Source organism: Helicoverpa armigera, chromosome 6, assembly GCF_030705265.1.
Source record: "Helicoverpa armigera isolate CAAS_96S chromosome 6, ASM3070526v1, whole genome shotgun sequence".
Classification (NCBI taxonomy): Eukaryota; Metazoa; Arthropoda; class Insecta; order Lepidoptera; family Noctuidae; genus Helicoverpa; species Helicoverpa armigera.
In genome coordinates, this window is record NC_087125.1 from 11686177 (window position 1) to 12182146 (window position 495970).

At 34.8% G+C, this 495970-nt stretch overlaps 2 protein-coding genes across 8 annotated transcripts; both read left to right on the plus strand.

Moving 5' to 3' along the window:
• The first annotated feature begins 21663 nt into the window (after positions 1–21663).
• On the plus strand, positions 21664–449634 carry LOC110373989 (pseudouridylate synthase RPUSD2). Of its 7 annotated transcripts, XM_049852158.2 has the most exons (16): positions 291850–292139; positions 337876–337948; positions 361795–361826; positions 380753–381051; positions 423963–424049; positions 431308–431395; positions 432884–433106; positions 433979–434066; positions 439085–439193; positions 439661–439772; positions 441841–442037; positions 442536–442733; positions 442990–443088; positions 444956–445080; positions 445395–445592; positions 445902–449634. In XM_049852158.2, exons 4-16 carry the CDS (start codon positions 380869–380871, stop codon positions 445974–445976), a joined length of 1782 nt encoding a protein of 593 aa, XP_049708115.1. In that variant the 5' UTR covers positions 291850–292139; positions 337876–337948; positions 361795–361826; positions 380753–380868; the 3' UTR covers positions 445977–449634. The 7 variants fall into 7 exon arrangements, with proteins under 7 accessions (XP_049708112.2, XP_049708111.2, XP_049708114.1 ...); XM_049852159.2 differs by lacking the exon at positions 361795–361826; XM_064035230.1 differs by lacking the exon at positions 337876–337948.
• A 6100-nt stretch (positions 449635–455734) lies between these two features.
• On the plus strand, positions 455735–461962 carry LOC110374006 (caspase). Its single transcript, XM_049852185.2, has 6 exons — positions 455735–455963; positions 456621–456749; positions 457199–457335; positions 458006–458178; positions 458563–458674; positions 461409–461962. The coding sequence occupies exons 1-6, from the start codon at positions 455899–455901 to the stop codon at positions 461630–461632; spliced, it is 840 nt and encodes a 279-aa protein (XP_049708142.2). The 5' UTR covers positions 455735–455898; the 3' UTR covers positions 461633–461962.
• The last annotated feature ends 34008 nt before the right edge of the window (positions 461963–495970 follow it).

The window sequence follows — 495970 nt, forward strand, 5'->3', positions numbered from 1 at the left end:
CTAATTAACACTTTAATGCCAGTCGTAAAGTGTAAAAAGCCCTTATAATCTGTCGAGCATCGTTCTCACAGTGTACACTCATCTTTTTCAATCAACAACCCATCACCGTCCACGATTTTTATTGTTTTCGAACTTAACGTACGGGTACAAAGGACCGAGAAAACAATTTTTCTCTATTTCTTATAGAACCGGCACACGACAAACTTTTAGTCGGCCGATAGTTTGTTTGGGCTCATAAATCAGTACGAAAATGAGTGGCAGTACGCTCAATACAAAGACTAGATATTTACTCAGCTGGTATTAGACCGACTGAAAACATCGATTGGACACAAAATTATAACACCTAAAAAAAATTGCCAACTATTGAGTCAACTGTCATTGAACATTCTTGGCGGTCGTTACGGGTACTCAGAAGCCAGTAAGTCTGACACCAGTCTAGCCAAGGGGTATTGGGTTGCCCGGGTTGAGGAGGTCAGGTAGGGCAGTCACTTCATGTAAGACAACGGTACTCAGTTGCATCTGGTTAGACTGGAAGCCGACCCCAACATAGTTGGGAAAAGACTCGGAAGAAGGGGGTTTAGGTCAACTGTTGTTCGACTGTTTAGTCTCCCGTGTGTTTTAATGATAATTAATTTTACAACTCCTTTATTAAGCTTAACTATCTGAAAATCCACTAAAATCGTTAGTAACTCGCTTTTTATTTTCTTTTTGTTATTGTTGCTAGTTTTTATTGCGAATAAATTGACGTTTGTTAGATAAGTCGTAAATGTGTTATTAATTGTTCTCGATATTGGTTATAGTAAGGGTTGGTTTTGTGGAAAATTGTTTGGATCGTTAAACTATGGGGTTTAAGATTTTTATGTTTCACGGCTGGTAATTTCATTTTAATTTTCGAATGACGTTGTTGAAATTTGATAGAAGCGTGAAAGCTCAGAAGTACCTATAGAATTAAGTAAGACCATTCTCCAAAATTCTTTGGATCAAATATATATTATGTAGTTTATTCTCTATAGTTTAATCTAAGTGTCACTTGAAAATAGAGTTCATATCGAACTACTCTTTGACACAAGACTCTACATTTCCCTCTCACACAGATTTTCGACGACACCAAATCACCCAATTTCAATGACACCCAAATCTTAATAAACTTGAATAATGATCATAAACACTTCCAATTAAAACTCCCAAAGACAAAGGGTGAACGTACGGTTTACAAAAAAAGTAAACAACGCAACAGTACCCGCATGTCGTTATTATCACTTAAAACTGATTACAAAGTTAATGACAGTGACGTTTCAGATTGCTTATTAAGAGCTCCTGATGAGACAATCAATTTCTGCTTTGTTTATACGGCCCTGTTAATGTCTGGTTCAAAATGGAGGCGGAAAGTGTCTGGATTTTAATTAGCTGATTTAGATGTATCGGGGGATATAACTTATAAAAAGTATGTGTAATGAGTCAAATTTAATGGTTGCGGCAATCTAGTACCGATTTTTGAAGTTATTTTTAACCTTAAACTTTTTTCCACATGAATACAGGGGCATACATTAATACACAATCGGGCCTTAATCGCAATTACTGTTAAAGTAGGTACGATAACTTTTTTTTTCCTAACAGTATGTATAAAACTTGATAGAAGTATGTTCTGCACATCGTAGAGCCCTCAAAATCTTGAATATCAAAGATACAGATATTTTTCATACTTAACACAGAACATTACTGCATTTTAATATTATGTACTGAAAAGGTGCATAAAAGTCATTAATCAATTATTAAAAATATGACCCAAATAACTTCATGTACTGCCCATATTTGAGCTAACCAACCAAACGACATTAGTAGCAATATTTCACGGCAAAATTAATATGTCGCTCAACCTCTTGGGGCCATCACTCAAGCGGATAACGAAGCGTATTAAAACGCTATTGTTTTTTAGTTTAGTCGCGTTCAATTCCCATTAGAATGGACTAATGAATGCTCTTTCTGTTGACTGACAGCCTGGTAGCTGATGAATATAATCGTTGTTTTTTTTGGCTGTTTTGTGGTAGAATTTTTAGGTGTGCGGTGTGAAAGTGGAGGATTAGCTGTGGTTTTGTTTATTATAAATATAAATGAGCTTATAATAAACTCTTTTGCAAAAAAAACGGGCACCTATGCGAAATCTTAGTTTTAAGGACTTTACGTGTATTTCAAAGGATTTTAATGATTGTAGTATGTTTCTAGCATCAAAAGAGTTAACCAAGCATGCGTGAGAGTGTATTCTAAATTTGAATTTTGTACGATTGCTAAGAAATTGGTTAAACCTTGTTTTGGACTAATTGCTGGCAGAAAGTTCGTCGGTGTTTTGAAAAGTTTTTGCAGTGATTTTCAGAAAAATGATAATGCAGTTTTAACTAATGGTTAATGTACTTTTTTGTTTGATCAAAACCTTTTTGAAAAATTATGCGTATTTGATAAAATTTTCACCTGCTCTAAATGGGCTATACTGATGAATGATGGCAATGTTAAGAGTTTCGGTATTTTAGTGTAAGGCGTTCTATTGTTTAGATATTGTACCCACGTGTTTTAAAATATCCCTTTCTCATAAATAAACGCTATTTAGAGGAGTATCAGTACTTTGAGCTGCGACAAAACCAATTTAAAGTAAGCAGTGCCGATCACAACTCGTGTACTATCGGACTGTCACATTTAAAAAATACCAAATTTTGTGATAAATGCTAAAATTAACCACATGAAAAATGATGAGGAGGGTTAAAGCTATCTAAAAAGTCAAATTATTGCCGCGTTGAAGCTCTCGATAACTCCATAGGTATCGGGTTACTAAACGATGATTTAGCTGAAAAGGAGTCAAGAATACAAAATTATTGGCCAAACGTATGTTGCTTAAGAAATGAGTAGATAGCCAATTATTGTTATGATTTAAGCAGGAAAGTGCTGTAGATGCCAAAAAATCTCGATGCAGGCCACATTATTTAATAAAATGTCCGTGGGATGAAAACACGCTATTTGAACGCTAAGACTCATAGATCTTCAGAGGTCTACGGAGTTTCCTAAGAGACGAGGTTGTTTAAAAATCAGTGATTACGAGACCTTAAGACCTCGTGCTTACAGTATATGCTCTACTTTCTGTATTTTGTAGAATTTTAAGACTTTTAAAAATGTCAAAGTCTGATAGGAGACGAGTTGTGATCGGCACTACTTACTTTAAATTGGTTTTGTCGCAGCTCAAAGTACTGATACTCCTCTAAATAGTGTTTATTTATGAGAAAGGGATATTTTAAAACACGTGGGTACAATATCTAAACAATAGAACGCTTTACACTAAAATACCGAAACTCTTAACATTGCCATCATTCATCAGTATAGCCCATTTAGTGCAGGTGAAAATTTTATCAAATACGCATAGTTTTTCAAAAAGGTTTTGATCAAACAAGAAAGTACATTAATCATTAGTTAAAACTGCATTATCATTTTTCTGAAAATCACTGCAAAAACTTTTCAAAACACCTACGAACTTTCTGCCAGCAATTAGTCCAAAACAAGGTTTACCCAATTTCTTAGCAATCGTACAAAATTCAAATTTAGAATACACTCTCACGCATGCTTGGTTAACTCTTTTGATGCTAGAAACATACTACAATCATTAAAACCCTTTGAAATACACGTAACGTCCTTAAAACTAAGATTTCGCATAGGTGCCCGTTTTTTTTGCAAAAGAGTGTATTACCTACTAGTGGTAGTAGTAAAAAATAATGATGGGAACTTTGTTAACACTGCACTGTAAGTTTTGCAAGTTAACGTTCTCAATACGTAACCATAACTCGTAAAGAAATATCTGGAATTCGGCGGAATTCGTTTTTTCAGCCAATTGTTCTAACTAGCTTAAGTTCGAAGAATTTCTTATCAAACACATCACTAAGTCAGTTTTCATTTTTCGTATTCCGAGTTAAATTTTACCCAATTCCAATCACGCCAATTATATTAACTGGATTCCCCTCACGTAATCATAGGTGAACTTTATTAATTCTCAAACTGTCTCCACCAGACAGAAGTCATAACCAAATTGACAGAACCACCCAACCTCACACAAACTGATCTTATCAAGAACAACAAAACTGACGTTTTACCACATTTTACTAACAGTCAGTTTAATTAATTACTTAGTCATATTACTGGTAATGACAATATCACGGCTATTCACTCGTCATTAGGATGAGCCCTCCCTGATGTCAATTTTGCGTGTTTTACACGGATTCACCGTAATCTTTTAATAATGGAGGATTTATTTTGGGTGTATGATTTGGTTTCTAAATCCCTGAAGTAGAAATTATATTAGTTAGGCTTTGAGTAGTTTAAATTTGAAAGCATGTAAATTAAGGAGCATAGAAGCATCAGCTTCAAACGTTAGGTCTTTTTTTTGGTGCGAGATCATCAGATGATCTCGCTATCGGTACAACGTCAGAGTGTCAGACTCTTAGGTACTGACTAAAACCCACCATGTTCCTTCTTGAAGCCTTTATGTATCAGAGCCGTGGTAACTCTTTCGAACTCAGTAACACAGTGCCATATGGATCTTAACTCCAGGTTTGAGAGACAAAGACGCATCTTTCTCACTCTTTTTAGACAATATTGCCTATTGAACCAATCACAATCTGAGCACTATGCTTTAGTTATATATTTTGCTTAAATAATATGAACGAAATATTCAATTGAGAAGATCATGCACTCAGTAACACTATGGGGTTATCAGAAACCGATGAATTTAAATATCAATGAGTGCCGCCGTGATATCTTGACAGCTGATTTATATTATTAGAGTGTCGATACGTATGGATAGTGTACTATTTATAAATACATTGTTTACATGAATATCAATGAGAATAAAAAGGTTTTTTCACTTACCTATACTAGTATCAATAACTAATGGGAAGGTACATATCATCATCACAACTTAGTGGTACCTAATTTGCAGCTTTAGCGTAACTCAAGCTTATGAAATAGATAACTATGGTATAGACTATAGGTAAGTAAACAAAACAACAAAATTCCCACAGAAAATGGAAATGATACAATTAACTCTCTAAACCAAAATATTTTCAAAGCTCACTAATGATTCATACCGCTAAACGTATCTAACCCAACGGGTTACAAACCAATTAAAAATTTCATTATTGACAAAAAGCTTCGAGCATTGAGCTTCCACTATTACCATAAAAAGTGTACAGTCGGGTAAATAAAAATTTATCCGCGCCACAGCAAACAAGGGTGAAATTACCCTCATTTTTACAATATTTTGATATATTGCCCCTAATAACAGCTATAAGGGTGGCCAGTGACGTTTTACAGTAAAAAATCGGACTTAAATATGTTTACATTGTTAGGGAAATGCCGTTTAGTACAGGTCGAAGTGCTGTTTCTAGTTAAAATGGTACTATTTGTTCTCGATTTAGATGAGAAAACTAATATTTCTGTGTTATTTTTTACTAATGTTAAGTTATGTGTTGATTGGCTTGAGAAAGAAAGAAATTACTTTTTTTATTTCCCCATAAATCTAGATGAAACTTACATTTGAAGCACTAATTAAATACCTATTAGTAAGTTGCTTTGATCCCAAATACTGTAGGGATGCTTGGGCAGGAGAATGTAGATATATTTTGCCGACAAAAAAAATATAGGTACACTTTCTAACTATTGCTTCTTAAAAAAAGCAAATTATAAACAGACTAGATGACAAAATTAACTTTACAAGTCATATAGCACAATAAGTACAGTCCCATTTCTTGTAATTTTCTATTGAAATCTCGATAGGAATCACTTGTACGACTTCTGATCGAGTTGAAACAAATAGTAGTAGCTAGTGTTTAAATTTTTCAAAGGCGACCATTACGTTCTCATTGTTTCCGGCGTTATTAAATAATAATACAAAACGATATTTGTTCAGTCGGCACACGCCTGTTTTATGGCCAAACCGTATGACCACGATTCACGGATATTTGCTCAAAACAATACAATAATTGAACGTTTTTTATGATTTTGTATTGATATGTTTTGTTTTTAATTTTTGAAGTTTTATAAGATCCATGTATGACTTGTCTTTTAAAACTAATAAGGAAGTAACTCATTCTATTGAGTGTTTCACAAGTCGATGAAAATGCTTTACTTAGGTATGCCATTTAATATTTTTTCATTTAGGTAAGTAATATTTTTTTTAAATCTGTTCTAATCCTGGTAACATGGAGCCCTATCGAATTCACTTGGTTTTTGAGAAACTTTTAACATTTATTTAAACTTGAATCTTCCTTAAAATAATGTCAAACTCCTAATCCAAAACATAGCGTGACTGATGCCAAACCACTCAAGTCATACGACAACTCCGAATGACCCATAATTGGCTCAGATAGACCACCTATAAAAAATTACACTTCACACAAAATAGTCCACCCAACCCTAGTTAATAAACCCAATGACTCTATTAAACCCTCGCTGTTTACCTAATAGAATAACTACCTATCGTATAATAAATTGGAAGATTTCCATACTCGATAACGGCCTACGTTTGTCATTTTAATACTCAAAGTGCCTTGGGACATCCTTCGATGACGTCATTAGGGGATACCATCAATCATTTTCATCTATCATATCCCCTTGCCAATCAAAATTCAACCTTAAGGTGTAAGATATAAGAGTGGGTGTATATTTCGTGGTGGTAATGTGTAAGTTGGTGGGGTATTCGTAAAAAGGGGGATGGAAGACCGACAAGGACGTGTTATTAAATTTCGTAATGGTGGCAATGTGAGGCTATGATTAGTATTTATAATGTTGTTATGAACTAAATTATTGGTTAGTTGGTTTATGGGATTTTTTTTGACAGGTGTGCCATGTAGAGCGAATATCGAAAGAAAATTAGTGAATGATAGAAGGTATGTAAACCTATTGATAAGCGATTTGTTTCTATTTTAGTTTTATAAAAACTATCGTAAATTATGAAATATTAAAAAAATATGTAGCGTTAATTCTGCGAGGCAATAAATCGAGGCATGCATGCAAGATGTTGCATATTTGAGTAATAATACATATGCGCATGCAGCAAAGGTAAAATAGTCATGCATATGTCTTCTTTGGTACATAATTTTCCTAACATTTTATGCCATCGATTTCCGCAAAGTAACGCCTGATTCTATCATTTATATCGATATTAATTTATATTTTTTTTTCAAACTTCATTTTTTTTCCTCATTACTCATTTCACTAACTAAACAACCATCTACAGCAATAAAAGATTCGTAAAAAACGCATTTTGTTAGTGCAAAAACCTTGTTGTGCACAAAACAGTTCATCTCGCACAATGGTGGTCAGTTTCTGCTAAATTGAGCTTAATTTTAAAACTGGCCACACACACTGTTTTTGTTTCTCGTGCTTTGGAAGGTTATACGGGATGTTATTTGGTACTTTCTTAACAAATGCTTTGTTCGTCTAATGTCCGATTGAGGATATAAACTGATGCACCTCTGACCAGCAAGCCCAACTTAGTGGGGTAAAAGTGCCAAAAGTTTATAATGTAATAAGAAGTATTTTTTTCCAAATTAATGCTTATTTCATTTTATTCAATTATACAGCAGAAGGAAAATACGATTATCTTACTTAGAAACTAAACATTATAAAATTAGTTGGGACTTTAACCTACCCTATACAAATCTATCGTTATCAGAATGCCTAACAAGTAGCATGGCTATATTCTTGAGTAGATAATTTTCATATACATATTTCAATAACTATTTTGGGGTCAAAGTAAGGTCAAAGCAATACCCAGATTAAACCTACTCAAATTAGAAAAAATCGTCTTTCAAATAGTGCTTAATACAATAATGTTAGCTTCAATACCCAAACAATGATCCCTCTCCAACCTACTATTATTGTTTGCAATTAAATCCACTGTACAACAAAAGCTAAGATCAGCCACCACATCACGCAGCCGCAGCAATTAATCACCAATTTAATCCCCGTAAGTTTCCGCGAGTACGGAACGTAATTCAATTTGGGGGCAAAGCGCTTATTTGTTGTAACCACGGAGTAAGGATGAGCGGAGATATCATAATGCAGGTAGGTCGGACGCCTTCTTCTAGGTCAAAATCGTCCGGTGGACATAACCAAGATTACGAGTGAACCAACGTGGTTTTTGGGTTCTTTGAGACATCTGTCAAAGATTTTTGTAACAACTGCCTATCTGACCTCCTCAACGCAGTTACCTGAGAACCCTTGGTAAGACTAGCGTCAGACTTACTGGCTTCTGACTACCCGTAACGACTGCCAAGGATATTCAATGACAGCCAAAAATGAATATTTTCCGAAAAAGGCGTGTAAGGGCGAATCTAGTAGCGTTCCTCGTCTCCCGAACGAACACACACATTTTGGCGCGCCACTTTCTCAGATGCTTCGTTATGCCATCTCCGCTAGTGATTTCGTTCTCCATGTTTGTAACAGAACTCTGGTCTGTCTCATTTCGGGTCTAGTTAACCCTGCTTCAAAGTATAATCTACTTAATTGGAAATTTTTGAGGGAATGCGTTTAAACGTGTGCGGGAACGGGAGTTTAAACAAGCACTATTAATTTTGTGATAAAAGGTAATTTGTTTTAGTGAAGTTGCTTTGGGAAGTACCTAGTTCAAAAGAATGTTAAAATTGACGCTCAATTGAATGCAATAAGGTATCGTCTTCGTTACAAAAAGCCCCCTATTATCTTATTTGTTAGAGTTAATTTCAATGAAGAAAACTGATCATGAATATAAAGCTACATTTTCTTTTAATTTACATTTTCTTTTAATTTTCATTGGCTTACGATTAATACTCTTGATAACATACGCAATCTTTCATTACACTTTCGACGCCTAATGAATGTGTCATATTACAAGAATAGACTTTGGCCGTCTATTTTTAACACAAGACCACCCACGGATTAATTCGTAAATGTTGTTACATTGATGTCATGCTCCAATACTATTTAACCTATGCCTACAATAGTATATACCTATTGCAGCTTACACTGACCTGAATACTGGTATTTCTATTGCCTTATTTGTCACCGTAGTTTATGAAAAAAAAAAAAATTTGGCATTCTTCTACGTTTTTCTTTAGTAAATAATAATTAGCTTCCGTCCACGGTTTATGTATTTAATTTCGGCATATGCATTAAAAAGAAGCCTATAGTCTAAATTTACAGTACATAAGTATCGATATGTTCTAGTAGGAAGTTATGTGAGGCACACAGCATTCGAAAATCGTAACATATGGGGGTGAGCTAGCTTCGGCAAATGTTTTAGGTTTTAGATTTTTTAGGGCTGTGCCTTCATGCTTTGCCATAGTATGAGGAGAAGATTTTCCCTCGCAAGGAAAAAGTCATTTTCGAAGAAAATACATTATAGTTAATATATAAAGAATATATCAAAATACATAAACAAATTATATGATGTTGAAGCCAAGAGTACTTATCTTCTTGTGAGAGAACTCTTCGATCGTTAGGACTTTAGATACGAAATTTTGTATAGTCTTTAGCTCTCTCTCTCGATAATGATTAGTGCAATAAAAACTATTTTAATCTATGAGTATAAAGCCTTCTCAGTAGGTATTGGAGGAGCCTGTGTCAAACAGTGGGAGGTAAAAATGCTGATGATGAATACAAAGCCCTTTACACGAAATCGATAAAACATATCTTAAAATCGAGACATGCTGTGTAAATAACATCATATTCGTTCCATACCATGACAAAAATGCCAGCACAGCCCTATCCACCATTTTTAACAGAATTGAGTGCCCAGGTGCAGAGGGTTGTTATCTCCTGATTTTTGTTAATCAATGGATTGGGATAAAGTGATCGGGAGAGGAAGCAATTTCTTAGCTGTTCCGAACACACATGCTTCTAAGGGTACGTCTAATTCACTAAGAAGGGTTACTGCTTTCCTTATTAGGTGATTTGATTAAAGTGAGATTTTTAAGGATATTCTTGTTTATTTTTGGAGGATAGAATAGGTAGCGTGTTCAGCTTCCAATTTGTCCTATAGCATTCAGTTAGGCTGGAAGCCGAGCCCAACATAGTTGGTAAAAGGCTCGGGAGATGAATAGCTTCCAAGTGTTATATACCAGAATGCAGATATGCAGGGATGCAATTGATTTTCTATTGTTTTATAATTACCGAAATTCGAACTGTTAAATCACATCACATTGAACCATTTCCTAGCCTCCAGGCAAAAACTGAATAACTTTTATTTTATTCTTATGTTTACCTAACAGTTTACCTAAGCTGCTACGTAAGTTTTACCAGTTTTTGCGTGAAAAATTAACAAATGTAGGTTCTCACTTTCACCGTAATAGTACTCGTATAAGTGTCAAAATTTGATACATACAGACTCTACTATCCTTTTTATAATATAGAATCCTAATATCGTCTTTCTTTCAGCCTCAAAAAAACGACTTCAAAACCAACATCGCGATACGATCACAAACTCCAGAGTCAATTGCAAATGTCCTCGCGTCCCGATTACAGCCGTTTCCCGGGGATTTGTTATGATCCCGCTAATTGTTCGTATCCTGAGGTTCGGTGCTTCCTCATTAGTGCTGTGACGTCACCGCGTGCGCATCTAATTGTTATGTGCGAGGAAGTGAGATTGGTCGTGTGGTTATTTTTGCTGCGATGGAGTTTGTAATTTGGTGTGTAGGATTTTCGTGGTTAATGTTTTTGTTTGGATCTAGAATCTAGGGAAAATTATAGTTGAAATTAAATAAATTATTATTAAAAACAATATCGTTTACCCTTCTTGGCAGTCGGGTGAACGATTCTCATGCCCAACCAATTATTTGGGCCCTATATCGAGTCAGCAATATAATGATATTATAAATAAGATATAATTGGGGTTTTCTTTCCTAAGTTAAACATTTTGGAATGATTGAAAGTCTATAAGTAGAAAATAAGAAAGATGAACAATTAATACCTAAATTAAAATGCAAGATTTGCTCCTAGGTCACGTTTTATTTTAGTGACTCATTGATTCTTTATGTTTGAATGAAGCTCTTATATAACAGTTATATAAACTTGAATGAATGAATTCACCAAGACTGCTTAGTGAGTAAGATATATTTACTGCTACGCAATAAACTTCAATTATTGTAAAGCTGATAGGAACATTATAATCTTATACGTAGGCAGATATAAACATTATAATCTTATACGTAATATAGATTTTGTTATACTTTAGATAAATATTTATTCGATGCGCATAGATACTGGCTGACAAAATCTTAATACTTGTGTAGATAGTCACTTGTTTTGTATCATCGTTTTGTTTTTATGGTTCCGTACCCAAAGGGTAAAACGGGACCCTATTGTTTTCGCTCCTCTGTCCGTCCGTCCGTCCGATACCAGGCTGTATCTCATGAACCGCGATAGTTAGAGAGCTAAAATTTTCACAGATGACGTATCTATTTTGGTTGTCGCTATAACAACAAATACTGAAACTAGAATATAATAAATATTTTGGGGAGATTTTTGCTCTGGTACGGAACCCTTCGTGCGCGAGTCCGATTCGCATTTGGCCGGTTTTTTATCTATAGGTATCAGTATTTAATATTATCTTGAAGATTTCCTTTACGGCTCATAAAAGAAAGGTATTTATTTTAAGTAGGTACTTGTTTACGTATGAGAGATTTGCTGTCGGTATGTTTGACGGAAAAATCCAGGCGATATCAGGTCGTTTATGGATTTGCAGCTGTGACCTTCAAAAGTCTTCTGTTAAAGCACCTAGGATACGTTTTAAATGCTAGCTGCCGACTGCATCTGCCAACGGCACATATCGCATCTTCATTAAAGAAGGAGCTACACGTGCAGTTGCACTCAAATATGAACTGATCCCAGCAGAGTCCAAAGCCTGCCGGGGCTGCGGGATTGTTCGAAAGAGTTACCGCGGCCCTGGTACATAAAAGGCCTACGACGGAACACGACGGTTTTTAGTCAGTACGAGTCTGATACTCCCTCACCGCTGCTAACCCACAGCGGGAGAGGTCATTTGATGATTTTTGACGTCTTAAAAAGAAAAGATTTTCAGTTGCCAAATCGACGATTTGAACAAAGTGGCAAGTATAGGTACCCACGGCTGGTTGTGGTTTAGTTATCGTTAATAGTGAAATGGTACAATTTAAGTGGGTTTTAGATTTGTAATTTTTTGCTAGCAGATCCTTCTTCAGGAAAGAAAAAGAAGGAAGGAAAATAATAATATTAAACTACAAATACGTATGTATGTAAAGACTTGAAAATACTGCAAGCAGATTGACTAGCTTAATACATAAAGATGATGCTTCAAAGGATATCAGAATTGAATATTGCGCATAAAAAGATGACGTGTGGTCCAAGTTACGAATGGCGAGCGATTTTTACGTAAAAATATCATGAATAATATGGTCAATAGTAGATACAGTAGAAGAATTATGGAGATAGGCAAGTACTGCTTGTTTCTCACAGTTTTACCCACTTCCCGGGGCAACTTCTTCATGTATCCGTATAAAATATCTATGTCACCAGAAATAGTGCAGTTTTCTTACAGTGAAAGATTGTTTATGTCAGTTCTGTAATTTCAGAACTTTTACAAACGAAAAGCAGAAACTCCACTTAGAAAATAAGTATAGAAATATAGATTCTAAGGTATAGTCGTATTTCTACTTACCTACATTTTGTTAAGTTATTTTACGTCTATTTACTTATCAGCTGAAAATTAGCAATATGTAGGTAATGCAATCGCTATCCTCTTAAAATTTACACCACAGCCAAAAGCCGGGAGCGTAGCAGAACTTAAATTCGAAATCTTTGAGATTCAAATCGCCACAAACGTAGTTACGGCGCCAGACGGAAGGATTTCAAAGAGGCTGCAGAACAGTCTTCAGATGTAGCTGTGGGTACGTAAATATCTTCCTAGTTACTTGAGAAGTTGGTTGTATTTGTATGCAATTAATGTGGTAAATAAAGGTTTTTGACACAAAAAATACTTAGAATAATTGATTACCAATTTGATAACCCCAACAGTTTTTTTTCTTGCATGTCTCGAAAAGCAACATAACCAATAAATACATAAGCCTACACTAACGTAGTACAAAAAGTATAAATAAACAATTACCATGGCTGTCATAATGGCATAAGGAACTTTTTTTTAAGTATAGTAAAGTCAGCTTTATCTCCGTTGGCTGATGAACCTATGCTTTCCTTTTTTAATTTTTGAAACATAGTACTGTAGTACCAGGAATTATTATCTTGCTCAAAATGAAAAACTGATTCGATATCACGACGTTTATTGCTTGGGCTCGAGAGGTGAAGTGACACACTTCAATATAAAAAACTTATTCTATGGAACAAATCGAATACATTTGAAATGATTGCCCGGTCAGTATCAAAAATATCTAACGAATAAAACCTTACAAATGAAAAAGTTTCTAACTACGTTACAGTACCTACCTACTTATTCTACTCTATAAACCAGGGCAACAATTTTACAATCTTAATTACCCAGGTCACTGACGCCTTTATTACGCACCACAATCAAAATAACTCGCCCTCATAACCTTATCTGACCTCCAGGGACCTGTTATAAAATATACCCCAAACAAAGCTTAGAAATACCACCGAAAAAAACCTTCATTTTGAAAAATCGTTATGAAGGAAAAATCTCACGTGTATTATAAAGCCGAGCACACACGGTACACATTTCATAAAAATAAACACTTAGGTAATGGGACGCACGGTCGTCGCTGCCCCGCAGTCGTCCCGCTGTCGCCCCGCTTGCGTAGGGGTGCGTCCTACGTGGGTGAATCACCGCGAAAGCGAAGCGATCCGAAACGAATTCGATGCAAATTCGAATGAATTTGAATTTGACAACCTCGATGGCGCAATGGTCACCATGACGGACTGCCGAATCTGGTTCGGTTAACATTTGTGGGATGTGCATGCTTGTTGGCCGTGGTCTGGGTGTTATCATAGTAGTATATGAGTAGTGTTGGTATCCATAATACAAGCTAATTAATAACTTACCATGGGACTTACCAACCGTGTGTGAAAAGGTGTCATGATATTATGATAGAAAAAAAATGACATGTAGACCACTTCAAAAAATATAGACTGTTTTCGCTGCTTCGCACTCGCACCTGCATCGTTCACGTAGGACGCACAGTAACGCAGTCAGAATAATGTGAAAAAGTAAAGCGGACACCGAACGACCCCCGTGGGGCGGAGAATCGGTTATTTGCCTGTGGATTGTTTTGAATACGACAGTGCTGGATTGGTGAATCAACTGGATTGGACATTGTGAAGTAGCCCTTGCTTTGGCCGCATTTAGAAAGTCCTTTTTGCTAATGAAAGTCAGTTTGGTTTCACATAACCAAGTAATCGTCATTTGCCTAGCCTTTTCCCAACTATGTTGGGGTCGGTCACCAGTCTAACTGGATACTCCTGAGCACCAGTATTTTAGAAGGAGCAACTGCGTAACTTCCTCAACCCAGTTACCCAGGCAACCCAATATCTCTTGCCAAGACTGCTTGTCAGATTTACTGGCTTCTGACTACCAGCAACGATTTCTAAAGATGTTCAATTGACAGCCGTTTAAAATAGCTATCTTATCTTCTCTTACCGATTTTTGATGTCTTGTATATTTCCTATTTGTTATGAAAAAATAAGAAGGTCTGTTCCTGAACTCTTGCAGTCTTCTAATAATTTTTGTAGCCTTTACAACTTTCTTATCCAAAATTTTCAAATTCCAGTACTCACGCAATCGGCGTACTCCATGCGTAGTCGCATTTTATAATGCATGCTACAGACACAACTATACAAACTAACACGCGGTCCTGTAGTCCTGTCTTTGGTTTGCTATTTATTTTATTTTTTAAACAGTCGAATCGTAGGTAGGTATCTTTTTTTGTAAATGTCGAATGTTCTCTTTTTGAAATTTTGTTAGCTGAAAGAAGTGAGTTGATTTCAATATTCTTGATTTTAATTCTTAAATCTGCTTGAAACAAAGGTTTTTTTTTGAAGGTTATTCTACTAGAAATTATTATCCCTAAGTAATGTTAACCTTTCACGAATTTACATGTATGCTTTAAATCCTTACGTAGATCAGTAAATAGCTGTCACCGTAACACATTTATTGAAGAGTTACACATTTTTTATGTTAAATAATTTACCTAATGTACCTTATAAGTATACTACTGCTTTGACAGTTTCCAAATTAAATCCTTCTAGCTTACGATTGTTACGCAATTCCGTAAGTCCGCTCACTTTCCCACTTTCATTTCCAAATCGCCATTAATGTTTAATACGAAACATACCAGGTAATCTCATACATTTTCTTATACATATACCCCACAATAGGGGATTACTTTTCTTCATGGGAATAATATTACCATAAAATCCATTTTCCAAGAACGGTATACAGTTGGCAACGCGATTTGTTGCCAAGATTAAACTTGGTATTAACATACAGGTTATATTTTGTTTTATTTATATCGTTATTTGTTATTTTCTTTCTTTGGTTATATCTTGTGTTATTCCGTGGGGAAGGGAGTCTCAATTTTTCAATGTCTGCGCTAGAAATGATAGGTTTGTTGTAGAAATTATGTTTGCGGGAAGACTGTGGATTGATTGGAGAAGTTCCTGTTAGAAGTAAGTTTTATTTTAGGGCCGTATAGTTTGGACGGTAATGTGTCAATTAGAGTCCAAAAATGTTCAAGTCACTTCTAAATGTACAACCCAGTCTTAGCAATTGTAACATTTCAATAAAATTCATTCTTTCAAAGCTATAATTGGCACTGTGAGCCAATCCTTCAGTGTCATATCTTAGGGAGGAAAAGCATAGAAAATTGATTTTACAGTGCATTGTAATTAACAGTAGTTAGATTGTCAGTTTTATGTCATGAAATCCATATGAAATCTTAATTTTACTCTCATGACACAATTTCAATCAAACATTTTCTATACCTTCTCATTTCAGTCACAAATATTCCTATACCCCCAAAAAACAAAATTTCAGTCAACTATAACAATAACAATCAAGCCGACAATGTACCGATGGCAAAAAAAAACAAACTCATAGAGGAACTGAACGTATTTTCCTTATGGCTTTAATTAAGCCTCGTTCGCCGGTAGGACGGCCATTTTTGCGCACCGTACCGCTCGTGCAGATTGATTAAAAGTCTATGGTCCATGCTTTATAGAGTGTTTCCATTGTTATGTGTGTTTTTGTGACGGGGAAATTTATGTTGGGGAATGTACTTTGTGCTTAGTTGGTTTGTTATTGAGGATGGTGTTTCAGTGTTTGTAACTAAGTTTGTTGGAATGGTAAAAAATTAAAAGTCTTCTAGAGAAAAGAAATTTAAATAAACAAAACATGCATGAGGAAATTAGATTTAATTGACAGTATACTTAATCATTCCATGGCAGGCCACTATCCTTCTTCCTCCGAGCCTTTTTCCCAAACTATGTTGGGGTCGGCTTCCAGTCTAACTGGATGTAGCTGAGTACCAGTGCTTTACAAGGAGCGACTGCCCTATCTGACCCCCTCAAACCCAATACCCCTTGGTTAGACTGTTGTCAGACTAACTGGCTTCTAGCTACCCGTAACGACTGCCAAGGATGTTCAATGACAGCCGAGACCTACAGTTTAACGTGCCATCTGAAACACAGTCATTGGTGTCTAAGATATACTTAGAAAGTACAAACAACCTTAGAAAAGCGGCATTGGTACTTGCCTGACCTGGAATCGAACCCTGCTGCTCTCATACTCGAGACTCTCGAGTCGAGAGGTTGGTTCTTTGCCCACTAGGCCACCACGACTTTCAAACTTCTCATGGCAGGCCACTATCTGCATAATAAAGTAGTCTCTGTGATTAAATGAACATTGAACTAATTTAGCGTCTGGTATCGGGTGATTCGCTTTACCACTATTTTAAGGTATCCCTAGAAGAAAGTATGTTCACTATCTATATAGTTAACCACGCGAATATCAAACTATTTAAAACCAAATATAAATTACCTCCAATATTATTCGAAGCCAGATCAAATCACCATCAGATAAGCACCATTAAAAAAACCGTCACTACATCCTTTCAACTGTCATCTATTCCCGTATGACGTATGACGTCTATGCTAGACTGTCATCTATTCACATGTGACGTATAACGTACCACAATGGAAACAAACTCAACCCGTGTAGTGGGCAAGCATCTAATTTATCGCCGAGGTGGGCTCCCGGCCCGATAGTTACTGGCGGACGCTAATTCAGATAGACACGAGTTTGTTACCATGCAGCGTTCGCAGGGTTAAGCTTTTAATTAGGCCCGTTTGAATCGATTTACATATGTATTGCTTTGCAGTTCAGTGGTGTGGTGGTGATGGGTGCCTGTCCTTATTTGGGTCAGGTGATTAGGGCTCTTAAGTATGATGTGTTAACACATTTTGTATCAGGTGCTTTGTATTTTGGTTGTTAGGCAAGTTAAACCGGGAATTTTTTTACATGACTAACAGAAGAAGATGGAAAGTTATAATGGGCGTAATTATAATGGACGCAGCAGAGTACTAGATTGTACCTACTGTAACAAAAAAAAACATTATATGACACCTACTTTTACAATTAAACTAGACGGAAAATCAGCACTCTTGAGCATTTAATTATACAAAACAAACACCCGCCCTTCACCATTTCCTATTTCGTTGCAGAAGTCGTCTTGAAGAAAGTGAACTGAAGAAACCTCACTCTAACGCCTGCACTTTCTCACTTTTTATAATACCTAAGATAGCGTGGCCAACAATGCTTGCTTCTCAAAAAATACAACCTCAAACTAGTAGTTCCATCATGATATCAGGGTAACGGATGACCACAAAAAGCTCCACATTAATCCTGTGACGGCTGCACACGAGGATTGACTATGACAAATATACGAGAGAATCCAGCCTGCTATGTTACACTTACTTACACTATTCTACAAAATAAAATATAAGTCCTCCTATTATATTGATAGCTTAGTAGTGTCCAAAATTCTTTCATACCATGTCCAAAATAATCTGAGTAATATTTTGTTTAATACTAGGCTGAAAATCAGCACTTTTTAAACATCAAAAAATATATAACACAGCCCCAAAAACGCCAGCCCTTCACCTCATCTTATTTAGTTGCCGATTGACCCCTTACACTATCAGCAAAACTTACAAAACTCAGTAGTTCCATCATGATATCAGGGTAACGGATGACCACAAAAAGCTCCACATTAATCCTGTGACGGCTGCACACGAGGATTGACTATGACAAATATACGAGAGAATCCAGCCTGCTATGTTACACTTACACTATTCGCGGGCTGTGAAATGCTTTGTGGATTGTTGGGCTGTGAAGTGGGCGGTACATAAGGAAATAAATAGGTATTATGTAGGTACTTCTGTATTTAAATTGTTGTCAAATAAGCCACCTACCGACTATGTAGATTTACGGTTCAATTGATAAGTAGCTGTACCTACCCCGTGGTTCCGCGTCCCGAGGAAATAACTTCTCGCAATCGGATGAAATAATTATAGTCTATGTCCTTATTCAGTCTCCAGACAATGTAGCAAATGACATCCATTCGGTTCGGCGTGCCAACAGACAGAGTTGCTTTAGCTATTTGGCTAATTTTACCCAATGGCGGGAAAAGGGGGGTCTGGGACATCGGTGAATCCATGTAGAACAGATAGTAGTCAATATGAAGCTCTTACTCGTAATATTTAGGTTCAATGCGAAAAGTCCTTTTACATCACGGCAAGGCAACTTAATTCCTTTACTCCGATGTAGTTTTCTATCCCGCTAACTTCATAGCCCCCCTAAACACCTAACGTAGGCAGCTATTAAGGTTTATCCATTTGTCAGCCGTCCGCGCATCGTTTAGTTGACGCCCAACAGATGTCGCTAGTGCGATTATGAACCACTTTCGTGGACCAATCGAGAGAGTGGGGAAAGAAAATGTTATATTAAGTAATGGCGGAAATTGGCAGTTTGAGTAATAGTTTGTTTTTCGTGTATGGCCAAAAAAGTGTGAGAACTGTAGGTAAAATAGTTCACTGACCACAGATATGAAAACTTTAACTTTACCGTCTAGGCAAAGGTCCATAATATAGTACCCTTCCCGAGAAGGCTACTTCCCCCTTCCGGGTTAAAAATAACCATGTACTTTCTCTGGATACTCTACAGTTTGTATAAGAAGTTTCATATAAGAAATTTTTCAGAAATGATGATATGAAAAAAGCGCGACAGGCAGAGTTATTGTCGCATATAAGTACCTAATGTTAAGTTAAAACTTTTTTAACCAACTCCAAACTTCACCATGCATAAACTAATCTTACTCCTTCATCACAAAATTCAAATGATCATACCCTCGTATTTTCACTATTTTCCTTTCTTTCATCTCAGCCAGATGATTTAAAAACACAATCAACGAAAAGTAAAAGGTTTGGCGCAGGATAAACAGTATTCGCGTAGCTGCCATGTTTTCTATATAAACAAACGAACGTCAGTGTGTACAACCCATAGAGAACTAAATGACAAGAGGAGATGTCATAACGCAAAACCTCCTAAGAAAATGATTAAAGCTTTTTATTTTTCTCACCGATCACATAGTCTTTTCCTAGCTTGACGTTGGCAAAATCTTCGAAAATAGCGCAGAAGCTATATAAATAAAAATAAGGATAAATAGAGCGCCAAAATGCGGGTGTTTGGGAGACGAGAAACGTTACTAGATCCGCCCTCACACGCCTTCTTTCTTTGGAACCCACACATTATTGACTAAGTAGTCAATCAAGACCAATCTTTGATAGATTAGTTTCATTTGACAAGGAACCCGTTAGTTCTAATAACTGATCACGATACGGTACCTTGACCTACAAGAACACTTCTGACCTAGGTACCTTCCTTACGGCATCTCCGCTATTTTTCCTTCCTCCTTGGCACAACCAACCAACCCCATCGTGTGACACTTTATTTACATCTGAAAGGGGGTTAGAAAAAGTAAAGGTGGTTGAATTTCTGTTTTACTTTCAGTGGGGTTTTGTAGGGGTGAGCTTAAATAACGGTTAGGCTGACCGATTCAGGAGCGGTAGGTAACTTCCTACGTACAGGCATTCGATATGTGGATAGTAAAAAGTTTAGAAGGTTTAAAATCTACTCTGCTCATTTAGGCGAATTGATAGTGTGCTGTACCTACGGCTTTGTGCTAGGTACGGTAGACCGCACATCAGTGGCAACTGTCATGCACCTTAATTCAATAGTAATAAGTACGATTTTCCTATAAAACTGTTACCACTGAAGTTGACTGTACCTACCTATTGAGTAGCTATTTAAAATAAGGTAGAATCAGTTCTTTTCCCAAATAGAAAACAAAAAAAAAACTAAATATAGGGTCTGAGACCATGTGGTTATTATATATTCTTATAACCACTTCTGCAAATAGGTACAATCCGGATAAAAAGTAGTAGACGAGTTAAAAATCCAGTAATTCCAGTAAAAGAGATTATTACTTATTACATCTTAGTACACTTGGCCATCTAACACGAAACCATCGGTCCTTCATCATAGAACCCCAGAGCAATTCGCTTCAGCAAATAAAGCTATCCCGAGCTGTCGAAACAGCTGTCAGTTCCCACCAAAGATTCCACGTGATTTATGACTCATTTGGACGTTGATTGCTTATTGTTTCTTTGTATAGGCTTTGCTGTTAGTCAGCGAACATTTTGCGTCTGTAATGAGCTTACTTAGTCTTACCAAGGGGTAGGTATTTTGTTGCTCGGGTAGCTGCGTTGAGGATGTCAGATAAGCTCATAGTTGGGGAAAGTCTAGGCAGATTGATTGCAGGCTATGAGCTTTTGAGTAAGTAGGCAACAGCGGTACGAGTCAAGTCAGCGAGAGTAAGTTCCTACCAAGCGAAGTCAAGCTTGACGGTAGCGTTTGACAAAAGTCTGACAACCAGTTTTACTAACAATTATCAAGTCGCCTGGGTGATATCAACTGGGATGAGGAGATCAGATACGCGATATGCATGACCTGCATGATGATGCGACCGATTTTATTTAATTATCTACATTTAAACAGGTAGGTACCTAATCTTTTTGTCATTCATTGTTGGCAAGCAAATTAATATGAAAGTAAATTGTTACAAAGCAAAAAAAGTAAGTTTATAATGTAAGCTGCTACATGCTCCTGTACTTGAATGTATAATAAATAGAAAACTACAAACTAGGTAACCAATAACTAATAAGGATCGCTAATGATCTACCAGCGCCATCTCAAGATCTTTAATCAAAACTTTTTGTACTTGGAAAACTTGAAAAGGGTAAAGGGCACTCTTTGACTCACTTTGACTGGATAAGATACTGCCATCTAGTAGAGAATTATGTAAACCTATTTACGCAACAGTTTGTTAATATTAACAGTACCTAAATAATTAACATTTTACAGAAATAAAGTTGAAAACTGCTTACAGCATAGCACAATGAATAAATAAGTATATAATCAAATATAAACAATAAAATACTCATTGCGTATTAAAAGACTTTGCTCTAAGTTTAAAAAATGCTTTGACATCTTTGAGTGACATAAAAAACAGCTGATTGTTTGACGTTTAGTGGCTTGGTGTTCTATAACCTCTATTCGTCGGTTTTTGAGGTTAAAATCTCGCTTATTTTTCGGTTTTTGTATGAATATAGTATAATTTCTGAGTGTAATAATAGTGAAATTGATTCAAATTGCATATAGGACCTCCTTATTGGGTCTTTTGACCCGCGTGTGCGCGTTTGACGTCAAAGTTATTTATATCGCGGTGTAAATAAAACTTTGTTTATTATTTTCTGTTTATTATCTCTTAGTTTAATCTCAATTTTATCATTCAATACAATAGTTATAAGTAGTTAAAATTTTCTTTAAATGATAAGTTTTCTAAAAACCATAGCTATTAGAGCATTTAGTTTTAAAACGAAATACTTAGGTTACCCGCGTTTCAATTTAAAAAGTAAATTAGTTATGGCTAGTGAAGGTTTGAAGACGAAGAGTGATTCAAAAATGCAACACGAGCCGGTTAAAAAAATTAAGCTGCAAAGTGAGGACCAGTCATTTGACAAAAGAACGGTGGCAACTATGTGTGGTGCATGGAGGCCAGAGGAGGAATATGGTGGTCTGATCTTCGTATTCAAGAAAAGGGAGCCGTGTCTGAGTCCGGATCCAACTAATGAGGCTGACTATCCGGAGAACATTGAAGATTTCTGGGAGGCGACCTTTCCGGACAGCGATAATGATCAGGTAAGACAGCATTTTTCATTCTTTTTACATCTTTTTTTTAGCTGTACTGATCGTGTATTTAAATATTGTGGATTATTGCCTTCATTAGTGTATGATTAATACATAAAAGTTATGAATAAGTTTGCAATAGTGTTTGTCTTTTAATTGAACATACAGCGCCATCTCTTAGTTTTTGTAGGAACCACAATCTATGGTGGTGTTTCATGGAACTTATTGCTTTGTGCTCAAAAGTATAGGTGGCGCTGTAAGACTTTTGTATTCTAACCTCACGAGAATTTGGTGTACTTCTCAAATGTTTCGTTAGATGGCGTTAAATACATCTTTTAGTAATAATTTAGAATGTTTTTAGTTTTGATTTTTCAGTAACAATAAGGCAGATCATTAATTTTTTTTCTTGTTTGCCTCGCAATTTAATGATACATATTATACATACTAGTGCTAATGAGAACAAATTCTATAAAAATGCCAATGAACACAGCATTACCTGTTATCATTTATCCAAGTTGGTAAATAAAAAGTTACCTACCAAAATGGAATTATATGTCACTTTAAGAAACGTCTGCAGATCGTCGTAGATATAAATGAGGTGTCCCAACTAGATGAGCCGCCTCGTGCTACAAATGGCTGCCATTAGCTGAACAAACTTGCTGAAATCTTACGCAATGTGTAACGTTGATTAATGTGTGTAAACAAATCCTGCTTGCCGGGATAATAATGTACGTTGGTGCTTTGAAATATGTCGATGTCTCTTCCTTTGTCTTGATATCACACTTCACATCGAATAGGTAGGTACATCGAATAGGTAGGGTACTACTTAATGTTATAATCACGTCACACTATCACACCAATATTATGTGAGGATAAACACTTTTTATGTGAGGATTTTGATTGATGAAAACTTAACATTAACACCCACCTACCTACTTAACAACGAAGATACCTACAGTAGGTAGGTACTCAAACTGAATCTGATGTTGACATTAAAATACATGCTTGTCTTCTAGGTCAAAATGAGAATTAGTTGTGGCAGTCGCCGTGAACGAAAACAGTCAATCATTACAACTCTGTTTACCTAATCCTGCTGCTGTTAAAACACCTTTATAACGCAACATAAGTACATCTTCAAAACAAACGAACAAACAACGAGAAGAAGAAGAATCCAACTAACAAAATATCTCACCCGAAGTTAGAATCAGCTGCCGTCTATCAGAGCTGCATACTTGCATACTGCAGTATGTAATCACACTTACAAACTCTTAGCTTATTGATGCGCTCCTGAACTAAATATTCTACGGATACTAAGTTGCATTTGGTACACTAATCAGTTTGGGATACGTTGCCCCTATATTATGCAGTCCTGGTTCTAGGGTTGGTAGATTCTAAAATTGGTCTGTTACGATACTTGTAGAATTTTATACTATCAGTTTTCTAGCATTTATATTATAGCTAGCTTTTGTATACCAGTAACCGACGAGTTTTGCCAGCGACCTTTTCAACGTCATTGCGCACTCGAATAAAAACTAGACAAAGATACATAAAGCTTTCCTTGATAAATGCGCTACCTAAAATAAACAAAGAATAAATAATGAGTAATTCCTGAAGGTACAAAAACCAAAGAAAATAAAATATGAGTATTAATAGATTAATTTTATGGCTTTTAAGAGGACGAATTGGAATTTTTGGCGCCAAGGATGTCAATTTTTCTCAGTAAATACAAAACGGATCAAAATACAACTTGGTTACCTGAAAGTTCATGATATAAACCTTATTTTGTTAGTTGTAGAAACATGATTAGGTAACTTTTATAACAGAGAAAAATATATCAAACATACCTCTTTTTAAAAAGAGATTCACATATTATGGGCAAACGGGACCGATTAAAGCCTCTTAACTTTTTTAGTAGTTGAGTATATACATACTCTTTAAAATTGTAGTAGGATTTTTTATCAAATTATCATTTCTAAATAATAAAATTACAAAACCATTTTGTCGCTTACGACTTTTAGTTATAAGCTAGCGCGCGTATTGTTATCCTCGCCCCGCTCAGACGCTCCGACCCCTTTTGGCGCCTTAGATGCGCGTGCCGGTTATGGAATTATTGTTGACCACTTCCTCGCCTTAATCAAGCCAGTTTCAAAAATAATTACTCCGTGCGCTTACATTGAAGTTTTAGTACCTACTAGCTAAATTAGGCTGAACTCAAAATGAGAATGGTCCCAAAAAATCTGTCAACGGATAGCCCAGACAGTAAGCTACAAATTTTGACAATCATACACGTAGATAATATAATCTTTCCTCTTTTATACAACTTACCTTAAAGGATGTTATCTTTAATTTTTCCTTCCCCTCGCCCCTTACATTTCCTACGTATTTTCCTCATATGCGGGAAAATTCCGTTCGTAAGGCAGCCCTAGGGGAAGATGTGATGTGCAATTTTGTACACCCATATGTTAACTCTGCATACGTGCAATTAATATGCATTTTGTATGCGTACTAAAGATATTGATGCAGAATTCAATGCTGTTGCAAGTTATTATGTTGTAACATGCTAAAGTGGTTTAGTACATTGATACCCAGCTTTTATTTTAATAGATTCTAGTCTGAGTTGATTAAGTGACCAAATTGTTCCTGTTTGTCACATAGTTCGCTTCTTGAGGTATGTTATACTTAGAAAAATGATTTATCCTCCCCAAGTCTCAATCTATGTAGGCCCTGAACGTATCCGTACTCAAATCAACACTTATTTAAGTACCTAAACAGAGATTAATAGCCGATCGGTGTCGCCAATTAGCTGAGGGGTGATTTTATTACATTTGATGTAACCAGACCTCCTTACCGATGATATTTAGGATATATAATGTTAATTCATACTGCGATCTCATACACGTCCATCACATAACAGAATACAACAATCAAAACAACACTACACCAATATTTCTTTCAAACAAAACTCAAGACGAACTTCCACAACAAATAACAAAGCTGAAAAAATGATAATTTCGCAAAACAAAGCCGTATTTAAAACGCGTTGTCAACGAAAATGTTATGACAAAGGCGAATTCCTGCGCCTTCGTCCGCTTACAAAATTGCAAGCATTCCCGCGAAACTCGACGACGTAAATTCTTTAAAACAACTTTGTGTTTCGTTAGGTTCTGCTCATATTAGAAGTTTGTGCGACAATCGCATTGGTGATTTGATAAAAACTCCAACAATATATACTTGAGATATCTTACCTTTTGTGCTCCTCATCGTTGCTGAATTACTTACCAGTATTGTATTTCATCATAATAATTCTATGTAGACCTACTTAAGTAAAAAAAACATAATTCGTGCAAAGTTCCTTTATTCTGTTCTTCCTAGTTATATTTTAAACTTTGAAGTTAACTTAAGTGATACTTGAGAGCATAAAAAAATTAGGATCACCCTTTTTGACTTGATGTTTTCCAAGATGTCATTGATTTAACTATTGCTACAGTGATAAATAGCGGTTGCTAGGTAGACAGATCTCCACTTGTCAAAAGATAACTTAGTGCGATTAAAAGTCGCAAATACACACCAAACCTTACCATCACGACCCTATCTTAAGTGTCTTGAGTTATTTTAGCCAGATATTACATTTTAATGTGTGGCAAAATGGAATTATCCGCCATTGTAATGTCACTTGCACAAGTTTTTTAATGTTGAACGTTGATTCTTGTGGAAATTCGAGCTATGGTGTGCCTTTTACGTCTTTCTCATAACAATTGATGGGGTTTTAAAACAGCGTACTGTGACCTTGAGGAGGTAATTTGCTTTTACTGGTACTTACTTTTGTACTTACTTGTGGAGCGTAAGAATACGATTTTAAAGTTTTTTTTAGAATCTTTCTTTGTTTCTGTACCGTTTTCATCGTGGCAGTAGACATTAAGTAATCTCTCTTAGCAAATGATATAACCGCGCATGATTTTTTAACTATGGCATGCCACAGTAGGATATTACATTTATGACAGAATTCATAGGTCAAGAACCTTAGAAAAGTCAATGAAAAAATATTAAGACCAGTCGTGAGCTTCCCATTATATTTTTTACTACATAAGAGGGTCGTATTATGTGGGCATACATAATTAACCGACTTCCCAAAAAGGAGGAGGTTATCAATTCGGCCGGTATGTTTTTTTTTTCTATGTATGTACATCGATTACTCCGAGGTTTATAGACCGATTTACGTGATTCTTTTTTTGTTCGACTCGGAATAGCTGCCAGTTGGTCCCATAGTCATCAGGTCAGGATCTGATGATGGAAACCCTGAGAAATCGAGGGCAACCTTCGAAAGTTGTAGGCATACATAGGGTAAAAACTTGACACTCAGGTGTACGCCTAAAAGCACTATTCAACAGTGAAGATTTGGAGCTGATCTGATGATGGAAACCAGAGAGGGTCGAGGGAACTCGACAACTGAATATGTAAACTACCTCGTGTTTGGGCTTAAATAATTTGTATTGACAAGACCTTTGCAACAGTGAAGGTTTGGAGCTGACCTGATGATGGAGACCAGAAAAAGTCGAGGGAACTCGACAACTGAATATGTAAATTACGTCGTATTTGGACTTATATTCTTTGTATTGATGAGAACTTCCCACTTGTATGGATAGTGACAACTATTCGTATCACTGAAAAGCTTTAAATAAAAAACTTTTTTACAAAAAAATTAAACCGACTTCCCAAAACACTAAAAAGCAAAAAAAAACTATTTTTAGGTGCATCGGCCTAGAAGTCGGTGGCAAAATTAACTTAGTAACATCCATTAGACACCGACTTCTAGGCCGATGCACCTAAAAATAGTTTTTTTTTGCTTTTTAGTGTTTTGGGAAGTCGGTTTAATTTTTTTGTAAAAAAGTTTTTATTAATACATGAACCAACGAATCACAAATTTTAACTTCCTCAATTTCGTTTATGGACGCAAATGGGGCCCTTTAAGCTGGGATTAGGGACCAATGTTTGCTGATAACCCAAATTATACTCTGTATGAAGTACTTTAATGATGAAAATAGAAGATGAAGCAGTTTTGATTGAAAAAGTTCGTTGTGAAGTCTGCCGTGAAAAATTTGGAATTTGTTTATCTACATTTGATTGCTATTGAGATATTTGTACTAACATAACAATCTATAATATTTGTTATAGAAGGTGAAGAACTGAATCATAGGTAGCTTCAAGTTGACATTAAAGTTCTGGATAACACATCTTATTACAAAGTTCTTTTAGGCAATGATGATCTCTGTAATTGAATAGGTCATGAAAAGTAAGCGAAAATTTTGTAACGAAACTATGAAAGGGTTCCTAAAGTTACATTGCGGTACCACAAACATTGAAAACATATTCAAAACAGGACTAAATCCTGCATGTTTAAATTACCACTCCAATTTGGTTCGCAAATATTTCGGGTCAATTCAATATTGGGAGTCTACCTGGTTTTCACTTAGCAATTTACATAGTTTGATGTTTTTTATACAAATTGAAAATATTTTGCACTTTTCTAAATTCCGCGAATGTGGGAATTTGAAAAGGATTGAATTCTAAACTTTTATGCCTCTTAGGATAAGGTGTCGCGAAAATTGCATTCTGGATTCGACTAAGCTTTCGTTTTCTATTAAAGAGGTGTTATACCAAGGCTTCTTTCCTCTTACTACTTATTTCGTTTAATACTTATACTATATTCAAAATAAATATATTTTTGATCAAAATGTTCACTTTAAGCTCACAAGCTGTTTCCGTGTTGTCATCGAATTTTCCAGAAGGCAAATTCTTCTCAATACTCCTAGATTCGCCAAGCTCAATAATAATACTTATGTACTTGAAAATTTTCCTCTCTAACCTTTACATTTTAATACTAAATCTAATCTTACGCTGAAAAATGATGAAGTGCTTTCTTACTGAGCTGAGTCATTGACTTTTATAAATGAGATACATTGCTATCGTGACTTGTAACATTAAATATTGAAGTTCTTAATGACAGTCTAGATTATTTTGAACTCGTCTAATCTTTTAAAAAATATGAAATGTATAGTATAGGTAATATTTATTAGGTCTAATATTATAAAGCTGAAGAGCTATTTTGCTTTAACACGCTAATCTTGAGAAGTACTAGTCCAATTTGAAAAAAAAAAAAACTGGTATTACGATAGAACTACTAAAACAGAAAAGGATCCCAAACATCAAGGTCAGTTATAACACAATTTTCTCTTTCATAAACTTATGATGGTGCAAGATATAAACTGCATTGTAAAATAAAATCTGTTGCGAATATCCTCTCAAAGATATACAACGCAATATTTTCGTACGTACAGAAATAACAACAAATCCCTAATGGAAAACAAAGCGATCCTCAAATCAAAATAACACCCAACTCAACGGGGTCCATATCAATTTCTGGTGATGCCACGTTCCAAATGCTTCAATGAATACACGGATAGATTCACCTGCCAGTCTTGGCATCAATCATAGTGCCAATCGCTGTCAGCTGCCAGTAATCTTCGCGGACTCACCAGTTACTGGAGGCCTACTCTGGATAAACGAAAAAACATACATTGGAGCTATAAGTTTTGCACGATTTTTGGTGTTTGGTTACTATTTTTGGGAGTTATATAGTCTTAACAAGAGGTGTCGGGTGCCAGGGTAACTGGGATGACGAGGTCAGATAGGCAGTAGCTCCGTGTAAAATAATGGTACTTAGCTGTAATCGAAAGGCGATGATAGCAAAGATAATGATGAGTTGTAAAGCAGCTATAAAGTCTTCACTGACCAAATTTGTTCTGCCGTGGGTAGAGTGGAAGCTATAGTGACACCTTTTACGAACTAAAACTCTTGTAAGTTTTTTCTAGAGCCCGTTTTGTTTCAGGATCATTGTAACTCTTTAAAACAATCTCATAGCCCTATGGAAATTACTTGGCATTGCTCACGGACTTCCTCCGAAAGTTACTTACGAGTCGGGTGTCCTCGTGTTTTCGATCGTTACCGATGTTTGGTTTTCCTTGATTCAGAGTAGCCCCCCTGGTATTGGCTGCCGAATTCGTGCCAATATCATGTCAGGTTAATGCTATGGGTTCTCCCTATTGTTTTACTTTTCGCTTCTTTTGTTTTTCCAATAGGTTTTTGACAGTGTTGTGTTGTGATATTTGTTTGTATGTGTGAGTATTGATAGTTAGTTTTCTAGAATGATTGGTGCTTTAGCGATATAAAATTATTGTTTGAAACTCGTATTGTAGATATAGTGTGATATACATACCTTCAATTTACTAAACATACGAATTTAGAAGTTAATCAAGGAACTCGCATATATCAATGAAATTCTCAGCAAAGTGTAGGTTAAACCTATCTTTAATTTAAGTTTCAGACACATTCACACCATTTTCGCAGTCGTTACTTACCCTTACAGTTTCTTTTGAGGCCTAATCTGCCTAATATTTAGGCCACCATAGCCACCTCTATAGTAGTACACTTATCATAACATAACTTATCCTGAATTCGGTATGGTAACCACTAGGGGCTTGTTAGGCGATTACACTCAAACCAAAATTACATACCAGTATGTTAAAATATAAATGCTGTTCGGTTTCGTGTTCTCGACTTTGAATCCCAGGAGATGGCGTATACGGTCTAATATTATTATCTTTTACAGCTTATACTCTATGGTGTTTTCTGTAATTTAATCGAAGAAGACTATAGTTAGTCTTAAATCTTGTGCATTAGTTAAATATGGTATGTCTGTCTGTTCTTTAGGAGACTGATTATAAAACTCAACTTTGTGGTTGAAGAACTGTGGTCTCCGAATAGAGATGGAAGTTACAAATTGCAAATAATTTATTAATGTTAAAAACCTTTTATCTCTTCCATTTTATGCTTATTCCTTTTTATGAGGCCATGTGAATCGAAATTATAAAGCTTGTTTATTTAGGTATGCATCACCAAGTTGCATGATGTTTCGAGTATACTAACTCGAAACATCATGCAACTAAAACATCGGTCACTGTTTGATATCGTCAAAGATCAACATTTCATGATGAAAGGTGGACATTGCAATTTTCAGGGTGTTGTAAATAAAACTGTGTTTTATTGCCCAAAGTTTACGGGCGTTTTTATGTTGAACTTCACTTACGACTACTTTATGATGGATAGTAACTTATACTGTATTGAATCTTCTTAGTCATGGTCAAGTTTATTTTTTAAATGGAACTACTTTTTCAAGGCTCTAAAATGCCTTTGAAGGACCAGCACCACATTTCGCCAAGTTTAAGATTTTAACTAAACATAAAATTTTCCCATAGTAAAAATACTTAATAAAAGAAATAATGAGAAAATGACAACCAAAATCAACCTAAACTCTTTTAACTTTTACTTCAAACGAGAATAAATCAATAACCTAAATTGTCGGTGCCATTAAAACCGCGAAAGGACCCCAGTCATCAATGGCGACATTGATAGATAGATGCCCTCAAACTTAGTACATAATAAATAATTAAAATTCCCCAAGAGAAACCCGGTTCCCCAATAGGGTTTCGTGCCAAAGGAAATTTATAAGCAAATTGCCTTTCCCGTAAGCTGAAGGTATATTTTTTTGGGAAATTTGCAAGGGTATAGTGTGGTTAAAAAGATATTTGAGGTGAGCGAACCTCTTTCTTTGATCGGACCTTATTTTAAGTGCTGAAGGCCTGTGGTTATTGTTTTTAAATTACTTGGAATATATTTTTAGAAGATGTGAGCTATATGAGGTAGTCTTAGATACTTTATGAAAGTTGATTTACTATGTCTTGCTTATGATATATAAAGTTATATGAACACACCGTAGCATTTAGTTACTGGTAGCTTTCGACTAGTCGTCTTGAAGATCATGATCTGTAAACGCCAACTTGAAACTAATAGTTCGCTTTGAAATCAAGGGACAAAATGAAACAAAAAAACCCACTGTCCAAAAGAAAACAGCCTCCAAATTCCATCGGAATATAAACACTCGGAAAACTTCGTCTTTTATTCCCTTAGACAGAGATAAATGGTAAATTGGAGACCCTCACTCACCATCGATCAAACGAAGGAATGCATTAATGCCCCAAGTTCCATTGCAGGAATCGCGAGGTTGATTATTTTACTTATAGAATTAGAAGAAGAAAGGTAATTAGAATTTGTATCTAACTATCCTGTATCACAGTCTGTCATTTGCTTCGGATTCAAGATCTTAAGGCTGAAAGACGTCACCTGTGTTGCCTTTCTTTTACCAAGGCTCCTGTAACTGTTTTGAAAAATCTTGCAACTCTGCAAGATGTGCTTGGAGATATAATCTGAAACAAAAAGAGAAAATATCAGGTAACTTTTAAACACAATTTAATGGTAGATCAAACGGTTTGAAGATTTATATTCAAGAATTGAAGTAGAAATAGAAACTGAATGTAATAAATAAAATATAGCTGAAGCAAACTGTGATATTATCCTTGTCACCGAGCCCTAAGGCCTGACAGATGCTTCAAACTGTTGAAGTTTAGCGACAATTATCTTTTAGGTTAGCGAACGATTAACGAATCTTCCGCCTTTTTCACGCAAACTTTGTTACAGCGATCTTAAACTTCGTTGAGAGTTGGGAGATGAGTCGTTATTAAGGAATTTTAGAAAGTTCGTCCCCCAATCTTTGAGATGATGATGTTAATGATTATAAGGTTTTATTGCCAACGGTAATTTAAGATCAGATAGACTTATACTAATTCTCCAAAATTCTATATCTTTTGTTTCTATATCTCCAAAAAAGTATTGGGAAGCACTAGGAGGATTAGGAAGGGTACAATCGATGCATTATAATTTTCACTATCCCTTAAATTCACATCTTTTCAATCACTATTTATGAAACCCAAAATATACAACCTTACAAAATTCCCTATCCAATATGGACCATCCAAAATCCGAAACATGATACGTACCACGGAATTCAAGCTAAGCATCCAATAAATATGCAATGAAGAGCCATGGTCGATCAATCTACGCCAGGTTCAAGTGAAAACTGTTTATCATAATCTTCTTGGAACATGAAAATTTTCGTGTTCGCCTCTTGTCGATGGTCTAACAGGATTGATGGCCTTTTTCGCGGATGGCTGACGAACATCTTGAAGTCTGAAGCAAAATTGTTTTATTTTTGTGGTTACTATTTTTAGGATTTGTCAAATGATGGCGTAGGAAGAATTTTTGGAAGTGTTATCTATTTTTTACATGCATTTCATGATATCCTATAATGTATGTACGAATGGTAATCGCTTTTGACGGTTTTATCGAGTTTTGCATATGAGAACTCAGCTTTGCTAAATTGTACCTATTTCCCTTTAGAAAGGTCAGCAGGTTCTTTAAAGGACAGAGTTTTCTTTTTCTATTTAATTGAAATGCTACCTCTACAAATTCATGATTGTTGATGCTACTTTCTCAAAACTCTCATACTTTTAAAGATGTGCGTTAAGCACCAAAATCTGCGCACGTGACTTATTGTGCAGTTTTAAGATTTAACCAAGTTGAGTCGAAAGTTTGTTTGGTAGCTTATGGAAGTATCGCGAAGAAGATTAAAGGAATATACCTTGTTTGTATGATTTAGTTGATGTGTAGTAAATTAAAATAGGAACACCCTTACAGAATTTTATAATCTTACCGCAATATCCTCAACTAAAATGCTGACTGGTGTGTAATGTCTACTTAAATAGCATCTAATGTGGATGCTTTCGTCAATTCATGGTTGTTTCGATCTTTACAACATTAAAAACACGAAAGTATCGTGGAGAAACAAGGTAGCACTCTTATCTACTTTTTCTTCAGATCTACTTCTTTCCTCACCGCAAGCATTTTGCAAATAGTGGTTTTCGTTCCTACCATACGTACCTTAGGTATTCATTTGAACGAAAAAGTAAATCCAAAGTGTTTCATAGCGATCGAATCTACTAACTTCAGAAACCTATAAACACAAAATACCATCAGCAAACAGCTTCCAAACGAAATGTACTAAAAATGAATACCGTAAAACCTTCGTATTGTAGCTGCAAATCGTTTTACTGACCGCTCCAGTATAAATTAGAATTGATACACTCGTAAACAAGTTTATACGCAGAGCTTTAGTCGTCCATTGAATATTAATTTAATGTTAGCTGTTACTGCGTCTATTCTTGGTTCTGTTTGTTTTACTGTATTCTGAAGTAGATTTTTCTTTGTTTGGCCAATTTTCCTTTGTAGGTTTATCTTTAGTTTTGGTGGTTTTAGTCTTATCTTTTAAACCACTTAGTGAAATCTAAAAAATAATCACTATGCCTTCTTTGTTCGCTTCTTTGTCTGGGTGCTTAATTTGTACATACTTATAAATAGGTAATTTTGTAACTATATGAATTTATCAGTTGTGTTAGCACCCATAACACAAGTTAATTAATAACTTACCATGGGGCTAACCGCCCATGCGTGAAAAGGTGTCCCGACATTACTATTCTTTACATGACATACAATTGTCACAACTCTTAAGAGTAATCCAGGTAATCTAAAATATCTAAAACTTAATGAACGAGTATGTTCCTAGAGAAAAATTGTTCCAAACTTGCCCCAATTTGTCCCACATTTTCGTTATCCTGTACAAAAATACACGATACAAAGTTATTTCGGGCCTTGTCAACAGTAATCAGTGGTCGAAAACAATTATACCGACAAGCTCTGTTAATGGAAGTTTATTGTTTCATCTGATTTATCTGTTCGCTCATCTACATTGTGTACTAAGTTATGATGTTAGTCTCTTGTGTGATATACTCACACGGGAAAGTTTTTTGGAAAGATAACTGAGTATAGCATCTTTTTTCATTAAGGATAGACCTTTGGTATCACTGTGGAGACCTCAGTTGGTTTGTTCAGCTCTTTCTGTATAATGGCTGAAACCATTTAGACGAAATTCAGTATTAAGTCACTTCTATGTTTTACTATTTGTCTAGGAATACTGTTTTTTTGCTTCGTGTCACCGGCTAGCATGTAAATTCTATATCATTCTTGAAAACCTTGCCCACAAAATTCAAAGGAAATTGTCATCTTCCGAATGTTTCTAGCAAACATTATTAAGCCATAATTTGTCTCATACTGGTGTAATACTTCATTTTTATTTCATTAACCGTAATCATAACGTACGCCAGCAGTTTTCGGCACGTTCCGTTTCACCTAATATACAGGGGTTTGCCATTCCGTGTGCATTTCCGAGAAATTAATATCGGCTGTGCCAACGTGAGTCGAATCGTATGATGCTTTACGCTTCTCCTTTTATAGTATTTGGAATCGTTCCATTTCTTAACTTTTCTTAACTTGAGTTATTTTTCAAATCTTATTTGAGTTTGAGTGGATTTTTATTTTTGAAATAATTTTGGTCAGTGAATTTTGTATTTTATGGTAACCGTAACTGAACTAGAATGAGATGTAGGGTATTTGTGTTTTGCTAACTTAGACATTGTCTAAATAAATTATGCTAGTTCCAGCTACAAATAAGTAAAACACTAGCATAAACACCTCCTATTCTTCTACTTATAGCAGTTTTTAATTCAGGTTTTACTCAAAACGTCTTAACAATGAACCTTATCTCGTTATTCTGTTTTGTTCAATGCGTTTGACATGAAAACCCGAACAAGCCCTACTCCTTATTAAACGCGTTTTATTCCCGAAATGACGTGATATACACCGGTTTATGTTTTTGATTAAAAAGCTGCCATGCTCAATCTTTTCTTTACAGTTTACGGAGATGCCTAAAGATGTGCGCACAGGGAAGAATTTTTTTTTTCGTAATTCGTTTATTGCCTACTGTTGACCTTAGTTTAATGAAAACCTTTTTTTCCAAAAAGGGTTATGGTTCGAGCCTATTTATGGTGTAAAGAAAATAATACACTCACAATCATTTTAGCCATTTATTGGTTACTCCAGAATATATAGACTAAAATAGACTTGTTACATTAAAAACTAAACTAAAACTAAAAACAAAACTATTTACTTATTTAAAAGACTAATGTATCATTTCGTCAACTCAAAACGAGCCTTTATAAAAATCACACATGTATGTACTTACCCACACATACAACGCAATGTTGATCTCACTCACACATTCAAGCGACATACGTAAATAATTATCCTAGCATTCCTTTCTAACATTTTAACACAATTCCAGTCTGTCTGAACACACCCTTTCTAGATGAGAATTAACTTGAACACAGCTAAGAATGAACAGTTTAAAATTTCCGCCCGAAATTAATAACTTACCCTGAGCTGTTTCGTACGCAATTTTCTAGCTTAAAGCTATTTTCTTGTGATAATGTCGAAGTGTTTTAAGACTTTTGTAATTATGTACGTATTTTAGATTATTATTTTTGTTGTTAAAGTGCCAGTAAATATGAAAGTTAACTTTGATTTAAAGGAATTTGAGATGCAGGGTTGGCAATAAATATACCTCAATCAGATGCAATAGAAACAAGATTCAACGGAGTATGTTATGTTTAGTTTTATGACAAAATCATACTAACAATTCTAATTACAACATCCAAATTTTGAGTCTTAGTTTTTTCTACAGTACTCATAGTTTGAAGGGATCTACCTCTATGGATCTGTACATATATCTCTCTATACCAAATTGCATTTGAAATATCTATGACGTCATTATTGTAGTAGCCCCAAAAGTAAGTACCTACAAAAACTGTGATGACACCCTGTAATTTACAAGTAATACGCTGAAACGTTAAATTGTTGAGTTAACGAGCCTATAATTTTATCTTATTCAGAAGTTGAGCCCTCATTCCCGTGACTCAGCAACTTTCTCTTTGACTAGTTACACACTAAAGTAAATTTCTATAGGTCTCGAAATTTCCAAAACAATTTCTCAACATCAAAATAAATTATTAGCAAAGTTAACTGAATGATGCAAAGTTTCTAGTACCTATACTTTCCTGTGCAAATTGATTTCGGAGTGATTCCAGTGAAATTTTTGATTAATATTTTGACGCAATGTTGTTATATTAAATTAGTTAGTTGTTGTCTTAGTACGTTGATTTTCTGAAGTTGAAATTACTTGACGGCGGTTTGTAGTAGAATTTACAATTAGTTTCTTGTACATGCGGTACCTACCGAAGGTTATAAGACTGTTCAGATTTAGAGCCACTAATTTTGTAAAAGAAAACTTTTGGTAAACATAATACAAAACTCCAAATAATTAATGCATGAATGTCAACATGTCAAACAGCTGACGACAATGTATCATCTCCCAGCCCCATATGTATATGTATGTGTGTGTTCCCCTCACACACACTTACACATACATAAAGCATATAAGCACCAACAAATTTCACACCGTCTAATATAAGGATCCGCCTTATTAAAGACACGAAGGCACTCTTTAATAAGTCTGCGTCATTGCAGAATTTTGACAGCAGGGGGGGGAGTGAGGGGGTTTTGAGGCGAAGACATTGTAATATGGATGTATGAACGACGTTTTATTAAAGTGTCAAAGATCGACAGATTTTGCGAATTAAAGCGTTTCTGATGAGCTGGAAGTTTTCTTTGTTTTTGATGTAATGTATGGTGAAGCGTTGATTGAATTTTCGCTTGATTGTAATTTATGGTCTGTCTTCGGTTGTGGACGTTTTATTTGAAATATTTGGAGGCTGTACGAACATTTACTTGGAATGAAATGTTATGTCGCTAAACATACTCTACACTTTCCTACTAAGAATACTTATGTGATAGCTTAAATCGTTAACATCATCCTCTTAGCGTTTTCCAATTGTATTGGGGTCTGCTTACAGTTTCAATAGATGCAGCTGACTACCAGTGATTTACATGAGGCTGACTGTCTATCTGACCTCCTAAACCCAGCTACCCGAGCAATCCAATACATTGGTAGTTGGCTTGGCTCTTAGACTTTCTGGCTGACTACACGTAATGACTGCCAAAAATGCCACTTAGCAATCATTAGTCCTCAAAGGCATAATTTCGGTAATTCTTATCTCCGCTATTTTGACACCTCATTCTTCAGGCTTTCACTGAAATTGTTCGCGGATATTTTACTTGAACGAACAGTGTAAAGACGGCTGACTGGTCGTAAAGCAAAGTTATAGGCGTTTTATTGCAAATTGCATGCGTGTGTTTTTCCACCGAAGGCTTTGATGGGTGGAAGATCGATATTTGTATTGTTGACATATCATTATTAGGTTTATGAGATAGTAACGGTATGGATTCTTAGGATACTTTTATGTTAGGACTTTTTGTGTAAGGGTATTTTTTGAGTTAGTAGGATGATAAGGGATAAGGGTAGGAAGAGGGTAATTTTATATACCTAGTCTTCGTTGCCTCTTGCCTCTCTAGTGAAAGTGCAGGTTCGAATCCAAATTATACTAATGACAATGGAGCAAGTTTTATGTTTCTGAGTGTATCATAGACATCGATGAACGAATATTGGAGAAAAACATATTGATAGACTTATACCGTCGTATCACAAAAACTTCTAAACGTCTGTTGAACACTTGTCAAAAAAAATGTTTAAGCTACACTTTTACAAGAGTTCAACAGATGTTTCAGTTTTTGTAGTAAGACCAAAATAGTCTTACATCGTCAAATCGATTTGATAAACACCCATCCCCATTCCACCTACTTATTTAACACTAGCTTTTGCCCGCGACTTCGTTCGCGTGGAATAGTGACTTCTGGCAGATTTTTTGGTTTGGCCAATAGATGGCGCTATATGTCCGGAATATTTTTTTTTTGAAATAAAAACTATCCTATGTCCTTTCTCAAGTTCCAAACTATGTTTGTACCAAATTTCACACAAATCGGTTCAGTAGTTTAGGCGTGAAGAAAAGACAGACAGACAGACAGACAGACAGACAGACAGACAGAGTTACTTTCACATTTATAATATTAGTTAGGATTTTGAAATAACAAGGAAGTGTAAGACTATATAAATGATCTTTAGTACAAGTTTCTCACTTCACTAAGTGTGTTCCTGCTCAAAATTAGATACATGACAATAGGGGGTTCAAAGTGGCTTTCGTAAAGGATTACATAGTTAGCGAAGTGACTAATGATGGGGGTTTGAAGTTTCTTAAGTGGTGGAAACTAATTGAGAAAGGGTTGTGTGTGATTTGTTTCAAATTGTTCGTTGAAGTTATTTGTAAGGTGGTTCTGTTGTTTCTAGAAGAGAGATCTTGAAATTAAGGGTTGTGTGGGCACTTATATATAGTAGAAGTTGATGGATTTTTTTTTTGTTATTTTGGATCAGATCTCGTAAAAAACTTGATCGTTTCACAGTTTAGTGGTCACTGTAATCTATTTGGAACTATTACAGACATTTGGTTTCGAATTAAGTACTTTTGACATTGACCTTGAAAATCATACTTAATTGTATATTGTTTTTAACCCCCGACGCAAAAACGACGGGGTGTTATAAGTTTGACGTGTCTGTGTGTGTGTGTGTGTGTGTGTGTGTGTGTGTGTGTGTGTGTGTGTGTGTATGTGGCATCGTAGCTCCCAAACGGATGATCCGATTGTAATGCGGTTTTTTTTGTTTAAAAGGTATGTCAGTCGGGAGTGTTCTTAGCTATGTTTGGTGGAAATCGGTTCAGGTCTTCAAGGTCATCAGCTCGTTTGCTAGATGTGATAAGAATGTTACACGCTCAGTTTACTTGCAAGTATATGTGGGATCTGAAATTTGAAACACTAATGTCTTTTGGAACCACTGAGCTGGTCTGCTGTTAGGGCACGAAGGTAGGAGACGTAACCCTGAACTGCCTTTTAGTAAACCCATCGAGTTTGGGCTCGTTGAATTTGTCTTGACGAGTTCTCTTCATGTTTCTGATTGACAAGAACCTGATGCTGGAAATGGAATGTGGCGGATGGATCCTGGAATGCCGGAATGAAACGGATAAACCGATTTTTGCTGAAAATCTAGAATGTCTAGGAAAAATTAAGGAACTCCTTTAAAAAGCATGAAATAAAATTAAATTATAAATTTAAAAAAACCCCCGACCCAAAAAAAGTACGCAATAATTATGACAAAAGGTTAAAAACGCTAAACCCTATAAAAAGCAAAAAATAACTTTTAAAACTACGTAAACTAAATTTTGACGTGTCGGGGGACCGCTTTTTACCTTCATAAATACTTACATAAATCAAATGATACCTACCTAATTACAACATTCGTTTAAAAAAAAAAACACGTATCTAAAGTAATGAATTAGAGCGGTCCCCCGACACGACAAAATTTAGTTTACGTAGTTTTAAAAGTTATTTTTTGCTTTTTATAGGGTTTAGCGTTTTTAACCTTTTGTCATAATTATTGCGTACTTTTTTTGGGTCGGGGGTTTTTTTAAATTTATAATTTATCAACATAAGTAAAACGTTTTTTATCAACTAAGTCTTGCGTTAAAACATTTGCCAAAAGACGTAGCTTTTCGCTACGAAGTGCTACGAATGTAAGTCGTAGTCGAAGCGTAGCACTCTCGTAGCGTACTTAATTTTTAGTATGGTATAATCGGCCCCCGCTAAGCGAAGTTCTGCAATTAAATGTTATGAATGGTATTGGGTATAAATGTACCCTACACAATGCTTAGTTGGTGTGTTCACTTCTGACGTACAAGTTACTGTTGTAGGTTGGGTTTCATAAGCTTTTCCTAGTGTGCAAAAATCTACACTCATATAGATATGGTACAGAGGATTTTTTTACTAGCTAGGCTATCCCCAAGTAACATTGGTTATATTTCTTCAGGGTATGGGCAGTAATCCCCTCGGAAAACGGTTGAAACCATGAGAAAACGGCTAGTTACTAAATAAAATATCATCTCCATCTTTTTGACTTGACACCACACCACCACCGTGTGACTTCTAGTTCCATACTTCTCCACCTGAAATCAAATAATACAACATTTTTGGTCTCTATTTTGACATACTACTACAACAATAATTATATTTCCAATGCCTTTTCCCTACCATCAAAAATATTACGTCACTAACAGTCAAAGCAATACCGTCATTTGCCGTCATGTGCGTTCACAAATTGCCACGTCAGTCAAAGTCGCGTTGATCAAACCTAGCTAACTGATTGACAATGTTTATTGAGCCTTTGTGCTCTGCAGTTGCAGTTGATGGAGTTAATTGCTGAATTTAGAATGGTGGTGGACTGTTGATGAGCGTGCGTTATTTGGTGAATGTAAGTACAAACTGCCTATAAAATCGCATAGTGATTAACGATCATTCCGTGCTGTATGAGAAGAGACCTGTGCCTTGCATTGGAACGATAGAAAATGCAAGCTTGTGAGATGACGTAGGTACTAAGACAGAGATGGAAGAAGAAGACATGCTACGCCAGTCCTAAATAGACCAATACCAAATGGTGATTCCTTACTTCCTCGAACAGAGATGGAAGAAGGAGACATGCCGCGCCGACCCCAATAATGCTTCAATACACCAAATAATGCTTCTTTACTTCTCAATGTAAGAAACTGAAGCTGAAAGGGAACTGTTATGTCTTAAAGCAAGAAAAGGTTTTTATTAATTCCAATTTAATGGTGGCTTATGAGTTTTTGGAAATTCTTAAAATTTATATCTTAAACATAGCCTCATTTTTTAAACTTCATAGTTCCCGAATAAGGTATTCATACCTGCGAAAGCATGATCTGTAATTAAAAGAATTGCTGTCCATAGGTAGTCGCGTTATCCCGGCGTTCGTTTTAATTGCAATCCCGCCAATTTTCAAAGGAATTTAATCATAGCATTTCTCATTTTGCTGTGTCGGTAAAAAATCTTCTCAGACAAAGTTCGTCATAAAATAATTCTACTTTTCATTCCCTTTATGAAGAATGCTGGGAGGCAGTTTAAAAATTCCCGGCTTGGATGTAGTTTGAAAATAATAAAAACATGAAACTTTAAGTAGAAGACGTAATATTCCAGTGTTAGGAGTAGTTCTGTTGGATATGTTTGTGAGAACTATAAGTGTGGTAGCTAAGTTTTTATACTATGAGCGGTTTGAGAGAAAATTGTTAATTGAGTTATTTTGTACCTGCTTTATTATGGGACTACATTTTGCTTTTGTGTTAAAGATAACTGTTTTTTAGGGCTTACATTGTATATCTGACATATAACTTTTTATACAAAAAGCAAATCTCGTCATTCATTGTAAGCTAGAACACACCTTGTGAGTTAACAGGAACCCAAATTCGTACTTATGGTAACTTATAATGACAATGACCTTGAAGGAAAATACTAAGAAAATGATCTACCAAAGTAATATTGTTAACATTTCTCACGCTTCGGTTTTCGAGATGCTTTCTGTGGGCAACCACTTACACCGTAAACAGTAGGTAGCTACTGCCTTTGACTAGACTATTTTGAAGATTCGCAAAGAGATTGTGTAAAAGTCTCATTTCTTGCACTACTGGTTTTGCAATTTTTAAGCTATTTTCATTCAGTATTTATTGTTTAATAATGAACATTAAACTGAAGTTTGCAGCACTTGCTACTTAGCATGATTGTTGTAGCTTGTTCCCAGTAAAATAGACATTTTAACGCAATACGGTTTATGTTATCATTGGTTAACATATAGTGTAGTATACCTATCTTATAATTTCAACCGTGTAAGCAATATATTACATAGTAAACTAATAAATAATTTCACACTGTTATAGCTGCTATTCATCAATACCACACAAAATATGACTACTGCATAGAAACGTCACAAATTCACTATAATAACAATATCAATTAATTGCGGAACTATCCCAAAGGAATATTTACCATTTGATGCATTAGACCCACACATAGGTACACCTATACAGTTCTAACGAGCTACCGAAAACGTCCACTCAAATATCACCAGTTTATTCAAAGACATAAGGGTGAAGTTCCCATGAAATGTTTTCGGTATAACTATGCTATGGAGTGGGTAGTGACATGGCCAGCCGAATTAGTCAAGGGACGAGTCGTATGTAAAATGTTGATCGATGATTGTGCGGTTTTTAGTCATTTTGCAATATGGTTCTGTATTAATGTCATGTGGGGGGTCTAATATTTTGTTAGGCTACTGGGATTTGTTATAGTTTAGTATACTTTTCCACTGACAACATATTGGTGGCTAGGTACGTAACTAAGATGAAGAGAAGTGTATTTTGCATGCAAATAATCAGTCAGCCAGAAAGATTGACTTTAAAATAATGATGTTATGTGTAAACTATCTGTTTCCCGAGATTTAGCGGAGTGCCGAGGGAATAATTTACCTCACTTGGCAAATAAGTTGGTTGTCTAACACGAAGAAGATTTTTTTATTGGAGTCCTAGTTGAAGACCTAAACGCATTGAAGCAAACTCTTTAGCTTTATAACATTTCAAGTGTATGATGTACAATATGATGTGGATACTCCATTTCCCTTTCAAAACCTGGACTCAGACCATTGACAACGCCAGTGACTCTGGGAACTTAATCAAATAGATTGAGTAATCCTAGCATGCTATAACACAGTAAACCTTGTGTCTAATGTTATACTCGACGTAACAATTAAGTTGACACGAGTATACTGAAGTGCCGTTTAGTTTTAGTACGCATTTGGTAGTCTAGTTTTGGCTTTATCTGAACACCTCATCATCTCCGGTGCCTTTTCCCAACTATGTTGAAGTCCACCAGTGTATGTTACCAGTGCTTTACAAGGAGCGATTGCCTATCTGACCTACTCCACCCAGTTACACGGGCAACCCAATACCCTTTGGTGAAACTGGTTGTCAGACTTACTGGCCCCTGACTACCTGTAGCGACTACTAAAGATGTTCAGTGACAGTACTATGTTTACTTTTTATTATCCCACTGCAGGGCACAAGCTTCTTCCCACACCGAGTTTAAAGTTCAGGTTTTATCAAGACCTTGCCCTTCTACAACATTCACAAATCAAACCAAAACCTTGAAATTAATCCCTTAATCATTTCCTAGCTTTCATTAATGCATTATGTAATATCTATTTACGTCCTGACGTTAATACATTGACAACGAAACTACATGTAGTTGCCTCAGCGAGACGTGGGTTTGCGTTACGTATCATCATGGAAAACAAAATGACTAACGGAGGTGCCATAACGGAAAATCTCCTAAGAAAGTAGCAACGCCAAAATGCGTACGCACGAATACACCTTCTTTGGACCCGATCATTTTTGGTAATACTAAAAATCGTTGACAGATGTCTCAAAGAACTCAGATGCCACGTTAGTTCACTCGTAACTGATCGTTTTGGTCATGCCCACCGCACGTATGTGACCTAGAAGAAGGCGCCTGACGTACCTGCATTATGGCATCTCCGCTCATATTTCCTTAATCCGTGCATATTATCTATTAACAGCTTCTAATAGTTCCGTTAATGGATGACGTTTCAACCCCTCGTGACGTCACGTTTGTGTATGTGTGTGTGTGTGTGTGTGTGTGTGTGTGTGTGTGTGTGTGTGTGTGTGTGTGTGTGTGTGGGATGATGTGATTAATAATTGTTGTGCAGAAAGTTCGTTAATGCAGGTAAGATGTGACCTTTGAAGTTTGGGCTCGATCTTGGTGAATTATTGATGTAACTTGTCAAGATGTCGACAGAAGTGAAGACATTTCTTCGTATCTTCAAACCACTATTATTAAATTATGTAGTCGTTTATACTGACTGAAGGATATAATGTTTTAGTCTTTGTAAAATACAGGACTGGCAGTCGCTGTCTTTCCTCAGAATAATATTTATATTTTAACTAGCTGTTGCCCGCAACTTCGTCTGCGTGGGCAATATAGAATAGTGAAAATACTACTTATCCCGTAGGTGCATTCTTTCACGTGACAGTATAATTAGGATTAGCACTTAGCAGTCGCATAGATTAATTGATCAAGGTTGTGTTGTGGATGTGACCATTTATCTAAACAAAAGAAGTAAAGTTTGTGACGTTGTGAATATCTCTGGATCCAGTCAGCCAATTTGGAAAATTATTACGTATGGTGCGTAAGTAATTTTCACAGGAAACAGTTATAATCTATGTCTATATGCTTTGAGTCTGACAAAGCTGTCATTTGTACATTTTCTGCAGCTACTGCGACTAATCAGAAGCCAGAAAGTCTGTCAGTTTCACCATGGATATCGTCTTGTGTAGTGAGACTGGATTGAAGATAGGTAGATAGGTAGTCGCTCCAAGCAAAATATTGGTACTCAAACAGATTCGGTGACTGGAAGGCAACACCAACATAGTTGGGGAATAGCTGGATGGATGATAAAATGAGTCATCATCATCAGCAGGCGCATAGGGTTGGATAGTTTCACTACTGGGGAGAAACACTTGTATGACGGGGATTTTCTGTGCACTTACTCACTATGGTAAGGCTGACCCCACATTAGGCGTGCGCGATCCTCGGGCGTGTGAGTAGCGCGGGCGTCGCGAACACGCTGCATGAACGTCGCGTTTTGCTGCCCTGCGGCATGTGTGAAGAGTGCAAGCGACGCGCTCGCGGCGAGCACGCGGCGCTCGAGTTGCGTTCTTACCCCTTCGCCCGCTATCCCCGCCGCCCGCTAAACGCCTTAGCAGTTAAACGTCAAGGAGAGCGGCGCGTGCGTGCCGCGAGCGCGCTGTAGGTAAATGCCGCAGGGCGGCAAAACGCGACGCTCACGCAGCGCGCTCGCGACGCACGTGCGGCACCCGCGCTACTCACACGCCCGAGGATCGCGCACGCCTAATGTGGGGGAGGCCTAAGCCGGGACTCCACCGAAATGTTTGCATTAGTTCACGAATAGGCAAAATGTACGTATCTGTGAGAGTCCACTTCATGTGTTCGTACTTGAAACCTGCAGTTTTGCCAAGATTTTCAAAATATACGCTCGCAATTTGTCATTTCTTGGTGGATGGCTCCACCAAGAAATGACAATTTGCTGGCGCAAATCAAAAGAAACATAGGTGTTGTATACTGTGCGTCACTACCGCACACCGGGAAAATTTCGCTCTTGCGGAGGACGTTTATATACCATATTTTGTGTCACACAGGACGACAATAAGTATCCACCGAAACACTTTCAAAGATCTGATGAACGAACAAATCAGACCTGACTTGGTCACCTGGGGCCAATCAGAGCTCTATGAAGCGATCATATGCTTTGGCTCCTACTGTTATTGTGGTTTCTGAAAATTTATTCACCTCATTCAACGATGAATGTAATTCTGATGGTACTAATAAGAACACTTGCTTAGCGCAGAAGCTGACGTTGGCAGGTCGACTCTTTTGACTTCTCGAATAGGATACCATAGGTTTTTGTGCAATGCACACCTGCAATGCATGCTGGATAAGAATAGGATACAGGCGGATAGGATTTGCAACAGAAAACAATTCTGTCTTTGTGATTGAATGACATCAAACGTAGTTTTATATAAAAGGTGTTTTTTTAGACTTGGCTCGGGTCTTATTTATTTATTTATTTATTTATTTAAGAAAGGAACACCAACAGCTTATGTGTACAAATTAACAAAATAAGAGGTTTTAAGTAGTAAAGGGCTTACACAGTCGCCAATTACAGGTGAACCAACATTCACGAACATATGTGGTAACTTAAACTAGATAAATCTACTTAAACAAACAAACTATAAATACAACAGAATCAAACTTAAAATATACAAAAATAAAACAGAATCAATCTTAAATATGAGAAAAAAAACTAATAAACATGGCAAAAAAAAAAAAAAAAATATATAAAAAATATATGAGATCAACATTTTTTACTTAATCTTAAAAACTAGCAAAATTACAGACAAAGTGGTTAAATGGTACAGTCAACCGCACATCTCTTCTTACTGAGACTGTTCGTAATCGTGACCAGTGTATTTGCGATCAGAAGTTGAAAGCAAGCATGTCTTTGGTATGCGACGCGCAAGCATAAAGCATTTTACGTGTGTATGGTATTAAATCGAGAAAGCTCCCATTTCTTATCTGCACTTTGTATCTGGGCTTGTTTTTAAAGCTACAGAATCCTACATTACCTACCTACCTCACGCTTAGCAGCGCTTGCGAGAGACAGATCCTCCTTTCTTCTAGGATTAAGTTTACATATTTTGCATCAGAAAAAATAATTAAGGTCTACTTAATACTTCTCACTCAAAGTAATTTGTTTTAAGGCCACCACATTAGTGGAAGATAAGCTAAACTATGTTTATGAAAAAATCCTGATATGAACTCCATCTGTAACTTTAAACGATAATTAATTGTTCCACTAAAGTCATAATTTTTGACATAATGTTCAAAAAATAATTTAGATGGCACCGTTTTAAATTTGGCCGAGAACTATTAATTTTCATTTCATCAAGGTAATAATTATAATTGGATTTTGATGTGGCACGGCAAACTGACAAACACTATTGAAATGTCTATCGAAAAATTACACTACGTGTTAAAATATGGTGAATTACGGAAAATACACAACTCCATCTGTTGAAATAATAATCCTCTATAAAGAATGTATGGTAATTTATTGTCATTTACCACCTCGCTCCTTTGACAAATTTTATGTATTTTATTTAACACAGATTACCACAGATGGAGCTACTTTAACCTTGGCTAAACAAAATTTTCATATTTTTTTTTTCTTCCGAAGATACTTATGAAGGTGTGATTTTCTGTGTAAAGGTTAATAATAGGCCGATCAACTAATATAAGTACAACATTCAAATGTACAGTTTTGACAAACAGATTGCGTGTCATAATATTTTACATCTTGAATTCACAAAATTAATCATATCTTTTGATAGAGTGAATCGATTTCGATGAAACAAAAACTAAGTAATACCCCAAGTTACGTAGAATTTTTGTATATAAGCATTGTCTGCATTGAATTCGTAGATTTTACGTGAATCCCGAACGAACAAACAGATAAACAGACAAACAGACAAAAATGACAAAAATGATGTAAATGGGTTCTGTTAGTTATCCTTTAACATGCTGGCTATTTTTTTTGTCAATTTCTTCAATGTACAAAAATTACTTTTCTACAGATTTATTATATGTATAGATAGAATTCCTGTGACTGCCAGGTATTCTAGTTAAAATACGATTTTCGAGACTAAGACGAGAACCTAATAGATAGATACATCCAAAAATTCTAATCCCATATAAATAAGTATGTATAACGCTACCCGACTGCTCAGAAGACGTATATATCCTCACACAGATCTGCTAATCCTTTAGAGTTAACAGGATTAGCTCGATCCTCTTAGATATCTCTGTATTCTTGAGTCGTATGCGCTTGAGTTGATTTTGCACCTGTGTTCATTCGTTAGGCAATTTGAGATTTCATGATAGTGAATTTATTCATGTGTTTTGGTATTTTAGGTAATAATTTTGAAGCTATTTTAGTGTTTGTGGTGATTGGTTAATTTACAATAAGCTGTAGTTACTTAGGGTGCGTTCAGACGAAACTGGGTATTTTATGATTTTCATTCAATCAAATTATTTTTTTCTTTAAAATAACTGGTGGTGATAGAATGATTTGACGCATATCCTTTAATCACTGGACTTTCCTAGTGGTTGGATTAAGAGCTTGGCTCAAAAAAAAAATCTGCACATTTCTGAAAAGTTGAAATTTTCTTTTTTTTTTAGGTCTTATTCTTTAGGTTATTAAGTGATGCTTTTGTTATTTATTTAATCGTTTTCACTCAAATTATTAGTAACTTCATTTCACTTAATCAAATCAAAACCAAAATCAAAGTATTTATTTCCACAATATTTTTTGCTACAACTCCATTAAATATTTATTAGTTTCCCAATAACTTGAACAGTAGCGGAAGAGCCAACTTTAGCTCGCTTGTTAGTCTCCAAGGATCATTGATTGATTATAATCAATCATGATTGAAATACCTTTGCTACATACCTATGTACGTACATACTGAAATTGTGATCGATCGACTGGTGGGGGAACGTTTCAAGTGCTGTATCAGGTAGGTTGGAATATATTGAATTAGTAACGAATGTATGATTATGTTGTGTAATTAGCTACACGGATATATTAGTTGTTTAGGGATAGGAGGCATATCTGGAGAAAATTTCTTGATAAAGGTATACGCCACTGAAAGATTTTTCAAAATCGGTCCTTCATAGATTCATCTACATATAATTATGAAACGACGACGTCTGCTTAACAAGTGTAACTTTATACGCGTACATTGGGCATATTCATGTAGTTTCGTAAGACTTAAGGGCTTTTTGATTTCTTATTTCGTTCTTAGGCATTTAATGCCAGGCGAAAACTTTAGATATTGTATGTATTTACAATCATGTAGGTATGAAATGATCTCTTCTGTCATTAACTTTAATTTGTCATCCCGTCTAATAAGCATCAACAAAAACGATAGAAATAAAATGATTTGATTTACAAGAAATAACGTCATGTTTCTTGTTACTAATGGCTACAAACGATTCTATACATTCACAATTGACACTTGGATCCCTGCCCAACCTGTAAGCCACAAAGCTTGAAGATAAATGAACAAAAGCGTTATACTCACGCGCCGATGTGAGAATTACTTAGAACATTCAAGCAACTGGAACCGCCAAGAGGACAGTTTCAATGCGAAAAAGTCTTCCAAACGACGCGCCTGGCATGGCCGACCTACGGAAGAGAAAGACCTAAGTAAAGATGGATGGATTGCCTGAAAGATGACGTGAATAGGAAGGGAGTGAGTGTCAGTATGACGAGTGACAGGGGAAAATTGAAGAGGATGACATTTTGCGCCGACCCCAAATAAAATTGGGAACAGGGCAGGAGGAAGAAGAAGATGTAAGCGACTCTCTCGTACCTTTTGACACAGGAGAAAGCAAGGCAATGGTGTCTCCAGTACTTTAACTTCTCCAAGTAGAATTCTAAACGTATATTTTAGTTTCTGGGACACTTGTCTGCTAAAACAGATGGTTCATCTATTTTGAACCGAAACTGTTTCGGACGACATATATTTGGGAATTCCAAAATTGAATGCGACGTTTTTATTTTGGGTTTGCTGTAGATTAGAAAGCCCTTCCGTGTCTGGTCCAGACTAAGTGACTGCTGTTTGGATCTGTTAACATTGCAGGTATTTTCTGCGCGTTTGTTTCTGGACTTTATGTGATTGGTTTCAAACGATAAGATCGGTTGATGGTTGCGATTGTTGCAAATCATGAAGAGCAGGCAACCGGTGACGTTGCAAATGCGTTGCCGATCTTACTGGACTCCTATTTTACTCTTTTGAAAAACCTATCTGCAAAAAAAATTCACGTTTAGCTATCGTGCAATATATCGTCGGATGTTCGGTGTGAATCTTTTATAATTTATCAAACACGATAACTTTGGATATCACGGTTGGAATACGAATACGTTTAGTATATTTTGGAGTGACGGGCGACTATCTAGTTATGACAAGTTTCAGCGTATTTCGGAACGCACATTAAATTGCTGGTCCAGCCTGTTATATTTACAGGTCCTATCGTTACGCGTAGAAGCCAGAAAGTCTTATAACCAGTCTTACCAAGCTGTACCGGGTAGCCTGGGTTGAGGAGATCCGTTTAGCAGTCACTCCATGTAAAACACTGGTACTCAGTTGCATCCAGTTAGACTGGAAACCGACCCCAACACAGTTGGGAAAATAATACGCAGATGATGATGTCTATCAGCAATTTACGACTTTTTTATGATTCTATAATATGCAGAAACAGATTGATGCATTTTGACTACCCATCCGCCATAAATTTAAAACATAATTTAATATACTCCTCAGATATAATACGAGTCTTAAATTTTACTCTAATTTTATTATTGTAAGCGTCGACGGATGTGGTATTGAATATTGTTGGTAATATTTCAAAACTGCGGTCATTGGCTATCATCCAAACACTCGGATAACGCTGCCCATTCAATACACGACATGAAGTGAATTTTGTATGGATTTGAAGTGAAAGCTGTAGTTTAGGTGTTGAAATAAATATTTTGTGGATAAAAAATGTTTGTGTTATCAGTTTTATTGCGTTTTTTTCATCGGATGTAATTCGCCGTATAAAAGTCGTGGTGGCCTAGTGGGCAAAGAACCAACCTCTCGAGTATGAGGGCGCGGGTTCGATTCCAGGTCAGGCAAGTACCAATGCAACTTTTCTAAGTTTGTATGTACTTTCTAAGTATATCTTAGACACCAATGACTGTGTTTCGGATGGCACGTTAAACTGTAGGTCCCGGCTGTCATTGAACATCCTTGGCAGTCGTTACGGGTAGTCAGAAGCCAGTAAGTCTGACACCAGTCTAACCAAGGGGTATCGGGTTGCCCGGGTAACTGGATTGAGGAGGTCAGATAGGCAGTCGCTTCTTGTAAAGCACTGGTACTCAGCTGAATCCGGTTAGACTGGAAGCCGACCCCAACATAGTTTGGGAAAAAGGCTCGGAGGATGATGTAATTCGCCGTATGTTTCATAGTTTTTTTTTTTGTTGAGATATGAATAATTAAGATATGAGTATGTAATCATAAGACACTCAAACCTACAGCAAACTTTTAATCTAACCAACGTTTGATTGGGCTCAAAATCAGCGTAGACATATTATAGTGGCAGTGAAGTCGGTAGATAGAAGTACATAGCTTGGTATGCCAATGGTAGTACGCACAATATAGCGATCTTGTTTTGCAGACAAGAAAAGATGGGATTAAAGATTATTTTCGGTGGCTATAAAGAAAGAACAGTAATGCAAAATTAAATTACCACTATCGTGTCGGCCTGTGCACAGGCCAGAATTTACACGATTTTGAGAGCACGTTAAACATCCGACCCCGGTTGTCAAACGTATATCTATGATGGTCATAACACAGTCAGACGCTCAGAAGTCAGAACTTCATCAGGAATGTTATTATCGAGTAGTTATCAGACGAAAATAGCAGACGATCTCTTTTAGTCTGAACTGGTAACAGTGAGAGTATATTTTAAAGGGATTTAATGTCCTGTAGTGGATTTGTATTAAGCACAGGTTTAAACAAGGTTAGACCGTGGATGTCAAGTCCAGATTTCTCCATGTTTCGGAAAAGCAATTTAATTCATTGGTTTGGGCTGTTAATTGTAGCTTAGGCAGAGTCCTCTTCGGATAAATAGAAGCCCGACAGCCACTATTTTACTAAAGGGTATTGTAGCAGCCGGTAACTGGGCTGTGGAAGCCAGATAGTCAGATAGTCAGTCTCTGCATGTAAACACTGAATACCTCTGAAGCTTCCAGGCAAGATGGCAGACTTTCATATTTAGCCCAATATACTTTAAAAGAAAAAGCAGATAGATAGACATTATTTTTGATGTACACCAATTAAAATACAAAAAAAAATACAACAAAACCAAATATTTTAATGTCGGTGAGAGATTAGGTGGTCTTATTGCCAAAAAACTATACATACTCTATTACAGATAAAGAAGTACCACATATTATTTAATGCTTAACCAAGTAAAACAACTTTTAAAGGATTTAGTTTTGGCCTTAACTACTTACCCAATTCTGCACACATAAAACTTTGTTAAGACGGTATTTCCATGGAACTAACAATCTTATATTGATCCTATAAGTATCCTTCTGCAATTTGCTCCCAAATCACGTGCAGCAAGCTTGTTTTGGCTAACGAAGGTGCATCGCTTTGATAACGAACCGGGTCTCATTAATTTTCTAGCTCTTTTAGATTCTAAAGGTGCTTGGGACATTAGATACGGTCAGTTTTTTTAGGTGAATCTGAGATAGATTTCTAATTATGTCGAGTATTACAAATGCTTCTCAACCGATTTCCCAAACAGGAGGAGATTCTCAATTTGGATCTGTGTCTTAATTTTTTCTTTATTACTCGATTTTATTTCTTAGAACCTTTCTTTTCGTAAAATGCAGCTTCCACCAAATAACTTTGCCTCTCTTTGATGAAATGTGAATGAAACGTGTTTTCAGGTAAGACGCCTGAAATTTGAATCACTTATTGTCACGCGTAGGTTAAATGGGACTTAAACGCGCGTTAAACTCCACTAGTGTGAAATCCCTCTTATTTCAGACGCCGGGAATTCCTGTGACGTCACACATCAAAGTTTTTTCAGTAGCTTGCGTTTTCTTTTAACGTTTTCTTATAACTAGATTTAACCGGTTTTTTGCACGTGGTGCGATCAGTGCCAAGAATTGAGAGTATGCCCTTGAAGATAAATCATATTATTGGAATGATTTTTATCTTCAATGGTTTTTATATCTTCGAAATTATTGATCATCGATCCATCGGCATGTATTTGGATATTATTTATGATAGTTATTTTCCTATAAATAAGTTCAATCATACTAAAAGCAGATCATTGTAAGGCTTCTAAAAATATGTTTAACTAGCTGATCCAACCAACTTCGTATCGTTTAACCTACCCCAGATCTCTAAAATATTTTAAAACCAATATAAGCCAAATCGTTCCAGCCATTCTCGACTTTTAGTGAGACTAACGAACATTAATTCATTTTTATATATAAGAAGATAACAAAAAACACCTAACAACAGTATTTAAATATATACCATGTATTAAACATATGTATTATACAGTACTTTAACCGGACCCAGAACTCCTTTATGCAAAACAGTAATTTGCATACTTTTTTCATGTTCTGGCTTTGTCCCAAACTTTGGGACAAGTTCCGATCATATAATAAACAGTACGTTTTACTGAGCTCGGATTATCGTATACTGCAAAATCACAGATTTACTCATGTCCCGAGAAATCTACTTCTGGCTTCTGGTTAAAAGCCGGCCAAGTGTAAGTCACGCACGCGAAAGTCACGCACGCGAAAGGTCCCGTACCATTAGGTTAACCAAATAACAATTTTCCACTACGAGCCACGAGCCATACCAAATTTTATCTCAAACAGTTCAGCAGTTTTGTCGTGAAGTCGTTACAAACAATCGAACTTCACATTTTTAATTTTAGTAAAGGTTTCGGGTGTAGAAATACAAATATTTTTCCATGGAAGTCGACTTGATGGATTTGTGTTTCATTGATACAAATTGATTGAAAGTATTCTGGTTTTGGAGATGCTAAAAATTAATTTGATGGGCTTGTCTATTTTTGGTATCGTGTTGTTTTATTTATGAGCCGAATGCAATGTTTTTTCGGAATCATTAAGATGAATATTAGTAACTACTTAATTTCTTTCTTTTCAATGTCAACAACGCTCATGCTCACGCTCAAGCATGAGCATGAGCGTTGATACACTCAAGTGTATCAGACTCTTACTGACTTAAACCTATTTTCCTTGTAGAGGACTTCGTGTTCCAGGCTTTCAAAGAAATTAGACTCTTCCTGACTCCACGTTATTTCTGAACTCCTTCGTGATCCAAGGCCTTCAAACAATCACCACCACCCAATCACCCACAGCTTTCTACTAATTAACACCCACAAGCCTCACTCAAACAAAGCCGTGATACAAGTTCCCAGATAATATTATTACCACAAATAGCTTTCTGCACTAGATCCAAGCTATACAGTACTATTGTCCACTGACCTACATAACTGAATTAGGTATAGCCTGTACTAGTGATTCCTCGAATCATTTGCGCACTGTTTGTATTCTGGGTAGCCTTTGTGTGTTGGGCATCTATGGTTTTGAGTAATTATTACTCACCTATATGCTATAGTTACTATAAATAGATGGAATTATTGTTTGTCTCCAATTGCCTGATTCTTCTTAGTAAGCTTTAACTGCCTCTTTGGTCTTGTGGTCGGCAAGCGCGAATGCTGTGCATAGGGTCTGTAGCCTCTATCTATGGCCTATAATCATTCTCCTTCCCTTATTCCAATTTGAGTAGGTGTTGGCACAGCATGTCTTCTTCTTCCATAGTCTTCCCTCTGATGTCATAAAGAATAAAGAAATGGAGAATAAACATTGTCATCAACAAGTCGTGAATGCAGGAACTTGCAGGTTCATGTTCATTGCAAGATCGGACTGTACATTTCGTTTGATGTCACAAAATAATCTGGAACAAAAAAGGAAATCAATATAAAGCCCTAAAGCTTTTAAAAATGTACTGTACCTATATTTCTTTGTGAATGGTAAATCAATTTGCAACTTTTTCCGATATAAGTGCCTCTTGATAGCTCAAAAGAACTTTAACAAACTCCAATAGTCTCGGGACTTTTGAAAAACTTTCAGCAGTTGTAAATTACTCTCGAATAATAAATGTTCAGTAATTTCGTTTACTGGTACCGCTAATTGGTTTTGGCAGTTCAAGTAATTAAATGCAATTGCTGTTATGTTATTTTATGAAATTGAAGTGTGATTTCGGCTTTAATAGTGCAGATGCAGGGTAACGTACATACGATTTCTGATCGTTTTGGTCACTTAAGAAGTTTGCAGTTGCCGTAAATATTGAGATTACCAAATTAACACAATCATTTGAAGCTGAAATATGTATATAATCTTTTTCTAACTAAAGAACTGAATTTCATCTTGAATAATTTTTTCGCAATAGTTAAAAGAAGCATCAAAATGCCCTAGCAACACATCTGTCGGTCCCTCATAAAAGTCTATATCTGTATCACTGAAACCCAAAATTCAATCTGTTTTACATTTTGTTTACGCGTGAACGATTTATCATCGGGCAAACACAAAAATATTGAGTTACCATTCAGCGCAAACTTAATATCGTTTAATGTTTACGATCTCGACATATCTCCATTTATCTTTGTGATCCGTTTATTTTCAGTCATATTGTGTGGTTCACCGACGTTTTGTATTGTGACTTTATTACTAGAGAATACATATTACATAGTAACGGGTTTCAGCAAATTACATTGACACGCCGAATGTGGCCAAGAATAACTTCTATCGATTATGTCAAAATGAACAAACAAAACATTCTTACACATGGTATAGGTATATAATAATAATTAACTTCAGGGTGCTTTTAATCATGTAAACTGAAATATTTTGTATGCCGTGGTTTCACCCGAGTCCCGTGGAAACTACTGCTCGAACCGGGATAAAATATAGGCTTATGTTACTCGGAAAAAGTGTAGCTTTCAAACAGTGAATTTTTTTTTAAATAGCTCAAAAGTTTTGGAGCCTTTAGGGTACAAACAAAAACAAAGAAAAAATGTTTTCACTTTACATATTATATTAGTATGATTAGCTTACTACCTTGAGAAAGACTACAAAGTAAATATTAACAAAAGAGCAAATAAAACTTCAGGAGTTAAAAGTTAACTGTTACTAATTGTAACTTACTCTAGTTATTAAGACTTGTTAATAAACGACAGAAATTGCCATTTAACAGACAGTAAAAGTCTATTAACTATGAGACAACAATTATGACAGTTATGAAGCGTTATGGTTGCCATGAAAATATTGTTACGAAGCAATTTTTCTTCTAAGTAAGAACTGTGAACCTTGCAAGTTGCAAGTCACCATTAATAATAATTAATACACTGCAGATATTAAGGTTTTTAAACTATATTTTTGACTTGGTTATATAGTTTATTTGGTATTTACCTCCAGTTTGATGATCTACAGACTATTGTACGGAGATGTAAAAAAATAAACATTCAAACCTCCTCCTTTTTGGGATGACAGTTAAAAATAAAGATAATTAAAAAATCGAGTGCGCCAATAAAATTATGACTTTCTCTTTCTCTGAGTGAACTTTCAGTGTTTACATAAATAAAAAATACAGACTCCATGTTATACTAAATATTTAGTACAACATAGAGTTTGTATTTAAATTTTAATGTACCTATGTGCTTTATTTAGTTCTTCCTAGAAATGTTCAAAATGAAACAAAATAACTTCACATAATTATTTCAGCCAGTAAACAGACACAAAATACTAAAGGGACATCAGCATACGTTTTGGGTATTCAATTAATTTGAGCCGGCTGTCATATTAGAGGTTTTGCGCACAAACGACAATTGAATTAGCCGGTGCACCGAATATTATTGCATACCGCTGCTTGTACCAGAAAACCGAGTTAGCATCAAAGGCATATTGTGTTGAACATTCGGCTTTTTAGTGGTAAATTGTAGAATGCTCTGGTTTGTGATTTGTTAATTTATTTCGTTTGCTTTGTTGAATCGGAGCGTGCAACATTTTAATTGGTGAAAATTCGTAAATTTTTGTTAGTTGAAATCAGAAGTAGATGCATATGTTCATCTACATTACTTTACCGTATACCTCAATAACATTCAGCTGACTGACTTTCAACTAAATTTTTTGACTCCTCCATAATTCATTTCACCATTTCCCTGAATATCTATTAAAACTTACACAATATTTTAACTTGCCAACACTTTTAGCCTATACTACAATTCACGAAAGCTATATCAAATTCTAGCACTGTTCATCTGAAAATCCTCCGGCATGTACTTACATCGTAGTACTTACACGAGGCATTCCTATCAAGTATGCCTCGTTCAAACGCTTGCCGTGACAAACGATCGACGGATCGTTGCTAGTTATGCGTTTGAGTTTCTGTTTGACTTATTAGTCAGGGGTTCTCAAATTCTTCTTGATATTGAGTTGATCCCCATGCCAAATTGGTATAAATATTCCGCTATTAGACACATGAAAACAGAAGTAGATTCGAGAATGTGTTTTTTTTTTGTATAAATAAACACACATATCTACAATGGTCTGAGTCATTGAGATTCAAGTTTTTACCTAGTTCAGGCAAATCATACATCAGTATATGTCTAGAATTAAGTCAAATATTCTAAAATTATGTACAAAGTAAAATAACAAACGATTTATTTATTTATTGGCACAAATAAATTGAATGGTGACAATAGAGTTTATTTGGCAAACATCACATTTCACGTTTAAACAGAATGATAACACTTACGTATTTAAAACAATATTATTACCAGTATTAGGTACTTGAACCGTACTGTAGATTTCTAGCGAGTAGGTACTCTATGAATATTTGAGAACCGCTGTGTTATAGGATATTTTGGGTGCCGTCGTTGCAGCGGAGTGCAGGTATAATCGGATTGCCGATTTGGGAGTCGGTGTCTAGTTTTCGAAGATAGATTGTTGTTGCTAATACATGCTGGCGTATCTGCTTTGAGAGTAAGTGCTAATAGTATTGTATGTTACGGCGGATTAGCTGAATAGTAAATTGAAACGTTGTTTTCATAAATGGATCTCTATTCTGTAATTCGTCAATTTTTCCTATAAGATATAGGAAACTTCTTAATGAGTTTGGTGATTCTCCCCTTGGTAGATAGTAGTACTATAGATAGGGGTATATAGTATATAAGTATGATACAATTTAATGTTTGAAAGTACTTGCATTCATAGAAAGGCTATAGCAACCCCATACTTATTTGACCCAAAGAATTTTCGCAAAAGTACTTGTCAACTTTTTCTATTCGTCGAAACCAAACTTTTAGTTTTCCTCTCAATATATATTTATTTTCGTCACCTTTCTGAAGTTAGGGGAGCGAATACAACATATTTTTATACGATTTTCTTTACAAATGCTCCTTGATTAATATAAAAGAGAATGATAACGAAGGTTGAAGGTTTTATAGAAAGATTTGTGCTTCGTCACGTTTTAAACATTTAAGCAACAAAAAAGTAAAAGACACGACTCATAAAAAACATAATTTTAAACTTAAACACGATAGCTTGATGTACTTTTCAAGTTACTTAGAATTTTAGTTTGAAATTTTTCTAAAGAACTTGTTGTAATTGGTACTTTAAGAGTTCATTTATTTTTGTTCATGTAGCTCTAAATTGCCTCTTCTCAAAAAGTATAATTTTGATCATAAGTTTCTTAATATATGCATGCTAAAACTATTAAAGTGACTGCTTCTATGACAAAGTACAGTCCAGATTTCATCTCAAAAATTATCTGTATACCATTGTTCAGTAATTTATGTCAAGATATTTGTTAATAAGTACATGTATCTTATAAAAGTTACCTACATTGGTACACGCCTGACCTGGAATGGAACTTGTAAACTGGAAATTGAGAGACAGATGCTTTAGCCAATCAGTCATCATAACTTCACTGCAATAGTATTGGTAAAATCATACTGGAAGGCACTAAATTCATAACTTCGCCTGCCTTGAGGATCTAGCCCGCAGTTCACCCAATGATTTAGCACACGTCACTTCCATAAAACATAATATCTACGACTCCATAAGTTTTCCCCGATAAATTATATACAGTTATCGTGTCGAAGTACACAGGAACATTTATCAAAGTTATATAACATGGAGTTATTAATCAAAGTTTAGCGTTTGCACCTTTACTTCGGAGTCCGCATTTGAAATTAGTTTCTACAACAGTTTTATAATCTGTTGTCACGGAACCACTTCAGTTGTGCCAAGTGTAGCGCTTTTTGACTTCTATTGGTATAGATTAAGGATTGTGATAGTTGTAGATAGGACATTGGCACTATAGAAGACTCGGATATATTTTTTTTAATGTTTTAAAAATTTTATCTTCAGAAGGAGCCGCTTATTACATTTTAGATGAAATTTGCACGTTTTATCCTCTCATTTTAAGGCTACTTCTTCGTAAGAAGTAGATCTGTAGCCTAAAACTTTGCTAAGGGGAGGAAAACTGCATTTATTCCAAAATATTTCAACGACTCCATTATTTTATGTTCAGTACAGTCGCTCATTACATTTTAAACGAAAATAAACCGGCCAAGTGCGAGTCGGACTCGCGCACCGAGGGTTCCGTACAAATCCTGTATAGATAAAAAGTGAGTCTCGCGCCAACCGTTCAGTTTAGAACAATCATAGTTATGATTATTTTGTGAGACCAAAATAGTTAATATTTTTAATTTTATAATATAACTAAAATAGTAGGCCAGTACCTTGTAAAAGTTATTTTATTAAAGTTATTTATATACAACATTTTGTAGTCATCATTCAGAAATCTGATTAAGGTCATTGGGCATATCTGACCCATTTTGTAAAAACTGGCGGACATGAATCAAAGTAGTTTTAAATCGTGGAGAATGGTATGACGTTTCTTTGAATATAAATATTTTATCAAAATTCCATGGAGACGAATGTCCAGGATCGTTTGAAAAATATAAAAGATAAGCAGTTTCAGAGGATTGTACAGGTTGCAATGCTAGTTTTTACTGTTAAAGACTTTTCATAAAGAAGGAGGATGTCAATTCGGATGACCAGGATCTGATGAGGATCTGGAAACCCTGAGAAATCGAGGGCAACTCTTGAATATTGTAGGCACGCATCGAGTCAAAACCAGACATGTGAGTGTATTTTTGAGGGTACTGGAAAACAGTGAAGGTTTTTAGCTGATTTGATAATGGAGACTACAGAGAGTCGAGGGAACTCCTGAACGGTATGTTGCTACTACCACGTGTTTGGGCTTATTTTATTTGTATTGGCGAAGACTTTCCACATAGATAAGTTTGACTGCCATTGTGGGATCGATAGCAAAGATCAGATATAGTTATGGGAACTCCTTTACAATTTATAACGTAACCGTGTTGGAGCTTATTTTATTTTAGGTGATGAGAATTCAGTACTAATGGGATCTTTTATTTTTGAGGGATTAATCACCTAACGAGCCCCAGTTTCAGGTTTTTTTCGAAACCGCCTGACGACTTGTAGCTGTCGAATTGTAACAACGACTTCTAGAGAGTAGGATTCGGGGCTGCTGGCTTTACGATTCTAGAGCCTTGACAAAAGTGTAATTCTGTCCCTTTCTTTGTTTTATAAAGTCGGCTTTATTTTATTTTGTAGCATTTTACAAACAAATCCAACTTCAAACATATAAAAAAGCAACAAGAAATTAAAAAGATGATAGGTGCATCGGTCTACAAGTCGGTGTCTAGAGAATGCATCTATATTTATTTAACCACCGAGATCTAGACCGATGCATATAAACAGTTTTCTTGTTGTTTTTAGAAGTTGATTTTTTTTTGTAAAAAGTTTTTATTTTTAACTTTTGTGAAAAGTTCTCGTCAATACGAATAATATAAGCCCAAACACGACGTTACTAAAACATACCGTTAAGGAGTTCTCTCGACTTTCTCACGTCTCCATCATCAGGTAAGCTCTAAACCTTCACTGTTTGATAGTATCACCAGACATACATCTGAGAATAAAGTTTTAATCCTATGCATGCCTACAATTTCTGATAGTTGCCCTCGATTTCTCAGGATTTCCATCATCAGATCCTGACCTGATGACAATGGAAATAAACGGCGAGTATACTCTTTTACTACAAAGAAATGTTTTCTCAGATCCGTCAAACTTGGTCGTTTAAATTCCCCATTGAAATGAGGAAAATATTTGATTTGATTTGATAATATTTTAATATTTTATGTAACTTCAAATTTATCATTTTCGCAATTTTTCCTTTATCTGTACTATATAACGTTGCTTCTTGCCGAATTTCAAGATTCTGAGTTCACGGGAAGTACCTTGTAGGTTTTGATTCCCTAGCGTGTGACGGAAATTCGTCTAAGATGTCGGTAAAACTGCTGTATCTTTTGATCGCGTTAACTTAGAAGTTTGATTTTTTCACTGCCTTAAGGGACAATAGACCTAGGTATTTGGTATAAATTTCAATTTGATACCTTTATTCGTTTGTGAGAAATAAGGTAGGAAGTTTCATTTTATTAAAAAAAAAATTTTTACATTATATAACTAAAAAAATGAGATTTTCGTAATTTTTCCTATATTTGCATTATATGACAATGCTTCATGCCAAATTTCAAGACTCTGAGTTTACGGGAAGTATCCTGTAGGTTTTGATTCCTTTGCGAGTGTCGAAAATTTGTTGAAAATATCGACATAATCGGCTGTATCTTTTGATTGGCTTGGCTTAGAAGTTTGATATTTTCACAGCTTAAAGGGACAATACACCTGAGTATCTCATGTGAATTTCAAGAATAAGAATCATTTATTTGCCAAATGTAGGTATACAAATTAGCTGGAAATAATATTTTACAACAGTCCCGATACATTTTGCCTTACGGCGTGCAAATTTGTTTACATTGTACAATTTGTTTACAATTCTAAACATACAAAATTGCTCAAACAATACAAAAAACATAAATAATTAAAACAAAAATTAGACTATAGGTACATATTTCAACAAATCAAACAAATTAAATCCTATACGAATGTCAACAAGATTATACATATTAAGAATTCTATTACTATAGACAAAAAAAAAAATATATAAGTATTGCAAAATTTGAACATTATAATATATTATTACAATAAATCTTTGTCACTAAAAAAATCTTTAATTGAGTAGTAACACTTATCCAGGAGTAGTTTTGTCAACTTTTTTTTAAATACTGAGGTAGGTAAATCTTTTAAATACAAAGGTAGTTTATTATATACAAGAGGACCCATGGTTAAAATATTATTTTTAAGTAAAGACGTTTGGTAACCACCTGTGTACAGTTGTTTTTTATATTGAGACCTAATGGGTCCTGAACGTTGTCTTTTATCAACTAGTGATGGGAACAAGCGTTGGTTTGTCTTTACAAATAGGGCAACTTCTAGTAGATATAACGATGGTAATGTAAGTATCTTAAGTGATTTAAAACAGGTTGACAACTTTCTGTAGATTTAAGTCCTGTCATTGATCGAAGACAGTTTTTGGGCTCTAAATATTCTTTCCTTCTCACTACAGTTTCCCAAAATATAACACCATATCTAAGTGAGGAAGCAACTAAGCCGTGGTATGCTGTCACCAATGTGTTAATATTAACTTTTTTTGAAAGGCTGTAGAGCATATATGCAGATTTACTTAATTTATTGCATACGTTTTCTGCATGATGTTTCCATGTCAGTTTATTGTCTATGTGAACTCCTAGGAATTTTGTTATTGTAGTTGTATCTACACATTGTTCATGGTATTTTACAGTTATATTATCTGGCTCTAGCCTCTGGTAGAAATGCATGATTTGTGTCTTAGTTAGGTTTATCTCTAGATTATTTTTATTAAGCCAGTTTATTATAGTTTTAAGTGTGTTGTTAATGTCTTTTTTGTATTCCGTTTTATTTAAGCATTCAATTATAACTGTGCTGTCATCCGCGAATAATGTCATCGGGTGATGAATTTGCCGCGGTAGGTCATTAATATAGAGCAGGAATAATAATATTCAGCTTGATACGTCCACGCGTTCTTGAGATAAAGGGTCTTGACAGACAGACAGACAGACAGACAGACAGACAGACAGACAGACGGACAACAAAGTGATCCTATAAGGGTTCCGATTTTTCCTTTTGAGGTACGGAACCCTAAAAATACCTGTTTTTCCTCATACTTTAAGGCTTCTTCCTAATAGATTTGTAGTTCAAAACGTTGCCAGGGATACTGTGTTTATTCCAAAATATTTTTATTAAAATCGAAGAAATAGTATCGATTTTCACGACCTTTTCGAGCTAGTCTACAAATGCCTGTATATTTCTTATTGTTCTTTTCAAATGATACAAAAAAATATACGAACGGTACGCAACTACCAGATAACTATGATTTCTGTCCAAAACGTGTTACAGCTTTGTCTCCAACTTAATGAAAATATACGAGTAAATGTAATGCGACACCGAATATTATCCAAATGTCTAGTTTATTTGCTGCGCTCGAATTCTGTTGGCAAATATGCTGAAAAATAAACCTTGTTTTTGGCATTCGAACTGCATTAATGTTAGATGCTTGAAAATAATATTGATGTGGTGATTTAACGTGGAAACTGTTGTTTGAAATGCATAAAAGTTGCTACACTGCAATTTTAGCTAGTAGTGTTTCATATTGTATACCTACGTTTTTATGGTCTTGCAACAAAACTATGTAGGTATACATTTCATTGCAAATTGCAACTAAAATGATGCTCTTAGTTAAATTACTGCAAACAGTTTAATTACAGAATGGACTCAAGTTGAAAAAGAGTAACGTACGAACGTTCAAGCTCGTTCTCTATCCAGATAAATGAGCTGTCTCATTCCTATGAACAAAAAGACTAAAGTGCAGTAATTTCAAGCACTAAATCATACTTACTTCTTCAAACACAATCTCAAGAATCAGAACAAACATCGCCTCTGTATTTTTCAACTCTTCGTAGACATACCACAAACTTTATGAGCGGTATCCGATTATTTTTCAACTCGGTTACGTATCGCGGGAACTTCTCGCTCAACATTCGATGCAGTGCCTTCTGCGAACATTAAATTGCTCTATCTAGTGTTCGTGTTTCGCGAACGTGGAAACTTTGATTACAATTTTAATTTTGCAACAGCTACCGAGTAACGAATGTTTTTGAAATTGGCTTTATGCAATTCTGTAATGTTTTTCGCTTCGGTAATCGGTTTGCGCGAATTTGTTGATGATTCGGTGAAAGAATTGGTTGTTGTGTTCTGTTTGGGGGTTTTATTGCTACTGTAGATTTTTTCGAAGAATTTTATGAAAACGATAAAAGAAGGTATGTATAGTTTTTAAGTAGTTAGGTTGAAAAGTAAGCTCACAAGATTGCAAAATGGAGCCTTACGTGGTCTCATTTCAAATGTTATGAAAAGCCAAGCCGTAAGCAAGAATAGATGATCTTATCGTCTTCTAATAGGGGCTAGTAAATTGACTAATCTGTTCGTGTAATATTTGTAAACAGAATACTTTTTGATTTTACCCCCTCTAGCCATTTTTGCAAAACCCTGGTACGTCAATTGTTAGCTGTACATTTAGTGACACTGTATTTTCATAGTCTATATGTATCCCTTCTATGTATACATTTTCACCTTTTAAATTGATTAAAATTCAGTGTAACACAGAAAACCTTTCACTGAAATCGATCTGGTTTTTGTTTCAGGTATGTCTGAACCCGATGTCTATTGTCCTAGGCAGAGACAATGGTAAGTTCAGCGTTAATGTGTTATGAATCTTATTGTTAGCGGTATAAGGTTCATATTTGTTTGTATAGATGCGCTTTTGTTTAATTTCATTGTGTGCATTTCGCTGCTGAGGAAGTTCTTGTATCATATCTTTTTTTATGAATAGAAATATAGCAGAAATTATTATCCATTCTTAGTAAATGTAGTTAAAACTTTAAATAGTGTTAGGGCTTGTCTAAATATAAAATAACTACCAGACGAATTAAATTATGGAATAAATGTTGCTAGACTATCGGGTAGCCGTTTTAATTAATATCTGTAACTAATGAAGCATACTAACAAGTCAAGTCAACCGATACTAAAAGATAAAATACCTTTGTTCAAACAAATCATTAAGAAAATTCTGTATTTTCTTTGATTGAACCCTTTCACCTGCTTTGCTGACTAAAAATATTTTTTATGAACCTCATAATTGCAGAAAATTGACATTCGTAATAAAACTTATTTTTTTATAAGAATGACCAAAAATGGACCAACAAATTACATACTCGTCAAATGAAGTAACCATAAAATTTTCTTGCAAGTTCTATTCCGAAACATTCGGTGCGGTTGGTAAATCCCAGCTGTATAAAGCATGGCTTTGCGATACCATCAGGGGGCAACCTTACCTCGTGGCTACGTATGGACGCCGTGAAATGTGGTTGGCGTGGCTCGATTCGATCCAGCCACCTACTCGACTCGCAATCGATTGAAACACTCGATTTGTGGGGTTATTATTTCTGTATTTCGTGTTTGGTGGTAGTGACACTAATCTTACGTATGTATATGTTTTTTTGTGTTTAAGTTTGAAAATTACCACGGGATTTTGTCGTTAAGCTTAACACATGAAGCACGCGAAAATATCTAAAGATTGTTCACTTTTCTGTATTATGACATATTTATCCACTTCTTCTAGCCAGTTGGTCGATTTTTTATTACCTCTCTAAAGTATGTCTGAAAACTTACTACATAAAATAAAAAACTTCACATACCTATGAAAATGTCAAACACGAAAAACGATACCTAGTATACACTACAATAGGTCATTAAAATCACCTTAATTTTTTCTCCAAATCAAAGCTCAATATAAAACAGCATTCACTAAAAACTCTTTCGCGCGTAAACTGCAAAGAAAGATGTCTGCCAGACGCCATTTAATTACCGTGAAAATGTCTGAAAATGTCTGAAAACGAGTGAAACGTTGACTGTACACGGCCGTCATTATGAACGCACTTTATTTGAGTTTGTGAGGCCGGTTATTACTGAAACTCTGTATTTCAGCGTAGTTCATTTTGTTGTGTGGTCTAAGTGTGGGAGGTAGCGGTTTTCATTTGTTTTAGTTTAATCACCTAACTGCGTAAGGTTCTGATTTTATTGATTATACTCAAAATGCTCTAGTAAGTCTTAAAAATAGCACTATTCTTGAATACTTAAGGAACCTTTGCATATACAAATATAATTCGTGCTTATTGCACGATGTTGTAATGAATGTTTCGTCAATTTTAAGGCTTGTTGTTTTCCGTTTCTTTCTTCATATATTGTAGTATAACATTCAGACTCATTGTGGGCGATTTGGTACCAGTATGACTTTCATGTTCGGATTCTAAAACAAACTAGATTCATCACTTCGAAGTCACTATGTATTAAGAACCTATTTATTTCATGATATAGTACTGACTCCGCTACAACTCATGACTTACACAAAATAATTACAGAGTGTAATGTTACAAATGAAATAAATGCACTGCCTACGAGTTACGTATGTACGTTTAACTTAATGAAGTTATATGATACCCGACATGGATATTACACACACACATACTTATGTACTTTTGTATTGTGTACATTACGGCTGGGAACTGTGTTGCAAAAAAACTGGGTCGATAAGCGTTGCTGTTTTTGCGGTGGCTCCTGCTTTTTTCTTTTATTTGGTTGACGATAGTTTGTGGGTTGTTTTTTATCAATTTTCTTAATGTGGTATTTTTCTGTATTGAATCTAAAAGCTAGGTATATGATCATCTACTCTTTAAAGAGATTGAGTTATTTCCTACAGTTATTGAAGCCATTCATAATTGCTTTTATAACACATTCGCATCAATTAACTTTGTATTTCTGTAATAAGCCATTTGACGTCCCACCCATGCGCAGCAGTGCTATTTTAGTACTTATTTGACTATGACCTTATCAGACAAGCGAAGCCTCTTGACAAGATCTGTATGAACAAATGCACAAGGAGTCAAATGACTTAAGTTCATAAATGCTAAGAGAGTATTCTAGGTTCTTCAATAGAACATCACCAACCCATTTAAAACAGTAACCACATTATTCCTAGTCAAAATACATACATCCAACGCTCCACACGATTTACGGATCAAACTGCACTTTCAGCTCTTACACACGACACACAAAACTTGTCTCTAGTAATATTTTACGAGCGTTCGTAACAATGGCGTGAAATGGTGTCAACAATGTCTATGTTAGTGCGTGGGATGTCAATAATACACTCAAGATCATAAAGCTTGTGTCATATGGTACACTGGGCAGATTATTTATAGCTGTCTTTTATAGTTGGGAAGCACCTGAAAATATTAAATTGATAACTGTTTTAGCTGCCTCATAATGTTTGAAAGGCAGTGTAAAATTATGTCTAATTTAATTTTAGCTCCAGTGTTTGTCAAATATTTTTTCTGCTCTGAATTGGGAATTAGTGAATGCACATCAGGCAAGAACTTAGATTAAGTTATCTAGACGTAGCTTAAGCTTTCTTTTGTATAAGTGAACCTTGATATAAAAAATATTATCTTTCGCTCTCTAGAAGTAAGCATAATTTCTTTAACAAACTCAACAGCTATCCTTACCCGAGCGAAAAATAACAGTATATTCAACAGGGTCGCATGATTACACAGGATGTTGTGCCTCGCCCAGCTCATCGACTTAACGTCAAATAGAACAAACTATCCCAGCTTAGACTCGACCCACATGAAAAATAGCTAAAACTTTCAGTTGAAAAATTTTCATTTTTAGGGTCCCGTACCCAAAGGGTAAAACGGGACCCTATTGTTTTCGCTCCTCTGTCCGTTCTACCGCCCGTCTGTGATCAGGCTGCCAGGCAATATCTCATGAACCATGATAGTTAGAGAGTTGAAATTTTCACAGATAATGTATTTATTTTGCCGCTATAACAACAAATACTGAAAAGTTGAATAAAATAAATATTTTGGGGGCTCCCATACAACAAACGTGATTTTTTTGCTCATTTTTGCTCGATATTGATAACGGCAACAGGTAGATGCGGTTTTATAAATGGTACGGAACCCTTCGTGCGCGAGTCCGACTCGCACTTGGCCGGTTTTTATGAAAATTCCCCAGCCAAGAAAATATACAACCCTCACCCGCTCTCGGGGGAATTTTAATTATGTTTACATTCTTTTGGTGTAAAAACAACGCACTTGGCTATTTTTCACGGCAGCCGACGGGTTGCAAGTTGCCTGTGTTTAATTTAATGGAGTTGGTACATTTTTCAAGTACACTGGGTTTAAGTGTTTCCCCCTTTTTCAGCTTTTATGGGAGGCTGTAAAAGAGTTGGCCTTTTTATTTTAATTGCTTTTCGTAATATGACTAAGTTTTCTTTCTGGCCTACTTGCGGAACTGTTTTTGTAGTTGCAACATTGTTGGAATTAAATCTTGTCCTTCCATGTAATATTTTGTTTCTTTTAATGTAGTTCATTGTTCCTTTGCAACGTGTAGTACCTAGTATCTACAACTACTTACACATACTACAGGATAGCGATGTTGTACTTATAACTTGAGACCTGATCCAAATTTTTGAATAGTTTTTTTTATTGATGTGTACCATGTGTTTGACAACTATCTCACCTAATGGTAAGCGAGGATGCTATAGAAGCTATTTGAAGCGAGCTGAAAACTTGCCTACAAACCTACACCTGTATTATAATACCATAACTTAGAAAAGGTCGAAATCATGGTCGAAAAACAAATTCGTGCAAAACAAATGAGTGTTAGTGCATTTGTTTTTTTTTTATTGTAACTGGTGACTAAAACAACCGCACAAGGTACAAGCAACTTCCAACATAATCAGATAGAAATGAGCTAAAACCCTTTTGTATGAAGACACAGACAGTAATACTAGCGCTTATCTCAACGTGGCTTTTAGCCAACAATGTGAACAGAAAAGCAGGACTTCAGCGCTAATTTACTTCACTTTATCACTTACTTTTGCGGAGCAAGTACCTTTTGCACTATTTTTATTACTGAAATATAACCATTTAACTTATTTTATTGTTGGTAAAAAATAAGTACTTTAACACCAAAGGTATTCCTGTTTCTGACTCCCCCATTGTCTTTTTGGTCTCGAGTTCGAATTACGGGTTGGGTTGAAATCACTTCAGTTCAAAATATACAATTGCCCATTGGCGCAAGTCCTTATTTTTTTTGACTTAAGTAATAATTAGCTGATTAAGCTGATATTTTAAACTGACTTCCCAATTTGTTTTCTTTTTGTTACGTTTGTACGCACATATCTCCGACGTTTTTAGGTAAACAGTTTTTTTTTGGATAAAGTACGCAAAAGATTAAATGCAGTTACTTAAAAAAATACTCTAGTTTAAAGACAGAATTGTATAGGCTAGTAGTAACTGTACTGTATATTTTAATATGATCTTACAAAGTATCAACAAAGTCCATTATAAGATCGTAAACCGATGAACTACATAGCGCTAATGCGTCATACTTTAAAGTGTATAAAACTATCGTATACTATATTAAAACGTAATCTTGTTGCTTTGTTGCAGCTTACGTTGAAGGATTGACTCAATTAACGACTTGTGGCTATTCCCAATATTCTATCTGTTGTTTTTCTTACTGGAGAAAACAAAATAAACTCTTTTGCAAAAAAAACGGGCACCTATGCGAAATCTTAGTTTTAAGGACTTTACGTGTATTTCAAAGGGTTTTAATGATTGTAGTATGTTTCTAGCATCAAAAGAGTTTGCCAAGCATGCGTGAGAGTGTATTCTAAATTTGAATTTTGTACAATTGCTAAGAAATTGGTTAAACCTTGTTTTGAACTAATTGCTGGCAGAAAGTTCGTCGGTGTTTTGAAAAGTTTTTGAAGTGATTTTCAGGAAAATGATAATGCAGTTTTAATTAATGATTAATGTACTTTTTAGTTACATCAAAACATTTTTGAAAAACTATTCGTATTTGATAAAATTTTCACCTGCTCTAAATGGGCTATACTGATGATTGGTAACCCGATACATATGGAGTTATCGAGAGCTTCAACGAGGCAATAATTTGACTTTTTAGATAGCTTTAACCCTCCTCATCATTTTTCATGAGGCTAATTTTAACATTTATCACTAAATTTGGTATTTTTTTAATGTCAAAGTCCTATAGGAGACGAGTTGTGATGGGCACTGCTTACTTTAAATTGGTTTTATCGCAGCCAAAGGTACTGATACTCTTCTAAATAGAGTTTATTTATGAAATAGCGATATTTTAAAACACGTGGGTACAATATCTAAACAATGGAACGCTTTACACTAAAATACCGAACCTCTTAACATTACCACCAATCATTAATATAGCCCATTTAGAGCAGGTGAAAATTTTATCAAATACGCATTGTTTTTCAAAAATGTTTTGATCTAACTAAAAAGTACATTTAATCATTTATTAAAACTGCATTATCATTTTCCTGAAAATCACTTTAAAAAACTTTTCAAAACACCGACGAACTTTCTGCCAGCAATTAGTCCAAAACAAGGTTTAACCAATTTCTTAGCAATTGTACAAAATTCAAATTTAGAATACACTCTCACGCATGCTCGGCTAACCCTTTTGATGCTAGAAACATACAACAATCATTAAAACCCTTTGAGATACACGCAAAGTCCTTAAAACTAAGATTTCGCATAGGTGCCCGTTTTTTTTGCAAAAGAGTGTATAACCAATAATCGGGCTCATAATTATGTGGTTGTACGCACATTATAATGATGAGTATTAGTTTCTTTTAAGAGTTTCTTTGGATTCACAATTACCTTCACGTTAAAGTATCAACGAAAAAGCCCAGTTTACCTATCACATATTATGTCATGACAGACAGTAGTAGTTACATTACAATGAGCAACGTTGGGTTCAATGTTCTTTGTTATTCTAGTTACCAAGTACTGATGACAAACGTGTGTATATCGCTTATTTCTTCTGGTTTCCTAAAGTAAGAAAGTAAATGGTTTAGTTAGTTTCATGTTCTAAGTTGACCACTAAATAAAGTGTCAGAAACATTGATCCAAACAAGATTGATTGAATTTCTGAGTACTTCTTATTCTTTGTACCTTTCATACCTTTCTTGATAAAAACATACACCACGAACCTTTTTTCCCAGAAGGTTGCCTAAAGTACACATATGGTAAAAATACAAAAGGTGAGTTTGACATAGAAGTCAATAGAAAAAACCACGTAATAAAATGTAGTACCTAAAGATTTGTACTACTTGCGAATGAAATTGAAGAACTATGAGTAGCGTTATTTTTTTTTATTTATATTTCTTACTAGCGCCTTATCCCGGCTGCATTCAAGGTATGTACCAAAACTTTATCAAGCTATTTATGTTGGTGAAAACCGTGTGAAAATTCGTGCAGTAATTTTTGAGCTTAATGCAGAAAGACGCGGTGTAGGACTTTCTTTGCCCGAATGAAAAGTATTCCTTTCTTTCTTAAACCAACGAGCCAATTTCCCATACATACATACTCAAAACCCATTTAGAAATTGAAAACATATTTCCATTGCATTTTCCCCATATTCCTCGTACTCGCGTCGAAACATTTGGGAATATTGTATTAGCATAATAAATATGTTTCACTCATACTGTGACGTATGACAAGTTAGGTCAGAATACCTCAGTTAATGCATATGGTTTAGTCACGCGATGTTTTCTTACATATACGTATATTTTCACATAGTTTAACATTTTCTAGAATATCTAATGTAATAGGAAATCCGATATGTATGGATTATGGTTGGGGAATAAGTTATTATGCGCTAAATGGAAATGACAAAAATGGAACGACTACCTCAGTCTTACTGTGTAATGGCAGTCTCCATCTTACGTATGACAATTAAAGGAGTTAGTTGACTGACCTTAATAATATTAGTAAGTTACGAAATAAATATTCTTATGCATACGTTTAAGTTGCTAATTCTCATCTATATTCTTTCTCATTAAATGTCGAATAGATCTACTTCGACTACATTATGTCACATACCTATATCAAATTATTACACTAACACATAACGCCAAACAAAACCCCACCTCACGTAAACAAACACCAAAAAATACTCACAAAATCCCACTCAATGCAAAGAATCAAAACGATAAACATAATATACCAAGCGAGCATTTCCACTAAAAACGAAAGGTCCTTGTACCAACAGTTTATATATTTACGCTATCCATCAACCGAGGTGAATGGGGTTACCATTTGTTCTCGTGATGAAGTAGTGAGTGAAACCACAAGGTATTTTGTAAATGAGCTGCTTTGGATAGTTGGGGGTCGTCGAGTTTAGGGTGAGTTTCGAGGTCAAGGTTACGCCCTAAATTACAATGCAGTGTTGATATAAATTCATGTTCGTATAGCTATTAATAATTTCCTGATATATGTATTTAGTTAGTATTAACTGGTAACTGAGTTGAGGAGAACAGATAGGCAGTCGCTCCTTGTAAAACACTGGTACTCAGCTGCATCCGATTAGACTGAAAGTTGGCCCCATCATAATAGGGAATTAAATAGTTAATATTTTAATATGTATTCAATAAATCAATATCTTCCATTCGATCAAATAGAAGAATGTTTTTTTTTTACGCTGGTTCATTTTTTACCTATTTTAAAAATCACTCGTAAATTCAAATATTGCTATCCCTTAGTACGGGACATCTAGGAGCCCATATGAATAAAAGAGGCTCCCAAAATCCAGGCAAGCCGTCATTCGCACCTATTCGGGCTAGACAATACGTCTAGATCGAGGAATAAAACCTGCTTTGTGTGCCTCCTGGCTGGAAGAAGATGTTTTGTTCCCTTTTTCTTTGTTTTAAAGAAGGCTGGAAATGTTTCGAATCGGTAGTGGTTCGGGCTTAACTGGTTTTAATATTAAGGATGTTTTGGTGCAGTTTAGCGTCAAATGCGGTTTGGATATAAATTTGTTGGAACGTTATGCCAAAGATTATAAGATGCCAAAGTTTATAAGAAGTTTATAAGTGTTTTTGAAAGTAAAAGCTGTAGTTCTAGCTATTTCCAATAATGATACTTAGTGTTAACTTATTGACCTTGACTGTTAAGAAATGGTCCTTTAGTTCTAAATTTTTATTTGATTTGTTTTGTATACATTCTGGTTCTTCAAACCTTACAGACAGACATGTGTTGCTGGGGAGTTCTTCACTTCACTTCTTCTTCCCAGCAAAAACACATAGAAAGTGGTGAAGGGCGGGCGTTTTGGAGGCTGTCTTTTGTTTTTGACGTTCGAAAAGTGCTGATTTATCAACCTAATTTGAATAAACGATTTTGAGTTTTGAGTTTGAGTAAACGCTAAGAAGAAAAAGAAGAAGTTTGAGTAATTTGGCAGATAGCAGTACATAGATGATTTGATGCGCACCAAAAAAATAATGTACATTTCTCTTAGTATGTACAAAGTGTCCCCACGATGACATTTTTTAACGTCACTACCACTAAACTACTGAAGCAAATACAATAATTACGACACAAATAGGGTAGCCAATCTCCTATAGCAGCCACAATAACCGGTTTCCTTTGACTGACTTTTACAATTTCCGTAGAATGATAAGCAAAAGCAAACTTACACAATAATGTAGTTTTTCACCTATATTATGTGTACTGCGTTTTAACATTAACCTAGTTTTTCTTTGAAGGATATTTCGTTATTGTTGGTAAATAAACCAAAATTAAAAGCTTTTTGAAAAATATGCATTTCACGGAAAAATGCAAAATAAATAAGTGTACACACTGAAAGTCCAGAACATTTAATAAGTAATGACATTAAATACTACAAGACCATTAAAATGATCGGCAGGGGCGAATCTAGGGCTGAGAAAAGTTTTTGGGCACATTCACGCCTTACAAATGTATGTACATTGATAAAATTCGGAAACATAAGGAAATAAATAGACTACATTAGAGAGTATATAGGGGGAAGAATATACCGGAGCATATAAGGGAGTATATGAAGTACATTAGGGTGTTTATAAAGGGAGTATACAAGAGGAGTACATAAATAACTACGTAAGGCAGTGCGTGGGTCAGTACATAATGCTGTTTAATACGAGTTTATAAGAAAAGTTCCTACATAAGGTGAGTATAGAAGTAAATAAGGTTATATTCATAAGAAAGTTCACAATAAAGTAGTAAAGGAAGTACATTAAGGAATTTATAGTCAGAGTACATGAAAAGTGCCGTCACAAGCAAATTAAGGTTTTGTGCCCACATTACCCACTACGGTAGATCCAGCCCTGTCATCCGGACTTACTCCCTCATTTTCTCCCACATCACCGATGATTGCAAGTGCAATTTCGAATACCAACCCCGGTTCACTGTAAAATATAATTAGTCATCCAATTAACGATACAATTGCCTGGTAGGCTGATTGCATTGTTATTTTCAGAGCTTTTGTCATCATTACATTGTTTTAAAACTAGATGGTGCTCGTGGTTTCGCTTGCGTTTCTAGGGAAACTTCCTCCCGTAGACGGAAAAAATATAGGCTATGTTATCGAGGGATAGCGTAGCTATCAAACAGTGAAAATAACATTGAAATCAGCGCAGTTGTATTGGAGCTTATTCAGTACATACGAACTTACAACCTATCCTTTAGAATACCATTATAGATATTCGTGGTCTGCTTTAAAGATCATTGTTCTGCTTCAGTAGTCAATGTATTTTTTTTCTTGTCAAGAGGTTCGTTTAAGTATTGTTTGGCTCATGTTGAGTACATTGCAATTCAAGGGTCTTGCATTTATGGTAAACGTCATATGAAATTACGTAAAGCTCACATAATCGATCTTATTAATTATTATAAGTTTGTTTGCTTGAACACGCTCATTTTAAGAAGTAGTCAGGATAGTCAGGGAGATTTTCTTCACAACAATACAATGCACTATATTTTTTATTTTGGCACCTTACATTCAGCTTGTAATTAATGAGTTTCCATACCCACCTTTCCTTGCACTTTTGCTACTGGTTAAACATTTTGTTATCGTACCGGTTTATGGACACGATTTATTAGGGTTAAGACAAGGGTTCATGGGGGTGCCAGTACAACCCTCAGCTATAGTTACTTAAGGTGGTTTTGCTTGATAAACAAAACGCATTTCCTGCTGCCTGATAATAGTAGTTGGATAGTCTTTTTCCAGTCGATACTTACTAATATTATAAAGCTTAAAACTGTTTGTTTGGTTGCAAATTTTAATGACTACTAGTCTAATGAAATAATGCTACTCAGTAACAGTCATTGTCACAACTCCACGTCTGAGGCCGTCACGCAGATTGGAGAAAACTCTGACACAGTGGCTCGTTAGGTGATTAAAACTGCAGTTTATTTGTTAAGAAGAAGAAGACTTTGAAAAATATACCGATTCTAGATAGACCATTAATTAAGGAAGGCTATACTTTTATCCGTTAAAACGGCAGCTAGATTCGTTTATTGGGGTTGTCTTGCAGTCTAACTAACAAAACTTTTACACAGCAAGTTAGATTTTGGCTTTTAAACACAATTCCTTACAAAATAACCCAGAGAAACCTGCTAATGTTAGGTTTAAAGGATCAAGTTTCACCTTTTAGGCCAAAGAAAGGGGTATAATCTATGTTTTACATTACAGGTTAAACCCTAAAGTTGTCTAATTCTATCGTGTGTAATGTTCACATTTACAAGGCTGATCTTGGATTTGGTTAAAGTAATTTTAGAAGGGCTACCATTACCCAACATTTATTTGATCCAAGCCTTTGAGTGTAATTACCCTTTTGAGAGTATTTTGCTGTTCATCTTTTATGTTTTTAAGATTAATTTTGACATTTATTTAAGTAATAAAAAATGTCGTTGACATTTTCGTGTAACTTTCTGAAAAGTCATCCAAAGATAATTATGATGATGAATTAAACTGTTATATTAATAAAACATTAGTAACGCACAAAAGACGCCTATTTCCAAACAGTCTCATGGTAGAATTTTGAGTGACACTCGTGTCATATGATGAGTGTGTTTTTTAATTAAATAAAGAAGTGGTTTCCGTTTAACTTTGAAAACACACAAGCTGGCAATCTGTACGGAACAGTCTAGTAATATGACATTAAGTTACGCTGTCGCTAAAAAAAAAACAATTAGTCATGGACGCCGCAGTTCCATTCGTATATTGATTTGTAGGTAACAAAACAAATTATTAGTTATCTGTATACAATGGGAACGGGTTTTCAAGACCAAGCTTTGAGCTTCAGCTTAGAGAACTCACGAAAGAGCAGACAAATTATCTGGGTAGCTGTCACCGGACACAATGAAGCGGACTAGGTATACTATTACATCAGGTCCTGAACTCCTCGATTTAATCACATCACAATGTAGTTACACATATTTTGACATCAACGGACGGTCGGATGGACGGACACGTCCAAAACTTTATCCCGTATATTCCAACCCAAAGATCTCTATTTAGAAACCCACAACCGTTAGACACAACGGTGTCAGTAACAAAGAAACCTGTCAATCTGTACGTCAGTCACGGGGTTACAACAGTGAATATTTTTAGTTAATTTTCAATTAGCTTTTAGCATTCTAGTGTAGGGTTACTGTATGACATGTTAGCGTGAAATTGGGTTCAGCCGGAAGATTTGAGATGACGTTGCTTCATAGTTGTTTGGTTAAAGTTGATTAGTCATTGGTCTAGTGGTTGCCATACGCAAACCAAACAAAGACTGTTGGGCAAGGCGTCTCCGTCTCGATTCTCGATCGGAGGCCGAAATCGCTTTTTGAATTTGTAATTATCTGAATCTTTTATTACAAAGTAGCTAGTCTTGGTGATGATATACAAGTTGAAGGTTGATATTTAATTTGGGATTTAGGTTTCAATTGTCTGTCAATACATATTGTTCACAAAAAACCTGCTATGTATTTAAAAAGTTGTCGTTTAACCGACCGAAAACATGCACAATAGTTGATGTTTGCCTTTATTGAGCTACCAACATCTAAACTGCCGAAATCTCAATTGCTCCCGACACCTAGTTTCCAACCAATCTAGGAAGTGTCCGTCATCACCCGTCAAATATTCTGGACGCCTGCAGATGTCGCTTGTCAACGGTGTCAAATGAATTTGTGACGTTGCTGTTGGCAATTTACAAACATGCGCATTTAGTTTGTTTATTAGTATGCAATTTTACTGAGGATTTTTATGCAAACCATAAAAGGCTGGAAATAGATGAACATGCTTAGGTAGACAAATTTTGGAAAATAAAAAAAATGTTACTATATCCATTGTAAAACCTAGACTAAGTACATAGTTACAAAAAAGATAAATCAATCAGATGTTGGGAAAGCGTAAAAAAAATAGACCAACTTGTAAAACACGTGTCAATCGTTTGTTTTAATTTTCAGAAATAACACTGGCAAAATCTTTCATAAAGTAATAAACTGTATTTTTCTTGTTAATAATAAACTAGTTTATTCTTAGAAGTCAAACTGCTATCATAAATAAAATATTCTTTAAACGCACAGTGACCTAAATATTTAAGTCCCTTCAAACCATCAAAGCCACTTGAAAGGTCTTATAAATTATTTCCCACAAATATATCTTTACAACATAAGGCTTTACACGTGTTTTAATATCTACATAGCTCTATACTTATATTATAAAGCTGAAGAGTTTGTTTGTTTGTTTGAACGCGCTAATCTCAGGAACTACTGGTCCGATTTGAAAATTTCTTTCAGTGTTAGATAGCCCGTTTATCGAGGAAGGCTATAGGCTACTTTTTATCCCGGTACGGGAAGTAGTTCCCACGGGATGCGGGTGAAACCGCTGGCATAAGCTAGTCTTTATATAAAAGTTTTTTAAATATATTCTGACCTGCTCGACTCATTAATTATTTATTTCCAAGTTTATCTTTAAGAAGCTTATTTTTGCTCAATACTTATATAAATAACTAAAATAGGATCTACTTGACTCCAAAATAATTTAGTTAGCTGTTTTGGGCAAAACTGAAAATAGTCCGGTATTTTAGTTCTACGAAATTACTCATAATAGGTTTATTTAAGTATTCAATTTAATTAGGAACTTGATATTTTTAATATTACTCTCTTAGGTACTCGTAAGATTTGACTTAAAGATCATTATTAATTATAGGTACACTCACTAGGTATCGACCGCGACTACGTTGGTCATCCATATCATAAAAGACATTCCGATATATGTAAAGTAGGTAAGTCATAGACAGTGTTACTGTCATTTAAAGTATTAGTCAAAACTGCCACAGTTTTTTTAGAAGCATTTAATAAAAAAACATATTTCAACATCCTGCTCCCTCGGATAAAAACCGCGAGTAAAAACCCCACGCCTCAACGATAAGCCGTCCAAAGAAAATATCCCATTTCGCACGCCATTCTACTTCACGCCTCAAGCTATTCTCACAGTTATCAAGCCTAGTACAAGCTGTCAAAGCAGCTACGTCCATATATACAGCTTAAAAGCTAGAACCTTCAAAGGCTGCCACGGAGTAAGAAATGGTGAGCAGAGATGCTACAACACAGGCAGATCTAGGTCAAATATGAACGGTGAGCATGGCCAAAATGATTGACGAGTGAACTAACGAGGCTTTGGGTTTTCTGAGACATCTGTCAACGATTTGTGGTATTACAAAAAATGATTCCAAAAAGGCGTAAGGACGGAAACAGTGACGTTTCTCGTCCCCCGCACACCCGCATTTAGGCACGCTACTTTCTTAGCAGATTTTTCCGTTATGGCACCTCCGCCTGGTTTTTTGTTCTCCGTGGATCCTACCCTCCTTCGGCCGGCTAATGGCCGCCCAACTTTCATAATAAGAGTTTATGTTACAACCCACCCCTCTTTAATGACTTAAAATAACAACAAATTTCGATGGCGAAGCAATTTGGAAGTAATTTAGATGACGATAAAGCAGGGCTTCGTGTTTTAGGCTTGTCTTTTGATTCTTTGATGGGCCTGAACGATTAACCTTGGCTGTTAATGCTTATCCGTCGTTAGAATAGTCTAAGTTCAAAAGGTCTTATCATCGCCGTGAATAGAAGGTGTTATGTCATTCTGTTTTCAAGTTGATGGCTTTATACACCTATATATGTATAGATATTTAGTATATTACTATACAGATCACATGTTTATAGTGTAAGTTGAGCCCCTATCAGACCTGTGATTGATGCATTAGAATGTGTGCTAATTACACTCATTAGTTTATCGTGTCTCCACGGGGGGTAAATATGAGTTCCATAATTTGACAAGATGATAATTTTCGTATTTAAATAGGTTAGAAAGTTTGGCCGAACTTTTATAAAGACTAAAATAGCGAATTAACGATACGTAGGCCAGTAGATTACGAAAAGATATGAATCTACGGAATTACATTGAACTGAACACTTTTCATGACAGTCTATCTGTTATTTTCCCTTGATGCATTCATAAACCGTCGTCAAAGGTGCTTAAAAACCGTAAGTTATTCAAGCTTAAAAACATTTAAACGGCTAGAATTTTCCATATATAAATGAGGGTCCAAAAGGCCTGATTTCACAGTTTACCCAAACTGTTTACATTCTTAATGAAATTACTTGATAATTTACAAGTTGATTACACTCTGACCCGAGGAATTAAAATAATTCTGGTTCACCAATTTAAAAGGTTGGGTTTCGACAATATTTTTTAGTGGAAACTGCTGTGAAACCCAAATTGTTGAGCAGCTTTAATTGGGCGATATTCATGTTCAATTAATTTTCTGAATAATAATGAACCCTTTGGTCTCTCTTTTAGTTATGTAATTGTAGAATTTATCCTTGCTGATAAGAATGAAATTATGATGAAAAGCAACTATCTGTATGACTGTTTGTTGCACTTTCACGCCAAAACTACTGGACCGATTTACATGAACGATTAACCTGAAAGAAGTTGCACGTTAAATGGCAAAGGTGACTTTTTATCCGTCCGCGGGATGTAGTTTCTCTGGGATTCTAATAAAGACAAAATTAATTATAAAGGTAAAGTTGTAAAAAATAAAATTAAACAACTTTGTAATCTTTGTTTATTTCGATTAAGAAATCTTAAAATTTAAAAGATTATCCATACCCTCTTTCTATAAGAATATTCATTCATAAATATAGGTTGTACACGATTCACGAAATACGATCACCATACACTGAAACAACGAAATAAAAAGCCTCGCTATTACAGTAATACGGCCAATACTGAAAACACCATAAAATTATATTTTCCAGATAAAAGTTTCCCGATTCACGCCATAATGTTATGCAAATGAGGTTGAACACATAGGGGTTTTACGATCAGGCCCATTTGTAAGGAGTTTAAGGAAATAAAGGACAAAGTTCTGGTACTGTAAGCAGTTTGTGTTAATTTGTGTGTTTTACATGATTTTGTGTAATTAAAATTACATTTATAAAAGTTACAGTTTTACCCAGAGATTCCTTATGGTATACCTTATGGTGCACGAAATATACATAATACCTAACATCATGATGTAAAATAAAACTAAGTAGCATTGGAGTCATTAATTTTATCCACACTATTATGTAGTAAATTAACTATTAGAAAATTATCCGGTTGTCTATTCGAAGCAACTTTTTAAACTGTCTTATTATTGTATTAGGTTTTTCGTAACGACAGCTTATGTTTTTCGAGAAGTGTTCCATTGTAATTTATCCTAGAAATAAAGACCTTGGATTTAAAAATCATAACCAATTTGTCTGTGTCTACTATTCTTGAAAAACGCCCTTACTATTTCATACTCCAACCACCCGCTTTACTCTATCTACTACTATATACTTCCACAAGCTTTTTGCTTACAAACATTCTACAATCTTATTACCATAGCTTACAAACTCGTGCTAAAGACAAGCTGTCTCCCACTGTCTCAACAATAGCAAGCAAAAACCATGGTACGCGTTCCGATGTTGTTACAACATGAACTGAACTGAAATGCATTGGAAATGGGCCAGACTTCGAACTTTGTGTTGTGTTGTTAATTTTTCTTAGTGTTCTGTACTAAGTTTTGTGTCTTGAAGTGTATGTTTTTTGTTGGCTGTTGAGCTTGTTTTGTGTGGGATGAAGATGAGAACAGATAATTGCAATGAACTTGATGATGGGGTAGCGTAAGAACCTGTAATAGATCTATCTGAAATAAAAACCATAGACTTAACTGATAGGGCTGGCCCATGTTTTGTACTAAATAGATTTCTGCACGTTTTTTAGACTTCCATTTGGTTTCTAATGCTTAAATATAAAATCTGAGGGCACGGCAGTGCCCCAGCCAAGACTCGAGCAAAGCGGGCACGGCCGTACCATCTTTTCTCGAAGCGTTTCGCGGCTATTTCAGCCCCCTGTATCTTCCATTTGAACAAAGCTAGGAGTTTAGGTTTTCGATGACCAAGAGTAAGTATTAGAATAAGCTCAGTCCCAAAATTACAAGAAATTTGAATAAATAGTTTACGAGTTATGAGCGATCAAAGTTACACCATTTTGTCACTGACTCACTCACTGACCGATCATCAAAAGTCTAAGGTACTTCTAGCAAACTTAGAACCTTCAAATTTGGCACCAAGATAGGTTATTAGCTACATATAAAGGGAAAATTATAAAAACCTTAAAACTTAATAAAAAAATAGGAAACAAATTTATATTTGCAGTTTTTCAAGAACATTGTGTATGAATTTTGACTGCATTGATAACTTTGTTATTTATTTATGTACAAAATGTTACTATTTGTTTTATTGTTACGTAGTGTGGTATATTGTTATTATGTATTAAATATACATACATATGAATAAAAAAGCTAGGTTAAAATAAAATGAATAATGATAAAATCTTTCATATTAATGCAGTGCGATAAATACTGCATGCTCGCTCGATAGATAGCGTTGTCCTGGTCTAAATCGCGCTACGGTTTTTAGTTAAAAAAAAAAACAATTTCATGTGATAGCGCCATCTACCTCTGAAATAAATCTCTTTTATTCTAAAAGATATTCGATTAAAAAATTCGACAATTTCGAAATTGTTTAATTTATTAAAAAAAAATGTTGTTTACGTGCTAGTTTAGGTCTACATATTTAGTTTGTTATATATTTAGTTAGTTGCATGTAAGTTAATTTAAATTGTTATATACTTAGAGAAGAAGGAGACCTACAAAAAATAAATTAGATCCCACCAAAAACATTAAATGTAAAAAAAGCCAATCCTCTACGCAATTCCTCCACCGTAAAAAGTTTTGAGATCGCATAGAAGCCAAGTCCTGTTCAACTTTATTTGTAATAATAAATCAATATTTTGTGACTATATCAATAGTTTTGTTCACATTACAATAATATTGTCTTGGCCATGAGCACAAGTTAATAGTCGCTCGCTGAAATAATGTGTAAATACCATTGAATTGATACATTCTATATGGACATGATTTTACGCTTAGACTGATTGGAATTTGAGATCACCATGGACCAAACATGCGCCATAGTAAATGTGCAGTTCATGATTTTGGATGATACTGACTGTCGGTCATTTAGTAACAATTGAAAAAACTAAAAGTATTTAATTCTGTGATATTAAACTTCATGATTGACTTTCACCTCTCCAAGATATGCTGTATTATATTTGTAGTTTATTGTGCTCATGGCCAAGTCAATATTATTGTAAAGTGAACGAAACTATTGATATGGTCACAAAATATTGATTTATTGTTACAAATAAAGTTGAACAGGACTTGGCTTCTATGCGATCTCAAAACTTTTTACGGTGGAGGAATTGCGTAGAGGATTGGCTTTTTTTACATTTAATGTTTTTGGTGGGATACTAGTTTTCATAGACACTTAAGTTTTGATATTGATCATCCATCATGAATCACAAAATTCATTTAAAAAATACGATATGAAAACGCAAAACTTGATACCTAAAGAAATCTTATTAACAACATTATTTTATTTCTCACTTCTAATGTAGGGAAAACCTAAAACTTACCCTTACCCAAACATTGAAATTAAGCATAGTTTTCATCACGTGAACACGAGTAAATTAAATGTCGTAACAATTTGGAAACACTCGACAAACTTTTCCTAACATTTCACGTGTTCTAGATGAAAATTAAGTTTTTTGTTACTGTTACTCTGTTACTGTTACTAAGTTTGGTAACGTCAGCTTTCTAGTGCTTCCTAGGGGTTGGTAACAGAATTGTTTGTCAAAGTTTTTTTAAATTCCATGTATTCCTTAATTATAATGTTAAAGTTTTTTTTTAACTTTGGAGTTAATGATTACTGGAAAATTTTATTTCATTTGAGTTTCAGCAAAATAGATTTTAAAATTCCAGCGATTTTGTGGTCATGGAACCAAATGAAGTAGGTACTCTATTAACTGTAATAATTATTCATGGAAAATATGTTACCTAGTAGAACATTAAATTTATAACTTAAAACAAAATAAGAACATAAAAAATCTCTTGTGTGATACCTTAAAAATTATTCTTATAACTGAACCATAAAAGTTATAGCCACGTGTTCCCAAGAATTTTATAACTTGATCAGATTTGCTTTTGTTTTTAAAACAAGTCAGCCGTCCTCCCACATGTTTTTATCGAAACTTGAGCAAAGTCAAGTTTATTGACTGTAAACCCCGACCTTCAAAGTTACCCTTGTAGGTACTTTTATAGATTCATGTTTAGGCAGGGTAAAAATTATATAGGGTTACTGGAGTGTACCCAAGATTATGAAAGGTGATCACGTTTTCTTTAATTTAATTCTTTACTTATATCGGCTTAAACACTGAATGTTTTTTTTTTCTGAAGGAACTTTGGAAAAGCGTTTTGTATTGTTTTTGAAAGTATAACCTGCTGGCACGTAATAATTATTTGGTGGTAATTTTGCGTAAGGTAAATTCGGGTATTTATGTACCTACGTAAGGTTCGCAAAGATTAGGTTTCGACATTTCTCACCAAAATAAATTGTAAAAAGCATACAAAGTATTTTGCAATAATAGGTCTTGATAAAAGTACTTCTGTTACAAAGTTAATATTAATTCCGATTAAAACTTAATCTGTGTAAGTTATGATAATTTACACCATTCATAATAAACCATTTAATTGACATAATAGCGATTGAAAGCATAATTATCAGCCCATCGATTCATCTTAACTTTAATGATCTTACAACAAAGGACTTTGTGAGCTTTTCCTTTTGATAAAATATAGCTTTCTGAAGCTGAACACGTGTATTGAATTTTCCAAGAAAGGAAACAAGACTTACCTTACTTGCGAAATATGTTGGAGTAAGTGTACGCATACCACAAACTTTTAGTCGGCCGATAGTTTGTTTGTAGTACGCACATAACAACCATCTATTTGGCCGGTTTCAGACCAACTGAAAACTTTGATTAACTTTAATAGGCGTGACGACACGGTTATAAAATAGTGATTCTAATTAGTCCGACTTTTAGATTACCAATAAATATTTCACGCATATAAGGCATTGGTTGGGTGTGGGAATTTGTGACATCACATTTATGTACTTTATGTTTAAATGTCACGTAGCACAAAATTTAAACGTGTTGTATCTTCGTTGTCATTTGTTTATGAGAGAAAAGAAAAAATACGTTTTTAGCATTCTAATGTTATCTAATAGACGGACATCTTACCTTTTTTTCATTCGTCAAGTCTATTCAGCATTTACATAATATTTTTTTTTTGCAAATTTTCAACTGTCGGCCGACCGTTTAGTCGGCAGTTTGCGACTACTCTAAGTTGTTCAATTTTACGATCAAAGTTTGCTATTACTTAAGACCCTCAATTGCGTAACATCATCAAAAATAATCTTTTATGGCTTTCGTAATAAAAGGAATTATATACAGTGTTGATGTTATATTTTTATGGGTTTTTGTTTGGTCCTTATGATATTTATGATCGAAACAAATTGTTGCTTAGTTTTAGTTTTTGATCGCTTTTTTCTTATATGAAATTAGTTTGGAGAGGGAAGGCGTAAGGAGGTCATTGCTAAATAGCAGCTGAACGTGTCAATCTATCATAAAGTAGAGAAACGCTTGGCGCGGCCAGACGACCATTTTATCATGAAGAGTTCCTCATTCATCTTAATCAATTCATTACATAACACTGCAACTTCAAATGGCCATGATATTGCAAAATTATAACCCTAAACTCTCTGCTCCATAAATACAATATTCATACTCATAATATCTTCGAATCACGCTTCTCAACACCAGTTGCTTCCCTTCATCAGAACGATCCATCAACAATGGATGACCACCCCAGAATATTAATAAGCAAAGAATAGAGAGGGGACATTATCGAAGTCTCGAATACCGTTTACTAGAGTGGTCCGATACTTAAACATTCGATATCGACGCTAGTATAGCCGACCACTAATGGACTCGCCCCGTCTGTGTTCATATTGTAATACCTTTAAACTTTTATTCGAACAAGTCGGGACTAGATTTGTAAAGCACAATGAGAATGGGGCTTGAAATTGTTATAGTTATTTCTGCTCTCCTCTATAGTGCTACAACAGGTGAAAAAGCTATACTGTAATTGATTTTTATTATCAGTATGTTTAAGTAAAGTGCTGGTGTAAGCGACACAAATTGGCAGTCTTAAGGTTTTTAAAGAAGATGGCACTTTACTAGCGAAAAAACTGAAACAAATTGAATGGAATGGCATGACCCCCATTTAGAAAATTGAGTGCGTTGTTATAGTTATAGTTGTACAAAGCCTTTCGCATGTGACTTTTGTATTAAACATACTGTTATAAAAACTGTACTTGTAAAAGTGAAATAATATAATGGTGATTATAGGACCATTTTCCCATCCCACTTTCTAATCATCTGTATAAAAAACTTACACAAAAGCGAATTTTATATTTTAAAGGAACCTGCCACATCACTAAAAATGATAACAAAAATTAGACTCCCAAAACATTACAGTGATCTGCATAAACCGTTGTGTCCATTTCTGGCTGAAATTTTTCATGTTTTTTCATCGCTAAGTTATGCAAGAATATTCCCGAATATAAAGCCGACTGACCAAAGAATTAAAAGCGGGAGTAGTTTATCCCTTTATCAGAGTGTTCCATGCAGATCCTCTGAGCGGTTTTTATAAGGGAAACTGCATAGTGGAATTGCAACTATACTTACATATTATATTGCTTCCTGTTCTTTGGTACTTTTAAGCATAATTTTTGGTTGCTATGCTATGACTGAGTATTGTTGCTCAGGTAAATGAGTTGAGGAGATCAGATAGGCAGTCGTTCGTTGTAAAACACTGGTATTTAGGGGCTAGACGGCTAGACTGGAAACCGGCCCAGACATAGTTCAGAATAGGCTAGGCAGATGATGATGATGACAGAGTAAGGTGTTATAGGTATTCCCTTTACAAGAGAAGATGAATTTTGGACACCATTTGACGACATTAACAAAATCGATGTTTTTGTTACTATTATTTTAAAATTTACCCTCATCTTAACGAGTAACCATCATTAATAAACGAATAAACTTGATGAAGTCTTGCCAAAATAAGTTTACTTACACTGATTTTCCACGCGTGATCACAGAATTATTTCTCCTACGCAAACTTTATCCCGGAAAATTTCCTCAAAGTCCCGAAAGATGCGAAAACTGAAACTTAATTAGTGTCTACAAGATTGCAGATGTAATGTTGTAATCGTATATTAACCAAAGTGGCACTCCAAAGTAATAGTCTTGTAAGTGAGAAAAGTGGAAACTTTTCAAGCTATTATTATTTTTTTAAGTGTTTTTTTGCATTAAAACGATATCTCGGCTCGAGTATCTGTTCCGGTACTGCACAACTTTGCTGTTTTTTTCTTTAAGAGTTTTTTTTGCTTGCTGTTCAGATTTAATGTTTCTGGTTTTGTATTGTCTTTGGGTTTAGTGTTTTTTTATTTCTTTTGGTGTAAGATTTCTGTGATGCCAATGTTATGAAATCTTTTCTTAACCAATTCACTATCCACGATGTAGACACAATAGTTAAAAAAATAAGTGTGTATCACATAATGACTCATGGGACAGGAAAGTTATTAATTATAAAAGTGTAGTTAAGAGAATTAAAAGAAAGGTAAAAAATAATTTATTTGTTGATTATTATCATTTACACTGGCCTCAATCAGCCAAAGATTAAACTGACATCTAAAAATATAAATCACTAGTCAAAGAGTGATGTTTTCTTTCTCTCAGTGGCATTTATTTCTACGTAGCCAAGTCAGAACATGGATGTTAAGTGAAAATATTTCCCAGCGGCAGTCCATCGAGCGGTGATTATCGATAGTGTAATTATGAGCTGTAATCGTTGGTCACCGTGGTTTTACTGGCTCTTTTTTCGTAGGCAATATTTTTGGGGAAAAAACTATAATATTGAACTATTGTGTTATAACAATCAAATCTTTTTTTTAACCTTTTTTTCGACCTTTCATGGCCAGTTTTGAATCAAGTAGAATCAATGTTAAAATATATTAAAGTCAATAAATTAAATCTGTGCTATTTAAGTTACTTATAGAAATTATATTGTCAAGCTTACTTTGCCATTGTATTGGGCTTTACCTCTAAAAGCATTTGCAAGTCATAATAAATAAGTAAATGTTTCTAAGAAACAAATATATACCTACCTACTAATTCTCTTCTTATTTCCAGGTAATTCAGCTTACATTTCGCAACAACAAATCAGGTAAAATTCTAGAAACGTTTTCACAAAACTCTCACAAACGCTAAGACCCCTACATCTCTATATGTAAGGAACTCAATATTCACACCCTCTGATATAGGGGTAGAAATTTTGGCTGAATTCAGTGTGTTTGTTAATACCCTCCGTCGTTGCTTGTTATAATCCGTGGTGCCGATATACGGGAGAACATTTTGTAAATAATTGCAATTTACTGTGCTTTTGTCATAAGTCAAACTTGAATGCTTACATGTGGTATGTTGTTTTGGGTGTTCTGTTGAGGAAATTGATACTAAGATTAGCAAGTTCTCGTATTGTGTTGTAGGTTTTCATTCAAAACCTTTCTCGTAGTCGCCCGGATGAAAAACGCGATGTTGCACGCAACATAATCAAATATTACATAATGATGTAACATTTCATTTTCCGTCATATTTTTGAGCAAATAAATAATGTCGATTTTTATGACTTTACATGTAATTTTGAATTAAGAAATAATTTATTTCTTAAAATTGCAGCGGTCCGAATATACTACCCTGAATCCCCATCACTTACACGCTCCGAAAATAACCACAAAAACGGCACTAAAGGAAACACTTCATTCAGATTAGTCACGAAATTTTCATATGCCTTCACTCACCATAAAATAACTATAAAATTATTATTTATACGCTACAATTACTGGAACACTCGTACGCCATTATCATTAAGTGTTGCTACCGAAATAATTATTAATTTATGACGGAAATTCTCTATTGTTGTTGGTAAAATTTTGTGTTTATGTGTACTTGTTGTTATTAATTTTCTGTTATTCAGATTTGTTTTGTATGTAATTATGTGTTATCGTAACTCTTTTGTTATTTTTTTCAGTAGAATTTTTTGTACTTACCTTATTTAGTGTGGTTGTAATTAAGTATGTAATACGTTACAGGGTCAGAGTTTTCTAAATTCCGCCTGATGGAATAATAATACACGTGTAGATACCACCATTTCTATTTGTTTCTAATTACGCCATAAACAAATTAGTCTAACATACACAAATAAATAAATCTAAGTGCTATATAAATGGAGCATGTCCAAAGCTTTCAGAATTGTTTACTACGCAATGTCGAACTCTAATTAATGGTGGCCATTCAATACTCTTGAAATAAACATGGGAAACCATTGCATTCAGCCATAATGTTTGGGCACCAGTCAATCAAGGCGTCTATCAACGTCCATTGCTTTGGCATGCTTCAGTACAACGTCACAACACTACTTTATGTCTTCCATAAATGTTCTGCAGGTCATCAACCTTGGATTTTGCCTCGTACCTGAAAATTACAAAAGTCTCTTTAGCTACAGGCATTGGTACTGAAATTAATTTAAGATAAATCACAGATGCTGTAGATGAAGTCCTGAGTTGAGCTGGAATTGAATTTATTTTTAGAAGGTACTTATTGCTATGGCAACATTTTAATTGAATGCCTTATGGAAGGTATGACACTGAAAATATTCGTGAAAATTGATGTGAGTGCTCATTTACTATACCTATGCCTTTACAATAACCATTACAAAGTAAGATATAAAATATAACAATACTAGGACCATGGAAGTAAATCTGATGTTATACCATCCATTTTATTACATACATATTTCAGCACCAACACACAATATATATGAAAACATACACTACAATCCACGTACATTAGAACACAGTTAGTATCGGAAAAACTGAATTTACCACCGTTTGGCCACGATAAAATGCACCTGTTCTCCTTGGCCGGTCCAAATATTATAAACAGATTTCCGATCGACTTACTGGTTATAAATCCACATCTGCTATTCGATTTTGAACTTTATGTTCTTCGGCAGATGGTTGAAAATGATTGGCAGTTTAAGGGTTTCGGGTATTAAAGTTGTCAAGTGACCAGTGGGTTTGTAAAGCTCCGTTCGCGCATGATTTAGAAGTCTTATTGAGAGGTTCTGCATAGTAGTTCAATGTGTCGGCGATCGATAAAGGTTGAGCTTAGTGTTGGATTGGAGGCATTCGCATTTACTGACTCGGAAATGTTTTGAGGATATTTGAAAAGTACGTTTGGAGAGAGCAAATAGATTAACGGTGTCAAAAGGATGACAATACTATGTGTTTGGCTTGGCTGTCTACATATTGAAAGGATCTTTTGTTTTATAGTATTATCTTTGCTTTATACGTAAGAGTATTTTGTGAAATCCTAGCTATTCCATTCCTGTCTATTGTAATCCAATCGCTGTTGTTTGATTCTTAGAATCCAAACCAGATTTTCTGTTATCATCTTGAATTTCATCAACAAATTGAACTATACCTGAAACATAGGCTTTCTAGCTAGCCTATTTTCCTGTTAGTTCTCTGTACTAGGGAATTTGGTATGAAACTACGAACAGCGTCATCCAATCACAAATCCATCTCATATTTAACATTGAATTTAGAGCGGGATTTTAAACATGTCCCGCCTTTCCGGTTAGCAGTAAAACTGTCGTAAAATAGTGTAACATGTCGCTTCTAGTCTGCACTAACAGTGGTGGTGAACCTTTCTTGTAACATCATTTTTGGATGACTTGACATAAAGTAGCTACTGTCTTATACAGGTTATGTTCAGCTTTTTAGGAATTAACGTTTTAAACCATCATGATAAGTTTGTGAGTCTGGTTTGATGCTAAAGCTTATTCTAGACGATTTTTTGAATCGATTCGAACATCAACCGAAATTCGAACTTAGGAACGCTGAGCGATTTTTTACGCAACTTTTCTTGGTTCTAGTTCTTACTTAACATTCCGAGGAGTCATTCGAACTTTTTATAAAGAACTATTCCTTTTTTTACCTCTTTGAAGACAAAAGGTTTTCTATCCCTGTTTTATTCTATCTATAAACGAGGACAGTGTTAGAAACCTCATTCCGTTTGCTTGTTTATTTTGTTTGCAATGCGGATCAAATTTTAGGTGGAATTGAAAACAGGTGGTGGAGTTAAAGTAAAACTTTTGACCTTGGTGTTATTTTCAGTGAATATAACGTTAAAAGATTTACTGGGTAAGCTGGACTCGACTAACTGGATGGTTTGTTGAAGAATTATTAGACGTCATTTGTTTTTTTTTATGTGGTGAAACCGAGACTTATACTTAGCTTACTCGCATATAGCTTAGGGGAGTACATAAGAATGTACACGTAATCCGAATCCGTAATAGTACATAATGGAGTGCATAAGAAAGTACATAGGAGAATCACAGGGAAGATCATGCACCTAGGTTTAGCCGGATATCGGACCTTAACGGATGACTTATTTTTCCACTAACATAACTGAAACAATTATTCACCTGATTAAAATAAAAACAGTAACCACATGACAGACTGTAAGATAAAGATATAAAATATTCTATAGGTACAAGCAAGCAATACATGAAATTACATCGTTCACTGAACTCTGAAGTTGACATTTGATATGAACAAGTAAGTGAATCATTGAAATTGGTCTGTATAGGGATTCAAGAGAGCTAGACTAGTGGTCTAGTCGTCTTAGAACATTCACCTATAGTAGGGCTGTCGACTAAAGCTAATATTGATGATACATTTGAAATGCATGATACACACATAAAAGAGAAAGAAGAAAAGACAATGTCAGATTTGATAATGATATGGCATGAATTGATTGCTATGGATTTTGATTTTGAAATCAATATGACAATTGCTGTAAAGGTTTATTGAGGAAACGAAATATGGTTTTTAATAATTAAAGAAAAGGTTTGGCATAAAGAAGAAAGCTTATAGTTATTAACATCACAGCAACTGATTTTGTGCAAAATGTAATAGAAATTTTATCGTAATCTTAAAATTTATACCAGCGTAAAATTAGATTTTCAGTATCAAATTCGCATCTGACAAACCATTTTAAATTCGAAGCAGTTTCCTAAGGTCAGAGTTTAAAGAATCTATTTCGGTGTAATTGGATTCGTACTTGAAGGAAATTATTAGAAGTTTAAAACGAAGTTTTTCCAAGAAGCTTAGCCGATCGTTTGCCCAATTTCTTTTTCTTGTTCTGAATAAATTAAGGTTTTTTTTTAATACAATTGTCAGATATCTATTACTTTTTTTCTTTCAAGGATTAGCTACGTAATTCTTTTAGATTCGTTAGTGGTTCTAGATTATTGATTTACTTAAATCCAAATTAACAGTAGATAGGTATTAAAAAATACATAGTTACCCAGCGAAACAAAAAAAAATATTTGAGAATGCTTCCGACCATTTTTTGTTTAACGTATAGTAAGCTCATAAAGAAGAAACCAAAACAAACACAGGAAAAAGCACTAACGATCTATGAGGGACAAGAAAAACTACAGTCTATGATAGTGGTAACCCTAATAGAAAGTGACCACAACACGGCGTAGATACTCCACCCTCTCAGCTAGTAACTAATGAATAAAGAGGGTTACATGTTAATAAGTTCTGAGATTTTATCGCGAACAAGATACTTTAGATATTTAGTTTTGTAAGATTTTCTAAAAACCTTTGTACTGGTTTTAAAAAGAAAGAATATGCTTCTGAGGCTCTTTTTCCAAGTCAAAAGTCAATAATCTTTTATTAAAATGGGCTAATTAGATTAGCACTTTTTAACGCCAAAATTACAAAAATGACAGCACCCCCAAAACGAACAAACCTTTCCTTTTTTTTAAAGTAAAATAAGTATTTTTAACCGTTGTTGTCAAATCAAAATCTTTTTATTTCACATAGGCCTTTGCAGGCACCTATGAAATGTCACACTATTTGCACAGTTGTGGCAATCTGACACTGCCTTCAAAGTCAAAATAAAATCATTAAGGCCTTTACACGTATGAACATCAAAATTATAGATACGTTTGATTCTAGTAGCCCATCATAAAAGCTGCTTGCTATGGAGAAGAACGTCCAAGAAACTCTATGGTTACTCTTTTCTTAAAACGAAAGTTACAATTTCATCAACAGCTTAAAGTTTTGCTCCCACTGCAGCTTCAATCTCCAAGAAATAATGAAGCAAGGCGCTTATGGCACAGTAAATAAGATTAAAACAGAGCACAAGAATAATCCTTACTATTCTTGTGTTAAGTAAACAAACCAGACTCCCAAGCCATTAATACAATCCCTGCTAATATTATAAATGCGAAAGTAACTCTGTCTGTCTGTCTGTTTGTTACGCTTTCATGTCTGAACCACTGAACTGATTTTAATAAAATTTAGTACAGAGATAGAATTGACCTTGAGAAAGAACATAGGATAATTTTTATCCTAGACTTTTGAAGAATTTCATTGAAAACGCGATAAAACCGAACTCGATGCGGGCGAAGAAGTGGGCGGAAGCTAGTACGACTATATAACAATTTTAAAGACACAGCTTAAAGTCTCATAACTTTCGCCGTCCGCTGTTAATTTCAGAAATTGGATAACGATGGTAGTAAGCTACAATTAAGTCAATTCATTTCAATTGCCCGTCTATACTGCCAACAGTTTGTTAGTTTTAGTACTATCGACGTTTCGAGGAGTTATCGTCAAATCTATAACTGTTTGCGGTAATTGTTTTTGGGAGATAGTAACTGGCACTTTAGTGTATTGGATGGTAGTACAATTTGATGGTAGGGGCTAATTGTGGACTAATTTAGGTACTTTTTACGAGTCAATGGCATCATTTACTTACAAGTAAGTTGATCTTAGCTTCTGTTGTCACATTTACTAACTTAAATGTCTGTATAAGTACTCAAAAATCGTGCCCTATAAAAAGAAAATCTGATCCAGATTCTGACAACTCCGTAATTAGATTAGATCCACGTCGACATTTCAGATTCTAGGACCCAAATCCCAAAACGTTTTGCCGAAGAAGCCCAAAAAAGATTATTCTGTTAAGCTATTTAAAAAATATCGTACATTTTTTTTACTTCTACTGATTTAAAGTTCAGTATACCCAACCAGGAAGGCCCACCTCATCTTAATAAATTCCTTTGACACCCGTATTTCTCGGGATTGGACTTGCAAATTTTCACCAAGTGGACTCTTGATTTTCGCTTTAACATCGTTGAATGAAAAACAAGAAATGTTTCCAAAACTTCCAGTATTTAAAACTTTAAAATTTCGTTTTGTAGGAACTTGATTTAAGGTTGTTTGTGGAAATGTGAACTGTAAATAGTGGAATTCTGTCTGTTTAATAACATGAAAATATTCATGTAAAAACATTATCTAGATTTCGTGGAATTTAATGTAATTCATTCAGTTGCATTAAAAGTGTTCGAGTCTAAAATAACTATTGTATCATATACATATGTAAACGATGCCCTTAATCTAGATCACTACCATATTTCATCAAGGTCAGAATAACACGGTCGTCCGTCATTGTACGCCTTTATCATAACCTAGGTCAACGAACTCAGCCTATCAAACGCAGCTTACGTTTCTCCCAAGATCCTCTATTTATCGCCACCATTTTGTTTACCCAAAGGACATAAGCTATGTTTGACTATACTTTCACGCCAATATGAAAGGTACCTCCAGTATGATCGATGTAGGAGGTATAACTTTTTCAGAGTAGGTCGGGGTCAGTGTCCTACGAGGTACATGAACCTTCACATAAGTGTTTTATGATCTCTTTATTAGCCCAGTTATGATCATCGTTGCTTTTGATCTTAATAATAAATACATTGTGTATACTAAAATTTCTAATGATCTCATGAAAATTTGGTTCAAGCGGAACAGAGTTATAAGTTTAATGTTCAGAGATTAAATTGTTTCGTAACTTATTATAATTTATAATTCAATACACTTGGGACTCGTACTTGATAAAATTAGAAAGTTTACAAATTAATTGTTCCAAACTAAATGAATTGAAACAATTTATGAACTAATTTGTCCTTTCGAAATCTATTTATTTATAGTTTTAATTTGTAGCTTGATGTTATTTCTATTTTTTATGATCTTGCAGATTTACTTGATAAGATCTTTTACTAATAAAGGCTATCCCAATAAATTCTTGACTCATTTTACTATAAGTTCCATGAAAATATGTACATTTATCGAACCCGTGCTAAACCTTCTTCATAATTCAACAAGTTCTTATATTCAAAGTAGAGACTGATCCGTGAAAAAGAAAAAGTACTCTAAAGTAAGAACGTTCACAAAAACTTTCGAGCGCATATAACTTTGTCGTGAAGTTGAGAGTGTCTATGATTGTCTCTCATCAAATAAAACGAATTTGTTCTACTCCAATTATTTTCACACATTATAGTTGAAAAGTTTAGTCTAGAACTCTAGAATAACAAGGTTTGTTGAGCAGTTTCTTCTATTTGGTATGTTTACATATCTCGTTTGAAAAATAAGACACTGTTTTGCTAATTATGGTAGATAGATGGCTAGATGTTTAATGATAATTTTCTGAAAGAAAAAAAGGCTTTCATTGATAAAGGGCGACTCTTTCATGATCTCAAACAGTCACAAAACCATTTAAGCAAAAGGAAATACACAGACACAACAACATATAAAACGGCAAACCATAAACGATAATTTAAAACAATATCGATCATACGAACGGTTTCCACCAGATCCCATTCCATCAGACTGCTCTTCATTCCCCACGTCCATGTTACCCCGGATAGGCGGATACATAAAGTTTTTCCGCACACTGTTTCCACCGAAGGTTTCCCGGCTTATCTGCGGGGCGTTCGAACGTATGTAGACCTCATAAAAGTGGTTTATGTGTGACCGCAGCAGTCTGTCTATGTGGATGATGTCTTAGTATTGTTTTATGATTTCTGGGGCTGTCTTGTTTAGTGTTACATTTGTTTGTATTTGTATGGAGTAATTTAATTGATCTGTGAAACACATTCTTACTTAATTTAATACCATAATTTGTAGCATTTCTAATCTAAGACTCTACTACGATTTGATTGCCATATGTCTTCTCAGTATTTTAGATTAAATTAGCACCCAAAATAAGCTAATTTCAACTAAGAATAACTTCAGAAACACCCTTATCATACATAGTGATTTATTATTACAATTTCAGATAAATTCGGTGACGTCGTTAATCCCAAACTAATTTATATAATGGCTCGGGGAAATCGGTATTTCAGTACTTAATGGAAACGGGACAAAGTACGGAATGCGGAGGGGTGGCGAAAATAATTACAGCATTTAAAACGATTCGAATAATAAAATCGATTTCGTTATTTTAAACGAACAGCTATTAACGGCATAAATTAAGATATAATCTGACTGAAGGAGATGGTAATTGATTCAGATAAGTTACAGCCTACTTTGAAACAATGTATGAATGTACTCTAAAGCTACATCCTTGAATTCCTTTCCTCTTAAAATGATGTACCTAAGTTTGTAGTTAGATTTTATGTTCTCCAACTGTCTGACATTCATACCATTCCTATGAGTATCTTTTTCTGCACCATTTACCTCAATCCCAATGAACTCTAGCGTCAGAAACTAGAACACTTATCACTCACCAGCGACATAAACCCCGAAAATACTAAAAGACAAGCGATGCATTGCGTTCATTACCATCAAAAGGGACCCAGTTATCGCGATTGGCTAACAAACGCCTTTGATCTTCGCTGTAATGAATAGGTGTTGCGTGCCACCAACGATACCTATCTGCGATTGTAAAGCGTATTCTTGCTATGAAAATAGAATTAATCTGATTTAAGAAGGCAGAAATAATTAGGGATTTATTCTTTGAGGAGTATTTGCGCTTATAAATGGTGCTTCGGTTGTTGCTTAGTTAAGATACTCTTCCATTCAAAATTCTTATGATATTTTATTCTTAAGTAAAATTATTGTTGGCTAAGTTTAAAATTAGAATTTCTTCTCTACGTTGTTGGGAGCCAGTCGTACTAGGTGCAGTTACACCACATCTAGTTTTCCGAAGGCTAACTCATGAAAACTAGATAATATCATGAAGGATATCTAATGAAGATAGAGTAGATCAAATTTGAACTTAAACCTCTAAAGGTTACGAACAGTTCTTATACGAAATATATTACATTTTTAGATATCCATAATAACTTCATAATCAGAGCGCCTATAACCCTCAACATATTCTACAAACATTTAGAGGTACAGACATACGATCCTAACATCACTCACAGCAGTCACAACACGTCAGGATCCATTAAATTAAATAGGGAGACATACATTAATTAATAAATAACACTTCAATTACCAGATGTGTTCCTGTCTATCCTGGTAACAGGGTATCCTGACATGTCATGCGAAGTTATTAAATTAAAACGCAACAGCAAACAGGTGAAAGGCAAGGGTGAAAAAGTAATTTCGAAGTAGAAACTGCAGTAAAAATATTTTTGACGATACGTGATGAGTGACGAGGGAAGCTAGGGATTGCAATGTGAGATTTTTTTAAGCCCATTTTTTGGGAATCTTTTTTTGTGTTGGGAATTTGGAGTTTTTACTTTAGAATAATTTTGTGATGGATTGTGTGAAAGTAGATATGGTAAGAAAGAATGTTACTTGTGAGATGCCGGCAGATAGAAGAGTATGGAAGAAGAAAACATGCTGCGCCGACCCCAAATAAAATTGGGATAAGGGCAGGAGGATGATGGTGACTTTAGAATAATTTTAAGGCTGCATGCTCCTTAAAATATTTAGATCCAAAAAGTTCATGCTCATACGATGCCACGTTTTGATACAAAATCACTCTCACAATGAAATTAGTACCGTTTTCATTGCCCAAATTACTATTAAGATTTACAATTGTAATTTTATCCATAGCTCTTATCAAGTAGCTTAACACGAAGAATATAACACTTTTCAATGAAAACAAAACAAAACCTTAAACAGAAGTTAAACGCAATAAAGACCCGATTACATTTTCAATCGATTTCATTCGATACCCCACGAACTATCGTTTCCATCGACACAATTCGATTCCTCGCATGCTTCTACAACCCCAATAACAGAACCAGGTCTTTAGCTCACAGCTTACGTCACCTATGGTATAGGGGCACCATAAAATAAATTAGACAAACAACAATAGAAATGGATATTCGATATCTGGTGACTCACGTTTGGGTTTAATTCACCTTCACGACTCGCGAATCGTACAAGCAACTTGATAAGAACAGAAAAATTCTTCAAGCAAAAGGCCCTAACTGCACAAAAGTCAGCAATCAAAATTCAACTCTATTGTCATACCTAAAAGTTCAAAATTCATTGGTGTGAGGTATGGAGTGATGTGAAAAAGCTGTGGTGTTTTCAATATAGCGTGTGACACGCAAAGCAGGTTGCATAGACTGGCTGCATCGCAGTTGATGCTAGCCAATATAAATTTCTTTATACCGATATACGCAATTATAAGTTTTTTGCATTTATGCAGTAGTTGATCTTGGATAAGTAGGTGCTATCTTGGTTAAATTAAAATTGTTGGAAGTATTACTCGTTAGGTTTCGTTGGGTGGTCCTTGAGTGTAAGTGATATCTTATAGATCTACTTATAGTAGGGGAGGCCTAGAAGGGATTTCGGGATTTACTCAAGCGCGGCAGATTAGTATATAGGGAGGCACCTATTACCCCATTTAACACCTCCACCAAATATAAGCCCTGTATATGCAGCCGCGCGTCTAGAATAAAGGATCAGATTAGTAAAAAAAAAATTATCATCTGACATTCTCCAGCGCGTCAGATTAAGATAGGGTAAGTTAGTTATATGCTAAAAAGTGTATATTCGACTAATCTGACAATTTGCGATTGACGATAAGAAGTAGGAAGGTTACAAACTTGTAAAAAAAAAACGTCATCTTGACTTTCTCGAGCGCGGCTATTTTTTTTTTTATTTTGAAGGGAGTAATTCAACGTTCACGAAAAATATAAAATCTGACGATTCCCGTAAGCCGAAGTAAGGAAAATTAATCAATAAAGTTTAAAGCGTGCAGCTACGTGATGCCGGTATTCTCCTCCCAAGTTTCTATTCCTCTCTCTCTTTTTTCAATTCAATTCATTTGCAATAAGTGTTAGTACATTTTGGGTCTTAAATAATCTACACTAATATTATAAAGCTGAAGAGTTTTTTTGTTTGAACTCGCTAATCTCAGGAAGTTACTGGTCATGGTATGCAGATATATTGTTTTTAACGAAGACGATTCATTTTATTGGATACTTTTGTTAAATACGTGTGCCTTCCAGTTGCATTGTTTGTCTATCGTGATAACGAGAAATACCGTTTCGTATACTTCGCCTTTTTATACAGGTCGTGGTGGCCTGGTCATCCGGTTAACATTGGCTCTACTCTGCATAACGTGGTTCACAAATTACGCGCGTAGTGTCGCTTCATCAATGAAAGCAACTGCTATCTCTTTCTATCTGTTCTGCAAGAGTGGCAACGCGCAACTCTACTGGATGGTTTTAAACTAATAAATTAAGTCAAAATACGTATTTTTTTTTGTATGAAAATAGCTGGGAAAAAGGCTGGGCAGATTATTTAGATTTTAGATTTATCTATGGGTATTAAATTGAATAAAATTAGTTTTTGTAAGATTTACGCGTAGATTATTTCCGTCAAGCCATGTTATTATAGATTCTATTGTATTGTTTATGACACATGTCATTATAATTAAATGTAATTATTATAGAAATGTATGTAATGTATGAGCAGATTGATACACTCCGCTAATAGCAATGTCATATATATCATTGTATGTGCCTTCTTATCGAGAACAACGTTTATTATAACAGCTTTGTTGAAATGTTTGTCCGTTCTGAGATATAGATCAAAAAGTGTGTAAAAGTTGATAGTACTTAGAAGACATACTCGTAGTAGCACTTAGATATTCCTTTAAAAACTTGAGATATCAATGGATTATTTAGTTTTAACTTTCTCACACTTTTTGATTTATATCTCAGGACGGGCAAACGTCAACAAAGCTGTCATATTAAAGGTTGTTCTAGATAAAAAGGCCTATACAATGATATGTATGACATTGCTATTGGTGGAGTGTACGAGGTTCGGTATATTTGTGTCCATTGTCCTTAATGTTTTTCATACTTATTTGCTTATAAATAAAAGTTTTGTACTTCAAAGAATAGGTACATACTGGTTTATTTACTTGCAATTTTTTCTGTTCTTCAATTTGTTAAAAGGTTTGCAAAAAAACTTTCCATTATCAGATTAAGCGAATTCCTCCAGATAATCGTCAGATTATAAGATGATTACGTTAATGGTACATAAATGAACCATATATATCTTAATCTGACGCGCTCGAGTATTTCAAAATGGCGATTTTTTTTTGCAATTTTAAGTAATGGCCACGAGTTTAGGTCACGTCTAAATCGTCAGATTATTGCATAAGAGCCTTCGTTTTGGTTCACTTAACACCCCTTTTGATAATCTGACGCGCTCGATAAAATTATTTTTTTTCCCATTTTTAACCCTTACCTACTACCACCCCCACCATGAAAACAGTCAGATTAATATACGTATGTTTTCAAAATGACGTAGGACGTGCATGCTATTAATATCTGACGCGCTCGAGTATGTCCATGCAACTGTTTTTTTTTACATTTTTGAAAGTTTATAGTTGCTCCACCCACCGATGAAAGAGTGTGTATGTCAGGACATTTTTTTCTTCTTATCATCTAAGCTTCGCAATCTAATAGGTCTCATTGACGCTCGAGTCACTCCCGATTTAGCACTCTCGCCTCCCCTACTATTAAGCCTCAACGATGCCAATAAAATAAGTTAGTACAATTTTTTTACCAAATTACCAAGGTAGTATTGGCCTTTTTTTTATTAAACCACAAGAACATAGAGAATGACATAGAATACATAAAGAATGATGCATTTGTCAGCTATCTAAGTTTCCTTATGCCGCCGTCTTAAAATTCATTAAAACAAAAATCGAACAATCCTCTCCAATCGTATCTTTCGTCTCAGGGTTTCCATCTTTCAGCCACATCATAATGAAAACCAATAGATTAATTCTTATTCCTCAACCATGATTTAATAGAAAATCCGAACGTCGAACGTAGCCACCCTTTCATAAATCCTTCTTTCAATAATACGGAGGAACTATCGTGGCAATTAATTAGTTCTCCCCCCCCCTTCACCCCGCTACACCCCCTCGTCTGCCCCTCGATTTATAAGTGGCATTAGCATACAGATTGGAAAGTTATCAGCCGTTTTCAGTAGTTGAAACCGTATAATTCAGGCGGTAAGTATTGTTTTGATACTCGCCTTGATAAATGCGTAGTTGCACGATATTAATTAACTATAGGTTTACGTAAAGAACAAATACTATTACTGATAGTTGTAGTTATTGCAAGGCCTACTGTGTATCTACTGTTTATGTTACAAGGCCTAATCAAATACTACTGAGTTCAATGACTGCCTAAAGGGCTTGTATGAAAATTTTATACAGTCATCCGCAAAGTCCGTTACGCGAACTGACTAGAAATACCACTTAAAGCATACTCCTAGGATTTAATTGTCATTATAATATCTAAGGGTGCTTACATAAAGAACAGGTACGTTACAACCTGTTTCTTTATAAGTGAGTCAATAGGATTGTATTGAAATATTATACCTGCACTGATCGGTACCTACCCGTACAGGTTTGTCTGTACCGGCAACCTGTTTCTTTATGTAAGCACCCTTAGGCAGCTCTAAGAAAAGCTCAGCACCAAATATCTCCGTCTTAACACATATTTTGTTAGAACAATATCTTCCTTCCTAAGGCTTAACAGCTAAATAAATTCCACCAAATTGTTTCAATCTAATTAGGAAATCTCAAAGTTAATCAGGCGGAACTCAGTACGGAACCCTATTAAACATTTTAGTTAAGGTTCATTGCTTCTCGCAATCCTCTTTCCCTTAATATATGCCTAAGTCTTGAGCCATTTTTTCCTGAAGATAAACCGTTGCTTAACTTTGATTAAAAATGAAGTATACTTTTGTTGGAGTTGAAATTAATATTGATTTGTTGTGTAAAAGCTACAGATCTTTTAACAAAGGATAAAGTATTTTGACTGCTTTGTGGCTACTATTTTTAGTACTAGCCGTTTCCCCGCGGTTTCACCCGCGTCCCGTGGGAGCTACTGCACGCATTGGGATAAAATATAGCCTATGTTACTCGCAGATAATATAGCTTTCTAATGGTGAAAGAATATTTAAAATCGGTCCAGTAGTTTTTGAGTTTATCCATTACAACCAAACAAACAAACAAAGTTTTCCTGTTTATAATATTAGTATAGATGAGCTAACATGCCTGCAATGTACGTGAATCTTTTCAAAGAATTAGGACATGGTAATCATTATGTTCAAGTGCAAATGGTGAATATAGGCTTCTAAATGCAATTACCCAGATTGCATATATTCGATATGTTGAATAATAGGATTTACTGCGGCAACTTCTTAGAACTAGTTACGGAGTCGAGATCTGAACTCGGTTTATGGAAATAGCTTAGGTACTATTAAATGAGACTTTAACTTCATTAATCAAGTAATATGCGAATGCTACAAGTATGCGGATTATGTCTTCGAGGAAAACATGGGTTGTCATTATGATTTTCAAAGTGGGCAATGATTTGTTTTTATCACTAAAGATACCGTTGCCTTAGTGAGAAATGGTATTCATTTATATCATCATATCATGTATATGTTCTACGGTACTATTTACTCAAACTGAGTTTCTAAGCCAACAGTGTACCTATGTACTCAGTACACTCGCTGTCATGAAATGTGGTCAGGTCGCTTGCTCCTCATAATTGTCGCAAAATAAACAGTTGTGGACATCAACAAGTTTCAATGTGCTTTTGAAACATGGACCTTGTTTACCGTGAGTTCTGGAATCACATTTTATTTTTGGTACTGTATTTTGCAGTACAGTGTACATACTCGAATGTCACTTTATATTGTCAATTTAAATCTGAGAGAATGTTCGTAATTTTTCCATTCCAGCAAAAAATATATAGAAAAGTAACTGATTTTCAATTTAAAAATGTAATTAAAGATGTCGACGCTTGTCTATAAATTACTCATCTATTAAATAATGTTTTTGTTCAAAAACTTTACTAAGCATTTGAAAATGAATTACAAAATCAATGACTTTTGACCTTTCCCGCTAGGCTATTGGTAGATACTGCTGTCTGCTAAAACAATTAGCCCGAGCGACGGCCAGCGAAGTCTGCTTGGTAATTGAGAAGATATCGTTTTGATTTCATAGGGTGAAAGGTTAGACTTTAGTTGAGAAACTCAGGACATGGATTTTTGAGAATGGTTACATATTTAACCTACATATTTGGAATAAACGCGAAGTAGTATTTTCAGGATACGTTAAAACAACGAGATTGTCAACTCAGCTACGATACAGGACAGTGTCTTTTATGGGGTAATGTTAGTCTCTTTCGTTATATATCTCGAGATGTGATTTAGGGTGCTGGTGAAACAGCTAGTTTCCCTATAAATTGTCGCATTTGCGTCTCTTGACTGAACCTAAATCATGTACCAGTTAACCAAAAACTGTTGTTTTTTGTCAGAAAACTCGGTCAATTTTCCAGAGTTTTGGTACCGAGCTAAAACAATTTACGAACTATCGCCGCTGTGAAATATGGGCCATTGTATTAAATCAACCGACTGTTGAAGTCTGGTAATTGACAATGATGTATAGTTTGCTGGATAACGCTTCAACTGTTAGGCTGTGTTCACCACCAAACCGACGACGCCGATTACGCTATGCTTGGAGTATTGTTAGCATACTGTGAACGATAACTACCTACCGTTCATTTCAAGTTTACACTGAGACTCACAGTGAGCCTGCTCACTTTCGGCGAACCGTTACGCAGTTTATTACATTTCCTTTTTCGTTCACATCTATCTTGTTCTAATCATCGTCATCCTCCGAGCCTTTGTCCCAACTATGTAGGAGTCGGCTTCCAGTCTTACCGGATGTAGCCCAGTACAAATGCTTTACAAGAAGCGACTGCCCTATCTGATCCCCTCAGCCCAGTTACCCGGGCAACCCAATACCCCTTGCTTAGACTGGTGTCAGACTTAAGTTCGTTCTTACTTACTTACTTCTTAACTTCGTTCACATCCAATCGACGATAAGTTATGCGTAATATGCATAGATGCTGACAATAGGCGGCTGACAGTCAGTTTGGTTTGAACACAGCCTTATTCATATCAAAATAAAACGCAATGGACTGTGAACGGCGGATCGCGTTTTAAAAGCGAATGTCAATTGTTATCGGGGTGTATTTTTGGTTATTTGGTTCGATGGCTGGGTAAATGTTGTGATGCGCTTTAGTTTTATGTAGTTTGATGTAAATAAAGGCAGAAAGAGTCGTCATATGTTTAAGTTTCATATTTTTACACTGTGGTCTTTTTGTCTGCAAACATGCTACTGTTCACTATCTTTCGCCAGTTTAGAAGTTTGCACGATACTTAGATTCTAATCTACGGATGCTTACAATTTTACTGCGACATGCATCTTAACCTGTTTAGTAAAGAATATTATGAGCAAAAAACTAAACTATTCTTGACAGTCGGATTAAAAAGTTTATAGGTATTCGGGAAACAAAAAGTGATCGGTCATACCATTCTTTATTAAAGAAAAATGAGGATCCTAACCTAATCAATACACAAAAGCCGGAATAATCATAAGACCCACGTTCGAGCCTCTCTAGTTACCACTTAAGTCTAGCGCTTAAAATAATCATTTACCTGCCTGTATTTGGCTCCAAAGTTAGACTATCATATCCATTCGAAGTTAGAACATAGGATTTAACATAGTTCCCACCAATTAGCAGAAAGTTTTATTGAATTATATTTGGCTTTTGTGGTAAAGCTTGTTTAAAGTTTTGGATATCATTTCTGCTAACTTAGGTTTCAAACGTGCCTTCAGGATAGGTCCAGAATTTAGTCGGATACCTATAAATATATCTTAAAGGATGACTACAATTTACTATCCTACACCAATATCAGTTACAAATTCCTCAAATATATAACTCTCCGTGGAATAGGTTTCTCCTAGAAAATTTAAACGGAATATATTTATCATAGTAGACAATTGAAATCCCTATCCATTTTCCTTCCCGTAACAAAATATCGGGACACGTCATTTCCGCGGCATCCCGTGAATCCCGGGCTCTAGTGTGAGGATCCCGCGGTCACGTGCGGGTTCCCGTGGCGTGTCGCCTCTCTAGAGGAGGGATTTCGTCGCCGATATTATTTGTCTGAGGGTTGACTTTTGTCGCGTCAGTCTTCAGCTTTGAATGTTCATAGTCGGTTCATAGGTTTGGATTACGCGGTGTAAAGTGGCGGGATATTTAGACTATAGTGTTTTGCCATTCATGTTTTTGAGTTGTGAAATCATCACATGACCCGTCTACCGTGATGACAATGGAACGAAGTGTCAGACTATTACGAATCTTTGTTCTTTCTGGAGCGTTCGGAGTACCATGATCGGGGTAACTTTTTCAAAAAATGTCGCAGCCCACCAGGGAACCCGCAAAAATAAAAAGTTAAAATATCAAAAATTGCAGAAGCAGTCCAAAATTTCAGCAACACTCTTACACTGAAGTTGACAAATGGCGAAAAACTTGTCTTCCCAAACTAAAACTAAGTAGTAATAAATAACTTCGAAAACATAACATTATGTGGTGTTAATTATGAACTTGGTACATATGTGCAGCTTGTAGTTTGAGCACGTTTCGTCACACATTCGGGCGGGTGGGAGCGCGAGATAGCCGCCACGCGTCGCCGGCCGCCTTCCTCTCTAGATGTATGAAAACTGGATATGATATATTCAAAATGTTGTAGTTTAGTGATCAACAGTGGTAGGTCAGGTGTCCACAAAGCAGGTATCTCTCAAGCACTCTGATGGCTGACTAGAGGTTCAGGAAAGAATCTTGATTATTCTGAAGTTGTCAAGTTCTTACATGAACAGAAACCTGTGCCCTGCAGTTGGTCAATAGAAACTGATGATGTTGATCAAAAATGGACTTGTACTTCTTGGTCAATCTTCTTTCTCTTTATGTAATTACTTTATCCATACTATCTTTACTATTATTCTTTTACCCATCATAAAATTGCTTAAATCCGATCCTATTTATGTTGCTTTAGAGCGAAAATATATTTCAACAAATTGCACTCACTGTCAAAACCGACATTAAAAAATGCAGAAAGCTAAAGGAAACGTAACAAAAGTCCTGTGAAATACATTTTCAGGCTAAGTATCATAAAACTTGCAGACTGCTACGAAAATCTTGACTTTGAGTCGTGAGAAGGGGTTCAAACAAACTTACTTTTTAATTAATAGCAAACATTTAATTAGGATGTCTGAACAAAGGTTTTACTTTTTCTGAAGTTTTAAGCACGTTCCTAGGTTTTGAGGGTAGCGGTTTTTGTTTTTACAGATATTATATAGACCTGCATTTTTATTTAGGGAAGACTGAATTTTTTTTCAGCTTTACTATTGAATATGCTCAAGAAAACTTTAAATCTTCATAGTTAGTCCCTTATTTGGAATTCGGGATAATAAGCCATAATAATAATAAAAAATGAAAACTTGCTTTACAAATCAAGAGGTATGCCAGGGGATGGGTTGGGTTGGGGAGGTCAGATAGGCTGAAACTCTATGTAAAACACTGATACTCAGCTGCATCCAGATAGACTGGAAACTAACCCCAACATAGTTGGACAAAGGCAAAGCAAGCGATGGGACACTGGAACGTCGTGTTGGCACACATATACTGATCACTTTAACTTTCAACTTGGACTGATCATGTTAACATACCCTTAGCGCTTCTAGCAAACCGAAGTCTATGTAATGATGGTCGTACTTCGTTTACATAGTGGCACAGTGAACAGTAATTAAAATGCTGGTGTGTGTCAAATTGCGTGTTTTGTTATTTCAGGCACAGTGCCAGCCTCGGAATTTTGGCGTGTGTAGACTTGTGTTATTGAAACCCTGAGCTTTTAAGGGTTGAATTGCTCTTTTTGAAAGTCAATTTTCGACATTTTCCCTGGCATGGTTGAATGTGTCGTGCGTTTATGTTTGGATTTGGTACGCGCGCAAATACCGGGCGGAAAATTCGCCAGTGCGAAACCGCTATATTTAATCAAGTAAGGTATAATGACACAAGAAATAAAACACCGTCAAAAAATCTGCCAAATTATATACTCTTTTCGTCACAGACAGGCGATTAGGTTATAACTATTTCTTGTAACTCCCTTCACAAAGAGATTTCCCATCTGCGACCAAATAACGTTTTCACAGTAAATGCTTAGAAATGCACACAAGCTCAGGTATATAAGGATGCAGTAAATTGTCCCAAAACTGCAAATATAGACGTTAGTTGCCGCGAGTCACATGCAGACGCCCCGATTTGATGAAAGTTTCGCTACCGGATTTTCATTTCAAACGAATATTATATGGAGTAAAATAGAAATCTTTGTGGAACTTTTGGTTATTTCTTGAGAAATGTAAGTACTATTATTTTGAGACGGAAGTTCCATCTTACCACGTTTCGAAATTCGGCCATGAACAATGATAAAGAAGAATGACATTGAGGAAGGACCAAAAAATTGTTTTCACTGATGCAAATTAACGAGGAGACCAGATAATTTAAGAACAAAGGGGTTATTCCGATACTCAGAAATATCGCAATCAATTTATTTTTAGAAAGAAAGATGATCTTTAACCTTTCTTAAACAGTAGCAAAATAAGTAACAATTCAGGATCAATATTAGGAGCAAAACAGAAAACACTTGAGTTCACTTGATGAACTCAAACGTTCGCTTCATTTCTCGAAATTAAACTTCACTCATTCGCCGGAGAAACTTGGCTTGACTTGAGATCCCGTACTTTTGGTTTAACATCGATTTCGAATAGGGGGATACTGCAACATTAAATTACAAACTCGACAATTCTGATAGGAAATTTTCGATTTTGTCCTACTGTTATTATCCCTGATTACGCATACAAAAAAACTTGCCCAAGGCAAAAACTCAGCCTACAATATGTACCTCGAATCCTGTGGTCTAACTACCCCGTCGAACTATTTAAAACATCTGTAAAGGCTCAAAAATGCATCAAAAGGACCATGTTTTTCAATTTTTTGCATGATCATCATTATTTCTACTTGCTTTTAGAACTATAGAACAGCATCTTGAATTAAGGTCTGGATGGCTTATCACAACTTTTTTAGGGGGATAATAATCTGATTTGCCATCGAACAACTGGTAGGAGCCTTGCTGTCAGCCAAGTGACTCTCGCGCTATTGTTTAAGTTTATTTAGTAGTAAACTCAAAAATTGTACAATGCTCTTCAATTTGAATCATTGTTTTGGCAACTAAATAACAGTTGCAGCTTAGTTTAAACAGGAAGATAATTTTTGCGGTGTTTTTAATCACAATTCTGTATCATAATCAATCCCTAAAATATGGTTTATTGTAAGCTTTACATATGGTGTAATTATGTATCTGAAGCTTCGTTGTATTTTCAAATAGTAAAATGGCAAACCTACCCTAAAAACAGTGAAATCCGGGTCCTTGTTCAATGGTCATTGCAAAAAGGACTTCTGATACTACATACACTTCAATATAAAACAGTATAGATGTATTAGATGTGCATATACACAATGTACAGCTTCGGCATCTGACCTTTACATTTATCGACAAAGACGGAATACCAATAAGGATACAAGATTAACGTTGGGGCAAGAAGCAAGAAATTACCAGTTACTATGGTAATTTGTGCCAGAAGGGTTTCGGGGCGGTTTCTTTGAGGACTTGTACCAAGTACTTATCTCAATTCCAGTTAACTCTGATTCTAGGAAACTTGAACTCGGAATGTTTTGGTTTTTAGGACAATGTGTATGCAAATTAGCTAGTAGTAGGTCTTACAAAGGTTGAGGAATAATGTTACGTGAACACACGCCAAACTAAACTAAAATATCAAGCTATAAAAATATATTCAAAAATACAATTACTAAGCGATTGTTCCATATTGTTGGAATTATGCAAATAAAAAATACAAATGCTGATGAAACAAAAGGACTTTAATTTATTGACAAAAATGTGCACTGGTAATACAGTTAGTGTTAGTATTGTGATGAATGTTTGAAATACCCTGAGCCGAACCTTTTCCCAACGATGTTGGGATCAGCTTCTAGTCTAATCGGATGCAGCTGAGTACCAGTGTTTTACAAGGAGCGACTACCTATCTGACCTCCCCAACCCAGTTACCCAGGCAACCGACTACCTCTCGTTAACCCTGGTAGTCAGACTCTGTGGCTTCTACTTCTTCTACAGATGTTCAAATGACAAAAATGAATACAGTTTCTATTTCATTGTGACTTATATCTGAAATACCCTGAAATGTAGTAACAAATTAAGAGTGATATATAGAAAAACAATGTGCTTTATGTAACTCGACATATGACGCAAAGGTCTGACATAAATACGATGTATGAAGGGCATTATTATTGGAGCTTCGTGCTAGAAGTCTAGTCCATATTTCGTAATAGGGTTTTATGAGTTAAGCCCTAGAAAAATAAGGGTTATGTATGTAACCTTTTTCTTTATTTTTATGGCCAGCTGGCAGTTTTTGTTGCTATCTTGTTAATAGTGTGTTTTTTTTTATAAATGTCGAGGGTGTTTATTTTAGACGTCGTTATTTCAAAATTAGTCAGGAATTTTTTTAACCCTGTCTTTGTCTTAAAACCAATTTCTTATCATTATGTTCTTTCGTGTTGCTATTTTGGTCTTAAACTGTTGCTTTCCATAGTCCATTTAAACTGATGATTGTAACAACGTCATTTTTAGTATACCAATTAAGATTTCGGTAATATTTTTTAACGAGTTTAGAAGTGCATTCGATTTTCACCCCTTCTATTTAAAGTCTAGTTTTAACCACCTATCCCATACTTGATAACAACCATATTTCAAATGATCACAAGTCACAACTGTCGACACAAATGCATACATCCAGACATCTATTTACATCCTCACATCCACTCTAACAACACATTCGAACTAACACAATCACTTAAACTTGCAAACACACACTTTGACACATACGTGACAGATATCCACGGGCTAAATACACGGGGACATTCGAGAATGTTCTCTCGGATATTCTGGTATGTTCTCTGCTATGCTTAGAGGGTTTAAACAACAGGAGAAGCTATCGCCATTGCCACGTGTATCTGCATCTCGTGTTGGAACACACACGTGTTCAGGCCACAGAACGTGGTGTTCCCTTGCTTCGCGGACAACAGCCACCGGAACGCACAGAGACATAGTGCGTTGAAAGTAATAGTATCTATATATGTTAGTCTTTAATATACATACCGTATCTACGGGCTAAGGTATGTTGAAAATAACGTATTTTTTTTCAGTTTGGCAAACTTGCCAGACTGCCGCTCATACTTATAGGTCCCTACATAAGTATGTGCGTCAAGTTTATGCTTGTCTTTGACAATTATATCGTGTGTGTGCATAACGATGTGATTGAAATTGCATGAGAGAGATTTCTAGTCATGTCCTTTCCAGCTGGTTTAATGCTCCAAGATGCTATGGTAATTCTCATCTGCCACCGAAGTGCCACCGTCGGCCAAATATGCTAATTGGAGTACTACCTTGGAAATGTAAATCAATGTTTTTTGGTTAGCTTGGTTGTGATTCGGGTATCTTGGGTGGAGAATTTCAGAGTGAATTTAGTAGCTTTTGATGAAAGTGGTGAAGTAGATCTTTATTGGTACTGTCGAGATTCCGTATTCAAAAATAATGGAGGTAATATTGGTTCATAAAGGATGAAGGAGTCGTTTAAACAAAATAGTTTTTCAAGAGTAACAACAAAATGAAATGAGATTACGAAACCGAATTAATGGACTAATCTCAGGTATCTGCTACTTGTCCCATTTATAAAATTCTTAGTTAGATAGGGAAAGCTAATTATTATTTCAAGTGCGCTTAGAAGATACCACGGGGCGCAGGTGAGACCACTGGTGGAATCTACAACACCGAAATTAGATTACAATATAGTCCAGACAATATATTTTCTACTTAATGTATAAAACACGCCATTTAAAAAACAGCATTTGATGAAAATAAACAAATGCAACCTGTATTTCAAATACTAAAAAGAAGAATAGATTGCTACCAGGAGAATATAAAACGAAAAAGCTCACAACACGTCATCAGTGTTATACTAATTACAAATGTTTTGTTTCTTGTATTGTTTTTCAGTGAAACATCGTTAGTTTACGTTGTATTCAGTAATTACTAGAATATTCGTGCTTAGACTTAATTCAAAAGTAGGCAAAATGCTATTAAAAAAGCAAATTGTATGTGGCTTTTTAATCAGTGCAAATGGTAGACTTTTGTGTTTTTCGTGTGATTTGAAAGTGGGGAAATAAAAAAGTTTCGAATTGCAAATTGCAGGTAATAGCAGGTTTTAATTGTTTGCAAACGGTAAAAAATAGCAATTTTTAAAACAGTCAAAAATTTTTAAATGTGTTGTCTGCTAAAATGATATGCACTGAAATTTGACGGAACTTTTTTTAATACAAAATGTGTTCTAAACATGTTTCTAACGTCTGTTTATTAAGGGCATACGAAATATTTTTCAAAATTGTAATGCATCAACATTCAAAACCACATCGACAACAGCATATTGGGCTGATATAGTGTAGTCTCAACATATGACATGTCATCGACTCGAAAGAAGAATCGACAACACCACCTTTTTATTTCCAAGGTCACCTACATATTTTTTCAAACAGCATACACAAACAAAATGTGTCATCAAAACCCTTTGAAAACATTTTCTAAAATCGTAAGACAAAAGCAACAGACTGGGAGTGTGAATAACAATACGTAGTCGACATTATCCCGCTCTTAGAAGTCGCTACATGCTTTAATTATCAACATTTAACATGATATTGTGTGTAGCTTAAGGCTGTGTTTCACTAATGCTACAAATTGATCGCGACTTTCGTTCGAAAGCATGGCATTTAATTTGTGAGGAATGAGTCCTGAATACTATGAATCCGCGAAACGAGAGTGAAATTATAAGTTCTCGTTGAAAGTATAATTATTATTTCACACTTTTGGAAGCTACATTATTTCTGAATGACATGGCCTATTCTCTGTCCTAGTACTGGAAGAAGTTCTCTCGAGACGCGGCTGAAAGCAGGAATCCGCTAATAAGATATAGGTTGGCATAGGAACTTGTTTCAATTTGAATAACTACTTATTTGTATATTTTATGATCCCACTATTATAAAATATCCAAAATTGTTAAACATTTATTTTATGTCTCATTCTACGCTTTGACAGAACACACCCTTAAGACGAAAAACATTCCTTTTATGCCACCGACACGCTATTCCATATTATGTTAACGTTTGAATTAATATTACGAAGACCAAGAACCGATGCCAGACTGACAATCAGGGGAAACCAAAGGAAATTAAATAGAATCCGAGTCAGAAGGGTCCTCTTGCACTTATTCGTAAAATAGATTGAGGGTTAATCGGAAAAAAGGTTTGAGTCTATGGGAAGAGATGATATCCTTATAAGCAGTCTTTAAATCTTAAAGGTTTGTGGTATAAAAGGGTATCCTTACGGAAAGATTATGTTGTATATTTCGTTCAACTTTTTATTTTCGAGCAATTGTTATTTGGTTTGCTTGAACGAGCTAATCTCTGATAGGTACTACTCGCCCGATTAAAAAATTTTATATAGTCCATTTACCGAGGAAGGCTACAAAGTACTTTTAATGGTTAAGTTGTTCGTAAGAAGCACAGGTTAAACCTGTAACCCAGGTTAAAAAAAATATAAATAAATTGTACCAATACCAATCTATAAAACTCACAAAAATATTCTAATGCTATTAAAATTCTTTGCTAATTACTGTATCTTCAGTAATTAGTATGCAAAGACTAGGAACACATGTTTGCTTAGATTCTGTTAGTACGTTTGTTTATCGATAGCGTGTTTGAACATCTTACGTGAGAAAGCTAGTTGATTACGTGACACACAGTTGAATGTTTGTGTGTTTACTAGACAAAATGTTAGTTGATTCTAGGAATAATAGTAAACAAGACCGTGGTCCAAAATAGTGGAAAAAGAAAACTATTTTTTCAGTCAAAACATAGAATTTGAGCGAATTATAACTATGCAAAACTGCTCAATATTTTTTTTTTATTTTTTTACGTACATGTTGTTCGAGAGAATCTAATGAACGCAATATTGCCCAATTCTTTTTTTCATGTTAATTTTAATCACATTTTGAATGTAATTTATGAAATCTTAGGAAACATACAAGTAATTTGTTTAAGGATAAACATACTTATTAACATTGCAAATCATTGCATAGAACTCAAGAAGTCACTTAACTGACTAATACGCCACATAGTAGAAGAAGCCCCAATACTCAATAGTAGAACAGTCATCTATCATACCCGAATGCATTCGACTCCCCTAACTTTATTGAATATTATCTCCTGAAAGTTATCACACCTGTGGCCACGGTTATTCCAAAATGTACCTACATATACGTTCAGACAAAATGAACCTACATACATATACGTTCAGACAGAATTACGAGTGCAACTGGCAAGTTTCGACGTACTATTTTCAATATTGGCTTTACTTTTAAGGAATTTGAGTATTGTTACTTATTTTTAGGCACATAAGGCCCAGAGAAAATACTGTACATAAATATCATAACATTAGACAAGCAAAAAATACTTTATCTCTTTAAAACTAAATGAGATATTTAATTTATATACTCACGCTTATTCGTTTGTTACGTCCTTACATGTATGACCTATTGGTTTACAATGAAGAATATACTATATCTATCTATACTAAATAGCCTTTAAATCCCTGAGAGACTTAACAGTTTTTCTGAATGAAGCTGAAAAAATATTTGAAAGTAAAAATAAGGGCCGTCTAGCCCGGTTTAAAGATGCTACAAAAACCTCAAGACGAAAATAAGACTCCTCACATTAGCAAGTCCAATAGCCCATAAATTTCAAGTAAAAAATGTAAAACAAAATAAAAACGCCTAATCGTTCGTACCAAAGGGACTGTATAATGTCGCTATTGACCCAGACAAAAATAATTAGGAGACAATAAAAGCTATTTCAGCACGCATTCTTTGAAGTAAAATATTTTAAATTCTTCTTCATAAATCTTCATATTTCACGTGACAGTTATTTTGCCTACAGACTGCAAACTTTAAGTCGGCCGATAGTTTGTTAGACCTCATTAATCAGTATAGTTTTCATGGAGTCCATGGCGTTTTTTACCGGATCTTCTCCATGAGAACAATTTTCTGGAACCTGTTTCTGCAAGGGCCTATTTGACTTTAAGAATGAAGATGAATGGTAATCACGCACATTACAAAGATCAGGTATTTAGCCGGTATCAGACCGACAGAAAAGGTTGGAATCAAGATTTTCTTTAAAAAAATTGCCAACTTTTGTCAGACTTTTTAGTCTGCAGTTTGTCTCTAAATGTTAGAAACAACGTCATTTTCATGCGTACGAATTTACAGAAGTTTTGTTGTAAAGTTTTATGAGAATCCACACGGCTATATGTTTTGTACCAACTTTTTAATGTGTTAACCGCTTGATTTATTTCTGGCAGTTTTGATACTTAAATGAGTTTGGGTTGGTATTATAATTGTCTTAATTAGAGGTATTATTGCTCAGCTATTTGAGGTTTAACATTGTTTTGACTAGACTTACTAATTAGCTGTATAATTGCAGTGAATCCGATCCTCCTTTAGATAAAGATGAAAGTCGCGAAATGTACGCTTAAAATTTTCCTATTTCACCAATTGTAAACAAACGCTCCAAACAAACAAAGATCCGAGTTGAAATAGCACGTACTTCCATTACTTCAAGTCAGAACGGAGTTACTTCGACAAAATGGAAATAAATCGCCCATACTGTTTCTCCTGTGCACGGAGTATGCAAAGATGAGCGGAGATGCCATAATGCAGGTAGGTCAAGCGCCTTCTTCTAGGTCAAATAGGTAGGACCAAACGGACGGTTAGGAGTGAACTAACAAGGCTATCGTGTTATTTGATTCATCTGTCAACGATTTTTGGTATTACAAAAAATGATAAGGTCTAAAGAAGGCGTATATGGGCGAAGACAGTAACGTTCCTCGTCCTGCGCACACCCGCATTTTGACGCACTACTTTCTTAGGAGATTTTCCGTTATGGCACCTCCGCTAGTCATTACGGTCTCCAAGCTCTTGTTATATTATTCAACAGACCAGGCAGTTTAATATAGACACAAAAGAGACATGTAGAGATTTCCCGCGATTTTTTTTCCAAATCCGGATTTATTTTGGACCCGACTTATGGTCAGTTGGGGCTATAATTTCACCGTGGGGAAGCATGGTGTATTTTCTTCGCCATGGGGTTTTCTGACATAAATTCACCTTTGGTTTGGGTCAATTGAAACATGGCTTCTGAATTATTGAATTTATTGATGCGCTTGCAATTTTGAGGGAATAATATTCTATGTCAATGTTTTATCTCAGGACTAGCTTCTGCTCGCGGTTTCATCCTCGTCCCGAAATAACTGCTTTCCGTCGCCAGATGGTAACAAAAACTATTTTATGTCCTTCTCCCGGGATTAAGCTACTTTCCTTTTAATTTCCGGCTTAAGCGGTTCAGCCATTCTTGAGTTATAGGTGAGTAGTGTAACTAACACAACTTTTCTTTTTATATGGAACTAGTTTCCCGCCCGCGGCTTTGCCCGCGGCAAGTTGGGTTTGCCAAGAGAACTCTTCAATATGTTCTTTCTCAAGGTCAACTGTATATCTGTGCCAAATTTTATTAAAATCAGTTCAGTGGTTTAGAAGTGAAAGCGTAACCGACAGACAGACAAACAGACAGAGTTACTTTCGCATTTATAATATTAGTAGGGATGTTCTGAAAAAATACAAACACACACAACAGACATCTTTCAGTTCAATATGTTTGCGACAAAACTTTTCATATCCAAACCGATGACAAAAAGCTCTAAAACATGACCAAATCGAATGAAAATACACTACATTCAATTTCCTTTAATTCACAAGATAGAAGGTCATTTTCTTCAAATCTCGACCACGGCTAGCCATCTAGTTATTTTTACACATCAGTGAGAATGAGTAGTGAATATTGTATGAAACGGGTCTGTCCGATGCCTGTTAGTTGAGTAGCTGGATTCAATCTGTGTTCAGACGGTTATAGTCACAGAAATCTTACTGTTACTTATTAAGATTTCTGTGGTGATAGTCATTCTTATATTTTAATGAAAATTTTCATTGTGATCATTGACATATTCTAACGGTAGACAAGAACTACCATACAAATAATTTGTCCGCTTATGTTGTCTGTTGAAATTTTTTTGACGTATTATTACACATAGATTATGTACTCTATTGTGTACTCTCTTATATACTCTCTTATATACTCTTTTATGTACTCTCTTATGTACCTACTCTCTTATGTAATCTCTTATGTACTCTCTCATGTACTCTCTTAAGCACTCAAAGCAAGCATCATGATCGAAAAAGCGTTATAAAAAGATAACCCCATGGTTTTAGGTGATATGAAATATTGTTTTTAACCCTCACATTATACTGAATCCAATCATACAAGATACATAGAAGTTTCTGTCGACTCTGGGTGTTTTTTGGCCATCTCCTTTGCATGTGTCAAAAAAAAAATTGTTCGCCGGCCAGGGGATTAAGACCCCCAATTCTTTAAAACGTCAAGCGTCTCAGAGGCCTACTTAAGTTGGTCGCCGTGGCTTCCCTCTGAGCCTTTAATGGACCTTCAGATTCAACTTAAAGTATGAAATATGACATTTAAGTAAGAAGATTTTATACGTATGGTTTCTATGAAGTTGCTGTTTTTTGTTTTAAAAGAGTGTTTTTGCGATATATGATGCTGCACTCCGAGTAGAATAAAACATGAATTAAATAGGTTATGTGCCGTATTTTTTCAGTAATTTAATAGTATTAGTGTAGTAAAATATGAAATATATATGTTTTTGCAATCCTCGGTGCTTTTAAAAAACTCTGTCAAAAAATATAGCAAAATCATTATTTTTTAATATTTGTTGTGTAAATGACTGTTGTTTCTTCTTTTTATGCAAAAATAAAATATTGTATACAAAAATACATATATACTTAAGAATTGATACTTAATATAATTCTTCTTTGATTTTCAGGTACTTTTTAAAGAATGCCGTCATGAACCGTAAGTATAAATACCTTATTGATTTTTTTAAATACGTAATTCATCAAAGAAATGAATTCTAAATTATTATTTCCAACCTTTCAATTTGATATAAAATAATCATTTTTCTTACAATGCGAAGCTCTAGAAGTCCTCTTTAATCCCGGGAAAAGTTGATTCGGTAAAGAAAACAATTTTTCACCACCCACATTAGCTACTATGAACATTATATATTTTTTGAGTAAGTATTTACTCTATTTCTTTATTGGTCATCTAATTAAAAATTTGCGTCCTTTCTTTATTGTATTCATGCAAACATTTATCTTTTTTTGTCACAAAAATAATGACATTATTTACAAAATATTAAATTATCTGCATTTAAATAGTGTTACTGAAAAGCACACTTAAAAATGACCATCTTTCTCTAACATCAAAACATGATGAATTATCTATGTATATAGGTATATATAACAAAAGTACTCGATAAAGTTCAGTCACTTTTCCATTAAGGACTTCTGAAGAGGTTGTTCTCGTAACATGTGTTAACACCCGTTGGGTAACATGAACACATAAATCAAAAACTTCTTATATATATGACATTGAGTGCGGTATGTAGATACTTGTATGTATTGGTGACATGTCCAACTTTTGTGTAAGTTTTAGTAGATGCATGTTGTTGAGAAATGGTAGGTAGGTATTGTCTATACATATGATATTGGTACTTTTTTGATGAGCTTATCGCAAATAACAAAAGGATGATAAAAGGATAAATAAATACTGGTCCGATTTGCAAAAAAAAAATGTAGTATTAATTAGCCCATTTACTGAGGTAGGTTATAGGCTACTTTTTACTCGGATGCGCAGAGCAGTTCCCTCGGGACAGCTGGCGGAAGAAAGTAATCTTGTAAAAATACCTATACTTTTTGTACTTCGTACATTTGTGTCTTTCCTACTCTGTGATTGTTCCTACAAGCTTACATTTTCGAGAAAATTCTTGGAACGCAAAAGCAATATGTGGAACAAACGTTTCTACATTGATGCTATTCACCAGTTGTTTGCAACCGTTGCAAACATATTCCGAGTGACTCCAGAACTACATACATATATGGAACCTATATGTAACAAGCTGGATCTGGTGGACTCGCGTATTGAAGAAACGCACCTGGATATCAGTAGCCCGTGTTTTTCTTCAGCCTTTAGACTAAACATCTGTGTACAAAAATTTTTCATTAATCGGTTCTGCAGATTTGGCATAAAAGCTCGACAAACAGATTGAGTGACTTTCGAACTGTTAATATTGCATTAGTAAGGAATGGCATTTCCCTCTCAACGTAAACACTCTAATCATAGTACTTTTACCAAAAAGCAAAAATGAGTAAGACATTAAAAAAATGCAGTTGAAATTAAAACCTAATCCTTTTTGGGTTTCACAGGTTTTCAGTTAAAAATCTTAAGTTACAACGGCTAATGTCATAAAGTACCAACAAAAGTGTCCTCAACAGTATTGCGTACTGCCGTCAACTTTTGACTAAGAAAAGCCACGGCTGCCATATATTCACAACGTCGGACAGTGCGCTTTAGATAAGCAAGATTTATGACAATCATCAGAGTACAATACTGCAAAAAAGCACAAATCACTAAGAGCAAAAAAAAATATACAAAATTCAAAATCAAAATTTATTTATTTTTTGCAAAATGGAGCTTATTTCAACGTCATAGTTCGCATTTTTTTTTTGACAAGTGTTAACTTTAAAATTAGTTTTTAAACCCTAGTAATATTATAAATGCGAAAGTAACTCTGTCTGTCTGTCTGTTACGCTTTCACGTCTAAACCATTTAACTCATTGTAATAAAATTTAGTACAGAGAGAGAGTTGACCTTGAGAAAGAACATAGGATAGTTTTTATCCCCGACTTTTGAAGAATTCTCTTGAAAACGCGATATAACCGAACTCTTCGCGAACGAAGCTGGGGGCGGAAGCTAGTTACAACTAAATTAAAAACTCACTTTTCTAAAGTAGGTTAAGAATCTTAAGTTACAATGGCTAATGTCATAAAGTACCAACAAAAGTGTCCTCAACAGTATTGCGTACTGCCGTCAACTTTTGACTAAGAAAAGCCACTGCTGCCATATATTCACAACGTCGGACAGTGCGCTTTAGATAAGCAAGATTTATGACAATCATGACACAATGCCGGGTACGTTATGAAGTAACTGAAACTTTTCTTTTGGGCTTTAAATATGGTTGAACTACAAAGTTTTTGGAGTATAAAACAAAAGAGCAACGATTTTACATTCAAGTAAAATTGATGCGAATATAATTTTCTAAACAACTGGCAAGCCACCGAAACACATTTTTTCTTCATCTTAAATACACCGAGTACAATAATATGTAAGTCTGAATTCGCATCGTTTGATGGATCCTTGCGGCACCAATATAACATAAATGAATACGTCGTAATGTAATATCTAATATCAGATATGAAATATCTGTCAAAAATTCAATTGAAACGATTAAAATTAATGCTCCATTCTTTTGGTGTTCAGGCGAATTCGGGACCACTCTGACAGCTAGGTCTTGTTAGCTCATTAAACCAGAAGCAGAAGCATTATCCACTAGAGTAGTGTAATAATTGAACCACAAATAAAGTGCTGCTTATTTATTTTCGGCCTTCAAGTACCAAAGAGTACGATAGAAAACCTGACCAGCATTACATAAAAAGAAAATAGCATGATTTATATTTGATCCTTTCACGAATTCCAAGATTTCTATTCTTCATACCACTAAAAGCATTAGTAACTAATATATCAGAGTAGGCTCTCAATGTTAGTAATACATTAGTGAGATTTCAATAGAACCTTAAAGGTCAAATGATATGCTTTTGAGGTCTGATTACTATGGCCGACCCGTATGCTTGTCAATGGATCTACGCCTTTGAAGATATCGATACCAGATGCGTATGACAATTTATGGATTGTGGAAAAGAGCCTTTTGGCTATGTATAAAGGAAAAAAACTTTTTGAGTTGCAAGTTGCGGAAAAGGAGAAAATTAATGTAAGCTTCGTAGGGCACTGTAAACATTGGGGCTGATACCTATAATTGATAATTTTATTTTGTTTTCAAGACTGCTGTAGCAAACTTGATAAAATGGTCTTTACATCTTTTAAATTGAAATACGAAATTAAATCAGTAACAGTAAGTTTTCCTTGCCTTAAAGTCGTTTAACATTGCTCACCACAAAAACGTGGTATCCAACGAAAAATATTTCAAAACCAGATTCATTTGTGACAAAGCAGGTTTAATATCCTCACAGTAATCAGCGGAGTCCTACCACAGTTTAAATATATTCTCTTGTAAACAGTTGTGAAGCTACGTACTAAAGTTCGTAACAATGTCACTCACAAATGCATGTGCTCGATGCATGACACTCAGTACTGACAGCACCGATAGCGCCGATAAAAACTCGTTGATGCACATGCGTGGGTTAGTGACATTTTTACGAACGCTAGTAGGTTGCTTCACAACTGTATATCTTTGTTCTGTGGTCTTACTGTTCTTTTGACTTTTCGGCGACGCACAGCTGTGACGTCACAGTAATTAGTCAAACGCTCATGTGCATGGCTTTGTTAATCAGATGTAATGGTGGTTGAAGAATTTTGAACTTTACTGTCTTTGCTTTAGGGGTTAGATTTGGTTGGGGTATAAGTTTGGTGGTTGTTTAATTTCGTTATAGTTGTATCAATGCCGACAATGGGTTTGTTTATTTTTTAGTTTAGGAGTAGTTAGTGCTACATTTTTGTATAACTCTTTAGAATCCCCAAGTAATGTATTTTCAACTAACTTTTCAAAAAGAAAGACGTTTGCAATTCGGAGGTTTTTTATCATGTATTTCTAAGTATAAGCGTCCTTTATATCGGTATCTTAAAAATAGGCTACCTACGATCAGCACAATTCAGCTCAACTCTTCAAGAAAATACGTTACCTTGTACAAGATTAAACACCAGTCTTCGAGTTACATAACGCCCCTTTCTAATCTTCTCAGAACGATTCAATCAAATTCAACTACGTACTTATTATCTACCAGTATGTATGTGTGTATATCATGGAGAACAAAATGAGTTGCGGAGATGTCATAACGCAACATCTCCTAAGAAAGTAGCGCGCCAAAATGCGCGTGTTCGGGGGACGAGGAACGTTACTAGCTCAGCCTTAACATGCCTTCTATGGAACCTGCCCATTAATTATTTTCAAAATAAAACCAACAATCTTTGGCTTATTAGTTTTGATTTGACAAGGAACCCGAACGCCTAGTCAGTACTAGTAACTTAAATTTTTGTTTGTAAATAAAAAACCTATATTAATTTTTCATATAAGGTAGATGTGTTGGTACTCCTATTTAAAATGTTAACATCTTATTTTGTGCCAACTTTGATTTGATTTATTCAGATCACGCTTACCGTACGTTGCTTGACCTACAAGAAGGCGGCTGACCTACCTTCCTTATGGTATCTCCGCTATCTTGCCTTTCTCTGTGGTGTATGTATGTATGTGTGTATGTATCAGTTGCCTCCGTCGCGTCCGTTGTGCACTAATTAAACTGCACAGATGCTGTGTTATACAGCTTGTAGACTGGATTAAGATTTTAGATGTAGATCAAACTTTATATGGTGGAAAAGGGCGTGTGATGAAGTCAGGAGTTTTTGCACCTTTTTGAGAATTAAGGGTGTAAAAAGTGTTCAGATAAGTATAGAGATTTTGAAAATGTGACGAACATAGTTAAGTTAAAAATATTTTCATTTCAAAATAAATTGAAGATAGAAATGATGGTGATTATATAGTTTGTGAAAGCGGAATTTTTACCTGTACTGAAATTTGGTAGATGGCCTAAAATTGTCCTGTTGAGCGGTGAACAGCCTCGTACGCTGTAAATACTGCGAGAAGAGTAAAATTTTTTTGAGAAATAGATCGTCAGTTCATAGATCGACTTAATGGTTTTAAATCTTCAAATGATCTCTCTAACCTTAACATTAACCAACACACTAATTCCCTACAACTCATTAACACATTCGCACATTTGAAGAACAAATGTGCTTGCGAGTTCAAAGACACGAATGTAGCACTGTTTGCCGATTCGTGTACGTCAGTTGTATCGTAATTAAAGCGCCAAAGCTGCACTGTTGTAGTATGTTAGCGTTTCGGCATTGGTAAGAACCGATTCGGCTTTTGATGGGTGATTGATCGTTTGAGTTTCAAGCTTTAAAGCGCTGTAAAGCAATAAGCGGAGCTTTGTTTCGAATTCGGTTGTTAACTATTTGTTTGTATGGTTCTTTGTCTTTTACAGTCTCTTTATGTTGTTATAACTCTTTCAATAGGCAAAATGGCAAATGCCAAATTATTTATCAACGTAGCTGCTGAATCTCAGTTTGCGTAGTCTTCATTTTGAAACCCAGGTAAAAAAATATGGGTATTTTTTTTTTAAACAGTTGTTGTTTAAACAACAATAAAGAAATAATCTCTACTAATATTATAAAGTGAAGAGTTTGTTTGCTTGAACACGCTAATCTCAGGAACTACTTTTTAACCGTGTTCGTGGAGAAGGTCCAACGGGACGCGAGTGAAACCGCTGGCGGAAGCTAGTATTCTATACAGTACAAGAGTAAGTAAACAATACTTGAACCTCATACTGTTTGAAAACCTAACAAATGAGGTCATAAGGCTCATCTCGACATCCAAAACCTTTTACCCGACTTTAGTAAAGCCAAAATGCGTCATTTTGGACCTCATAAAGTTCTAGTTATGTCAGCTTTTCAGTGATGAATGAAACACTTTATTTTATATTTAAGATTTTTCTATTGTGATGTTTATATGTAGAGAAATTAATAATTATGTCTGTATTTAAACAAATCGATAAATGAATATTTCTAATTGTGTCATGCGCATTCCGTGGTACCTACTTTCTTTGCCCATCCGCTTGTAAAACCTATATAACCTTCCTCGATAAATAGGCTATAACACAGTTTTTTTTAAATCGCTCTGTTATTTCGAAATAAGTGCGATCAAAAAAACTATTTCCTCAGCTCTTAAGTGTTAATAGGTTTACGGAAAAACCAAAGAAAAAACATCTCTAGATTTTATAAACCTGCATAATGTTTCCAAATTGTTTGAGTATTATTACATGAAGAAAGAATCTATCTCTTTCAATGTAAACGCACCTCAAATCTCCGCCATGTTAATTCCATTTGGGCGGGAAATGAGGAACGCATCGCTCACTGAGATGCATTCACTTAATTAAGGGCAGGCCTGCTGTGCACTGTAATTGCTCTGGCTCCAATGTGAACTGACGAGGAGACTCTGTTTGTTTTCCAAGACATTCGAAGATATTTGTCAACAGGAATATGAAGCCAGAATATCCAAGTGAAGTGTTTTCTTTATGGTTCTTAGAAAATGTTATAAAGAAGGACGATGCGTTTAATTGCTTGAAAAATTAAGCATACGCTGCGTGAAATAAACTTTAAGAAGGTGAAAGGAAACATGAAATAGGAAACAATGTGTATGTACCTCTATGTAGTATTTTAATTGTTACTTAAGTACTGGTGCAGCTACTTCATACATTCATATAAAAGTTAGTAAATAAGGAGAAACGAAGCAAGATTTTAGGTCATAGCTATACATAGTTGACAGGTACACAAGTTGAAACAGAAATCATAGCTGCAGGGTTTCAAGTAAGTAATTTATATACTACAGAACTCATTACTCCGTTATACCTACTTAAGTAAAATACTTCCAATCTAAAACTTTTACGCCAAAATTTTCAAAGTATCAATTTGTATGTAAAATCAAATAACGTTGCCACAATATTGACAAGATCTTCAAACGATAAGACGCCGTCAAACTTTCTTAAGACTTGCTTTCAAACCATCAAATATACATTATTAATTAATATTAAAACATTCGCCGACACCCGCTTATTGTGTTGTTATCTTAGAGCGTTTAACCAACTGAAGCCGCCATAAGCACATATCGAAAATTCACAATATTCTATCTCCTGTTTTGCTTTCTAGGTATAGGAAGGCGACATTTGTTTGAGGCTAATGCCAAAATTCACTCTATTAAAGCAAATCGACAGATAAAATATTGATAACAGACATTAATAGGCGAAAAGATCTGACAATTTATGCGCGAGGGAAGAAGCAACGCATCAATATTAACTGACTTGCTCACACATGCTTTTTCAATTACATCATTACGAACAAAAATTGACTATCACAAGTATTATCTTGACGCACGCATACAATTACATATAGCAGTTTCGTGCCTTTAGCAGAGTGGAAAGCACAGCAACGGCGCGGCGTTTCCAGATATTTAAACGTTCTAAGTTTGTAACCCCGTCTCGCTATTTATTCAATTAAAATTGCGTCGAAATTAATTTTATCGTGTCACTTTGAGATTTTGAGATATTATTTACGTTGGCTGCGTAATCTGAGTTAAATATTTTAATATCATCCAAATTTCTATCGACTGCTTTAAAGGGTGAAATTTTTGATCCTGATGTTTCAATCTATCGCCCATACATTATTATGCAAGTCTACATAAAAATAGATTTTATATTACAAAATTATTTTTCGCATTTGGCACTTTCAAACGTGGGCTCTGACTGCCAATTTATGCATCTTAAGCAGTTGTTACGGGTAGTCAGATAGTTAGTCTGACAACCAGTCTTACAAAGGGGTATCGAATTTCCCAAGACACTAGATTGAAGAGATCAGGATAGGCAGTCGCTCCATGTTAAACACCGGTTGTTTGCTGCATTGGTTTAGACTGAAAGCCAACTTTGAGATACTTTTATGTTTTGGCTATTTTAGACAGAAATATGTATATTGCCTTATGCTCAATAGTAAAATAGGCTGATTTAAAAATGATAATGATGAATATCAATATAACTAAGTTTGGTCTAACTATGCTATCTAAATACTAAACATTTCAGGCTCTAGGCCATTTGTCAATCCATTCATTTATTATTCAAATCTATCATTCACTTTAAAGTTTTAAATCAAATTAGGCTAGCTTCTTCAAGTCTTAAAAGTTATAGATTGATCTGGGCTTAGAATTGGAACTATGTATTTTCATTCGATTACATGATTTTACATGACAATATCTATCAATCTATCATGATTGATGGAGTAATTGCTTCGAATAGAATGTTTTGTAATCGAGTTCTTTAAAAAATATATTTTATACTTCCTATATATTATAACGATCAAATTATTTTTTTACTTTTGAATAACCAACATGCGTAAGTGTTCTTAAAGATTTTAGTTCTAATAGATACTGAAATAGGACCGGGATAGACTTAACCCGGGTAACTGGGTTGAGGAGGTCAGATAGGCAGTCGCTTCTTGTAAAGCACTGGTACTCAGCTGAATCCGGTTAGACTGGAAGCCGACCCCAACATAATTGGGAAGAGGCTCGGAAGATGATGATGATGAGATACTGAAATAGGAACTGCGAACTTTCTTAATTTTCTAAATTCTTATTACTGTATAGAAAGGTATATACTGCATAGGTATATTACTACAAAACACATATACCAAACATTTGCAGACACATCCCCGCGTCACGTCAACGGCAATTAATTCGCAATTCTGTGCAGATTGCGTGAACGCCGCGCGCACGCCGCGTGAACGCAGCGTTAACGTCGAAGATATGTGACGTGTGTACCGATAGATTCGGCCTCGACATGGCTGGTCGGCTATGAATGATTGATACAAGGCCTTTGTGAGTTAAGGCCTAGTGAGATGCCAGTTGTTTCGTGTATAACTACAATGATTGGATTTCAGTGTTTGCTTGGCAATTGTTCCGATACTATAGAATATCGTCAAGGGATGGTAAGGTCCTTTTTCCGGCCTTATGTTACTTTGCCATAAGTTATCCAAGAAACCATCGGACACTTTTAAAGAAGACCCTAGTTCTTACACAATCACGTATTCCGAAGGGCTTAGGTATTTTATCATCCGCGTGGTCTTATTAATTTGATTCTTAAAGTAAATAGTAGGCTCTCAAAATGTATCCCCATGTTTAATATAGTATATTGATCTGTAATTAAAAGCTTAGCCGAAAATTATCCTGCCAAAGAGCCAAAATAAAATAATTTCCGTCAAACAAAAGAACGAAATACATACATACGCAAAAGCGGCCCTTCCCCCAAAATAATGTCAACAAGTGTGGGTGCACTTTAAGTTCCTAATTTATTCAGACGACCCTTGTTTTGAACCGGTTTTACGATTTCCGTATTGTGATTTGATTTGCACCTAAAATAGGGTCATTTTAAACTTTCATAGCAAAGGGATACCCCTGAAAGTTTAAACTTGGAGTACAGGTCACCTATTTTCTTGTTTATTTTTGCTTGAACTGGGCTGAAGTAAAAGTAGAGTAGAATCAGGTGACATGTTAGTTGGTTTCTGTTTGGACTACTTTATTTTTACTTCGGCTACTGTTATCGCTTCTAAGCAAAGAGCCTTTCTGTGCTATTTCAGACTTATAGTTGTCATCATCATTTGCCTAGCATTTTCCTAACTATGTTGGAGTCGTCTTCCAGTCCAGGACCTCTTATCTTTTACTATCTGACCTCCTCAACCCAGCTACCCAGGCAGCCCAATACCCCTTGGTAAGACTTACGGTGAGAGGTGATTGTTAGACTTACTGGCTTCTGACTTCCCATAACGACTGCCAAAGAGTGAGAGAGATTCAATGAGTGTCCATCAATTGTCACACATCGATAAAAGTTGTCGCAACCACTCGATTCTACTCACACAATCATTTACCTACGTAGTGACAAAATGTCGAGCCAGCGAACGTGTTCTCGATTGCGGGTTTTTTCAAAAATACCGATTCTGCACGTACACATTTGATGATGCCATTCGCTTGGTTTTCGAACGCATTCGCCATATATCAGGGATCGATACATGTGATCGAGATGGGAACATTCGATTCGCATTCGGTTGAATGCTCACTGGTGCTACAAATCGCTTTGCGTGCAGACCTCAAAATATTAATCTTGTATGTATGCTTTGGCTGTTAGTGACTTTGGATTTTTATTGGTTGAGATTATACTTTTTTCATTGAAGTTTTTAGGTCTCTGTTAAATTAAAGCGAAGAGAGTATTCAATTGCCAATCCACTTTAAGCAAGCGTGGTGATTAACGCTCATTCTTTCTCTGTATGAGAAAAGGCCTGTGCCATGCAGTGGGACTATGAAAATTTGTTTTTTTATAAAGTAAGTACCATATATGCGTACTTGAACATTACAGAAGACTGTATTTAATATTGATTGAATAATATTATTGTAGGCGTGTACTGTTACCAGTTATAATATAATCTGATTCAATTTGATGTGGTATTCTATAATAATTATGTTTCCAATACTATGTTATTGTTATTAAGTAGATTGGCAATTATATCGATAGATATTGTTCTCTGAAATCTCTAGTATAAATTGTGGAATGTAATTAAATACATAGGTATCTACTACGTTATAATTGAATTTTGATGACATGAATATGATATTAGGAACAAGATAAATTAATAAGTTAGATATCTATTACCTAGTTACTTGAAGTAAAAGATAATGTTGATATGTTTATTAATAAAAACGTAATTGACCATAAATACCTCATGAGAATACATCATTTGTTACTTTATTCATCAGGCACATTATTATTTTAATTCAAATAAAAAGAATTGTTTGTATATTATAAACATGAGAATTGAAAACCTCTTTATTTCAGGAATGTAACATTACAAACAATCACCACCAGTTGTGTTTGCATTACATTTTAAAACTTATAACTACATATTTTATAGTATCTATAATCTTTAATAGATAATCATTGAAACATCAAAGAACTTATATTACCATATAAAAACCATTAAACGTAAATATACGATGCATTATTGTTAATAATTGACTACAAAACGGAGCGCATCTGGCTTTCAGCTTGCATCGAATCTAAATAGTCATTACTCAATATTAATGAATATCCAACATGAATATATTATTCAGGATTTATGGGAATGTTCTGTTGTAATACTTCTTCTTACCAAAATGTATATTGGAAGTAAGTAAGTTCCATTTTGAGAGCTAATTCCAAACTTAGAAGTTATTATTTTGGCGACTAAGTAACATTTGATAACAGTCTTATGACATCTGCCACTCTCTACTTTTTAACCGACTTCAAAAAGGAGGTTTTCAGGTTTACCTACATGTATGTGCGCTATTACCTGAACCCATATTGATGCGGTCTCAGCGTAGTAACAAAGTTGGACTTAAGAAAAGGTTTTTAGAGGAAATATTCTAGATATTACATATATGCTACAAAACATGATCAATACCATTGATAAGAAGCCTAAAGCGTTAGTTTTTCTGCTGTTGATTATACTTCCAGTTTAACTCAAAGAATACCAACATTTTGTTCACTCCTTAAGTTTCTCCAAGTTAGAACCTTAATGTGCAATCCTCAGACCTCTCGCTAGATAGTCTAATTTTAATCTATCTCGACCCCCAGGCTAAATTTGGAACATCATCTGTTCATTTGCTTGAGCGAGTACAATCGCTTTCCAAAACTAGCGTGCTAACGAGACGGTTAATAATTTGACGGGAATTATTTACATCGTGTTTTTATGGTAATGGCGGATCAAATATAGGTACTTTTGGAATTTAAGTATACAAATACCTCGTTTGGGAACCACCTCCTCTTTGGGGAGTCGGTCAAAAGCTCTTCATCGGTGATTTACTAAAAAGTTACCTATGGGCTTATCTTGTCTTCATAATAAACAGTTATGTATTTTTCAGAGTTTTTTAGAGACCACTATACCTTTGCGGTATTTTTATGTAATGAGGTCAAACTCCCTGATGGATGAAGCGATCGTGGCCCATGTAAATATTACAACAAGTAATAACTATAAAACCGATTTTAATTTATAATTTTAATATCGCTTTGGGCCTACGACCAGCAGTAGCCGACAATAGACTGATATGATGATGATGATGATGAATATTGATTTCATTGCTTAATATTGACTGAAGTCTACTACAAAGACCTCCAAATTAATTACTAATAACACGACGCACAACACAAGCTACCAAAATGTAGGACAATTAGGTAATGTAAACGGTACCATAAGACAAATTGCCATAGTAAATTTTGGGTCTGTTTCAGGCCCGAAGTCCAAACAATTTACTTGATAATTTACAATGGTTACTCGAGCTTGTATATCTATTGTCCAGCTTATTACTCTTCTGTATCAACACTTGGTAATTCTCTTGTTGTTGCTAGTATATCTTAAGTGATTTAGTTCGTTATATGTTTGTAGTAACCTCTTGAATAGCTGATCATATTTTGAAGTTATCTGAGGGCACGGCAGTGCCCCAGCCAAGACTCGAGCAAAGCGGGCACGGCCGTACCATCTTTTCTCGAAGCGTTTCGCGGCTATTTCAGCCCCCTGTATCTTCCATGTGAACAAAGCTAGGAGTTTAGGTTTTCGATGACCAAGAGTAAGTATTAGAACAAGCTCAGTCCCAAAATTACAAGAAATTTGAATAAATAGTTTACGAGTTATGAGCGATCAAAGTTACACCATTTTGTCACTGACTCACTCACTGACCGATCATCAAAAGTCTAAGGTACTTCTAGCAAACTTAGAACCTTCAAATTTGGCACCAAGATAGGTTATTGGCTACATATAAAGGGAAAATTATAAAAACCTTAAAACTTAATAAAAAAATAGGAAACAAATTTATATTTGCGGTTTTTCAAGAACATTGTGTATGAATTTTGACTGCATTGATAACTTTGTTATTTATTTATGTACAAAATGTTACCATTTGTTTTATTGTTACGTAGTGTGGTATATTGTTATTATGTATTAAATATACATACATATGAATAAAAAAGCTAGGTTAAAATAAAATGAATAATGATAAAATCTTTCATATTAATGCAGTGCGATAAATACTGCATGCTCGCTCGATAGATGGCGTTGTCCTGGTCTAAATCGCGCTACGGTTTTAGTTAAAAAAAATAATTTCATGTGATAGCGCCATCTACCTCTGAAATAAATCTCTTTTATTCTAAAAGATATTCGATTAAAAATTCGACAATTTCGAAATTGTTTAATTTATTTTAAAAAAATGTTGTTTACGTGCTACTTTAGGTCTACATATTTAGTTTGTTATATATTTAGTTAGTTGCATGTAAGTTAATTTAATTTGTTATATACTTAGAGAAGAAGGAGACCTACAAAAAATAAATTAGATCCCACCAAAAACATTAAATGTAAAAAAAGCCAATCCTCTACGCAATTCCTCCACCGTAAAAAGTTTTGAGATCGCATAGAAGCCAAGTCCTGTTCAACTTTATTTGTAATAATAAATCAATATTTTGTGACTATATCAATAGTTTTGTTCACATTACAATAATATTGTCTTGGCCATGAGCACAAGTTAATAGTCGCTCCCTGAAATAATGTGTAAATACCATTGAATTGATACATTCTATATGGACATGATTTTACGATTGGACTGATTGGAATTTGAGATCACCATGCACCAAACATGCGCCATAGTAAATGTGCAGTTCATGATTTTGGATGATACTGACTGTCGGTCATTTAGTAACAATTGAAAAAACTAAAAGTATTTAATTCTGTGATATTAAACTTCATGAATCGACTTTCACCTCTCCAAGATATGCTGTATTATATTTGTAGTTTATTGTGCTCATGGCCAAGTCAATATTATTGTAAAGTGAACGAAACTATTGATATGGTCACAAAATATTGATTTATTATTACAAATAAAGTTGAACAGGACTTGGCTTCTATGCGATCTCAAAACTTTTTACGGTGGAGGAATTGCGTAGAGGATTGGCTTTTTTTACATTTAATGTTTTTGGTGGGATTTCATTTGTTTGAAACTTAGTACCCCATTTCTATTGAATCATCTTCAGCCTTTTATTTTCCCAATGCTGCGTACAGGTTTCTTCTCTTACAGAGAAGAAGTGAGCGTTAATCACCACGTTCGCACAATGCAGATTCATGATTTGATGTTTTAAAGACCAGGTTTTTTCGAGATGTTTTCATTCACATTTCATGGGTACTTAGAAAAGTTACATGAGTACTTGCCAGAACTGGTATCAATCCACCCACTCTTACTTGAACGACTGGTGCTTTAGTCGCAAGACCACAACGATTCATTATAGAATATTTGGATCAAATCAATAGAGCAAACACTAAAATAATTAGTGTCTGCACCAAAGTAAGTAGGTGCTTTGTAAATAAATACTTCCCACATAAACAAAACTATTAGCTTCGAGGGAATCGAAACTCTTGTGATAGGTAGCCAAGCGCTTAACCACTCTCTAATCGGCTCTTCACCATAGCAATATTATTAAATATATACTGATTGTCTTGATGGTGCTGCGTTCAGATGACGTGGTAACTGGTGTTACTGTCTTGATCACTAGAACGAACGAGTCCCTAAGCGTATTTTTTCCATCATCAGTCACTTTTGGGTGTGCCTCAGCTTACAGTTGGCAAAAGACCTTCTAAAACACCAATACTTTTTTTAAACACTTGTAATTCATACAATATACAACATGTAACGTAATTAACGCACACCCTCAAACACCCCAATTAGAATATTATGTTATAATCATAATACATACACTGAATTTTTAATTTAACATGTATATGCATTGTTATTTACAAAATTAGTTACACCAATTCTTGGAGAACTTTTTGGTCATACTACTACGCACGCAAATATCGCAAAAAGCCGACAATACACGAAGTCTTATTACTTTGAGTTACGGTCTATTTGAATTTGTTTTGACTGTACAGGGTTAATATGACAATAATTTCCGTAGTTTTAATTATTTTTGGGATAAAAAATTACCTATATTAAAAAACGATTAAACGATTCTGAACAAACTTATTTCAGGATGTGCGTTAATTAAGTTACATGTTGTATATTCTAATGGTCGTAAAAAATATAATCCGAAATTCATGTTCCTATTTTCTCTTTAAATAACAAGCTTTTCATATGAAACAACATAACAACTAAACGTCACCTGTTGCCCAAATAGAAACTTGACTTCAAATCGAACACACGATTTAGTTTTCATTCCCTTTATGTAACAGCCCAACTTACCTAATAGCTTTCCACTAGTTCTCTACTACAAGTACTAAATCAATTCAAACACAGCACAAATCTACTGCAAACATATCACGAAATATTTGCGTGTACTGAATTTAATTTCACGCAATTTTCGACCCTGTGTTTGAAGCTTAAGGTATATATTTGTACGAACTAAGTGATCTACATGTATTCAAGCGTGTGTTCCATTAGACACAATTAATTTGTAGATGAAGGGGTGGAGTATGTAATCAGCTCATCAGTTTGAGAATACCATGACCCTTATTACTGAAGCTTAGAGTTCAAAATTGAACTTAAAATGATTTAGTTACGATGTGAGATGCGAGAAATTCATCCCAAATTGACTGATTTGTGTTTATATTTATGCATGTGGATGTGTGTATTTTAATAATCCGGCGTCTATTTTAGTTAATTAATGAAGAAGATTGCGGATTTGTAAATAAACATTTTGTGTATATTTTCGGCTCGTTTCATAACATTTTATCGGTGTATTAAGTTAATCAATTACTTAATGAGTTACCTTACTTTAATACTGGTCTCAAAATTTATTTTGCGAACGCTAATTCTCTTGAATGAAGTTCCTAAAAGGTTCAAGTTTTACAGTTTTTTGTTAGGCATAGTATTAAGACCGTTATAAAGGGAAATACAACCTCTTTTCCTTCTTTTAAGCGTAAATTCAGGCATTTTATGTTCTAGATTCGTTTACAAAGTATCTAGTACTCAAAGTTTAAACATGATCCTCTGAAACAAACTTGAAAAGTACTTCAGTTCTTTGAAAAATATTAAGAACTCTTATCTCAGTTTTACCGACAGGAAACCTTGTATTTATGTTGAAATAGTAGCTTAAATTTTCCACAGTTTAACAAACTGTATTTTAATATTAGTTTTTGAATGCATTTTTGGTGTGTAACTAAGTAAATGACTAATAATATTTAACTGAAGAACTAATATTTAAATACAGTTTGTTTGGTTAATCACAGTATTCTAAGAAACCACACATATCAAAGAATATTCTGATAACCTATTTACCAAGAACGTCGATATTAGGTTACTTTTTATTTGGTTGCGCGAAATAGTTCCCATGGAGCGTAGTCAAACCGCGGATCTACGTTAGAAGTAAGTAAAGAATAAGTTTTAATCAAGTTCCTATTTAGCTAAATAACAATATTACATTACATTTCTTCTCACGTAGCCATCTAATTTCCCAATACTTTTCTAAACATTAATAAGTATCGCAACAAATCACAGCTTTTCCCAAACAATTAAGTATACCTTAACCCTCAACTAACTTAAGCTATTATTCACATAAATGTACTAACAATACTGCGTATATTGTATGGGTAATTGTTTTTCCTTATTTCTCTAACACATGCCCATGGAGAACAAAATTACTAGTGGAGGTGCCATGATGCCGAGTTAACGCCGCCCCTGGTACATAAAAGGCCTACGACGGAACACGACGGTTTTTAGTCAGTAAGGGCCTTACTACAAAAACTTTAACCACTGTTTTACACTTGTCTAATAAAATTTTGGCTGGAAAATGAACCATAATATATGTCAACGTCATAATTTGTCATTTTTTTAGACAAGGCATAAACTGACGTTTAAAAGTTTTTGTGGTAAGACGGTAAGAGTCTAACACTCCCTCACCGCTGCTAACCCATCCATTTGATGATGTTTGACGTCTTAAAAAAAAATGCGCCATCATGCCTGCCGGGGCTGCGGGATTGTTCGAAAGAGTTACCGCGGCCCTGGTACATAAAAGGCCTACGAAGGAACATGATGGGTTTTAGTCAGTAAGAGTCTGACACTCCCTCACCGCTATATAGGTAAATATGTACATATATGTATGTATTATATAGAACGTAAGTGGTCTACACTTAGATTCGAGAGTGCAAGATAAGAAAATGATTATATTCTGGTAGTTTTGCCAAATATTTTGAGTGGCTGTATGACGTGGTTTTGGGTGTTGGCGCCGTTTAATGGTTTTTGTATGATCTATTAAAGGTTGAGATGAACTGAAATGGCAGTTAGAAAAATGATAAGGTCATCACGACTCTCATTCCTATGGTGATTATTTCGATACATAAATAAATGATAATTCTACAATATAAGTTATTTTGCTTTATTACATCACGGCATTTGCTGTAAATTGCGTGTCGTCTGCAGACACGGCATCTTAACGTCTTAATCAATACGAGGTTTATTGAGTTGTCAATTGGTACAGTTTACTGCAATAGTGCTCGACCACCTCTATGAATAAAGTTAAACTTTTACGCGTACATAAATGCTCCTAAAACTCAACTTGTGTTTTGAATCAAAAGCTGTCATCATTCTTTTTATTATCCCACTGCACTTAAGTGGCTAGTTGTATGCCGAATACGCGAGACACAGTCGATTTTCAATTGTTTTATAATTAGCAATTAAAATCACCACGCTTGCTCAAGGTGGATTGGCGATTTGAAGTCCAGGTTTCAAATACAGTAGATCGAAAAATAAATCTTTACATTGTCCTAGAAGTCAATGTTTCGAGGATTTTGCTGTGTTTATTTTGCTATAAAATACTCTTGGCGAATGTACCTTGCGTGTTGTTCCTCAATGATCCCCACCGTTGTGAATGTAATTGTATAGGACAGTGACTCATTTTTATTGCAATTGTTGTAAATGATCAGGTTATTGTGCAGGTTCCATAATGTCTATAATCCTTAAAAGACTAGACTAGACTAGAGTTCACGGAACTATTTTGAAAACCTATTGTTAAATAGCTGGGAAAAGTGTTCGCAAACACGAAGTCACGGGCAAAGTAGGTACTTTGAAATATACAAAAAAAGAACAATACAACATCTATATCATTAGTGTCTATGCGAAAAAAATCTTTTGGAAGTTTACACCACTATCCCCGTGTGACATAGGTACTTGCTTTGGCTAATTTATTCGGGTACGAAAAATCTTTTCCCAATGTTGTGTTAGTTTCACATAATGCACTCAAAACAGTCAAACACAAAAAACTGCTGTATACAAGCATAAAACAGGACAACATGACAGCGTCACCCTAAAATGATTTATGCGCAAACTCAAAGTTCCCACATCATTATCGTACGACAAAAGCGACCAAAAAGTTCCGCCAACCCTTCGCCCAAAAATTCCATATCCACGTTTGTTTAACCCTGTGCCTGCAGTGTTTCGTACATGGAAAACAAAATGACTAGCGGAGATGTCATAACGCAATCTCCTAAAAAAGTAGCGTCGCAAAAATGCGGGTGTTCGGAGACAAGGAACTTCTACTTTTTAATACTAAAAACCATCGACAGATGTCTCAACGAGAGAGAGTCAGCAAACCCCAGTGGGGCCCACTAGGGCCAAAGCCTGCTGCGGCTACGGAATTGTTCGAAAGAGTTACCACGGCCCAGATACATAAAGCGCTTAACAAGAACATGATGGGCTTTAGTCACTGAGAGTCTGATACTCTCTCACGCGCGAGCCCATAATGATTTTTTATAGAAAAAAAAAGATTTTTAAAAGGACCTGAACGCCTCATTAATCGATTGTAACTGATTGTTTAACGCCTACCGTTTGTGGTTAACCTAGAAGAAGGCGCCTGACCTACGTTCCTTACCTATAGCTTCTCCGTCCCTGTTTCCTTCGTCCGTGGTTCTGAACAACAACTACGATAAATCCAACCTTTTGGCACAATGCGCACTATTGGGGTTATTAATAAGCGGTTGCTGTGAATGGGCAGCGCTAGGCTTGTTCGATAACACTGCGGTTTTGGATTAGAGTAGGTGTTAATTGAGTGGAGTTTCTTGGTTAGTCTATTTGGGTGTTATGTGGTGTTTTTAGATTGATGAATAGAAGACATGACCATGAAAATAAAGTCGCTGAGTGTCAGACATTTAGTAAGTAAAACCCATCATGTTCCTTCTTAAGTACTTTATGTACCAAGGCCACGATAAGTATTTCAAATAATCCCGCAGTCCCAGCAGGCTTTTGCCCTAGTGGGCCCCACTGGGGTTTGCTGACTTTTTTAAAAGAGAGCGTGGAACAACGCGCACCGCCGACTCGAGCCTGTCGTCTCTTAGCAGAAGAAACACCGAAACAAAATCTAGTTTTACAGAAGTCTAGATATAAATGTACTATGGATGAACAATGAAGGTTTCATGTCTGGAACGATCTTTTGAAGAAAGCATCGCCAGTTCTTTGAGAACATCGATTGAAATGAAATTAACTTCTAAGTACCAATTAACAGAACAGTAGCCAAAGTCCGCATTAAATTATAATAAATTATTTATTACTGGTTTCCTCATTGTTGACCTGACAAAACGCCGTAAAATATCAGTAATTTATTTGCATATTAATTGATAAGAATAAGTGTCTTACCGACTCGTAAAGTCTTAAAACTATTTCAGCAACAAATGCTGTAAATTGGACTAGAAATATCTGTGAAAGCATTCGCTGAAAATAAGGTTCTTTCGATACCAATTCTCTTAAAAATACCTCGTTTCTATGTGATATGAAAATTTAATATTTTAGATACCCATTACAGACATAGATTAAGCTAATCTATATTTTAATTAATTTGAGAGAAAATACATTTTAAATAGATAACAAATGACTTCTTAAGACGTCTGCCATCGTCAACATCAATTATATAAACTAGCCCAAAAAGCGTTACTGACGCACAAATCACTAGCAATTTCAGCGACATCAACTGCTTTAACAATAATGAGAATGTTAGGAATACATTCAGACGCTTGTTCGATAGTAAATTCAATCCGAGCAGAGTGCTTTGCCAAGATCTAATTATATTACCCTTTGTTGTTCGTACTATTCTATAGGCGACTAATAAAAGAGGTCGAATGACGCGACTGCAACGCGACTGCGAATGTCCAGTTTATTATTTGTTGATTGATTTAAAGGAATTGATTAGTCGAACTTTCGTTGCGTGGCGCTGGATATATTTCTAATTAGAATATAGACGCTGATAAAGCTAGATAATTTTCCTATTTATTCGCATCCCATCAGCATATACATTAATTGCTTGTATGCCGCTAATTATAAAACAATAGACAATCACTTGTGTCTTGCTTATGTCTACGCTGCGATATACAACGGGTTAATTCTTTTAAAATCAGGTTTTTTTCTCTCACTACAAAAATTCTCGAAGAAATGTACTGTGTCTGTTATCTACTTCAAATTGCATACGAAGGATTGGATTTTCAATTAGTTTTGCAGTGAATGGTATCTTAATAATTTCAGTGGTAGTGGTTACGAACAATTTCGATAGTCGTGTCACTATTAGTTGACCAGATGTTCCCCTAAATACCATTATCTTCGTATCCTGTTGAAAACCACAGCATCAACAAGTTTTGGGCTACTATTGTTGATCAAAATATATCTTTAGAAAATTATTGCTTAAAGATTTTTTTTTAATAATTTATTTGATGAATGAAACAAAATGTCTAATGTAACTTTTCCATTGTTGGCGGAGATAGGAGAAGTATCAGATTCTTTCTGCTTAAAATCCATCAGTTCTTGAGACGCCCTTTTGTGTTCCGGGGTTGCTGTAACTTTTTGAACAGTCCTGAAGTCCAACCTTAGCATAATACGGACCACAAATATAACATCTGAAATTGTGTTTTTTTTTAGAATTACGCTCGATTTCCATTTTCCTACAAATATAGACCAACCCAAGAATAGTTATGTCGTACGGTTGGGTCATTTGTAGCAAATATTACGTTTGTAGCAGATAGTCTACAAATTGTTTCTTAGAATTGCCTTTAAGGTTGCTCGAGTGGGAAATTGAGTGGTTGAGCGTAAGACTATTACAGGAACATTATTCAAGTAGAGAAATGTTATCTTGTTATGTCTTAAATTTAGATAGAGATTAATTCTTGATTATTGAAGTACTGAGCTAGAACGTAAATAGTATGAAGTTATTAAGTTTCTTAGAGATTTACCATCTTTAATGTCTGTAATCCCAAGTTAATATCCCGTAATAAAAATATTGAATTTGTGTTACTCAGTTCATGTTCCTAGGGCAAGCTTGACCTATTCAAAAAAAAGGGCTATTGAATTCTTTCTTTGAAGACTCTAATTTATCTGCCATTTACCATCATCTCCCAAGCCTTTTCATAACTATGTTGTTAACCAGATGTAGCTGAGTACCAGTATTTTTACAAGGAGCGACGGCCAATCTGACCTAGGTACTCAACGCAGTTACACGGGCAACTTAATATGCTTACCTGCCATTTCCCAATAGATAATTACCTGTTTTACTCGTTAAACTATTTGACTATGCTAAAATTAACCGTACCAGGAAGAACAACACCAAGCCTGCGATTTATAGTCGCGTGTTGTTTGTCGCACGATTACTCTTGTCGTGTACACTGACACCTTGATTAGATCGTAGCTCTTTTGTTTTTGTGAGTATTTCGATTGATGAAATGCAGTCGAATTAATCTTGCGTTGATAGATTTTTTTTGTATACTTTTTATCTGGTTGCTATTAGTTTAAAAATATCTACTCTAAATAGTATGAACTAATAGATAGTTACTTTATTCGTTGTCTAGAATAAACTGAGTACTTAGGTATTTTGACTATTCTAACAATATTTTACTTACTAACTTAAAATGATACGAAACTTTTACCAAAAGAAGTACTTGGTCCGAAACATAGTCACTTTATTTAAATAGCCTTATAAAAAACTTAAGTTACACATTAATAAACTAGTCATTTCTCTATTAGCATTTTCTTTGAAAAACTACAAAAAACTTAAATTACACTTTAATATACCAGTCATTTTTCTACTAACTTAAAAAAATATAATTCAGATTTTTTTTCACTCAAAAACTTGAGTACTTTACGATTGAATACATCTCAAAAGCTCTTTACTACAGATGAATATTATTAATAAACTTTGAAATAAATTACCTACTCAATTGAACGAAAGGGCAGGCAGTGAGCTAAGAAATATTTTACACGATGCAAATTAAATTGAATCAGACTTAATTAATTGAATCAAGTGCACGGTTTAGAAGTATTTATTTTGCGCTTGAGATGGCTCTTATGTTTCTCAAGTTGAGTCCTTTCTAAAAGGGTCAAAGGAAATTTTCTCTTAAGATGCTTATAAGCATCATATTTTAGCTCACTCTTGAAGAGAGGCAATGATGGTGGTAAAACTCTCTGCTTTGATTAATTCACAAAAACTGTCATATAGTTTATGAATTTTAAAATAAGGAGGAGGTTTTCAATTCATCAGGATCTTTGTATTTTTTTATGTAAATCCACGACCACATCTGCCTCCCAGTTTCTCGCCATTCAAACAATAAATTCAATTAACTATTAATTAAAGAACCTTACCATTTCAAATACCAGGTTATAATATGAGATTAAATCCTTTTCCCTCGCATCCTAGTTCAGTTCATTCATATCATGTTCTTGAACTTTGTGCAACCAATTTAACTTTGCTCATTTTATCCCATCTTTTCTCTCTATGATAGTGAGATAATAAACCAGTTACCGTGGTTATCCATTTGTCTTCAGTTTTAATCTTTTGTTTATGTGCACTAGGTACGTAAAGAGTTTACCGTCACACTACAAAAACTTAAACGTCTGTTGAACACTTGTTTAAAAAGAATCAGATTATGACGTGGAAATAAGGTTCGTTTTGCAGCCTCACCTTTTTTAGACAAGTGTTCAACAGATGCTTAAGATTTACTAGTAAAGCTATAGTATAGTAGTGCTATAGTATGTAGTAGGCTATTTACTATAGTCTATCTTAAAATCATTATGTAAAAAATATAAGTTATAGGTAAGATACTTTGTGCAGAAAACTGTCTGACCATTTCATATTATACAAAAAAAGAAAAAAATATACCTACGTATCTGTCTACTCTTTTTCTGTATTTCAATATCCTAGATATTATATCTACACAACAGAACCCACCAGCATCATTACATTTTCTTATTCCACATACATTATTAAACTGAAACAATTAATTACTAAAAACTCCCTAAACTCACCGCCAAACAAATTAGCAATACCTTCTAATTGTGGGATTACCCTTCATAAAATATTAACAGTGATCCTGAAAAATACCCGAGTTTCAGTAGATTATTCATTCATTGGTATTACAGGAGTATCGAGTCGTCCCATCTGAAACCCGTTTTCAAAAGGTCGACTGTTTGCGCGGGTGAAACGGAATGTAGATAAACGAATTTCATAATTTTTAGGGTTCCGTACTTAAAGGGTAAAACGGGACCCTATTGTTTTCGCTCCTCTGTCCGTCCGTCCGTCTGTCACCAGGCTGTATTTCATGAACCGTGATAGTTAGAGAATTTAAATTTTCTTCTCTATATCAATAAATACTGAAAACTAGAATAAAATGTATATTTCGGGGGGCTTTCATACAACAAAAAAATGTTTTTTTTTGTCATTTTTGCTCGATATCCATAAATATATATAGAATATTAGTTTGGATGGTACGGAACCCTACGTGCGCGAGTCCGACTCGCACGTGGCCGGTTTTTATCTGAACACCATCTTTGTTGTTTTAAGGTACTTGTTTACTGAGAGGATTCTACTGTAATCTAACGTTAAAGATACGATTTTGAATTACGCGTCTTGACCGATCTTTATTCACTTTTATGTTCGGTTCTCCTGTAGATATAATATCGAAACTGTAGTCATATTACAGGTGAATGCTCTTAGTGAATATCTTTACATTCTTTAGTTATTGGTTGTTTGAGTTATGTTGTGAACGGTAAAACTAAAGAATGGTAGTAGACAACATCATTCTCCGAGCCTTTTTCCCCAACTGTGTTGGGGTCGGCTTCCAGTCTAACCGATTGTAGCTGAGTACCAGCGCTTTAGAAGGAGCGACTGCCCTATTTGAATAGTGGTAGACAACAGTTGAAAGCTAAAGTTAGAATAGACTTTAGAGAAGATAAATAAGACGGCAAATGTTTAGAGACATTAAACACAGCACATCATCAAACAAATTAATAAAGCATAATCCTCAAACCACATACATCTCAATTAATTGTTAATAAATAAACAAACCGTGTTTACCTGTCGTTTAATATAATTTGCTATTTGACCGAGTTGGCACGCCGTACGATTGGCGCACACTCGATTCCGTTCCGAGATACTTTACAAGCTATTGTTTTAGTAACACTTTTGTTACTGATGACGTAAGCTTGCTAAAATAGAAATCTAGAATATTCTGTCTGGATTATCGGGATTGTCTACGGCCACCTCTAAACCACGACAATTCTCATCAATTTGATCTCAAGTAAAAATATTGTTTGAATTATTCACCGGTGTGCTTTCTGCTATTCTTGCATCGAGACTTGAGATTAACATTTAGAAATTCATTGAAATCACCAACCAACCAATCTTTTGCAGGCTTCAAGTTATTATGATCTGGTTGATTGCCAATGAGACTAGTTAATGTCTTTTCTTTCTTCAAATGTGTCTGTAACCTATATCTACAATCTTGTCACATGACAAAAGCTTGTGCTCACAAGCAAATTGAGTTGACAGTATCGTATTGACAACTCAATTCGAAAATTCATATCCCCCATAAAATCGCAAACACTATTCATATCTTCATAAAATTGACAGGAGCATTCGATTTCTCGAACAACCAGCAACAGTCTACTCGATACTACATAGTATTGATTAAGACATTAAGATGTCTGTGGACGGCACGCGATTTATAGCAAACCGCGTGATATTACTGTATTCTAAATAGTTTTAAATGTCGAGCTTTGAATTTGTTGTCGCTTACATTGTTTTAGACAGTGTATTGTGAGCTAAATTTGTTACGAAGTCCTAATTTGAATTGTAATTCTTCATTTATTTTTCTAAATTTTGTCAATCTCTGGAAGATATGCTGTCCTGTGTTTCACGTTCTGTAGCTTTTTAATTAACATTCTCATCATTGTTTTGTATAATACTTTCACTGTTTTCCTGAAGCAGGTAAGAAATAAACTCCATGAGGATCGTTCCTAAATATAGAATGTCTTAAGTTTTTCCTCGCCATGAGCATCCGGAAGACTCAAACAAACCAAAGAACATTATGAATATGAAATGGAGTGACATAAATTCGCCCATCTTTGTCCGCTCATTAAATTCTATCCCTTTCAAAAGGCTAGCGATCGCTTCGGCGATAGCGCTATAATTTCAATAAACGTCCCCTGCACTCCCTCTGAACGTTTTGGCCATGGAGATCAAAATGACTTGCGGAGGTGCCATAACGGAAAATCTCCTGAGAAAGTAGCACGCCCAAATTGGGGCGTGTGAGGATCGAGGAACGTTGCTGGCTTCGCTCTTATACGCTCTCTTTGGATCCGACCAGTATTTGTGATACCAAAAATCGATGACAGATGTCTCAAAGGACCCAAACGCCTCTTCAGTTCACTCGTAACTGATCGTTTTTTTCATGCTCACCCTACGTATTTGACCTAGAAGTAGACGCCTGACCTACCTGGATTATGGAATCTTCTATCATTTTTCTTTACTCCATGATTTTGGCCCTTCCATTAGATGGTATCGGACCAAGTGTTATTTTAGATTCAAAGTCTTGGTGGCAGTTTTTTTCTTTGGAATATATTTTATCTTCGGAGAAAGGGTTGGAGTTTTTCAGAATGGTTATTGAATTGGTAGTTACGTTAGTTGGAGCTTCCGAGCTACTTTTTTTGCAATGTGTTTGAAGAATTAAATAAGGATGTGAGATGTTGTGAGGAAGAAGGCCAAAGAAACGATGGATGCATTTGCTTGTGACAATATTGAAGAAAAGAACTTACCCAAACCTTTTACCTTAACCTTAATAATATTAGGATAAGAGCACGAGGATGATGTTGAAGATATAAACCATTCGATAAGTGATCCTTTTAGATTTATGAAGAATGTACATATTTTCGATTGTAATATAAATATAATCAATATTCAAAGAAACATAAAGCAATTAATATTTCGCCATCACAGCTTTTTCTTCAAAATGAAAGTTTCTCATAGCTAATATTTCGTACAACACTATAATCGCTTCTATCCACAGGGAAAAAGTTAGGTAAAGTTGTTCGGCGAACTAAAAAGTAGTATTAATTTGAGTGCTTATCTCAGATCGCAATGAAAGGAAACTTTCTAATTCAGATTATCAAGCGAATAAAGCTGAGTTGGATAAAGTTCCAAGTTGAGTGATGTTACTATCTAAGTTATCGGAACGAATTGTTTTATGATCACGGTTTCACGTTGTTTTAGCAATTAGGTCAACTAAAAAGGTTTTAGACTGAGAAAAATTTTTAGGTTTTCACGAGGTAGATATTTTTGATTTAATCTGAGGAAGTCTGAAGAAATGACGAGTTGACTGTTCTGAATATTGTCATACATTCACAGTAAGTTTCTTCATATAAAAGTAAAAGCCAAAGTAATGTCATAAAGTAGAAGTAACGGTCAAATTCGTTTTTTTCACGATTTTATCTCCCGTTACTTTTGCGTCATGAAATTACTTTGGCTTTTACTTTTGATGAAGAAACTGACTGTAAGTCACAGATTTGAATAAATAACTCTCTAATCGGATTCAAAAACACAATTTCAAGCTCACTTGACCATTGAAACATTTTAAGCCCAATGAGACCTTCCAAATTCACCACCTCTATTTCGTACAATGTTATTAGTTCCCAAATGTGAACCCGATCAGCTCGGAATTTAAGGCTTCTGTCAGTTGTATCAAGTTTTAATAATGTGCCAACGATCTGAGAAGGGACAGTTTCCATGAAACTGGTTTAGTTATTGGAATTCACAAAAGGATCGACATTGAAGAGCTTGGTACTTAGAATTTGGATTGGCCAAGTTGATCTGTGGATTTTCTAACGAATTTAGTAAAATTGATCCAGGATTGGTTAGTATTTTAGTTAAATAAATTAGGTTTCAAGCTCACTTTAACAATAAAGGATAAATATTAGATTGATTGGACGCAATCTTGTTTATATCACTTCATCTTTGTCATATACTATTACGCATAAAGTAGAAGCAACGATATCCCAAAGGTCTTTTGACCATCCCAAATCCCGGAAAATTCTTTCAATGCAAACAGAAACACAATACTGACCGCAGACACCCCGGAACACCTCCCGGCTCCGAATCAATAAGAAATTTAATTCCCACAAAAGGGGCTGGTCTTCGAACTTTACAAACAAGTTCGGATGTTTCTTTTATTTCTTCTCATTGAGAATTCCCGCACATCGGAGTGCTGTGAAAGAATGCCGGAATCGATTCTCTCTTGTTGGTCGGAAACCAATAAGAGGGGTCTGGATTACCGGGTAGCCAACGATTTGATAGCCTGGTCTGTTAAATTGCTAGTAGATCTTCATTTGGCGAATAATTGCTTTAAATTATTGAAATCGCAGGGCAAGATCTTCATGAATAATTCTTCATTTTTTATGAATCCTCTTCAATTTTTATGACCCTTGCCAGTAATTTTTTCTTAGTTGAGACATGCTTACTTCAAAAAATTGTGTAGCATTGGTCGTTTAGCAGTGAGTGATAGTTTGTAGGTCCATAATTATATTTGTTTACTTATCTGTGTAGATTATACATAGACTTAAGTAATTTTGTAATAAGTTATTATGAGGTAAAAAAAAACTTAGGCAGTAGTAAAATACAAAACAACAAAAACATGAAGGTAAAAAATAAATGGACCTCAAAGATATTTACACACTATCGAACCCCACATACACCTAATAATAGTCCATACCACTAACAAAAAAAGAAGACATGAACAGCCAACATTGCCTCCAAAAACCATTACCCAAACAAGTGGGTAGTATTACAAGAGGCTAGTACACAGGTTTTACTTGGCAGACAGCCATGGACCCAAGTTCTTTGATACATAGACTTTCAGGTGGTTAAATATGTTTGCCTGACTCCCCAGAGTGTAATCATGTCGGAGAGAGATAAATCGATTTTGAGGAGCATATTTTTTGGAGAAAATATTTTTAGGTGGTGAGCGGAATTTTAATTCTGTGGGCGTCGTGATTTTGTCATTGTGGTCATGATGAGCGATATTTTCTTTTGGAAAAAAATGAGACTTTTTAAATGATAAATATTATTTCCTTAAAACTGTGACGATGCCCATTTAAGTTTCGTGTTGCTGTAGACATGATTCTATTTTGCTCCTAAAAGGATTGAGACTCCTAGCTGTACTGTAACTATGCCTGTCAGAAGTTTGCTTCGAGTGATTGCACAACAGCATGTCCTTGGCATCAAATGGCTAAGTTCAGAGTGGCAAAGCTTTCTGATAAGCTTTTAAAATCATACAACACGGGTATCTTATTTACCATTTCAATACTAAACAATAAAGGACAAAAACAAATAGTCTAGACTATTTCATCATGCATACAGTCATAACTACACCCACGTAAAACAATCCAATATTGGAATACTCGTAAGTACAATTCTGTTTCATCTCCATTCAATACGAGATGAAAACTCGACGTTGTACAAAAGATACTTTCAATACCAGTTGAAAACTATGCTTCGGAGCACTGTAACTTATTTGTTTTTGATTTCATTCAGTGCAGGTATGAGTGCGATTTTTTTTTCAGCTACACGTTATATTTGAATGCATCATTAGTCACGGTAGTTTTGAATTTGAGTGTTCTGGATTATAAAAAATAATGCATTAGTTAGATTCGTCAATAGTTGCCTGTTTTTGGTTAGTAATACTTATGAAGGTACGAGAAGACAAAGTTTCTAACATCTTTCTTTGAGTTAATTGCCGACAAGCTATACATGTGCGCGAACAATCATTAAAAAAAAAAAACAAAACAAACATCTGAATTATAAACGTCCTCTTTTTAGGGAAGTCGGTTAAAAATTCCATTATTGAGTTCTGCCGCTAATCGATCTTTTCTGAATTGAAATGTGAATTAAGACTGGAGATAACAAGTTCCAAAGTAAAATATAAGCATAAAATGAAACATTAATTACAGAAATGTATCTGTATATTCTACAGCAAAGTCCGAACTGTTTCTAAAGGTTTACAAGTTCTTCAACACGTTGAGACAAGATCTCGCATTTCGAACTTCGGACTGGGTAAACTTGCTGAATTACATTAATAGATCAACTTGTTTTCATGATATTTTGAAATGGGGTAGCCTTTTGTTTTATGAGAAATGTAAGGTATATGTTATTTGGAAAACCTTTTCAGAAGATGTTAAATTGTAAGTATAAACTTGAGTTTCACTTTGCTTATGTTTTACATCTTAAGTTAAGGAGGCTTCCAAAGCATAACATTTATTGGTATGTTTGACTGTAGGTACATATTTTGTTCTGTAACATGAATTCATTTATTCTAATTATGCTCGCAGCTCTATGTGACGCAGTTGAAATCAGTTTTCCGCAATAACATATCAAAATCGTTTAAAAATCTAAAGAAGATTATGTTTCACCTTAGCAAGATATACATAAATCACCTAATACCAAACCTATGTAATTTCATTTTAACTATATCTACACATTACATTATATGTTACATTAAAATGACATTCGATTTCTCCACGCCTCCGGTCTGATATTAAAAATCCTACACTATCTGTAAAGCCGAGACTACACGAGAGATTTTTGTGTCCAAAGTACTGCAGTATTGATTTTTCCTTATATTTTGGACTCTAAAAATGTGTTTTTAATTTTTTTCAGGTATGAAAATTGAAGCAGATTGATAATGTTTGTATACATTGGCGTATCTCACGCAGGTAAAATTCGATCTCAGGTAAACATAAAAAATATTTTGTATCCAGTCTTTATTGGGTTTTTAAAAGCACTATAAAAATACAGAGTATTTTGTTGATGCATTCAAAAAATTATAAAGACTTACCCATTGCAAACGGTCCGGTTACTTTTGTATCAGCCTTACTTTCCAATTTCTCGCAAATCAAAACTCAAAACAAAATTAAAAATAACCCGTATTACACAAGATACGTCCTACCCTCAGCTTAACGTAGGTAATCTAGACGTGTGCGTTACGATCCCCGCGGGACGCGTGCAGATCCGCCGACTAGCCGCCGCAGCGTCTGTGTTGTTAGGCGCTCTACAAACCGGGTGATGTTGCTGCAACATATTGTAGCAACTAGAAATATAAATAATATTATTTCAGCTTAACGTAGGTAATCTAGACGTGTGCGTTACGATCCCCGCGGGACGCGTGCAGATCCGCCGACTAGCCGCCGCAGCGTCTGTGTTGTTAGGCGCTCTACAAACCGGGTGATGTTGCTGCAACATATTGTAGCAACTATGAGATATCTGTGAACTTAACTAAACTAAAATCCAAGTATGTTCTGTCTTGAGCTTTTGAATAGAAGGTGGCAATCCGTCATCAATTTTACGCTAAACTTATATTAACAATACTCTTTAGGTTCGGTTTTGATCAAGACGTTTAATATTATGGTGCCTTCTACAATTAGCAACGGCATAGTTTTGCAAGATTTCTTCGGTACCTACTCAACAATTTCACGCCAAAATGTCGTATCAAGTTGCTTCGTTACAAACGAGCCTTATTCCGTAGCTTGTTGCCGTAACATCTGTGTTGCTACTTATGTGCTTATCGTGAACGCAGTATCGTGGTCTGGGGATTACCGTGTAAGTCCGGTTTTTCCTTTTTGATCTTTTTATAAGAAATGTTTTTGAAGGCACGTGTTTGGTTAAATGGAAGATGTAATTGGAAAGGTTTTTTTGAGCTTTGTGCATTTCAAATTGTGGTGGGGATTTAATTTTCCGTGTGTTGTTGTGTCGATTTTCTTTCGGGATACAGGTTTTTTGTTGTGAAGGATATGTTCTGGCAATCGAAATACAGGCTCTATCCTATCCATTTACCTTTTTAAGCCTACCTATAGTTCGACCAAATCGACAAGTTTTAAATCGATACCGTACCTCCCGTACATTTTTGCTTACGATATGTATTCCACTTAAGTTTACCGAAAAAATAATAACGTGGTAACCTCTTTCTTGCTATTTTCCTGAATATGTCTCTTGTAAAATGGTAAGAAGTCATCTAGTCAGACTTTCTTCAATTTCATCAACTAAACCAATACCATTAGTATCTACTACCATATCAATATCTTCAGTAACTCCCAAAACTTCAAACCACCTACATCAGTAATTGGTATCATGCATAAGTAGATTGTCTAGCTAATCGGCTAGGAGCACCACTGAGCACCACTGAGCCCCATTTCCGTCATTTAACTTGGGAAGAGTCTCTAGAGACCTAACGTTCGTTAGCCGGATTATACCTTGCATGGAGGTTACAAGACTGTTTGTTTATGTTTATGGAAAAATTGTCATGTTTTGGTCTATTTGGGTTCTTCGGTTTGATTCTACGTAACATCTGAAAGTGAACGAGTGTTGCTAGAGTTGTAATCCTCATTCGTCTGGTACAAGATGGAAAACATAATCAACATACTCTTTCTATTTATATTATTTGTCAGGGATTGTATTGGCTAGTCAGCATTGTGGTAGTGAGGATTATCAACTGGGGTATTCTCGGAGCAAATGTAGCAGATTTGTATTTGGTCCTTTTGCATTTCTAATAGCGATGCAAAGGTTGCTAAAAAATCTAGTTGTAGTCAGTGAAAACTTAAGAAATTATGTTGATGAAACAGTGTTATTTTTTTATACTTATACAGGAAATTCTCTCTTGCCCAAGTCTTTAATAGAACAAGGTTCATCTACACCTGAAAATTTCACACATTGTTCCCCCAACAAAAGCTTAGCGTGCACCACCATATAGGTTTTCAAAAACCCTTACAAAACCAATATATTGCGAGCAAGTTGCGGCATAATTCACACCGTTAAAGTGGCGTTAGTAACCACGGCTCGTAATTGCGGGTGTTCATCAATTTTTATTACCGTTTTGCGTGATGCGGTATCATGGCAGGCAGAGTTCAATCAACATGTCCTAGGTTAAACGATAGAGGAAACAGGGCCTTTTGGTCCTTATCCTGTGCATTTTTCATTGATTTTTGTATGCTGGCTATGTTGGCTTGCCAATGAACCTTCTGGATCCTTGATGAAGGTAATAAGAGTTACAATTTAGGTCTGTAATTATGTAAAAGAAATTTCATTGTTATTTAGGTCTGAAGACAGATGATCATAGTTCTTTATCAAAATGCCTACAGTAAAATGATTTATGATCCATACTTATTATTAGGGAAAAAGGCTCGGTGGATGATGACTTATTAAAGCTATGTAGGGGAAATATTATTTCGAACTTGATAAAACAATGCGATGATAAATACTTAGATTTCGCACGTCTATGTCAAATAACCCATTTCAAAAATCATACAACTCAAACAAAATATTTCACTAAACCAAATTCATACACCACACCAATTCCCCCACTCTACCCTCATCAATTTTCCCAAAATCTTTTACATATAAGTAAGAAAATGATTTAATCCAATCCATTATTTAATTACCACATTATAATGCTTATGGAGCGATCAGAGAAACCTCGTCGAAATACCCCAATTGAGTGCTGGCGTAACCGCCCTTCATCATGATGAACCATGGGGTTGCTAGGGAAGACTAGGATACAAGTTTTAGGGAGATTTTATTGTGAAACTGGTATAAATAGTGGAGTTTTGATGAAGTGTAGAATCATCGGCGCTGACCTTCACCTGCGCAGTAGTGATTTATTAGCAAAGAACCAATCACGAGTGACAGCTATGACGCGATGCGCTGCGGGCCAATCACCGCTTTAGCCCGCCCCCGCTCCTCCCTTCATACCACAAAAGGGACCCAATAAATTATTTCTGCGTAGGTGAAGGTCAGCGCTCAAGATTCGTGCCGGTGATTATGATGAGTTTTTTTTGGGTTTTACTGCTGGATACGGTATTTTAGAGGATCGTGTGGAGTTATAGTCTTTAGCTTCATGACTTCATCGAATAATATCCTGATTTCTACATATAGGTATCATCATCTCCCGAGCGTTTTCTCAACTATGTTGGGGTCAGCTTCCAGTGTAACCGGATTCAGCTGAGTACCAGTGTTTTACAAGGAGCGACTGCCTATCTGACCTCCGCAACCCAGTTACCGGGGCAACCCGATACCCCTTGGTTAGACGATTTGTTGGTGATTTCTACTTATATAACTTTAAGTCAGTATTAATGAAGAATGTGCGAAATATTGTAGTGTTCATTATTGAAAGAGAAATGTTTCGAAGTACGATCAGAGAAACTACCCCAATTGAGTGCTGGCGTAACCTCCCTTCATCATGACGGGGTTGCTAGTGAGGACTATGGTACGAGTTATAGGGAGATTGGAGTTTTGATTAAGTGCAAGCTAGATTTCTTTGGTGAGGGTTGTGATGTTTTCTGTTGCGCTAAATTTTTAGAGGTGTGCGGTGTGTTAGTTTATTTATTTGGTTTTTATATCGTTAATTCTGCTAGAAAATACATTGTAAACTTTAAGTATGGACAGAATGGATGGTTTGGAAAGAATTCAAAGGGATGTTCCCTTTGAATTCTTTGTCCATACTCTAAATTGATGCAATGTTGTTGCCTAAATATTAGGCTCACATCTCACATAGACCATTTAAAGGGGTTCTCTTAGATAAAGATTTTTATGAGGTGAAAGTTTTTAGAGCCTAAGTTCCTGAATATAAAACAAACGTGCTATTTATTAACGAAATCAACACAAAATACCTCGTCAAAGATTGCAGAAAGATCCGACCACAACAGAAAAATATTAAAAACCTCCCACTGCAGCGTCAAACTATGCCTACTTTTACCCACCCCAGCAAGCCTACTTAGGTTGACAATAACACAATTTCAGTTGACGACTGGCAACACCGCCGCCCGCCTTTCAGTACCCGTCACGCCGCCGCCCTAGGCGCACGTCCGAAGTTCCCGAACCGTGTTAGTGACGTGAAACAACGTGTTACCCCGTGTTTGTGTGTTTCTCTCAAGTGGCTATACTAAGACAGTTGCGAGATCAAGGTATGTGCTTCTCGTTTTTGTCTTTATGTTCTCGTCGATAGATTTGGCACCGGACTTTGTTTACATAGGATGTTTGGCTTGTCTGTTCGGTGTCTGGCTTGTCAATCGGTGATGGCTGAATATTTTTTTTTTCGGTGTTTGTTTTTGCGTGTATTTTGATGTCGGTTTAGTTTGCATATGGAATTGCGGACAAAACTTTGTAGGATCGAAAAAACAAAGACTCAATTGACACTATTTGGACTGCATAATCCAGTGCTAAAGTGTCTTAATTAGGTTCTAAGATACAACAATCTGAAACAATATACACACAGGTCTTTTCTTCCCACCGGTCAATGACCTGATACCCGTATTTTCCACACACTCTAGATATTAAAACATAAAGTTCAAAGGCTGTTCTTGTTATTTCGGGACAAAGGTAATTCGGTTATATTATTACCATTTATTATCCCCGGGGACGGTATAACGGAGAGCGTTATTTACGATAATATTCACTTGGCAAATGCCTAAAAAAATAATTTACAAAGGTCCGTTCCGTTCGCTTGAAATAATAAATGTCCAAAGTTTTATCTAAAAGGTCATAAGTGGTTTTTGGAACTGTTGGAAAAGCTGCCTCTTTTGTTTTGAGATAGTGGTGAAGTTTCAAATGTGAATGGGTTTCTTAGTTTTTTTGAAAAATGAATAACATTGTCTTCGCGTGTTATTTGTGGTACCCTACTTTTAAATAATAATCTATACCTATGCTAATGTTACAATCTGGATCTTATCTACTTGAGTAGAACCTCTCTTTTTGCGTCGGGTGTTAAAAAACAAAAGACTGCCTTCTTTTTTGTGATTTTCATTAGCTATATCTTGCTTAACACGAGAAGCTCTGAAGATACAGGTGAAACCACGCGACAAATCAAGCTTATTGTCAATACTTTATTTCGTGCAGTAAAGTCACAAATATAACTTCTCCCTTGATCCTTAAACCCTTCGGCTATTGAATGTTTACTTGGAATCTTCGAATTCAAATTAAGTTCCCCGTGATCCAAAGGGGCTGAAAATTGACAGATTTATTGAGTTAGCTTATACTGTTCCCTATGGAGGTTCCCTTTCTACCTGTTTGTCCTCCTTCGAGTTTGTTACCATTTGAGGGTTATGTACTTTTGGTAAGAGTAAAGTTTGAAGGTGATAAAATAGAACCTAGTAACAGTTAAATACTGGTGATGTTAGAATGTACCATGCTTGATATGCGGCGGTTTGTAATGTTTCACAAAGCTTGATAAAATGTCTAGGAAAATCACCTAGAGATAAATATTTTAATACTAGCTTCCCCCGCGGATTCAGCTTATTGCATCCGGATAAAGTGATGTTCTGAATTAAAAACATCAACACCCGTGCATGTCATCTGTATTGTTTGCATTTAAGAAATCCATACATCCGAACTAACCCGACAAAATGTTAATACTCGTTAATGTGATGACATAATGCAGGTATATTTAAGTAACAAACAAGAATATAATAAAAACTACATGATGAAACTTTAAGAACTTAAATTCCTTTTACGAAATTAACTCCATATTGTTTAAGGTGCATCAGACGTGCAAGTCGTATAAAACTTACATAAGTTACGAGCCTGTAGTAAGTTTAGTCTGGAAGGACTCTTAAAATTTGCAGTGATCACTTAATATAGTCTCTTAAGGTCTGTTTTTATAATAACCTTTGTATGGCAAGTTTATAATAACGGTGTTCATTAATTAATTTGGTGGGATGTTTTTATTTGAATTATATACATAGAAATCTTTTGTTAATTTTAACACAGCTTAATAGTGTAGCTTGGTCTTTAAAAATATTTGTGGGTTTAATTAATGAAAAATATAAAACCATTATTTTTGAAACCATTCTGATTCTAGAAACAGAGACTTGGATAGTCTCTAATATAATAGAACTGTCTATTTAAAATTCTGTTCTTTACAGTATTATGTTCATTTTAAGCATTCATTAAGAAATGATTTCAAAATCTATCCATCTTAAAACGCAAGCAATACCAGCAAAAACGGCTAGTTTCAACACAAAAAATCTTAGCCCAAAAAATATTCTGAAAGAACGAAATATTTCACGCCAACCCAGAGCCGACTAGTTCGTACATAAACTACTACCTATTCAAAAGCCCATTATTTTTCTACATTATTCATATTTGGTATTCAGGGTTCATCTTTATGAACCTTTCAGAACTTCGCCGTGCATTTTCATTAAGTTTTTACATTTTAGTTTCAAGGAAGAACGTCGTTTGTGTATTGTTTATGCATTCTTTAAGACTAGTTTTGTTTTGATAGTGACATATTGCTGTTTAAATTATAATAGAGGAATTCTGTAGTTTCGTTTATTCTGAAGAACTCTTTATTCAAACTTAGTAACAGCTGCATGGGTCGTCCTATCATAGCTTGACGCGGTCAGTAAGTGGATGGGTGTTTAGCAAGGCGCGTTATAAGAGTAAGTTTCTATTCTTTTGGTCATCTTTGGCAGTTTTTGTGGGTAGCCAGAAAACCTAATAACTAGTCTTACTACTTACCCGGCGTTAGGCTAAGTCAGTTGCATCATGAAGACACGGGTACTTAACTGCGTCTAGTTAGACTGCAAGCCAATGCGTAGATAGCTGGAAAAGACTAGGCAAGTGATGTTAAATTACAAGCAAGAGTGTGTAATCACGATGACAAAAGATCATTTAAAATGATAAGTAAATAAACAATCATTAACAAACGTACCTACTCAATAAAGCTACTTCCAAAACCGCAAACATTGCAACACTTGCACACACAAGTACCACCCTAATTCACTAGAATACGACCACGAGTGTGTGGTCGTATGGTCGTGAGTTAAGTGCCAAATAAATTGCTTCGACTATCCTCAATAGCCATCTAATATCGGGATACCAGGTGCTATAGAGATGGCCCGATGTGTGTGCGGATAATATCCGCAGCGCGTTTTTGTGTTGTGTGTTTGGCTGGCGGATATTTTGCGGTTATGTGTATTGTGATTTTTTAGGGTTTTGTAGATCAGCGTGGTTATGGAAAATGGTGATGCGTAAATAAAAGCATGTTGGCACTTTAGAAAGTTAACTTCGAAAATTATGTATAGTCACACGTCAAAGTGCTAAGTGAAAAAGGTTTTGACTTTAATACACTTTGAGATCAGATTATATTACACTAAAAAGCTCGTGTTTTTATAACAGGTGTGTTATATTTTATCATTGTGCCCACAAAAGGTCTCAAAAATTCTCCGATATAAAATAAGTCACGTACCCAATTTGGGATTGAGCGTTATTTTTGCGAGTATCCCATTTTCGAAGATTAGCTCGAGTACATCACTATTCTATTTAGCTTTTCAATAAAAAAGGGGAAAGTTAAAATGCCAATGTATTAACCAACAGGTGGTTTTGTTTTTTTAAGATAATAAAAGGTCGAATTGCGGTTTATTGCATAGATACTCGTTTTTTGCGCACTTTCGCTTGACCTTAAAGCTATAATACTTTAAGAAGGGGAAAAATAGCTTATTATGGTAGTAACTACTTTTTAAATATACCCCGGAGAATCATGCCTATGTATGTATGGTTATTTCCTTTGTGTCTCAATCCATCCAAAGGTTGTATGTAAGAGATCGCTTTTAACGATAAGACCGCCCATTTTGTCACCGACTTCAACATTTTTTGATTTGTTCTTGTTGATTTTTAATTGGTGTATATAAAAAAATATCTATGTATCTATCTAGGTATTTGTATGACAAGAATAATATCTGTGTGTCTAATACGTGTCTGTCCAACTACAAATTCTTGTGTAGGTATATCATCAGTCCAGCTTATGTCAAATAGTTATTTCGACGGAAAACCTACTGAATTGGTTATACCTACGCAGGTAACCTACACAAAATGTCAGCTCTATATGTTTTGTTAAAGGTCGTCGAAAAACAAGTAGGTAGAACTATGTAATGGACATAAGTAACAGTAGGGTAACAGATTGAAATATTATTTCATAGATACACGACATACTTAAGTATAAAATATGTATATAGACTAGTAAAAAAAAGTTGAAGAGTTTCTTTTGTTTGGACGCGCTAATCTCAGGTTGACTGATTTGAAATAAATATTTTTGTATTATATAAAAATAACCCATTAAATATTGAGAAAGATATTATAGGCTACTTTTTATGCATGTGCGCTCTATTGCTACTACGGGGGGACGCTCTGGTGGAGGTTGGAATATCTAAATAAATGAAGAAAATATATATTTTTACCTGATTAAATAACAAACAGAACAAGACCATTTTTATTAATTTCCTTTCAACCACTTCATCAAATTGATACAAAAAACACTACACTACAAATATTTCCTTACACAAGAAAATAAACCAACCACACATTACTTCAATCCAAGCTATATTTAGATCACAAATACCCGTATTTCCGGGTTAGTTTTTCCTGGTTTTTACCCAAGGGAATGTTAGAAAAGGGGTACATTATAACCCCTGAATAGGATATCTTTCACGTTCCGGGATATTAGAGTTGCTTGTTAAGGCGTTGAATGCCGAAATTGGCTTGTCTCAAATTTTTTTTGGCCAAATCTATACATTTTTTGACAGCGAAAAAAATATAAAAATGAATCTTTAACATTTTCGAGAACCCTGTTAATTTCAAAACACGTTTTCGAAAAATTTCTCAATACAAAAAAATTGAAAACTTACCTCTTAAAATGATCTTCCAACAAAAATATCTGCATTTTACTTATCAACGTGCATTGATAAAATTAAAATTTGTAACATTAACGAGTCCATATGTAAATACAGAACTTGGTTAATTTTTATTTTTGATTACTCAACTCCTCTCTCGTACGCATTTAGAGAAAGAAAAAAGAGTGTTTTGGATGCATTCAGCCTCTTAAGACATTTCAGGGTTGCCAATAGAATTAATCGTAGTTATACCTACGTAGAATTGAAAGAGATTGGACCTTCTTACTTGGGGGAACTTCAAAAAGATTAGTAAAGGTTTAGCTGTCTAAAGAAATTACTTTTTGGGATACCGACGTTATTGAGTTCGACCAGGAAAATCCAAATTTGATTCGTAATAAAAATTGAAATTGGAATGAAGGTTCAGTGGGTTTTTGGTCAGATCTTTAAATGTCGGATTATATCGAGTCGATCTGTAACTGTAGCAAAAAGTTATTAACATATTATGTATTTTGAATTTTCCTCTGCAAAAGGCCTGTATCTAAAAATGTATATTTTTGTATGTATAATTTGTACCCCAATGCTCTGAAACTACTGAACCAATTTTATAGATTCTTTCACTGTTGGGAAGCTACACTATCCTCTTGGGACATAGGTTGCATCTTATGGATACGGGAAGTAATTTCCATTGGACTCGGATGCAACAACGGGAAACAGTTTCTACATTATACTCCGTTCTTTGGATTGCATCAGAATTGCTGTCACTCCTGTTTTCCCTCGAAATACATATGAAGAGTTGCTACCTTATTGCTACCACCTGCCATTAGTTGCTACCACAGCAGCAGCAACAATTCTGACCTACACTTAGATACGATTCTGTCAAACTACGCCAACGCAACAGCTGTGGTTTTAGTATTTATCCTAGACTGTCAAATACACCTGCCCAAAAAGGTTTCATAAACAAACACAAATACAGAAAGACACACAAAATATGTTCTATTTCAAATACAAAGCAACCGTCAAGGGTAAACTGTCTGACCGATTCGTATGTTACTTTGAACCATGGAGAACAAATGACTAATGGAGGTGCCATAACGGAAAATCGCATAAGAATGTAGTGCGACAAAATGCGGGTGAGGTGGGGGACGAGTTACCTTTGGGCGCTTTCAACTTATGCGTTTCTTGACGCCCGCTGCGGTGCAGAAGCAGTGCGTTAGACGTACGGCGTAAGGACGTTCCTCTTTTTTCATGCAAAACGTACGGTGCGGCAACAGTCCAGTTGTCGAGCGTTCGATGTACCGGCGTCGCACAATTGCCGCACCGTATGCCAAGAAACGCATAAGTTGAAAGTGCCCTTAACTTTTTCACCCTTATACGCATTATTTGGACCCGAATTTTTTTTATAATACCAAAAACAATTGACAGATTTTTCAAAGAACCCGAACGCCGTAACTATTCGTTTTTTGATCATGCCCACTGTCAGAATTTGACCTAGAAGAAGGCGTCTGACCTACCTGCATTATGGCAGCTCCGTTCATCTTTCCTTACTCTGTTAGTTTGAACAAAGAGAAAGTATTTCGTGTTTATTGAACCTCTTCTCAATTTGACGGGTAACTTGGGGAAAATGTTATTGTTTTTTGTTATGGAGTTTTTGTTTTACTTATACAGATTGTGTCTTATGTGGTAAGTGGTTCCAAGAACGTACTTTTGAAGAGTGTTTACTCTATTCTAATATATAAGTTGTGCAAAAGAGTATTTAGACTATAGGTTCTAATATTATAAAATAGAAGATTTCATTTGTTTGCTTGAACGCACTAATCTCTGGCATTAAAAATATTTCAGTGTTGGATAGCTCATTTATTTAGGATCGATCAGACTACTTTTTATACGGAACCGCTAAGTAGTTCCTCTATTTGAAGATTCTGGTACAAGTCTGTTTAACAATAATATAATTAACGAGTTACAAGTGCAAACTCTTAAAATGACCAACCATTCCACACCTTACGCATCAGTACACCTAAATATTATGACATCTGTTTTACACAAAATTCATCACTAGTACCTATTATTACCGACTAGTCGTTTTCCCGCGGTTTTACTCGCGTCCCATAGAAACTACTGTCCGTACCGGGATAAAATATAACTTTTATTTACTTGGGAAAAGTGCAGCTATCCAATAGTGAAAGAATTTTCCAAATCGGTTTAGTAATTGCGGAGCCTTGAAGGTACAAACAAACGGACAAAAAAAGTCCTCTTTACTATATTAGTATAGAAGTTTGGATAGATAGACATACATACAAAAACAGTCTTTCCTAGTTTATTAGCTCGCATATTTACGAGTTACTTAGCGAAAGAAACGAGCGTGTGTACCAGTAAAACTTGCTGGTTTTCATTACGTTTGTCGTAAGCTGTATTTCCTGTCGTGACAAAACAGAGTCCTGACCGACATACGGACTAATTTATGTATGTATTTATAAACATACGTTCTGTACTTATGTGTTAGTATATTGAGGAATGTAGGAAATAGTTTGCTTGGTTAGTGTATTTGGTATTTTCTCGATCAGGCTTACTGTGAGGTGAAAATTAGGAACTGTATTTGGGTTAACATGAAGACTTTTATTACTATTTTTATTGTATTTCCAAATAATTTTATGTATTTTCATCGGAATGGTATTTAAAAATGTAATTAATAAAGTGTTAATAAATACATAAATTACATTAAACTTATTCACACATAAGGAATCGTTAAATAAAATTCGGAAAATCTGGAATCAATTTAAAACACTAACAGCCTTACTTATAAAAATCAACTAATCATCTTCTAATCATTGTTTTAACTAATTACTACTCAAAGCCTTAAGTAGTGATTAAATTATTTTGACCTATAAACGTTGCTTAAGCATGTCTTAAGTAATGAACTTAAGACATGCTTTAGCAACGTACAACAAGATAATGACATAAAAACATACAAATTTCTCAACACTACCGGAATGTTGGTAGCTTAAAAAAATATTTGTCATGAAAACGTTGTGTAATGGCAACAATGGCATCCGTAAAATATAAAATTAAAAAGTTGAACTGTCAATAAACCGGAAATGAAAAATCAGCTGGTAAGAATCCAGCCATTTTGCTAATTAGCGGGTTAAACAAGGGTGTGAGGCTACTTAATTTGACAGCTCATTTAAGACATTGCTAAGAAAATGATTTATTTCAGCCACGTTTATAAGTAAGATTTTTTCTTAAACACCCCTTAAGTATAACTTATTATTTAATTCACGTTTATAAGTAAGGCTGTTATACATAATGTATGTACCTATTACCATTACTTGTCCAACAAGGTGGACAGACGACCTTATAAATGTCGCCGGAAGACGCTGGATGCAGGTCGCCTCCAACAGGTATCTGTGGAGATCTAAGGGGGAGGCCTATGTTCAGCAGTGGACGTCATATGGTTGAGATGATGATGATGATTACCATACCACCATCTTTCCTGATACGACGAATCATGTCTAAAATCCAAGTTATATTCCCCACTACCACAATACCTCTGCCGTCGGCTTTCAAGGAAAAATACATACATACATAATAATTATTCTCATAGTCAGAATTCCATTCTGTAATTTACATTTTCTGTTTAATTTATGTAGGTTTACATGCACGTGGTGCTTGTAAATGAGTCGGAATGACTAGCTTATGCTTGCGACATCGCCTGCTTTTGTAGGTTGACTGGAGCCTACAGATATTATTATTATTTCTGTTATAAACATAAGTTAACTTGAGTAAAAATTTAAATTATCACTGTGAGTTACATAGAAATGTTTGGTTGTGACAAACGCAAAGATGGACTTTAGAAATCTATATTTGGCCTGTAAATTGTTCTAAGCGTGATTATTTTACAAGTGTCACCTGTAGTTAAGTAACGCTCAACAGCGAACATAATTTATTTTCAAATAATTATTTGCCGTCAATTGGCTTCAACAATAATTGTGAAAGCTGTTAAATATATTATTGCTCACAGATCATTAAATATGAATTGGTTTTGTCGACAAGATGATCTATTTAAATCGTTTGAGCGCGTCAATCGTAACAAACAAGATTTTTGGATTGCTACTATCGCTGTTCGCTGGCCAATAAACGTCTTCTTTTTCCCAAATCTAAAAGCATGATTCATTTTCGATATTTGGAATATTTGAACGAAAATGTGGAGTAGTCTTTAATGCTCCAGACTACACCATCTTGTCCGATTGTCTATAGATTATGAGACAAACAATCCTTAACATTTATCTCTGATGTGTGACCACCCTTACCAGTACATGACGTCACACACAAGTCTGTCCTCTGCTCAAGACGCCTCGTGTACACCTACATGTATGTAATTATATTAATAAATTCGCGGAAACTGTGTCAGTTTGTTCGTGTAACACAATTTGTGGAGCGGTGAGAAAGTTTTCTGTATATTTTGTCTATCGGGGGTGTAGGGGTGCGCTGTCGTGCTGGTTGCTCAGGCGTTTCACTATTTTAGGTACTTATATGCTAAAGAGACGATAGGTTTTCGAAAAAATATTGCTAACTTCTATCCATATCCATAAAGATACTGAATCCTCAATACATTATAAGTTGTTGTAGACGATGTTAATAGCAACACTAGGTAGGTCTAAGAGCATTTAAGTTTTTGAATGATTTAGTGAGTTTTCAATTTTAAAACCGAGATTGTATTACATTAACTTTATATCAGTACGTCGCAAAATCCCTAAAAAGTTTTAGACCACAGCAACAGACCTTTTAATTTACAAAACGATTAGAAACATCGCCGACTTCCCCTTTATTCCCTGCCCTACCATACCATTGTAATACGCACAATTATTCAAACCACAGACAGAAATCTGCATAATTTTCCCCAAATCCCGTTGGAATGTCCCATCCCTAAGCTAGGGCTGTCGAACAAAAGTTCCGGGAACAATGTTTGAATTCCCGGGATTGTGATCGCCTCGGAATTTTTGATAGACCACCGTTTTAGAAGAAGGTCATTGAAAAGTTTCCGTTTGAAAAAGTAGATGCATATTTTGGGATGTTAACGAAACTTTGATGGATTTCTATTTCAAGGAATTGGATTGTAACTTCGTTTGTGCTGTATTTGGAATGTTTCTGATTTTGAAGCTTTGGCCATGTTCTATATAATATAAATATACCTACCTACTGGCAATTTCGCAGTTATGTTAACGCCGCATGAAATTCTGATGTATCAGGTACATTACTATAAATTCCGATCGAGTTTTGTGTCAAAGAGTTATCAACTTCACAGCATGATATTGCAGCTGTTTTACCCGTCATTACCTAGATATTACAAATATATTAAACAAAATGAAGTGCCCATAAGTTAATAGTTTCCGAGTAACTAACACATTCTCTAACAATATCCTTAACACATGTCGCAACCGACCAAATCGAACGCTATAAAACGCAAGATTTAGAATGACAAAATCATTATCGAGTCCAACTTAATGCCTCTTTATTACATTGTCGGTTTAACAATGTCATAATTTGCTATTTCTATAGTCATAACGCCACATCGGCAATCGTAAATGTCGGAATATTAAAATTTAATGAGGACATTTTGTCCACATCTGTCTTAATGGCCCGGGAATCATTTGGAATAGAGGAATGGAATTGCTGAAAATATAAGGAACTAATAACCTAGGCTTTTAAAGAAGATAAGTAGACTTTTCTCAACTTTGAAAGTAGCAGTATTAGGTCTTATACATGCTTTACGTCTTAGCGGCAATAGAAATACATCATCTGTGAACATTTCCACTCTCTTACTATCACGGTTCATGAGATAAAGCCTGGTGACAGACAGACGGACGGACAGACGGACGGACGGACATTGGAGCGAAAACAATAAATCCCGTTTTACCCTTTAGGTACGGAACCCTAAAAAATATGGAATGATTGCGTTTTAAATATATTTGAAAAAATGCACCAAGCAATACATTTAGGCCTCTTTTACACACACGGTTTTTCATCGTGAAAATCTAAGGTTTATTCGCCGCCATTTTCACGTCAAAAAACCGCATGTGTAGAGGCCTTACTTTGATTTATAAAGGGCATGAAATAATAATATATCAAGTATATATTCATACGCAAACAATAAAACCGTCAAATAAACCATCATTTGTATATTTAGAAGAAAGAAAAATAATGACTGCCAAACTTTTGGAACAGCCTTTACAGCAGAAGGAGACTTGAGACACACAAAGCTTTAATTAAACATTTCTTGCTTAGTAAAGCAGTAATTAGTGTTAATTGCGTAATGTAATGTAGTATGTAGCGTAAGATTTTATTTTTAAGTACCAAAGAGATCTTCTGCTAAGATTTAATGGGCACATTAGGTATTAGGTTACGTCAGGCAGTTCTTAATGTCATCAGTTCTATTTTTTGCTGGTCTTTTGTGTACCCATTTTATAACATTCTGTAATCAGAACATGATCTTGCTATTTGGCTTCACCTTACTATAAAACGTGTGTTTAAAAAGTACCGGGTTTAGTACTAGGTTTAGAGCTTCAACTTTGTTTAAGGCGATGGTTTATATCGGGTACTAAAATTTTTATTTTCTTAAAACAACGTTTTATATGAAATGAGGTGGTATAAGTTCACTTCTTTTTCAGAAATACCCTAAATCTGCTATATAGGTCCGAATCATAGCAGGTGCTTTAATAATTATGGCGTTGTTACAAAAAATAAGTACCTATATGACAATGGGATTAACATAGAAGACATTTACCCAGCCAACTTACAGAACAATTTGCTACAAAGAAAATTCTCACTAACGTACAAACACACTACTTCTGTACCCATATATCCGTCATGTTACGAAACTAGAACCCCAAGTTAGTCAGTTCCGCACTCAGTATGCGACTCGTGTTTTTGACAACCATGTTTGTTTGCTAACTAGTTCTTTAATTAATTAGTGTTATTTTCGCTGTGCTGTGTTAGATTTTCTTCGCTGTCACTTGTTACATGATGTAAGAGAGAGAAGTATGGAAGAAGACATGATTGCAAATCAAATTGGAACAAGAGAACAATTATGATGATAATGGAGGTCTAAAGCAATTATGACGTTACAAAAGAAAGATAAGAAGTGGCAAAGGAAAGTACCTATTGTGAGGAATCCTGGATCCCCATTGCGTAAAATGGATGGTGCTACACAACGCGCATAAGTCCCTGATCAGCGACTATCTGAAGTGTCAGTATCAGTGAGAAAATAAGTCATTGATAATATAAAGGATAACTTGGTCTAAAATAGTAAAAAAATATAATCGCGATTTTTACTGACATTGTATTGTGTTACCTAAAAAATTGTACATGGAACTGAAAGGAATTGTTTTTCATCAAAGAAATAAATCAAAAAGAAAAACAATCAATCTCGAACGAAAGAAAAGTTCTACAAAAAGCAATCTTTTAGCCGGAGTCAATACAAACATATTCTCCACTGACCTTGATAGAGGTCAATCTAAAAATAAAGAATGGAGTAAATATAATTTTTTTCCAAAAATACTCGAAAGAATTAAGAATAATTTCTACTCTTGAAATGGCGACCAACGACGGCTTAAATGATAACTTACCGAGTTCACAGCTACAGAGTAGGGTTACCACTTATAAAATTTCTTTGGGATTTTTTCTTGCGTCATGTTTTAATGATGTAAGTTTAACTTTTAAGTTGGCGGTTTGAAAAGCGGTTAGAGTTTTAATTTGTATGAAATATTTATGTACGCGAATGATTGCTGAGCGTGTGATCGTTTAAAGTTTGTATGTGTGTGTGCATGTATGTATGTCATGATAACTTATTTCATTGGTTTATGAAAAAATATTAAATTATATAGTTTGTCAGGCTATTATTATGAAACTGTATTCTTAAGCAAAGATTTAACATCAACAATTTTTTTACCTTTGTATCAATTTATTGGACACCTCTAGGTACCCTGTTGTCTATAATAGGTACTTGTAAGTTTCCAAAATTGTCTAAGAGCTTTGTAAATAAATAAAATCACCAGTCAGGTGGTTGTTTCTGAACATTTAACAATTTCTGCGTTTGATTTCAACAATCGATTTATCTTTATATCATGTTCCGAGCTAGTGGTGCGGCGAAGATATATCGAATGTTAAGAATTTGTTACGGAGCCTCGATATCGATAAAATACCTTTGCTTACCCTGAGGAAATGAAATGTAAAATATAAATAGAGCTTTGAATTGTGTGGAATCGCCATTGTGAGGGAACGTTGTCAAGATATTGTTCTACTTTAAAAATCCTCTTTTGTAGTTTTATTTTATAAAGGTTAAAATTAAATTGTAGACTTAATTAGTCTGCACAAAGTTGTAGTAGTTTTCGAAAAAGGTGTGGTTTTTATGAAAAATGTCAGCAGTTTCAGCTAGAACAATGATAACATGGACATGAATAATAATTTCTAATTATCTCTGTATTAAGCCTTACATAAATAAAAAAGGTAGACAAACACGTAAACACAGGTACAAAAATATTTCAAGCCCAAAAACTAGGTTTCAACCCCAAATTTATTCCTCAAAAGAATCACGTTTAATTTTTGTTATGCTCCAAAAAAATGCCGCGTTTAATTAAAGCCTTTATGTCCTGTAAAGTCCCAATTTATGCGGACCCTACCAGAACTAATGAGCTAAGGAGTCAAGCCCGAAACGGTTACACTTAATAAATATTCAGTTTATTCACAAACGTGACTGTTCTAAATTAATTATCTTTAAGTGGTATGTTAGTGACTTTCATACGTTAAAGTATGTACATGAATTAATTAATCGTACAAATTGGAGTTTTCGTACATCGCGGCTCAGATTTTGGATGCTAAAGGGTCATTTGTATGGGGCCTTAATCGAGTTTTAGTGGGCTATTAAGAATGGTTTATGGTGTCCTATGCATTAAACTATGGTGTACTACGTAATAATCCTACACATATCAAAGTTAAAGGCAAATGTTTTTATTTCAAATAGGCCTTTGCAGGCTCCTATGAAACGTCACACTAGTTGCACGGTTCCAAAAAGCTGGTCTCAAGGAGAAGAGCCGTCAAGAAACTCCATAGACATGAATATTTATAAAGTAGGTATATTTACACGATTTTACAATGGTTCCGGGGTTTAATCGTCTTGCTTCTTACTTACTATCTTATTTCTCGACCGTAATTTTTACTTCCCTTGACAAGACTATCTATATCTAACAATGTTTAGTCTCTCTAATAACTCTGATCGTTCTAACAATGATTTGTCTTGTCAAATAACTCTCGAAACAAGAGCAGAAGTAAGTAATATGTTAAGTACCCTCGTGAGCAAAGAAACAAGTAAACAAACAGACCAAACTGATGACCAGTGGCAAGTCTTAATGGACAAAGTTTTTCTGCCACAAATCCCGCCCCAGGAGGGCTTAACTCTTCAAAGTGGTGGAGTGGTGCAAGTGATAAGATTACCTTATAAGGACTAGTAAACAATACTCATTTAAGTACACCATACCCAAAGTTATTTCTCTAAAAACTTATTTGAGCTTTTGAACCCTAATAATACTGACAATCAGCTTGATATTGCGCTTTTGGAAAGTGAAGACCCGAAATTTTTGTCTAAGCTAAACTTGGAACAATTACAGGGTATGTCTTTGATCAGCTGAAGAAAATAAAAACTCTGGCATCTTCTTAATGGAATTAATTCAAAACATAATGACGGGACCTATCATTTAACATACATATAAAAATGAATCCCTATATTCCTTAGTCACACCGCGTGAACGGCTGGACCGATTAAGCTGCAAATGAAAGAGGAGGAGGTAGCTTAGACTAGCTATGGGAAACAGTTTTCTCAGGACGCGTGTGAAGTCGCGGTCGGTAGCTAGTCATTAAATAAAAATATGTACATTTTTATTGTAATTTACTTATTATTATTGCATACTAGCTTTCGCCCGCGGGTTTGCCCGCGTGATGGGTTGACCGGGCTAAAAATTAGCCTATGTGTTCTATATATTCTGGGTGCCACCTATCTATACCAAATTTCAACCAAATTGGTCTAGTCATATATTTTGCGTGAAAGAATAACAAACAGACATCCATACATTCTTACAAACTTTCACATTTATAACATTAGAAGTATTAGGATTCCCCTTTGACTTAAGCCACACTATAATTCCATTCAAGGTGTGGTGTTTATGGTCTGTGGCGATTGTTCCCGTTGATAATCCATGAGGTGTGTATGTCCGCTGCTTAGTGGGTAACCATGACAACTGACTTTGTGACTGTTTCGTTTCTAAAAGGGTAAGTGAACTTTAAGGCGGAATTGTACGGAAGTTTACTTAGTGTTAAAAAATGTTAGTGTAGCTTTTATCATAACGGGTGAATGCCCGAAAATTAAACGAATAAATTATTTCTTGATAATATATTCTTATATTAATGTAATCGTTTTGAGGCAAAACAGATCGGCCGTTCCCAATATTCTATGTATCCGTAATCCGTTGATTTGCCAACAAGAGGTAGAATTTTGAAATGACCCCAAACAAAGTATGGCGAACTATCTTTGGTTGGCATAACAACTACCTTATAGATAGAGTATAGGGTATGGTCGTTAGATGATAGATCAATCTCTAGCGAAAGATTAATTCAAAGTACTTAGGTACGAGTAAAATCGCAATAGACACCTAGTAAATATTTGTATATTACAAATAATTTTACAAACATTTCAAAACTTCAAAGATACAGCATGATCGATTAGTGTGTATTCATCAATCAATATGAATGTTACTAACGAGTTGATACTCAATCCATTAAATGCCGCTAACGACATTCACTAAGAGTTATGATATTTAACTAGGTTTTTTTTATTATATTTTTATGCATATGGAAATTTTTCAGTCAACACCGGCTATTCATCAATTTGCATTGTTGTTTTAAAATTGAATTTGCAAGCGCAAATAATGGTTTACGACGGTTAATTTATTTGGTTTTGTTATACCCATATTGGTTAATGTTTTTGAAACCGTGCGTTTTTAAAAATTGGCCTGGTTTAAAATCTAAAATGTTTCAAAAATCTTATCAAATAAATTAAACCTTGTACTTAATTACTGAAGTTACTTATTATTTTGAAACTTATTCAAATTTTCATTATTATAATTGTATTTATTCTTGTTATTGCAATTGTATTTTGTATTATCTTCTATTGTGAGCTCTATGTAAAAGGGATTGACCAACAAAGGAATCAGGCATTCAGGTAGAAAGAAAATTATACTGAGAATTCTATAGGAAATCTTTGCTAATAATAAAAATGCGGAAGTAGCTTTTGTTGTTTATTTCTTCTCTGTTGGTTATAAATAAATCGAAACCTAGATATTATTAGAATATTGCAAAAAAAAGTCTTATATCAATACCTGCGAGTATGTTTCTTAAAATGCTTACGGCAACCTATAATATAAGTATTCAGAATTTTAATGACTTATCACTTAATTTTATTCGTCGTCCCGCTTTTACATATTGTTATTAACAAAGCCTTTTTGGAAAAAAAGCAAAACCAGGATAATTGTTTGTAAAACCCAGTAAATTCTGTGTGTCCTAAATAAATATTTTTTCCAGCTAAAACGTTCTAGTTACAAATACCTTTTGCCTAATGACCTTGTCATTTATCTAGCCATATAATTTCAGGAAATTAGCCACGAAGCCATTTTCAAAGTTTAATCAAAATTCCTGTAACAAGTAACGCTTGGCACTGAACTGATTTATGTCAAGTTATACATAGTTTCCATTTTCACGGTTATTAGTATGTAGCTGTAAAATGGTGGAAACAGTCATTTGTGTAAATTACTAGAATAATATGGATGTACCTATGATTCTTTGGGAATGAAATTTTATGTCGCTGTAATTGTTGATTGGTGGAAATCACCACGTAAAACAAAACCTGTATTTATTTTATTTATTAATTAGGTTCACCAACGAATGTTTACACTGATGTATACATATAACTATTAACAAACAAAAATAAAGTGTAACACTTAAAGGTAAATTTTGTATTCTGTTTTCACTTATATTTTTACCAGTTTTGGTAAATGCATGTTAGACGCGATCATTTACAAATTACACTAATACCTAAACATCACATTTCTTACACAATTAAACATTAATCAAAACGTAATAATATTAAATATTTATCATCACTCCGCCGAGAAAATACGTAGCTTTTAGCAAACGTAGGTATTTTCACCGCAGTTTCATAACTTTACCGACCACAAAGCCTTCTCTGGTACCGGTACTAGCCTTTTCAGGAAACTCCCAACTATTTCATAATAGCTACAACATGAATTACTATTTCAACAGGTTTCAGTGCTAATTACAGCGAACACAATATTCTTGCGACACATTGTACAGTCAACTTCAGCTCAGTGGTAACAGTTTTATAGGAAAATCGTACTTATTACTATTGAGTTAAGGTGCATGACAGTTACCACTGATGTGCAGTCTTCTGTACTTGCGTTGTTATAGTTATTTAGTAATTAAACCTTACAAAATGCCACGTCAGTCTTAATGTAATTAGTGCTAGATTTATTTGATGTTAGTTGGAAAAGGCATTGAACTTTACATGACTGTAAATAGAGAAAGTAACTCATATTATTTATGGTAATAAATTCATTAATTTAAAATAATAACTGCGGTTTCGTTTTCATTCTTTTCAGCATACAAACAAATGTTACTAAAATGTTACTTATATTCTTATTCTTTTTTTTTTTCATTTTTCAGTTTTTCAGACTAAACTGTTCTGGTATATTGTACTAGTAATATTGGAAATAGGTACGTAACAAGCCGTGTTTGCCCTTGAAATAGTGGTAATGTAATAAATATTATTTTTTAATTAATCGCCTATAATTTGTATATGTAAATTGATTATTAAAATATTATGTTCGTGTAAGGACATGCTTCACGCTTCGAGAATTTCGTACTAATCAAATTGATAACAGTAAAACACTGATAAACCAATATTGCAGTGCTGAAAATCCCAAACATTTTCAGTTCAGTGACTTAAAATTGGAAAAAGAAAAAGTTTAATCTTCTGCAAACATAAATCTTCCAGAACAACTGCTCCTTCCAACATAATTCTTGCAGTAAATTCCGCCCTCGTCCGATTATAAATGCCAAAATATAACCACATATCAAAACAATGAAACAAAAAATGCACACAGCAAATTAAATAATGACTTTCAACGCAACAATTCAAAGTGCAGTACTGAAAATTTCTTGAAGACTTTATAAAACTGAGAAGCACATAATAAATTCCACCTTCTTGCGATAACATAAAAAATACATAAAAACTACACCCAAATTAAATAATGATTCCACACAACAATTATTATTCCTAGTAATAAAATAGCCGTGCTAACTGAAACCCATTTATCTCCGCGTCGAATAGCTCTGTATTTAGTCTATCATCCGTTGCCAAATGCTCCGGAATACCGATGCTGCGCTGCGAATGTGCGAAATCGAATTGTCTCTCGATTTATTTTATCGATTCTGTCGTTCACTCGATGTGCTGGTTAGAGTTTTAGAAGGTGTAAGTGGAAAAAATTTGTTTATGGTGCTGCAGAAGCTCTCTTTAGGAACTTAACCTGTATGAAATTTTAATTAATTGAAAAAGTTTAAGAGCTTTTTCGTCTTCTGAACATCATCATCATCATCATCAGCCTATCGCAGTCCACTGCTGGATATAGGCCTCTCCAAGTGCACGCCACTGATCGATTTTCGGCTTCTCGCATCCAGCTGTCTGAACGTATTAGAAAAAATCTGGAGTGTCTACAAAAGGCTTTTCAGTACCACAACGAAACCACAGCTCGACTCTGTCTTATGCTATCTTTTGAAAAGTTATACTATCGATCACTCTTACCACCTTAGCATTTTGCTGATATCAAAATCAAAGGAAACCCGTCCCTAATCGCAAATCAGTTGCACCTTACCTGCTAAAACCAAATTCCTTAACACATTTAAAACATTACGTCACGCGTCTTCTCAAATAAATCCCCATGCAACCACAGGTATTTAAACTGTCCATTCTACAAATACGTTCCGCTACGTCTGTGTATGCCGAACGTTTCAGCCATGTCACGGCGCCCCCATTACGATAGTTCGTCTGCGCAAACGCATATGAGCAGCAGAGATTTATTATTGCAAACATGTGAAATTGGGTATTTGTTTTGATGTAATAGCCGTTTGGTGATAAATGTTGAATTGTTATCCCTTATCAAATAAAATAGTTAAAAATCATAGTTTAAAAAAAACTAAAAAACACGCTTTTTATAGAAAACCGAACTAAAAATTAGAAAATAATTTTCAATGAATATAAATTAATAATAGTGTGAATACAAAAAAAAATATTTTAAAAAAGCGTGGGGTGCTTTTTAAGGTCTTATCGAAATGAAAATCACTCTACTCATATCTGTCAATAAAATATTTATAACTATTGACACCATGCACCCCACGCTTTTTTTAAATATTTTTTTTTTGTATTCACACTATTATTAATTTATATTCATTGAAAATTATTTTCTAATTTTTAGTTCGGTTTTCTATAAAAAGCGTGTTTTTTAGTTTTTTTTAAACTATTATTTATTTCCTACTTTTTTTGTTTAAAGCTTCTCAGTGATACGAATAGTTGTCACTGCCCATACAAGTGGGAAGTTCTCATCAATACAAAGAATATAAGGCCAAACGAGGTATTTTACATATTCAGTTGTCGAGTTCCCTCGACTTTCTCTGGTCTCAATCATCAGGTCAGCTCCCAACCTTCACTGTTGCATAGGTCTTGTCAATACAAATAATTTAAGCCCAAACACGAGGTAGTTTACATATTCAGTTGTCGAGTTCCCTCGACTTTCTCTGGTCTCCATCATCAGGTCAGCTCCAAACCTTCACTGTTGCAAAGGTCTTGTCAATACAAATAATTTAAGCCCAAACACGAGGTAGTTTACATATTCAGTTGTCGAGTTCCCTGGACCCTCTCTGGTCTCCATCATCAGGTCAGCTCCAAATCTTCACAGTTGAATAGTACTTTTAGGCGTACACCTGAGTGTCAAGTTTTTACCCTATGTATGCCTACAACTTTCGAAGGTTGCCCTCGATTTCTCAGGGTTTCCATCATCAGATCCTGACCTGATGACTATGGGACCAACTGGCAGCTATTTCGAGTCGAACAAAAAAAGAATCACGTAAATCGGTCTATAAACCTCGGAGTAATCGATGTGTATGTGTAACCTCCTCCTTTTTGGAAAGTCGGTTAAAAATGGAATAATTTTATCAAATTAGTGTATTGTCATCGGTCCTCAATAAATCTACAAAGTTTGAACGAAATCTGGCCGTTTGAAGTGGGTCAAAATCGCGCCCAAAGAAGTCGGTTACAAACATACAGGTGAAGCTAATAAAAAGCGTGTAAAAATAACAAAAAACACTAGTCATGTATTGTCATCAGAACTCATAGCTTGTGCAAAATTTCATCGTAATCGAAGACAGGAAAGTTTATAAGTAAGTAAATTACGATTCCAAGATTTTCATACATACATAGTTTCAAGTGAAGCTTATATAAGCGTGTTAAACCCACCTCTGTTCTTTTTAGAGCCTATCATACTCCAAGGCCGCGGTAACTCTTTCGTACAATCCCACAGCTCCGGCAGGCTTAGCCTTAAGATGTGAAAGTAACTTATGTCAAAGATTCAATCAACTTAATTGTTAATTGCAAGAAAACAGTTAAACATATAGGGCCTTACTACAAAAACTTTAAACCCTGTTTTACACTTGTCTAATAAAATTTTGGCTGCAAAATGAACCATATGTCAACGTCATAATTTGACATTTTTTTAGACAAGGCATAAACTGACGTTTAAAAGTTTTTGTGGTAAGACCATTAGGGAGCTATTTTGTATGTGCTTGGTGAAATAGTATTTCAGTAGACTGATTAATATTATTCAAGGGAGTTACATATTAAGTAAGTAATTGGAACATAGGTAATTTAAATTACAATTTGTGCGAGACAAAGTCCTTTCTGAAAGTCAAATTGGTCCTCATAGTCCTATTTGCTCTTTGAACAATGTCCATTCTTATCTTGATTATTGATGTTCACTTCTTATATCTTACGAATGTAAGAGTACAGTAAAAATACCCATAAAAAATCTGTACAAAAAATACCCGACTGCACACTAAAAAAAGAGTAAAACAAGCCCCACAATAATATTGATCAATCAAATGCTAAAAACTAATTATGTAATACCGTTTAAACAATACCTATATTAAAATACACTACAATATGTGTTCGTAATCGATAGTTAAATAAACAGAAACTTATTTTGAATACAAATTTACTGAATATAATTTATAAATATTGATGGAAAGCATCGCAGGCGGGGACCAACAGAGGCTTATTTATAGTCATTTCGGTTGTGCACCATTTAGCAGAATTTTCGTTGGTGGCGGTCAAGGTGGTCCCCGCCTGCGATGCTTTCCATCAATATTTATAAATTATATTCAGTAAATTTGTATTCAAAATAAGTTTCTGTTTATTTAACTATCGATTACGAACACATATTGTAGTGTATTTAATATAGGTATTGTTTAAACGGTATTATTAATTAGTTTTAGCATTTGATTGAAATATTGTGTGTGCAGTCGGGTATTTTGTTTTTTTAATAATAATTCTTTTATTTATAACTTTTTAGCTGTTTTTATTTAACGAAAATGTTGTAGATGTAGAAGACTATGTACCTTACTTTACCTTACTTTACCTTATGCGTGTGCCCGCATTCGGGCTGTATACTCGAGCATATCCCCCTCCGCACCGCGCCGCGCGCCGCATGCCAGGCCACGCCCTATCTTTTTGCTTGCTAACGCATGAGTTGCTTTGCGTTGACGCAGAATTAACATGTTCCCGTGGGAATTTTGAGAAAAAACGTATCCTATATTAATTACTCCCGTGATTGAAATGAATCTAATGATACCGCATACATATTTTTTTAAAGGGAAATTTAGAAAAAATATCCCGTGGGACTTTTAGGATAAAATGTATCCTATGACACTCCCGTAATCAAGACAAATCTAACGATACCTCATACATCAAAATCCATCAAGCCGTTTAGGCTACAGGAGGTCACAAAGGAACAGACATACATACATACTTACATACTTACATACACTCGAAAAACATTACCCTCCTTCTTTGGCAGTCGGGTAAAAAAACTTCAGCTTGGTTGCCGAAATCACCCCCAAGTCCTTGAACACTCAAAATTAAATATCTTTAATGTTTTCTATCAAGTCAAGTCGGAGTTATTGACAAATTCACGACTTATTTTGATACGTATTAGCCACGGAGAGCAAAATAACTAGCGGAGGTGTCATAACGGAAAATCGCCTAAGAAATTAACAAGCCAAAATGCAGGTAAGTGGGGGACGAGGAACGTTACTGAAGAACATAGTGCACCATAATGCGGGGGACGAGAAACATTACTGTTTTTGCCCTAATACGCCTTTTATGGACCCGACAATACTTTGCAATACCAAAAATCTTTGACAGATATCTCAAGGAACGCGAACACCTCGTAAGTTCACTCGTAACTGATCTTTTTGGTCATGCCCACCGTACGAATTCGACCTAGAAGAAGGCGCCTGACCTACCTGCATTATGGCATCTCCGCATATGTTTTCTTACGCCTTGGTATGAGCTCAGTAAGGAACCTTTATTTTACTCCATTTGACATGAAACTCGTAATTAGGACGCGTAGGTATATGTTGACATAAGAAATTGAAAGCGTGAAGGAATGTGTGATATTTTCTTTTACTTATTTTCTCAGTATTTGGGCTTTTGATGAGGGATATGTAATCAGCGTCTGTGTGTTGTTTTTGACTAGATGTAACATATTTTTTATTGGGAATTAAAGATGATTCTGTTTGCGTGTCTTTAATGTCCAAACTAGTCATGCTCTAGTAATAAATTATGCATTACATTTCATGCTTCATCGTATTGCCAATTCCGGTCAATTTTACACCAATTTCTGTCACAATGCTTCCCTCTACCATCATTACCATGTGTTCAAGATATACTACGAAAATAGTAGTGGTATACTCATAATCAGAGCTAATATCAAAGGGAAAAACAGCCTTTCAGATTCCCAACTAATATTCGTTTTCAGAACATCCTAATAATATTTTCTGTCCTGGGATCAAACAAATGCCTACCCAACCATCTCACATTGACTCGGACCCTGTCGACACTCCAAGTGGGACAGCGCAATGATATCCAACGTGAAGCGTATCTCATTAACTCGATTATATTTCTACATCTCCAAATCCGTCCAGAACTACAAACCTCACACGCAAAAACCACCCTTGTAATCATAAGCACAAGGTTGAAAATTGCTCGGGGGTTTCGAGGATAATTTCCGAGCTCCCATAGGCATAGTTATGACTAGGGAAAAATTGGAGAGGTCGTCTGATCGTTGTGTGGGCTTGTTTCAATGGCCGAGGTTATGTTGTGATTCCTTTATAGCCTTCAGTGAGACGTGAATTAGTTAGGCAGGCTTTTGCGGACTTGCTTAAGAATTTATGCGGTGTTTTGCAAAAAAATTTTCTATAAAAATCTTTGGGTACGCCCAGATTCAAGGATTTGTAGCAGACTTTGCAAAAGTAGTTTTGGTTGGTGAAATCGAAAGCCCATGACTTCGTTACACGATATTTCTAGAATACTAGCAATAAGTCTTGTACCTAAATTAAAATTCTAATATATGACTATTATAATCCTAATCTTCTATATTCTGCTAATCTTCTCTTAGGGTATGATCTGGAGACAAAGGCCTCAAAAATAGGCCTCAATTTTGAACAAAGCAATGAAATACTTCAAATAATTATACGTTCACTCATATGTAAAGTGCCTAATGTACGATATGAGATACAGCCATGAATTATGGGATCCTTTTCGAGATAATTTAAATTGAGTTACGCTTTGCTGCGTATACGATATTTTGTTGTATTTGGTGTGGTGTTCATATCTTTTGTGTGTCTATTGTTACGGGATACGTGACGGGGGAGATTAAAATTGATGATGGTCAATTTGAAATCGTAATGATATAAAAGTTGAAGCACCTATCCTCTTAAGTACGAATGTTCTGGTTCGGTTCCATGAAGAGCCGGTGTATAAAAGACAACAATTTGGGACAATAATGAGTAATGATGATGATGAAATAGAAAGGGTCTCAATGTTCGCTTGCACTTCAAAATGAAAATATCTGTCATGCAATGCTATAAGTACAGAACTTTTGAGCTTTTGAGTAAGAATAAAATTACTGAATATATTCCCTTCAAATTCAAAATCTTTTTGATGTCACTGAATATTACTTTCATGTAATAGTCACTTACTACAACAGAACTTTAACATTACCATGTGCTGTTGCTTAGATATTTCCATTATTTGTGTCAATCCCAATATGTTATAGTCTAGTAGAATATTCCAACTTGACATTTATAAAACATCAGTTTTGCAGCCACTTAATGTCACTTCTACTTTATTGACACATAACACAATCTTTTCGTGACATTATTTAAAGTTTAAAAAAAAAGTGATATACTAGGTACTTTAGCAAGTTTCCATTGTATGTAATTTAGGCTTATGTTATAAACCTGATGAGGTACTTTAATTGTATGTTTGCTTGAATACGCTAATGTCAGGAATTACTGGTTTGATTTGAAAAAAATATAGTTAGACAGCCCATATGTCGAAGGAGGCATTCATTCATAGGATTTTTTTTTTATCTTGGTGCGGGAAGTAGTTACCTTGGGACGCGAATGTAATGCCAGTAAATTATAAATGTTCTTTCAAAAAATATCCATTTATATTACCACTTAGCTATCCAAATAGTAGCCTATAATCTATTTCAGGCGTAAAAATAGAAACTCATCTAAACGAGCCATTTCAATAGACGTTTCTTTTCACGCACTGGCGAGCTTTCCCGGAGTTTATTTACACTACACTCAAGGGAAATATCATTACACTAAAGATAAGAAGGTACATAAAAACAACGAAAGTGTCTAGTTTATTTTTGCTGGACTCTGAAGATTTTTTTGAAAGTTATAAGTCTACTAAGAGATATCCTGTTCATATAATATTTTCATTCCTGAAATATAGGAAGGGCTACTAAGTATACACACTCATACATACAAGCTAAGGCATACACACATTTTAAAGGCCATAGGGAGAATTTGAAAATATAAGGAAATGTCATACCATGTACCTACTGTTTTGGCAGTAGTATTAATATCCAATGTGACTATCATCCAACACCCTCAGAGAAAAAATAATATAAGCATCAAGATAGAAAAATAATTTTCCAACGAAGTACAGATTTTAAAGTACGCGTCGGTGTAAACTTAGATGAAAAGCCAGTCGTAGGCGTCGAGACAGCCGTAGCTGATAGTTCAATGACCTATCAATCGTAGGCTTCGTAGCAAAATTCGTAGCTGTATGGTTCTATGCTACGCGAAGTTATAAGGTACCTACGAATATTGTAGACGATGTGAGAACTGATTGAAAGTTTATTTTCGTTGTAAATGATTAAGTTTAAGATGAGTCACCTTTAAAATAAGTATCAAACAATCTACAATGTTCATAGGTACTGTATAACTTCGCGTAGCGTAGTACCTTATCTGAATATTGCTTTCATAAAACAATTACTAAAAATCATTTTTACAATCATTTGAATCGAGATTTGTACAGATTTTTTATCTTGGAGACACAGGTGGTAGAACCTTTGCTAACATAATTTGTTGTCAGTCGTGCCCTTGGTATGGTTAATTCAATCACCTTCACCCAGGTTCTACCGTAATTGTACCGTAACCTCTTTCAAGATCGAGAAAACTTTAGGAAAATAGATCTGCGAATGAAAATATTTTTATGTATCCTTAAGCAAAATCTAAAACTACCGCCTTAGCATACTCTTAGCGTAACTACCCACAATTTCCCACGCTCGCAACCGCAACGAGCTTCCGATATATTTACTGACGAAGCCTTTAGGAGCTCATCCGGGGATCATTTGGAATATCCCCCATCGTATTCGCATAAACTTCATGTATGGAAGATATCTGGTCTCGTTTAGCAAGAGTTTTATACTGCTGTGAAGTTTATTTTTTTGGGGGGTGAAGGAAATTAAAAATGATGTGTAAATATGTAAGATTTATTGGTTGGAGATGCTTGTGATTCTTGATAGAACATCATTTTATTTTAATGTCAGTACACACCTTAAATATTGGATGTGACAAGTTTAATGTGTTTTTTACAAAAACCTACAAAATTACAGGGTTGACGAAATGTGTGTGGGATGACTTTGTTTAGAACCTTGCTTGTGCGTCTACTTAAAACCCACGTAAACTAAGAATAGGACGGTCTTCAAACATTGCGTTCAAAAAACCGCTTCTCTATCCAAACACAATTTCTTTACCTCAAAACTATTTTGATTCCACCAAGGGTGAATTATTGACCTCTAACCTTCGCCCAACATTTGTAGGACACACCTAACTTCCTTATTTAAACAACAAATATCACTATAGGGGATTGAATAGCTAACAAAAGGTTTTTGCGTCTGTCGGATAGTATGATTTTCAGCGGAATCCGCTTGGACGTTGAATAATAGAAATTGAAAGGACTGAGCTGTACCAACGAGATTTAAACGCACAAAACCCGGAGAATTTTAGAGGATCCCTGTTTGTACAGTTGTGATTTTCGAATGAGGTTCTTTTGCGCTGTTTTTGTGAGTAATGGTTAGGATTAAGCATTATGTAACCCGTTTGTGAATGCACAGATTTTTTGAGGGATCATCATTCGAGGGAGCTGTCATATGAACATCTATGGCAGTCGTAACAGTAACGTAATCAGAAGACAGAAAGTCTGACAACCAATCTGATCATGGGGTATTAGGTTGCCCGGATTACTGGATTGTGAAGGTGAAAAATACTGGTAGTGACTCCAACATAGTTGGGAAAAGGCTAGGCAGATGATGTTTTTTTGAGGTGTGTGCATATAAGAACGTCTTTCTCCAGATTTTATCTGTGTCTACATGCTCATCAGAACCAGCTCTTTTACAGAGAAGTAACAGGACCAGCAGTTGAAAGAGATAATAGCAACAATTCAAAATACAGAAGCTACCATTAGAAATGTCACCACTCCAGAGGAATTGTAAGATTTACATACTTAGTACTTACACATAGAAAGGGCTCGAACAATGCCGTGCCCTCGACGTAATCCCCACGTTTTGGCAGACAATGTCTCGTGAGTGCTGTGTACTTAAGAATTAAGCACATATTATGTGTGCTATGTGTTTGATGGAAGAGGTAAATGAAAGGTTATTGTCAAGCTGTGTCGCAATTTTGATGTCTTCTGTTTTCAGGAATTTATCTATCAGCTACTTTAATTAGATATAAGATCAAAAATGTAAAATTGGTGGACCTACTAAAGTTTATATCTATCTAATTTACGAATATTGTATTTGACTGGATAAATGGCAACTTACAATTATGTTCTTCTTAAGGTTTCTGTCCAAAACCAAAAATATTGGAATGGGCGATTGAAGTCTATATTTGCTTTGAATTCTTTGGTGAAATGACGTAGGTAGTAAGCTCACGACACAACTTCTAATTTTGTCAAAATACTGTACAGTGGAAACATCAAAAGATCATCAAAGCTTACTATTAATATAAAAGTCCTTCAACATTTAAGTCCGTCCATTATGTAGGCCTGAGTATTACAACGATTGATGCTAAACGTCCAGATATAGACGGTTAATCGCCCCCTGCAACGCCCACAGAACAAATTGCGTGGGCATTCTCAACGAAGTACACTGACAGCCATGAATTGGGTCAGCTAAATTCAAAATTGTGAGGACCAGTTTATACTATTGTCTGATATATATTTTTGAAATTAGTTACGGGATAATTTTTGTCGGAGATGAACTTTATTTCCAAGTTTTAAGTGAAAGCTTTTACAAGCTATATGTCTTCCGTTCAATTAAGTGTACATTAAGTATTTAACAGCTAGTATCAAAGTAGCCTGACTTTTTCCTAATATTACTTACTGACTCAATTTCATTGACACTGAGTGTAGTTATTATTGGTCATAGCGACGGAAATATGCATACTGAGAATATTTGCACTGATAAAGTCATGACTAATGACAAGTGATTATCAACGTTTCCTGGGTCCTGTCGCAACATCGCAAGCAACAGGTGAGGTTCTGGCGAAAAGCCAGCCGCTGTCAACCTGGCATCATCAAAACAGACGATTAATAACCTTATTGTTGCCTCTTTAAGGTCTTAATCACGTTAACTCGATGAAGTATCAGTTCATTAACAATATTAAGCTATTATAAATTTTATTGGAAAGCAATAAGGTTTAAAGTCCTGTGGGTTTTTAAATGAACTGTCTGTCGACAGGAGACAATGAATTGTAAATCTTGGTGAGAGGTGATAAAGTTGAGATTTGAGTGGAGTGATTGACAATGGATCGGTTGTTGACATTTTGTTTTGGGCAACATTTAAGAATGACGATTGTGATGGAGTTGTCTCTGTTGTGGCTATTCCGGTCTTGGTCACGGTAATTATTCTCTTTCTTGATGAAGCAGTTCGTTATATTGGAACTCTTCCATTTTCTGATGAGACAGTTTTTTTTTTGCTGGAGTAGCCAGTTTCTTATATTTAAGTAGAAACGACGTGGTTTCTAGTGAAAATTAACTTATGTAGTCAATCATATTAACACAGTTGATTAGTGTGAAGTGAGAAGCTACAATCACTTTTCATTCGCCGATACTAAATTTCTGACAAACCCATGTTCATTCACATATCATTGTATAAAATCTGTTTTGCGTTGATCTGCTGACGATGTTCACTTATTTACTAGCAAGCCCAGCAACTGAGCAGCATTAAACGAGACCAGTCTACTTCATTGACTTACCTCTATGTCGGGTTGTGTACTGCCATTATTCTGAGCTGGCCTGACTGAATGAAAATTTAAATGAAGCTAACATTTTTTCATGTGACCAAACCTTAAGGAAGTCACACCAAATTTAAACCGGACACCTCGAAAGCGCCGGCAGACATGGCTGCCAACAGAATCACGTGCTACCATCCATTATTTATCCATGTCTATTGTGTAACGTGTACAGCGATCAACTTATAGCGGACATCTTGGATTGCAGCCAGCAGCAGCCGATGTGTGGGCGTGTCAAGTATACCTTCGATGGGCGTTGCTGGCCGAGCCAATCAATGTGGACTAATTAACGTTTCGCATTTTTGGCGTGGCAAGCTTTTGAGTCATTGTGTAGTTATTAGCGGTGTAAAGGTTAGGGCTTAAGCTTGGGTTTCCTAGGAAAGCGGTGCCGTCATATGGCGGCCGTCATATTACGAACGCAAATAGACGGTCGTCTTTACGGTGATGACATGTGGAAAGTTCCACGGCCGTTTTAACACACCGTCATAAACTTTTTGTTAGTTGTATCATACTTACTAACCTGTTTTATTTAATATTTCTCAAATTTCACAACACCAATTCTGTTTTAGTTGACTTTTTCTATAATCTTTACTTTTTATATTATATATTGCTTCGTGGTTACGAACGAAATCTATTGAAATTTCGTCGTCCTCGCTGCTCCAAGAGTTGTAACAAATTTTTGTCGTTGTTCCGAAAAAAAAAACCACAAATACGTATTAAAAAAGCTTCACCGCTTTCAATAAAACGTTCACCAAACTATCTGACACCGTCAAGACGGCCGTCATGCAAATGGCGGCACCGCTTTTTGAAGTTACGGCGTCAGTTACCGCTCTCTAGGAAACCGCCCCATTTTGTTTACATAGACAACGTTCTGGTGACGTCTTTCACCGCTGTATTACGGCCGCTATATGACGGCACCGCTTTCCTAGGAAACCAAAGCTTTAGTGAAGACTGAATCGGGTTACTGTGTCTGAACTGATGATAAATTGACATAAGGATGTATAAGACTGTAAGCCAGACAGTTAAGAGTAGACATGATCTAGCAGGGAGACAGCGTAATAACAAGTGAAGATTAGAGCATAAGCAAGACAACGACATACTTATACTTTAACGAATATCTTCGATCGGTCTTTTGCACCATATTTATACTAACTGTTCTATATGGGTAGATTTAAATGAATTGGACGTAGAGGGAAGAGTACCAGGTGTTATGATGCAATTAGGGGCCAGTTTTCTATCCAATACAGATAAAGTTCTAAGACAGCTTTGAGCCACCAAAACAGTCCCATCTAAATAACGTGAACCAATTTCGCCTATCACCGATTAGTCTCGATCACGAAACCTCTGTTCAACACAATAGTTGGCACTCTTTATAAAGGTAGGCGTTCCTCTGAGGAGGCAGGTCTATCAGTTTTATATTGGGCAGTCCAACCTATCGGCTAAGTATAACTCGATGGAAACTTGATTATATCATCAGATTGTGATTATCTAATAGGTGATCGCTTTTCTTTTGTTTTTATTCGTATCTTTGCTGTAATGTAGAAAAGACGTGGTAGCCTACCTATGTTGTAATTAGTGAGATTGAAAGGCATTAACCTTAGAGCTATAGAACGATTACTTATACATAATGCACCCAGTTGCCAAGACAAGGTGGGATAGGGGCATCAATGCATACCATATTAAAGCATTAATACTGTTTACTTTTATATTTAGTAGCCTACTTCTATTAAATGAGTTTTTACACGTATTAATGCTACATGGTACTAAAATATTTAAAGGTTTAGAGCACTAATTTGTACCGCTGGTTCATACACTGTAGTTCAAAAATCTTTAACCACTGCATTACTCTCTTCTCTCCAATTTTTAGCTCATCTTTATTAAATTCTTCTTTTCTCATTTTTCCAGGTAAGCGTCCGTTTATGAAGAGTCTGCGAGCAGTAAGTAGGAACCGAAAAATAATTAAAAGCGCTTTTATACTTGGTTAATGAAGAATGGACGTAAGCGCCGTAAAATTGCTTTCAAAGTGTTGTACTTAATATACAACGATTTAAAAGAAGAAAGATTGTCTCTGAAATGACATCTTTATTATATCAAATACATCTTTAAATACACTACTAAATTCAATCTGTACAATGCTTAAATAAACTATGGATAAGAAACAATGATCGTATAAAAGGCGCAACTTCAGTTCGCCACGATCTTTCGATATAATACACAAATTCAATATCAGCTAAAACAAATTTTCCAATAAAATATTTAACCAATTACGCTCCTAAAAGCTTATTATCACTTTTCTCGCTTAGTCAGCATTTTTCCAAAGTAAAGATGACTTGGACGCTGACTACTAATTATTATTTTAAAAGCACCAAGGAAGGTAACGCCTCATTTAATTAACTTCAAAATACGCTCCAGTTCTCCTAAAATACTTAATAAGCGAATATTTGCCGATGTTATATAAGAAAAAAACTCATTCCGTAGCCGTAATTAGAAAAGTCTGCGGTAATAAGCTTTAAAAGCAAACTTTCTTATGTTTTCTTTGGGGATTTATAATGTAATGTGTGGGTTAAATTATGAGCAGATAGCGGGAATTGACAAATAACAGGAATCAAATATACATATACCTACTGATATTTTTATTGAAGAAAGAAATACCTACCATAGGTTACACACAATTATTGTTTGAAGAGCGATATAGGTTCATCATATAAAAATTTGAAAGTTTCTAATTACTTAATTTGGTAACATTATTTACATATTTTTTTCAATATTTTAAATAATGACCACAAAAAAGTATATTTTTACGAAACTGGCTTCTGCTTCTAACTTGCACCAAAACCGAATCATTTAATTTATGAAGGCGTTTTAATCGCTTGCCCCTTTACCGTTAAAAAAAAACTAGTCGCCCGTACTAAATAAAAATAGATTAGCCGTTATTAATTAGTTCTCGGACATTCATGGGACAATGTCTTTCAGAATTTATCGCCTTCAGCTGCTCTTTTCTTCATCAAAGTGAATTTCTAAGTTTTAATGATCTCACTGAAACATCTCATTGTAATATTTTTCTCATTTCATTTAGTACGGAAACTCATAAAGTGGGGGCCATTTTGGATTTGATTGACGCAGTAATTGGGTACGTCGGTGGTGTTTTATTGCAATTTTATTTAGTCTAAAAATAATGGAAGCGTTGACAGCTTAATAAAATGTTGTAATTTTGACGGAATGGTTGTAATTCTTTAATTTGTGACGTCATATCCTTTTGGTGATTGCTTCCTATCCGGTGTAGACGGTCGTTTTAGATGTAATGGGTTGGAGCACGTTAAATGTTCGTTTGGCGCTTGATAGAGCTATTTAGTGTTGGATTTAGAGTTTTAATATCAACTAGTGGTTGCACAATTACTTACACATTTTACTTGTTTGTTTTCTTCTTTTAATTAAAAAGTATGAGAATATTCTGTGTGGAGATCTTAATTTAAACCAATTTACTGATATTAATTTTTTTCTGTTAGACGGAGGTTACACTCTCATTATAGTGATAGCAACCTTGCAGATTGATTGCTGAAATTAGCTCCAAAATGTAGATAGTTTATAGAAAGCAGTAAACTGTCCTTAGAATAATCGATACACTCCCACCAAAGGTATCCCTCCTGTGTGCCCCTCTATTTTTAAGTTAAGAAACAAGTATTGATATACATCACACAACTTTCAATGCATTTACATTACAGTTTTGAAACTTGTCACAGTATCGATAATGTCAGTACACCCTAGAAAACTTTGAAGTACATACACATTACAATTTAAATGAAATATTGTTGAGACAGTCGTAAAATTGATCCCACCCAAAACAAAAATGTGAAAGACTGCCAAGTTCGATGATATGGGAATGCTTCGCCTATAAAAGAAGTGAGATCTGAATAAGTACCAAGTTTCATACACATACCTCAGTTAAAAATAGTTACTTTTTAATAATGTTACTTGGCAAGTTTTGACACACCTTGTTAAAAAAACTACTAAACGCAAGGAATCAAGTATTTAATTTTCTATTAAAACTTGCCAAGTAACATCATTAAAAAGTAACTATTTTTAACTGAGGTATGTGTATGGAACTTGGTACTTATTCAGATCTCACTTCTTTTATAGGCGAAGCATTCCCATATCATCGAACTTGGCAGTCTTTCACATTTTTGTTTTGGGTGGGATTTCATTTATTTTTGTAAGGTTGTTTATTTTTTTTCTTTATGATTAAGTTATTTAAGGAAATGTCTCATTTATACTATCTTTCAGATTTTTGAATATGCACTATGCTTCTTACAAAGAAGTGATCTAGAATAACTAAATGGACTAGATTTACCAACTGACTGACATGACATGTTATCATATATTATGTTCGTGGATCATAGTTACACATTCGTTATTATCGAAAGTGACTCACACTTGGCCGTTTTCAGATTTTTACTTTACTTTGACTCAAACCTTTGTAACGAATTTCAGATCGGTAAGACCATTCGAAGATATATAAATATAGATAAATTTAGTTCGTTTTAGTTCCTTAAGGATATAAATTTACACCTTCATTATTTTGAAACCGACTCACACTTGGCCATTTTCCGATTTTTTCCTTTACCTTGACATAAAGACCTACCTCCATGCCAAATTTCAAGTCAATACGACCATTTCAAGTGGTCTAGGTTTTTGATGAGTGAGTGAGTCAGTCAGTGAGTGTATAGTAAAAATAGCGATTTTCTGACGTCAATATCTCAAGACCTACAATAGGTATATTAATGAAATTTTGTATTTTAGATAAGTGAGGGGGTCTCAACAGATACTAGAAATTTGATATGCGTAAACAAAATAGATTTTGAGTTATAGGGGGGTCGAATTTGGCCCGAAATGGTTCGTGTAATATAACCCACGGCCGGTGTGTCGCTTTTTTGCTCGAACTTGGCGGACACACTGCCGTGTGTCTAGATAGCTCTTCGCGACGGGCAGTAAAGTATGACAGTCTATATTTCTACCCATATTCTGCATTCAGACGTGAAATATATCGAACTCTGTCTGTAACAGAATGGCTGTAAAACTTGTGTATTTATACTTTTACTAGCTGTTTTACGCAGTTTTACCCTTGTCCTGAGAGCATTGCTTCCCGCAACTAGTTAAAATGTAGGTAGCCTGTGCTTTCGAGGCTCTTGAGTCTTGACTATCTATGTACCATTTCATTTGAATCGGTTCAGTGGACTCAGGAACGACTGGACCGTTTAAAAAGGAAATTGATAAAATTATTAGTATCACATACATAGTATACCACATACAAACATAGAAAAGTTGCATTTGTAGGTACTTGCCTGACCTAAAATCGAACCCACACACTTGAGAGGTTATGTCATACTTGAGAGGTTGGTCCTTTACCTACTGGGCTACCAAAATAAAATGATGTATCTGAGTTACATAATCACAGTTATCAATATTTTAATAGACCCTATTTACCCTATCTATTTTACCTATAAAACTTTTAATTGCTTTGAATTTAGAGTCAAGTCTAAGAGGAAGTTAACCATTTAAATAAAAATAGGTCGATATCTAGTTGATACAACGCCGAATTTTACTGTATAAAAGTTAAAAGGTCTACAAATTCCTCGTTGTAATTAATTGCCTACTAATTGGAACAGTTATGTTTCTTCGTCAAACAATAGAAATGTCAAATAAACATTAGTTATATTTAAACGTTTTTAATTGTCTATGTTATCTGTTGCTAAGCGGGAACTGTTAAAAAGCCAATAAATATTTTATTAACCGTAGTGACACCGTAAAATTAATGGGTTTAAATAATCCTTAAACAATGCTTACGTTATTGCCAGAATACTGGGACTTGGCTACTAGTGTTTTATATCTTAAATTAAATTAATCTTGACATAATTTTTCCTGTTTATGATAGGCAAAACCCTTGACTTACGCATCCAAATACACCATTATATCCACCATCGCCAAAAAGTGGCTATAAATTAAATAAAATACCATCATCAGAACAGAACAATGTTCTCAATAAAAAAAAGATAAATGAGTCCGTAATAAAAAATACAATTCATAATGTCATTGACATTTACAGGAATACTTCACGCACATTATTATAGTAGATACCATGGAGGAAGGAAAGATAGCGGAGATGCCATAAGGGTAGTTCAGGCGCCTTCTTGTAGGTCAAGCTACGAACGGCAGGTATGTAGCTTGAACTTACTAGAAGTAACGAGACGATCGGGTATCTTGTCAAATCAAAACAAATCCGTCAAAAATGGGTCTTGATTGATCAATGATTTTATTTTGAAAATAATGGAGCTGTTATCGTTCCTCGTCTCCCAAACTCCTGCATTTAGCGCGCTTCTTTCTTAGGAGTTTTTGCGTTATGACATCTCCGCTAGTCATTTTGTTCTCCATGGTAGTTACTGAAATAGTTCAGAATTTTGTGTCCCACTTCGAAACACGTGCGCTCAACATGTCAAAACGAATGATGGTAAAAAACATACTATACTATTCTACGGTCACTAGTAAATGTATTTCTGTAACTGTAGTTAGAACAGAAATAGTAAATTGGCTAGTAAAAATTGTAATGTCTTTTGCTAGAGTCGCAGTATTTTTTGAAAATCTCCATAATGCTTTCTAACTTGACATTGACGATGTTTTTGTATAAGAAAGTCTTCCTACTAAGAATTTGAGACATTAATATTAGACAGTAGAACTTTTACCAAAGGTAACAGTCGGCACACATGTTTTGAAGCCTGTCTATTGTCACAACTTTCAAGTGTACTCGTATTGTTGTCGTTTTGTTGAACAATCGCATTATGTATAACACCAATTTATTTAATCCATTCATTTGTTTACTGGATATTATCTACCCGTATGTGTTTTTACGACTACAATTACAATTAATCATTTCTTGCAACGTTATCATACTCTACGACTACCCAATACAAAGACGCTTTTGCATCACACACAATATTAATTGAATCAGATTCAATCAAACCAAGGTTGTCTACAAAATCAGACGAAGAAATTAGAACATGACCCCAGACGGTCGTCCAATCACCATTACTTTCTCATCAACAGGCCAGATTCCCATGACACGTGCCAAATTAATTCCCAGTTAGAAACACGTGTGTTGACCATGTCACACGTAGAAATAAAAACTATCTTCGTAGTGGTTAGATTGGGCATACATACCGATATAATAGATAGCTAATTTGGGGATATGTAATTTCCTTAGTGTTTCTGTATGTAAAGGTTAAATGATGGGGGTAAGAAAACCTAGTGTCATGTCGAGGTCAATCAAATTTAATAACAGGTGATGCATTGGGTTTTTTGCCCCTTTCAAAATTTACGATAAATTTAAAGGACCAGACCAAATTCGTATGTAGGGGACAATCACCGAAACTACTGGATTTAAATCATTAATAATCTTTTTTTTATTCAGATAATACAATCCATTTTGTTAGTAAAGACATAAACAGCTTATAATCTAGTATTAGTACATACAGTTTTAGGCAACACATCAATTAAAAATGTCTGTATATTTATGTCATAATCAAATCAAAAACATTTTTTTCTTTGCTTAGAACACATGCCATGTGTAGAAGCTTGTAGCTATATAAACTAAGACGACAAGAAACATCCCAAAAATTAGATGTCTTTTTACAACTCGACTACAAATCATTATAAAAAAGGGTGCTTTGTCTATCTTTCTGTTAAATTCACGAAATTAACCTTCGTCTGCCTTCTCCAAGTAATGAATAGACATCATGTTGAAGTCTGAAGAAAAGTAAAAATACTCCGTTATAAGTTTAATGAAGCAAATTGTCATTAAGTCCTTTTACTACTTACCTTTAATATAATTTTCTTGGAACGAACTTGGAGATGAAAAGCTAGTATTTAATTTTAAAAGGTAAAATCCTGATACTGTAAGCTGTTGAAACTTTCGATACTCTTTTTTTTGAGATTTTAGACTTTCGGGATATTACATTACTATGAAAGTTGATACCTACGTGATTTCAAATTGATATCTCGTCTCCATATTGTTATTCAATTACCATTCGTTAAAGCCTTTATCGGACCCAATTTCTGAGCAGCAGATAATGTCTTATATTAAAGGAAAATTCCCAATCCACAAACCATCAATTAGAACCACAAATAGGCCCCAATTACGAGCATTTATTTTGACCGAACTTTGTTCAAAGCGAAAATCCCAGTTTAATATTGCTATTTCTGCATCAATGATCTTGGACCCAATTAGAACCGAACCCCAAATTTCCTGATTGAAAGTAACACCAGTCCAGTCATAAGGATTTGTTTTCATTTCTCTAGTTTGACTGGCACGGTGCCAAATGATCGATACGTTTTGGCATAATGCCAGACCATATGGCGGGTATGAAAAAAAGGAGAAAAAAAAACAACAGTTTACTTGTAGTAGGTAATTTAAGATTCATTTGTGGACACTGATTAAAGATAGGGCTTTGTGGAATGTTTGTGGAAGACTGATAAAGTTTTTTGATAGTAATGCTGTAGATGTAGACGATAGTGATTTTGATCAAGGTTAAGTTGAAAAAAAAGCAAAACTTAAAGAAAATACGAATGTATGTAATGCCCAAAATTGCGAATGTGGTATGTTTTTAATATGCTTACGCAGGATAATATCTAAAGCGATTTACATAATAACAACAATAATTATGATGAAGCTTGGTTAAGGACCATAATGTTATTTAAGAGCATTGAGTAAGTCCTCCTAAATGAGAGCAAATATGCCAAGAAGGCTGCAATATTTTTTGTAGCATTTTACAACTGGATTGACCTTGAAATAAGAGAAATATGAATATGGTAACCTTAACGAACTTTCTCTAAGTTCGTTGAAGTCATTACAGAAAATTGCTTGATAAGAATAATCAACTTCTAGCAAAGCCATATAAAAGAATATTAATACATTTATGACGTCAGTAAATAACAGTTATAACGAAATTATTGCGCAAGGTCATGGACCCAAGGCCGATAAATGTAAGGAAATAAAACATAAAATATTAGCTCTTACCCGTGATCTCGTTTGTGTAAGATTGGACATATTTTATGTACATTATCATTATCTTGTACGTCATTAGACTGGTTGAGCTTTGATGTAGTATTTAGATCAATTTGTGTGGTTGCTTGTTAGAATTCTTCCTATTCTACTTTGAGTTTTTGGGTTTATGGCAATTTGTCTAAGGCTACTATTATTATGTTTTATGAAGTTTTTGGGCTGATTGTAAGTTGAAAAACGTCCACAGCTGGACAAAGGCCTTTTCAAGGTCCATTTTAATTCTTCGGGCTTCCTACATAAATACCTACTTCATAATATTTCTTCTCAATCTTCAGAAGTATATAACTTCAATATTTTAGTACATACATAACAATTATTATACTACAATAATTTAAGTACAAATCGTTAATTGTATGTCACCTCGCAAATTGTTCTGTAGGTATATTATCTAGATAATAGATGCAATAAGAAACCTAACATCTTGCGTTCCTAAACTAGTTTTGAATAGATTATGCTCATTCAGTTATATTTTATCTCACACGTGGGCTTCTACTAATATGAAGCATGTGATTTGGAGTAATGTCTGAATGATTGATGTTAGGTGCGCCTAGAAACTCTGATATTTGTAGTACATCTAGCATTAGTAGTACACTTGGTTAGTAATTTGCGGAATATGTTTCAGTTATAGGATTATTTTAATAATAGGAATTATAGATGTCTTGTTAAACATCAAATTGAGCTATTGTATATACCTCATTTTTAATTCTGTTAGTTTTAATATTGTCATCATCAATCAATACAATAAAGCCATCTTTAGTTATATCTGCATTATAATCTATTTTAAATTCATCTTCGTGCATGACCGTCTTCTTACAAAAACAGTCCCAGTCCAAAAACGGTCTACAGCAATTCACTTTCCCACTAAAATTCACATTGAATTTCACTTGTCTCGTACTTCTTACCTATTAAAACAGTCTGTTGTCCTCGAACAAAATCCGGTGAAGAAAATCTTCTTCAGTTTAGCCGGCGTTCACCCAATTGGCAAGTCGCCACAATAGTTATAGGCATCGATCGAAACATTAATATACGTGCATTCAATGAGAACTCTGCTTTATGTCCAGTACAAGCCGGATAGTGGTAAATGATGATAAATTTGCAGCCAAAATAATGTGTGTTTACGGATTTCTGGTTGGCAACTGCACTTTATACTGTTTGGTCAGTTATTTTATCTTAAACTTACAGTCGTTGGATTTTATGTGTTGACTACAGATGCCAAATTGTGTTGTTGCTTTTTAGTTGGTGTGGATTTTAATAAGCTGATTTCTTTATCTTATTTAGCTGTTATCATTTTCATTTATGTATTCTTAAGCTTAGATATTTAGTGGTGATTAACTTTTCAACTTATGGTGATTGAGTTGCAAATGAATGTATGTCGTTCTTTCTTATTTACTTTGGCTTTTTCCCTATGTATCATCATACTCTTTATCAATTAATTCACCCATTGTTCCATCTGCATCATAGTACCCTGTTGTAATAAAGCAAATAACAAATAAGCAAATAACCCAGCATCCAAAATAAAGAATGCACAAACTGACGTTGAGTAAATGTAGGAATATATTACAAGCGTCTCTCGAAGGTGGGATGCAGTTGCTATGCAGATGTATGTAGGCGTAACAAGTAAATAATCTGAGGAATGCACGTGTGTGCATTTGTGTAACGGATGTTTATTCGTGGGCTTGATTAATGGAAAACTCTGGAAAGTTATCCGTGGATTGAGCTCGTGTACCAGGTTTTTGAGTTTTGTGTGTAGTCAAAAGTGGTCTTAAGCATTATGTTTCTTTTATTAGATATTGAACTGTTTCAACCAATTACTTCCATAAACATAGAATTTTTGCACCAACCAAGACAAGAACTTCAATTTGATAGATTCGAGTACAAAAATAATGTGACCGACGTCATTTTTATAACTTATCAGACAGTTTTGTGTCAACATACTACATTCTTATGCTTATGCATATCCATGTATGTCTCTTAAGTACTTTGCAACACAAATACGTGATCTTCGCACTCAGTAAAAACCCCTTTAAATCCGTATAACAGCTGCAATTCCAATCAAATCGTCTCCTTTCAGCAAAGCGTTCCCATCGCACTCGTGTCACAATTTCTTCGATTCAAAAAATCTTTCATTCCACAATCTGGCATCCCGCTCTTCTTTGCAAAGCTCAACAAGTGCGACGGTGACAAAAAATCCAACAATCGTGTTCAACACATAATACCTACGTGAAGGGGGGGAGGTTTAACAATGAGGCTCTAATGCAAACAGCGACGAAGCAAAAACGATCAGCGATTGTTGAGACCGTTTGAACAAATACCACGAAGGGTGGTGCTGCGAAACAATGGAGCGATGTGGAAAGGGGCGTCAATGCTGAATTATCATCTATATAGAACACTGCAAATAGACGAATGAATGAGAGCCGAATAAAAGCGGAACTGCCAGATTATGAGGCCAGAGTATTTGGCAGTAATTCCGTTCCGGATTTTGTGCAACTGGCTTCTATCGCGTGGGTATCGGCTAAATATAATCGCGTCCGAATTTATGTAGTACATCTAGTAAATTCCATTGCATTTGATGCAAATTGGTGTGTTGTGTTTGTTTCCGTGTTTCTTGGGAATTGATTGAAATGTTGCGTGCGTCTGCTTTTGATCTGATTGTGGGAAAGGCTTGTTCTGATGTAACTTGCTTTGTTGCAATTTCACACTTCAGCATTATCAGCTTAATTATACAGTATTTATCCTGTTAAAATGTCATAACTTTACACATTGAAACCATAAAATACATCTCAACTCTATTACAATAATAAAAGCTTGTAAAAAGCGAGTAATCAAAATAGATTACACTTTAGACAACCAAAAATTTCATACCGCTGAATTGAAAATAACAAAAGTTTTAATGGCATAAAAAGTTTCATATTTTCAATAACGTTTACAAAGGACTGGGCCTAAATAAAGTTGGGCGATTTAAAATTCAGGTCCCAACCTCGATTGTATCTAATGCTTATAGACTCAAAGTAATCTATACCTTTATTTACGATATTAACAAAAATATCATTCGATTTTAATTAGAATTATCTCTATAAAATTTAAACTTAAAATTAAGGTTTTTTTTATTATTGCACAGTTCAGTATTAAAATCGAGGTATATTTTATGCCTCTATTAGGTGATTTTTGGCAATACTATCATCATCATCATCATCATCATCAGCCTATCGCAGTCCACTGCTGGACATAGGCCTCTCCAAGTGCACGCCACTGAGATCGATTAATACTATGACTGTTATCATTTGTCAAACATATAAGAATAATATATTTATAGTTCATAAAATAATAGAGACAACCTACAATAAAACACACATCTCGTTTAGTTTAAAAACTCATTAAACTCAGAGCAACTATAACTAAAACTATTAAAACTCCCTATTCAAACAACTCTCTGCTTTAATCAGAAATAATTTCGATAAAAACATTTTCAATATGAAAACGCATGAAATGCAGACTTTTAGCTCTGAATTAATGAGTGTTTAAAATAAATTGGCTCACTTTGAGCTCATGAAATGTTTTGATTAGCATGATCATCGTGTTTTGAAAATGTTAATATTTTATACGCAAATATGTACTGATGATTATGATATTTACTTTTGTTTTGTTTATTTATTTATCCATTTAATTGAGGCATCAAGGCCCACATACAATATTTATGTAAGAATCTTGATCGTACTATTAATTTATAACAATGTACATATCATTGTAAAAAAATGGTTATGCTAATGTGTACCTACTTAGTTGTATTGACGAGACATGCCAGCAAAATATTTTTTTTAAGCATTGCATTCAAATAGGCGTAAAAACTTTTTCTTTAGCAAAAGATCAAAACCTGAATAAATTAGTAAGTCAGGAACAAAATAAGATGGCATTATGGCATAACCATTTAAATAACATAAATTCCTATGGAAAAAGTCAGCTAACCAATAGTTGCATCTCCCAACCAATGAACCATAAAATATAACGTCTTCACTAGCCCACAAGAATCATTAATATTAAGTGCACACAAGACGAAGTTAAATTGAGATGTTAAGTCCCAACCAGACTAGACGTGCCGATCGGGGAATACTATAGACATGATATTAATAGGTTAGTACAGCTCTTCAAATAACTTTGCATTTCTTAAGTAAGACATTTGACTTCATACATATTTGTTCATCAGATATTTTTGAGAAGCTATGCTCGTTCGAAGTTGGCTTCTATTGACATCAAAATTAGACAAATAAAAAAACAACACATCACTACTGAAAATACGTGGTGTCAAATCGCTAATTTCAGAATTGCAAAATGACTTGACGAGAACTGTGTAGCTGGTCCTATAAAAGTCGTAGATTTTTTTTTCTTTACGTAAAAATTACTACCCAGGAATCGAGCCTGGGATCCTATGCTAGCCAATACATAATATACTTAACCTTTCCTCTTTACATAGAAGGATAAATCATATTCCTCCTTTTGAAATACACCAGAATATCCCTCTAGCTAGGTAGAACAATCTAAATATACAACCTCTATAGTAGATACAACACATACAACAGTACGTATTCATAGTGCAGCAGCAGTATTATGTCACCTTGTTCCCACGGAGAACTTAATTGCAAGACTATACATAGGTTACGCTTGAGGAGTTAATCTGGACCTGCACTGACGGTGTATGTATCTCAATCTAAGTTGGGATTTACTTTACAACTAACGCTGGTTTCAGATTGACAAGCTTGTTCATCGGAGATGGGTGTTGTATCTTGGATTAGGTGGTTGTTTTTGATTTATGGTTAAGACACTTGAGAGTTTGTCGGGAAAAGCGGTGCTGAAGTGATTTGGCATTTTTTTATCATCATTTAATATGAATTGTTTGAAAAGTAAATTCTTTTGTAGATCTAATGTGTTTCTTATCTCTTTCAGTACCTTCGAATAATAAGATTGGGCATAAGACTTCTAATAGTTGTGTGACTTTAGTTCTCGCCAATGCCTGACAACAGAAATTGCCCCCAAAACTACTATGCCTTGTTTCTGTGTATATTTATGATCTGCGTCGCCCTAAAGTTTGATGACATCTATGCTACTGAAAAATCTCCTGAAAAAACTAAAATGCTAAAATGCCTGACTTTCTTAAGATCTACCACCATAACAAAGACACACCGCAGTGACATACCTCTTTCCAACAAGGTATGCTCAAAAATTCTATCACCATTTTCATCAAGCAAAACAACAATGCCATTCTAGCAAAACGCAGGTGTACTGGAAACTTAAGTTTAGCCACAAAAAACCAAACGCAGGCCTGTCTATTTTGGTTAAGGGAGTTCAACAATCTTGTCTAAGATTGTTCAGTCTTTGTTTACATTATGTAGGAGTTTCGTGACGGTGCCCAACGTTGTTAATTTCCGAACGAAAGTTTGAGACGGGAGTATCTTACAGCGGCCTTCGTTGTTACGTTTTGTTTGGTGCTGTTGTCAGTTTTGTGGTGTATTTATGTTGATTTTTACCGACTTTTAGGAGAAGAGGTTTTAAACCCTGTCAGATTTAAGTTGACTGCACCAGAAAAAAACTGGTAATTGCAAGAAAAAGTGGCGACAGTCGAAGTCGGGGACTCTCTGTGGAACATTTCATTATCTAAGAGGCAGGTTCGGCTTGTTTCTATCTCTTTTAAACACTTTTAAGCACGGAATTACGAGATACAAAAGAAATGTTCAAATACAGCCAAAAACTTCAAAGTATATCAATCATCAATTGTTCTTTATTCACCATCATCTTTATATACCACAATTGTATGCCTGGCTCATAAAAACGAAAGCAGTAAAAATCAATAGCTAATTACACTTTTCTCGACCAGGGAATCAAAATCCACACAGACATGAAACAGAAATAGGTACCTCTACAATGTATTACCTCCCAGGCTTTTCAAACGTGATGTGAATTTATTTATATTTATATCAGTACTGACATTCTTAGTACCTTGTGCAGTCTCGTCTAGTACCCATCTATTATTTTGTATTCACGTCTGTAGATATTTTTAAAACTGCATTAAGTTTAAAGTATGTCTGTGTGTGGATCTTTGAGTGTTTTGAATGCAAATTCATTTAGTAATTTGCCTAGCCTTTACCTGACTATGTTCCTAGTATATCATCGACCTACGACGATGTCCACATGAGCTACGAGTTCCACATAAATGGATGAAAATCATCTATGGTTAACATCAGAAAGAGGACTTTTTTGTTTGTACCCTAAACGCTCCGAAATCGCTAAACCGATTTGAAGTATTCTTCCACTGTTGAAAACTCTACACTCAAAACCTACACTCTTCCCAAGTACATAAAGGCTATATTTTATCCAGGTTCGGGCAATAATTCCCATGAGACGCGGGTAAACTGTGGGAGATAATGATAATATGCATTATGTACACAAAAGATACCTTGTTCGAAGTACATCTTAAAGGTAAACAAAAAAAAAAGATAAAATCCAAACATGACCAAATAATTTCCGTCAAGGAAATCTAAACACGAGACCGATAGCGTGCTTTTGTTGGAAAAATTGAGTTTCATGCTCCGAAAAACGGGGGATACGGGGGTAACAAACTGGTCAAGTGATTCTGACTGGACCCCCTTCCCCCGGGAGCTTGGGGGAATGAAAGGTGGAACATAAGGAAATTGTGGGCTCCTTTCAAATATGTTTATGCCTAGGTTCTTGTGAAACTAGAAATAGGTAGAAGGTTCAAGTGTTGATTCTAGTAAAACTCGAAAAATTATCGCATTTTTTATATTCATAAAGTAAATAAATATGATTTAAAAAATGAATTATTTCCTAAATGCACAAAATGTTACAAAAATATGTAGTAAGTATATAAAAAAAGAAGTTTATGCAAACAAAATAAAATATCCCTCACTTAATACATTGATCCAAAACAGCTATAACTTTCTTGAAAAATCTGACACTGAGTCTATTTGACGCTCAGGACACATAGAAAGACTGAAATTCTCATATTTGGTAAATGCAACGTATCACCATTTTAAATTCAACCTTATATCGTGCACTTAAGCTCTAAGATTGCGTGAGTAAATAATGACAGTAATACATCTGAGGGCACGGCAGTGCCCCAGCCAAGACTCGAGCAAAACGGGCACGGCCGTACCATCTTTTCTCGAAGCGTTTCGCGGCTATTTCAGCCCCCTGTATCTTCCATGTGAACCAAGCTAGGAGTTTAGGTTTTCGATGACCAAGAGTAAGTATTAGAACAAGCTCAGTGTCAAAATTACAAGACATTTGAATGAATAATTTACGAGTTATGAGCGATCAAAGTTACACCATTTTGTCACTGACTCACTCACTGACCGATCATCAAAAGTCTAAGGTACTTCTAGCAAACTTAGAACCTTCAAATTTGGCACCAAGATAGGTTATTAGCTACATATAAAGGGAAAATTATAAAAACCTTAAAACTTAATAAAAAAATAGAAACAAATTTATATTTGCGGTTTTTCAAGAACATTGTGTATGAATTTTGACTGCATTAATAACTTTGTTATTTATTTATGTACAAAATGTTACTATTTGTTTTATTGTTACGTAGTACAATACACCACTATTGTTATTATGTATTAAATATACATACATATGAATAAAAAAGCTAGGTTAAAATTAAATGAATAATGATAAAATCTTTCATATTAATGCAGTACAATAAATACTGCATGCTCGCTCGATAGATGGCGTTGTCCTGGTCTAAATCGCGCTATGGTTTCGTTACATGGCTTAGTAAAAGTAGTACTTAAAAAAAAAACAAATAATTTCATGTGATAGCGCCATCTACTACCTCTGAAATAAATCTCTATTATTCTAAAAGATATTCTATTAAAAAATTCGACAATTTCGAAATTTTCTAGTTTATTAAAAAAAAATGTTGTTTTCGTGCTACTTTAGGTATACATATTTAGTTGTTATATATTTAGTTAGTTGCATGTAAGTTAATTTAATTTGTTATATGTATACTTAGAGAAGAAAGAGACCTACAAAAAATAAATTAGATCCCACCAAAAACATTAAATGTAAAAAAAAGCCAATCCTCTACGCAATTCCTCCACCGTAAAAAGTTTTGAGATCGCATAGAAGCCAAGTCCTGTTCACCTTTATTTGTAATAATAAATCAATATTTTGTGACTATATCAATAGTTTTGTTCACATTACAATAATATTGTCTTGGCCATGAGCACAAGTTAAAAGTCGCTCCTTGAAATAATGTGTAAATACCATTGAATTGATAAATTCTATATGAACATGATTTTACGATTGGACTGATTATGGACTGATTGGAATTTGAGATCACCATGGACTAAACATGCGCCATAGTACATGTGCAGTTCATTGATGTTGGATGATACTGACTGTCGGTCATTTAGTAACAATTGAATAAACTAAAAGTATTTAATTCTTTGATATTAAACTTCATGTTTGACTTTCACCTCTCCAAGATATGCTGTATTATATTTGTAGTTTATTGTGCTCATGGCCAAGTCATTATTATTGTAAAGTGAACAAAACTATTGATATAGTCACAAAATATTGATTTATTATTACAAATAAAGGTGAACAGGACTTGGCTTCTATGCGATCTCAAAACTTTTTACGGTGGAGGAATTGCGTAGAGGATTGGCTTTTTTTTTACATTTAATGTTTTTGGTGGGATTAACTTTTCAACTAGAAATGAAGGGGATGACATTTTAATGATGACGTTGAAAAATGTAGTTTAAAATTGGTTATGCAGGATTTAAAAAGGATGAAAACTGCATTACCTATTGATATTGGATATTTTGTTTGCCCTGCAGTTTTCACTATTTATTGTCGTAAGTATAATTGATTAATGAAAATGTGTCTATAGATGCCGCATCAAATAAATGTCTGTCACGTAAAAATAAATCCAATCACTGCAAAAACAAAAGATATATACAAAGAAAAAACATCTGAGGGCACGGCAGTGCCCCAGCCAAGACTCGAGCAAAGCGGGCACGGCCGTACCATCTTTTCTCGAAGCGTTTCGCGGCTATTTCAGCCCCCTGTATCTTCCATGTGAACAAAGCTAGGAGTTTAGGTTTTCGATGACCAAAAGTAAGTATTAGAACAAGCTCAGTCCCAAAATTACAAGAAATTTGAATAAATAGTTTACGAGTTATGAGCAATCAAAGTTACACCATTTTGTCACTGACTCACTCACTGACCGATCATCAAAAGTCTAAGGTACTTCTAGCAAAGTTAGAACCTTCAAATTTGGCACCAAGATAGGTTATTGGCTACATATAAAGGGAAAATTACAAAAACCTTAATACTTAATAAAAAAGTAGGAAACAAATTTATATTTGCGGTTTTTCAAAAACATTGTGTATGAATTTTGACTGCATTGATAACTTTGTTATTTATTTATGTACAAAATGTTACTATTTGTTTTATTGTTACGTAGTGTGGTATATTGTTATTATGTATTAAATATACATACATATGAATAAAAAAGCTAGGTTAAAATAAAATTAATAATGATAAAAACTTTTTACGGTGGAGGAATTGCGTAGAGGATTGGCTTTTTTTTTACATTTAATGTTTTTGGTGGGATTAACTTTTCAACTAGAAATGAAGGGGATGACATTTTAATGATGACGTTGAAAAATGTAGTTTAAAATTGGTTATGCAGGATTTAAAAAGGATGAAAACTGCATTACCTATTGATATTGGATATTTTGTTTGCCCTGCAGTTTTCACTATTTATTGTCGTAAGTATAATTGATTAATGAAAATGTGTCTATAGATGCCGCATCAAATAAATGTCTGTCACGTAAAAATAAATCCAATCACTGCAAAAACAAAAGATATATACAAAGAAAAAACATCTGAGGGCACGGCAGTGCCCCAGCCAAGACTCGAGCAAAGCGGGCACGGCCGTACCATCTTTTCTCGAAGCGTTTCGCGGCTATTTCAGCCCCCTGTATCTTCCATGTGAACAAAGCTAGGAGTTTAGGTTTTCGATGACCAAAAGTAAGTATTAGAACAAGCTCAGTCCCAAAATTACAAGAAATTTGAATAAATAGTTTACGAGTTATGAGCAATCAAAGTTACACCATTTTGTCACTGACTCACTCACTGACCGATCATCAAAAGTCTAAGGTACTTCTAGCAAAGTTAGAACCTTCAAATTTGGCACCAAGATAGGTTATTGGCTACATATAAAGGGAAAATTACAAAAACCTTAATACTTAATAAAAAAGTAGGAAACAAATTTATATTTGCGGTTTTTCAAAAACATTGTGTATGAATTTTGACTGCATTGATAACTTTGTTATTTATTTATGTACAAAATGTTACTATTTGTTTTATTGTTACGTAGTGTGGTATATTGTTATTATGTATTAAATATACATACATATGAATAAAAAAGCTAGGTTAAAATAAAATTAATAATGATAAAATCTTTCATATTAATGCAGTGCGATAAATACTGCATGCTCGCTCGATAGATGGCGTTGTCCTGGTCTAAAACGCGCTACGGTTTTTAGTTAAAAAAAAAAAACAAATAATTTCATGTGATAGCGCCATCTACCTCTGAAATAAATCTCTTTTATTCTAAAAGATATTCGATTAAAAAATTCGACAATTTCGAAATTGTTTAATTTATTAAAAAAAAATGTTGTTTACGTGCTAGTTTAGGTCTACATATTTAGTTTGTTATATATTTAGTTAGTTGCATGTAAGTTAATTTAATTTGTTATATACTTAGAGAAGAAGGAGACCTACAAAAAATAAATTAGATCCCACCAAAAACATTTAATGTAAAAAAAGCCAATCCTCTACGCAATTCCTCCACCGTAAAAAGTTTTGAGATCGCATAGAAGCCAAGTCCTGTTCAACTTTATTTGTAATAATAAATCAATATTTTGTGACTATATCAATAGTTTTGTTCACATTACAATAATATTGTCTTGGCCATGAGCACAAGTTAATAGTCGCTCCCTGAAATAATGTGTAAATACCATTGAATTGATACATTCTATATGGACATGATTTTACGATTGGACTGATTGGAATTTGAGATCACCATGGACCAAACATGCGCCATAGTAAATGTGCAGTTCATGATTTTGGATGATACTGACTGTCGGTCATTTAGTAACAATTGAAAAAACTAAAAGTATTTAATTCTGTGATATTAAACTTCATGATTGACTTTCACCTCTCCAAGATATGCTGTATTATACTTGTAGTTTATTGTGCTCATGGCCAAGTCAATATTATTGTAAAGTGAACGAAACTATTGATATAGTCACAAAATATTGATTTATTATTACAAATAAAGTTGAACAGGACTTGGCTTCTATGCGATCTCAAAACTTTTTACGGTGGAGGAATTGCGTAGAGGATTGGCTTTTTTTACATTAAATGTTTTTGGTGGGATTTAAATTACAAAAAATCGTACAAATATTACAGAAGCGTTATTCACGTGTTTTCTCTTTGATATCGAGTTTCGCATTCAGTGGAATGCTTGCTTTTCCGTCAAGTACATTCCTTCAGTACTGAAAAGCCATGGCGAACAAAATGACTAGCGGAGGTGCCATAACGGAATATCGCCTAAGAAAGTTATGCGCCAAAATGCGGTTGTGTCGGGGATGAGAAACGTTACTGTCTTCGTCCTTATACGCCTTCTTAAGACTCGACTATTTTTTGTAATACCAAAATTCGCTGACAGATGTCTCGAAGAACCCGAATGCCTCTTTAGTTTACTCGTAACTGATCGTTTTGGTCATGCCCACCATATTTAACCTAGAAGAAGGCCTGACCTACCTGCATTATGGCATCTCCGTTCTTTCCCTACTCCGTGTGTAAAGCTGTGTGCACATTTTTCCGTTTGAGTTTCAAAAACGCAGGTAGGCTTGCGAAAGTAATTCAGCTGAGTATAACGGTGCAGGTTGCGAGATCAAACGGCGGAGGTTTACGATGTTTGTGACTTTTTATATTATATGCATATGTATGTGTGTGTATGTGTGTACTCGCCTTTATGTCGGGTGTTGGGGAAATAGTACGTTTATTAAAAGGGCTGTGCTTTATGGTGTAAGGCTGGGAAAATAACGTGTTTTACTTTGGAGAAAATCTTGCTAGTTCTTATTAGTAAAAAAATAAAATGGTTTATTAAAAGTTTTTGTCTTTTTATTTGAACTAGATACACTTAATTAATTGTTTGCATTTATTATCTCACGCCTCATATCTTATGTTAAATATTTTATGGAAATCTACTCTTGAAGTAGTTACTCATCTATGCTAGCAATAATTTTCCAAGTATACTTTAAAACTACCATTTCCGCTAACTTTTGTGAAGTTAGTATAAGTTCTAAGCTTTAGTATACCAAGTATTAAAACTAACTTCCGCATGCGGTTTCACCTGTATCTAATACTAGCCGTTTTCCAGCGGTTTCACTTGTGTCCCGTGGGAACTACTGCCTGTACCACGGGATAAAATAAAGCCTATTTTATTCAGGAAGGGTGTAGCTTTCTAACAGTGAAAGATTTTCTCAAATTAGTTCAGTAGTTGCCTCTTAATTATACATTGAAACTGATTTTTTTTAATTGGAACAGTAATTAATAGGATTAGTGAGTTCAAACATACAAAAAAACTTCCGTACTATTTATATTTTTTTTACACATTGATTTCACGAAAATTCCATTCTATGTGTAATTGCGTTACATCTACTAACAAAAACTAAATGTTTTGAAATATTTACAATATAAAACTAATAAAACTTAAGTTCATATTTTGAGACAGCCAAATAGTTTTGAACTAGAGGGCCCTGAATATAAAGCATTTTACAATGCTAAAATTATAAGCTCAAACTAAGTTAGGTAACTACATATTAAACTATACAACTTAAATAAATTATGAGTAAGTTGGTTTGTATCCATTTAAAACGTAGAACGTTTTACGATTGTTAGTTGAAGTTAATATTTAACTTTCTAAAACTTAAACTATACTGAAAATACGTCACGTATTTTTCTGCCGACTCTATTTAATAAGTATTTTAATTTTACCAATATGTATGGCAATCTATAGTTACTAATATTATACAGCTGAAGTTTGTTTGTAACCTATGTAAGTGGGGCTACACTGACGACAATAGCTGCGGGTGTGGTGCCATACCACAAACCATGCGGCACCTTTTATGCTGCCCACTATGCCCCGACAGCTGCATAGTGGATGACCTCTATAACGCTACTGACAATGCCGTATGCGTGGCGAAATATTGGGCCTCAAAAATTTAAGTTTGCCATCGACTCGCGAAGAAGAAGAAGTTTGTTTGTTTGCTTAAACGCGCTAATTTCAGGAGCTACTAGGCCAATTTGAAAATTATTTCAGTGTTATATAGCCCATTTATCGTGAAAGGCTATAGGCCACTTTTTATCCGGGTTCATGGGGAAATGTCCACAGGACGCGGGTGAAATCGCTGGCAAAAGCTAGTATTTGTATGCATTTTAAAAGAACAAGTACACTGTAGGACAAGAAAAGCAAACCATATTTTTCGTCATGTAAATAAAGTTCAATAAACTATGTTCAATATCTCAGATATACGTTTGTTTTTCAAACTACAATAACTTCTGATATGTGAGTTCAGAAACTGGTCCATTTGTTTTCTATCCAGATGCTTTCGAAGTAAACTTTGGAATAGATAAAATTTTGTTTTATTATTACTTTTTGTTTTTTATTTGTTTTTCGTTATGATTTGTCAATTTTACTTCGATTTTGTTGAAAATAACAAATTCGTATATGAGAATTTTATGGCATTTGGTTAGACTGGAAGCCGACCCCAACATAGTATGGAAAAGGCTAGGCAGATGATAATGAAAATCAAGCAAAATTGTTCTGATCTTTTTTACTCCCCTTTTCAATGCACAAAAAATGAGTACAACAATAAAATTGCTTTGACAGAGACGCTTTTGCAAGTACTAATAATTCATTATGTGCAGTAATGGTTAGGAAATTCCAGTTTATTAGACAGACCAAACAATTCCTTACACTGTTAGCCAGTAATATATTGGCTACATTTTACTGCAATACAGTACATTGTTGCAATTTCGTCTACTAAAAGTTTTCTTGCTGATTCGGTCCCAAGAATTGAAAATGTAAATTATGTGGGAAGGGAACTTACACTCGCGAGCACAGAAAAGAAGCTAGAAAATAATATTATACATGTAAATTAAATTTTGAAAGTATGGCCTTAGTAAAGGCCAATGTATTCTCATGGGACTGTTTGTCCTTAAAAAAGTCATATGGGTTTTTAGAAGGTCGCTGGCACGGTTCTTGTCTCATGGGTGCTTTTAGTTGCTAGCGTAAATAGTCGCCTTGTTTCTGTTAATTTTATATTGCATAGTTTTGTTTTTCACATTTGTAGCTATTTTTATGTTAATTTAATGGTTTTATAATGAGTGGCTCCTGAAAAACATATAGTTAAGTTTATAATGCTTCTGTGTGATACAACTTTTTTGCTCAGATAGAGCAATTACCGCAATACTATGGTAATTTTTGTTCAAATGTGTTAATTTTTTTTAATAAAATATTAAAATATAATAATTAAATGATTTTTTATAGAGTTAGCGTTTTGTAAAGTATTTTTTTTGTGATCTTGCTACTAGATAGATTTAGTCCATAAAATATGAGTTACACCTTTGTTTTCCAATAAATATTATCTTAAATTATATTTATCATATCATATCATCTTTAACTACTAGAACTAACTGAAAGCCGACCCCAACATAGTTGGGAAAAGGTTCGGAAGATGATGATAATCATCTTTAACTAAATTCGTTTGTTCATTATATTGCAACACAATCCACATTCATAAGTATTTTGTATTTATAATAAAGAGCCCATATTTCCTGTCCTGTAGTGTAAATAGTTTTAACTGTCCCATTAATATTGCAATAACTCGTTGTCTTGGACATTTAGTATTTATCTAGTTCCTGACGGCCTAGTGATACAATGTAGATGCTTTGAAGAAAATCTATAGCGTGTCAATATACTGTAAATATCATGTTTATGTCGTTTTTATTACGCCTGTTCTGGCCAAGAAAATGTTAGTGTACAGATCTGAATAGTTTGGTCTCTTGGAAGATACTGAAAGATGGACAAGGAGCATACAGGGACAGTAGGTTGCTAAACTATAAAACAGGATTGTACGTACTTTGAATGTAATTATGAAAACATAGTTATTTTGTAATTAACTAGCAGTTTCCCGTGGTTTCGCCCTTGTCAACTTCTTCCCGTATAAATAGCCTAGGTTACTTGGAGATAGTCTAGCTCCCTAACAGAGATTTTTTTAAATCGGTCCACTAGTTTTGGAGTCTTTAGAGTACAAACAAACAAGTTTTTCCTCTTCATGATATATGTAAGATAATGGTATATAAAATGATCAAGTGGCAGAAAGTTACCTGAAGTTACCAGATAAGTTCAATTCCAATAAAAAAGAAAATAACTTAACGTTGAGTCATATTGAGGTAACAAACAAACTTCTAAAGCTAGTACCTTTAGTACCTACCTATTGTTCTAAAAAGGTTTTTAAACCAATGCATTTGCAGAAAGGCTGTGTATAAACAGATGGTCATTCGAAAACAATTGCAGAATTACTAAAAGACAGTCAGTCTGTCTGGCTGTGAAATATTTTGCGCCAAACGCAGTTTTGTTTTGAATTGCAACTAATTTACGAGCTTTTCAAAGAGTTGCCGACTTTTGAAGACTGGATTGGACCGTGAAATAATAAGCTAGTGTTATAATATTTTATTATTTGTAGTTTATGATAAAATCCTTAAATACTTAAATCGTTTTATTGTTGAATATTATTTTATGTATTACATTCAAATATAAGATACCTACATACACACATGCAAGAGTAACAAGACTTTCAAACACGAAACTAATAAAAACGAAATACACCCTAACATCTACTATAAAGGTCATCCCACACAGCACGCAAGCGACTGCAGCGTACCGCATTTCAGATTTACGATGACATTCGCACACTGACCGGCTAAAGCCGGGCATTTTACGATACTACACGTTTAAAAATGGTCATTACGCGAAATGTACGTTTACACAGTAAGTGAATCGGAATATGGTTCTCTTTATATTCGTATAATCGCCAGAAAGTTGGTTGTTTTCTTTTATTTTTCTGTTTGTGTTTCGTATGTAGGGGTTAAAAGATAAAGATAATATTTTGGGTAAATAAAGGTAGTAAACTGAGAAATTCGATAACGTTAAGGAAAAATCTTGATTAAATATTTGCCTATTTTTCTGAATATTTGTATTTTTTTGTAAAGCGTCTTTCCGACGCATATGAGTATACCAAGTTTTATCTTTACAATGTATGTACGTATATTATTTTGTAATTAATTACCAAACAGCTTCAATCATTCTGTTACTAATTAAACGTTATCCAACACTAATAATGTACCCGAAAGAGTATAATTACAGTTGACAATCATGAATATTAATGCACTAACTAAGCTATTAATCGTATCTATACATATCTTCAGTGTTTACTGTAGGATGGATAAAATAGAAGCCTTTAAGCAGTCAATTCGGATAATAACCAGCTAATGTGGCATTGCACAAATTATTCACATATTCAACTTACCTATTTATTTAAACATACATACATACTATATTGAGGGCGACAAGACTCATAGTGCTACTAACATTACATTTACTTAACGCTTACACGATAAAACAAATAAAAATTACTTTATACATCTTACCCATATGGCAACATCATAAAAATTTTCATCATCATCATCTCCCGAGCCTTTTCCCAACTATGTTGGGGTCGGCTTCCAGTCTAACCTGATTCAGCTGAGTACCAGTGCTTACAAGGAGCGACTACCTATCTAACCTCCTCAACCCAGTTATCATAAAATAAACAATTATAACAAAAAACAGACTTAAAAATGAACCCAATAACATTTTCAACCAAGAAAAAAAAAAACGGCAAAAATCAGTACCCTTCATATACAAACAATTCCCAAGAAACGTATTTAACACCGTTATGGCAAGAATATTTTTTGCGTGTGGCAACACATCGGAGTGGGTTTCGCGTCGATATGCATATTTCATGCCGCGTTTACTTGCGATGTTTATTTCAGTGTGCATTTTAACTTACCCACTTATGCTATGAGGCGTTCTGGTGGAAAAAATGAGGACAGAGCGAGTGTGTTCTTTTTTGTGTTTACTATATCTTGCGAGTGCTTTTTTTAAAGGAAAGGTGGCAGTTTGTGGAAGATTAAGTATGGATTCGTGTTCTATTAAGGTATTTTTATTGAGCATGATTTTTTTTTTACACTTATACATATTCATCATCTACCTAGTCTTTTCCCATCTATGGTGGGGTGTGCTTCCAGTCTAACCAGATGCAGATGGGTACCAGTTTACCGACGAGCTACTGCCTATCCGATCACCTCAAAACAGTTACCCAGGCAACCCAATACCTCCTGGTAAGACTGTTGTCAGACTTACTGGCTACCAAATAAAAATCTCTCTCTGGTAGACTTTTTCACATTTTCGGTAAATAACCAATGTCCTTACCTTCACCTTAGCGATATTTAAATCTAACAACATCATCAACCTCAACTTAATAATTCCCAATCAACTTAACCATCCTCATACATACACACACATAAGGGCTGTCACAAACAAGACGTTCAACAAACATACATAACTCGAGGCGCAGGAATAAGGAAAGATGAACGGAGATGCCATAATGCAGGCAGGTCAGGCGCCTTCTTCTAGGTCAAATGCATACAGACTTAAACGATCAGTTACGAGTGAACTAATGAGACGTTCGGTTTCCTTGAGACATCTGACTACAATTTTTGATATGACAAAAATGGGCAGGTCCAAAGGCGCTCTTTATATAAGGGTGGAAACAGTAACGTCCCTTGTTTCCCGCACACCCGCATTGTGATATTTTGCGTTATGGTATATATTTTTTCTAACGACGCCAAAAATCATCATTGACCCCTCCCGCTATGGGTTACCAGCGGTGAGGGAGTGTCAGACTCCTACTGACTAAAAACCGTCGTGTTCCGTCGTAGGCCTTGTAAGTACCAGGGCCGCGGTAACTCTTTCGAACAATCCCGCAGCCCCGGTGTTATGGCACCTCCGCTAGTCATTTTGTTCTCCATACTCGGGGCGCACACTAAAGACACGACCTACGTTACTCAAATATTTAAACGGCGTATACAAATCTTGGTCTCTATTTGAACTTACGATCGTCTGTGTAATAATAATTTATGGTTCAGCCCGCACTTGCGTTTGAGGCTTTTGTTTGTGGAATAATCTTGGGCTGATATTCTAGTGTGTGTGTTCTTTAGCACCAATTTTAGAGGCAGCCATTTTAATTTATAGGTTCTGGTGTAGTTTATTTTTATGCTCATTTGATGAAGCTTTTTGTAACTACAGAATATATTTCTTTTGTTGTTAAATATTTACAGTGTTTTATTGTCTTTTCCAAACTTAATACCAAATATATCTAATACTAGTCGTTTTTCTGCGGTTTCACCCGCGTTCCGTGAAAATACTGCCCGTTTGGGATAAAATATAGTCTATGTTACTCAGGAAGAGTGTAGCTTTCCAACAATGAAAGAATATTTCAAATCGGTTCAGTAGTTTTGGAACAAAACAATGTTCATTATATTAGTAAAGATAATTCTGAATTTTACAAAGTGACCTTTAAAATTCTCTTACTTTGACCTTAATAATTGACGTGTCATATTTGCTGGTCAATAAACGAAAAGTAATGTATAAGTACCTACCAAGAACGGTTCGCATGAGTAATAGCAAACGTTACTGCTTCGGACTGAACTTTTATTGCGACAAACGACTTTCGACTTTATTGCGTGTCAAGCCTTTACCTAGGTAATAGGTTTCCACCTAAGTATCTTTTAGTGTCTTTCTTAAAAGAAAACTGTCGTAAAAGTCGGTTTTAATTTGATGTTTGTTTGAAATATGACATTAATTATCTTTGTACACATAAGGGGTAAAATGTTGCAAGTTTTTTTTTTTTATTTGCTTGCATAAAGTTTGCCTACATGTTACATCAAAATTTCCAATAACAAAATAAACGAATATAAAGCCATTTCAGTAAGAACGAAATCAAAACATAAAAAAAGTAACGCGGTCGTTTAAAAAACGCGGCGACAAATCGCTCGTGTGTGCTGACTCTAATACAGATAACGACGTAAAGCGTAAGATTTGAATGGATATTCCGTTTTACGCGCGCCGCATGGCAACGTGTTACAATGAATAAGAATTGTACGAAGACCTTTTATTCTTGAATATGTTTTTATTTTCATTTTATTGAAGAGAGCAAGCCTTTTTGCGTGTCACTGAATATTGTGTGTGTTAAAATAGCGGAAATATAACTGTGTTTTGGTGTATACCCTTTGTGACATAAAAGTTAAAGTAATAGGTAGATAAATGCGGAATGAATTGCTCATATGTTTTTCTTGTGCAACTAGTATTGATTGTTTCGTAAAAGTGCGGAATCTCTATATTATAAACCATTGGGGACTGATTTTTGAAATAAAATATGTTCAAGATACAAGATACTTTATTCGTATTAATATGATTGTACATAGAATTGTTAGGTTGTGTTGAAAAGTTGTTAGGTATAAAATACAAAGAACTCCATTATGTTTGGCCTCACGATATACAAACATAAATGTACTAAGTAACATACCCCGAAAATATTCTGCATACTACGCCACCCGCATCTGTCATATAATTCTAACCCTAAGAGGTGAAACGTTCTAATAAATCAACTAAGTAAAAACGCAACATAAGGTAGACAATAATCGTGAAAGCTGAAGTTTTTACGCGTAATATTGCGTTTTACGTTTGCAACGTAAACGCGACGTCGACTTTTATTTCCCAGTCGTCGTTTTATGTGACAGTAGAAATGTTACCGCTGCGTTACTACATGCAACACGTTGCATATAGGAAGCTTGCAAATGGTAGATTAAATTGTAGAAATAACTCGATTGGTGGTGTAAAATGCCCACTCAGTGCATTGAAGGGCGATTTTTTGCTGAATTGTTAAAACACCCTCCCTTGTTACTTTACTCACAACATGACTAATTTCATGATTTCTTGTTCCTAACAACAATATACTATATAGAAACACTAGGTGTCCTTTGACACTCTCTATTGCCAGACATGACTACACAATAGCGTATAGAAATACATATGTAGTGTCTTGTTGGTGTAGGTAATGATTGAGGTCTTGCAAACGAGATGAAGGTTTCCTATCAAGAATTCTCAGAAGCCCAGAGTACAAGGTTGACCCACCAAATCGCTATTGGCTTGACCTTTGTCACTAAGATGTCAACATAGGTAACAAATATAGGCGAATTTTACTCATATATACACAACTGCCTAATACTGAGAAAACTCCCACACGCGACATTTTCAGCACAATAAAAGTAAATGAATGCAAACATTTCCAACGTCATTTGTCTGTCGTTTACATTATCTGAGGCGTGAACATGATATTATGTACAGACAAAAGAGCCATTTTGTATTATGTCCCCGTCTGATATAATATTCATTCAGGGTTTTATGCAAAGAAATATTATTATTCTGCATAGTATTTTTTCAGAAGCTCATGCTATGTTTATTACTAACCGACTTAAAAAACAGGAGGTCCCCAGGTTTACCTGTATGGGTATACGTGTGTGCGATTATCTCACGTTTGGCCGATCCGATGTTGGTGCGGTTCGAGGAGAAGGTCGATTTTATTTATTTTTGTGTCAAAAAATTTTAAGAGTGCTCTGTATTTTTAAATTGAAGTCGTATCCATACTTTTTATGACGTCAATATTATTTATGTCATAAAAATAATCGTCAGTAAATTGATCGTTAAACTGAGTACCGAGTTTATTTGATACCGCTAATAATTTTAATATTATTTATTAATAACCGTAATCTGAAATAATAATTTATTGATATAGTAATTAAGCGCATTAAACAATTTTAAATAAATAATTATTGTCTATTTGTTAACATAATACACAAAATTTAATTAAAATAATTCGTCACATGATGATAACAATTGCCATATTTATAGCAATTCTGATCCTACCCTGACTCTGCCTAGCCTTTTTCCAAGTATGAAGTATGTATGTGTCCAGGTTAACTGGATGCAGCCGACTACCTATCTGACCTCCTCAACCCAGTACTACTCGGTTAGACTGGATGTCAGACTTACCGCAATTCTGATATTTACACTAATATTTTGAGGCGCTGCCCCAAATTATGAACCCAACTACAATAAATACTTTTCATTTATCACACACACATATAAAACTCATTTCACCCAGAACAATGAATCATTTTAATTCAGTCTCAAGTAGACGCTCACATGTCCCACTTGCTGACAAACTTTCAGTGGAACTGTAAACTGAAACAATGTATGTATTTACAGAGAACATCGATATTAATGGCGTTATGGTATGGGTATTATGATTTATGGGTGAAACTAATTTAGAATGGGTTTGTTGTTTTGGGATAGTGCTGTTCATTATTTTGGAAATCTATACTAATATTATAAAGCTGAAGAGTTTTTTGTTTGTTTTAACGCGCTAATCTCAGGAACTACTGGTCCGATTTGAAAATTTCTTTCAGTGTTAGATAGCCCATTTATCGAGGAAGGCTATAGGCTAATTTTTATCCCGGTTCGGGAAGTAGTTCCCACGGGATGCGGGTGAAACCGCTTGCAGAAGCTAGTGGTTGATATTTTAAGGACTTGTAAAGCACTGGTACTCAGCTGAATCCGGTTAGACTGGAAGCCGACCCCAACATAGTTGGGAAAAAGGCTCGGAGGATGATGATGGTTGAGATTTTAAGGACCAATTTAATATGACATACTTCAGCGGTTATGTAAATTTCAGCCTTTGAATAGCATGCATGATATGTAACTATTGAACTGTTTTGTTCCAAAATTACTGAATCGAAAACAGCTTTAGCAACTTTAGTTGCTTTTATTCAAGTATGTCTTACTGCTTTTCAGTAGCAACGCAAATTAAAATGTATATAATGTTATATTTTATTTAAATAATATGCAACTGTATTGTTTCTCTTTCCATCTTACTATAAAACGTGGTCTTAAAAATACTAGGCTTTAGTACTAGGTTTAGTCCATTAATTTTGTTCGAGGTAGAGTGGTTTGTATTAAAGCCTAGTATTAAAGTATTTTTTTAAGACTACGTATTATAATTAAATGGCTCAATTAATCCAAAGCATATTAATATCATTTCATACACCATGTATATCAAAATAATACATACCAATAAACTATACTAAATAATGCGATCGTTCATTTGAAAACGGCTCTGTTATAAACTAATTGCTACTTGGCCAGACGGGGTATTAATCAAATCATTTTAGATTATACTGATTGATTCATGTTTGGTCTACAGCGGAGATACTATAATGCTCTCTGTATCGATTTTATATTAGCTTTATTGGTTTTGTTTGGAACTATTATAGTTTATGGAGGTAATTTGGCTATACCACTATAGATTGCGATAAATTACGAAGTTTATAAAGATTGTTTGATTGATAGAAATGGTGTAAGAATATTACTTAATTATCTACCTATGCTAATATATCAAAGCAGAGTTTATCGTCTTGAACGCACTAATCTCAGAAATTACTGGACCATATTTGAAAAAATATTTCAGCCTTTTAACCGGGTGCAAGATATAGTTCGGTCGACATTGAAACTAGGCTGAAGCTAGTATGAATGTATTGGTGCTCTCTCCTTATTTTTCCTCTGCTTTAGTTTCTTCAAAATTCTATAATCAATAAACTATATTCACCATTAGATACATCATAAAATAATCTAAAAATGAAAAAAGAATACAGAATCACAATCTCTATTTCTTGTCAAACAATACAGAAATAATAAATTCCGCTCGAGTACCGGCGTGACACGTGTTTGTAGTCTAACGAAGACAATTTACCCTTTTAACCGACTTCCCGGAATAGATGTAGGTGGGTATTCCTGTGTACGCATTGATCTTAAAGCGGTAAGTAGGTATAGTTATTTGTAAAGTTTTGTTTACAAGGAGGATAAATATTAAGTTTGAAGTTCCTAGAAGTGGCTGAAATAGTCATTTAAGCATACTACACGTATCAAACTAACTAATAATGAAATGTTTGGTCATAATTTGACTTTCTCATTCAAGAATATTTGAGGTTCTTTAAAGTATTTTTTTTTAATAGAATTACAAAAAAATCACATGAAAAACATGTAGACGATGACATTCACGACCAAAAGCAAAAACCATTTATAAATATAGATTAGTGTCTAGCCGCGTATCCACCCGCTTCCTAAAAGAACTGGTATTCGACCTGATAAAACTAGTCTAGGTATGCCCAGGGTACCAATTGCGTCTGCGCCAAATTTCGTCTCAACTGTTTTAAGTTTTAGCCTAATTACATGCAATACAGAGTTACTTTCGCATCCAAAAATAATAAAGACATGCATTCCTTGATTAAACTACGGTTAATCTCACATCATTACATAAACTAACCAGCGACTAAAATCAACTGGACATAAAACGCATTCGGCAATTAATTCGCCACACTTCCGATACTGGAAAGTCGTAAACTAAAAATATATTCAATACCGGCCTTTGCTAAATGTTTAGTTTCCAACACATGTTTCATTAAGGAAATGTTTAGCGAACATAAAATATTTACGACCATTCGGCACACTTATAACAGTACAAATCGGTATGGATAAAATTGAAATTGAAATGTACGATTTTTAACTGATTTCCCAACTTCCTTAATTCATGTAAAGTCGATTTTTAACCGACTTCCCAAGAAGACTTCCACTTCATGTTAAAATAAGAACTCTTAGCAAAAATCTGTTCTAACCAAGTTATGCCGAAACAGTTTTATCGTTTTTTATCCTTTATTGCCATAAATATTTACTTATGAAAGCATGTTAGTTACACTAATAATGGCATCCACGGCCGATTTCCACGGCTACGGCGGCTGTTCTCATTTAAGGAGATCAGCCAGCTGCGCAGGACATATTATAGTGCACGAGCATTTGCGCAGACACAGGTGCACTCACTATTCCTTCACTCTGGGTGATGATGGGACGGCAGTCAGTAGTAGTTACACTATATCTAGCTCAAGGAAGGAGAAAGCTTAGAAACAGAAGACGAACATGGGATTTAGAACTTTTCATCCTTATCCGGGTGCGATAAGTGGTTCCGTTGGGACTAGTGTGGAACCACGGGAAACAGCTAGTAGAATCATAATTATTAAATTTCACAACAATGGTGTGTGACCAGATGCTTTAATATTCATGAATTTATCTGGTCACATTAACAGCACCACTGAAAACCATTTAATATTAAAGTTAATAAAGAAGGTGATTACGACAAATTAATTAACTAATTTTATATGCTAATTAACTTATTATTGAACATAATGCAGTTAAATCTAAAACAGTAAGCTAATCTAATTATGGGGACTAAAATTACTAATTTGCGTACATAAAATGTCATTTTAGTTTAGGTAGTTTAAAATTTGTGTCAGCACTTTTGTAATAGGAGGAATATAGGCAATAGAATAAAAATATAAACATGTAAAATGTATGTTGCATCAAAAAGCGTTTCAATAATTTTGAAAGCCTTTTCATTCATAATTTAGCTATCATCAATCGCAAAAAAAAAACGTTAGGCATTTTTTTCTAACACACAAACAAATAAACATCAATAACAACGAAGAGAAGAAACGTTAACATTTTTATTTGCGAAAAAAATACGCCTGGAATAGAGCAAAGCGCTCATTAACCCCCTAGCAGGGCCAAGCAGTCGAGCCTCTTCAATGGAAACCATGGAGAACAAAATGACTACCAGAGATGTCATAACGCAAAATCTCTTAAGAAAATCTCCATCTTCAAAAGCAAAATCAAAAATCATTTATTCAAACTTGGGTGCAAAACAGCACTTTTAAACGTCAAAAATTTACAAAAGAGAGCCCCCAAAATGTTCACCGCTTTTTCTGGGAAGAAGAAGTGACAGCCCTGCTTTGTTGTTCCTTCCGGCGCATTTTTTTTACATTTCTCTCTGTCAAACATCATACTAACATCCACTTTCTTCTGCTTCATGTCCTCTTTCAGGCAATTTATCTATCTTTTCCTCGGTCTATCTCTGCCTCTCCATCCTTCGACATTCATACTTAACACACATTATTTCCTAAGAAAGTATATCGCCAAAACACAGGTGTTTGGGGGACGAGGAACGTCACTAGCTCCACTTTTTCATACCTTCTATGAATGCTCATTATTTTCAAAATAAAATCACCATTCAATCTTTGATAGATTGGTTTTGATTTGACAAATATCCTGAACGCCTCGCTAATTCTAGTAACTGATCACGCCTACCATACGTTGCTTGACCTACAAGAAGGCGCCTGACCTGCCTTCTAATGGCATCTCCGTTGTTTGTCTTTCCTCCGTGATGGAGGGTTAAAAGAGGGCAGAGGAAGCAAAAATATTACGCTAACCAACCCAGTTGCATTGTGCTTCTGTGTGCACTTTTGAGGGTTAACTTGCAGCGTACTGTCGTGAAATTATTGTCTGTTGAATTTAGCGGAGGGTTAAAATGTTTAGTTTGTATTGAGTTGTTTGGGAGACACAGTTGATAAAGTTTGACTTTCAAAATCAAATTATTTGTTTGTAAGCAGGTACAGTACTTGTTGAGTCATATATTTTTGATCTGTTATTTTGGGCATATTTAAATGACTGATTTTAAGGTTGCAAATGGTCAAAAAAAGTTTCTTCTTTACTTTAAATATTTTCCTACACCATTAGAACTGGAACATGCTTACATATGCTAAAAGCGTTTACATAACCCATTAACTAAATACCACTTCAACAACCTAAAAATAACTACAACAATTAAAGACACTAATTACTACCAGCTTCTAAAAGCCTTTCAAAGTGTTGTCAGACTAAAAAAAATAGAGCTTAAAATTCTAAGTTCTTACAAAATTGTATGTGGAAAATTCTAGAAATAAAATCAGGCTCGTTAACTGTACGCAGTGGAGCGAGAACTAACGTACTGAATGGTCTCTTAGGCTACCGAGGGTAAGCAGAAATAGACGGTAAAGGACATTTTATATAAATATGTAGGTAGTTGGATATAGTTCTCGCTTTTGGCTTCAATTACTGGTAGGGAGGTTTAGTTTTTAAAATACTTTTTTTTAATATACCTATATGCAGGTATAACGACCCAATCTGCAGGTCGTTATTCAGCTTAAAGAAAGGATGATGGGTAAAATTGGCCGGTATATCCAATAAAAACGATTCGCATATCAAATGATAGCTTATACCCTAAGCTTCATTTTTTATTATGGACAAAACATTGTGAACCACCGGAGAACGAAGTTATGACACCTGATAGCATAGGACAGCCCATGGACTTGAACCACTTTATTCCGTATGGGAGGGATGTTTAAGTGCATTATTATTGTCAATAATTGCCAGAACGAGTCACAGAAGGTGTCTGAGCCCATATTTTCCAAGTTTATTGAAAAAAAAAAGATTATTTAGCAGGTAGTATTTACAACGTATGGTGTACGTATTTCGCCGTTCTGGTGAGTCTAAACGGCATAACCAATAAAAATCATTTGCATATTAAATGATAGCTTATACCCTAAGCTTCATTTTTTATTATGGGCAAAATATTGTAAACCGCCGGAGAACGAAGATATAACACTTGATAGCATAGGACAGCCCATGGACTTGAACCATTTCATTGCGTATGGGAGGGATGTTTAAGTGCATTATATTATTGTCCATATTAGTCAGGATGTATCACACAAGGTATCTGTGCCCATATTTTCCAAGTTTATTGAAAAAAAAAAGATTATTTATCAAGCAGTATTTACAACGTATGGTGTACTTATTCCGCCGTTCTGGTGAGTCTAACCGGCATAACCAATGAAAACCATTTGCATATCAAATAATAGCTTATACCCTTAGCTTAATTTTTTATTATGGGCAAAACATTGTAAACCACCGGAGAACGAAGTTATGACACTTGATAGCATAGGACAGCCCATGGACTTGAACCATTTCATTGCGTATGGGAGCGATGTTTAAGTGCATTATTATTGTCAATAATTGTCAGAACGAGTCACAGAAGGTGTCTGAGCCCATATTTTCCAAGTTTATTGAAAAAAAAAAGATTATTTAGCAGGTAGTATTTACAACGTATGGTGTACGTATTTCGCCGTTCTGGTGAGTCTAAACGGTATAACCAATAAAAATCATTTGCATATTAAATGATAGCTTATACCCTAAGCTTCATTTTTTATTATGGGCAAAATATTGTAAACCACCGGAGAACGAAGTTATGACACTTGATAGCACAGGACAGCCCATGGACTTGAACCATTTCATTGCGTATGGGAGGGATGTTTAAGTGCATTATATTATTGTCCATATTAGTCAGGATGTATCACACAAGGTATCTGTGCCCATATTTTCCAAGTTTATTGAAAAAAAAAGATTATTTATCAAGCAGTATTTACAACGTATGGTGTACTTATTCCGCCGTTCTGGTGAGTCTAACCGGCATAACCAATGAAAACCATTTGCATATCAAATAATAGCTTATACCCTTAGCTTAATTTTTTATTATGGGCAAAACATTGTAAACCACCGGAGAACGAAGTTATGACACTTGATAGCATAGGACAGCCCATGGACTTGAACCATTTCATTGCGTATGGGAGCTATGTTTAAGTGCATTATATTATTGTCAATATCAGTCAGGACGTGTCACGGAAGGTGCATGTGTCCATATAAAAAAAAAATAACAGGTAGTAATCAATCTATCATCACCAATGACTTTCGACTGTCCTGGCTAACAAGCCTGATGTACCATATGATGAGAACTCTGTGAAAGCTCACAAACAACTTAAATAACTTTATTCTACTGATTAAACCCCTCATGTATCCTTGTGGACCTGACCACCCGGTTGGTTACTATTTGTGTATCACTACATAGGATAAAACAAAGTCGCTTTTTCAGTCCTTATATCCCTATGTCCATTTGCATGCTTAATTCTTCCAAACTACGCAACGGATTTTCATGCGGTTTTTTAATATATTATTATATTCAAAGATACAGTGATTGAAGAGGAAGGTTTGTATGTGTAGTAATATCCGTTAAATAGTGAGAAAATACTGTTTTCCCGTGCGAAGCTGGGGTGGGCTACTTTTCTAATAATTCGACAACCCAGGGCCGACTATCCTGGTGCCGCAGAACGAGGAAATGCTGTCTCCAATAATGAAAATAGTATACGGTGGTAGAAGTAAAAGTATTTAAGTTTTGTTTTGCTATTAAAAAAATTATGCCTAGTTAAGACCGTTTTTAGGGTTCCGTACCTCAAAAGGAAAAAACGGAACCCTTATAGAATCACTTTGTTGTCCGTCTGTCTGTCTGTCTGTCTGTCTGTCTGTCTGTCTGTCTGTCTGTCTGTCTGTCAAGACCCTTTATCTCAAGAACGCGTGGACATATCAAGCTGAAATTCACATGAAATACTCAGGTCTATTGTCCCTTTAAGCTGTGAAAATATCAAACTTCTAAGCCAAGCCAATCAAAAGATACAGCCGATTATGTCGATATTTTCAACAAATTTTCGACACTCGCAAAGGAATCAAAACCTACACTACAGGATACTTCCCGTAAACTCAGAGTCTTGAAATTTGGCATGAAGCATTGTCATATAATGCAAATATAGGAAAAATTACGAAAATCTCATATTTTTAGTTAAAAAAAAATATTTTAATAAAATGAAACTTACTACCTTATTTCTCACAAACGAATAAAGGTATCAAATTGAAATTTGTACCAAATACCTAGGTCTATTGTCCCTTTAGGCAGTGAAAAAATCAAACTTCTAAGTTAACGCGATCAAAAGATACAGTAGTTATACCGACACCTTAGACGAATTTCCGTCACACGCTAGGGAATCAAAACCTACAAGGCACTTCCCGTGAACTCAGAATCTTGAAATTCGGCAAGAAGCACCGTTATATAGTACAGATAAAGGAAAAATTGCGAAAATGATAAATTTGAAGTTACATAAAATATTATCAAATCAAATCAAATATTTTCCTCATTTCAATGGGGAATTTAAACGACCAAGTTTGACGGATTTGAGAAAAGATTTCTTTGTAGTAAAAGAGTAGGTATACTCGCCGTTTATTACCATTGTCATCAGGTCAGGATCTGATGATGGAAATCCTGAGAAATCGAGGGCAACTATCAGAAATTGTAGGCATGCATAGGATTAAAACTTGATTCTCAGATGTATGTCTGGTGATACTATCAAACAGTGAAGGTTTAGAGCTTACCTGATGATGGAGACGTGAGAAAGTCGAGAGAACTCCTCAACGGTATGTTTTAGTAACGTCGTGTTTGGGCTTATATTATTCGTATTGACGAGAACTTTTCACAAAAGTTAAAAATAAAAACTTTTTACAAAAAAAAAACAACTTCTAAAAACAACAAGAAAACTGTTTATATGCATCGGTCTAGATCTCGGTGGTTAAATGAATATAGATGCATTCTTTAGACACCGACTTCTAGACCGATGCACCTATCATCTTTTTAATTTCGTTCTTGCTTTTGTTTTCTTGTTGCTTTTTTATATGTTTGAAGTTGGATTTGTTTGTAAAATGCTACAAAATAAAATAAAGCCGACTTTATAAAACAAAGAAAGGGACAGAATTACACTTTTGTCAAGGCTGTAGAAACGGAAAGCCAGCAGCCCCGAATCCTACTCTCGAGCAGTCGTTGTTACAATTCGACAGTTACAAGTCGTCAGGCAGATTCGAACAAAACATGAAACTGGGGCTCATTAGGTGATTAATCCCTCAAAAATAAAAGATCCCATTAGTACTGAATTCTCATCACCTAAAATAAAATAAGCTCCAACACGGTTACGTTATAAATTGTAAAGGAGTTCCCATAACTATATCTGATCTTTGCTATCGATCCCACAATGGCAGTCAAACTTATCTATGTGGAAAGTCTTCGCCAATACGAATAAAATAAGCCCAAACACGTGGTAGTTGCAACATACCGTTCAGGAGTTCCCTCGAATCTCTGTAGTCTCCATTATCAAATCAGCTAAAAACCTTCACTGTTTACCAGTATCCTCAAAAATACACTCACATGTCTGGTTTTGACTCGATACGTGCCTACAATATTCAAGAGTTGCCCTCGATTTCTCAGGGTTTCCAGATCCTCATCAGATCCTGGTCATCCGAATTGACATCCTCCTTCTTTATGAAAAGTCTTTAACAATAAAAACTAGCATTGCAACCTGTACAATCCTCTGAACTGCTTGTCTTTTATATTTTTCAAACGATCCTGGACATTCGTCTCCATGGAATTTTGATAAAATATTTATATTCAAAGAAACGTCATACCATTCTCCACGATTTAAAACTACTTTGATTCATGTCCGCCACTTTTTACAAAATGGGTCAGATATGCCCAATGACCTTAATTAGCTATTTTCAATCAGATTTCTGAATGATGACTACAAAATGTTGTATATAAATAACTTTAATAAAATAACTTTTACAAGGTACTGGCCTACTATTTTAGTTATATTATAAAATAAAAAATATTTACTATTTTGGTCTCACAAAATAATCATAACTATGATTGTTCTAAACTGAACGGTTGGCGCGAGACTCACTTTTTATCTATACAGGATTTGTACGGAACCCTCGGTGCGCGAGTCCGACTCGCACTTGGCCGGTTTATTTATTGATAGTCTATCCTAGGCTTATTTAAATAAGTGATAAGTTGACTAAAATACATCATACAATGATTTTTTCTATTATAGATTTTATTTTAACAAAAAAAAATGGGTGCATAAAGTATAACTCTTTTGTGCCCGACTGTACTTATTTCCGGTCGATTCTTGACATGAACTGTTTTATTTCAGTAACTGTTGGGTATAAGCAATAATCTAATATACATTAGAACTTTATTGGTTATCAGGCCAGGGTTCATACAAAATTGCCCATCATCCTTTAAAGTGAGTACATTTATCTGTCGAGACCACTACATAATAATATCTTGTTCGACTGTGGATGACATTAAAAGTTCTCGTAATAATATCTCGTTATATCTTCAAAAAATCTTTTAACCTTTTCTAATAAAATAAATTCAAAATCCTTGTCGTTTTTACGCCTGCTGATCTAATTTTTTTTAATGCTTAGATAGTCCAGAGCCTGACAAAGGACATAACTTCTTTTTATCCAGCAAAGCTATTCAAAAACAAACACAACATTTTGTCATCCCTTTAACCAAATAATATCCCCACAGCCAGTCGAAGCCCATTACTAAGGCACGTACACACTAGCAAACACGAGTGCTTGTCACACGGGATCAATTACGGTTATCCAATTGTCGGAGAGTGTATACCTGACCTTTCGTGGTTTGCCAGCAGTGACAGGTTAGGTATATTTTGTGAACGTTTTCAGGTAATGCGTGGGAAGATATTGGGTATTGAGTTTGTATTTTGGTGTGCCTTTTAGTTACTCAGTAATTGTAATTGATTTTATAGGAACCTATAAAACTTGGTGTAAAAAAAAAATGATTATTGCTCAATCCTTCTCCGTGTGAGAGGAGGCCTGTGCCCAACAGTGGGACGATGAAAAGGCTGTAACAGACAGAGAGAAAATAAAAAATGATACTCGCAGTCTTCTTATCGAGTGAGCTGCAGGTTTAATCACCTAGCAAGCCCAGGTGTCAAAGTTTTCTCAAATCCGCATGACGGCCTCTGTCGTGAGACACTTTTATTTTCCAAAGAGATTATTTAACTGCAGTTTGTACATCTTTGACTGTCATTACAAGACAGAAATCTGACTATCAGTTTAACTAAGGGTTATCAGATATTGCCCGTGTAACGTTGAGGAGATCAGATGGGTTCCATATAAAGCTCAGATTCGCTCCATGTAAAACACTGGTATTCAGTTGCATCCAATTAGAATGGAAACTGACCCCAATATAGTTTGAGGAAAGTCTAGCCGGGCTTTCAATAATTTACAGCCTAGGAAACATTGTGTTACGTCATACTGGTCCATTTTGTAGCCATATTTTGCCAAAATATGAAACCAAGCTTCATGATAGCTTTGCCCAGCGGGGCCCACCAGGTCCAAGGCCTGTCCGGGGTTGCGGGATTGTTCGAAAGAGTTACCGCGGCCCTGGTACATAAAAGGCCTAAGTAGGAACATGATGGGTTTTAGTCAGTAAGAGTCTGACACTCTCTCACGCTGCTTAACCACAGCGAGGGTCGTTTGATGACTTCCCTTAAAAAAAGCTGCATGATAACTCACTGAACTGAAAAAAATATGAAACCAATTTCCTAATCTCAGTTTTTCTTCTAAACCCCTGAATCACCGCTGACAGTTATCTCTAACTACACGAAACGCAAACACCAGTTGATAAACGACATAACTAAGATAGTTCAAATTGCGTCAGTTAAGATTTATTCACAGTTTTAACGTCTTGACCCACAGTTACTGTTAAACAGTAAATCTACTCTGTATAGCTTTTGTAATGTTCTGTTTAGAAATCTGTTGTTTGAGATTGTCATTTTGAAATGTTTGTAGGTTTTTATCATCTAGGTATACCTAAGCTATTTATGTTTTATGTATTGTAAGATTTACGCTAAAATTTTAATGTCACTCTATTTAAAACATTGTTGCTACTGATACTTTGTTGTCTTTGTCACAATAATGCGTTATGAAATATACGGAAAGATCAGTGCAAGTCGTGTCTGTTTGTGACATTCTAATATTCCACGGATGGACGGATTTTCATACGGTTTACACCACTGGAAAAATTGTTTAAGTAATTCGTATTTCTGCAACACATAGAAGAACAACAGTTTTTTTTTAATTATAATATTGTTAATTGACTTTTAGTAGGTATCTTTAATCCAAAAACAAATAAAGATATTTAGCAAAAGTAAATAGCATCACGTGGAATCATAAATCGGCCGCTTAAAATATGAAACCATACCAATTTCTTGTGTTAAAAAGCCCTTACGATTCCTAGTAATTTACGTTTCAACATTCAAGATACATAGAGTTACAGGCTTACAGGAAAATACCCTTTGCAAATAAAAACGCACGTGTTTTTTCCCTTTCCACTCGGGCGGCGTTCACACGTGCCTGAATATTTAGATACCATTTTGCCAAAATTATGTTTGTTCTCAGTGCATATAAAATTGAGGAAAAAATTATACTTTCTCTTACCAGCTGTTTAGCCTAATTCCCGTGGGAACTAATCCGCGCACCCGGATAAGAGTAAATAGAATCTCAGCTGCATTCGGTGACATTGAAAGCCGAACTCAACTTAGTTGGGCAAAGATGACCATCATCTGCCTAACTTTTTCCCAACTATGTACCTAGTTTTTCCCAGTACTTGCTGGGATATGCAGGTTGAAATAAACAAACTTTTCCGCTTTATAATATTAGTGTAAATAAGACTCCCTTACAGACTTCAATCTGCAGATACAGAGTTTGGTCTTACTGCTTAGTTTACACTAGGTACCATATAACATTCAGGTATAATTTTCTAACCTGTAAAATTAACGCTGAAATAAATCTAGGTAAATCCCGGATATTTAGATGTCTGCGATTTGTAGGCACAGCGTGGAAAATTTAATGTGTCATGCCTCATCACAGCTTTAATTGAAACATATCATGTGATGTTGGTTAACATTAAAATTAAAGAAGATAAATTAATTTTGTAACTTTCTCAGTTTTCAGTAGGTTTTTAGAGAAGAGTGAAGTATATAAAACCTATTTTTTACAATACTAGTTTAGATAAAAGGTAATTACTTTTAAGACCCGTAAAAATAAGGACAGGATATTCGTTACTTTTATGGACCTTAGAAGCCTTTGTTGTCCTTCGAAAAATCTAGCATAAACTGGTATTGAAAATGAAAAACAAGTGTTTAAAGATGTTTTTTCACTACCTATGTTTAGTTTCTCTTCGATTTTTAGTGTGCGTTTGTTTAATATTTTCTAGTAATTTCTCATTAATCCAATTCACAAGAAGCCTTAAAGTAGGTTTCTCAAGATTTGTAACTTTCTATTCTGTAATATCGAAATAACAATCATCTTTAACGACACTTCTCAGCTAAAACAACACAATAATTTCATTTCGTTTCAGTAAACTTACCTTATTTTCTCGAGGCATTTACATAAATAGTGCCTCGTCAGGTTTTCATAAGCGCCCTACAATTTTGAGAGGTTTTCAGTACAAAAGTTAAATGCAACTTTATGAAAATCATTAACGCCGTTGTCTTTTGTTTCAGGTAAGGAGATTTTCAGTCGCCTTCTGAAGTTTATTTTGAGTACCTGGATTGGTGTGGACTGGATAAGGCATGGTTAATATTTATTAGACTGGTTAATATTAAGTTTGGTAAATAAACATTGAGTGGTAAATACTGAGTTCGATAACGAGGAAGCGCTTGCCTCTATATACTTAGAGGTCGAAATGTGTTAATCATGCGATTTATTATTTTACTTTAATGTAGCCCAATAGATTTTTCAACGAAATCAATTACATAGTTAAGCCTCTAAATTAAACAATTCTAATGTATCTATTGATGTCTATGTACCAGGGAAATCGCACACAACGTCATTGCAAAAAACGATAAAAAACAATAGATAGGTGTGGCAAAGTTTAAAAACAATTACACTTTACCGTAACCATTATTTACTCAAACGTATAATCAAATTCGAAAAGTTACAACATTCTTATCCAGCATCACCCAATCTAAGATCGAAGTGTGTAGCAAGATGTATCTTCTTGAAACTTGGAGCGGCCCGTCCTAGGTACATCAGTCTGAAAAGTTAGACCTAAGTTCAGACCTAACCGCAGACTTATTCACAACTTGAAATCTGTCTTCACACTTTGCTAAAAGGATGGTTCGGTATATTTTTATTTGGTTTTTGGACTGATATATTTAGTTTTAAGCACTATTTATAAATTGTTTTTGGTAAAATGCTGCAAAGTATGTATCCTTACTAATATTATAAATCGGAAAGTGAGTTTGTTTGTTTGTTTGTTTGTTTGTTTGTTTGTTCCGCTTTCACGCCGTAACTACTGAACCGATTGCTTTGAAATTTTGCAGACGTAAAGTTAGAAGTCCGGATTAAATAATAGGGTACTTTTTATCCCGAAAAAAATAGATATTCCCGAGGGAAAACAAAAATATTGTTTGCTTGATGGATGGATTGTAGATGGCGCTGTGTGTCGTTTAAAACAAGGTAATATATTGCAAACGAATATAAACATGTAAATTTAGAAGCTAAATGATACGATAATGAATCCCCGAAAATGAGGAATTCCCGAGGGATGATGTACAATTTGTTTAATCGTCTAAACTGTTTTTTTTTACATCTACTTATATATTGCAAACGAATATGAACATATAAATTTAGATGCTAAATGATAATGAATCCTCGAAAATGAGGAATTCCCGAGGGATGACGTACAATTTGTTTTATCGTCTTAACTGTTTTTTACATCTACTTATCCTGAAATAACTATAATTCAACGAATTACTAATTGGTATAAGTTAAGTTATTAGTTAAATATTAGTTAAGTTATTTACTTCTTGAGGTATGCGATAGATGACGCTGGGTGTTTTTAAAACGTGGTAACGATGTGTTTTTAAAATACGTAAGAAGTGGAATGATAGCTTTTTAAAACGTGGTGACGTTGTTTTTTTTAAGATACGTAAGAAGTGCAATGATATCTCGCGCTTTAACCTGTAGCTCATTGTTCAATCGCGAGCTTCCCGATAGCTCGATATATGGCGTTGTGCTTTTCTGTATCGCGGTGTTAAGGTTCGCCGCGAATTAGTCTTAAGGTGTTTTGAAATCAGTGGTGCCCAGTAGCGCCAGGGCCAGCCGCGGCTGCGGGTTGTTCGAAAGGGATACCGCGGTCCTGGTATATAAAAGGCCTTGGACGGAACACGACGATTTTAGTCAGTAAGAGTCTGACACTCCCTCACCGCTGCTAACCCACAGCGGGAGGGGTGAACCGAATTCCACGCGGGCGAAGCCGCGGGCGGAAAGCTAGTTTGAAATAAAAAAGAACAGTCGGAACTTTAGTATATTATTAACCGTGAGCTGTACGCAATAATTTGTTAGTTAAACCTAACGATAAAAAACTTTTAGCTTTCTTCTTCCTAAAAAAATGCATATTTTTGACTAATATTCAATCTTTGCTCCTGTCACAATACAAATGCTACTATTAAGATCAAACCTTGTACAATTTTAACCACCCACGTACCCACACAACAGCAAAATGTCTTCAAGCCGTCAATACGCATTATCAGGTGCTGCCGTACGTACACGACAATACACTCAATCACATCTCACGCACTGGCGTGAAGCTTACAACGGGCCTTAGGGTGGTCTCTCACGGTTATATTACGCGTCATGCGATTTTGCAGTGAATAGTAGGCGTAAAAAAGCAGATTTTCATGTCTCACCTTGTTAAAATTATTAGGAATTTTATTGATCTCCTCGACTTTCTTTAAGTTCACTTCGAATATGTTTATCCGAATATTTTTGTTTTCAAATCGGAACAGTAGGTCCCTGGGTTAGTCGTTCAAACAAACGATATCCTCCGCTTCATAATACTTTTAACTAGACTGAAACGCTCTGTTCTACATAGAATACACACACATTGACAGCATTTTCTTACTATTCTTCAAAATTTACTAAAACCAATACAAAAATGAGCAATACTAATACATACAACATATTTTTGCATACCATAAAAGCGTTGTCAGATCACACTAGGAGTGTAAAGGTCAAAGTGACTTGCAAATGTCTATACTGCGTGATTCTGACGCATGCCAGTCGCGTCGCACGTGCGAGCCGCAAAAAAACGCGTGAAGACACGTCATCGTGGGAGATTTGCCTAATATATTAACTGTCGCGAGCATGGAAAATTCTATACTGAAATTATATTTGGAAATATAACTGTCAGTTTGGCTTTTTTCGCTACGTGTGACGATTTGGTAAGAGATGGCACAATTTTGTATATTTTTTGGTTCTATAGATGCTGTGGGATTTTTTCGAAAGAGTTTCCAAAGGGTCTGGGATATGATGGATGAAGGTGAAAACCTGATCAACGAAACAAATTATCTAGCTTTATAATATTACTATAGATGAGAACTTGCTTTCAAGTTACCAATACCATACCAAATACACTATTTTCATTCTTCTGGTATATCCATAATGCTAAAAACAGAGACCTAAAATATATTGTCTTAACACCTGTATTTCTTCAATATGTGCCAATTGTTAGGAAAACAATACTATTTATGCAAGGGATTGCTTGAGAACATGGAGAACAAAATGACTAGCGGAGGTGCTATTATGGAAAATCGCCTAAAAAAGTAGCGCGCCAAAATGCTGGTGAGCGGGGGACGACGAATGTTACTGGCTCCGCCCTTAGACGCCGTCTTTGGACCTGATCATTTTTTGTAATACCAACAATCGTTAATAAATGTCTCAAAAAACCCGAACGCCTCGTAAGTTCACTCATAACTGATCATTTTGGTAATGCCCACCGTACGTATTTGCCTAAGAAGAAGGCGCCTGACCTACCCTTATAATGGCATATCCGCTCATCTTTCCTTGCTTCGTGGTTGAGACCTAGTTACGTTTGGTGAACCAATAAAATCATTTGCAGTGTAGTCAGGCGCAGTTACTATTTGTCTTTATATCTTACAGAATGGGATTTGTGGAATCAGGTAGCAATTTATTTTATAGCTCAGGTATAGTTTGAATTATTGGTAAAACCGTGTGTAGGGTAGAACTATTGTTTGCAAGATAATTTAATCAAAATCCACTAATATTTTGATTATCAAATATTCTTCTTTAAGATTTCCTTCATACTTATTTATAGTGGTTTGGCTGCTAAACTGGCAGAACCGATTTAAAAAATTCTGCCACTGTTGGAAAGCTACACTCTACTTATATTCCGCTACGGGCAGTAGTTCCCACGTACCGCGGGTGAAACCGCGTGAAAACTGCTTGTGATAAATAAACAAACAAATGGACATTGAAACTTCTACAATATTGACATTACAACAAACACACACAATAACCACTTCAAATAACCTCAAAGAAAATTCTATCCTCAAGAACCAAAAGGGCAAACATACAACGGAGCCAAAAATACTACATATTCTGAACACACCTTCGGTTTACGTCAATATAGATTTATCGTTTATTTAGCCAGATATTCCGAGTTGGTATGAAGGAATGTTTGGCTTCAGAATAAATCATGATGGCTCGGCTTGGCATTTCTGACCTCTCTTAGTTTAGTTGGGATTTTCAGGAATGAGAGGTTGGTTATAATTGTTATTTTGGTCCGTTATAGGTATTTTAAGCAATGAATATGGTGTTTTATTTAAAGCCTGTAATTAATAGGTGTTTAAAGTTAACAAAGGCTTAAACTACTTTTACTTTTTTAAAGTGGCCACGTAGTCACTCCATGCAAAAATAGGTAGTCAGATACATCTGATTAGGACGTTCAACATAGTGGGGAAAAGGCTAATAAATAGGTAAAAAAACAGTCTAATTAAAACCCATTTATTTTACGTTAAGGCTAGTGAAGAGAAGAACCTATGATTGATTTTCGAAGTTACGAGGGCCTTTGATGATGACTATGAGTCGCAAACAAAATACACTGAAATAAATTACCTGCCATACATCATCACGAAATCTTTACATTTATATACAAAACGCCCCAAACCACTCGTCGTTTGACATTATAAGTCGGTTTGACTTCGGCCAAATACTTGATCATTCTTACGTGCATACTAACATTCATATTCATACTAATTTATGAGCCCCAACAAACTCAGCGGGGCCCAGCAGGGCCAAGGCCTGCTGGGGCTGCGGGAATGTTCGAAAGTATTACCGCGACCCTGATACATAAAAGGCCTACGGCCTACGATGGAACACGACAGTTTTTAGTCAGTAAGAGTCTGGCACTCCCTCACCGCTGCTAACCCAAAGCGGGTTCAACGACGTCAAAATCATCAAATGACCCCTTTTGATGATTTTGACGTCGTTGAAAAAAAAGCCTCAAGAAACTATCGGCCGACTAAAAGTTTTCAGTGTGTGTACTCTAAGTTTCGACACTACACTACGTATACCCAAGTCCCCTTTCTCCCGTCGCCGTATCAACAAGTATCTGAAACGAAACGTAAACATTCAGAAAACGATTTAGGAAACAACAAATTTTATGCATTTCAGTATAAATTGTTTGCTTTATTGCTTTTCGTTCGCAATCTTAATGTAACTAGGTATATTAAGGGAAACTGGGAGCGTTTCTTAAATCGCTTTATTGGTAAAATTGTGACATGTTTATTTACGTTGTTTTTGTGTGTGTGAATTTCTGTTAGTAAGAACCTTTCAGTAAGCGTGTGGTATACTTTACACCATTTCAGAAGCATTATATGTTTCTATATTATTTTCTTTTTATAACCTGATTATGTCTGTTTTGTATTTAACTTTATAGGCACCTATTTTTTGATATGATTGTATGTTAGTCGCATTGCAAACTGCCGAGAATCGATTTCCCTAATTTCGATAAAAAGTAAAAGTTAAATATTTTCTCAGATTCTAGATTCTATATACGTCGTATAACTTTAATTTCAATAGATTGAGTTTTTTTTTTTACTTTGGCATTTATTTGTTTAGGAAAATGAGGATATTGTATAGCCAAGTAAAGATATGTCACAAATTGCAACGATTAGCTTTCAACATAACATCATACCGACCGACCCAAATATCTAGACAGCTAGAATTACGTGAATGTTATGTGCTTTATACATATATGTAGACACATGTATAGACATACCAAGGTCTTATATATGTAGGTATACGTGTACGTGTAAATTGGTCAACGGTGTTTAGGCATTGTAATAATTGTTGCTTAGCATCATAAAAGGTAATTATATCAATGTTGAAGAGAAATTAATGTGTTAATTTTGTAGGTAAATCTTTACTGAAATTATAAATGCTAAAGTAACGTTGTTTGTCTGTCTGTAAACTAATTACATAAAATTTGGTACAGAACTAGGTACACATAGGACATGGGTTAGCCCGCAAAAAATAGCTAATATTTTTTTTGCCGCTTACACTATTTTATCTATCCTCTTTTTTATACAAATAAATACAGAACTGCCAGTCAAAGTTAAGCAAGTAACAAACCTCAGTCGCTGAGACAGTACATTAATTACTCATAGTTTACCCTTAGTATTAAACTTGACTGTCACCTACATCACACATACATACATACATGAGTAGGTTGTGACGTCACCATTCCCGCGAATATTCCCTTTATATGCTTTGTAGTTGTTCAAACGGGAGAATTGAATCTTGAATCGTCCACATGCGTTTAATCGGTGACCGATTTCTTGTAGGAAAAAAAATAAAAAACTAATACCTGGCAATAGGGCAACGTACACGTCCTGCAAAAAGTCAGACAGAAAATCTTAAGCAGAACGTCCTACCAAAAATCGGCCCGATTAATCTATCCTACGAAAAATCTGACGTGAGCGGGCAGCCTTTGCTGACGTTTTTTGAAGGGATCTGAAAAATCGTTAGCTTTCGATGTTTTGATTCTTGCGTGGGCTTTAAATATGATTATTTACGAATTAACTAATAAGTGATCTCTGCTTACAGTTTAACCTAAGAATTAAACTTGACTGATGTAGGTATGAGTATGGTGTGACGTCACCACTCCCGTAAATGTTCCCACTTCGATGCTTCATTGTTGTTTAGTTGTCCGATAATAATCGTTGACCAATTTATTGTTGGAGATAAATAGAATACACTGATAACAATACTGCAGAACACACGTCCAACAATAAATTGGTCATAAAATCTTAGTTAGTCTTACAAAAGTCTGAAGTGAAGTAACTTTAGCTGGCCAATGTCGGAGTCAACTGAAAAATTGTTAGCTTATAGTGTTCTACTTCTTCCGTGGACTTTAAGTATTGTTACTTTCGTAGTAACTATTAAGTAATCTGTGTTTACAGTTAACCCCTAAGTATTAAACTTGACAGATGTAGGTATGAGTATGTTGTGACGTCACCACTCCCGCGAATGTTCCCACTTCGATGTTCCGTAGTTGTCGTGTAGTTTGTTCGATGCGGGTACTGGTGCGTTCAGACGGGAGACTTACTTTGCGTTTGTCACAGGACAATAAATAATAGGAACGTAAATACATGGTATAAAAATAGTTAAGTTCTACCTAATTTAAAATGTTAAAGTAACAAATATAATTAATTATTTACAGCCTTCTTGAATGAGTTTATACAAGGAACTGATTTGGAAAAATAATTCAGTGATAAATAGCCAATTCATCGAGGCAGACTTTTTATCCGGTGGAGTGGAGTAGTTCCTACGGGAGGCGAGGGAAACCATTGGTGACAGCTAGTACATTAATTTAACAAGCGCAACTATGCATAAAGATTTTCTTCTTCTTTCAGCTAATTTCCATTCTAGTCTTATAAATCTTTATAAATATTTAACAGGTCATTGAACTCTCATACCCGTCGTTCCGTCTGACGCCACCATTATCAATGCGTTGACACACTCCCTCAAAGTTAGACATAGGTTCGAACCCCACTAGTTGCCCTAACTATTGTACGAACGAATCGTACGAGTCTTGGAGAACAAGATCGAGTGGAGATGCCATAACAGGAAATCTTCTAAGAAAGTATGGAGTCGCCAAAATGTGGTGGTGTCAACGGTTACGGCCTTCTTTGAAACCCACTCATATTTTGCAAAACCAAAAAATTGTCTGCAGATGGATGACTCAAGGAACCCGTACGTCTCGTTAGTTCACTCCGGTAACCGTTTATTTTGGTCAAGCCCACCGTACGTATTTCACCTAGAAGGCCTACATTTTTTTAATGGGAAATCATCAAATGACCCCCGCGGCCCTAAATATGGCTTTTCCACTAATCATTACCACCTCCGTGATACAAGAATTACCTTTGGTAACTATATGCTGACTAGTGACCTTTCCCAATATGTCATCAATCTTTTACTTTGCATACTAGAGATAGACTTGAATGAGGCTATTGGCAAAATTAGGTACAAGTCCTGTAAGCAAATCAAAAGATAGACACAATGTTGGGATCGGCTGTAAAGAATTAACGGATAGCTACGATGGATGGATTGCAATGTAATCTCTGGTCTAGATTCAGATGTTTCTTGTGAATCCAGATCGAAATGTTTGGATAACGAGTTATTTGCAGTTCGGTTGATCTCTCGCTTTATGTCCGGGTTGATTAATCTTGAAGACGTTTTGATTGATTGATGATGGATTAATTGATTTGTGTTACCGATAAAGCGGTTATAAATTGAAACTGTGAGTTTGTCTTACAATGCCTCTTTCACTTGTCATAAAAGGAAATTCAATTTCGATGTTTGTATTTGTACGTATCATTGCTAATATAAAAATGGGAAAGTTACTATGTCTGGTGCAAATGTGTAACAGACAGTGCCGACTATCACGGCAATATACTGAACCAATTAAATAACAATTTGGTACACAGATAGTGAGAGCCTGCGGCAAGGACATAGGTTACTTTTTATGCGAGTGCGTTAACTCTCTCGGTAGGTACGCGGGTAGAACCATATGGAATAGCTAGTTAAAACATAAAATGAACTCTTCAAATATAAGATATTGCCACAGAAGACACAATGAAGACATCATTTAAATACAAACGTATTCCAACATCAGCTATTCAAACAAAAGTAACATGAACAATGATAATTTTCCTTTTCAAATTAATTCGAGCCAACTTAAACACTGAAATCTCGTACCAGAGAGATATTTTATTCATATTTCAAGATCTTGGGGAACTTTATGTATCTGGCTTTCAGGTATTTATCCGTTTATATAAATAACTGGCTTCTCGAAGCTTTGTCGGACAAACGATAGATTCCTTGGATCGCGAGCGATATTGTGGCGCACGGACCTAACTAGTGTGACCATGTTTAGTTTGCAATAAAGTTTAGTTTTTACAGTTTTCACAATCTATTGCTTTACAGACCATATGACCTTATGACCAGCATAGCCATATTACCCATCTACAGGGTCTTAGGTAGAATTAAAAATTAAGGTGACATTAGTGTGAATAAATTCCACCACAGATATTTATAGGGAAGCTGCGTTCATATTATTGGACCTAGACTCATAAAATACCAAAAGAAGAGAGAAATAGAGAGAATGAATGAAGACGTCATTCAATATTAAACCTATTATAACTCAATGTAAACCCATATTATAAACCCAAAAGCTTTGTCTTCAATGTTCTTCAACCATCAGTGGACCAACTTTAATTCCTATGGGAGACATTTAGACCTTAGCTATTAAGCTATAGTACTCTTGAAAACGCTCAGATCTGAGTGCTTCTAATACTTACCGTATTTTTGCACTATCTTCTTACCTAACTCCCATTTTCGTGAGCTAGTTTATCGATAATATGTTTCGCCTATATTTTCTGAATTCTTGTGATAAGGTGTGAAAGAGCAAGATGAACATTTTTAATCTTTAGGGCAAAATTGATAAAAAATCATAAAAATCAAAATCTTGACGCAATTTGGATCACATAAACCTCTATTTTCTAAAAAAAGTCTCAACAAAATCAGCCTCCATATCCACCCTAGTTCTAAGAATTCAGTCAACAATACCGTTGGTGTAGACATGCTCAAGAATTCTCCTCTTAGCTGTAGCTAGTTTGGGCTTCAACGAGCTCACCCTGTATATATTGTGAAATATATTTCAAGTACGTTGTTACGTCCAGTTCAAGGGTTTTTGAAATATGTTCTGATAGTTCAGGTTATTGAGGATCGATACCATGAATAAGTTATACAAACAAGATGCATACATACATAGACGTAGAAATTTAATATACATAGAATAAATTATGATTAAGAAGGCTATAGGGATATGTTCCTGACAAGTCGAGATGAAGATAATAATTGTAAATCACTGGAATTAATTCATGCCATAATATGTATTGATGAAAAGTAGGTTAGAAAATAAAAATACAGTGAAAGATAATCCTTTAATAAACAAAATCGAGTGGGTGGCTATCCAACTAAGTGTACACATAATGTCGGGATACTCGTAACTGTTCTACGTCACCGGCAAGCTTTTAATTCACAATTATTGTGAGCCGTGATGTCAACGCGACCATTTTTATTTTAATACAGAACATAACATTAACTCTTTTTGGGATTTAGGAAAAAATATTTAAAAACATTATAGAGTATTTGGGAACAATAAAGTATCATACATTCCTTAAAACGTATCAAAAAGGTAAACTAGACCCTTCCGCCTTTGAGGAAAACTGATAAAATACATGTCTCAACGAGTGAGAATAAAAACAATATGTATGTTCCTGGAAGCGAAGAATTCCAAACTCTTAAACAACGTTCTAAGGATGAACAGGAGCGTGTAAACATTAAAACAAAAAATACCTCACATAAAATTCTCTTTGATGAATTTTGCCTCGTAAATGAAGACCCTTCATGTAACCCCTACTCATATTGTCAAATGCATACTGTCTTTGATGTAAGTTTTTTTGTAATTTCTTCATCTGCTGAAACAATGTCTAGAGATGACAAAGGTGAAGGGTGGTCACTAGATTTAATGCCTAAGCTACGTCAGCAAACACTATGGTTAGCTTCGTCGTGGCTGCTTGTCCAACAAACCGTCATTATCATCATCAGCCTATCGCAGTCCACTGCTGGACATAGGCCTCTCCAAGTGCACGCCACTGAGATCGATTTTCGGCTTCTCGCATCCAGCTCCTGCCAGCCGTCTTGCGCAAGTCATCACTCCACCGTGCCTGAGGAGGTCCTACACTACGTTTGCCGAGGCGTGGTCTCCACTCTAGAACTCGTTTACCCCAACGGTTATCCGTTCTTCGGCTAATATGGCCAACAAACCGTGCCTGGCGAAAATTAAGTCTGGTCTGGACTACCTACCTTTTTGTATGGGAAATCATCAAATGACCTCTCCCGTTATGGTTGCAGCGTGAGGGAGTGTTAGACTCCCACTGACTAAAACTCACCATGTTCCTTCTTAAGCCCTTTATGTACCAAAACTGTGGTAACTCTTTCGAACAATCCCGCAGCCCCGGCACGCTTTGGCCCTGGTGTGACCCAAGACTACGCGACCATAAAATGAAAGTGGTAACAATCTGAAACACAATTTTTTCCCAACCAAAGAAAAAAGAGACGCCAGACTAAAGAATATTTACATTAGCTGTTATGGTGATGGCATTTTACAGTATTTTCTGGCAATGTTCCATCGTCTCGCTTTCAATGAGCTGTTTGTACTTCATAAATGTAGACGACATTGATATTCTGAAAACTGTGCTGAAAGCTTTCACTTTCCTTCACTAGCCATTTCTAATACTCTTGTTTTGCTTATTAGAGGCAGGAAATTGACATTACTGATTTGTGGCTAATGTCAAAATTCTATCGCCAGTAAGCAAATCTACAGATAATTTGAATCGACGAAACACTTGCCACTAACCAAGAATAGAACAGATAGTTTGAATATTGGAAACGGAAGTCTTTGATAGTAAGTATATGTTTTCAATACATCAAGCGATACCCACAATTAAGTTGCAATAAATTATAAGTACGAGGTAAAGAAAAAAGTATACGTCGAAGTTCGCCTAACCGTACTTACTAACTTCAGAAAAAGTTGAAAGTTTGACCCAGAAAGCCTTAATAAATATTTCGAAAGTACGAGAACAAGAAATCCTAATGTTTTGCAAGTTTCATCTGTATTCTGCATCGCTTGTTCGAGTTTCAGTAAAAGACGCTATTGTCAGTGACCAAGTTATAATGGTTTTCGTTCTTTTAGGTATTGAAAACTATTATTTATGTTTGACCCATATTTTAAGCTTACATTGAAAAGTTGAAAATTAAGTTTTTTGCCTATATAGTGGTCAAGGACGCACTTTCTTCCCAAAATACATGTTTGTTTGTAAGTTTTTTTTTCTATATTTGGGCGTACTTGAAATTCTACATCATTCTGAATTTCAGTTTTATTCCACGTTTTAGTTTTGGAATAGACCTTATGTAAAACTCTTATGTCTATGCAAGTTTAACAAATAAATAATTCTGATTCAGGTTCACCACAAAAAGCTATACACTCAGATAAAGCGAAATACGTGGTACATAATAAAATCCATAGACACAAGCGTTGCAGATAGTAAGCAACAGTTTCTGCCCCAGTTCGGAGAGACTTGAAACAACAACTTATTATTGTTTGAAGCTGAACACTGAACAGTGTGTAGTAATAATATTAATGCTGGATTTGGTGGTGTATTCTCATTGGTTTTAGATTGTCTTAAACTCTCAGATACATTACAGATTTAAAAAAAAATCTTTAAACTCAAGACAAATCTTTCCTTTGTGGGTGAACAATGTTGAATAATTGGCTATCGAAAATTTCTAATAAACAATTGTGAAGTAGCTACCTGTTTATTTAGGATTTAATTGATGGAAATGGTTACTACTGTATTGTATCTTTTAATTGTTGCTTTAGATTATACAAAAGTCTGAAAGTCTTATCTAGGGGTATTGAGTTGCCCGGGTAATTGGGTTGAGGAGGTCAGATAGGCAGTCGCAGTGTAAAACACTGGTACTCAGCTGCATCCAGTTAGACTGGAAGCCGACCCTAAAATATGTAGCTGTGAAAAGGGTAGGCAGAATGAAATTAAACATGATCTGTTTTAAGCTTCTAAAGTTTTTTTTTACTTTTATTTAAATGTTAACTAAAAACCCAATAATTTTATCCCTGCTTGACCTTTTAGAATAAATGTTTAAATTACTTCTGTCCTCACCATTGGCCTTGATACCCAAAAATTCAGAGACAAAAAGACCAAAAACGTTTAATAATAAAAGCTACCCTTTCTCAGGACCTAAACATAAAATTATAATTACAACAACAATAACAAACAAAAAACACAGTAATTAAGGATAGGCCTAAAAATTCAGCCTTAATTTTCGTCCTTCAAACATTAGAAGACCTATCTAAACAGTCAGATAACCCAGATAATATTTTTAATTTCGTTTACCTTTAACCCTAGCAATTCTGTAAGGGAAAAAACCGGCCAAGTGCGAGTCGGACTCGCGCACGAAGGGTTCCGTACCATTATTTATAAAACCGCATCTAATTGTTGCTGTTATCGATATCGAGCAAAAATTTGCCAAAAAATTACGTTTATTGTTTATTTACCCCCTAAAATATTTATTTTATTCTAGTTGTCAGTATTTGTTGTTATAGCGGCAACAAAAATACATCATCTGTGAAAATTTCAACTCTCTAACTATCACGGTTCATGAGATATAGCCTGGTGACAGACGGACGGACAGAGGAGCGAAAACAATAGGGTCCCGTTTTACTCTTTGGGTGCGGAACCCTAAAAAGTAAATAAGACGGATGCTGCATACGGATGAGCCTCCAGAGATTTGTGGGTACATAATACCCGTGGCTTGCATTCAAAGTGTTGAAAAAGACATCTGTTATCCCAAGGGTTGACATAGCGGGACATGGTTTGATGTCGAAGGGTTACGATTTCATTAGAATACTGAAATAGGTATATTTCAGTTCGGTTTTCAGGACGTTGATGGAATCTAAGTGAATAATATATTATGGAATATTTGATGTGATTCTATAATGGAGTCTGACGTATTGTATAGATAGGTTATGATATCATTATTGATATTTTCTATTATACCGAAATATTATTCTGGGTTTAAGGATCAACCGGCGGTACTACCTAAACTACGTAATTTTATACAGGTAAAAATTGTTCTATAATCTGGAAACTGATTTCAAATACACTCCATATTTTTTAAACATAAAAAAGCGATGCGAACGAAAAACTACTCGGCAACTTAGTAATATCTTCAAAGGAGAACTTTTTAGCGAAAATTAAGTAGCACTACTCCTTCAGGGTTATACAGTTTTTGAAGTAGTTATTAATATTAGGGTAACTGAATTTATCTGAAATAGACCTTTAATTTTACGTAAATTACAAGTTAATTTTCGACATCAAATAAATTTTGTAACACGTGCAAAGTTGAATGCTTGTGGAACCTTTCTTATATTTGTGTTTTCAACATACGCATGAACAGTATTGTACAAAGATTCCTACGACATGAAAGACGTCAACTTATCTTCCCGTACCTTCACCCCTTTCTTCCATATACTTAATACTTTATGCCGAACTCATGTCAAAGCTAACGTGTCTCCTTTCAAACTTCAAAACACGAAAATACCCCATTTCGCATACATCAAAATCCTATGTCTGGTGACAACCCTTCAAGATGTCAGATCCCAACTTCCAAGTTTCGATCGTACCTTCCATTAGGCAAAGGGACAGAACAAAATTCAATTCAAATACTTTATTAAATTCATTGATATTTTACTCGAAATCTTACTGTTCAATGGTTTTGAAGTAGATTTGATATTTAATAGTGACCCAACTTAGTCGGGAAACGAAAACATAATTTGCGGAGTTGGTCGTAATATTCGTAATATTCATTTGGTTCAGTGTAAATTTTGCACCGTTGAAATTTATTTGGTTTGCAATGTGAAGTTTATTGCGTTGATTCTGTGTGCTGTTTTTGGAAGTGACAGAAAGGCAATTAGGGTTATCGTAAACTGGTTTTGATGAGTTTATGGTAATTTGTGGTCAAAAGCTAAATTAACCTAATTGTCCTCTACCAAAGGGTGCTAGAATATAGTAGTCTCTTGAGTACTAAGTTTTGTAAATCGATTTATATTTTTTGTATCGTTGAGACATAGTTGTACTTTAACATTCATCATAATCTTTACCTATTAATTTAACACATACACATCTATCGTTGCTCATTTTAAAATAACTAGTACCTATTCAAAAGCATGTAATACCAACAAAGTTATTGCATAACGCTGCTTTAAATAATCGTCTGAAATTCATCCCTATGTAAAATTCAAATGACGTTGCTTGCCACGGCTAAAAACGCTTGCACTCTAGGGATTTTAAATTGATCCCATAATTCTTAGAACCTTTTCCTAACTACCCTCATTTTTCCAAGTAATATGTTGCAAACAATATTGGGTAACATTTTGATAGAATCATAAAGTATGTTTCGTGGAAATGTTCGACTATGTACTTGAATTTATTAAGCTATGGTATTCGCTTTGAGACAAAGTTATGTTTGGGGAAGTTGAGTTCCAAAATTTTCATCGGAAATAATGCTTTGTTACGTGTTCTTTCTTGATATTATTCTGTGTAGCACACACAAATATGTTTTAACACATATAGAAAGCCGATCTTCCTTCAAATTATTTCCAAAATCATTTCGCCACAGTGTTTTAGGTATAAGCAACTACTGTCCAGATTTTTGTGTTTTGTATCCATTTTTTTCAACAATAACACTTCGATATATCAGTAAATTAACTCCAGTGTTTCATAAATTTTCTATCATTTTCTATCTTACATTTTCTCCATCACCCACTCCAAAAATACAACTTTCACAGCTCCTGAAGCTAAGATTAAACCGGATTATTATGACAGTCGTCTTCTGCTTCCTTCCTTTCATTTGCATAGATTTGCGACAGATAACAGGTCACAGCTTCCGAATGAATAGTTCGTGCATTTTGCGGACGTGCTCGAAATTTCGCTATGAGATTTCGGTTTGTAGATCCAAATCGGAGATTCTGAACGGTGAACTGACAATGTATTTGTACTTAATGTTATGAAGAGGTAATTTTTGTGAGGTTGTAGGGTTCAGTATCTGGATTAAATAAACCGGTTTTAATTATTATTTGACAATTAGAAGCGGAGTTCTTTGTGAGCGTAAATAGGCTATTAACGTGGGTAAGACTATGCTGTATAGCTAGACATAATATTTTGCTATCTGCCTGCCATGCATGCTGTTCGATTTATGGCAATAAAACTTCGAGTCATTTATACGAAATTATTATAATAGGTACTTTTCTATGGCAAGTATATGTTTAGAAATGTACTTGTTGCATTGGTAAAACTGCAGAAAATAGTCAGTACAAAAACCATTACGCTCTAAGGTAATATTTTTAAAATGCAAGCAACAGTCGTAGGTACACAAATACAGGTAGCCGACACACAGTTTAAAATTGGACAAAAATGCATATTTTCCGAGCAATATGGGCGCTTCGCTGCAACTATTCTGCCCCCAATTTTGTTGTGTCAGACCATTCTGAGTGGGTTAGAAATATTTTCAAATGTTATTTCTACTTGTTGTAACGTTTTGTGACTTTTTGGGTTTTGCTTGTCTTTAATTTTTAAAAGATAATAACCATTTATTGCTAGGGTTTCTTCTATATTTAAGTGAATTAAAATTTCTACTTATGACATATTGCCATCCCTACTAATATTATAAATGCGAAAGTAACTCTGTCTGTCTATCTGTTACGCTTTCACGTCTAAACCACTGAACTGATTTTAATAAAATTGGGTTCAGAGATAGTGTTGACCTTGAGAAAGAACATAGGAGTTTTTATCCCGGACTTTTGAAGAATTATCTTGGAAACGCGATATAACCGAACTCTACGGGGGCGTAGCCGCGGGCGGAAGCTAGTTTTTAATAAAGGTCATGGTTCATTTGTCGATAGTCCATTAAGGGTGGGTCGCTTGCAATCATACTACCCTCTGCAAATGTCAACTCTTATTAACAACGAGTAGTTTGACCTTTGTATGTTTTAAGATATTACTTATTCATTTTTCATCAGTTTTCTTCTCCGTGTTATATTGGTAGTAAACATTATGGGCCTTACTACAAAAACTTTAAACCCTGTTTTACTCTTGTCTAATAAAATTTTGGCTGCAAAATGAACCATATGTCAACGTCATAATTTGACATTTTTTTAGACAAGGCATAAACTGACGTTTAAAAGTTTTTGTGGTAAGACGGTATTGGTCTTACTATAAAAAGTGAAACATCTGTTGAACACTCGTCTAAAAAAATGTGGCTGCAAAACCTTATTTCAACGTCATAATCTGTCATTTTTAGACAAGTGTTCAACAGACGTTTAAAAGTTTTTCTGGTACGACGGTATTTCTTTATTTTGATTCTATTGTTTCGGTCACTAATATCAAACCTTAAATAAAAGCTCCAATTTATAGTTTGTAGAAATACAAATTTTGCAGTTTTTACCTAGCAGACATAAAACATCAATTCCCAAATAATTCCATAATAAGAAGTAATCATCAGAACGTACCAGTAAACAGTAAATAAATCGTTTTGAGAAAATAACATATTTATAACGTTTGGCCCGAAATTGAGCGGATATTGGGCGCTTTGTGTACTCTGCAAATATAGTGGGCTATCTGTACCGGGTAGTTGATAGACGTTCATTAAGCGGTAATGGTCTAGTTTTGGGGGTTATTGTTGTTAAAATATCACTGGTATTATGATTATGTTAGCTAAATAATTGGTGCCAAAATATCCGCGTTTTACCGTAGCAGATAGAAAGAAAAATGAAACGTATATGTAACTTTGTAGCTTGACATTTTCTGAAAGAAGTTTACACTAGGCTAAATTGTAATTATTATTAATATATGGAGCCATACAAAGAATCTTGTACATTGTAAAAGTATTTTACTTTATATTTTTTTTAACCTTTTCAATTATGCTTTTTTGTTTGACGATCCATATTTTAATTGGATTTTCATTGGGGGTTTTCTATGTCGAAAATCATAATTTAAGTTAGTAAAACCAAAGTCCACTGCTACAAATAAATTAAAGATGTTCCCTCAAACGAGTACCTAACCATTTATTCAAGTTCCAAAAACAAAGCATCTTTATCGTTGCAACGAAATGCACATTCTACCAGCAAAGTAGCAAAGACATCAGAAAGCATCGCAAACTGTTTGCCCAGCGGTGGGTATTGTACACAAGTACACACATGTACACATGTACACACAAGTACACATGTTTGTGTGGGCGTGGACAAACATGCCACCAATCAGTGGGATTTGTTTGCTCACTGCGTTCGTTATTTCAAATATATTGGCCATTTGCTGGCTGGTTGCTTTCTGGAGATTGTCGATTGTTTGCTGTTTCGAATTTTAAATTTAATTTTTGTTATTGCCTTGTATCAATTGAGTCCTTAATTTGAAACATAAGAAAAAACAATAACCGTGGAAGAGCGCTATCATACTAGCGGATTTTCCTCGCGACAAAGATTTGATCGTTTGTTATCGCTAGTGTGAAAGGGTGTCAAAATAAATGTTAGGTTAATTTTCAAAAATAAATACAATATAACCACATAAACTGTTCTACTTGTAAATAATTTTCTCCAATGGGGCTGATATTTAAACAAAACATTATTGAATAAAGGGTTCCATAATAATATACGAGGCACAATGCTGACTCATGTATCGAAGTTCGCAGTGTTAGATCATTTAACCAACTGGAGACGCCATTGCCTTCCCCTTTGCCAGAAGTACAAGACCAACTCCTATATACAGTAGCGGGCGGTACTCGACTAGCAACTCTCAAACCATCGCAATTCTGTATTATAATACATTGACTGAACACAACGGATACACTGGTTGGTCTGTTGATACGGCCAAAATATAAACAGTAGCAAAGTGTATATTAAAGATTAGATCGAAAATGCTTGATTGAGATTCCTCACGCTGCACCCACAGAACATGATTTGATGATTTCCCAAAGAAAAGGCTATCACTATTTATCAGATGTTAAACCTCCGCGCTTTTACCAGATTATCTCGCATGGAGATTTGTACTCATGGCGAGTCCGGGTGTTCAAACATTCTAAGTTCGCAGTCATGCAAAAGTAACACAGCGAAAAATTCCCCGCTTGACGTATAACGAAGAAGAATCGCTTTCCATATCATAAATCAAGGCATATTGTATTACTGGACATGTGCTGTTACTGGGCTCGTTTCGCCATTTTTTCCGTCGAGCATTTTCGGAAGTTGTGGCCTAGTGGGGACTACTTTTGGTAACTTTGGCGAGTTTAGAATGAAAGGTAGAGTACGATTTTTTGAAGTATTTGTAACGATAATAACAAAATCTTTTTATTTTCAGGTAATCACCTTTTATTTCTCCTGCTTTTAATCAACATACCACAACTATTACAGTAGGTGAGTGATTATGCTAAGTTTTTTACGAAGAGTTAAGTATATTATATCAATTGCCTGACTTGTAATCGAACGTAGTCGTACTTGTGAGGTAGATACTTAAAACTCTAAGCTACCAGCAACCTTCGAGTTCAACAAAATAATACGACTGGAGTTGACTGACCTTCACAATTCACATTCACTCAACATCATAGTGTTAATTTATTTATAAAATGATTATTATGTTCTTCTATTATACATCAACTCGTTGGAACGAACACTGTCGCCAATAGGAAGTCTGGGCGACAGACTTGTGACGACAAGGCAGAAAATTAAAAAAATATGTAATAATAGAATTTGCAGAATGGGCCGTGGTAGCGTTGAGGCGATGAATTAGTTGTCTACATAGACTTAATTGCTATGTAAATAGTCAAGTTAATGACAGTGATATAGCCCGGTCCCGTGGATACCATTTCGCGCACCTGAGTAAAAATGTATCCTTCCTCGATGAATCAACTATCTGACGCTGAAATAATTTTCTAAATCGGATCAGTAGTTCCTCTAGTTCCATTAGAATCAGAGATAGAGTGTGAGCAGGTTAGGTCAGATATGCAGTCGCTCCACGTAAAACACTATTACTCAGCTGCAACCAGTTAGACTGGAAGCCGACCCCAACACAGTTAGTAAAAAGCTAGGCAGATGATGACGAGTTTCTAAGATTACCGCGTTCAAACAAAAACTCTTCAACTTTCCAATATTATTACTTATACATATTTTAGAAAGATCTCACAGAATTCTCACTCGAAACCACTAGTAACAAAACCAACAGATGGTTCGTCACACATTTCCAATACCGCGGTATCGTTCTGATGGTCAGCCGACGTTCATTTGTTAACGGCTGCGGTATTGCAAACTCATGCTTTCCGACGCGCTTTTGACACGCTTTTTTGATTGGACATTCGTGAAATGTTGTTTTTTTTGTTTTGTTTGACGAAGAAAATTAAGTTAGTTCTCGCTTTTTTGTTTTATTTTTTAAGTCAGCGGTTTGTGGGTGTTATTTCTAAAATGTTGAATTGCAAAAATTTAACTAATATCTACATGCTGAAATTATCAAAAATCTGTTTAGCCGGTTTTCGTTAAGATGATGATTAAGATAAGCGACTCAATTTATTGTTATAGTCTGACTGTTTTCTTAATTCAGTTGACATTTCTGTCATTCAGTACAAAAAATGCTATGTTCCCATGAAAATTGACAGCTGCCAATGCACAAAAGATTCGGTACACCCGTGTGTACGACCTATACACTAAAATAGTAAAAAAAAACGATTATTTATTACCTACATTCTCAATTTTGAATTCAGAAAACAAAAGTTCAGATACATAGAACACTTTCAAAAATTCAAATACAGAACAATATTTATTTATACCGCCAATCATTAAGATGTTCGACCTCAAAGGAGTTTTTATTGGTCGTTTCAGAGCTATTTGCTGGCCAATGATTTGTTATAGTCTGACGTATGGCCGTCTAAATTTGTTCTGTTAAAATAATCGTATTGACGTTTTGCGTACGGTTAGGTAGAAAAACACATTATAGTTATACTAGTTTTCCGCCCGCGGCTTCGTCCGCATAGAGTTCGGTTATAACGCGTTTCCAAGAGAATTCTTCAAAAGTCCGGGATAAAAACTATCCTATGTTCTTTCTCAAGGACAACTCTATCTCTGTACCAAATTTTATTAAAATCAGTTCAGTGGTTTAGACGTGAAAGCGTAACAGACAGACAGACAGGATTACATTCGCATTTATAATATTAGTACGGATGTGTGAACTCAATTTCGTGGTGAGATTTAGTGCGGTATTAGATTTCATGGGTACTTAGATAAATGGGCGAACTGTTAATTTTTATTGGTGTCCTAAAATAATTACTGTAGTTCCTATTAGATGTAATGACGGAGTAGCAATGAAAACTAATGGTTTACACTATTTTTTTGAGAAACGATCAGAGGAAACTAAATTTGCCGTACCTACGTATTTATTTTTATACACATTATAACTATTATTGTGGAGGCACTGCTCCCTTAATTAATTAAACTAATTAAAGTCCAAAGTAGGAGCAGGAAAGCATTATCAACAAGTTTCCACCCGCGGTTTCACCCGCATCCCAGTGGAACTCCTTACCGCACATGGATAAAAGTATAGGCCATCGTTTTTGTAATTCTTATAAATATAATGATAGTTGGACTTAAGTCCATTTTTAACGACAACAGTTTTCATTGAAAGTTGAAAAACTGATGTTGGTGAAATTGGATCTTAAAATGCCTCTTGAATATTCCTAACCCCATTCGACATAACAGGCCAGTTTTGACGTGGCCACCTAAACTATGAAACCAGAACAAACTGCTGAATAACGGATTGCTTTGCTGTCATACAGGCTATTTTAATATCCTATGAAGTTTCACGCCGATGCTAGTTGGACCATTCATCCTACTGGACACGCCAACTGGTATGAAATTGCCGCTGGTTCTACTCGTATGCATGTGTGAGTCAAGATCATGATTGTGCTTGATCATTTTGTGATTTATTGAAAATTATGAGCGAGCTTTCTCCATTTGTTGCGCCTCTTGAATTTTGCCTAGTATGATCAATATGCGTAATTATATTAAATTATATTAAATGGCTACGGTGCATTCAGAGGTTTTAGTTATCATCTGTTAAGTAAGTTTAAGATTAGTTTCTACTAAAAGAAGATGGGTCAATGATTATTGTTTATGTTACCAATGTTTCACTATATTTTTTAGGGAGATTGAGGTGGAAGAAAATATTCTTATTCATCCTCCCTTATTATTTGCCTGCATCCCAAGAGCACTTCACGCAAACATTACCTGTAAAAGCTTGAAACAGAATGAAACAAAAATAGATTTTCATTCCATATTTAAAACAAAAACAAAAGATTTATCTTTTCCAGTTCCAAAAATGTAATAACAATTCGAAAAACACAATATCGTTCCATTCCTAATTTAAAAGTCCGCAAAATTGAGCGTCGACTCCCGGAGGCAGGTTTTAAAATTCAAAACACACTTTTTTAAATCGCTTTTAAATTTAAATAAATCCTTAAAGCTTTGAGTATTATTTGCACTGATATTGTGAAGGGAGTTACTCTGTTTGTCTGTTTGTTTGGTCTCAGTGAAACGTGTTTTTGATGTTTGCTTTGAGAATTTTTTATTCTTTTTTTTTTGATCCGCGATAGGCTTTGAAACGTTGCGTAGGTAGGATTGTTTCATTAGCAGGTATGTAAATGATAAAACTGCTATTTTTGTGCAGGTAGATGTGTTTTGTTTTTATTGATGATTCATTGAGATTATGTGGTTGGTCTTTTATATCTAGCCTTATGAATTGCTGACTTTACCTTTATTTATATCGTTGTGTGTCAATTTTTAATTTTTAATAAGTCATGGGAATATAATTACCAGTTTAACTATATTAACTAGGATAGATAGAGATAGCGAACTAAACACGTTTCTTCGATATAAATAAATTGCTTTTCTCAGAACTGCGGTCAAATCTTTGAAAACGTCTGATCGAAAAAACATAATAGTGGCCACATTTGAAAGACAGTTCTTCTAAAAACCTCTTCGTCTCTAGCCTCTCTATTCACATACACAAAACAAACAAACAAATAGTAGGTTAAACTGGTAAATATAGATAGTATTACTATTGCCAGCAAAAGATTGAATCTTCAATTGATACTACAGTTTTGTACGCATGATCTTCAAAGTGAAAATAGTATGGGACCCCATTATTTAAAAAGGGGTCATAGTAAAGAAAAGGAGTTGATATCTTAAAAGGTTTTAAGTAACTGAGCGTTTCCTTATTTATACCTTTACTTATTTGGAAATTGTCGCCCCATATTTATACCTAGCTATATAAAAATTGTCGCTAAGTGAAGGGTGGAAATGTAAATTTATTTTTATAGATTATTTCCGTTTGTTTACCAGGCTTACCAGGGGGTATCGGGTTGCCCGGGTAACTGGGTTGAGGAGTTCAGATAGGCAGTCGCTCTTTGTAAAACACTGGTACTCAGCTACATCCCGTTAGACTGGAAGCCGACCCCAACATAGTTGGGGAAAGGCTCGGGTGATGATGAGTTCTATTTGTTTATGGAAGTTAGGGCAAATTCTTCTATTTATTACTTTTATTAGGATAGGAAACCTTGCTAACTTATTTTACTACCTCGTAAATATATATTATAGTGTCTAAAACCATGACCCCTAGCCCTAGGCCAATACTGAATATGAAAATCGACCCTTTAATAGATGGGTACACGTCATCCTGAGATTCCTAATAATTCCCAAGTTCCAATAACAATCTGATCCATTAAATACTAAAATCAACCATTACACATCAAACGTCTAAATTGAAATGCATCCCCATTTACATCCCAAGTCGAAGTGTTTCGCGTGATTGGTGGCTAACATCTCATGTCTCAAAGAAAGATCTTGCGCCAAAGACTATGTTAAATTAGAGCGACTCGAATGAGCACATGACGGGAGGATGCGGCGCAAGTTTTATAGGTCACACTCCAATGATAGGACTAGTGTTCATAGAATATGTGAAAAAATATACAAGTTACTGGTATTTATCTAGACATTGGGAGATTTTTTGTATTTGGAATAAGAAAAAAAAACGGTTGCCTAGGTTACTGGGCTGAGGAAGTCAGATAGGCAGTCGCTCCATGTAAAACAGCTCAGCTGCATCTGTTTAGACTAGAAGTTGACCCCAACATAGAAAAATGCAAGGCACAGTATACAATATCAAAATGAAACGATGTGATATTTACAAAAAAATCTCAATGTCTTCAACGTTTGTAATCAAGCGTTACCTCAGAAAATGCGCAAAACAGAAATGAAGAAAAAAAAACCTTTAATCAGACAAAAATCTCAAAAGAAGAAAACCCGAATCCATCACCATACATTCCGATTCGTTTAACCCAATCTGTCACAACACTGCTGTAATGAAAAACCTGGTAAGTAACAAAAAGGTTCGAAGCAAAAAGGTTACAAACTCGCCGTCTGTCAGACAATGCGTACGTTCAAGACTTGGCGCCGCTCAGTATTGTACGAGTAATACTCCTCCTGAAAAGGTTTCACAATTGAAAAGCCAGAGGGATTAACAGAGTTTAAAAGGAGGGATTTACTTGCTCGTCCCGACCTACATTCCACGGTGAATGGTCGACTGGCGGGAATTTTTTGTCTAGTGAGCGACTTGATATTTAAAATGTCGGATACCCGGTTTTGATTTGAAATGGTTTTTACTTGCACGTCATTTACTTCAGCGCTTTTATATAAACGTATTAAAAAGAGTATATTCAAGACTTGGGAAATATAGTATTAAAAAGGAACGCGCAACCCTTAGGGGTGTCCCTTCTCAAATTACCATGCTGTAAGCGAAATCCCATATTTCATCAAATATGACAGTTCCTGGTTATATTTATACAGGCTGGGAGTTCACTATGGCATTGGTTTCCCCAAGGCTGTGTACGGTACGTTTCCTCAGAGATCGTGAAACCGCTCTCCATAATATGCTAATGGCAGTTACGTACAGGGTTGTTATAGTGAACAGACGATTGTTATATGATGCTTTCGAGAGCGGTATCAAATTTTGGAATTCACTAATGGAAATGCAATTTAATTGGTGTTATATTTTCTTATTTTTAATTATTTTATTGTAATGATTTTACCAAAATTATCAAGTACGATCAAAGTCATAAACATTTTAAAAATATTTCGTTCTATTTCAATATAAACTAATCTTAATCACCTAAAACAATTCTGTTTATATGCGTTTAAAAAGTAAAATAACCCAAATATCCACATACAATATACATTTTTCACCAACGCGCCACTCAATGAAAAAATATTTCGACATTCACGTTCATATAAACAAGTGAAATATTTATGAACAGTTACCGATAAACAAATAAAGTACCTACATTCGCATTGCACCAAAACCAGTAGCTATAGAATAAAGCAATTTATGAAAAAATCGTAAACAATATTGGCTCATAAAAATATCTAGTATGAACTGTTTCAATGTGGGGCTTATACTATTGTTACTCGATCAAAAACTTTTAATTTCAATCTGAACTCACTGTTTTATATTTTCTTATCAAAATTAAAATAAAAAGTATACTAGGTATTTTATTTAATTCACGCCCTACTTCTCCATATGAACTTCCAAAAAAGTCTATATAATTTTTAATTAATAATTTCGAAGAAATACATATTTTATGCATTTGTATGGTTTTCATACGTTAAATGCAAACAATGGATGGAGAATGGATTACTATAATGTAAAGAATAATAACAAGCATTTCCAAGAAATTGCCAATGTATATTTTAACAAAAACTTATAATTATCCTTGTAAAATAAACAGTTTTACTCAGAAATTGTCATTGGCTTCCATAAAGGTTGCACACCTGTTCTTAGTAATTATTGTTAAACTTTCTCGCTTTCGCTAAGTACACAATTTGCAGGGCCATGATAGCACTAATTACTTTAACTTGCATATTTCTAGAATCTTTAGGTATATAGTGGCTGTTTATTTTATAGGAAAATTATATAATTTTCTTAATTAGCAATTATGATGAAAATTGTGATGATTATCCTTGTAGGCAATTTCTCTATTAGGACCTTCTTGGAACGAGCTAATTTTGAAAGGTCAAGTAATTATTGGTCTTTACAAGCTATTTTAAGATATTTCTGTCCAAAATTAAAATCTTCAGCCCCAAGTCTCCAATCCCAAGAGGTTAAAAATCTTCATCATTAGGTTCATTAACCACCTGGCAACCTAATATAGGCCACCATTAAAAATACCCATTAAAAAAAACATAAATTCAAAACCCGAACAGAAACTATTCGAGTTTCAAAAGTAGAACCCGAAGACTCGAAACGGCTGAATGGAATTCTGACGTCACAACAAACGCTGTTGATTTACGATATTTTAAAAACTTTTTTTTCTTGTTCCATGGAACTATTCCAAGTGTACACGTTGGAATCACGCGAGTTGTACATGACATAACTGAATGACGTACGTAGTTTGGGAGATCGGTTGTACGGTATTTTGATTAGAATACCGTGTAGGAAGATTTGGGATGTTCGGTCCTGTGACGTCATAGCGACCGACGGTAGTGTTTTGTTTGGTCAACGATAGATTGGGTATGTAAGAATATAGTCTGTATTTCTTATGTATTGGTGTACCTAGGTCTTTTAAAATGATATAAAGTTAAAATAAAAACTGTATATTTTATTCGGACACAATAACCTTTGTTCTAGCCATAATTTCTTATCTACCAGTGTCTTGGATTGGATACTTTTAAATAATAATAGAAACACTAAAATGCGACATCTAATTAATTTTTTTAAACGGACGAATTGTGCTATTGAACTTTTGTGTCTGTTTGCGTCATAACCTACGCAAATAAGTGTTTCTTTTTTCTTTCTTCTTTCTAGACGTCCCAAATACAAAAATACTTTGGCTAAAAACCTGAAAACTGACCACACCTAACCTACTTAAAATATACGAATAGGTTAAGACAATAATACATTTTTATTTAGATCACTATTTTATATCTAGTAAATATTAATATCAAATTCTATTTATCTACTCTAATTATTTTCTACGATATCTTATATCTATTTCACGGGAAGCTACAATAGTAATTGCGTGGAAATAATTCTCAGAAACCTGTAATAAAATTGTTCCAGGAAAACGGTATTAGGCAAACCACAAAAACGTGAGCTTAGTACCGGACTTTTGAAGTATATTATACTAAGAGCTTCGCTTCATTAAGACGCCAGGCTCTGACTACTTCTGGCATCCGAAGTTCGCCAAGTCGAGTGGCCATGGGGTCTCGATAGTCAGTTAGTAGAAGAAATCACTGACTGGCGACGACAGTGGCGACTGAGTGAGCAAGGTGCACTTTACCGTGTACATTATAGTGGCAACCGTGGCAACGTCGCGTCGCTAAGCTGCCAGAGTATCCAGATGCCACGTAGAGATCTCAAGCTCGTGGCGACGCTTCCAATTTGGCGACGTTGTCAAACCGTCGCTAAGTGAGTTAGGTACCATACATTTCAATATTAACCGCTTGGATACGTAGCCGGCGATGCCATGGCGTCTTAATGAGGCAGAGCTCCAACGTGAAACCGTATAGGTATTCGTAAAAATAACTGCTGTCTTTACGCAATGACGTAGAACAAACTGTCTACGCGTTTTTATATTTAGACTTCCAGTAGACTGTTGCGTGGTTCAAATTTTGTTGAACTCTGAAACTAATTGATGTTGCTAATGGTACTGATGTTGTGCCAAGCCAACCAGTCGCTCTTTGTAAAACACGACTGTTACGCGAAATGCCTGTGTTTCGGAGGGCACATTAAACTGTAGGTCCCGGCTGTCATTGAACATCCTTGGCAGTCGTTACGGGTAGTCAGAAGCCGACACCAGTCTTACCCTGGATTATTGGATTGCCCTGGTAACTGGGTTGAGGAGGTCAGATAGACAGTCGCTCCTTGTAAAGCACTGGTACTCAGCTGTATCTGGAAAACTGGAAACCGACCCCAACATAGTTCAGAAAAGGCAAATGACGATGTTGTTAAAAGCCAGTCTTGAGCAAGCGTGGTGATTAACGCTCAGTCCTTCTCTGTATGAGAAGAGGCCTATGCCCTGCAGTGGGACAGTAAAAAGGCTGATGATGATGATGATCTATAGGACGTTATTTTGAAAAGTTATTTAAGGAATTTATATAAAACTTCAGTCACAAGGTTTTTCCACCGAACAATTTTATTTTAACTTCACCTAGATTTTTACTAAGAAAAAGATTGACGTTTGACAGGTATTAAAATATGATTTTAATTAATTTCTCGGAAAAGATGGTGAAAGGAGAGTAAGCTTGTGATTGGATAATCAGCTTTCAGTTTATTGCTAATCTGTTTTTAATTGACGTGCCTTTAAAAAGCCGGTTACGAAGGGTAACTCTTAGAAAATTTTTGAAACTGGGTGGGTGATTTATCGAGACTCTAAAATTTGTAGTTAAAATAAACTTTTTTTCCCTTGTAATATACACTCTTTTGCAAAAAAAGCGGGCACCTATGCGAAATCTTGGTTTTATGGACTTTAGGTATGTTTCAAATGGTTTTAATGATTGGAATATGTTGCTAGCATCAAAAGGGGTAGCCAAGCATGCGTAAGAGTGTATTCTAAATTTGAATTTCGGAGAATTGCTAAGAAAGTGGTAAAACCTTGTTTTAGACCAATTCTTAGCAGAAAGTTTGTTGTTGTTTCGAGAACTTATTGATGTGATTTTCAGAAAACTGATAATGCAGTTTTAATAAGTGGTTGTTATACCCTTCTGTTACATCAAAACATTTTTGAAAAACTATGCACATTTTGTAAAATTTTCGCCTGTACCAAATGGTCCATACTGATGATTGATGGCAATGTTACGAGTTTCGATATTTTTGAGTTAACTGTTTTACTGTTTTGATATTGTACTCGAGTGTTTTAAAATATCCCTTTCTTTTCATTAAACATGATTTAGAGGTGTATCAGTACTTTGGGCTGCGACAAATCCAATTTTAAGTTTGGAGTACCGATCACAACTCGTCTCCTATTAGACTTTGACATTAAAAAAATGCCAAATTTGGTCACAAATGGAAAAATAACAATATGAAAAATAATGAGAAGGGTTAAAGCTATCCAAAAAGTTAAATTATTGCCTCGTAGAAGCTCTCGTTAACTCCATAGGTGTCGATTCAATAAACGACCATTTTGCTGAAAGGGACTCGTACATTCAAAATTATTGGTCATACGTATGTTTCTTCAGAAATTATCAGGTAGCCCAATATTGTTATGATTTAGGCTGGACAGTGCTGTAAATACCAGAAAACCTCAGTGCAGACAGGTTTATTTAATAAAATGTAGGTGGAATGAAAACTCGCTATTTGAACGCTCAGACTCATAGAAGTTCAGAGATCTACGGAGTTTCCCAAGAGTTGACCTTGTATAAAAATTAGTAATTATGAAATCTAAAAGTCTCGTGTTCATAGTCTATGCGATAATTTCTGTATTTTGCACTCTGTAAAGATTTTTGCAAAATGTCAAAGTCTGATAGGAGACGATTTGTGATGGGTACTCCCAACTTAAAATTGGTTTTGTCGCAGCCCAAAGTACTGATACACCTCTAAATCATGTTTAATAAAAAGAAAGGGATATTTTAAAACACTCGAGTTCAATATCAAAACAGTAAAACAGTTTACTCAAAAATGTCGAAACTCATAACATTGCCATCAATCATCAGTATGGACCATTTGGTACAGGCGAAAATTTTACAAAATGTGTATAGTTTTTCAAAAATGTTTTGATGTAACAGAAGGGTATAACAACCACTTATTAAAACTGCATTATCAGTTTTCTGAAAATCACATCAATAAGTTCTCGAAACAACAACAAACTTTCTGCTAAGAATTGGTCTAAAACAAGGTTTTACCACTTTCTTAGCAATTCTCCGAAATTCAAATTTAGAATACACTCTTACGCATGCTTGGCTACCCCTTTTGATGCTAGCAACATATTCCAATCATTAAAACCATTTGAAACATACCTAAAGTCCATAAAACCAAGATTTCGCATAGGTGCCCGCTTTTTTTGCAAAAGAGTTTATTTATTGGTGTACATTACAGAGTGATTGAATTTGAACTGTTATCGCCGCTTAAAACAATTGAAACTTGGATTCAGTCAAATCTTATTTAGGAAAACTATTTAGGTACTTACCAACGTCAACCCAGTCACCGGACAAAACTTAACTTAAAATCCCTACTAATATTATATAAATGCGAAAGTAACTCTATCTGTCTGTTACGCTTTCATGTCTAAACCACTGGACTGATTATAATAAAATTTGGTACAGAGATAGAGTTGACCTTGAGAAAGAACATAGGAGTTTTTATCCCGGACTTTTGAAGAATTCTCTTGGAAACGCGATGTAACCGAACTGTACGCGAGCGAAGCCGCGGGTGGAAGCTAGTTTCTCATAACATAATAAATATTTTTCTACCCAGAAAAACTATACGAGCCTGAAGTGTTTATAAACTGAACGAAGTCCTTCAAAAACCCTCGCTATATTTTAAAACTTAGTCGAAGCAAAACTTTACCTTTTTCATTTCCATATTTTTTAGAAAGTTTACCTGCTTCAGGAAAAACGCTTGGTTTTCGCCTGTTCCTCTCTATTTTCAGACCACAATAAAAACTTTGGGAATTAAGTTTTATGTTTGAAAAGGGGTTAATTTATTTTAGGTCGTGTTTCAGTTTTTTAAACCAGCATAAATTAATTTTGGCAAATTACTTCTATTTAGTATGCCTTAACTGTTTCGAATATATGTATGTGAATTCGGTAGATTTTATTAAATAATATTTTTTCCCATGATTTGTACTTCCAATAGACTGCCTTTAAACATTCATATAACTTATTATCATTGCAATTTAAAAATGCCCAAACATCACGAAACAAAATCATGAAAACCCTAGCAAGCTACAAATTCTCAAATAATCATTCCTTCAAAGACACCAATTTAATTCATCGGACAAACATGATGACACAAAAATATACACAGCTACATAAATATAAAAAAGCATAACAAATCCCATTGAAAGTAATTCGAACGTTATTTTGCCCGGATTTTTGTGAAGAACCGTACATTTCCCGGATATCCCGGGGGATACATTTTTTTTGCAATCAGGCCGTTACCAAATCCTTTGTGGTCTCAAGATGTCAATACTGTGTTCTGGGGAAGCTGTTAATCCTGATTCTGATGGGTTCTGCTTTGATGTGTATTGAAAGTTAATGGAATTATTTTAAGGTTGTATTTTTGGTGATTAATGTTTTGAGTTGGATTTATTTTTGAAGCAAAATCTAAAAATAGTATTCTGGAATCCAACTGTTGGTGATAAAAGTCTTGACTATCGAACTGAAAAGGCAAAAAATAAATTGAAAAATCGCAGTTTCGGCACTAATCTATAGGGTACTTGTTTGATGCCTTAATTAAATGGATAAATAAATAAAAATGAATAAAATATTGCTAGAAGATCTCCCAACTACATTTTATCCAGGTGCGGAGAAGCCGGTATTATTCAATATCCAAAAACACACGAATGCGTACTACTATCTCAATCCTTTCAAACCCAGATAAAACAGAGTTAAAGAAACTAGAGCTACCACATAGGGTAACTGAAAAAGCAAGTCAAACAGTCATCTTAGGATGCGTTTACATAACATGAATCTCATTTAATTCCTACTTTTTTTTATGTTATCAGAAACAAGGCATTTTTTCGTGGTTATCTCTGCGTTTTCATAACATTCTATAGAATACTGTAATGACACGTTTTCACCAAAATTATCCGAGCACAAAAGTTCGGTGTAAGTCCACTACTAGCATTTGTGTTCGCACATACAGATTGCAGTTTCGTGGATATTTTGCGTACAAATGTTTGTACGCAATTCACTTCTGTTTGCTAGAGTGAGTCCAGAAGAAAAAATTGTGTTATTTATGCAGTGACATATTGGTCTTAAGAATGCTAGCTCTCGTCAGAATTGACCCCTAACACCAAAATGTCCTCGTGTAGCCGATCTCAATATTTGACTTACGGTCTACACCAAAAAATAAAGAATTCTAACTAGTTTTATCATTCTGTCTAAACGCGCCCTTATTACGCAAACAGTAGACAAAAGAAATGATTCCACAAACATGCTTTGTAGCCAATCTTCTTAATGCAAATGCTTTTATAGCAGATATACCTATATTTACTGCAGTTCTGTAGTGCACTAGTTTATTAATTTTACAAAATTGCTTTACAAAGACCAAGTATTAAGACGTTCTTTTAATATGTTACTGGGTTCAGTTTAGTCTTAGGTAATGTGCATTTTAAAAAATTTTCAACGGTTACTTTGGAAAAAAATGTAAATATGCACTGATCTAAAAATAAATACATCGTCATCCTCCGAGCCTTTTTCCCAACTATCTTGGGGTCGGCTTCCAGTTTAACCGGATGTAGCTGAGTGCCAGTGCTTTACAAGAAGCGACTGCCTATCTGACCTCCTCAACAAAGTTACCCGGGCAACCCAATAGCCCTTGGTTAGACTGGTGTCAGACTTACTGGCTTTTACTCCCCGTAACCCTTAAAATAAATACATAAATGAATATTTTTTTCCAAAGCTCAAGATTATAATGTTATTAAAATCAATTAATGCACTGAATTCAATATTATGAATACCGAAGGAAAGGATATAAAATACTTTCAGCCGACAAGTTGACATAATACGCACAGACAACTAATCATACGGGCAGCTGTCAAAACAGTCATTGTATCTGTCAAAATATTATCATAGACAGCCATTCTTGGTAATGAAAACATTATTTATGGTTTTCCTAACAACTCTTAGTTGTTATAGTGCTATTCATTATGTCGATGGGCTATTGTTTTACTTGTACTTAAGCTGTGGGAATTTGAGTTACATAATGTGTTGAATATTTGTAGCATTAAAAACACATCATCCTCCGAGCCTTTTCCCGATCATGTTGGGGTCGGCTTCCAGTTTAACCGGATTCAGCTGAGTACCAGTGCTTTACAAGAAGCGACTGCCTATCTGACCTCCTCAACCCAGTTACCCAGGCAACCCGATACCCCTTGGTTAGACTGGTGTCAGACTTACTGGCTTTTGACTACCCGTAACGACTGCCAAGGATGTTCAATGACAGCCGGGACCTACAGTTTAACGTGCCATCCGAAAACACAGCCAGTGGTGTCTAAGATATACTTAGAAAGTACACACAAACTTAGAAAAGTTGCATTGGTACTTGCCTGACCTGGGATCGAACCCGCGCCCTCATACTTGAGAGGTTGGTCCTTTACCCACTAGGCCACCATGACTTAGCATGTAGCATTAAAAACACGTCACACGGTTAAAATTAGGTAAAGATCTGTCAAAAATCAGGAAATATGTACATACATATGTATATGGATTTAGTACTTAAGGTAAAGACTATAAGACCCTAATGTTTGACACTATTACTATGTAAAAAAATCTTATATAACAAAATCCAAAGTTACCGTTGGCTTATATCGCTACTAAAAAGAGTACTAAAACAGACATATTCGAACCATAAGAATACAGCAACTTTTGCTACGTATTTAAAATAACCCAACTAGCCTACTTAAGTAAACTATCCCTTACTAAGTAGGAAAGAAAACTGATACCTTTGCACTGACCCACATAGCATTTTTCACCTCACCGCATCAAAATAACGTAAGCCGTTTACGAGCTCACGTACAAACACGAGTTATGGCTTTAACAGCAATTTATGAGTTGGACGAGTAATAACAAACAATGATTTAGAACCACTGACTTTGTTGCTGAAAAATCTGAACCGTACAGTTATAAAGTTGGTTTGGACGCCTTGAGCTTAGGTATTACGTGAAATATCATGGCATCTTTCTAGCCTTCTTTACTCAACTACATTGGAGTAGCCTTATAGTTGAAATAGATGCAGTCTATCTGCATCTATTTCCAGTATGAATCAAAATAATTGTCGCCTCGAAACAATTTTCCGAATAAAGGTGACCGCACCGCTCGTTCGTCTCCGAAAAATGTATTCTGCGTAGCAACAAGCAACACAAGAAAATACTTTGGCAATTTACTTGGATAATAAAATCGAAAAAATACATAACTTCAGTATTTGTGCACGGAGGGAGTGTCAGAATTTAATGATGAAACCCCACCTTTGTTCATACTGGATTCCTTTGTATGGCAGGGAAACGGCACCACTTCTGGAGATTCCCGCAGCTTCGCTGAACTGCACATACCTATATCGGTACATATGAAAAATACCATAGCATAGCATATTTAGCATGAATAATATTTGCTCCCCTTTAAGACCATGGCTCGGCAAAAATAATTTCCTCCCCAAAACAATAGTCTCAAACACCATAAAAACGTTACAAATCACCCTTATTATCATAACTTCGTTTCGTGTAATAAACTCCATGGTGTGTCCATCTCTTTTCCCCTCGTTATATCCTATATTGCTGTCTCTATTTTGAGTGTTATATTTACGAGTGCAATAGCACCTCTTTCGTATATCGTGCAGATGATTATGATACTGTATGAATTTGTTATCATAAGGTCCTATTGTTTTTTTAGAACTAGCTGTTTTCTCATGGTTTCACCCGCGTCCTGGAGAAAACTTCTTCCTGTACTTGGATAAAATGGAGCCTATATTACCTGGGGATAGAGTACCTTCCCAACAGTGAAAGAATTTTTCAAATCGGTTCCATAGTTTTGTTTTATTTTAGTGTGTATTGAGTAGATAGTTGAGTGTGTGCTCGTCCGAGTGTGTTTTGAAAACTTAAATACTTGGTGGAATGTAACACTAGATGTTATCATTTTATCTTTAAAGAGTTCCAATTTTTATTTCTCTTACTGCGATTTCACACTAGAGATTTTTTCTCTCGATACAAGAGTTCACTCGGAAATACAAATATATATATGCTGGGATAAGCCCAACGATGTTTAACTGTCTTGTAAGTTAATCTCGTCAGAGCCTAAAATGTCCACTTCTGGACACAGGAATCCCCCAAGCTGGGGAATTTTCCCATACTCACAGCCAGCGCTGGTTGGTGAGCGCAATATTGGATATTTTTAACATCGAATTAAGTAAATATGTATTAATCTTCAAGTTATTTTCACTTCATTAAAACCAGTTAATGACATATTAACTTAGTTCAATAGACAGACATCGTCTTGTCTTGTCAGGTCAGCTATATTGGTGATCAATGCACATAATAGGGAGATGTCTAGTCTGTCAGGTTATCTCTGTTGGCTTCTGAGAAGCTTATTGGCTGCTAATGATAGGTTCTGATGACTATTGGGATTTGATGGGCTTGATAGGTTAATTATGTCAATCTAATTTTTAAACACACTAAACCTTAAGAACTTGTTATAGTGTACCTGCTAACCTAACTCTTACTTTCTGATTATCTGTCGCGATTTCACATCAACACTTTAGAATCAATTTAAATGGGGAACAAAAAGTATTTTATTGTGACTCTTTCACGCAATAACTGCTAAATGGATTTTGATGAAACTAGCAATTAACTTCAGAATAACAGATTTTTATCGATAAGCGTGGGTGTACTTACTAATAGTTACAACACCAGAAAAGGGAGCACACAACTTCAGAAAAGTCACCCCTTACAATATAAAACGGAACTTTCTAGAATATTCATTTGTCTAGAATAATTAAAACTGCTAACAAAACCCAACTTGTACCGCTAAATACACAATACAATTTAAATTAGCTAACCTAAGCTACTGCAAATGAAAATGTTATCTAAACGAATACAAGAAAGAGCAAAAGTTAGTTTTTATTGCTTCAACGTGAAAACAGCTTGCTTCGGCGAGATAAAACTTGGGTTATTTGAATAGTTTTCTTTCTGAGATTGTGGAATTTCTGTTTTGTTATTCCTTGTTTATCTTTTTGGTTTTATTTGATGCTGCTTGGCTATTAAAGTTTACCTGTAACTGCTTGTAAAGTATCTTACAAGTTTTTTACACTAACGTATTCAAGTAAACAAACCAACGAACTAACTAACAAAGGATTAGATTTCACGGGACTCGGGTGAAACCGCTATAAGAATCTAGTAAGAAATAAATAAGACTGCCTTTACCACATAAGGCGTACGATCCATTTACCATAGGTACATTTTGCCTAGTGAAATAAAAACCTTTAAAGTCTATTACGTCACTTTTTTAGAACCTAAAAGTTTTACCACCACAAACAACAAAAAAACCGTGGCTATCACATAAGCCTTTAATTTCAACTTCCATCCTCAAACCAAAAAGTTTTATTAAAACAAATTAATTTCGTATTAAATTAATCCTTTGCCAGCCCTTTGTAGCCCTGTATAATATTACGGTACATCACTTCCTACCATTATTCATGACGTCATGAACTGAGTGGTGACGTCACAACTCGTGTAACAGATTTTTCCGTCAATATTGAATTTTTACGAAATGAAAAATGGTATCCAGTTTTGTTATTGGAATTTTTTGACGGATGTTAGAGCTTCGTTTCGTAGGATGGATTACTTTTTAAAGGTTAAGTCGGTTTTAATTTGGCGTTTTTATTTTTGGATAGAGCATCTTTAAAAGGTTTTCTGAGAATTTCGTTTAAAGGTAATGCCCTTATTTTTTTATGAGTGTCAAATTTTCAGACCTTTTCTTACTTAAAAGTCCTATTTTCAACTTTTAGTTTAACAAATTGATGAAGCAGTTGCTCATTTTATAATTGTTATTTTCTGTTATACCTATGACCCAATACCAGTAAAGTCATTATATAGGTGGGCTGCTGGACTGTTCGAAAGAGTTACCGCGGTCCTGGTACATAAAAGGCCTACGAAGGAACACGATGAATTTTTAGTTAGTAAGGGCCTTACTACAAAAACTTTAAACCCTGTTTTACACTTGTCTAATAAAATTTTTGCTGCAAAATGAACCATATGTCAACGTCATAATTTGACATTTTTTTAGACAAGGCATAAACTGACGTTAAAAAGTTTTTGTGGTAAGACGGTAAAAGTCTAACACTATCTCGCCGCTGCTAAGCCACAACGGGAGGGGTCATTTGATGATTTTTGCCATCGATAAAAAAGTCATTATATCGGTAGGTAATGTGTATAGTTTATACATAAGCTAAATACTATAATAAATAAATCAAACAAAACCTGGCTTGTGGATGAAGCCAAACTTTTAATTGAAGACGGCTACCTTTCACGTTTATACGCGAACTTCTTTAATAATTACTGTCTGCTGGTTCCGATTTGGTCTAAGTTAAAAACTTAAGCGGTGGATACATACCTTCAATCTTCTTGCTTTATTTAACTGTTGCTAGAATGAACCAGACAACACAAGCTTTGGTAGGCGTGGGCTACTACCTTTTTGTATAAGGCCTTAAAGAGTATGAATTACATACATAAATAGCTCATTTTTTAGTACCCAAAATTTTTCATAGTGTACTAATATTACATATATGGCACTATTACTGTTACTGTCACTAAATTGTGTATTTATAAAATTATTCACAAAGTTCAAGAGAAAAGTTACGCGATTCAAAAAATTATTTCATTGTTATTGGACTATAAATATGTGCATTAATAATCAACTGTGTTTTTAGAGTTAATACAAAGAAGTAAAAAAATGCTCATAGTAACAAACTTCCAAAATATACCCAAAACTATTCAGCCATACAAAACAGATGGAAATATTCTATCACACGCTAGTTTCCTGGTTAGATTGACGTCAACTAACAACGTCATGTATTTATGAATAAAATACCTATAACTACTTGAAAGAGATTCTTCGAATATCTGTGTTCGGAAATGGCTGTAGCAATTTATTCTTCTAGGTATTGGTATTATCTGCTATTTGGAAAAGATGTAAGGTAGAAAATAGGTTGGGATCATATTTACGTATAAAGAATTAACTATATTCGGGCTTTATTTCTCATAAAAAGTGGCAATTCTAGGGACTCTCTTTATTGGCATCGATATTCGTTTTAAATTGTTTTTATTTTTTTTTTCCATCGGGCTATGAGAGTGAAGGAATAGTGAGTGCACTTGTGTCTGCGCAAATGCGTGTGCACTAAAATATGTCCTGCGCAGTTGGCTAATCTCCTTATATGAGAACAGCCGCCGTGGCCGACAATCGACTAGGAAGACATCATTGTCATCCCTTTTGTTAACATTCTTTCATATCCATATTTTAACCATTCAATATTTGTCACCTTTTTCAAACATACGTTTTACAATTAAATATCTACTTTTATGCTTTCTTTATTGTATTTCTAAGCTAGTCGAAAGTCGGTGTATATAAAGTACCATGATTGCAGAGACTATACCAATTCACCGACCCCATTTATCTTCAAATACACTAATATTTGATTCTCCATATTTAAACATTACCAACATTTATGAGTTCTACAAACAAACTAACTTTAGTCTAACATTCATTTACGGCTGCCATTTTAGTTTAAAACGTATCTAAGATAAACAGATGTCTGCCTAGCTGGGAGAATTGGTTTTAATAAGGTTTAGGCCTTTACAAAGTTTATTTTACTACCAAGGTTTGGCTTTGTACTCGTACCTGTGGTTATTAAAAATCTTTGCATTAAGGTAGGTTATGTAATGCCACTACCATTTTGAATATATGATTTTTTACACTTTTGTGTAATTATAAGCACGTGTGTTGGAGAATCAAGATTTAAATACTGAAGGAGTCGCATTTGTCTCAAAATGTCAATTCCCTTTACGCTTTGTAAGAAAAGTGTATCATAACGACATTAGAATTCACTGAAACTTTTGAAACCTTGTAGACGTTTCTTTAATTTTGATAATTTTCCTTTTCGTTTTCCTAATAGAATTAACTGCCATCAAACTCCCAATTTTCACATTCACTTCGTTCTGCGTTTTTGATGTTGCATAACACAAAATTTACGAATTCACCTACATCTCTCTACCGATTCCGCGCTCGCTAACGCTTCTACCTTAACCCATCCCCTAAGGCTTGGGAAAGCTGATATCCCATCGGGAACAGCAATTAAATTCCGTACCTATCAATGTTGGAAGCCATCTAGCGAAGTTCATTTGAACTTTTTAAACCATATCGACTTTTTCTTTTGTTTTTAGACAATAACTAAAACAGACACTGTTTTCTTTTTCTTCACTTATTTGAGGAAAATCTGCATTTCGGAGGGCACGTTAAACTGTAGGTCCCGGGTGTCATTGAATATCTTTGGCAGTCGTTACGGGTACACAGAAGTCTGACAACCAGTTTTGTGTAGGGGTGTTGGGTTATCCGGGTAACTGGGTAGAGGAGGTTAGATAGGCAGTCGCTCCTTGTAAGACACTGGTACCCATCTGCAGCCGGTTAGACTGGAAGCCGACCCAAACATATTTGGGAAAAAGCTAGACGGATGATATTGAGTAGACAATTACTAAAGCAGACAGTTGTTCAGTGAATTTATTTCTTGTTTTTTGTTCGCTTAGTTGAGAAAAATCTTCGAGTAAAATGTAAAAAGAAATCAGACTAGGGAATAATTCTAAACGGAGAAGTGTTCATTGTTCTTTGAATGGAGCTAAAAGGTTTTTTTTTCATCATAAGTGCAATATTATAAGTGAAGAATATGAGGTGTATTGTTTCAGACAGTTTTTGTATGTTTTTAGTATTGAATTTTCTTTTATATGTCACTGAATAAATAATGTTGTTTCTTTTTGTTGTTCCATATACTGGTTACTGCTTGAAATATTCGATATGTGGTGGTAGGAATTTTGTTAAAAAGTAGCGTAATTAAGTCAGACTTAGTTAAAGATTTTTTTTTGTTAGTAATTATGTTAATGATTATTTTAAATATAAATACATAAGCAGGGAAGATATGCAAGTTATCTGTTATCTAGTAACAATGTATAATCTTTATCGATGATAAGAAAAAAGTACTAAAAGCATTATAAAAATGCTGAAATATGAACGCTAATATTTGCCTTCTCTACAATACCTAATTACAACCATAATTATTATACCACGTGTCTACACACACACATACACAAACTCAATTAATTTAATTAAGTAGGCGCAAACAACACTCAAGCTTAGAATTTAGCTCGTTTATTAAGGAAAAACTCACACTCGTATATTGATTAAGTTTTCCTCGCTAATGAGAGTTCATTAACATTTTTTTTAATTGAATTGCTTAACTCACAAATTAACGCGATGTGTTGGAGTAATTTTGCTTGAAAAGACTGTAATGATGGCAACTCATGAATTTATTTTGTGCTGTACTTGCTGAAATACTTGGGAAAATGGGAAAAGTTAACTCAAGGGTTTTTTAAATCGATGATGCCCATTTGTGGTCTATAAAATTATTAAAACTATATTTCTTATTGAATATATGATTCCAACGTGTCAAAGGAACAAAATGTATATATTTGGGTCTGAAAAAAGTGTTAAATTGCTGAATGTTTTTGTAATTAATGGTAAGACTTTCTTTGTGTGATAAACGGTACCTAAATATTATTTTGGTACCTTGATTGGAGAGAAATCGCAAAGGGCCACCAGAGACAACCCATGATCATGACCACTTTGCCAAGAGTGTCCGATTTAGGAGAAGAAGAAATATTGTTTTATGTTTAGCACGATAAAAAGCCTAAATTATAATTAATAGTATGCCTACTTACCTAATTAAGTAAAAGTTCATGCTCTCTCTAAAAAAAGTTTGTTCGAATTTCACGAAAAAAGTCTAAAGTAGGTTTGGTGGAAAACGGTCTTCAAAAGTAATAGGGGTTCCTAAACAAAGAACTAGTGAACTAAACTTTATAGACCTTCAATTTTTACTTCAAGAATATTGCAAATCTGAGGGCACGGCAGTGCCCCAGCCAAGACTCGAGCAAAGCGGGCACGGCCGTACCATCTTTTCTCGAAGCGTTTCGCGGCTATTTCAGCCCCCTGTATCTTTCATGTGAACAAAGCTAGGAGTTTAGGTTTTCGATGACCAAGAGTAAGTATTAGAACAAGCTCAGTCCCAAAATTACAAGAAATTTGAATAAACAGTTTACGAGTTATGAGCGATCAAAGTTACACCATTTTGTCACTGACTCACTCACTGACCGATCATCAAAAGTCTAAGGTACTTCTAGCAAACTTAGAACCTTCAAATTTGGCACCAAGATAGGTTATTGGCTACATATAAAGGGAAAATTATAAAAACCTTAAAACTTAATAAAAAAATATTAAACAAATTTATATTTGCGGTTTTTCAAGAACATTGCGTATGAATTTTGACTGCATTGATAACTTTGTTATTTATTTATGTACAAAATGTTACTATTTGTTTTATTGTTACGTAGTGTGGTATATTGTTATTATGTATTAAATATACATACATATGAATAAAAAAGCTAGGTTAAAATAAAATGAATAATGATAAAATCTTTCATATTTATGCAGTGCGATAAATACTGCATGCTCGCTCGATAGATGGCGTTGTCCTGGTCTAAATCGCGCTACGGTTTTTAGTAAAAAAAAAACAAATAATTCCATCTACCTCAAATGAAATAAATCTCTTTTATTCTAAAAGATATTCGATTAAAAAATTCGACAATTTCGAAATTGTTTAATTTATGTAAAAAAAATGTTGTTTACGTGCTAGTTTAGGTCTACAGATTTAGTTTGTTATATATTTAGTTAGTTGCATGTTTGTTAATTTAATTTGTTATATACTTAAAGAAGAAGGAGACCTACAAAAAATATATTAGATCCCACCAAAAACATTAAATGTAAAAAAAGCCAATCCTCTACGCAATTCCTCCACCGTAAAAAGTTTTGAGATCGCATAGAAGCCAAGTCCTGTTCAACTTTATTTGTAATAATAAATCAATATCTTGTGACTATATCAATAGTTTTGTTCACATTACAATAATATTGTCTTGGCCATGAGCACAAGTTAATAGTCGCTCCCTGAAATAATGTGTAAATACCATTGAATTGATACATTCTATATGGACATGATTTTACGATTGGACTGATTGAAATTTGAGATCACCATGGACCAAACATGCGCCATAGTAAATGTGCAGTTCATGATTTTGGATGATACTGACTGTCGGTCATTTAGTAACAATTGAAAAAACTAAAAGTATTTAATTCTGTGATATTAAACTTCATGATTGACTTTCACCTCTCCAAGATATGCTGTATTATATTTGTAGTTTATTGTGCTCATGGCCAAGTCAATATTATTGTAAAGTGAACGAAACTATTGATATGGTCACAAAATATTGATTTATTATTACAAATAAAGTTGAACAGCACTTGGCTTCTATGCGATCTCAAAACTTTTTACGGTGGAGGAATTGCGTAGAGGATTGGCTTTTTTTACATTTAATGTTTTTGGTGGGATTTTTCCTTTTCAGTTTATCTTTCATTCCCAAGCCATTACAAAACCTTGCAAGGATGCCTCGTGTAATCTAATCATATCCTATTCAAACATCCCCTCTTCTATCCAACTGATTGTAGACTTTATTATATCATGTCAAGGTTCAATTTGCTTTGACAATATCTATCATTATGTCGACTGTGACAAATTGAAGGCACTCGTTTGAAAGAAAATGAAGCCTAATGATACGTTTTTAAGTTACAAATTTGTTTGATTCATTCTGATCTCTGTAGAAATTAATTTAGTGACGACGATCTTTTCTTTGTCTTTAATACAATTTTATTGACATATTTTTGAAGAATATTTAGGTACTAATTTGAAAGGAAAGATAAATGTAAGTTGATTATTTTTGTTCAAAGAAGTACCTACGGAAAATGTAGTAATGTTTCTTTTTAAATAAAAGAATACGAAAGGGTCGATTCGACTAATTGGCACCAAATTGACAACTGGCTATAGGGTTACGGTTATACAGTGAAATCCAGCCTTAAACTTTCTTAACAATGACGATCCAAATAGGTCATAAAAAAACTAGGTCATCAGGAAATAATCATTAATTTCATTATGTTTTTTTTTTATTTTTATAACAGATATTATTAGTTACGTTAATTTTAAAAAGTTAAAATAAACTTATATACATATAAAACTTAAAACTAATACAGTGCATCAAAAAATTGCTCCTCATCGCTGTCACTGGGTAATGTACCCAAAAGGGCAAATGTACAGAATTTCATTATTTATACGCAGGAAAGATACTGCCCTCTTCACAATTTGACCTTCTACAAATTATCGAGTACTGATAAACATTTATTGCTGATTTAGTCACAATAATTATAATCTCAAGACAATACAAAATCGATATGATATGATAAAGACACTTAACAAGTATTCAGATAGCATTATTATAAAACAAAACACGCTTCAAAATGGCTGACATTATTTCAGACTGAACATATTTTCTGAAAATGAAATAGTATTATAAATTATGTATATTACATAGTTCAGTTTACAATATTTCAAAGATCCTCTAATATATTTTTGGAAAAGGCACACGATAATTATAAAGTTCCTGTTTTCAAGCAGTTTTATCTGGCCTAAGATATATTTAATTGTAGATTTTTTTTTAACAAACAAAAGCAATTAATTATAAGCAATTATATCATTATAAGTAATTGTATATATTAACCAATTTGTTCGTTTGTTTCAGGTATGTCTACAGTTAACAGTCGAGAAAACATGTAGTTTTCAAAATTCATTTATCTTCAATAAATCACCGTCATGCCGATATACATAAATAGCAAAGTTTGTATACACTTACTTAATACGATTTTAATTTTAAACTACACTGCAGTGCATGCTTAAGGTAACAACTTTTATCAGCTAACAATTTGTTTTCGTGTATAAAATAATTACAATGTTTACTTTGAAGTATTCGAAGAACTTAATTTATTATTAGAAAATATATAATGAGCTTTGATTAGCGTGCTAGATATGAAGTATCAAAAGCCTTGAGTGCAACAGTTTATGTTTGATTATTTTTCCGACCCAAATATCGACCAATAGAATTGCACCATTCGACGTCACGTGGTACAACCTACATGGTATTATACTGAAAATTTTTTGAATATTTTCTCTGGTCGTTGCTACGTCAAACTGACAGGTTGTGGCCGACATTTGGGACGGAAAAATAATCTCCCGAATACCACACGAGCTTCATAATTATCTGGCATTTCCCTCAAGGTTCCCTGCAAACAAATAAAGTCGTCAAGTTTTTCAGGAAAAATTTTGAATTTTTTTAACCTGAAAAACTTGACTCCTTCATTTGTTTGCAACGAACCTATCGGGAAATACCCGATAATTTTGAAGCTCTTGTGGTATTATAAGTGAAAATCTTTCATAAAATATTAGGGTAAAGGTATTTTTATAATGTATCTACTTTTTATTTGTCAACGTGTGTTGTAAATTATCTTCGTTAGTTGGTTCCTGATTTGTATGACTGGGAAATAAATACATAACTTATATGTATTTTGTTTAAAAAAATTCTAGTGATGACTGGTTTCAATTGATTTTTATCAGCGGTTTATTTATCACTTATATGGGATAAAGAATATATTACAGAAACCGGCCATAAAACACTTAAAAGAACATAAATACTGACTTTCTTAATAACAAACTCACTTAACCTAACTTAGAATGAAATTCGGAAACTTAACCCGGGACTTAGGTGCTTAACTAAACGTTATTTCAGTTGGCGACTGGCTCTGAAATACGCCAAGTTAAAGTTTAATTGCAATGTTATGTTAGAACGGTTAGAACCTAGTCGCTTTCTATTGGAAAATCATCTTATATGTAGTGGGAATTGGATCTGTGCCTAATACATACTAGTATGATTGTCATTGTAATATAAGAAGGGGTTGTAGTGTTACGGGTAGTTTTATATATTTTTTATATCTGTCTATACTAATATTATAAAGAGCAAAACTTTGTTTGTTTGGTTGTAATGGATAAACTCAAAAACGACTGGACCGATTTTAAATATTCTTTCACCATTAGAAAGCTATATTATCTGCGAGTAACATAAGCTATATTTTATCCTAGTGCGGGCAGTAGCTCCCACGGGACGCGGGTGAAACCGCGGGAAAACGGCTAGTATGTATATAAAAGGGGTTATAGTGTTACGAATAGTTTTTTACTTCTAAGAAAGATAAGATAGAAAGAAGAGAGAAAATGCATTTTTTGTGGAATCGAAAAATGAAACTTCTGCCTTTTTAATCTTTACTTATTTTTGCCAATAAAATATTTTGTTTCTCGAATAATATTACTGTCTTTTAATAACACGATCTGTCTGTATGATTATAATTAAGCATCCATTAATTTACATACCTACATACTATCACATATTCTAATAAACCCTATAATTATTATTAGACCGTGACAAGCTACGATGACATGGTGTCAGAATTTCACACAGTGGAAAATTAAAATAAAAATGTATGAGAAATATTCATAATTATTTTTTATAACGAGACCTGTCAATATAATATAGTATGGTCATTTCTGCTACCAACTAGCTACCTCACTATTTTTCAACACGACATTAAGTTTTTTACATAGACTTTAATATTATTTATTCGCATATGAAATGTCCCTTTAAAATAATGAGGGTGTACTTCATAATATTAGTTTTATATTACATTGGCGGGCATCGTAAAGTACGAATATTTAATTTTCTCATTTTTTTATGTCTTAGTCTTTGCATAATTTGTTGTTATGCACCTGCCATGTATGCATTATGCAACTTGCAAAAGTATGACGATGTATTAAATACTCATTTATTTACATAACTTAATCATATGCCTATCCTTTTTCCAACTATATTGGGGTCGGTTTCCACCCTAACCGGATACAGCTCAATACCACTATTTTACTGGGAGCGACTGCCTATCTAACCTCTTCAACCCAGTTACCCGCGCAGCCCAATATCCTTTGGCAAGACTACTCGCCGATTACCGGCTTCTGACTACCAGTAACGACTGCTATTAAATGTTCAAATCACAGAAATGATTTACATGACTTAATATTTTAGATATTTATTTTGCACTGTCACACATGTTATGCAATACCCTTAATAAAATGGATCTGAAACATATAACTTTTTCAAATAAAAAGGAATTGAGAAATAAAATTACGCAATCCAACCTTGCGAATGCCAATGAACTTGAATCTCGAGACTAAACAAAAAATAAAACCGACAATATTCAGATTACAAATATTTAATGTTTAAAAACATTTTGCTAACAAACTGGCACTGAAAATGCAATAAAACATCACGAGCTTTTTGATGCCACGTTTCCTGAACGAGGAGTGTAAAAAAAAAACAAAAAAGAAACGGGAAAATTAGAAGAAAATGTCATATGTCATCACATCGCATACTTACATCTAAAGAGGGTTAAGTCAAAAAATCACTTTTTTTCTGAAAATATGAAAAAATATTCTTCCATCCCTGTGCGTTGTAAAAATGTTCTCTATAGAAAAATTCTATTTTGAAGCAGCTAGAACATATTTTAAAATCTGTTTTGTTGGTCGATGGGTGTCCAAGGAATTTGATGATATGCATAGCACAAAAAACTAAATGTTTGAGTTATACCTCTTCAGATCTTGAAGTGCGACATATTGTTATTTTACGAGAAAGCCGGGTATAACAACAGTAGATTTAATAATACTTTGTGCACACTCGACTTTTTATGTTTATTTAAAAATATAAAAAAGTTCTTTCATTACTTTATGGTGATGCAAAGGAAGTGAGTTACAACGGTACATACTTGTGGAAATATACTGGCATTGTGCCACTGATATTGCATTTCTTTGTATTTTTTTATTGTAATTGCGTTTTTTATAAACTACTTACTGTTTCACCGCGGTTTCACCCGTGACCTTAGGAACTTCTTCCCGTACCCGGATCATAAAAAGTCTATGTTACCCGGGAATAGTCTCGATTTGCAAAATCGAAAGAATTTATCAAAGCGTTTCGGTAGTTTCAGAGCCTTTTATAAACAAACAAAAATTATTTCCTCTTTATTACATCAGCAAAAAAGGAAACAAGTATAAGAACCGGAGTTGCTATTAAAATAGTGTTTCTAAATTGAATAATTTCTGCAGTTACAACATAAAAACTCCTAAAAAATATGAAAAAAAAACCAAACTCATTTTAGTACCTACGTTCCCTTTGGCACACATTTTACTGCTAAAATATCTATTAAAAGTTTCATTCCATTCTACTAAAGTTACACGTAGATATACAAAGGATGAGCGTGTCCAACTAACATTTACGTGTAATGATCACGCAGACAGTTATTTCTATTAATTTTATGTCTGCCACTGAACACAGAAGTTCTCAGGTCAGAAACTTTGTTCTAACTTTAATGTGGGGCAAACTAGTCTATTCACTCAGTTTATTATTTGTAAAGTCATAGTGGAAAAAAACAAATATAATAATTTTTAACAACCCGATTTCCGACCGTTTCACCCGCGTCCCATAGGAACTACTGCACCGGGATAAAATATAGCCTATGTTACTCGGGAAAAGTGTGGCTTTCCAACAGTTCGAAGAATTTCTCAAAACGGTTTAGTAGTTTCGGAGCCTTCAGGGTACAAAGAAACGAAGAAAAAAATCTGTCCTCTTTACTGTATAGATAAGTATAGATTGAATATTATTTTTTATAGAATATATAAAATTTTCATTTTAGTAGTAAAATATAAGAAAAAATTGAGTAGGTATACTTTTTCCCGGCCAGCAGTGTAACTCTAATAATGGATTTCGAATGACACACTCGAAGAGTCCAGTTCATTACTCGTTCGCAATAATTAATCTTAATTAAACTGGAAGGACGTATACGGAACTAAAAATGTTTTGACAGAACCCTAAACTTCTATAATTAACTACCATAGATGAAAATTGGCGCCAACAAAGCCAATTTTGGAATGCGTGGTAATTTGAACTTTAACGCTTAAGGAATAGAGTGCATTTTGTATTGTGATAAGGTGAAAATCCGGCCTAATGCAAAAACCAATACGTTACTTGGTGCATTGGATTTTGAACTTTAAGGTGTTTGAAATAGAGTATGGTTTGCTCTTTTGTTTATGTTTGAATTGAAGTTTTTGAGTGAAATACCTTTTTGTTTTGGATTTTCGCTCAAGGGTTTTCACTAATGTACTGCGAAGTAAATTCTAATGCTTTATATACGCAGTTTGGTTGGTATGTACTCAAAAAACTTAGGTGTGAGTTATAGGTACATACTTACCTACATTTATTATATAAATTCTTAGTATCTTATCTAGTTAGTAAGAGTTATCAATGAACTTTTTATTATTAAATATTGCTCATCGCTGATACTATAATCCCTGCGATTTTGAGTCACAGCTTAATGGCGCCTTATAGTATGATCATACTATTTTTTAGTGCACTTGACAGAGCTATCAGCCAATACAAACAATCTGAGGGCACGGCAGTGCCCCAGCCAAGACTCGAGCAAAGCGGGCACGGCCGTACCATCTTTTCTCGAAGCGTTTCGCGGCTATTTCAGCCCCCTGTATCTTCCATGTGAACAAAGCTAGGAGTTTAGGTTTTCGATGACCAAGAGTAAGTATTAGAACAAGCTCAGTCCCAAAATTACAAGAAATTTGAATAAATAGTTTACGAGTTATGAGCGATCAAAGTTACACCATTTTGTCACTGACTCACTCACTGACCGATCATCAAAAGTCTAAGGTACTTCTAGCAAACTTAGAACCTTCAAATTTGGCACCAAGATAGGTTATTGGCTACATATAAAGGGAAAATTATAAAAACCTTAAAACTTAATAAAAAAATAGGAAACAAATTTATATTTGCGGTTTTTCAAGAACATTGTGTATGAATTTTGACTGCATTGATAACTTTGTTATTTATTTATGTACAAAATGTTACTATTTGTTTTATTGTTACGTAGTGTGGTATATTGTTATTATGTATTAAAAATACATACATATGAATAAAAAAGCTAGGTTAAAATAAAATGAATAATGATAAAATCTTTCATATTAATGCAGTGCGATAAATACTGCATGCTCGCTCGATAGATGGCGTTGCCCTGGTCTAAATCGCGCTACGGTTTTTAGTTAAAAAAAAAACAAATAATTTCATGTGATAGCGCCATCTACCTCTGAAATAAATCTCTTTTATTCTAAAAGATATTCGATTAAAAAATTCGACAATTTCGAAATTGTTTAATTTATTTTAAAAAAATGTTGTTTACGTGCTAGTTTAGGTTCGGGTTAGGAGTTTAAAGGCTGGGCCTCACGCAAAATAAAAGTGCTCCGTAATAAAAAATCTTTAAAAATATAAATAGTGAATTAAAGTGTATGAAACTTAACTAGTATGTGACACATATAGTAGTTAATACGAGACAATATAGTGAAACAGTGCTTATTAAGATACAGTGTACATAATTAAGAAAAACAATAACTCTGAGTGCAATTAAAAAAAAAGTGTGTAAAGTAACTAAATTCATAATAAAACAAAGTGTAAAAACATAAAATACCGTATTCTATAAACTTTATAAACATTAAAGTAAGTTTAGTGCAAAAACAATAACATTTTAAAAAATAACAACAAAGTTTTCAAAAAAGTGACGCCAAAAAGTGATTTGAATTTAAATTGCCATAACGGATTGTTTGTTTGTATAAACATCTAATAACCAGAAAGCACACACTAAATTCGACACCAAATATTAAGTACCGGTAGCCCCGTACAAAGGAGTCCTACTTTTGCCGTTCAACAAATCCACGTGAATGTCCGTGACTTCAAATCCCACTACGTGCATTCGCTTTTCGTTAAGAGCAACATTTTTCAAATAATATTTGTAAGTTATTATTACTACAATGTCCTTAAATTTGACAAGAAATAACAACAGTATCCGTAAGATGGCGCCACTGGTACCTTGTCATAAATGTAAAAAAATGGTCTATATAAAAAATACCGCTCTATGCTCTGCCTGCAAAAATAGATACGAGCTAGACTGCGACGGCTATCCCGAAGCAACATATCGTCTTAAGGACGCAGAAGCTAAAAAGAAATGGAGGTGTAAGTTGTGCATAAAAAATAAGAAATATGCAGACGATAATGTACAGTCTAATATTACCTTACGGAAAAAGCAACCACTCACTAAACCAGTGTCTCCGATACAACTAGCTGCTAACATAAATGAAAATGTAAATGATGAAACGCTACACCAATCGCCAGTACAACACAGCACTATGCTATTTGACTCACACATACTCACAGAATGCGAGACTTCTGATGAATCATACAGTACCCCCAAGATATCTAGAAGTATTGATAAAACAATAACTGACCTAGTATCAACCTCAGAAATGAGGTGCACAATAACTCAACTTACACTTAAACTTGAAAGTACAGAAAATAAACTGGGAGATTTGCTATCAGAAAACAGTGACTTACGGGAACAAATAAAAAAGTTAACTGTAAAAAACCAGAGACTGGAATCTGTCATAAGCCATACCAATCAGAAGTTAAACTGTTCCCTTACACAACAGAACAACATGTCCACTGCACAAACCTCACCAACTTCAGACGGTCCCTTTACCAATAATGACTACGAGAAGATAACATTGCTGAAACAAGAAATTGACACTCTACAACAACAACTACAGGTCGCAGAACAAGAGATCTCAAAACTCACTGGTCGCATTAAAGAACTGATGCGGCATAATCACTACATAAATAAGAATGAGTCTCTAAAAGCTACACAAAATACGAGTCTAAACACTATGCCTAATGCTACGAAGTGGCTGACACCAACTAACGAAAAGAAGATAGTTATCTACGGCTCCCAGCGGTGCGTCGGACTAGCAGCAGCCATATCACGCTCGCGTGCCAACACACAGTATGAGAGGTACAGAGTCGTCGCTGAAACGAAACCGAATGCTCCGACCAGAGAAATTTTAGCCAACTGTAGAAATTGCGAATTCTCATCTGATGACAAATTAATTATATGTGTAGGTGAAAACGACCATAATCCGACACTAATCTTATCTCAGCTAGAAATAATATTAGATAAATTTAAAAATAACTGTGTGATTGTACTGAATGTCTTAAATAATATACATATAAATGTTAATAAATTGAATTACTCTATAGAAAACCTTTGTAAAAAATATGAAAAATGCTACTTCTTAAACAAAAAGCGCAATAAACACTTCGAAATATGCGAGTCAATAAATTATGCTATTGATTGTTGCGACTATAATGATAAATACTTGAACCCTAGCTCTATTCGGAAATGGTTAGTGCGTAACAAATCAAGTTCCAATACAAACACCAGTGAAAATGAGCCCAAGAAAGGGACAATTCCTTATTACTTTACATGCCTAAAAGAAAGTAGTCACGATGAACGCTGCGTGAATATACAGCCCGACGTAAAGGCTTCAAAAGGGACCATACCCTATTACTTTCCCGTTTTAAATAAGAATAAAAATCAATCGTTTTTTCGTGCCTGAAAATAAAGAAAATATACACAATTTTAGAATACTGCACCAAAATATAGCGAGTATCTTGTCCAAAAAAGAATTATTAGAAATAACAATTGAAGAATTAAAGGAATTAAATAATGATCCAGATGTAATATGCCTATCAGAAACATTTATAAAAAAAGGAAATGAGCTCTACGCTAAAATACATAATTACAGTATGGCTTCTAATTATTCGAGAGAAAAGCAAAGAGGTGGTACTTGCATATTCGTAAAAAAGGGGCTAAATTATAAAGAGTTAATATTCTTAAATAATTACGCGGCTCAAAATGTATTTGAAGTCTGCGGTGTAGAAATAATATCTTCTAATAAAATTGTAATAATATGTGTATACAGAACACCCCAATCTGATCCACATCAATTCTTAAACAAATTAGGTAACCTTTTACACAACTTATCAAATAAATACAAATCTAAAACGAATATTGTGATTACCGGCGACTTTAATATAAATACACTAAGAAAAGGTAATGTAACAAATGAACTGCAAGACTTGGTAGATAACTATAACTATAAAATCCACATCAATGTCCCAACCCGGAAATTGTCTTGTATCGATCACATATTAAGCAATATTACTAATGCAAATGCTACTGTCCTACCTCTTCATCTGTCTGATCACGATACTGCACAAATGTTAACCTTTCCTATTAAACCAGCCTCACAAAACTCCGAAAAATATTATATTTACAAAAGAGACTTTAATTTAGATTACATTCGTAAATTTAAGGTTCACTTGCAGAACCTGTCATGGTCCAATGTTTACCTAAATAATGATTTAAATTCCGCATTTAATGAATTCCATGATTGGCTTTGCCTGCTATATAACCTCTGCTTTCCGAAAACAAGACTTAAGGTAAATAACAATAATAAAAAACAAAAGTGGATCAGCAGAGGATTAAAACAAAGTTGTAAAACTAAACGCAAGCTACGCTATCTATATTATAAAAACAAAAATACAAGCAATAGAAATAAATATAATTGTTACTCTGATTTATTAAAAAAGAGTATAAACTTATCAAAAAAGAATATAAATATAAAATATATTAACAATCACGATAACAAATGCTTAGCAACTTGGTCAGTTATTAAAAGCGAAATAAATAAATTACCCTCTAAAAACACCATAGAAACAATCAAGTCAAATGGTAAAGACATTAAAGACCCAATTAAAATAGCCACTGTATTTAACGATCATTACACCAACTTACCACAGATCAAAGCAAAGACGAACAACCAACATCTTAGTGCAAGCAAATATCCAAACTCGATGTTTCTAAAACCCATGTTACCCAGTGAAGTGCGGCAGGAAATAATGTCCTTAAGCAATACCCAATCAGAGGGTTACGATGAAATTAACACAAAAATCATAAAAGCTTGCTGTGATGAATTATGTGAAATCTTAACGTACCTAATCAATATGTCGTTTTCAATGGGCATATTCCCCGACAGATTAAAACTCTCCATAGTAAAACCAATATTTAAAAAAGGGGACAAATTTGATGTCAATAATTATCGCCCAATAACTCTTATACCCATCTTATCGAAAGTGTTTGAAAAGTGTATGCATAAGAGATTAATCGATTATTGCAGTAAATTTAAAATTATTGCTGAAGAACAGTTCGGATTTCAAAAAAACAAGTCTACATCCTTAGCTATATTTACACTCATGAAAACCATACTCTCTAATGTTAATAATAATTACCTCACCACCGGTACCTTGGACCCTGTGCCCGATATCGGTGGCAACCTATTTTTTATATTTTTAAATGTTTTTTATTTTTATATTTAATATTTAAAAATGTAAATCATATGTTAGAAAATAAATAAAAAAATAAGTTACCTCACTACTGGCCTTTTCTTCGATTTATCAAAAGCTTTTGATCTAGTCTCCCACGAATTACTATTAAAAAAATTAGATTCTATCGGAGTTAGAGGTCCTGCGCATCAGTGGATATCGTCATATTTAAGTGACAGGCAACAAAGCGTCGTTATTAACAAAATTAATAAAAATAAAGACATGGCATCACACTATTCAAAATATAATTTAAACAAATATGGCGTTCCACAAGGAAGTGTGCTTGGCCCTGTATTATTCTTAATTTATATAAACGATATCATTAAAATAACCATACATAAGTGCATATTATTTGCTGATGATATTTCCATCATAGTAACGTCCAACAAAACATGTCATACTGTTAAAGACCATGAGGTTGAAATAAATAATACTATAGACTCATTACTCTCGTGGCTAAATATAAACTGTTTGAAAATAAACTTAGAAAAATCTGTCTTCATTCAATTTAACCAAACTAACAATTACAAAAATAACATCTATCTCAACATTCCTACTATCAAAGAAGTTACACATACTCGGTTCTTAGGCGTTATAATAGATAAAAATATAAATTGGAAAGATCACGTTGATAATCTCAGTAGCAAAATCAATAAATTTGTATATGCTTTAAAAATAGTGAAAAGAGTAACAAACCTCAAAACGGCAATCATGTCTTATCATGCCTACGTTGAATCGTTGCTGCGCTATGGACTTATCGTGTGGGGTAATAGCATCGACATGAACCGTGCATTTATTGCACAAAAAAAGTGCATAAGATCGATTTGGGGTATGCAACCTGACGATTCATGTCGACCAGTATTTAAAAAGCTTGGTTTGTTACCACTACCATCACTTTATATTTATGAAACTTGTATGTTTGTAGTAAAAAACAAAAAATTATTTAAGTCAGCAAACGAAGTATTACAGCGAAGCAGACGTGATCCATACACGCTAGTACTTGATGACCTACCTAGACTGACAAAGTATAACAAAAACTGCCTTGCAATGTGTGTACGTATTTATAATAAAATTCCCAGAAATCTTAAATTATTACATGTAAGAGCTTTGAAGGCAAAACTACACGAATGGCTAGTCAAATGTAGCTTTTATAGTGTAAGTGAATTTCTTGACAGAAATTTTGATCTCAGATAGGTTAATGTTAATATGATATTAAGATGTTAGTTTTAAGTTTGAAATTTTTGCATGCTATTGTACCTATAGCTAAACATGCTTGCTCCTTTATATATAATATGTAACACCAAAAATACCATGTTTAAAGCAAATAAAAGATTTATTATTATTATTATTTATTATTACATAATTTAGTTTGTTATATATTTAGTTAGTTGCATGTAAGTTAATTTAATTTGTTATATACTTAGAGAAGAAGGAGACCTACAAAAAATAAATTAGATCCCACCAAAAACATTAAATGTAAAAAAAGCCAATCCTCTACGCAATTCCTCCACCGTAAAAAGTTTTGAGATCGCATAGAAGCCAAGTCCTGTTCAACTTTATTTGTAATAATAAATCAATATTTTGTGACTATATCAATAGTATGGTTCACATTACAATAATATTGTCTTGGCCATGAGCACAAGTTAATAGTCGCTCCCTGAAATAATGTGTAAATACCATTGAATTGATACATTCTATATGGACATGATTTTACGATTGGACTGATTGGAATTTGAGATCACCATGGACCAAACATGCGCCATAGAAAATGTGCAGTTCATGATTTTGGATGATACTGACTGTCGGTCATTTAGTAACAATTGAAAAAACTAAAAGTATTTAATTCTGTGATATTAAACTTCATGATTGACTTTCACCTCTCCAAGATATGCTGTATTATATTTGTAGTTTATTACACTATATTGTGCTCATGGCCAAGTCAATATTATTGTAAAGTGAACGAAACTATTGATATGGTCACAAAATATTGATTTATTATTACAAATAAAGTTGAACAGGACTTGGCTTCTATGCGATCTCAAAACTTTTTACGGTGGAGGAATTGCGTAGAGGATTGGCTTTTTTTACATTTAATGTTTTTGGTGGGATCCTATTTTCTTCGTACTTATAAAACGCTCAAAAACTACTCAACATTTTTTTTTACAAAATGACTGTCAATTTTACACAACGCGCGCGTACGAAAGGGGCCGTATCAGCTAGTTAAATATATTTGTATAATTTTAATATGTGTAGGTAAAAAAATGTACTTACTATCAGGCCCAACAAGATTTTTCATCGCAACAGATAATAGTAGCGGAAATCCCTTTGATATGAAAGATTTACAGTGCAAGTTGATTTTATCGAGTTTACAGACGTTTTTACAGCTGTATATCAGTTTTACAACTGTCGTAAATGATTAAAACACTCTTTGCGTTTAGTTTAATGCTTGTAATAACACTTTGAAGTGCCTACTGACGACCAATTTTGTGATATGGATATGACACACCTTATTATGTCCCTCAATAAGCAAAGTTTCAATTAAAAAACATATAATGTTGTTAATGTTGTTCTATTCTACCTTGTAGTTTTGGGTACTTGTATTTGCAGTGACTGATCACATACAAAACACGATGTGTGTGGCCTACATAATCGTGTCTAATTTAAGTTAACTATCAAATAATCTATTCATATTTTTTTCGGTCTTCCTCTTCCTCTCTATCTATTCACAAAAAAAAATGGCATACATTATTAATTCGTGTCTTATTCAAGTTAAGTATCTTTCGAACAATCCATTCACTTTTTCTCTCGTCTTCTTCTCCCTCTAACTCTCTGCCTATCCACATTCGTAATTCCTCAACTGATGAGTCAAATGTATTAAACAAAGTTTATCAATGTTCATTATCCTGGTTTGGTTTTTAAAATATGAATAAATAAGTATTTTCCCTCTAAACTACGTAACTATAAAGATAAACGTGATGCGTGATCAAGTAATAAGGTTATCCCTTACATTAATTAATTATATAAATATGCTAAACTTACCTAGATGATCTAATGGTTTAGATCACCCATAAGAATTCTAGTTAAGTAAACAGGCTTGATAGGACGTCATCTATTACTTATATAAATACATTTACTTCTGCTAGGTAGTACTTTCACCCGTATACCGTGGGAAATTTTGCAGAAACCCAGATAAATAGTAGCCTGTAGCCTTACTCGATAAATGGGCTATCTAACACTGAAATAATTTTTGAAATCGAATCAGTAACACCAGAGATAAGTGCGTTGATCAAACTCACTCTTCAGCTGTATAATAATAATATAGATTTTTTATGATAGACTTCGATTAACCTAATGTTATATCATTGAACACTACAATTACGGTATATGTTTTTCAATAAATAATAACCAATCAAATGGCATAGATTTTCAGTCAATAATACCTTTTCAATAACAAATAATTGCTAAAATCCTTTATGAAACCGACCATCATCGTCATCGCTATATTTTAATATCTATCAGGTGTTTTCCTGCAATTATAAAAACCTTAAGATCGTCCTTGCATTGTTCCTCAGATTTGTATCAAGACCACCGTTTGCAAAGGAAACAATTATAAAAGTAATTAAGTTCTGTTTTTAATCATCTTTGTTGCTGATTTTTTTGTGTGAAGTAAAGTTGGTCATATAGTTTTATGAACACTTCATCATTCGTCATTCAATCATGACGTCAGCTGTAGGTAATAAATTAATATGTGTATGAAGACATTATTGATCTTTGTGAATTTCATACATTTAGACAGCTGATAAAGCTATTATTTAAATAAAAGGTAACTTATGCAAATGTTATTTTATCTCGGTTTTATCAGGTTTTTTAAGGTTTTTAATTTTAATACCTACTTATTGTCTTCCCATACTTAAAAAAAATATAAATTAAAAGCAACCATCGCAATATACTTACCTGTTAAAATAAAACAACAGTTCTCTAATTAACATATCCATAGAGTGGATAATACGACCTATTTTCCTAACACTGCACTAAATTTGGGACCACTCAAACGTATTACATAATAACGGTCATTACAAATTTTCCCATTCACTACGCACGCTACGCAAATTACTATTATAATAATACGCCGGGACTACGCCACCTCTGTTGTACAGTTGTGCACAAACGCACTTTCTATTTAACCCACTACATTTTCCTGAACTATAAATTCATATTGATTTCTGACACTTACGCGAATATTAGACATTTAAATAAAACTACCTTTACGGTTTTTATATAGGTATTATATAAATTCATCACACACATTTTTATAACCATTTTATGAAATAAATAAATCGTGAATCGTACTAACAAGAATTGCCACTTACAACGACTCATAAGGACAATAATTAGTGTTACTTACCTAATCTTAGAATTATTATTAAAATGCCATTTTTTTTTTCATTCAAATTACCATCTTCAACGACATTAAAGCACAACCTTTGAGATTAACTCTAACAAGGCTCCACAGTTTTGCACGTGGCAGTACCATCATAAAATATAATATAAAAGCAAGGGTCGATGTTTTTTTACATTTTTATGCGTCACGCTTCCAACCTGTCACGGTGGGTCAATATTAGCATAATAGGCACATTAATGTACCAAGTTTAACGTTCTTTGAGTGATGTAAGTTTTGTAATCTGACAATCTGGGTCGGGATTTGATGGCGTTAAAATGAGTCGATTGACAGTTGACGGTGACTGTACTTGGCGTTTTTATTTTTTGGAGTGTGCGTATTATTAGGATTTAGTTTTTGATTGTAATATTGTTTTTATAAATACTTTTAGGTTTGATAAGTTATGAAAAGGCAGTATTAGCATACTATGCATTGTGACGTTACTACTACATACTACTATCTTTTTAAATATGAGTAGTTTCCTATAAGTAAATGAAGAAACCAGATGCTGTTTTGTTGGTAATTAACCCATACCTCTATTTCAAAACGTATTTACCTTCACAATAATACATGAACAAGTTACATTGGTCATGGATTGATAATTAAGAAGCATCTTCCAGCAAATTATATTCTACTGAATAAATTATCATTTTCAAAGTGAATTTATTTACCTACATATGTACTTACTTGTATTTTATTAATGGATTCGTTGTATAGACTTTGAAACGTCGATAACTAATATGACGTGTTGATATTATCTTTGTATCCATAATCAATTTATCCTCTGGATTAACTTGATGTACGTTTTCCTTCCACTGTCGGCTATTTTTATAATGGCTGAACACATTATCATAAAAATATTATGCGCTTCGGTAATGCTAATATATTTTTTTCGCTTCTGCATAAATGGAAAAACAAGTTTTTTTGGATTTGTATTTGAGCGGAATTTAATTATAGATGTATTGTTTAGATAATTTTGATGTAACCTTAGAAGGTCATATTAAGCGGTAAAAAACAATGCATCAATTCTCAAAACACTGGTACTCATCTGCATCCGTTTAGACTGGATGCCGACCCCAACATAGTTGGAAAAAGGCTAGACAGATGATGATGACCGTGTTCCTAATTAAATTAATATAATTCATCCTATCTTATCCACTAAATAACATTATACAATATTTTAATTTTGAAAATGTCTCTCATCAAAATCTCTACTCTAATTAGAAGTTTCAGTACTTATTTATATTTAAGTACTGGTTTTTAAGCCTGAGTGACAGTCTTAACTAAAGTAAGAACTTTGTTAAGAAAATTTAAAACAATCTAAGAGAACAGAGTGAAGAAATAAATGGTAAGATGGTTGTTACATTTCAACAAAGGTTTTTCTCAGATATATGTACTTAACTACGATTTGAATTGCCGAAGAAAATAGTGAGTACAGGGATTTTAATCTGGCTAAAACGAAAATGCTAGTGTCACTTAACATCCTTGGCAGCCATTAAGGGTAGTCAGAAGCCAGTAAGTCTGACACTAATCTTATCGAGGGGTAGTGAGTTGAAAAGGTCAGTTAGGCAGTCGCTACTTGTAAAACGCTGGTACCCAGCTGCATTTGACTAGAAGCCAACCCTAACATAGTTAGGAAAAGGTTCAGGTTCGTTTTATTCAAGTAATTAAAAAAATAGAACAATTTAATATAAACTAGGTCACTATCAAACAAATTGCCAATTTTACAACAATCAAACCGCACTATTGTCTTAAAAACAAAGTATGTAAACAATGACGTAATTTCGCGTAAAACAACACAAAAACATGGTAATATAATTTCTTAAATATTCATTAAGCTGAAGAGCCTTGGTTGTCCAAAATTAATGGGAAAAAATCTACGGCTACTAACAATGGGTAACCTTGGCCTCTTTCAAACGAGTAATTATTTTAACGGCACTATTTCTGTAATGTTCTGTTAGAATCATCACGGTTCTTTTGTTGGCTTTTGTGAAGCTGGTCACTGGTGTTATTATAATCAAGAGCGACTTTTAGGCCCCACTCATTAAGGTGGGCGAAAAGCCTACTGAAGCTCTAGGGTTGTAGAGATGTCAACAACCCCAGACAGCGGCAGCGGGGCCCAGTAGGGCTAAACCCTGCCGGGGCTGCGGGGTTGTTCGAAAGAGTTACCGCGGCCCTGGTACATAAAATGCCTATGACGGAACACGACTGTTTTTAGTCAGTAAGAGTCTAACACTCCCTCACCGCTGCTAACCCACTGCGGAAGGGGTCATTTGATGATTTGACGTCGTTAAAAAAAGAAGCTCCAGGGTTATTCTAAAGAGATACCGTGGCATTGCTACATCAAGGGCTCCAAGAAATGTGGTTTGTTTTTAGTCAGTAATTCTCCATTCCTCTCCACTTAGGTTTAAGGGGTTAATTGTGAACTCGCAAAAAATAATTAAGGTCTCTTGAAACTGATGGTCGATTCCATCTCCATATTTATGGTAAATACTCACTACCTACCTCTTTAAAAAATCTGATACGGAAGGGCATTTGGGGCAAGCTGAAAACAAGCAAACAAGCAAGCCTTTAATAAATTTGTATGTGCCCGAAAACTATGTCCAGATTACAGTTATAACTTAGTTCTTATCTGCAAAAGATATTTCGGAATCGGCTCTACAGATTGCTTCAAACACACAAATAAATACTTTTTTATATATCTTTCATATTGATATAAACAAAGTAAACAAACATTTTGTGTAGCATATATATTTCAGAACAAAAGAGAGCTTAACTCCAAATTGAATTTTCTTGCAGACAAGAAAGGTTTTATTTTTTCGCCTTATGTAGGAGTATCCTATTTATTTGTAAAACTAAATATTGTTCTCGGATAAGGATTTGAAAATCTTCTCTATATTTTTGATACTTTTCTGTTGGCTTTCGGTCTTATTAGAATCGTAAGGTAAGTAGTTGGTTCAATTCATAAAAAAAAAAAACAGACAAATCTCAACATTAAAATCTGCTCATACCATCAAAAACTACCATCACTCCCAATACACATTATTTACACTACAATTTACCAGTTACGATGTTATCGCGAAATGACAGAAAAGTTGATGGATTAACAGCGGGACTCCCATATTAGTGGCGGTTGAACGAACAAAAATAATTTGTTTTACATACGCTATTAATGTATTTATGCAGTGTAGTATTTACATTATACTGCATTACCACTGTTTTAATGTTGAGCAAGAGTTTATAGGTATTCAGTATTTTCTACGAGTAGCGTAATCTTTTACCCTCAAATAGGCTGGAATCGTTGGTTTTTCTGTGGTAATGTACAAAAACCTAACAGAGGCAGAGTGTCAAAATGTGTGTGAGTTTCATCGCCCTTGAAAAGCGACAAATTATATGAATAATTAAAAACGACATCTCCGCATTTTTTCGATAGATCAGGAAATTTGTAACAAAGATGATAAGAAGGACTAGCTACCACTCCCGTTTGTGCCTGAGTTCTGCAGGAAGAATTGCTTAATGCACCCGGAAAAAACATAATCACAGATTATATAATAGTTACTACGTAACAGATAAATCACTCCATACAAAAAAGTCCATACCTACTGTTATAAGCACCTACAAGTTCCCCAACTACCTACAAATTCCTTGCTGCGTTATAAAATGAACCTTAAAAGCTCGAGCGCTTGATTGTTATTCCAATGCGATAGCGCACAGTTCAGTGACCGCAACCGTGCCGTGGCCGTGCTTAGGGTTGCTTCTTACAATTTATTAATATTTAAGTAGGAAAACAAAGTTACGCTTATTTTAAGATAGCCTTTTTTAAAACTGAGTTTTTAAATAAAAAGTAATATCAAGAATATTTTTCTTTAGTTAACTTTTGTATTGCCTACTAAAATGGAGTATGGGTACATATTACTAAATATTACCTAAAACGTAAGCATAGGTAAGTACTTAAAGCTTTTGTCAAAATCAAAGGCGGTTTCCAACTATTTTTCGAGCACAAGTGCCATATGGTACAACTCCGTCGAGTGTTGATACATACCTAAAATTGGTTTACGAATGTTCCGAGTCGTCATTAAGTTGGACCAGAACTATACCTACTTACACTCGAGATGTGTTTTGAGCTACAAAATTCACAATACAGTTCATATAACTAAGTAGGTATCTAAAGTAAAATAAGTACCTGATGATCTCTGTTGTTAAAATCATAAAGAAGATAAGTATTAATTTATTTTAAAAAAATAGAATTACTAGATAAGTTCATAAATATAAAATGTTTCTAAATCTTACAATAGTCGCATATAAACCAACACAACTCAAAATAATCCATCAGTTTGTTAGGTAGCTTAAAAAACCTAATAAAAACCAACAGCATAACATGCCACGAAATAAAAATAATAATATAGGACCGCGCGCGTCGCGAGCGGCTGTCGAAAGCCCTGAGCCGCGTGGGGTTACCGGCAACCCAGCGAGCGGTAGGCATTTATCGCGCGCAAGTACGTCGAGTGACAGAGGCCTGACATAATGCCCTCCTCGAAAACCGAAAGATTTGTTTGCAGTCGGACCAGTAGTTCCTAAGGCCGTATTTAAACAAAAATACTATTAAACTTTTGCTAAATATCCCTCAGGGTTAAACACCGATGTAAATGCAAAAACCGCAGAAAATGAACGAAGTAAATTAATCATAGTGCAACATCCAATGCAGTCATAATTATTACATTACTTTTAATTTTATCCTCGACGTCAATCAAAAGCGATGTTAATTGTTTAAGTTCAGCGGTCTGTAAAATAATTCCCATTGTTGTAGAGTATAAGGTTTTCCCATATAAAGTGCGCAGTCCAGTTATAAAGCTATGTAAGTGCTATCATTCATCTTCAATGTCAGAATCAGTGTTTAAGAATTCCCAAGTTTAATAACGTTTTGTATGGAATCTATCTTTACTAATAGTGTAAGGCTAAAGATTGGTTTGCTTGGTAAAATATGCTGATCTCAAGAACTTCTGATTTGATTATTATTGATTGAAAATAATATTTCATTTTTATACGGTCCATTTTCCGAAGAAAACTAATTCTGGCTCTGCGCAAAGAGGGAGCAATCTTTAATGATTTTCTGTCCTTAAAAAGGACTTACCGTCCAATAAAAAATACTATGAAGCACACTTCCTACTCGTCCCCTATTAAACTAATTGTCTACATGTTTTGCTCATATCCACATAAGTCGATACATTTTGACAAAATTGTTGCTAAAACAGGGCTAATGGCCATTCCCAATATTTTAACTATCTATTGTTTTCCTTACCAGAGATAGAACTTTGACATATGAGTATATCTGGGACACCAATGACTGTGTTTCCCCGGCTGTCATGGAACATCCTTTGCAGTCGTTACGGGTAGTCAGAAGCCAGTAAGTCTGACGCCAATCTACCCAAGGGGTATCGGGTTGCCCGGGTAACTGGGTCGAGGAAGTCAGATAGGCAGTCGTTTCTTGTAAAGCACTGGTACTCAGCTGAATCCGGTTAGACTGGAAACCGACCCCAACATAGTTGAGAAAAAAGGCTCGGAAGATGAAATAGAAATTTGACATAAGCCCCATACACGCAATGTGAAACTCTTATCTCTAATAACCAAAACAAAAGATACAATATTGGAAGCGACCATAACTGAACAAGTACAAAAGTAATATACTACAATATAACATAGTTTTAATACTTTAATCGTATAACGAGGTCGTTCAGTTTGCACTACGGTGCTCATAAAGCAGGTTAACTTGCTTCTACTTAACTTTTAACTTTGAAACTTAACGATACGTTGTTTCATAATAGAATTATAACTCTGCTTCAAAGAGTGTATTAAAATATTATGTTGGGTTTATTATTTTGGACACTTTATAGCTAAAGGTGAACTCATAAACTAGATAAAGTCAAGGGAATATACATATACTTCTGTTCTTATACCTATTATAAAGCTGTCAGAAAATACTGGACCAATTTGGAATAAATGTGTTATAAATGATATAGTTTTACAGTTAAAATTTAAGTCAAATATATAAATAAGGTATTAGGTAATTAATATTTTTTTAATAAACATATTTAGCAGTCTATGGAATCCCAACCTAATTTTAAATAGTCTAATCAAAGCTTTTGTAAATCTGAAAATAATCACAGCCGCTGATAATTATATGAAATTACGAATGTACGGTAGACCGCACGTCAGTGGTAACTGTCATGCACCTTAACTCAATAGTAATAAGTACGATTTTCCTATAAAACTGTTACCACTGACCTGAAGTTGACTGTACCTACTTACATATTTTTATAATTACTGAGAACTTCCTTGAATGTATTATTTTCTTTTGTATTGTTTTTTTGTCCAATGATTTCAGTTTTATTTCAAGGTTTTGGCTGTTCGCGTTTATTATATAATTTAAAATGTAGAATCATTCCTGTGTTGCTGGGGGAGAGAGGTGTTCTACTTCCTCGGCTCAGATGAATAGCAAGCAATGTATCTTATATTTTTGTTAACCTCATTTGTGGCATTTTATAAAACAATAGAAAATCAATTGTGTTTCGCGTGGACATGCAAGTTGTTTAAGCAAAATATGTAATTTAGAGTTTTAGAAGGCTGTGGCCTAATTTTGTCTCATATTTAATTGACCTTTTGATTCTTATAACCATTCATCTTATATTGACACAAAAAGTAGTTCAGATTTGGCTGGTATTATTTCTATAAAGAGTATTTTTGACCAATACATAAAAATAATAAATCAATTCGCATATCAATTCGGATTGCTTGAGATGATTTATCAAGAATCATGTGGACTATCATTAATCATTATGACTTCTGTATTTTTATTAATATTTCAGTATTGAAATTATCTCGTAAAACATCTACACATACACTGATCCATTTAATTACTTATGAATCGTAATTATATCTTGCAGATGTATGTAATTATTTCTGTCTGCCATAAGTTAGTGATGAATAAGAATGACTTTACTGTTTTAAGTTTGACTTGTAAGATACCAAATTATGAAGCTTATAAAATAACGGAGTAGATTTAAGCTGTTATTGTTTTTTTGTGTATAAGTGTATATGTAGGGATTTGTTCAATTCACTAGATTTGTTTAGGGAAAAGATAAAATCGTGTTGTTGTTTTAACATCTTCCGTGATTTGATCAAATCTCTTAGGGAATTGATCAAATCCCCGTTTTTATCATATCCCTGCGACATATCTATTGTACTAGCGTCTGCCAGCGGTTTCACACGCATCCCGTGGGAACCTCAGCACGAACCCGGATAAAAAGCCAGATAAATGGGCTATTTAACACTGAAAGAATTTTTCAAATCGGACCAGTAGTTCCTGAGATTAGCGCGTTCAAGCAAACAAACAAACAAACTCTTCAGGTTTATAATATTAGTATAAATTTTCTATGGGCCCTAGTTGCCTAAAATAAATGAACAAATAAGTTAAAAAAACATTCCAATAAAACAATCTAAGTATCTCAGTCAAAAACTGGGAATCTGACCTTCCATTCTATAATACTAAATCCTTAGCATAATCTGTTGACTGATACTGACATAGTAGTCATTAGCATCATAACAGACTATTCATAGTCAAAAAGGTTACAACAAAGTCACCATTACTATATTGCAAAATCATAAAAAATAACAACACAAATTGCTCATCAGTTACAAAACAACGTAGTCACTGGGAAATTCCCAATAGACGAATTGCTTTTCCCGATCAATATACCACTTAATCTAGACACACGGCAGTGTGTCCGCCAAGTTCGAGCAAAAAAAGCGACACACCGGCCGTGGGTTATATTACACGAACCATTTCGGGCCAAATTCGACCCCCCTGTAACTCAAAATCTATTTTATTCACGCATATCAAATTTCTAGTATCTGTTGAGACCCCCTCACTTATCTAAAATACAAAATTTCACTAATATACCTATTGTAGGTCTTGAGATATTGACGTCAGAAAATCGCTATTTTTACTATACACTCACTGATTGACTGACTGACTGACTGACTGACTCACTCATCAAAAACCTAGACCACTTCCAATGGTCGTATTGACTTGAAATTTGGCATGGAGGTAGGGCTTTATGTCAAGGTAAAGGGAAAAATCTGAAAATGGCCAAGTGTGAGTCGGTTTCAAAATAATGAAGGTGTTTTATACCCGGTGTAAATTTATACCACTAAGGAACTAAAACGAACTAAATTTATCTATATTTATATAATATATCTTCGAATGGTACAAAGGTTTGTATTTAGTCAAAGTAAAGTAAAAATCTGAAAATGGCCAAGTGTGAATCTCTTTCGAAAATAACGAATGTGTTACTTTGATCCACGAACATAATATGTGATAACATGTCATGTCAGTCAGTTGGTAAATCTAGTCCATTTAGTTAATCTACTTCATTTCTTTGTAAGAAACATAGTGCATATTAAAAAATCTAAAAGATAGTATAAATGAGACATTTCTTTAACTAACTTCATCATAAGAAAAAAAAATAAACAACCTTACAAAATAAATGAAATCCCACCCAAAACAAAAATGTGAAAGACTGCCAAGTTCGATAATATGGAATGCTTCGCCTATAAAGAAGTGAGATCTGAATAAGTACCAAGTTCCATACACATACCTCAGTTAAAAATAGTTACTTTTTAATGATGTTACTTGGCAAGTTTTAATAGAAAATTAAATACTTGATTCATTGCGTTTAGTAGGTTTATAACAAGATGTATGAAAACTTGCCATGTAACATCATTAAAAAGTAACTATTTTTAACTGAGGTATGTGTATGGAACTTGGTACTTATTCAGATCTCACTTCTTTTATAGGCGAAGCATTCCCATATTATCGAACTTGGCAGTCTTTCACATTTTTGTTTTGGGTGGGTTCCATTACTATGCACAGCTTATAATACATTTATGCATTTCTGAACGAGTCCTTTAATTAAAGTATTGCGTTACGGTCTAAGTTTCTAAGTCTGTGGGAATGGGAAATTATGTAATTTTGTTATCAAAGAAATTGTGTAATGGAAAACGTAGAAATGCGGGAAAGTTTTTAAAATTATTTTGTAACCGATTTCTATGAAAGAAGTTTTTTTTATTATTTCTACCAACAAAACAGGTTACGTTAAAAACCAATGGTTACGTTAAATACATTTGGTGTCATTGACCCATGAATATCGGTCACATTCCCATTAACACTTTCTTGAACTTACTTCTCTTCGACATATTTATAACGTTACACCTAAAACTTCAAATTGCATAATTAATTAGTGCAAACGTGACATATTGCATGTTCTCTAGATGCACATGATTTTAATTGATGGACAGAATAATAGACGTGAAATACTGGGAAAACCTAACTGGTACAGTCACTAGCAAAAACAAGAACACGTTTGTGCTTAATTGACAAGAGAAATAGTGTTCAAAGATTTTTGTAAAGTAGGTACTATTTCATTTATTTCACACATAGTGATTATCGATACTAGTATAATAAGAAGGAAATATTTTTTGATTGTTTGTACCCTAAAGGCTCCGAAACTGTTGCACCGATTTGAAAAAAGATTTCACTGACTGAAACCACACTCTTCCAGATAAGGGAACTATATAATTCGGCAATAATTCCCACGGAATACTAGTTAATCCTCTGGCAGAACCTAGAAATTAATAAAGGAGTACCGAAAAAACAAATGAAAATTCCTCTATACCGTAATTAATACCACTAACGCGTAATTCCGGATTGTCAGTCTCTGACACGTCTGTGTGTATATATTTTTGCACTCGAGTGTACAGAAACAGCTGTTTTTCAACCGCAAACCACTTCAGATCATTATGCGTGTGTTCTCTGAAGTATTGCGTCACTAACTAGTAATGTTTTATAAATCTCTGTTTTGTTTATTTGAATGTTACGTCTTTTGTTTTATTCCAAACTTCTAAATTCATACATATGTATATGTGAAAAGCTTTCTCTGTGTGAAAAGCCTTCTAACGCAAGTAAAATCATAATTGTTTTTTTTCGGTTTTATTTACAACAAAAAAAAAACAATGTAAATTAAATTTTAAAATAGAGAAAGTTTTTTTTTTTTTTTTTATTAAAGCCTTACCGCAGACTTGAGGGTCCGCGCTTTTATTTACATTTTTTTATTTAATTATAATTTTTTGCTGTCCCAAAATCGTGTTTAACTAAGTTGCCAAAGTCCATGAATATAGTGTTAAGTATTGTGTAAGTAATAAAAAAATTTTGATACATATATATATAAATATTAAAATAAAAACGTAAATACGCGGTGGACTCACATAGTCTTAAGACTAGACATAATTTGTGAGGCCAAGAAATAGAGACAGTTGAGAGCAATTGGTATTCTGTAAATAATATACTACCTGAGAATTTCATATTTTACCTATTTTCTTGTAGGTAGAGAATAGATAAGAATAACAGATTTAGATTTATGAAAACCTTTTAAGAATCCAGCTTCACTATTCTGCATTTCATTTTAGTATTTTCATAGAAATATTTCATTAACCCATCCCGTGTAAATTCAAAGAAATAATTATAAATATGTCAGACACAGTTCACTACAAAATAAATGTATGTATATAAACAAATAATTAACAGTACACAGTATACTATAAAACATACACAAATCACACAATCATAAATTCTCGGTATCTGCTAATGAAAATGTCTGTCCGTTTAAATACCCTTTCGCCTCTACTTTTATTATGAATTTTCAGGAATAATGAACAACAGAAATATGTAGATAGTTTAGTAAAAAAAATATCATAGCACCAGATGTTTTATTAAAGAGATCCCCACTTTTCATAATATGGCTAATTATAGATATAAGTTCATTAAATTCTGAAATTCCATGTAAAATGGAATGTCCAAACTCTTTGTCGTCAACAGTACAGAAACTCACAAAATTGAAGATAATTCTTCAAAATAAATAAAATGTGACGAAAAAGAAGTCAATATTACAGCACAAAAAAATGAGCCAGTGATATTTTGAAGCATTTCCTGAATAGGACAAGGAAGGAAAATGGAGTCGGATTTGTAATACTGAAATCATTTTTCATCAATCACAAAATAAATCCCGTTCCTTGAACTTTAATTTTCTTTCAGAAAATTGTGTCTTCATAAACCGATTATCCTTCCTTATCACACAAACATCGAAGCTTGTTAATTTTCCAACGATAAAAAAGATATACCTATATAAGAAACTTTTTCGTTCACGCTTAAGCGATCGTCGCGTCGTTTACATTAAAAGATCTTAACTTCATTAGGGCAACGAGATAGTAACAGCGAAAATGTCACATCGAGTTTCCTCACGAACAAAAGTTTATAATTCAGGCTATTGTCCCAGTCTTCATAATGCAAAATACATCCCTATTCATTCCCAGCTTTGTACAAACTCGCCCCTTACCTCAAATTTTGCTTCACCCCCCTTGTAGGTACGGAAGCACGTGTATCGTTTATCCCGCTCTAACTTACACTATCTACGTATCTTTAGTCTCTCTCTCCCGCCAACGATCAGCGCACGCATTGCAGGTAGACTGATGATTCCAGCTCAGTCGTGTTCTGAACGTCGCGTGGGTGGCACGCTGTCGCGCACGCCGTATTTCCCGCGAAAATTTTACGTACGATTTAAAATCGCAATTTTCTAAGAAAAGACGTTGATATCGCGTTCAGCTATTGTTAATGTTCAGTTGATGTGTGGCGTTGATTAATTTGTTTGAAATTGTACTGTGGTTTTAGAATTGTGTGCGGAACAGGAGCGGCCGAACGGATTAATCTATTTTTTTTTTCGTGTTAAAACAATAAAAAGTGAGTACATGTTTTTGCTATTTCGTTAAGCTGGTTATAAACAAGGCTACGGATACTGAAAAAAATAATTCATTTTTTATCGCACATAAACACATTTGATAAGGAAAACTACAAATATAAGAAACTAGTTTTGATTTTTGTGTGCAATATAATTCGTATTATTTTCCACAATATATTTTATGTTCTGTGAAGTCCTATTTTGTATTTGCAATTCGATAAAATTGTCTTGAATTTCCAAATACACCGCAATCCCGTAAACGAGCCCACGATTCACCAATGTTTATTTTTTAAGCCCAAAAACATCAATGTATAATGACAGCAATAGAATATTCATTTGCGAACCCGAAAGTTTAGTTTATAAAATATTTACGCTATATCTCCGCGGGGTCGGTCGAAATTTGCGTTTCAGACTTAATAGGGATCGTAGAAAATACCTACCAAATGATTCCAAGTTACGGTTTTCAAATATATTCTGATTCCGCTTTATAATCGCATTATTTCAATACCAAAACTTTGAAGTTCCGTTGGCCGCCAATTCTTATTTGAATAATTTTGATTCCAAACTTAAACGTGTCTACTCCATCTGACGGATAATTTCATTTTGTTTTCATTCCATGTTCTATTTTCAAGTTTGAATCTTGTAAAATGGAATCTCAAGCTTCAATTGTCAGAATATAAAAAAAATACGGTATTGTCTTGTTTTTTCGCTAACAATTGTCTTTGTCCTCGTGTCATAATTATTTTAATTCTGTTCGTAATTTTTCTGGTGGGCTTAATGCCAAATTGTTTTTATTTTTTAACCAATGCAACGCAAATGTGTAATTATTCGCAATAATTTAACAGTACTCTGCAATTTTGTGTAATTGGAGCGAGTATTTACGAAACGTAAACACACGACAATTAATTCGAGATGTTTATTGATAAAACAATAGAAAGCTATGACATATCGGATTGTTTATGGTCATCATTAATTCTCGCTCAAGAAGCAACGTCTATGTTGACAAAAATTCTCGTAAATATCACGGACTATTACTTACGACTCATGAAACTATCAAATTAAAATAATAATCCATGAAATTGTAAAATGTGGAATGAACACACGGAGAGAGTAGTGAATGATGATGCCAGGTGTCCAAAATTGGATCAAATTAGACTTGAGTCTAACAGAGTTCTCGGTTCAGAAGAAGCAGCAATAATCTAAGTCTCCACATTTATTTCCAAGCTTATAAAATATGCAGCAAAAGAATCTCTATTCCATCTCGTCTAAATTCATTAGTATAATCATACGTACTCTGAGCTTCTCGCCTTATTATGAATACCCGACGAAGCAAATTTTTCTTAGTATCTGCGAGTACTTCATTTCTATTCTCGTCCCCGGTTTGTTCACTTTTTGTTATTAAAAAATAAACTGAAAACGTACTATCATGTGACTTTTCTCGTTTATTTACCTGAGTCGATTTTACAATGTGTGCTATGTTTATATGTTCGCCACATTGTGTAACTACGCTCGAATAGATTTCACACGTGGATCTGAGTGCAACGTTTTTAGTTTCTATTCAAATGATTATGCAAACTTCAACCTTGAACGATCCAATTATTTAATTCAACAATCAATCACATAGAAAATCTATTGGCGATTATTCAGAAGCATTTTAAATGCGATCGTTAACTTCACGAAAACGATACGAGCAAAAAATTGATTACGGAAACGTTGAACGAAACTGAGAACAAACCACATGTTGGTACGTTCAAATTCATTATACTATAAATAAGAATCGGTACGAGACCAGCAGACGGACAAAAAGACAAACTAAATAATACTAATACTAAATACTACTAATACTAATAATGCATGCCTAACGATTGTCGCTTTGACTTGTAAAGTCGAACTAGAAACTCGGTCTATTTTGGACGCACATCCGACTGGTTCCCGACAGATAGTTGGCCGTCGCCAAACTTTCCGTATTTTATTTTCGTTTAAAAAAAAAAAACATTCTTCTGCCACAAACCTTTTGTTACAGCATCGGTCTTTATATTTTTTTTTAATGTGTCCACGTTGCCAAGCTATAGTTAATTCGGAATTGTTCAAGAGATTTATAATATAATTTGTGAAGTACACAGCTGCTTTACCCATTACTATCTTGAAATACTAATGGTCTGGATAGCTCAACGCGTTTGTTAATGGTGTGATAATTAATCTATATGGAGCACGTTTGTCCCGGCTATTAACTGAGGCGCTGAAGAATTTGGGGGAACAAAACTCACAATGTTACAAAACTGCATGTTCTTAAAGCTTTCACGATGCATTTAAAATCTTTGTGGACGCTAGAAGCTAGATTTTATTGAAACACATTGTAGAAAAAGTCATTATTATTTCATGAATTATTTTTCTTATCGAATTGTGTCAACAAAAGCTTTCCTAGATTAGGTACCTATTAATTCTGAAAAAACTTGATCCCTAAATCATGCTCGTTCAACATTTAGGTATTGGTCATCCTAACTCGAATTTGAATTGAACGCAATCGCCAAATAGCTTTCATATTTATTGAAACGAATATTTGAAAAGTCCGAAACCTCTCATTCCTATACCATTTCACCCGTGACACAAATTCCGCAAACTAATTCACAGTTACGCAAAAAAATATGGAATCGCAAACGCGGATTCTATTGAAGTATAAATTGGTTTAACCAAAACTGCAATATCGGTAGACTTTGAAAACGGATTTACGAAGATAACTCCGGTTTCGTCTATTTCCATCCAGACTTTGATGTATCATTGAAGTCGATCCAAACCGTTTCGGAAGTTACTTTTATTACATAAACAAAAAGCAAATTAAAGCTCAGACATGAAAATATTTAACTTTGAAGTCGTAATATTATTAGTTTGAAATGTAAACCAAATACTGATTATGGTGGATTGGGTGATTGATGAGAGAAATCTGATGTAGATTATAAATATACGAAGGTGTCATTTGGTTCGCGTAATACAAGTGTCAAGAAAGATACACATGTGTTAGTTGAAGACAACATGGCATGTGAACATTATGTAGATTTATGAAATGATGGACTTATAAAAGCGAGCTCAAATAACGTTACTGTGTAGGAATTTGAATAAAAGGTAACAGGCAATATTATAAATGCTCCATTTACCTTCAGTAAAAATACAAACCAAAATGAAATTGCTGGCGGCGATCTTAGAATTTAAAGAATGCCTCGTGACCTCATTATGTTTGTAAGAGAAATAGGCACTCTTGATAACCATTTCAAAGAAACGTCCGTCAAAGATGATAGCACTTTTGTCTTTAAAACCAGTGTTTGAGTACCCTTCACGTTAGACAAAATAAAAATAGAGGATTATGAAAAGCGTTTGTTGGCCTGACATATGTCAAATATTCTTTTTTTCGACCAGTCCAGTTGGAATTTGTTCAGGTCAATGCTTTTTCATTGAACAGATATTTTTTTCAGTTGCTCGGAAACTAATTCAGCAATATCGTAGGCATCTAGATTTTTTCATTGGTCGTGTATTTTGAAATGTTTATTTGTATTGCTTTTTGTTGTTGTTGGTTGTAAAATCACGCTCGGTGTTTGCTTTATAATTTAACAAGGTTCATTGGGTAAAACATACAAGACCTACGTTTCCTTAACTATTTACGCAAATATCATAACAATGACAGATTTTGAGGATAAACCTTTGACTTTCCTGTTAAGTCAAACAGTACATGACATCATTTTAAACCTAAATCCGTTACCAGTATTTAATGTCCTTACTAGACCATCCGTTGAGCATGAATTTGGATGAACATAGAGAAAGAGGACGACAAAGAAATAGATGGATTGTGTGAAAGATATGGCTGCAAAGAGTGTTACTTGTGAGATGTCATCAGATGGAAAGAATGGAAAATGAACAGAAAGTAAAAATGAACAAGACATGCTGCACCGATCCACATTAATAAATTGGGATAGAGGCAGGGGACTGATGATTAGGTAACAGTAACTGAAGATTTAAAGACATAAATTATGTGAAGCTAATGTCAAATTTCAAAAACTCTTTTCCAAAAACAACGGATGATTCGGTTATTGCAATCCGCAGTAAGTGTCTACCTTTTCCATGTTATGATGACCAGATTAATAATTTCCTTTCTCAATCGAGAATATTAATTCACTTCTGTGATGTACGTTCTAAGACAGGTGATTATTATAAGATTTAATAACTTTTGATTTCCAATTAAACTTCTCACGCAAAGTCAGCATGCTACTCGTTGATATAACCCATTAAAGTCATAAGGTATAAGACCCTTAGGTTTATACGTTAATATATTTTTAGATTAATGTTAAGCTTCTTATAGGGCTGTCTTTTCAATTATTTGTTTAGTGTTTACGTTTAACGGTGTTTGAAGATTATTTACTTTAATAAAATCGTAATTGTCTTTATAAATATTATTAACAGTATCAATATTTGCATTATTATTATTTACAGTTTTGGTTTTATCTCGTGCTCTTTCTTTATTACTAATTTTAGTCAATTGTTTGACATCAGCAATCTCCTAAACTATAAATGCAGTTGTAATACACTTTAGTGGATCCATGGAAGTAAATATAAAGTCGTCTTACGAAGTAACTAGCAACAGATTTTTATGAATGGTAGATAAGTGATAGTGTTGAATGATAGTTCCTTAAATTCAACATCATCAAAACGTTATCGCCTATATGTTTTCACGTCATAACTATTAAGAGTTATTCCATTAAAATTCATTAGCTTTACGTTTAAAATCCCGCCGCTGATTGTTATTCTAACACAATATTGTGTACTTTAAACGTACCATGTTTATTTCAACGATCTATCACAATCCATAAACGTACAGTAGACCGCACATCAGTGGTAACTGGCATGCGCCTTAACTCAATAGTAATAAGTACGATTTTCCTATAAAACTGTTACCACTGACCTGTAGTTGACTGTATGTCTACTGAGCGCACGCATTGAAAGTTGAAATGTTTATGAAATGGTCAGTTTTGTGATATTTTTGGATTTTGTCTTGCTTCACCTTTGCGTCTTTTGTTTTATTTATTACTTTTGTTGTAAACGATAATTGTTTTGGGATCAAATTCTAAAATTGAAGTTATTGGATTGTTATTTTTGGGATTTGGGGTTTTTGAATTGGTAGGTACCTGTAATGACATTAAGTTATATTTATAATCGAATTGCTTCTGTATTTTTAATCAATTTAACACTTCCTTTATTTTGCACCATGGTATAATTGAACCTACTGACGTAAGTGTAAATGTGTTTTTATTATATTTTTTATTTTTATCTTGAACATTATCATAGGTATGTTTTCAATTCTCATTATTACCAACACTATACTTAGTAACGTTACTCAGCGTGAATACAACACTGATGTTACTTTGACCTTGAACTATCAGCACGAATCATTCATCCACATATAATCCTACTTATCGAAGGCCTTGTAAAGAATAGATTAGCACTTAATCCAAACAAAAAAATAATTATAGCTGTAACGAAAATTGTGATAAAAACGATTAAAGTATCAATTTTGTTTGATGGAGCGACTGTAGTTGTATGCAGTTCGATGACATCATAGGTTTTTTGCTGCTCGGATAATCTATATTTTTACTATATTTTTTATGGATTTATCCTTTACGTACTTAACGTATTAAGCGTTAAGTAGTATTATGTAGCAGACTTTCCGCTTAATATTCTGCCTAAAATCACTTATAAATATTTACGATACATAAAGAACTGTGTGCCTTGTACGAAGCTTAGAAAGAGTGGCTACTTTACAAGAAGGAAACGATATCTTTGACTGTTTCACACAGACACCTAATTAAAGAAATACTCATCATCATTCCATTATTTCCCTGCCCTATCCCTATTTATTATTAGAGGTTGGCGCAACATTTCTTGTTCTTCCATAACTTCCTTTCAGACTCACAAGTAACACTCTAAAATCAACGAAATACCTATTTTAAAAAATAACAATGTCTTCAAAACGCCTCATTTTCTGCAAAAATCTGCACTTAAAAAGGTCTTAACATACGTGCATTAAACACTAAACCATCTTCAGGGCAAGAGTTCGCCCGATGTTATCCGTGCACGAAGTAACAGGTTACAACGCCCACGGTTGCCATAGTAACCTATTTAGGATCAAGTACTATAGAGGCTATTGTATGCAGCTGGGATCTTTGATCAGCCGTGTTTAGTACTTGGTATGAAGGGGATGAGTTTGATTGTCTTGGTACTTAACAGTATGGTGCAATGAAATGAGCGTCTTAAACATTTAATTTTGTATCTGTGGATCAAATTATTTTTGATAGGTTGTCATCTGACTGGCCTTTTCCAACAATTTTTTGGGGTCAGCTTATGGTGGGCGTTTTGGGGTCTGTCTTTTGTTTTTGACCTTCGGAAAGAGCTGATATACCAGCCTAATTTATAATTTGAATAATCGTGTATTATTTTATAATTTGATCAATCGTTTTTGAGTTTGAGTGTGAATAAAAAAATATTTTATTTACTGTAACATAATTTTTTCAAAAAGCGTTTTCTTATGCAAGCCTTTATATAATAAAAGCGAATCAAATATGCTAGTCACAGTTCTACTATTCATCTGCAGTGACAAAAAAAAACAACACAAAAGCTACGTCTAAACCTGAGACCAACATAAATCTATAAAATAACTTTCGCAAAGAATCTCAGCTCTAACTTATTGAAATACTTTACAATGGACATACAATTTTCCATAAATATCTCTTTAGAAAACGGCGGACACTTTTGCTTACTCTCGCCTTTAACATCTTTATTTATAGCTCAATTATTAACATTATCTAGTGTAACAACAGCGACGAGTATTTCTTTATAATTTAATGCGTTTGAAATTGTTAAGGCTGGTTCTCACTTGCGGGTGGAGTTAGACAAAGTTTTTTCAGATCACTTTAAATAACTCTGCCTTTTCGAAGTTTGTTGGCCTCTTCAAGATGGTCAAAATGTACGAACACCATACTATAATGCGTTTACGAGATGTCAAATGTGTCAAAGGGGTAAAATTATTTGACGAAAATATGCCGACGAATTGAGAACCTCCTTTCTGGAAAGACGGTTAAAAAGAATAGTTGAAGTTTTAATTTTGTTGCAAAAATGTGCCCCATCTCTGATCAAAATCATGCAGCAGCTATCATTTAAAACACTCAAAATAGCCACGTCCAACATCCATTTAAATAAGTTATTTAACTATCCATAGTTACACTATTTATTTTAAAACAAAGCTCTACAAATGGGTTATGACATAGTTCGTTCCAAAGTTAGTTTATTCGCCTGAAACTTTATTTACCTCGTAGAAAAAGTGATTAAAAATTTTGGTTAGTAATATTAGTTTCAGCCGTTAAATAGTTAGGCGATTAAAACTTACATGGGTGTCTGTAAACGGACCGAGTAATAAAAACTTCGTTTAGTAGAATTTTAAATTCGTAATTTCTTTTTTATGAAAAAGTTTTATGATTATAGCAAAAATTAAAATGATATACAACCTTATAAATGTGGCATTGCCTGTGGGATTTGTTTTAATAGCATTTTCTGTAGTATTTAGTTTCAGTTGTTTATGAAAAATGGCTATGTATGATCGTTAAAATTAATACTAAATTAAATATTTATTTTAACTGTCTACGTGACTTTGTGCGTGCTAAAGGGCTTGTAGCTTTTATAAATTATAACAGATTAACAATAAACATGTTTTCTCACTAAACATTGCTCATAAAACTGAGCTTTATTTCAAAATGTGTTTTATATCAAAATATCCAGTTACTGCGGCTGTCTCTCTTAGCGGCGTTTAAGAAAATAAGATGACACATTTTAGTGGCCCACATTAAATATAATTGCGTTGTGGTAAACAGATCCATACTAAATACATTTCGAAGAAAGGCTCTTACAAATCTTATTACACTTAAATATTTTGTGTAAAAAAATATCTGTCTTTTTGTATTTGACTTTGATAAATCTACGAGTAATGGTAACAAATAGGTAACTTTATCCCGCGACTTTATTAAATAGGATTGCACTTTGAAAAATAAACTTAATCAAAGGATAAACATGGAAGATAAACTTCCCTGTCAACGTTTATTTTTTCTAATTTTCATTCAAGAATCTCGTTGCTAACAAACGGGTTTAGAAATAGTATATTATAAGCTATTTTTGCACCGCATAAGTTCTTGCTTGAAAAAAGTTCTTGCTAAGCCAGTTATGTTTATAAGCAGGTGGTATAATAAAGTCCGCAGTTCGCACGCATGCACTAAGCTTAGGGTCTATTAATAAAATACCTATAAGGAGTTAAAAGAAACTATTCTATATATTATACGGACATTCTGAAATATTTTATCCAACGTGGTGGAATACCTTAAAGGGCATTTCCTTCGGTTAATTGGTCCTAGACGCATACCGTTGACGATAGAGATGGGACCTTACTAAAATGTTGTCTTGTTTGAATATTATTCGATTTGAATTCAAAAATCGATATTTCGAATGATAATTTTGAAATCGAATACAAAGTGAACGACTGAATTGTAGAAAAATCCTATTAAATAAATACAATTGCTATTGTTTCGTCTCAACTCTATGTAAGACTGAATCAAAAATACAGTGAGTTTGTTAATAGAATATGTACCAAGATGGAATGGTTCATCGAATCTTGACAAAATTCGATGTTGGTAACTTAAGACTCAACAGTACGAAAAACCCTCGATACTTTATTTATGTTTTGGTATATTTTTGTCACACTATTTTCGGTGTGTCCCAGCTTGTTTTAGTATTTCATCAACTCTGTTAAATGGTTTAATGGATTATCTAAGATTTGCGATGGGGAATGTTTAGAGCAACTCTTTACTATTTCTGCTTATGGTAAAGTAATTCTATGATGGTGTTTATATGGAAATGAAGTGTGAGAAAATGCCAGTCTACATAATCTGTACTAATATTATAAAGCTAAAGAGTTTGTTTTTGTGTTTGTTTGTTTGAACCTAGAGATGAGAAGAAGAGAAACGTCAGTTAAGATGAAAATATCTTCCAGTTCTTAAATTTCAGTTCAGTTCCAGTCTTTAATTGGCCACATATCGAGGAAATAGTTCCCGGAGGACGCGGGTGAAACCGCGAGGAACAGCTTGTATTTTATAAATTACGAAATCTACAAACAAGCAACTAACAAAATGATGTTGACATTAATTCTGCACACTCATTATGCTTTTAAAGACCAAATTAAAGCCGTTGTATGCATGTCAACTGATTATTTTTTGTCAGTATAATAACAGGATTGCATGTGGCTACGTCCGTGGCATTTTATGCCGTGTCCATATTAATTAAGGGCACATTTTTCAATGACCGCTATGGCTCGTGAATGACCTGTTTTTTGAGCTTGAAAGTTCAATCATTTCGTCTGTTCGAGGACAAAATGATGCTCAAAAATCTGGTAAGGATTGTTGTTCAATGGAATACTCAGTAAAAAAATATATCTTATCTTTCTGTGACAACTTTCAGATAAATACTATTTTGAATACAAACTTGTGTGTCAATAGGACTTCACACTAGTAAAACTTTCATTTTCTTTATGATAAACACACGTCCATAAAAATTAATAAGATACCTACTTTGGTTTCACAAAAAGTCTACATCGACTAAAATTCAAAATGTCGACACACAATACCCCATCCCTAACCTGATAATAGTTTGCTCAGTGTTGCCAAGTAATAAATACACTTCTAAGTTGAATCGTATGTCTGTGTCTTTAGATCAGATCATTAATAATGGCGTTGATTCCAAAGACTAATTAGTTTGGCTTTATCTGTTTCGATTGTGCACACAGCTTTCATGCGCTTATCTTTATTTAAAACGAATAAAAAACACTAGAAATAAAGTTGATTTGTTGCTTTGGCTGTCTTTTATCTGTGAACTTGCGAGTATTTTAAATAAAAGGATAATTTTGTGACACGACGCAACTAAATGACAGTTGACACATTTCACAGATGCAAATGTCAACTGTAAGGTGTCATGGCGTCCTTGCAGTTCGTGGGATTATGCAAGCATTGCATTGAAGGTTAAATGAAAATTAAATTAGGGTTCAAATTTCTATATGAAACCGCTCTGTAATTTCTAATTCTTCTATTTCTTATGTTAACGTTCGCGAAAGTTAATTTCAAAGGAATTTCAAGCGTCTGCATTGTCAACTTTTGAGATAATAAGAAATACGTTCCGAGGTATTTTTCTTTTATTTAATTTACTAAGAATTCGTTCAGAAGCTGGCTGTTTAGCATTCTAATTACGTAACTGATGATAATTACAATTGCTTTCATTTTCTTTGTTGTACAACCAATTTTCTGCTTCTCATATTAATTTGGAGGCCTTTTTTTAGCTTATTCATAAATTGTCAGAGCTATTAAATTATTTCATTCTTTCGACATATGTCTAAAGGTAGGTATTTTACCAGACAAATTAAGGAATAGGTACACCTTATTTTTTCTCGGGACTTAAATAGGTACTTAGGTACTAAAGAATGTGCAAGTACCCATTTTGTATCGTTCTAAAAAGTCCGTGATTTTACTTTCAAATGATCATGCTATAAAGGCATTAAAAGTAGATATTATACCGAACTATAAAATAGAGCAATTCTTATTCATAACACGATAGAATGTTTTCATTCAGTTCTGATATTTATTCATTGCTATTCAAAGTTTTATTTTTACTGTCTGTTTTTAAACACGGTCTAGATTATATAGTCATGTTTTATTTCACGAAGAATGATGTTATGTATTAGGAATACGTAAAGTGATAGTATTATTAAATATTGCGTGCTCGTTCTTTGTTAGACATGACTATCGGCAGGAAGGTTTTCGTTGGCTTGGACCAACTTGATCATCATTTCCCGAGCCTTTTCCCAACTGTGTCAGCTTCTAGTGTAACAGGATGCAACTGGGTACTAGTGTTTTTCAAGGAGCGACTGCCTGTATGACCGCCTCAACACAGTTACCCGGGCAACCCAATACCCTTAGATAAGACTCGTTGTCAGACTTACTGGCTTCTGACTATCCGTAACGACTGTCAAAGATGTTCAATGATAGTTTTAATAAAACTATAACTGTGAAACAGATAAACAGTGATCGTCATTGACTGTATAAAATGTGGTTTGCAAATAAACATAATCATATTATAAACTAGTATGTTTATATCTTGAAATAAATAAGTTTTTAGCAACTGGTTAGATATTAGAGTCATTGTTGAATTTAAATAATTGAAAACTACATCTATGAAAGTTATGAATTTAATAGAGTGTATTTTTATAACAAAACATAGCCTTAGAGAACAACAACATACATATTTCTAATTACCTTACAATAAAAACATTTTCCACCAGCTGGTTAAATATTTACTCAATGCATATTGTACCTAGTAACAGCCAATTTTATCGACATACTAAGATAGACCGGTTTACCCGACTGCGTCACAAAAGATGACAATGTTTTTAACACGTTCATTATCGTGACCACACGCGCCGCTATTGTTTTCTTTGAACTTTTATTACAAACTAACTATAAAAACAATATTAAAATTAATAAGATACCTCGTAAAAACTACCCGTATTTAAAAAGACGTGTTTTGAAAACCGTGACTGGTAACCTTTAATGGGTATTCTTTTGTCAAAGATTGCCGCTTTGTTAAGCTTATTTGAATTGATAAAAAATATTGTACTACTCCAAGGTCATGGGTGTATGAGGGTTTCAATAAGTAAGTAATAAATATTGACGATTAGTAATAAAATGGGTACCTAAGATCTATTGAACAGATGTTGACTTGAGTTGAGATGTATCTCGCGTGATTAAACTGTCACTTGGATTGATATTCAATATCGAATATAAGTACTTTGTATCCTGAAACCAGTGCTTAGCTCGAATGGATACCTAAATAAACTTCGGGGCATAATCTAGCAATAGAAGTAGTTTGAATTATGTGTCAAAGTTAAAATATATTAGTCTGGTTTTCCAATTTTGATAAACGGAGCCATCTATTATCTCAAAAACAGCCTGAAGGCAGATTTTAATTACTTTTTATGATCTAGAATAATTTCAACCCTCTTCAATAAAATTTATATTATTTTACGCTCCATTGTCTTTAATTTTAATATTCAGCAAAAACAGCAGTAGAGCTGTAAAAATACTATAAAAACCTTCTCAGTCTACTTAATATTAATTTATTGTTTATTTTGATATTGCATCGTAAGTCTGATTCAATTAATTTTACGACACGTCTCAAGTGTATTTACATCCATAGCAAATCATAATATTTTCTTTCGTTCATGTTTGTATTAATCAATTTATTGTAAACTAGCTTCTGTCTGCGGTGTTGCTTGCATACTTTTAAATGTCACAGTACAACTGGACGTCTTCATTACAATATATCCTAATTGAGGATTTCAATAACCTATCTATTATAAGGTTACCAGGTACTAGGTACTAGGTGTCTGCGAATAGTGCTATACGGTGAAACGATAATGTAAAGCAGAAGGCATTTTGGTGGAAAATCATCAAATGACCTCTCCCGCTGTGGGTGCGTAAGGGAGTATCAGACTGTTACTGACTAGAATCCATCATATTCCTTCTTAAGCCTTTAATGTACCAGGGCCGCGGTAACTCGCGCAAACAATCCCGCAGCTCATGATTTCGGTATTGTGTGTAAATCGCCAAATATCTTATATATCTATTTAAGTATATATCATTTTAGGGATACAGTAAAGAAATAGACATACATATTTACTCTAGCATTTATAATATTAGTACATCTTTAAGAACTCACTTATCTCCGATGAAAGATGGATGATTTCCCGCTAAGATTAAGGCTAGAACTAACAGCCGGATAGATTTATCTAGATTATGAAGATAGGTACACGATTTTCTGTATGTAGTCGCCATATTGAAATATTATAAGAAATATTACTGTATTTTTTTCACTGTCATCAACAGTTCTTGGTTAGATGAAGTTAACAGGCTAGGCAGAAAATCCCTACTGTAATATTATAAATGCGAAAGTGACTCTGTCTGTCTGTCTTTCTGTTACGCTTTTACGTCTAAACCACTGAAATGATTTTAATAAAATTTGGTACAGAGATAGAGTTGACCTTGAGAAAGAACATAGGATAGTTTTTATCCCGGACTTTTGAAGAATTCTTTTGGAAACGCGATATAACCGAACTCTACGCGGGCAAAAGCTAGTGATGTTATAATTTTAGCCTAGTTACAAACCTTAGACTTTTTTATAAGCTTTTTTTTTATCTTTACAATTAAATTACGCAGGGCTACAAACGACCTGCCAGATATTCAAACATTAAAAAAATATTCACGCTACTTTTCTTTTTTCTAAAATACTAGACAGACAGACAAATCGAAAACAGTTGTTAAGATGTGAAATAGGCGATAAATAAAATTAATTGTTTTTCGTCGAATATTTTTTTTTGTGGCTAGTTTTTATTTTATACATAGGTAAGATATCTGTTATAGCTAGTTTTATGAGATTTGTTCGTTGTATTTATTAGAGTAGAATTTAAGTTTTTTTTTCGATGTTTTTAAATTAAATTACTTCGGCGTTTATTGGTATTTAGGTGGGAATTATTGGCCATTATATTGATTTAATATTTTAATATGATTTAGGTACAACGTTGAACGATTCGTATTATTTTAATACAAATAAGAGAATTGGTTAAACCTATGCTGTTTTATAAAACATATACCTAATAGGTATTTCAGTTTTTTCTTACTGAATTGATTTCAAAGACTTTTTTTTTATATTTCCTGCATCAGTATACCTACTTCTGCATTACCTACCAGTAAAAAAATCACTTCAGAATTTACACTATCCTAATGCTACTCTACATACATATATCATACACTATACCTGTTTACATGGCGTTTAGAATTTATATCCCAACGTTGTAGCTTTGTGCACAAACAGTGGATCTTATGTGATTTAAAACATAGCACGTCATAATGTATGGCACGTTGGTCACGGCAATTCTGCTTGCTACTGGTTTTCACAACGATTTTAATGCTGTTTTGTGGACTAGAATTGTATTTGAATTTGAGCTTATCTTTTACTTGAATTAATGTTTTATTGGATTTCGTTATATTTTTAACCGACTTCCCAAAAAAAGGGATGGTATTTTTTATGTTTTTTTGCGCATATCTTTGTCGATAACCAACCAAAACGATTTGAACATTTTTTTAATTACCTCTCTATGTCTATTAGGGCCTGTATAATCACGAATAAGGACGCAAAGAAATAATTTGGCTTTGTTTAAAAAAAATATGTTCTAAAAGTAGATTTTACCTTCACAAAGTTCTTCCGCAAAGATGTGTCTCAGAAAAACTCAACGTATTTTATTAATACATCTAGTCTAAAATTTCACAACAAATAATAAACTACTACAATTTTAAAAGTCGAAAGATTTATAAGTTTCACTCACCACGCACTCTCATATTTATAAAATACTAGCCGTTTTCCCGCGGTTTCACCCGCGTCCCGTGGTAACTACTGCTCGTACCGGGATAAAATATAGCCTATGTTACTCGTGGATAATGTAGCTTTCGAATGGTGAAAGAATTTTTAAAAACGGTCCAGTAGTTTTTGAGCCTATTCATTACAACCAAACAAACAAACAAACTAAGTTTTCCTCTTTATAATATTAGTATAGCTAACTACTTTTATAAAAACTTATAAATGTCTCCAATCTTATAATTTAACTTTAAAAGTCGTGATATTTGTAATTTAATTTCAACGTGTTTTTAATTGCTCCTCCTATATACCTTCTCACGCGATCGACAGGTATTTTAATGCATTCGACATTATTTCCTAATTGTTTTATCATTATTTAAGCAATTAGTTGAAGAGCAATTATGTCGCCTCTTTCGAATAATATACTGTTAATTGACGTCTTTAAATTATCTTGTTTTACTTTAGAAGTGTCAGACTAATGTAAGATGTGACGACTTTTGTTGGCAGTTTGAGTGCATTTTTGTTTATTTTATTGACATATAATACTGCTTTGCATTTTGTATTTTTTTGTCTTTGTGAAATAGTTGAAAATTAATCTGACAAAATGCAATGCAATGCATTATCCACAGAAACTGTCCCATACGTTAAATGGTTGCAAAACCACAGCTCCATCAATAAATTACGTATTTCAACAAAAAAAAAACTCAAAAACGAAAACGAAAGTTGTCAAACAGAGTCCTTGTTTGACAAACACAGACTTGTTTAACGAGTGACCTGTCAAACATATTCGTTTGGCAGACTTGTTGACAAACGTAAAGTGAAACAGCCAATAAAGATGATTCATTTGTTTGTCTTTTATGTTTTGTTGGGTATAAAATGGGTGTAGTAAGGGTGCGTGGTGTAACTTTTTTGAAGAAGGTTAAATTGTAATTATTTCTTTCGAATATTAGATATATTATAATCAATATATAAAAGAGAATAGGTATATTTATGTATGTTGATATTTTTGTTGAAATTTAGTTTGCCAAAAATAATTGTATTTTTTTTTTTTATAATAAGCCGTTAGGTTGCTACTAGATGTGGCTCGCCAATATTCTTACATCTGAATGTCATTTGAGGCACTACAAACCTGACCTTATCGAAGGACATTACGAAAAAAAGGTCATTGTATGTCCTTGTGACTATACTGAGTGTGAACATTGACACTACAATGTCGAAGCAACTGATTAAAAAACCTTTCCAGCCTTAGCAGTTTCCAAGCAAAATATCTCAACTTCCTACCGCTATTTATTTAAAATTTCACGTCTAATTACTTTGAATATACTAAAACAAATACATTAGTACTATAACACCAAACAAACTGGCATCTGGTTTATAATATGCGCAAGCGCATAGGACGTCAGCAACGCGTCGAATTACGTCACGGACGCTAATGAGTTCCCAATTTGTTTACTTTTTCTTTGATATTCAGTTATTCTATTTATTTTGGCTCATAGAAGACTTTTAAGTGTTTCGGTCTAGTTTTCATTGAGTAATTTTAGATCGGCAATTAACGGAAATATCTTTTGCTGAAAATCTAGAACAAATAACCTTGTGTTGTGATTGATTTTAGACTGATTGAGTCTAGCCAATTTACAGTAACTGTTCATGTTTTAAATTAACCGACGTTGATAAAGTTCTCATTATTATTTAAGCCTAGTTAAATAAAGAATTTGACTTTGATTTAAGCGTTAAAAATTCCTACAAAGAAACACTTTTGTTAAACATTTTTCATTACAGATTAGACACGATTTTAAAAAGATACTTAGCTCCTTTTAAATAAATAGGTATTAAAAATCATTGTAGATACGCAATTTTTCTACATTATCACTTACATCGGAATTTGTAGGGTAAGCAAAGGAATTGTACACATTAACATTAATATATGTCTCGTTTAAAACATACGACTATGTTATCGTAATGAGAAAGCCTCAATCTCTGTAATTCGCTTGTTTATCTTTACGTGTGTTTAAAAGTATTGTAATTCTTCATGTAAGAAAAATAAAACAACTTCACGCTTGTTTACATTTGTATAGGACCTGGCTGGTACACGAATCACATTTAACTTCACATATTTTAATAGTTTAGAGAAGATAGAGAAGTGACAAGTGGCCGACTTCGAAGCGGCAAAGTTACGTGGAATAAACTATACCTAAACAGAAATAACCTAGGAAACAAATTCCCTTATAGAAACTCGATAAATTATTTATAACTTCATTATTTTGATGATACAAATAAAAATTTCTCTCGAACAAAAAAACTGCTAAAGACTTTGTTCCACTTAGTCCCCCTTGTTTTGTACCTTGCGTGATATTTCGTCGGGCGCCATTTAAAAGAAATATAACGCCTGGAAGTGACATCTATTTAATTATATCTTTGAATATGAAATAAAGGACGCACTTATTTTTTTAAAGAAATATATTCCCTTTATTAACACGCTTAAATTACGTTTCACTGGTAACTATGTATGTATGTAAGAAAATCTTGGAATCTTAATTGGCCACACTTCCCGGTCTTCGATGAAGATGAAATTTTTCGCATGGTCTGAGTTTTGATGAGAATATATGAGTAGCGTGTTTTTTTTATTTTTTTGTTACTATTTCAGTTTAGAGTCTTATTGAAACCGTAAATTGTCCATAATTAGTTAACCTTTACCTACTATTTTTCATTTCAATGTTTCATAATTGCTTGCCTACGCAACTGTAAATTTTGTACAGAAAAAAAAATTGTGACATGGCGGTAATATTCGTAATCACCATTCACGCATGAAACCACAAAAACGACATTTCGACCTTCGCTTATCTTTGAAACGACATCATTACTGTAGGGTCAAAGGTCACAGGTTTTTCTTCAAAATATTACATTTTGACCTTTCGTATTTCTTTGAATGCATAATCCCTATTCATAGTATTCATGCAAGAAACTGTAAAGGATTATATTTGTAAATGTTGTTCGATGTAGTAATATAATGAATAATAAACATATTTTTGTTTGTTTGTTGCCTAAAGGCTCCGAAATTACTGAACTAATTCAGAAAATTCTAGGACTGTTGGAAAGCTACACTCTTCCCGAGAGTAACATAGGCTTTTTATCCCGGTACAGATAGTAGTTCCCACGAGACGCGGATGAAACCGTGGAAAAATGGCTAGTCTTCTGTATTATTTCATACATATTTCTGCTGTCTTTAAACAAAATCCGACAACATTTCCCTCTAAAACGGTAATGGAACTATGATATTTGCATTTACCTACACGCTTTTTATGCAATGAATGAACATCGAAATATTTGTATTTCACGTTCAAATATATATTTAGAGGTGTGTTAGGTGTCTCGTGTTATCTTTGTTTGAGGTTATTCAAACACCTTCTAATACCAATAATAATCATTTAAAACGTTTTTTATTTCAAGCCTCAATGTAGTATAAATACGGTAATAATATCTACATGAATGCAGTAAAATGCTATCATGCGTGTCCTTGCATATGCATTTGCATATTTGTATCAAATATTATAATACAAAAACCACCCATGTGCAAATAAGTGGTACGGAATTTTATTCATTTCTTATCGATAATACATTTCGCACTTGTTTTTAGTATAACGTCTTATGATACGGTAATAAAATAAATTATTATACAGCGTTATTGGCTAACGCGATAAGGATCGTAAAATCGATTGCGAAAATCGAATTAGTATAATCTGACAGTATTTATTGTGTTTTTTTAAAAACCGTGTAAATGTTTTTCTTGGTCATTTAAATATAACAAGGCTGGATTATTGGTATGGTATTTTACTATACACTTTTTACTTGAAATATACAATTGAAATATATTTTTGTCTCTGCATCAATGAATATGAAAATGTCAACTTTGGATGGACTTATACGTATCACATATTTAAATCAATTTGCGCATTAGGCAAAAATTCATATTGAGCCAGTTTACAATGTTAACTCAATTTATTTGACATTGCGATATAACATTAGGTATAAAATATCATACTAGAAAAGTCGCTTAACCTGTTTATATTTTTTGCTAAAATAAAAACAACTTATCACCTCTTTTTCACTTACTCCATTTATAACAAACCATTTAAAAACAACTTATCAACACTTTTTCACTTACTCCATTTAAAAAAAACAATTTACACAAATGCGAGCCACTTCCAGTAGTCGCAACTGTGTGTAGTGGCCATTTCGCGACATTATGCCACTATTTGGGTCACCAGCGCAGTCTGCGATGACACAGGGTGCGCTTTATTGTTCACCTACCCTACATTATGTACCTTTGCTACATTTTGTGATATTTTTTGCTTTTTTACGGCTCGTTCCCGTTTACTCCATTTTCTGTAAACAAACATTTCTTCCACTTAGTTCCAAAATTTTGTAGAACTAAATATATAATTTAAAATAATATATAAACCTTCCTTTTCAATCGCTCTCATCATCTTCCTGCTCTGTTCCCAAGTCATTTGGGGTCGGGGCAACAGGTCTTCTTCTTCCATTCCTCTCTGTCAGACGTCATACATACATCCGCTCCCTTCTGCTTCATGTCCTCTTTCTGGCAATCAATCCATCTTTTCCTCGGTCTACCAGTGTCTCTCCATCCTTCCACATTCATACTTAGCACACTCTTTGTAGCATGTGTTCAATCGCTCTGTCTAATAAAAAAAACCGCATCAAAATTCGTTGCGTAGTTTTAAAGATTTAAGCTCACATAGGGATGATATAGGGACAAGGAAAGCGACTTTGTTTTATACTATGTACTGATATACATTCAAATTCCAAAAAAAAAAATGTGTATCGTCAGCAAAATATAAAAATAACGTCGCTGTACTTAAAACCTTCCCGATTTTATTATTTTTAAAGATTTTTTTTTCGCTTCGGAAGTGAATTTGTGGTGCAGATGGGAACAAGCCTTTTTTCGTCCACCGAACTTCACTAATGGACGATATGTGGGTCAAGATTTTTTTTGTTAGAACTTTTATGATAGCCGACCTTTTTACGGGTTGCGGAATAAATCGGCTGTCGGTTTTAGTTTTTATTGTGATTGGCGTGCTGAATGTCGGTGAAGATGGGTATTTTTAGAAAATGCTTGTTGTGATCTTAGCGGTGTTTTCTTATTAATAGTGTTTTCTTTTGTCTATGTTATGGTCACTTGTTTATGCCAAGTTTTTTTCCATGTAATAGTTTTAAGGGAGACATTTTTTTATCCAATCACGATTGCGAATTTCGTGTAGTATTGACCAGCATTTGACATACTTTAGGGTCGTAGAAGATTCTCATGAGAAAAACATACTTACATACAGTTAAACTGAGAAACTTCCTTTTTTGAAGTCGGTTAAAAAAGCGCACAAATTAGGTTTTGTAACCTCTCAAGTGTATTATTCTCAATCATAAAATTACAGAATAAAAATAAAGATAGGTACCCTTAATCTTACGTCTTATAACGTGATAAATGTTCGATATAAATCTTATTTATTAGCAAAGTCAAATACAGGTTGTTTTGATCCCCATTAACGATGTACAATTTATCATTTGCTTCGGGCAGTGGGGTGTTTTGGTGATCTATAGCTAAGTTGTGGTCTGAAGGGCTTATTATTTGGAGTTCAGGTAGGGGTCACTGGCTGAGAAGTTTTGGGGTCTTCTGGATGAATTATTTATTATATCCAATCTTCTTTAGATCAATCAGCTGTTTTTTACGTTCGGATTTGCGTAAATAGTTTAAGTAATTGTATTTAAGTTGTGTGTTTTTCAATCGCTTCTTGTAAAACATTGGTACTCAGCTGCATCTGGTTAAACTGGAAGCCGACCCCAATATATTTGGGAAAAGGCTAGGCAGATGATGATGATGTTCTTATTTCATGAACTTCGCTTCGATGAAATATCTTTTAATTTTTTTAGTACCTTCTTGTAAATCTTACAAAGACAAAGACAAAGATCATTTATTTCTTTCTTTCTTTAGCTTCCACAATTATTAAGTTGGAAATCAAATTGTATGACTTAATTAGATAATGGTCTTTTAGATTTCGTATAACTATTTTTCTTAAGTATCCCACTAGTTATAATAATGCTCGCATTTTAACTACAGCATGTTTCAAATGTATTTTATTTTTCCGACGTGCTTGGAACAGATGTTTTAAAAATGAAAACCTCGTTTACATTTGGGCTTGACTAGTTTTTAATATTTAAATCTGTTGTCTTTAGTTCTGTTTAGAGTTTAACTTTGCATTCATTGGTGCTGCTCATTTTATTTATTGGATATCTTACTACATTAGAAGTAGATTTACTTTTGTTAGAACTTAATTGTTTTGAAAAATAATTCTCGTTTAGTAAAGAACTTAGTAAATGTAGTTTTTATAAATGTTTGATTTTTATCGGCATTCCATGATTTAATTCAAGTCATACTCTGTACGCACATTTTTCTTAAGAAACTTCGTACCTACTTACTTTTTGTTTTGTTTTTTCTATAGTCATCTTTTAATTGTTTTCTTTAGATTTAACAATACTACAAGTAATATCCTGAATATATTTAGATTCCCACAAGAAACTCCCAGTCTTTCCTATTTTACTTGTCATACATTTATTACTTGCCGACTTGCATTTAAGGATGAGACAAGATCACACGGCGTCCGACGTTTCTGAAGCATGACCGACACACTGCGCGACTCTGTCGGTCAGGGTCAGGCCCGACGGGTTCAAACGGACACACCCTGTATTTTTGAAATGAGTATATTTGGATAGTTATGCAAAATTATTTATTTTTTTTTGGAAAGAAATGAAGCGAACGAATAATTGTTTTGTTACAGTCTTGATATTTATTAATTCTATGGAATTCTTAGTGCACATATGCGTATTCGCATATGCAATTCGTAGTTGAAGCATATGCTAAATATGTATAAGATACCAGCGGTTTTCTCCAGGTTTCACCCGCGTTTCGTGGTAACGACTGCCCGTACTGGGACAAAATATAGCCTACGTTAAGTATACGGAAATAGTGTAGCGACTAAACAGTAAAAAAAATGATCAAATCGACTCAGTAGTTTCGGAGCCTTTCGGGTTCAAACAAACAAATCTTTCTTCATAATAATTGTTTAGATTATACATTTTTCTAAGACCTTTACTATCAAGTTTCCTTTCTGATCTGATTCTACAACCAAAAAGGTTGCAACATACCTCATTCCCAACATACACATACGACATTTCAACAATATCCAGCACAATACTCGCATTCATCCAGTTAATACGATGAAGCGGCCAAAACCCGGTATATTTCATACAATCCCAGATTAGCGTGGCAATGTTCCTATATTATTAGACGGTAGTTAGTTGGTACTGGCTTCAAGCCAATCAATACGATTGTATTATGTTTTTATGTTGCCTACGTATGTATTAGGTATAGGTAAAATAGGTACTTGGTAAAATCTATCTTCGCTGTAAAAAAAATGACAAGAAAATGAAAGAGACTTCAAAAATATACTAAAGTTCTCCAAAGTATGACAGATACTCAGCTGAAAACTGCATTAAATTCAGTTCAGCGAAACGTAAGATAATCACTCACAAACATAGGTATACATACACGTTAAACTGAGAGCATAATTTTTTGAAGTCTGTGAAAACACGATAAGTATGTTTCGAATTAAAAGCTTACCGAGTAAACTGCTTAAAACAATTGAGCAATGATTTATTTTCAATATAATAACCAAAATCGCCGTGCCGATGCCGTGGGACGCCGGCTTAGAATTGCGCTCCCCCCAAATCATCCCGTGGGTGTCGTAAGAGGCGACTAAGGGACAAACCGGAGGTCGGGCAGCAGCGTCCTCCGCGTACTGCATACCCTCACTGCGATCGCCAACCCGCCTGCCAAGCGTGGCGATTAAAGGCAATTACCCCCCCAATGAGAAGCACAGAAACCAGGCCCCCAGTCCCCGGCAGCTCCGCTATCCCTGGCGCGGGTAGCGGTCAAGGTAACGGCGGAGCAGGGGGTGCTAAGAATCTCCGGAAGAGATCCGGCTACCCACCCCCACGACGACTGGCCCTGGTAACACACAACATACGCACATTGAGGACTGACGAAAGGATCTGCGAGCTGGAAGAGGAGTTGAGCAAGTTACATTGGGACATTATAGGGTTATGCGAAGTCCGTAGAGAGGGAGAGGACACCGTAACCCTGAAGTCTGGTAACTTGCTCTACTACCGGGAGGGCGACCAAAAGTCCCAAGGTGGTGTCGGGTTTCTCGTTCACAAGTCCCTCGTAAACAACATAACAACCATCGACAGTGTGTCGAACAGGGTGATATACCTAATACTCAGAATATCCGAAAGATATTCGCTGAAGGTCATTCAGGTATACGCACCGACCTCGTCACACTCCGATGATGAGGTGGAGACTATGTATGAGGACGTAAGTAGGGCCATACATAGTTCCAAAACCCACTTCACTGTTGTTATGGGGGATTTTAACGCTAGGTTGGGCAAGAAAAGCGGTGATGAGTTGAGAGTGGGGCAATTTGGATATGGGCAACGGAACCCTAGGGGACAGAGGCTGGCTGACTTTCTGGAGAAAGAGGAACTCTTCATGATGAACTCTTTCTTCCAGAAGCCGCCTCACAGGAAATGGACCTGGTTGAGTCCCGATGGTTTCACGAGAAACGAGATAGACTTCTGCATGACCGACAAGAGACGGATATTCAGTGATGTCTCTGTGATCAACAGGGTAAAAACCGGAAGCGATCACCGAATCGTAAGAGCCTCACTGAATATCAATGTTAAACTTGAAAGGTCCAGTCTGATGAAGTCTACGCTCCGACCTACTCGGTCCCATATTCAAAACCCGGAAAGCTTTCAACTCGAGCTCTCTAATCGCTTTGCTTGCCTCGAGAACTTAGTGTCAGTGGACGAGATCAACGACGGGCTAGTGGAAACTGTCCGCACGGTAGGGGCTAAGTTTTTTAGACCTTGCCGTAAAGATAGGCCTCATAAACTGACCGACCAAACCTTAAACCTCATGGCTGAACGACGCTTGCTACAGTTGCAGTCTTCCCACGACGCGAAGTCATATAGGCAGCTCAATAGACGAATATCCAAGTCCTTGCGACACGATCTGCGTCTCTTTAATACGAATCGTGTTAAAGAGACCATACAGCGAAATCAAGGCTCCAAAGTGTTCGCAAAGGACAAGTCTATTGGGCAAAGCCAGATGACTAAGCTGAAACGGGAGGATGGCAGCATAGCGTCGACCAAGGCAGAGGTTTTAGGCGAGATTGAGAGGTTCTATGGACAGTTATACACTTCGGTCGCAAAGCCCGTCAACAGCTTGGCAGGAGATCCAAGAGCCAAGCTGTCCCGACATTATACCGAAGATATCCCGGACATCAGTCTGTACGAGATTAGGATGGCCCTGAAGCAGCTTAAGAACAACAAGGCGCCGGGTGAGGACGGAATCACTTCAGAGCTTCTGAGAGCGGGTGGAACACCGGTACTTAAAGTCCTCCAGAAGCTCTTTAACTCCGTCCTGTCCGAGGGCAAAACGCCTGAAGCATGGAGCAGGGGTGGGGTGGTGTTGTTCTTCAAAAAAGGTGACAACTGCCTGTTGAAGAACTACAGACCCATCACACTTCTAAGCCATGTTTATAAGCTGTTTTCAAGGGTTATCACGAACCGTCTCGAACACAGGCTTGATGACTTCCAGCCTCCCGAACAAGCCGGTTTCCGAAGAGGCTTTAGTACCATAGACCACATCCATACGCTGCGGCAAGTTATACAGAAGACCGAGGAGTATAACTTGCCATTATGCTTAGCGTTTGTGGACTATGAGAAAGCCTTCGATTCGGTGGAAACATGGGCGGTACTTGAGTCACTCCAGCGATGCCATATTGACTATCGGTACATCGAGGTGTTGAAGTGTTTGTATAATAACGCCACCATGTCGGTCCGAGTACAGGAGCATAGCACGAAGCCGATTCCATTGAGAAGAGGCGTAAGACAGGGGGACGTTATCTCCCCGAAACTGTTTACCGCCGCAATGGAAGACGCCTTCAAGCTCCTGGAATGGCAAGGACTTGGCATCAACATCAACGGCGAATACATCACTCACCTTCGGTTTGCCGACGACATCGTAGTCATGGCAAAGTCGATGGAGGAACTCAGTATGATGCTCGAGGGCCTCGACCGAGTTTCACAACGGGTGGGCCTGAAAATGAACATGGACAAGACGAAAATTATGTCAAATGTCCATGTTCAGCCCACCCCAGTCTCTGTTGGAGCTCGGTACTCGAAGTTGTTGACTCATATATCTACCTAGGACAAGTAGTCCAATTAGGTAGGTCCAACTTCGAGAAAGAGGTCAACCGCCGAATCCAACTCGGCTGGGCAGCGTTCGGGAAACTACGCAATGTCTTTTCGTCCGACATACCTCAGTGCCTCAAGACGAAAGTCTTCAACCAATGTGTGTTACCAGTGATGACTTACGGCACCGAAACGTGGTCTCTCACTATCGGCCTCATCTCAAAGCTCAAAGTCGCTCAACGAGCTATGGAGAGGGCTATGCTCGGTGTTTCTCTACGTGATCGAATCCGAAACGAGGAGATCCGTAGACGAACCAAAGTGACCGATATAGCCCACCGGATTAGCAAGTTGAAGTGGCAATGGGCAGGCCATATTGCTCGCAGAGCAGATGGCAGATGGGGCCGAAAAGTGCTGGAGTGGAGACCACGGACTAGCAAGCGCAGCGTAGGACGTCCACCAACGAGGTGGACAGACGACCTTATAAAGGTCGCCGGAAGACGCTGGATGCAGGTCGCTTCCAACAGGTATCTGTGGAGATCAAAGGGGGAGGCCTATGTTCAGCAGTGGACGTCCTATGGCTGAGATGATGATGATGATGATGATGAACCAAAATCGTACTAGAAGTGAAACTGAAGAAAGAAACGCCCAAATAATTAAAGTTGGCAGCCCTATTCTCAAGCAATTTCAGTCACATTTCAATCGCGTGATATAAACACAATTATTTCAGAAACTTATATAATATACCTAGGTACATAATTACCTACATGTATTCCCTCGTATTATTTATTGTAATCCAAAGGAAATTATATTTACTGGCCACAAAACGTGTTTGTATATGTTATGAAATTATTTATTGAATTCAGGCGAGCACTAATTTAGGAACGCGGACACGTGTAAGACCTACATTTGTAGTAATTTGTACATTTAATGAGTTTCCTATTGGTATATTAAATCTTCTGTAATGTATGTTAAAGCTATTATGTAAATATATCTAATTATATAGTACATTAATTGTTAAAAACACCTCTTCTTAAGACAAGACGAGCAAATTGACCACAAAATTATTTCAATTAAAGTAGGTATTGGCTATTTCAATCTTTAAGAACAATTGTATATAAATGCCGCTCGTTAAAGATGGGCACATAAAATCACACGAAAAACTAGACACTAAAATAAATAAGTTTTCTTTCCATTTAGTGCTTATAAGGTTTCGAATCGTCAGTTTTAAATAATGTGCATATTGATCGTACTGTTAATCGAACCCGGTACCATCTCTTCGGCAGTCCGGCATGGTGACCATTGCGCCAACGAGGTCCTCAAAAACGTTGAGGTTTTAAAAAGCAAGCTTCATAATATTCGTAACAATATTTAAACACAAGCAATGCGGTAGTGCAATAATGATCTAGGACCGACGCACGACTCTACGTCTATTAAAATACGTCAAAACGTCTGCGTATATCAACTTGTCAGAATTGCCTAACGACCATTTATGAGTTGATGACAAACGGTTGTAGACTACCTATATTCTAAGAACACAGTATCGAGATCTATACTATCCTATTAATATTATAATGTGAAAGTTTGTGAGAATGTATGGATGTATGTTTGTTATTCTTTCATGCAAAAACACTGGACCGATTTGGTTGAAATTTGGTGTATGTTCTAAGACCACACGTTCTAAATCGGTAGAGTAGTCGGCCGACTTATATGTTTTTATTCTACGTACCTTTTGCAAGCACCAATTGGAATGTGTAAAAGATATTATACCAAACAAGTAAACTTTCTGTAATACCTACTGGCCTCTCAAGTATACCAATGTACAGGAAAAAATTAACTAAATGTATGTCCTTATGACATACCGCAGATTACTACTGCTTCTTCGTGACTCGAAAATACCCATTTTATAAATAAGTACCTACATAAAATGCAACTTGTCACGTACCTATGTATCGCTTAATTTCTGTTGGTCAATATAAAACATAATTTCACAAAAAGTTTTACTCGATTTTTCTTCATAGATAGATACTCATAACAGACGAAAAACACCATCAACGTTGCTCATCTACATGTAGTGTATTTTCCAAGCAACTTTTAGCTGGCCAACAGTTGCTTAAAAGTGGCTCGTCTACCTTAAAATTTTTGACTTTCATCATACATTGTATATAAATTCCCTTTGTGTTGAAAACACGCGATCCACCCATTAAGTGACGTGTCAATAACTGGAAGCCGTTTTGTTTTATATCCATTGATGCTATTGTTTCGCCTCCAGGCTTTGTCTGCCATTAAAATTCGGTAATGTATCACGTTGTTCGACGGAAGGTCAATTTGAATTGACTTAACGCTTTAGCGTCGTGGGAGCTTTGTTTAAAGGTGTAATTTGTTAAGTATGATATTATTCTAGTACATTAAAGATGGTTTGTAGGTGAAAAATAAATCTAAATGTTCTTATTTTAATATACTCCTCCGTAAAGTCGTTCCTTGTAAAGCACTGGTACTCAACTGCGTTCAGTTAGACTGGAAACCGAACAAAACATAGGTACTTGAGAAAAGGCTAGGCAGATGACCTATTTCAATATACTCGAAGTCGGATTTCTAAGTTAACCATTTGGCTCATTACACATTTGTTTAATATACAAATCTTGTGGAGAAGCTTTGGACAAAGGTGGCTACAGAATAGTCAAAGAGTGTACAAATAAAACACTACTGCTCTAGCGTGAGGTGACAAATAGCGGACCTTTCAAGGCCGAAAGTATTTGTACTGTATTAATTTTACAATCCCAAAAACCCCTCTCTTTCCTTCTTCCCACCACCAAATTAACCACAAACTCTACAGCCCAGAAAACTCGCCTAAACATTCAGTACAAAACGTTTCTATTTCCATCCATCGTTGATCGTAAAACATTTGATCCGCCACTTGTATCAATGCACTTCAAAAAGATCCAGGCCAGTAATTGTTCAATGGAAATTTTATTGCACGTATATTTGGACTTCAAAAGCATGATAGGAATCAATGATGTAGATGAGTTTCTCATCTGGTTTTGCTTATAATGTACGGCAGATGTAAGCGTCTGTAATCGGGCATTGGTTAGGTAGAGGTGCGTTTAGAATTAACGAACATAGAACTGGGGCTAAAACAATCAGCATTTTTTTCTTGTTTGTTAAATTCCTTCAATATAAAGAAATGTAGAGTATTGTTTCTATATTATCTTTAACAGAAAATTGCATTTATCAAGCATTTACATGTGCCGTGTAAACACATCCATGTAGGATAATGACAAGAGCTATTTTATATCTGACTAGCCGTTTTCCCGCGGTTTTACCCTGATTTACCCTGCTACTACCCGCACCGGGATAAAGTATAGCCTATGTTACTCGCAGATAATATAGCTTTCTAATGGTGAAAGAATATTTAAAATCGGTCCATTAGTTTTTGAGTTTATCCATTACAACCAAACAAACAAATATACAAAGTTTTCCTCTTTATAATATTAGTATAGAGTACTGGCAAGAACGTTGGGTCCAATTTTGTAACAGATTTGATTTCATTGTATTATAAATGGTGATTAAACTTTGGCCTTTGGTTCAGGCCTAATATTGGCTAAGATTACATAATACATACTTCGGATTCTCAGTTCTAGGGCATAGCAGTTTAATCATGTTGTCTCGAATACCGGTTTTGATGCGATGACACAAAAGTTTACACGTGACGGTTCGAGCTTAATCGTTCACCTTGATCTGAGCGGGACATATGTATCTATAATAGTGTCCCATATTACATAATTGTTATATAATTATAATTAATCATCTTAAAGCTTTGTCCAAGAAATCAATTGATAAGACGTTATAAAAGCATCAATGCCAAACATCATCTCTCGAGCCTTTTCCCAACTATGTTGGTTTCGGTTTCGGCTTCTAGTCTAACCGGATTTAGCTGAAAACATACAACAAAATAATTTCTAAACCTGAAGAGTTTATTTGCTTAAAGGCAATGCAAAACAACTTACAAACTACATTTCTAAAATTCTTTCAGTGTTTGGGTAGCCCACTTATCGTCGGTGGCTAAAGGCTTTTTTTATGCGTGTGCGCGTAGTAACACTATAAGACATAAGTTAAGCATATTCTAAATCTAATTGGTTATGAAACTTACAAGATCTTACTAAAGTTAATATTTTTATTTAAAAATACTGAATAAAAAGCTTGTCCTCTTTGCATGAACATACCAATCCATTAAAACAACATGTGATTATTTCGCAGAATAATGTCAGTTTTCGCATGCGTGGTCAGATTGCGTTAAAATAATTTTATTCAGATCCTGACACTTGTCATGTGGATGGACTTTCATTGTAATTATTTTTGACCTGAAATGTATTATCGAATGGATTGTGATTCATCAAAAATGTATAGGGTTCGGGATAGTACCAATGTAACTTATTTACTTTCTAAGTAGGTATATTTTGGATACCAATTACTGTGTAAAGGTGAAGGAACACATCTTGAAAAAATCTGGACTTAAAAGTCTGAAATCGCCAATCCGCCTTGAGCAAGCGTGGTGATCAACGCTCATTCCTTCTCTGTATGAGAAGAGGCCTGTGCCTTGCAGTGGGACAGTAAAAATAGCTGATGATGATGAGCTTGATCTGCATAGGTAAAGTTAGTTTTTATAAGATTTTACATACATAATAAGTAACAGAATTAATAATATTTTTATTTCTAAATGTATTAATAAATCTGCCTTAATTAGGTTTTGATATATTCAGTCTAGTTTCGACATTTTGATGATCATGTAACTTGACCTTGGCATTATATTATTAATCTTGTCAAAAGTTAACCTATTTATTATGCAGTCATATATTATCTTGTTGAATATGGAACCTGCATATAATTTGCTTTGTAAGATTAATGATAAGATTTTTTAAAGTCATCGAGTGGACTTTTCATTTGTTGGCTATCCAATAAATATATTTTTGAGTCTATTAGTTGATCAATTACCTATATTTACTATTGACAAAAAAAACGACTATTATTACATTATATTTATTCGTAGTACCTTCCGAATATTTCCAAATATAAAAAAAGAAACTCACAATACGCATAATTAAGCACATACATTCACACACAAGAAAAAACAACATCAAAAGATTCTCCGCATATAAAAAACCAATCGTAACCCACATACGCCCAATGTCAGCTGTCACCGATTACTCGGTGTTACGCAAACCTGCGCGCACGCATACTCCCCCTCCCCTCCCCCCCTCGCATTTCTACTGACCTCGAAGCAACCAAGCAACCACTTTCGCTGGAAACCATTCACACTGTTCACTGGAAGCGGTCAATTTTAATGCACGAAGTGTAATTGTTCCCGCGATTTTGCACGTTTAAAAAAATATGTGGAAAATGTTACACTTAGATGCAGAAATATGTGTGAAGTGGAGGATGTAATTAGGTTTATTGCTGTTATTATCTTTCAAACTGTTTTTTGTGAGAAATTTGTAGTGCAGTGTAAATTGGTAGCCATGTTGGATGTTACACTAGCTTGCAATAAAATTGACCGCCAAATATTGTTGACATACAATTGGCTAGTCACTTCCAGTTGACTTTATATTTGGTAGCAATACTTGTTTTGTCGGTAGCTTGACATTCAAAGAGGCACTTGAACTCAATTGAATAAGGAGGAGCTAATAGTAGTAGCACTTTTTCGTTTTCTTTTTTGTAAGTTAAATATTGTGTCAACTTGAAATAACTTGATAGAACTGTCATATCACCTCTTCAATCTAAGATATTGATAATATCATCTTTCTTGAGAGTGAGGAAGTTGACGATATCAAGTTATGTAAATACTGATATATTCTCCATTAAAAATTGGTTCAAAAGACAAATACAATTGTCATTATTAACCTAAAGGAAGCTTAAATCAACATCTACATTTAAATCAAATTGTATACCATTCAATTGTAGTCCTTCACAATTTACAATCGGTGATCCAACACTGGATGACGTATGACAAAACAAATATTTACAAACAAAACAGGTTCTTACTATTCATCGTTACTCTCTTGCCACAACCGGTTTACAAATTGATTGAATCATAGGACATCATCAAATAGTAAATACTATATTGTCATATCAAGCATGTTTTACTATGAAATTATGTAATCTTCATCAGCTGTATTTTAAAGTCTTTTATCAAACAGCTATCACCCCTTAATATTTCCATTGACAGGATAATCCAAAACGGCCTTTTCTTGCTGAGAAAAACTTGGTCCCCTCTTTTCTTTTTCTATCGTCGATAGGCTTGGGTTTCGCCAGTAAGTCTTACCAAGGGTTATCTACTTGCCCGGGTAACTGGGTTGAGGAGGTCAGATAGGCAATCACTCCTTGTAAAACACTGGTACTCAACTGCGTCCAGTTAGACTGGAAGCCGACGCCAACATAGTTGGGAATAGGCTCGGGAGATGATAAGGCTTGCTTTTGACCACTATCTCACCAGATGGTAAGCGAAGGTGTGGTTGAAGATGGAGCATGCTTTCCTAGAAGTAACTTATTCACTCTTGACTTAAAGACCCTCAGGTTGCAGTTTGTCTTAGAACTACATCTTTGTGATAATCTGATACTTACGAAACCTTGATGAGTAGCCTTCACCTACAGGCGCCAATCAAGTATAATTTCTTTCCATCACAATTAAAAACCACCAGCTTTTGATCTACAAAGATGAAGAAATAAAAGCTGCACGCTCATTTGTATGCAAGTGGACTTACGTCAGAATTACAGAAAAAGAAACACAAAGTGTGCCTATTAATATATTTTGCATAAAAACCAGTATTAATGTAGTAGGTTGTGACGTAAATAGTAAACTATGTCTAGTAACTTGCTTTGTACCTATAGGAGTGGAAAAGACCTCATCTGTAACGAATACTGAGAATATATGAGCTGGACATTGGAATATCATCGTAGAAGTCTTAATAACTAAAATAAACTGCACTTCTTAATAAAGCAAGCTATCGAAGTTCATTAAATACAAATAACTGAAAAGGAAAACTGTTTGATATGATGACATCAAACCTACTTCTAGACAAAACTTTCCATTACTTCTTCCAGCTTGAGTATTGTCATTATCATTGCTATTTTTCTCATCATGTTTACTTCGACATTCTATTCTGATGTCGCTGACAGTTATCAGTCACGCGTAATTCGTGATGGTTCTTCTTTACCACCGTTTGCCTAACCTAAGTATTTTCTCTGCTTGCCTTTTGAGTGGTAAACACGAAAGAGACAAAAGCGCTAAGGGGTACACTTTCAGCTGTGTTGTCACAGCTAAAAGTGTATCAAAAGGTAGTCTGGTAACTGATAAATATAACAAGCTACTAATCATCATCAGCCTTTTTACCGTCCCACTGCTGGGCACAGGCTTCCTCTCACACGTAGAAGGATTGAGCGTTAATGAGCACCATTGCTCAATACGAGTTGGTGAGCTACTAGTATCTAATAATAAAATACTTGAACACAAGTAGTGATAGTTAACTGACGGCCATTGGAGCGGGTTTTACTTTTGTTTGCCTTACAGCGATAGGTCTGCATGCCAGCTACTCATTCAATTGGAACTACTTGAAACCCTTTAGGCCACACATTATTTACTGTAACTTTGTACAGTTGGTTATAGAAGTCGGTTAATAGGGAACTTTTTAATTGTGAATATTATTTGTTGTTTGTTCTGTTTGGATCGATTTTAAATTTCTTTCACGAGTTATGACAGCGATATAATTTTACCTCTAAAGGACGCGATTAATGTATTCTACTTTTAAGGATATTGAGACAGATGTTGACTTACTTCCCCACTCAGAGACATTTAATGATTACTTAAGTCACTCCTTAGTGACGGAATGTCATACAAATCCTTCACTAAGGAATGGCTTAAGTAACCATTAAATGTCTCTGAGTGGGGAGGTTAAAGTTTGGACCCAAATTCACCTTAAATATGGTAGATTTTTTTATGGTAGATGTATTAAAAAAGGTGCAACCCAATTTAGTTATACATTGAAATAACAGCACAAATACTGGCACTATTAACTGAACCAGAAAAATAATTGAAATCACTTTTGTCCCCGATAGTATCAACTTCTTGAAACAAGGATAATTATGTTCTGTACCAACGATGTAGCACAGTCATGTCGTGTATGTCGTTAACGACAAATATTGTGTTTGAAAATAAATGTGTATCGACAGAGGTTAAGCAAACTTGACTTCAAATTGGTAGCACTTAACCCTTTTTTACGAACATTTTTGTTATTATTACTTACTTAATAAGCGAAGTAAGGATAGTTGATGCTCTGTTCTTACAATTGAGGGCTAAAATTGCTTTAAAAGGTATTTTGTGGTTTGATGTGCAAAAAAAGGAATTAAGAACCTCCTTGTTTTTGAGAGTCAGTTTTTTTTTTTATTAATTTTAAAAGTTGAAAATACTAACGGATACTTAACTATTCTCATGTCAATTATTATGTTCCTCTGTTTGTCTTTTAGAAGCATTGCTTATTGCAAAGAAAGAACTATCGAATGATCTAATTATGGCAAGTTATCATGACTGAGTAGGTTATTCTACTGCACTTTTGGTTCTTACGTACGTACAAAAACAATTCACTACAATCACATCAAGAATCTCTTAAGTTTTAATTCAAACGAATAGTTTTAATTGTTATAAATGTGTTATTGCTAAAATCCAGTGTTTTGTTGGCACACATTTGGTCTTCAAAATAAACGCTTAGACTGAAGTGCTACCGTAATCTGATCTAGATATTACAAATACCTTGCTTTGCTTCTTCAAATAGTTTTGTCATGGAAAACATATTGTGTTGTGTTGTTTGCAGTATCCTATGTATATTTGTAGGAATTTAATTACGTTATTTTAGAACAGTGATAGTTTATGTTTGCAGTTATGAAAAATAGTATTTACCAGAAGAGTTCCCATTTTATTTGCAATTGTGTTTATTTCCTTTTGTCTAATTTGAGCTGAATGGTGAATTGATATTTATTTTTTTGTTTGGATCGCAAGAATTATAACATGTTTTGTTTGGATAAATGACTTGATTGTTACGTTTATAGTACCTACATAGCGCTTTTAATTTCTCGCTTAGCAGCCAGTGTAACATAAACACAAAATTGCAGATGTGTAAAAATTGGAGCAAATCCGTATAGTGCATTAATTTCATTACAAACTAGTGCAACAGTGTAGCGTTCTATTTTTTTTGCAATCTAGTGTATGGTTATTGCTGTATTTTTAACATTTACTTCACCAACAAAATAAGTAAATAGTTAGCTCTTTTGATACTTCTATTCTATACTAATATATAAGAAAGAGAAAATATTATTTTGTTTGTAGCCTAAAGGCTCCGAAACTACTGAACTCATTTGAAAAATTCTTTCGGAGTTGGAGAGCTTCTCTCTTTCCGTGTAACATCGGCTATATTTTATCCCGATACGGGCAGTAGTTCCCACGGAACGCGGGTGAAACTACAGGAAAACGGATACTTAAAAAAAATATAATGTGCATTAAATCTTCTCTGCATAATGATACATTTTGTTATTTCAAATGTCTATTTTTCCATGACAATGATGAGTGTAATTTTGTATCTGAAAATTTTCCACATCTCAATTTCGTACGCTTTGCCAAGTTGCAAGCAAATGATTAAATACCTGTCAGTGCATTTTTTGAGAATTTGACAGTGATGATAAAAATATATTTTCTACGTAAGTGCAAAGTACAAATGGATTAAAAACATAATATACTAATACTATGTAGCTTATCGTTTCATTTATATCTTCTTCGTACGATTTCTGAAACTTTCTCATACGCCTTTATAAAAAATCAAGAGACCCATCCATCTTCGTACTAAAATTCCGGTGGTAGTTTTCCGACGTTTATTCTATGATATACATTTCGTAAAACGATTGTCCGCAAACAAAATGAGTAATTTGGTGTATCTTTGCATAGGCGATTCGAAGCAAAAAGCTTTATAAAATCCACAATTATTCTTTTTATTAATTATTACAACAAGAAATTAGGATATTTAATACCTCTTGCATTACGCTCTCCGCCTAAAACTTAGACCCAACCAATTACACCATTATGCAATAGTTTTGCACCACCAAACACCGTATTGCACTAAAATGCACGTGCATGCATTATCTTCGGTCGATAGGCATGTGTTTCGACTGCTAAACAACTGGTTTTTATAGTATTAGAACTAGCTACGGCCCGCGGTTTCGTACGTATTGCATACTGAACAGTGAACATCTGATGGATAATTACGTAATAGAGTTTTTTTTTAAGGGCATTTCTATTGCTTGAGTTTTCGTAACGATTGATTTTTTAAGTCTTTTGAATACTTTGCGAGGCGATGTATTTATGAGTATACCTATTTATTAGTTTGGCAAAGTAAAATAAAGTGCAATAGATTTTGGTCTGCCAGTTTTTTTTATAATAAATGGTTTTGGACGCATGAGGAGTTTAAGACACTTAAGACATTGAACCTATGAACAAATGCGCAACAGTATTGGACGATGGGATTAGATTATTAGATTTTCTAAAAAAGCATGATAAACTAGTTTCCAATATGGAGCTAAACAGGATTGAATCCAGAAATTCAGGTATTACTGCGAAAAATGCAGACGTAATTGCCTAGTTAAGGTTTTTTATAGTTTAGACAAGTTAGGCCTAGTTTTTTGTTCCTAAATAAAAGTAGTTTAGATTCCAGTATTGCAAGTATTAGTAAACTAAATTGCCATTATTAGAGTGTTACATTAAAGTTAAATAGACAATTGGTGCTTTGAAAAAAATATTTTAAAAAGGTAAAGAAGGCTTATATTTTGCAGTGATTGATGGATGGTTGCTCCAAAGACGTGGATAAGTAACTTTCATAATTGTGTGGTATGAAAAATGGAACAACATAAATAGGTTTTTGTGAGATGTTTCTAGTTATAACGCAGGTTAGTAATCCTATCTTAAACTAAAATTCCACTCAGTTTATATAAAACACTTAAGTCTATTTACTGCGTTTTACGTCCAATAGTGACCCTAACCACCTGTAGAAGTAATTTCTACGCGACCCGTCAAAACACAACCAAAAAAACTTAATTTCGTTCCATTTCACTTGAAAACAACATATTACGTGAACCAAAGAGCATGCCAAATAAAAACAAAGCCTTGCCGAAATCAAGGCTCAAAACATCCGACGGTCGCTCGTAAAAGTCCGGATGAATCCGGTTCACCCGGATAACATTAGCCGTGACTGAGTAATCACCATCCGGTCATATTGTACACCTGACGCATTCAAATTTACCTCATAATGTATTGAAATTGGAACAAACAGCCAGCTTAAAATGGCGGCGAAAACATGTGCTGTTATTGTTTACTGGGCTCTCGATACGGTAAAGTTTGGAGTGATGTAAGCAATTTATGATTCCAAACATCTTATGAAGTTATAGTTCATTCAATCTCAGTATTTACACAATCCGTTGAAAGCTAGTAAAAAAATATGTTGAGTTTGTAATACTGCGTACATACCGTAATAATTCATTTGTTTCAATTATATTTTACACGTGTAGGTATAGATTAATAAAACATTCTTAACATTAATTAATACATATTTTTTGTTTGGAAATTGTATTAAAATATTTAAAATTCCTTTCGTTACTGTATTAGTTAACCGTTTAAGTAAACGTGTATTTTCTGTCTTTTATGGTTGGTTTCTTCAAATAAATTCAAACTTTGACCTTAAAACTCAACACAATACGGCAATAAAACCAGTTAGTCTGCTCTGTATTGCATACAACGCATATTGATAACATTTATTTAATTTAAATATATCTTGCAAACAATCTCCAGAAATCTATACTAAACTTGATATGAAACTCAAGGTCATAAAGGTGTGCTTGCACTAGCATCGCACGTGGCTAGCGAATGCGGAAACAAATGACAGACGTTTTAATAAAAATAAACAATGGAAACCTGTTTTTTTTTTTCGTCATGAGTCTGCTAAATGCTAAACTATAGAATGTAATAAAATAGGTGATCTTGGATATAGCTTTATTATGTGTAGGTCAAGCGGTCTTCTAATGTTTGGACGTTTGCTAAAGACTGTATCGCCTGTATTGAACACCCAGTTTATAAATAGCGAGATGTGAAAATTCGACATAAATTCATAGACTTTCGTTTTCTTTCTTCCAAAGCTAAAAGAAAAGAAAGAAGATACATTTTAAAAGAAGCTAAAATAAAAGAAAATATTATACAACCTGCAGTTTCACATACGTTTAAAACTAAAATTTAGCTAGTCATTCGTCAAGTTTATACATGTAGTAGCAATTTAAGTATCATGAAGTGGTTTTGATATCTTATACAATGCTTTCGTGATATTGCAAATATGATTTATATGATAATTGCCACTTCACATGTATATTTATGAAGATACCTATATACGTTAATGGTAAGTACTTACTGTTTATAACCGTGACATAAGTTAAGGATAAAAGTAATATGAGTAATTTCTACAATTTATAAGGCTGTCTGAATGCGCATATCATGTCTATAGACATTTTCTCGCCTTGTTGGGAATTTTATGGCAAAACTTGATACGATGATGTTTATTTGTAGAGGAAAAATTACTAGGATACCATGAATTAATAGGCTATTAGCCTTACATTGCTTACTCGTATGGAAAGCATGGTGTCAATTACATAGCTATATTTTTTTCTCGGTCATCATGATTTTCCTTATACCAATAAAAGTACTGTTTATTTTTATGTATTTTTTTCCTCTTGCAATTTTCTTTCTGATGTTGATATATACCCACTTAAAAAGAAATAAGAAATTACAAGGAAGAAGCTATATACATACAATAAAAAAAATAGATATTTCTGTCACGAAAAACAGTCCAAACAATATATCAAATCAAGTTCATTTTGCATCTACAAGATAATGGTTTGACCTTGAACCCGTGTTTGTAGGTAAGCAATGAATTATTCAAGGAGGTCACGTTTGGCGCGGAAGAGAAACCGATCTAACGCGACAGAGCGTTCTAGTGGGAATATACCTTTATTTTTAACGTCTTTTATATAATATTTGAGAATTAAATATCACGTGAGTTTAGTAATGTGAAAATCAATATTAAGTTTTGTTTAAGATGTAATATTATTTGATTTTGGTTAATGAAGTTTCGTAGCATATTTTAAAATCAATGACAGACGGCTGTAAATAGTAATTCACACCTCTGATTGGTGTGTGTTTAGTTTATACTTCAATATCTATGAATTTATTTACCTCGTATATATCAGTCTAAACGTACTAATAAATAAATAAATGCTTTATTGATGCAAATCCTTACAAAATGTTTACAAAATGCTTAATATCTAGCAGGATTACAATTTAATTGAAGGCATACAAATGTTGAGACCCTGGCCCCTAAACTAGGAATGCCTGTGTCTTAGGAGCCAGTGATAATAACCATATACCTACTCGTAGGCAAATCCTTGTGTTGGGTAATTATGAGTAATAGGGGAAATCCTGAATCAATAACATAACAACAGAACATAACGTCATAAGGAGCGAAGAGCTTGTTTGAAGAATGCCTATAGTTCGTCCTATTTTACTTACTATTTTAAGTAGTTTGTGTACAATTGGTATTGTGTCATTCCTTCGTATCAGCTTATTGCAGTGTGCGCCAACCATCTCGGTCTTGGGCAGCCCATATACAATCACTGCCCACCAGTTTCCTCTGTCCAATATACCTACCCGTTCTATACTTATATCTGTATGGCCAAACGCTTTTCATCATGATTTATCGAAACTGAAATTTTAGTAATGATCATCTAGATTTAAATTATCTTATGAAGTTATAGTTCATTCAATCTCAGTATTTACACAATCCGTTGAAAGCTAGTAAAAAAATATGTTGAGTTTGTAATACTGCGTACATACCGTAATAATTCATTTGTTTCAATTATATTTTACACGTGTAGGTATAGATTAATAAAACATTCTTAACATTAATTAATACATATTTTTTGTTTGGAAATTGTATTAAAATATTTAAAATTCCTTTCGTTACTGTATTAGTTAACCGTTTAAGTAAACGTGTATTTTCTGTCTTTTATGGTTGGTTTCTTCAAATAAATTCAAACTTTGACCTTAAAACTCAACACAATACGGCAATAAAACCAGTTAGTCTGCTCTGTATTGCATACAACGCATATTGATAACATTTATTTAATTTAAATATATCTTGCAAACAATCTCCAGAAATCTATACTAAACTTGATATGAAACTCAAGGTCATAAAGGTGTGCTTGCACTAGCATCGCACGTGGCTAGCGAATGCGGAAACAAATGACAGACGTTTTAATAAAAATAAACAATGGAAACCTGTTTTTTTCGTCATGAGTCTGCTAAATGCTAAACTATAGAATGTAATAAAATAGGTGATCTTGGATATAGCTTTATTATGTGTAGGTCAAGCGGTCTTCTAATGTTTGGACGTTTGCTAAAGACTGTATCGCCTGTATTGAACACCCAGTTTATAAATAGCGAGATGTGAAAATTCGACATAAATTCATAGACTTTCGTTTTCTTTCTTCCAAAGCTAAAAGAAAAGAAAGAAGATACATTTAAAAGAAGCTAAAATAAAAGAAAATATTATACAACCTGCAGTTTCACATACGTTTAAAACTAAAATTTAGCTAGTCATTCGTCAAGTTTATACATGTAGTAGCAATTTAAGTATCATGAAGTGGTTTTGATATCTTATACAATGCTTTCGTGATATTGCAAATATGATTTATATGATAATTGCCACTTCACATGTATATTTATGAAGATACCTATATACGTTAATGGTAAGTACTTACTGTTTATAACCGTGACATAAGTTAAGGATAAAAGTAATATGAGTAATTTCTACAATTTATAAGGCTGTCTGAATGCGCATATCATGTCTATAGACATTTTCTCGCCTTGTTGGGAATTTTATGGCAAAACTTGATACGATGATGTTTATTTGTAGAGGAAAAATTACTAGGATACCATGAATTAATAGGCTATTAGCCTTACATTGCTTACTCGTATGGAAAGCATGGTGTCAATTACATAGCTATATTTTTTTCTCGGTCATCATGATTTTCCTTATACCAATAAAAGTACTGTTTATTTTTATGTATTTTTTTCCTCTTGCAATTTTCTTTCTGATGTTGATATATACCCACTTAAAAAGAAATAAGAAATTACAAGGAAGAAGCTATATACATACAATAAAAAAAATAGATATTTCTGTCACGAAAAACAGTCCAAACAATATATCAAATCAAGTTCATTTTGCATCTACAAGATAATGGTTTGACCTTGAACCCGTGTTTGTAGGTAAGCAATGAATTATTCAAGGAGGTCACGTTTGGCGCGGAACAGAAACCGATCTAACGCGACAGAGCGTTCTAGTGGGAATATACCTTTATTTTTAACGTCTTTTATATAATATTTGAGAATTAAATATCACGTGAGTTTAGTAATGTGAAAACCAATATTAGGATTTGTTTTATTTGATTTTGGATAATGAAGTTTCGTAGTATATTTTAACATCAATGACAGACAGCTGTAGAAATAAATACTAGACAGGTAAATAGTAATTCACACCTCAAATTGTTGTGTGTTTTGTTCATACTTGAATATCGAATAATTTATTTACCTCCTCTATGTCAGTATAAACCTTAAGTATACCTACTTATAAGCAAATCCTTGTCGTGGGTAATTATGAGTAATAGGGGAAATCCTGAATCAATATCTTTTTAATTTAAATCGCAATAACATAACAAAACATAAGTATTTTCCTTGAAAAACTAGTTTGAAGAGTACCTATAGTTCGTCCTATTTTACTTACTATTTTAAGTAGTTTGTTTACAATTGGTATTGTGTCATTCCTTCGTATCAGCTTATTGCAGTGTGCGCCAACCATCTCGGTCTTGGGCAGCCCATATACAATCACTCTCCACCAGTTTCCTCTGTCCAATATACCCGTTCTATACTTATTTATGTATGCCTAAACGCTTTTTATTATGATTTATCGAAACTGAAAATCAATTTTAATAATAATGATCTTGATTCAAATTTTATTAGAATTAAGTTTTTTTTCTCTAAGTTTTCTTCTGTTATCACAGGAAAACCAAAACTACAACCTATTTTCCACTAAAATCGTCTATAACAAATCTAAAACTATCAAACGTAGTACCATTGAGTACCATTTGAGCGCTTATCTACCATACATTGCGAGGCCTTGACAAACCTGTCTACATGTCCATGTGTGCTAAACTGCAGTATATACATAGAAAAATATAAATATCAACGATGTCTGTCTGTCTGAGTTTCAGTCTGGTTTGGTTTTTCCTTATAATTATGTAGATATGGTGTGATTAGTTTTACAGTTGTCGTGAAATAATTGTTCTTTCCGAAAGTGGGCTATGAGAGACTCCATGTCAGTAAAAAAGTTGTAAATGAAACTGTAGGTAGGCAATATACACAAAAATATGAAATTGTAATTGAAGAACAGATTTAAAGGTTTTAATCAATTTAGCGGGGTCACTTAATTATATTTCCAGGTGTTTCTAATATTTATTTTGTGCCATCTAAATCAGATCTAATCAGATACCTATCCTATTAGTTACATCGACTCTTTCAAACCCATAGTTTTTAGGTCCATTTCCCCTTAGGACTTCCGTCGTATTCCGTCGTAGGCCTTTTATGTACCAGAGCCGCGGTAACTCTTTCGAACACCCCGCAGCCCCGGCAGTTCCCATCGGACTTAACACTTTTTGTTCTATTCCACTCTAAATATCCCAATCACATCAACATACCATGACTTCACCTTACCCAACCCCACCCATCCGTGCCACAGATCACAAAACTCCTATGCTGCGCTCGCGCAAGTGAAGTAGCACTTGGCGCCATCGGCCATTGCACTTGCATTTGACCCACTGCGCTTACGCAAGTAGTGTACGTTAACTAGGTATTCGTAGCTATTGGGACATGTATAGGCAATAACATTAAAATGTAAGGACGATTGGGAGACGGATAAAGATGAAAGAGCAGTTTGAAATTGGTGAAATTATATTTTTGTGGGTTTCGTTTCCAGTTTAAAAAGTACTGGGTTACTGTATGGAAAAACGAAATAATAAATACAAGTAATTTCAACGATGATACAAGTAATTTGAATGATTCATTTATTTATTTATTTAACAGTCTATGTACACATAAAAACACAGACAAGAATAAATAATACTTTATATGATACTATATGATGTACTTAATATGGACACAAAAACTTTACTAGAATTGCAAGCAAATCCAAAGGAACCAACGAGTTCAAAAGCCTTACAATCCCAATAAAATTCATTACCAAGAAGCACTAAATAAAACTAGAATAATCTGCATAGAACCTCAAGATTTCTAAATAATGATATCAACCTTCGCTCATATATCGCCAAGTAGCATCGGTCACGACTCCTGCGCACGTTAGGCCATCTTCATTGAATCATTCTAAGTATACTCCTTAATCATTATTAATGTAATCAGTAAAAACAGCGCAATAAGGAAAATCTTTGATCATACTTCTAAGAAAATGTATTTTTTTTTCTACCATTTAGTAATTATGGTTAGTGATGGCAACATTATTTGGTTGCAGAAAATATGAGGTGGTTTTCCGGATTTCTTGTTGGTGCTAAATGTAGCTTTTTATTATATCCATCTATGGTCGTTATTATTAGGTATGAATAGCAAGTCTTCTTTACTTCTCCCTATGACGTCATCTCATTAGCACCATTATTTCCAACCATATCGTTTTAGCACCATCCATCATTTCTTTTGTCTTCAGTCATACCTTTTCCTACAATAAAAACAATAAAAACACAGCCACAAAAATTGCCAATATTTTCAAAAATTGTAACGCCAGTTCGTCACTAACCTAACACTTATCATTCCGATGAAGAAAATCAGTCATTATTCGCCTTTATACCAAACTACCCTACATCCGGCGCTTATGCTCTAAACTATGGGCTTCAACGTCGGACCGATAATTATCGGAACCGGATTGGAATAGTGGAGAAACGCCCTAACAGCTGTTAACATGCCTTTTGAAATACCTTCTATGTTATGCTCTGGGATTATGAAGATGGGCAGAAAAAAAATACGTCATCATCTGCCTAGACCTTTCCTAACTGTATTGGAATCGGTTTCTGGTCTAACTGGATGCAGCTGAGTACCAGGGTTTTACCAAGAGCGACTGCCTACCTGACCTCCTCACAAAGCAGCCCGAGGCCTGCAAGTTGGTGGTTGATACACCCCGTCCAGGGCACTTAAAAGTCAGTCCTGCGCCTGATCTCTCTCCGGTCGTGTCGGATTACCGTCCCATCGGGCTATGGGAGTGAAAGAATAGTGAGTGCACCTGTGTCTGCGCGAATGCTTGAGCACTATAATATGCCCTGCGCAGCTGGCTGATCTCCTTAAATGAGAACAGCCGCCATAGTCGAAATCGACCTTGGACGCCATTATTATCCTTGATAAAGATGGTTATCAAGCCAAGCCTAGGTCAGTTAGGACAATTGAAATAGAAATAAAATGTATCTAGATAACTTAAGTGACCCATTAAACTAATTCTCACGCAACTGAAGTTAAGTTAGAGATAAGTAATAGGTCGTTTTGTTAACTTAATGGTTTTATAGTGTTTTATTGCAGAATCTTGCTTTTAAAAATATGAAGATCTTTAAACTGGATGTTTTTTAAGGCAATTAGAATGAGATGTTTCATATAACGTAAAGTAAGAAATATTCTAGTAGTTTGTGACTAGTAAATTAGATAGATCCATATAAAATGCATTAACAATTTTTACGTGACTGAAAAATGCTATGATTTTTACTCTACATTTTATAATTATGAAAATATGCCTAGTTCCATGAAAAATATTTTGAGTTAATATTTTATTGAAAACGGCTCTTGCCAAACGTTGCGTTACAAATGAAAAATATACCTAGGTACGTCAATAAAAAACCTATAAAAATATATAAATATCCGCCCCTACATTTCAAAAAATACTACCAACATTGTAAATACATAACTTAGTTCATTAAAACAGCATCAGAGGGTAATATTCGCGATGCAACCGCATGCATTTATCTGCAACAAGTTTTTAATTGATTCGCTTGGAAATCCAGTTTTTTTATGATAAATACTTTGATGTAGGAGCGAAATGCAAGTCTCAGAAAGTAAGAGTTGGAAAGGAAAATTATAGGATAGTAGTGAAAAGCTGATGCTATGGACAACTAGAAATTGTTAGTAGCTTCTGCCAGCGTTTTCACCCGCAACCCGTGGGAACCTCTGCATGAACCCGGATAAAAAGTAGCCTATAGCCTTCCTCGATAAATGGGCTATCAAACACCGAAAGAATTTTCAAATCGGACCAGTAGTTTCTGAGATTAGCGCGTTCGTAGATTAATTCAAAATTGAACTGTTTGAAATCTGTATTCTATATCTACCTTTTTCGTTTACTTGAACAGCTAATCTCAGTTTTAGTTTCGTTGATTTTAGTAAATTTGTCTAATAATTTAAAAATATCTATACTACATAGCAAGGCTGAAAGTCAATTTACAAAGCCCATCAAAATGGCTGGTAACATTCAAGTTTCTAATGTTTTTGATGGAAAGAAAATTCAGTAACAAAGTTACAAACTTACAATGGGTCTTAAAAATACGCCACAAAAGGACATAGAACACTTTTTATCCAGGATTTTTTTTCTAGATTTTTCTATGAGTCGCCTCACAAAGTAACTGCATGGAATATAAAAATTCTCACAATGATCCTTTACCAAAGAGGGAATATTTATACAAATATCTTCACCAACATAAGAAACTATTGATTTACTTACGGCTATATGTATCCAATATTCTATCTATACATAATAATATGTTAAATTGCTTACAAGAGATAAAATTTTAACACTAACCCCATGCAAGATATATCAAATTCCTATCTCTAATAAAAAAAAAAAAAAACAAAAGATAGATACAATATTGAAACGGCCGCTCATGACGATTACGTCAAAAATGACCAAAAGCAAAAATTATAAGCAAAACAAACTGTTTCTTTGTACACTTGACGGCAGAAAAACCGGGTAAGCTTTCATTGGTGCATAAATCCTTAAAATAGCTAATAACTTTCTGTCGGCTTTAGCATTAAAGGGGAAGTGTACATTGTAGTCGTAAAACGTTTTTCCTATTAAGGACGGGACTGCACTATCGGTTTCCAGTTGCTTGATTGGTTTTTATTTTATTTCTTGTGGGAAATTCCTTTGCGTGTGTTACACGACACTTGCAACGTTTATTTTTAGGATTAGAAATGTTCAATTAAGTATACCTATTCCTAACTAAAAAATCTTATAGATGTGTAACTTTTACTTCAATGTATGTACAGATTCTGTTTTATATACGAAAAGAAAATAAATAGATTTTTTTTTCAATTTTAAAGCAAATTTTTTCAATAAACGTTATTTCTTGACGTGAAATCCATCTACTATCTCTAGCTTGTCAAAGTGTTAGATAAACAATCGTTAAAATTGCACTCCAGTAGGTACAAAAGTATACCCAAAACAATTGAAAACCTACCTAAAAAAACTCATATACAATTCCACGAGCTTCAACTTTCCCAAGATATTTTTGGAAGCCGTGCCCATTAAAAACTTTTTACACAAACCGCGGCATAAAACTCCATCACCGGCCTGCCTTTAGCGAGCATTTATCGCCGTTCCATACATGGCCATGTCTACTAGTCTCATCTATCAATGATTTTTTCTTGTATTTCAGGTAAGTCCAGATCAACGGACGAGTTTATGCGAGAGCAAGCAAGCAGGTGTACCCTCGGACTTATGCTAATATCGTACGTTTAATATTTAATGTTCATTTATCCTGTTTTGATGATGGTTCACTTTTTTATGTCTGTGTCGGAACATTTTATTAATGTATGTGTCCGTTTAATTGCACTTAAGTGTAATTTTTTAAGATTTTTTATAAACATGATAGTACTTGTTTTATTTATTTATTTGTTTTATGTAACTTTTGGAAATTAGACTCCAAAAATATAGTCTCGTGCAAAAAATACCTGAATTTTAAACACATTATAAATTCTCATTTGACTCACATATTTTTTGTTTTTTTTTTCTTTCATCAAAAAATATACAAAGTGCAACTGAACGTATCGATAACTGTAGTTGAGATTTTATTTTCAGCAAAATATACAGTAGCACAAACAGTCCTCAGAAGCACTCAAATTTATGACAACTACATATTCATTCAGGGCTTTAAAAGGACGTCTATAAAAATACATTAAAAGATTATAAAGCCAGTTTTTGTGCTCCTCACTTTCAATTTAAATTCTACCCAATCTTTATAGTAATGAACTATTATTACGTGCTTTTGTGCTAAAAGGTAATTTGAGAAGGTCAAGTTCACACGATATTTTGAAAACTGCACCATTATTGTATTAAATATGACTAATTCATTTTAATTTATAAAACCTAAGTCGGAGGACGGAAACAGTTGAACATAAAAAGTTGTTTAGCCGGAAACATTTTAGATATCTACATAGATATTACAGAAAGATAATTTAAAAATGCTTCACCTATAGAAAATTAATATAAGAGATATTGATCACATGCTCAGACTTGCTGTAATATAGACTGTTACGTTAATTCCTTTTGGTATTCTATGCTGTATTTTTGTTAGATTTTTATACTCGTGATATCCAGCATTTTCATGAAAAAAAAAGTGGCCAATGTCACTTTGAAATTTTTTGAAAAATATTCGACTAACTATAAACTTTAATTTCTAACTAATTCTCACACTTCACAAATATTATGAACCTTCTACATAAAATTACTTAGTTCGACCAGTAGTTACTTTGACGATAATAATCTTCACACTAGCGGCCATACAATACGAGTCACTATTATATTTCTTAAACTTCAACACTGTTTTACGACTGTTTATAATTCTAGAAAAGCGATAATTTCACCGCAAAACTTGTGTGGTATTTCATTTCAATTTACGATATGATTGTTTGAATAATTTCTTTGGATATAAAATTTTTATATTAGCTGGGTATAGTTTTGAGTTTTAATTTTGAACTGGCAGTAAGGGATCGGTTCTTAAAAATCAATTCTTTGAACCATTCGATTTTGAAGATATTTTACAATTACAAAATTAGACACTAAATTCGTCACCATCATAATTTTCCTGCCCTTATCCATTTTTTTTCTTCTACTATACTTTTCTGTTTGACGTCATCCCATAAATGACCTCATAATTTCTAATAAGAAATAAAAAGAAAAGATACAATTATCTATCCACATTAAAACCAAACTACCATATAAATTAAATTCCATAATAATTAACGATTAAATAGAAACACTAAATCAATGTCTATTAAACAAAACTAAACACACACAACCGTTTTCCGCGACAATCTTTAGTATCCCATATAATTACCTGCCCTTTAACTAGCATTTAAAATATAACATTTTCACCATGGAGAACAAAATAAGTAGCAGAGATGTCATAAAGCAAAATCTCCTAAGAAAGTAGCGCGAAAACATGCGGGCGTTCAGGGGAAAAAGAACGTTACTAGCTTCGCTTTTACACGCCTTCTGTGACGCCCGCCAATAATTTTTAAAATGAAATCACCAACCAATCAAGACCAATCTTTGATACAGTTTTGATTTGAACCCAAACGTCTCGTTAGTTCTAGTATCTGATCATGCCTCCGTTGCTTGACCTACAAGAAGGCGCCTGACCTACCTTCCTTATAGCATCTCTGCTATTTTTCTATTCTCCGTGATTCTCACATAGAGTTTATATTACGTGCATTAGAACCGGTTTCAAATTGATTTATCACAGTTAACTGTTCTCGGAGCTGAATTTAATGTTTCTAGCTACTTGTTGCAAGTATTAAAAGACTGGAGTCGCATAAAATGATGGGTAGGGCTGCGCCGAAATTAACTTGCATTAGAATCGTAGTTATAAGTGTTTATACCTATATTTTCCTATATTAGTCCTATATTTTCCTAAATACTATAATCTGCATACATCACAGTTTGCTGTGGTCGACAACCAGTATAGCTTACCAGTATACCAGTAACCAGTATATTTTTTCCCCCAGGGTAAAAAATTCAAAGCTTATTTTTCTAAAATTAAAACCACCTGTTTACCCACAAATCACTCGTAATCACATTTGACACACATCCGATTAAAACACGATAAAACTGCTTCAACTCTAACAGAAAAGAAAAAATATAGAAAACCTAAAGATAAAGGTAAATTAATTAATTAAAAGCTTTACATCCGACGTTCCAAGATAAAAGATTCAAGAGACAGCCCTGCAATGATTACTGGTCGTAATAAATTTATTACTGTTAATGTTTAATTGCACTAACCAATGGAACTGCAGAAGTTTTTACATAATGCATTTAGCAGTTTTTTTTTCTCATTCCTTGAATGTGAGGTCTTAATAGAGTTCTCAGCTTTTTTTTTGGGTCTTAAATTGTGATTTAGTACCTTTTAGCTGGTTAATGCTGAAGTATTGAGTTTAATGTCTTTATCTATTTTATTATTGGCTTGTAAATTAAATGAAATAAGGCACGTATGTTTAATTACTTAATTTAGTATAACGTTAAATTGGTTTGGTAATAATCAAACTCTTTCATTATTTCGAAAATAAAATACTGAAGATTTATCTTGGTCAGCATTTTCGAATGACTTCATCATTAGCCATTTAATCGTCCCACTGCTGGGCGCAGGCCTCCTCTTCGACTAGCATTGAGAATTTATTACCACGCTTAAGACATCGTAAAAATTTACATTAATTTACCAATGCAAATAACGCCATTACTAATTTTAAAAAATTGTAAGAAGAAAAAAATGTGTGTTTCATTTTCGATCTAATTCCCGTACTTAGATTTTCCCATTACACGCATCTCACACGCATCAAAGCCTTAGGTGATGCAACTAACGATGCCAAGTTATCCCTTACTGCTCACAAATGGCCAATAATCATCATCCTTCATGTTAAATTGATAAGCACGGGTTATTCGATGTTTAAGTACGATTCACTGAATCGATTATCTAACACAAGCATCGAGAATCGAGATTGCTATGTCCGAGATGAAATAAGTAGTTTGAAATTAGTGTGAGGGTGAAATAATGGAAGTTAATATTTAGTTCAGGTCAGTTACGAATTATTAATATTATAATACTGTAGAGTCTACCTTATGGACCATAAGTATATAGATATGGGTTTATAATATGACGTCACGAGGGGTCTTCTTGAGTACATTGACTAGTATAGTTTTTAGAACTGCAGGTCTTATACGTTTAGGCCATTTGAACAAAAAACTAGATCTAGAATAAGAGTATTCTTTGTCAATATTTTATCAGTCTTGATCAACCAAATTATTTTAATGTAAATAGACCCAGAACATTATTTGTATTTCTCTCTGAAATAATTTGACAGCTGGGAATAGATTGACCGTTCGCTCGTTGCCTTTACGCATCCTAAAATCGTTTTTTTCTTAAGTACCAAACCTTGTCTTTAACAAGGCTCTTTTCAATACCGTGCTAAACCAACCACTGTTATTAGCACCTACAATAAAACCAACAGTATTATTCGAATACAATACAAAAATTACTATTTGTACCAAAGAGTACAAAAACTTAAGTATCATGTCAAAGTTGTAACCTTGTCTTACCTATTACGAGGTTCTCATAGTGTACTTGACCAATTGTATTTAATACATAATTGGTCAAGCACCCATAAGTGGCTAAGTAGCCTATAATAATGCGCGAGAGTTGGTCATTCATGCTCATTTAATGGCTTTACAATTTTAATGTCGTTAAATAATTTTCTAGTGTTAACTGTTGGCTCATTTTTGTCCCGCAAAAGAAATATCTAACACGAAAGAAGTTGGTGTTCTGAACTCCTATTCTTCTTTAAAATTTCTGGAATACGAAAAAAAATTGCGGCTGATGAGTTTGAGAAAATAGTTATTATCAAAATAAACCAGTTTCTCCTTGGTCAATCGTCAGAGACCCGCTCTTTATCATTGCAGCTCAAAAATACCTTCTTAATGATACTTAACTCTATACCCAACTGCTATGTAACTCTTTGAAAAATGCCAGAGAATATTATGCAAATTGGAATAATGTGAACATCAAGAAAACACATAAAGCGCAAATTGTACAAACGTCATTCGTCTAGTACAAAATGTCCTAACAACGTTAATGATCTAACATCGTCTGGTATAACATCTACGGACGGTAATAAGCATGAAGTAGCCACTCTTTGTACGATCAACTAGAGAAATGATGTAATCAGAACTCGTATAAAGCTATTCTTTGTAATGTTAGGTCACGGCCACCTCTGTATGAATTAGCTTCTGTTACATTCAATTTAGTATCATTACAATCAGTTTTTACTGCAAGCTACTTGGCGGTTGATTTATTATTGATAGTTACGTCGTTAGCTGTATTCATAATGTTATCTTTCTTGTTTTTGTGTACAAGTATATCTGTTTTGAAAATAACTGTCGTATTTATCAACAGTTCTTGTTTATCATTATTACTACTTGCAGTTAAATATTCGTCTGTGTACATATGTGTGGAAGCAAAAAGGAAATCATGCTGCGTTGGCAAGGTCACATCATTAGTTTTAAGTGGTGTTATAAATCAATGTGTTTCTTTGATTGTGTCGTCGCAGTCTGGCATAATAATTTGTGTTGTTCGTTCATTTCAAGGATCTTCGTTTCTTGCTGATTCAGCACATACGTCATCATGAATTTATCATCATCTCCCGAGCCTTTTCCCAACTATGTTTGGGTCGGCTTCCAGTCTAACCGGATGCAGCTGAGTACCAGTGCTTACGTCATCATGAATTGGAGTCAAAAATAGAGTAGTTACTATTTTCACTTCCACCATCTTTCAAAGTCAGCCAACTATTTCACATAAGCTCTCGTTTGACCTCAGTTTTATGGCCTCCTTCGCATCCTAAAATATCATTGCCATCCCCCAAACCATACATATCATAAATAATATCAGCAAACATCTTAGAACCTCCAAAAAATATGTCCATGGCGTGCCGGACATCCATATTTTTGCTGGTCATATTTTTTGGAGGGAATATGTCCGCCATTTATTTTGACCAACCAATTTGTTTGACTTTGTTATTGATGCGGGATCTTTTTACACACTTGTTGTTTCATACGTGCGTTGAATTTCGATAGCCCACAAATTTGATCGTTTTAAATTGATTCAATATTTTGGGTTGCCGATTTGTTTATTTATCGGTTTTGATTTATAGACTACAGATATGTTTACCGGTATTTTCAGTTTTTGCAAAGAATTTACGGTAGCTATTTTGTATGTTTTCATTTCGTACCAAACTTTTCTCTGTACTCAAGAAATAACTTCATTCCCAAGGATGGTTAAAAGAAAGCATAAGTATTCAAATGAAAACCTTACAAAGACAAAGTTTATACATCTCTCTCAAACACCGAACATATCGTACTGAATTTTATGTTTTTTGTCGTAAGTTTACGCAGAACTTTCGCAATTTCTTACCAGCGCCGAGTTTCTAAAGTTCCGTTCATATAATCGCTTGTTCATCGACTTATTAGTTTATCTTAAACATCTTAGTTTTGCGCTTGTGTAATATCCTGGAGATTCTTTTCGAACGATATTACCAAGTTTGCTATTAACTTCATCTGAAGTTGCCTTTCAAACTCTTGTGGTAATACATCTTATATTATGTAGTTACAAGCGTGTTGTAATTGATCTAAAATTTTCCACTTCATATTGAGGAGATTTGTTCATCAATTACTTATGCATCTTCAACTTTTTTATGGGAAATTATTAAAATGACCCCTCCCGCTTTAGGTGCGGCGTGAGGGAGTGTCAGACTCTTACTGACTATAACCCAACATGTTCATTCTCAAGCCCTTTATGTACCTACCAGGGCCGCAGTCAATCTTGCATGCATGATAATGCCAACATCTAACATCTATTTCTTCTTTCATTTGACTCAAGATACAAATAATTATAAAAGAAGTCCTACTATCAAGAATGTATTCAGGTGCATACAACACGCAACTTTAGTAACAGGTGAACGTAAAACAATGCATTGTATACAGATGACAGCATGACTTGTATACCATTGATATATATAAATCTTGGCAAACTGCCTGCAAAATACTGAACCTTAAAATGAAATTCAATAGCCCATATTAATTGTCAATTTTAATATAATGCGATGTTAATGGGTAACTCGGTTGAGGAGGACAGATAAGCAGTCGCTTCTTGTAAAAAACTGGTACTACGCTGCATCCGCTTGGACTGGAAGCCGACCCCAACATATTTGGGAAAAGGCTAGGGTAATGATGATGATGCGATGCTTTGGTACCTAATATTTCCACGTCCAAGTACCAAATTCAAATCAGAAAATGTCCTATACAAATAACATTTAAAACCATCCCAACCGATATCATTAAAATGCCCATATCTATTCATACCATAAAATTTAACTTTCTATATTACTTCCTCAATATAGAAGGATGATTTTTGAGAACCCTTTCTCCAGGAATGACAAACATTTTTATTTGAATATGCGGGATGATAGATTATATAACGTACGTGGGTAACATACTGATTACATCCACGAGTATATTGTTAGATTCTGTTTGAAAGTTGTTAACCCCTGTATTTTGACCTTTTAAGACAAGCTACAAAATGACAATACAAAATTGAAATGTTTTAACCATGGAGAACAAAATGACTAGCGGAGGTGCCGTAACGGAAAATCGCCTACGAAATGCAGTGGACGAGGAACGTTATTGTTTTCGAACTTGTTCGCCTTTGGACCCGACCATTTTTTGTAATATTAAAAATAGTTGATATATGTCATAAAAAACCCAAACGTCTAATTAGTTAGTCGTAACTGATCGTTTTGGTCATGCCCTCTGTACTAATTAGCCCTAGAAGAAGGCGCCTGACCTATCTGCACTATTGCATCTCCATTCAACTTTCCTTACTCCGTGATTTTAACATTTTCTTATTCATACTTTTACCAACAATTGTAGCTCTGCTTGCTATCTTGGCGGACCGCCAATGTCCTTTTCAATTGTAAGTTTTTTCACTTCGCTTGTTAAGACATTTTGGTCGTACTCAACTTCTTTGAAATCGAGTTATTTAGATTTATTACGTTTGAGATTTATGTGTACGATTAACGGCTGTATTTTATTCTTATTTTTGGCAAACCGCTTTTGGTTTGATTTGTGGGATTTTGTAGCTTGAATTCATACATCTCTTTTTTATTTATTTTTTCTGTTAAAAAGCATTGTTCATCTATCCAAAAATATACCTTGGAGGTCTCAATTTACAATTGCTATATCCCTAAAATCACCCACGAACTTGATCGCAGCTAAAATGATTACATTATCGAATCGAAACTCCTTAAAATTATGCCATAAAATCCACCTTTTCATAACTGGATCCAAACGTAAAAACGCCGAACCATAGAGTTTTGGATTCGCATAAGACCTCGTTTATAAGGTCCGTACCTTTAACGAATTTATGCTTATCGCTTTGAGCAGATTAGTATTCTATCCCCGTACGATCACGGATGAATCTACCGAATCACTCTATGAATATAAACCGATTGAAATATCGGCGTTTAAATATTTGTTTTAATTTTCGAGTAGATTTACTTTTTATGGGGAAAGAAATCTTTTTGACTGACTTCAAAAAAGGAGGTTCCCATTTTGACTTATTTACTTGCTTGTCATCATCTCATGTTTGGTTAAACTAATTTTGATGCAGTTTTCATCATAGTATTTGTCTGTCATTAAAGTATATTACGAAAGTCGGTCTTATTTTTTTTGTAAGAAGATTTTTCGTGGGTATTTTAGAATAGCTTTTTAATACATTGTTTTTCTCGCTTGTGATTTGAGAGTGAGTTCTAATTTTGGTGTTCTGGATTTAACTTTGGGTTAAGTGTATTTTGTTGTCAGCTTTTGGAAGCCTGTTGGTTATTTATCTTTGTACGGTGAATTTTGTGCAACAATTTAACTGTGCAAAAGTGTTGCGAAGATAAATTAAGAGTGAATTTTGAAACGTTTAACTACAATTTCTTTTATTTGTGGCTAAAGAATGTTGCTTATTTTCTAAGTCTATCCTATAATTCTAAGTAAAATAGATTTATAATGAATTCTTCAAGATCCTTACATGGACGTATCTTGAGAAAATTCACAGGGGGTGAATGATATTGCATATTTATGGCATTACTGAACATTAATCGATCGAAGCTTTATTACCATCCGATAGACCCCATAGAGCCTTAGGCCATACCATGACCACATATAGCATAAAATATAAAATAATTAATAGCAAGATCATGTTAATAGCACTCGTTATCGGAGAGACAGCCGCGTCCTGTCGGGCGAAAAATTACAATTTTTCTTTTGTTTTACATCTTTGCAGACGAGCAACTTTATAGCAACAATTTGAGGCTGATATGTGGAATTGGAATTTATTTCAAGATTTAATTTTATGGTCAAATAACTTTGTGATATTTGAGAAGGAACAAAATATCCTTTGCACTTTCCTAAAAAGGTCAAGTTGGTTCTAAAATATGATAGGCATAAAATATTGTTATAAGCGATAGAGTAATATTTTTAGTGGGTATTAAAGTGTTACAGGCCATTGGGTATAAGATAACAGTTACTAAAATTAGCCACGTTATGTGGGCTGTTAAACTTTGACATAATAATGTTTTGTATAAGATTTCACATAGTGGCTTGTACATAAATATTCAGCGACTTTTTAATGGCATACGTGTGGCCTTAAAATTGCTCGTCTGTTTCCAAACTTAATGCAAGACGTGAATCATGTTCGTTATTGTAATTAATAAATTATTATTCTGTTCGTTTGTCCTCGTCTCAGTTTATAATATATTCATGTTTTAATTTTTTCTTTTCTATTTTGAATATTATTGTCATTAGTGTTTATTTTTCAATTGTAATAGGGACTTAAACAATTATTGTTTTTTTGTGTATTGTCCTCAAGGGTTTATTAATGGTATCCTTTTACGATGCTGTATTTAATTTTAATTTTTAGTACCAGTTATCTTTTAGCGACTGAAGACCAATTCACATTCTTTCATATAGATGTCAAGGTCAGCTATTAAAAATACTATTTCAAAATAAAGTTCTAACTAGAATATTTCAAAATATTCTCCGTATAATCTTTGTAATGTAAATCTCGTTCTGTTCGTGTATCATCAACCTGATTGGTCTATTGAGCAATTGTAGCCTCGCACTTGGTACAAACAATAAAATTGTCTTGGTGTCTCTCTATTGGGGTCATAAGCAATTTATGCTTTAAATAGATGCTGAGGATGAAGCAATAATCGTCCTTATTGACTATGGAAGAGTGGGACTGTGATTCAAGGAAGCTAATAGTTTGTCAGAAGGGTCATTTTTGCATCTTTATTTTCGATTCATATTTATTTAGACCGATTCTAAAGTAATTTGATATACAGGATTTGTTTTCGTTTATTGGTGGCCTTTGGCTGCGAAATTACAAAATCTTTCACTATTGGATAGCTACATTATTCTTAAGTAATAAAGGTTATATTTTATTCTGGTACGGGCAGAAATTCCCCCAGGGTGAAGCCGCGGGGAATCAGTTCATATTTTGTTAATTGGCAAATACTTTTTCGATTACTGCAGTTTGAAAAAGTCTGTATATTATACCGAAAAATTAAGTCAATATTTAATAGTGTACGCGAAAATTCTCGGAAACCTATAAATGGATTTAAACTGAAATCTGCTCTACGTCAGTTTAATAATTTAAATTAAATTCTTCATGTTGCAACATTTTTCTGAGAATTTATGAATTTTCAGCTTTTTCCATGTTCGGTTTAACGTGGTTTCGTTTCACGTCGTTTCGGACTATATTCAATTCAGTTATTCTATTTTGGGAATCGTTTCAAGGGAATTTCGTAGTTTATTTTTTAAACGTTGAATTCTGTGTACAGTTTTCGTTTACATATGTAAACTTATATAAAGAGCGTTCTTCCTCCTGAACTCATGTATTTCCTTATGTATTCCCCTTATGTGATTCCTTAAATTATCTACCTCATATACTTTCGCGGAGTAAATCCCGTGGTATACCAATATTTTATGATACACGATACTTTACCACCGTTAAACCAACAAATCCATATTTTAATTCGCAATCAAGTATTCAACTTGTAATATATCAGAACATTTTGGTAATACCGCCAATAAATCTACATGTAAATTAATTGTCAATTCATAGCGGACTAATTAACTGCTTTGATTGCTCATTACTCGTAATAATCTATTATTATGTCACATTGCAAAATGTCTGGTTATTTTGTGGAATGCAAAATAATAATAAGTAATCGGCTCAACTGGTTAAGAAAAGTTAAAAGTCGTGGCTTAGTCGATAAAGCACCAACCTCTCAAGAATGAGGGTGTTGGGTTCGATCTCAGGTTAGTGCAACTTTTCTGTTTTTATGTTCTTTCCAAGCATATCTTGGGCCCCAAGGACTGATTAAAAGTGAAGGAAAACATCTCGAAGACACCTGGACCTGGAGAGCAAGCGTGATGATCAATCCTTCTCTGTGTGAGAAGAGGCCTGTGCCCAGCAGTGCAACAATAAAAAGGCTGATGATGAAAATAGCAATACTAAACATGTAAAAAACTTCGTATTTATAATATTAGATAGGTTTCTGTGTAGTGATGATTACCTATAACAATCCGTAAATTGAAAACGTGTACATCAGAAGCGTTAATGTTTATTTCTGACAAGTCAGACACGATTGACATACAAACGGACGGACGGATGTTAGATTGTGTATAGACTGAACATGCTTTACCTTGAAGATGCATGTATTTCTCAGGAAAATAATATTTACAATAACATGGAAATAATAAATAGGAACAGCTGTATTTCTGTTAGTTTATTATTACACCTATGTACCTGTCTATTGTATATTTCTTCATTGGCTGTTTTCTGTGTTCTCGCGATTTTAACTGTCTTGAGGGAACCACTCCCTGCACCTGGATAAAAATAGTTAATGCTATATTCAGGTATACAAGACTCCTCCGAGCTTTTTTTCCCAACTATGTCGGGGTCGGCTTCAAGGCTACAAGAAGCGCCTGCCCTATCTGACCTCCTCAACCCAGTTATTAGGTAAACATGACTATAAGCCATATTATTGTAAATTAAAAAAAAATATCTGTTCAGGAAATTTTTGCGGGAGAGAATATCAACACTGCATCTTTTACGCTAATAAAATTTGTGTGATATCAATAACCTAACTAACTACATGATACTTAGACATACAAAATGTTGTAGTAATGTAGGTATACATAAAAGATTAACGGTTTCTGTTGCACTATATAAAACAGGTTTGAGAAATAATAATAGTGGTATGGAGATCTTAAAAGTCAATGTCAATTTCGATATTACATAACAACATATACATAAACATATATAACTAATATGTTACCTAAACTTGTTCTAGATTTGTAGGATATTGCATAGATAGAAGCTGGTTATTTAATCTTGACATAGATAATTTAGTTTACAAAATCAAACTTTTTGCCTGTTGCCGTGGATTTAATGGCTGGTAACATTCACTTATGTTTAGTTTTTATTAATTACACCCGCAAAAAATTTTTTGTAGCTCGACTTTACTTGTTATTGACTTTCTCTTTTCTGAACCTTTTTCAGTCGCTAAAGTACGTATTTTATTGTAATTATACAAATATGTGAAGTTTTTACAACACGAGTAGTTCAAGGAGGCGTTGTTTGAACAATCCAAACCATGTTTGTCACTTATGTGGAGAACATGTGTCTGAGAAGTGTAGAAATGTCATCAGAGACGCTTAAAAATACTTATTTTTTTATATTTTGGAATGTTGTTAGATAAAAATGACAAATCTTGGGCTCCTGATTGTGTTTGTAAATCATGCGTTGAATACTTAAGATTATGGAAAAGTGGTAAAAGAAGTACTTTTAAACTTAAAACACCAACTATTTGGAAAGAATCGATAAATCATCTCGACGACTCTTACTTTTGTAGCGTGAACATGAACAGCTTAAACACCAAAAATCGAGCTAAATGGCAAAACCGAAGTAGTACATGTGTTCAGCGTCCAGTGTAGCATTCACCTGAACTTTCAGAGAATAAAAATTATATTGAATTTTGAAAAATTGAAATGAAAATTATGTTGAACTTGTCGAAGACCTGCTCTTACAATTAAGAGATATGGGATGCAATTTGAGCATAAACTCACTTCCTCTTCAGTCATCTGGACAGATTTCCGGAAAATTTAGGAGATATGAGCGAAGAGCAGGGAGAACCTATGCATCAAGATTAACGTGTCATGGAAGAACGTTATCTGGGTTTCTGGGATGTAAATATGATGTCTGACTATTGCTGGTCTCTGATACGCCATTTCCCAAAGTCTACACATAAGAGAAGAGCTTTAAAGCCAAGTTTTTTGGAACTTAACAATTAATATAATTTTTAAACAAATATTCTTTAAGGTAAATACACGTTTTTTCTCTTTAAACCGCTCTTAGCTGAATCTCAAAAACTAGAGCTGATAAAAAAAAACTACTAATGGTTTTAAATATGTTTAAATATGAGTAGTCAACAACAGCTTAAAAAATCCCGGCAACAAATGTACTGTAAACTAGTGTAATATTTAAATATTTAAATATCTACCTATCATTTGTAACTATTTCGTAAAATATCACTAATAGAGAAAAACATACGAAGATACATGTACAAAATATAGTTTTAATTTTATAGATTATCTAGTGGGCAAAGAACCAACCTCTCAAGTATGAGGGCGCGGGTTCGATTCCAGGTCAGGCAAGTACCAATGCAACTTTTCTAAGTTTGTATGTACTTTCTAAGTATATCTTAGACACCAATGGCTGTGTTTCGGATGGCACGTTAAACTGTAGGTCCCGGCTGTCATTGAACATCCTTGGCAGTCGTTACGGGTAGTCAGAAGCCAGTAAGTCTGAAACCAGTCTAACTAAGGGGTATTGGGTTGCCCAGGTAACTGGGTTGAGGAGGTCAGGCAGGGCAGTCGCTCCTTGTAAAGCACTGGTACTCAGCTACATCCGGTTAGACTGGAAGCCGACCCCAACATAGTTTGGGAAAAAGGCTCGGAGGATGATGATCTACAACTTCGAAAAATAAAACATTTTCATGTATCAGTACGAAAATAAGTTTTAGCCTTTGTTACATTTCTATAAAAGAGCTAAATTCAAAATCATCATTGAAATTTTATAATGCTCAACAAATTGTAATAAAACCTCCTGCATCTCAAAAAGAAAATTAAAAATTGTAATAAAAAAGTATACGAATTTAATTATTCGTAAATATAAGGCGGAGTTCACGTTTGCGGTTTTATCTTAAAGTAAATTATAAATTTAAATGTCTTTGTTCGCGGCGTTGCATTATGAAAATGAATCGTGCTGTTTCGGTGTTTTTTGTCTACATCTGGCTCATGCATCGATTAAGCCCAGTTTAGATGGTAGGATTTTACGACGAATGCGATTAAATTTACCACAAGTGCCGTGAATTTATGTTGTTTACATATTTAACTAACCAGATTTTTGGTTCTTCTGCACCTTAAACTTTTATATACTTATTTATTTGCATATTTAGGTATATCTGAAATATATTTGTGTACTGATTCTTGTAGATTCTTTAACCTCTGTCTGACAAGATTAACGTGAGCACCAGTGAATTAATTCAGAAGCAACAAGCAACAATTGCCGACAATTTATCGAAGATTTTGCAACATTACGTACCACTAATTTCCATACAAATGATTCATAATTCCATAGAATTTAGTCGCATCGAGCGAATCTACATATCTACGTTGTCTTACAAAAAAGTCGCATCGGTCGCTCCGTTTGAACAAGGTTTTACGACACAATACTAATGTTATCCGCGATATGCATCTGGGTGTGATGTATTTATGCATTCGTTTATTTCAAGGATATTTCTTTTGTTTACGTACCTAGTTTGCTGTGTTTGTCTGTTAACAGTAGCTTATTAAGTGAAATGTACCTGTAGCTTGCATTTTACACTTATTGTCTTGCAAGACATACATATGTTGATACTGTTATTTGCAAGGCATTGTAAACATTTGTTCTTTTATTTTCATTCTGAAACAGTATTTGTTAACCGATTTTAATAAAGGAGGTTCTCAGTTTGCCTTTCTGTATATTTGTGTGCGATTATCTCAAATTGGTTTGAACCGCGAATAATAGATACGGTTTTCAGCATAGTTTTTGGAAGACTTAGAAGGAGTTTTAGTTTTTTTTTTTAGTATTCGCTAATATACCGGTTTTGATAACTCTTTCGGTTAGAAAACCTAAATAATTTTTACGCATTCCATAAACTTGAAAGGTGCCTTATTTCCCTAAAACATATGCCTTGAAAGTATTCAATGCAGTATATGACTTGTATTTTAAATCAAAAGTAGACCACAGCAATTGAAATGCACGATTACTTCTCCAAACACTCTTGGCCTTGAGTTAATTATGAACTAAGCAAGGTTATTGATACTTAACCAATTAAAACAGGTTTCAGTGCATCGATGGCGAATTTATTTGGGCTCCATACCGGTTTTGTGGGAAGGTCAATATTTCCTCGCCGATTTCGTGCATACGTATTGAAAACCGGATTTTGGGGTTCAGAATTCGTTGCGATGTCATTATTTTTGGTGTTTTAAATGAAGTTTTAGGGGTTTAGACATTAATTTAGTGTATGTGTGACTGCTGTGAGAGAAATAAAAAAATATATTAGTATTTTAATTGTTACATAGGTCAGTTTATATTTTTGATTCGTTTTTTTGGGTGCTTTTATATAATTAAGTTACCAGGATTGAGAAACCGTGTCTTTAATAGGAGTAAAATATGACCACTGATCCTTTAGGTAAAAAAAAAACATGCCTATAGATCAATAGAATTTATTTTTTTATTTTGCGTAACTTATTCAAAAAATAATTATGTTATTCTCGAACTTAAGACACACTTTAAGGACAGTCGTGAACATAAAAAATATTATCTAAAAGATAGGTATTTTTAAATTTTATAGCTAAACTAGTAAGTGCAAGGATACTAAAGTTTCTTAAAGTACATGGAATTCTAATTATAATATTATTTGTTTTTATATCAATTACAGACGTAAAAATACTGACCATAAACGGCCATATTACATTAAAATAACTGAAATTGTTTCATAAAATCATTTGAAATATGTCCTTCATAAAAAAGTTATTGCTTTATTAATTTATTGTTCTTTGAATCAAAAATAAAATGCAATTATGGTTCTACAGATACTCGTTTTTATGGCTTTGGAAATATGAGACTTTAAATAATGAAAATGAAGTTCTAAAGGGAAAGTTATTTCTTAGGTTCATTTTGCGACATTATTTTTTGAATAATCTCTACATTTGAAAAAACTTTTCGAGTTCATACTTAAGTTGTCTAGACAAGCATTATGTTAAAAGTTTTTTAATAACTTTATTTTTCGCGGTTTCACAAGTCTCCCGTGAGAATTTTTTTTTTATTTTCTCCATAAATGGAGTACCTATCTAACATTAAAGTACTTCTTCTATTCAGACCAGCCGTTCTTAGAAATTACCACGTAACCAATCAACCATACTCTTTAAATGTCACTATAGCCTTAATATAAACCTATTTATGACCCTGCGCCAATTATCACATACCATACATACATTTTAATATTGTTTTCTATAAAACGTGGATTCTGCGAATAAATATCTGTTGATTACGTAATGAGACACGCGTGCTGAAGTTTTAACCAATCGATTTATTATTTATAGCAAGTATTTTGTGTTGGACCAATCTTTATACCGCGATTTAGGGCTGCCATTTTATCTAAAGGAAATAATTCAAAGACTGATAAAACTTAAAACGTATGTACTCTTTTGTAAATTATCTGCCTAGCCTTTTCTCAACTATGTTGGGGTCGGCTTCCAGTCTAAACGGATGCAGCTGAGTACCAGTGTTTTACTAGTAGCCACTACCTGTCTGACCTTCTCAACCCAGTAACCCGAGGGAGCCAATAGTACGGGCAAGATGTTTGCCAAAGATGTTCAATGACAGCCGGGGATTGACTTCACAACTGTTGATGAAAATGAACAAACGAATAAATCAGCAATTCTATTTGGAACGATGAATGGAAGATATTTAGCTTTTCATTGATAAAACATCACTGTGATATTACTTGTGGTTTTCCTGTATCTTTTTCCTTGTACACCCTCGGTGGTGATGTTATCTTTTTTCCTTTGGAAAATGAGTAACACCTAACATTATGTACATATACTCTAGTCTCTTTCTTTGGCCAGAGTGTTTTTCCGATGTATTTTTTTTAACCGACCTCTAAATAAGAGTAGGATCTCAGTTCGTCGAAATCTTATTTTTTTTGCATCTTTCATATTTATAAAGGAATTGTCGCTGATATCTTTTTAAACTTATTTAAATGTCACAAGAAAAAATACACGTCAAAAAAATGAAACGTTCACAGGAATAGGTAGAAAGCTATTGTAAAATTAATTGTATTTTCTTTAAAAGAGTGTCCATGAAGTTTCTTACCGGTTCTTCTCCATGAGATCAATTCTTTGGAACCGTGCAACTAGTTTGACTCGAAAGAGCTTTTATAGACCTATTTGAAATAAAAAAGATTGACTTTGACTTTGAATGTACGGAATAATTTATCCAGAGGCAACCCTGTATTGCCACAGTTATTAGCATCTTATCATCGAACAATGGAGTTAACAAAAAACTAAAGAGCCGACGTTAATCTACGTAGTCATCTCGCTAGCGATACGCCCACGACTTCGCCTGGTTTTTGTGTAGACACGCTTAATATACGGACATATAAGGTGTACTTTGTTATTGGTAGATATTTTGCAAGAATTGTACTATTTTGGATCAATTATGGTTCAAGATTTTTTTAGCTCTACTAACGGAAACCCAATTATGGTGAAGTTTTTTCGTTCTTGCCTCAGAGTTGTGCAATTAATAAATAGTTTTAATTATTAAGCAGCATCATCGGTAGGTATAATTAATTCCCGTTACTTGATATTATTCATCATCGCAGTCCACTGCTGGACATAGGCCTCTCCAAGTGCACGCCACTGAGATCGATTTTCGGCCTCTCGCATCCAGCTCCTGCCAGCGTGATAGCAGTAGGCTAAATTCCTCCTATGGGCTTGATATTATTGCATTTTCATTATTCTTTTTTTTATTACATCTTTCAGCTGTCTTCAAAAACTGTTACGAACATCTTGAGTGACAACTATACATACACTTGAGAATGAAATACTTGCTCAATTTGTTTCAACTTGTCTTGCCAATCACACGTCGGTTTTTTCCATATTTTTCGAACACGTTACAAATACCTAGTAAAGACTGCAATTACATAACAAAAGCGTATACTTTTTATGCACATACTTGTAGAAAATCAAATTACTCTTGATACGATCAAATAAAATAGACACATTGGTACTTACTTTTGAAACGAGAAAAAAACTAAAATGATTCACAAATCTCATCTTTAAAACAAGGAAATAGAGTATATTTTTCTTTGCACGTGTTAAACACGTAATAAATAATACCATGTGTTTTGAGTTCAAATTAAAAGTAACAATTTGAAGTCGGACAAAAAACATATAAATTCGACTTCGATTCTTTCGACAAAAAGTCCTAATTACTTAATTCAATTAATGTACAATACGTGTATTGGCTACAAGGCATTGCCAGGGCAAAAAATTCAGTACCACCCTGAGGTCTGTAGAAATTAAAATAGGTTTTTATGATAACATGCATAAGCCGGAGGTTAGAGTCGAACTAATATTAATTCTTAATAGCTTTTGTTTATGCTCGGTATATGCATTCGAAGTAATTAAATACTGCTGCGAAGATATGCTAATAAATTATTTATCTTCTGAACCGGTTTAATGGACACAGTTGTCGTTATAACTAAAACCTTACTTCCTTGCTAATATTATAAATACCAAATTTACTCTGTCTGTCTGTCTCTATGTCCGGCGTTTCACGCCAAAACTACATAACCTATTCAAATGAAAAGTAGACATAGCTTGGCAAAGGCAAATTTTTATTCACGGGCAGGAAATAATTCCCTCAGAACGTTGGTAAAAGAGCTAGTAACAAAAAAAGTAAAAAAAAAAAAAACAAAATTGCCTCCAAGATAAGATTTGATGAGCATTATAACCTTATTGAGGTCTCAAAAAGATAGTTATTCGACCTAATTCTAGCATCAAATAACAGTAAGTATCCACTTATTAGCTACCCACTCAACAATCTAATCTAGAAAGGTCAAACCGTTTTGCTGGACGTAATTGACACCAAAACCAAAGCTTGACACGGGCAGCCTTACAAATGTAATGATGGACTGTCGGTGTGTTTCTCAAAGTATACTGTTTTTATTTCGAGCCGAACATGCTTCATATAAATAGAATTTAAATAAGGTCATTTTTTGGTGAGTGAAAAAGCATCAAATGACCCTTCCAGCTGTGACTGTCGCTACAGTTAGACTCAAAACCTACCTATGTTTTCTTTTGAGCTCTTGTAGAATAAAAATGTGCGTTTGATTCTTCGGTTCTTTCAGCACTCCCGCAGTGAGCTGCTCTAATGAGACTATGATTTGCTTGGAATGTAAAGTGTATCATGTGCATGTTATTCCATCACTTTAAAATTCTTTAAAGGGATATATCAACCTGGCAAACCTGAAATTACGCTTCACTTAATACTTACTAAAAGAGTAACATTCGTGTAATTTGTACAATTGATAATGCGTTTTTTCAGTCATTCTCAAATGAGAAAAACATTTTTTTTTGCATGAACTTCATTAAAACTCAAATTTAGAAATCCTTCAAGTATGCCCGCCCACTATGTCCAGTTAACTTTGAAAACCACCGTACTATCAAAATCAATGTATGGACACCGCGACCTAAAATAGGGTGAGCCCTCCTGTCATCGTCCGTCCAGCCCAATCGATGCATGACGTCACTCCACTCATTATCGTGTAATCACGCTACGTTCCGTAATGGTGTTAATGTCGGCACTAATTAATTTTTAAATTTTATGGGCCTTAAAATAATGTTTTTTGATGTTAACTGCGTTATAGTTTTAAATGACTTTATGGGGGATACGAATTTAAAAGAGTATTTAGTTTAATAAATGGGAATATCAATCTGTGAGTTATTTACGTTTTACTCGTTAAATAATTGGAAAAGCATTATTTATCTACATATATTTTTTACTACTAACATGAAACAGTTTAATCAATATGAGATTGAAGCTATCATAGACCGTCTTGAGTTCTTGCAAGTTAATTTGTAATCGATAAAAGATACAATTAAAACGAAAAAACCTGATCTTCTGGTTCACAAAATTGATACTATATACTTAGTTAAATGCTTTGTTATCACAATTCATTCAAAATAGGCCGATTAGTCATGGTTTTTTTTCTTTTTTAAGTTTTTTTATTGCGTGTCGATTATTTCAATTACAATAGTGTTGCTATAATTATCAAGTATTTAATAGCTTCGATCTTAGAGACCGCTTACTAGTTATTAATGAGAATGTTTATATAAACGAGTTTGTTACTATTTTTATTTTTATCCTGTTCATTGCACTGTAGTTTTTGTCGTAACAATGATGTCAGTCGATATACGAGTTTTGTTTTTTTTTTTTTTCGTTTTTGTTTTAGAAGTCGTATGTAGTTAATTTGAATTCTGTGTTTTTTGAATTACATGTGATGTTAAGAGCAGAATGAAGTACCTAATTGTTGAAAGTTAAAAGGTATTTAATGTTACATAGAGTACAAACATTTTAAGTGTCTAATGGGTCCGTTAGGAATTAGCCCTAAGACATCTAATGAATAATTGCCTCCTCCTAAAACATTAATGTACATTATCCCTTCCTTTTACAAAGTGCTGATGTTCAAATACCACGAGAAATTATCGTTTCAACAACAGTCAGTATTAACCAGAATACTTTTCTTGTATAACCATAAAAGAAAAAAACAACCATGTAACCTATCATACTTTAACAAACAACGCAAATTGAAAGTGCTCACAAAAAACATACCTACAGAACATAACAATCAGAGTTTAGGAGGCAACATTACTGCCAATTCAAACGGGTCCTTTCAGAGAACCCTCTTAAAATCGATGAAACTGTCTATTTATATTTTCTCCCTTCCGGCAACAGTGTGTTTTACCCTTCATAAAGGCTACGCACGAGCCATGGAGAACAAAATGACTAGCGGAGATGTCATAACGCAATATCTTCTAACCACTGTTCCCAATATTCTATCTATCTCAGCCTTACTACAAAGACTTAAACAACTGTTCAACACTTGTCTAAAAATGTGTGGCTGCAAAACAGACCTTATTTCAACGTGATAATCTGTCATTTTTTTGAGACAAGTGTTCAACAGACGTTTAAATGTTTTTGTGGTACGACGGTCTGTGTTTACTAGAAAAGGAATTTTGACATAAGCTCCAAACAGGTTACGTCAAATTCCTATCCCTAATAAGATAAACGACCTATCTAGGTTATTGGGATCGGCAGTAAGAAAGTAGCGTCGCCAAAATGCGGGTGTTTGGGGGACAAGAAACGTTACTGTTTTCGCCTTTATAAGCTTTCTTCGGAACCCACCGGCTTTGTACCCTACTTTGACAGATGTCTCTAGGAATCCTAACGCTTCATCAGTTACAAGTAATTGATTGTTTCGGTTCGTTACTTGACCTACAAGACGACGCTTGACCTACCTATCTTATGTCATCTCCGCTTATACTTTCTCTGTGGTTTTACCCTTCATAAAGGCCGAAACACACGACCTTTGTCTTATTTATTTATTTAAAGGAGACCCTTATTATTAATTAGGAAGTTACAACTTTGTATTGTGGTTACTTCAGTTACTTGTAGCGTCTCTTTTGTGATGTAAAGGCTTAATCAGGATGGTTGTTTGAACATAAGAATACCTCATTCAGAGAAAAAAGTTTTGATGTATACGCAAGTAACTTTATAAGACAACCAGCCGTTTTCCCGCGGTTTCACCCGCGTCCCGTGGGAGCTACTGCCGGCACTTTTTGAGTTTATCCATTATAACCAAACAAACAAAGTTTTCCTCTTTGTAATATTAGTATAGATAAAGGGACAAATCAGTGGCGTAGCGTGGGTATCTGCCGCCCGGGGCAGTTGTCGATTTTGCCGCCCTTTCCAGTGTATTTTTTTTTAACAAGTGTTACTGGCCGTTTGTCATTTTTAACCGTTTGACTTCAAAAAAAGGGCTTTTTTTGTATCGACGTTAAAAATCATCAAATGACCCTTCCCGCTGTGGGTTAGCAGCGGTGAGGGAGTGTCAGACTCTTACTGATTAAAAACCGTCGTGTTCTGTCGAAGGCCTTTTATGTTTTATGGTAACTCTTTCGAACAACCCGCACCCCCGGCAGAAGGGGGAGGTTCTCAAGTAGATTTTTCTTTTATATCTTTGTTACTTGATTTCTGGAAGGTTTTAAAATTCCAAATACGCGAGCGAAGCGAGCGGGAAATTTTTATCGGACTTAAAACAAATTTAAGTAAAATTTAGCCCAAACGTACTTTTTGTTTGTTGACAAATACAAAAATAAGGACCATAATACAGTTTGTGAATACGCGAGCGAAGCGAGCGCGAAATTTTTATAGGACTTAAACCAAATATTACGTAAAATTTACCCCAAACGTACTTAACTTTTTGTTTGTTGACAAATGCAAAATCAAGCGTATACAGTTTCTGAATACGCGAGCGAAGCGAGCGCGAAATTTCAATTATTTTGTATTTAAGACTCAAAACCAAAATTACGTAAAATGTAGTGTCACGTGTGTTTTAAGTACCAAATTTTAACAATAATTAATTTTAAGTTTCAACTTGTTTAATGTTTTGTTATTATTAGACAGTTTTATGTAGCGGCGCAGATACTAGTTGCGCACATTTTTTTTATTGGGTAAATTTTGCCGCCCCCTAAAAGCTGCCGCCCGGGGAATGTGCCCCCCCTGCCCCCCCCACGCTACGCCACTGGGACAAATTATTATATTAAGAACATGTAGGTCGACAGCATTAACAAGTGTCATGCCATTTTATATGCCCTTAGATGATATTAATACATAATCAAAATCTATCATCTTATTTTTTTTTTATTCCAAAAAGTTGAATCAATTTTATATCACTTACAAAAATAAGTCGTCCTTTTAATAAATTGATTTATTTACAAAACAGACCTGTATTTTTTTTCTCTTTAATTATATTTTCTGTACTTAACATGCCCTTGTATTTACGTTAATAACCTTGAGAGTTTGAGTACGAAATAGACGAGACTCGAGATGTTTAATGCGATGAACTCATGCTTGAGTTTGTACAAGTTTAATTGGCTTATTTGAGTCTACTTCTGTATAAATACTGTATAATAATTAGTTGTGATGCAGGTGTGTTCTTATGTAAGTTAAGGCGGAGTCATATTGTGTGGTAATGACTAGGCGATGAAGGTGCGGTGTTTTTATTTAAAAAAACTTATTTTTTTGTGTTGTTATTTATTTTATTTAAAAATTTTTGTATACACACATTTTTTTTTTGTGAAATATACCTACATAAATAAATCATATTTCTGGGAATGGGTTGGCAAAATTAATGGAGAATGACAGGTATTATATTTAATAAAATGTATTTTTTTGTCAATTTTATTTAATTTTTTTTTTCATAAAATATACACGTGCGAATACTAGGTTTTAAGTAACTCGGTTGCATAAGCATGTGATGTGTGTGATAAAGACGACCTAGGAATTATTTCCGTCCATATTATTTAACATTTATTTTGAATTTTAAGTTCGTCAACGGTTTGGTTGGCTGCACATGTTAGCATAATACTATTAGGTATATCCTTGAAGAAATGCATATGAGATGGAAGCCTTTAATATTATTGTTTTTCGGGCATCTTCATTTTACGTCGTATCAATTTATATCAGTTTTAAATGCACATTTTTATACATAATGTATTTTTTTTACTGAAGAAATCATCGACATTGTTAAATGCAAATTATCATCCTCCTGCCCTTATCCAAATTTTATTTGGGGTTGGCACAGCATGTTTTCTCCTTTCATACTCTTCTATCTGCCGTCATCTCATAAGTAACATTCTTTTTTACCATATATACTTTCACACGATCCATCCATCGTTTATTCTATTGCTAAATGCATATGTGCTAACGTTAAACGTCGCGATACGAACATGAAATGACTCTTTCCTGCAACTTTTCAAACAAGCAACGGCTTCCAGTCTAACCGGATTCAGCTGAGTACCAGTGCTTTACAAGAAGCGACTGCCTATCTGACCTCCTCAACCTAGTTACCCGGGTAACCCGATACCCCTTAGTTAGACTGGTGTCAGACTAACTGGCTTCTGACTACCCGTAACGGCTGCTAACAATGTTCAATGACAGTGCCTTCCGAAACACAGTCCATGGTGTCTAAGATATACTTGGAAAGAACAATAACTTTTATTAATAAATATGTTCTCTTCTCCACAGGTAAGCATCTTGAATAAAGATCCAACAGCCGAGTGAGTACCTACTTAGAGAAAACTTAAGACTTTTTGGCAATACGCCAGTGTCTTTTCAACCGTGACATCACGAGCTTTAAACAAGTTTTTAAACGGAAAAGAAAACTTATATCTTCACTTGAAATAAAAGAAATAAGTCGCCAACTTTCCTCGTTGGAGCAATTAGGCGAAAATAATTTACCGGTTTTGGAAACCAGACTTCTTTTTTGGGAGTAAGTGAATTGTCACGTGTTTGAGCAATTTGTGCTTCGACTGGGCGACCCATTGGACCATGTGAGTCAGGGAAAAGAGAGTGCACCAATGTCTGCGAGTACGCTTGTGTATAAATGGGTATACGATTCAAGTTGAGAAGTGATGGGCTGTTAAATAAAGTGTAGGCAAAAGACTTACAATTATAAAACAATTTTTATTCAGAATTTCGATAAACAAACTTCAATGTACACACAGCCTTATTTAAGGTGCAATCACCAGTTACCAAACCAGGAAATGAGGTAAACTATTTAGTTTTGCATTGAATCGAAGTACGCAGTCGACAGTCATCCATCTTCAAGTAGCCAATGACTTCATGGCTAAAACGTCCCATGATGCTATAACATGGAGAACAAAATGACTAACAGAGATGCTATAATTGAAATTCTCCTAAGAAAGTAGCGCACTAAAATTCTTGCGTTCGGGAGACGAGGAACTTTACTGGCTCCAATCTCTTCTTTGGAATCCACCCATTTTTTTTAAACCAAATTACCAATCAATTTAGGCCAATCTTTGACAGATGTCGAACGCCTCGTTAATTCACTAGTCGAACTCTTCGTTTTCGATACCTGTATTACGTATTTGACCTAGAGAGGGCGCCTGACCTGCCTTATAGCATCTCCATCTTTCCTTCCTCCGTGTACCACAATCATTGTAATTGCATTAATAATTATATCTATAAGGTTTTACGATGGAAAAACAAGAAAATTGATCATTATTATAAACTTGAAGGAGTTATTATTTATTTATACTTATGTCCGTTTAATGGTAATAAGTTAAAGATTATCTTTTCCTTGATCTAAGGGTGTATGCGTCATTTATCATCATTAGGTATTTGTTTAGTCACAGGAAAATACGTATAGGGTAAACAAGTTAATACGAATATTATCATATTTAGATATACCTTAACAATTTAAATAATATAATTTTATCAAAAAGGACTAAGTACCTATTTTTTTCATCTCTCCACCGTACATTAAAAATATGAATTTAATCTATGCAGTTTTGAAAAAAATACTACGTCTTAAAAAATCAAACCTTGTTGGTGTAGATCATAAAATTGATAGCCCCCCTTTTTAATGAAGACATAATAAGTATTTTATTGTTCAACCTATCCTATATCTAATTACATAAAATGTTTAAAAGCTAGTTATTTCTGCATGTTTATAGTGTAATTAAAAAGGAATAAACTAAGTAATAGTTCGCTCATCAGAAAAACATTAGAGGTGCGCTGTTATATGCTTTTAAACGTGATAATACTTAGTCTAGATATTTATAAATAGGTTTGTTTGCTTCTTTTTTAAGTTCAAGGCGAATAAGTCCATTAGGTGATATGTTGAATTTATTATTAACTAGCTTCTGCCCGCGACTTCGTACGCGGATAAAGTCCCTTATGCCAGCGACTACGGGGTCAGCAAAATCAAAGATCTGAACCGTCTGATATTGAATTTTAAGGGCCCGTTGACTTGAAAACAACGGAATACGCATAGTCATTAGAAACGTTCCATATATTTAATTTTTGTACTTCAACGGCAAAAGCACAGCAGACTAAACAAAACGCTGAGAACTGAACCGCAAAAGACGTGACCATAGGGATAAAAGTAGTGATTCTAATTAGTCCGCATTTAAGTTGTGTGTGGCAAAAATATTACACGTATTATATATACAGTTTTACCAAGGGGTATTGGGTTGAGCGGGTAACTGGGTTGTGGAGCTCAGATAGGCAGTCGCTCCTTGTAAAACACTGGTACTCAGTTGCATCGTGACTGGAAGTCGACTCTAACATAATTGGGACAAAGGCTCTTGAGATAATAACGACAATAATAATGAGATATAAGCACCGCAGGATATCTGAGGCTGATGACGGGGAGTAGCGACCCCGGTGGGCTATATATACTGAGTTCTCCAGGGAGAGTATACTGTCCCCCATCTCCGGCCGGTCGGAGTGAACCATGACGGGGGTAGGTCTCACTCCTCTGGCTTGGCTTGGCCGTTCAGAGTGGATTCGCTAGAGCAGGGTTAGTAGCCCTGCTCGGAGGATAGGTCTATAGTGTATAAAGGAATAATCGTCGGTTTTGTTTCACCATTTCATTAAAGTTGTCTCAAAAGGGCTTCAGAGTGTTGGCTTCGGCCCCACGTTTGCCTCCCAAAAATTCGGAACTCTGTAGTCCCGAGGTCTGGAAGAGACATACAAAATAATAATGAGCAAATAACACAACAAATTCGGAGAGTGGGGGCTCGTGACGCCACGTCTAGGTATGTAAAATTTGTACTAAGCAGTGACTTAACACGAAATTCAAGCGTTGTTGTATCTTCGTTATTATTTGTTTGTGAGAGAGAGAAAAGAAAAATACGTGTCCATTATTTTAGGGTTATCTAAAAGACGGACTAATCACTTTTTTTGATTCACCATACCTATTTCATAACATTCATTTCTATACATTTCAAGTGTAGTATTGCTCTTGAAGTTCCACATCAGGTGTTCCAGATCTTCGATGTATATACGTCAATAGAGAGTGCTTATCAGGTTCAACCACTTTTGCTAAAACGTCATATATTTATATGCTATTGTCTAGCTGGACTCCTGGAGTTCCACATCAGGTGTTTTAGATCTTCAATTTGTATAAGTCAATAGAAAGTGCTTATCAAATTGAACAACTTTTGCTAAAACGTCATACCTGTATATGGTACAGAGAAGCTGGACTCTTGGGGTTCCACATCAGGTGTTCCAGATCTTAAAATTTATTATCTCAGCTGAAAATGCTCATCATATGAAACAATTTTTGCCATGGCACCATTTTTGTATCTCTTATAGTTTTGTTGGTCTGTTGGTGTTCTGCATCAGGTCTTCAAGTTTCGAAGATAAATTATAGCCTATATGTTGACCAGGCTTAATACTGATACAACACAGAAAAAAACATTGAAATCCGTTCAGTAGTTCCGAAGATTAGCGTGTACAAACAAACAGACATACAGACATACAGACATACAGACATACAGACAGAATTTTTTTTTTGGATTTGTGCTCCATTACTGTTTCTAAACCCCACCCAATTATTATTTTTTAAATATATTCAATGTACAGACACAGTATTTTTACAGATTTATTATATGTATAGATTATTATATGTATAGATGAGAAAATAAGTAGTCAATGAAACTTAGTTCTTAATTTTTGGGGTTTCAAGTATTAAATATTTTTTAATCGTTCATAATTCAGTTCTGTAAGTCAGGTAATTTTAAATACATTGCATAGATAGGCAAATAATAAATCTCAAGTTATTCAGATTTCAAATATTAAACTTTAAAATTCAAGATGAAAGTTCCACCCCGATGGTTTCGTACTTACATCATAATGTGCCTAGCTTTGCCTAACTCTGTTCGGGTTGGCTTCTAGTCTATTGGCTTCCGTGCTTATCCCAAATTCTTGTTTAGAATTCAGCATCTTTTCATACGGGTTTTCTCCACTAAAGCAAGTAAAACCAACCACTACCATAATAGGAAGAATTATACCGCCTTTCCTCAGACCACACACAGAACCAGGCCTATCAACGACATAGCGATGAGCTTGTACTAAACTAACCTTAGGACCTTAGGCATCGTCCTAGTAGGACGCGATCATTGCGCGAGCTAGCAAAATGATTACCACATGTATGTGCGGGAGAAAAAACTATGTGTCCTATTGATCATCGAGCGAATTCACGATGAGAACAAGCAACCGTGTATTTAAGCAGCTCCTCGTTGTTCTAGTGGTCGCAAGCTATGACTAAGGTGTCGGGTTCGATTTCCTGGTCGGGCTGATTTTTTTTTATATAGGTACTTTCACAAAACAGCCCGTTGGATCGGGAAGAGAGAGGGAAGTTCTCTAGAAGTTGGTGATTGATTCACCCCAATGTCGGTCCTGCGCCTGATCTCTCTCCGGTCGCGTCGGATTGCCGTCCCATCGGGCTATGAGAGTGAAGAAATAGTGAGTGCACCTGTGTCTGCGCAAATGCTTGTGCACTATAATATGTCATGCGCTGCTGTCTGATCTACTTATATGAGAACAGCCGCAGTGGCTGAAAACGGCCTTGGACGTATTATTATATTTAATCAGTGGTGCGGACACGATTCGTGCGAATTTCAATTAGGACACCTATTCGAGTTCAATATTTGATCGTGCGTTCGTACGAGTATACGATGTTCGCGCAATGGCGTTCTATCAGGACGTTGCCTTACACGTCAAGTTCAAAACGGCAATTACAGAAACTAGAATTTCTGTTAATCCTAGTTAAGATTATCGCCGTGTCATCGCATTAAGTGCTCTTTGTATTCAGTACTGGAAAGTTGAAACGAGTTCAGTATTGGAATTTAGATGGATTATGTTCTATGCTTTACCGACTTTGATGCAGGATATGTTATGCGAAGACATAAAAGTCGTGCTATGTGAGGAAAGTCTTTAATTATGGAACTATTATAGACGAAAGAAAGAGGATATCATCGTCATCATCATCCTTTTTATTCCCCCACTACAGAGCATAGCCCTCTTCTCATACTGAGAAGAAACAATCGTCAATCGCAACTCTGCTCAAGGCGGCTTGACGAAAGTAAATTAATTGGACGTTAGATACAGAAGGATGAAAGAAGAAGATATTACACATACAATTTATTCACTTCAACATTTATATGTATGTACCTAAGTGCTATGTACCTACTTCTGTAAATGATTTATTCGCCATATAAATGATGCATGTGTTATAACTTGCATTTTATTGCAAGTAGCAAATACATCGATGAAAATAAATAAAAAGAACAGTTAAAATTCTAAAACACAATGACTACAATACAATAAATTATTATTTATACAATGCTAATTTACATAATCAATAAAAGTATGAGTCCATGCATTAATATCTAGTTCTTGCAAATAACATTAAGGATTTACATAAAAATGCCGTTGAAGCTTATATTGAGCTAAAACACTCGCATTCAATACAAAATATGATCGTTTGTAAGCAAGACTCGAGAACATGATAATTTATTTTTATTAGCCTGATAGGGATTTTTTTTCAAGTACTTAATATTAAAGCAAGGATTTGAACGAAAGCAGTATCTGATAAAAAAGGCATGTATCTTTGCCCCATTACTCTTGAATCGCATCAAAATATATACAGTAAACCATACTATAGGTACTTAGGTATATTAAAATTTCGATTATATTTTATACCTATAAAATGGTGAGTTTAACTCGGTAGTTTTGGAGCAAAGAACAAACGAACAAAAAATAAGCCCTATTTATAACATTAGTTTATATAATAACAGGATGAGCCAATTATTTAACAAAAATAACTTCATTCCTTCAACGTATCCTATCATTAGTAAGGTGAAAGTTCCAATTGTCGTCACACACGTCCCGTCTTTTTTCGTCACAATGCCACGGTTGAGGTAACAATGTTGGTCATAAGTATCAGCTTAATCATCGTCTTGTAATAAAGAAGAGCGTGTGTTATACTCACGACTTTTAACTTGAGATACTGTCATTGTATACTCTGTAGTACTCGGGTACACGGAGTAAGGTAAGATGAGCAGATATGTTATGCTGGTGTTATTATAATGCACATAGGTCACGCGCCTTCTTCTAGGTCAAATATGTACGATAGGCATGACCGAAACAATCAGTTACGAGTGAATTAATTAAAAGTTCCGGTCCTTTGGAACATCTGGCAACGATTTTTTGGTCTTACAAAAATGGGCGGGTCCAAAGAAGGCGTATAAAAGCGGAGACAGTAACGTTTCTCGTTTTAAACCCACATTTTAACGCGCTACTTTCTTAGGAAATTTTCCGTTATGGCATCTCCGCTAGTCATTTTGTTCTCCATGAGATACTATCATTGTATATTCTCTGGTACTCAGGTATTGTTAGCGTGATGATAAAGTATTAGCGTTAGTATTTGAAGCGGATGCTGTTATAAAAAACATGTTATTACGCCACAGGAATGATGTCACGGTAATTATTTGTTTTAGAGGTTATTTTTTATATGCTGTGCAGTATTACAGCTTCATACAAAAAGGATTAAACACGGATTTGGTATTTTTTCTTCAGAATAAATTACTGTCATTATTTTAATTAGAGGTAATGCATTTGAAGCCGCAGAGGCAACCGCGTACATATTATTTAGATTTATAAAATTACAGGTTGGTTGCGTTTTATAGTTAAAATATTCATTTATCAAATGTATTTTTTACACTTTTTAGGTAATGTTAATTTACAATGATATGATAAAAAACATGCCGTAGATGACCGTACAAGTATGTACGGTCATCTACGGCATGCTACATTGCTCACTCTTAACGTTACAAAAAATACAGCATTTAGTCCATACAGACATCTTACAAGAATCTTTTCTACAACAATGTCCAACAATTACTTAGCCCACATACCTGACACAATCTTGTAATTAGCGAAACCTCCCCACAAAACAACATTAACTACAGAAACATGATTACAACGACAAAAAGAATGAATTCTTGACGAATAGCGCTTATTATACGTCTGTGGCTGTCTAGTGACGTCACTGGACGTGTTGATTGCACATCATTACTTTGTCCCGTGTCGTGTGTAATTGAATACATGTGGACGACAATGTGTGCGTTCACCCTACGTCTTTGAGTGAGGTGATTAGGTTTACATTTTATTTTGTTTGGTCTTAGGGCCGCCGTACACGGACTGCTCGAGCAGTTAGCGGCTGAGTGAAATACACGGACCGCTCGAGCGGTCGGCGTCGACTGCTTGAGCTGTCGGTTGTTGACTGCTCGAGCTACGACCCAACTGCTCGAGCAGTTGATTTTCAAAAAACAGTCGGCAAATGAGAAAACAGACGCCGCGAGGCCGCAAAGGGCGGGGGGGAGAGGGAAGTCGGAGAGCTGTCGACTGCTCTAGCGCAGTCAACGGCTCGAGCAGTCGGTGTATGCCTCGCAACCGCTCGCGAGCGGTCGACGGCACGATGGAATTTCATCATGCAGTTGACGGCTTGAAGCGGTCGCGACTGCTCGAGCAGTCGTGTGTACGGCAGCGAATGAATGACTATAGTTCACTGCGCGGTCGCGGCTTTAAGCAGTCGGTTTCAACTGCTTGAAGCAGTCCGTGTACTGCGGCTCTTACTTTAATTTGGTTTAAGATGTGTATGTTATTTATTTAGAGGTTAAGGTGTTCTTACTTACGTACATTTACATATATTTTTAATGCCACTATACTGTATCTAGTCTGTTGATTAAAGAAGAAATTTAGCTTCAGCCAACAGTTTCATCGGAGTCCCTTGGAAACTCGACACACCCAAATAAGAAGCCTTCATCGATAAATGGGCTATCCTATCTAACACTGATTCCAGTTGCTCTTAAGACTAACTCTTTCAAACAAACAATCTAACTAAAGTATTATAACACCAGTAAAGATGAAAATAGATATACTATGGAACACACAGCAAATAAATCCGCGGGAAAAAATAAAGAATATTTACAACCCAAAATTTCACCCTAATAATAGGTATCTATGCGTAAAAATACGGGTGTAAATTAACCTTTTTAGTTGAAGTAGGTTAACAAATTGCCCACTTATCTTGCGGGTAGTTAAATTGACGGCCTTAGAATTGGGTCACTGTTACAGGAGGCCGTAGAATGGCAACCATAGGCTATTTATTTTAACAAGGGAAACACTGTGATAGTAAAATGTATATATGTCTTGGTTTAGGCGTTTCAGGTGTAGGACAATAATTTCTATGTACTATGAAGCAATAATTCGTTATCGTCTTCTGCCTAGCTTTTTCCCAACTATGTTGGGGTTGGCTTCCAGTCTAATGGGATGCAGCTGAATACCAGTGTTTTACAAGGAGCGGGCAACCCAATAGCTAGCCCTAGGATAGATTATACCTGATGTTTGCAGGTTTCACATTGAATGAAGGATTTGTAAGTGTGTGTTTGTGAACGTATGTTATCTGTTCTGGTCTATTGTTAGCAATAAAAGGCTGAACTTTACATGAAAACCTCACGATGATAAAAACAACCTAACCTGCTTAAGTTTTACTTACTAAAAATAGTATTTATAACAAAAAAAAACTTTGAAAACAAAAAGATAACACGTGCAAATGTTACCTAATTATTTACTCGTTATTATGATATTATACACATTAATTTTAAAATAAATCCTTGGTAAAGGTGCCTTTAGTTGTTTGTTACCCCTTAGTTCAATGTCAGTAACAGGTTATATGTAAATGTAATGAGAACATCATAATTTAGGGTTATTTTTAAATTATACGCGGTGAATTTAAGTGTAAACAAGTATAATGGGCTCGTATTTTCTCCATACAACTTATATTATCTAACTATGATATTAAATTGGAAATTCCTTTTTTATCATTTGCACTACTCTCTGCAAACATAATTTATACGGTTCAGGCGTGCAATGAAAGCAACATAAGTTTTAGCACACAATAAAAATAGAGAATAACTACAAAACAACAGTAATACAACATTCCTACTTCAAAAAAAGCCTATAGAAAACACATCACCCACTTTCCTACCAAAGTCGGTTAAAAAGCTTTTTCCTAGTCTAAAATAAACGGCCTATTTCTAGACCGAGTCCATGAGGCACTTAGGACAAATAACGTCCAACGTTAATATAGATTCATATGGCCCCTAGTAATAAACTATCATCGCGCCCCGGTTTCGGCCGTAAATTGTTATAAAATACACCGTCTATATATAATTTATGAAGCTGTTAATATCATTTTGTGGCACAAATTGTTTTAATAAATATTATGAGGTTTTTTTATTGGAATTTATCGTGTTATGGGATTTTTTGGTTTCATAAATTGGTCAAATATCTTTTAAGGCAAAGTAAAAAATATTCTCAGGTCAGTAAATGACAGTTTAAACATCGGAAACCCCAGTTCTAATTTTATCTTCATTAAAAATGACTACCTAAAACAATTTACCAAAGGACAAACTGTGTATCCTAAAATAAATTAACTTTAAAATCAAACCCGTCCTTTGCATATTCATTTCAATTCGCATTTCGATATTTTTAACAATCGACCGTTTGATTAAAAAAAAATGTGAACGGACATTCTCATCAGTGTGTGTTCGAAATGTTCCTCTAATCAGTCCCTTAATGTTCGTTCGACTGTGTTAGAGAGGTTTCATATATGACGGTATAAACCCAGCGATTTTTTGAGTTTAATTTGTTTGATGGATGTTGAGTATGTAGTAAGGATTTGTGATTTAAATACGTCGTGAAAGATGGTAGGTATATCTTTCTTTTATGAACTCTTCAGATTTTTGTCTGATCGTCAACGGTCAATTACTAGGTAGTTAGACTTCTGTCGAACCAAAGTCAGCTACAACTTAAAAATAATTGAAAGTATGAATGTACGTTGGTACCTAATTTGACAATAGTAGAATAAAATAATTGGATTGCTATATAAATAAATCTCTACATTGTAAATCATCCAATCACGCACCTTATTGAATTGAGATATTAACCAGTTTCGATCCAGTTCCAACCACAACTTGTATTTACCGACCTCGTTTTATTTTCAACTGCACAAAGGAATTTTATTTTGCTCTTATGCCAATTATCACACCATGAGATTTATTGATTTATTCAACAATTTGCACGCTGGTTATCAATGTCAGAAAATGCAATGACCGTCGACAATCATACAAACTCATGAAGAAAAAAATGACTAGCGGAGGTGCCATAACGGAAAATCGCCTAAGAAAGTAGCGCGCCAAAATGCGGGTGAGCGGGGGACGAGGAACGTTATTGTTTTCGCCCTTATACGCCTTCTTTGGACCCGACCATTTATTGTAATAACAATAATCCTTGACAAATGCCTCAAAGAACCTTAAAGCCTGGGTAGTTAACTCGTAACTGATCGTTTTGGTAATTTCCACTGCACTAATTTGACCTAGAATAAGGCGTCTGACCTACCTGCATTACGGCATCGCCGCTCATCTTTCGTTACTCTATGTGCAAACCCTTTAATGCCAAAAGCAAATGTCAAACGCGAAATTTATTTTGAAAAACTTACCTTATTGTAATTTATTGTATGCGAAATAAGTTTGGAGGCAAAAAGTTCGCGGCGTCGGTCGCAATTTGCAAACATTATGCATCACCCACCATCGATTTACGAGCCAACGCCATTTTTAGGGTTCCGTACCCAAAGGGTTAAACGGGACCCTATTGTTTTCGCTCCTCTGTCCTTTCGTCCATCCGTCTGTCACCAGGGTGTATCTCATGAACCGTAGGTATACCGTATAGTAAGAGAGCTGAAATTTTCACAGATGATGTATTTTTGTTATCTGAACACTAGAATTAAATAAATATTTTTGGGAACTCCCATACAACAAACGTGATTTTTTGTCCGTTTTATAAATAATGGTACGGAACCCTTCGTGTGCGATTCCGACTTGCACTTGGCCGGTATTTTTTTGTGAGCAACTTTTTTCAAGCCATTGTGTTACCTAATAAGCTGGATAAAGGGCGAAGGGATTAATAAGTCCCTATTTAGTTGGCACAATGAGATCTTAAAAAATATATTCTTTGCTTTGCTGGCCTTGGATTTAATCTTTTGAGTTTGTGGTCGTCTTCTTAGCTACAGGTTAATGAACGGATATTTTATCAACATTTTCGTGAATTTCTAAATATTTTTCTCTAAGCTTTCGGTCTGTATTTTATGCTTATAAAGCGTTAAGTTAGTGGATTGTGGAATATGGTGTGATATTTGAGTTTTTGTAATTTATATTGAATTTTGCCTTTTGGTATTTTAATTGGTGTACATGCCTAATAAAGAATATATCTATCTATGTCTCTATCTATTACGTTCTTTAGTCAGCAAAGTTTATTTCCTACATACAAATGTTCTTCCATATTCTCAACATACATTATTATACGGCGAAAAATATCATGTTTATCTTATCTCGTAATATTTTCTAAGATAGCAAATGCATTAGCTTCTGACCTTACCAGTTAAAGTACGGTCGTATTCGCTTTTAGCACTTAAAGAACGACTGTCGCAGTAAGTGACTATTTCCCATATACTGTAAGTGAATGTGTGTTATGTAGCGGCGGGTTAAAGTGAGAGTGGGGAATATTTGAACCGGCAGTAATAATAATGGTTCGGTTATAGGTCAAACCTTTTCAATATATTTCTTCTTGTTTCTAGACACAATAAACTTTAAAAGATCTTATTTAGTAGGTACTGTATTTTTAACTACTTACTATTGTTTATTTTCTATGCAAAAAATACTGAATTCGCGTTCGTTGAAACTTTTAGTGGAAACTGCACACAAAAAGACCATGTTTGATCATAAAACACCAAATATTTTTGATATTCTAAAAACGTGCATAAATAAGTCCTTTTCTCGTCCCCTTTTTATGTAATACAAGTCTTATTTCACAAAGTACAGAGTATATAATCTGTCCTCACCACAGTATCCAAATCGTATGACTCCACATAAACTAAATGGACCACTTCGCTTCTAGGTCTTAGTTTACTACCTATAAACCTAAAACGTTTGACATTTCTTGTGATGGTTTTCAGGACAGTTTACTTAGGTGTTAAAGTTTTTAGAGCTCTGATGGTCATTCATTGCTGGATTTGTTAGACAAGATTTGGTCAAGACTAGGAACAACGTAATCAAGGTTTATTTCGAAGTCGAATTTACATGAAAACTCGGATTGTTTATTAGCTACGGTTCCTCGCATATTAACACACTTTTATTACGTAGCTCTGTATGTAACTATGTAAAAATTTAATCAGCTTCCAATAAGTCGTAGCGTCATGAAAATTGGCAGCTGTATCTATGACTGATGACAATACAATGATTAGAACTGTCGAACTGATCTAGTAATTTAGTTGGAAGATGTGAACTGGAACTTCAAGATGTAACATCGAATCATAGCTGTGTATAGGTACGGGTATTCTTGTCCGTCTTCATCAATTCTCTCTTATCATAACTTTATATTCACGTCGCAATATGACGTCATAACTTTTTATCACGTAGTTAAAAGATCAACTAATAAGAAGGTCAAGTTCATGGTACAAAGTACGAAACATATTACACTTATGACCATAATAATATGTAATGTACGATATGATTATATCCTGTCTTATGCACTCTTTATGAAGAAAACAATCCTCCCATTAAAACAGAGCAACCAATTATAAACAATAAAAATATATCGATAAAAATATTGAAGCCAATATAAAAATGACTAACATCTATTATTTTTCTATCAATCACAATAAACCCAATAAATTCCCTCTAACAAGCAATCAACTATGTTTTAATCGAGATTGTATCGACAAAATTTCCGTATCAAGGGCATCTCTTAACCCGTTCTTTGCCCTTCAATATTAAAAAAAAATGCGTCGTAAAAATCGAATGACCGAAATATTCGAGTTGACCCATAAACTTAATAAAGGGATTCGTTCCCACGAGTTTTAATTATTAAAAGAACTATTCCCTCTTATGTGGGAGGAACTGACCATAAATTCCGGCCAAATAACTGACCGATCCCTATTTGTAACCGATTAGTCGAATTTCTAAATCGATGGATCGATTTGGTGATACGAATCGGAGAGGCGTGGCGGACGTTTGAATTTCGAATGACTGGAATAAATTGGAGGGAACTTATTGTTCTTTATTTCAATGTTCAAATGTTTTTGAACACGCATGTCTATGACTGTCACTGTAATAGAGATGTGCTTACACATATTTTGTACTTACCTAATATTCGATATTAGCTACTCATGACAGTGTTCCCTATTATTACCCGCAGTCATCTGCCTAGCTTCTTCCTAACAATGTTAGGGTCGGCTTCTAGTCTAACCCGATCCAGCTGAGCACCAGTGTTTTACAAGAAGCGACTGCCTATCTGACCTCCTCAACCCAGTTACCCGGGCAACCCAATACCCCTTGGTAAGACTGGTATTTGTGCTAATACATACAAACAGTTGTACTTAAAACATAGTATCAAAGTTTCTTAGTAAAATAGAGCTTCAGTATTAACGGGCTTGGAACACCTTGCGCAATGTACCGAAGTTTTTAACTATTCCGTATGTTATTTCACACATATTGTTGAAACGTAACAGTAAAATGTTTCTAATACTTTCTTGTGAGTTAGTTGACAATGTGCCAAAGTGACAGTTTTAGTTTAACCTATTTCCCTCAATTAACCGTCAAAATACACTAGACGTTACGATTTTACGCCCAATTGACTAATGTTTGAGAGTAAACGTTAATACAAAAGTAGCAAGAAGGTCGCGTCCCACAAAGTGAAAAAAAAAACTACAAAAATACAGCAAACAAAAATACACAGACAAAAATTATTAAATTAATCGTTAATAAGAAAGGCTATTAAAATTAAAAAAATAAAACCAGTTTATTAAGTCTATATTTTATGTATGGGTTCTGTAAAAGTAACTTGATTTAGCTCCAACGACATATTTCCCTCATATGCATGCTTCAATGTATTCCGCTGTTTATCATGCAAATAAACCTAATTATCGATACTCCGAAACTTCATAGAAATGTCAACAAAGCGTGTACAAACACAATGTTTGATTAATCCAACATTTATTCACAAATAACTGCATCATATCGATACAAACCGCTAAATAATAGGGATGGGAACAATACGTTACCACACAATCGAGTAATGAATATCGAATCGATATCTCGATCATCGAACAATGCCGTACCGATCCCAGATGGTATTTGGTCGTTTAGCATTCAGTAATGAAAAGACCCAATCAGGTATCGGAGGTATGATCCTAGGTAATTGGGTACCGGTTTCGGTTTCCGTCAAATTTTCGACCATTGTTCCGTTTTGATATTGGACATGGAAATGAATCCTTGGAATTATAGAATAGAATACGTGGTTTTTGTGTAGACCGTATTTTGACAAAGGTGAATGGTTGGTCAGATTTCAAAATATTGTATTGCTTTTCGGGTCCCAAAGGCATTTTTATGAAAACGTAGCGATACCTGTCATATACTTAGACTTCGTCAACTTGAAAACATAATTCTTTGTTATACATGCATTTGAAATTTCCAAAATAATATTGAGATAAAGTAAACAATCAGAGCTACATCATATTATTCACAATCAATGCACACATATACATTGATTCACACCATATGTCTATCTAAAGCTTTCACAACCCTTATGTTCCAATTGCCGTTTCAAACCAACCAATTCTAAACGCGTCATTACCAGCAACACATCCTGAAAAAAATAAAAAAAAATATTTCCACAACCGACTCTTTAAAATTGATTAATGACCTCAAGTATCGATACCACACTCGTGTCACATCCCTAGTGTTGACGTCGGTGGCGTCCAACGAGCGAACAAAACGCCTATTGTCCTGTTAATAGCCCATCGATCTAGCAAGTCAACTGTGACCGACCACAAAATACATAGGTACAGAAGTCAATCTCATGTATGTACTTCACTTTTCATGCCTAAACTCGGCGGTCGCGCTAAGGTTGTCAACTTTTTTATGCGCATAAAACTAACGTGGTAGTGGTACTCGTATCTAATTATTTATTTATTGTTGAAAATAAAACAGGAAAAATGAAATATAAACCAATAATAATAAAATATTTAATGTGGCATACAAGAGGTTAATAAACACTTTCAACGGAAATTAGTTTGAACAAGATGCCGAACTTTTTCAGAAACAAATTTATAATTTTGTTATTCAGACGTATATACCATAAAACACTATGTAAAACAAAGTACCTCTTTACTTGCGAAAAAAAACAATTGTATGTAATGGGTTGGTACAGTTCCTGATCTAAGCTTGCTTCTACCTACAGAAACCTTGATGTGCGAGTCCGACTCGCACTTGACCGGTTTTATTTCGTCTACCTACTCTCGCCATGATCACAAAAATTTATCAACTCCTACTACCTAGTAATAATCTTTGAGGGTAGGCAGGCTCGCCTGGGTCGACACTCATCATCATCATCATCAGCCTATCGGGGCGCTTACCTACCCACCTAATTGTACCTACTGCGTTTATTAAACGAATCATTGAAATATGAGAAAATAACATACTATAGGTACTATAGGTACATTACATACTATAGGTATTTACCTCTCTGATTCAACCGGCAGGCTAAAAAACGACAGTTCACTGTTTATTGTTGTATTAAAAATTTAAAACAACCGTCCACTGAACAATCATAATACGACTTTTTTTTGTTGCTCCATTATGACTTTTTCTTTTGTTATTAAAATTAAAAATATTACAGTCAAATTACAGTTAGGTATCACAACGCGTGCACATTTATCGACCTTGTGTGTGACGCGCGTATCTCAAGAAAGCGGCAGCCGCGCTCGCACTGTTTTGAGTTGTTTTGAGACAGCGCGTCTGTGAACACGCACACAGAGACACCTATGTCTGCGTGACTCGAACGCGCTTTGTATGTAGATTGACTTCTGTACCTATTTATTTTGTGGACCGACTTTGTGGGTATGCTGACTCCAAACAATACCAGTCAAGTGGAACCGTTCTGATTTTTGTTGTATTTAGATTTTATAAGCCGTGTCATGGGTTTTGTCAATGGGAGTTGAATTCCCATAAAAGAAGGCTGATTTATCCGGTCAATTATACTAACAAAATAATATGCAGCAATAATATGTACCACATTTGAAAGCAAATATGCTTCCTACTTTAAACTAATTTAGTCCCGCGTGTAGTTCAAATTTTCTACATGATTTATTGAAGATCTAACCATTTTCCCGCGGTTTCACCCGTGGGAACCACTACCCATAATGTAGTTAGTTATTCAGAAAGTGTGTAGATTTCGAGCAGTATATATATATTTTTTTAATCAGTCTAGTAGTTTTTGTGTTGCATAACCATTGAATGGAATTACACGCAAACATTTTTTTTAAGTCCAGATATGATCCTTGAAATATGCCTAGCACAATAATTAAAAATAATTGATGTATAACACCCGCAGACTTGCAACCAAACAAAAAACACCATTATTGTTTCTGGAAACACCATAAAGTAATCAAAGATGACTTTTACGCGCGCCATCTTGACAAAATGGCGCCGGCTGTCAAACATGAACGCAATAAATTAGTTTTTGGAAATGTTACCAAAGACGTAACGTATAATTTTTGTGTTTACGATTTATGTTTTGTTTATTATATGTTGCTTTGAAGTTTTAGTATACCTTACCTACGTGAGATTTCAACCGTTTTATTTATAAACATTATCATTCATCATCATCAGTATGGACAAAGTCCTCCTCTCACACAGAGAAAGACTGAGCATTGATCATCACGCTTGCTCAATGCGGGTTGATGATTTCAGATTTTACAGTCCAGGTTTCCTCGATATCTATTAATCAGTCATTTATGTCCAAGATACACTTAGAAAATACATACAAACTTAGGAAAGTTGCATTGGTACTTGCCTGATCTGGAATCAAACCCCTTCAGAGGTTGGTGCTTTACCCACTAGGCCACCACGACGACGATTAAACTTGCTTCTTTAACTTGCTTTAAGAATATTTATGTATGAGAATGAAGTGAAGAAAAAAAATGTAATGAACAATATATGTATGAGAAATGACGAACTCACTATATGCGAAGACGGTCTTTAATTACCACCGATCAAAAATAGAGCCGATGATAAGATTACTATAATAGTACTCAGCAATCGTCATACAATTAGTCATCATCATTCTATTTCTTTTGTTAAATTCTTGGACGGTAGTCAAAAACATAGATCTCATTAAAGCGCCATTTAAAAATAAAATACTCAGATAAAATGTAAAAAAAAAACTTAAATAAAAAATGTCGGTTAGAAAATGCTACATTTTCAATGAAAGAATGTTTATTTAGATCTTTAAATAAAGTTTATTACTTTAATCTTCGTTTTAACGAGATTTTTTTACGTTTCATTCAATATCGGTTTGGAACGTCGTGATTTTAAATTTAGACGTAATTTATACAAACTCTTACTTCTAAACTCAAGCCCAACTTTAACTTTGGTTACAATCACACCTAACAACTATTTCTATCAAATACTAAATATGCGTTCGTATTTTCGCCAAATTAAATTCATGCTTCAATAAACTTGACTAAAATCATTAAAAAGGACTTTCAACACGTGTCATTTATAACCAAAAAAAAACATGTTCAAAAAAGTTATGTCTATCATCAAACATGTTGCCAGCTTTTAACGATAATCCGCCCTAATCACGCCAATTAGCTTTGAGCTATATCCTGCAAAGTACAGTCGTACACAAAAAGTGTATGTCACAAAAATTATAAACACGCCACATTCATGCTACTAATTGGAGTCCCTTTCAATTACAAGCTTTTAAACGTAACATGTGGGTGTCAACGAGATCTTAGCAAAATGTATTTAAAAAAAACATATATTTTCTGTCTTTATGTATTTTAAACGTCAAGTAAAAACAATTAATTTTATTCGAAGATTACTTCTAACAATTGAAAATGACAACCTTTAACTAAAACATGATTTAAATACATTTTTAAATTCATTAATCATGTTAAAACTTCACTCCCATCATATCTTAGTTCATTCTATGTCAGAACAGAGTCAATCCACTGTCTACCCTTCACAATGACATGCGTATTTTGAGAATTTTCAAGCGTTTTCTTTCAGTTTTCCGCTCTAGTAACCGCACAAACAGACATACAGAAATCTCTTTGATGTGCCTGGATTGACGTTCCCTATATTATGTTAAACAAATGATATAAGTGTCTGGGTTTATTTGGGAACTTCTTTTGTGGTGAAAGAATGTGGGTGAGAACTTTTGTCGTTGATGTTACTTTATTGGTTTTTTCTATGACTTTTGATTATGGTTTTTAAGAGTTCAGTATCTAGTCGGTGGGTGGGTGTGAGGTCCAGGGTTCTACATATTTTTCAGTTGAGCAATGATATCGGATTTTTGAAAATATTTATAATTTCTAGGTACCTAAACGTGTTCTTTCATAACAGGCTTATACGTAGGTACATGGAAATCAAACTCAAAGTAGCAAAATGTGGGAAAAGCTGACTTTAATATTCACAGCTTTTATAATATCTCTATCAAAATCAATTTCTTCTCCACATACATCCGTGAGAACACGAATGAACATCCACGAACATAATAAATCTTATGATTCACATCTAATGTGACAGTCAAGTGATGTGCTCAAGTTATTCGATAAAAGCTGGCGCCTAACGCAACGCTAGTGTTGTGCTTAACTTCGACTATCGATGTTTGTAATTCTCACAGAAAACATTATCGGTACTTGTAACTAAGTGAATAGGTATTATGTTGCTTGTTACGGATTTGTACATATATATTTTGTTGTTTTGTTTAAGTATGTGAAATGTAAACTCAATTACATAACTAGAAGATATTTGCGTAGGTAAAGCATAACGACTTCAGTATATTGAAAACTAGCTTCAGGCAGTGGTTGCACCCGCGTCCTGTAAAAACTTATCCGCGCACCTTGATAAAGAGTATACTGAGTATACATTGAAATCTATTTTCAAGTGGGACCAATAGTGTCTGCAATTTTACCTATGTATTAGTTAGCCTCTCATTAAAAAAAATAGGAGCATCTTTATTAATGTCTATTTTCGTTTGTCCCCAGGTACAAGTGAAGTGTTCAAAATACATGTCCCAAAAATCTCAACGATAAGTGTCAGTGTTCATGTGGGGTGAGACTAGCTGATCGCCCTGGCGTGGTACGGGCCCGGTGGGGGCGCGATGCAGGCGGGGGGCGGCTGGTTCCTGCCCTGGACCATGGGCCTGCAGAAGTTTGCAGTGGCCCTGCCGATGGGGGGCGTGGTGCCGTTAGTACCGCCGCTGCTCGCTGCCCTGCCGCCGGCACCCCCTCCTTTGAGGCTTATCGCGCCGCCTCAGTTGCCTCATCAGCAGCCTGGGAGAAAGGTATGGGTTTTAGTTTGGTTGTAGAGAAAATCTGGGGCATTTTTTTAATGTGTTCATATTTCAGGCAATTAGGGCCTTATGGCGATTTATGATCACTGTGTCTGTGTAACACTGGAAATATAGGGATATTTTCAGATCTTTGTAGGTATGATCTTTTTTCATCCAAGATGCTTTAGAGGCTGTCTTTTTATGTATAAAATAACTTTCAATTGGCCTACGTTACGAAGTTCCGAATCACAATTTGATTTAAACCTATTTTGAGATCCTTAGAACTGTTATCATCTCAGATCATAGACAGAACCAAAAAAATCCAATCAGTATAATGAAAAAGTAAACCTAAAACATCACCAAAAACCATCAAAACTCCTTCCCCAACAGGATCCTACAGCCAGATCAATTTGGCACCGTAAATTTCCTCATTGGGTCTGATTGATACCATCGAGTGACTTGCGATTTGTTCAAACCGTATTAGCAGTTACAGCTAAATGATTGCAGATATAAATCAAGTGTTCCACATTAAATGGGAGACTGATCGTGGAGAGGGTAATAAGACTATCTATTGTGCCTTCCTTGGAAGCAGCTTTTTTTGCTGTGGGGTAATAATTTGTTCTGTTGAGGAGAAAAGCAGAAATTCCGCTTAATGTTTCCGTTTGGTCAATGATCGATTCACTCTTATTTGACTTCATCTACATTTGCATGAATAGATTTTTGATAGATTAGCTATTTCCAATGTATTTCCTTTAAATATCAAATCCTTGTGTTTGAGCTTCTCACAGTTCTTTCTGATGATCGTTATGGGATGAATGTCGTAAACTATTAGCTAAACTAAATTAGTCTGTGTTCAATTTTAAACTTTTCTTCTCAGTCTGTGGTAGATTTTATGCACTCTAAGAATGATAAAATAATTTGTTTTAAAACTCAAAGGAGGTCAGAGCCACAAAATCAATTTTATCTCCTCCCTTAAATCCATCTTAACCCAAATAGAAAAAGACGTTGCTGACGCGGGTTCCGTATCAATTACTGAAGGTAATTTCCGTCTGGGTCACCTGGGCTAGAATATTGAGGCTTCGGCAGACAATGGATATTTATATAGGGATAAATTTTTGGGAAAGGGTCGAGAAGTTTGTCTTTATTTCGAATGGTCTTAAGCTATGGGTTTTGGGGATTGGCTTTATTGACAGAGCGTATTGAAATCGAAAAAAATCGTAAATTAAAAAAAAATGTGTAACCGATGTTTCTTTCTCATTTCGGACACTACTCTTGAAACCACCTTTCAATCGGTCATCTATGTAAAAAATTATATATGTATATTAAACTAACTCATATTTACATATGTATAATTTGGGACAAGTCCTGTATTTTGACACACATTTTATACGTTACATTATCTTTTGTTCTCACACAAATCTTGAACTCCATATACCCACATTATTGCTTCTATAAGATTACCAGTCTTTCTACGGGCACAGTAAACTTTCCCTTTTATTTATTACAACCTATTCAAGAGATAGGTGTTCAGTATATAACCTGTTACTTTAACTATCCATTCAACAGTATTGTTAAGACTTTAATCCCGTACTAAAGTATTGTGTACAGTATTTACGAGGCAATCGTACTTATCCGTAGTACTTTCGATTTTACTAGGTGAAAAGGGAAATGTGGGAACAACATAACTTCACGTTAGTTTTCCTAGATGGTTGTACTAGTGTGTTTAGATGACAACTTGCAAGGTGACATTCCAGTGTATACATAACTATTCCTTCTGGTCTACTCGGTCTAGCAAACAGTAACATATTGCGTGCGAACATTTTTAAAATGTCTACACGATATTGAGACCTTTGTGTGCGAACATATCTTAGCAGTGGATTCGCGCTGACACGTTCATTTTATTCAGCATCCAGGTTTCTCCTGCTTCTTAAATAAAGGTCTTTATAGTCTTACCTTCTCATCATCATCTGCCTAGCCTTTAGCCAACTGTTTTGGAGTCGGCTTTCAGTCTAACCGGTTGCAGCTGAGTACCAGTTTACAAGGAGCGACTGCCTATCTGATCTTCTCAACCCAGTTACCCGGGCAACCCAATACTTCTTGGTCCATAGTACTATTAGTCTTACCCGTCTCTACACAAAATATTACATTTATATATTTAGTGGTTTATTTAACGTACTAGACTTACAGACAAACTTATAATCACATTTACTACTAAATTATTATAATGGTGTAACAAACTAAGTTCAGTGCAATAGTTTTGTATTCCCAAACATATTGTTCGACAAATCGATAAGCTTCTAACAACGGAATAATAACATGATTCTCTCCAGCGTATAGTATGATAAACATAATTGTTTTCATATGTTAATACCCGCAGTATATGTTAATGTTTTGTCTGTATTTGATTGGGTTTCAATTAGTTGCGTTTGTTGTGGGTTAAACACAATAAAGTCTTCTAAATTATGTATTGAATTATTATCATCGTCTTCACCTTATTTATTTTTGCAAAGCATAAACAATACTTCTTTTTATCTGAAAGAACATCTAGTAAATACATAACTGTAAATAAACTACCAAAAACTATTTCAGTCCACATGATGTTTCACTCAATTGAACGGTAATTTTCCAAAAGCATTGTTAGAAATAGATTTAATCAATACAGTAAGTACGAACTACAATGTGATTGATTTACTCCCGATTTTCAACTTTATCTCTTTGAAAGTAAGGTTGCAAATTGATTAATAGGAAATTTAGGTTGGTATGTGACGTAAATGGTACAACCTTCTCACAAAAGGGTCTTCAATACTTCCTCAAAATTATCTTTAGTCACTGTTACGTGTTAATTACGATTTGTCTTACACACCGTTGCGAATTCGTGATTATAATGTGCGAACAAAAAATATTCTTTGTACACACAAAAAAATTTGGCGGTTATATAAAAATTGGTTATGTAAGACACCATGTGGTTTTGGTGGATCTTCAATGAACGTAACCTTCACATGTCTAAAATAAATTTATACATTAATCATTATAAACCTTTTATTATCTATACTGATATAATAAAGAGGAAACATTTTTTTGTTTGTATGTACCCCAAAGGCTCCGAAACTACTGAAGTAATTTGAAAAATCCTTTCACTGTTAGAAAGCTACCCTCTTCCCGCGTAACAGACGCTATATTTCGTCCGTTTACGGGTAGTAGTTCCCACGGGATACAACTACGGGAAAACGCCTAGTATTAAAATATACGGCTTATAATGATTAATTTATTTTTATCACTTCCCTACCTAAGTTCAAAACCTGGACATATTAACTGCCTTGAGCAAGAGGTCTGCGTAGGAGGTTTTACCCAGTAGCTTAACAACAAAATAATTTTCCTTTTACGGCCAGTTTCTTCATCAAAAGTTAAAGTTAAAGTAATGTCTAAAGTAAAAGTAACGGTCAAATTCGTTTTTTCAAGGCTAAAGTGACAGCAAAACTAATAGAAAAAATTGAATTTGACCGTTACTTTTACTTTAGACATTACTTTGACTTTTACTTTGGCTTTAACTTTTGATGAAGAAACTGGCTGTTACACGACTACGATAGAAGTTTTGTTTTTGTTTCAATACTGGACAAATTCCCACGTTCTTTAACTATGTATGTAGTTACAAATGACAAACCAAACATAAATTAAAAAGTAAACTATACTAATCGCAGAACATCATGCCACGATCCAACAAAATTGCATAAAGATGCAAAAATAAGCAGCTGCAAAACCTTTATATTTATTTCATGCAAATGCATCCTCTATTCAGTGTTAAACTAAAACCAGGTGCACTTACTGTCAAAATGCAGGGAACAGCGCATTATTTTACAAGAAATGTATATTTTATCTAAGATCCACAAAGATGTGCGTAGACTAGTGCCTTCCCTTTGCATGGAGAACAAAATGCGCAGCGGAGGTGCCATAACGGAAAATCTCTTAAGAAAGTAGCGCGCAAAAATGCGTAGGTAGGGACGAGGAGTGTTAGTAGCTCCACTCTTATACACTTTCTTTGGAAACCACCCATTTTCGTTACACCAAAAATCTTTGACAGATATCCCAAAGAATCCGATCGTCTTGTTAGTGCACTCGCAACTGATCGTTTTAGCCACGACCACCATTCGTATTTGACCTAAAAGAAGTCATCCAACCTACCTTATAGCATCTCCGCTCTTTCGTTACTCCGTGTCCCCTTACCACTGTAGTTTTCTCTTTCTTTTTATTTTCCGTCTCACTCTTCCAATGGTGTCATGTTTGCTATTATTATCTGTAGGACTAGTTTAACTTGAACTGAAATTAGTATGGTTCATGTTACAAGTGTTAAGGGAGCGAGCCAAATGTGGGTGCTGTCTTAGATTGCTTACCAAGATATGGGGTAACTTAATCTCTTGAAATACTGGGCCTATTATTAAATGGCTGGAGCCACCCTGGTTGCTACTTAAAACTTGCTTTTGACCATTCTAGTGTGTAACTTAGGTTAGTGGGTTTTTATTTTAGTTGCAAGTAAGCGACAAAGTGGATTAAGGCCAAGTTATATTTTTTTTATTTGAAACTTAAAATTATACATCGATAATCACAACAAAAGTTTGTCCACGGACTCTTAACTAGAATTTTTACCAGCCATATGCTAGACCTAGAGCGACTTAGTACCTAGTTCTCAATTCTAACCCGCCACCTCTCACAATTTACACCAAACGCTAAGTAATTGGTTCTAGTCTAGCCTATGTAAGACGTTTAATAGTACCGGGATCGTGTCATCGGATTAAATACGTTTGCCTTACACCGTGTGCCCCCTTAATACGGCCAAGACGGTATTGTGAAGCCTTTAATGGTACTAACATGGAGAACCAAATGACGGACGGAGATATCATAACGGACAATGACTAAAAAAAGTAGCATTGCCAAAATGCGGGTGTTCGGGGGAGGAGGAACGCTCTGTCCTCATACACCTTCTTTGGAACGTGCCCATTTTTTTTAAACCAAATCATCAATCAATTAAGGCCAATCTTTGACAGATGCGTATTATTATCTTTTTTGCACACACTACTTAAAAATACAAAAACATTTAAAGAATTAGAAGCTTAACATAGAATGGGTTTTCTTGCCAACTTCAACCTTATCGTTAGAGAGAAGGTTTATAAATGGTTACATAGTAACACAGTGCAAGACGAATCCAAACGCCTCATTAGTTACCAGTTCCTAACTGACAGTTTTGCTCACGCCTGCCGTATATTACTTGACCTACAAGACCGCTTGACCTACCTGCCTTATGGTATCTCCGTTCTTTCCTTCCTCCATGAATTACACTGTTGACAGAATAAATTCGGTTTCGCTTATCAGGGGATGAGTGTGCGAAGTTCGTTGTTTACACTCGCTTGCACACGTTTTGTATAGGTGGTTAGCTATTTTGGTAGGCAGTGTAAATTGGGATTGTTTACAAATAGTTTTAACAATTGATTTTTAGTTCTGCTTTGTCATTCCTGTGCTTACTTGAAATACTAACTCATTCAAATAGATAAATACTATTATGTTTTTTTCTGACTGGCTGTTTTCCGCAATTCCACTCGTATCCTGAGATAACTTCTTCCTGTACCCGGATAAAAGATAGCTTATGTTACTCAATTATAGTGTGGCTTCCCAACAGTAAAGAAATGACAATTCTGTATTTTCAGTGCCTTCAGGGTACAAGCAAATATTTTAGATACAGCTCTTTCTACCAGCTTTTAGGATAAATGTTCCTTTTTGTAATTGTTTCCTGACTGGGATCTGGTAGTGGGCGAAAGACATGCCCGCTCTTCCTTGCAATCTCATGTTAACATGGTTAACTGTGCGTTAGACCCTTTGGGAACAACCCTTAACTGTTCTACCCTTCATTTGAATAGGTATCTTGTACAGCTGTAAATTATCTAACTAGAATACCTCTCCTCCGCAATTTTTAAAATTCATTTTTAATTGCTAATGTCATCTTCATCACGTCCATCTTAATTTGAATCAAGTCATATTTCATCCTGACTATTATGACAAATGCAAAAGTAATTAAGTTTGAAGCGGTTCAGTCGTTTTCACGCCAAAACTAGTCAAAAGCATGAGGAAGGAAATAGGGTACTTTTTATCTAGATGCTGGAAATAGGTCACTTGAGTGACGAGTGCAACTACGGTAAACACTTACGGTAGTCTTACTACAAAAACTTAAACATCTATTGAACACATGTCTAAAACAAGTGTGGCTGCAAAACAGACCTTATTTCAGCGTATCGTGATATGATATCATATGTAACGTAATAATCTATCATTTTTTAGACAAGTGTTCAACAGACGTTTAAAAGTTTTTGGGGTACGACGGCTAGTATCATTGTACCAAGTTGTAAAAAGACCTAATTCTAAAAAGTTCCATCATCATACTTACATCTCTGGTACTAAGAAGAACAGCTGTTCCAATTTGAACAGTATTACTGGTATTACATGAGACATTTCAACTGTCTCTGATGTCAGAAAATGTACAATGCTTCTTACTTATACAGCCTCTATAATTATAGTGTATACAATGCCTTTAGTACGTTACAGGTGTTCATTGAGCTTGCCACTTGCCATCTGTTGCCGTGAGATTGTATAGTGCGAGTCAGACTCACGCACGAAGGGTTCCGCACCGTTAATATCGAGCAAAAACTTGAAAAAGATCGCGTTTAAAATATGAAGAAACTCATTTAATCTTCTTCATCTCCCCAACTACGTTGTGGTCAGCTTTCAGTCTAACCGGATTCAGCTGAGTACCAGCGCTTTACAAGGGCGACTGCCTATCTGACCTCCTCAACCCAGTTACCCGGGCAACCCAATACCCGTTGGCTAGACTGGTGTCAGACTTACTGTCTTCTGACTACCCGTAAAGACTGCCAAGGATATACCACATATGACTCATGGGATAGGGCAAATTATTCAATTCAATCTGCGAAAGTGTGAACATCATCTAATTACAGACAGGTGGACAGACTTTTAGTAATTGGGTCCCACTTGTACCCGCTCGAAACCCTGAAGGTCTCGAACTGATACCTTGAGTATTTGTACTAAGTTCCTGTTTTTATCCTTTGGCTCCGGAACCCTAAAGCCCTCAAATGGATTCCTCAATAACTTACAACTTCATCATAAAACAAAAGTGCATCACAAAGTCGGTCTAAAATTAAAATGTTCTCGATCTCAGTTGTTCACGATAATAACCGCGGTATTTACATCGTAAATCATATGGTAATAACCCCCATGGGACTGCTATGGTCATTAACTGAGTCGCAATTAATGCAATTAAGCTTTCTTTGGGCGTGTTTGCTACAATTTTTATATGGATGTCGTTGGTAGAAAGGATTAAATGAGTGATGTTGGGTGTAGGTGTAGTATTGTTTGAGTTAGAAAATATGTTTTCTTAAGACACGTATGTGAGGGTAAATTATGCATTCTATGTTATTTAACGGTAATTTACCGTCAAATATAAGTTTTTCTAATTCCCCTAAGGTTTCTTGCCGTAGTGTGAAAAGGTTTCTATTGAAATTATTAACCGGTATTTCTGAACAAAGATAAAATATTTTCAGAGCCTAAATACTCTTTACATTGATATGTTGGGTTATTGGTGTTTTTCCATTGAATCACTTGAACATATCGTCTGCTAGATCCAACCTCTAATGTAATAAAAATATTACATTACTTGGCAGAACCAAATTGAAAAAATAACACTTTCGACCTAAAATATAGATGAATGCAACAAAAAATCTGCACGCTTAAACCTTCATTTATGAAAAAGAAACCACGGTTTAAAATATTAAACGAATTTTAATATGAAACAATATCGTATACCTTGCAAAATTTTACGTAGCATAAAAGTATGAAATTGCACGCCTTTAGATATAAAATAATAAAATAAGAAAACCAGAGAGTGTGTTAAAAAATCTTAATATCTCATCTTACTGGCTTAGCCTGCTATTATTAACGATTTTTTCATAAAACCACGCCTTTTATAATGTAAAAGATTAATACATTTAGAGTGTCCGCAGACTGCAAACTTTTAGTCGGCCGACAATTTTTTTAGGCTCAAAAATCCGTATGGAGATGAATGGTAGTACGCACATAACAACGATTAGGTATTTGTCCGGTACCAGACCGATTGAAAACTTTTATTGAATTCACGAAAGTCTGCAAAAAAATTACGATCATCGGGTCAACTATCGGCCGACTATTTAGTCTCCAGTTTGCGGGTAGACTAAGAAAACAGAGTGTCATCTTACAGGGCGCCTTTTATAATATTAAAAGATTAATACATTTAATCTGAACATTGCTACGCATCTATAATTTCAGTAATTTTGTTGCAATTACCGTCACTCTTGGCGTTTAATAAAAAATCAAAACTAGTGACGGGATTACGCCAATATCGATATTTTGAATAAGAAAAAAAATATTGTTTAGCTAAAAAATAAATATACTGAAGAAGAGATTTTTATAAGTACCTATTGTGTACATTCTATTGTGTTTATGTTTTCTTAAAATGAACACCAATCTTTCTCAGCCTTGTGAAAGTAATTTAACCTTTCGCATGCAATAAATCCTTTTCAACCTCACTAAATTGTACAATGGTTAAATTTTATTTTTTCTCGGAATAGCGCCTTTATGTGTTTTGTTAAAAATTATGAGATTTAAGATATAAAACCGTCATTTAAAATTCTAACCACTTCAACGGTCGATGTCATCATACCTTACTCTATCGATACCTTTAAACGGTATCCCCTCACTAAAATACCTACATGCACGTTTCTTGTAGCAAGCTAAAAATAACTTCAGTATTAATTAGGTCTGTAATGATCGTGAGATGAATTGTACCGATATCGAGACCTAATTACGAGAAATATACCTGTTTTTAATGACAAAAAAGAAATCTTGGTCGAGAGTCCATGTGAGTTTGTAGGATGAACTACAATTTACTCGTACTCATTTTGCTCCACACAGCTTCGAAAAAAGTTATTTTTGTCTTTACCTATTTTATTTAGGTAACACATTTTTCTTAGGTAACATAGGTATTTATAAAATTATTAATTCTTTACCCAACTGCTAAGAATGGGTTATGTTTTTGGCACGTATCTTCTATGTGTGTTTGTACGCATATAATATTCTTTGTACCACATACATTTCAGTTTTATTTATTTATTGAATATCATAAATAATCACTAAGAAATACATTTTCAATTCTATAAATTATATACTTTTACTAACAAAATAATTGGAATAAAGCCCGGTTCACCCGACACCAGTTCAATATAAAAACTATCTTCCAGTGAAACTGACCCAGCGACTTGTAGATCAGACTTAAAGCATATCTCTAAATTAATGTTGTAGTCTACCTAAGCTTAACAGCTTACTTGCAGTAATTTACACAGCTTGATAGAAAACTTGTTCAATTATGTAAATGAGAAAAATTGCGCACATTTATTGTATGATAACAGACCGAAGGACGCATTACTTGTGATTTCTAATACGATAGCGAATATAAATAGGTTTGAGGACGGTTTTTTTTTTATTTTTATGTTCTGCAAAATCATAACTTTTCGTAAGTCGTCCTATCGCTTGTCGCTTTTGAAGTAAAGTTTTTTCATAAACCCCATTATTTTCCCCCATTTTTTTATAGTACATGTAGTTGAGTATAGTGATTTACTTATTTCTAAACCGATTTTAGTAACAAATGAATCACTGAGTCAGTTTTTAAGTCAGACTTGAAACGTCGATCAAAACTAAACTTCTAAGTCTTTAAAATACTTATCACATCAAAAACCCATTACTATAAACCTCCTAAAATTATTGTAATTTTATTCATGTCACCTTTTTCGAAATAATTCCATCTTAAAGAAGAAATTATGTGTTTTTTCGTATTGATTTAACTTATTCCAATGTCACCTTGTTTCAGCTACGAACTTCTTTTATACAATTATTTAGATTAATTCGAGTACAGACACGGACTAAGGAAATATAGCGGAGATACCAAAAGGAACGTAGGTCAGGCAACTTCTTGTAGGTCAAGTGGACGTGATCAGTTACTAGAACTAAAGAAGCGTTCGGATTCCTTGTCAAAATGAAACCAAATTGTCACAAATTGGTCTTGATAGATTGGTGATTTTATTTTGAAAATAGCGGGTTCCATAAAAGGCGTGTAAGGGACGAGCTAGTAAGGTTCCTTGTCCCCCGAACACCCGCATTTTGGCGCGCTACTTTCTTAGGAGATATTGCGTTATGACATCTCCACTAGTAATTTTGTTTTCCACGGGTCATAGACGTACCTACGTAGTTAATTTATGCCAGTAAAATGTTTAGTCGTGTTTATTAAAGACTAAAGGCTCTCTCACTTTTAAGTACTTACAAAATAAATAAAGTTCCAACGAAAAGGTATGAAATTAACTTTTGGACTTTATAATGTTTGGGATAATTGTAATTAATATTCTTTTGTTTGTTTTATGTTTTTTGTTCATTTAGTTGAATGTTCTTTAAAACAGTATTTACAATTATAATTCTGCCTACACGAAAATTAGGCTTGAAAAGGGTCTAATGTTACAAGATTTTATTTAACTTGTTAACTTTAGGTTTTACTGAGCTTACTTTTTCGCAAGTATTTTTATTGTGCTTACTAATCCATCAACTAAATCAATCTGAACACGCCATTATATTATTTCGAATACTCTTTAATAAAATACAAAAAAAAATAAGGTCCTAAATAATGCTTTTTATTTTATTTATGACCTCATACATTTTATTTCACTTCAATTTATTTGGATGAACAAAACTTTTTTGATTTAAAAATAATAAAATATAATCCAATACTTGCGAGCACTGTATTAATATCAATTATTTAGATTTATTGTCAAAATACTTTTTTATACTAGAATTTTATGACACCCTATATTAAGTAGGTATAGCTTTATATCTAAGCTTTGCCTGCATGATCAGCCTATTCATCATTATACAATTAACCACTCGTATGTCGCTAATTATAAAAGAATATCAAATATCTCGCGTATAGCTGTATTTCTCAAATAAAGAAGGCATGCGTGTTGATCACCATGCTTTCTGCACTCTGATACCGGACTCATTTAAGTCATAAAATGAAGACCATGGCTATCAAAATTGAAAATCATATCTGGTAACTTTATTACTCACCTGCATTTTCCCACGATGTTCCCACAATTCCTTCATTAATAGTCTTGTAATTTCTGATTAAGGGAACTTTATAAGCTAGTGCGATGACGACATTCTAAGCCGGAAACTAAACCACGTATCTATCCTAGGAATGTAAGATACTTGTATCAAAAACCCATAACATTAATTTATCACACTAGAGGAGTTGTAACGCGATGCGAATAGAGATTGGGTGGGATCGATAATTTTTAATATCGAATTTATTTTTATCGATATTTGTTTTCTATTCCTTTTCTCTAAAAACATCTCACTAAAGTCATAAAGAGTACATTTGTAATACATGAGTCATTTAGTTTACGACTTTGACAACATTACTTTAGGTACAATAGGTAACTTCTAACTTAGTTTAGTATTTGGAGATCGAAGAAAATACTGCGATAGACCTTTTAAACTTCCAATAACGCTTGTAACAATGTTTCAATAAGATGAAAAACGTTACAACAAATGTTTAAAATCTTACATAATATTACGCAATAACATGAATCACAGTTATCGTTAATCATCAATTCTATTCTAAGAATTTAATTACGGAGTAGCAATGTACTTATGTAATATCGATATTTTTAAATAGATTCACATCACTATTTGCAAGTAAGGGAAATGCGTCGATAAAAGCAATAATGTTTGTCCTTTAGACTTACGATTTCTATAGGATATAACTAGAAGTCTGTATAAAAAAGAATTATTATTAAAAAAACAAAATACCCGACTGCACACTAAAAAAAGAGTAAAACAAGCCCCACAATAATATTGATCAATCAAATGCTAAAAACTAATTATGTAATACCGTTTAAACAATACCTATATTAAAATACACTACAATATGTGTTCGTAATCGATAGTTAAATAAACAGAAACTTATTTTGAATACAAATTTACTGAATATAATTTATAAATATTGATGGAAAGCATCGCAGGCGGGGACCAACAGAGGCTTATTTATAGTCATTTCGGTTGTGCACCATTTAGCAGAATTTTCGTTGGTGGCGGTCAAGGTGGTCCCCGCCTGCGATGCTTTCCATCAATATTTATAAATTATATTCAGTAAATTTGTATTCAAAATAAGTTTCTGTTTATTTAACTATCGATTACGAACACATATTGTAGTGTATTTTAATATAGGTATTGTTTAAACGGTATTACATAATTAGTTTTTAGCATTTGATTGATCAATATTATTGTGGGGCTTGTTTTAAGTGTGCAGTCGGGTATTTTTTTTTAATAATAATTCTTTTATTTATAACTTTTTAGCTGTTTTTATTTAACGAAAATGTTGTAGATGTAGAAGACTATGTATATGTAAGTACCATTTTAAATTATTTCGACGACATTTGGCTTTAGATTACGAGTGATGTTATAAATTTACCGCCAATCTGGACTGTTGGTAGTGAAGAAGAAAAAGAATTAGGAACATGTTCCCGTGGGAATTTTGAGAAAAAACGTATCCTATATTAATTACTCCCGTGATTGAAATGAATCTAATGATACCGCATACATATTTTTTTAAAGGGAAATTTAGAAAAAATATCCCGTGGGACTTTTAGGATAAAATGTATCCTATGACACTCCCGTAATCAAGACAAATCTAACGATACCTCATACATCAAAATCCATCAAGCCGTTTAGGCTACAGGAGGTCACAAAGGAACAGACATACATACATACTTACATACTTACATACACTCGAAAAACATTACCCTCCTTCTTTGGCAGTCGGGTAAAAAGGGGACTAATTAAATGTATCCGCGATAAATTCTAACATTTAATCTAGTAATCTACACTTTATATTTTATAAAGTATCCTAAGTAAAATAACATTGATTACGCACGTCAGTATTTGTTTCATTATTCAGTAAAATTAAAAATGAGGAACTTCAGCTTTTGCCCCGCTAAGCTAAGTAGCTTTATCCCCAAATAGTTTAAATCTTCATCATGAATCTGTCTATTCAAGTAAACCGCTTTAAAATCCATGCAGTGGTTTTTGAGTTTATCGCGAATTAACAGATTGTTTTATAATACTACATAACACTACGATACTCTTAAGAAACCTGGATAAATTGCTATACACTACCTAGAATATAAGAACCGCCCACGCTTCAAAGACTCCGCTAAAAGCCGGTAAGATTACCAGTCCCCGAGTAATTATTACAATATTCTAATTACGTCTGAACCCGTTTTTAGACGCAGTTTAACTTATGTGTGATATATATTGTAGTCACGCAAGTCTGTGATCTTGTAAAGAGTTAATTGAGACCCTATTCTAGTTATATCTGTAATGGATCTTGCGTAGTTTGCATAAAATCTTGACTGTTTTAGATAGAGGGTGAAATGAAGGTGCTCCGAATTTCGACTTCTTGGGTTTGAAGCTTAGGCTTGATTTTAAAAGTCAAAGTCAAAATCGTTTATTAAAGTAGGCTAATTAGATTAGCATTTTTTAACGTCAAAATTACTAAATTACAGCACCATCAAAGCGCACCCCTATCCCCACTTCCTAGTGTTATAGCTGGAAAGAAGAAGCGGTGAAGAACAAACTTCCCAGCAACACAGTTGTAATGTGTTAAGTCTTGTAAACCTATTTAGTCATCATCATTATCTTAGCCATTGGACATCCACTGTTGAAGACTGGCCTCCCAGCTTTCAATGGGCTAGTCGGATTATCTGTCGATCTTTTTATCACGGGGAAATGGCACCTCCTTTTGGAAATCTAAAGGATCATGTTCAAAGCCTTAGTTAGTGGAACTGTGTGAACCTGTACTGTAACTAACTCATTTCTCTTCAATTCGCTGAATACCTTACTCAATATTAGCAAATATTGCGGTTGGCAAGATGATGAATGAAACGGCCCAATCTTTGTCTTATCTAATCAGACCATTATCAAAAGACATTTCCATTAGAAATTCAATTTTATTCTAGAGGTATAATCCAACCCAAGAAGTTCTTAGTTACCATTATTTTTTTTTAATGCATTTTAACTTAACCCTCCCCTACATGGTGATAAAATATAAAGACCCGGTTCCCGCGTGGGATTATAAGTACCACACAAGTTTTTTTTTCCTATTTTCTAGAATAACCGTGAATGTTGATTGCTGTAGGTACACTAGACAGGCTTAAGGCATATGTTCCTAGACCCTACGTGTTTATTATTAATTGCTTCATTGAAATTCTGTTTTTTTTTTACTTGATATGACAGACTGGAACTGGTTTGAACCAGTTGTCAGATAAGTTACTGTAGACATTTTTTTCTACTGCTTTAGTACTAAAGTACTGAAAGCACTACTTAATAAGGTATCTTGCATTATCTAGACTTACAGGTATTTTAAGCTTCACAATAACTCCTTTATTGGAGTAATAAATAATCAAACAAAAAATTCTTACGTTTGTTCATTAGATAATTGTTCCCCAATTAAAAATCTCATAAAAATTACTCCAATCTGATATTACAAAACACTATTCAAACCACAAAACAGGCCTCAATTAACTCGATATTATTTTATCAAATCGAAATAGACAGCTATTTAAAATTCGAAACACACTCGCTACAAACGAGCGACAGGTTAACAAGCGAGAATCGAGTGTTAAAACGATTGTGAATCGGTAATCGTTAATCGATTGATACACAGCCTAATTTGCGTAGAACCATGTTTAATTAGAATTGAAAATTCGATTGTGTGGTTACCGATTGTTTTACGTGATAGTTTGGTAGTGATTTGTTAGGTATTTGGTTTCTTAATCAATGAAAATGAAAGTGAAAAAAAAACGAATCATATATGTATAGAAGCTACACGTCAATATTAGTGTGGTGTACACCTAAATACAATTTAATTATATTTATGAAGTAGTTATTAAATTAAATACTTTCAGCAGATTACGAGTATTACAAATTTTTACAAAAATATAAAGTATCTATACTAATATCTATACAGTTTGTTTGAAAGCGCTAACCTCAGAACCACAGGGCCAATCTGTTTTTTTTTCTATGTTATATAGCCCGTTTACCTATCCAGATAGGCAACTTTTGACCAAGTGCTTGAAGTGGTTGCCACGGGACGGCTGGCGGAAGGTAGTTAATTTATTTACATACTACAAACTTTAAAATAATATTTCCCTGCTACCTCAATTGCCCGATTAATTACATCCACAAAGCAAACATTTGTACCAATACATATTAAATAAGTATACAACGTCCACTCAACGCAGAGTTAACACAAAATAAATGACTAAAATATCATTTAACAAAATAATATTTTACATAGCATTGCCGATAATTACGTACAAACTTTCAGACTGAACGATATTTAATGAAAACAGTTCGCATAACGATTATTATTTATCCCGATCATTCGATTGGTATTATTCGATTTTCGCATAAATTTCCTTTTCACTGATATTGCGTTCGGGTGTATAAAATATGGCTTCATAAATAAATGTCGGTTTATTTTCGACGATTAATTATTGGTTTTGATGTCGTTTTTAGTTTTCTGTTACATATGATTAAAAATAGATATGTTATCGAAGTATAGATACCGATATTTATTTATTGAGTTGTGGCCAGTCTGGTTACAAAGTTTACGTACCCAAAAAGGAGGATATTTTCAATTCGGATATTTATATTTCTAAACAAAAAAATCCTGTTTTTTCCAGTGGCAAATAGAACAGAAATATTTTCAAATATATTTGTATTTGATAGGTACAAAGTATCGGCATACCCATAATTGATAGAAAGGCACGTCTGCATCCAATACTGTATTTGATTGAGTGCCTGCATTTATGCAGACCATACATTTCTATTACAAAATCAATTTCATTTCGATAGCCATAACGATTCCATCATTTCCGGATATTACATGCGCCATAGGTTTTTCAATAAAACATTAGTAATCTGTCATTATATCTCATTGAAGTGGGCCTAACCCATCCTGCACGATTTACAAAGATACTTTTGCATACATAAAACGGACTACTATTCTAACCACGCCTTTATTTCTATTGTGTTAAATGTCAATGTTGTGATGTAGTTTTTTTGTTGAGCGCAAGTTTATCGATACAAATGTAGGGAAGTATTCATGGGAGCCGTGTGCTTGGAAACCAATTTCCTGTTCCCTTTCATATTGAAATGTAAGTGCCCTTTGGTAACCCAGGCGGGGGATTTATCGTCCGCGGTTTGTGCAACTTTTTTGGGGTGCTATGCCGTTCGCAGGGTTAAGTTTTTAGTTTTTAATGGTCCGCGACGAAGTGTGTCGATGGTTTTAAACTTGATATTTGTGTTTACTTATGGAATGTGAAATTGTGTGTTAGTGATAATTGGATTGCAATGACGGTGGGTAACAACTTTTTTTAGAGATTGATATTCAGATTTTAATTAAATTATGTAAAGCTTGTTCTGAGTATAAAAGCCGCATTTGATGGCGAACCTAATCTTAATATTATTAAGCTAAAAAATATATATTTTAGAACTGCATTATTCATGAGAACAGGGCAGGAGAAGGAGAAAATAAACACATTCGAATACACACTTCACCACCACATTAAACTTCATAACAAACAGCTACCGTATCAAAAAAACAAATTTTCAAAAAGAAGAACCACTACCAACAAAATTACTCTGACCAGTATCTTACGCCTTAGGCAATTTGCAAAATGTATTCAATATAGCCCATACATTCAAGATGGGCAATTTGTTCCTTTGATCATTCAATCTATCTCGGCCGAAGATTCTCTTTTGTTAAGATTATCAATCGGCAACCGTTCTTGGCTGGTCAGTTTTGATTAGACTGGAATCTTGGAGGAAATAACCAACTGGATTCGTCATGAACACAAATCTATTGGAGGAACCCGTCCCGTAGAGAAGGTCTCCACAGAACAATCACGCTAAATGTGACTTACCCTTTTGTTCGATCGACTCAGTTCGATAGTTACTGAGTTACGAGCACAAATCTACATGCGAAATATTTACTGAAAGTTTAGTAATGAAATTAACATTTTGACACGGAAAAAAATACAATATTACACTTTTCCCCTTTCACTTTTGGTAAATTTTGGCGCATTAGAAGGCAGGACAATGGCGTCTCCAGTAGGTTATATTATCTAAGACTGGAATAGATTAAAATAGATCTTCTTGGTTTGTACGTACTGTTGTTATTGTGAGAAATGATATGTAGTTTGATGTTATGAATTTTGTGGATGGATGTGTTATTTGGTCTCTATGATATAAATGTAGCTTTCATTGTAGTGTCTGAAACGTAATCCGGTTTATTTCGATTCCTTTCAAAAACGTGCACTTCAATAAATTAAAACATTCTAAGATGATAAATGTATGTGATATTTTCATCTATCACAGGCCCAAATAAATTCTTGTATGTGAATATATCCTTAAAACTCATTGTATTCAATGACACGCGCAAAGTTTGAGTAAAGCGACAGTCATAATGCCATGCTTCATAAACTAAAACTATAAGAAATAATATTACAATAGGTAACTTTCATAACTGCACATAAAAAGAGATTTTGAAAGAAACATAAAACCTCAACCTCTGTAGATAACGAAACGCACATATCTACAGATTAAACAAAAAAAAAGCAATTTCAAAATATGAACGAAATTCTTCCGTTCGAAAGTCAAAAAAGTACCGCGAAATGTAGAAGCCATGACAAAGATACGTTTCAGATAAGGGTCAACCGATATGCCCTTTAATATTCTTTTTTCTTCCAACTTTTGCAGCCAAACGAAGGACAGCCATGTTTTTGTGCGACAAAATGGCCGCTGGAAAGTTTTCGCGGGAATTCGGACAGCGTTTCGTTTGGCTCCAATTAGTTTGGTCGGGTTTTGTATTGTCTTTTGGCTCAGGAATATGCTAGGAAAGTTTTGTTTGCTTATTTATAGCGGACTTCGCAAAGAAGCTTAACTAAGTTATGCTACCCGGATCCATCAATTGTCATTACTATGTATTGTTGGTCTACTGGTCGTAAAAACAAATGCTAAGCGGTTTTATATCTATGCCCTGGCATTACCTCATTAAGAATTACCTCAGAAATTCCTGACTTGTCTCTTCAGTTTATCAAAGTAGCCAATTTACATTGCTTTAGCTTCATAATTACAATCGTATTAGTTACGCTAACTACATACATCCCTTTTATTTTTACTAATAGCTACAAAACTAAGTTCAAACAAGACCTCCGCCATGTTTTTTTCTCGCGTTTAAATTGCGAACACAAACTTTTCGCGCGGAAATACAAATCTCGAACAGGAAAAATGTTTGGTTCGAAATTTAAAAAGTATTTGTTTTTTTTTAATAAAAAGCTTTATTTTCTATTGGAAGGGTTATTTTAAATTAAGAATTTTAATTAAATTTTTAAATCGTTTTGATTAAAAACCGTTGCGATTTTATGATTGAATAATCAAGAGCCTTTCATAACTGAACTTATTTTCATAATATATTTACTGAACTTAATATCTTTCCTACCATAAGTAAAATAAGTCAATGTCTGACAGAGGTTTTTTTTCTATATAAAACCTAAAACTTAAGATATTTTGTCTCGATACAGCAAAAACACTATCCTTAACAATTACTTACTCACTTAAACATCGGATCGTCAAATTGAATCGAAATAAATAAATTAAAAGAACGAGGACTCTCCTCACTTTACTGTTCTGTCATAATTCGATTAATTTGTCCGTCTGTAATTACTCGACTCCTCGTTGAGTCGATTTTTTATCGATTATTCGAGTCGTCTCGATTGCACGGCTCGTAAATCGAAACGTAATTATATTTGACGTTGCTTTTCAGGTGCAATGGAATGGTATGATGACAGGGTTAAAAAAATTTGATTCTAATTAGTGCGTCTTTTAGATTAACAATAATTTTGGACACATTTTTGATTTTATAAAAAAATATATATTTAGGTACCAAGTTATAAAGCAACAATGGTTGAGAGTAGGGGCTTGTGAAGTCACGTTTATGTATTTATACACTTTTACTTATTGTTCAAACGGGATTTTAAATCATACATAATCATCAAACAATATTTAGAAATAATATATAACCAATTTGTCACCACCTGCTTCCACGACATTCCAAGAAAGACAATAGCCTTACATACACTATTTAAGCCCATTATCTGATAATATTATGTATACAACATATATTCTCCTCTTAGTGCGAAAATCAATTACTACACATAACACGTGCTTCATTATTTAATATCATTAACGTGTCAATGGATATAATAATATTACCTATTATAATTTTCATACATTACATACTCATATTACACTATAGACAACTTCCAACCTTATGTACCACAAAATAGGGTTGATTTTCCCCTGCAGGTGTAGATGTTATGGGACACCGATTACGAACCGTGATATAAATTTAACCATAATGTAAGTACAAAAGTTTTGTTAACAAACTTAGCTCTGAAACTGAAGTAAATATCCGTGAAAAGCGACAAGGGCCATTAGGGGCAAGTGGGGTGGAACTGCCAAAAAGATTGCACACCCTATCTACAGAAATATCTTGGTTCGTACCTACTTTTATTGGGAAGTAGGTCCTGTGTTAAGCTTGGTCGAATTTACTAAGCTCTGCCAATTTTTAGGACGGTACAATAATTTGACGACTAAGTAGGAGCTTTCACATAAAAAAATATTTTTGAATGCTATCAAATTTTTAATATAGAATTGATTATTGTTACATTGATAGTGATACACAGAGAATGTAGAGCCTGGGAAAGGACATAGGCTACCTTTAACCCGGCAGTTTTTTCATGACACAAGTGCAACCGTGCTAGTCTTTTAATAACTTCACAAATAGTTATCGGCACGAATCTTGAGCTCTGACCTTCACCTACGCGGAAGTAATTTATTGGGTCCCTTTTGTGGTATGAAATGAAGCGCGGGGGTGGGCTAAAGCGGTGATTGCCCCACAGTGCATCGCGTCATAGCCGTCTCTCGGGATTGGTTCTTTGCTAATAAATCACTTCTGCGCAGATGTAGGTCAGAGCTCAAGATTCGTGCCGATAACTATACATTATTTTAATCGATTAAAAAGCAATTCGTCTTAAATACAGTGATGGTAAAGACGACATCAAAAACATCGACATGCAAAAAATTGCAGACTTCCCTATCTCAATCAGGACACAGCCACAAATTCGCAGAAACCCCTCCTTATTTATACCACCTTATTTTAATTCCTGAGTCGTCACAGTTTAGCATTGTTGACTTTTTTCGAGGTTTCCGAAGTCGTTAGGCACCGAAAATGGCGTCTTATACGTTTTTAGGGTTCCGCACCCAAAGGGTAAAGCGTGACCCTATTGCTTTCGCTCCTCTGTCCGTCCGTCACCAGGCTGTACCTATCTCATGAACCGTGATAGTTAGAGAGTTGACATTTTCACAGATCATGTATTTCTGTTGCCGCTATAACATCAATGACTGAAAAATAGAATAAAATAAAAATTTCGGGGGGTTCCTGTACAACAAACGTGATTTTTTCGAACGATATCCATAAATATATATAGAATATTAGTTTGGATGGTACGGAACCCTACGTGCGCGAGTCCGACTCGCACTTGGCCGGTTTTTTGTGACCGCCGTCCGACGACGGCGACTTTCGTATCGTATATCCGCGTGGTGCGACTTTTTGGACTTTTTATCCGCTTCTCCCTTTGTTAGAGATGTTTTTTGTCGATTTTTGCAACGTATTGGCACGAATGTGAGCAATGCTTGGTAGTTTAACGAAATGAAACATCGTTTTTTGGGGGCTCGTGTTGTGGTTTGCTTTGATGCTGGTAGAAGCCTAATTGTTGGCGTGTATGAGTATTGATGAAGGAATTTAGTTGGGTTGCTTATTCTTCAGAGTTTCTGCTGTATACATTGGCAAAACATCGATATTTTTAAGGATTTATCAATAGTTTTACGATGCCGATCGTACAAAAGACAACACGTCCCATCCCTATTTTACGAACATCAAAATAAATCTCGAAAGTAAAATATAATATTCACTAAAACACGATTTACTTGCGGTTACAAAACAAAACCCAATTGGAACTGAGGCCAGACCCATAAAATATGGGATTCTGTACCACATACGTCATAACCCTTTTTCTTGTGAACCATAAAAACTGATTTCTTGGTTTCTTTAAATTATCGCCCTTTGTGATGTTCCCGACTATTGGAACTCACGGCTTTTTCGATATGGTTTAAAAGAATATGTTAATAAAAGCGTTCACAAATTGCAATTTATGAATTCGCATTAAATAAATCTATAACTCACACAAGTTACTACAATTCTATTTAACATACCAAACAGACAGCCTTTTAATGATTACGCACAATAATTGAGTATTGGTGCAACTATCCGAAATACAATTGCGAATACTATACAACCTTATATCATAAAACCTTAATGGCCTTACTACAAAAACTTAAACATCTGTTTTACACTTGTCTAAAAAAATTGTGGCTGCAAAGTTAACCATATGTCAACGTCATAATCTGACATTTTTTTAGACAAATCTTAAACAGACGTTTAAAAGTTTTTGTGGTAAGTCGGTAAAAGTCCATCCATTCTTTCTAGACAAGATTGCGATGACAGCGCAATTTTTCATGCATGTGTAAAAAGGATGTTTATTAATTTTTGTAGTACTTACTATGGCGTGAACACTATTGTCCAACGTTGACAGGGAACCACAGCATTTTACTATATTATAATGATTTTGTTTAATATCACATTGTTCTTCTTATGCGAGAGCTTAACACTCGTACGTCGTAAAATTGTGTTGTGGTACAAGTTGTGATAGAATCAGTTGAAATATGAATAATTATGAAAAGGATACATTCAAGAGAAGTCTCGTATGCCCCACATATTTTAAAAGCATAGCTATAGACGTAGTACTTCTTACAAATCTTTGACAGAATATATCATCCTGGAATTAATTTTATTCCTTTTTTTAACATTATAAACTAGCCGTTTTCCCGCTGTTTCACCCGCGTTCTGTGGTAACTACTGCCCGTACCGGGATAAAATATGGCACTAGGGAACATTGTAGCTATCTATCAGTGAAAGAATTTTGGAAATCCGACCAGCGGTTCCAGAGATTACCCTCTACATACAAACTTATACATTTTACCTCTTTATAATATTAGTAGGTATAGATTAGATTATACCAATATACCATGATGAGATGTAGGTCAGAGCTCAAGATTCGTGCCGATAACTATAATTTCTTTGGATAAACATGAAAAGTCATTTAATTCAAAACACTTTTTGAAAGTACCCTTATAAAAAGTAGTCGACAGTTTCCCTGCTATGTCACAGATATTTTCTTAATCCAACACAACATACTCTTTAACTTTAAAACCCGCTATATTCTTGTCCTTTAGACCATATCCCGTTCCCTATAACTTGACCTTGTCTGGTACAAACGTCAGGACCACACATTACCACCTCGACACTCCTCGTTTTACTTCAAGTGGGGTAAAACTTAATTTTCAATTGAAGGATGTTTATGACAGTGTGAATAGTATAGTGGGCTTTGTGAGTTTTTATGTGTTTAGAGATAATGGTTTTGAAGTTAGTAAAGATGTTTGAGTTTCTGGAAAAGAAATATTAAAAAAAATGCCCTTATCTGTATAAGAAGAGACGTCTTGCAGTGGGACAGTAAAAAGCTTGGTGACGATAAGGTTTACTTTTGACATATTTAAGATTTTTCATTAGCTTCAAGTTTGATAAGTTATTGGAATCGGTTTTGCAATCAGGACATAAATTCTTCACAAACAGCACAATACGCATTTTAACGCCTTAATTTACCTAATAGAAACTCAGCCAGCAGGATCAGATTTAATTTTTTGACTCGTTGATGCAAAAAAAAAATCCTTTTAAGATGAACTAAAATATGTAAAACATAGTCTGCCAAACTCAATACACACATGGCATATGCGTACAGTTTTATAAAAAAAAATTCACACCTATTTCGAAAGCCAAACCAACATAGAAAAAAAAACGAATTTCAACTCCAATTTTTACCAATATGTCGGCAACGGATGCGACCTCTAAAAATTTCCGTTTTTTTTCCGCAATAAAACTGTTGGCATGTAAAATCGTTTTTTTATGTATCACTAGTGGTTTTCCCGTTGTGGACGAGTGGCGCCGCGGGTCAAGCATAGCGAGGCTGAAACTTTACGGTACTTGAACGCTTAGTTCGCTACATATTCGTATTTTTTATTGCAACTGTCGACACAAAAAATAACTGAAATTTTTACTCTATAAAAATTGTATTTTTTTGCAAATCAATTAAGCTTTTTCGTTTGGTATTTACATATTTGTATTTCAGAAAAGTATTCGCTAAAACATATTGAATATTAAAACAGTCGAATGTTGCAAATTGACAGAAATCCTTTTGAATTTGTTGTTGAGTTTTTTTGTATTGTGAAAAAAAAAACTGAAAACCAATAAATACTTATACATATGTAAATTTTCATTCGTCTTTATCTCCGCGTCTATTGACCCGAATTCAATGATTCTTTCACCGCTCAAAAGCCAGACACATCCCGAGACACAGGCTTCAATGCACTCAAAATAAACACCCGAAGACCAAAGTCCTCATACCAAACCGATTTATATAAGACGTGTATTAATTACTGACTTCTAATTCAATCACACTACATCCGTTCACCTGAATATTTGTACCTAAATGCTTAAGGGTTCATACCTTCATGGTATGTCATGTATTTTAACGGTGAGCCGAATGGATCCAATCTATTTGAGATTAGCGCATTGACGATTGACATAGCTATTTGCTGTTGACACATAGACAGCGAAATATTCCCATGTAACCTTAAAATAGAGGGGATTGACACATTTAGAAAGGTTATGCAGTTTGGGAGCTATGCGTTTGGGCCGCTTGGGAGTACGCCGTGACTATTAATGTCGCGGTACACTTGTGATTGCAAAGGATTGTTAGAACTCTTTAGAAATTAAGCGTTGGGATTCCATACTGACTTTGTGATTGTTTTTTGCTTAGCTTTACTTTATTAAACCTATAGAGTTAGCATATCAATAATTAGAATTTTTTAAATAATATCACCCGCTAAACGGCCACAATATTTTCACCTTCTATGTAGATATTAAAGTTAACTGCACTTGAAAAGTAGTTTAGAACCATATTTAAAGTAGATAATATAATTTATCAATAAATGCGGCACCGTAAAATATCCACAAATCTCGCAGGCAAAACCAGCGAAAAAAATAAAAGGGGGTAAACGGAGCCAGTCGAAACCAAAACAGGTTTTGAAGAGGCAGGGTCCACAGAAGGACACGTGCGATGAGGATGGTTTCAAGGTGGTAGAGAGGAGGAAGAAGAAGAAGCCTCCTTGTCGGAACCAGTGCGGTACTGCACTGACAGGACCCAATATGCTGCTGCGTCCAGCTATTCAAACGACGCTGCTGTACGTGTCCAGACTGCACCACTCCACGAAGGCTGAGGAGATCGTGGAGTACCTGCGCATAAAGACCAAATGGACCTTGAGGGTCGAGAGGTTGGAGCCGCGTCACAACATGAACTTCAATTCGTTTGTGGTGCGTGTTCCGACGAGCGATCTCGAAAAGTTCCTAAAGGAGGACCTTTGGCCGAAAGGTGTTGTGTTCCGCCGGTTTCGTGGCCGGCTACGTGACACCAGTCAGCGTAACACGACGCCGATGATTCGTGTGCAGTAGTTTTTATTTTCTTTGTTATTTTTTTTTATGTATGTATAGTAAGTTAAGTTTGAATATTATAATAATATAGTATTGTATTTATTGTTATAAGTAAGCATATGTATTAGTTTATAAGTATTTTTATATTTTTGTATTGCATTTTTTTATGGGCCTTAGTTGCCTGAAATAAAGGAATAAATAAATAAATAAATTATTTCTAAAGTTATGAAAATTAAATAGCATTTTATAACTACCCATCAAAACTTTATGGTGTCATTGACTTTAATGAACTTATCAAGTTTCAACATTTTCGAATGGTTTAAAACAAAGTAGTGGTTCACCCGACCTCTGATCCTTAAATAATTAGAAAAAAGTTATTATTTTGAACTTGAAATGTTGATGATGTTTTAGCCTTTTTATCGTCCCACTGCTGGGTACAGGGCCTTCTCTCACAGGAAGAAGGATTGAGCGTTAATCACCCCGCTTGCTCAATGCGGGTTGGTGACTTCAGACTTTAAAGTCCTGGTTTCCTCGAGATGAACTTGAAATATTTTTTAGCAAAAATTATATCTTGGCAATTATTTCTAAGATAAACTCTTCCACACTCGTTTAAAGTAACCTAATATATATTTTCGATTAAAACAATAAATTAGCTTAAGTTCCAATAAAAACTTTGAACAGAAGGTACGAAACCTCGAGAGGGACATAACTTTGGAAAAAAAATATTCTCGCAATTACCTAAACAGGCCTTTAATTTAAATGGAGAAGAATTCCCTAGCTAATTACCTAAGAGAAGGCACGCTTATTTTTATTGTGGTTTTACGAAGTATTTTCTAATGACTAAAATATCTGGTTTCGGGACAAAATGTCAGATAGGACACAATATTTATTAGGCAGATCAATTTCTTTACAAACTTTAATGTTCCGATATTTTTTGGTATACGGGAATGCTTTTTTAAGGCCCTCCTCAGTCGGGAGAAAACCGTCTTTCTGACCAAACCACCCACCTAACCTCATTATGTAGTTTCTACATCGTGTTCACATTCATGCTTCTCCGTGTTAACAGAACAGTTAAACAATTCAAGTTGGTGGTCTATAAAGACCAGACAATTAGCAGCAATTGGTATCCCAGGTTAGGTTCGAAGATCTTAGCACACATCTCCAAGGCACTCCAGTATGCCTCGGAAGACTGCACATCAGTGGTAACTATCACGCACCTTAACTCAATAGTAATAAGTACGATTTTCCTATAAAACTGTTACCACTGACCTGAAGTTTGTTCCAATGTTCCAAATAAAACAAAAGAAGTCTACTACGGTAGTGAACCACTAACATTTCGATCAGCCACTTGGCAATCTAAATTAACAGGCCACTTGACGCGACTTCCTCAATAAAATGTAAACCTATCAATTGGGTATGTTGGCGGTAGTCCAAACCAATAGGTCAGATCGGGATACTTTGATACAGTTCACCTGTCGTAAATGCTGTGGGCCCTTGATTTAGAAATGACACGAATACTTTGAGGGGTGGTATGTGTTTTTGTGGTTATAATTAGTGTGGTTAGACGTGGTTAAATTGGACTGAAGAATGTGGTTGAGATGCGGTAGTCACGGCCTACCTATGTGTCAGAGGCTGACTATATTTTAACCCAGTTCAGTCCAGATCAAGTTTAGTAAGTAGCAGCTTGGACCAGCTTTAGACAATTCCAGTAGCTTAGAGTAGACATTACTTAAATATCAGATCAAGACCTGATCTTATCTAACTTAACCCTTAATTAAAGTAGCTTAAGTTTAACTTATAGTTACATTCGACATTATTAAACATATATTGTTAAATACCACATCAAAATACCCAACTTAATCACAGTTTAACGTCAGATTAAAAGTTCAAATACCTGCCAAAATGGACGTCACTTAGTAACTAATTCTAACCGGTTGACAAAAGTTTTAGCCGCAATTAATCATTCAATCAAGAGTTCCAAGATCGAGAGGAATGCTATTGGCATACATTCGTGGCAGTCATGTCTGGTAGACTAAATTGAAAGCAAGGAATTGCTGACCCGCTTTGTAGGTAGTGCGGATTTAAAATGTGGGTGCATGATGGAATTTCAGTAGGAAATTGTGGGGAAAAAATGAAGATTTGTGAGCCTTCTTTAGTTTTTTGTGGGGGAGAAGTAGAAGATAAGTGGTGGTTTTGTTGGAATTTATTTAGTTTCAAAAGTGGCCGTAAGGATTCGAGCATCGATAAAACTTACAGGTAAAGTTAGTCTTAAAGAACCGCCACGATGAAAGGATTAATTATCTTTTAACTTTCATAAGTTTCATTAATTTTCATAATTGCTTTTAAAGCGAACTGCTATTTGACTCACGCCTTTCAAATGGTGTGGACTGAGCTACTGCTCTGAGGTACGTAAATTCACTGCATGCTCATTCGAAAACTGCTGTCATTTTCTCATCTTCAAACTAATTGAATTATTGCAATTCCTTCCAAAGAATACATAACCATTATTTTCACTTATAAAATTCAATATATCACTTACACTTTATGCGTTTACGAGTGCTATTTCGATTCACAAAGATGACATGCGTAGAATCGTATTTCAACTGCGCACGATAAATTGTAGAACGATAATGAGACGTTGGCACATCGTAAAGCAAATGTTTGTGAATACAATTAGTAGGCACTTGTTTTCTTATTTATATGAAAATGTATTGTAGAATACATAAATAAATATGAAACGAAATCGTTTATTTTGTATGTTGGACATTACATCACTTTTACACGTCATTTTCTAACTGACTGATCCCTTAGAAGAAACGCCGAAACAAACTCAAGGGTCATAGTCTCTTTTAAAGTCCAAACATATTACAAATCAAATAATATTATGTGGGAGTTCACTCATTCACACACGGTCGGTTAGCCCCATGGTAAGCTATTTATTAGCTTGTGTTATGGGTATTAACACAAATATTCTTTACACATATACATATGTACTTATAAATATATACTATGACACCCAGACTAATTCTGAACTGCTTTTTTTGATTATGTCTTCTTCTGTCTTACTAAGTGATCTGAATCTGGTGCAAAGGCAGATTTATTAACACAATGACGCTTAAATAAAGAGTTTATATGTACCAGGTTGATATAAATGTTTTTCGTTCACCAATGTTCTCAATACAAACTTGTAAATAAACTACTCACCAGTTCTTTAATTAATAATTACCTACACACAATAAAATTAAAAATAAAACTGTTAACACAATACATCCACCCACTGGTACGTTTACAAAATTACCAACAAAAGAAAACGAAAATCAAAGAAAAATAAGAGATCATTTAAAATTGTTTAAATTCTGCGCGATTTTAAGGTACGTCTTTAATACTAGCGGCCGACTGCAACTGCCAACCGCACACGCCGCTACTGTATTACATTGGCTGCAAATGCGCTACTGGTTTGTACATATGTATTTACAAGAAACCATTTAAAATCGAAGCGGCAGCACATGTAGTCGCCTTTATTTTTTTTTAACGACGCTAAAAATCATCAAATGACCCCTCCTGCTGTGGGTTAGCAGCGGTGAGGGGTCTCGGAGACTCTTAATGACTAAAAACCGTTGTGTTCCGTAGTAGGCCTTTTATGTACCAGGGCCGCGGTAACTCTTTCGAACAATCTTACAGCCCCGGCAGGCAACATGTAGTCGCCCTCAGAAATTGCCCGATTTCATGCAGTCGCTGCAACTGCGGCCAGCAGTTGCAGTCAAAAGCTAGCATTGAAGACGTACCTTTAGACTGCCCACGTTGCTTTGTCTCGATACCCGATTACAAGAAACGATAAATTGAAATCAAAGCACGTTCGCAAGCTTGTAAAATGAGCGGTAATTCCTCGGCAATTAAACCCGCTGAGCAAACGGGCGACTTTTTTGTCGCTAGCCGCAAATATTTATTTTTATTTTTGTGCTGTTTAATGGAATACGATTTCGAAACCATTGTAGGACATTAATTGGAGCGTAGGATGGGCTAATTAAATTCTACGAAGCCTAGTCTAGGTTTTTTGTTACAGGCTGGAATTGTTTGTAACTGATATAAGTTTTTGTGTCTGTTGTAAGAAAATAAATGAGTTCTATATTTACTTGCCTTTAGCTTACACATTTTCACTACGTATATTAACATGAATATAGTATAACAAAAGTGACCAAAATTACGACTCATTTGCCAAATACCCAACTCAAAAAAACAGTCGACAAAAAGCCAAAAAACGTTCAGTAATCACAGTTTTTGGCGCGCATACGCACTTAAGTGCATGCCCTCATTACACGAAGCTTCAAACAGCTAATAAATAACACCTAAATACTCGAATCGTCTCATTATATCATCAACATGAGATTGTACTAAATTACATGCTGTTTTGCCAAACGATTTATCTCTATTAAAATTATAAAATGCTCTTCTCTGCCACGCTTTTACAACGACTGACGTATTTTTGGAAAAAAAAAATATGAAAAAAAGGAAATGAGTTTCATAGGTTGTTTTTAGAATATGAGTAAAACCGGGAAATAAAGCTATTCATTGTACAAAACATAACATATTTTTGGAAAAAAAATGTGTGGAGATAAATTAAGAAATGAGTGTCATAGGGTGCCTTAAATATGCAGGTGAAACCGGAAAATAAAGCTATTCATTGTACATAAAATAAAATAAAAGCTGATTGAGCTCGTAAATACAGAATACAACCGTTTCGTGACAGTACGATAGTACAACATTTTACTATCGATGGCTTTATTTATTTACACTAGTTCTGCACTTGATGTTGCTTTCATTAAAACGTGAAAGACTTAAAATGTGAATTATAAAATTGAAATGCTGGTCTTTTTTAGGGTTCCGTAGCCAAAATGGCAAAAACGGAACCCTTATAGTTTCGTCATGTCCGTCTGTCCGTCTGTCCGTCTGTCCGTCTGTCACAGCCGATTTACTCGGAAACTATAAGTACTACAGTGATGAAATTTGATGGGAATATGTGTTGTATGAACCGCTACAAAAATATGACACTAAATAGTAAAAAAAAGAATTGGGGGTGGGGCCCCCCATACATGTAACTGAGGGATGAAATTTTTTTTTTCGATGTACATACCCGTGTGGGGTATCAATGGAAAGGTCTTTTAAAATGATATAAAGTTTTCTAAAAAACATTTTTCTTAAAGTGAACGGTTTTTGAGATATCAGCTCTCAAAGTCGTAAAAAGTATGTCCCCCCCCCTCTATTTTTATAACTACGGGGTATAAAATTCTAAAAAAAATAGAGGTGATGCATGCTAATTAACTCTTTCAACGATTTTTGGTTTGATCAAAGTATCTCTTATAGTTTTTGAGATAGGTTGATTTAACTGTAATTTACGGAACCCTTCGTGCACGAGTCCGACTCGCACTTGGCCGGTTTTTTACTATTATTCAATTAAATAATACAAAGGGCCATCAAACAAACAGTTTTGTTTTTTTTTTATATTTCACCATTTCACCCTTCATTCAGTGTTATACAAGGTTTTCTAAGGTAGATACTGTGCTATTTATTTATTATTTATTACAAAATCATATTTACAACATTGAACTTCTTTTGAACAAACTTATAACAATACAGCACAACATTATAAAGCAAAGCGTAAACGAAATCTGTAGTTTCTAATCAGACAGACAATTCAATTTATATGTAGATAGTCAGATGGTCTTGAATTACTTGGGCATCCAAAATTGTGCACATCGGATGTCGGAATTGCCTCTTTCTGTATTTAATGAGCGCACATCACGGGCGTCCTGGGGCGTCGTCTAAGTTTAAAGATTTTCTTAACAATTTTATGATTAATTAAAACTTGGCTTGTTACTCAACTTATAAATATTTGCATTCATAGCTTTAAAGGTAATTTTAAACTGCTAGTGATTCTTAAGATTTTATGTGGTTTTCATTTAACCTACCATATTTTATAACGTAATGTTAATAGATTTATCAGTCTCAGTTTATCAGTGAAAAAAATCTTCAATATCATCAAAGTACATCTCAGTCATCTGTCAAATACAAAGGAACGATTTTTTTATTTTCTTATATTTATCGTACGGCATTTTATATACCATTGTGTGATAAATAAAAATATTTTCTACCAAACGCCATCTCTTTTGACTTGCACTACACGAAGCCTTGCTGATATCTTAAGGTACAAAGTCACGCGATTTTGTGATCACACAAAGGTGTCTTTGAACGGATGCACGAACATGTTCGACCGTGTTTCAGACACCGACAAGTTTCGCTTACTGTCAACAGTGGCGCAACTTTTAATCGCCCGTCTGCAGACAGGTGCAGACTTTTTAGTGATTTATCGTTTGGTCGCATGTTTTTGGTAAAAAGATGAAGTTTTTTTTTGTTACATTGGATGTTTTCCGATGGCATGTCTGTGGTTTGAAAAAAATATGTTGGTATGTTTTTGGTGGTATAAAAAAGTAGCTAAAGGTCGATAATACGAATCTGATTTAATAGTTAGATTAAAATACTATTTTATTTATACTTCTGGTAATTGAATCTCATAAAAAACAAGACTGACATGTAGATCTGTTATTCTGATTAGATATAATAAATGCCTAATTTCCTTTTAAGTTACTAAACACGGACTCAAACTTGTCAATTTCAAAACCGTGGGCCCAATATTACTTTTTTCTCTACGAAATCAACCTTGATCGAACGGAAATAATAACTAGGTACCTAATATTTTATTTCATAATTTCACAGCAATAAAACAACCGCGATGCATGAACGAGATACAATGACAATTGTCTGCTAATAATCATTGTTCAATGTCCACTGTAGAGCTACGCTATACTATTTGAATAATATATCGCATTCATTGTTAAGGTGTACTTCCATTGTGTAGCAACGTTTGTGACTGCACGTGTGAGTTACTCATTTGCTACCAACAACTGTCATCTGTCTAGTCTTTTCCCAAGTATGTTGGGGTGGCCTACAGTGTAACCGGAGGCAGCTGGGTACCAGTGTTTTACAAGGAGCGACTGGCACCCGGGAAACCCAATACCCCTAGGTAAGACTGGTTGTCAGACTTACCTACTGGGTTTTGACTACCCGTAACAATTGCTAAAGATTTTCAAATGACAGCCGGGACCTACAGTTTTTGTTCCGTCTGAATTATGGGCATTAGTGTTCAAAATATACTTAGAATGTAGGGTACAAACCTATAAAAGTTGATTCGGGACTTGCCTGCCCTGGTATCGAACCCATACATGTAAGGTTGGTTACCCATTAAGCACTTTGTATGATGAAACTTTATTTTTTCGACTCCTGATAAAATACGTTCTTATCCCATCCCTAGTTATAATAAACCTTAAGCTTATAGTTTTCACACTCAATGTATTACAGTGAGATAAAGTCACGAGTTTCTCTGCAGTATAGTCGACAGATACCTTTAATAGAGTCTAGATAACAATCCCCATAAGTATATGTTGTTAGATCGATAGGTGCAGTTCAGTTATTAACACTCGTATAAATGATACTGATGTTGCATACTGAATATTGTAATGTCTGGGTGTTTGTTTTATAATGATTTCTATGACAATAGCAATGATATATCTATGGTAGCTATGATTTCTATAGCAATAGTTATGATATATCTATGATAGCTGGAGTTATACCGTCGTACTACAAAAACTTTTAAACTTCTGTTAAACACTTGTCTAAAAAAATGTCAGTTTGACGTTGAAATAAGGTTCGTTTTGCAGCCACAATTTTTTGACAAGTGTTCAAGAGATGTTTAAGTTTCTGTAGTAAGGCAAAAAGCAATAGTATTGGTCATTTTATTAGTTATGAAAAGTGCTAACAATTATAGTATTTAAATGAAAGTCAAAGCAATATAATGCTATGTTTATAATATTATTAATTTTAGTTTATCTATTTGTTTCAGGTAATCCACACGTATATCTTATGGGAAAAGGAGAACAATCGGTTTGATATTATAAACTATTTGTTTAGATTAAGCCTAATAAGGAAAAAATATAGCACTGCCGAGTCGGGTGCAGGAATACGATTGAAACCATGGAATAGTTACATAATTAAATTTTTCTGTTAAATATAAATTAGAGATGGTTAAGTACTATAATTGTAACATAAATTATGCCACTAAAGATATAAACACAATACCCATTACACTTCTTATTAAAACTCAAACAATTATTTTATAAAAACATCTAAAGCCACATACATACCTCCGTATTAATGACAACAGGTATTGACAGCAACCGTCATCAATTTTAATTTCAATTAACCCTTAAACCGTTGTATTTAATAACATAATAATAGACTTAATCAACGTACATAATGTTCGAATAATCACACGGAGTTATTTTATCCATTCTAGAAGGATCTTGACCCATAAACTGTGTTGTATCGTGTTCGCAGATGTCAGGTATTGCCCTTACTTGGTGAAGCGTTCACTAAGGTACGGTTTTGCTATTGCGATTGGTGAAATTGACGTGTGTGTCTTGACGGATTAATTAAAATCGTCGGTGTGTTATTATGTTGATGATTAATACTTATTATCACGTATAATGACGTCACTATGTAATAAAATAGGATTAAAATATTATTGCAATTAACTTGCTGATAGGCCTGAGATCCAATATAACGAAATTGAGTGCGTTTAGTGGAGGAAATAGGCAATGGCACATAATTTGATGGAAAATTATAGATTAATCAATAGAGTATTCTATTCCTATTTAATGAGTAGTTATTGTAAAAACAATGTTGTCTAGAGAAAAATTATTACAGCTCTATGTTGTGCAACAGTGTGAAATCAAAATATTAAAATATCTACCTATAAAACATCTATTGAGACCACACCTTAACTCACAAGTGAAATACCAAATCAAACAGCAATTCAATCGATAAATAGACAGCCTACAAATTCAATAGACAATCTATATTAGTTTTAACTGCAATAAAATTCACACATAAATAATCATGAAGATTAGCAGAACCTATACTTTTATACTCGTATGTTTTATTGGCTGTAGCTGTGCCAAATTGGCTTATTGGCTTAAATTAATCATTAGCCCTGTCTAACTGTAGGCACGACTGGCGCCCGACAGTTTGAAAATCGAAGATAAAACAAAAGCGCAACGATTTATGAATTGTGTCGCGTTGGCGAGACGTAACCTTTATTTTTGATAATATATGGGTCTTTGGTACCTAGTTAATAAATTGATATATGAAAAAACTAGATACCTTAAATTATTCTGACTTTAACTGTTAATGGTTAGGCTGAACTTTAGATTTATAGATTTGTAATAATAGTTCAACTGTGTATAAACTCTGATTGCAATCGTCCTTGACGTTTGATAGTTTTGTATTGCTTGTAAACTGAACATAAGTACATATTTGCACAACAAATCACATCAAAGTGCAGAACAAAGTAACTAATAAGTTTGAGGTTTGAATTGTTTAGGCTAAATCACCCGTCAACATCACAATCTTTTTTTATCGTCCCACTGTTGAGTAATCGGTCATTATTATCTAACATATAATTAAAAGGACATACCAACCTAGAAAATTTGCATTAATACTTGCCTGATCTGGAATCGAATCGCAACGTGAGGAGTGTATTTGACCAAATTTGAAAACGGATAATTTGAGATCTCAAATTTAGGATTAATTCAACACTACGAAGGTCAGATTATTCTCATATTTAGTTTAACACACAACCAGAATAATTCTATATAGATTTGTTGGAAATAATAGATAATTCATGAGACGCAGATTTCTCAGTATTCCTACGTATTGAGCCAATTCTGCAGACATATAACTAATATTACTATTATTCAGAGTAACATTGTTATCTTGTAGAATAGTATGGTTTAAGTAATACATAGCGTAATCTGTGAGTAACTAATAAAATGTGAGAAAAACATAAAAAATAATACATTAGATTCTTACAAAAAATAAATACAGCGATGCTCACTCGTCCAGATTTTAACGGGAAAAATAACATCATCATCATCTCAGCCATAGGACGTCCACTGCTGAACATAGGCCTCCCCCTTAGATCTCCAAAGATACCTGTTGGAGGCGACCTGCAACTGAAAATTATTTACACAATAGACTTTTAATTCTGAAGTCAATTAGTTTCTGAAACTCAGACATCAATTCTTGAAACAAGACACTGAATATTACAAGAAGTTAACAACAGGTGCTGTCTGTCCGTCTGCCCTTGGTCCGTCACCTCCTAAACTATTTATCGGCCATTAAAGTTCGTAGGTTCGTGAAACCGCAAGATTGAAATACTTGTTTTCTTATAGCCTATAAAAATTTCATTGTTCTGTGATCAGTTAGTTTGCAGAAATTAGGTTTATTTTAAATATATAACTTATAAATATATACTTATGAAGAGTTTGTTTTCTTTGCTTGAATCTCAGGAACAACTTTACCGATTTGAATAAATATTTCAGTGTTAGATAGCCCATTGTAGTCTTTTTTGGGATTGAGTAATTATGACGATATAATGAAACGTATTTTTGGCCCACATACTTTCTTGAAAACTTTGTTTGTGTAGTATTTCTTTTGTTTTCACTTAATAAAGCTTTTTTTTTTCATTTACTGGTTCATAAATTTTGCAAAAATATTTTAATTTGTCCCTTTTGGCCCCTTACAATCAATAAACTTCATTTAATAAGAGCTCGGCAAGAAATGCGTTTGCAATAATTGTTTTGTTCCAAATGGACTAACAATTGAATATTTACGCATGTAACTCTGTTTGCTTGCCAAGTCTTGAGAATTGAGCGGAGCCATAAAACCGTTAATGTTGCCAGCATCGCCCAGTAACTGAACAATATTTGTAAATACTACTTCGCTTTTAACGAAACGTGAGCTTATTCATTGACTGCACTATTTTTATTGAATGAGATATCCATGTGTCATTACTATTTTATTGTTAACTGGGTTGAGCAGGTCAGATAGGCAGTCGCTCCATGTAAAACACTGGTACTCGGCTGCATTCGTTTAGATTGGAAGCCAACACCAACAAATTTGGGAAAAGGTTAGGTAGATGATGATGTCAGTACATTATTGTCAGTATAAGTTTATGGTAATCCACGGGCATAGATTACATGATGAACTACAAGATCTTCATCAGACCATGTGGGACTCAGAACTTTATCCTAACATCAAAATGTCCCCTGACAATGTCGTAATCCTATTGTCACACCTTGAAAGATTTCCTGCAAATATTATTTTAAAACTACTTCCTGATAAAGCTTTTTAATTTTTCACGACTTATAACTACACAATTGAAATTAACTCCCGGATTTATTTAAATTATGTTGTAACAATCAACACTTTTGCTTGTTTTCTGTTAAAGCGTAATCCTATTTCTAACAGTGATACATTATAAGCCAATCAATGATCACACAAATAAGTCTACCAAACATAAGTGCATCTATCACCTCTATTTCAGTTAACACATACAAAATATTCAGAGAACATTTGGCCTGATTAGCAGAAAGCTTCTGTTATGTCATTCTATTCCGAAACTATTGTTATTTTTGGCCACGGCGCCCTTGCTCAGTCGTCTTCGTGGTTTGTCGCGAAACTGCTAAAATATACACGTCCCTTTCTCGCCTTGAACTATTGTAAAGCTGTGATGGACTGACCTTTTAACTGTGGAGTTTTTATTGTTTGTAGAAAGATGGTGATTTATGTTATCTCTCTCTCTCACATTGTATAAATGATTAGAATACCAAAAACGAAACTCTTAGGGTCGGTTCATATCTGACGGAAAATGCGTCGAGCGTATCGTAAATGTATGATCGACGCACTAACGCATCATCGGTTATGTGTGAATGATTGAATGTTTTACCGTATATTTGTCAGTTCTGGCGTTACGCGACCGATAATACGCGACGCATATTCCGTTAGATATGAACCGACCCTATCTTTATTTAAAAAGCGCTTTTAGGAAATTGGGTCGCAGTTCGATTTACAAACTAAAACAAAACGAATCTAACTCTATATGTAAAGGAAAAAAAATAAATTTTGCAGAAGTACGCAACGTCTGGAACGAAACAAAAGTAATTTAGTTTTCCGCTTGATGTGTTCCAAAAACCCGCGTCTTTCAGTCTTGAAACAGACAGCTAGCACATTTCTTTTTCATTCATCTGTCATCTATATTTTGACATAGAAATATCGTATGAATTGTTTGTGTACCTATATCATACCGTTCGTCTCTATTCGAAGATATTATATTCATAGATATTTCAAATATAGAATAATGAGCTCTAGCTTATTAGGTGCTGGCTGGATTCAGAAACAAATGTATATTTGAAAATAGAATTTGGTTTTAAAATATTTTAAGTTTGATTGATGTTGTTTGAGTTTCAAAAACCTTTTACTGGGATATTTTGTATAAATGAAATGGTAGTTCTGAAGTAGTATGCTTATACTTTTTCGGATAAAATAGGTGCCTCATTACACAACAGTTACATAACAATTAGTAAAGCCATTTTAGTCTAACGTGATATTTCTAGATACCGACCAAGAATTAATTTTCTTACAGAAGTATAACTGTTCAAATTATACAAAATATTAAACTTCTTAACTAAACACTACATCTGTAATCCAATATTACCAAAACCTAATACAAAATCTCCCTACCAACATAACGCCTACTAATATTAACAGAGCAATGACGCACATTAACAACAATGTACATTAACTAAAGGGGTCTGTCGACCAAAAATGCGTTAAACTGAAGCTGAAAATTAATCAAGCTGAACAAACCTTTCGGCTGAACACTTCAACTTGTTGGCTTCGCTACCAATTTGTCAATAGGTATCTAAAAGTTTGGGCTGCGTTTCTCAAAATTTTCTATTATCTGCCGACTGTTATGCGATGATCCTATTTTGATCTGAGTAATTTCTTGCTGGTGAGCGCTAAAGAGTTCTTTATTAAAAGATAACATAGGCAGTTAACTACTTAAAGCAAAGTGTTACAACTTTAACTTATTTTCTTTTATTTAATTTCTCAGTAAATTCGATCACTTCGGCTGTCAATATCAAGCTACTAGTCATTATATTAGTGCACATTATTATTTACTTTTGTATTAACTGTCTATTTTTAGCTGTAGTAATTTTTGTGTTTACTGAATTATTTCCACCAAAATCACTTCAAAACACTAACTTTGACAGCCGCTGTCAAATTCCGTTCTTCCGTTATCTATCAGCAAATTCATTTACATTAAGGTCAAACTCTTTCAATTAAAACTTTTTGATAATTGTGTTGTTTTTAAGCACGGATTCCGTCATTGTCCACTGACATTTTCAACGGCATTTACGGAACAACAGACAAATAAAATTATTATAGTATAAAGCTGATAGCAGACGGTTCATTTTCGCCTTTTATTCGACACCTTTCACTTGGAATGAAATGTCTGAACTTGAAATGAAACACGAATGCGTACCTAATGTTATTATTATGAGGATATTGGCACACAATCCACTCGGTTTCGGCCAATTTTTTTAAGGCTTTCCACAGAAAAGGCCGGTTAAGCAGTTTGGCTACTTCTTTGGAGGATCTGCAAGTGATCACTTACTTCTTTTTTTTGTTTTGATGCCTAGGAATGAGACATTCATTGGAGTGAACGTTCACTCAAAGGAAAGAGTCTGATATCAGCCTTAGAGACAGGCCACACCGCTTGCGTAACGTAGACGTGCGCGTCGTTACGCAAGCGGTGTGGCCTGTCTCATACATTTCCATACATTACAACTCATGGTACGTGCACGTCTACGTGCACGTCTACGCTTACGTCTACGCATACGCATCCGGTCTGCTGGAGCCTTTAGACTGTTCAAACAACTTTGAACTTGTGATGGATTTTTGAACAAAGCGTTTTGTAAAGCTTTTGTTATTATTGCTAATTGGCAAGTAAGGCGAAGTTACCTTGTTTGTTGTAGCGTATCAAAGGTATTTATTTCTGTAGCTGTTTAATAATAACAAACTTTTTTTAGAAAAGCTTTTAAAAATAGGACTTATTAATGGAAAAAATCTGCTTGGTTCAATGATTGTATAGTTCATAAATTGAAGACATAAGATGGCATGGATATTCGTACACGAATATGTTGCAGAAATATATTTATAGAAACAAAACTATTAAACCTCTTTTAACTTTATTTCTACCACAAACATCACGCACCTTTCATTAAAAAAAAAAGAAAAACTGAAAGAAAAACATTTTCAACGTTCCAAATTTAAATAAAAAGACACCACGAACCAACGTGACAAATTGTCACAAAACCCGCGAACGCTAACATTCGTTTAAAAAGCAACGCACATACAGGGTGCTACAATTAGCTCGCACAGGCTTTGACTGACAAACCGTCTGATTGCACGCCGGGGGGTTGAGTGAACAATGCGTTGCCATTTTAGGGTTATGTGTCAAACGGGTCAAGGGGTTCGAATTGAGTGGTGTACCTGTGAAGTGGTGGTTTGGTGCTGTGATGCGTCGATGTTTTATATCTATCTATGTATCCTATGTATACCTAGAGGTATACTAATATTAACTCTATAAAGTGGAAAACTTTGTTTGTAATGGGAAAACTCAAAAACTACGAAACCGATTTTAAAAATTCTTTCAGCATTAGAAAGCTACATTATCTGCAAGTGACAATAAAAGTTATATTTTATCTCGGTACTGACAGTAGTTTCCATGGGACACGGGTGAAACTGCGGAAAAACGGCTAGTGCTCAATACCTTGTTTCAAAAAATTTTACAAAAAATGCTCATCTTTTGCAATAAAGTTTAGCTGAATTTTGCTATTGAAAGCTAATGTTCAGTATTTTGCTTTAGCACATGAACCCAGACGAAAGTATATAGGTCCTTTTGGATAAAAACATGATTTTCCTCACATTAGCTAAACCTTCAAGATTTTTCAGGCCACGAAATAAGTATAATATTTCAGAGTCAGAAGGCTTTATGTGACCCTCAACAAAGGCATCAATCTGGCTCATAAGCCTCGGTAAGGCAATACGTGGGTCAAGCAAAACTGTCAGATGTAGCTGTCATTATTTATCCTCAAGAAAATTTCGGGGGTCATTTTCTTTTCATAGTTTCTTAGGGAACGTTTTGGCCTAAGTAATGTATATTTTGGTAATGGAGAACAAATTATATCTTTGAAATAAAATAAATTACTTATAGAATTTTTGTTTGAGAATTCTATCGGAAAAATAACAGCAGTGGTGTTGGGATTAGTACTGAAATATTATTTAGTCGACTACATATACCAGAGTGGCTTTAGAAATATAGACTTAAAAACGTCCTTACCTATTGCAAAAATCAGCAAACAATTTTATAAGTACTTAGAAGACTAGAGCATCCCTTGAAACGTGATCCTCATTAACCAGTTAATAACAAAATGCACTATACTAATGACATCAAAAAGCTATTTATATAACAGGAAAAGAAAAACAAAAATTAAGCCTTAAAACGAAACAATAGTTAGAAACTTAGAATCGTAGGAGCGACCCGTCGACCAGTCGTCGCTACGATCAATACGCTACGCCGCCCAACGCGCTACGAGCGTAGCGGTGCTACGAACAGCTGATGTTTTAAAACACGTGTAGTATGTAAATAGTGTATGACGCTAGTTAAGTAAAAAAAAACATATGTGTCGTCCATTTTGAAGGTTTGATTTTATGCATAAAAAACTGCAGGTCAATGACCTTTTTTTTTAACGACGTCAAATATTATCAATTTACCCCTCCCGCTGTGGGTTAGCAGCGGTGAGTGTCAGACTCTTACTGACTAAAAACCATCGTGTTCCGTTGTAGGCCTTTTATGTACCAGGGCCGCGGTAACTCTTCCGAACAATCCCGCAGCCCCAGCAGGCCTTGGCCCTACTGGGCCCCGCTGGCAGGTCAATGACCTTAGAATTAACTTTTAGTTATTAACCTTTACATTAACGTACGCAATCAGTTTTTCATTTGACAAAAAAACCCTTGTAAGTTAATTCTCTGTCCAGAATTAAAAAACAACAAAAACAACGCTGGAACAAAATGCAATTTGTTTTACAAACAAAACATTTACAGAAAGAAATTGCCACGACAAACATTTTCGCTTAGTCGACTATTTTCACTCATTCGTTTGCGATCAGCCCTAGTAGTAATAGCGACCAATTGTTTTTCCGACCATTCTGATTGGTGATTCCGATTGGTTTCGAAATTCGAACGTACAGTCAACTTCAGGTCAGTGGTAACAGTTTTATAGGAAAATCGTACGTACTATTGAGGTAAGGTGCATGACAGTTACCACCGATGTGCAGTTTACTGTACGTGTTCTTTATTTGAATTAAATCGGGTTAATTGGTTGTTTGTAGGTGTGGGGGAGTTTTTTTTAATGATTTTTAGCGATGTGTGAGGTTTTATTCAAAAAGTTGTGTGCATAAAAAGCGTAATTGCGTTTTGTGTGAAACCAATGCGTGTTTCGACATTTTTAGTAAATACTGTGACGTGCTGCAGTTTTTTAAGATATTTCCTAAGTTTTTACATCTTTTTAAATTCTTTTTTCTTTATTTACTAGCCGACATCATAGTTTATCAATTAAAATTATCAAACATAACAAAAATGTAATAAAACATTTATTAGAAAAAAAAAAAAAAAAAAATTCAAAGAAAATAACGCCTTTTATTTTCAGTTTTTCCAAAATAAGTCCAATAAATGCCCCCTTAATATCACTTTCTTTTAATTTATTAATAAACTACATGATATTTCCTACAATAGCTCAGAACAATGTTTGCTGCTATTCCAAACAAATGCAAAAATACAGTCAGTTGAAATTTGACTCCTACTCGGTAAAAAAGAGCAAAGCCTGTTATTAACAGGCCTGACAATAAAATTTTTTTAATGTTTTTTTTTCAAAAATATAAAAGAAATTATCCTTAATTTTGTACAAATATTCAAAAAATTTCGGGCGGTCACTTATCCCCGGGACACATTGTATATTTCTACTTACTTCTTTAACTTTGCAATCAATGATAAAAATATTATAAAACATAATTTACAATACCTAACATTTTTTCTTCCAACCTACCTACCTATGCAGCAAAAGTGCGGAAAATAAAATGCGAAATATTTCATTATAAGAATGTACCTGATCTACAGGGTGGTGCATTATAGCATTCCGTCGTGGACTCGAGGGGACGGCATTCCTACCCGTTCGATCCCGGCTTAGAGATTTACATTACCCTTTGTAAGGCGATCTAATCTGTATGTAATCTGGTACACTGATATATGCATTTAAGGGTTATTTAATAACTACAGTTGTGGGAAACAAAAAACATTAGGAAATGGAAAGTATTTGACCAAGAAGTTTTATTTTGCAAATTAAACGTCCTGTATTTCGTGTTCGGAGGTGTAGAATAATATTCAAACTAAAAGATTGGACCATTTCTATGAACACTGAGTAGTGAGAGTCAATAGGTAATATTTTGGTATCTTTATCATATTTGGTAATATGTCGTGGTGGCCTAGTGGGTAAAGAATATGTCGTGGTGGCCTAGTGGGTAAAGAACCAACCTTTCGAGTATGAGGGTGTGGGTTCGATTCCAGGGTCAGGCAAGTACCAATGCAACTTTTCTAAGTTTGTATGTACTTTCTAAGTATACTTAGACACCAATGGCTGATAAAAAGGTGAAGGAAAACATCTTGAGGAAACCTGGACTATAAAGTCTGAAATCACCAACCCGCATTGAGCAAGCGTGGTGATTAATGCTCAATCCTTCTCCATGTGAGAGGAGGCCTGTGCCCAGCAGTGGGACGATAACAAGGCTGTAACAATCTTTCTAGGTTTTGTAATATGAACAATATTTCTTAAATTTTTATATTTCAGGTTTTAATTCTAACTCTAGTAAATAAGATCTTTATTTTTTTTAAACATTTCCTAACGTTATTTTTTCTTCTTTCACAGGGAGAAAAAGACAACGGAAAGAATTGCATATTATCCTGTGAAAAGAGGAAAGCAGATGACACGGATATTAATAAGGACTTAAAAAAGGTACGTTTATACGAAATTTAGTATAATTTACTATTTATCTTTACCTTTGCAAAACAAAGCTTTTTCCATCATCCATTCATAATCTAGAACTACACTACTACTCAGAGTAGAAAAGTTACTAACGTACAGTCATGTTGAAAAATGTTACTGCAAATTTTAAAAACTCAATTGATAAATTATCATGTAATTTTGTACTTAACAAATATACATAATCTATTTCATTTATTGTGTCGGCTTATAAAAATTGACCACCCGTGACCACAGTCGGTGCAATTTGCCCGAAACGTCGGGAAAATGAAAAGGAATCGTACCTTTATATAAAGTATCACGTTTAAGTCCCGAATTATTATACATACATTTGTATACAGAAAAAATGCTTAACAACTGTGTATTAGAGAACTTTATAATAATCACAAACTGAACAATCAAACTATCTTTAACACACATCGAACAATATTCACTAAACCAAAATTAAAAATCAAATCAGTTTAAATCCCACCAATAGTTGTGTTAACAATTTTGTACGTGAATGTACTACTCAGAATTTAAAATGCTAGCTTCTGAGTACTCTGAAGATACAAGTGCTTTCGTACAATGAGAAATATGAGATTGTTGGTATACTAGAGTATTGTATTTAGGTATTATCTCTTTGTGATACTGGACTTTGAAATACATACATACATACATTTATGAATAGCTTCATAATACTATATTTATCTGCTTTGGTCGTATTTGTATCAGGGCTAGTTATGCAATCGCCAGATGACTTTTATGTAAAAAAAAATATATGAAACCTCTATATTAATTCTTTAGATAGATGATTGAAAAATAGGAAATTAAAGTGATATGTTATAGATTGGTTAAATATTAAAATCAGTCAAGTGGTTTTTCAGAATTAGCCAAATATAACCTTTTACAAAAGAAGAATGTTTATTCGAAACTATTTTTTTTACTTATTTTGCAACATTTTTGGCTACATTTCCATCTCTACATAGAATTGTATTTTTTAAAGATATAAAAGAAATTACCCTACACGAACTGTCTGCTCATAAAACCCACCTCAACACTGCAAAGTCGTGTGTATAAATAAAGACATTACACTGGCGAGCACATAAAGACGGCATTACTACACTTCGGGACAAAATAACTTCGATCACGCGATCACTACCCTCTACCATGAGTTTTAAAGGAACGGTATTTGTCGATACTCGATACAGAGTACGTATATTTTTTAGTATGGCAAATTGTAGTTCCGTAAATGACCGCTAGAGGCAGTGAAAAAATTTGGTGAAGTCGGTATCGAATATCGACAAATACTATTTATTGCTTTACGTTACGACCAAACTCAAAATTATTAGTTGAAACTTGGCTATAAAACGGCACTTTCTGATCGTCAACATTTATAAAAGACAGCCCCCAAAACGCCCGCCCTTCACCACTTCCTATGTGATTTGCTGGGAAGAAGAAATGGTGCAACAAACTCCCTAGCAACGCATGTCTGTCTATAGTAGAACAACCTTTCAGCAATAAACATACATTGGTATACTATACATACAATGAGTGTATTGCTGTATACAATATGCCATATTGCCATCAAATATTGGCCGAGCCCAATATCCTATCCATCTATTCTTTTGCTGATCTCTAGTAGGCAAATAGAATATCGGGAACCGTTAAACTCATGGTAGAGGTACCGATATGGTACCAAATTACACTGAGTGGCCATAAAACGGGAACACCAAGTGTGGAGCTGATGAATTATAAATTGTGACCACCAGTTTATGTTTGTTAAATGTGAGTTAATAATTAAGTTTTGTGGCTGGTTAAGTGGATTTCAATGTGTTTTTAGTAAATGATCATGGTGTAATTTTGCTGTTCATTTTTTTGTGGTTGAGTGTAATCTTTCCTTAGCCTTTTCCCAAACTGTGCCTGCTAAGTTCCACTATTTATCTATACTAATATTATACAGCTGAAGAGTTTTTTTGTTTGTTTGAACGCGCTAATCTCAGGAACTACTGGTCCGATTTGAAAATTTATTTCAGTGTTAGATAGCCCATTTATCGAGGAAGGCTATAGGTTACTTTTTATCCGGGTTTGTGCAGAGGTTCCCACGGGATGCCGGTGAAACCGCTGGCAGAAGCTAGTTTGGAATAAGTGCCTATCTGACCTTCTTAGTTATCCGGACAACCTGATATCCCTTGGTAGGACTGGGAGTCAGATTTTGTGGCTTCTGACATCACGTAACGACTGCCAAAGATGTTCAAACAACAGCCGAGTTCCTATTTGTGCTTAAGTATAAACCACAAAACATTATAATGCAAAGTCTATAAATAGACGAACATAAAACAATTACTTCTCTCATTAAAATTCAGGGCAATCTAAAGGCTTAACCCAACGACCCAAAACAGTAAAAAAAGTTCCGAAACTCAAACTTTTCGTACTCAAGTGCTGGGTCATTTTATTTTCATTATCTCGTAGGATGGAAAGGGCGTTACGACAAAGAGAGCACTGAACCCATGGAGAACAAAATGACTTGCAGAGATGCCATAGTGAAAAATCTCCTAAGTAAGTAGCGCGCCAAAATGCGGGTGCGCGGGACGAGGAATGTTACTGTTTCCGCACTTATGCACCTTCTTTGGACCCGACAATTTTTTGTAATACCAAAAATCGTTGACAGATGTCTCAAAGAACCCGCACCTCTTTATATCACTTGTAACTAATCGTTTTGGTCACGAATTTGACCTAGAAGAAGGCGCCTGACCTACCACCATTATGGTATCTCTGCTCTTTCCTTTCTCCGTTATTCCACCCTAATTTAAATACATTACTCGTTTTGTAAGAGAGTCCCAGCGTAGTTGCGGTGCTAGATGATAATTGTACTCGTAACAGACGGAAATCTCCACTTAATTCATTTGTTGGCTAGATGAAGATTTGTGAGATAATTGCACTTAAAGTAGGTTAAGTGAGTAAGCGTTTTGTGTTTTGTTTTTGGTGAGAATTGAATTGTTATGGCGCGTTTTGGCTGTTAAAATGAGAATATTTAAAAGAGAAGAGACTTAATGTTGAAGTATTACAGCCTTTTTATCGTCACTGCTGGGCACATGCCTCCTCTCACACGGAGAAGGATTGAGCATTGATCACCACGCTTGCTCAATGCGGGTTGGTGATTTCAGACTTTTATAGTCCAGATTTCCTCAAGATGTTTTCCTTCACCTTTTTATCAGCCATTCGTGTCCAAGATATACTTAGAAAGTTCATACAAACTTAGCAAAGTTGCATTGGTACTTGCCTGACCTAGAATCGAAACCACATCCTGTTGAGGTGATGAATCAAAAAGTAGAACCTCTCTGTGGTGATGTTAGGTAAACTTTATTTGATATGAAGGCGCTCTGTTTATTATGCTAGGATTCTAGCTTCCACCCTCGTCCCGTGGGAAGTAGTTAGCTACCTAGCAGAAACAGACATCGTCTCCGATAAATGGGCTTTTTGACACTAAAATCATTATATGTATAGTCAGACTAGTAGTTATTGAGATTAGCGCGTTCAAGTAAACATAAAAAACTTCGGGTCAATGACTTACCTACACAAGTATTGCTAACATTTATAACTAGCCTCCACCCTTGTTTTATTCGCGTCCTGAAGGAACTACTTTCTGCAGTAGGATAAAAAGTCGCCAATAGATTATTTTGATAAGACATCATTTAACAATAGAGTCAGTAATATGGCTTGCTTATAAAGGCCTAGGTTCATGATAATCTCGTCAACCGTATGAGCTCGAAGAAGTAGCATACACTCGCCTTTATAATATTATTGCGACTGATACCAATTTATATAATAACAAAATCATTGTCAGTTGCGTGTGTTGCTTGCAATGCAACCCCCGTGGGGTTATCTATGAGAAACTTTATTGCTAGCTGAGTTTATTACAAAAATAAATGTATTAGAGAAATAACCTAGCATAATTTTATCATACTTTGATGAATGTTAAGGTAATAGGTATTAACAATAGGTCTATCCAAACGCAGTAAAAATTTGACACTAGATTTGACCTCTTCAACACTGTTACTTGGGCAATCCGATAACTACTTCTTGATTCTGGTTGTCAGACTTTCTGGATCCTGACTACCCATAATCTGTTAAGTTTCCCGTCGTGTGAGACACAAAGATTAACTAACTATTTTATCTGTATCGAGAACAGATTAATATTGCCACTCATGACGATCCTTTTTATGCTGCTTTCGACTATTAAATCAACGCTTCTCCATATTCATCCTGTCTCTCTATCTGTTCATCCATATTTTTCTAAACCTTTGTCAACAAGTTACTAACTCCTGAACCAGACATCGTAAACATTTAAACCAACAATAGATCTAAACATCTTTATTCGTAGAGTACGAGTAAAACTTTGAGAACATTCAACCTACTGGAAGGGTCATGAATATAAAATGTCTTTACGAATAGTCTGCTAGTTTACGCAGATAGGAAATACATTAAACAGACATAGCTCATGCGTGTACATATTTTCAATGACATTGTTACGCATGCACACTACAAAATTGTGAACGAGAAGTATGATTTTAACGCACACATGTAAAGCTAATTCATTAAATGACCTCACCCGCTATAGGTGAAGCGTGAAGGGAGTGTCTGACTCTAACTGACTAAAACCCATCATGTTCTTTCTTAAGCCCTTTATGTACCAGGGCCGCGATAACTCTTTCGAACAATCCGCCAGCCCCAGAAAGAAGTGGTCTTCATACCTTTAGTAGAAGTGGAAGAGCGTTAATGGCGTATCCAATTTTTTAAACGCTCTAAGCTAAATCCACATACATAACTCAGAGCGCAATAAATTGAAACTCAATATAAACTGTATGGTAAAATGCGCATTTCCATACACGAAGTTCTCTTGCCGTTAATAAATCAAATAGAACTAACTTATGTTTGTCTGTTTGTTGTTAGAAATGAATAAATTCAGCGTAGATTACGTAGTTATGATAATATTGAAAGATCTCTGGTGGTAGAAGATAAATAATGTGTGTGTGTATTTTTATTTTTAATCTAGCATAGTCTTTGCCTGGCTGGTTTAGTTATACTTGCGTATTTCTACGATTACTTGCAGCTTATCTTGGTAATTTGAACAATCTCGTCAAGTAACGTTATTTTCTATCCAGTGTTATTTATTTGAATGTCAATATAAAGTTTGTCTTAGTTCTATTTTTATGTAATTTCTAGTACAATATTAAGCCACCAAAATTCTGTACAGCCTGCATACATATAAACGAGAATACACATGTACATATAGTCCATAGTTACAGTTACAATAAAGAAACAAAAAAATATAATAAAACCTTCACTAACAACCGTCCGCGTTATTGTTCGATTTTCGAATTAAAAAGCAATATGGCGGTAATCCTAGTGATGTGACGTCAGACTCGATCGACCAATCAGCATTAAGCCGCAGCTGCACTATAGTTTTAATCAGGACAACCAGAGACGGTGGCTTGTAATAACTGTTAATTGTTTTTGAGTTCAAGTTGGGTTTAAAAAGAAAAATAAATCTTGGTGAGATATTAAGTTTTTGACTTATAAATTTATGAAATTTAAGTTATTTTAACGTAAAAGCATTGCGAACATGATGAGGGCATTTCTCGTAGTTTAAAATTCACACTTTTTACTTTTAAAACTTGATATATCAATTAAGTTAAGAAGTCTTTCTATATATATATACTATTACTTTGGGTAAACGATATTTCCTCAAAAATGTATAAAATGTTCCATTTTACTGCAGATTTCAATAACCCTAACTATTGATTTGCTTTTGAGATTGAATTGGACGTTGGGACGAACCCCATACAATTTATTTCGACTGCCTATCTCTAGTAGAATAATCAACACGTAGACAGGCTATTGAAAACCGCCGATAGCTATTTAAACCCATCTTTATTTTATCCTCAAGTAATTAACTACACGTAATCGAAAAGCTATCATCGTCCCCCAAAATGAAATCACTAAAAACAAAAGCGAAATAAAACTTTTTGGCTTACACCATCAATAGTTTCGTCCAACTTTGATATTAAAAACTAAATCGTAACTCGAAAACTTCAGTGGAAACAAAGGAATAGTTTTGCAACATGAATCATGGCCGACAAACAGTGTGAATAAAAATCAATAGCAGTAGGTTAGGAATTAATGTGGAAAACAAAATCTGCTGTTAGTATGTAATAAGTTAGTAAATACTGTAGGAATATACTAGGTGTCATTGAACATCTTTGGAAGTCGTTACGGGTAGTCGGAAGCCAGCAAGTCTGGCAACCAGTCTTACCTTGGGGTATTGGGTTGCTCAGGTAACTGAGTTGAGGAGGTCAGATGGGCAGTCGCTGCTTGTAAAACACTAGTCTGGAAGACAACCTCAATATATTTGGTTAGTTACTTTCCCATTCATAAAATAGTATTATAGATTTTTTGTAGAATACTAAGTGACTTATCGATATTTGGAACATATATTTTTTATTATAAAACCATAAACAAGTAATAAATCCACTCGAAACTCTTTCCATTACATAACGCTGATCCAATCAATAAAAAGGCTGTAACACACTCGATTGTTTTGCTTTTAAAAACAAAACTTTTCTAATTTTCTCGTCGCCCCGACAGTTCCCCGTAGACTGAAATTTTTACAAGCTCCATATTGCCGACAATGTGCTGTCAATTTTTTGTTTATTTTCATAGGAAATTGGAGCCAACATCCCTTTGGTGACACGTTATTAACAGCGCATTTTATCATCTAATAAGAAACTTTTTGAAAACAATGTGTATTCATCAGCCTTTAGAAAGTTTCAAAATATAACTCGTTAACTGCTATGTACCTCTATGCAAAATATTATGTTTATACCCTTGATTAATCTTAGCTAACTTTCCAATGCCTTCAAAATACCAGAACAATGAAAACGCAATAGACTGCCATTGATTCTCACAACTGATAAATAACTCACATGGACCCTATAAAACCAAAATCCATTTACCCTTTAGACATTCTAAAAGCTTAATTCCGCTAATTACAAGACCTTGTTTTTCCACAAAGTTTATTTGTACACAAACGAAAAAAACAAAAGAAAAATCCTTTAAGCCATTGCGTTATCAGTACACACGTTTACATATAGGAACCCTTTCCTTTACCTCCGCATATCTAGTACCCACACAACTTTATAAAGGCCTGTCTAAAAACAATGGTTTTATTATTTTTTCTCTTTTGTTTCAGGCGAAGTTAGAAACAAAGGCCCTGAAAGCGAAAAGACCGGGCTTTACAGATGACCGGTACAACGAAACGTCTTATTATATTGAAAATGGTAAGTAAAAATGTAAAATCAAATATTCTAGTTATAATATCAGTAATAACTTACAGGATTCAAGAAACTAAAAGTACTTTTGTGAGATAAATCAAAACGAACTAGCATTTCTATTAATTATGAAAAGAAATCTGTTCTGAAAAAAATATTGCATAATCACGATGTTAAGATTTATTTTAGTTAAAGACTATAAAATATTCAACAAAAGTAACCTCTATAAAGGCAATCACAAAATAAATGAAAACCAAATCAGAAAATGAAATAAAACTGACTACCCAATGAAAAACACGACCCAAAATAAAATAATTTATGATCAAACCAACATGTCGTCCACATAAAATATTATTTCTCAATAATCTTCAACGAAACGAACGCCACCATTGTCTCGTCGAAATAACTTTTTTTTTTATTTTCTCTAAGATCGGCTTTTTACAAACCTCGTCTGATATTGGATTACAGGAATATTTTTTCCTTCCAATGATTTGATTCTTATCCTTATTTTTTCATTTTCTTTTTCCACAATCGTAAGCTCAATCTCTATTATGTGGCTGAGGGTATTTTATGTATCCAATTTAATTGATATACCTCTAGTATTGTTATATGATACGACTGATTTTCGATAATCTGTAATATCATTAATATTAAATGTTTTGACATTTACTCATATTACGTTATTGTTTGTATCATATTTGTGGTTTCAATATACCAAGTCAATAATGCTTTTAGAAATGAAAATACAAAGCTATAATTTAACAAAAATAAAACCAATAGAATCGTGGCGTAATGGAATAGTCTACTTAAAAGCATTAGCCCCTGTATAATTTCAGTGCTGTACTTATAATAAAAAGTGGTTCGCAACGTATCGGGCCATTACGTAAGTTCACACGTTGACATTAAGTGGATGAGGCAGCGGCCACGCTAGTTTTCAATATAGCTAATGTCAGAAAGGCCCATTATGATGTAATGGCCTTAGTCATCTAACCGCAATAGCGCTTTCTTCATTCAACCCTCCTCCTTACTTTACGGCTATGCAGGTATTTCGAGGTAACGACTTATAAATTGCGATATACCCGCCTTTTAAAATGTTGGAAATGTTTTTGTATCTCAGCATTTTGTGTCGAGGTTTTCCTTTGAATGGAAAGTCCAATCATGTTGAGAGACTTTTTACGGCTTCAGGTTGGAAATAAAAATATTAAATTTGACTTTAAATGTCTGGTGGTTTTATAGAAATAGTAGCAGAAATCTGTTTTAAGTTAAGATTAAAGGTGTACTTGAAAGTTGCTTTTGAGGGCAGATTGAAATAGCCGGCTTTAGCTGCGATACCTAACTATATCAGACAGCCTTGCTCGGTGTCTGACGTATATTTTTACCACGCCATTAGTTATTCTGATACGTAAACCTGAACCCGACAAATCTAGACAACCGAAAATTGTATTAGGGAATCTTTGCAGGATTATTTTAATATTAATAAGATTTTTGCAATTTCAGGACTCAGAAAAGTCTACCCATACTACTTTACGTTCACAACATTCACCAAAGGAAGGTGGGTTGGGGAGAAGATCCTCGATGTTTTCGCACGAGAGTTCAGAGCCCATCCCGCCGCTGAGTACGAGCGATGCATCAGGGCTGGTACCCTCACCGTCAACTATGAACGAGTTGACCCCGACTACAGATTGAAGCACAACGATCTTCTAGCAAACGTCGTCCATAGGTAAAAGATTATCTTTATCCTCAAACCCAACGGTATCCAGTAGTACGCTTAAGATAGCTACAGCACCTTAGTCAAACACAAACCCAGACACATCGACATCTTTTGTTTTACACAATACTCCTACAAACTCAGGTGTTTCTTTGATTTCAGTATTGTAAATAATAACTTTATTTTTCTCGCCTTATATGTATTTATTTACTAAGTATCCTTACATACTATCACAGTTACTCTAACTATATAAATATTTTTAAATAATGTGACGTGCGTCGAAGCTTGTTTGTTTTTCAGGTCTAATTTGTATTTAGTCCACTGTAACACAAATGTAATCTTCAATAACGATATCTTGAGCACTGAATGAGCATGCGGGTGCATATTGGCCGTTTTCCAAAAGAGACACAGAGTTCTTTATCACTTGTTATCTTGACTGTAATCTGCTCATAGTTCGACACAGTGTCTAGTTGAGACGGCATGCTTCACGGTACATTTCGCTCACGCATGTTCATTTGCTGTTCTGTTCTCGTCTAATCTTTATTTCATACGTCACGAGAACCGATATTGAAACGAACTCTGAGCAAAAATGTTTGCCTTCAATAAGTAATAATGGAACGACGTCGTCGCTATTCAAAAGGTGGCTGTGATTACATTCAGCCTTTCATCTATTGAAACACGATACACAAACACAAAATCCAACATAAAAAATAATATATTTAACCGTATTCTTAACTGCACCAAACTAAAAAAGATCTGAACTGTATTTTTCTTCCTCACAAAACGAAAATGTCGTCTACGTAAACGAAATTTTCGCTGTTATATGTGGTTTGCTCCGAGTACGTTGGCCAGAAGCCGTTAGCCTGACGTGTGTATCGTTGCAGGCACGAAGTACCGGTGACCAGCCAACCGATCACCCTCGTTCATATCGACGAGGACATTGTGGTTGTCAACAAACCGGCCTCTATCCCCGTAAGTGGCAAATGAGACAGCCATGTTCTGTGAACGCTTATCATACATCGAGTACTTGTATGTCACCCCTAAGTGTTGCATGGTGTGCTAATATAGCTTAGTAGTGCACTAACAGCTTTATACTTCATTGTTATTAACATTACTTCAACATTTTTCACTGTACTTTCTGCACTTTTGGTGAAGGGTCGTCACAAATTGAATTTTGGTGTTGTACTTAAGAAGCCAGAAAGTAAGAAACATTACAAAGCGTTTAACATCTAAACCGTCTAGAATTTAATTTAGTTCGTCCCACAATTATAGTGCTACTATCATATTATAGGCTTCCATTCCTCTGAAATCCGCTTTCCTGCCCCTAAAAGCTAGCTCCTCACAAAGTCCTTTGCGTTACCGTAAAGCGGTCCCTTTTGCAAGAAATACTCTGCAACGTTATATGATGGAGGACACCTAATATTATGAAGCACTTTCATATCGGCTTTTACGGAATAAAACAAGAATGTAGGTAGTAGGTGTTGGAATTTACATGCAAAGCAGCCAAGCCGAGGTAAAGTTGATTTTTTTCAGCACTCACTCAAGTTGAACATCGGGCTTTATGAACGATGTATTTTTAGGTGTAGGTTTTGAATTGATGCTCTCAACTTTCCTTTGAGGCTGCCTTTCAATCAGAAAATATGTTTCTGTAGTAAAACGATCAAGTGGGTCTTAGAAATGCAAGTATTCAGTCGTGAATGTCTCATAATTTTTTTGTTGTCGAACTAGCTTTTGAAGAAATTGTTAGACTGCACATAGGTGTGTAGGGACACCTAAAGCAGCTTACCGTCTGAGAATAAGTTCAACAAATAATGCCGCCTCGCGTTATAAATATGTGGTTTCAATTACCTTTGGCGGCAGACGGCCGTAAACTAGTTGATAGCCGAACGAAATCCATACTAAGGTCTATTTAATGTGCAAATTGTATTTTTACGATTTGTTTCTTTGTTACCTCTGAGGGGAACCCATGTTTTCAGTTTCTTGTTCCCATAAAACTGCTTTTTGTTAGTCATTTGAAATCCCTTTGAGCATTAAAACGCTGGAATAAAAAGGAAGCCTTATTTAGAGCCCTATCAAAGTTCTTTATAAATTCCGTCTTATGTCCGTAAAAAAATCAGCCTTTTAAAGGTTTTCGTTAATTCTATTTCTGGTTTTATGCCCATTTCGCGAAATCCCACAAAGATCAAAATTGAAGTAATTTCCTAAAGATCATTAAGCCTATTTAGAAATCAGAAGCCTATTGTTGTATTAAACGTAATAATCAGCTTTTACCTAATACGACCCTTTAACTTGAAACTAAGCATTTCGCACCGAAAATTTGGGATCCCTTTGGCCCAACACGAGCTCGAAAATGAAACAACAATGTGGACCAATTACTCTCAACTCGGTATTTCTGTGTGCGCCCTCATTAACTCTCTTGTTACACCAATACAATAAGCTCTATACATATCTAGCTTTAACACATGTTCGCGTTTAGTTTGCCGCTCACGTTCAGTTTCAGCTAAGTGGAAATTTCACGGAGGATGTTACGACGTGTTTTTGTTTATATTTGAAATTCTATTCGGTTTAAGGCTGTTGTCGCGATTATTGGTTGGAGGCGTGAATTTTTGTCTTGCGTTGGTTGAAATTGAAGTTATGCATTATGTTATTAAATTAGGTATTCAAAAAAATAACCCAGTCATCTTTTTACCTCTAGAGTGCATAGTAAGTACTTTTGTGAAGACGAAATAACTAAAGCTTTCAACAGTGTTCCATTTAAGTATATGCGAAAATGTTCTACCCAAAAACTAAATCGCAAGCAATAAATCCCAAACTCAAAGAAAGAATCGGCGAAGAAGGGATCAATATAGATTATACCCGCGTAATTGTTAGGCGGATACCGTAGAAAAGAAATATTTCTTCAGTTCGAATGTAAAAGGGTCCAAATGATCGACCGTCCCCCATCATAGTGATTGATATTACGGCTCAATGCTGGATCCCTAAACTGCGGTGCAAAGTAAAATATCTTGGCTTTGACCTACATTCTACATTACTTCATCTATAAAGTATAATCAATTATGGTACTCTGGTTTTCTTTATCAATTACATGATCAACTTCATTTCCAACATCTACACGTAGATTTTTAGTTTCGGCACTACTACTAATGCACTAAATTTCACTCAAATTAATGTCTCTATCTTTAATTTTAAAAAGCTTTACTTACTAAACAACTTCTTTTAACATAACGATATTCTCTTCTGAAATCACATTTACAAAAAACACAAAATTTAAATTTCATTTGTTATATTCAGTTCAAAGAGATCCAAGTTCACGTTCATTTAGATTTTATTACTTTTGTATGTTTCACACAAAAGTTACAATCTCAACACAAACTCGGAACACTCTTCAACTTATTTTATGTGTTAGATACGAGAATCCCGCCATCAAATCAACCGGGATTAGTTAGAAAGTCGTAAATAACTTTTCGCGTACAGCCGAACAATTGTTCTTTGTATAAGGTCCTATTTTGTTACTTTCTTCAGTTATTTTTAAGACACCCAATTTTAAAACCATGCACGCTACAGAAATTTTACCCAATTCTGGTTCCATTTCTGTGTATATGACTCGTTAATATTATATTTATTTGTGTAATAATTACAAGTCAAGTTGCAGAACAATTTCTACAAAATGTCATGCATTTAAAAGTAGGACCCTATATAAAGCTGTGCCTCCAGTGTATTAAGTATTTACATTGTCTATGATGTTGTAATGCACTTTGCGTATCTCATTAATTTTGATGTTCCCACCCCTCTGTGCATATTAGAATAAGCCATTAAAATCACCTTTGTATTACTGTTTTGTATCCTTAATATCCCTTACGACTTCCTTTCCAAAATTTTACAAATATTTTGCTTATAGATGTTAGAAATGTGCTTCACGTACTTCTGAATCCTCAATTACATTTGGATGAGCTGTTACGTTTCAACTGACATTATTGTTAAGCCATAGTTCTAAAATGTACAGAACTAAATCTTGTAAATAACCCAAACGTCAATAATCTTCAATTTAAAGTCCAGTGTTCGATAGAAATATTTATAAGAAGGATTTTTCTGCATTATTAAATTCTTCAGCCGACGCAGAGGGGGATATTGAGTTAGTAACAGCAAAGAATTTTTATAAAAAAACTTAAGTTTGAATTGTTTGGTGTGATCATCCAAATTCCTGAACTAAGCAGACATTTTTGATTACGTTGAAGTGAAAATTCTTTGACGTAAGACAGTTGTTCTCAAAGGCAATTGCAACATCATAAGACTATACAACGTCCGTAATGTACAATGTTGTGTCCGTGGTGGGCCAGGCACGAAACTCCAGTGCTCGCTAGTCCCTTGCGCATCATACACGTGGATGAAGAGCTTCTCGTGCTAGACAAGCCTTGCTCGCTGCCGGTGAGTCATGCGTTGGGACCGTTTGCCATCATCGTCAAGCTCTGACTCGCGTCTGGACCGCGAATCACCCTCTATATATTATACAACTTCAATATTTTCCTTTTCCTTTCCAATTCCTAATGGCATTACGACAGACAAAAACCTTAATGCCTTTGCCAACCCCAGCTCTGCCAAAACCTTTGTGAGCAGACAGAAAATTGTTGGCAATTAAATAATCCCTCAAGTTAGTGAAACCTTTTTGTAACATCATGATTTTTTCAACAATAGATTATTTTCTCTTATTCAACAAAAAAGAACGTCACGTTAAAAAAGACCCTTGAAAGTACAAAGAGAAAGAAAATAAATCTGCTCGCGAATAGCGAACTGAAATTCGGGGGTTGATTTTTTCTCGGTCCAAACGAAGTACGCTGTCAGAGTCTGACTAGATTGTGATCTGCACAAAAGTTTGAAACATAATACCACAAACGGAGTTGAAAATGTGCGGTCTTGTCGAAAATACCACTTGAAAGTGGCCCAGAACTTGAGTATTCCGAACCCCAAATACTTCCTATCTCATTTCTTTCAAGCGGGTACCGTGTTATCCAAATATTTTAACTTGACCCTATTATTGTTATTCAGAAATAAGTTTCGAAAATATTTTCTCTTACATTTTGGTAAATTGAGTTGCAAAAGCTTACGTCGATTCAATTAGGAGTTTGTCGTGCGTCCCTTTTTTGGTAATTCTGAAAAGTTTTTACCCAAATGTTTGTAGTAACAAATTGTGAGTAGACTGGCAGTTTGTATAGCCTATAAATAAACACAAACTCGATTTGTCGTAGACGGCACACATCGGAAATACGTAAAACGGCGAATGATTTCATGCATGCGGATTTTCATTTCAACTTTTAGAGGGTTTAAAATTTTAATATATTGTCTTCTGCATGTGATTTGTATTTCTTAGATACCAAAACAGGTAGTTTTGTAATGTACTAAAATATTCAAGAATCAATTGGCTGATTTTCAAAATTTTCACTCCCTGTGCTGTCCGTGTTCATTCCAAAATTATTTTTTGCAATTCAATCTCTCGAAATGTATTTTTTCATAGCTCGGTACTCGCTTGTTGTATCTTAGCACTTGAGTTATGCTTTGACACTTCGTTATGCATGTTAAAAATATCAATATAGCATTATTGATTTTGCTTCGTTTTGTCGTATATTTATCATCTGAACTGCGTGGACCAGGTATTATTATATTTGTGTGCACTTCATCTTATAATGCTCATGTATCATATTAGCTTGCATCACCATTTTTGCTTTGTTCGTCGTCATTACATTTTATATCATCATCAGATATCTTGTTATGCGCTACCTATATAAAATAAAAAAATATATTGTTTTTGATATATATTTTGAATTGTAATATCAAATTATGTTTGTGATGATTATTATCAAAAATAATTCTTTATCATATCCAAAATTATATTCTATTTTCCTCCTCATTCAAAAAGCATGTTTAAGCTCAATATTTTGGTGGATATTTGAACTATTTTCAAAATTAAAATCTGAATAACAAAAATTGTTTTCAAGGTTCATCCATGTGGAAGATACCGGCACAACACCGTCGTTTTTATACTCGCAAAAGAGTACAACTTGAAGAACTTAAGGACCATTCACAGACTCGACAGGCTAACGTCAGGTGAGATTGCTCTAAACAGCGAAATCTTTCTTCGCAGCATCAAAAGGAGCCTTTTGAAAAATTACACTCACAGAATTTTTAATTGGTGTAAATGTTAGGTTGCTTTTATTTTTTTCGTCTTTCAAGATTTAGGGCAGAGTTTTATTTTCGTAAATGTTAGCGGTCGGTCTTTACGTTTAAATTGTTATTGCTGTTTTATTTATGCTGGCTTGTTAGCGAGATTTAATACTAAAACATATAGTTAGTAGGTATTATTAGATTGTCTGTTGAGCCTTTTATGTCAATTCTTAAGTCAATTTATGTTTTATTGGATTTTTATTTGAACTTAAGCAAAGATGGTGAAATTTTATTTCCTGTGGGGCTTCTACAACATTAGTTAATGCACTAAGGTGACGTTACAATGTAACCGTCCCCGATTACATATAGATAAATTCTCTTCACAATATTAATGTAATACAAACTCACAGGTCTCCTACTATTTGGAAGGAGTCCAAAGAAGGCGAGACAGATGGAACATCAGATCAGGAACAGACAAGTACAGAAGGAGTACGTCTGTAGAGTCGACGGAGAATTCCCAGAGTAAGTAGACTGTTTTGATATACACACATTAATATATTACAAGTGTTGTGATAAAGCTTATTGATGGAAAGTTAAAAATGGCGCTAGATCATCATTCTTATCTTAAAAGTTCCAAATGTGGATAAACGTCTTTTATTTGGTAAGGCTTATGTTTATACCAGACAATTGATCCCAACGATGTTCATAATGTATGTGACTCAGAAAAAAGTTTTGGAATAGGCAAACGGTAGATAGCCTTCAAGGCACGATAGACGTCACTTAGTAGTAAAATATCCAATAAGAAGCTGTTTAAAGAAAAGTATCTAAACCAAACGTAAACGGTGTATATAACTCCAATGTACGAGTAAAATGCCTTTTAATTTATAGTCCAACACTAACGATGAAGCGCCAATCACACTTGGATACGTACGCTATAAAAGCAATGACTTAGTTAAATGAAATGACTTCAAATGTCGATATTTTCTGGAGCACTGAACTCGATATCGATCTTGTAATATTATTGCAATAACATTGATGACGGTACCAATTATTCACGTCCAAGGGAAACCGGACCTTAAGTCGTCAATATAAAGTTGGTTTCTGTGATAACTTTTTCTAAATATGACACTCTTGAGCTGACAAGCCAATCAAAAATGTTTATTGATTCTTGAACATCGCGTAGCTTAGTGGGTGCTTAAATAAAAATGCATCTTCGTTCGCTGCAGTTCGTAAATATTATTTTTGAGGATGCTTATCTATAAAGTCTCATATCCGTAGAAAAATTATAAAAGTGTTTTAGTGGCCTGCTCTTCAATTGACAAATGATATTCTAGCTATTTGGACGCGTGGTATCAAATATGTAGTCAGTTTTTTCCTTCATAATAATTTACTTTTACGTGACTTCATAGTATTTTTATTTCATACGAGTGGTTGAGTATCAAAGAATAATATTTCTGGTTTAAGAAACGATACCGGGGATTCTATACGTAACTGTACCCCTGGCATTGTTACCGAGATTAGCCTGGCTTAACTAAGATTATGACACATATCTACACACACAAAACGTGTGTTGATAAGCCGAAGGTGTCTATGTATGTATGCAGTGTGGTAGTGGGTTTCGAGGTATACTTACGTTTGTGAGAAGGACGTTTTTATATTCAAAGTCAAAAGCTTTTATTGAAACTAGGCTAGTTTTTAGCACTTTTTCAAAAGTTTATTTATTGCTAGCATTTCTACGGAAAGTAGCCCTTGCACCGAATAAAATTTAGTCTGTAACAGTTTTTAATAATCTGTAGTGTGTGAAATCTTTATGCGAAATCGCAAATACGAAAATGTCGTCATAATCAGATCAGCATTAGCAGCAAGCGTAACTAAGAAATTTTCTTATACTTAAAGTTAAGTATAAGAAAGATGGTGAAAGAAGCTTTTGATACTATAATTTTCCTAAAATTAAAACATTCCTACCCAAAAGAAGTCCATCATAATAAAATTGTATTCAAATTGAGAATGGACGGAAAATTCATTTTCTTCCAACTTCCAACGATTCGTTCGTATTTTATTTTCGATTTGTCAGTCAATAACGAGTTTTCAGTAGATTTACAATGTTCCAGTCCAATCAACTGATTTTAGCCCAACTAGGTGTAAGTTCGCGCCTCGGATGACAAGAATGCTTTTCCCAGGAATTTTAAGTTAAAATTCTGTCATGTTCAGCTTTGCGGAGAGTCGTTTGAACGATTTCAATTCTTATTGGTGATGGTCTCTTTTGTATTCGGGTTCAGGTCTTTCAGTAAAAAAATGTAGTAGTTTTTATCGGTATTTCGTGTTTTATTCTTATAATAATGGCAAGATTTGCCAAAAGGGCAAAAGTACAGGGTATTCTAGTAGCTTTTATAATGCCTAAAGATTACTTATTGGTATATATAGGAGATAGAAAAGAGGTATTGTGAATACAAAGATTTTTATGGCAGTTGACGCAAATAAAAAACTGATAGTTTATTGTTTATAGATAGTAGACGACCGAGGTTTAGTAGAACGTAGTTGAAAAAAAGAATAAAGACTCATTCAATCTAATTGCAACCTCAAATTACAGTGATGAAATCGAATGCCAAGAGCCGATAGAAGTCGTGAGCTACAAGATCGGAGTCTGCAAGGTGTCTCCGAAAGGCAAGGACTGTTCCACCGTGTTCAAGCGGCTTGGGTACAACGTGAACAGCAACACCAGTGTCGTGCTCTGCAAGCCTAAGACCGGCAGGATGCATCAGATTAGAGTGCACTTGCAGTATTTGGGTGAGGATTTTTTAAATCACCTTGAAAATGTTGGATTCGGAAATCGGGTCTTTTATTTGCATTATAGCGTCTACCTATGTAAAAGTATTGGAAACATGAACACATATTCATGTTGATACTTAAACAAACTGACTTAATACTTATGTATCATTAGACCACTTCATCATCATCATCATCATCATCATCATCATCATCATCATCAGCCTATAGCAGTCCACTGCTGGACATAGGCCTCTCCAAGTGCACTTAATGTAACCAAATTGTTAGCGCGTCCAAGCCGGAATTTCTAGATTTCGTCAAACTTAGTACTTTGTTATGAGAACTTCTTTCAATCTCATAACCTGCCACCATAATCTTGATTGTATGAGAGCTCGTATTTACAAAAAACTTTAACATTACCAGATAAATCTTCTTCTTCTTCTTCTTCTTCCTGCCCTGTTAAAGAAATCTTACTCTACAAACAAACCCAATAATTAAACATTATTCTTCTCTGCCCAGGTTACCCAGTAGTAAACGACCCTCTGTACAACCACCCGGTCTTCGGTCCCCTCCGAGGTAAGGGCGGGGACACGGGAGGCAAAACAGATGAGCAGCTAGTGAGAGACCTGATAGCTATCCACAACGCTGAGAACTGGCTGGGAGTCGATGCTGCTGATGATGATCTGCTGTTCTCTAAGCCGGTGTCTGATGATAAAGGTGAGTTTTAGTACAGAAAAGAAGTTTGAATGTACTTGATTAATATGTACTTGTTCCGTCTAGTGGAAAACGGGCATATTGGGAATTGAAGATTGCTCAGAAATTGTGCTCAGTATAAAATAAATTATGGTATAGGTGTTAAACTAATAGCAACATTCAAGTCTTAGTAAAGTTAACTTCAGGGAATATTATTAGTTTTAACTTCAGGGGCTATTATTAGTTTTAATAGCAAAACTTACTATGTCCTTCCCTACAGTTGGTGAGGATGACTGCGACACAGGACCTGCTTCAAGAGAGTCGTCGCCGAGGTTAGAGTCACCAGCACCAGGAGTCACGCCTTCATCTATCATGACCCGTAAGTCTACCTTTACCATATAAATACCTTCATTATGACCCTTCTTGACCAGTACTGACTAAGACCCACCTTCGTATTTTCTGGAGCCTTTTGTGCAACAGGCCGCGGTAACTTTTTTGAACAATCTGGCTACCTCTAGGTTTGGAGATAAACTGAAGTTGGTCTACTTAGGTATATCATGATAGTAGCAGAATCACGTAAAAGACAATATCCCTACAACAAATAAACATAGTTGCTAATACACTCAGCGGCACGGAATCTGGCCCAAGCACATTTGGGCCTTATAACCATTATTTAAATGAAAAATCAGAATTTTTATTTTAAAATTGTTTAATTTACTCATTTTCCAAAAGAAAATGACTAACAGACAACAGAATTGTGAGGATTTTCATTAAGTTTCATTGAGTTAGAAAACAGAGTCCTTTACCGCAATAATCACCAAAAACTTTTAAATTCAACATTTTTAACAAAACAGAAAGTTATCGAATTTTAGTAATGGATGTTTCTTCCTCTTGATCTGATGACTGCCTGCATACGATCTGGCATGCTCTGGATCGTGTTTTTTATCTCCACCTGAGAGATCTCCTCCCAGGCAGCTACCAGCGCAGTTTTCAGTTCACTGAAAGTCCGTGGTGAGTTACGACTTGCTTGGACCTGTCTTTTAAGCATGTTCCAGACATGTTCTACAGGATTCATGGCTGGGTTTCTTGCAGGCCAGTCCAATTTTTGAATACCGACCTCGAACAAGTAATCGGTTACTCAAAGAGCTGTGTGAGGTTGAGCATTGTCCTGCATTATACGAAATTCTTCACTTCCTATGAATCCCTGACAGGGTAAAACATGATTTGGAAGGATCTCTTCAATATACCGCACTGTTGTCAGACGACTTTCGACAGCCAATAATTCAGTAGGGGCTTCTAAACTTCTGCCTCGGCAAACCAAGATGGACCCACCATGAAAACCAACTGTTTGCTTGGTAGTGGTGGGAAGAAACCATTCTCAGCGCTTTCCTCATTCACGTTCACGGCCGTCTGGAGCTCTTAAAACGACTCTGCATTCATCGGTCCATAAAATTTTACTCCATTAGTCATGCGTCCAATTTGCATGTTCTCTTGCATACCTAAGTCTGGCTACGCGATGGTGCGGGAGAAGTTCCGGGCCTCGAGTTGGTCTTCGAGCACGCAGATCCCGTTCCTCTATCCTTCTTCTTATTGTGCACTTATGGACGTTGACTTCTCTTGCTGTTTGCAAAGGCTGGCGTATCTCAAACGCAGTGAGAAACCGATTTTTCATTATTGCACGTACGATAAATCGGTCGTCGTGCGCCGACGAACACCTTACACCCCCACTTTCTGGTCTTCTTGTGTAAAGGCCAGTCTGGTCATGCATGTTCTATGCATATCTTTCACTTGTACGCGGTGCACTTAAAGTATCAACCATCTTCCACTGCGTACGCCCTTAACGTCTTAGCAACACCAATTGAGCAACTTGAGCTGCTGTAAGGGTAATTTTCAGATCAAATTGTGAAAAAAAAGAGAAACAGAAAACGATCATAATCATTTTTTTTTTTGGAACGTGCTTAGTACTTCGGCAATTTCTATCTGAACTTAAACTTAACTTTCTGCTTTGTGTTCCAACAACGGAATCTGTTTCTAGTGTTATAAAAGTTAAACAGACACACATTTTTCTGTATTTAAATTAACAAATACGAAAGGACTGACAATATGTCATATGAAATTAGAAGTTACAACAGCTATCTGGGCTGATATCTACTTGTGTTTGTTTGGGCCAAATTCCGTGCCGCTGAGTGTATATTGCTCCATGCTAAATCGAGATCCTTCTCTCTAATCATGACATTCTTCACCAGCAACTCTCCCGAGTCCGTCAAGCGGCGCGGAGGCTCCATCAGAGGTGAACTCTCCCGCGCCTTGCACACTGGCGCCGTCACCCGTCGCCTCGCCATCATTCAATGACGACTCCAATGATGCTAAGGTATGTAAAGGACCAGCTGAACTGTCATTTTGATGTATTCACACAAGAGGTGCAAGCAAAGCTTAAGTTCTTGCTGAAGTCGGTTTATGCGTACAATGTTAAATGAAACACATATTTCAATAAGTCCTCGCTGCCATTTTTGAACAATGTTTTTTTTACACCTAAAATTTTGCCAATCTTACTTTTTCCACGATGTTTAATTCCAGCAATCAGCTACGTCGAGCTGCCCTTGAACTTGCTTTCCATATGAGGTTAAGTTCTCTGGCAAATCATAAAAACATTTCCACCACTCAAGATTATTCTCCTCCCAACAGTCAGACAAAGTGACAGTGGCGACCCAAACGGGCTGCACCCCAGCGGCATCCAGCCACGCCAGCGGGCTGGCCACCAGCTCGGCGAGCGGGTCCAATGATGCCCTGTCCTCCGACCCTCACTGTTACGAGTGCCGCGTCAGGTACCGGGACCCAAGGCCTAGGGACCTCGTTATGTACCTTCATGCTTGGAAATACAAGGTAAGAGATCTTACATGCAATGTTTTTTTTACTTTATGAAAGAACAGCTCCAAATAAAGCTCCGTTTTTTTAGTGCATCTACTTCTCCCAGATCGTATTTCTTAATTCCTAAAAAACTTAAACCCAGTAAAAACTCGTAACTACTACACAACATTATATCTAGCCCGTTCCCAATTTGGTTTAGGTTGGCTAATACTTCAAAATCAAAAACCAAACTGCTTATTGACCATACTCAATTATAGTGACTGAAGAGTCCGTAAAATGTTCCAAACGAAATATACATAATATGAACACAATAATCTTCCACAGGGCCCCGGCTGGGAATACGAAACTGAACTGCCGCTGTGGGCCAGCATCGACTGGGATGAACCAGAGAACTCATAGTTACAGGAATTGACACCTCTCAGGACGCGCCTCGCCTCGACTCTGGTCATCAACTAATAGCAAAAACAAAAGAAAACCATAAAATAATTGTTTCAAATATCGAATGCGAATAGTTTTAAATGAATGTTCTGTCGCTTATTCCTTTTTCAAAACCTTTTTGTATAAGGCAGAATTGCATTTGTCAAAATTGTTTGAATTTAGAAAACGGTCGGTTGCACCATTTAACTGTGGTACCATTTTCAGTTGTCAAATCGCTGATTTAACCTACGGGAGGCGTGTACGGCTGGTTATGATTTGGTTCTCGTTATAGTAAAATGGTGCAACTCACCCTTATTTGTTACATTGACAATATTGATTTACGTCGTTGTATGTTTCTTGTTCCAAAAGTAGTGAAATATTGTAATATGTTACATGTTGTTGCATAAAATTTTGTTAAAAACGATAGTTTAAATGTTACTGTTTATTCAATTCGATTTGTTAATTATTGTAAATCAATGCCTATTAATTACAAAGGCCTTAACAACTTACTATTTTTATGGTTTATTTCAATAATTTAGAAGCCTTATTACGTAACAAACTGCCATTCACAATGGCTTTGATATGACAAGATGAATTGCTATCGCCAAGCAATTTGAATTGTCAAATGGAAGCGATTGCAAATGTGTCAATGTTATGCAATAGATGTTCGTTTTACCTAAAAAAAAGGTTATATACCAAATTGCGAGGCGCCCTAAACGACATTACTAACTTGGCTGTTACTATCACAGTGCTCTAAGGTAAGTTTTGTAATTAACGTAAGTGAGAGTTAGTCTAAGAATACAGTTATTTTACGAGCGTTGAAAATCGCAGTTCTGAAAAAATAACATTGAAGAAATTTTAGTCGACTTTAGAGCACATTTCGATTTTCTCTATAGCGATTTTTTTGACAATTCTTTTAGATTTACTTATATCATTTTTGTTCGTTCAGTTCCTATCGGCCTAAAAATATTTGGTCAAGCTTTTTAGTGACGTAGTTATTGTAAGGGAAATGTAACAATTTGTAATATGTACCATTAAAATAGTTATATCGCTTAAACGAGGCAGGGTCAGAACCACAATCATAAATGAATTATATTAAAATGATAATCATTTTTAAAAAGAAACAATGGGATAGCTCTTCTAATCTTATGTCGGAGTTTAGGCGAAATTTTGACTAAATAACCCGCCAAATGTAATTTTAATAGTGACTAAATGACAAAATATATTTTAGTCATTTTTAAAATAAATTTTAAAGCTGGTTACATCTATGACAGAAACATTTGTTTTCGTCATTTTTAAAATAACGTTTGGGAGAGGGATAATATTTCATTTCAATTGAATATTGGACCACTGCTATATTTTCTTATTATCTTGAAAAAAAAACGTATAATAGGACCACTGTTTAATAGAAAAGCTATCTCTGTAATATTAGATGCGTACGTTTACAATAAATGCATAGGTAAATTAAAGTAACAATAAAAATAATATGTCGCATTTTTTTAGGTGGCGTTTGTAGCAACCCACCACTTTTGGCTTCCATAGTTTTGAAGTAGAAATTTAAATATTTGGAGATAAAACCATAAAATTTTGTACTTTACATACATCAAGGAAATTAAAATTTTAATAATTCATTACTGACGTTAGAGGCCAGTTGTGATATGCATTTAATGTATCTATTATTTTTAATACCTACCATCTTTTAAAAGACAGCTTTCAAAACGGTTTTTACTTAAAACAAACATGACTAAATAATAAAGACAGTCTATTCCGCAAACTCAAAGCAGCAGATCCTAAAGACATATAAAAAATCGTTTGTTTTTTTTTTCTTTTTAAGTTTTCGAGTGTCTAGGGTTAAGTGAAAAGGGCGTATACAGTTTTTGGATTTTTAGTCAATTTTAAAATAATTTTAAATTTTGGTTCTTTTGAGCCTGTGTGTATATGTCCTTGCCAGTTCCAGTTTGTTTTTCTTTTTTTCAAAATATTGGATTGTTTTGGTACTTTTTAAAACGCGGGAACGTGTATGATCGTTTGTATCTATTAGTGTACTGTAGTATTAAAAATGTAAAAGACATTTTATTGTGACACTATGGTTTTTGTGTGCGATGCTTTTTATTTCTACATAAAAATTTAAAAAATCTTAATACATTTAATTTAATTAAAGTAAAATTTGTAACAAAATAAGGTTCGCCTACAATATTATAATCAAACTTGATTCTCAGTAAAAACAGGATTTTGTGTAATAAATAAAAAGCAACGCATACAAAAATACCCTAAATATATTATTCTCACGAGCTTTCGTAATATTAGTTTGATATATAAAAAAAGTATATATTTTTCTTACTTCTAGCGTAGTGGTAGCGAGCGATATACATTGTTTTTTGTTATTTATTATGAAATTGACTATGATTTTGGAATAAATCTCTTACTAGAACTATTAATGGTTTAATTGACACAATAAATAACCGTTTGAAAAATATTAAGATCCTGGCATTTTTTGAAAGGAACATTTTTTTCTTACTACACACTCACTCTACACAAAAATAAAAGTATTTTTTTCTTCTTGAAGATGTTGGGTCCTTATTCCGTATCATAGCAATTTCACTGTTATTGCTATCGGCTATGCAAGTGTACATGTAAATAAGCTAATTCTTATTCTGTGCTTTCTGTTCAAGCTGAAATCATGCTGGCAAACCATTATCTGTTTTGGGAACAAAACCATTGATATTTAAGAAACGGTAAAGTTTGAGATAAAAATATTTAAAAAGAAAGTCAAACAAAATACCTCTGTTTTAGTTCAATAATCCAAATATTCGTGTTTTAATTTTTTTATATCTATAATTATAGAACATTGTAAAATACGGTAGTGTGTACAAAATAAGGTATGTGGCATATCACCTAGGTACCACTTTAAATTGTTTGACGTGCTGACGTTCTTAAAATACGTGAAAAACCTAATTTTTGAAAGCGAAAGAAAATACATTAATAATGTACTTACTTTTTCACCTTCGAGCGATCAACATGTCAAACAATTTTTATCCGAAAGTATATTGTTGTATTTTTATATAGTATGTAAGACCCGTTCATAATATATATACTGTTACACGTAAAGTGAATTACAGAACGATAATTGAGCTTGAAGAAAGGCTGGCGACGTATTTGCGATTTTCTTTAAAGGTAACAACACACTTGCGACTAAAAATCGCAAAACTTTATGAATAAAATAATAATTTAACTTCGCTTTTTAGTGAAAACTAGGATGAGTTGAAATATTTCAGTTTTAGTTCGTCGCGCTGTCGATTCATTTATTTATAAGAAAATTTTCATGTGCCTTCTCAAAATAATGGTAAAAAAATAAAGATAAAATTGTAAAATGTTTTTAATTACAGTTACATATAATTGTTACACTTTTTAACATAAGTAGTGTTACATTTGGCACAGACGAGCTTCGTATTGTAAAATGCGGGTAGAGGACAACGTGAACATATTTACGAAAAATAAATTAGTATAAAAATGCAACGAAAATAATAGCTTTTTCACGACACTGATTAGTAAACTTGTAATTTTATACAACCAGGTTAGAAGTAAATATTAAAGGCCTCAAAAATATACACCGTATAGTAATAGAAATAAAAAATAAAAACCCAGTTTTTAAACAATTTAGTATATTCACAAAAAAAAATGGTTGTCCTCTACTTAATTTAAGAGAAAGCTCGTTTTCGGCACAATTTTGCAAAAATCAATGTTTGTGATTATATTTTGCATATTTCTTTTTAGTTATTTTTTTGTCGTTTTTTTTTTTGTTTTTCTAATAAATTAGTGTTGTCATTGTAATCGTAATTCGTGCCATACTTAATGGCTTGCGTTTCTATTTAGTTCACAAATGTTGTATTATTTGAACGATGACATAATGAAAGACAATTTGTTAATTTAATAAGTATTTCGTAATTAAGAATATAATAGTGTTTCCTTCTTTAGATTCGTGTTATAAGAATTCATGTTTCCACTTAAATTTAATTAGAATAAAAGTCATCATTGAATTTTGATGTTTTATTTATTTTCCTACTAGAAAAATCCATTCTACTCCATTGCGTATTCTTGCAGACTCCTTAATACGCAATGCTTTAAAAAAATCAAATGTTCTACTGACATGAATTACTAGTTGTTTTCCCGCAACCCAAGGGATCGGTTCAGTAGGTTCAAATCGGTTCAGTAGGTTCAAATCAGTTTAATCTTTAACTATATTAGTATGGATTTCATCAACTACAATTCTTACTTCACAACCCTCCATATACTCAGTCGGTCAAAGGCTATTGCCATCGATAGCATCTCGATACGTAATACAGACGCCAATGGTGTCAGATCACTGGTACCAAGTAACATGAGTAGCTACCGTAGCTTCCCATTTCAATTACATGTTCGAGTGAAGACCACTTCGAATCGAGTGGGTCTTTGGGAAATTCGTACGTCCTGGGAATGGGAAATTCGTTAAAGCTGGGAATTTAGAGAACGTTGAGAATGTTGAATCTTTGTTTTCCTACTTTTTTTTAACATTCAGTTGCTAGTAATGAAAATAATAGTACATAGTAAGTATTTTGTAAAGTAAAAAAATATTTTTTAAATTACAGTAAAAGTCAGTTGAATTCAAGCATCAGTGATTAGGCTAAAATCTTGTAAGGGGTTATAGAAGAGTTTCATTTGCTTGATGTGTAACCATTGTTGAAATACCTATTTTAATATCGTCGCTTATAATAAAGTGACTAAATAACAACTAACTGAATTTGGCTACTTCAGCTTAACTTAGCTTAATTGCTAAAGCATAAATAAATACCCGCACCTACTAGTAACTTATCTAATGTAGAGGTATATGTGGATATGCGATTACGTAAGTATACCTATATGCGTGTAAGCATCAAAACGTTTGATTTATCATGAAACCTACACTACCACATTATAGAAAGAGTACTATAAGTCAACTACAATACGACCAAGACCTTAGGCACTCCTAACAATGCGTAAATGGGACTCTTACATTACCCACTTGACCTTTCAAGGGAACTCGATACTGTTAAGGGCTCTCGATACCTGAAACACCTACGTAAGGTTTAACTGAAGTTTCGGGACCCTTTGATACTAATCTAACGTTCATCGGTTAAAATCTTGGGACCCTGGAGTGGGTGGTTAAAACCTTAGGAAGATATCGTAAGTGGATGCTATCAGATTCAATTTTCGAAAGTTGATGGTTAAAGATTGCTGAGCTAATCAATTATTAAGTACTGGTAAGCTGATGATAATTAATCTCCGAGGTTATTCACGTTATTCACGTTCTAAAAGAACTACTCCGTGCAAGCGTGTAAAAGAGGCCTATGTCCTTTCTAGGGCTCTAGATTATTATTTGTGTATGTTCCATGTAAATAGATTCAGTTGTTTTGGCTCGGAAACACTTTAGCCAGAGTCACTTTCGCATTTTAATTTAAAAATTATTACTTAAGAAATTCTACTGAATTTTCGCTTTTATTTACGTTTTTAATCACATTTTTGTAAACAATGACACTAAAAATAGAATAACAGCGAAAGCCAACCGAAAAAGTGTTATTAATAATTTCCCCGAACTTTTACCTTTTCTTTTATACGTCAAAAAATATTAAAACAAAAAAAAAGCAACATGACCTTGCCGTTACCACAAAACACTCTATTCTTAGACTCTGTCAACCCTACTCAGGCATAAAATATAAGAGTATCAGCACACCGGAGACTAAACAGTCGGCCGACAGTTGCCCCATGTTACAGCCTTCTTTTATCCCACTGCTGGGCACAGGCCTCCTCTCACACGGAGAAGGATTGAGCTAAATCACCGCGCTTGCTCAATGCGAGTTGGTGATTTCAGACTTTATAGTCCAGGTTTCCTCAAGATGTTTTCCTTCACATTTTTATCAGCCATTGGTGTCTAGAATATACTTTAGAAATTACGAACATACTTAGAAAACATACATTGGTACCTACTTGCCTGACCTGGAATCTAACCCACTCCCTCATACTCGAGAGGTTGGTTCTTTACCCACTAGGCCACCAAGACTTACTGATACTCGGACTGATACCGGCTAAATACCTGATCTTTGTAATGTGCGTAACTTAAAATATAATACGTACTTACGTAATACGTTTGTAACGTAATCAATGACTATATATTTATTTCTCATCATCAAATACATGAATTTGGTAGTTACAAGTTGCATTAAACACTGGTGTCTGACATAGGTCGGCCGACTAAAAGTTGACAGTATGCTAACTCTAAAATAAATAAAACTCTTCCATATTTTCTGGCAATTTGCTTTAAAAGAATGAATTTGTTAGATTAATGGTATGTGGTGGGGTGTGAGGGTTGGGGGGGGAGGTGTAATCAGGGTTGCGTGACCACCCCCTCAGGAAGTGTCGTGATGGATGAGAAGTTGGTTACTGTGCATGTTTTTTTTTTGTTTCGTTTAGGGCCGTCACGGATTGTGTGTGCCGGAATTTGTTTATCAATCTTTTGCTGTCTTGTTTCGTAAATTATAATGAAAAGGCTGCACGTATTTTTTTTATTTTTTTGTATATTTTAAGTTTGGTAATAGCTCTTTGAAGAAGTTGTTAAATCAAAAACAGGGAGTAGCAAAGTAACATGTATACTGTTTTTGACTAAGAATTCAGTTCTTTAAACAATTAAACCTATATATAATATCAAAAGTATAACTGGTAAAACAACACTATATTTGTCAATATTTTCATGTAAACGACTATCACATTAATTATACATAAGTGTGACAATATGTAGATTTTACTTCATATCACACTTGGCCGTCAGCCCTATCGCAAATAGTACTTAAGTCTGACACCTCTCGGAACTCCATATCTTGAGATCTTACACGTCATACCATAATCAGAACATGCTTGTTTATTACCTAGAAACACTTGTAAGACTACCGAGCAAATACCACCTAGCTTTGCTTATATACAGTCACTGAAGGTAATTTATCGGATTTTAAAATCGATTGACGACTGTTTACCCACTATCCATTCCATCTTGTTTAATAAATATAGTTTTGACACCAGCCTCTTATAAGTTATACCGAATTCTTTACTCGATAGATAGATAGATAGCTTCTAAAAATAGACCTATTGTCAGCAGTTCTGCAAAGATATTGTGGCTGTCCTCCATCGAGATCAACATTTACGTGCTCTTCTTATGCACTGGTGCATAATATTAACCACCAACAACAAATCGATCCCACAACAACCCAGGATCAAACCCGAGGCCTCGAAAAGCAGTCGCGCTTTGCAACTAGGTACTAGACCAACAAAACAGTACCTATGACAGACATGGGTATTCCTAACGACCTTCTCATTCAATAATTCCCAAATACTGCTTACATGATGAAAACCAAGATATACACAAATACAGTTTATCAGTGTCCTTTGAAGGTAATGATTAATGGAATCCAGAAATCCTGACTTGAAGGCATATTTTGATTAATGACACATGTTTCTAAGAGATTAGCCGATCAAGATCATATTTGATGACGCCAGTATGAATAAATCACAGAATTTAACATTTATTAAATAACCGAAATTCTTCGACAAGTAACTTTTTTACTTTAGTAGGTATTCAAGCTGTTGGTGAAATATGCTCTTACTTGGATAATACAGGTCAACATGAATTTCGACTTTGATAAGAGTGTATAAAATATTGATAGATTTATCAAAAGCATAAACAAAAAAATATATTAATTAAAACAATTGAAAAAACCCAAAATGGGTCATATTTTTATTCGGGTTGTCAACTTTATAGAATGGTGAAAACTGAAGCGGCATCCCGACGTGTAAGCAGTGTAATACTTTCTATAGTAGTCAAGTGTCATCATCTGCCTAGCTTTTTCCCAACCATGTTGGGATCGGCTTCCAGTCTAACCGGATCCAGTCGAGCACCAGGGTTTCACATAGAGCGACTGACTCTAACATCCTCAAACAACAACACGTTACCGCTCTTGATAAAAAATATATAATAATATAGCGCCTAGTAAGTATTGAATTTTTCACCTCTGTTTTTTCGTCTTTTTTAAACAACTTTTTTTAATAATATCCAAAACACCTTTTATCAGCCTCTCAAGTACATAACCACCTTAAAAATTTTCACCCAAAACAACCACATAATTACAGCGAAACCAAGAACAAATTATTTGCGACCAATTTAACCGGACAGGGTGTTAGGTCGATGAAGCCGTCTCTAATGGCTGCCGGATGTCCGGATCAGCCGGCAAATGAGCCGGGCACAATGCCGGACGGTACAAGACGGGAGTAATTAGACTTGTGTACCTGTGGCTTAGAGCATGTAACAAACCGGAAACGCCATACCCATGCCTTTCTTAGAGGCATACCTTTTGACAAGCTATCGTCATTATCGGTTGTGCATGTGTACTTAAAGCTACTCATGGTGATTGACAATGTAGGCTCAAGTTCACCTACAGCATATACGTCCGTTTTTCTGAAAACAACTGTTTACTTGAAAATTGTTAGTTCACGGTTGTTTCAAGAAAACTGACGTTTATTTTGTTCAACTTGGGCCTTAATCGTATGGAGGTGTAACGCTGATATCACAAAAATACATCAGTGAGCTTTTCCTGCGTCTTGCGTTGCCTTACCCCACATAAATTGGAAGACTTTGGCGCTAGAAATGATTATGTGCTGTTGGCGTTTCCAGTTCTTCAAATGCTCTAAGACCTGTAGGTAAACTTGGACGGTTAAGTGTAAGACGTGTAAATTAGATTTAGACAGTCTTTGTTGGAGCTATGTAGGTATGTACTTAAGAGGGTATTTCACCAGCCTTTGTTTCGGAAAAGCTGTTGTTGAACGACTGAGAAGGTTTTATTCACCGTAAAAAATAAATAAAATTGTTTGTTGTAATGCCTTCTTTTGCTGTGCGTTAACAGGGTCCATAATTGTACCTAGCTTGGCCTCTTCAATATCTATTGTAACATTATGGAATGCAAATAAATATATGAATATAAAATGTTCCTTTTTGTGTGTCCTCTTTAATATGTCTTTCGCAATATATACTTATGTATTACACCACGTAAAAACATTTATAGCATCATCATCCTCCGAGCCTTTTTCCTAACCATGCTGAGGTCGGCTTCCAGTCTAACCGGATTCAGCTGAGTACCAGTGCTTTACAAGAAGCGACTGCCTATCTGACCTCCTCAACTCACTTGCCCTGGGCAACCCGATACCCCTTGGTTAGACTGGTGTCAGATGTACTGGACTTGGCATGCAAATAAATATACGAATATAAAATGTTCCTTTTTGTGTGTCCTCTTTAATATGTCTTTCGCAATGTTTATGTATTACACAACGTAAAAACATTTATAGTTACTAATATTATACCAATTCTTATGCAATTTAATTAAATTAACTATTTAGGTTAGGTAAGTAATTCCCTTTTTGTGTATAATCCTCAACACCTCAAGTCTTTCGCAATATTTATTTCGCAATATAATACCAATTCTTATGCAATTTAATTTAATAATTACACATACTTAGATTCATTGCACAATATCTATATTGCACAAGTATTTTCCTGCATACGTTCCAGTTTCAAAAATCGTCCGCCAATATTCTTTGTAAACATATCGATAAGTTATCTATCCGTTATCATGAATTTGCCTTATCTAGCGATTCACTTTTAATAAAAACGCTTGTATTGTCACCGCTTATGCACAAAGCAATACCACAATACTGTTAAGCCGTGTATATTGTTATTATTTATAGTTATTTAACTAAAAAAAAAAACAGAGTCACATATTAGTGAAAATTCAGTTTCTAATCGGTGTTTAAAATAAATTGATTTTCGTGTGAATTAGTGTCTTGTTCAGCAATGGAAAATATGGACGAAACTTCTTCAGATGTCAAGGGGTTTAACTCGAACCCTTCAAATACGAGGTAAGAAGAATAACTAGCTTAATGTATCTATAGTTCTTAACTTAAGGCCCAAACAAAGGTGTTTTTGACAAAGGTTTTTAAGCAACCAATAGATTTCTCCACTGGTCGATACTACGTATGGGCGATGATGAGATCATTTGTATAAATAACTAGCCGTTTTCCCGCGGTTTCACCCGCGTCCCGTGGGAGCTACTGCCCGCACCGGAATAAAATATAGCCTATGTTCCTCGCAGATAATATAGCTTTCTAATGGTGAAAGAATATTTAAAATCGGTCTAGTAGTTTTTGAGTTTATCCATTACAACCAACCAAATAAACAAACAAAGTTTTCCTCTTTATAATATTACTATAGATTAAATTCTATTGATCGTTTAAAATTATCTCCAATCTTCTCCCATTTAGTGGAGTCTGGGTTTCAACTAGCTTCTGCTCACAGTGGTATGTTTTGTGTGTAAATAAAATAGCCTGTACTATGGGATGTAACCAATTTTTTACAAATAGTGACATAGTTTCGGAGATTTCGACGTCACAATTTTTCTTGTTTATTTAATTAGAAGTATTAGTAGTGAAGTTTATAAAAACGCATATGTACCTCATCATTTTAACTAACTTCCCAATAATAAGGACTTTCTCAATTAATATATTCGTGTTTTTCAGCAATCCCATCTTTGTTCCTGAAGATGAGGGCCTGAAGTTCGACAAAGATGCTCTGTACTACAACATGAGCGGTGAAAAGTATCTAATCATTCTGAATCACCATACCTTCAAGAAGACTAGATATTTCAAGTAAGTACTATATTCCCAGCAGGGCCATGGTCTGCCGGGGCTGCGGGATTGTTCGAAAGAGTTACCGCGACCCTGGTACATAAAAGGGCTACGACGGAACACGACAGTTTTTAGTCTAAGAGTCTGACACTCCCTCACCGCTGCTAACCCACAGCGACATTTGATGATTGTTGACGTCGTTAAAAAAAAAGTACTATACTCTAAGAACAAACTACATTTTTTACCAACTAGGTACCCGACCTAATATCTGATTATCTTCATTCTTAACTATCCAGCTATCCGATGACATACAGTTTTTTATAAAAGCCGGTCAGAAGTCAACATGTTAATTTATGTACAAGTTTAATATTCTTAAGGAATAAAATACATTTTATTTAACATCTATTTATTCTATTCACCTATCTTTATTTATCTTTCTTCTATTTATTTTTTATTTACTTTGATTACAGAAATCAGCAGCCTAGCACAAGGAATGGTACTGACAATGATGTGAAGAGCTTAAAGACGTTGTTCGGGAACCTCGGCTTTGAAGTCATCGTTTTCAGAGACTTAGAGTACGAAGAGATTATCAAGAATCTTAAAGCCAGTTAGTGTTACTGTTACTGTTAGAGCCTTTTTATCGTCCCACTGCTGGGCACAGGCCTCCTCTCACGCGGAGAAGGATTTAGCATTAATCACCACGCTTGCTCAATGCGGGTTGGTGATTTCAGACTTTATAGTCCAGATTTCCTCTAGATGTTTTCCTTCACCTTTTTTTTATCAGCCATTGGTGTCTATTAAATATACTTAGAAAGTAAATACAAACTTAGAAAAATTGCATTGGTACTTGCCTTACCTGGGATCGAACCTACGCCCTCATACTTGAGAGGTTGGTTCTTTCTGCACTAGGCCACCACGACTTAGTACCTAAGTGTAATAACTATTTATTTATAACTGCTAGAGAATAATAGCCATACTGTGAATGAGCGTGGTTAAAATCTATCAACTAAAATTATCAAGGCGTAGGGAAATCATTGTGAGCAGTAGCGAGAATTTAAGTAGACTATATGACTTGAGCCGACGCAGAGATCAATATTATATTTTTTTTAAGTAAAAAAAATGTATTAATCAGAAATGTAAGCTATATCGCCAAGTTTTATCAAAATCAATGAATAAATTTTAGCGTAAAAGAGTAACAACTATACATCATAGAATACATCCTTATAAAAGTTTGCATTATTGAATGAGTATTAAAAGGTTTCCTATCATAATTCCAGTTGCCACAAAAGACCACTCACGAACCTCGTGCATGTGTGTCACAATCCTGAGCCATGGAGACCAGGGTGGAGAAGTTCACGCAGCTGACAGACCCTACCTCCTCACAGATGTCTTCAGCATGTTCGAGAAGCAGCTGGGTCTGGTCAACAAACCTAAGCTGTTCTTCGTTCAGGTATTTTGGATTTTGAAAAAGGTCTTGCGACTAGGTGGTCCCTAGACGCAGAATAATGTTGTGAATAATTAAAATTATTGTGCAATTACCTGTCACTACATATTATTGCACAATCTTCAAAATTAATATATTAACTATTACGAACATTTTATCGGTCTCATAGATCAGTACTTAATATGAACAGATAACAATGATCAGGTATTTGGCCGGTATCAGCCCACGACTATCCATACTTACTTTCACCATCAATGTTACTCAATGTCTTCCTTCTAGAGCCCTTTGTCATTCAACGCTGCAAAAGGACTACTCTTTTGAACAATCCTGAATAACTTGAAGTTTTTAATTTCCTCTAACTATAGCTTTATATTCTGTTTCTTCTCCCAGGCGTGCAGGGGTGCTAGTATGGATGCTGGCAACACTGTGGCGCTGGACGGCGAAGCTTCATTCACCGTGCCCACTCATGCTGACTTCCTCGTCTTGCGCTCCTCTGTTGAAGGTAAGGTAAACTTTTTAATCAATCATCATCATCATCATCATCTCAGCCATAGGACGTCCATTGCTGAACTTAAGTCTCCCCCTTAGATCTCCACAGATACCCGTTGGAGGCGACCTGCATCCAGCGTTTTCCGGCGACCTTTAGAAGGTCGTCTGTCCACCTTGTTGGTGAACGTCCTACGCTGCCCTTGCTAGTCTGTGGTCTCTTTAATCAATACCTAAGAGAAAACACAAAAGTAAATATTGTGATAACGTTTAGAAGATTGTTCGAGGATAATTTTACAGTCGGTTGATTTCAAAGATATATTTTACGAAGGGAAAGATTTTAGCAAAGGACTTTCATACTGTTTTTTCATACTGTTTAAAAATGGATCTCTCAGGTCCGATAAGCATATCGCTCAGAAAGCAAAAACGAAATCTTTGCCATCCTAATACGATCAGCTTTCTTTACTTTAATGTCTGCGTAAAAAACAAAGAAGCAACGTAATAAAAAATGTAATCCTTTCTCAAAAAAAAAGGGGTAGTATTTAAACGCATATCAAAAAATATCCTTTTTCTATGCAATAAGATTCCGAATTCCCATCAAAATTACTGATTGCACAGCAAAATATTCAACTCAAAATATCACTAAACACACTACAATTTATTTTCGCAGCGTACAGCGATTTTTCCTAAAGCAAAAGCTTTTTCATCAATGCACAGCTAATAATCTTAATGCACATTATACATGTTAACTCTTTTTCTTTTAAATATAGCTTCTATTTTTATATTATTTACAGCAGTTTTTCTGAATAAAACAGCTTTTTATTAGTCACAGTCATCTTATTATTTATTAATTACGGCATAATGAGATCAGCAAAAAAATATAAAATTAAATACAAAATTGTAATTTATTGAATTATTAAAGCGCGTCTTGCTTTCGCGGGGCGTACACGCTTCCTTTTTTGCCCAATAGGCAACATTTTTAGCTTCTGCAGGTGGCGCCACGTACTTGAGTCGGATCGCAAGTCCGATGATATGCTTGCACATACATACTATAGTTCTTAAAAAAAATAGGGCTGGTGCATTGTCAGTCATTGTCAGTATTTCCTTTTGGCATACATTTCATATAAGTAGTCATTAAAAGGCTACTACTATAATATCATATTTCAGAATGTTTATAGTCAGAATCATCTTTTGGCATAGTTTTGGAATTTTTATTTTCCTGTAAGAAGCATGCAAACAAGCATGGCTTCTGTCACGGCTCCGGGGCGCTTCGTGGCTCCGGCGGTCCCATGCGAGCTTATCGTCGCAGATGATTTTCACGCTCACCACCGCAGCTTCGGCTTACTGGCCGGCAGAGCCGGCCAGCCTCAACCGCGTTGGCGAGCGTTAAAACTACCTGCTCCTCAGCTCGCAGGCCGCCTCGCCCCTCCGCGCCTACGCGGTTTTGAATTGCACTCTAGGGGCAGGGCAAACAAGACTACGTGGAGTCGGTTTTGCAGCGATTCGTTTTCGTTACTAGCTTCAATTTTTAATACAATGTTTTTTAATTGAACTCTATCTTACTCGCTCGCGTCACTCTTCTTCTCGACCTTTTTCAGTTAATTTGTTCTGTTTTTAGAAATAATGCAATGTGACAGGATTTTTTTGTTATAATAATCATTAAAGGACAATGGGCAGATTGGTATACCCCACCAATAGCAATGTCATATATATCATTGGATAGGCCTTTTTATGTAGAACAACATTTACTATGACAGCTTTGCTGAAATGTTTGTCCGTTCTGAGATATAGATCAAAAACTGTGCAAAAGTTAGAACCAAGTAATCTATTCATAACTCAAGTTTTTAAAGGAAAATCTAAGTACTACTAAGTGTATGTCTTGTAAGTACTACCTGTTGTGCCCGTTAGGGTCCATAACTGTTATTGTTATTTAACATTTCAACTTTTTACTGTACCAACTGGATATTGGGCGTAATGAGAAACCGCACCAATAGCAAAGTCATACATATCGTTGGACAGGTCTTTTTAACCACCAACCTTCTTTTTAACCCAAAATCCAGTTGATACAATAAAAGGTTGAAATGATACATAATAGTAACAATTATGGACCCTAACGCACAGCAGGTAGCACTTACAAGACTTACACTTAGTAGTACTTAGATTATCCTTTAAAGACAATAGTTATCTAATGCACAGTTTTTCTATATCTCAGAACGGACATTTCAACAAAGCTGTCATAGTAAATATTGTTCTACATAAAAAGACCTATCCAATGATATATATGACATTCCTATTGGTGGGGTATACCAGGTCCCATATATTTGTGCCCATTGTCCTTTGCCGAGCATGGCTTCTTGAAAATGAAGACAAATATGATGAACAGGTTTTGTTGTACTTACTGGTTAATATGCGACTGGGATAGTAATTTTGCTATGAAATATGGAAAATTTGCTGTGCAGTCAGTATTAATGCTATGTATGTAGTATTTTTGTACAAGAATAAATTTAACTGTATTGCATTGTAATAAAAAAAGCAATGTCATATTGATGTATAATTTCGAATTATCTGCAGTTTGAGTTTTGTTAAACATTTAGTTTATTTGTAGTGAAGTAAGTTATTTGATGTAAAAAAGAATATAAATGATGAGTATTTATTGATAGGCGATTATTTATTTGATATGCAATTTATAATATCCCAAAAAAAAGCTACTACAACAATTATTATTAAAAATGTTCAAAACTATCTTACAGACTACCTCTCCTACCGCGACGCAAACGGTTCCTGGATGATCCAAGCCCTCTGCCACGTCGTTCAGAAACACCACGAAGACCTGGACCTTCTCCACATGATTACCCTGGTGCACCGGCATGTGGCGTACGAGAGGACCACATACACGCCTTCCAACAGAGCCATGAATAACAAGAAACAAATGCCGGAGACCAGGTTCACGCTGACCAAGCTGCTGAAATTTTGAGGGAGCTTCGAAGCGTGGGTGCTTCGAATGTCAATGTTTTTAAATAATTAGTAAAGTAATCTTTAATAAATTATATTATTATATTATAAATCCAAAAGTAACTATCTGTCTGTTGGTCTCTAATATTGATACTGCTGTACCGATTACACAGATAGTCTGGAAACTGAGGAAGGATAATAAATACCTGAAAGGATTTTATGTGGATGCGGGATGTAGTTCCATCGGGAACACGCAAGTTGTCAATAATGTGTTGTTCTGTTTTGTTTCATGCACATGGACTATGTATTAAGTTATTTCTGTAACCTACAATAAATTAAATTATCATCATTATTTTTTCCTTGTTCATTTGGTGCTCATAACAGTCATAACGTATTGGCAATTTCAGTCCTCAAACCCGCACACTCGCATTGAAAACGGGAGCCATAGCACAAAATCTATGTATTTTGTGGCCATAGCACCTTATCATAGACAACGTTTCAAAGTCACCACAAAATGGTTTAACAAAAAAGATCCAATCATAAAACCAAGCCATTAAAGGTCTCTCTTAGGAAATGAGTTGCCATCGTCACTGCTTCTTAATGTTAATCAGAAAAGTGCTCCTTGGAAAGAAAGTGATGTTAATCAAATCGTCATCAATCAAAAAATGGCCCTTGCCCTGGAAAAAGTTATATCCGGGGTGGAAATCAAGTTAGTTATCGTATCGGCGGTCGATTACCGGGGTTTGGGGTATAAAGGATAAGCAGAGAGCGGTAAAGATCGCGCCACATAAGTGGGTAGCTTTGAATTCTGAAGTTAGAAAGACTCCTTCCTTGCGCATTTCTTCTTATAGATATTGTCGAGAAGCTTTGCTTACTTAAAGCTTTTAACAAGTTCAAAACAGTCCAAAAATGTATAATAAAAACACTAAGGGCATCCGTGATTTGTCAAACGTCTAACTAAAGTTATAACTTTGCAATTCTAAAGTTAAACATATGTAACAAAATAGTAGAGAAACCCTCAGACTGCTGAAGAAAATATTAGAAGTAATTTACAGGTAATCTTCAGTAAAACTGAATTTCAGATGAAAGTAGCTTTTACATAATATTTTTCTAACATAGGTCACCACAGTTATAATGCGTATACATATATTTTATATACTTAATGCAAAGGAAAATTGCATGACAGCTTATCAAAATCAGTTGTCATTTTTTGAAATAGGTATCATATACTATTACGAAAAACTCACCATCTTATGGCTTGAACAGTGATGAAACCCACGGGAGTAACAGAAGGAAATGGAAAGTACGAGGTTTACGACAATCGATGCCTAAATGATGACGTCATACTCTTCTATGTATTATTGAAGCACCCTTGAGCATATATAAACAATTTTTATTTTCAGAATTAATATTTTTGATCATGACTTTTATAGAGAAATACGTTGTCATACAGTTACATAAATTGTAGTATTTATACGTGGGTATGTATTATTATAAAGTTTAAAAAAAAATATTGGCTTGAATGCGATTATCTCAGAAACTTCTGGAACGATTTCAGAAATGATTACAATCAATCTCAGATAACCTATTCAACATTTTTATACAGGAGCATGGTCCCCACGGGACACGGCTTAAAACTAAATGCTTAATAAACGAGCCATCTTATATGAAACAATTTTTCAAATCAAACCAACAACCTGAGGGGCTGCGGGATTGTTCGAAAGAGATACCATGGCCCTGGTACATAAAAGGCCTATGACGGAACACGACGGTTTTTAGTCAGTAAGAGTCTGTCACTCCCTCACCGCTGCTAACCCACAGAAAAAAAAGCTTAGTGCTTTCAACCAAACAGACAAACTCTCCAACTACACTAAGTACCAAGTAAGGTAGCACATAGTAAGACCACAGACACTAAATGCATAACCAACAAATCAATACACGCCACTGGCCTTATTAATATGACTGTGAGCTAATTAACTGTCTCGGGGACTTGTAATTAGCTAATTGCTTACTCGTGGTCGCTACGATTCTGTACCGTGGCTGTTTTGATGTTGTATTCCCGAGATAATTGAGCCAGTATATTTAGATGATATTTGGTGAATAAAGGGAATAATAATGTCGGTTTTTCTAAGAAGTGTAATTATGAAATGGTCAGATTTTTTGGTAATTATTCTTAATTAACTCTACTAACTAAACTAACGAACTAAAGTTATTCAGGTAACAGTACTCTAACAACAGTGCATCCATGCAAAAGCAGTCAAAAAGAAGAAAAAATTATAATACTGAGTTTTATGTATTTAGGAAGAAAGTATCATTAGGACACGATATTAATTGTACTTTGGGGCTATTTCCTTTCTTTCGAGAATTTCTATAACCTTAAAAAACGATGTATGTACAAACACATCTTCAAACCGACCTTTTCCCAAAATATGTTTGGGGTCGGCTTCCAGTCTAACCGGATTCAGCTGAGTACCAGTGCTTTACAAGGAGCAACTGCCCATTTTACCTTCTCAACTCAGACAATCTGATAGCCCCACATACGACTAGTTGTCAGACTTTCTGGCTTCTGACTCACCAATCCACAGACCAACCGCGCTAAGCGTTGCTTAACTTTATCAATCGACCCGTGTGGCTTTTATTTAGCCATAATAACAATATACAAACCAGCCAACTCAAAAATAACGTTCACCGTACACTGCGGGCCAGTGAATAAGTAACAGAGTCAATTTAACTTGCGATATGACTTCGAAATCGAGTGCCTTAGGGACCCCACGTTGAGGTAAACAAAGTGTAATCTGAAATTATATTAATGTGCTATTTATTGAAGGGGTTGGGGACCTCTGTTAGAGATAATTAAAGGACTTGAGGGATTTTATGAATATTTAAACTTATTTTATAAATTCAAAAGTACCTTACCCCGTCAGTCTCTCTATGGAGTTTTCAGTGTTAAAACTACGTCGTGAACCGATTTAAAGGAGACCAAAATAATCTATAGCATGAGAAAAGGCAAAGTCGACTTTTTATCCGAGTGCGAGAAATAGTTCCTAAAGGCTCCGAAACTACTATTGAACCAATTTGAATATTTATTTTATTGCTGGTGAAATCGCAAAGAACACTCATTTATAATACATATTTGTTAGCATTTTATAAGCCCAAAAATAAACTCCAAACATTCGCCAACTACAAGTCCTTATTATAAGAATGCATAACCATACTCTTAATACCAATAATCATTTTAATCTTTCACGCCCAAATAAAGTGCATTTCATTGCACGCAGCAGCGATAATTTTATTACATTTAAAGGAAAGCTATGGCCGTTGCAGTCAGGTGTTGGCTCGGAAGCGACCTCTGAATTAGTAAGTGTATGCGAATTGCGAACAGGCAGCGCGTAAATTGGAACGGATTAAAAATGGCTTCGTTTACACCGAAGTGCAACAAAATAAAAAATATGTTCGTATTGTTATAATACTTTTTGGATTTTAAGAAAAAAAATTGCATGTCCAGATAGTGACGCAAAATTAAGCTTTGAAAATGGTAAATAATTTTGGCTTTTTCAACAATCCCGAAGTGCTAAGCTACCTACATCTAGCAGTAAGCCAAAAGGGCCGCTAAACTTTAGGGACCATACCCAAATATCCTTTAATCCATTAAAATACAAAATAAAATCTTACCGTTCAAAACTCATACCACAAAATAAATCCCCCATATTCCATTACACATTTCAGGAATTACTGAGTTCAGGAAACGCAGTGTCAAACAAAATTATTCCTATCTCGTTATACTGAAACCCGAGGAAAACCTGAAAAGGGTTTACCACAGTATTTCAAGTTGAAATACGGGATTAATTCAAGGAGAGCTTAGTGCATACACTAACCGACATATTCGCTCGCATAAACTTAAGAACTTAGATTTAATAGCTGGAATTATTTTGGGAACTGAAATTGAATTTGGATTTGAGAGAAAAGACTTGGTTTGCTTCTGGTAAAGCAAGAGACACTAGGAACTTTTAGTAGGCGAATGGTTTATTTAGGCTCATTATTCACCTACACCTACCACAGACACCAGTCTCTATATCCAATGAAACGTGTACTATGATATTCTTGTACTTGATGATGAGAAATAAATAAATAAAATAAATAAATGATTCAGTATATAGATAAATGATAATGCTTATATTACAATGATCACATAACCAGCCGATAATAGACCTACTAAATGATCGGATTCACGATTCACTTCAAAATGAACTGAGAACGAATTATATCGAAACAACTATCGGCCGACAGTTTGGTATTAAGTGTGCCCAGTCTTAAAAAAATACGAATACTTAAGGAAAGCATACACCATCGTCTCTTAAAAATCAACGAGGCAAAGCTAAAGATAACTTCTATTTTTTAAGTACAAGTAAAAAGAATAGGTATAGTTATCGGCACGGATATTGAGCCCTGACCTTCACCTGCGCAGAAGCGATTTATTTGTTTGTTGCCTTATGTGTACAGTGCGCAAAGCGATCCCCACTCTTCCGCCGAGAGCTCAATATCCATGCCGGTAACTATATCAATGGTCAACGGTACTCAGCATGTATTATGAGTACGTACATACTAAGTGTGTACGAGAAAAGGGTTAGCCTAGATCCCTAAGTTCCACACCACAGTGACAAGTGACGCATATAACTTCCTAATCTAGTTGGGATTACTTAGTTTGTAGGCACACAGGCCTGTCAAGGATAAGATTAAATTGTAGGATCTAGGGCCCTTTCAGCTGAATAAGTGATGTTTCGATGCCTGATGTTTAGATACGATCGATAACTTGTTTCTAAATAGAGGAATCTTTAGTCTACGAACATGCTTCCACTATGTGAAAGGGTTTTATCACTTATCGAATATCGTCCCTAACTATTACATAAATAGACTGTTTCAAGTCACAGTATTTTAAGGTTCTGTTCCTCGCAGTTTCGGAAGTAATTCAAATGTGGTTCAAAATGCGCGTGTGGAAACCAAGTTCTCATAACATGATTTATGGTAGGCACATAGTGTATCCGCTTTAGGGTTTTTAATGGACCTCAAAACTGAACTATTCTTTGGTACTTTTCACGTATGTTACGCTACGGTATAAAAGAAGGCCAGATAAAACAATGGGCAAGACAAAAAATCTGCAGCACGATGCAAGCCTACCCGCATAGCGTGAAATATAGATGCGCTTCAAATAAGCTCCCTAATTAACTCGAAATTTGTAGTTCCAACCGGTCCCAACCGGTTCAAAGCAGTTTAATCCGGCACCCGCACCTCCGTCTGTGGTTTCATACGATCTAATATTTATGTGCGCGAAAAAGTGCGGTTTTGTAAGTTATGATAGCGCGAACATGCTATCCCTATTTCAAATGTTTTGAAATAAAAATAATGGATTTTATTTTATTCATTTGCTCGCTTTGGATGGCATTTTGGTTTTATATTGACGAAGAGTTGTGTCTTTGTGGCTTCACCAAAAAATTTCTCCACTCAAAAAAAAATGAATTTCGTCTACGTAGGCGAATTTTTTTTTTTACTTCTTAGTTACGTCTACTCTAGTGAAGTCTTGGTGTAATGTCCTCTTTCTATAAAAATAAACTCTTCGTTGACGGGTGGTAGTTGTTTAACATAAGCCTCATACCTATAAAACGTCAAAAGTTCAAAAGTTACCTTCTTGATAAAAACCGGGGATCAAAGAAAGGATCTTAAAAATATCATCCTGTATTAGCTTAACTTGTCTCCAAAGGTCAATGACCGTTAATCGTGGGCCCTGTACGTGACACTTTACAAATTATTCGGTCCTGTCCTTAGAATTAATTGCTTTCTTCAGAATACCAATTTGTCTAGGAATAGGGGACGAACAAAAAGGTACAATCTATTTGTATGATAGGAACAAGTTGTGGCTTCACTAGTGGGAAATGGAACGTTGAAAACATATGTATTTTTTATGTCTAATTATGTAAACGTCCGATTGAGGTAAAAAGATGTTTATCATGATCTAGCTGTGCCTTGTGGTTTCAACTTAGTTTTGAAGAAACTTACCGCACCTCTAAAAATGGGCTATCTTATTCTGAAACATCTCAAGATTAGCGTGTTCGAACAAACAAACTCTTCAGTTTTATTATGTTACGAGTTTCGCCAGCGAACCCATTCGTGGCATGTAGGAACTACATCCTGCATCCGGATAAAACATAGTCTAAAACCTTCTTCTTTAAATAAGCTATCTATCACTAAAAGAATATTGGAAATCGGACCAGCAGTGTACAGAGTTCAAGCTAACAAAGACACAGACAAAGCCAAACTCAAACTCAAAATCATTTATTCAAACTAGACTGCATAACAGCACTTTTTGAACGTCAAAAATCCACAAAAGACAGCTCCCAAAACGCACACCTTTCACCACTTAATATGTGTTTTTGCTGGGAAGAAGAAGTGGCGACAAAAACTCCCCAGCACCTCATAGCAGCGATAGCTTTATAATATTATTTAGTTTAGAAGACGTCCTATTCTTCCCTTAATCTCACCAACTATAAACGTGAAACAATAGGTGTATTTAAAGTAAGTCAGTGATATAGTCCAGTGCTCAAGTTGTCACATAAAGTTAACTCGTCCACATAAGTTTGGTGGCCAAGTGAAGTCGCGTAGACAAGTTGTACCTAGACTACTTAGTACGTTATACGATACTTACAGGCTTAAGTACTATTTGTTCTAGACTGATAAATAAATGAATAGGATAAATAGAAATGAAACTAAATAAAAACTCACAAGTCTTTTTACGGCGGTTATAAGGCTTTTTTTATTAATTTCTATAAACAACAGAGCGCTTAGATGCAATACAACAAAACGAGAATCAAGATAAACGTCAAAATATATGCAGCATATCGCCAAACGTGGCTTTCATCCCAAAAATGGCGACAACGAGCGCTCTTCGATGTTAAACTACTATAAACGAGGTGCAGTCTAATCTTAGACTGATACTTTAAGAATTTTTCCGACTGACTCCGACTTTTTTGTGGCTGCAAAATGGACTTTATTTCAACATCATAATCTGTCATTTTTTTAGACAACTGTTAAACTGACGTTTAAAAGTTTTTGTGGTACGGCGGATAAGTTTTAATCCTAGGAGTCAGATTAAAGGCCAGTTAAACATTGACACTCAATGCAAATTCCTATAACTTTACAATGCACCTGAAAAATCGAGTAAAAACTGTAGTACCGTCAGTACGCAGCTAAAGTAGAAATCTAGGCACCGCGGGAAACAAGATAAGCACGAAGTTTATGTCCATAGAGTCTGTACCTGGCTAAGAGCGTTTCAACTACTGGAGACGCCATTGCCTGTGTCTTAAACTCTCCCATGTATCGTGAGGTTATTTTATTTAACTTATTTCGAGCAACAATAAGACTCACAGTGTTAGTAACATTATCTTTACAATCTACGTTAGTAATACGCAAGCATAAAATATCTGTAAATAAAGACAGTAAAGTTGAGACATCACACACATATTTGCATCACGCGTCTCATTTAGACGCGTGCCTCCATAAGTTAGCAGATTTTTTCACTGACAGATTCGTGCGCATGGTAAATCCGGTTGGTTAAGGGCTCTAAAACCTGGAGGGTTAAAACTTTTATGCTGATGCACGACTGTGGTGAGAACTTTAAAAAAGTTTCTTTTTTTTTTAATTTTGGCTTTTGGTTTGTCCATCTACGGTTCCCGTGTTAGGGCGGATTTTTGAAAACAAATAAAATATAAACTTTTCAAAACTCATATTTAAACATACTTTCATTTTATGTTAAAAATATTAAAAAAAAAACATTAAACATTTTCATATAACTACACTTATATTTGCAGAAGAACATACATAAAAACTAAGCTTACCTAAGCCAAAGAATCTAAGCGACATTTTGTAGCTTAAATAATCCTACCACTTCTTTTGTAAGTTTTCATGACAAAATACAATAAAAATTTAATCAAAACTAGTAAGACGTTAGTAAAAATCCATGTAACGACCCAACATTAATATAAAACGCAGTTAATTCACATTTTACAACCACTAAATATGTTTTATACAAAATTAATTTTATGCGTTACCGGGCCGCCATTTTGTTACGATTACAACGTCGATAGAAATCAAGTAATCTTTCAAATATAACGTTTATCGTAGCTAATTAAAGTCATTAGAACAACTATTAATCAAATTGTAATTTCCTTTTGTGGGAAAATTAATTTGTAATGTGTGTTGTTATTGTTGTTATAATGTTAAATGTTTTATATAATTTTGATGCGGATAAAAATGGAGGTTGATAACATAGCAACCACATAAAAAATGCGTTCCTTAAATTACTATATTTTTTTATTAAAACTGGAACAAACACGCACAAGGATAAAAAGTAACCTTTCTTAATAAATTACCTATCTTACAATGGAAGAATGTTTTAAAATAAGCCTTAGTTAATAATAGTTCTTTAGATTAGCGCAAACGTACAAGTAAACGAATATGTGTAGAATATTGTGCAAGTACGTGAAATTCCTACATCATCCTCCGAGCCTTTTCCCAACTATGTTGGGGTCGGCTTCCAGTCTAACCGGATTCAGCTAAGTACCAGTGCTTTATAAGGAGCGACTGCCTATCTGACCTCCTCGACCCAGTTACCCGGGCAACCCAATACCCCTTGGTTAGACTGGTGTCAGACTTACTGGCTTCTGACTACCCGTAACGTAAGTATGCGAAATTCCTACATATCCCAAAAAAATGCAGCAAAACATTATCATAAATAACCTTATTTTAAAAGTGACGATGTTAAAAAACGACAATAAATTAAAAACCCAACAATACTGATAAAACGATTATCCGTCTACAATCTGGCAACTGTGACGTAGTATCCGTTTTACCCGGACGTGGCGCCATCTGGTGGCAACTGTTGACATCCAGCCAAATGCATAGTAACCGGGCATGGAGAATAAAATGACTAGCGGAGGTGCTATAACGGAAAATCTCCTAAGAAAGTAGCGCGCCAAAATGCGAGTGAGAGGAGGACGAGGAACGTTACTGTTTTCGCCCTTATACTTTTTTTTGGACCCGACCATTTTTTCATCATCTCCCGAGCCTTTTCTGGATCGGCTTCCAGTCCCAACGATTCAACTGAGTACCAGTACTTTACAAGGAGCGACTGCCTATCTGACCTCTCCAGCCCAGTTACCCGGGCAACCCGATACCCCTTGGTTAGACTGGTGTCAGACTTACTGGCTTCTGATCTCTGATGTTCAATGACAGCCGAGACCTACAGTTTAACGCGCGTGTCTAATATATACTTATAAAGTACATACAAACTATCCAATCCCGATCATTTTTTGTAATGCCAAAAATTGTTGATGTCTTCAAGAATCCGAAAGCCTCGTTAGTTCACTCGTAACGGATCGTTTTTGTCATGCCCACCACCAAGGCCTGACCTATCTGCATTATCGCATCTCCGCTCATCTTTCGTTGTTCTGTGTAACCGGGTAACATATTGTAAAGCTTATTAAATATTCATTCCTGTCCTGTGGTAGATTTAGGACGAATGAAGATTGGGTTTTGGTGTTGCTAGTGCTCAAATGGTATTGTCTACTTAAATGCTAATCTTAGTAATAATGTAGTAGGGTAGCGGATTAGTTTTAAGTAGCAGAGATAGAGAAAAATATCGGAAATACGGCTTTATACGACTGATTCATTTTACATACAAAACTTCTATAATTTTATTTTAAGTTAAAACTGAGAACCTCCTTTTTTGTAGTCGGTTAAAAATTTAACATTTTGTTAAATATAAAATGACTATGCTCTGCGATCTAGATAAGTGCCAATTTTATCCATATGCAAGGATACAGAATAGTTCTTGTACGAGTATGTTCATAAGATTGCATCACAAATATAGTTTTAAAAGAGCATTGTTATATGCACACCAGTCCCCAATTTCCCTTAAACTACCTTCAATAAACCTCAGCCTCCTAATAAAGGTGAAAGAAATAAAATTAAAGCATCCCTTTGTAACTGAAGATTGAAGTAAACAATTGCTTAAACCAACTACGCATTAGAATACGAATAGACCATCTGCGCCTGTGTTGCCAGTACAAACTTAAAACTACCATTTTAGAAGAAATTGTCAAGCAAATGTAAACCTTATTTTTATTGGATTTGAGTTCTTTTTACGTGGTACGTTTGCTGTAAAATATATGTACAAGGTGAAATCTAGAGTGAAATGCAAAATTTTCGAGCAAAAAGAACAGTATTCCGTAGCGAGTGCTTTTCAGAATAGTATCCGGAATAAATAAAGTAGCAACTAGTATTTATTGCTGATTCCTAAATGGAGTACTTTTGATCTTCGGGAACGGTGAAAATGCATTCGATTTGTGTGTAAAAATCTGCTGCAATTTATATTTCGATTAGAAATACTTCTTTGGTTTGTTTTTGGTTTGTTTCCGTCTACATTACTTATAATTTCTGATAAAAGCTTAACAAATTTCAATCTATGTATACATATAATATTATAAAGCCAAAGAGTTTGTTTGTTCATTTGAACGCACTAATCTCAGGAAGCACTGATCCGATTTGAAAAAATCTTTCAATGCTACATAGTCCATTTATTGAGGAAGGCTATTTTTTTCGGGGTCCATGAAGAACTTATTTTTGTATAATATGTATCTGTTTCCCAAAGAAAATAAAAACTTCCCGCGGGATGCGGGTGAAATCGCTGCTAGAAGCTATTATCTAATAAAATACCTATGACATAAAATCTTAAAGAAAATTGCTCACGTTCTCGCTTTATAAGTTTAAACCTTGACGCATTCTCTTCGAGTTCTAAAAATGGCCGAGAACTGAAAACCTAAGTAAAGAAATAACAATATAAAGTCTAAAAACAAATGATCTCCCTAAAGCAAAGAGACATTTTACATGACCTAAATGAAAACCCTTGTTATTTACGTTTTATATCCAAAACAATTTGAAAATATTGCGAAGGATTCGGTTTCAGGTTCCGCAGGCTGAAATAAAATTACCTTAATACTAAATGGCAGGTTAATGCTCAATCCTTCTCCGTGTGAGAGGAGGCCTGTGGCCAGCAGTGGGACGATAAAAAGGCTGCAAGAGTACTAAATGGAATTAGTATTTTTACAAAAAGGGTTACAGCTTATCGCCACCCACATTGCCAATTATTGAATGCATTAATTAATGCCTACAGACATGACGTTATTACAAAATTGAAATAAAAATACAATTTTCTGTCAAACATCTATTTAACAGATTTGTAACAACATCAAATTTTTAAACTTTGTTATTGTCATCCAGCGCTTTTAAGTAATTTAATTTGAATGTACCTAAATTCAATTAGAAGACTGTTGAATATGATTTCAAGTTCAAAGTATTTACATAATATTTACATAAATTTTAAACATTCAAAATAATCTTATATATACAACTTAAAACTAATACATTGCATCAAAAAATTGCTCCTCATCGCTGTCACTGGGTAATGTACCCAGAAGGCTGGCAGCATTGCCACGTTGGATAGCAATGCTCAACCTCTGTGCGAAATAAAAGCCAAAGTTAGATTCTAATAGAAAGGCTTTACTTATACTCCTAAGAAACCCTAGAAATATATTTCCATTTTCTAAAAAAAAACTTAATACATTGTAACTTACACTTCCTAAGGGGATTTCGGCTCTTATTTATATTTTTGTCCTTATTCTTGGAAGGTGAAATGTCTGAAAAAATTAATGACCCTTGACTTACAAGCCTCTTATAGGCTCACGAATAAAAAGAAGCAATATTGTCGCTTTTTAAACGGAGAGGAATACTTTAAGGGACCTTTTTAAATTAATGTTACCTCTTTGGAATAACATTAATTTTAATCAGGCTGAAAAGTAAAAGTTTACAAGCATTGATGCACCTACTTAAATGTGCTATTTATAAGCGAGACGATAATATAGATCAGGAAATTACTTTTAAAACAAGAAAATCAATATATTTGAAAAAGTTTGTGCGGAACTTAGCGCTAAAGGCAGCTGAAAAAAAATCTGACTAGAAATCAGTAACAAAGTGTCTAAAAATATCAATTAATTTCATCACCTACCCTTAAAAATTTCCTAGATATATTGATACATTTTGCATTATCATTTAAAAATAATGAATAGGACTCAACCACACATGTTTAATCCAATTCTTTGATATTGTTTCCCAAAATGATCAATCATCCATCATATTTAGGTTCTTCTAAAACACAATTTACGTACAAATTCAGTAGCTGATTCAGTCTGAAGTGTACTGAAAGTCGCTAGACCAATTTAGCATCGTTTAAAACATGAAAAATCGAAAATGCGGGCGCCGAAGCCTATAATCGGAAGCCATGCTCCGGGTGACGGCGGAGTTTCCGGGTCAAACCGAAATATAGAACAGAAGTTTCATTTAGGTCAAATAATCAACTTTGTGATTATTGAAAATTCTGTAAAAACAGCAAAAAAGACGGCTAAGTACGAGGTTGAATTGCGCTTTAGAGGTGTCATTATCGGCCAAAAAAATCAGGTTTGTTGTCCATTTAAATATTAACGTTATTTTAGGTTTTTTTTGTTAGCAAAAGAAATACATAGGTACGTATTTCTTTATTCTTATTAGCTTATGTAAACTTTAAAAATTTCATCGTTTTAACTACCGCCGTTTATGAGATCTAGCCTGGTGGCAACCACAGACCGACGGAAAGCGAAGTCCGAAAGTGAAAATCCTTATCTATTAAGTATCTATGTAAATCAAATAAAAATATGATTAAGTTCGTCTAATTAAATTGGAACTTTTTCATTTCAAAAGCAACAGCAATTTTTACACACAATTATAATTGAAACTTCTGTCGTACACCTCTGATGTACCCCAGTCCTGATCTCGCCAAATTCACGAGATTTTCACACGCATTTACACAAGCAAATACGGGAGGAAATTGTGCTTTTTTGTTTAAGCAGACTATTACTTTACATGGAAGAGATTTTCGGCAAGTTTAGTGAAACATTTTCGCGTTTTAATATAGTTGCTTAATACATAAAGGTGTGTAAAAAAAGACATACATAATTTTTCGCTTCATCACCAGCCCTTTACTGTCCCATTGAAGGACACAGGTCTCTTCTCATACAGAAGAGGAATGAGAATTAATCACCATGCTTGCTCAATGCGGGTTGCTATCGATTTCAGACTTTTAAGGCCAGGTTCCATCATGATGTTTTCCTTCCCCATTACTCAATGATAGTTTTCTAAGAAACATTTGGAAAGCAGGTACATACAAAGCGCCTTTATCCCAATTTTATTAGGTGTCGCTGTCGACTTTCTTTATCTTACTTTAAAAAAAAAATAAAAAACTTACTTTATATCACAATTAATATTTTTTTCAAATTATTACAACTTAAACAACAAAATTAAACTGTTAATCTACGCCCATTCACACATTGTCTAAAGTTACACCCGGATTACAGAACATAGGTTCATTTTATCCAGGTTTAGAGCATACAAATCCTGGGGCTGTGCCTAGCATTACCAGGTTAGGTTAACGAGTGACACAGTAAGTCTACAAATCAACCAATAATCCCGGGATTTGGTACAACCGGCGTCAGGAAAGTGTGACGGGTGGGGTTGGGGCTGTGAAAGCAGCGAGATTGGAAAATATATGTTTTTTTGTATGATATGACAAAAACATATCAACTTTGTAACTACGTATTAATTAACTAGCTTCTGCCCGCGACTTCGTACGCGGATCCTGTCCCTTATGCCAGCGACTACGGGGTCAGCAAAATCAAAGATATTTGAATCGTCTGATGTTGAATTTTAAGGGCCCGTTGATGGGAAAACGGAATACGCAAAATCATTCGAAACGTTCCACATATTTAACTTTTGTACGTCAACGATAAGAACTTAAGCGCAATAGGCGTGACCATAGGGATAAAAGTAGTGATTCTAATTAGTCCGCATTTTCTTAGTTCGACCTCTTTCTAGCCATGGTAATAGTTTCATTGTGAAGAAGATACCTGATCAATTAAAATCTAGCTGACTGCCCCCTCGCCCCCGCGTTACTGAGTAAGCTACCCTGTCACGAAGATAAATGGAAAATAATACAACACTCAAATAGCCTTAAAACTCGAACATTCATTCTATAAAGTTTTGTAGTAAAAGGGTAAAATTGACGATGATATACAATCACCATTGAAAGTCTATCCTAAACTATTACCGCCTTCACCGCTTGGAGGTACTTCCAGCTTATTTATGATAGCTTCTGCCCGCGACTTCGTACGCGGATCCTGTCCCTTATGCCAGCGACTACGGGGTCAGCAAAATCAAAGATCTGTATCGTCTGATATTGAATTTTAAGGGCCCGTTGACTTGAAAACAACGGAATAGGTACGCATAGCCATTACAACAGAAACGTACCATAAATTTAATTTTTGTACTTCAACGGCAAAAGCACAGCAGACTACCTAAACGAAACGCTGAGAACTGAACAGCAATAGACGTGACCATAGGGATAAGAGTAGTGATTCTAATTAGTCCGCATTTAAGATGTGTGTGGCAAAAATATTACACGTATTATTACGTAAAAAACATTAAATGTTACTGAGATGACAAAGTCGTGATGACTTAGTGGAAGTCGTGGTGGTTTAGTGGGTAGAGAACCAATCTCTCAAGTATGAGCGTGCGTCTTTGATTCCAGATCTGGCAAATACCTGCTAATGCAACTTTTCTAAGTTCGTATTTTCTTTCTACGTATATTTTGGATACCAATGACCGTTATTTAGAGGGGATGTTAAACTGTAGGTTCCGGCTGTCATTGAACAGTCTTGGCAGTCGTTATGGGTAGTCAGAAGCCAGTAAGTCTGACCAGTTTTACCAAGGGGTGTTGGGTTGAGCGGGTAACCGGGTTGTGGAGGTCAGATGGGCAGTCGCTCCTTGTAAAACACTGGTACTCAGTTGCATCGTGACTGGAAGTCGACCCTAACATAATTGGGATAAAGGCTCTTGAGATAATAACGACTATAATAATGAGATATAAGCACCGCAGGACATCTGACGTCATCAGACGGAGTAGCGACCCGCGGGGCTATATATACTGAGTCCTCCAAGGAGAGTATACTGTCCCCAATCTCCGGCCGGTCGGAGTGAACCATGACGGTAGTAGGTCTCACGCCTCTGGCTTGGCTTGGCCGTCCAGAGTGGAGTCGCTGGAGCAGGGTTAGTAGCCCTGCTCGGAGGATAGGTGCCTCGTGGTAAGTGACCCACAGGGAGCGCGTAATCTGCGTTTAAAATCCGCCGAGGTATCCTCACACTTCAGTCGTTCATGATGTCCCTGTTGCCCTCTTGTTGCTATTCAGTTACTGATTCCCGGGGGTCTGAGTCTAAGTCTCCACCTGCCATTTTTTACATGTATCTAATACATTGTCATCGGCAGGTATCCATAGTTCGCGTAGTTTCCCCATTCCTAGTCCATTAGCATCTCAATCACAATAGCCCAAGTAGTTTTCATCCATAGGTAGCAACAGTTTAGCACTGAAACGGGGATAGTCCTTGAGTACATTTCTATAGTGTATAAAGGGATAATCGTCGGTTTTGTGTCACCATTTCATTAAAGTTGTCTCAAAAGGGCTTCAGCGTGTTGGCTTCGGCCCCACGTTATCCTGCCGAAAATTCGGAACTCTGTAGTCCCGAGGTCTGGAAGAGACATACAAAATAATAATAACATATAACGCAACAAATTCGGAGAGTGGGGGCTCGTGACGCCACGTCTGGGTATGTAAAATTTGTACTAAGCAGTGACTTAACACAAAATTCAAGCGTGTTATATCTTCGTTATTATTTGTTTGTGAGAAGAAGAAAAGAAAAATACGTGTCCATTATTTTAGGGTTATCTAAAGACGGACTAATTACTTTTAATTCACCATTCCTATTTCATAACATTCATTTCTATACATTTTAAGACAGTGTAGTATTGCTCTTGAAGTTCCACATCAGGTGTTTTACATCTTCAATTTTTATAAGTCAACAGAGAGTGCTTATCAGATTGAACAACTTTTGCTGAAACGTCATACCTCTATATGCTATAGTCTAGCTGGGACCCTGGAGTTCCACATCAGGTGTTTTAGATCTTCAATTTGTATAAGGCAATAGAAAGTGCTTATCAAATTGAACAACTTTTGCTAAAACGTCATACCTGTATATGGTACAGAGAAGCTGGGCTCTTGGGGTTCTACATAAGGTGTTCCAGATCTTCAAATTTATTATCTCAGCTGAAAATGCTCATCACATGAAACAATTTTTGCCATGGCACCATTTTTGTATCTCTTATAGTTTTGTTGGTCTGTTGGTGTTCTGCATCAGGTCTTCAAGTTTCGAAGATAAATTATAGCCTATATGTTGACCAGGCTTAATACTGATACAACAAAGAAAAAATCATTGAAATCCGTTCAGTAGTTCCGAAGATTAGCGTGTACAAACAAACAGACATACAGACATACAGACAATTTTTTTTTTGGATTTGTGCTCCATTACTGTTTCTAAACCCCACCCAATTATTTTTTTTTAATATATTCAATGTACAGACACACTTTTTTTACAGATTTATTATATGTATATAGATATAGAAGAAGAAGAAAAAAATCCCAATAATTAACCAAGGCACAATAATTAACCAAGGAAAATATGTAGGTAGGTAAGTAAATGTTATGCAAACTAAACTGCCGGCCGATATTTGACCCAAAAATTGGATAACGGGTATTGATAATGGTGAATCCAAAAAATCTTTTTAATCGATCTGATATTTTTATGAGGTTAGAAAAGCGATTGATAAGTATAAGTAAGTTTTCACTTCATAAACTTGATATCAAGAAGCAATAAATAAATGAATAACTGTTTTAATTACTATTGTTTATCCCGAAATATACATAAGTACTGACCTAATCGTCCGCGATTTTCGTAGCCCAACATTGATTGAACCCACATCTAACAATATTTGACACCTTCCGCTTCGACTCCATCTTTCATACTATTGTTAATTTATTGCTTCTCTGTGTTATTTATATCTATGTCATGACACAATCGATTTCCCGATTTGACACAAAAATGGCCGACGTTTGACACATTTTCCGAATGAAAAACAAAATAGCAACGTTCCATTTTTAAAAACATTAATGCTCACAAATAGGTCTTTTTTTTAACGACGTCAAAAATCATCAAATGACCCCTCTCGCTGTGGGTTAGCAGCGGTGAGGGAGTGTCAGACTCTTACTGACTAAAAACCGTCGTGTTCCGTAGTAGGCCTTTTATGTACCAGGGGCGCGGTATCTCTTTCGAACAACCCGCAGCCCCGGCAGGTCATAAATAGGTCTTATTTCTAACTAGTCACGTCATTTAAAAATGGAACATTCGAATAAATAGAACGCGAAAAAAAAAAGTCTGACATTTAAAAATCTGAAGTCACCCACAGACCACGAGTCGATTGGTCCCCATCCATTAGCTAATTGCGATTGGTCGAGACTCAGGCCACAACTCACTGTTCCCCAATCGAATGAGGTTGGAATTTTAAATCATAAAGTAATTGAAACTTTGTTGAATGCGGTTGTTACGAAACGAATTCGGATAGTGATTTGTGTCAGTTAATTGAATGGATTCGATGGATTTTTGTGGAATAATCCAGTGGATTATTGTGAAAGTTTGGTTTGAATGTTTTAATTTTGGAACTATGGAATATAGGAGCATATAATAACATTGTAGCCTTGAAGTTGAACACTGAGGATTTTAGAGAGAATTTAAACAATAACATCATCTTTGTGTTTTTTTATTTCTATGTTTAGAGAACTATAGCATATCTACATATTACAAAATATACCATAAATAAAACATAGCACTCCTTTTTCTTAATAAATCGACACGTCGAAACTAAATCCTGAACCAAATGAAGAGTTTATAAGAATGAAGTTTAACGTAAGAGAGATATATTCTAAAGCCTTCGAAAGTTCTCGAAGCCGAATATATAAGGTGTTACAACTTACGGATCACATCTGTCAGGACGAAAGAATAACTAAAGGAAACTGAAATAATACGAAGAAATCAGGTTTCTTTAAACTCCAATACTCATTTACAGTTGTGGAATAATACTTAATTTCAAAATCATCATCATCTGCCTAGCCCTTTCTCCAACAATGTGGGGCTATCAGAGGACATGGAGCGACTACCTATCTGACCTTCACTGTTCAGTGTTCTGGTTTCTGTCAACTCATAACGGCTCTTAATTTAAATTGCCTTGAAAGAAAGTCGCCCATTCTCGGCTTACTTAACGTTCTTAACCTTTCACGACCGTAACATATTATGTTCCGATCGTTCCTCTATTAAAAAATACATATAAACAAAAAATATATACCCCATATAATATAAATACCCCCTTAACTACACCCTTCTTTGATCGCTTGACTTCCTAATAGAGGGTGAGTGAAGAGCCCTCTCAACTAGATGGTTAGCCCGAGAGGACTGTTGATACCCTCTTGTCTTAAAGAATCCTGTAACACAGCTACTTATGGTTTAACGGCCGGTCCCTATATTGTGGCGCCCCCTAGCGAGTTACAGCCATGAACACAAATCCGTTATTGAAAACCGCATCAAAATCAGATCATTAGTTTAGAAGATAGGTGGGAACATTACTTTGCACAAACGCACACACAAACACACAAACGCACATCTCTCACCCTAAACGCATATACCTTCTCCGTTCCGTCGTGGGTAAAAATACTTATAAACAAAAAAATATATAGATACCCAACATAATATAAATACCCCTTCTTTGATCGCTTGACTTCCTAATAGAGGGTGAGTGAAGAGCCCTCAACTCAACTAGATGGTTAGCCCGAGAGGACTGTTGATACCCTCTTGTCTTAAAGAATCCTGTAACACAGCTACTTACGTTTTAACCGCCTCCTATATTGTGGCGCTCCCTAGCGAGTTACAGCCATGACACCTGTCTAAGAACATAAACTCATCGAACACAAATCCGTTATTGAAAACCGCATCAAAATCAGATCATTAGTTTAGATTTTTAGAAGATAGGTGGGAACATTACTTTGCACAAACGCACACACAAACTCACAAACGCACATCTCTCACCCTAAACGCATGTACCTTCTCCGTTCCGTCGTGGGTAAAAATACTTATGAACAAAATATATACCCCACATAATATAAATACCCCTTCCTTGATCGCTTGACTTCCTAATAGAGGGTGAGTGAAGAGCCCTCTCCTCAACTAGATGGTTAGCCCGAGAGGACTGTTGATACCCTCTTGTCTTAAAGAATCGTGTAACACAGCTATTATTACGTTTTAACCGCCTCCTATATTGTGGCGCCCCCTAGCGAGTTACAGCTATGAACACAAATCCGTTATTGAAAACCGCATCAAAATCAGATCATTAGTTTAGAAGATAGGTGGGAACATTACTTTGCACAAACGCACACACAAACACACAAACGCACATCTCTCACCCTAAACGCATATACCTTCTCCGTTCCGTCGTGGGTAAAAATACTTATGAACAAAAAAAATATATACCCCACATGATATAACTACACCCTTCTTTGATCGCTTGACGTCCTAATAGAGAGTGAGTGAAGAGCCATCTCCTCAACTAGATGGTTAGCCCGAGAGGACTGTTGATACCCTCTTGTCTTAAAGAATCCTGTAACACAACTACTTATGGTTTAACGGCCGTTCCCAATATTGTATCTGTTGTTTTGGTTACTAAAGATAGGAAGTTAAATTTTTTTTCTATGAGGCGAATGTGATGAAAATGGCATAGAAAGCAAATTATCCCCCTTTTTATACATTTTTATGTATGCCTTAATTATTTACTACCCTTATGTACTTTTATACATCCTTGTGTACCCACTTTTGTATTTCCTTATATACTATCCCTTATGTACTTTCATATTTACTACTCTATGTTCCCCTATATGCTCCCTTGCGTACTCTCCGTACATATCTTCCCACGAGAAAGTAGTCATAAATGCTGCTCATATCTGCTTTCTTATATCCTTTATTATGTACTCTTTTATGCACTACCCTACGTATTCCCTTATCTATTTACATCCAAACACAAAACTATCCCACACATTGAATCTCCCCAACCCAAGAGAATCCAGTAATTGGCCAAGTTTACAATACGAATACCATTTAACAGAGGAATCCGTGAGTTTGCATTGAACCTCAAACTATCCGCCTTGTGCAAACTGTGGTCGATTTAAGTTCGCCTGCATTGTGGCAGTTGGCGATTATTTCCTTTGCTTGGCCTAGTCCCATGTGAAATCTGAGCTCCTTGGTTTAGGTTCCGGAAATCCTGATAGATACCCGGAATCGGAACCTAATATTTATAATTAGTGGATATTTTAATAAATAGTTTTATTATTTAATAAATAGTTGAGGAACGTACCTACCTATTATTTTTATGACTATAGAGTATATGGTCATTTTTAACCTTTTTTCGCAATATCCGTGGCTTCAAAAATGCGATGCTCCTTTTAAGTTCTCACTTAGGCAGGTACATACGAGGCAAAGCCGGGCTTTAAACAAAAGAAACTCGAATTTAACACCCCACTATAGAAATCGCTAAAACCATTGTCATACTAAAGACAACTTCCTCAAAAAATAACCACCAGATATTCCATCTCAACAAAAAAAATACGAAAAGCATTTCGCTTTATATTAATTAATTCAACACAAATCCGTACTCGGTGACACACAAAAAGACACTACAGCTGTTCTGTTAGAAACTAGTTGCACTTGCAACTTTGCAACAGTTTTCAATATATTTTCACAACTGTGCCCAGTTCTGTTTTTGTTCCACCCAGAGATAGGTAGGTCGATTAAAGGAATCTTCGGACCTATTTTTTCATAAATACACAGGGCACACACTAAGTATGTACATATCGTGTACTACTTAAATTCAAGTACCGTAGTTAACATAGGCAGGTACTATACTAAAGCTGATTCAAACATACGGTATTAAAACAACATATCAAAGACAACTTTCCCAAAAAATCACCACAAATATTCCATCTCAGAAAATCAACAGCATCAAATAAATTCCAACCAACCATGGTATCAACATTCATCATCTTCCGAGCCTTTTCCCTTCAACTATGTTGAGGTCGGAGGTCGGCTACCTGTTTAAATAGATGCAGCTGAGTACCATTGTTTAATAAGGAGCGACGGCCTATCTGACCTCCTCAACCCGGTTGCCCGGGCAACCCACTATCCCTAAGCAAGACTGGTTGTCGGACTTACTGGCTTCTGACTACCCGTAACGACTGCCAAAAATGTTCAATGACCGCCGGGACCTATAGTTTAACGTGCCTTCCGAAACATAAAAAATTGTACATACAAAAAACATTTCGCTTTATATTAATTAATTCAACGTCAAGTCAAGTCCGTGCTCGGTGACACACAAAAAGACACTACAGCTGTTCTGTTAGAAACTAGTTGCACTTGGACACGGAGTTAGAAAAGATAAACGGAGATGCCATAATGCTCTGCGGGTTGTTCGAAAGAGTTACCGCGGCCCTGGTACATAAAAGGCCTACGACGGAACACGACGGTTTTTAGTCAGTAAGAGTGTGACACTCTCTCATCGCTGCTAACCCACAGCGAGAGGAGTCATTTGATGATTTTCGACGTCGTAATTTTTTTTTTTTTAAATGCCATAATGCAGATAGGTCAGGCGCCTACTTCTTGGTCAAATTCGTACGGTGGGCATGACCAAAACGATCACTGACGAGTGAACTGACGAGGCGTTCGTGTTCTTTGAGCCAACTATCAACGATTTTTTGTATTACAAAAACTGTTTGGGTCCACAGGCGATATAAGGGTGAAGACAGTAACGTTCCTCGTCCCCCGCTCACCTGCATTTTGGCGCGCTACTTTCTTAGGCGATTTTCCGTTATGGCACCTCCGCTAGTCATTTTGTTCTCCATGCACTTGGAACTTTGCAACAGTTTTCAATATATTTTCGCAACTGTGCCCAGCATGTCGATTCTATTAAATATCACAACTCACTTCGACATCACTCTCACTTCGACTTCGATCTAAAGGTAGAATTCCGTGGTTGACAGGTAAGTAACTATTTTTTATTTTCTAGTTTTCAGTGCACATAAGATAAAACCGTTTAACTTAAAAGTTTTTTTACCGATTTTTTTTTCATAAACTAAGTCAAAAGTGTCCAATGCTCCCTATGGTAGAAACAATCGTCAACAATCTGCTAGAATTCGTAGTTTATCTTTATTAACTCGCGATGATGACTATGTGAGCATATATAGATTGTCAAAGGAGCTAATTGACTAACTGGAGTCTGATTTACTGCCCCTGATAAAGCCCACAAAACGTCGAGGCAAAGGACTTACAACTCGTGTAAAAGTAAGTATTGACACAGTTTATAGTTGAAAAATTGTAATCAAGCACACAATAATAAGAAAAACACTTAGTTCTTAATAAGGAGTATTCCCTTTATGTGGTTTCCCCGCCAGCTGATATGTTTTCAAAAGACTCTGTACTTCAGTTATAATATTGGTATTCTCTTAAGCATGAAAATAACCAAATTGGTCTCGATTTTGTTTTCACTAAATCCAGATAAAGTAGGTATTACATTTTTTATTGATTTATTGTTTCACAGATACTATGTACTTTATCATTCTTGGCTAGTGGCGGTTACCAGAAGGTTATTAAAGAGGGCATCAGAACTTATTTATCGCAACCGTCTGCATCTCGTTGCATAAATGAAGTAGTGGAAGCTCTGAACAATCCGGCCGTAGTAAAAAATATATAAGGTTTCCTCAAAATCAGCAAGAAAGGCAAATTGGCGCTGTCAGTATTTTTTTTCGTAGGGTAAGCATAGATTATATTCACAGCACGAATTTAGAGATTTCTGTTTATTTTATACTTAAAAGCTGCCTCAAATTCCTTACAATAACAAATTATAACTAAAACATCATATTTAGCTAAAATTCTGTGTCAAAACTGATAAAATTAAAACTGATTAATCTCGGTTGACATTTTGTCGAGTGGGAAGTCACTAGCACAGCATTGGTCGATGTCGAGCTCACTTCACTTCGCAAGTGATTAGGTGATGTTTACAGAATGCAAAATCAAGGTCGTTCTGAATCGAATGCGAAGTGAGAGTGAATAGCGAAGTGAAATGCGAGTTGTTGTTCGAATTTTATAGAATCGACGTGCAGGCAGGCCTTGGCCCTGTTGCGCCCGCTGGGGTTGCTGACAGTATTCTACTTGTGTAGCCCTTTCATTTGATACCCATATTGAGGGGGCTGTGCCATTTTGTGCCGGCGGCCATATTGGATTTAATTAAAGGTGTATACAAAATTTCAGACCAATCGGTTGACAGGAAGAGGGTGAAATTTGAATTACTAAATTTGATCCAAGAATAAATAATAAAACAAACGGGGTGAGCTAAATAAAACCGTTTAAATATCTCGTAATGTTGAAACTGATTGTAATTTTTAGGAAAGCTCTTTCATTATATCTAGCCGAATATAAGAAATGGCAATAAAGGTTGATAATGATCTGTAAAATCTGATTTTTTATGCAATAAATTGTGAAAAAGTGCCCATCCCTCCCCTACCTCCCCTAAAGTATGAAATGACATTACGAATCGAAGTGAAATGCGAGTTGTTGATCGAGTTTTATAGAATCGCAGTACAGTTTTGTTTTTGTTCTTGTTCTGTTTTCAACTGGAACTGGCCTGTTTGAATTTCTGAAACTGGCTTGTCCTGTTTAATCTTGGAGGTTTTCTTGCGGGTCTTCGGTATAATATTTTAAATACGAAAGTAACTGCCTGTAGCGCTTTCACGCCTAAACGGCTGAAATTTTGTAAGTGCAAACTCAGAAAGTATAGAGCCAGAAAAAAACCATGGCCACTTTTTACCCGATTGCGGGAATCACCAACCCGCATTGAGCAAGCGTGGTGATTAATGCTTAATCCTTCTCCGTGTGAGGGGAGGCCTGTGCCCAGCAGTGGGACGATAAAAAAGGCTGTAACAGCGGGAAGTGGTTCTCCCGAATAATACGGGTTTTCCAAGATACAGTGTCATCGACATTCTATACTCATCGTATACAAACTTAACAATCAAATAACATTAAAACAAAGCAATTACGCAATTACACGCTAAAACTTCGCACTTTACCCAGTTATTGCCCGAAATTACCATCTGGCTATTAAAAAGCCTATATCCGTCCGTTTAGGCAATTTGTACATTGTCCGTTAAACAGTTTTGTAAATGACTACAATTTGTTTACAGGCTTTGCTTTGGCTCGGGTGGCCATAATTTAACTACTTTCTTCGGACATTTCGTGTAAAAAACGTTGGCTTTTGTTTTAACAATACCTACGAAAAAGCTAACAATTTGGGCGTGTTTTTTTAAATGGGGATAATGCTTTGTGGTATTCTTGCTTGATAGTATAAAATTATATAGAGCTCTTTAAGCAAGGGAAAGCTCTTCGATCAATCTTACCTTGTCAGCCACCCCTTTACCCATGAGGGATGTTATAAAGGTAAAAAGGGGTAATTACAATATACATCAATCCAGAAATAGGTCAAATGAAGGGAAACTTTCGACCAATTTTTTCATACGTAGTATTACATTGTGGTTGAAAATAAGACATGCAAAGGCATACAATAAGTATGTACATACAGAATTAGCTAATTCAATAAACTAATAAATAAATCATACTACATAATCATGATACACGAAAACTACTCATTCGCTGGATTCTAGTATCCATAATCAAAAGTACTTACAGCTCTATTTTAGAAAAACTACAATTTGTTACACGAAAACTAACCACTATAAAATATACTAAAATTTAAAACTTGACAAAAGCAAAATAAATCATACACTACCAAAAATTCTGACATTCTTAACAAAACTTTTTCTACCCAACTGAGCCTAAAATGCTACCTAATATAAATTTCAGCTACCACACTTTTTAGTCCCAAAACTGCTGTCTATAAATCAATTAGGGTGGCCATATATTACCGAAATACAAGTACGGAATGCTATCGCAAGACGGCAGCAGTTCCGTAGGCAGTTTCGTTTGTAAGGAAACAGTAGCGTGGCTACCTGTTGAATAATTCATGGACACCCTATAATATATCTTACTCCGAGTTTCGACATTGAATATAATTTTAAGTATTAAAGATGTGTTGTCTTTTTTGTAGTAATTTGGGTTGATGATGAATATGTAGCCAATATATGTATTTAGAAAATTTTATCTGAGAAAAACCTTATGGTTTTACAGACTTTCCAAAAAAGAGGAGCTTATCAATTCGTATGTTCGTTTTTTGGCACTGTTAATCAGAAATCATTCATTTGACCCGTCGATTAATTTCCCGGTTCCTAAAATAGTAGAAGACAAACCTACCAACCATTTATAATCTGCTATCATTTTAATTTTAGACTTAATCAATATTTTATCTGTACAAATAATGAAAAGGACAATAAACAAAGCTACCCCTTTGGGTCTACGAGAAAACTCGTTCCAATTCATGAGTTAGTCCACTCATAGAAAATATGGTAACATTTTCAATTTTCCCTCAAATAAAGGTAAGTCTTGAACAACGAAAATCGTAGAAAATTGTTCGCCAACAAATCATAGATATATCTAAAGTCTAGACTAGGCTTGTTAGTTCTCAAACTTGAGAAAACGAAACAACAGGTGTTATATTGGGAAATTTAACCGTTGCAAATTGAACTGTATGTCTAACAACTTAAGGTAGAATTTTGTAGTTGCGTTTGTCAATTGTTTGGTTGTTTTATATTGGCTGTAATAGGTGCATCGTTACAATTTGAACTTTATGATCTAAGACATAAGGTAGAATTTCCTAGAGATGTGTTTGTCAATTGTTTTGTTTTGTTATACCTGTATTGCTATATAAATAAACGTTAGGCATATAACTGGAAATGACAAGTCTGTTGCAATATTATTACATGTTATGTTGAACTTTCGTCCTGTTTGCGGAGGTTAATACAAATAAGCCTACATATTGATAGTAAAGAGCATACATAATAATTAATGCTTTGGAGATTTTTCTGGATAAGAAATTATACACATAACTACTGAAGGAATGACTTCTTGAGTTATATTTCCCGCGGTTTCACACGGCTAACGTTGAAACTACTGCCCGTACTAGGATAAAGTATCGTCTGTTACTTGGCAACGGTGTAGCTTTCCAACAGTGAAAGTACTTTTCAAACCGGTTCAGTAGTTTCGGAGCCTAAGTACAAACAAAGAAAATCATGATACCTCTTTATTGTGTAATGGTAACAGAGTATTTACAGTCTCTGAATTACTCAGATACGGAATAATTGCTAGAAGTATTACAATAAACTGTTTAGCTCGGTAATTATATAATAGGTAGAGGTAATGTAATAATTTAGGACAGCTTGTCCTGTTTTTAGTCTATTATAAACTCATATCATAGAATTATAATTAAATTATCCATAAATATTATTTTGCTCCTATGATAACCCGAAAGGATTAAAATAATCCTAGTTCGGGTGGTCCATATAGGTATTAGATTTAGACCGTCTTTCTCGTATTTATTATGTATTAGTCTAGATTAAGTGAACTCCTATGATTATTTTATTTTTTAAGATTTATTTACTGCCATTACAATGAGCTATTTGTATTTGTACATGTTGAACTATGTGTTTTTAATATATTTTTTTTTTATTATATTAGATCATAATATTCAAATTAGATAGAAGATACACACACCGTTCTAATCCAACCTTAGTTAATAAATTACCCTTTACAGCAATTATTTCAGTTGAAAGGTGCAGTAGATAGGCTTAAAGCCTGAAAGCCTGAAACCTTATCTTCATGCGTCACTGGGCTTTCATACATGGAGTTTACTGCTCATCGCTTATTGGTCTAAATAGTTGAATAAGGTGTACTATATTAGGCTGCTTGATTGTTTGAAAGAGTTAATGCGGCCCTGGTACATAAAAGGCCTACGACGGAACACGACGGTCAGTAAGAGTCTGACACTCCCTCACCGCTGCTAACCCACAGCGGGAGGGATCATTTGATGATTTTTGACGTCGCAAAAAAAAGGTGTACTATACTAATTTTAAGAAAAGGTAACAGAAACTTAGAGTGAGGTAATATTAACTGCCTGCCGGGGCTGCGGGATTGTTCGAAAGAGTTAAGCTGCAGGATTGTTCGAATTACCGCGTCCTTAAGAATAAGGTCTTAAGACGGAACATGGTGGGTTTTAGTCAATATGAGTTTGACACTCCCTCACGCTGCATCCATAGCGGGAGGGGTCTTTTGATGATTTCCCATCACAAGAAAAAGGAACTACTGTACTTATTCGAATATTATGATTATCCGGTTGCTCAGAGGAGTCAGACTTCCCACGCTACGTAAGTAAAACCACTAGTGAAAACTAGTAAGAACAAAAAATAAAAACAGTACCATTTAATCTTCTTTATAACTACAAAAAAATGAACATAGAGAACAGAATTCCCGCCATTACTCAGTGAGTGCACACTAGTTTCCATACAGTGTAAATAAATTGCCCAGTGAGAACGGACTGCAGCTCTGCGTCAAATATTTGTGTTGCCATAAATTGCGATGCGGGGCCCGCACGACGGCCGTGCGATATGCGTTCCGTATTTACTGACCGACAAAGGTGCAATTTTGGTAGAAAAAATATAGAGAATAAAAAGATTTTTTTAAATTGTTCTGTGGGTATTATTTAAACAAACGTGCGTTATTTGTTTAACCGTTTATTACACACATAAACTACGGCTAATAGAAGAGTATGGAAGGAGAAAACAGGCTGCGTCGACCCCAAATAAAATTGGGATAAGGGCAGGAGAATGATGATGATACACCATCTGACCTTATATAATTCTGATTTCTTATATAATTTTCATAATTATATTTTAAAAAATAGTACAAAGATTAGAGCACAAAACAAAAGACAACGCCAAAAAAATATTTTATTTTTATTTCCAGGTAACCCTGCATTAGAAAACCTGTCAATTCGAAACTTAAAAATAACAAAAGAACAACCTATAAACTATTAATGAAATTTCACAGCGCTGCCAACATCACCGCAACGAAAAAAGGATTTAATAAAAATGATAAAAACCTGAAACTTTGTTCTCTGTTTAGATGCAACAGCGTTGTAAAACAAAGCCTGGGGCGACGCTTCAGAGCCTTGTTTCACTGAAAACTTTGAAAAAGGTCTGTAACTGTTATAAATAGAATACCTTTTTTTTAATTGTAAACATTTTGTCTGCCTTGTTACTGCTTAGTTAGGTACAAAAGATGAGCAGTTTTATATTTATTTTCTGGTTTATTTTTAATATAGTATTTTTATATTTGTTCGCTTCAGTACACCTACTTATTTACATTAGGTATATATCCAGTATATCTTCTTGTCCTTATATAAAAACTAGCTCCTGTCAATGATTTTACCCGCGTCCCGTGGTAACTACTTCACGCATCCGAATAAAAGTAATCTACAGCTCTCTAAATGGGCTATCTAACATTGCAAGTCTTTGGAATTAACCATGAAATTAAACAAAAAAAAAATCTGCTGCATTTTGTAATAGACAGCTGTGTTGCTGAGAAGTATCTTCATCACCGTTTCCTCTTCCCAGCCATAGCACTAGAAAGCGGTGAAAGAAGGACGTTTTGGGGTGTTGTGACGTGAAATAGTGCTCATGTAATAAGCCTTACTCAATAGATGACTTTGAATTTGCAACTTTGGTATTTAAAAAGGAACTAGGGAAACCTTTTCGCTTTTCTTTTCTGTAGTAAACTCTAACATTGTATAACAAAACAGATGTTTTAAGAAGAGATAGCAAACCAGGGCCGGACTCAAGCAATAAATAAACTCTTTAACAATTAAACAAAACAAAAGCGGGAACAAAGAGTTGTTCATTTTAATGACTGTTTTGAACTGTGCAATTATAAAAATGATACTTTAAACTTTGTTGTAGCTTGCTTAATTTATTGGCGGATGTTGAGAACTTTTAAGATAAAGTACAGTCAAATGTTAGCATTTTCTTATTTTTATTTAATTGCATTCAAGCTGATACCTACTTTTAAAAGTAAGTTATTCCTGTACCTGTTTTTATTGTCTCGTTTTCCACGTTTCGAATTTTTTAATTGCGTTTTTAATTGCCGGTCGTAAAGAAAAAGATTTTCAACACCACAAAAGCATCCCTAAATCTCTGGTGGTGGGGTCAGCTTTCCTAATTTTTCTTCTCCACTTTTCGCTCTATCTAAGACATCGTGTTCGGACACCTAGGCTGGCACTCCTCCATATCTTTCAAAACCACGTCCCGCCATCTACAACAAAAATATTCCTAAATATTAAACAAAAAATGCCTTTAAAATCCATCTCTGAATACATTGATAACAATAAAAAAGCTGTATTAAAAAACTGCTCTCATGTCAAAGTTACGAAACATCATTTCCCTTTTATGACAGAGTTTTGGTTGATATATTTAAATAACAATAAAAAATCTGCGAAGAAAACTTTGGTACGGGCAGTTGGATAAGCGAGAAATGCAATTTATAGTACACGATACGATGACGACACGAGTTTGGGAATAAGAATTAAACATTAAATTGTTTATTTATGCCTACTTTTTTTTGTATAATCTGTTACTCGAGAAAGCGACAAAATAAACAAACAAAAACCCCGAAAATTATATCCTTAAATTACAATGAAAAGTACACCCATACTTATATTACAAAAGCGAAAGTAACTCTGTCTGTTTGTTTGTTGCACTTTTTAACTAAAGCTATATAACCTAAAATGTTACAATAGTGATATCTACATAATAATTGAATGACATAATTAAAATAACAGTGTCTAATCTCTAAAGTTTCACAATAAAATCAGGAAAAGCTTAATTAAATTCCGAAATTCATAAACTTTACAATAAAGCCTGTCAGCATTGTTATTGACATTGATATTAATTCAGGGAATCTTGTCAGGCGTCTATTGTCTGTGGTTACTCGTCCAATAAACTGAAACTGTCATATAAATGGGGAAACATTGGGGATTTATTTATGAGTTAATTGGTTAATAATCAGTTCATGCCATTATTTAAACATTTAAAATTAAAATAAAATAACTTTCCCTTACTTTTTCGTCAACCTATGTACGGTTTGACTGTTTTTGGTGAAGGTAACAATTCTGTCAGTCAGTACAAAACACGCTATCATGCCTTGAAAATTGACAGCTGCACAAAACATTCGGTACCTCTAATTTTGTGAAAAACACTTCCAGTATGTACCTGTGTATTCTGTAATCTGTGTGTTCAGTAAGATAGCTAATAATTTGCAATGAATAAAATGTATATACAAATTAAAAAAACATCTTTACTCTTACACAGGGGTCACATTAAAAATGTTTTATATTTACCATAGCGTATAATTTACCGTACTTTTTACACCATTAAGGTTTTCAACAAATTGGCATCTAAATCATTTTTATTATGATTTATTGAGGAAAATGAACAAAACGGTCATAAAATTATACATTTTAATTTGTAATCTAATTATTCTTTCCGCCATTTTATTTAAGATCGTCGAGTGTAAACGTGTTATTAAAGAAAGTTTCAACAACAATTTAAATAATTACACTTTCCTTTTAAATGCGCGGAAATTATAAATAATTTGTCTACGTTTTGCAAATTAAGACGGGCTGTGAAATTTTATTTTCGTGTATAAAACTTCTTTACATTTTCGGCCGTAGGTACTTTTAAGTTTTGTGAGATGATTTTATTGTTACCGGATAAAAATAAGTGCATAGACTGTCTAGTGTCCATACTAAAAGGTTTTCAAACGTAAAGAAGTCCTCACAGTGTTATTATGGTTATTAAACCTTTCTCCCAACTGTGTCGGGGTCAGATTCTAATAAAAAATGCGTATCAGTGTTTTGCAAGAAGCGACTGCCTATCTAACCTCCTCAACCCAGCTACTCGGGCAACCCAATACCCCAATGTAAAAACTGGCTTCTGACTACCCATAATGACTGCCATGATGTTCAAATGACAGCCTATACCAACAGTTTATCGTGCCCTTTCGACTAATTTAAGCTTCACATACTGTTTCACCATATAATAAAACTAAGTACCTGTAACTTATAAACAGACAAACATGCATATAACACATGTTGCTATGATTATGTGTGTGTGTGTGCTTGTCGATATTCAAAGGCAATAGAAAGGCAGGTTCTGAATACCTCGTTACTGGGACCTTCTTCGCGCACAGAGTAGTTTGTCACAGAGGTTTCTGTATAAGTTTTGTTAGATTTCATAATTATTAGCCTTTTTTGACACTCTGCAGGGCACAGGCCTCTTCTCGTACTGAGACGACCACCATGTTTGCTTAAGCTTCATGCTTTAAAATCCAGGTTTCCTTAATACTTTTTCCTTTACCAACCAAAGACTGAGTAATTGTGAACATTTGTACAAAAATGATTTTTTTGTATGTTGAAGAGTCTCTTCATGCAGAGTCATAAATTAATATGGAAGTAAATGGTAGTGCGCACATAATAGCGAAAAGGTATTTGCGGAGTATCGAGCCAACTAAAAACTTAGATTGAACTGCGGCTATTGCTACGCTAACTATTTAGTCTGCAGAGTTCAGATACTCTAAACGTTTCGAAATTACAGAATCGATTTGAAAAATTCTTTCACTGTTTCGAAGCAACGTTACCTCCGTATGACCGAGTATTTTATCCGAAGACGTCTTGGAAAGAGCTAGTTACAAATAAAAAATAAATACCTAAACGCAACCTCTGAACTTCCTCCCTACTCTGTGTTTCGTAGAGGCGCAATGCAAACTACATACATAGGTAAAGACTCACTACGGAGCACCCTTTATCTATGGACAGCTTACATGCTCTATATTTTGCTCTATGGGCCGGGAAATATTTCCAGCTTGAGAAGTTTCTTTACGAGTTTAAAATAGCTATATTTTATTTAGTACTAAAAGTACCCTATATTTGGCAAGAGCACCAATTATATGTGCCAAATTTCATCTCATTCGATTTATACCCTAGAAGTAAGTAAGTAGTCTATATTCGTCTACAGAGTACCATCTATACCTGTGTCACATTTCATCTCAATCGATTTAGCCGTTTTAGCAAGATTATATTATACCCTAGAGTAAATAGTCTATACCTACTCGTCTCCAGAGCACCATCTATACCTATATCGAATTTTATCCCAATCAGTTTACCCCTTATAACATAATTGCGTTTTTACTCAAATGTGTTGATCGACTGAGTTATTTTCGCAAATAGAATATTTCTAAGTAAAGGATTTAAAAACACTTAAAATTGGCTGTCAAGAAAGGGCTAATTTACCAGGAATTGTTAAAAGGTTGCAAGATTATTATTTTGAAGAGAACTTGACAATTTAAGATCTTTATTAGAAAGCAGTTACACGTGTAAAAGTTAAGTTATTTAAGTAGGGTTAAGCCGGCTTACTAAAAGTTATTTTTATCGCAAGGAAGTGATTGTTTTCAAAAATCTTTCCTTCTTCCGTGTTTCAAAACAAACAACCGTTGTTTTGGTAAACATTTTGAGAATCTAGAACATTTTTAATGGTTTATAAACACTTTGGATAAAGAATCACAGGAAATAGAAGGCCATATAGAACTTTCAAAGTAATATTGTAAGAATTATGTAGCATTCAACGGCCTTATAAAATCTTGTAATAGAATATAATAATCTGCAGGGTTTTCTCCAAACATGTTAGGGTCGGCTTTCAGTATAAATGCATGCAGCTGTGTACAGTGATTTTCACGGAGCGACTGCCTATCTGATCTCCTCAACCCAGTTACCCAAGCAAACTGAAATAAACCAAACATTCACATAAAACTATCTTTAAGATAAATACAGTTTTTGTAATTTCTACTCGTAACTTCTTGCAATTTGATATCTCAACTTTTATTCAAGAAATACATTTCTTGCTTTTCCCTTTTTCAGTGGTTATACATAATAAATCTATATTATTTCACCAGAGGGAAGACAGTCCACAAGTGGTTCCATCGAGCGAAGGAAACTGTGGTTTTTAAACGCGATGCAATCATTTCATATTTATAGTATGAAAAAGGTTTCTTGTATTGTTAATGTTTTATGTTAAAGTGAATGAATAATCAGTAAGTATTTACTACTTATGTTTAAATCTTAAACGCTGCTCCTAGGATTTCACGCAAAGAATTAGAAAGCTATTTTTTCAGATTACTTACCTGATCATGCTATTGTTTCGAAAAAGATTAATTTAATTGGTTGGGATAATTACCTCAATGTGACGAAATTCTTTTTGGGATATTTAATTCCATCACTCACTTTACTCCCAGCTTTTCTGTCGCTAATGCAAAAATATCAATGTTGAGAAGAAAGCTCTAATACCATCCATCCTCCATCCTCCGAGCCTTTTTCCCAAACTACGTTGGGGTCGGCTTCCAGTCTAACCGGATGTAGCTGAGTACCAGTGCTTTACAAGGAGCGACTGCCCTATCTGACCCCCTCAACCCAGTTACCCGGGCAACCCAATACCCGTTGGTTGGACAGACTTACTGGCTTCTGACTACCCGTATCGACTGCCAAGGATGTTCAATGACAGCCGGGACCTACAGTTTAACGTGCCATCCGAAACACAGCACTACAATCAGCAGTTGTGCTATTTCAGTAGCAATACATACTACTGAAATAGCACAACTAGCGAAGAATTCAGTTCTTGTAACCTATAAAATATAAACACCTGTTTTTTTATAATCTAAAAATGTAATGACATCCATTTTTTCTAACTTCAAAAAAGGGAATTGTGACCAAACAATAACTCAGCTACGACAGCTGAACACAGAATTATTTGCAAACCCAAGCCAGGCGGTTCATTTGTAATTATCCTCAGCGAATATTCATGTCACATTGAATGGAATAATTAATCTTTCTGTATAATACTTACTTAGCTAGCATTAAACGTGGAGTTTAGATTTGTGTAGCTTTTTATGTGCTTGTTACATGACAATGGTTAAATATGTGGATGTTCTAAAACACTCCTGAAAGGCGGATTCTGATACGACTTTGTAATCACATCCTCAGAGTAATATACACGTTTTTACAGGAGGCTAAATTGCTATCTTAAATAATTCGCTAAAAACAGAATCTCGTTGTAAGTGCTCAAAAATTTTAGGTGATAGCTATTAGGTACCACTTGCAAAGAGCCGGTCTTACCAATGGGTTTTAGGTTGCCCAGGTAACTGG

Coding starts and splice junctions, on each gene's coding strand:
- LOC110373989 (XM_049852155.2), top strand. CDS start 21,962: ATGATAAGTTTTCTAAAAACCATAGCTATTAGAGCATTTAGTTTTAAA. Junction 433,107..437,431: donor CTAGCAAACGTCGTCCATAG/GTAAAAGATTAT, acceptor GTGGTGGGCCAG/GCACGAAACTCCAGTGCTCG. Junction 442,038..442,535: donor AGTGCACTTGCAGTATTTGG/GTGAGGATTTTT, acceptor TTCTCTGCCCAG/GTTACCCAGTAGTAAACGAC.
- LOC110374006 (XM_049852185.2), top strand. CDS start 455,899: ATGGAAAATATGGACGAAACTTCTTCAGATGTCAAGGGGTTTAACTCG. Junction 455,964..456,620: donor TCGAACCCTTCAAATACGAG/GTAAGAAGAATA, acceptor CGTGTTTTTCAG/CAATCCCATCTTTGTTCCTG. Junction 458,675..461,408: donor CTTGCGCTCCTCTGTTGAAG/GTAAGGTAAACT, acceptor ACTATCTTACAG/ACTACCTCTCCTACCGCGAC.